Here is a 576,716-nt window from a genome sequence, read left to right as displayed (position 1 = left end):
TCAGTGATAATTTTCCTTCAGAGACTTAATTTACATTATGCTTTCAATAGAAAATAGCAAACCAACTTTCTTGTGAATGAAGCTTTCTTGGAATTTAACCCTCCTAAAAATGCCCTTTTCTCCAGTACCTCTGCTCTCACTCAGGCTTGCTCATGCTCAGGGCAGAGTCAGTTTTCATTGTAGAGTCAGCTCCAGTGCTACCACAAGTTATTTTGATATCCTCCTGGGATATCCCTAGTACGAACTGATACTCCTGCAGTATTCCCAAGGATGATCTGCAGATTTTCATAACACTTGTAAAGAATTTCAAAGGTAGCCTCAAATTCCTGTGTAAAGAAGTTAGAACACATTCTCACTAAAGAGGAAGTGAATAATCCCATCCATTTATTGCTGATTCTGAGTAACCCATCTAAGCTCTTCTCATTCAACTTTACCTAACCTCCACTGAAATCAGGAGAAAGGCTCTTACCCTGTTGAACAGACCCTGATCGTGTATGCTGCCTCTCCAGTTGAAGGAGAAAGTGATGGTAACTGTACAAATATCTCCCATAAAATATCTCACTGCTTGATACTGCAGTGGTTTCCCATTCATGTTTACTTTATTCTTTAATTCCCATTACAAACCACTTCCCCAAATCTTAGTTTCAAATCTATCCAAAACACTCTTTAGAAGGTGGAATCTTTGGGATTTCTTCTTTCAGAAAAATTCCTCTTACAAGCTTTACAACTAATAAATTAAATTTCAGTATATTTGGCTCAATTCTTCCTTTGACCATACTGATGTAAATTTATTGAAAAATTTATGGTTTACATCAGTATAACCAAAGGGAAAACCAAACTCTTAAGGGTTCCTCTGAAATTCAGGTTACAGGAGCAGGGTGGAGAATAGACTGATTGGGAGCTTGTGTTGAAATTTTGATGTGGAGGAGGGTAAAAATCTGGAAAAAAAAAATCTTAAAACAATTTCCTAAATTTATTTTTAATTTCAGTTATACCAAATCATTTTAAAGTGATTAAAATTTTATTTGGAGTATTATGTTGATAAATTTTAGTCTTTCACTGTTTATGAATTATGGAATATTGTACATACCAATGCATTATTCAAAACAATATTTTAATATAAATGAATTGGAATAAATAAAAACAAAAGATTTTTACTTTCTTGCTAAAGGAATATTTTGACACTGCCAAAGAAAATCAAGAAATATTCCTGCTTGAAAACCTTAAAATCTCTCCCTTGCAACTGCTGCTAAACTGTATATTTCAACCCATATGTAATTCTTCAAAAAGCTGTAGACCAATTGTAATTTTAATGTTTCCTATTCAGAGTTAAAATATACTTCAAGTGCCACTCAGATTAGATAAATATACTATTGTTTACAGTTATGATAACCTTAAGATCCTGAAAATGCCTTTAAAAAGGCTAATTACATGCTTTTATTTGCTGTTAGTAAAAACAGAAGAATAACAACCCAACTCATTTCATCCCTACTGTGATTTCCTCTGGGCTAATTAAAGTGTACTCGACTGATATCTTAACTGTGAAGCTATAGGCAATCAAAATATTTAAAGGGACAAGCATCATGTTTGCTCTGTACTATCTTTAATGAGCTGTGCTGCTGAACAGGACTGAAGATGCATTAATGGGCACTAAAATCTGTGTCCCAAGGAGCCTGTGCTGGTCTATTGGGGCTGGAGTTAGATGATCCTTAAGGTCCCTTTCAACCTGAGCCATTCTATGACAGTTTTGCCCGTACTTATGTCAAAGGCTCAGGTACCAAATGCTGGTTAGGGGTAATACCTAAGGTGGTCCTGCACCATGTACCTCCATTTCTCCTCCCACACCCTGTTCCTCCAGCCCTGGTACTCCTTGGGTATCTCTTGAAACCTCAAAACTCTCCTTGAAGCCATTTTACAGGTGTGTTAATGGGGTCAGTCAGCATCTGTGCTGTTTTTCTGCACCAAGCCAGGGCAGAATCTTCTTTTGGGTAGTTGTGGAAGCAGTAAGAGAAGTAGAAGCTAAAGCCAGAGCTACTGGCATTGCCCAAGGGTGTTACTGCTGTGCAGGGACAAGCCAGGTGCTTGCAACCCCAGTCTACCTCTGTCTACTGGAAATAGTGCTTGCTGCTAAACTTCCAACAAGAGGTCTTGTTCTGTGTACAGCTATTAATATTTCTGCAGCTTAGGAAAAGGAACCTTCAAAACACTTCTATTCAAAGATCAAAATAGGTTTTACACACAAATCTATAGTACTAGCATATGTAAGTGCTTTGACGGAAATGGACGTGTCACTGAGGTCAGAAAAGGGTGATTAAACAAAAAAAAATCACCTTCTTATTGAACAATTCCTGCTTTATGCCTCAATGGCAAATGGACAGATTTTCATAAGTAATAGCTAGATTAATGCTTTTAAATGTCTGGCTAATGCATTGTGGAGCTGATGAAAGAATGAGCTCTTAAGAAAAGCTGATTCTTTACAAGCAACTGCCATTGACTTTTTTGACATTGACATTTACATTTATAAGTGGCATGAATGGACTATTCTTCACCTATAAGTGCATATATTTGTCTTTCCTTTTTCTAGATGCCACTGCTTGCTGATGAGTCTTCTATGCCAAGATACAGTGTATTAATTTTTACAACTGTTGAGGAAAAGAAATGCTAGAATGGAAATACAAAGTCCTCAGCCCTTCTCTCTTATATTATCATGCTGTAAGGCAATAAATAACAGTGATTCATTCAGACTATGTAAATCTCTCCATTAAAGTACTCAGTAGGCTAAGGACACCATCAGTGGTCTCCTGTGGTTTTTGTTTTCTTTAAATGTTAATATTTAGCTCATCTTATTTTCTATCTACCCTAAACAGTAGTGTTCTTTCTTGCTACTCCTGAGGTAGAAATGGGCATAAGTCTTAATTTTTTGGGCATCCAGCCCACAGGGGATGCCTGAAGCCATGAGCAAAAACTGTTTTTGTTTGCTTTCAAGATATGAATACTAATTATGTCCTAGCTTCAGTTGCAGCTTTTCTTATTCTTGAGAAATTAATCTCTCCTTCATCATGGACTTAGTCTACTGTGATTTTTCTCTTGATTTGTTCCTCCCAAATAATATTTTAATAGAAAAGCATAATAATTTCCAGGATAAAACTTCTTTCTTGCAATGGGTTTTCTTTCCTTATTTCTATTTTTTAAATACACTGTATTGTTCCTGTTAGGGTGAACAGGAATAGACATGAACAATATTTTTTTACATATTATGGCCTGAGATTACTGGGGTGAAAATACCAAGTCAAACTTTGCTATACTAGTGAGATTTAAGTAGTGTCTATAAGATGTGATCCAACACTTAAGTGTTTAACCTGAAAAAAATCAATTCCATCCATCATCCAAAGCATGCTTGATACTTTTATTCAAGCATTAAGTGAAAATAATTCTGCCTGCCTTTACCAGAAACCCCAGTCAGTGCCCCATCCGTCAGTCAAGGTCTTGTAACATTATCACTAAACAAAATGAAGAGCACCAGGGCTTCGCAGCAAAGTGAAATCTGAAGGGCCCTTTTCTGTTTAAAGTTCTAATTACAGAGGATTATGGTTATTTCTTACACTGAATATATTCTTAGACTATAAGAATTCATATCTAGTGAAGTTGACAAATGATAGGGCTTTATTAAACATCAGTTGAAGAATTGGAGTTGGCCTCAAAGAGATGATCCATTTTGTCTCTTGCTTTTTACCAGTATGTACTTTGAATGACTCACAGAGAATTTCTGCAGTCATTTGCCTTGTCCTTGAACTTTCCATGTTTCATGTGCAGGAAGAGAGACATTACTAATAGGAAAAATTATCAGGTCAATCTTTTTAGTTTTTGTTTTGTGTTGATAGGAAGAGTACTAAGTGTCCAAGGTAACTTGCCACTTCTCAAGGTAATGCATCAATTGTTTAACAATGAAAAGTACCATGAGATATATAGCAAAAGATGACTGGGAAAGCAAATCTGTCCTTGGCATGTATGTGCTCTCTTGCATGCTTTCCATCTTCTTTAAACAAATGCTGGGAGCACAGAAAGACTGTTGAATTGGAGCTATACATTTTCAAGGATGAGTACAATATTATTAGAATAACAGACATGTGACTGACCCAGAAAATAAACAGGGGATTTAAAATACTAGAATGTAGAATTTGCCAGAAGACTCACCAAAATAAGGGAAGTGGTAACACTGATAAGGGATTATGCAGGATCTGTGAGGAGAAAAGATTGAATTTTGGTGGAGAGAGCAAAGTAATTTTGATAGAATGTCAAGGCAACCAAGTTCAACTAGTTTTTCTGTTTTTTCCCTTTGATTTAAATTGTCCCTTGTGAATATGCTTTACAGCATATTAGATTAGAATCAATGAAAGAAGTGTCAGGTTTTCCCCTAAACGGCACAAAGTTACTTCAGTTGTAGTCTACAGTTAATCCTGGATCCATGCATTTGCAGTAAGATTTATGTGGTCTTGGGGCTATTCAAAATGATACCTTAAAACTCACAGCCCAAAATTTCACTGTAGCCTAATTCTTCCTACCATTGATATCTCCTCCAGATAAAAAGGGAGCTTCTAGGAAGCAATTAAAACAATTTTATAGTAGGGAATTAATAATAATTAGGTAGGTGATTAGGCAATATCACCTACCCTTCTGTATGGCAGGCCTGCAGGTATTTATATGCCAGATACAATAATTACTTACTTGCAAATCTCATGGTTTATTCTGTTTGTTGCTTTAACCAATTAACCAACTGCTGTTGTTACTTCACCTGCATGGTGAGTCACAGAGTTTGACAATCCTGCGAAACCAGGAAATGTTACAACCACTGAAATATTAATTGGAAGAGGACTTGCTTCTTGAGAGTCTAGATAGTGTACAGGCAATCCAGCCTTGTAAATAAGGAAAAGGAAGACATTCAAAACCAAACTCTGGTTTGGCATATGTGCACAGATCTTGTAACATGAAAACCACCAGTATTTAAGTTTATATAAGTGTCAGCAAATAATCTATCCTGTTCAAGAAAATATCTGAAACAACTTGGAACATTTTTAAAAGTATGCATACTATATTAAGGGTTGTAACAAGGAAAAAATTAATACAACTCTGCAACTTGCTTAAAGGTTTGATAATGATATAAAAATGTTGTCAAAAATGTGTAAATGGTCATTAAATGTCAAAAAAAAAATTTCTCATTAGACTAATGTTTGATTCTTCAGTTTTAAATAATATTTTATACACCTAACTGTCATTTTAATTCAATGGAAAATTTTTAGTTTAAAGGGAATCCTTTTATTTTGATGGTCCATCAGTTTTAAGAGCCAAACAAGTCTTTTTCACTACAGATCCAGAACCATAAAATAGTTTCTTTCATATACTTTTACAGACATCAGATGAAATGTTGACCCTTTAAAATGAAAGGCTCTCATTGGCTTCAACATGTCCAGAACACAGTAACACTAAACTAACGAATTATTTAAATTTTCATGGAGTAATGTACATGACTAAAGTAGGGAAAAAAATGCACCTCACCACTGCTTCAGATTGTGCTTGCATAATCTATAATCCCTGTGCTAAAGAGGAGAATGAATAGATTGCTGGTAGTGCTACTGCAGATAAAGTAGTACTTTATTTTTACTAAAGATATAATCTGTTATTCTAATAATATTGTACTCATCCTTGAAAATGTCTAATAAATGTCATAATGTCATAAATGCAGGTCTACATGCAGATCTGCATGAATTCAAAATAACTGGAAACTGAGAATCCACTTTTTGTCAATAGAGTGAATTCCTATGCTTTTTACAACATTCATTGAAGCTATTATTCATCTTTACCAACAGTAGAGAGAGAGAGGAGTAAATGGTTAATGAAGTCCTCGTACAGATCTATTGCAATTTGAATTTCATCATTTCGTTGGAAAGATTAATATATATTTACTGAAATCATTTAAAAATCTGATGAAGAAAAGTCTATTCACTGCTTCCTCACTTTTTTAGTCTAATCTATCAGCTATTCAAAGTGATTTTATATCAAGTTTAATTAAAAGGCTTCACTTTCATTTGGAAAAGATTGGGTTGGTTTAATCAAAATAAATGGCTGGAGGATGACCACTCCTTTGGAAAGGCAGATTATTATTATACACTTGAAAGAAAAGATTTTTGAATACTTTTTCTGCAAGGTGATATTGAATTGTCTCCTTTTGAGTCAAAATAAACTGATTTCCAATTCATCCTTTCCAGCTGGATAGAACTGGGAAATATTGGTTCTTAGATATTTTTTTTCCAAATAAAACTGTTGAAAATCATGTTTCTACACAATCCTTAGTTTTCATGAAGCAGTAGGGTTGGATGAAAGAATTTAATCCAAAATTCTAAAAAAAAAAAAAAAAAAAATTAATAATGAATATATGTTTAAATGTGAAACATAAGTCTAACATACCATTGAGACATACAAGGTGAAATTCATATCCTTACTCCATGGCAAAAATTCATTGGTGCAAAAAAGAGAAAAGCTTTATTATTGATGCTTTGAATCCAAGTTGAAGGTGTGTTCAGGCATATTTATGAACAATTTATCTGTCCATTAAAAAAAATACATGGATACAACACTCAATTTTCATGGTAAGAGCTTAATTGGCTTTGAAAATAAAGTCTGTTGAGGTTTTCCAAGCTAAGTAAACTCAGTTTAAAAGAAGAGTTAAAAATATTCTCATAGGGTAATATTCAGCCGACTTGTTAAGAAAATCTTAGCTATAAACAAATCACAACAAAAAATCTCTGAAGAACAGTTGTAGGCTTTGTTTTCACTATCAGAATTTGGAAACTTATCTGCTGTGAATGCTGGAAGTTTCCATGTTCGGCTGGGTGTGAACTGAGGTTCTTGTGGAAGGCAAATGTCAATCTGCCAGACCAACTGCATAAACTTCTGTGAACTAATGCAGCTCCACCGTTTTTTACTGGGCTGAGAAGTGTGCAAATCACAGCACGATTACTGATTTTTTTTATTTTTTTATTTTTTTGCATTATGGAGCCTTGCAGGAATCATCTCAGCACCTCCTATAAACGCAAATGTGTGAGCACAGACTTATACAGTTTGGCTAGTGACTCTTTCTAGTCATTCTGATAAAATGCTGATAAGAAAGAAAAGCAAATCTGAGCCAAATTATTACAGCCAAAGCCAGAGCAGTTGTTTCATAAGAGGTTTCCAACATTGTTCATGTTGGGGCACTGATAAGCCACTCCAGCTAGCAGAAAGCTCCCTACAGGCTAGGGAGCAGCCAAGGAAAGCTTATGATGTGCAGGGGCTTCACATGCTAAAAATTAAGATACAAATTAATCCTTGCAAATTATCTCAAAACATGCTCTGAAGAATCAAAGTTCTGTAAAATACTCAGAGGACACTCTTCCCTTGTACTATGGCAACTGCTGCAGCGGAGTTGGTTCTGTCCTAACCCACATCCCCCTCTGGGAGGTTAAAAACAGGTTAATTAATGCAAGCATCATCAAAACTGCCCTCCTGAGCTGACTTGCCTGATATTGGGCAAAAAGTGTTCCACCAGCATGGGCAGAGCTGAGCATTGAGGAACCAGCATCATGCAACAAGATGCTCTTGGAGGTGAGGCTTGCAGGAGTTCTTTTTCCTGTGAAATGAAATGGTTTATGCTTCCCTTCTGTTTACAGGAGTAGTTGATTTTAAACAGAACCCCCCTTTCTCAAAGAATCTGCTAAATTAAGCCACTCTTCTCAGGTGATTGAAGATATCAGGAATTATGACTTTATTGAAACTAACTATGTGTTATTTTTCCCTGCTGATTTCAAGATACAAGCTGCTATAGCATTTCTAGGTGTTTATAATTATAATTTCCATTCCATATGGAACTTAATTGTAAATCTGCCAATGAATTTACTTTAGTGTTGAACTTGCCTGCCTGGATGAGTTTGAAATTTATTATTTCAATTTTATTCCCTATACTTGTTGTGGGAAATATTTTGTATCCTTTAGTGAAAGAACTCATATGGAATTTACAGCCCGTTCTTCATCAATAAATTCAGAAAAATCAAATTATTGTTAGGTGTAAAACTCCAAATACTATATTACTAAAGCACATCTTGAGACAAGGCATCATCTTATTTTATGAGATATAGTTCAATGCTAGAATGGTGTTAGAGCCCTGGATGCATGTCATTCGGAATGACTTTTTGATTGAAGGATTGGTGTGGAAAATAAGTCATTACTAGTGAATATTTTTACTAATATTAATTTGTTTCTGTTTGTTATTTTCGGTACTTTCATTTTTGTTCTTTGCACTGGCTATTTTAATTTAGGATCCATATTTGAACATATTACTCATACTGATGAGTAGTAGCTGCCTTGTGCAGCCTTGCTGTTTTCAGGAAGCTATTTTTGCAAATGAGCACTGACTCGTGCTGTTACAGGAATTACGCTTCTTGGCAAGCAGGGGGAGGTGGATAGTGTGTGCAGTCTGCAGGCTCCCATTATACAAAGTATACATAAGCAACTGTGGGCTAGTCAGGTTTCTCATTAGGAAAATGGACAGGGTGAGAAATCATACTGTATTTACAACTGCCATATTCCTCCATCACTTACCATCAACCACAATCACTCTGACTTAAGAGCCTTCCCTGGAAACAAGAACAGAGCAGGGCTAAATATTGTTCTGAAGCCATTTGGAAATAAATTACCAGAATCAAGGCATTTTACATAAAATATTGTAAGGACTATCTGATAAAATTAATAGCAGGATGGAAATTCAGGGTAGGCTAAACAAAATCAAAGCAATGGGTGATTTATAACTTGTGGCCTGTCATATCCATACTGTATCTCACTAGCATAAACCTGTAGCTTAAAATGCTACAGGAATTCTAGCATGGGCTAAAAGTTACTGAAATAAAAATGTTCCCCAGTGGGTGTTGAGAAGGTCTAAAACTATTTAATTTAGCTGTAAATTAATGAAAAGAAAAGAACCATCATGCTGGAGTATCCATTTCCTAAGGGAACCCAAAAAGAGTACAGTAGCCCTAATAGACTTAACGGTCAATATTCAAGGCCAAAAGCAAATCTTTCTAAACTTGAGGATACAGAGTTGTACCCCTTCCCTCCCCCACCCACAAGAAAAAAGCTATCTTGTTGGGGCCAGAAATTGATGATTTATTAATTTGAGTTTCTGAAGTTTCCCAACATGAGGAGAGTGCTATATCTATTCATGAAACTCTGCAAAAGACTTGAGTCCAATATCAATCCTAAGGAGATTAAATACTTAAGCATTATACTGTCCTCTAAATTAAGGAAGTTGTATAAGCTTAATTTCCAGAGGATTCTAAATGTGATTAAACTGGATATGCCATGATTAAATATCTGCTGCTATCCATTTCTGGGTGGATTAACTCTGTTAAAATGAACTCCTCTGTAATATTTATTTCAGATAACTCCCTGGGAAATTTCTTATTCTGTGTTTCAGAATCTAGCACTTATTTTGGCAGTTTTGCACAGAAAATAAAAAGTCTGACTGAAAGCATAGATAGTACAAAAATCTACTGAAAGTCCATGGGTACTCTTCAGATTTGTTAGTATCAACACTCTGGCAGCTGCATTAAATTAAAGGAATCTGGTTTAGTGCTTTTGCACTTTCTGGAACTGAGGCTTCTCATTGGAGGCTGCTGATCCTGGATTCTTCCCTGTCTCCATACCTCACCCTATACTTGTTCAAAACCAGCTTATGGTACCTGTTTATGGAAACTCCTACTCCGCACTGTCACACTGAACTTCACTTCATGCTGACCTATGCGTTAAATTTAATGTGTGAGAAATCATAGAATGGTTTGGGTTGGAAGAAACCGCAAAGCACACCCAGTCCCAACCCGCTGCCATGGGCAAGGACACCTCCCACCAGAACAGGTGGCTCCAAGCCTCATCCAGCCTGGCCTTGGCCACTACCAAGGATGGGGCATCCACAGCTTCTTGTTCTAGTGCCTCACTACCCTTATAATAAGAACTTCTTCCTAATATCTAACCTAAATCTACCCTAGAAATATATATTTTCAATTGCATGTTCCACTGGCAGACCATGCTTCTTACTCTTATGTTAGATACAGGATTTGTTGGTTGTGGGCTGAGGTGAAAGCCCTGCTGCTGGCAGCAATTACAAGAAGTGTGTACAGGCAAATAGAAAAGACTCAGAATAAGCTGTACTCAAACTTATTAAAATATGCTTAAAACTACATCAAGCTGAAGTAGCATCCATACACAGAATTTCAGAGGATCTGGATCTAACAAACATTTACGAAGTAAAATTACCTACCACAAAAATACTCCTGTACTTCCACACAGATCAATAAGGGTATAGCATATGCTTTCTTGTCCCACTATTTCTCAGTACAGAGACATCTAGGAACCATTTACATTTTAAAAAAATACTTTAAAAGATATTAATGTATGCAATTTCTTATATACTCATTATCCATTTATTACGAGGTGAACCACTCTGAGTTCATTAGTATAAGCTGGCTAAACTATTGCTGAGGTTACTGTTGATGCTTTAAAGGTTTTTGTTGAGTTCATCCATTATTCTTATACTTTAGTACTTTATAAATGTAAGTTGTTCCCTCTGTAATAGTTACCTCACATTTCTTCTTTCTTTGACCTTATGTCTCTATGTATATATGCATGTATTTGGCTGGCTTGCTATCTCTGCTTTCAGCTAGCCTAATGGATAAATCACATACAGAGGAAAGGTTTTTAAGCCACTAGTTTTGTTCTTCCACTTAAAGCCAGTTCAATTCGAATAAGCATCAAATCTACGTGACTGCATCTGCTTGTCAGGTAGGTGAATGTCTAAAATTTGTAACACGTGTATGAGCACTTGAGACTGCAAAATCAGTAGTTTGGTCAACACCCCTTAAAAAACTTTCCCTGATATCGAGACTGTTCAGCAAAATTCTGGAAAATATAAAGAAAAAAATCCAAGACTGAAATGTTATTGCACTACATAATATCCTTCATTCTTCTGAATCCTGTCTTGCTGGGAGAAGATAGCTCAGAGAAATGCTATCTCAGTGGAGTGAAAGTAAATAACGCTCCCTTCTCCAAGTTTCTTACTCCAAATGCCAATGATCAGGTCAGCATAAGAAAACTGCCCCAAGCACCTGCTCGTAGTGAATGAAAGGTCTGTCAACAACAAAGTTAGCACTATTCATGATCTCATTTTGGATGAAACACTAGACCTAGCCTGAAGCACAAGGACCTAGTTTAATGTCACCACTTCAGCTCAGTCCAGTATTACAAGTTTCTCAGTACAGTACAAAACAAGCCCTAAAGAAAAGAAGCGGCAGCAGCAATCTGTCAGATATTTACTGAGCGTTTCCTTAACTCACTCTCGCATTGCTATCCCCAGCACATGTCTGTAGGGATGTGGGCTTGGGCTCTGTCACACACTGGTAGAGAGGGCAGCCCTCATGGGCTTCTCTACATATCTGTCCTACAGAAGCAATTTCCTCTGGCTCACTGACATCCTTTGCATACTGACCACCCACTGATCTCTAAAAGAAATAGTGATATCAGGCTGGAAAAATTAAACTTTGTTCATTCTTGTCTCTCTGTAGAAAAAGCCATTTTTCTTATGTGACATTGTAAACTCATATGTGCAAGATAATGAGCCAACCTGAGTACCTTATCATTCACATCTATTGCCAAAGGTTCAGCAAGCACACATACAAATATGTGTATTTCATGGTAATTCAATTGAAGTTAGAAGCTGAAAATGTTTGGTTTTTTTTTTTCTTTTTTTTTTCATGGAATATGTAGAGTCCTAAATAACCAAAAGAGAGATCAGGTTGATATGAGTAAACATGATTTTTCAGCCCTTTTGTAAGACAGCTGTCAAATGGCAAAAGGATCTATTGGCAATATGGCCACTGTTGAGGTAGCTACAATATTCCCCTCTCCCTATAATTTTCCTTTTCACCTGCCAAACCTATCCATTTATATGCTTATATCCTGTTATTATATAAAATCAGGATGACAAATTGTATGTCTGCAGCCCTCTTTGTTCCCATTCTACAGCCCAGTGAACGTTCCTGGTGTACATCAGTTTTATGTGAATGTAGGATGTTTGGGGTTTGTGAAAAATGTTGCTCTGCATGATTCATTTTACTGCAGCTAATGCCAGGAAAAAAAAAAAAAACAAAAAAAAAACAACAAAAACTCCATTGAAAATAATAGCCTGCTTCTTGGACTTTGCACATATATTTCTTTTGTCTGGTTGTTCTTTTGTTTAAGCCACTATCCAGGTGGAATAATCAGGTCTCTACAAGCAGAAACCCATCAGCTATGGCATTATATATTATGGTTTCTAAGCATCACTCACACATGTCAGTGCGAGAGGTTCCTGCTTTGTTTGTTTCCAGGTTTCTGAAGCTGCACCCATCAGCCAGCACAGCCCTGGCACCGAGTGGTGCCTCAGGGCTCCGTCTCGGGGATGTGCATGGCCCCTTTGATTCATCCTCACTCGGTGCCGAGGCAGATGCTGACACTATCAGCATGTACTTACATACAGGAATAACTGTAAAAAAAGTGGAGATGAAATCTTGGTTCCACTCGCATCAGGCATAAAACTCTCATTGACTCCGCTGGGGCCAGGTTTTTATTCCTGATATGAATTTTCTCTGTCAGACAATTTAAAGATGCTTTTATGAGGAAAGGAATCTCACCATCTAAAATACCATGTTTGCAATTCTGGAAATCTCTGACATATGTTTTAAGAGTGTGTCATATTTCCTACTGGGAAACTTTATGATGCCAGTAGCATTATGGGAAGATAGCTTCGCAAAGGCTGTGATAAAGAAGCGGAGATATTCAGTGATGGTGCTGGAGGTCATTTTAAAGTTACAACTTTTTCTTCTCTTTTTTTTTTTTTAATCAACTTCCTAACTTTCATGGTGTTGTTTAAAAAAAAAAAAAAAAAAAAAAAAAAAACACCTTGACAGTATTTTGCTGTGTATCTCTTTCATTCAGGTCCATTACTATTTCACATACTACTGAAAGAAACCATGTTTGCCTCTCTCATTTTTGTGAATTTCTTATTTATTCTATTTTATTTTTTCAGTAACACACTAAGGGCTTGATACAAAAGCCTTTTAAATCAATAGGTGGATTTCCCTCAGGTTTCAGTGAAGCCTGAATCATTAATAGGACGAATATTTACTTTTTTTTTTTGGCAGCAAGTACGACAAATGTTCATGAGTTCTCAAAGATTTAAGTCTCTAACTGAAAATAGCCCACTTCATGTTGCCTTTGTTTCTTCTGTGAAGCTACCTTGTCATGTACCAAGTGTGCAGTTATCAGCAAAATACCATGCATTATTTTGTGGTAACACAGCATATATCTTGTGTCACTGCTCTATGTGAGTTTAGCACAAAATATAACCCTATTAAAATTACAATGCATTTTTCACCTAGCTCAGTTCAAAGCACTCACAAGCTGCAAAGAATTTAATTAAAACACAATGATTTAATAGGCAGGTTCCATCTATTGTTTACTCAGGAGGTTGAGATTCTGTTTAAAATTAGGTCCCAAATTTAATTTAGGCTTCCACCAAACTTGCCATGGAAATGAGACTCTTTAGAAAGAAGCGAGGCACAGATGGTGGCAGTGAGTCGTTGCCTTTTGATAGCCATGGGGTACTTTGGGAAGTTGAAGAAGTAGTTGGCATTTTTCTTGCTAAAAAGGTGCGTGATAATCATGAGGAAAAGCGTGGTCTCACCTCCAGGAGGACTCTGTGGTGCTGAAGGTGGGAAGGCTGCACAGCCTGAGGAGAGCAGGCACTGTCTGAAGGGTGGTGGGGATGGTTCATGCCGACACCTCCAACACCTGACGGAGGCCCCAGGGACCACAGACAGAACGTTTCAGCTTGAGTTGCTTTGTCTGGGGCTAATCATCTTATTTTCAAATAATGAGTTGTTCCCTGGGGCAAAGGTCTTTTCAGGCCTAAAGCCTGATTTTAATTTCTTTGCCTTGCTTATTCAGTTTACAAAAGGTTCTTAAAATGCATTTTATAGGAGCAGCTTCTCATAACAATACAACTAGTAAAGAAAAAGTGCTGCAGCAGAGCAAGTCCTGAGGGAAGGGGAGAAGGAGCACAGTGGAGCAGCCCTTTTAGGTGGCAGCCCCAGGGAGTCCAGGAGCACATGCAATGAAGGATTCTGGGGGCAGTACATTTTTAAAACTCTCTTCTTTACAAGGCAAATATATCTCCCTTTATACAGATGGATCTTGGTCTGACTCAAAGAAGATATTGTACATGACTTCTATAAACAGAAAAAAATGTAAAAAGCTTGCCGTGAAATGCATGATTTAATGTACATATAAAAAAAGGCACTATGCCAGTTTCTCAGTTTCAGTCACAGTTTTAATGAAAAGTGATTCTAACATTTGAAACATCTTAAAAGCTGTCCCAGCCAAATGCCACATTTCTATATATTATTTGAGCTATAATTCTGAGTTTTAGTAGGATGTTACTTTTATCTCTTGATAAAAGACAGTATTTAATAATTTCTTATTATGGAATTAAGATTTATTTATTATAAGTATGTAACAAAACATTTCAGAGAAATTTTTTCTACTTTGCAAAATGATCTGTGGGAAAGATATGTTAATTTAGTTTAGCTGCACAGGCCTATTATGTGTTCACTGGTAATGTACTGCAGTCCTAATTCACTGGATCCAGCAATCTGCTTGGATAGTCAGTACATGTGTTTTTCTCATCAGAGAGCCCAGATTTAACATCCATACCTTGACTTTTAGCAGAAAATTGAAGCTGAAATGCCTGCTGTGTTTTGCATATCATAACCCAGATTATTCAAATTCACAGCTTTAAAACCACTTGTGTCCATCTGGCTTTAGAAAATTGAGAATTCTGCCCTTGCCTGCAGTTCCAGGAAGGGTTACGGTCCAGCACACATGGGCTGTGTCAACACCACACGTGCTTATGGAAGTTGATCAAATGCATTATAAATCCATGGTTTCACAAATAAACCACTTATGCAGTTAAGGGGATCGCATGATGCAAGGAAGGTGGTGTCAGAGATTACCTGTAGTGCTCAGGCTACGTCCCGATGTGCTGTGGAGACCTGCTGGTTAATGCTATGGAGGAGGCTCAGCAATGCACCAGAAGGCACCTGTTCCTCTGTCCTTTTGTACTTAGGCTTTCTTCTACATTCAAGAAGCGCTTGACCCATTTTTTTGTGTTACCCCCAGCTAACTAGCAGACGGGGCATAGCGTGGTATAAGCTACACCTACTAAGAGGCTGGTCCCGGTCATTGACAGAGCAAGACAGGTTGGTTCATTCCCTGCTTTCAAGCTGGGGTCACTGAGTTTGATGTTGCAAACAGGTTCTACTGCTGTCTATAGGGTTTAATTGCAATTTTCGTATAACTTGGCCAGATGCCTGTTCCCTTGCATTGGTGGGACCCTGCTCTGCTGAGAACTGCAGACTCTTGCTGTTGAATAGAGACATAAATTATTTACATTACCTTCATATAGCAACTTATTGACTACAGCATTGTAAAGTACCCTATTAATGTTTTAAGCATTTCACTTTATTTTAATACAAGTAAATTATTTAGGAAATGTTAAAATGCTTTATGCTTTGACTAATGAGAAAGAAAAGTGTACGCTGCATCCTATTTTAATTGGATGTTTACTCTATCCTGTAGAAATCAGGCATTTATTATTTCAAACTTAATTAACTATGCATACAATTCCTGATGGATATGCATTCAGTTTTTCCACTTGATCTAGTCATTAAGAGCCATAAATGTGCAGATTATTTTTACTTGGAAATATGAAATAAGTTTGGTTTTCAGGTAACTCAGTTACTATATGAAGTGAGTTACTATACCGCTCATTATTCTGATGCATTCAATTTTCTAAATTAATGCATATACAGTACATTAAATTTGGGATAATGTAAATTGATTCAAGTGGTGCAAAACTCAGTCAACCTGGAGTGATGCCTTCAAATTTTTCTTCCATCTTCGTTAGCAAAGAAATATTAATATTTTTATTATGTTGTAGTATATTATAGGTATTTTTAGGACATACTGCAATGTTGAATGTGGTCTTATGGAATGTTTGATGTTATTTCAATATTATCCTGTGTTCTGGATAAAAATGTAGAGTATCCACTTTCCTCTTAAACTGTTTATTTACCTCATAAATGATCTTCAGATCCTACAGAGATAGGATAAAGAGCCCAGCAGTAAGCAAAATTTTGCTTCATCCTCCACACCCCACACAAGAGTGTGTTTTCTTAGGAGAAATCATCAGAATTGAATTTGTGAAAAACAGCAGGGCAGAGTCTCTAAAAATGCAGCCCCTGCATCAAGACAGGACAGCTGAGTGTTGCTCTTTGGCTTGTGGCAAAACTTGGTTTTAGCTCAATCTCGTTATTATTTCTCCAGATACTGTTTGTATTTTGTGTCATAGATCTGAAACCTATTGATTAACAAACATCTTGCTCAATGCTCCATGCTGAACAACGGCAATCTGGAAGTCAGGAGCAGTTCAATGCCGAGAGCGTGTTTCAGGCAAGGCCGCTGACAGACAAGTCATGTAATATGCTATAATGTTGTACCAGGGAAAAAGAGACTTGGATGATGACTACAGGAAAAAGAGCTATAAAAGAGCAGGCAGCAGATTCTTCCTTATGTATATTTGATCAGCCAGCTGTTGTCGCTCAGTTTCCTTACAGTGGTCAAATTTCCTTCTAAAATAAAGAACTTGAGGCTTCAATTTGAGAAGAAACAGATTAGTAAGAGCAAGCTTCTAGCGAAGGGAGAAGTTTGAGGAAGAAATCAAAGCAATGACTCCTGCAGGAGGCATGGGAAGGTACCGGTGGTGGAGAACTGCTGAAGAAACTGCATGGGATCATGAGAATGAGGATAGCAGAAGAATCCCTGGGGAAGCGAGGAACAGCCCACACACAGGAGCACCTGAATCCAGGCCACAGTGAGGATGCAGCATTAATAAGGCAAAATCGGGTCCAGGCTGATTTACCAGCCATTAACATCATTAACATACACACCAGCACATCAGACTGCTTTTCACCAGATCCTGATTAGATGAAGCAGAGGTCAATGAAGAAATGGAGCCCTTGCCCCTTGGAGAAGTTTGACAATGTTGCGTTACAGTAGTTGAAGCAAATTAGTCTTTTCCAGACAGTAATGTCTTTGCAATTTTCTTAAAACCATTCATTTAAAAAATGCTTTTCAAATTACCATCCAGGCTTCATAGAACAATTATAAGTGCACAAACAAACCCCGTTGCACTGCTGTGCTAATTACCCTCCATGCTCCTGATCTTTCAGGTTGCTGCCGTGTTGCAATGGAGACTTAGAAGTGAGTTCCTGCTCCATGTGCTGTAGGAAACAGTAGGTTGCAGATATACAGAAGTAATTTCCTTGTCCGTAGCCAATTCTGTCCTCATGGCAGCAGGGTTTTAGAAGTTTCCCAGACAACAACAACAACAAAGATCTACTTTTTTTCTGTGGAAAATACATTTATTTTTATAAGCAATTATGAAATTTACTATTAGCCTATATAGCATTGATGACAATAAGGACTCCCACTGAAACTTCAGTGTGAATTTGATGGGAAAAATGCATCCTTTTCATAAAGATTAAAGTAAAAATCTGCATGGAGTATTTAGCTTGGAAAGGATGAATGGATATTTCAGTGCTAGTGATCTGTTTAGTCCAGAGGTGAAGCTGAAACTAATCCTGCACTAAACACTGATGCTATGGGATAAACCTGACTGCTTCTTTCTTTTCAATCAGGAAAAGGAAAAAAAAAAAAAAAAAAAAAGTAGTGACTTCTTGGTGTATGCCTTGACATATATTGATATAGAAATATTTTAAGTTAATATTCTTGATTATTTTGTTCACACCACATTTCAACACTTTTGATTCCTATTATGTTGCTGGACTAATCGCTTTCCTGTGTCTGTGCATTCCACGGGCAAATTAGGCTGTAAATACATTAACGGTGCATGCAGCCCTGTCTGTGCTCATGGATTTCTCCTCCATTTTCACATTGCATGAAAAGCAGAAACACATCTACTTTTCAGTATCCTTCATAAATCGTTTTTACTTACTTGTAAACCTGCTGCAGAATAAAGGATAACAACTCTATTACACTGTATTAGTCCATTGCCGGAGTTCCTTGAAACGGGTTTACATGCTATAGATATCAGGGAAAATGTGCCAAGAGGAAAACTTAGCTCTCTACAGTTGGGGGGAAGGAAGAAGGAGAAAAAAAAAAAAAAAAAAAAAAAAAGCTGTGCTGAACTTCAATGAGCTTTTGTTTTGTTTTTCAAAAAATGTGTCTACTGTTTGAATTCAGTACAAAACTCAAGCTTCTTCTCTCCTAATTAGCAAAGTAACATTCATGGGTACAGTGGGAGCTGTGTGGCCAGAATTTTTTCCTGATCTGACCCCAACAATTGTTCTGTTTTTTTTTTTTTTTTTTTTTTTATAATATAATAACATATATTATATTAATTTGCTGACATATAGGTTAAAGTGAGTGTAAGTGAGAATCAGTGCCATCTCCTGTACCTATATGTCAGCAAATTAATTATTATTATAATAACATATAATTTATAATATAATAACATAAAGATAAGAACATATTATCTATTTTTATCACTTAAGCCATTTTGGTCAAAACGGACTTTTTAGAGATGAAAACCCAGCAATCTAGATACAGATGGATAAGAAAAAGGCTATTTCCTATCCCACAGCAATTCTTTATGTCTTGAGATGTCAGCAACCTTATCGTTCCTATTGGGGATGAAATGGTGCTCTGAAATATGAGGGGAAAAGAGTTCCTCTGAAGAGCCATAGCCTTCTGGTTGAGATATAAAATTGAGATCACCAGAACCATAGAAAATGCAGGCAGCAGGGCCTCAAGAAGCCATCTATTTTATTCCACTCAGAGATAGGATTAACCACATCACAACTGTCCTTTGAAATTTCCAATGACATAGATGCCACAGATTTAAAATGGAAATTGTACTGCTTAATGGGCTTTCCTGATAAAATGTGTTGCTTTTTTTTTTTTTTCCTGGTGTTTATCCTACATCGTCCTTTCAGTTATAGCTACCCACAGTGAAGAAAAAAATGTTCCCATCAAGATAAAACAGAGATTTGTGACTGAGTAACTTTTTATCTATGGGTAGTCCATCAGTATCATTAACTTAAATATGTTTGCAGAGCTTGACCAAGTTTCACCAAAAATGATGTCCCAAAACAATGTCTAGATCGACACATAACCATTTCTATTAGCTTTTGCCAGTAAAACTTGGGACTATAAACATCTATACATTTAAAATAAATAAATGCCATTTTCATTTTCTAGAAGAAGAAGAGAGTTCATAGCACTCATGCATGGGTCATAGCCCCATGTTGGCACTTTGAATCTGACATGGGGCTTAGGGGCAGAGCGGGGAGTTGGTTGCCTTCAGAGAAGTATTGGCTTGTGCCTTAACAAGTCTGTTCTTCCCTATTTACAGCACAGCCATATCAGGTTTATAGTTAGAAATGTCACTCAGGATTGACAAAATTGGTAAATTCTCTGCTGGGGACTTGATTTCTTTGCTGTTTAGCATTTGATGAAAATATGCCAGGAAAGTGCTCATGGTGTTGCAGAAACAAAGTGGAGTAGATCTGGACACCATTTGGGAAGAAGACAGAGCAGGATAAGTGGGATTCATCAACAGCACTATTATAGACCAACTCCTGAATTCTTAAGAAAGCAGTAGTTAGAAGCAAACAATTCAGATGACTGCAAGGAGCCTGCCTAGGGAGAAACAAGCTGGCAGTGCTTCATTAGAGCCCATTTTGGGAGGATTTTCTGAGCTACAATAGCTAAAGAAAGCAGAGGGTTTGTCCACCAGCACAGGGTGTGGGGAATGGATTTGCAGCCTTTTTTGTGCTTTCTAGGAAAAATCTTTTTTTCCCAGATGTTTTCAGGCAGATGATAATATTTGTGATGAGTTGTTTTTTGTTTTTGTTTTTGTTTTTTTTGTGTGTGTGTGTGTGTTTTTTTTCTTCTTTTTCTTTTTTAAATATGGATTCACTTAGGCTAATTTTTTTTTTTTTTTCAGATAGATTTGTGACTGCGTGAAGAATATTCCTGTGGGTACTCTGTATTTTTTGTAAACATAGATTAAATCACTTACTTGATTTAGGTTTGAATTTGTATACGTGTATACATCCAAAAAAAGAAAAAAAAAAAAAAGAAGGGGTGGACATATGCATATATATAGCTATGCATATATAAAGTTTTAATTATTTATAATAGTTAAGCCTCTCATTTCAGTTCATTATAATATAATCTTTAGGACCTATTTTTTACATCCGGCCATATGGTGCTGTGACGGATGAGTGAGCTGTTTGCGTTGTTCACAGTTTACCATATATGTGCTGCAGATTTTGTGTTTTGCAGAAAAGCCACTTCTGGGAGGGGACAAGGGGAGCTCTTGCCAGTGCCCCGTGGCTGCGGCACTGTGGGCAGCTTGCAGGGCTTGCAGGACATCGCTTGGCAGCACTGGGCTGGGTTGGCCATGTCCCACCCAGCCACCTGCACTTTCTCCAGTTAAAAAAAGTCCATCTTGCCCTGTGGGCAGGGAACATTTCTCTGTGCCTGGTCCCTCCCGGGGATTTATCCAACTCTCACCAGAGCTATGTCCCATCTCAGATATCTGATAAATGCCATTGCTCCTGCTGCCCTGATTTCCCTGAGGGAACATAAAAGGGACGATCTTTCAGCTCTGAAAAACGGACCAGCAAGAGATGTTCTCAGGCTCTGGCTGGAGTGCAGGACTGCAGAGCATCTTCTCTCCCTTCTGCTCCTCATCCTGACCATAGCACAGCCTGTGGCTGAGCTGAGCTGCTGGTACAGAAAGGGCTCCTGTGCTGAAGCATATCAATGCCTCTGATAATCTGGTGTAATGAAGAGGGTTTTGTCTCTCTCTCTTGTAACATAACTGCTAGTCTTCACATAAAGACTCTGTAATCATATCATAGCATAAGATTTTGGTCTCCAGTGATAACTAAATACTGCACATTTCTGTACTTCCCAGACAGAAAAGATAAGTAGACTGCTTATCTCACCTAACACTACATTTTCTAATGTGAAAAAGATGCCGCCAGTTTTAAAACCATTCAAATCACTTCATCCTACCTGATGGTGATGCCTGGACCCTGCACCCTTGATTCCTGGGCCTCAAAGTCTCCACTGACCCCATGGAGTGCTTCATGGGATAAACTGTCTGCAGTCCCTTATGCAGTTATCCAGAGAAGCAGAAAGTAGTAGTATAAAATTTTGCAGGCAAAAATTATTTTAGATACTGAGCACTTTTACTGCAGATCATGTCAGAGCCCATTGCCACAGGTTAAAGTTTAGGAAATAAATTGTAAACAGTATTAATTTTTAAAAGTTGCGGTGTGGTTAGGTATATATTATGTAGACTTTTTGCCTGTATATTTTATCATGCTTGGCCAAGTGTGTTTATTTTCTGCCTTCTTCAAAGGCAAAGCATTCTTCCTGGACCCTCCTGCACAGCAATGATGCCACCTCACTGCAATCTTTTGTTTGGGCAGGAACAGAGGTGACCAGGGGAAGCTTTTTGGGACAGGGATGATCCTCTCCTTGCCAAAAGGACTGCACTGCACACCTGTGGTTTGACTCCAATTGGAGGAGCTTTAGAATTTAAAGTCCATTTATTTCCATAAAGAGAGGATATACACTGGAACATCATAATGCATATTCTAAATAATAATAATTTAATAATATGATATTTCTATATAAAAATAACATTTATAAAATTTAATATAATTTTTCTGATAATGTTCTAGCATATACACATGTGGATTCCCATTCCTTCATCTCTTCATGTGTGAGGAGGGACCACAGTGATGCACTCTATGTGTATGAATGCAATGCAAGGCAGCATTGGATATCAGAAAGTGGTCAAAACTAAAATGCTCCAAAAAAATGTCCAAACAGTAATATTAACTGTTGCTTTGGGAAAAGCTGTGTGGGCTCTTCCCTTCTTTAGGTGCTGCAAAGACTGCAACTGTTGCAGGACAAGTATAGTGGAAAACATCCCTGATCAATAAAGTGAGATGAGACAAAATCACTGCAAGACTCACATAAATTGTGGCTCTCGATTTCACGGCAAAGTTCCCTCCCTCCCGTTTTCTTTCCCCTTGCCTCTTGCAGGCTGTCACAAGGGACATGTTGCGGACACCACCTCAGCGCTGCTGCAATGCCCACACTGTGCTACACCTGCTGGGCTCTGACCTGCGAGCAGCTCCCAGAGCCACACATGGCTCATAGCCTGCTTTCAGCTGAGAGCAGGCACTGGCAACTTTACACTTATTAAAATAGCAATTGTGCATCCTTTTTGAAAAAGAAAATGCCTTACAGCATGTTTTACACAGGGTGCAGAGCAGATCTGCTCTGTGAGCGCAGGCAGAGCTCCAAACAGAGGAAATGAATGCTTTGTTGATGACAGATCTCTGTTTTTATTCCCAAGGTTCAGAAGTAAATTACCACAAAAATGCAGACAGAACCTGTAATATTTGCCTCCGCATTATTCATCCAGCAGTTCAGGAGCCGCAGATCAGCATGTGAAAGACAGCAGTTAAAATACAGGGCCCATTCCATCTCTTCTGCACTGGTGTAAATCAAGACTAACATTCAGTGAAGCCAATGGAGTGTAAAATTGGTGTAAGTGAGAATCAGTGCCATCTCCTGTACCTATATGTCAGCAAAACTATTTGTTTAAAGTGCTTATAGACACTGCTATCATAAATAGCTTATTTTCCTACACATTAAATAGATCAAAGTATCCAGAGTAATTTTCTAACATGACTAAAATAAACATGTATATTTATTGCCACATCACTTGCAGGAGTCACACTCTCGTTGAATCTGAATCCAAAAATAGTGATTGATTTTTTTTCTTGGTTTAATAAAAGGAATCACAGTGCTCTATGAAAACATGCATTCATTTTATTTGATTGACATCTTCAATTTTGGATATATATTCTAACTAATGGAATGAATATTGCAATACATGAATCAATTATATCTGTTCAGTTGTCAGGTTTGTAAAGTGAGAACAGTTTAAATTATATATGATCCAGCTGTCTATATATTACAGTGTCTTAATAAACAATACTACCATCAATACATTTGTTTTAATGAGGAGCTCATCAGCATGTGTAGCTCATATCTGATCCACTGTTATTTATAGATGCAATAGGTCTTTATCTACATACTTCAAAATATAATCTTCCCCACATCAAGACCAGGAAGGGAACATGGCTGACACGAGGACAGATTTGGTAGTGTAATTAGCATCACCATTAACATTACTGAAATCACTAGTGTAGAGTCATTACTATTTATGCTATTGTAACTGAGTATTTTGCCTTAGAGTTTAGGCAGCATGCTCACAATGTTCCAACCTTAATGATGGGCTAATGCCTAAAATTATTTCATGTATGGACTTGCCTTAAAGCACACAAACAACCATTTTGAGAGTATAATTCAGCAAAGGAATAGGTCTTGGAGTAATCAGGGCTATGGAAAATATTGTAAACTTCCATTTTCCCTATAATTTTACCATTTCTTGACCTTTTCTATAGTTTAGCAATTTGATAATCATTATGTTTTAGAGAACATAACCTACTGAAACAAGAAGTGGCTGCAAAACTCATTAGAAAAAAAAATACACAAAGAATTCATGTTTTCTTTTCAAAAGTGAAAGGTAAACCAAATGGGATTTTGTAGGAAAAGTACCCAATATTTTATTTATTTACCTAGATGACCAAATAAAAAATCTTCTTGTTAAATTTGTGAATTCAGTAGAGTTGACAGTACTTTTGAGGATAAAACTTGAGTTTCAGATGACCTTGATGAAATATACTTAAAATAATCAGATTGAAAGAAAATAAGGATGATGGTAACACAGAAAACAGCACAGTAGGATGTACAGGCAAGAAATCACAGACATGAAGTAATTTTCCTTCCTCACTGAGCATTGGTTTAGTCCCAACAAGGCTTGAAGGTGTAGTTTGAGAGACCCATGTAAAGAAGAAACAAGAAACCATGTTGCATCCTGAAATTCAGGTTAAATACCAAGAAAAAGTTTATTTAAAGAAATGAGCAGTAGAGCAATGGAATCAATGGTCTATGAAGGTTTTGGTCTCTCCCTCCTGGGAGAGATACACCTCTTGGTAATGGCTTTCATACAGCTAACCTTACAGCTGTAGTACAGCCTTCCTTTTCTATAACTGTATTATGCCTTATATGTACTTAATATATTTCCATAATATCTTTTGCAGCTTATATTAATCATTCTTAGTACGTAAACAGTGTAATTTATTAAAACATTACAAATCAAAGAAACATTTTCAAGCAGCTGGAAAAGTTCTTATTTTTGGTTATTTTAGCTACTTCAGATTTGCAGAGGATTTACTGAACTGAATTTGATGGAAATAGGATGAATGCTTGTTTGTCTGAAAAGCAAGTTTAGAAACAGCATGAGAAATCTCGAATAGGAAAACTAACATTGCTAAGATTGTTTCTTTCAGTATTTCAAAAATACACTGCAGAGAAATTCTGATGAGCCCGCTTGCAGACTGATCTGGCACCTGAGCTTTTACAGAGGTAAAAAGCTCAGCATAAGATGCGAGTGGTGCTGTCAGTTGGCTTATCTGGAAGAATTTGACCTTTGTCCTTTCAGAGTGGGAAGTCTGGCTCTGCTTACCAGACCCTGTGCCGGTCCAGGTGGCCGTGTGTCTCCGCTGAGAGGTTCCTTGAGGAACATGGAGCACTGGAGCAGAGCTGCTCTGCCCACCTGGGAGCTACAGGCAGGAATGCAAAAGGAGCAGTAAGTGATCTAATACTATAAAAGTAAATGATTTTCTGCTAGTATACTTAGTTCGTACACATTTCAGCTGAACCAGAAAGAGATGTTTTTCAGTAAAACACCACAGTGTGCTGTATAACAAGATTTGACAGAAATGTTTTCTTTTCTGCTCTGTTGTGAGGAATCAGGGCATGCAGGCAGGGGCACTTACCTTGTCCTGGGAATGCAGCCTGCAGCGTCCTGCATAGCTGGAAATGAACTGCAGAAGCACACATGCATTGCTGGAAAAAATGCAAGGGCATACATGGTGGATTATTTATTGTGATCTACTGGGCAAATAACACCATTTCAGAAAATTAACAGGCAAACCAGACTAGATGTTTGCCTGATGAACTAAAAGAGAATCAAGGTATCAATCATATAGCACTTATTGCTCCTAACAAAATCAGCAACCAGAAAATGAAACGAGTATTTTCTTCATCGTAGGGTAGAACTACATGTCAGCTTGCACTGGCCTCCATGTTGCAATCCCTCTGCACCTACACTAATGTCACTAAATCAATCAAACATTAAGTCAAGATTGTAACAGCATGCTCATTGGGTCTGGTAACAACTAAAACAAACAGGATTGTTTCAACAATATCATGCCTCAGGGTACTAAACGACCTCTAATTAACCACAGTAAGGACGGATTTTTCGATGTGAGCACATTATCTTGTAACTGTGCTGGAGGATTTGGTAGCACATTTTTGCAGAGCTTGCTCTGGCCTCCTCCACAGAGGCCAGGACATGGGAGGACATCGGCTGCTTTCTTGTTCCTGTGCTCTGAACCAAAATCTGACTGAGGGGAAAGAGCTGCTTTGCAAGCTGAGTTACCACAGGGAAAAGTTCAGAATTGCCCAAAATGATTCCCCCTACAAGCAATGCTGTAGGGTGGCCTGGAAGCATGGCTCTGCCTCCACAACACTGGCTGGAATAGCAATATGTGAAACAACCCCACAGCATGGAAATGAGGCCTCTTCCCCAAGCTTTCTTAAATTCCCCTGTTGCACAAAACACAATGGATCAAAATCCATCCCAAACAATCACAACAATTTCACTGGCCATCACCCACTGCAATCACATTGCAAAAGTCCCCAAAAACACACCTTTGAAGTATAAACCTCACTCCATGACATTAGGTAAAGGATCAGACTTTTACATTTACAAGTGTAATAACAAAACCAGAACAAATTTAAATTTGATGTACAATACATGATGTACATTTTCTGTGCCCTCTTTCCACCTGTGAGTTGGTAAGGGCACAGAGCAGGCCGGGCCATGGCACTGCACCGTGCTCAGCTCTCTCCAGTTCTGCTGGAAGTGTAAAAAATGTGATTTTCCCAGGCACTGTCTGGCACCTCAGCCATGTCCATGGCCATAGTATGCACATGTGGAGGCATTATGGCACCGATTTCAAAACTATTTCTAGTCCTTGCGGTACCTGAGAGAACTAAGTGTTAGCGGAAGGGAAAACATGCAGGAATTTTACAGGAAATTTCTTTTTCGTAACATTGACATTTTTTCACATAGGTTTCAGATGCTCACAGACAGAAGGGGAACATGCATCTGTCTTCAGACTGAGTTGTTTTTTGTCAGTGAGATGTTCTTGACATTATTCTCAGGATACTAATTTGTTGCTTGGAATGGTAATTCTTTGTCCACGTGAGAACAGCCATACATCTCACACACACACACATGCACACTGTGCTCCTTTCATACAATATTTATGAATCATTATCGGCATTAGGGATATCTGAAGCCAAAATTCGTAGGAGGCAATTTTGAAGCAAATGAAATTAAGGACTATTTATCCAACCAGGAAGCTGCCCTGTGTATGTGTCTCTAGCAGAATTAGGGAGTTATTTATTTATGAGCTGGTCTCTTTTTCTCTTCCTTAAAGAGAAATAGAGAAATCACGGAACAGGTTGAACAGGATGTTTGTTTACAAATTGGCCAGAGAGCATTGTTCTCAGTTTGATTTGCAATGACTAATGAGCAACATAATTTTTAATCATAGGTTTTCAAGCCTGACACACTGACAAGCACATCCTGCATGTGTTACGTTCTGCATGGCATAATGCAGGCAGCTGTGTATGCTAACGAGGGAACAAAAGCAGTGTGAAAAAAGATCAGCGTGTCAGGAGAGAATAAGACTTTTCTAGCAAGCAAGTTGTGATGTAAACATTTATCATTTAGGACTTCCTAGGACAGCTTTTTTTGCGTGCACCCAAAGGCAGAATCGTGAGCACAGGATGCGGAGGGGAGGGGCGGACAGAAATCATCTGTCTGCGCTGATGAATCAAAGGCCAGTGAGCACCAGGGACAAGTAGAGCATGAGATTTCAGGACCGGGGGTTCTTGAGTATGGCTTCTAAGACACCCTGGACTGTGCAGCTGAGAAGGCAGAAATCAAATTGATGTTGACAAAGCTTTTAAAATTTACCTACCTACTCACTGGGTAGTCAGACAGGCCAGATGTCACTATTTCTACCACTTTCTGCAAAAAAGGCCACATTCGTCATCCACCTTTCTCCTCTTCCTCCAGTCCACTGGTGCCAACCTGCCCTGGGGGCTACCCTGGGACCCCCACCTCCAGCTGTACTGACTGAGCATATGAGAACATTCTGCAGCATCCCTAAAAGCAGTGACCTCCATTGCAACCTGTTGTTTTCACCCCTGAATTTGGAAAGAGCAAAAATAACTTTCATAATCTCCCAAGCTCAAAGAAGTACTTTCAAAGGTGAAATGTGGGAGAGGACAGGGTCAGATAAGGATTATCATGGGTACATTTGGTTTTAAAAAGAGGCTATATTCAAAGTAATAAGTAAGCATCTATGTGCCTATATATAAGTATATTATTATTCCCTTATTAACTATATACATATTGATAAACTCAAGTGATTACAAAGGTGGATTTTTTAAAACTATGTTGCTATCACAACCCCTCCAAACAAGCTATCTTGGCTTGAAAATGTTTTTCATTCACTTTTTCCCAGCGACAAAGAGCCTCTTAAGTGGAGATGACTCTGATAGCACTGGCAATATTAACACATGCTGTTGATACAGCCCCTTTAACACTTCTAGGAATTAATTATTTACTTTTTATTGAGAACGGAGAAGGAGGAATGGATCACCTGCTTTTATGGGGAAGAAGAGCAAAGTTCAAGATTTCTTGAAAGATGGAGAGGGAAAACAGGTCTGGTGTATTTTCTGCTTCTGTTTGAGGTCTGAAAGATATTTTGCATTATATTATCAATTCGTTTTGCATTTTAATCTACAGAACTGCCATCAGCACATGCCAAGTGCTACCCGAAAGCAGCTTCTGTGCTGTCACATTTCTGGCCATATATTACAGGAAAGACTGGATGGAATGTGGGCAAACAAAGAGTACAGAATAATGACATAGAATGTAGCCCAGAGCCTTTATAAGACAAAATAAAAGGTGTACCAGCTAAACTAAGTGTTTATAAAGAGACCAGGCTTCCTCGTTTTATAAGTGCTTGGGTGGCTTTAATGGAGAAGGAGTCTAATGATTTTTGACACGTGTTAATGGTGTGTGTCACGTTCTTCATATTTTCATAATGACAACTCTAATTTCTGATGGCATGTGTCACATTGCATATATTTGTTAAATATAGGTCATGAGCTAAAAATAGGTACAATATTAGCAAAATATGTATGGTAACAATTGCATATATCTTCCTCACTGCAGCAAGCTCAATTCATCATAAAGCTGACTCTGGTGGGTATGCTAAAATTCATTGGGAATATGTTTTTTGAAGTCTTTTCTTAAAAGACAGTGGCAAAAAAATAGGCTTTGGTGGTGTTGATACTGATGAGAAAAAGGAGTCCTTTCTAACAGGAGGTTATTCTTAGAGATGGCACCTCTTGCTAGTGTAAGAACGCTGAATAATGCTGATGTAGTAATGTAGTAGTCGTTGATTTATATGGTTTGGCAAAAACTAGAAACAACACCTCTGGGGAGAAAGGGTAACAGGAGAGACACATTTCAGCTATTGTTGAAACACGGCTGCTCAGCGTTACAGCTGTGACCTTCTGCCGCTCAGCGCGTATGGTTGATATTATTCTTCTTCAGGGAGGAGCACAGGTGATAAGTAACCATCTTTTAGGTCCCACAATTCACATAAAAGCTTGTGATATGAAAGCCAGAACCACTGGAGAGGCAGCAGGTGAGCATCCCTGTGGATCAGAAGGGCTGACGGGCTCCAGTTGTTCTGTTAACAAGTTCCTCTCGGTGCAATTTCCTTGTGTATTTCCTGTGATGAGTACGTGCATGTGATTACAGGAAGATACTGTCCCAGAAAGGCTTTTTTTTACTCTCCTGATCACCCTCTGGCTACTTTTTGGCCAAAAGTCGTGCAGCTAGAAGCGAGCCTGACCCACTGCATCTAGTGCAGACATTTCCAACATTCAGATTTCACACCTTAGCTCAATAGTCCAATCTCACAAGACTCTTTCTTGATGTTGATGAGATTTTTTACTTTGGGAAAAACAAATAGATAAATAAAAATAGGGAGTACAGGGATCTTAGATAGTTGCCAGCCAGGCGTAAATTACATTATGGGGAGGATGGTGACCACATATTTTTTAATAAGATTATATTAAAGAAAGGTTGTAGTGACTCTTCTTTGCTGGTTGAAAACAAAGTTGTGATTCTTTTCCTGTTTGAATTAGGCTTGTTTTTCATAACTGCTTTTATTACAGTTAAATAGTCAAAACTGTAAGGACTACTGTAATATCACCCTTCTGCTACAGCGCTTTCTTGGGCAGACAGTAGAACTGATGTAAGCTGAATGATGCTCTTACAGTGCGTGATGTAAGTGGGAGTAAGGCGTGCTTTAGGGAAGCTAGGTCAACAGTTTGAAATGAAGCAGGGGAATTGCCTGTGTTATATATATCTGAGCTTTCAAAGCCACACCTCAACGGAGGGTTTCTGCGCTTCCAGTTTGATCCCACTAGAAATAATACACCAGGAAAAAGAAAGGAACATCATCTTAGTCAAGAAATTTCTCGATTTAGTAACTTTACTTCTTCAACAGCTGCATAAATGCTTGAAATCAAAACCCCCTTCATATCTGACCTACTTCTGCCTGTGGATGCAGCAGTTCCTCAGGCCTGGCAGACATCTCCTGTTTTTATATATATATATATTTTTTTTTCCTTCTGATAACTGTTTATGTGTAGAGCAGGGATTAACTGTGGTCTCCCATCCACCAGCTCCACCAGAGATGTCCCAGCTTTCTCCCCCTCCTCCCACACCCTCTGGCAGCTCCTCATGCCTGCTCCATTTGTGAACCTACCGTGGAAAAAGCATTTTTCCAGGAGTGTGTGCCAGCCTTTGAGAGAGAAATTTGATGACCGAGGATTGCAGCAACAAAGGCAATTAGAAGTCTGCTGCATATGCATTAAATAGACTATATAATCCTAAAATGAAGATGTTACTATGAACAGCCCATGAGGATGCTGAGCTAGAGGAAGCATGACAATAGATAATTTCAAATCCAACCAAGCTTGAAAGAGGTGTGTTTTCCTCCTTCCATGAAGCTGAGAAAGAAAGAACTATAAAATCCCCTGGCTTGAACAAGCAACACTCACTTTCTCTGTGTCCTCAGTTTTACACCACTCATTATAGATAATTTTGTTCATGTTTTGAAAACAACAATTCTTAACCAACTTAAAAAAAAAAAAAAGAGAGAGAGAGAGAGAAAGGGAAAAAAAAAAAGCAATAAAATAGTATCATAAAATCAATTAGGTTGGAAAAGACTTCCAAGATCAAGTCCAACTGTTAGAATAAATGGCTAAAATGAGAAAAAAAAAAAAAAAAAAAAAAAAAAAAAAAGCTAATATTGAGGAACCAGTAACTGTCCAGTTCTGTCTCTGTGGCAGATATGATCACAGTGTTGCCACAATGAGAAAAGCAATAAGTCACTGCCAAGAAATCAGTCACATCTTCTAAATTATTTTACTGATACCATGAAATTCTATTTTTATTGAAGCTATCAACAGCTTTTCCTGTTAAAGGCCAGATGTTTTAAAAAGCAAAATACTGAAGACACTATTTTTAAATATTTTCTTAGCTTTCGTAGGTCTCAGATGACTCACATTTCACATCTCTAACATAATAAGACTATCCACAATACCAAAGACCACAGTACCAGTCTTTAAATGACACCATGTTTCATTGTGATATTTACATCATGACGTGCTGAATCACAACTTATTTCTAATTTCTGAGATCCACTCTGGAAAGAGAATGGTTTTGAAATCTCTCAACAAAAATATTGAAAAGATAATGACTGAAATAAAGGTAGGTTTTATTTTTTCACATATCATGCTCTCTATAAAAAAACACTGTTATTATTAGTAGTTGACCAATATAGTGGTGTCCTCCCTGAGCTGACAATGGCATTTGAGACCCCTGCCTGTCACTCTGTACATGAGAAAGCAAATTTTCCTTTGGTTGAAGGACCCTACCCTGTCCCAGCCACGTCTGGTTGTGAGACTGAAGGGAAATTAAATGTTCACTGCTATAGTTTCACATAGCTGTGATTACCTGTTGGTTTCTAAAGAATGATTTTTAAAACCTGAGCAGGTGAGAGCTGGGGAACAACAAACAAAGCTATGTCATTTCTACATGTTCTTTCCTCTCCATCTTTTCCTGTTCTTATTTCACCAAAATACTGCATGTGTAGGACTTATAGAATCAGGATGGTTATTTATTGACACCTATGTATGGAATAAGTACAGCCTAACTTCTGAAGGGCATTTTCAGAACAGCTACATCAAAACCCCAGGAAGCTGTAGTAATTCACCAAGTCGTGAGATATGCAGTGTTCTTCACTTACTGTTCCGTCAAAAAGAGCCATTTACTTATCTTTCACTGAAAATGAGATGTGCAGTGTTCAGCAGAGTGAGCACTGAAAACCTGATGCAGTTTGTGAGCAAATGAGGTTTCAATGCCTCTTTTAAATACCTCAGGATTCCTACTAATATCCCGATGTGATGAACACAAAGAAGACAGATAGGTTAACTCCCACGCCGTGTATTCTGAGCACCTTGCAATGCCTAAAATTCTCCTTGTGGAGTGAAACAAAGTGGCTGCACAGGTAAAGAAAGCAGTTAGAGGAGTGAAGATAGGTGGGAAAAGAAATCGTTGTGAATTAATTTTATGAATGAAAGAAATAATGCAATGACTGGGAATGCAAGTACCTGGTCTTTTGGAAAGCAGCAAGAAATTGTGAATTTTCTTCAAATTTCTCCACAGTGTTTTGGTTGTTCTTGATATATATGTACTGTGGCTTGCTAGAGTTGTACAGACCGTGGCACAGTAGTGTTACACCCACATGGGCAGAGTCTCAGTTTATCCCCATGTCGGGGTCCCTGCACGGAGCTCCTGGGTACTGTCCCCAGCCTGCTGCTGCTGCCCTGCTGGGCACACAGTGACACACACCTCCATTTCTACTCTGTCATCTCTACATGCATATACCAAGAGAATAGGTTCCTGTACACCACAGGGACAGCTCAGCTACTTGCTGAATAATTTGGTGCAGCATATTCTGTGCAATCTGAAATTAAAACTCACTACGGGGTTAAGTAACGGGGGGTGCAGGGTTTGGCTCAGCTCCCCAGCAGCACGTACCGAGGAATGTCAGATATTCTTTGGGTTATGTCACTAACTTAGAAACGAAGAGCATCGATTAGGAAAAAATAAATAAATACAATAGAACAATGCAGGCTATACAAATCCTGGAAAACCTGAGTTTTTATTCTACAATAAAGCTATCAACACAAACAAAAAAATAAATTATTTTTAACGTTCATATATTGAACTCTGGAGGAAAATCAAAAGTGCTTTGCCTGCTGTTCTTTTCAATATTCGCTTCATGTTTTATTTGGAAGTTAGATTCATCGCTACTCTAAAATGTACTCCACTTTTATCTTAGGTATTGCTATTTCCAAAGGAACAAAGAATATTTCTTATCAGCGTCTTCCGGCTGGACTTCCTAATGCATTTGATTTCCAGCTATTAACCCAGGAGCCTAATATTCACAACCACTTTGTGGTTTTCAAGGCCCTACAGGTTTACAAGTGTATGGACATTCTTATGAAGATTATTACTTTATTTCGTACTTAACAATGTTTGCCAATATCCTCTTGGCTCGTGGCTAACTGATGGCTGGAAGATCAGCAAGTCAGACCTCTGCACAGCAACGTTTTCCTCTTGCACTGCTATTTGTCCTCAATAAACCCTTCAAAACATGAAGCTTCAAAAGCAGTTTGCACTATTTTAAGGGAAAATTATCACACTGGCATCCTCATCAGAAACTGCTGCATGGAGTTATTAAAGCATTCTCGTGAAAATGATTGCAAAAATCATCACAAACCTCTCTGAAAACTGATTTAGAAGTAAAGCCCCTTCTTGCAAGTTCTCCTAAATTAGTTGGTCAGCTTCTATTGTCACATCTGAAAACTGCTGAAATGAGCAGTCCTGTTGTGGGATGCGGGATGAGACTGAACTGAACGCCTTCGGGGGAGGAATTACTGGGCTCTAACAGGAGCTCGGTTTGGAGATGTCAGCACAGAGCCCAGCTCCCCGCGATGTTGCTGCCAGCTTTAGTCAGGACTAGAGGATTTCAAGTAAAAGTCACTAAAGACCGTTGTTCTATCGCAGGTTAATTTACATTTTGTTTTAAATTATTTGCAAAGTTTATAATGAACTTTCAAATCACATTGCAATGTTTCCCTTCAGCTGGTAAAACAGTTTAGTAGAATGACATCCTTTTGATTTTTTTTTAATGAAAATTAGGACCAAATATGCAGGAATTCAATTACAATCAGAAATCAGGATTGGCTCAGAGTTTTCATTGAAAACTTTGCTTTATTCTTGCAACACATATTTATAAGACTGTTGTGGATAATCCATTTAACATGGATGGGGAATGTACATTAAAATAGACTTAAAATGCCAACATAAAATTTGATTGTCTGGTTCAAGTTATATGTAACATTAAACACCTTCCCAAGCTCATGTCCCCTTCTCAGCAAAGCATTACACATATACTTAGCTTTAATCGCACTTCTAAAGCTCTCTGATTTCAATAGGATTTAAGTGTGTGCTTGAAGGTAAGCCTGTGACTAAATGGTTTCTGGTACCAAGCTACTAACCCACGTGCACAAGCAAGGATATCTCAAAAGAATAAGATATTTTTCCTCGATCAAAATAAAATAGAAAAAAAAAAATCTTCAGGAAACAGTAATAAAATACCCACAGTAAAGCACTGAACAGTATCAGGCTTATAAATTGTGAATATTCTTGTCCTGAGCAGACTGAAATTATATCAGAAAATAACTTTCTTTGGTAGTGGTTCACCTCTTGCAGCTGCCAAAATGCAGCTATCTGGTCTGAAAAGTATTTCCCAGCCATGATCTTACAGGCTGAATTCAGCCATTGGCTCATTGCTGGTGTTATTCTCTTAAAATGCCTTCTCCCAAAGCAAGATGCTCTGGCATTATGATTTATTGCTCATATTTCTGGAAATCAGAAAAGGACAAAATACCATCCCATTAATTGCTTTCTTCTAATCCTAAAGTCAAATATCCATAGACTGTGATAACTTTGTGTAAGAGAAGAAGGTTATTTATATATTAACACAAGTGCACATATGTACTAAATGCATGTATTTGGGCCCTAAGAGAGTCCCCATGTCTCTTATTTGAAAATTGGTTTTGGATTAAATTTTTGGATTATTTCCCAACAAATATCTTAATAATTACTTAGTAAATTTTAAATTCAAGGCCAATCTTAAAATTGGACATCAAGTGCCCTCAGGCTTAATTTAGAGTGCACATATCGAAACTGGCACAATTCCTATTAGCTTATTATTTTTTATAGATTATAATTCTCTTGGCAAAATATCAGAAATAACAAAGTTTCAAACCCAGTAACAATCCTGGCTAGATAAAGTCAATCAAATCATCATTTGCATTTAAAACTGGTATAAAATTCTACATTCTCTTGTTCCAAATCCCCACCCCTGTGCATCCGTGTCTTTTATACTTACCTTGCAGGAACTCCCTGTGCACAATCATGTGAAGATTAAGTTTAAATCAATGACAGAAAATATGTGAAACATCTGGAAGCATTCATGTTTTCACAAAAATACTTTATCTGCATAGCCCATTATGTTGAAACCACAGGAAAAGTAATTTACCTCTACAGCTATAAAGGCTGTATGGTTATAAAACCTTATCATATAAAAGTGCATTGTCTTGTCTACGGAAATTCTGTAAGCAGTCCATAATTATTTGCGATAATTTACTGTTATTGCCATTTCCAATACAAAAATAAAGAACATTCTGGGTTAATTACATTATATCTGATTTACCATTGCTAAATATAGACTGGCCTACAGCAAATGCTGAATTGTAGGAAACCGGGATGCAGAAGGGGGGATTATTTCAGCACACCTGGTTTCTGCTGTTCTCAGCAGCGTATTTAACCACCATACTTGGGGAGCCTTGGGTGACTGCACACACCTCGTCCTCACATTCCTAATCAGGAGGTGCATTGGTTTTGCTGACAAAACTCCCTTCTGCCCATTCCCCCAAAACCTGCATTTCTCTTTCTGTGCTACAGGATTTGCCCCCCTGGGGTTTCAAAGCTCTGTTGAGGATTCCTGAGCCCCTGTAGACAGCTGTATCCCTCTCTGCATGTGCTGGTGAGCCAAGATTTTGAACTTTTGCTCTCAATTTCTGTGTGCTGCTGATGTTTCAAAAGTACTGACCATCTTTCTAGACATAGTTCAGGAATATCTCAAAAGTCCCTTGCCAAAACCCAAAAGATGGAGGCTTCTCCCCTTCTCCTGCACCCCCAAGGATCAGCAAGTTCAATGGCAAAGCCATTGCTTTTGCTGCACTGTTGGTCCTCAGTCCTCTCCCATGGCCCTTTGGCTCCATACTCCAACTTTGTATTGCAGGGCTATTAGCAGATGAAGGGCTAGCAAAGCCAGCAGCCCTGCATGCCCAAAACAGCTACAGGAAACTGTATCTTTTACCTAAAAAGTTTATGTCTAGACACAAGTGCCTAAGACCATAGATAGATAAGGACTGGGAGTAAAGGACAGTGTAGAGGTGAATTGATCGGCAGCACAGCACACTGTGTGCCTCATCAGGAATCTGCTTCTCCGTGTTTTACTTCAGTGCATCCTACAAAACAGGCAGTATATCCTCAGCAGCACTAAATGACACTCCATAGCACTCGACACAACTCTCATTTCAGCCTGCCTTCCCCAGGTTTTTCTGAGAAAACATTTTCTCCTTCTCTGGTGACTTCTCTTACAGGTTTATTCTATATGCAGAGGGTTTGGTGGTTTTTTGTTGTTGTTGTTGTGTTCTTTTTTTATTTTTATTTTTCCCAATGCATGGGTTTTCTCACAGATATCAAGGATGTAGTAATGTGATTCACACACAAAATCCCTTCCTTAACAGGATAAGAGTATTAGCAGCAAGAGCAAGCTGGAAACTCAAGTTTGTGTTTATGCTTAATTCCTAATAGGATCCACATTCAAAGTGAGACAAAAATTTGTTCCCCAAAATTTTCAGGTGAAAATAAATCTGCTTTCACCTGTGCATTCAGAAAAATCCTCCCAAATCCAGGGGGCTTGTTCTTCTGTATGGGCTGTGCCTGGTTATGGATGGCTTCCCCTCTGCCAGCTTCGCTGCTGAAATATTCTGTCTGCTGCCATAAGATTAGTGGACACCTTACCCAGTCTGTGAACTCCAGATAAATCCCAGAACAGCAGCAGGAAGAAAGCAACATAAGCTCAAGCAGAAGGTCTCCGTTTATTGGAAATCCACATACTGTATGCTTGAACAGCTCCAGGGTAACAAACTGCTATACCTGCCTCTGCATATATGCAAGATCAAGAAAGCAGATGCTGCCCTGACCTCTATCCACTGCATTTGTGTTGCTCTACTGATCTGTAGTTATTTGTGTCCCAATTATATGGCTACATTTATTATTGCTTTTTAATTCAGTTCCTCGAGTGTGGTTTCTAGATGTATTTTATGTCTGAAAACAAGCTAGATACAGAGATTACATACTTTGTCATTTTTTTTCAAGGTTTTCAGTTCATATATTCCCATGATAGAAGGCTGAAAGTTCTGCTTTTAGGCACTATACAGACCTAAATCTGCTTGGCCACATCACCTGGCTCCTGGTGAATTCAGTGTCTGTGGCCAGCCAAAAAGCAGACCAGGGTGAGGCCCAGATCTTCCTAACAGCCCTACAGGTTTAACACCCCCTAGGCATGTTGCAGAAGCTCTACGCTGAGAACAAAATTGTTGATTTTTTATTTTATTGTGTGAAACCTTTACCAGAAATCCAGCCTGGCATGAATGAGAGTGTTTTGCTGTCCAGGTTTCTAAGGGTAATGAATGCTCTGGGAATAGATAACAACAGATATGTATCCTGAGTAGGCAAAAGAAAAATCATCAGATTTACAACATTTGATGAAGTGCATGCTGAAAATGAGAAGATGAATGAAAATGAGAAGAAAAATGAAAATAAGGAAGACCTCTTCTTTCAGCCTGCCAGCCAAGACTTTCTGTGTGCTTCCCAGACACATCTGCATGGCAGCATGTCATGGCTAAAATCAAAACTTGGAACTTCTCCTGACCCTTTAATTAGGCAAACCCTTGCTGTTAGTGCTGATCAGGGGGTGATCTTTCTACTGTGGAGAGACTACAATTTACTTTACCTACTGGGGACACACAGTTCCCACAGCGTTACCACTTTCTCAGCCATCCTGCATGGATGTACACAAGCAGTCTGTAAAAATGGTGAACATCACCGAGCACAAAATCAGATCTAGTTGAATTCCACTTTTTCCCTCCCTTTTCATTTTTCTGAAGCTTAATACAAGTCCTATGTTTTCCTCACTCTCCCATGAGCTCATTCCTGCAGATTCCTCTCTTTTTCATATTATTTAGGGCACACATAAGAAGTGCATAAACCACAGATGGAACGTTGGTTTCTGAAGTAGCCTCAGATCCAAATACCAGTCTAATGAGGCACCGATTAGACAGACACTTGTTAAAATCAAGCCTGCTACTCCACTACCCCTTCTTGTTTCTCCTACCAATTGGTTAGGATGATTAAAACCTGATCTCTCTCTATTAATGGAGATAGAGTGTTCCTAAGAAAATGTGTCAGGGAAAATCTTCTCCCTGAAACATGCTTTCAGCTCTCTTAACTGCTGACTTAAGCAAGAGCCAGAGGAATCCTTAATGGTTAAAAACACGACCAATGTCACCGTTATTAATCCTAATAACAACGATATGGAAAACATATCAGATATGTTCTTGATCTCCTTTCAGAGATCCCCAAGAGATTCACACAACCTTTGAAAAGGTACCAAGTTCAAAACCACACTCATATAAAGTAATGATTCCATTCGGATGGACTAGATTGTATTTTTTCATCCAACAACTGTGGAGAATTTTTTTATACCATTCATCCCTGACTAGTGCCAGAGACAAGTAAATGCGCATAAGCCCCTGTGCCAGCCATCTGTTGAGTAAAGCCTGGTGCCAGCTGCTTATCGTGGGCTGCAGGTAAGAAGAGGGCTGCGGGAAAGTCAGAGGGAAGTTTATGCCCATTTATAGAGCTTCAGTGAGGATTCATAAAGAAAACCATATTCCAAACACAGTAACGTGGTTTGGGGCATGGCATTTATTGAAGTACTGAGACTTTTTTATAGCTGTGTTTAGTCTGCCAGGCAAACTGCATTGCGTATCTTCATTTGGATATTTTTGTAATATAGATGACTCAAACCTTGCTCTCTTCATATCTTTGAACACAAGACTTTTACAAGACATTAAAGTCTGTTCACTGAGACTTTCTCTTCATGGGATCTCATTCATTACCCATGTAAGTCAGGTGGATCTCCTTCCATTTACTTACCTGTTGAATCAGATCTTCAGTCAGTCTTTCATAACCCTGGGTGGCACTCAGCCCTTGGCAGCTCATCTCCCAGATAACCCTGCAGCGTTCAATTAGCAGTAGCTCAATCAGCTTTGATTTATCCTACACTACTTCTCTAGACAATTCATTTTTTTTATTATTTTTTTTATTATTTTTAATCCAGGGAAGAAGCTAATGGAAGAACAATGGAGCCTTGCTCGTAGATTCAGTGGGCTGTCAGTTTGGGATAGGCCTGTATTTTTATTTTTATTTTTTTTCATAAAGCTAGAAATCTGTGTTCCTTCATCCACAACCTGGTCTAATTTCCTTGGAGATATTTCTGTACTATGGCTATGAGAAGTGCTCCTGATACAGCATTCAGCAGTATTTCCAAGGAGCCTGGGCTGCAGAGGAATGCATAATCCATGCTTTGTCATTTTCTTCTGATCTTGAAATGGCTATATTTTTTTCTATAAATGATATAACTATTGATTGAGAGACCTGTGTACATTTGAAAACTAAACGCTATAAATTTGAAGTAATCAAAATAACTCATCAAATACATTCAGACGATAATTAGTAGATCTTGCTTGATATTTTCAACCTTAAATTTTGATAGCATAAAGATGGTAAAGGGAAGAGAAGAAAAATATATAATATAAAACCAGAAATGTAGAGTCTAGGTGATTTGATTTTTTTCAACGTTTAAAAATTTTAAGAATGGCCCATGTGTTACAAACTTAGAATAAAGTTTGTCTCAGTTTAAGGGAACAAGTTCAGAGCAGTCAAAAACTCTCTCCTTATTCTTGTAATTTGTTAGCCTTTGCAAAAGACACACATTAATGTAGGTCTGCTTTGTTCTTACTTGCTATCTCTTTTTTTCCCCTCCCCCCCTTTGGGTTATCAGCTTTTATAGGGTTGTTTTAGATATCTGATTTTACAGGACAACTGATGTAAAAGATGTATATCTTCTGTGTTTTTATCTAACATATAATTAGGCCAGCAAGTGCCTAGGTCTTACAATAAAGCCTTAAAAAATGATAACTCAGTTCCCAGTATGTGACTGAGTGGTTTAAATCTCTCAAGGGAGAGTGGAAACTACCAGGCCAGATATTTGAAGATGAACAGCATGAAAATACACCAAATAGCAGATACTTCACTCAGGTTAGGTACAAGAATTGTGCTGTTATTAATTTGAAAACCTGCAAGGAGACTCCTATAAAGATAAATTCAGGACAAAAAAGGTCAGCTATCTAACTTTTACAGGTCAGGAAAGCTCTCTTTGTGAGGCAATGGGAGGATTGTAGATGTACCTGAATAAAATAAAATAAAATAAAATAAAATAAAATAAAATAAAATAAAATAAAATAAAATAAAATAAAATAAAATAAAATAAAATAAAATAAAGAGCTGAAGACTCAGAAAGTTTGGAAGCATCTTTTTTTCTTTCTTTCTTTCCTTTTATTTTCCTTTTTTTTTTCTTTTAATTTTGCTCTTGCCATTATTTTTTCCCTGTTGCTTTTCCCTATTAATTTTTAATTGGTAAGCCCTTATTCCTCTGCAAAAGAATCTGGTTTTCTGCCCAGTTCTTCTAAAACTTTCCTGCCCATCCGAATCAGGCTATTTTGGGTCTTTATCTGGAGTCTTCCTACCCATAAAGGAGACCAGGCAAGGCTTGAGCAGAGTGGAGACTAAAGTGAGATCAGTCTTCAATTTTGTGTTTCCAATATCTGCTCATGTGACAGCATTGTCACTGAGAAGTTATTTGTGCCAGAAAAATTATAATAATAATAATAATAATAATAATAATAATAATAATAATAATAATAATAATAATAATAATAATAATAATAATAATAATAATAATAAAGGTATATGCAGCATGTTTGTGAGGAAAGCAGGAATCAAACTTGGCAATCAGGGTCCTGCCCTGTGCTGGGGTAACACAATGGGCTCTTGCCCCAGTAGTATGTAAGATTACAAATTCCACTCAGGCTAAGCCAAAAAGCTGCAATAACTTCAAAACACATCAATAAATATCCCCTGCTGTTATCCCAGAAGTCAGGGAATTTTCTGAGTTCAGTCTATTACCCATAATGCTTCAGCAAAATTCTCTAACAATGTATATTCTGCTATTGAAATAGGTCACTCCATAGGAACTATAAGTTCAGTCATTTTCAAAGTAGTATTTGATATAGTTGGCTATTAGGTGCTATTGCATGAGCTTGACAGGTTTTGTTCCCCAATTAGAAAGTAGAACCAGCTTCATCCACATTGCAAGGATAGCCTCAAAGTATAAAAGCTGACCATTAGCTGTCTAGGCAAAGCATGATTAAAAAATCATGTTAAGAATCTTGGACTTTCCACTGCTTTTTTGTAGACACAGAAGATTTATGAATTGTGTGTCATGCCATGCTTTTCGTCGTGCCATGTCACAATGGTGACAACTTTTTTTTTTTTTAACATGATTCATTGTGCTTGTCCCAATCTAATTTCAAGTAGCAAATATTTTGTTCAGTCCCAAGTTTTGCCACACACATTAGATGTGTTTCAGAAGGAATTCAGTTTATGAAAGTAAAGTAAATGGTTTTGTAATGGCACATCACAAGTTAATGTGGCTAAATATAAACACTCCTACTGAAACATTTGCAATCTAATTGCCATTTCAAAAATAGTTCAGTGAACAAAACTATTAAAATATGTAACTTTTTAAGACAGTTTATTTATAGGTTAATTGATTAGAGAAACATTGCAGTACCTAACAGGAGTAAAAGCACTAAGACCACCAAGGTTTGTGGTTTTCAAGATACTTGTCCTCTACTGTTTCCCATCTACCATATCGTACAAAATTTCCATTTTAACTGAAGTTAATCCACACCTTATATATGTACAATCACTAGGCTTTAGCAAAGCTTTTATAGTTGAGAAAAATACAACCAATTACTTTCAATCTGATACTATTTATCATAGCACAAAGGATATTCTCCTCCCCTCATCTTTATATTTAATAATTCACTAGACAAAGAACAGCAACAATGCCTCTGTAAATCTACTTGATCTATATATTTCATATATTTTTATATTTAAAAAAATCAACTTTTCTAATTATCTTTTTAGTTTGAACAATTTTTGAAAACCTGAGCTTGAGGCTCAGCTTTTATCCATTCTTCGGTGATCTCTGGCTTGACTCTTGAACTCCTGTTCAGTTCTATTCAGGCAAGGACCAATGTTTCCACTGACTGTCATGGGAATAGGATTGGGCCATTAATGTGCATTTGACATAGAAAAGCAGACTAATTGAAGTCAAAATGGTTTTAGAGGTCTAGATAGGTTGATTTTAATGAGGATTTTTAAGCTGTCTTACTTCTCATGTGTGTTTTTTTTTTTTTTCTATGAGAATTTTTTTCCCTAACAGCTATGTGAGTTATAAAATGTTCAACTAGTCTTTTGTGTTTTCTCAATACCATAGAATCTGTGCACCTCACAAATTCTAAAAATAAATAGAAATGAAAGCCAAACTCTTTCTCTTTCCTTTCTTTAATCACACCTCTCCATGAGTAGGGAGTGCACTTTGCCCAATTGAATTTTCTTTCATTTGAAACTTCATGAAAAGCAAACATTAATGGAGATGCAATCTCCATTGCAGAGTGAACTTACTTTGAAATTCGAGTAACTATACATAGAATCTTTTTCAGATCTATTTTGCACTAGCAATACAGCTTTTGAATGGCATCAATGGCAACTATTCAATAACTGAAATTACAACAGCCAAATTATATGCTGATATTTGGAAAATTAACTTGTGTCGCTGTGTTTCAAGAGGGTGTTTGCCCCTGGGAAGAGAGCTGAGCCAGGTATGGGCATCATAGACCACCTTTCATTTAGCAGTATATATTAGTTTGATTAAAGTTAATAAAGCAAGAACAGATTTAGCAAATGGAACTAATGTTCAGAGATAATTTCAGTTGGAACGAATGAATAAGAGATGTGGAGAAGTAATTACAGGAATTTGCTAAAGACCTCTAGGGTGAAATGCACATGACCACAGCACACTGTGTGAAGAAACAGAACGAGAAACAAAACGCAGTTAGTAATAGGATACTTCAATTATCCAGAAGTAAATTGGGAACAGCCTGTAGTAATGCTGCCAGTATGTTTATAGCAATGCAGAGCTAATGTAGCGCTGTCGGAGAACCACTTGGTAAGCTGGCTGCAAAGGCTGGGAGCTAAGTATCATTAGGGCATCTGCTGGTCATGTTGCTTAGTGCCTGTTGCCTGGAGGAGCTCCTTGTCACCCAGGTGTCACCCAGGTGTCACCCAGAACCAGTGCTCAACCCAGGTGAGCATGGACTGAAGAAACCTTGCAGCACCTCAGACGTTTTACTTAACTTTGTTCTGTATAGTTCTAGGGCAATTTTAGACAACAAGAAAATAATAATCAGAGCAGTTTTAAACTATAAAGCAATGCAGTTGGTATCATTCACTCCTCTTTGGCTGACCTGGATTACTGCAGCACGGTGTCACTTGTTTACTCTGATGAACTCTGACTTTTAAAGACTCTGACAGGACTTAGCTGTACTCTTTTAATCTAAGAGTATAAGCTGTAATCAATAAGAAAGGCTTTTAAAATCATCAATAATTTATTCAAAATTATTCAGTTTTTCAGCCTTCCAGGAACACTGTTTGTGATTCAATGTAATTTCAGCATAAATAACATGTTAATTTTATCTTTCTCTGACTATAATGTTGTTGCTGCAATGTGAATTAATACTGAAAAGCTACAAGTCATTCTGTTGTATAAAATATTAAAATACTGGTAGGAACTATATGGTTGTCATCATGCTTACACCAGTTTGAAGCTAAGCAATTTCAGTGGTAGCTAGCTGGCATTAAGCAGGTCCCCACACACCAGAGCAGATAGCCTGCAGCTAGGGTCTCAGTGCCTATTTTGCAGATCCTGTGCTATGGAAAATGCTGCTCTCATCTGGAAAGTGATTGCATGAAAGTGTGGTGGCAGAGTTTTATGTGTGCTGACTCTCAGTGATTCCCGTACAGATGTGTTCAATTTATAATACCGGCTTGCTTCTTCAAGAGCCAGACTCAGCAAATTCATCCTAAGATCTGAAGCTCAAGCTGGGTTCAAACGCTCATTCATTCATTTTTTCTTTCCTTCCTTCTTCCCTTCCATCCTTTATTTCTTCCTCCCCTTCTGCCTCCCATTCTGACGTCAATCTTTAATTCCACTATTTGATCCAGGCTAACAAAGATACAGATGTGGATTGGCTTTGTTTTTGTTTTGTTTAGTTTTGTTTTATCTTAGAAAACCTTTATGCGTCTACTTACAGAGATTAAGTCTCTAGAATTGATGTGCTTTATGAATCAGACTGCACCCATTCTCCGCAGCATACATGTATCCTCTCTGAAAAACAACATAGCAAGGAAGGACTGCACATTTCTTATGGGTAAGAAATTTCTTTAGATATAGCCTTATTTTAGGTGGATTAATTTGGCTGGCTGATATTTCAGAATAGATGTATAAGCAGATATCAAGGGACTACTTTTGTAAGAAGCATAAAAAATCACATTTTACTCTTAGTATCTCCTCAATAAAAAAGTACAAATGAATAATATTATTAGCTAATTGGAAGACTGCTGTACTAACCTACACATGGAAGGTGACATTCTCAGTAGATGTAGCAAGGCTGACTTTAAAAGCACACAAAGCTGACTTTAAAAGCACAGTTTCTTGTTTGCATGGATGTTGTGGTGGTAAGAGGGCTGTACTGAACAAAAAGCACGGGGGCTTTTATCTGCTTTATTTTCCAGCTCTATCATTGGCTTCACTTGATGTCATTTTACCTTCAGATTGGAATTTCACTCTATCCCCCAGAGAACGGACATTTCTCTGCCCACCCCACTGGACATTTCAGGGAATGACATTTGCTTTTATTTCTTCTGCTTTGCTGTTAATGATATTTTACGTGTTTATCACGTGTACCTAACCTCTCATGCTACTTGTTAGCTTTGAGCTCAATAAACACACACAAAACTCCTTACACAATCACACTAGTTTTACACTAAAGATGGAGAAGCATTACACTAAAGATGGAGCAGCATTATTTTATATGTAGGGCAGGAACCTTTAAGGTTCATTACATAAAATAATAAACAAAAATGGGCAAGGAAAATAATACCTGTATATTTTTATTTTTTAGTGGTGATAATGAGAGCACTGTTACATGTAAAAGGCATTTTTTTGTTGTTGTTTTTTAACTTGCTATTGTCTTCTTGTTTTGCTTTAGCTTACAAAACTTCTCATCGGGCTCTCTATTTTTTCTCCTGTGTGGATCATGCAATTAAGTGATAAAGCCATGTTTTTGACATCTGTCTGATTTCCATGACAACAGATTATGAAACCAGGTGTAGTGAGCATGTGAGATGAAAACGAAGAAAAAACATGAAGCTAAATGAAGATTTAATCAATATGAAGAACAGCAACAAAGGGTGGGACGGGAGCACAGAACAAACAGAGGTCCTGTATAGGAGGAATGCATTGTTCTATTTGCTATGCTGTCCAAACATGTACTCATTAGGGAAAGACAACAGTAGGAGCTTTTAAAAGGAAAATAGCCTTGGTGTAACACACGGCCCTTGCTACAGAAGCGGTGGGTCCTTCCCTGCATGAAGGGGGGAGGCAGTGAAAGTTTGCCCATTTGCCCACCATTTTCTGAGTCAAGCAATGCCCAAACAGCATGACCAGTGCACCTGAGTGGCAACCACCACATAGTATTCCTTCTTTCTTCTCTTCCTATGAAAAACATGACCTATGGGGAAAAATAGGAAGATTGGGTGTTTTTCTGCCAGTATAGCTCAGCCTGAAAGCACTTACAAGTTTCAAATACCCAAAAGATCTCTTCAACAAAGAGATTAGGCTGTTTTCCATGCCTGCTATGAGAATTAATTAATTTAAATTTCAGAAAGTGATACTTAAAACTTAAAGATATTTATTTTTTATTCTTAGTAATGATTTGGAAAGGTGATCACTGGGAAAAAAAAATAAATGCTAAGGAAAAGTGTGGACTCTCCATCATGGGAGCCATGAACGGATCAGAGAAACATCTGTCAAGGCTGATTCAGGGAGAGCTTGTCCTGTCTGAGAGCACAGAATGATTGCATGGTCTCTGAATCTCTCTGAGCCAAATTTTCTACTGTTGTCAGGCCAGAAACATTGAAAACTCCTTAATTCTTTAGCCTAAGTGATTTCAGCTTCAGTAGTTTGCTTCTACCACTTGCTTAAGTTCATAAACTATGTCAGAAGAGGCTAAGCTGGACATCTTGAAGTATCGCCAAAAAAATGCAAGCAAAGAAAATAAACTGTAATCCATGGTATTTTGAAAAGAAGAGGCATAAATAAGTTTTAAAGCCATGAGTACATAGAGAAAGAAATCATCGGAAGAGACCTGACTGGAAGAGCAAAGAACTAGTATTTAGACTCCATGTTAGTATTTCCAAAGGCAGGCAGAGAATAATAACGGCAAGGCTGACATTGTCCGATTTTCAAGAGATATTTTATACCCATTTTAGTGAAGTAATTCCAAGTATACCTAATTTTCCATCAGGAATTTTCTTTCAGCAGGTGAGGAGATCACTTAGCAGGACTGGAAAGCAGCTCTGGCACTTTTAATGCATTGACTTGACTTGCAGTGAGAACAGCTCTGAGCTCGTGGCTGGAAGAATGGTCAGGAAGAAATACATGGGAATTTCTGGAACATTTGTCAATAGTGTTAGAAGTTTGGTTTGGCACAGGAAGTGGTGTAATAATGCTGGAGTTACTTTTAGGTCTTTGTGCATTGTAGTATAAATCTTCCAATAGCTCAATTTGTGTTCATTTTGTGTGTGAAACATTAATAGATTTTTAATATACTGGTGCTAGATAAAATGAGCTTCAGCGACATCAAAAAGAAAAATTGGTATTTTGCAGTACACAAGGAAATATACTTATGACATTTTACACTGCACTTGATATGTTGTGTGATAGGTCAGTATAGGTGAAACACAGGTTACACAGCCTTGAAGAATTGTTAGCTGTAGTAAATAATTGTCACTGGACTAGCCAGCTAAAAGTGCAAAATCTTTAAGAATACGTGCAGCTTGCTCCAACTGAAACACTAAAGAACTTCCAAAACACGCAAAAATCAGGCTACACTGACTAGGTTAATTTTACATCTTGCTATGTTATTTTAATAACCGACAGCGCAGATAAAACAGGCCAGCTGAGTCCACTCTTCTTTGTTTATTTGAATGGCCTTAAATTAAAGGCAGTATTGGAAACAGTGAATGATCTACCAGGAACCCATTGTAAACCTTGCCCATACGTATTCTTCAGGAAAATGAAAGATGTGCGGTTTTTTTTCTCTATAAGGAGGGGCTTGATCATGTAATATCAAAATCTGTAGCATGTGCTGAACCAAATTAGAGTAGGTAAAAACCTGAATAATGAAGTACTGGACTTAAGTAGTTTCCATTAACTCTGCAGGAAACACAAGGCAGATAAAATGCAATTAGTTAGCCATGTTATAGATACAGTCTTTTACTAGATAAATATAAAAGGCTTTCTCAATGCTGTTTCTTCTGCCATTGCCACCAGTGTACACATAAATATTTTACATCCTTGACTGCAAGCTCTACTTTCCTGTTTTATATGTTTGCCCAATAGCTAGTGCAATCAACTCTTTATCTTGAGGATTAACACTGAAATACCAAAATACTCAGATTCTCTTCTCTGACTGCTGTCGATGAGCTGCTCCTGTGAGCACTGGAGGAGGAACCAGTCTTCCACAGGAGCAAACCTATTCAACAGGGTTAATGGTAAGCTTCAACATTATTCTGGGTAGCTGGTGTTTTTCATGCAAACTGCATCACAAATGTTATATGGAGTTATAAAGTTAATATAAAAAGCAGATGGAGAGAAATTAAAAGAGATAGTCAAGGGAGAAGAGATGAGATATAAAAATAGATGGAACTGGTGAAGCATGGAAGTTGCAGAAAAGCTGTTCCAGATGCCAGGAGCTACTCCAGAGAGGAGTCTCAACCCAGCACCAGTGAGTGGCATGAAAGTACAGTGAGCAGTTTTAGGGACAAAGGCAAGAATATGCAAAAATCCTTTAATATTTGCCTCCAAAAAGGTAAGCAACTACTATTTAAATTCTGTGATTCTGTGATTCCTTAGTTCTTATGAATGAGTTTAAAAGAAGTAAACATACTTATCCCCAGTATCATCAGTTACACAAAATTTCACACCTTATTTATTAATAACCTATCTAGAAAATATAGAAGGATAATTATAATTTTAGACAAAGTGAGTGAGAACAAAAGGAAGCGTGTGTACATGTGTTGTAGTGTACATATTTTCCACCCACAGAAACTCTTTAAGTACTGTTTGCTTAATATATTGAAGGTTTAGCACATACACAAATTTCTCTCATAATCCGTTTATTATTGGCCAACTCTGGGATTCAAATAGCATGGATGCTGTAACTGTCTGCTTTACACCATGTTGGCTTAGCAGCTCCTCCCATACAAAATGTTCTCAATGCAGTACTTCTGAATGAAAAATATTACTCTGTGCTTTCACAGAAATATTAATTACCCTGTATGTTTTTCTCTTTGATACAAGGTCCCCTAAACCTTAGCTACCTCCAGAAGGAAACCCCTATACACACAAAGAAAAAAAAAAATAGAAATAATATATAATCATATATGCATACATTTTCAATCCTCTTTTCTAGTATAAGTTGATAATGACAGTAGAGTAGGAAACATGTAATTTTCTTACAACCTTGTTGACCACACTGATGAATATAACTTTATTAGAAGGAGCAGATGTTGTCTTAAACCCTCGAGGTATCTCTGATAAGGAGGATTGCCTTTCTGAATTTGCTGGCAAATATTATCTAATATTTCAATCTCACTATTACTTACAACTCTACAAAACAATTTCTCTCTTTTGTGCAATGTGTCATTAGTCTCCGTAATATAGCTTGTTCTCCTAGGACTGCCTTTGTCACAACATAAAATGAGTTAATCTTATATGGTTTAGAAGTATTTTAACATAAACTATCTGTTTTGACTTTCATTCAAGTATTTGCAGACTTGGATGCAGGCTGTGGTAATCACAGGCACAGACACCCTGACTTGAATAGTTAATTTCTAGACTGAATTGTGTTTCTTTCTGTGGGAGCCAAATTGTTTCCTAGAAGACTTTTTAGACTGGAGAAGCTCTCTGTGTCAGTCTCTCCATCAATACAAAGCTTAGACAAAGCAAGAATATAGCAATTAGATGACATTTGTGGCCATTACCATCAAAGAACAGTATATTAATGATGTTATACAGAACTATTTCCCAGTATTTCCTTAGAAACTCTTGTTGGGCCTACCCATAAATGTCTCATAAAAGCTATAAATATTCAAGAAAGGAAGTCAGTTACATATAAAGACCTCTAATAGGCACTATGAATGAATTCTGAACCGTATAATAGCCAGGCACCTGTGAAAAATGGCAAGAGGATGTGATCTATACATTATATATGAGGCACTTTGCTACAGCTGCAAATTCTAGTTATTCAGCAAAGCTAGAAAATTAAAACAGGAGTTTATAACAAAAACGTAGTTTGAATTAAGTCTTGTACAGTGCTGATTCTTACTCAATGATCATTATAATAATTAGTTTTGCATGAAATAGATTTATAAAAGCTCGTAAATTCAAGTAATATGCAAATCCAAATTTCTTGTATTTATTTAACTCTCTACAAATTACTTTAAATGTTTTTGTGATCAAAATAAATGAATAATTCCAGGAAAATGTAACAAGCAGAGGCAAATTTGACATAGATGTCACTGAGATATATTTCAATTATTTTGTATTTATTCTCAGTATACATCTAATAAAATCACCGCAAGATTAGTACTAAAAAACTTTACTGAACTCTGAGGTTTTCTGTCTCCTTCCTCCCTTCATTCTTTTTCTTTTAATCAGTAGCAGAAACAGAACTTGCTTCAGGTCCTTGGCTCACATTGACATCAATAAAAATTTGTCACAGGCATTGAGGAAAGCAATTCATAGCTGCAAATCGCACTGGGAAGGGTCCATCGCTTCAGGTGGAGCTTTCTGACACAGTCTTCAGATTTACAGGACACTCACTGGGAGGGCCTGGACACACATAGTTGTTTTGGGGCCAAAAGACCAACAGTAAATTACGCCAAGTGAAAATCTAGCATCTTCCCTCGTGGCTGTCCTCAGCATAAGATTTGCAAGTGATGGACCGCCTGGCGCAGACCCTTTTCCCAGACACTGTAACTCATTACTGAGGGGCTCTGTGCTTCGGGAATGCTGTTAAACAAACAGAGATGATTTCTCCCATCAGGCTGACACCTTTATGGCATGTGGCCTTTCTGACATGCACGGGAGCAGGCATCCTACCTACCCAGCACAGGTGAGTGAGGGCATCCAAGTCATCCTGCACACGAAGCCCACTGCTGCACTGCTGGCTGGGTACTGAGGTGCTCTGCAAAATACACCAAAAAGGAAAAAATGAAGAATGCATTTTCCTTTTCTTAGCTAAACAAGTTTCTATCCTTTCACAGTTCTGCCTTAGATAGGTTGAGAAAATTACTGATGACTGGAAAAAGCATCTATGAGGAAGTTTTTTCTCAAGTCCCCAACGGGATTCCGCTACTGAGAATAAAATTTCAAAATAAAGTCAGAGAAACACCAGATGATTTCTTGTTTCCCTGATCATTTCTTTTAAAGGCTGAGATGGCATCTCCTTAATATACTTTAGTCACAGCTGTTACATGGCAGACTTGAGAAAACTGAGATTTCTTTGTGTTTGTACCAGTAGCCAGACATATATATATTAAAAAAAAAAAAAAAAAAAAAAAAAAAAAGGTTCCTGCACCACGCAGGAGTTTTATAGCTGGGTGATACACAATTCCTTTTTCCCCCTCTGTGACAGATGCCCGTCTTTTTGGAAACACCGTTCCTGTGATCTCTGTTGAAGATTTTTTTTTTTCAATTCCAACTATACCTGAGCATTGACTGAATGGGAACAAAGCTATTTCTGCACCTGAGCATCCTAGGAGCATCCCTAACATTCACTTTAGTTTCAACAAGCTGGAATCCAGGACCTCCTACAGAACCTTCCACTTTCTGAAGATCGTTGGAAGGGTCTTATTGCGCTGTGTCTTCAGCCCTTCTCACCAGGTAGTTCATAATTTTTGGAGAAGTGAAAATGTAACTGGCTACAAGCTTCAAGAGAATTTCAAGAGAATACTGTACCAGTACCTGGAAACATGCACATCTAGAGGTCACAAACAAGCTTATGTTTGAGTACTATGTAATGAATGACTGTTCTTGCAAAATAAAAAATTAATGAAGGCATTTGCTGATGACAAATGCTGTTATCATCTTTAGGCCCTGTGGTTGAAGAAACTACATAACAGGATATGAACATAACATTATTAAAAAGTGTTATTTAAAATATTTGTATTGTGAGAAGTAATAGCTACATATAAACAGCCCTTGATATTTCAGTCATTAAAATATTCCCCAAATACCAAGTAATTTTTTACCTTTTGGGAATTAATACTTTCTCTAATGCACCCACCTGTGGTCTTACATAGTAATAAGGTACCCACACAAACTAGGCCAAGGCACGAAAAAAGTTCTCACTATGAAGGACTTTCAACACACCTGAATTATTTTCACATTTTGTATTTTCTGTCTGTGTCAGCCACTGGGAGGGGACCCTTAGCTATTCTTTTCTTTTTCTTTATTAACAGACTATTCATCCACCTTCCTCCAAATCCAAGCAGAAAGACCTACTGCAATAAAACCTGTTGCCACCAGATTCTTATTTAACCACAGAAGCACAGCATGCCCATAGGGACGATCCCTCCAGGGAAAGGAAAAAATAAAATGAATATTTATCCCTACAGGTCTGCCAAATTTCCATCTCTTTTTCTATGACTGTAGCTGCAGCAAAGAGGGGCAAAAAAAAATCACTTCTTGCACTAGTGGAAAGAAAATATGAACAGTATAGTACTAGCAGAAGTCCCATGTCTCATGAATTCATCTCAAGGTGAATCACTGTACACTAGCAGTGCTAGGAAAACCTGCTATATGTTCCGTAGGGGGACACCTGGGATTTGCTGCTCCTGTAAGGAGCCATCAGCAGTCCTAAGAGCAAGGTAAAAAACTTAGTGTAAATCAACCTAAAGACATTGACTTAGATTGACTGCTTTGATTCATTGCAGCTAAGAATCTGGCTCTCTCTATTAAACACTGGCCATGGGAAGGTCTGCCAAGGCTGTAGAGATACACTCCCTGTGATTTGAATCTGCACAATAATAAGCACTTAAGGAGGAATATAAAGGGAACTGAGTTCTGTTCAAAATTTATGGGGGGTGCTTTTTCATTCAAACTCTGGTGGAAATGATTGCCTTGAAGATTATAATTCTCATACAGAATCCAGCCTTGTTAAAGACATGAACTGCTTTTTAATCTTTCTCAAAACTGATTTAAAAATACAATTTTTTGTACATTAAAAACAAAGAGCTTCACAGCAAGTTCATTCTCAGAATTTTTGGCTTTGATATAAGGAAACCACTTTATGTAAAGAAAACTCCACAGCACCAGGTTTTGGCATCGATCTTTAAGGTAGGTATTATCCCATATACATGGTTGTACATCACCATGGAAAGAAAGTCCAAGGCTATAATTAGGTATCCCTCAATGTTGTCATGTTATGTATCTTTAGATAATTGTTGCCACCCACATGGGTATCCATATGTTTTACTGTGAATTATGATTAATTCTCCACTTCTTCAATACAATAAGTGTTTTATGTAGTGAATACATCTTTATGAACACAGAAATTCCTGAGTAACAGGAAAATAAAGCTCATAATCCTGCCATTCTTCTTCTGGGTGCAAATCAGCCCAGTAAATGACATCAAGGTCTTAGTTTCCATGGGTTGTTTATAGCGACAGGACAGCCCCCAGATAAGGCAGACTGCTCAAAATCTACCATCTGTCCAGAAAATATTGCCCAGTGCATTTTAAACTTTTAAACAGGCATTGTTTTATTTTTACGCCTGTTTTTGCCACTTATTAATGCTGTTTCAAAGGGGGAGAACATCCCTTTATCACTATGTGCCCTACGTAGGGATTGCATTCACACAACAAGCACAGCTCTTCTGAAAGTGCCTGAGAAGTATGAATTGTGGAAGTGGTGAATATACTACTAACTTTCTTTAAGTAGCTGAACGCTAGAGTAATTTGAAACATATTTTATTAAGCTGCAGAAAGCTGTATTTGTTCTTCAGCACCTGCTTGCATCCTCGGCCTCCACTTTGTGCATTGCCAACTGGGTGGCAATTCTGCGTGCTCTGCCCCTACCTCGTACAAGGCCTACAATCAGGGAAAGCAGCTAAACATTGTGGTTATTAGTCACTATTCTCCTCTTCTTGTGAGTCATTAACATCAATTACTAACCACTGCATTGTCAATTAGGACTATCACTTGCTGCTGTTCACTGCTAATGTGCTAATTGTCATCAATTTACTGCTTCAATTATGTGGTCATATACTTGCCTCGAGGTACGCTGATTTGATATAAGGATCTTGAGGAGAAACATGCTTTCTCAATAGTTCTAATGCACAAAAAGAAAATGGGTGTGAGTCTGAATACGTTGTACATACTTGCAGTATGGTCGTGGTGAAAAATCTTTCTAATAGCCAAATGATGGCAAGGAAAAAAAAGGTATGTTTAAACTAGATATTTTATAGGGTTCCAGTTCTTTCTTGACCCTCATACGGGTCTTATTTGATGTTTCGCCTACAAAAGATTTGTAGATCTTGTTCACTCTGTATTTGTGCATATATTTTACCTAACTATGTGTGATTGCTTACTGCATGTTGTACATTTTAATCCATGTTGAATTATTAATCTGCTGCCTACTCCATCCCAGCATACAAAAGGGAAGATGTCTGGTGTCATTGAAGCAGAAGCAAACTTTAGGATTCAGCAGTGTGTCAAATTCTTACTACAAACGTAGCCAAGTTACCTTTGACAGATTTTAAATAATTTGTTTTTGATGTGTTTTATCTGACACTAAGCTGCCCAGAAAACAGTAAACCAAGTCCACTAGCAGGAATCAAATCAGACAACATTCTAAAAAAGCTCAATGTCTATCCCAAAATGTATCTTTCACTCCTTAGGCAAATAACCTTGTAGGGTGCATGAAACAGTTTAAATTCTTTTTATATATTACTCAGCAATACATGGAAACAAAGAGAAATGGGCTCATCTATAGCAAGGGTCTACTGAAAAAGATGTCTCTTTTTCCTATCAAAGGCATATTGATTTTTTTTTTTTCAGCCAGGTGTAATAATATTTTGACAGACACCTGATTTCCATGGATAATACTTATTCATGGCTGGGCAGGGGGAGGAAATCATCATCTATGTCATTTCAGCAATCAGGTGATTCTCATAAACCTATTTTGCAGGCAGAAATTGGCCTGTGAGCATCTCCCAGACATGATTTCCCCTTGCTGCTGGGCACAGAGGAAATCCATCAGGTAGCCAGGTAGGCTTCAGAAGGGCAGGTGCCAGGGTGGGCTGGGAGGGAGGGGTGGACACCAAATTCAGGTCTGATGAGACATCTAGCTGAAATACTTAATTAAAAATATAATAATAATTGCCCTGGAGACAAGCATCTTCTAAGCAGTTGTGTTACTGAGGTTAGTGCTTCTCTTGATTTTTTTCTACTGGGTGGGTTTTGGAGAGATATATGACAATATTTTGTTAAATAAAAGTGATTATTAGTTGTGAAAAACCTGTTGTCTTATATCTTTGGCATTACTAGTAAGTGTTTTGGTGCAATGTGCTCTTGCAGTATGTATTTTTTTCTGTGTGCACAGAAAGTTTTGGTACATCTGTTTGTAAGGTGCTAGCTTTTGTCTACTTGAGCAATTTGCTGCTTGTGTTTCCAACCTTTGTGCAACCTGGTATTTTTATATAAGAAGGTGCTAGGATTTGGAGATATATATATAAAATGGCTCCTGGTGTCTCATGCCTTTACCAATAATTTCTATTTAATTTTAACATTCAAAACAAAACCTATAAACAAGACAATTGCTTCCAAAACCCTCTTCCTACAGTGGCCCTGTGAGCCCTTTGACAGTGAATACCAGCTCACTGCCTACTCTTTCACATAGCAATTTAGAGCTACTAAAAACATCTACGTAAACTGGGAACCTATTGGCTTCCCAAAGCTTTCTTAGATCATGGTGGCGTGTATACCAATGGGAACTTCTGCAAACATACTATAAAAATAATCTAATAGCCTTCAGGAAGACTGGGAGATAAGCATAAAGTTTATGAAGACTTGAGAAGTCCTTTCAGTTAATTGTTTGTGGTGAAGAAAGTGAAACTATGGCAACTAAGGGGATGTTTCTTCAGTTTCTTGATGGTGAATGTTTGGTATTTGGGCTCAGTACCATTGTGTCTGTTAATCACATATAAAATATCTATTAACAATAGACAAATATGACTGGGATTAGTGCTCACTGTGCCGCAGGATGAGGCCATGATGCAACGTCCCTGAAAACTGAGAGCACCTTGTGGGGCGTTGGTGCATGTATGCATGGGAATTGGAGCTGGGCAAGGCAGAGGGGCGTATTTTAATGTGACAGGTCTAAAGAATAATGGTCTTCCCCTGACCTCATTCTCCCAGCTGTAAACTCCTACTTCAGATGTAAAAGGCTAGAGTTAAAATTAAAGATCTTTTCCTCTCTGTTCCGTTCGTTGTAGGTACCCACCTGAATCTCAATTAACATGTTGATTTATTTTTACTGTAACTATAAAAGTAGCAATCCTCTTTTATTAATGATAGGGAAGGGGAGAAATAAACAGCCCATAAATTACGTTAGCATCAGATCCTCAGCTGAAACTGGGCAACAAAGACAAAAGAAAGGAAAAGTCTGGTAAAAGGGTTAAGATGTACCTTGAAATTATAGTCATTTTTGAGATGTGCTAGTGCTGGCTTTGCTAGGGTGCAAAAGTAAAGGGTGGGACAGAGGGACTTGCACTGCCATCTTCCATCTCCTCAACCCATTGACAGATAGAACAACAGACTTATGCAAGCATCTATATGGGGCTGGTCAAGGTGAAAAATAATCTGGGATTTCTGATTAAAACCCAATGTTTTTGAATTCCATGACAAACAGTCTGCCAGGTTTGATTCAAGCACAAATATTATTCTCTTTAAAAAGACATTAAAATAAAGAAGAATTTGTACAAGTATGAGGACTTCCTGAGTAAAAACTTTTGTGTTTTCCTCATAATTTGCTCTATTCCTAGAAATGATCTGAATCACTTTTTTATTTTTTTCTTTGAAAACTTCTATCTAGTTTTATTATTTAGGTATGTAATACCACAAATACAGATGGCATTTACCCTTGCCTGGTTTCCTCCCAATCTGTTCTCTTTTCTGGGTTAATACCTTCTCCCACTCTGTTGTTCTATTTCAATATAAAGTGTTTAAAAATAAAAAAGGCAGATTTCTTTGCTCTTCCTCTATATTTCTTCACATCTTTATTTTGACTTTTTTACCTTTGGCTCACCTCATCTGCCTACATATAAAGCTTTTTATGTCTGTTTGTCAAATTTTCTGTAGTACTTTCCCTCAAACTTTTCATGCCTTCCAACCCAATTTGTTTTAGGTTATAAAATGGTAAAGAACAAACTTGTCAACAGTAAGTTAGAGGGAAGATGGGTAAGAAGTTAAGGAGAAATAAAAACAGGAGAGGGATAGAATAAAGTAAAGGGAAGTATAGATTTTAGTTTTGGTTTCTGCCCATAATCTTGATGTGGCATCCATTTTCTCTCTTACAATTAAAGGTATTGGATTTGGAGACTTCTGCGTGATCTGAAAATTGGCAGGAAAACGTCAGCTTGGTGAAACCCAAATCCAGTTGCAATGTGATACTCTGTCCCAGTAACACACAGACACACATTCATGTCAGACCATGCTGTCATTTATAAAGTTTTTGTCACAGCAGGGATCAATATTTGCTACAGTGACGATGTGGCAGTTCCATATGCTGCCTCCTTTATTAGTGCCTTGCACAGAGGCTATAGCAAAAATAACACCACAGTGCTACCAGAGGGAGGTTAGTGCTGTGCGGCTCTGAAAACAGATTTGGTCTCCTCTTACGGTGTGTACGTTTGCCCTTCTGCTCTGGTAGAAGAGAAAAAGAAACCAGCAGTTATACTGCCGATGATTTAGGGGTATGACAACTTGCTTTTTTTTTTTTTTTTTGTGGGAGTTGAATGGGTGTTTGGGTGTTTAACACTACTCCAACATTTTTGCAGACTGATTAATCCACAAAAAGCTTGTAATTATCTGAGTGTTTCCCTCTGGACTTCTTAGCATGTGTTGGTGTCTGGCTCTCTCTCTGTAGCATATGCTATCCATTTCCCAAATCTATTACAAACCAATAAAAGATAACTTATGCAGAGTCAGACTGCATGACTATTCTCTTTCATGTGCAGTGTGGTCTTTGTTTATCATGTCATTTGTTAAGTTGCATGGATAAAAATACCATGGCAACATGATGCTATGCTTACAGATAATGAAATGATGTACTGATTATTGAAGAACATACACTAATTAAAGACACACTTTAGCTCAACAACTTTATCTCTTGCCGCATTATGAAAAGAAAGGAAAAAGCAGTTGCAATAGTGCAATGATGATACAAGTTTGTTATCTGAGGAAATGTGTGCAAGAAAGCATGTTATGTGCTGTGTGATTGCTCCTGGTGTTAGGCAAGTTGATTCAGAAATGGTTCTTTCTGAGAACCCAAAATGAATCACAAATGTTTCCCTTGACCTAATTTTTCATACCTTCATATTTATAATAAAGGTACCTGTGTGACCAATAAAGAATTTATATTTACCCAGCAGTTGACACAATGCATTTTCTGAAGATGAGATTTGGTGGTTATGGGCAATGGTTTGACTGATATCCATTCGCTTAAATTAATGTTGAATCTACAACTGCAGCTACTTTCTTGTATTAAATCCATTTTGGAATTCAAGATGTTTATGTTCTGGTAGAAGTGTTTGTGTTGTGTGTGTGTGTTTTTTTTGTTTGTTTGTTTTTGATAACAAATGAAGTTTACTCAGTCTTTTCATCACTATAAAAAGATTCTTCTGTCCCTTGGACAACATCCATGACCTCATGCTGTTTACATTCAGAATTAGTCCAGTAAGCATATATCTATAGAATGCTTTCTTTCTCCACATGCCTTGTGCTTCTCAGCAATACAGTTTGGACGGACTTGGCTTCCCAGGCAGCAGCAGAGGCAATTGGACACCTCCAGCTGTGATGAGCTCCTGGGGAGGGCTTTCCTCTTCTGCCTTCTCATCATATTCTGCTTTTTCTCATGCTCCAGGATGGCTGCAGGATTTTCCCATGAGCTGAGGACATCATTTGAATAGGAGCTTTTGTGTAAATGAGCTAAAACTACTGTTTGATGTGGTTCTGAACGCAGCCCATCACTCTGTTGCAGCAACAGCACACTGTGATACCTGTCACTCGCATCTTTTTTTTCCATTTTCTTAAAATAAGATATCTGATATGCACAAATAGTCAAAGCTAAAAGTTGGCTACTTTATCTCAAAACGCTTTGAAGTGATTTCTCTTGGGAGCCATTCTCCTGAGGAATGAGGTTCAGCTCTTCCTAGGCAGAGGAATGAAGTGATCATGGTGCTCTCAAACTAGAAGACAGGATCTCACTAAATTAGCTGTTTCCCCTATGTTTTTTTTCTTAAATCTTTTCACAAGTAAACCATTTTGTAACTTTATATTGTATAGTAACCCAATTTTTCCATGGTTTTCACAATTACCTACCTGCTAGATAACTAACTGTTTACCACAAAGCAGTCTGACAGTGGTCTTGGGCAATGGACCCTCTGGTCTCTCGGCATCCCTTCAAGAGAAATTATTCTGCAAATAATGCACAGAGCAAAGACTGTTTGCTGTGTATACAAACAGGAAAGTGCATTTCCCCTGATGTATTAAAATGATTTGACATCATTTAAGTAACTGGATATGCAGATATGGAAGAATACATGCAGATAGAAAATTAAATCGTATAGATCATGAGCATCTCAGGGTTGATTAAATGGAATGAGAGTGCATTTCCTTTTTCATATGGAAAGAGGCTTAACATTAAAAAAAAAAAAAAACTAATCTTTTCTAAGATAAAGTTCATTAACACAATGATTATTCATTTGGCTTTTATAATGATATTGCTGCTTAATCACCAGAACATTGCTTCCTGTGCTCTAGGAGAACCAGCAGGAAACATTTGAAGAGACAGAGCTGGTGCTAATGCTGCAGCAGACAGAATGGAAATCTCAGTGCTTTTCATTTTCGAAGTGGCATCTTATTCCTGCTCAGGTTTCTAAAAACCTACCCGTCAAACAGCATGAGCTTTAAACCCAACATTAAATTTACACAGCAATGAAGCCTCAGGTTTGCTGTTTCTACACAGTTAACATCTAAGTTTCCTCCTGGGTCCATTTCCATTATTTATTATTTTATTTGCCTAGAGTAGCACCCTAGAGGAGCATTGTAATCAGGAACTGAGGTTGTGCTGGGAGAAATACAGTATAGTTGCTCTGGAGTTGGCATGGCCTCTTGAGTTTATAATCCTAATAAACAAGGCAAACAGTAATAGAGGTAGATAAACAAATGCTGGAGGTAGTTGTCTGGTTAGTGACTTCCTTATACTGCAGTTTTGATTTTCCCAGTTCATTCTCCTGCACTGTTTAAACCACATCTCTACAGCTAGCTGTGTGGGTCAATTTGAATCACCAATGTCAATCCCACTTTACTCTCCTTCTATACTAAACATATTTATTTGATCTTTCATTTTAATTTTACCTTCACTTATTTTTTGCATGCTTTGTTATCTTCCTTATCTTCCCCTCCTTCAGACATCCAGAAAGGGGGGGAAGGGGGGGTAATTGGGAGCTATCTCCAAAGAAAAGAGAAAAGTTCAGAAAGCAAGTGCTAAGAGTACTAAAAGAGTTTTTAGTACTTGATTGTTGTGAACATAAGGTAGAACTGGATTTGTTTACAGAGAGCCATGCCACAGTCCATTCTTCATGTGAGTGAATGCACCAGAAGTTATTAAAGGCTTCTATTCACCAGCTGAAGCACCCATTGAAATATTGGTTTCTTCTGCTGTTCAAAACACTTTATTTCATTGTTTTACTTCTGCAAGAAAGAAGTCTTATGAAGAGCATGATTATTGCTCACAAAAATGTCCATTGGGATACAGAAAATTGGAAAAATCTGAATAACTGTATTTGCATGCATATTTAAAAGACTGAAATCAAAGGGTCACAGTCCAGCCCACATAGGTTGAGCAAAAGTGTGTGCTAACTCTATTGAACAGTCTCACTGGAGCCCTGCTACTATCTAAACAGGAAGATAGGTTGCCTTCTGCTTGTCCTGCTGTAAAAGTTTCCTTTTTTTTTTTTTCTGGCAAGCAACTTCTCATGCCACTGGCTTATTCCCCTGATTAGTACAAATAGTTTATATTGGATTGCTCATTATCTGCACTGTGCTAACAGAGGAAGTAAGAGACAAAATTGCGGCGTATTAAGCTTGTTTCCTTCTCCTTTCTTCAAGAATCTATCAGACATAATACGCACAGGGGGTGGGGGGGATTAGGAAGTGGTTTGTTTTGCCTAAAAATTTCTAAAGGAATTCACGTTCTGTTTGTGCTATCCTCTCTTAATTACAGGCTTTGTCCCTCCATCTTCTTGCTTCCTGGGGATAATTTTATGGCTGTACTCAGTAGGGGCAGTAAGTGCCTTTGTTTCTTGTACCTGCTTATTGCAGCAGTGAGAATGCTGGTTGAAAACAATTAAGGAAAATGTAACAGCACTCTTCTACTCTAATTGGAGCTGTCATAATCCAAATTAGTTCATAAAAATATCCTTGGAAGTGATCTGGTATTAAAGTCCAACAAAAAAAAAATGGTTAATTCTAAAAGCAGAACTCCTGATTACAAGTATGTTCTGTCACAACTGAATCTGGATATCTGGGAAGATGGGGTTTCACACCTGGATTTGGGAGACATAAGAGAGTACTAGATCTGCTGCCAACCCTCTCCATAAGGTGGGCCAAATCTTCTGAAGGATTAGTGGCAGTTTTCAATGCCTTGTAGAACTGTGCAGTCCTTCCTCATCCTGTTGCTGTTCTGGGAGTTATGGTGTGGGGTCTGGGACTGTTAATCAGACTGGGCTCTGAAGACAGACTTTGAGTTGGACATTGCCTTCCAGAGGTCAATTTTGACTCAGTTTCTCAGCAATGAATGCATACAGCTCTACTCACAGCAAGCAGATTACCTGTGGCTGTAATAAGCAGCTGAAAACTGTAGCATGTACTCCTCTTGAATAGTGATCAGGCTCTGGACAGCAGGGTCGTGAAGTCTTTTTAGATTTCCTTACCAATAGGAACCTGACACTGAAGCATTCCTGATGTCAAAAACAAGCATTTCCTAGGGCTACTAAGGCTCTCTGAGTTTGTTGTCAGCTCCAGGATAAGCAGCAGTTGAGTGAGAGTTTGAGGATTGCTATTTTGGATTCTAGATGTATCAACCTTCTAGAACAGCAAAAGGAACGTTAAGGTATTTTTTATATTAAGATAGAACAGCTACTTGTGTTTTTTTTCTCTCTACAATCGCACATAAGAAAATTAAAAAGATTTGCTACAGGTCATTATTTCTGCATTTTGTTATGTATTTGTTTGAGTTTATAGAAGTGAGAATCACCTGTCATATGCTCTGGGCACTCCTAGCTATTAATTGAAAATGCAGTGTGCCATATAATTAATACAAACAAAACAAGACTTGAAAAGCTTCACGGTGAATAAGAAAACCATGCACCTGTACCACACAATACTTGAAAAAAGTCACTGAAACCATGCGAAAAAGCTTGCTATGAAAAAGGTTGACTTACATATCGGTAAGTGAGATCAGCAGCAAGGTCAGGCTGGAGGCATGCACTCTGCTCTGAAGACTTGTTTTGGGACAGGATCACCCGTTGCTGCCTGGTACACCCCACTGGAAGAAGAGAGTGAGGAAGAACTGCTGTAAGAGATCAAAATACAAATGTTCTTTAAGTCTAGACAATCCACCATCGGCTTCAATGAGAATCTTGCTCACAGGCAACTTTCTTTCCCCAGACATCTCTTACATAGTTCTTGCAGCATAAATAGCCCCTTATTCTTCAGTTTTAAAGAAAATAAATGATGCTTTCAGCCCAGCCCTTTCTATTCCCTGTGACTGATATCAGAAAAGCAATGGTGCTGGTTATGTCTATGTAGATACAGTCTTGCAGTGCAGATACATTATTTAAATTACAATGCTGGGAATACATTTGTGTCAGTAGCTTTCCATCTCCTCTACCACATATTAAAGTTATGATCAGAAGAAAGTACTCTTTCATGAGTACCGCTGTATTTTCTTCTTTTCACAAGTCAGTTTGTTACATCTGAAGAGCTTACTCATGCATTCCCATCCAGTTCATTTTTATTACAGCTATGTGTTTGTAATAGATAAGCACCAAGGATGCAGCTGAAAACTGGGCTCCTTCCAGGTTCCATGTATTTTCCCAGGTTTTAATCATCATGTAATGTGTGCTATTACACAAGCTCCCTCTTTCTGAAATAAAATTGCCAAAGTGGGTTTATCAGATTCTTCAAGGGTACAAAGTTCAGATAAGAAAAGATGAGATGATCAAAAATGTCAGAACCATTTAAGTTTCTCAAAGTATAAAAGGTCTGGATTTTTTTCTTAAATTTTCTTTCCTTTTCCTTTTTTTCTTGTTTGCTGGTTTCCCAAGTTCTTAATATTTGGGGAATGTTTCTTTCATAGGCTGTTTTTTCATCACTTTTAACAAGGAAAAACTGCTGGTTGTATCACAGTGACTCTGTAGACGATAACCAACGGTCACTCTTCAGTCATTGGAAGTGGGCACCTGTACTTGAAGGCAGCTGCTAACTGTAATACTTTAAAAGAGTGACAATCTGATACAAGCCTTATACAATTATTGTGGAATGCAAGCCCTTTTGGGCCAAGAAGCTGCTATCTAATGAGTGACTTTAGAGAAGGCAGGGTCAGATTTCTTTCCTTAGAGGCATACCACCAAAGGAAGTGAAGGGGAGAGGACAAAAGTTGCAGCAAGGGAGATTCTCATTAAATATTGATTAAATATTGGGGGCTAGGGGTGTCAATGATAATCAGCCAACGAAACCGGTTGTCCAGAGAGGCTATGAAAACTGTGACTGAAAATAACCAAAATTCATACCACTTTACTCATGGCCAAAATGATTCCAATTCCAAGGGGTTTGGCCCTTCTCTGAGTACCAGAGTTGGAGAAAATGGCCTCCAGATGTCCCTTTATGTCCCTTTCAACCTAAATTTTTCTGCAGTTGAAACATCTTTTTGATTTCTTGCCACAATGTTTAGCATACAGAGAAAACAATATCAGCAATTTAAAACTTTTTTCTTCCCTGTATTTTTTTGGTCATTGTATAGTCATTATTAGAGATTCATCGTGTCTTGTTGCCATGGGATACAGTTATTGTAATAATTTTCAGAAAATCTGCACAATTCTGGATGCTTAGTACTCCACCCAGGAGAAAAAAAATAAAATAAATCTATTCTTGTGTCCTAGGTATTTCACTACTAATCTTGCCAAATTGCACATAGGTGAAATTAAGCACTCAAACACTAAAATTTACTATCCTTTATTGTAAATAATTTAATAAAATTGAGGTGTTACAATATGTCAAGGATAGTATGAGGAATTATAGCATTTTAAAAATAGGTTACAGGTAGTAACTCAAAGGACAGTTCAATATTTTCTTCATGATAATTAACCTGTATTATGCCTTATATTGTTTTATGGGATGGTATGTCTGATACATCAGAGCAATGAAAGAAATGCTCAAATGCTAGGAAATGTTTTTTTTTTTTTTTAAAAAAAAAAAAAAAAAAAAAGAAAAGAAAAAAGTTTGTGGTGATGTTCTCTAAGGCTAGGACCAATTCCTAGTGCTTAGTGTTACAGGCAAATATCTCACGTACTAACATCTGACAATCCAGAAAGAACATATCCTGTGTTTTGGAGATCAGCATTTCTCTAGATATGGCTCTTGCAAATTCTGCAGTATTAGAGGATTAGATGCATTGATTGCATTTATTTGACTCATAGGGGCCAAAAGGGTAACAAGAAATAGAAATTATCCTGATCATGTCTGCAGTGTTTGCGCTTAACAAAGATATGACTTCCTATCCCCTTCAGTAAGTTGTTAAAATTTAAATGCTGTCATTCTTTATATAACTTTCTTTTTTAATATCCTAAATAGCAAAGGAGTGGTTGTTCTCATTACTCATATAAATGCCTGATCTTTACAGGAATCCTACTGCCTCCTTGCACAGAACTCATTATCTGAAAAGGATAGATGTAACATGTTTGACATTTTCAAACAAAAAAAATAAGACTTTTAATCCAGATGATGTGGACAATGTTGCTGTTGCTGCCATTTATAGATTCAGAGATGAGCAGTGCATCCAGCAGTGATGAGTGATGGCTAAAATGGCAGATCGTGTGACAGACCAAAGCAGAGAGGAATTCTCTGAATGTGATACCCTTGATAATTTAACACTTACAAGTCTGACTTTTATAAGTGTAATATGACTGAGTGGAAGGCCAAGAAATGTATATGCATTGATACTTTTGTTGTGCTCATTTTATCTAGGACAGCACTAAAATTTGGCTCTCTTCCCAACTCCTGATATATTCTTATTCCTCATCCTCTTCTTAGAATCAGAATTACTAAGGTTGGAAAAGACCTTCAAGATCATCTGGTCCAACCATCCCTCTGCCACCAATTCTTCATTGTCTTTCTTCAGTCTAAGAAGAGGAGAAAAAGGCAGGTAGATGGCAGGGAAAGAAAAATTCTCCTGGAATATCTATGATTTTATTGGAGCAGCAGAGATGCAAGGTATCTATATTTCAGACTTTAACGATGTCATAAGAATGATGAAATCAATAACAGCTGATGCGGTATGAAATGCTGCATATTTTACATTTGAGGTGTTGTGTCATGGTGTTTTTTCTATGACTTCTCTTTGTATCAGTTATCAAAGGTTTAGTTACAGAGCTAGAAGAGAGGTAACTGGTCTTTCTCCATCAAACCTGCACAGTACTCATGTGGCAGTTCCTATCAGCATTGCTATGCTCTGAGCTTTCCTCCACAGCTAGGTGTCAGGCATGATGACTGCAAAGAGTATCTGAGATTACTCCTTGCTCTTCATGAATTATTCAGTAGTAAATTGGCTGAAAAAATAGGTAAAACTAATTTGATAATTATAAGTTAATAAAACCTTGAAGCTGCTTACCCAGAAGTCAGTAACAATAGATATACACCATTTAAGTGGTTTAAATACATAGCACTGTTAATTAATAATGTAAATTCATAAAGAAGAAAAAGATGGTGCAGTTATGCAGGGAGAACATTTTTTTTTTTCCCGCAGATAATAGATTTCTGGAAATAAAATATACAAAAAAGATATTCGGTTTTGTAAAGTTATTATAGGGACTTCTGTATATAGAGATGAGAGCAGAGTTTTGGATTAGCGAGGAAGACTAATTGAAGCTCCTCCAGAGTAGTGCTGGCACAGTATCTTAGCCAGGCTACAGGCTCTTGAAATGATGTACCAACAGAAGTCCTGACCTCCACAAACCTTCAAGGGGCCAATCTGGGGAAGGGAGAGTGTGAAATGAAGAGTAGTAATAGTTTTTATTATACTGCTTCTTCAGGTGTCCTTGTGGCTCAGATACAGTTGCCTGGATTCACAAGATGGTGGTTAAGGATCTGAGGCAAGCACTAGCTCTGTCATAAAATGTGGAACTGATGTCTCTGCAGATATGACTGCAAATTCATGTAACTCTTAAATTCTCACCTAAGCTTTCTATGAGATTTCAGATAGGACCAGGGTGATACTACAAATCTAGCTGCTGGCTTTCTGCACTTGAATGCACTGAGCTTTTCCTCAGCAGAAATTAAAACGTCAGGAGAGAACAGTAGAAATAAAGTGAACTTCAAGGCACGAATACTAGATAATCTAATATTCATGATAATGCAGTAATTATCTGATTGTATCTATTAATTCTGGCATGTTAGATTGCTTCAATCTTTAAATTCTACATAAATTTTTATACGGATTAATTAAAATAAAAGCAGCTGTGCTTTATATGCCTTCTTTATTCTTAATCCTTTTTCCCCTTACCTGAGTGTTTCTCTTTCAAGCAAAGGGCTATCATTTATAGTGAATCAGACACCTCCCAAATGGGATGATCTCTTGAGAAATGAGACTTTGCAACAACAAAAAAAAGAAAATGTTTCATGTCTCACTTTCATCTTCGGAATGGTGACCTTAATAAGTGAGCTCCTGAAAAGAAGAAACACCTGCATCCTGTAATTAAGCATTCAAGACATTGCTGTAATTATCCAGCTCACCTACAGTAGAAAGCATAAAGGAAAAAGCGTCCTGTAAATAATATTTGTTACTATTGCTTTAGGGCCATTGGGTTGAGGGTTGGATTTCTCTAGTCCATGTGCAGTATTATTCAAATAATGGATTCATTTTATACAACCTTGTCTTTGGACTATATGAATGCAAATAAAAATCCATATTCCAGATATAATTTCATAGGGAAGCCACTGCAAAATAGAATGTGTATTATGCAAGAACAATACCAAACATTTTAATGAAAATCTTATGTATATTTCAGTACCTAATGATTCATTCAGGCTGATTAGTTCATACACAACCTTTCAGAAAAAAAATGTAAGTCAGCCAAAGTAAAATACTCATTTTCCTATGTTAAACCTCAACTAAAAAAAAAAAAAATCAAATCCATCAAGGCACGTATACTGCAGTATACATGTAATTGCAACAATTGTTTATAATGCATTTGTTTATGTCACAGCCTGCTAGGTAATTATATACTTTTATTTTCCATCATCATTGGCACAAATATTTAATAGAATTGCACAGATAAGAGATTATTCTTGTTCTTGGCAACTTAACATTTTTGAAAAGGTACTTATACATTTTATTTTTGTTTTTATTACCACATAAAACTTTTAGTACTAGCAAAGTGAAATATCTCCAAAATAGATGAGTAATCTGTGTTCTAATATTTATATGAAATTGAGTAAACTACTTTCCCTTTCATAAGTATAATAGGTATCTTTCTGAATACAAGTGAAATGATACCTGATTAATTTTTATAACCCTGCAGTTGTACAAGTTTTGTGAGCATTAAGAAAAATACATTGCGTTACTATCGTTACATATAGCTCCTGGGAAGTAATTGATTGGTCTCTTTCAGTATTTTGATGATGTCTACTTCTAATCTACTGTTTTTTGTTTGTTTGTTTTGTTTTTGTTTTTACGTTAAGACATGATAGAAATGTTGCTGTTTAAAATAGTATTTAGAGCTTATATTGAATAAATAACAGTGCCTCTGTTTGCTAGCTGATGGAAAGCAACGTAAGGAAATGCTGTATCTGTACCTCTTTTTTCCATTTGGAGCATACTTGCTCTGTAGTCATTCAAATGGAAAACCATGAAATGGTCATTTTATGTGAGCTGTTTTGAGTTACATGTCAAAGAGGCAAGGGTCCATGTGGATTTTTAACACACATTCCCTTGCACCTTAATACAGTAGAAGTTGTATTTGTCATGTTTCAATGCTTGTAGATAAGTAAGGAGAAACCTCATGTAAGCATCATCAATTCTCATTGCAGTTACACTATTCACCAATATTGGAATTTTCCCCATTTATATTACAATTTAGAGATTAAGCATGACAACACCCAAATATATACAATTGAGTAGATGAAGATAAAGATAATAGGATAACATCCAGCAGGAAAGGAGCACGCTGTTGTGATGGGAGCGTCAGGTAGCTTATTTCTTCTTTGTTTGCACATGTCAATACATTCCCTTTCTAACAGCACAACAAAGGAAAGTAGCAGTAACCTTAAATTACTTTTGCGGTCTTTACAGAACATCTTTCTAAAAGCAAAATAAATGGAATCCGCTGAGCAGCCAAAAGGAAAAGACCATCTCAACATATTTTGTTCTGCTCAAGACAAAACACGCTAATCCAAACTCAGCCTTCTCTATCATTACTTCTTTGTCTGGCAGAAACCTTAGAGCAGCACTAAGGGAGGATGGCTGGGCAGCTGCTGGTGAGATGAGAGCAGATTGGGTATCTGGGAAGAAATTGGTTGTGTAGTCGGTGGAAAATGGGAATCTGTTCTTAGCTGCAGGAGATCCTCATTCCAATGTAGCTCAAAACTTTGAAGTCAATGGACTTGCTCTGAACTTCTGCTGGGTAATCATGGTCAAAACTATTTGACCTAAATGCTAAGGAATAAGAGTTGGCTGAGGTGTAGCTTCTTTATAGCAACACAACATTACAGCAGCAGTGGAGGCTGGCAAGCCTGCTCTTTTTCATTCCAATTAAGAATGACACTATCAGCTTGTTTTGTCGGCTCTGTTGTTTACAGCATTGCAGTAATAGTCAGACTTGTATGAATGGTGCCATGTGTGAAATTGTAGAAAACAGATTGTTTCTGAATGGATGGACCGGTTTGCCATTCGTTTTCACAGGTCTGTTATCTGTATGACTCACTGGCTTTAACTGAAGGAGTTTTGATTCAACCAATACTCTGCAATGTTCATGAGCCCCTATCTTCTTTCAAATGCTATCATGAAGTCACATTTTTCATCCAGATATGAGATGTTAGATTACTTTGAGGGGAAAAAAAGTTATTCTGTACATTTAAAAACATTCACTGGTAACATCTGTCTAAACGTGTAGTTCTGCAGAAAGGCTACTTTTTCTCCATTTCCACTTTCCTATTGCTTTTGAGGCACATAAATTTGTTCTTCGTTAGTGCATGCTGGCTTGTCTTTCCATAGATTTTTCAGGGAAACTACGTTGGTGATCAAATAGCCAAGCCCTTGACCAAGAAGCTTACCCTAGTTTCAACATAGATGCTTAAGTTTTGCCATTGTTGTCTGGTTTATAAAGTCATTGTTGCACCAAAATCAGTGTTTTCAATTTTTTAATATTTGTAGACCACCAGGAATTTTCCAAATATAAGACAGTTTCATAAGAATTCAGCCTACTGGAACAACGTTCACATTTTTTTAGTTGTTTCTTGCATGAACCATGGCCAAAAAAACATCACATGGACTCCTCAGTTGGTCATTTCAGGCAAGCGCTCTGGTAGTTGGAGAGCATAAGGCATATTTGTTTTGTAAAAGATTTTTCAAATTCTACTGTTTCATGCTTATATATGACCAGCTGAGAAGCAATGTAGCAAAACATACCCTGATTTATATAACTGCATGAAGTGCAAGCAGCAAGATTCAGTAAAGGCAAATGTGCTGTTGAGCTGCTCAAGCTTACAAGAGCAAATAATTGATTAATAGTAATTAGGAAAAAGATGCCTAGAGCCTCCATGTCCTTTCATTTCTCCTACCTCTAGGTCCATCTGCACATGTATACATTCTATTTCTCATTGCACTGAAGAAAGCAACTCGCAATGTTAACTCCATTAACATTATGACATTTTAATGGTTTAGTTTCCTACTATCCATGCTGAAGCTGTGGATCACAGAGGTGGCAGTGCTTTGTGACTGCTGTGTTCACAGGAACATGCACCTATAAAGTGAATTTGTTTACAAACTGAGGGGATAAGTCTACATAGACACAGCAATGTGAATATGGCCATATGTGTTTCATTACCAGCCCAGTGCCAGGATGAAGACCATCCATTAACTTTTTTTTTCTCCTTTAGGAAGTGGTGAATCTGAGTAACGGTAGAAATTGCCTTGTTTGGAGCAAATTTGTTGGCGTCACCTGGGAAGAACTGAATATCTTCCTGTCTGCGCATGCAGCTCAACTCAGGCTTACCTAAGCAGGGTAGTGGTGGTGGTAATAACTAATATTTTTTGGTTATTTTCTTCAAGTGCTATAAAGGCTAGACTGTAGCAGCTCTAGACTTCAAGTATGGCAACCATAGTGAGCAATCCAAATAATCACTAATAAAATACCCAAAGAGTGAAAACTGCAATGACCACCTTTGCTGTGACCTCACGTGCTGACAAAAATTCATTTGAGAAACAATGACAAAGATTATAGCTTAAAATCAAAAGGCAAGAAGGCTTCTCATGGCTTCCAATCCTTTACCTAGGGGTGAAATTATCACTAAATAGTGTTTACTGGTGTGGATGAAAGCTCATGACAGTCCGCTGACAAATGAGGAAAAAAATAATAATTTACCAAGTCTAAGTTTTCTTGAGAACAAATGTACAGTGGCAAGGATTATACCTAAAAGCAGTGCAGTGAAGTTGTCCAGAGTGCAATAAAATAAAGATGAGATGAGCTGCAGCTGCTTATTTTTGGTAGAGGCTTGTGGGCTTCAGAAGTAGGATCTCAGTCAGCAATCAACATTCTTCTGTATAAAAATCAGATTAAATTTATTCAATTAGCAGAGTTTGGTTTCTTTGTGGTGGTTTTGTTTGTTTTGCCAAACAGCAGGTAGAGTTTTTATTTGAAGACCCCAAGCTATCTTTTAACCCTGTACAAATAGAGAAACTAACTAGATATGGGCTTATTTTAATTGTTAACCGACGCTTCTAAAAGTGCAAAAAAAGATTGCATGAGAGGTATTTCATCTCTTCCAAAAGAAGCATATGCTTTCTTATCCTAAGGCTCAATGTACTTCTACTGGTCAGTTTTGAGAGCAGCCAGGGAAGAAGGTTGCATAGTTACAATAATTGCTTTTCACTGCAATCAGTAACTGAAGCCAGTAGCTGAATATCTTTAACTTTTCATTTTAAGTGCAGATGAAACTATTCCTGCAACCACAGGCACACCTCATATTCTTTCTGTAATCTGAACAATACATTTCAGCACTGTCTCCCGCTTTTACAACTGTTTCTTTGAACTCCATTATGAGCAGGACAGAGAGCGCTGTCTGTGAAGGCATAATGGCTTCTTGGGCTGGAGAAACTTGCACACTGCATGCTGCCAAGCCATTGCCAGCAGGGATGAGGAACATGTTTGATTTCTTCTCTCTCATCCTTTACATGTGGGATGCCCCACAATAACCTTGCTGATTCCTTTCCACAGCCTCATTCCTCTGTGACTCCCTAACTGGTGGCGTTCTCCAGCCCACCTCAAGGGAAGGCCATCCCCATGGCCTTCCTGCTCTCCTCCCAAGCTCATGTCTACCATCTATGGAGCCTCAACAAGGCGAGGGTGTGGTATCCACATAGAAAGGTTTGCGCAGTTGGGGTCTGTACTCTCAGCTGAGCTGCCAGAGTTGCAAAGCTAGAATTGAAATGGTTGGTGGAGCTCAGATGTGAAATTGGAACATTTGCTCTGGATGTGTTCCTGCAGCCTGTCTCGTGCACTGTGTGATACACAGACAATGTTGGGACTCAGGTGTTAAATCTGAATGTGATAAGATCATAATGTGATCGCTTCCCAGTACGGTTGTGACTGTCATTTCTATCTTGCAAAACTGAAGTATTTATTTATTTTGTTCTTAACAAGATTCTTTTCCTAAATTTAATCCATTCTTGGTCTTGCTGTATACTTCTTCAGCATAATTCTGGCACAACATTTCATCAAAACACCACAAAGATTCAGAACGGAAAAAAAATCGGTAACATTTCAATGTGCTTTTACTCCAAAGGTATGTGAAGCTTCTTATTTCCCTTTGATTGGATAATTTTGATTGGATACAAGATGGATTTGACCCTCTCTGTGAGGATTATTTAAAAAGCTCTTTCATAAGGGTCTTTTGGTTTTGGAAGGTATCATGGGTGGATGCTTTCAATTCAGTTGCCCTGAATTTTTCATCTCCTTGCATTGCTTCAGGTGTATGCATGGAAGTCACTTTTCCCACTAGAGTTTTGGTGTCAATGTAATAAGAATTGTGGACTGATCATATATACTTTCTTCATCATTTATTTATAACCAGTTAATTAAGTTATTATGAAGTCTCCTTTTTTTTTTCTTATTGGCAGTGAGGATGCAATTAATTTTCTTATCCTTTCCTCCATAACCTAGATCTCTGACATACTGTTTCTCTGCTAAAACTATTCTTTTTCTAAAAACATTAGGTTAACAGCAAGATATTCTGTGATGACCAGTTCAAAACTTACCCTAGGAAAAGCTGCACTGATAACAAAGCTTCCTTTTTTTTTTATTTAAATTCAATTCCTCTGGCAATGTACCCACTGTTGTATTTCTTTGCAACTTCTCTGTTATGTGTTGCAAGGCCAAAAAAAAAAAAAAAAAAAAAAAAAGAGCTTAATTTTTCTCATGTCTCTCTTACCTGTTCTAAATTTCCTTTCAAGACTTTTTCTCCCAAGACCTTTTTCTTCAGTTATTGCCACTTATTGCTCTAGTAGTCAAAAAACAGTCTTAGGCAGAAGGCTGGCATGTCCACCAACAAAAAGCTGTCTTGGGAATGACAGTCACTACATACAGGCTGTACACAACAGGGTAAGGTTTCCTTTTCTGGACTTGCTCACCCCCAAAGCAAAGCATTATCCAGTTGCAGAGATGACCAGAAACTCAAAAGAAATTTCTGAATTTTTGAAAAGAGCAAAGTAGTAGAGTTGACAAGGCACAAAATGTTTACTCATTTGGTGCAGCACTTCTCCAATGTTGTCAAGGTAGACTTCTAGGATTTAAGGCTAATATTCAAAGCCCTAGGAGTTTGCTCCTATCCATTGTACAGTATTTATCCAAAAAGTAGATTTCTCTCTGGATTTTCTAGATCTCCTCTACTTATATACTTCGTTACAGCTTTCTTTTCCAAATAAATGTGACTTCTATTTTAATAGCTAGGGTCAGATTAAGTCATTTATCATCTTACATACTTCTTGGGAAAACCACCATGCTTCTTAAAATATTTGTTTAATACTACAATGACAGAAGGTTCATAATCCTCAGACCTCGTCTGTGAAATATTAATAATAGAAATCACTTTCAGAGGTGAAAGCTTTAATGCAACAGTCTCACAAGAACATCAGAAATCAGAGATTTGGACTCTCCAAAAGTGACACAAATCATCAGCTGCCAGACCACCTGCCTTGCAGAGGAGTCAGTATTTATATTTATATGCCTAGATGAAAAAAAAAAAAATAAAAAAAATTGCAAATAGTGTTTAAAAATTTAATCTATATGGGACAAAGCTGTTTTCTATTTCCTCTTTTGGAAATTCTATCTTGGTTGAAAAGCTGCAGTAAAACATGCCAGGCTAACAATCAAACTACCACACACACATTATTTCATGTAATGCCAATCTGAATATGAGCCGGCAGTGTGCCCTGGCAGCCAGGAGGGCCAACCGTGTCCTGGGGTGCATCAAGCACGGCATCGCTAGTAGGTCAAGGGAGGTGATTGTCCCGCTCTACTCTGCGCTGGTGCGGCCTCACCTCGAGTACTGTGTGCAGTTCTGGGCACCACAGTATAAAAAGGACATGAAACTGTTGGAGAGTGTCCAGAGGAGGGCTACGAAGATGGTGAAAGGCCTGGAGGGGAAGACGTACGAGGAACGGCTGAGGGCACTGGGCCTGTTCAGCCTGGAGAAGAGGAGGCTGAGGGGAGACCTCATCGCAGTCTACAACTTCCTCGTAAGGGGGTGTCGAGAGGCAGGAGACCTTTTCTCCATTAACACCAGCGACAGGACCCGCGGGAATGGAGTTAAGCTGAGGCAGGGGAAGTTTAGGCTGGACATCAGGAAGGGGTTCTTCACAGAGAGAGTGGTTGCACACTGGAACAGGCTCCCCAGGGAAGTGGTCACTGCACCGAGCCTGACTGAATTTAAGAAGAGATTGGACTGTGCACTTAGTCACATGGTCTGAACTTGGGTAGACCTGTGCGGTGTCAAGAGTTGGACTTGATGATCCTTAAGGGTCCCTTCCAACTCAGGATATTCTATGATTCTATGATTCTATGTGTACATGGTTTATTTTTTTCCACAATCTCTTTTTTCCCCCTTCTCAATTCTGAGTTAGAAAGGTATAAACAGGCTTTTGCCTCTGCGTATCTAATGGACATTAAATCCCTGAAGCTGATGGAATCATTGCTTAATGCTTGACTTTTAAAGTATGATTGTGCTTAATGCTCACCTTGATAAACCACTGTTATCATTGGAAAGGTAGATATTTAATAAAAATGCACTTAATACAAATATCTAACGCTAAAACACAGGAAATCATGTGGTTGATTAGACCGCAAAAAAACAAAACTTTTTTTGAGTACAAATGTGTTCACAATAGACTTTTACTAAATAAATTTTCTGGTAAAATATATTTCTGGACAGTTTTTATAGTTTGCAATTAAACATTTTAGAATACGAATTTTGATTCCTATTTCATTGGGTTATTTCTCTGTGCTCAGACAAGTTACTTCACGGTCTCGTCCTGTATATTTGGCACTTACCCAAGTATTGCATCACCTCTGGTGTACAGTACCATTGACTCCAAAACCACCAGCATGATCCTGCAGCAGCTCGAAGCTGACTGATGTGTAGCCCATACCTGCTGAAAGTTCTCCATGGGTCTTCACTGCAAGTCTCTTACACTGGGGGTCAAAATTTAACCCTCCACTTACTCAGCCTGGGCTCCAACAGCACAAGGCAGATGTGCCATCCAAGAAACCTCTCCTGCTGACAGCTGCCCAGCAGCTGACACCATCTTTCTGGTTCATATCTCATCATTGGTAGAGATATAACCAAAAAGGTGCGTATGTTTTCAGTGGAGAGGAAAGAAATTGAAAGGTTGCCCTGCAATTCACTTTGTGGTTTGCAGACTGATTGCCTTAATGGCATTCTCATTAAAAGTTCTTGCTGTGAAACACTGTTTTATTTCTCTTTCGGAATTCTCTGCATTAATAATTAGTAGCTTCTTTTTGGAAGTTATTTATAGAAAGTATTGCTCTTGTGTCACTTCGTGCTAGACAAGACAGAAGGAAACCACCACCATAGAAATGTATGCACTGAGCAGCTCACTTTAACATTCTGCTAGGAACTACAAGGAACCACCATATAAAATGGAAAAGGAAAAATAAAATGGAAAAAAAAAAAAAAAAAAAAAAAAACTCCCCACACTCCCAAGCTATTCTGGCAGCAGAGTGTATGACACTGGCTGTACCTAAGTGCAGCAAGGCAAATCTCCTTCCCAGGGCCTTCAGTGATGTGCGGGAAAAGCTCTCTGTCCTCCCTCTATCCCGTAAACCTGTAGAAGGCTTCATTTTCCAGTGTCAGTCTGTCCTCTTTCTTAGGTGTGTATATGGATGTCCAAATTAAAAGCCATTCTTTTCCTTCATTAGAGCTGTGCCTGAGGAATAATGCAGCACACCCGAGTTAAACCCCTGGGAAGCAAGGGGACAGTGGCAGTGTGTGTGGTGCTGGCAGCAGCATGGGGAACTTTAATTTTAGTTATTGGTAGCAAAACACTGGATCACCTGGGGAAATAGGGACTGCAGAAGAAATAAAGCCTGCAGCCACAGCTGCAGTAAGCAGGCCTACCAGTGGGACGAGGACAGGCCCATGTGTGTCATTGCCAAGCAATCTGAAAAGGATTCTAGCATTAGCAGAATGGGACTTTTTTTTTTCCCCCCCTTTCTATACTGTATGAGAAGGACAGCTGCAATGCAGTCTGCTGTTTGTGTGGGGAAGGTGGTGGTGGTGAGCAGCTCTGGGCCTATTGCTCGTGAGGCAGCGATCCTGTACAGGCCATATGGGGAGGATGTGCCAGGGTAGGGGCACCAATTCCGCACCCAACCAGCATCTTAACGGCATCCTCCTAGCGGGACCAGGGTGAAAACGGGCTGCTTAATAGCCTTTCAAAAGGCCATCACTTGTCCCTTGGAAAATAAAGCATTAATCCTACTGCCTGTCTTCCAGACGGAGCATGATATATGAACCACATTGGATCAGGCTTGTAAAGACAAATATAACAAAAAGCCCCAGTGAATCTGATACACTGTATGGTTTTGCTGCTTCTCCCGTCCATCTGCAAGCTTGTCCTGGTTGTTATTTTTTCCCAGGAAACAAATGCTTTTAATTCAGCTCTATAGGAGACAAAGATGCTTCCAGGGCAGCAACCTCTGTGCCTACCCATAGATACTGTCACACAAAACAAAGAGAAGAAAGAGTTTGATAATAATAATAAGTAATTATAATTATAATTAACACATATTTAGTGCTTTACATTTTCAAAGCACTGTATAAATAGTGGCTAATGAATATTTGGTAAGCAAACAGATCTCTAGCTTATAGAAGGATTATTATAAACTGTGAGGAAAATATTTTAAAATATTTAGCTGACCTTTTCCTCAGTCCTTAATTTACAACGTCTTTAAGCTTTGCTACACCTGTAAAAGAAGTAAGCCAGTTTCACTCAGATCTGACTGGTTTGCCTGAAACTGACCAAAAAAAAAAAAAGGAAAACCTACAATCTGTTCCATTTGCATAGATTCCCACTGGACAAAGATGCTGAGGAGACATTCTGGACAAGAGGTTCTGTTACGGGGACCATCTGCTGGTCACGATATTTGCAGTTATTTTTCCATAAGTTAGGTAATGCATTAATTATCAATTCTAGGTAATAGAAACCCAGATAGTAGTATCACCACGGACACCAGCTAGTGGTAAACATTGAGCTGAGCCTGCAGAGGTGGTGAAAGTGCTGGTGTGAGCTGCTGTCTCCTCTACAGCATCACTGTTTTCAGGAATCCTACCAGCTAACGTAGAGCAGGAGAACACACGTGTCCTTCTCAGCCATCTCTGTGATCCATCAGATATTGGGTCAGATGTTTCTCTTATCACAGATGGAATTGTTTGTGCTTTGCAGTATTGATAATGAGAGGAAAGGCAGCTGCATGGCATGGTGACTGTACTTGAATCTTGTGGAAGATCTAATGACTCTGACATTCAGCCAGCCAAGTGCTCACCAAGCCAAAACCCTCAGATTTAAAAATTCTGATATATACAGTCAAGCTCTCCTAATGAGCATTTTTTGATGGCTCTAATTGATCACTTCTCTTCTTGTTTTTCTCCTTGACTTTGAAGTTTTGATTCGTTACCTCGTGCAAATTCTCCTCCATGTTATGACAAACAATTTCATACCAGCGATTCCTCTGTTTCATTTGTATCCAAGCTGTCTTCTTTAAGCTAGCACACTCTTATCTCTTCATAATCAATTTTCTACTTTCTAAACATCTACAGTTTTGGCACCCGTATACTAAGCTTTCTTCACATGAAGTGATTAAAGTATTCAGCTTGCTCTCTTTTTTCCTTCACCTTGTCTGCTTCAGTTTGTGCTTTGAGCAGTAGCTGGGCAGTGTGTATTTCTTGCTTCTTAAATTCTCCAGATTATGTGTGATTTCTATATTAGTTTCTCTCTTTCAATTGCTTCTGCTTCACTATCCTTGCACAATATGCACTCAGCATCTGCTCCTGCCATTGCCTCTGAAAGCAGAAGTGATTTCTCCTGCCAATTTTCCACTTTCCAAAAAGAAACTGTTCTTTCAAGGCTTGATCTTGTTTTGTGCTTTAAGTCAGCAATAATATAGCATGCGTGACATGTTACCAAACTGGGGATAAAACAAGAAACACAGATAGAGCAGCCAAAATAGTTAATACCAAACTCTAATGTGTACTCTGCTTTGTAGGCCAAGAGATATACGAAACTACTTGAAATGTCACCAAGCCTCCCTCTAAGAGATAATCCAGACCCCAGACACTCAGGTGAGACAAAAGGGTCTTGGATGTGGGGCCAAGAACAGAGACAGGTCTGATTACCTGATTTCTTTTTTTTTTTTTTGGTAGTAATTTCTGGTTGACCAGAAACAAAAAGTTTAGTTATTTCCAACTATCAGGGCACATGAAATTAATTTTTCCACATATTTTCAATGGGAAGCCTGTCTTATGTTGTAGGGTTGTTTTGTTGGAAACTGATTTTAACTGATTTTTTCTCTGGCTGGGCTATACATGTAAGGTTTTCCTAATAGGAATGTAAGTGTATTCAGTGTGTGCCATGATGTATCACCAGCTTGTTATTAAGTCTTTAGGCTCTGCATTCATAGAAATAATCTGTAATATATAGCTGTTGCACTTAGTTTTCTTTTAGGATAAAGGTAATCTATTTCTAGTTTAAAAAACAAACAAACAACAAAAAGCTAAATGGTGATGTGTGTATGTGTGTGTGTTTTGCTTTTTGTTTGTTTTACGATACCAACTCATAATTTCTGTCTGCTTTTTCTCCTGTCTTGTTCTGTAATGCAAAACCGTAATAAAAATTAAGGTAGGTGTCATCCTAACAGTATTTCCAATTAATCAGAAGTATAAAGCACTGTAAGTGCTTAATCAAAAGAGGCTCTTTTGACTTAGTTTTGGAGGTCCATGTAGTCTAGATGGGCTTTGTAAGTCCCAGCTCCTAAGAATGTAAGGTCTCTGTCTTTGGTACCCCTGGCACAGCTGGCAACATATGGTGACAGCTCACTGCATTGTTCCTCAGACAAGCAACAAAAGAATATGTGCTGTAAAGTTTAAGAGTGAAAACACAGGAAGAGAGTCATACCTGAGAAAACAGATTTCATTCCTTCTGTGAAGAGCCAGGCTCAGGTTCAAACTCTAGCCTTTAAAAATCTAACAAAAAGGCAAACCAGATTCTTATACCTGCTGAAAAGGTACTAAACTGTTTGGATGGTGGGTATCATCAGGCTGCTGCTCAGCAGGGAGCTCTAATTCATCAGCATCAGGGTTTCCCCAAAGCTTTCTGCCTACATCTTCTGCTTAGCTTGGCAGGGACATTGTCAGAGAATAAAAGACTTCTTCCTCATGTCAAAGGGCTGGCATTCATCAAAATGATAATACTTTTTACCTAGAGCACCTTTTAGATGAGGTTCATGAAGCCTGTAAAGAGGAAGATGATAAAGAGAAAAATGTTGCAGGATTTTTTATTATATTTTTGGCACTAAAATTGATACTACATGAAATGGAAGATTTTTCTTTTCTAAGTTTCCTTTGGCTTTTACTTTATAAATATTCCTTGGTTAAGTCAGTGAACTGTTTTTCACACAAAGCACAATACAAAGCCTGTTAAGGTCAACAGAAAGCTTCTTATTAATTTCAATGGGCTGTGGATTGAGCTCCAAGTGCAAAACTGCTCCCTGAATTAAAAAGAAAAAAAAATAATAATGCTAAAGTCAGATAGGCACACCTTGCAGGACCAAGCCCTTCTCTACAATAAGAACCATCTAACTCTAATCCATTAAATCTTCTGTGAATCTTTTCAGTGATTTTTATGGGCTTTGATTCAAGTATGTAGTATCTATTACAGCACGTAGTATCCAAAGGAATGATAAATGGAAATGGAAACCCTCGGATGTCCTAAAAAGGCAGCTTTCTAATCTTCCAGACTAGATTGATGTACTCTAGAAAGATTGGGAAACTAAATAAATAAAAGGGTTTGCAAGACTGTAAGTGATCAGTAAGTCCATTGTTTCATTTCAATAAATGTTTATTTTCATTTTTTAAACTGACTTTATACCAAAAAAAAATATTCTGCACTACATAATATTTTTGTGTTTCTATTTCCACCAGAAACCTTTTGTTTGGAGAAGGGTTGTAATGAATAGTACAAAGCAATATGAAAGCATACTCATGCTCTCCAATGACAGCACTGTTTTTAAGGTTTTTATTTTTTATTATTATTATTGCTATTTCTCTTTTTAGTTGTTTTTGCATTAGTGCTACCCAGAAGGTAAATAATTTTCACAACACACATCTAGCCATTTGTAGAATGGGGGTGCATGTGATTTGTCACCATTGACCATTTCAAATAAATTGGATAGATCAATATATTTATGCATAATTCTGTTAGACTTAGGGGCTAAATTTCAGCAGAGATCTAACATACTTGTTAAAAGCTTAGCCTATGCTGTGACTGGAATGAATGATTGCTTTCCTTCTTCCATGATTTTCCAGAAGGTCTTTAAATCCAAACCATGTTGCGGGACATATTAGTATTCATTACTGGTCCACCAATATCTGTCAGAACTTCATTCTAACTACATTCTATCATAGGAACAGAATTGACACCAATTAAATACACTTTTAATCATTATCAAAGTTATCTAGTACCTAGAAAGAGGTAAAAACAAGCCCACCATTAGCTTCGCATCGTAGAGCTCAGTTTTAAACTGACAATTACTCTGAAAACTCCTTCTCAACACCTTTCTTTACTGAAAAAAAAAAATTATCCTTTCAATCATCCAAGTGAAAAATAACAATTTAGTGTTTGAGCTATAGAGCAACAATATTTTTGTGACAATTAAGTCCAAAACACAATCTTTGAGCAAAGAGTGTTTCAGTGTGTATCTGTCCAAAATGCTTATAATTAACAGGGTTATAAAATAAAAAAGGCACGGTAAACAAAGTCTTAACAAACTTGTGCAGATCAAATGAGAAAACCTCACTTATTTTCAGCACTCCTTTTAATATTCTTTTATCTCCTATTTATTTGCTTTTATTTAAAATAACAACAATGACAAAACTCATCCAACTGCAAATTGTAATGCAACCTGCCTCACTTGAATATTTAGTTATCTTATGAAAACAAAGTGTTAATGGTCTCTCACTTTCTTTAGAAACACTGAAAATTTGTCTCATGCATCTCATGATTCATTGCAGATATTTGGGCATGGTTATTCCTGATCACAAAGTCTATATCAAGTGAAATAAGGGTCAGGATGCCTTGAGTAATGAAGACCATCACAGTCATATAGCGATAGCAACCCACCCTTCAGAGTTCTGAGCATCACTCAAAGTCAGTATGTCATCAAAACTAGTATCTGGAATGCAAATGAACTCTTTTCTCTCTCTCTGAGACTGCATCTCTGCCTATTTTCTGAGTGCATGTTATGCAAACTATTAACTGTATGTAACTGAGATGTAACTAAAGAAGAAAATTAAATATAGCCTAGATGAGGAAATTATTGAGGAATTATTTGCCTTCAGTTTCTTCTCCCATGGGAGATGCAAGGTTACTGCAGGTTTGCTCAGGAGATTGCACATTGCCAAGGCCAGCGTGTGTAGAGTTGGAGGTGTCTGTAGCTGCACTGGAGCACACAGATGTGTCTGAGAACATGCTGGCAGATACAAAATTTTCATATACAGTCTGATCGGTTGTATTTTGGGCTAATTTAAGGAAAAGAACTGCAGACCTGCTTGTTGGGCTCAATCATCAATGCTTTTTAGTGTCAAATCTATTTTCTAAGAAATCAGAGATTTTTAGGAAGACTTTGAGAAAACCAGGGAAAAAATGACTTACAGAAGAGCTGGAAAGTTTTCCACTATCCTTTGTCTGAAAAGGTGCTCATCTATCAGTATCAGATGAGAGAAAGCTGGTAGAAAATTTCTGCCACTTGGTTAGAACCAAACTGGATAGGGTATGGGGGGCTGGGTTTAGCCTTCTCAGTTTGCTGAGAACAGCAACTGAGAGAGTTATTAGGTGCTTTCAGTGATTTATCACCCACTGGCATCCCCAGATAAGCTAACCTGTTTGCAGTCCAGTGGAGTTCAGTGCTTTGTCTCAAGTTGCTTCTCCTTGCATGGGCAAGATAAGGAGATCTTGGGCCTTCTAAACAAGCTGAGATTCCAAGAAAGTTTAGAGGGCAGCAAAATGTTTTCATGGGCAAATGTCTAATTTACATTTCAAACCTCACCTCTTAGCCTTGGGCTATCTGCTCTCTACTGGTTTAAGTCACAAAGAAAACAGGAGGTCATTGAATGCCAAAAAGTCCAAAATGGTCTATTATCCAACCTTGACTCACTTCTGTTATCTGTACAAGTGCTTGAGTCATACTTCCCTGGACTTAGGTATAATGCTGGTAGTTATGGGTTTTAGCACCATCTCTACTTTAAGTCAGGTTTCAATGTTTGCCCTCTCTGTTCTAAATGACACAACCTTCAAGTGACAATATTATGAAAACTGATTTAAGTGCCTATTAAATTAAACATCCTTAAATATAGGGCTGTTTACTTTTAATTAGCTATCTCTGTATGCTTACCCATATTTGCAAAGGCACAGAGTACAGTGTCTCTTAAGGTTTTGAAAAACTGCATAAAAACAAAAGGATAAAAGACACAATAGCCTGTACTAAAGATGAACCTCTACTCCAGATGTCTCTCATAGGACAGCCCCAGCTCCTGTGCAGGAGCTCCACATGCTCACCCAAGCCCTCCACCTGCCCTCCCCAATTTTGGGGTGGGCTCTGCTCCCATGGCCATGATTTCCTCCTCAGCAGGCAGGAGCTCGAGGTCAGCAGGCTTCCTCAGCATTCAGCTTTCCTGGGAATATGTGCATGTTAGCAGAAGTATTAAGTTCTAAACTTTGTCTTCATCCTTCTCAGAGATAGAAGAATAGCTTCAAAAGGGATGATGGGGAATAATGAAAATAATGAAGAACACTACAGGAACCAGAATATTGATTGTGCAGCACTGCAGCACTGCTGTTTGGGGAAGCAATTGGAGATCATAAGGGTTGGGGAGCACAAAAGGTAGAAAAGCTATCTTACCCTTTAAAAAAAAAAAAAAAAGAGAGACTTTTATACTGTTATCTAGATATTATCTAGCTGTTCTTAATATTCCTTGGCTTCCCACAGTGAAAAATGATAAAGCCTTGAAAACCTTGACTAAGATTTCTAAGAAATCAGCAGTAAGGTAGGACTGAGCTTCTAGATGAGGTAGGTACATGCATCTCCCACATTTATAAATAACTTAGGCAAAACTAATTGACTGCACCCTCATGTATAGCATCTCCAAAGTCTCCACAGGGGACTATTCAGATAGACTGCACACAAAGATAATTTACAAGCTATTTTTTTCCAAGTATTTTTATTTAATAAAACTTAGAACACAAAATATTTACTAGGTAACTCACTTCCTTTGGTCAAAGAAGCTTCTCCTGCAGTTATGTTCTTCTGACATTCCTGCTTCTCTTCCTAAACCAGCCTGCCACTGGGCAGCAACTGGAAACAGCAAAGTAAAGTGGAATGCAGTTCTGCCATTCAGGGAAGCAAGCATAAAAGCATTACAGAAACTGCAGACATATAGACTCTGCCCCTGTGGATGAACGCTGGCTTTTGGCACTTTGTAACAGGTTAGGAACCTCAAAATTTATTGTAAACTTAATGCAGCTTTACAGCCTATCTTCAAAACATTTACACAGACACTAAAAGATGATGGATATTTTCAGAGTGTTTCTCTTCCCCAGCAGTTTCCCTCCCGTTAACACTGCACAAGCAGCGGTGATTTGAAATGTATTATTGATGTATCTTTGAAGATCTATTATACGATACCTCATGTTTATTGCTATTATGCAACTGGCTTCTAAGTGTCCTCTTCTATACGGAGCAGAGCTGAGAAGATACGATCAGTATTATTATTATTTGTATTGCAGTGAGAGAGGCACTAACCCAGCAGGACACTGTTGATTTAGATACTGTACAAAGACCCAGGATGACAAAGTAACTGCTCTTTATGTTTTACATTTTAAATAAACCAGGAAAACAAGAGCAGAAAAAAAAAAAAAAAAAAAAAAAAAGAAAAAAAAAGAGATACAGTACGTGAACAGCTGACAGAGAATGAAGTGCACAAGAGATGGATGTATGCCTGCATCTGTAAAGTTAATGAGATCCATACTTTGCCTTTAAAGGGAGTCTCTCAATTGACTCCACCATGACAGAAAGTTGGAGAGGTGAATGAAGAGCTAGATAATTAGGTGCCAATGCAGAAATCCTGATTGGGAAGGTGGGCAGAGTAATGGGGAGGGCAACATTTTTATTATTATTGGATCTTGAATGTTTTGTTATACCATGGTTTTAATCTCTTCTCATGCACAATGTTTTATAGATTATGTGGCTCAGACATCATTTTCTTTGTCCATGTGCTCTGGTCTGATTTATTCTCACTAATGCTGCTAACATCGCTAATGCTAAGAACCGGACCAAGCTTACAGTGCAAAGCGCAATAGATTTTCTGTTAGCGTTGATTTAAGCAGAGGTCCAGGATGTTTCTATAGCCAAGATGAGCTGTGAGCACAACATTACCTTGGCAGGGAATGTCCCGTTGGACAACGTTTGCTAGTAAAAGATAACGACAGAGTGTAAACGTAACAGTATCTCCTAATCAGAAAATGAGTTGGCAAGAGCAGCAAGCAGGAGAATGACCTGAAACGTTTAAAGAGAGCAGCCAGAGCAGAGGCCATTGCCTTTGGATCAGATAGATGCTAAATTTTTCTTTAGCCAGAAAGCATAGCAACAAGGAAACTCCAGGAGAGAATACCAGTGGTTTTGTGCAGCCGGCAGATGTCTTATATGAACTGTCCTGATTTTCTCATTCAGTAGAATTCTGCATGTCCCCAGATCCTAAATATGTTTTTCAGCTCTCGAACATTTGTTCAGTAGTTCTTGGTTCAGGTTATTTTCAATGCTTATCGCAGGTTCCATATAGCCTTCAGCCCCATGAAGTGTTAAGGAAAGAAATGTTCACATAGCAATTCAGCAGTAATCCGACCTATAGGAAGCTGAGTACTCTAAATTAGACCAATTCATAAAATAGTAAAAACAGTTCATGTGTTGCCTATACCTGCAGTGTTGCAAATATGTATTTAACATGGGGAGCTACATACTGCATGGAAATAGATGTATTACTATATTGTATTGGGAATATATGGTAAGTTTGTGTAGAAATAAAATTTCTAGTTTTCCAATATTTTGCGTAGTGATCTACATTAAGAATTTCAGGAGCTCTTTCTCAGGCTTTCCACAAAATACATCCATTCTACTTGGTTTATTTGTCATTTTTTTAATAACCATAGCATTTCCAAGCATGGCCTTTAAAGTCACAGAAATCCTGAAATGCAGCTGCAGCTATTGGATTCCCAGGCACAGATTAATCACACCTATATATAATCTGGATGTGAAGCAGGAAAGTACAGACCTTAAGACGCTTTGTGTTACGACTAAAAAAGCCTTCATTTTGTGGTTCTTTCATTACATTCTGTATGTTTCCTTATGTTTCAGAGCTATTATATCAGATGTCTGCAATTTCTGATTATTTTTATTCTACTTCAAATTCATGACATTAAAATTTTCTTTTAAGTGTGGCCAATTCTTAATTCTGTGGTAGCTGCACATCTGCACAATATTTTGATGGTGTGACAGTAGCTGTTGATAATAATGCATTTGTGTAGCAGTTTTGGCTAACAGCTGTCGGAATGCTGGTAAATTTCTAGTTATTAGAGAAAATTAGTTTTCAGGCAGAGCAATCATGTCTCAGAGCTTTGGGGTACAAGTAGTCACTTGGAATCTAACTCGGGAAGAGCCTTAGCCATGTGCCTAATAAATATATGCATGCTAGAGATTATGACTGTGAGGTGATACACTGTAATTGTCACTATCCAAGAAGTTAAAATCCAATATGGTTATATGCATTTTCAGGGAGGAATCTATACGCTTACAAGTGGTTGTGTGCATATATTTTTGTGAGTGTGTGATTCTTTCCTGGATCACATCTATTTTCAGCATCTCTTTCCTATTTGTTCATGTGAGTTTTGTAACATTCTGGATGTTATGGCAATAAGAATCCATTTCAAGTATGATATTAAAAATGAAACAATTCCTTAGCCACCATCTAAGTTCTTTTTTTTTTTTTTTTTTCTAATTGCTGAGAATTTTATAAAAATAATTAATGTTCACTGGTAGAACAGATGGAGCAGTGAGCTGTGAACACTTTTCTACATGATAATGTACTCTGGTTCTGGCTGATGGTGTTGCTTTGTTTCTTCATTTTCTCACTAACAACACTTAGACTGGAAAAACAAGAACTTTGGTCTTTTTCAAGAAGTTCAAACTCAGAGGCAGGGTAAATGGTATTCAAGGACGAAGAGATACTGAATTTTCATATGCCAAACTATTTCAATGACTGTTTTTAGCTGCTCAGTATTCAGCAAAATCAAGCTTTGAATTAGTTTGAAAGTACTCACAATGTTTATCCCTCTAACCATGCAGAAACACTGAGGTCCAGGACCCCAGCTGAAGAGATGTCCCATCTCCTTTCTCATTAGTGAGAACTATCTGTGCACTCTTGTTCAAACTTTCACACCTGCACATATTTATGTAAATTTTCATGTTCGTGGATGAGAGATTACAACATAGGGAGACTCACCTAACGAATGTTGCTGGCTGCCACTCAAAACGTACACTAATCAATATAGAAATACTGGGATTTCTATTGCAACTGGCTGGTCATACTGCAAAAGGGAACTGTGATAGAAAATTAGGTAACATCTGTTGCATTTTCATTAAATAAATTTTAATGTGATAAAAATAAGGAAACAGCAGGATCCCATTTCAATTAATGGAAAAGTACAGTAGAATGAAGAAATAGGGTGAGTTTGTTCACTGGTTGTGTCCAGGAGAGAAAATTCCTCTTCAGGATTCATTAACTGTCACTTGTTGACAGTTCTGTGAAGCTTCCAAATTGCATTTTAGTGCAATTTATTGCAGTGTTATATTTTAAGGAATAACAATTTACACAAAAAAAATAGTTATGAAATTTAGATTTGCCTAATAAATAAATTTTCCATTTGGTGCCATTTTTTCTTCTCTTGTTCATGTTCAAGCATACAGAAAACTTGGTTAAAAATTTCAGGATTAAAATAAAATTAACAAAGAAAAATTAATGAGACTCACCTAACTTGTTTTTTATTTTATATGACAAGTCCATCACAGAAGTCTGTGGTTACCATAATGTGGTAACTTAGCCAATTTTTAGACTAAGATTTTAGACTTTTTAGACTCTTATGCAATTTTGATAACACCTACCATGTATCTACAGGGACTCTAATTGAATGAATGCAATTCAAATGAAAAATATTTATAGAATGTCAGAAAATATGCTAGAATACTGCTTCTTACAAGTCACTGCTCTATGTCAGAGTGCTGTGTGCATATACAAAGTATCTGAATAGATGCATTTTCCTTCCACCTCTTTCTCCTAAAACCTTGTGTAAAGACGTGAGACAGGTATGACTGAATATAGCTCTACATCCAGCAATGAATTGAGTTTCTTCAGCCGATTATATGGATTTCAGAAACTAAAACCACATTTTTAAAGACAACAGTGTGAGGCTTAGTTCTAGAGATAAAAGCATTGATTATCTACCAGATGGGTTCTGTTTTATTTTTGTATTGGGAGGAAAACCTGTAGGTAAATTTGTTTTTGTTTCTCCCAGTAGAAATTTTTTGACTATTTAATTAAAGGCCTCATTGCCCCATCATTAAATTCAAAGAAGCATATCTAATGTAAGCACTTAAATGTAATATCACTTATTAGTCTTTAATGAAGAGAAACTTATTCTTCCTCTAAAGAACAGCTGTAAAAATAGTGCCCATGTCACCCACAAAATTATATACTATGAAGTGTATTAATCTGTATTTAATGACTGTAAAAGTATTCCTTTATAAAGGAGAGCGTTCTTTCTTGTTTGGCTTCACTCGTAAAAGAGGTTAATTAAAGACAGAGCATCACAAATTCTGTAACGCTGCAGGTCGTTCATCTGTACCAAACTGTAACACAATTCCACAAAATCTCATTGGCAGTGATCATAGAAATCCAACTGCTCAGTGGAGATCGCTGCTCTCTCTTGTAACATAGCTCCAGCTTTCCTGATCCAACAGCCATGAAATCTGTCATTAAACATAAGAATGATTTGATCCTTTCCATACTGCTTTATAAATATATACATAGAAAATATTGATATTTGTGAAGAAAAAAAATAAAATGAACAGTTCTGTAAGTCCAGCTAAAAACAAATTTTGGAGATTTTTCCATGCAAAGGCCACAAAGCATTGATTAACTGTTTTATGCTGTCATGAGGTGAAAAAGCCAAAGTTCACAGTGCTACTGATCTACATTTGTACTTCAGGGTCATGTATTCGGTGTTTTTGTAGTTCAGTACCATTTTTTTTTTTTCCTTAAGCAATTCAAAGCAATTTAATATTCACCATGCCTTGTGAAAAGTTTTGAGATTTATGAATGGGAAGTATTAAATAAAACTGATAAATCTGAGTACAGAGATATACTTAGACAACATGGAAATGAGGTGGGAGAGTAGGAAATGTGACAGCAGAATAGATAAACATGGACTTGTTTTCATTTACAAAGACCTTCAGTATGTATACGGTGATTATTTACTGCATTGTAAGATTCTGAATTCCAAAGAGAGATTTCACCAGTGTGATGTATTAAAGAAGTGTCTATTGATAGCCCACTTCTCAGTGCACTGTCTCAAATATTTTTAAGGATGGCAACGCATCCCACAGCCATCTGTTTTACTTGAGATGTCAGATTGCATCAGTCAGGTTATTCCTATTAAGTACTGGGTGCGAGCACACTCACTAGCACACCTGATTTGACAAGTCATATTTTTTTATTACAGGGAAGCAAATCTGTTTCCTTTCCCAATATCACTAGTAAAAAAACAGGACTTGAAACAATTGTTAGTTACCACCATAAAAGCTTATCTGAAGTAGACCTGCAGACAACCAGTAAAGTCTGACATATTTACTAAACCTGCTGTACCCTACTCAAGAAGTACATCAAGGTTTCTACAGCTTTTTATATTTCATTCTTATTTGCTTCTCTTTTACCGTGCAGATTTTCTTAAATCCATCACTGATGGGCAAGAAAGACCCCAAGGCAACAGCTTTTGGGACAGATTAGAGCAGAGGTGTGCATGATTTCCTCCTGTTCCCCTGGATCACCTGTGATCCTCCTCTCCTCATCCTCACCCTGCTAAGGCACATCCTGCCTACTCAGAAGTATGGCATGCAGAACACTTAGAGGCTGTGTTTATGCTTTACAGGAAAGGAAAATCTTCCCTTACAGATGCAGCCATTCATCAATGGAAGGCCCTCCTTGCCCTTTGTCCCCTATGCTGGCAGTCTTTGCTCTGCTCCAATGGCAGTGCATTGCCCCACTGCACCTCAGCTTCTTGAGCTCTTCAGGAAACACAGCAGCTCTTCTGTGTGAAGGGACCAGCAGAGAAAATAGAAGAAACATTCTGTCACTTGAAGAATAGCTATGACACTAATATCTCTGGCTGCCCATGTATGCAAAGAGTGACCAAATCTAGCAAGAGCTGTGGTGAGGGCAGCTGCACCCTTGCAGCAGGAAGCTCCTGCTCTCTATCGGGCAGGCAAGGGCTCTGGAAGTGTCTTTCTGCTCAAGAGAGGGGAGTAAGAAAGAGCAAACCATGAGTAATAATCTGTGTACAGCTGTTTTGTTTTTTTTAAGTCAGTTTTGCTCTATGGGGGGCAGCTGTTCCTAATACACCCACCATTCCCATCCCTGCCACCATTCCCTAACTTTTCCTCATCTCTGTTATTTAAATTCAGTTCAAACTCATGTTTAGCTCCCACTCCTCAGTAATCTCTACACTTGCCTGACAAGAAATACCCACACGGTATAACTGATAACTATTAATCCAACTGCTCACAACTAGCTTGACTGCTGTTCCAAAGCACCTAGTGTGGGATTGGTGCATCTAAGGAGCTGCTTGGATGCTGCTGGACATCAGCACCAGCAAGCAGCTGTGCTGCCAGCCCAGACCCCAAGGGCAGTGTGCCCTGGGAAGATCCCGACCCCCTGAGATAACTCCAGTGATCAGCTCTGTCATTTCATGGGTTTCTAGTTCTGTGAAGTTATAAGGAGCTTTTCAAGATCTGCACATAAAAAGCTCACTGGGTCTGTCTTCTTGAAGCTGTGTGAATGGGGCTTATTTCTTCTATTCTGTTACCTTTCTCTCACTCAAAATACTTTTTTTTCCAGTGCTTCATATCTATAGATACTCATCTTTAAAAGTCATTGCGTATAAATCTTTTCTGCACGTCCTTTCTCAGGCATATTTTTTGGCTTGATCCCTCAATAAGTGTTCAGATTATGAGAGTTTACATTGTCTTTCTATTGGCTTTTTAATTGTGGATTCAGGAAGAATAATAAATCAGTGATGCCTCAGCTACCCATTGGTTAGCTCATAACCGTGGCTGCTTTATTGATGTCCTGGAGGATATTTGCATTTGGCATTCTCAACACTGTAAAATGTAAACCTGGATAATAGGGAAATTGTCTTTCATTGTAGAGATGCTAATAGAAGTGGCATCGCTTGCCATGAGATATTATAATTTATGTTTATCTTTAAAGCGCATACTTGCCAATTAGTGTCTTTATTAGAATACTTACTTTTAGCATTTGAAAATATGGCTCTTAATTGGGACTAGCTTTGCCTAAGGGAGAAATATTTGTTAATAAATAAATGAAAAAAATGAAACCTCTCCATCAGTACCCATAGAAGGAAGCAGCCTGCATCACATAGGCACCTTTATAGATTGTATCACTTATCATTCTGAAACTCACTCAATTATTGAGAAAGACAATTTCATCTAACATTATATTGTCTTGCTGGGAAAAATATAGACAGGATATTGGAATTTGCTTGTTTGCTAAAGCAATTAGGTATTATTTAGATAGAAGAAACAGGAGTATTAAATTTTCATACCACACCAACGGCTCTAGAAAAGGGAAAAGCACCATAGTTGCTCTATTAGTACATTGATCGGGTAAAGGTAATTAAGGTGCCAATTTTATGAGAATCTGAAGATGAGATGAGTTGGGCTTAATGCTTTTCAGCTTTAGAATCTGGTAAATAACTCAGAGTCTACAAGTTCTCCCTCATGGAGCCAAGAAGGTGCAATCACTGAGGGTTCCTTTAGGGTGATCTAGGGTGATGGTTAGCACTCGCAGTGCTGCCAGCTGCCTTGCTTGGGGCTGTATGTGTGGTTTTACCCTCTTAGTCCAGAGGGCGTCTCTGCAGCTTGGCATGGCCCTGCCAGATACTGTGGGCAGCAGAGATGCACGCGAAGCATGCTTTGACTGCAGGACAGGTGCACAAGGAAACCTGCCCGGCCTTCCAGATGTTCTGCCACTGAAAAAAAAAAAAAAAAAAAAAAAAAAGTAGTAAGTTATTTAACATAAATCCATCTTTACATATGTATATTTAGGTGTATGTTTAACAGATACTTGTAAAGCTGCACACACAAACCTACTTCTGCCCTGGCCCGGTCTCCCTCTGACACATCCCACAAGGAGGGCAAGCAGTGTCTCTCCCATGCTCTGCCATCCAGTCTAATAGCTTGCTGTGCACAAATGACACTTAGTAAATTGTTGCAGGGAGCAGAGAGGAATTTAAGTTTGCTTTTGGCTTCTGTGTGCAACCGTGAGGTCTGGTCCTTTGAAAAATAGGTAAGTTGGCAGGAAGCTATGCTCCCCAGCATAGTATCTGTGTGATCTCCCTTCTGTATTTAATCACAAATAAGCACTTCCCTGACACACAAAGTATATCTATTTTAAAATAAATAAATAAAAGTGGACAAATTAGGTTACGAGTCGAGTCATCAAATCAGAGATGCTATATTCAGAGAACATAGCATTGTGCCTCACAAATTATCTCCCAATCCCACCTGCTCTCAGATCTTTATAGCCTGGCTATCTGCTTTGCTATGATTGCTCAACAGAAAATAAACAGATGGGGCTGAGAAAAAATCCAAAAGAATAAATGGGGTAGAAACTGCCTCAAGCCTTTTGAACAGCATCAGGGAAGCTTTTCTCTTTTCAAGGATTTTTCTTCCCCCATTTGAAAAATAAACCTGCTGGAACACGAGATGTGATTTGGTTTAATTTTCAGCTACATGAAAACACACACACACGCACAAATGTGTTTCAGATGCTTTTGGGCAGACAGAGATGCTGCTTGTTTTCACGGGCTTTGTTGCTGTTTTTAATCTGGTAATTGCCTGATCAATATTGCTATTAGAAACTTATATGAAAATGTGTGAAACTTTCTAATGGCAGAGCATATATAGATTCCTTCGGTGTGTAGCAGGACCTCAGCAGCAGTAATTTCGGTAATTAGGCTGCTTTTCAAATAAAGGCCATTTCCATTGATACATGACTAAGATAAATTATGCCCTGAACAGGCTTATATTTTCCTGCATGTGCTTGCCCTTTCTGTGTTCACTTCCATGTAAGGGAAGCCTAAGCAAACATCTTTTCTTTCCTCCCTGCACCCCGTGACACATCTGAGCTCAGTCTTAGAGGAGTGCTCTTTCCCTTGTCCTCAGCACTGGATATCCTACATCAAAGGTGACCTTACATTTGTCCTTTAGAAATTGTTCTTTTCTTGTAGATTATTTTACTGAATTAAATAAGCAAAGAGAAGAGGAAAAATAATGTTTTTACAGTTAATGAAATTCACATCTTAGACCAAAAGGCAGGATGTGAAAAATGCAAGCAAGATCACAAAAGTAATGTTCTGGATTTTTTTTAGCATTTCCAGTAATTTTAGATGATCTTATTTAAAGCTTATTCTAATAACTTCTTGCCAATGGCAAGAAAAGAATACAGAAAAATGAAGCAATTATTTATGATATCATTACGTGGATCTATCTCCAAACAGCACCATCTTAGACAAAGATCTGCAGCACACCTGCAGGAGTTTAAGCCGAGAGGTTTAATATTCTCTTTTTTGCAGACTCAGGTGGCAGCAGAGCACAAACTATTGAATTTAAGCTTACTAATGCTGTGCCTGAGCTTGGAGATGCCATGGCCCCCATCACACTAAGCACGGACGTTGCCCCAGGTTCAGTTCTCCTCACCACGAGAGCAAGGATGGGAGGAACAAACTGTGGTTTTACCCACTGGAAGGTTCATGGGTCAGCAGCCATAACACCAAGAAAATCACAGAGATCTTCATGGTTGTGGGGGATGTCAGAGCGAAAGCCATTGTGCGGGTATGGATGGCTCTGGGTCAACTCTGGGTATGATCGTGGAGCAGTTTGTTTGGGAACCTGAATGTACCCAGAAGAAAGTCCACTTTAATATTGAGTACATTCCTCCTTCCTCACCTGGAGCTATACTGGAACATTCAGTGGCAATCAGAGTGGGTGACAAAATTCAGATCCAAATCTGCCTGGAGAGGTACAGCACAGGTGGATGCAGCACAGACTGATCAGACATCATTCCCAAAGCCCTGTTGGCTTCAAAGTATGCCAAATATGTAATGTTATTTGATTATTATTTTTTTCTCTTTCTTTCTTTCTTAACACTAGGACTTTATGGAATGAGTTTGTTCAAAGCAGACCCCAAGAAAATGAGTAAAAGCTTAAAGTGACAAATTATGATGATCCCTTTCAACTTTAAAGTGTTTGAATTAGAAGCTGTCATACAGTTCTCTTCAAGGTCCATATGATTTTTTTCATAGGAAACGTGTTTTGATTCAGGAATTATTTCTAGGGTTCATTAACATGTAAATTGCTCCATGAGGAAATCTAAAGGAGAATGAGTCCAAAGGCATGCAAATACTCCAATGCAGTTGGGGTTCAAGCCCCACATCTCTGTTTCTGCCTGAGCAGTTCCAATAGGCAGATGGGAAGGTGCCTTATCCATCCTTCTCCCTGAAATCCAGCGTGTTTTCACGCCCTGTGATTTGCCTCCAAAAGCAGTCCTGAGGCATGAAGTTCAATAAATAATTACAATGAGCAGGGCTGGAGGAGTCAAAGAGAGGAAAGTGCAGACACTCGAAGCTGGTGCTCAGGCAAGTGCAGTGCTGGCACCTTCCCCATGCCTCAGGCAGCTCCTCGTGCCCCAGCTGCGCATACGGCTGTACTTTTGCAGTTTTCTTGCCTTTTTTTTTTTTTTTTTAATTCGGCTGCAAATCCATTCGCTGGTGCAAGTAGAAAATACTGTCTTCTTAGCAAATGTTCCATCTCCTATTACTTCTGATAGATCTCCCGTGGAATTCTTTTACAGTTAAATATAAATTGCATATGGAAGAGTGAAGCCTGTTCCTGTAAACACAGCATGCACATGAGGAGTAAATCCCGCAGCTGCAAACTCTGCTGTTGTCGTAGCGTGTCTCCGACACGGAGTAGAGTGATGCTCATTTTCTTCCCACCCACCCAGGCCCACAGAGCTGCTGGGGGGTGAGCTCCCCCTTTCCATCACTGCTCATGAAGCCCCTGGAGCTGGGGGGACCTCACACATCAGAACGAGCAGAGAGGGGGCTCCGGGACCCAGGCATCCAGCCTTGCCTCCCTCCCTGCCAGTGTACAGCCTTACAGCCTTTATTTCTTCTCAATTTCTGTTCAGCCAGCTACTGGGGATGCAAAGCAAGGTGGGGGCTGCCAGGCAGGGGTCTGAAGGGATTTGCCTCCCAGCACGGGCTGGCGGCCACCCGGCACGCACAGCTCCTGCTTCACTGAAATCTGCTCCAGATTGCCGCTGCAAAGTGATGCATCCTTTGTTTAGCTGCTTCCAAATTGTTTTCAGCTATTTCCAGTATTTGTGTTTCCCTCGTTTGCCGTCATTAACAGTGTTGTAAGGCTGAACCCATACAAATCAAATATTAGATGCTTTGTGCAGCATGGGGCTGGTTTCAGTGCTGTCGCTTTTATAGTATGAAAAGTGTTTCAGTAATTATAAAACATACATTAGTCTAATGACAGTTCCTGCTTATAGGCGGGATATTTTTGAGGAGCAGACTTTCAGTAATCACTTCTCTTTTTCTCCAGTGCTTTACCCTGAAATATTCTATTGGTCTCATTAGAGCAGGTAGTGAAAAGATCACCTTCAGTTCACTTCAGAAATATGAAAGATCAATAGAGGAGATGGTCGTTTGAACTCCCCCATCACCTGAGCTTTCCAAATGAACACAACCCTCCTGAAAAGTGCAGGTATGGCCAAATCAGCACTCCAGTAGGAGGAGGAGGGAAAGCAGGGTCCGGTGTGTGCACTGCTGTGCTGGGGGGAGAATGCTTTGCCCTCTAGAGGCGTACATCTAGCGATAAAATGGAACAGTATAATAACAGTGTAATGCTGCCTTCACTGCCTCAAGAGAGGGAGAATACGGTGAAATGGTGACCAGTGGGAGCCAGTTCTGGTGAAACTCTTTCAGAGTGCCCATCCACAGGGTGCTACAAGCCTGCCCGTTCAGCCAAGGTGATGCAGACCTTTGCTTATTTGCTGAGTCAGTGCTGGCCGAGCAAATTAAGGGAGTCTGAAGCAGCTCTACCAGATGCACCCCATTTATCTTAGAGTTCTGTGCTTTCCCTTCCCGAGTTTTGCAATTCTGGTCACACATGCAAGCAGGACAGACTCCCACCCAGGCAGGTGCAGAGGAGCTTAGGGCTGCTCAGGGGATTGTAGGGGCTCTGGGCAACGGACCTGGGGAGCTGGAGAGCTCAGCAGCACCAGAATGCTTGTGGGTGGCCAGGCTGTGGCCACTTTCTCCAAAAGCCCCAGAGGGAAGCCTTTTGTACCTATGTACATGTATGCTGTACATATGACACCAAGCAGTGCTTTAAACCCTGAGGATTACATGAGGTGAACATCCAAATTAGAAAAGGTTAATGAAGTCTGAAATAGTAAAAGTTATTTTTAATGGCAGCTAATTTAGTGGCATTGTTTGGACTGTAGTCTCAGGCTGTAACTCTACCGACTTCAGCAGAACAACGCCAGTTGTGTCAGCCCTCAGGAGCTGCATAGTGCCATTATTTTATTAATCACCACCAATAAACCATGCTGATGTAGAATTTAATTACTGGAACCATTTGTTTTCTTTGCTTGTGTTTTGGGGGCAAGGCTTTTTAGCATGATGAGAATTATGTTACGGCGTATTTTTTCTATTGAAATCTGAATCGGGATAAATTTCATTAAAGTATTATTGCAACATTATAGGCAATGACGTTTCAACTGAATCAAATCACCGCTTTGTGGGTCTCCTGGTTTTATAAAGAAACCGAGTAAAAATCACTAATTTGCTGAAATTTCTTCATGAGACTATGTGGACAAGAGCAAAAAAATTTCAGTGCAAATTGTGAGGGAGAGAAAATCAAACCAGCAGCTTAATATCACGTCTGTGATATGTGGACAGTTCCCATGGCTCAAGGTAACCTTTCTCTGTAACACACCGGGGTTTCCCTTTATTACCATCCTTTGTAACAGAAGACCAATATTATGCATCAAGTACATTTTTCTGGTGAGTAAAAACGCAGAGAGCATGAAGCCCTTGCCGAGCCAAGAGACGTGTGGTAATAACCCAAATCCTGTCTGAGGTGAAGACCCAGGAGCACAGCGAAGGTGCCAAAGCCCAGCTGGGGCAGCTCCCATGCCAGCTCAGTTTTCCTGCAGTGTTTTGTGTTTTAATTCTCAGTAAGAGCAAAACAAGAAGTATGATTTTACTTTTTGGGGTGTTTTCCTCAATAGACCCACTAGCTTAATTTATATTCAAATATTCAAAGTCTTGTTCCAGTTTTCTCTCTCCACATACTTAGACATTGTTGCCAGAAAGAAGGCACTGCACCAAATGAATTAAAAAATGTTACAGCATATTAAGAGGGAAAAAAAAAAAAAGAGAGAGAGAGAAAAAATCTTTCAGCAAATAAAAATCTCTGCTTTTCAAACGTGCTACATTTGAAATGAGGCATTCATTCCAGTTAAACTAAAACTCATTTCTCCATGATTCACCCAATTAAGCAGATGAAGGTAGGGTCAGATCAGTTAGGAAGCTGAAATAGTAATAACTACAAGAAAAATCCTTCCACGCCAGTATACAGTGTAGGTGCTAGTCAGACAGAGTGCAGTAATTGACAGCCGTGTCAACAGGTAACGTGAAAAGGTTTCCAAATCAGCATCTGCATTTCCTTTTCTGTGTTGCTCATAAAAAGGACCTTAAAACAGTGAAACCCCTTGACAGAAGTCTAAAACCATTTGGGAATAATACGGCTAAAATGGACAGTTTTAAAAGAAGAACCAATTGCTACCAAGCTGCAAGATTATTTTAACGTTTTTAAATTCAGAGGTTAGTATGAGATCCTTAGCTGAGTGTGATCAATTTTTATACTTAGATAACAATATTTTTAAGTGAACTGTGTTTAGTTAAATGTCATATTTTCCATAATGCTTTGTGGAAAAGGAAAAAAGATAAAATTGTGGAGCCTCTTTCAGCAGCTAATCTTAAGCTAGTACAAATTTGGTATAACATATTACACATCTCTGGAAAGGACTTCATTTTATCCCCATCAAATTCTGAGGAATGTACCAAACTGAGATATAGCATCAGAAACAATTATGCTATCATATGCTTGCTGAAGTGTTGCATGTCTGGTTCTGGAAGAAATACAAGCGCTGCCTCAGCACTTAGTACAAACATAGTTATTCAGTAAGGGTTTCCAAGGCAGGTGATGGATAGGAAGAGATCTGTTGACTGCTGTTTCCAAGCTGTTGAATTATCTGGTCATGTAAACGATTACTATGGAGATACTTACCCTGCTGTTTTGCTGCTTTAGTCTCTTTATTTCCACAACCTGACCTTAGAAATGATTCAATATTTTTTTGCTCCAAAATTTACCTATTATTGCTTTCTTGACACACCAAGTGAGTAAGTTGGAAGGCCTGCAGGATTTAATGTTATGATCAGCCATTTCACAAAGTAAATAACAAACAGTACCTCTGAGGCAAGGGTCACAGACTGGCACCTGACAAGGAGCTATGCCATAAGTCTTCTGTTGACCATGTGTTAGTGTGATTTATTTACTTGCATTCTAGACTTCTTGCACTGCACAGGGTGCTTATGATTGTTCTGATTTTTAGCAGTTTTATTTGTACAGCCAAAATCTTTCACTTTTTTTTTTTTTTTTTTTTTTTTTTAGATATACTTTTAAGCTAGGTTGGAGAACTTGGAGAACTTGTAAATGTTGTAAGTGTAATAAACTGTTCTCAACCCAGACAGGTAGCCTTGACATATTTGATTTTTGACAGACATGTTGGTGTCTGATTTTAGTAGGCAGGGGAAAATTTGCTCCAGTGCAGATTTTGGAAACAGAAGCATCTGCAGCTGAATGGCAGAATCAGTCTCGTTTCTCCTACCCAGCCTCTGTGAGGCTCAGAGGCACACACGTGGCTGCAGACTGGTGGAGAGGTCAGACTGGGAAGCTGTGCTCACTTATCTTTGAGTTTTGTCTTTGTGGTGTCTATAGGTTGTTAGGGGTTTTTATTTGTTTGATTGATTGTTTGTTTCTTTGTTTTTAATGAAGTCAAAACAACTGATAGATGTCAACTACCAAAACAGCAGCAGCTGAAAGGGAAAAAATCCTCTCCTGAGTATTGAGCTATGAGTTTTTTACAGCAGAAATCTATATGGCAATGCCAAACAAGGAAAACTGTATTTTAGAAGTGTTGTTTTTAGTGCATCTTAGTGTACTGGCACACTGCATCACAGATACAAATAGTCCAAAACTAAATAGTTTCACTTGCAGTAATGGGAAAATTTGCTTTGTTCACTGACCCTCAGAATTTCTCATTTCTTGCCGATGGTGTGACAGTGGAGAGAGGGTTCAATGAGCTGAAGTAGAGAAGTCGGAATGACATTAGCTCAGGACACTGAAAGGTGTCTTAGGAAACATAAAATAAACAGAAAAATAAATTCCCAGAGGAATACAGCCACCCTGTTTACCGTATATGTTTTTTTCCTTACTCCTGCATGCTCTATTAAAAACATAAAGCAGAGCAAACATATGTTGAGAGATGCTGCCTATTTATAAAGTAAATAATTACAACAAGCAGAAAACAAAAGAGAAATTAAGAACCTGTTTTGCACACTAATTGAATTGCTTTGACTCAGGAAGTAGTGAAAATAAGATGGTGCTGGTTTTTAAGAGTATAAGTGAGGCTTCAATTTTTCCACACATTTACAGTATCTTTGCATGACCATTGCTGCTGTAGTCACAGCTTTTAATGTTGGCTTCTAATTGCAGAATGAAACTTACACCTCCAACAGAGGAGGCATTAAGATAGGTTTCCAGAAAGTCTAGTTTAAACTTGAAATAAGTTTTCAATTAACAAAATGAAGCCACAGACATTCATGGACAATAATGATAATACTATAAGATAGCCTGAAGATTCAGACAAGGTTGGGCAAAACACTTACTTATGAATGTCATCCTGGGCTCAGCTGATGTGTCATGAAGGTTAGAGAGGGAAGTTTTGTTCATCCATTTCCTTCAATTACAAATATCAGCAATATTGGAAATCACTGTTGTCTGCATGTGACTTTGCTCTCCACTACCTAGCCAGTATATCATGAAGGTTCATATGCAGTGTGTGTCATCAAAAATGAACCCTCCTGAAATGCAGAAATGGCTAAGGTGCTTATTTCAGCGAGATACCTTTCCTCACATATAGTTCTCAATAAAAATATTACAGATAGCAGTTTAAATTCCACTGCTATTCCAAGTGCGTGCTGGGCAAAATGACAGAAAAGATCTGAGCTGCTATTATCTGATTGTGAATATCAAACTGTAAAAGTCAGGAGATATGAGAGAGTGACATAGTTTTCTTATTTTATTTTCCTTCAGCTGTGATGGCTTTACTCTTGCCGGAGATACTGTCGAGGCAAAACTGTAGAACTGGGTGAAACAATACTATTCAGAGGGTTTCTCTTTCTTACGCATTCCTAGGGAGTACACGTGGGAAGTTATGAGTGGAGGTAACCAAGAGTAGCTCTGCTGACTTCCCTCTCCTAGCAGACAGACAGCGAGCACTTGGCACACACACTGTGCAGACGCAAGGACACAACAGGTAGAGCACAGCCTCGCTGCCACCAGCCTTGATGGATGCTGATGGGGGGACACTATCCTCTGTCCTCATGGCCCCTCCTTTCTGAGAAGAAAAAAAAACAAACAGAATTTATGCTTCAACTAATGCTAAGGAAAACAAACCAAACCAAAGTATGAAATATTTCTCTGCCAGGAGCCAGCTTGGAGACATGCCACTGTATCAGCTTCACACCCTAAAGCTCAAAGTAGGGCAAAAATAGTGCACGGACCTTCATTGGCTTTCTGGCTGGTAATAAATTACTTCCATAGAATGCAATACATGTTTTCTACTCATTATTTGTGTCACTCTCCATATGAAACAGCCTCTGTTATGTGCTTACAGCAAAGGCACATTATCAAAGTGCCTGTGTAAGTGGTAGATGGGAATGAGTGTAAACAGGTTTTGACACAGATTTCAAATGGTATAATATCCAGGAATAAAAAGGAAGGGGAAAAAGGAAGGAAGAAAAGTCAGGCTGATACAATAGCCCAAACTGAGCCATAATTGCCTGTAAAATCAAGTGGGAGTTGACATTAAATAAGAATGTCATGAATATTGCCAAAGCATTAAACAAATATCCAGCTACCTGCCTGGTCTGCAGCTGCCATGAGTGCTGTGTGGATTCATGGCAGGTGAATGTGGGATGAGGTAGGTCTTCTGAGGCTCTGCAAAAGCTGAAGAGGATGGGATTGCGCAACAAAACAAAAATTTATCTCAGTCTCAAACAACACTGACTTAACATTCTGGTGTCATTTTTACCTCTACTTGATTCTTTTACTTGATAGTAGAAAACTCATTATTACTGACTTTATCCACAGTAATACTGCTGGGTAGCAAATGACAATGTTTAAAGAGAACAATTATTGCAGTTGTGGGCTATATAGGCAGCACAGCCTGCGTAATGCAAAACTGAATGTTCAGATTACCCAAAACGAAGCAGGAGGCTGGGAATGGCAAACAGGTCAGGAATCAGCTCCTAGCCTCACGCTGCTGAGCGCATGGCACAAGGCAAGCCGAGCGTGCAGCAGCTACAGCTAGGCTTACCGCAGGAAAGAAAGAACCTGCAACGTCTGGTGAAGAACAAACACAGTGAGAAGGCAGCTAATTGCTGAACATTTTTCAGATCTAAAAATAGCCCACAAACAAAGACAGCAGTGAGACAAACCACATACAGTTAATCTGAGCACACAACAAAGTAACTTGCAGCGAGCATCAAACGTTTCTACACGGTTAAATCAGCTGGATCACTCCATAGCACAGAAAAGACTATGATCTTTTGTTCTTACGATCTTCTTTTGCTCTTTCTTTTTATTTATCATCAGTAATTTAAAATAAAGATAGGGAACAGGTACCCAACAGTAGTAAAGGACACACATTCTTCACCCTTATTGCCTTTGGGACATTACACAGGGATCAATTTTAACTGTGATATTGAGTCAGATGTCAAGGTGTGCGTGTTTGAGAAGGGGAAGGCTCCTTTCTGATGAAGGCAGCTCAGATCTGCTCTTTTATGCCATCTTTTTCTTCTCCTGCAGAGGTTATGCTGAAAGTGGGGAAAGCAGATATTACTGTCCCACTTTGCTCACACAGGCTCTAGCGGATGTAAAATCTTGCAAGGGACCTTCCTGGTGGGACTGTGCAAACTCTGAGTCCCCCAGGCACCAAGGCTGAATCAGAAAGCTTACAACCTGTACCCTGATAAAATCCTTTTTCCTTGATGGGCTGGGCAGAGCGGCCCTGGAGGGTGCAGCCCAAGCCCTGGCACATCCCCAGCAGCTCCAGCCCTGGTGGGAAACGCTTCGCAGAAGTCTCCTGACATCCTGAGCTGGGTGTCCCCTGTGCACTGCTCAAACGAGCAGCTGAGCAGGCATGTAAGCATTTTGAGGACGGTTTTGGCAGATAATGACTTTGATGGAAATGCTGTAGGGTTAGCACTCAGGGAGGCTGACTCCTTGTGGAAGAAGAAGTGTTCACAGGGGACAGACAGGCGAATCAACACCAGTCCCTATTTCACAATTAAACAGCCAGCCTTGGATGAGAGGTTTCCCTGGAGATCACTTTGCTGGCTCACTGCATCTTGCATCAGCTCCATACCCTCTCCAGCACGGCTCTCGGGGGGCAGCAGCCCCTACCTCCGGGAAATGTACCGCTCACACCAGCCCCTCTGGCACACAGTGTGGGCTCCTGGCTTGCCGCAGGCCTCCCTTCTCCACATGGAGACAAAGATCCCTTATCAGCTTCTGGGGTGGCTGGGAAGAATGGGTGATGCCAGCTTCTGGTAGGCAGAGAAGGGGCAAGAAGAGAGAGGTATTTCCTTGAATACCTCAATACGGTTTCTTGATGATCTTAAGCTCCTCTCTCTTTGCTTGGGTCCACACTGGCCTTAACCTCCACTGGTCATCGGATATAGGCCTCTTCTCATACCTCAGCAGGAATTCATGCGTAGGGATGACTGGTTTACTGGTTACTTCAAAATGACTTGAGCTGCATACAACAATCTCCAACCAAACCATTCCCAATTCAAGTTTCCCCATACCACCACCCATGTTAGCAGCTCCCTGTCAAATCTAGCAGAATAGTGCCATTCCCTGCTATAATTTCTCACATGCATAATATGGCCTCTTCCCATCCTGGCACATCTGATGGAAGCCTAACCTTACTTGCCAAGAGCATTCTTAAAGGGGAAAAAAATGTTGTAAAAGGGTACAGTGCAGGTATTTAAAGAGGCAGTTTCCAACTACGGCTGCTTCCTCCTCCTGACACGAAGATGAACCTCCTCTGGTAGCTGACTCACCGCCCTGGGCTATCACTCTAATTTCTTTGACTTCTGATGAGCAGATGCTCTAAATCTGTCAATACGAAGCACAAAAGGATCTTATTAATGGTCCAACTACTATGTTTTTCATGGGTAGTGCTATCAGTCTTATGTTATACTTGTGCATTATTGCTAGCATTTGTTTACATATTCTGCAGCTCCCGCTCAGTGCTTTATACCACCTCACTTCATACAGCTGTCTCATACGCAGTGGTCTTTAGGCTACATATATCACGTTTATATAGTTTGAGTGAGCTTAAGGCTCACTTTCTTTGTATGGTACCAGGCTGCAAGGTACTTTTCTGTTTTCCGTAGTATATTGGTGTGCCTTGAATTATTCACTCAATTTCTGAGAAGCAGCATTAAGAATGTAATCTTCTGTTCATAAATCCATTGGAAGACTCTTAATAATGTAAGCCTTAGTGGAACATCTCAGCACTGCAAAGGAAGGAGTAAGCATTTCCTTAGGGTTTCAAATGGTTCACTCGCCTTTCCTTTGCGGAGCTAAATCCATTCTTTAAGGAAAAAAAAAAAGGGGGGGGGTGGGGGGGGGAAGAAACAACAACACTTAGCTTTTGAAAAATTTCAGCCATCGTTTTCTTCTGCTTCCTTTTATTTAATGACCAGCAGCTCTGCTGCTACAAGAAGGTTCATAAAGCTTGCAGAATACACACACACAAAAACAAAACTAAATAAAAATAAATAAAAATAAAAATTTGGAAGCATTTATGTTCATTATTTAGCTCTAATTTACCACTTGCTTCTATGCACTTGTTTCTCCTCAAGACAGAGGCATCCTGAAAGCCTTCACCTTATAAATACTCAGCTCAGGTGAAACCAACCACACCAGAAACTTGCATTCATCTGCAGAGATCAGTATGCTCATACAGCCCACAACAGACATGGTGACTCTGGCACCTTTGTGCTGAAGCCCCCATAACCCTCAGGGGTGTGATGGGCTGGAGCCCCTGGGGTGTGAGCGAGGCTATGGACAGTTTTGGTGATCTCTCTGCAAAGGTTTGCTTTTCAAAATGGAGATCTAATCCAGCCATTGAAAATATATGGATTATTCTTTGTCACTACCAGAGAAGAGCAGGAATAAGTGGGCTTAGTGTCTGTTAGGGCAGAAACAGCACCTCTGAGTGTGGGGATCTGGAGCAGCAGGCAAGTTCAGTTGCAGAGGAGACCATGAGAGGTGGTGGTTGCACCCATGGCTTCCAACATGGCCTAGTTCCTGAGATGTCGAGGTAGAAAGAAGAAGATTCAGCTTCTGGTTGTTTCTTTCAACAGGACAAATAATTTTGTGTCCTTGGACCTCTGTTTTCTTGCACCAGCTTTAATGTGTTACTTCTAGTTATACAGCAAACTTCTTGTGGTGCAGCAGGGGAGGTAATTCCAGTGAGGACTGTGATTACAGCAATACTTGCTTTTGCAACTGCTCATGAAATAAACTCAAACATTTCAGCCAGTTTGTATGCACCATCAGGCAACTGCAGCACAAGATGTAAATGCTGTGTTCTGATCGGGTTTATACAGCAGCTCCCCAACTGCTCCCTTTAATACAGTCCCCAAAATGAAGATAGTTTCTCACAGGTAAAGTAAAAGCAGTGGTACCTGCAAGTTTGGGAGATACAGATTCGTGGGTACCTGCTGGATGTATCACAGTGTTGGTGGTGCAGCATTCTGAATGCTCTACAACATGCTTACGCAAATTTGACTTTTTTCTTGCTTCATCATATATGTAAAATCACTCCTATACTTAAATATCATAAATACATTTGGGCCAAAGTGGTTTGGTTCTGTTTTCTCCCATAAGATGTAGCCAGTCCGGGATATTATCTTCAGGTGGTGACTTAAATGGGAATATGCATATTCCCGTACTGCCCACATGACTTTCACAATAATACAATCCCTGTTAGGAAAGTATGTCTGCAGAATCAGCATGTCGGTAACTGCTGTACAGTGCTAAAATTCAAAAATGGCAGTTAATAACTTATCTGTCGAATGTCCTGGGCAAAATAATTGTTTCAATTAAAAACAAAAAACAAAAAACAAAAAAAGAAACTCAGCTTTGTTTTTATTCTTCCAAAGGCTATAAAAGTATTTATCTTTATTATTGGCAGGCTACTACTCTTCAAATAAATCCTTGCCCTATCATTACTGGAATGAAGTTTATCTGTTATTCATAAGCTGCAGAGAGATGTTTTCCTATGCTCTTTTTTTTTTTTTTTTTTTCCTCTCTGCTGTTTCTAATGGCCTCTATAGAAATCTTTCATATAAAAATTTTTATTACTTTCTTTTTTCTTGGCACAAATATATTTTTTCCCTGTATTTCTGTGCTGAAATTAATCCAGTTCTATTTTTGTCCTTCCTTATCTGTACATTAACAATAGACTATGTCTTGCTCGAAATTGTCTCCGTGGCTCCCATTCTAGGGAAAGCCTTAACGGCCTTCCAGTTCTCATTACTGAGAAGAGTGTTTCGTATTTTGAAGGGGTTTTAGTTAGCCACCTACAACTTCAACCCTGTAACTCTAAATCAGTGAAAGCTCGATGGGTGGCTTGTGTGAGGGCCTTGTTGAGGTCCTGAGGCAGCTCTGAAGTTGGAGGCTCTGCTGGTGGAAGGAGACAGGTCTGCATGTGTTTGTAGGAGATGTACACATCAACAGCTACCGTGTCAGAGTGAAAGTATTCAAGCCTGCATTCGGCAGTACACATACAGGATGTTCAGCTGCTCCGTGTCCTAGAGGAAGGAGACATTTCTTGCTCCTCTCTCTGGAATATCTCATGGCAGCCATGATTTGAGGCAAGATGCTGGATAAGATGGACCATGTGTTTAACCTCATAACTCTTGTTCTGGGACATGAACTCCTAAGTGCTTTGAGCTGGCTTTTCTCTGGATGTGTGGAATTTTATCTGGCTTGGAGAGCTTGACTCCAGAGGCAGGCTTCTCTGTGGGAAGAAAAGCTGTCAGTTCTCCCCAGCTCATACAGTCGGATTCATGGAGAATGATGCAGGGATACGTTGGAATCAGTGGGGCTTCACCTGGCTGGAGTGCTCATTTGTGAAGCTTCAAGTGCAGATTCATTCCCTGAAGGCCAAAAAGCAAAGTTTTCAACAGAATATTTACAACAGAAAATGTACCAGAGCACTGTAGGCTAACTTTGGAAGAAGAACCCCAGCATGGTGGTTGATGAGGCTATTGGTTGATGCTTTCTTGCACCCACTCTTTAATTTTGACCCACATTGGTAACCACCCAAACCAAAGTTTTTGAGTAATCAGCGCCCACAGCCATCGCTGTTAGGACTTTGAAAGGGAACGGGGAGGGCATTATGCCGTATGTTTATCAGGTGACGGATGATTAATAGGTCTTAGCATACAATGAATGTGTATCTCTTCTTCACATGCTAATCACATGGCATTTATAAATGTCAGCACCTTATCGTGGCAACACACTCTGAATTTTGTCTTTTTAAAGGTACTTATTTTTAACATTTTTAACATACATATTATATTACTAAGGTTGCATCATTTGAAACTTCCCCTTTGTGATGATATAGAAATATGGTGAGCTTTTTTTTTTTTAATTTCTGAAGTAATTAGATTATTGCATTTCAAATCTAATCTAAAAGAAAAAAAAAAAAAAAACACTGCAGATAATGAAGTTTATATTAATGTGTTTCTCTAACTACTAAAATGTAGCAGTGGGTGTCACATTGGAATCTTAATCATGACAAAAATAATTTATAACTATTAGACTGAGAAGCTTCAGGCTCTTCCTCTTCTGCTTTTTTTTTAACGTTAAAATTCTTTGCTTTGTAACCTAAGGCCTTAATTTAGAGTTATAAATTATAGTTTTACCATTTGAGGATTGCATCATTTTCATTCAAAAATCCTGAATTTCATTGTTTGGTAACTTGGTCATAAAAATGTGCTTTATTATCAAATGTGACTAGGAAATGTAAGCCCTAAGGGGTTTTTATAAAGGTTCAGGGAGAGTTTGGTACAGAAGTCCAATGAACAACACACAAAGAATCTGGACTCAGCTGCTACTTGAAACGAGCTTTTTAGACTGCAAAAGAGTTTCTTTTCCAGCAATTACTGAATTATTTTTAGGTCCATTCTGGTGCTCCTTGAGGCAGGCAGAAGTGCCATTGCCATCCAGAGACTTTATGGGCCTAACAAATTTAGAATTAAATGAAGAAAATTAAAACTCTATCAAAAAATCTTCATATTGAAAAGCCTAGTGTTGTACTTTATCCTTGGATAGTAAAGTTGTAGAAGGTACTATCTGAAGATTATTTGATGCCACTAACTTCATAGGCTTGGATGTTTGGTTCTCAACCACCTTATTAGGAATAAATATCCACCTTCTTCAAAATACTTCACTGAAACTGCTACTCGCTGGCATCTTTAGCAGGAACCTCAGCAGAGTGTCCAAAGATTGAATCAGTTCAGAGGAATCTTTACCTTGTGGCTCCATGCAATGGTTTCTGAAACACACATTGGGTTGTGCTGGTAAAACACAGATTTTGCTTCAGTTTCTTCCTCACATGGAGACAGGACATCAGCCTCTGAGGCCATCCATCTACCACCTTTCCACAGCACTAATATCACTTCAACTTTGTCTAAAAGATTTATTCTCCCACATCTCACCATCTGTGCTGTCACTTATCTGTGGATGTGGGCATATTTACAGATCACATTGCAAATAACTCGCGGCCAGTTGTTGATTATTCTTTTCTTGCTTTTTCGCCTTTGAAATGATGAATTTATTGCATTACCTTGAAATGAAACTCATGACATGAGGCTAATAGTGGTTAAAAAGGCAAATTTCTACAAAACTTGTATGCTGTATCGCTGTCTGTGTCACTGAGGTATAAGCAACCCTAGACTAAAACAGCCCCTCGAAGAACTTTCCAAATCGCCATCACCTTGTAAAGATGCTCTTGGTATTTTAATTAAAGGTCAGACAAAACTACAGTGTAAACATTAGAGATGCTTTGTATCAGACATTTAAAGAGGAGCTGCTTAACAAAGTCCTATCGTATTAGGAAAACAATGCCCAAACCCTTTCCAACATTTACACAAACTGGAGCCTAAACTAAGGAGCCTCTGCCAAGTTCGAGCTGCGAGATTAGCATCCATAAATCACAGCCTGGCCCCGTGTCTGTTTCATCCCTGTAAATTGGTGTGGAAGCGCTGCAGGGCCATGCACCTCCATAGGCATTGGGAGCACGTGGATGCACCGCAGGACAGTGATGGCCGGGCAGGGCAACACAAATGCTTCAGGGATGGTGCTGGTGTGGCCTTCTGCCTGGCTGCGCTTGCACACCTGTGCGACAACCTTCATGGCAATTAAAAGTAGTTTGTTTTCAGATAATTAATATTACCATGCTAAATAACGTTGCAGTGCTCTGGCACGAATATCCCAATTGCCAAGCCTGCATGCAGTCGCACAGCAGCGTGCGATGAAGGTCGCGCTGTAAGGCTTTATTCAACGTATCAGCTATATTATTTTGAGTGATCTTAAAACCCTGCAAGGCAGTTTTTCTTGCTGGATTTATGAAGTATTTTAGACTATTTGCTAAAAAGAATTTGTCTGAATTTTAGAATGGAGTCTTTCATTTCCTATTCCTCCACCTCTGGCCTTGTCTGTGGACTCATTTAGAACCAAAGCAGGTGACCTCGACTGCTCATCACTTCAGCGGTGAGTTACACTGTATGCAGAGATGGTGGCATGACCAAAAGGCTTTCCAGGGGAGCCATCTGTCTGCACACCCCCATTGCATGGTTTTACCTTTCAGATCTCATTTGTTTTTGGTTGCCACCCAGTTGAGAGTGGATGATGTTTTTCTCTGGCGCTTGTACGGCTGTTGCATGCTCAGATGGGTTGTGATGATGTATTCTACGCATGTTCCTTTTGAAAAATTCGGCAGCATTTTCAGCGTTGATTTCCCTCAAGAGTTATTACACCCCACACAGATTGGCAGCGCCGTGCCACAGTGCCAGGATTTATGAGGTGACCTTGGAGACACAGGCACTCCCAGATTGAAAACACTCAGAGCTAAACTTGAAATATATTTATTTTGGATTACTGAGCAGTCTCCACCATTGTATAAATCAGAATGAGATTACACAAATAACACATAACATTTATATAACGTTTCATAACATGTGGGATTCCTTCGTACGCTGCTCAAGTACAACACTCCTGGCTTCTCCAGAATCCGCTTTTGCTGTTGCATCCAACACTAGAGCATAACCAGAATGAGGAAAGGCAGCACCTTTCCTGACCTCTCTGCACACACCAGTCTGTCCTTGGGGCCATCCTCCATCATATGTGAGCCTGGTGTCCTGAAGGCAGTGGGGGCAGTGGTACTGGGTGGCTGTTTGGGACTGGGCTGGTGCAAGACACACCCTTAGGAGCCCTGCTGCTGCCCAAGCCCCGCGGGCCAGCACGAGGGTCTGATCCCAGGGTCCCTGTGTGCCCCCAAGTTGCTGGGGGTGTTTTCCAGCCGCCTTTTGGAGCTGGGAGCTGTGCTAATGAAGAGGTGCTGCTAGGCAGCAATGAAACCTCCGAGCGGAGGCACGTTGAGTGCAAACCTGTGAGCAGCAATAAACGCGAATCCAACCTGCACTAATGTTAATTGTCATTCAGTTTATATCGATGTGCAGTTTATTAAACCATAAAGCAAGGCAGCAAGCACAGAGAGCAACTCTAGAGATAATTAAACATAATAAGGGTTTCACTTAATCCCTCAAAACCCAGGGGAGGCACAGTTAAGGCTGAGTACCCTGTTTGCACCGAAAGGCACTTTTTGCACAGTCATTTAAGAGCACTTCCCCGTACGATATTCCAGGACAGTGGGAAAGGTAGGTCCCACCTTCAGTTCTGCATCCAATTTTTGCTTTTCTTTCTGCCTTTAAATCACTCTGCTCATTAAGCTCGAACCCTGACTTTCAAAGCAGCTCGTGCCTCATTATTTGCGTTGCAGTGACAAGTGGAGACCCCCATCAGCGACCCTGGGGAAGGTCCCAGCGCAGGACGGCTGCTGGTGGAGCAGCGGTGAGTGGGCTGCGAGGGGCACGGGTGGGAGCTTGCGGGCTCAGCTCTCTGCCCAAAACGCTCTCTTTTCTTGGACGAGGAGGGTCAGCGAGGGGATGAGAGGAGAGGGCGGACTGGGCAGATGGAGGGAGGCAGCTTGGGAAGAGTGAGCACAATTACGGCAAAGCTGGCAGCGCTACCGGAGGCAGCCTCGGAGAAGCGGTGAGGTGTCCAGCACCGCACCGGGGGGACTCTCGGCTCCCCGGCTGCTGGCACCGGGACTGTACCGGGCAGCGCTCGGCCGGGGGGAGCCGCCCGGTGCCCGGCCGAGCCCCGGCGGCGGTGCTGCGGGGAGCGGGGTGGGAGAAGGGTTAAGGGCGGCCGCGCACCCGCCGCTCCTCCGCCCGCCCCCCGTGCACGGCGCAGGTTTGGGAGGTGGGGTTTGCGCCGAGCTGCCCGGCTCCCGGCCGCTGCCGCTCAATGCTGCGGCCGCGGGGCTGCTGCGGGAGCCGCGCACCTCGGGGCTCCGCGCACGGCGGGCAGGCGGCGACCACCGAGCCCGGCACAGCCCAGCACAGCCTAGCACAGCCCAGCATGCCCCCTGCCCCGGCCAGGTAAGCGCAGCTCAGCGCCGGGAGGAGGGAAGCAGGTTGGGGAGGTGGAAATGAAATCAGGGATGAAGGAGAGAACCGGCGGCGTGGTGCGGAGCGCGGGGTGCGCAGCGGTCCCCGCGATGCCGAGCGGCTCGGGGAGCGCCGCCGCCGGGGATGCTCCGTGGGGATGCGGGAGGAGAGCTGGGGTCGGGCAGAGCCGGCCCTGGGGGGGCTTGGGGGCGGCGGTGGGGAGCGTGGGGCTGGGGCCGGGGGGGTGTGCGAGGCTCTGCCGCCGGAGGGATGCTCCCTGTGCTCCCTGGCAGGCTGGCAGAAATGCATGCATAACTTTTTGCTTGATGCAGCCAGCGTTCTCCTGCTCGAGTTTTGGCTTCTTTGGCTTTCTCCTGGCTGATGTTGCTTCCGTGTCGTGAGCAACATAATGCAGCATGTTGTTTTATTTATCCCAGACAGGAGTGACTTGCTCTCTAAACTACAAATTAAACGATGCAGCTTGCATAACAAGTGGAAATAGTTTGTATCTTACATACTAATTATCCATCACCTTTTAGACTAAGCAGGGGCTGGTTTCTGAGAGGAGGGTTTAATAAAGCAGCCTGATGTCTTGCAGCAGTGCATTCATTTCCTCTCTCTGGATTAATGTGGGCAAAGGATTAAGAGCCAGCATGTTGATTAGGCGCGACGAGGTGCGGGGAACACGGGGAACATTTGGCTGCGGAGAGGAGCCGGGTTTTGTCTTTGCTCTTGCGCATCCCCCTGTTTACGTGGCACGGCTCGGGACCCTCGCCCTAGGATGTCGATCGCTCCGCGAGGGCAGGGACCTCCGTGAGCCCCCGGCCGCCTGGTGCCGGAGCATCCCCGAGCACCCCGGTGGCCCCGAGCATCCCCGGCCGCCCCCCGCCGCGCTCCGGCCCCGCTCCGCCCGCAGCTGCGCCCCACGCGGCCGTGGGAAGCGGGGCCCCGCTGCTGCGCTCGGGGCCAGCCCGCTCCAGCCTCTCCTCCTGGAGACCCTGCTGCTGCCTTCCCGGCCAGGACACTCATTTGGCTTCTCTGCTGGACCCAGAGAGCTCTCGTTTTTTTACCCTGCGTTTGTAAGTCCCTGCAAACTGCTTAAATGGCTCTTGAATAATCCTTCAAAGTCACCTCCCCCCTTTTAATCTAATACCAAAAGGACTTACTTTACATGGCTAATCCCTCTTTTACTCGCTGTACAGCCTCATTTAGGGGTGTGCACACTGCTAATTTTCCCAGAGCAGCCTGCTTTAGACAATGGCTTCTGCTGGGTGCAGCAACCTCTTCCTCGCCACGCTCAACTCTGAGCTGAGCTAAATACCTCTGCCGGGTTTTGCCTGATTTCGGGAGGTTTTTCATCAGCTCCCACCAAGTGAACGCACCCCTTGCAGGAAGCTACACCAAAAACTTTGTGTGTCATTGTTAATGACACCCATCCCGGGGCTCCTGGGTGGCTCCTGCCCCGAGTGTTAGCCAGCCTGGAGGCGTACAGCGCAGTGTGCCTGCTGAGAGCTGGAGTTGAATTAGCCTGGCAAAACTCGGGTGACTTGGGAATTTCCCCGTGCGTACCTGCTGCAGTGGAGCTGAGCTTTCTTCTAGTCCATCCACTGTCCCCAGAATTTTAAGCTTGTTCTGTTCTACCTGAGGATGAGCTGTATGCACTGGATGCGAAGGACGGCAGAAGAGAAGCTTACCTTGCTTTACCTCACTTCTCCCTTAGCATCCAAACACTAAACAGGATGAAACAATATTTCTTTCTAGCCTGAACTGTACATGACTGGTGCCCTAGTGCATTATCAGTGATGTCTGGATCCCCACAGCCCATTGCCCGAGGTCCCCATGGGTTGAGACAAGGAGCAGTGTGCCTTCAGTGTGCCCTGGGTGGTGGGAGGTGGTGGGTGCTGGCATGTCCCCATGCTGGACCACAGAGACCCCTTTGGCAGTGGTGTGGCATAAGCCCTCTTGGATGGTCTGTGGGACATTTCCTGTGGTGGCTGTAGGTGCATTTTGAGTGTTAATCCCTCCGCTGGGTATTTCCCTAAGTACCAATTTCCAGCACCAGCTGTGGAGCATTTGTTCCAGAGGCAAAGGCAGTGGCACTGCAAGACAGCAAGAGGCTGGTGAGAGAACCCCCCTTGGCTCCCAAATCGCACCTCCTGCTGTACAGAGAAGTATTTCTCCTTGATATCCACATCTGATCCTCAGCCTTTACAGTTTGTGGGATTAACATTGCCTTGATTTAAAATACGTGTCTGTGTTAACTTGTCGGGGGCACCTATGAAACCACGTGTAGTTGTTAAGCTCCTGTAGAATTTTGCCAAATTTGCAAAACTTTAGGATATATTTTTTTATATATTCTGGCACCAAGTAATTTATTTCCCTTGAATCAGGGAGTTGGCTTTGTCTGACAGTTCTGCTTAGTTGGCTTGATTTAAAAACAAACAAACAAAACCCACACCGGGAGTAAAGATGAGGCAGAGCCGGAGGCATGCCAGCCCCAGGATACCCAAAGCATGGCTTTTTCATTTTTTCTTGTGGTCTCTGAAAGTGGAGCCTTCTGGAAGCGATGCTGCCCCCAGAGGGCTCCGCACAAGTGGGGTCAGGGCAGCCCCCCTGAAACCCCCCAAATCCCCCCCCCCCTTGACCGCAGCCCCCAGCCCGGGCACCACAGCAGAGGCTGCTCCTGCTTGCGGGTCCTCTGCTGCGTTTGAAAGTTCATAAATCATCACAGCTCTATTTTTAGCCAGGCTAGATTAGAACAAGTCTGGGTTTTCTTCCCACACCTCTGTCCATGGCCTAGAGTGACCCGGTAATGTCCCTGTAAAAGCTGTTTTCGCATTGCCTTTGATTTTGCTTGTGACCCTTTGCTCAGCCCTGTTCTTACACAGAGGACGGGCTTATTTCAAGCAGTGCTTGGTGCAACAGTTGGGAGTTTTCCTTCAAATGCAGAAATTGTGAGTCTGCTGCTTGCTGCATGAGTGATGCGCAGCCCCTGACAGGAAGGTAATCACAAACCCAGGGAAGTAACATGAATCACATGAAATCCACAAATGTCAACTCCGGAGCTCTAATCCAGGCGTGCTGCCAAGATTTAAACTTGCACACATCTTTACTGTTATCTGCTACAGTGGTTAATCAAATATAAATATGAATATCATGACAGTAGTGATTCATTCTTTTTATTATTAGCAAAGCAAATATATAATGATGCCATCCACCCAATTTAATGTTTCATGAGAATACACTATTCCCTGTCCCCTACAATCATCCACCCAAAATGCTGATATTAAAATAAAAACTCTCATGTCAAATCTGCTTACAGTCTTAGCATAAACAAGGTTCGTGTTTCATTATGAGCTAAGACAACAATATTTTCTGCACCAAACAGTGTTTCCAGTACTGTATGTGTTGTACTTGGGAAATAACTTCATTCTTTGCTTTTCCCTAGATACAAGCAGTCACTTTTTATCTTAATCTGTAGGATAAAAATCTGTTTCAGCATGACAGCAAGAAAAAGAAAGAGTTTTCTTTCTTTGAATTGCTGAGTTAAATCACTGAAAGTCAGACCTTCAGGACCAAGAGGGTCAAAGCAGTTTAAAAACAATTAATCTGGTGTTGTAATCCATATTCATGATTCATATTTAGGAAGTTAAAGCATAAGGAGCAAGTTTGGACTCTGCAATGTAATTTTTTTCCCTGTGATATCTAATCACAGCATAGCTGTATCAGCATGTGGACTTCAGTAAGGTAAGTGACACGCTTACCACTTAAAAAAAAAAAAGTGATGTGGACTCAAGGAAATAATCTACAACTATTATATTTTTTAAATTGACTTTACAAGGGTTTATTTAAAACTGTGTTAAACAACTATCAGTTTCAAAAATGTGCTTCTACAACACTTATTTCTTCTGTTTATCCTTCCATAAGCTCCCAGTTGATCAGCGTCTGATGCTCTGTTACTTGAAAGTTGGCTGGAGATGTCTCAGATATGGCCAAACATCTTTATTAATGAATAAATGTTTTGATATTTCCAGTACCAAGCTCTCATAAAATGCATTATGGGACTTTTAAAAGTCATTCCTGAGGAATGAGTTCATAGTTACTTGGGGAGAAAAAGTGAGTTGAGCAAAATCAGATCTCCATCAGGGCTCCTTGACTGGTACGGCAAGGGCATCGACGTGCAGACAGAACACAAATAAATTTTACCATGATGGTACTTTACCATCTTTTCTCCTTGTTTTTCCAGAGGCCTTGAGACAGACTTCAATGGGACTCATTGGACATATTTGTTATTAGCCATCTCATTCGGGCTTTTCCCACTCTTCTTTGCAGAGTAGGCTGAAAGACCAACTGTTAGGCTTTAAGTCAAGAAGCCAACATGCTGTGATGTTCCTTCTCCCTTCACAAACCTTGTTCATCAGTAGCATGGTCCAAATTTGTGCCCTTCACACCTCCGCCAGTGTCCCTGACCAACGTGCTGGGGGTGGCAGGGGGCTTCACCCAGCAAAGGGACACTGCCGAGTTGCTGGGACTTGTTGCCTTACAACAGGGTCACGTACAGGACCAGTGAGGTCTTGGACAAAAGATGTGATTCCAGTGGGCATTTGTAACTGGTCAGGAGGCAAGTGAGTCCTGAGATGACCTGATTAAACTCCAGATTGGTTTTCTCTTCTCTAAACCCTATCTGTGTAAGAACTTTGTAGGCCTCACACAAAATCTGTGTTTACAATTTATTTACATAAATGTTTAGCCAATGAAGTGATGCAGTATTTAAAGCCAATCTACATAAGGTTCAGCAGGTCATCTTAGTCAATTAGACTAAGAAAGGGAATAAATACCATACTTTGTGTTTGTAATAGAAAAACCTGTATTATGAATGGTAATTTAATTTTCGAGTACTGAATAGCAATAACCTATCAGTATTTTTTAACAGAACAGTAAGTGCATGGTTTATTAAACTGGTATGCAGATAAGAGGGTATTATTTGGGAAGACTCACAAACAATATCATACTCAAACAATTAAACACATTTCCATCTCTATGCTTCCAATAATAGGAATGTGAAAACCCAACTAGCCATCTGTGAAAGTCAACAGGGTATTTAGTGACTGCTGCTTTCCCTGCTCATGGCTGTATGTTAATGGTTCTGATCTTCCATTTGCACTTATTTTTGGTGATAGCTGTAAAACCCTGAGCAGAGATCTTTTCCCAGTTTGATTCATAACCATGCTTTGGGCCATTTCCCCCTTTCTGGGCTTTGCTAATTAGCAGTCAATAGAAAAACTGGGTTCTGCTCTGAACCCTGAGCCAGGTTCTGTTACCTCAGCTGTTCTAGGTTTGTACCAGATTTGTGTCAATAATCGTTTACAGTCCAGTTTCATACATTAGTGAAGGACATGTACTGGTGGGTCAATGGCAAAATAACCATCCCCTATGGTTTACTGCTGAAGTGCTGAGCTGCTGTTGGGCAGGCTTTACACTGCCTGTTGACATCTGGGTTTCTGACACCATCAAGAGTGTGAATTACTTGCTGAAGTGCTGCATCTTCCACTCCTGGATCTTGGGTGGGACTACCATATTTTATACAGCACGTATGTGAGGAACCTGTTGGTGGTGGGCTACAGACAATGCATAAGTTTATTTCATGTGGTTCCTTCTCCATATTATTATCTGAATAACTGTACTTTGTATTACTGGTGTGACCCACGAGATGTGTTTGAGAAGCATGTTCAGTGCTAAGCAGATGAGGGTGCTTCACCTCCTGTACAGAGTAGCAAATAGCTTTCATCAAATAATATTTTTTTTATCACTACTACCCTGCTCTTGTGAAATGGAGGCAAAAGCTCTGTATCCTGTCATGAATGAATGAATGAATCTTCTTGGTCTTTGTCTCCCAGTCTTTTGAAAAAAGCTTCTGAACAGCACTCAACTCCAAGCTCTAAAAAGAGTTACTTAGCATAAGAGCAGAACATTTGCCTAAGAGGGTTTTAGTCCAAGAATGACTTTTCATATTTAATTGATCTGTATTGTTCAATTAGGGAGATGTATAATGCCCTCTGTTGTGCATGTATAGCTTGAAGGAGAAATGAATGAAGTATGAAGTACAGCAGAAGAGTAATTTCAGACAGAATCAGCTCTTAGCAATGTACAGCACTGGATTTCAGTTCAGGCCTTGATATGCACGAGTAAATATGAATTGTGTAAATACATCAGATCAGTGATTTCTCCATGCAATTTATTTGGGGTTAGATTTGTTCTTATTCTAGCCACATTTCAGTAACTTTTTTTTTTTTCCCCACATCTTAAATGTTTTCTGCTCAGAATAAACGGCCTATTGAATTTCATTGTGTTTCGTTTCTAAAACAGCTTGCTGGGGCTCTTCTCCCCCCGGTCCCTTGCAGGACTGTGCCATTGAGAACGGCAGTGCCCACCCTGGGCTGAGCCTGATCCCGCAGGGGCAGCACTCAGCTACCAGCCCCGTCTTGTCACTGTTGCGCTCTCACAGGTTTGGGGGGAGGATCTGGGGGGATTTAGGGAGGCTGCTGCCCTTTCCAGCTGCCTATGACCCCCAGCACAAAATTCCCCCCGTGTAATTTGCTCAGGATTTGTAATTCTGCAGAACACATACACAAGCGCACTGTTTTTTTCCTTGACATGTTTCCTCCATCGGTTCTGTGATTCTTTCCTAACCCACAGAGCCATTCTGCTCCACAGTTTACCCCAGCTTTGCCCAGCATTTTGTGCTTGCTGCTGTCTTCACTCACACAGCCCAATGCAGCAGGTCCTCTCACCCGGCACTGCCCGCCCTGCTCCTTCCCAGCTCTTTTGATTTCCACACAAGATGATTGAGACCTCACGAGGCTTCCTCTGCTGGAGCCAGTGCAGTCAGACGTGCTGTTAGAAAGTGCTGATGATTCACGAGGGATGATTTTAAACCTGGCAGAAATCAGTGACCATGGGCACTGAGCGCCCAGCCGGTACGAAGCAGCTGTCCTGGGAGGTGCATGGCATCAGGGAGCCTCGTCGGTGTGCAGCTCTTCCCTGATGATTTGTAAGAAGGCTTTCTGGGGATGTGCTCGTGTCTTAAGGATGCGCAGTGTTAGTCTGGGCTTCCAGAAATCCACATAGAAATCCACGCTGCTTTGCCAGCTCTGCTTTCTGTGGGCATCTGTCGGTGGCAGGGTAAGGTTTGCAGACAGGAGGGACAGGCACTGAGCATCCTTCCTTCTGACCTCTGCCTCCACAGCTCCCACAGGTGCTTCCCACTTATCCCTCCGATATACATCTTGTCATGCTCTTTTCATATACAAAGTGACTTTCTGCTCCCAGCTCCTTCACTTGGGAGAGGTGGAAGATGCTTTAGGAAGATACCCCTCTCACCATGGGGTGATCTGCAGTGCTGAACTAAAGCACTGCTGTCCCCCCTCTTGCAGGCACGGAGCTGTGTGAGCAGAGCCGTGGTCATTCACACTGTTCTATGTTTCTGCTTCAATTGCTGCCTGGTTTTCATGTTGTTTGCCAGCACTTCCCACGATAAATATTAAAGGAACGTATCACACATTTTCTCCATTTTAACAGGGAGGCAGAGATGGAACAAGCAAATACAGTGCAATGCTGAGCACAAGGTTGGGTCCCTCCTGCAGAGCTGCAGTAACATGCTGGTTGGAGTGCAAGAATTGCTCAGGTGAATTCAGTGTTTGATGGGCCTCTTGTAATTGCAGATGGAGGGAAAAACAGTAGTCAGATACATCTGAGAATGACGAGTGCAGAACAGGGACTGACTCGATATTTTCTCAAGTCAAGTGGAAAAAAAGGAAGCCCAGTATGAGAAAGCTGAAAAGGTCAAACTAATTTGTACTTGGGTGATAATGGCTAATGCCATGATTGTTTATGAAGCTTGCAAAATCTTCCCAGTGTTAACCACGGTGATATATCTGTTGGAGATTTTGAGAAATTAAAAATGAAGCATCACTTGTTCCACCCTCTGTATGCCTTAATCTGTTTTGGTTTAGGATTCCTTTGAAAAGTTATATGTTCTTTACCGATTAGTTAAGATTAAATTTATTTAGTTCTCTTGACTTTGGTGTGCTGTGGCTGAAGGGAGATCTTTTTTAAACAAGGAAGATTAATAGTTAGCTTGATGAGAATACGGCTAAAAACCTGCCCATGTCTTGCTGCTTAGGCATTCTGGCTGGGTTCTGTTTGTTTATTTTGCTGCAGTCTTCTCTGTTTATTTACTAGGGAAAGTGGAAATTTTATATGCATATGCAGCTCCTGCTATTAAAATAGGAATAAGTGGTGAGCTCCTAATTCCCCACACTGCCTTCTGCTGCCTCAGTTATTTATGCAGATTTGCAGCTTCTTTGAGTGGCTACTGGAAATGATGTGAATTTTCCTGGGATTCTGCTTTCTTTCCTGGGAGCAGCAGTGCTACCAAGCCGCATAATTTTCTAGGAGACAACATGGGACTGTACCGGGAGTCTCTCCTGCCTCGTGTACAGCACAAAGTGTCGGCTCCAGAGGAATTCATTTGCCAGGCTTATCACCGAGACATTTAATATCTGGAATGATTTAGTATATCAAATCCTGGAGTTTGGGGCTGAGTGTAGCTGCATTCGTCATTGTTGCAGAACCTTGACAGTGAACAAAAGGTGCTGCAGGGAACCATAACTCATGCAGCAAATTAATGGGTTCCTGGCTTTGCTTGCTCAGCTGAATGGAAGCTGGAAATGGTGTGGTCTCACCAGCAAAAGGTTTCCTGCAACAAGTGTGTGCGTTAGGAGTTTGTGTGTCCTTTATCCCTGGGAGAGATACTGGGAGTGTTGCCCTCCTGCCAACTGGCTGGGACTGGCACTTCTTGGGTTTGAAGTACTTCTCTAGGAAGGATTTTAAAGGAAAACAAACAAACAAACAAACTTGTAAGCTGTTCTGGGAGCATGATGCATTTGTTTTAACAGAAATGTTTTTTTCAGTGTCATCCACAGGCAAAAGAGAACTTGAAGCCACAAGACCTGCATGCCAGTAATACTTAAAATATTATTACATAACATCACTGAGCGTTTTGCCACTGGGAAGGGGTGTGCAGTGCGAGGAGATATTTGATCACCTTCAGATGAAGGGTTCCCCGAGTCTGGGCTACTGCAAGTGAGGTTTGTCCATGTCTGGATTTATGCAGGCTGTTTTAAAGTGTAAATCTTTTTCCTGACCACCTGCAGCCATCACACTTTAGAGTATTGGAACTTACCTGCCCATAGGGGTCTGCAGCTCCACGTCTTCCTGGCCCTGATTTTTGAGCTTATCTCATTTTTCTAACTCTGACACCTTTAAGAGGAGATGAACCCAATTCCAGTAAAGGTGTTTTTGTTGTTGTTGTTGTTTTGTTTTGTTTTGTTTTGTTTCATTTTGTTTTGTTTCGGGAGGAGGTGTTGGTTTCAATCCTGTTTCTTTCCTTTGAAGAACAGGTTTCAGGGTCATCAGTATTTTTCAAGAGTGTAAGTATAAAGTCCAACCATACCACATGACTGCAGTGTCTCTTCTGCTTTTCTACTTCAGCCTCCTGGACCACTGAAGTTAGAACCTGTATAGGCAAAGCCCGTCTCTAATAGCTCAGGAATACCCTGTCTCAGTTTGTTCAGTCCTGTGTAATTGAGAGCTGGCAGCCTTTGGCCAATCTCGGGGTGTATGAACAGAGTCCTTACAGTAGATTAAGTGATACATCACAGCTCCTGGGCAAACATTACACGAAGGAACCCAATCTGCAGCAGCCAGCATAAATGGAGAGCAGGGCAATCTTTGTATTGCTGTTTATTTAATTACTTCAGATTTGTTTCTCTGTAAACACTTGCCTGACCAGCCGTGCCTCTGAGTTTCCTTCTGAGCAGCCTGTGCTCAGAAGGAGATCAGAAGGTACTTAGAGAAACCAGACATCTGCAGGCTCTGTTGCCTCTTTGCTTTGGGAGAGGAAAACTATGGGAATTAGAGAGAAAGTGGAAAAAGGGGCGAAGCATAGAGCATAGCAGGAAAACTTCACAAGGCGAGGAAAAAAAATCTTCATTTTGATTTTTCTTCTATCCTTTACTTTAGTTCTTGTGTCACATACTGCTGTAGTGGCTCCATGCACATAGTGTCTCATGCCATGTCACTCATGCAGTTAGTGGTAGCTAACATCCCTTAGAAGACTCAGTTATGGTGCTCCTCTGTCAGCAGAAGTCAGGGAAGACTCCTTGCTTCAGAAGAGGAGGGACTGACAGCAGTTAGCTGGACCAGCCCACTCAGATCTTCTGCCATCCTCTGGGAACTTCCTCCTTGCTGCCAAAGGGACGAGGTTGCCCCTTCTGCCTGAAGAAGGCAGTGAGCACACGTTTCCACACGGTGCCTCAGTTCCTTACATGTCAACATATGAACAGTCTTGGAGAGGACATGCAGTTCACAGGGTCAGGGACAGCAAGCCCCTTGCCTATCCCTTCAGGGACACTGAGCACCAAACCTCAGCGCTTCCCATCTGGACCTTCCACCAGTCAGCCTGTGCCCAACGCGATGTGTTGAAACATTTTCACTGAAATATTTTTTTGCAACATGAAAAAACTCCAAGAGGAAAATCCTTCAAATCACATTTTAAAAGCATTTAATGTGGCACTGGAGCATTCTGCAAATTAAAGCCAGCCCTGGGACCAAACCCTCAGCTATTAGGCTGCTGTCTTTTTCCTTTGCTTTCTGATGTCAGGAAGTTCTGAGATTTGTGGTGGAAGTGCACAGCTTTGTGAGCCAGCTAATGTTTGCAGTCATTTTTGGCATATTCAGAGACAGCAAGGCTACCTCCGATAGCCTGCTTGCTATCAGCACCCACTGTATCTCAGAACCATTTTATTATTATGATTATTATTGTATTTTAGAACCATTACCTAAAATATGGAATCACTGCCCCTAGAAAAGTGGATTATCCTTTCCTGGGTAGCTAATTTTATTTCACTCAAGAAAATTTGATTCATATTTCTGAAACATTGCCACTAAACAGCTTTCTAAGCAGAGTTGCAGTGCAAGACCAAATTAGATTCGTGTAGGGAGAAGGGAAATATTGTTGTTGCAAGTGTCCAAAGGGGTTGAAATGAAAATAATCTTATAGATCAAACTTAAATTGAGTTCAGATATTACAGAGATAACACAGTTCTGTACCTAGAAAATCCATCTGTCAAAAATAAACTTCAGGGTCACATTTTAAAATGGCACTTCTGGTTCTGGATCCTTTAGCTTCTCTCTCAGGCAGACCCGAGATGGCAGCCCCATACATTGCAGAGGCACAGAGCTTGCAAAGCAGTTAAAATTGCAGGAGTCTGTTAAAAAAATAATAATAAAGAAAGAAAGAAGCAAGTATAAAGTTAGTTTTTTTTTTTTTACCATGAGTACAGTCAAAGAATGGGACAGGCTTCCTAGCAATGTGGTTGATGCCTCATGCCTGTGTCAGTGTTCAAGAGACATTTGGATAATGCCCTTAATAAAATGCTTTAATTTTTGTTTCTCCTTGAAGTGGACAGGCAGTTGGACTTGATCTTTGCAGATCCCTTCCAACTGAACTATGCTGTGATCCTGTGAAAACACCCTGTGAAGTCCTGAAGGGTGAAGTTGGAGTAGTTTGTATCGAACTGAGGAACTTACTTGACCCTTATTACCAGACTCTGAATAGGCCTAAAATTTCTGGTCTTTAATTATCCATGTGGCAGTCTCATGGGCTGTCAGCATGCTGGTTTATTAGAGGTGAAGAACAGAGGCACACATACGGAGACAGTCAGAGACACAGAGATATTTAGGCAGTGCAGTTTTTGAAAAGGTCTATCCAAACTCTTTGAATTTTGGGCTACAGGGCTATTCAAAACAATACATTTATGGCAGAGGAGAATTTTTCACACTGTGTTCTTATCCCCCACAGGATGCATCATAACTCGGTCTCATGATTAAAACAGACTTGGGGGTTTTTTGCACCTGTATTTTTGCTTTGGGTCAGTCCTTCCCTAGCCTTGCTGATTTCTGGACATTGAAATAGTCAGGTAAAAGGTCTCTCTGAATACTTGCTTTAAAACAAAAAAATACCTAGAATTGATAATGTGTTTTTGAAAATACATGTATAACCAAGTATGATTTAACTAGCTAAAACATTTTGAGTAGGCATAAGCATTCATATAGGAGAACCTGATAATACCTATACTAATGTAAAGCTGTCCATTACCATTGTATAAAATGTAAAATATTGTATAATATTTGAATCCAACCGCAGAGAATCCTTTATAACTATACCGACAATATCTAATTTTAGTAGCTAGTTAAGTTCTGTAGAACAGATGAATGCCTTTCTCCTTTGCGATTCACTTCTAAGACGGTATGTATCATCCGCATTTCTATTTTTATATATGTATTATGTTTTTATAAGTATTATAACTCCTTTTCCTGAACTCGTAGACCAGTATTCTGCATCCCTGCTGAAAAGGCCTGGGGGCTACCTGTGGCTCTGTGCCGGTGCCATGGCTCAGCCACCCTGGGGTGCAGCCCATGGGCACCCTTCCCCAGGCACTCGTTAGCCCACCTCCACAGCCCGAGTCTGGCTCTGGTCCCCATGGTCACCAGTGGACGTGGCTGAGCTCGGGGGCACCGCCAGGGTGGCTGGAACCATGCCCCGAGCAGCCCGGTGTGAATTCAGCCTCACTGACTCCCACCACCCTTCCCACATGGCCAGGACGCCTGTGTGCTTTTGGACAAAACCACCGATTTGTGCATCTTCTTTTCCAGACACTTCACAGGCTGAGCCTCTGGCTGGAAGGCTCTGGCTTTGAGACTGCAGTGAAATTAAGCGTGTACCTAAGCCCTGACAGGATCAGGGCCAAACACTTTAAATAATTGATGGACTGCTTCATTTCTTTAGCCTTTCTAAAGTAAACTGAGTTTCAGATGAACATGAGCTGACTTAGATGTTTGGTTGGGAAGAAAAAAAAGCCCCCTGAATTGCACTGATTTCCCACAGGATTGACTTGGGAGCAGGAAAAATAACTTCTTCAGCTTCATCCTTCTTCTTCTTTCCCTTTTGCTAACCTGTGCTAACCAAGCATCTTTTTTTTCTTTTTTTTTTTTTTTCCTAGAGTTCTTTTCTAGGGGAAGAAAAAAAAAAAAAAAAAAAAAAAAAAAACAACCTTTAAATTAAATATTAAATCTGAAAACAGGAGGGAGAAAGTTGGGATCAGTATTTATGAACCCAGTTGGCCATCTATCCCAAGGATATTGTGGTTTTGCAAAGTATATTCCTGTATAATTTTTGTAAATGTTTATAAATTAATAACACAAGTAGAATAGATGTATTTCCCATCACACCTGACAGTGTGTGAGAGAGATTGCAAAAGTAAAAGAACTCAAAGTTACTGACCCAAATACTGTGTAGGCTGAAAAGAAAAGGAGAATGGAGGCCAATAAACGTAGATAGCAGAAAGAGAAGCAGATAATGACCATCTATGTTTTGACTGCTAAATGCTGCTGCGGTCTTGTAGGCTAGTTTGTAGGAAGGATGTCATTTGTACAGGCAGGATGTGGAAGAAAGTGGAATTAGTTTGTTGAAAAACAAACAGGAAATGTGTGTCCATTTTGGATGGCTCCTCATATTCCACTCTCTGCAAATGGCTAAATATATTAGCTGAAAATAGAAGCATGGCAGAAAGAGCAGTTACGCTGGGCTTCGGGGAGAGGAAGTTGCACTAAGAAAAAGATGTGTGTACTAGTCTATAGAAGTGTTACTTCTTGGAAACTCCCCTCTGAGCAATTTCTTTCTCCAGTGGAAAATATCAGCGAAGTAGGACACCTCTGAGAATTAATTTATAACACCATTTATATTTGCTAATGATAAAACGTACCAAATTGTTAAAAATTCTAAAAACTGCATGGATGGAGTGTCTCATAGCAGAACATACGCTTTGATCCAAAATGTGTTCTTTTTCCCTCTCTTCTTTTAATCCTTTTACTCTTTGAGTCATATTATGTGTTGAAACACTTTTTTTGTCCTTTTCTGAATGTGAACATGTTTAGAACTCATAAAATTGCCTTTGAGGTGACCTTCACAGCTTTAGGAAGTGAATAAAGTGGCAGAGTGTTGGTAATATGAGCGGGCTGGGCTCCTGGTCTGGGAGAGCATTTCAGATGTGATAACACCTTGACTCAGACACCCGTTATCATTGGTCACAGTTAAGTTTCATGAAGTCTGAAATACCTTCCTTGTGTCAGCGACACTCCTGGCAAATATAAAAGCACTGCAAAGGTTTTTTTAAAGACCAATATTTACTGCTGAAAGGGCATCCTGCCGCCACCAACCCGTTCATTATCCTCTTCACGAAGGAAAAGGCAACTCAGCCTTCTGCTGCCAAGGTTCCTCCATCCCTTCATCCCTCTGCCTCTGTCACTCGTTCCCTTTGCTTCTGAACCTTAGCATTTGGTATTCCAGATGTTGGGTTTGATCCATCCATCACCTGTCAGTAGCTTGTCAGAGCCCCTGGACATGTTCAGATGTATTTTGTGTACAGCTCCTGCCAGAGCAGAGGCATGTTGTGCAGGGAGGTTGGGCACACAATGAAGTTGATCCATTTTGGCTTTATTTCAGCTCATCTTCAGGTTATCCCTTTTCAATACTTTCCCCTGAAACAGAATCTGAGGTCTTGTAATGGGCAATTCCTGATTTGTGAGGGGTTGGAGGATTTACTTGTATGGAAAACAAGGCATGGTTTATTACAAACACACCTATTTCAATTCTGTCCTCTGCTACAAAGCTAAAAAGGAGGGTAAAACTTTGCCTATTGTGTTTCTTCAGCTGAACTTGATACTAGTGCTGAGAGAAAGGTTTCCATGGTGAAAGTAGAAAAAATCAAATTTGAAAACTGCTTTCTTTTGTGTATTTGCTGCTATTGTTTTTAATGGTCACTGTTCTGCATGTTTAACAGTCATTATCCACACCTTCTAGCTTGTGAATACATTTACATATTTTAAATCAACATTAGCAGAGAAAAAATCTGTGATTTGCCCAAGGCTGCTTATGATTTTTTTATTTTTTAATGCTGAAATGCTCAGAATATCCTCCAGTGGGATCTGTCAGAAGGGTCTCTTTTGGCACACAGCTTTGCTTACTTGGTAACTTTGTGCATTGATTCCTTATATCACCTGCTTTTTTGCTTAGGTTATATTTCATTTCTGTTCCTTCTTCTATCACAAAAGTACAAAACAAAAACCTAGTTGCAGTTACTTGCTTTATTCTTTTTTTTTTTTTTCCAAGTTGGTGCCTCATGTGGTGTATTCCTTGCCTGTTTACCAAGCACTTTTTGGCAATTTATTTTCTTGAACAGAAAGAGTCCAGCTTGGAAGCAGCAAACTTTCAATGCATTATTCTGAGCCCCACCTGTAGCCTTGTCATGTCCCCGGGGTGCCGATTTCCAGCACCCCCTTCTCCATCTCTCTTTGGGTGCTGCTGCTCCAGCTGCAGCCAGCGCTGCACATATCCCTGGGGTGTGACATGGGCACACTTGTGCACGGCTGCAGCTGGGGAGCCCTCAGCTCTGCTAGCACAGCCCCGATCCTGGCAGCAATTGTGCCAGCTTCTCGTGTTTTGCCTTGTTCCATTTTAGTCAGATGCTGAAATCATGTTTTTGTTCCATCTCAAATCATTAATTAGTCCAGTTTCCATTTTAAATTTATCTCGAGCTTGCTCAAAATTTGCTAGCCCTGCCAAAGTGTTGACATGTGTTTTACCAGATATTGGTTACAGAAATCTTTCAAAATAATTCTCAAGGAAAAAAAAATAAAAAAATCTAAGTACAGTGAACAAAACGCTGAAAGTAGTCTTTTGTGGCCCTGAATATCTGGTTGTGTTGATGAATAATGGAGAAGGTGTTCAGGTTTATAAAAGAGGATTGAAGATTATTACTCATTTTGCATAGCTCCTTTGCCAGGCTCTTACTACAGATACTCAACAACCCACAGAACAGTGAAATCTGTAGGTAAGAGATGTTTCGTAACATGAATGAATACCTGAACTTCTGGCTGACCCCAGGCTTTGATGAGCAATATATTTATTGCTCTTTTTGGTGGGCTCAAGTCACTGAAGAGAAATTTGCAGATTTTATCCAGTACACACAGCAACTTTCTTTGCTTGCATCTTTATTATTTGTATATTATTATTTGTTTTAATTTATGAAAATTAAGAAAGTAAATTCTATCAGTTACAGCCTGTAAGTGCAATCACACGGCAGTGCCATCATCTGAGCCTGTTTGGCTGCTTGCTTGAGCAGCTCTGGATCCAGCACAATGCAGGGGTCGCGGACGCCCTCATTTGGAGCTGTCCCTGGAAATTACTGTAGCTGGTGTCTGAGAGATCCTAAAGCATTACCTGATGAAATATTGCCTTTTAATATACATTTCCATGCAATTTAACAAATAGATTTCTTCAGCTTAATGCAGAAAAGAAGCTAAATGAGTCAGTAAATGCTAATGTGTCCACGTTCTTCCCAGATAACTAGTTGCCTTTGGGACAGTATCAATAAGTGGCATTTATGTGATATTATGAATGTGTTAATTATGTGTAGACAAAATAATGAGTAAGCAAAGGTCAAGGATAAATCCAATTTTCCCAGAAATACACATCAAACAGCTTCTAATATTTAGGTCATTAGCATTATTGAATATTCAGTGTCATTTAAATTATGTGCATTTTTTCGATTGCTTATATTTTTAGTCCAGGAGATACTGGGCAACTTAAAGGGCTGTGCAAATGTTTTGTAGCAAAATTCAGCACAACTTCAGCAGTAACTGGACTCTATTTTCTGCATACATTGGTTAACTGCCAGGTTGAATTTGGGATTGATTTCTTGTTTGAGATGTAACCTTGAGATATTTTTTTTTTCTAAATTCGAAATGAAGGAAATGAAACTGTGGCCATGCTGGCTATTAAACTGCTGAACCTTGAAACTCAATGTAAATCAAAACAAAACAAAAAGCTCTTGAGACCTTAAATGCCCAGCTCTGCCCTAGTTCATTGGGATGTTCATTATCAGTGCACTTTTTAAAAGCAATGCTGTTAGCATGCTGGAGATTTCAGGCTTTGCTTTTTACTAGCAAGCCATAAGTATAAATACCTATTTGGCAGGGACCTTTCTGAAATCCAGTGTTTTCTGAGGCAGGAGGAAATCCTGGCTGATCAATATAGCCATTAATTAGAAGGAAAGGTCCAGTCATGATTTTTACTTCTAAACTTTTACATATTGACAGTTGGCAAAGCAGTTAAGAAGTCAATAAGGATCTGAAAGTTACTGTACTGTTGGGTTGCTCACTGAAAAATAGCAATTAGGCTTCTTCTGTCTCCCAGGACCTCCTCTCGCTGGTGTCTGGAAGCATCCCGCAGCTGAACAAGATGCTGTTCATATATGAAATATTCATGTTCTGACATCAAAACATGTTGCAAATTATTTCAGTATGGTAGACTGAAATTAGATTCACATTTTATTTTTCTTATAAATGCCTGTCAGTGTTGCTAAATCAGTTTGTCTTTGCAGTCTTGAAATTGTGTCAGTCTGAATTTCCTTCATGTGCATACTGTTTTGGGCAAAGACACATGACTTCTGTGCTCAAGATGGAGCATCTTTAAATAAATGTGAAAACCTCCTGGGAATTAAGTATATTTAAAAATAAAAAACTTTGAGGGGGCAACTTTCAGAGTGACAGATAAACACCTAAATGCTGATGGATTGGGATCTTTACTCCCCACACTGTGCAAATACCATGCATATGTTGCATTACCCAGTATTTGGTGGTTGTTGGGTATATAACAAGGCACTCTGGTATCTAGCACTGGTGAAAGTAGAGATGAGCATTGAATTCCCAATCCTATGGGTTCTTTAATGCTGTTAAGGAAGGATCAGGTGATTCTAGCAGCCCTGCAAGTGGCAGTGGAGGTTGCAGGTGCTTGGTCCATGGATTTATGGGCATCCTTTAGATCCTTTGGATGTCTCTGGATGCACGAAAAAATGATGGCAGAGATTTGTCAGCCCCTGCCTGCGAGCTGTCTGCATGGCCAGAAACCCTAGGGAGCCGTGGAGCTGGTCTGCTGAGGACCACTCAGACATGTGAAAGCATCTGACAAGGCTGTGACCTGGTCCTTTAAGTCAGTAGGCAGGGGAATTAATTCAGTGTTAACTTCCATGGCACTGTAGTGCTGCGTTCATGCATAAATAATCTCAGTTTTGCAGTTGCTAAAAAAGCAGTTTTAGTCTTCAGTCTACGACACATTTGCTTGAGAAATACCCCATCAGGGAAGTTATGCATGCTTGAATACCTCTCTTATTTTCTTCCCTGCCACCTGTCTCTGTGTTACCTGTGCCTGTGCTGGCACCCCACTAGAATTTTGCCTGTGCCCGGTGGCCTGGCAGAGCTGCTGGCTGTGTGGTTCAAGAAGACAAAGCTCTCCTCAGAAGCCACTTTTTTTTTTTTTTTTTTTTCCAGTTAAACCCAGCTTTTTCCAAACATTTACAAGGTTTTTAGGTTTTTTTTTGGTCCTGCCACAGATGCAGTGCCTGGTTCCCAACACTGACTTTTAGTATTGCCTCCTAATAATTGTCAGCTCCCGTGAGAGATATCCCTGCCCGACTTTGCTTTTGCAGCTGGCTCTGTGGCAGACTAACTCTGAAAAAAGAGTTAACCTTCCTCCTTTTCTACTCCACCCTTAGTGCACTGCTGAAGTTTTTAACAGAAAAGTGCCACTATTTTATGAATTTCCCTGGATTTCCCTTGGTCCTTTAACATAACCCCTTTCGACTACTACCAGTAGATGTAACCCAGTTGAGTGTAGCAAGTGCGTAATAAATCCTTCGGACTACTCTCAGCAATGCCACATGGCCTGGGGAGAGAAGCAGAGGCTGAGGGCTGGCCAGAGGCAGCACAGCCCTGCGCGGTGTTTGCTCTGCTGCAGGGTTTGTTAGGCACTGCACCGAGTCCTGCACCCCGCACGCCTAACTGCTTTCACAATTTATCTCCCGCTGTACACCGTGATACCTTTTCAAGCTCCCTAAAGTGTGCGTGTGCCTCCTTGGCGTGCTCCTAGTTGTTTTCAAGGACCTGCTTTTAAGATAAAATCACACCTGCAAAGCTCTAACCTCGACAAAAACTCCATATTGCTCTTTTCGAAAAGCGAGGCTCTCGTGATGAGCTGCTGCATTTTCCATTACGAAAGACTTTCCAAAAGATTTTTTTGAATGATTTCTTGATAGCTGGCAATCTCCTGAATCATTTCTTATACAGAAATTGTTCTTAAAGGTGTTTTGTTCTGGTCACAACTGCCACCAAGCTTGGCTTGTCACAATTACCAGCCTATACCTTGGAGAGCAGCAGAGTCTGTAGGACTGGCCCGAGGGGCTGGTGTTGTATTTCTTCCTCCGAAATGGTGGGCAGGTCGCCTCCTTTTTCTGTGCCTCTCTATTTTCCTTCCTGCCTTTGTGTCTTTTGTCTGTTCCTTTGGGGTCTGGTAGTCTTTGAGCTCGAACAATGCATCTGATCGACAGTGGGTCCTGTTTTAATCCAATGATAAATAGTTAATTTTGGAGGTTTAGGTTGACAGCAAGCCACCTTGGAGTGTCACACGGCAAGACTTTGGTTTCCTTCTATAATCAGATAAGGAACAGATATTTCCTGTAAATCCTTCTCTAGTGTTCAAGTCATACCATTAGAGCATTAAGTCAGATACATGACACCCAATTTCAGAGTAATTCCTGAGGAAAAAGCACATTATATTTTTTTAATGGGCTTCCCAGGACTTATTTTGTTTCTTCCTGATGAATATGAATTCCAGCAAGTTCATCTGAATTCTGACCTTCAAGTACACAAATGCTTTTTTAGATCAAGAGTGTTGTCTTTAAAATTATTTAGTCTGTGTGAATGTTTTCCTCTCTTCCCTAAAAATCCCGTTAGAGTACAAGAATAGAACTGTTGTGTGTGTTCCTAAAATTCATCTGTGTTCTTACACTGAAATACCTGCGTCTTGTAGAAATACTGTTCTTGTCAGCCTGGCTGCTACTGACCTTTTCTTTCCAAATGGCTTTATTTGGATCGTATGCTGCATACAATATAGTCACTTCTCCTCATTTTCTTTTCTTCTGATTGCCAAGTAACGCCAAGCAGCTCAGAGAAACTCCTTGTAATGTACTATGTGGTTTGCTATAACAGTCTTTCACAAGCACCTTGGTTGAATAAATATCCATTGAATAACTGGAGAAGATATTTGTATTCTTTTTATTTTGATTTATGTTCTGTCCTCCTATCTCTGCATCTTCAAGAGTAATTGCCAGTTTTCACCTCCTACAGAGAAAATATAATAGAGCCGAAGAATAAGTAAAATGTGCTCTGTTTCATTCTATTCTGTTTGCAAGGGAGCCTTTATATGCATACACTAATAATTTGCAAACTGAAAATCATAACCTCATTCTCAGCTGGACTTGCAGTAAAAAGCTACTCACATGCTTCCTGGGTTTCATTTCCTTGTGAAGCTTGCCAACTGGAGACCTGTACATATGGCCCATTCCCCTTTATGATATCAGTCAGTCCGACTCCGGTGTAGTAAAGGTATCCCAAATGAATATGAAGGTTGGAGCCAGTATGTTCCCTATTATAGACATCATATTCCCATGCACCGCTGATCTGATAGCAGCCAGAGTGTATGTCATGCATTTTAATGATGCTGCCAGTACGGTGTCTCTCGGAGGATTACCACGCGGTCTCCCTGTGATGGGTGGCGAGTCCTTTCTGTCGTCTGATACAGGATGCTGTTAGGGGTGACTGCAGCGTGAAATATCTCTGCGTGCTGGCAAAATGCTGCATTATATTCGAAAACACTTTTGAAGCTGCGGCTGTCACTGCTCTGCGGGGACCTTTTCTTAATCTGAACAATAATAAGGTCAGTTCGGTGCAGCACGATTTTTCCATCAATTAGTTCAGTCATACCTCTAACAAGCCATATATAATCACGCATGTTTAACCCGCAGGTTACGTGGCCTTGCTCGTTCTGTGACCTACAGATCACAGAGCTGCTAATCTATTATTTTGTAAGCGAAAAATGTAATAGAGATTTTGAGTGGAATTCTCCTGTCACATGTTCAGGCCCCTACTTTAGATACTAACCAAACCACAGAAAATGAACTTTTCATCTACCTGGGCCACCATGCCTTGGTCTTCTCCTGTCCCTCTCTTGTGACCTGACCCCTTGGGGAAATGAAACCAGAAGTACACTTTGCTTGTGAGTGCTCTTGGGCCTTGCCTTTCCATATCAGCACAAACCAAGCTCCAGGTGGCCTAGTGCTCTGCTCACAACAGGTTTGTTCTCACCTTTCACCTTTTCTGCAGTCATGAGCACCAGGAGATCTCACTGCATCTCACTTGCTATGGCCATCTGCAGAGAACAAGTCAGGCAAGCTCCCCTCTCCTTGCCTCCCCTGTCAGTGAGAAGACCTGGACTTCGGGGTTTGAGGTGGACAAATTCCAACTCACCTGCTGGTGTACTGCTTATTCCCTTCAGTATTCAGATGGATGGTAAAAGGTGTCACTCAAGTTGCTTCTTCGGAAGAAGCTTCCTTAAGAAGACCCTTTCCAGAAATTGAAGCTTTTTTGTATATTTGTATACTTATGTCTTATGTAGTAGGAGCTCCGGAAAGGGACACCTTTCAATAAAAAATATTTTTTTCAAAATTTAAGTGACAGAAATTCTACTTCCCTGGATAACACAAAGTTTTGAGCCATTTATTTTGAATGCAAACTAAGCAATCTGTAGGGGCAAAAAAATGATCCAGAAGCAGATTAATCCAAAAGTGCCTAATTTGATAACCCCAGTGTAGATTGCACGAATGCTTCACTTTCTGCTAAGCATTACAGGGCAAATACTAATGTAACTATTACACTGTTACCCTAGTAAGGTAGATGAACCTGCATAGTTAGATCAGTAACTGTACTGCAGTGGGATGAGAATCTGCAGTGCAACTTCTGCAGGTTCTGCATTTGAGCTTAGTCCAGTTATCCATAGCACCACGATACACCAGGTTTTGGCTTGCAAGGATGAGATGTAAGAGATGCAATGTGGGGGAAAAAGTTCACATCCTAGGAAGTATTTCAAAGTTATTGGGGCATTTGGTTTGGATTTATACATTATTTTAGGGGAAAAAAAAAAAAAAGTGTTATGCAATTATAACCTGAAAATAACAAGTTTTCTCATAACAAAAATCTAATTTAGAGAGAACTGAGACAAAAGCTTCAAGTAATTTTTTCTGGCACCATTTTTATCTTTATTGAGAAAATAATAAAAATTCAGCGATTTGGACTACCAAATTGTCTTTTTTTTTTTTTTTTTTTTTGCCATTTGGGCTACTTTTTTTTTTTTTTCCTAATGTACAAATGTGCAGTTGTAGTTTTAATCAGTGCATGCCTTAACTATCCTAGGAGGAACTCATTATTTCTGTTGGCACAGCACGGTGAACTTTCTTTCCCCTCCCACTTGAAATAAGTTTCTTGCTATTTGCAGAATGAAGTTTGAAAGACTTTAATTATACAATGAAACAGAAAGTGCCATAAGCCAGAAGGCAAAAAATCTCAACTCTCACAAATTGATGTTGAAAGTTACTTTGAGTGGTTGAGGTTGGTCATGATGTTGTGAGTGCTTGCACTGAGGCCAGGTTACTGTCACGTCACAGCCTGATTTGACACTGATGAAGTGTTAAATTATCTGTCTGAGTTGTAACTTTCAGATCAGGAACATTTAAGCAAAACTGTCCCACCAACTCAGCTGCATCTCAAAATCCCTTCAGTCACTATAGCAGGGCTAAAACTGAGACTTAATTCAAGGCTGCTGGGCGCACGCAGGCAGGTACACCGAACCTACTTGATGCTTCACGTAACCCCAAATCTGCAAAACACAGATCCAGAATTAGTAATAAAACCTATGCTCAACACAGGCACTAATACAAGAAGAAATAAACATCATTACAAGGTCAATGTAGCCAAATTGGTATCCTCACTGTATTATAAGAAAGTAATGAGAACCACCTTCAGTTTCAAACAGAATTCAATAGAAAATCAACAAACGGCTACTGCAGACATCTTTTTTTCTAGCAGGAACCAGGGACAGCATGCAGATGCTCTAGGATAACACAAGTACAAACACAGAGGCATGTACAATCTTTAAGGAAAGGACAAACAAATTCCAGTAAGCAGCAAAAACACCCACTGCTGTTATTTTATGAATAGATGGTAAATCTGCCTTCTGCATGTTGGTGAAATAATGAAAAAATCCCAGGATTTTGAAGGCGTAAAATTGCAGACAATTTGTGTTTATAGCTGTAGATGGCCACACAAGTGAAACTAAATTGAGTGCCGGATGGAGCTAAGGGAGAGGGAATCAGAAATGCAAGAGAAAGATAAGGTTGTAGAAATTTCTCTCTCCAAAGCTAATCAGAACTAAGTATCCTATTGCCAGCAGCATGGTGAACGTTTCAGATAACAGATAATGATGGAAATTATGTAGGATAATTATGTTGCAAAGAACAGCAAAGGTTGTACGTGCTGACTTACAGAATTGTCACCTACGTCCTCCCTTTGTCACCCCAAAGTGGGGTACCCGCTGCCCCATGTTGTGCACAAAGTTACCCTATTGGGAAAAAAATGGTTCGGTGATTAACTGCATGTAATACCTAGCATCTAACATAGTATTCAAAATGTAATCGTTCTAATTTGCAATTGTAAATCTCCTGTTATCAATTAATTTACATTGTACAAGTAACCATCTGATTATCTTTGTGCGTTGCTGTATTTACACTGCAATTTAATTGTAAGTAATTAGCATGTAATTGCATATAGTTATTTATACCTTGTAAAGAAAGTGATGTATTTGTATGTAGTAAAAATAATTGCAATTAGGGACATTTTTTGCAAATCTTTTGGCTTTTCTTCATTTTCAATGTGTGTAACAGTTTCTATGGCCAAAATTCCATTTGTCTGGACAAAGTTGGGTGGGTTAGGTTAGCTATCTTCAAGCTGAAGCCTCCAGAATTGCACTTGGCTTTTGGCCTATTTTCCATTTCAAAATATTTTCCCTATCTCCCTATACTAGCCTGCTCCTTGTCCTTAAAAAGGGAATTTGTAATAGGAGAGAACATCGGGTCTGTCGAACAGAAATCCCATGAGGAAGCAGCGAGACAGTGACCTCCGTTCCTGGCATGGATGAATGCTTTCCGTGGAGCAGCTATAACAAAAAATATTACCCTATTACAGTAATACCTACTAAAGGTATACTTTATGAATGGCATGAAGGGCAATGGTGGCTTTCACATCCAGTACTTGTGATGGTAATTTTTTTTCCCCTTGCTGCTTTCCTCACTCCTCCATCACCCCACTGACGGTCACTCTGATGTCAGACTTCAAGGCCACGGCCCGTTCCTGCTGTCACATCCTCCAGCCTACAGTACTCGTCCTTTGAAAGAAATATACTATTTCCTAAGAATTACTATAACAGAGGATCTCTGTTACAGGGGCCTTTGTCCGCCTGGCATGTTATGGAAGGGAAACTTTGGGTCTAACAGCTCTGGGACAAGTTTGTACCTCATTATGCATCCTGCAAGGTGCCTTGGGGGACAAAGGAGAGCCCCGACGCTGCTGGGGCAGCTCCATGCTGCTGCTCACTCCATGCCTGCTCATCAGCATTCATGTTTCTCTAATCGGAAGATGTGTGAGATATTTGGGATTCACAAAGCAGCTTTGAGTGGCATGAAGGACAGTGTTATCTTGTGGGATAGTCTGTGTCTGCTCTTGGGCAGGAGCTGCTGGGTGCCTTGGTAATGACGGGTTTTCTCTGCTCAGCGGGTCAGACCCCTGACTTTCATGAAGGATCTTAGGTATGCTCAAGGGACAGTATCTTTTCACTACTCAGTGCTGCTTCTGCATTTAACAAAATAGCTCCCAGCCGTGTCGCTGTCAGATTTACACGTCTGGCAACATTATGCGATAGCAATCATCTCACTGCTGGGGCTGGCAGAGGAGATGCGAGAGGTGCCTCTCCTGCGCTGCTGAAGCAAATGGTAGATGGCATCAAAGCCACATTTAAACTCCAGTTTTCTCCCTCATCAACATTCTCCCCACCCCAGCACTTCCCCACAGGCCCGATGGCAGGACTAAAACCTGTTAATGACAACAGGCTGTGTACCCACTGCTCCTTTTGCCCGGGTGTTGGCCTTGCTGCACCCAGCTGGGTGCCACTGGGGGATGAGGGCACACCTGAAGGGTAAGGGAGGAGTCAGAGATCCTCGGGAGCTTATTAAAGAAGGTAGCATGCAAAGGGTGGCTGGCTCTGTGTAGGTCAGGGTGGGCTGCTGGTGCCACACTGAAGAGCAAAGCAGGCAGGGGTTCTCCAGGCCACATCCCCGGTGAGTTGGCCTTTGGGGTGGGGTGATGCTGTGAGTCTAGCCACCATGCCAGGGGGAGGCACCAGCTGGCAAAACCTTGCGGGAGCTGCTGAGCGTGGTGGAATAAGGCTTTTGTTTGGGGGTAGTGTCAGCCTTTCTAAAGGTTATGTATGGGATTGGATACATGGCTTTGCTCAAAAGCTGGGTTTGGCCTATAGTCGTTTATGCCACTGTTAACTCTTCTTCTCAGAGCTTTCTTGTATTTATTTTCTTTACCCCCAATATGTCTTATGCAACTCCCCTAGTAAAACTAATGCTATTATGTAGATAATGTTTTTGCTTCAAGAAGATGTGAGCACATGCTTGGAGTTAATTACTGACTTGCTGCTTAGTGTCCTGCAAATATGCTTCCTTCATTCTTACATAGCAAGTGTAAGCCCTAATAGGTGTGCTGTAGGGCTGATGTAAAGACAACTGTTAACAAACATCAGGTGCTGAGAGGTCTCCAGGTGTGCTGGCAGTAGTAGTTACCATTATGTCAGCTGGAGAAGCCTTGTAGCTAATGAGACTTCTATGAAATGTCTTGTGTGCTATTGACCTCTGGAAGGTGTTCTGCAATACCTACTGTTTTTCTCATGGATCTAAATAAGGATTAATAGAATTAATTTATATTTGGAAATATCTAGGAGCTGGACTTGCGCTGACTCATTTGGTTTTGCTTTAACAGCGTACTGGATACTTATTTGCATGATCACATCACAAGCCATACACAAAGTATAGTGGTCAATTAAGGTCTAAAGCTGCTCAAAACCTCAGAGAACCATTCAGTAATTCCTGCTCAGACTATGTAAAAGTACTGTGAGATGACTGCTTTCTGTACTTGAGCTGTAGTAGATAGTTACTCTGTGCAGCATAGTTTTGTGTTCTTCATCAGATCTCTTTCACTGGAGATTTCTCCATTGTTCCTATATCTTCCCTTCTGCTTGTTCACCCCTCCAATTATATTCTTATACCTATATATTTTTAAAGACTTTAACTGTCTGAAAGGAATACTGAAAAAGAATAGGAATAGCTTATCTCATAAATCTGCTAGATATGCAGAAAAATAAAATTAATTGAAAACGTAGCTATCTTGAAGTAGAAGCATCCTTAAGGTAATTAGCTAATTCCTTTGTGACTTGATCAGTGGCTTGGAGCTATGGGGATGAATGACCAAGAGTTGTTGCCAAAAAGCAGAAAAAAAGCTGTGCTCATAGCTCCTACTTGAGAGCCCAATGCTACTAATCATAAGCTGCTTAGCCTTTGAAGATTATGTAATATTTGTAATGCTGTACAGATGGTCTAAAGTTCATGTTTTCAGCGTTAATATATAAACAAGTAAATAACTCTAGTTATGGCTTCTGTAGGGGTGAGAATTGGTTTTGGTCATCAAAATTTGCATAAAATAACTAAGAAAGTTGGGTGATCCTCAGGCAGCTGTGGTATATAATTGCCATATACGTGGCTTAGTCCCCCAGCAGCTTTACCCCTTTGGAAATGCTACTTAAGGCATAGGATTTGGTGTATTAGTAAGTTTATGACCTGTAAAAAAATGTCAAGTCAAACAGCTGCCTACTAAATTATTCAGCTTATTGATAGAATAATGACTTTGAAGATGGAGATGTTGGGCTTAACTCTTTCAAGAGGAGCAAGGAGGGGGAGCTGAATCACTGCACTTGGTTCCAGCTAGATCACAGCAAGATCTCTAGTGCTACATGCCACCTTTGAGCCGCAGATTCAAGTAGAACTAAGAGTTAGAGATGGTTTTTTTTGAAACCGATGTGAAATTTAAATTAGACACATTTTTGGTAGAACTGGCTAGATAGAAAAACAAATCCATATTTATAAGAAAGAAAATATATTTATGTATTAAAATTATATTAAATATAAAATTAATATTTATAAAAGAAAAGTGTAACCCTATTTTTACACCCCCCCTCCAAAAAAAAAAAAGAAAAGCTAGAACTTCTGTTAAAAATCCAGTACTCCTTAAAATGGTGGTAGAAAAATGTAAAGTAACCTTAGTTTAACTTCTCCCAAATGTTTGCTAGCCTACATCATTGCAGAGGAAAGGCTAGAGTCTGATTCAAGTAGATGCAACAATAGTGTTACTTGTTTACCTCAGAGCTGTGCTTAACCCAAGGCTTTAGATAAGTATGTTGTTTAGAAGATAACTGTAATGCATACACAAAGGAATAAAATATCAGTTTTGTTAAATCTTTCATTTCTGAAAGTTTCAAGCATGCAAGAACTTGTCTTGACAGGACTACATTTCTTAGAATATTTAATGTGGGATGCAAAAATTTATCCAAAACATTTATACAATTTTACAAGATATACAAAATAGATTTATACCATCCTATGGAGTCTGAACTTTTATGAATAATAGTACTTATTTTCAAGATTCTATAACATACATGCATATGTAGATTACTTGTACATTATGTATACACCTTGAATGTCAACATATTTGATTTTATCTACTATGGATATCTCTGCTTATTTTCAGGTTTTTCTATGTTATGGGAAAGCTGATGCTCTCTTTTTTCTCTTCAGAACATATTTTTGCATCGGTTGTGGCACAGCAGCCACAACAAATCTGTTTTACTAATAATACGTGTTTGGTGAAACAATGTAATGAGCCAACTCTCTGTTCTGCTGGTGAAGGCTGCAGTTGGGGAAGTGGAGCTGCTGGGAGAAGCCCAAATCCTGCTCCAGATGGTCCTGGTTTCCCCCAGAGCAGGAGTTGTTCTGCCCGTGGCTCCTCAGCGTCCCTCTCAGGGTTGCTGGGGCCTTGCAGCTCCCTCAGCTGCCTTGAGAGGAGGCCTTCATGTTACCAAAAAAAAAAAAAGCCCTGCCTGCCTCTGCTGCAGCACGCGTCTGTCCCAGAGCCGATTGCCTCAACGAGAATGTTTCAAGCTCTGTACTGATGAAATGGAGAACAATTGTACGAGTTTCAAAAACAGCAAAGCTTTTTTGTTGTTTCTCCTCAGCTCATCCATCTTGGTGCAGTGGCACTTCTGTTAACGTGAGCCCCGCTGGGGTGATGTTCCCATCTATGGCAGGCAGTGGCTTCATTCTGCTTCATAGTGAGAAGTTGAAAGCTTCTACTTCTTCCCTTAAAACATTGTCATTTTAAAAGTTTGGTTGTTTCAAATTAGATCCAAACTTCCTTTTTTAATTTACTTTTTGAGGTCCTGGATGCTGTGCCCTTACCAGTAGTGCTGTGCTGTAATTCTTCTATGGCCAACAGAACATGAGATCAGCGGGATCAAAGTCAGATCCAGCGCTGCTTTACTCTGCTCAGGGTCAGCCTCGCTCTTCTAGGTGTTCTGCCTACACGGTTGAAATTCTGAGTGTTAGGCTGAGTCTTTTATCCTGGTTCACACATTTACTGTTGCCACATTTCAGTTGTGACCTTCACGAACAGGATTTTGTCTTCTTCGGTGGGGTTACTCGTGATCCTTGAGCAGGTCTGGCTGTGGCTTCCAGCTGCACCTCTTTGATCTCCCTCCTCTACCCTGTGGGCTGCAACAGCTTAAGAGACTGTCACCCCATCAAAACCAGCTGCTGGGAGCATTAGCCTTTGAAAAGCATGTCACTGTTAATGTGCTCTTCTTACTGAAGTACGGCCTTAGCTCTCGCCTGAGTTTTAGTGTCAGGTGCCAAAGGATCAAGGCAGAAGTACCTGTTACTAAGAACAGAAGAGAACTGCACAGCAATGAAAAATGCTGTGCTTTATATTCACTGCCATTTAAAATGATGTTGTTACCAAAATGACTGAGGGACTTTTCAGCTTTTTTTCCAGTTGTGTCAGTTTTGGTGCCCGTGGAAGGAGGCAATTGCTTGGCTTACATGAGGTGGACCATTGAGTCCATAAGCAAAGGACTTCTTGTTCAAAAACACTAAAAAATAATAATAAAAAAGTATGTACAAACAGTGTGAAGGTATGGCTGCACTCCACTTGGTCACCAAGGACACAATCTTCTCCTCACGTGCTAGTTTTTATAGCTAAGTTCATTAATACTCGTAGATTACCCAGTGCGTAGGTACGTGCTATTTTCCTGTGTCTTGTACATCTATTAATGTAGTCAAGTTAATTGTCTGATTAAGCTTGAACAGGGCTCAGTAACAGAGATGTCGTTATGGCAAAATAGGTGAATCAGAATTAGGAGGAAATAGGTGAACTGGTAAGTTTACAGCAGCAGAATACAATGCATGGAAGGAGAGCAATTTATAGATATATTAAAATAAAAAAGGAAGGGATCTTGGGCAAATCCTAAGCTTATTATATTTCATTTTTTCTAATTTCCCCTGAAAATAATACCGTTTATTCATGATACTGCTGCAATAATTGAACCAGTGGAATGAGAGGAATAAAGCTACCCATATAAATTACTACTTGAGACCTGGTCTGTTTTGACAGATGTCAAGGCTGGGTAGCTTAGCTTGTTCTACTGTTTGTATGAGAAGGGCTTGGTATCACTAGGATGCAGACTAATAGCTTTCTGTGCTTCTGAATGTAGATAGATTACGTTGCAACAGATTTTTTTTTCCCCCTAGTCATAACCTAGTGACTCTGAGAGAATTAATTGATAAAATATTCCCTAGTTCTTTTGCATGGTGTTGCTGCAGGAGTGGCAATTTAAAAGGGAAGAGGCAGCCTGCCTGCTGGAGGGAAAAATTGTCATGGTCCCTTATGGTTTCTGTTTAGATTTGAGAAATCAAGTTATAAAATTAAAGGATGTGATTTACTGCTGTATGTTATACTTTTCTCTGATTTTTACAATTAGTATTTGGTGTACTTGTTGCAAATAATACATCTATGAGGCTTTCATTTATATCTCTTGCTCCAAAGTATTTCAGTTTTGCCAATTTTTTGGGACTTGCTTATTTGTATACCTTCCCCCTACACTCCCCCCGCACCAAAACCAAAGTGCAAGCTGTGCATTTAATGTAGATTTTCTCCACCTCTGCACTTTTGACTCTGTGTATGGCTTTCAGTTGTCACAGGTGGGGGATAGTCTGATCTCTGCCCTGTGTTTGGCATGTACTCATTGAGCTCATTTCAGACCTGGAAGTTTTTGTTACTTTCACCAGCTGTGCTTTTTCCTGCTGTTAGATTTTTAGTTTGTACTTGACTTTATTTGCTGTCTTCTGACAGTGAATAGCTGTTGCTCTATTATAAGAGAATGGAAGCTGAGCACCAGGAGGTGTGTATTTTATGTGGTTTGTGTGGATATGTTTAACTGCAAAGTCCTGTGCAGGCTCCATGTATCTGTGCACTGTGACCTCATTATGTAACTTGGCAATTTGTATAAGAAAGCAACTTAGAAAGCAAAAGACCTTGTTTTGGAGAACATGGTGTTGACGGAGTATGTAGGCGATCTGAAATGTCTTCTGGTTTGCAAGGATGAGGAACAAATTAAAAAAGGAAAACAAACAATTTAATAGTGATGGAGCTGTAGCTCCAGCAAGGAAAGACTGTGGGCGTGCATCCATTTTATCTTGTTGCAGAAGATTATTCCTCAACACACAAGGTCATAAAATCTCACACTGCTGAATATTGGAAGATAATCTTGCTAAAAGTTTAAAATGTTTTACTAGCAGTAAATATTTAAGGCCTTCATTTACAGCAATCAGGGGACTATGTGAATACATACCTTAGCTTGCAAATAAACACTAAATTGTCACCTCAAATAAAAACAAAATGGTAAAACACGCAAAGCAGGAATCAACAATCAAGGCTGCTAATTATTACAGGCTTTATAGATATTAATTACTCAGTGCATGATGCTTTTTCATCACTGACCTTTCTTGTTTGGTATTTTGTAATTGGTTAAAGTGATTAGAGATTTTTCCTGATCAGACTGATGATCTTGGCTTCTGGCATTTCAATCCCAGTAAGAGAAGATTTAATATAACAGAGTGATAGGAGCAAGAAATGAAGGGGAACTAATGGTCCACTCCCTTCTCTGGTAGGAATAGCCTGTTAACTTCAGCTTGCTCTTTCACGCAAGGAATCGCTCAGATATGACATTGAACAACGTCCTTTCTGCCTTGTCCTTCAGCTGTGTGGGTGTTTGCCCAGGTACAGCTGCACAAGTCACCAAGTGGAAATTAGGAAAGCACAGAAATGCAAAAGCATCAGAAGCTCCCATCTGTGTTTGCAAAGCTGTGGTGGACTGGCTTTGGTGTTTCAGAAACTGTTAATGTAAGTCTAGGGCAGAGCTGATCTTTGAAGTGTCCAGGGAGTGGCATGGCTCATGGCTGCTGGTGATGTGGAGATTTTGGCCTGCTTCCATTCCCTGGGGAGAAACATCAGGGTGAAGGCTTAAACTTAGACCTTGTACAGCATTAGAGCTACTGCATGGGCTCTTAACATCTCATTAACAATTAGGACTATAAACCTGCAGTTTACAGTGATGGTGAATAAAACATGGTTGTCAGCAAGGAGTTGGTACAACCCATCCCCTTCTGGTGCTTGGAAAACAAGCTGTAGAGGACTGCAGAGGCAAAGCTACACCTCTTGGTAATGAGGAACCACATGCAAAAGAACCAGCTATTCACAGCGAATTTTCCCTTTGTCATCAAAGCCTGACATGTTCTGTTAGTAACCTTCAGTAAGTGACTCGGTTGATGCACTGTATGCAAATGAGCAAAGGATCTCTTAATCAGCAGTTCAGGCAATGCAAAACAACCCCGTGTGTTTCACTACTTTGCATTTAAAGTAGAAAGTTGATGAACACATTCTCTCTAAATGCAGTCTCCTGTAGTTATCCAGGGCTTTTTACTGATATATGGACTACTCACTTGCATCTTTACGTGGCTTTGAAAGAGTATTTTTACATACATGGGCCTCTTCCCTGTGTGGGGTCAGTAAGTTGTGTGTTTTGAGCCCATTGAATGAAGCAGGGAAGCCAGTTTTAAGTAACAGGCAATCCTAAGGGTTATGCAGCTTATGAGCTCAATTTATGAACCAGCTGGTGAATCATTTTGAGATTTCTTTGACAATCTCTGAAGAATTCTGCTGTCTAAAGATTATTTTATTATCAATATGCAGTCATGCAGGTCATGTTCTTTTCATTTGTGAAGCAAATGGCATCAAACAAATTGCCTTATAAAGCCTAGAAATCCAATATAAATGTGTAATGCTCTTCTCCACTTGATGAGACAAGGTATTTTGCTACCTAAAAATAACACTTTGAAATATTTAATTTTCCCTTTTTTCATACAATAAACTACATGAGATCTCTGTTTTGATGGCATTTTACTTTGAAGCTAAACCTATCAAATCCTGGGAGAGCTATGATGGTGATTAGGCTTTTTGAGTTTTTCTGCATGAGATAGATTACACTTGAAAAATGCTTTTGGCTGACTCGCTAAACAATGTTTAAATGCACGGGAAATGTTTCTGCGACAAATGAATACTGGATTTATATTTCAACTTCAGAAAACTCTCCTGTTTAGCTCCTGTCATCAATCTATTGTGTTAATAACAATGCTTGAATTTGGGAACAGGAGGCAAGCCAAGGATTCAGACCTTACTGAGGAAGGGCTGTCCCTTGCAGCAGCTGCAGCTGGTGGAGGAGGCTGAATCAAGTGGGGTTTCCTGGTGTGCAAGATGTGCTTCAGCAAGGAAATGATGTGGCTGATGCTTGATAGCAAGTGGTCCCACAAAGAGGTTTTTTGCCCAGTGATACAGCTAGCGAAATGGTGGCACTTCAGAGTTAATGCCCTCTTTGGTTTTGAGAGGGCAGCTGAGCCAGGATTAGGGCAAAGAAGGGTGGTATGGGGTTTGCTCTGAGTATCTTCCAGGAGCAGGAATAGGGAAAGCAATACGAAAAATTGCAGTGAACACTTTTTTTATGAAGGTAGCACCACTGAAAATGAGAGAGCAGGTTCAAAAGTACTTGGTTATTTAATAACCTGTATTAATAAGCCTGTGGGCTAGCAGGCTTGTGGTTCTCACATTTTTTAGTTTGTTGTGGTGTGAAGAATATTGTCTTTATAGAAAGAATGAAAGCTTTGAAGGATGTCAAATTCATATTATAAAACAGAAGCAGCAAAAGCTCTTAAACAGTACCTAGAGGATTTGGGGTAAAGGCAGATCTGCAGTCAGAGTTTCTGGAGTGCTTAATTTGAGACTGGAAGGAAGCAGAGACAGATGCAAAATCTTATAGTATCCCAATTTAAGCTTTCCTTAAAAATAGTAAATTTGGAAGATGGGAAAACAGGACAAGACTAGTCTGTTGGTTTGGCAGGCGAAGCAAAATTGTGCGAGAGTAGGCTAGCTGAATCAACCCAGAATAGAACTGAGGACAAAAAAAAAAAAAGATGGAAAAAAAGATAGGTTGTGTTTGAAGTGACCAAAGGAAAACTTTGGGGGTTCAGGGCCTGATGCATCAGCAATGTTCTTGCCATTGATTAGGGCTGACTGTCTCCCACAGAAATATTACCCTTACTGTCTTGTACTTGCACAAGACTCTGGGGACAGGTGCATTAGGAACATCAGTATTTGTGTATTAAGATGATAAACCTCCAGGTGTGAAAGGCACCGCAGCTTTCTTTGGGAGAGCTTCTTTCAGCTCAGTCTTGTTAGTGTGTCAGTGTAAGCATGGAGTGCTGTGTGAGGCTGTCTGCAAGCAGCAGATGAGATCAGCTCTTCAGGCTCTCATCAGTTCTCTGTTGCCAGCTCCCAGAGAGCTGTCTTTACCTGAAAAAGTAAATTTTTGGTGCAATTATGCAGTATTTCTGTGAAACGAAGTGGTGCCTCTATTCTATTCTTAAGTGATTTTTTCCCTTGAAGTATGTGCTGCTCTTTTACAGAAAATGAGGGTAGTGTAAAGCTGAATTTCTTTTTAGGCTTTTTGGAAGTTGCAGCTTTGAGAACAACTGGAGCGGCGGCTGGGGAGCCACATTAAAAGAGGGTTGTTGCTTTTTTCCTTTGGAGACAACTTCATATCTGCATTCCGATTTTTTTCAAATCCTTCTGTTGACAAGAGATGCAGAAAATACTGAAGCTGCTAAATCCAGTTTTTAGCATGCTGCCTTCCACAGTGTCACCTAGGGGAGACCACTGCTTGTACCTTGTACCCTGGTACCTGTTTCAGTCTGTTCTTCACCTGAATTGGAAGTGTGCATTTGAATTGACTGGAAGCTATGGCCAATCCTCCCCCAAGCTGTGGGAGGCTTTTTATTCAGCAAAATTGCCTGGGCACTGCTGAATGGTTGCTGGTAATGTAGTTTAAATGCTTTAGCTTTTCAAGCCTGGAAATCCAGGTTCAGTGCTGCTTGTGAGGATAAAGTACAATTACTTTAATCAGTCTCAAATGCGTGACTACAAAGAGCCATGTTCAGCTTTGTGCAATTACTGCGGGATGAAATACTGTACCGAAAGTAAAACATCCTGAATTTGCTTATTCCCTGTTTTACAAGTCTACACCTCTGTGCCAACACAAAACATTGTAAGAAATTGTCCATGGAAGTGTTTCTGTTGTCAGAAGCTGCAAGGTCTGAAGGCTTTAAACATGTTCACATACATTGCTGGCTTGATCAGAGAATTAGAAGCCATAATGAAGATTTTAACTAGTGTCACCTGTCTGTGCTACCCGAGATTTTTTGGTGTCTAGTGCGCTCAGCAGGTGTATAGGAGGTCCTGTGTCCTGCCTGAGTAACATTGCATGTGAGCGGCTCCGACCGAAGCAAGCAGCAGGAGGCTTGGTGCTCAGTGCACAGGGATTGTGGGGGGAGAGAAATGATTTGATCCAGCCAGAGTCTCCCACATGAACACCAAAAAAAAAAAAAAAACGAGCTCAATTATGCATGCAAGCATGACAGGGATTTTAAAAAACACAAATGCAGTTCTGAAGGTCGTGTGGCAGGTGTTTTGAAAGAAACCTCTTCTCTGCTTTGGCTCAGTGCCTTATGCTCAAACAAGCTGAGGGATACGCTGGAGATGGATAAGCAAGTATAGAGTGTCAGATTTTTTTGAAGTAAAAACTGGATTTTTTTTCTGGCTTTTAGCAGCAAGGGATGGATTCTTAGGTATCTAAAAATACATAGCAATGTAGGTGTCAGAGCATTTCTCATACAAGTTCTAAACTTTGCAACTGTAGTGATGAGTTGAACACTCACAGTAAATAGAGTAATATTTTGATAGGTATGAAACCCTTCACTCTTCCTGATGTCAAATGTTTACATGCTCCACCCGGTGTTGTGCCCACTTCAGTGGGGCTCCATCTGGTGCTGCCTGCCTTGGAGCCTGTTCCCCACGAATGCGCTTCCCCGCTCCTGGTGCTGGATCCCAGGTGCTGCTCGGCAGGCCTCTGCTCTTCCCTCCAGCAAATCCCAGAGGCAGCGAGTACTGTGCAGCTCCTTTTGCTTTGTGAGCACAACTCTGAAGTGTGGGCTGGAAAATGGCACATGGAGTCCTTACTGAAACCTCCCAGCCACCTGTGAGCGGTCCCTATTTGTTAAATGGGACCATAATGTGCATGTAGACTACCAGTGGTGTAATTCTTTAGCACAATCTCCAACTGCAAAACTGGTAAGGGCATGTGGCATGGAAGCCTTTTGTATTAGAGACTTAGACAGCAAAGGCAGGAGGGGTCCTCTGCTGGCTGTGAACCCTTCAGGTGAAGTTCTTGTACAGCCTACAACCACTGAGTTGGAAAATGGGTGTCCAAACACTTGTCTTTAGGCAAAATGTCAGACTTTTGTGCCTATTCTGAGTTGTGCTAATAGCGTGAAAAATCTTGTATTACTATTCTTGCTCTATTATGATGCTCACACAATTGTGGTTTCATAAACATCTGATTCTGCTGCATGTGTTTTGTCTCATAGCCAGCTACCAAATGTGATATATCTATGATAGAAATATGTATCAAAAATTCCCACTGTTTTTCTATTTTCAGAATGCCATTCGTCATTTGGATTATCTAATGGTTTCACTGGGACTTTGTGGGAAACAGCTGTGCTTCAGCCCTTTCTCTGGGATTCATGCTGGGTTGTCACCTTTCGACATTGCTCCTCAGCAGAAATGGGAGAATACCTGGGGGTTTCTGCCTCCTGTGAGACCAAAAGCATTGTGTGGTTGGGGAAGATGGGGATTCACTGAGAAGCTTTAGCAGGTTGAATGTGTTCTGGCTGTAGCGGTCAGAGCTGGGTAGGAAGGTTCAGACAGCCCCAGGTGGAGCTGCTGACCCTTGGTGTCCTGCAGGGTGCTTGGCAAGCTGCGAAGCAGGAGTGGGAACTTCCTATAGAGTACCCAACCATGTCACTGCTCTGTCCTGTGGTACCTTGAAAATAGCAAACTTAAACATCAAAGGTGGATTCTTTCTTTGCAAAAATAGTTAATGTGGATAAGAAAAAACATAATGACTTAAAGTATCTTTATAAGTGACTTTCCATATCAATTACTTCTTTCAGGTATTGGAAACTTGACTGAAGACTACGTATCATGCACTGGAGAAGGTAACAGTCCTTTAATACTAATTTTGATTTACTGATGCTATTTTTTATGGTCTTAAAGCAATTGCATTAAATGTCTGGATCTTCTTTGTATTGTTTGTGTCTGAGACTACAGAATCTGTCCCTGAGTTTCTCAGTACCTTGAGAGTGGATTTAGTTTAATTCTTGAATGACTGGTGGAAATCTTTGTTTAAATTCCTCAGGGTGCATATTGCATTTAGGCAATTTTATATTTCAAGATTTGTACAAAACATAGTGTGGCTTGCCTTCAGAAAACTTTCTGTAAACATACCATTGTTTAAAGCAAGGTATCTAATTTGAATGAACAGTTTACAAAAGGAGATTAGTATCTCAGAGCACTTTCAGGTTTGTCTCTTCTTTTTTTTAATTGATTTTTTTCAAATTTGGTGTTTAGTTGATCGTTAAATGACTCTACAGTTAAATCATCAAAAGACTGTCAGATTTTAATTATCAAAACTGTCACTTTTGAAACTCAAATATCTTAATGGTATCTGTTTGAAAGTACAAAGGAATCAATACTGTTATTTGAGGTAGGCTTTGCCCTATATATCCTGAATGTTCTTGTTTTGTTTTGTTTTTCTGGAATAATATGAGTATTAAACACAAATTTAAGTGTGATAGTTTGTGCTTCAAAGCCTAGCCCTGATCCAGGCATGAGTACAAGGCTGGGCTTCGTTTTGCATCCCTGCTACGTCGCCTTTGCCTCTCAAATCTTGGCTTCATGTGGCTGATCTCCACAGATAAAATTGTTGCCAAAGAACAGCATATGTTTGAGAATGAATTGTATTGTTATCACCAAAGAACAAAACCTTTCCAGAGTTTATAATGAAATATTTAAACATGGTTTCCTTTGTAGTTTTTGATGTTATTGGTCTATCTGTTTGGAGAGGTTACAGATGCTTTATCAAAATAGTATCTTGATTCTTTTTCTTTGAGTAATTCAGATGTATCTCAGTGCTGGGTGTTTACAATGCAAACTGAACTACTGTTTTAGATGAAGTAAGCTATTATTCAGCATGGGGCTTACACTTGCAAAGCTCCCTGTGTGAGGTGTTCAAAGACTATGATAAATTTTGATATTGCTTTCTAGTGGTCTGAAAGGAAAAGCTTATTTATATAAAAGATAACTGAATAATGCACTTCTCATACCTTTGGACAGTCCTCCTAAATTAGTCTCAAAGCCCTTTTTTGGGTCAAATCTTCCATATGGTTCTCCCATAGCAAACAGGAGGTACTGATACCCATTGCATTTGGAAGGTTTTATCAAAATCTGCAGATGAAAAGTACCTCTGAAGACTTAGGCAACACTGATTAATTGAACCTGAATAAGAAGTGCAGGATCAGATCTAAGGATATTATTTTTAGGCTGCAGGCTTGTGCTCTGCATTCCAAATCCTTAAATGCAAGTTTGACAGTAAGAGTGAAGGACTGGAGCAGACAGCTATATGCATAGTAGTGATGGCTTGTGAATAATGTCACCACTACAGACAGGAGAATGGAAATTGCTTTCTGTTTACAAACTCTATCTTGTAAACACTTCTCATTAGCAAAATGTAATCAAAATGTGTTAAATACCTCAATTCTGTGGTGTAACCTGTGTGGGGTTTGTAGTAAAGTGGTATTAAAAATGCTAAGAGGATAAGCAGGGCTTTTGTCTACCAGTATACCTTGAGAACAGGCATGTTGCCTTCAACAAGCTGAGCAAAGCATATTTTTTTTTTTTTAGGGAGTTGGGGGGGAGTTACATGTTAATGCTGTTGTACTTTTATGAGGATTGTAAATTCAAATTTTATATACCCCTTTCCCTTCTAGGGTAGGGGAGGGCTTTCTAATCCATGTTCTTAACTGTGTGGTCATTGCAAAGCCATAAGCAAGGCAAGGAGGAAGCCAAGGCTTTTTCTAGTCTGTTTGGGAATTCAGAACTGGATGTTTACCAAAGTGACTCAGTAAGTACAGATTTGAAAGGAAACATTTGTGCATTTTAATAGTGTAATTATCAAATACTACTTTATTACCTGTCAAGGTAATTAAAACAGCTACAGGCAAATGGTCATCTTAAAAAACTTGCAGCATCTGTGTGTTATTCGCCAACCAGGCTTAGTGTATTTTAATTAGACATATTACCAGCAGACATAGTCTACAGTTGTGCTGCAGAAATGTCCTTTTCTGCATAGGAATACTGAATGTGCTGGATGGGCAATAGCTCTAGGAAATAAAATTATAATAGATATAATTTCTGCCTTATAGTCTACGTAGCAGTTAATTAAGAATGGTTTAAAACTATGGTTTTTCTTCCAGTGGCATTCGGCAACAAAGTGATAGTTTCCTTTTTGCCTTATGTGAATGTTTGTCTTGTAGCTGTTGGCTATATGAATCTGAAGAACTGTCACTGTTCCAGTTGGAAACTTGTTCAACTGGAGGAACTATGGGTTTGTTTGTAAGTGAATTACTCAAATAAGTTACTCAAGTAAGTCACTCAAATATAGGCTTGCTGTATCTATTTTTTAGATTGCTCCTTCAAAGACTGGAGTTGTCTGCTTTCCAGGCATCACTTTGCTCGTCAAGATCCAAGGTGAATAATTCTCCTTCCTTGGGCTCCTTACTGCCAGGATGCTACTTTAAAAATGTTCATTACTTTAATAAAAGGTCTCTAAACTGAACAGGAAGCTTTAAGCCATTGCTAACGTAGGTCAAGATGCATCAGCCTTGATTCTGACATGCTGATACTTCCACAGTGCCAGGACTTGCCTCTTCCAGAGCAGGTAGTCATTTTTGCCTATTTTGTCTTTTTTTGGCCTATTAACTGAACTTTCTGCACCCTTTATCTGAACTCTTTAGATAGGTTAGGAACAAAAATAGCCACTTGGCAGTTTTGTAGGAGTACCTTGTAAATTGAAGAATAAATCTATTTTCCAGATATTGTGAACAACATTTCAAAGATGGTTTATATTTGTAGGCTTGTGTCACTGCTGCTTATCCTCTGGGTTTTAGCTTTCCTTCTGTCTCTTTTTAAACTTCTGCAATATTGTAGTCAGGTCAGCTTATGTATAGAGGAACACCGTGCTGTGAGGACAGTACCTGAACTGCTAAAAGACTGAGCCTTCAAATGGATGCAAGAATGGTTGAGTCTGAGAACAAAAGTATGTCTGAGATAAACTACTTCCCTTTAGTAAAAACGGGAAAGTGCCTTAAACAACAAAGATATAGGTAGCTGCTGTCAAAGCGCTGCTTAAAAGGAATGAGAAACTGTCTTAAGGAGGGATTACTGTATTGAAAAATAAACTGCTGAATCACTGGAAGCAAGTAAGCAATGCAGAATCTTAGAGGCTCTGCAAAAAAATAAAATGGCTGCTGCAATTCAATTAAGATCACAGTAGGATTTGTTGTTTGGAATGGTACATCTGTCATCCTGTATCTCCTGATGGTTGATGCCCCAGGGGATACTTAAGTGAGTGTAGTGCTCTGGCAAAAATGCTGGAGTGACAGTTCTGCAGAACACGATCCTCTGTTTACGCGGACATGTGCATTTTCCCAACACACCTATTGAGTCTGGACTTCTGCTTGCTCTTTATGCATTTTGCATTTGTAGTAGATTGCTATTCTGAATCAAGTGTTACATTATCCTGCAAAAAAGGAAAAGGGTTAAAAGTTTCTTGTGGAAAAATAATTGTTAACGAGATAATGTCCAAGATACCTAGTTCAATGGCATTTATTGTATTTATCTTACAGGTACTGTGAATGTAGGCTGGGCTTTTAAAATCAAAAACAACTTCTTACTCCCTCAAAAATGTAGGAAGCATTTTAAGCTAGAAAAGGCCCACTTTGTTAGAATGAATGGGTTTAAAAGACAGACTAGCTCCTTGTAGGACCTGTGCCAGTCTCAGTTATTTGAAGATCATATTTACCTCCTTGGGATTGAGGAACTCCAAATTCATCCACTATTCTTATTCTGATGAGTAAATTTCAGACCCTCTGTGTCTCTATACTCAATGTTTTATAGTTAACGAGGGCAAAAAGCATTAGTAAGCTACAAAGCCCTTTTGAGAGAATTTCTTCAGCTCAAGCAGTTTGATCAGCATCCAGCATCAAAATGAACATGAAAGAGCTTCCTCAGGTGTTGGAGGTCTGAACATATAACCATGCAGAAGCCCTGTGGTGCAACAAAGTTGAAAGCAGAATCTGTCATTTAGTTGAAGCAGTGGCTGTTGCAATTATAAATATGGAAAGTCATTCTCTCAGACTTTTAATGCAAGGGAGAGAGCATTTGGAGGCAGCCTACTGGAAGGTGTGCGGCACACAGGAATGAAAGGCTGAGAAGGTAAAGCCACAGCTTTAGCAAGACAGCTGTAGTGATCCTTCCTCAACAGCAATGCAATGACAACCCATGTGCAGGAAGCATTAAACAGATTTGTGGAAAGGAGACTTGATCTCTTCCTTTTCAACCTGGCTTTCCATACATTTTGAGGTTGGACTGGAAAGAAGGCCTTGGGATAAATGGGGAGGCAGGGGAGGCATGGTGTGTGCTCTGCCGTACGGATGTGTCTGAGCACAGCATCTTTGTCCTGTGGAGTTTGTAATACAGAATAGCTGTGCTTTTCCATGCGCTAAGGTAATGCCTAGAATGAGTAAGCAAGGCACATCACTCGTTTTTGAAATGCTGTTCTTTCTCCTTGATTTCCTCTGATTTCTATAACTGGCTGGTGATCTGACTGGAGAGACCATCCATGCAGATGTTAACAAGAAACAACTATCAACCAATTTCCTTTAAAACCTTTTCTACCTCCTGTTAGCTTGTTGTAGGATTTTGGCAATGGTTGTCTTCCAGGGTCCTGTTGTACTGAAGGGAACACAGCAGGATTTCTGGATGCTTGGCATGATTGTGTCCAGGAGCCTGAGGCCCACAGCACAGGTTGTGGGATTATCTCAAGCTGCTTTCTGCTGCACGGCCTGCAGGTTTGGGAGATGCAAAGTGTAGGCTTCATTTTAGTTTTGTTTAATTATTTCAAGATGTGGTTGTAGTGTTTGAGGGGCTGAGTGATGTGTCAGCTGGAATACCCTCAACTCCTTTCAACAGTGAGATCCATGGCAGAAATTAAAAATGCTCTAAAACACCCCTAAAAGGAGTCCTGTCCTCCAGTGACAAGAAATCAGATTTGAGATGAGTATTGCTTTTAGTCATGTTTAGTTGCACAGTTTACTGTACTTGTTCAATAAGTAAAAGGTTCTTGCTACAGGTGATACAACAGGTATGACAGTAGCTTGGGCCATTACTGAAATAATTTATTTGCTATCAAATCTTTTGTTAATTGTTTGAAATGCCTTGAATATGCCCTTAGCAACTTTCAATAGCATCAATTAACATTTAGGAAGTTCATTTCAGACTAGTAGAGTGTTAAACATTTACTTACAGAAATGCAAATGAAGTACACCAATTTTGCATCTAGTGTGCCCCTTAAGCAAAATATTTATAAGGCAAAAAATACTTGAGTCAGCAAATATTCAGATGAGTTTTGACGCTGAAACTGAAAAACAAGAAATGATTGCTTCCAGTTTTGATACTGCTCCAGTTTATGCAAGGTCTCTGCTCAGTTTCCTGGTGCTGGGCCACTATGGGGAAAAAATATCTGGCTAAAAATTAGAAAGTCAAAACCAAACCAATGTTTGGATGAAATAGCAGAGGCTCCTTATAGCACATCACTGTGTTTTGTCATCTTTTAAAAGATTTGATTCCCAAGGGGAGGGGGGAGACACAGAAATTAAGGTGCTTCTGGAAGACCATAATCTGCAAAACAAAAAATGATTTTTAAATTATTCAGTGTAGTTTACCAGAACTTAACTGTGACTTTGTACAAAATATAAATGTTTTGCAGAAAGATGTTACAGAGTGACTTACTCTACTACTGAAATCTTTTTGTCTTGGTCTTAGGTGCATTTTTGCATCCATACCCCAACAAAGTTATTTGGTGAATTGATGTGTTGTTTCAAATAATCAGTCTGCCAACAGAAAGAATGAGAAATATTCCTTAGGGCAAGATTGGAAGTCTATTTTGAATTTTGATTCTTTTACTCGAGCACAGTTGAAGTTAACATCTTTACTGAAAAAGAAAATAAGGCCTGTTTCCTTAATTCATTGAACCTGATCATTGTATATAATAAATATCATCTTACGAAGAACATCTTTGTATTCTTTCTTTGAGATGCATTTTGTTTTAATTTCTCATAATTGCTTTTTTAAATGGTAGAATTTATAGAGTGATCTGTAAAGATGTAGTTCAACTGCCCTGCTCCAAGGTTTTTTGTAAGATGCTATTTCAGTAGTTATTGAGGACAGATGCCGCTCATATACCATGCAGCATAAAGAAGGAATCATTTCTTCTTCTGCCCCTAGTGTGTAATCCCTTCTGGTCTTTGTTTCTATCACTTCTCATCATCAGCTCCCTTGCCACTTCTTAAAAAAAAAAAAATCTTTCAGGAGTTATTACTTCTCTCACAACCACTATTTTCATTCCTCTTCACATGAAACAATTTTTTTTTTTTTCCCTGCAGCACTCTTACTAACAGGTCTCTTTTCCTTTGTGCTTGTGACTTACTACCAGCTCTGAGTATACAGTGGTATATGCTATTGTAACTTACTATAATGTACTTACTCCAATAGTTTGACTAACCAATATTTCCAGAGGATAGAGTCATGCAACCAGTAAACAGTATTTCATCCAGTAGTGAAGTTCATGGGAATTGGATCAGCTTTGTGGGGCCCCCACTTCAAAGCAGTTTAACGATGCCTTATTTTCACATTTTCCTCTCAATCTTTGTTCCTGCCATTCCTCAGGAATTACCACAATTCTACTGCATCACCTGCTTTGATACACATGTTATCTTCAGCACACCCCTTGAAGTCTTGTTTTCTTCCACAGGAAGCAGATGGGGGGAGAAACATTTTCATGCTGAACAGATGTGTCCTGATGGGTTTTTGTTTAGATTTTGCCAGTCTGTTCTAAAATCAAAACACCTCGTCAGAGGATGATTAGAGCCATCTCTTCCCTCCCTCTGTAAAATATCACTAGTTATCTCTCACTTTTTTTTCTACATGACTTTTTACAAAATGCATACGCTACTATGGATGCAGTAGGGTGTGCATTATGACACTTCAACATGAACTCTGGCCTTCACCAATGATAATCTAATTTTTACAAAAAGAAATACTGAAGAATGTGCTGCTCATTTCTTTCTATACATCCTGATCTTATGCTCTCTGATCATTAGCATCCAAGCATCCTAAGCTATTTGCATCCTGTTTGGGCCAACTCACATTTGGTCTGACTCAGCCCAACCTTGTTCTTAAAGCCACCAGTGTGCTCCAGGTTCCCACACCACATATGAAAGTTGCCTGTCTTTAGGTCTCTATGCCTTATCATTGCCTTTGGTTGTACTTCATAGCACTTTACAGCTGGCTACGTTCTTCCTTATCAGTTTGTACTGGGAGTACGTTGATCAGCCTGACTAGGTTTCCCTTTCAACTAGGATGATGAAAGGGGATGTCTACATGCCCCACCAAGGCTGCTAAGAAGCTGAAGATCTACCAGCACTTGGTGGTATTTTTTCATTGTCATGTTTGAGACTCGCATGTTGTGCGCTAATTACCATTGTCACTTAATTAAGCTACACAAGTTGGGGATGGATGTGGTTGTATGCAGTCCCTGAAGTCTCAGTAGTTCCTGCGGAGTCAGGATCCCAGGTAATGTGTGACTTTCTGTACCAGGCCAAAAGGGCTTGTGGCTGTGGCATGTGTTGAAGGGATAGATGCTACCTTACTAAAATTTATCTGTTGGTTGTTACTATATACACAATGAATTAGTGTGAACTTTGTTTCAAACCAGGTATAAGTGTTTCTTATGGAAAGTCCTCTGGCCACATTTTTCTCCTCTCAGGAATGCAGACCTCTGCTTGTTCTTACAGCTGCTTGCAGTCACTGTGCCACAATGCAAATAACTTCAGACAGATGTGCTACTATGCTCTTCAGTGGAGTGTTGCTCAGATCTGGAAGTTGCTTCAGTTTTCAGATAGAACTGCAGATCTGGAGTAAGTCTGGGCATCCCAGTGTTACTGTCTTGTCAGAATTCATCACGTACATCTGCCTGATGGTAAATGCGGCATGCATGTTAAGGAACTCTGGTTTTGCACAGTGAGTCTCCCAAGGAGATGCTGTCAACTCTGCTGGATTTTCATTTGATCGTCTTTAGTGTTTTCTGCAACTTGCTGTAAACCACACAAACCACTCATTATGCAAGCCTGTCTCTGGTTAGTGACATGCAACTTTTGTAGGCTTTTGGATTTTTTGTCTTTTAAGATTGTCCCCTTCTCCCATGTGTTTACTATCTGCATTTTATAGATAAGTATATTTCAAATATGTTTATAACCCCTTGTATTATATATTTATTTCAGTTAATTGTAGCAAGTTTGCTTTCTATAGTTATACACAAAGTGGCTGCAGTCATTTTGTTCCTATGCTGCAACCCATAGCAAAAAATCACCACTTTCCAGACAACTTTCATTTTCTTTCTTAAGCCATTTTTGCATAATTCTGCATTCCAGCGCTATCTCTGTACTAAAGCTCTTTATGCTGTGGTGTATTTTTAACTAATGATGTGTCACCGTACCAGCTTGGATTTTCTTGTATCTATTCTGTAAACAACCAAAGTTCTTTTTAAGGGGGAGGAGAAGGAATGGTGCCAAAGAGTTGCAAGCTGTGTTTGTCTTCATGCAAGCAGAAGAGATCAGACTGGCCTCGGACCAAATTAATTAAATGTTCCATTTAGCGAAAGATGTCAGTTAGGAATAGATAATACTTTCCATCTGAAGTGCTTCACTGGTGGAGAATAACGACTCTGTGTGAGCAAGCGGCTTCTGAATGTTACACAAATGTCAAAGCAGTAGGAAAAGTTTTAGGGCTGAGGCTTTGCTGGTGAATGTTATCTCTTGGCAGGTTTTTCAGCTCCAACTTTTCCATTAAGAGGGGCAGCATCAGCAGAGTGCTTTGGGATTATAGGAGCCAAAAGGACCAGAGCATCATGGAATCAAAGGGAGACTCAAAGTAGTTATTCTTGTTAGTGGAGTGCCAGGTCCATGAGGAGCAGGGGAATGTGCAGTTTTAAAGAATAATAGTGGACAGTGTTCATCTTGCATCTATATTTAATGAACTGGTAGTTGTGATGTACAATGAGGAAAGATGAGGAAACCTTCTGGGAGTAAGTTTGAGAAAGGAGTTAGGAGATAGACTTAGTCAAAGTCTTGTTGTCAATTTATTCCTTTACTGTTCTATAGCAAAGGAGGGGAGAAGGGGGAGAAGACCAGAAGTCTATTCTATGTCATATCCTGCAGTAACCTGAATATAGTTGCAGTTTCCAAAGCTTTATGTATATATCTGAGGTCACTTAACTGGAACACGTACCCTTGTGTTGCAGAAATGTAATTTCATGTACTGTAGATTAGGTAACTTTAATAACCATTTACTGATGTAATACTGCCCTCTGCTTAAGAAATGCCAAACTTCATAGTATAGTTGTATGTTTAAAACAAAATGTACATGAGCAAAAGGTAACGCTTTTGTTCAGGGCTTTGGATCATACACAGGTCTGGGAGACTGATCTCTGGTATTTGTGAAATGGAAAATGCAAGCTCTGCCTGGATCAGCCTCATCTCAGGTATATCCTGTTGCCATTCCAGTGTTGTGGGATTTTCCTTGTGGGTATGAAAATGTAAAGCTTTTTTGAAAGTGTAAAACTGTTTTAAAATGTTTATGTAATTATTTTAGTTTATTATAAGAGCATTGACTGGGAGGTCACTAGGCAGAAGAAGAATGAGGGTAATTTACGCATCAATATCAAAATATTTCATCTTGATTAATCTGCTTGAAATAAATACCAGAAAGACAAATATTGTGCTTGTCATCTGAAGTGACTTAGTGTACTTCTTGATTCTGCTACTGTACATCAGATGTGTTACTTTTACTCCTAGCAACTGTAAGCATATTTCATGTGGGATGGCAATATCTTGCATTATCACTTTCAGAAAGGATGTAGAGAAAGTCATCCACTCACTCGTTTTTTTCTGGGACCAGCTTGTGGACACCTCATAGACAAAGTATTTGATCTTTTAGGCTATCTACACAGCATTGGGTTTTATCTCATAAATGCTTATTAACTATATAAAAATGTTATTAACTATACAAACCAGAGTTCACTCATGCTCCAGCCTGTGTTTTGGCCAGTGGGATGTGATACCTTCTGCACTCTGTGATGTCATTTGCACAGGGGGAATTCTTCTTCCACAAGGGCGAAAACTCCATTCAAATCTTACTACATTTGGTTGTTAAATTCTTAAGACCTTTTTAGAAGCATCACCTGTAACAACAAAGGTATAACCCTTTAAGCTTCTGTGGGGCCAAAAGGGCTTTAGTCACAAAACATACTTGCTCAGTTCCAGGAAAAAAAAAAAAAAAAAAAAGGTTGATCTTTGCTCCTTTATTTTTGGGTCATCAGGAGATTTCCCTTCACTGGAAAGCCTTCAAAGACTCCTCAAACAGAGGAAACCAGCCAGGACTTAGTCACCACTCACAGTGGTGACCTGCAGAGAAATGTTCTTTCTGGGATTGCAGCACTTAACCTACTAGCAGGAGGTTTAGCATAAATGGAAGCAGGCTGCTGATGGTCCTTTGGCAAATGGATTTATGTAAAGTCCAACCAGAGCAGGTCGCTGTAGCCTAAACTTGAAGTGACAAAATATGGGAGATAGCCAAAGCAGGTTGCAGATATAGATGTGTTGATGCATAATCACAACATGTGGACATCTACCAAGATTTCTGGTTGCTGACTTAATTGAGTAATATTAGAAGCACAAACGCGATCACTTTTTCCTTCCCAGTTTACCATGTCACCTCACTTATCTTAATAGAGCCTCAGCTTGCAAGCATTCAGGCTTGTCTCAGCTTTAACCATGTAAGTAAGCCATCTGGGATGGAAGGGATTAAATATTCACAGCATTGTCAACAACATCCCTAGCAGCTGTCTGCTGCTTGCTAAGGTGTAGCCCCATGCGCCAAGAGGTGAGCAGGGCTGCTATGAGCAGGAGGAGAGCAAACTTTCAGAGCCCTCCCTGCAAGTTTCTGGCTGCTTCTGTCTGTGAGGCTTGTAGGACCTCCCCGAGAGCATCTGGACGTGCTGTGCATTCAGCTGATGTAAATCCATGCCACTTGATTAGCTGCACTGGAGTGATGTTGATCTGTCCAAACTGATTATCTGTCTCATGCTCTGCCAGTAGTGCCTCATGGAGAAATAGCCAATTTCAGAATCCCCTTCTCAGTCTGGGGTTAGTAATGTGAAGTGACAAAGTTAAAGCTCTGCATATTATATAAATATTAGAAATGATATGTTCTGCTTTATTAAGAAAATCTGTTTGACATTCTGTTACAGAAGAACTAATTGGGTCCATAGTGAGTGCATAAATTAGGGTTGCCTTATGCAGTACCACTAATTTATGTATATTGAGGTTTGAAAATGTTCTAGGCTTCTTTACAAGATGAGCAGTTTGGGTAGGTTAATGGAAAATGGCAAACTGGCTGAAGGGTTACGTGAACACGAAGCTTCTTTCCAAAGCATGTGTAATAGGAGGAGTACCAAGCAGTGTCAGGTATGTAGGCTGAAAAGTGTTTAAAGTTCCCTGCTGATTTCCATTTATCAGACCTGACCAGATAATTTGCAATTTGTAATTATTGGGCTAATTTACCATGATTTCATTATAACAATGTGTGATAATTAATCTCTTATTTTGAAAATGAATCAGTGAACATCTGTCTCTGTAGTGATATGGAGAAAAGCAGTGAGATACGAAAAGGCATGGACAAGTATGATGTCAATCTTTTTTATGCTGCTAATTAGTGATATAATCCCTGAATTATGCAGCGGGGTTTCATCCTCATAGAAAATTGTTGTGTCCATTGCTCCTAGGAGCATGGAACATGAGAAGAGCTGGAAGGTTAATGGCTCACTTCTGTGACAAGATACAATAGGAAACACCAATCCTTACTTTCATGAGTCGGTAGTAGCGTGTAGTAGTGGGAAAGCAAATAACTTCCTTAGAAAAAGGACAGGAATGTGACACAGGGAGAAATGTACTCTGCATCCTGCACTGTGAGTGTGGGAGCAAGTGCCTAGCAGCTCCCTGGTTACTGGTGCTGAAATGCCCCAAGAATGCATCATATCCATGGTGAATATCAAAAGTTGACCTCAATACTACAATTTCAATACATATTTCAATGAAACAGACAGTGATTGGCATGTCCAGCAGATAAAGTTGGTGTTGTCTAGATGTATGAATCATTAGGGAATACAGAAAGTCTTGGAGTTCAGTTTGTGCCGGCAAATGTATGCAAGACAGGCCTTTAATTACACAATTCATATTAGTTATTGGGGGGAGGGGGTAAACTAGTGAGTAGAATAGTGTTAGCATTGAGTTTTGAACATGGTCCATCTCTGGATGGAGCGTGGGGTGGACTGCCCCTGTCAGGAATGCTTTTGGCACAGGCAGCTGAAGACTTGGGCCCCCTTAAGGTCCTGCCTTCTTAAGGCCAATATCTGATGGGGGCCAGACACAATCTAAAGAAAAGGGGCCCATGGCAGCAGGTTTTATAGATAAACAAGCCAAGAAGGGCTTACCTAGTGAGGATGTATCAAGCTCTAGTCCAGTCTCTAGTACTGCAACTGCCTTTGGAGCAGAAGGGCTGATTGGTGGTCCTTGAGCTTGCCCAGTCAGTGAATTACATCTCAACTTGCTTTGCCTTTCTATGAAGGCTCAGCTAGTGAGGTTCTCATGTCCGTGTTTTTGAAGGGAGACAATAGCACCCGTTGTCCCCTGTAGGCATAGCTTATTGGGTAGAAATCTTCTGCAAACAGGGAGCCCAGTCCAAGCAGGATGTGAAGAACGCTGCCAAGCTTGCAGTCTCAGTGGGATTTACATATGGATGTGCCAGCTCTTCAGCATAGTAATGCAAGGAGCACTTTTCCTGCCCAGAAGCAACATTGTGGATGTATTTAGAGCATCAATATTAAGTTTTGGTATTTACCTCCAAGGCTAACTTTTCGCTGGACTGAAGTTTTAAGGATCTAAACTTGGGAGTGTAGTGCTTCAGTCATGTATGGAGTGCATTCATTTCAAAAAGGAGATGCCTCACCTTTACAAAGGTGTTTTCAATGTATAATAGTCATAGTGTGTCTAGAATATATACCGTTTAATTAAAACAAGGGAGCTTGAGAGAAATGAAATAAATACACCTATAAAATGAGTAAGCGCTCAGAAGGTTTTCATTTAATCAATAGTCGTGTCGGCAGTGATTGCAAAAAACTTCAGTACACCATTTTAATCAGAGATGTTTTTTCCTGTCACGGGGGTGGAAAATATACTGATTAATTAATTTCTATTCCTGGAATGAGACAGCCTCCCAGCAGAGCAAATCTGAACAGCTTGGTGACATGGCAATATGCAGTACAAATGTAAGTGGTCCCTCAGTTCATGTAGTCAGACCCAAGGCAAAACCAAGAGCCAGTGCTGGAGCTGATTAGCGAGCGGGGCTTGTCCAAAAGAACAAGTGGCAGAACTTCATGGCTGAGGAACCCAGTGGTGCTTTTGATGCATTGGGTTTATTGAACACTTTTCCTGGCTGGGAGCTATTTTATTACTTTTAATAACTCTTTATTCCCTTTTGATTTGTATGTCAGGCTGCCTCCTGTACTGTCCTTGCTCAGCAATCAGTACACTGGCTTGTGCCTGTGGGGATGCAGATGATCCCAGATGGGACACGAAAGGTAACTGGCTTCATTCTAGGAGGTATTGATGTATTAGTTGCACATAATATCCTTGTTAACATTCCTAATTATTATGCTAATTATTATGCCTAATTATGGAAAAATAAAAATGTCATGCTTACTTCCTCCTAGACAAAATTTACCAGCTTCCCAGAGACCCAAATACATTATTTAATCTACTGTGCTTGTTTAAATATAATTATGTAGTAGGAATATTTTCTGTTTTAGGGAGAAAAAGGGAAGAATATACAAGTAAAAGTAATTGAATATGCAAGCAAGTAAAATTAATTGCAATGACATTCTGTGTGGCTGGTTTATAAGCTGAGAATTTTAGGTGGCCGAGTATGAATGTAGGCAGCAATGGTTTTAGAAATACTTTTATTGGACAGTTGCAATTTGTTCTTAGTTCATTTAAAATCAGTAGACAGATGTTACGAATCATTGAGATGTGATCTGTAAGAACTTTTAGTATGGGATTCAGTTACTACAGACTGTAACTCAACTTTTCTTGCTGCTCTGTATATGGCAGAGTTCACATCTTTACCATTGTGTGAACTAAGTTGGATTTTAATAGGACAAGAACTCCTTAAGTTCTTTTTCTGGGCTTTTTTGCATGAGAGGGTGAGAATTCAGGCCCAGCTGCTGTTCAGCAAGTTGCAATAGTTGGATCATTCACTTGATGGAAACTTTGAACTGTGACATTTAAGTATGAACAATTTGAACTTTGAGAGGTAATGCTAAACATCTAAGCAGTCTACTTTAGAAAGAACTTCACCCATTTGCACCCCTTTCAGTCCTGTCAAAATGGCTTGTTTCTAAGAAATCAGAGCTGTATATTATGGAGCATTACAGAGAAATCATACAGTCAAGAATATCTTGTGCACCAACCATCACAGAAGTTGAGCACTCCAATCAGTTGACTCAAATATTCATTATGAAAGCAAACCCCTGCTGATTGTAATGAGAATTTTGTCTGCATAAAGCTTTTGTGACTGGGTCTCGAGTGGTACTTCAGAGTTGTTAAGTGTTTCAGCATCTCTGCTCTAAGATAATCTTTCCTAAAAATAATGCAAATTGCACTTACCACCATGTTTGAACGAGGCTGTATTTTTCCACTGGATCCAATGGACTTTGAATGAAGACATTAAACTTTTTCTGTTTTTTTTTGTTTTTTTTTTTTTTAAGCATGGGCTGTACTCTGTTATCAGATATACAAAATCTTTGAATTGTGCAGGGTTAGTTGGGGTAGTCACACCCCTGCTCAGGTGTTTTGGGAAACGTGCTCATACAGGGCAAAAAAGGAGCTCTGCTTCTGAAAGTTTTTTATAAAGCCATAGGAAACATAGGTATTTTTTGCTCTTCAGAAAGCACGTAGAAACTGGGCTTGTATTAAACATGCAGCTGATAATCTTTCCCTGTGCCCTAAAAAGGGACTAAGCCATGTTATGAGTTAATAATGTGACAACTCTCCTGTGCTCTTCAAAGCCGTCCCAAAGAAGTGTGGTTTGCAGAGTGATGAAGTTGCTCCTTATTCAGTTTGCAGGCTGCAGCTAAAATGTTTCACTGAGAAAGGGAGGCTGTAATGAACGTTTATTTGACTGTTTTTTGAATGACTGTCACTTAAAAGGGCAGTAACTGCTGAGAAAAGTTTGTGGAATCTCGGGCTTTTTTTGGTATCAAAAGGTTTTGAATAAATTGTAACTTTTCTTGACAGATCTGTGAATTTTCTGGGCACTCTTCTGGAGTGAATCTACCCATCTTTACTGTCTTCAAGTCATCACTAAAATGTTGTATTCCTCAAGAGAAGGGTGAATATTGGCATCTTTACTCGTGGTAAAGATGCCAAATGCTATTGATACAAATTATATTTAAAGCTAATGAGAACACTTTCTCAGTCATACACAGGCTGCTCTGTATGGCTTTATTGTAACTAGCTATTGCTCTAAAGCTCCGAGCTTGCTGCACACTGTGCACATACCACCTGTGTGATGCTGTGCAACATCCTTATACCTGAGCAAACATCTGTAATGCGTCATTTTTGCTGTCTAAATCAGTTATTTTAAGAAATTTAATGTCATGAACCCTTTGTATCTGGTTGAGTAAGAGGCAGAAAGCTCTGATTAGAGATTGGGAGTGGAGATAGGGAAAAACAATGAAAGTGGAAAGTTGTTTTTCACAGCTCACAACCCCTGCAAAGTTTCAGGGCTGAAGCAACCCCTGGGGTTGTCAGCTGTGGTGCAGAGGTGTGGGTGTTACTGAGAGCAGAAGTGCTATGCCTCACCGGGTGAGGATGGAGCTATGTTCTGCCTGGCTCCTGCCCCTTCTGCCCTTTTAGCTAGCCTTGGGTTTGGGTTTTTGCTTTTTCCATACGTTTTTAGATGAAGCGAAATAGTGTCATGTTTTTCATAGCAAGTTCTTTATTATTAAAGAGGAAGGGAACTCAAATCTTAAGTATTCAGTTCTAATTGTGAAGGAGTCTGTGACCCATCACACTGCATTTGAAATGTCAGTTCTAATACCAAGTTGTTCCCAAATGTGGCTCTTGCAGCTTTGTCTGATGTCATGGCTTGTTGTTTTGGGAGGCTGCTCCCATACAGGCAAGGCAGGCTGCCCAGATGCGTATGGCAACCTTGTGGTCTTGCATCACCTCTGGCATCTTTTCTCTCTCATAAAGTACCAGAAGGGTAATCTCGGAACAAAAGGGGAGAGGGATGCTTGAATAATAAAAGGATCCTCAGATAATAGCAGGTCTGATGCAGCATATGGAAGGCTCAGTGCTCAGCAATGACTGGTGCTTAGGGCAGGGTGGGTGCTGGCTGGGGACCCAAATTAAAACCTGCTGTCTAGGGACACCTATACTAGGCAAGCAAAACAAACTTTCATCCTTGATAGCTGGGTAGCTTGATAGCTTAATTCTACAAAAAAAAAATCTGCTATTTGACAGGAGGAGTGGTAGTGATGATGGTTGTTGTCCATAACTGCTGTCTGCCTTATCTTGGGAAGGGAAACCTTGACACTGAGATGTACAGGATCTTGAAGGTTTTTAAGTGAAGTGGTACTTTTTATGGTCCTGTACGTGTTTATGCAATAATAAAACAAAATAGATTCTACAAAACATGTTTACTGTCAACTATGGGGGGAGAAATAGCTCCTTATCATGGAGCTGCATGATTATAAGACTGTATGTAGTGGAAAATCATGAAGTACCTATTCTTAACCTGATGAAACTCAGTAAGACAGAAATCCTCTGATTTGTAAGCTGCCAGAAATCGCTTATTGCAAGGCATGGGTCATTCTGGAAGACTGGGACTTGCTGGACTGGAAGGTGGTAGGATTTTAATAGGCTCTGCATTTATCGTACCTGTTTTGTGAATTGGTGGCAGACCTTAACAAGCTTGACACAAATTCATTAAAGAACTGTGCCACGCTATGAAAGATCAGTGAATGCAAACCTGAGCTATTCAGCTCAATAACATAGGATGCTGCTAATAAATAGCTGTTAATAACTTTTCTCCAAAGGAATGATTACTGAAGTTGAGTACGAGCACTTGTTTTGGCAGATTATTGGCTAAACATGAAGAAAAACACACAATAAAGCTGATGGTAGAATATACAGAACACTGACATTTCATTGTTTACTGACTCTGCGAGGATTTAGAAGCATTCAGAGCATGATTGACTTGATTGCAAAGACTTAAAGACTTGATTGCAAAAATCCAGGTTTGAGTAGCTGGTATCTTTTTTTGTCTTTTCCCAGTAAAACATTTGTGCCATTTGGTTAAATCTTCATTCAATAATGATGCATTCGTTAAAATTGCTTAGAATTGCTGAAAACAAGTCACCTTGGGATCATTCCAAACCCCAGTGAAGTCGATGAAAAGGCATTGTTATTTGTACCATATGCCTTTGTTTAGGTACTTAATAGGATGACAAATTAAGAAGTGTTGTTTATAATGCAATAACAGGAAAGGTGTAAATTATAGCAGACAAGTATATTTTTGCATATTTTTACAATTAGGGGTATAAAACAATTGTAAGTCTTCTGTTTTCAAAATTCTTGATGTTTTTCACTTCTAGCCTTTACAAGTTCATCAACTTTACAAGTATTCAAAATACACATAAACCCTTTGTTTTATAAGAAGCCGAAGTCTAACACTTCAATATTTAAACCTAGAGAATTATAATTATGAATCAAGAAAACGTAATTACATGTTGACTGAATACTAAATCCTCCAGAAAAAAATAGCCAGAATTTCATAAATATTGTAAGACTCTTACTCCAACTTTTTGCATTGTTTAAATTTGTATATGAGGTGTTTTTTCTATTAGGAAATGGTGCTGGGCTCCACAGAATTGTGAACATTTCCCTTGGCTGATAATTTTGGACTGTGTTAATGGACTAAATTTTCTGTAACAAGAAAATTTTCTAACAGGCCTCATGTTACTGTTCGATTTGGTTTTAATGTTAAAATTGGTCTTTTGGCCTTTTTGAGTTTTACTTTGGCCTTGGAGAGCTCAGTGTCTGCTGCAAGTTGTGGCATTAAGGAGCCGAAATGTTCCTTTGCTAATGTCTTTTAACACTGATGCCTGGAAATGTCTGTGTAATTCACTGATAGGTTTCAAGGGAAATGCAAAGCATTTAAAAACCAGCACTGCTCTTTACTTCTGTTTCTATAATACAGAAGTGTTCATTTAAAAAATGGCAGCTTCTGGAACAAGAACTATATTTCCAAGAATTTTATAATTTACTGTATTTGGGAGGGCTCAGGAAGCATTTGTGATAAAGAGATGACCTGTATGTAAAAGCTTTCTGGGAAGCTCACTGCTTCTGCGCTGCATGAAATACCTCTTAGGATGAGTGCCTTCAGAATGCTTCAGTGCTTAAAAGGCTCGGCAGAGCACCCATAAGTTAGCAATGTGTTTATTTAGCAGTGCTATTTGTATATATGCATCCTTGGTCTCTGTTCTTTTCCTGAAAGTACATCTCTGTGTACATAAATCAATTCTACGATTTTGCACTAACCAGCAAGAAACTTCATGCAATGCTTCATAAGTTACAAAATGATCTTTTTAGCCAATTATCTTAGCAATTACTTTATTTTTTTGTTTTTATTAGTTACAGCAATGCATTTTAGATGGGTTTTAAAATAAAATATTAATATTTCTTTTAAATCCGTAGTCCTTTAGTCTGGTGCATCCAAATGTTCATTAAAAATAATTTGGATATAAATGGTATTGTACCAGAACTCAGCTCAGAGCACTAATTACATATAAAAGCTTTGGTTACGCTAAATGTTCAAGTACTTGTTAAAAACAGACCATTCCCAATCATCATCATTAGCACGGATATTAAAGAATATTAATGCTTATTTGAAGGAAGTTCTGACTCTGGGTAAGACAGATACCTGAAAACAGAAATGGGAAGGCTGAACAATTATGCTGGATGAGGAAGAAGAAGAAAATCTGCCCTGGTTCTGGCAGAACTTCTGGGGAGGGCTGGTCTTAGGTGTGATGGCTCTGGCCATGAGGATCCTGTGGCCAAGCAGGGCAGAGGTGGCTATGGGACTGCCCAACGTGCCTGCTGCTGTGAGCACAACTGCCTAACTAACAGCTTGCAAGGAGGTTCACAGAGCTGGAAAATAGGCAGATACAGGCAGAATGCTCTTTGGGGGATGAGTACAGTGCATGTGGACTTAGGGTATTTGCTCTACATACTTAGAATGCATAGTCTTCTGGTGGATTTTTCCTTAGTAATCTAGTATGTTTGTTTTCATTTCCATTTAAGATCATACACACAAAAATATGCATTTCTGTACATACGTACACAGGCTGAACTACCCAAAGCTGATTGAGCTTGACAGAGCTATAACAAGCTAGTAAGTAGTTTTTGTGCCTCTCACTCAAGAAACCCTGTTTGCTGACAACAGTTTACAGTAACGTGTATGCAAAGATTGCTTTCCTTCCTGTCAATAGTGCCAGTTTTGTTCCAACAGCTTTAAAGTGTGTTTTTTTTTCCTAAGAGTGTGTTTCTTAAGTTCAGAAGGAAAGCCCTATCCCCCCGTAAGCAGCCATTTACTGCCACTGCAAGCCTTCGTGCCATGTTCAGTATTCTGCCAGAGTCTTCCAGAGAAGCCAGCACCATTAAAAGGGAGAAGGTTCAAAAAATATTTGTATGTTCTTGTGTTAGGTGGTGACCCTTATTTTTTGAAAAACCAAATCACATAGTTTAGTCAGCCCTAAAATCTAGATCCATCGTCATGTCTCTGACTTAATTTTATTAACATCATCTGCAAATGGGACAGGGTCATTGCTCCTCTGTTTTAACTGTCAGAGGGCCCCTTTATTTTATGTTGACTAGAAAGGTTGTATTTCAGAAATGATCAGCTACAAAGCATATTTTGTTGAGCTTTTAGTCTTTTTTTTCTAAGTGAATAAAAGTTCAGAGTTAAAAGTAAGGAAGACCCTGTGAAGCTGAATTTGACCTCTGAGAGCGGAGGAAGACAGCAGATGATTTTTATAGGGCTATAAAAATAAAAACTTTGTAAATAAACACTAATTACCTTCCTGACAAGGAACAAAACCAAAATCTGTATCAATTTGGGATATTAGGCTTTCTGTAAGCTGGCTTTGTGAATAATCCAGTTTATGCATTTATTAACCTATAAATACATTTTTATAAATCTAGATGACATTTAGGTATTTTATTAACCACAATAAATGCCAGAGAAAATTGAATTAAGAAAGCTTGTAATGTGCTTTACTACCAGTTTTAAAATTTTGCTGAGCTGTAAATGGTCCTGCTTTATATCAAGAATAAATCTGTTTGAAGACTACAGGAGTAATTTTTTTCTTTCCTTGCCAGAGGCCCTGACCTTTTTGTTGATGGCTGTTTTTAACAGCTTCACCTATGTTTTATTCTTTTTGATTCCATAGAAATTTGATTATCTGCCTTGAGAAGGCAAGCCATTTAGAGGATCGTACAAAAATACCTTCCCGTGCTGCAAGATGGAGAGCTTGGAGAACACTGGACTAAGTTGTAATCGTCCTGGTTCCACAAAACTTGTAAATGCAGGAGCTCTCCTAAACATATGCTAACTTTTCCTTCTATTCTTCCATCTATTGCAATACCAACCGCATTAAATACATTAAATACAAACTTTCAAAAAAGTGTGAAAAATCTGATTCCAGAAGTTGAGTTTCTTAAAGAGCACCTACCTGTAACAGTAAAATAAAGTACATATGTCAGACAATTTGCAGTGGATGCACCAAAACACTTTCCTAGGTTAAATTTTTCTTGTTCAGTCTTTGGTTTCAGAAGATGCTTTTATTAAAGTTTATCCTCTCCTATTAATAATCCTCCTTCCCTTCTCTATGCCTCCTGTGCCACGCTGAGCTTATAATGTTTCTTTATATGTCCTGCAGGCTTTTGGCTGCTGCTGATAACATTCACTGTCTTATTTGAGTGTATCTTTCAATGTGAGTATGAGAAAGGAAGAGATGAATTTAACAAAACACTGTTTTTCTTGTGAACCCAATTATTTTTTCTTAGTTAATGAAGTACAATGACCTCATTAACTTCAGACAAACACTTCCTGACTTTATGGTACCTAATCTGGAGCCAGTGTTGAAGTTAAAATTGGTGCAACATCGTTCTGGACGGAGATGCATTGATTTAACCATTTCTGGGACTATTTCTTAGTCCCACGTCCCACTAGCCTTGTGGGTAAAACACCTTCTGTGAGTCTGAAGGCTGAGGATCTCTGTGTAGCTGAGAGCAGCAGCTTGGCTGTGTTATAAATGTGCTCTCTGATGGCAGCAAGTCAGATTTAGGTGGTGAATCCTCCTCTTGCTCGTTATGAATGAAAGCTACAAGCAGCATCAGGCTCAATGTTGAAGCATCAGATTAACTTCCAACATCTCAAAAGACATAGGGTTGAAACTGGGTGAAGTGAATGCTTGGTGTGGGGCCAAAACATGTTGAGTGGGAACACAAAGGGATTGTTAGCATAAAATCTGTTACTAGTGGTGTGCTGCAGAAATGAACCAGACCCCAAGGCAGAGCAGTTACCTTTACAGGGAGCTGGGCAGTACAAGGAGCAGCAAGCTCCGTTGACTTCCACATGTTTGTGAAAGTATGAACTGTGGTGAGGGCAATGGAGCAGGCAGAAGGATGTGAGAGGCAGGTCTTGAACAAAAATACCCCCATCTTCCTTTTTTGCCACTTGTCTGTGGAGTTGGATTGCATGTAATCAAGAAATGGCAACATTGATCTGTTAGCTTGGAGTAGTCCTTTGAGAATATTGAGCTGCTCAGGTCCAGACAAATGCCTCCTTGTCTGCTATGTGTGTACCCACGGGTCAGAAATAAGACACCGAAGGGCAATGCTGGTGGCTATGCATCTTCCATCTTCCTTCTCGACGAGGAAGATGTCTGAGGATCCACCCTGATATTTTGTTGTTACTTGGGACTATTGCATATAGTCTATTATATGAAATAGTTTCATAACTATCTAGTGTTTAATTGATGTGGAAGACGGGACAAGGGGTGCAAATCACTTCTTATTGCTTCAGATTACAGCATAATTTATATTTTGCATGGGTGACCATAGCAGTTAGGAAAGTAATGAGCTGGTGTAACCAGGCATGTTGTGTGGGCTGACCTATAAAATGTCTCACCGTGTCTTGGTGCTCGCTAGCAGAGCACTGCTCAGGAGGGTTTGGGTATAGTTCAACTTTGAATAAAGTCTGCACTCTGAAACATTGAGAGACATCCTTCTTAGCCCAAAATGTGTTTTATCCTAGTGTCTTTTATGCTACTTTTTGGAGTAGTTGTACTGTCATGAGCATATGTTTTTAAGCTCTTATGCTTCTCAGTAGACTAGTTCAGCAAAGAAATACCCTTTGTTTCTGACATAATGTAAAATGTCCATCATTCAATATTGCTGTGAGTAATGTCCTCTTTGGTTTAAAAACCTTTTGTGTGGACATTTATCTCAGAGAAAGAGTGCACATTGATTGCCTGCTTACTGCTTTGCCCACAAAACCAAACACCAACTGAATTTTCTTGTCATACTCTTACTTTTCTTTTATTTTTCAGAGTAATGACTGGCAAGACTTACCTAACATTTTCCATTCCTTCTGTTTTTCTGCTGATACTGGTATTAATGTTTATTGGTTCACCTGTCTCAGGAACGATGGTGTATCTTCAGTGTGTTTACCTATTCCAGTACTTACTCAAAGAGAAAACGAAGAAGAGCCTGTGCAAATGAAGTTTGCTTTATTTCTATGCATATGGCAGTCTTTAAATAAGATTGCTCTAGAGATTTTAAAAAAGTTTTCCTGACTCTGAACCAAATACCCATGTCTAATTCCAGCATGGTAAGCTGTGAGAAGTGACTGATTTGTTTTTCGGGGGGGTTGTGAAGGCTTGCTTTGGTTTTGGTTGATACAAGTTCTGTGAAACTACTGCTGGACTGTGGTGTTAGAGGAGGTTCATTTGTCAAGCCACGGCTATTTCCCAAACTTTGTGGTAGTAGAAGTCCTACCACCCAGCTTGCATCAGAACCATACAGAAGTGAAGTTCTGTAAGTGTTATTCCAGCTGTTTGTTAGCACGGGACAGGCTGGTTCATCTTCCAGCCATTTGTTAGCAAAAAGCATCAGGAAGAGATGACTAGGACAGATTCCAGTATTTATTTAATGAGGTTTTCAGCTTATACTGTAGTCAATTAATTGTTTCTATGTGAATGCTTTACAACTGACTTCACTTGATGTAATGTACCTCCTCTTTGTAAATCATTTTGGTTATGGATAAATGAGAAATAAGGTGTTATCAGGCTGAGCTCGTGATGCCCATAAAGACTTTGTGTAACAGTTACTGTCTTCCAAAGGACTTCAGAACACCATCAAAACAAATGTAGCTGCTGAATTGTCTTCCTGCCCTTGGGGTTATAGGACCATGACAGGGTAGGCATCTTCTGACAGTGGGGTTTGCACTTAAAGAGTGCAGAGGCCAAAATAAGAATGAAAGCAGTGACACGGCAAGAATTCAAAGCAGAAAATACTTCCAAGTGTCAAAACAAGAAGCTTCCATTAAAACAACATTAAACCCTGACTGGAACTGATGAAAGCGAGGAGTTTCTAGCTTTCATGCTGTCCTCAGCGTACTGTGTTGTAACTCAAAGGACGTAGCTATAGAGGGTTGTGTTAATAATGAATTGTCTGTTTTGATTTGAAATACCCTTGCTCTTGTCATCTAAAATCAGTTGCTTAATATTTTTTTCAGTGTTGAGTTTGTACTGACTAGCTTGCCGTATTAATGTATAATTCAAGTATTTCAACATTCTACTAGTTGCTGTGCATTTTTAATGTTAGTTAACCTTTTCATGCTGTTTTGTTTAATGACCTGGCCAATTATCTCTTATTTACAATGGAAAAAACTCATTAGTTAGAAATAATTTGCAAAATCCTGGCAAGACAGAGGACCTTGAGAATTAGTTGCTGGATGAATGTTTACATTTCAATTTGAAATTCAGATCCTCTGGCACGTGTATGGAACTTATGGAGAAATACAGGGGGAGGGGAACATTTGCTCTGCAGACGATCTATGCACACTACTGTCATAGAGGTGGGGAAAGAACCTTGCACATCCTTTCTTTATCAAGGCCAAAGAAAAAGACTTCAGCAACATGAAGCCATGCTTCAGCTGGAACTTTTCTTGATAGGTGTAGCGTAGTAGCATGCTTGTATTGGAACTAGTCATAGACTGTGGTTAGCAAGTGCCTCATTTCTGTTCAGGCACCTAACATACATTTAAATTAAGAATATAGTTGTATTACAACAACTGCCTTTCTGTGCATAAAGATTTACAGAAGCTGACCTGTGTTTTGCCTTTCTGTAGGGATGTTAGTTGCTGGCTTGTGTGGCTGGCATTTGGGTGGTTTCACTCCTGCCTGCAGTCAATAAAAATCAGCGAAGTGACACCCAGGGGATTTGGACTGTTTCCCCTAGGGACTAGTTGACTCTGGTGCTTTGTTGTTTTTTTTTTTTTTTTTTTTAATAATCTTTGAAACCTGTAAGTTTAAAAGACTGTACTTGAGCTCAGTTTGAAGTTTTACACTGCAGATGGTTTGTTACAATACCCTGTTCTTCCTCCTTGTTGAGACTGGGATGCCAGGCTTGTCTGCCAGCTCTGGCCAGGTAGATGAGGCCGTGTGTGGTAGCTGGGTTCTTACCCCTCGGGAGAATTAAAGCTTCCCCTTGCCCACCTTTGTCAGAGCTCCCAAAAGACCAATATTTTTTGTATTGCTTGTTTTTTAAGTAAGTGCATTCCTGTGAGTGCAATTTCCTCAGCAGTTATGCGTAGCCTAGAAAAAGGTCATTGCAAGTTTTATCCCACTTACTAAATGGAGCTATGAGCCTCTTAATGAAATCTTCGTTATAACACAGGGCAGCGCCCTGGTTTGGGGCATCATCTGCTATTACTATATTGCAATATTGTAAGGTGTCTTCCACCTTTTCATGTCTTGTGTATCCAGTCCAGCTAACCACACATTGCACAGCCTCTGGAGCTGCAGTGGCCCCTTCTGCTGAGCCCGTAACGCTCTGAGGAGACAGCAGGAGTTTAAAATGCTTGAGATACCAATTTATCCACTTATGAATGCAGAGCAAGATAAATAACGCGTGTATGCCTGTGTCACTGGCACTTAAGGATGTGCATGTCAGCGTTGATAAAGTAGTGAACTTCCAGTGTTTGGACTAGATTAGCGCTCATCTCTTCAGTGGAGCAGTGGGACTTCATTTAGCACAACATCATCAATTTCTGTTAGGACCAGATATTTTTGCCTACTTGAAACAGGACAGATCTGAGAAATCATCTAAATAAAAGCACGCATGGCCAAAAAAATAAATAAAATAACTCAGTACATGCATTTCTTGCGGCACTTCTACTCAACAGCCTCTTCAGATGAGCAGACCGGAGGTTACATGAGCTGCAGCGATGTTTTATGTCTACGGAGGGGGGTGAAGGAAGACTTCCTTTCTTTTTTCCGAGAGTACTGTAATGAAATGGACTCTTGTTGCATTTGATCACAAAAGCGCTTCTTAACGTGATGTTCAGGAACATCATTTTCTTCTCGTGGGCAGCCACAGTTCGCAGTTGCTTTGGCAGCTACATTCCATTTAATCTGTCAATTTTTCTCACATGGTGTAGCTGCTGTGAAAGAAATTGGAGCTGTTATACTGCGTGCTTTGATGCAGTTTGTAAAATGCAAGGTGGGAGACAGTAAACCAAACACAGCATGCCAGTGATTTCTTTAAAATTGCCGATGTTCCAGCGCTGCGATTCTCTGTCCTAGTGAGCTGTCATCACGCCTCATCGAAAAGGATCGCATTGTTTAAATGCTTCATTTTCATTTGTTTTGACATTTTGGTGCTGCCTATTAAATACACTCCACAGTGCTTGGAAGCTTTCACCCAGTTTCTTGTTTCTAATGACTTTCTGCTCTATGTGGTCTGATTTGTCTCTGGTAGTTCAAGTCCAAGACATCCATGTGGATGTCAAATGCATAGCTTCTATGATAACTGCACTAATTGATCTCTGAAATATTTTTCACGTTGAGATCTATCCCTTACAATATTTATGAGCAACAGCAAACATTTCACAGCAAGAAGCTGCCTTGCTCCATGCTCCAGAAGGGATTTCACAACACAGGCTGCTGCTGTTCTGAATGACGGTGGGAACATCACTGGCCAAGCAGCAGTGGGCAGAGGCTGTCACCCTTCATGGAGGTAAACCTGTGGGGTTACCTGTGAGGATATAACAAAACTAAGCTATTTAAAATAATTTTAAAAAATAAAAACCCAACCCTCCATCATTAGGATCTGGAATTTGTGGTATCAGTCTCTGTAGTCATTACATGTAATGAACAATTGGATGCCATTGCCTCTTCGCATTTCCTTCTCAAAAATGCAGAAAAGAAGTTCTCAGAGTTCAGCAAGGTGGTATTTCACAATGGTATGGAAGGCTCTGTGCCAGGGAATTCCCAAGTGCAAACTTGGCTAGCTAGAAAATGACACAAGTTTCTTAGAAATCGTTCCCCGAATGGAACTGGCGTATTGTGGTTGATATTATAGCTATGATTTTGGAACAAAATGTTTCTTATTTACCTGATTGATAGTGTAGGATTTCTTATAATCTAGCCAGTTGCAATGTCCTGCAGCTCGGCTTTCCACACCTGACACTCAGTGCTATTTAGCAGAATGCATGCTTAAATTGTCCCACATAATGATGCAGTTTATTTAGCTGTCTGCTGTTTTTTTCACTTGCTTCTGAAACGTTTTGGAAGAACGGGGTGAAAATTTCATGTATTTGTCACTACACTTTATGAGGAAATTTTATTCTGGGAATTGCTGGAATAGTTTCTTATTATAAAAGCTACCATTAGAAATAAGAAATGGTGAAATTAAACTCAAAGTCTATACTTTTATACATAAAGCTATAATTTTATACATAGTTATACTGTCCCTTTTCTGAAGAAGGATAGTTTGAAACTAAATCCACACGTTTTATAATGCCTTCCTACTTTCTCGGTTATTTTTGTATTTTGCACAATCAAAGGGGAAATTGACATTGTAACTGCTCAGCAGTGGTAGCTTGTGACCCAGGAATGATCTGGCAAGGAGATCCGGCAGGAAGACCTGATGCAGGAAGGCTTCTGTGAGCTGAGAACAAACAATCTTGTGCAGGGAAAGAAGCTTTGCTTGTGTGGATGGGCTATGGGGGTTAGAAATAAATATGTGCTTTTCAAAGGGTATTTCAATACACTTGCATATTATTTTTTCAAGTGCAGCAATGGAAAAACAGGAATAACTATATAATGATTTAGAATGATGTGGTTGCATTTTAGGTTAATGAATAAATATGCTTTATCTTAAATCGGTATTATCAATTTCTAATGCTCCCAGATCCAAATAGCAGTGACTTCTGTGACAGCTCGGCTAGATCAAAGCAGTTTGCCCCAGCTCGCAGGAGTTAGCAACTTCTGTGTTTATTCTGTGTGTATTCCGCAGAGCTGGGGCCAAATGCAGGGACTTTGGTGGACCCTGATGTGATTTCCCTGACGTTAATGACATTACCCCAGGGCTGAGCTGGACTTCTGGTCACTCTCAGTAACCTCTTGTTTGTCTTTGCTCTGGAACTTTCATACTGCAGTTTTCAGGTGATTCTTCATGTGCCAGTCAATTGGTGTGGGGCTCTAGTTCTTGCTACTGACCTTCAGTGTACTTCTATCAATATTAAGTTTAATGGTACATTAATTTTATGCAAATTCTATTTTTAATTTACTGTTATCTGCTAGTATACCATACTCCTTCTGTAGCACCTACTGACATAAATTACACTGAAGCAATTATCAGTATGAATTCAGCTCTGTGCATACCACTGTTTTCAAATTATTAATGCTGCTGCTCAGAAAAAAAATGCACAAATCTGCAGTTAATTGGTCCTTTCTGTAGGATGTTCTGAGCATGTTTTTTTGAAAAAAAGACACTAAACATTCCTACTGAATAGATAAGAACATTATCTACCTACTTGTTCTGCATAAATTAAGAGTTTTTTTCCTCCTGTTAAGGTATTATACGTACACAAAGAAATGTCAAAATAACTTTCAAGGATTTGCAAAGCCCCCAAAAAGTTAGAAGTTTTGCCTATATGGCTTCGTTTCAGTTGCAGTGTATTTGTGCAAAATGGTATCTTTAATTCTATACTTTCAACAGACCTCTCACTTCAGACACTTCTGTCCTGGCTGTGACTTCTGCAGGTTCCTGCAGTGGTGACCAGTGAGCCCTGCTCTCCCAGCTGCCTGTTAAGCCCCTCAACTCTTGCATTTCTTCATTCCGATGCTGTCACGCTTCTACATGTTTTATTTGCACGTGTTTTTGAAGAGTGTAGAAGGAAAAAAATGTCCTAAAAGATCCCAGGAGCAGTGGGGCTGAAGGCTGTGCAGCATGTCGGGTTGCTGAAGGTTGCTGTGGGTCAGGAGCTGGGGCTTGAGGAACGGAGACTCCTGGTCAGGGCAGCCCTCATGAGAGCCTCAAGTGCTCGTCAGAAGGAGCAGGCAAGCACCAGGGAGCCTGTCTTTCCATTTGGATTTCATCAGCACTCACTGAATTTTGATTGCACCTCTTTAGGACCTGGTTTTGAAAAAGCCTGCTGTGAAGCTAAACCCAAAAGCTCCAGTTTGGCCCCAAAGCCAGGGAAGAAAAAAGAAACAAGCACAGAAGCAAATTGTCTGCATTGGGCTGCTTGTGATGCCTGATTACACTAGCAAATTTTCTCAGCATAACAAAGGGCAGCTTCTCTCCAGCATTCACTCCAAGCCTTCCACCAGCCCACCTGAAGGATTTCTTCCCTCCCTGCATGGCTGTGGGAGGCTGGGGCGCAGCCGGCTCCAGGAATCACTGTGCTCCTACAATTTGGTCCCTTTGGTCCCTTTCGCAGTCCTGGCAGGACATGCTATATACTCCTTCTCTCATGTGTACCAAATTGTTGTCATGTGCTGGTTCATCCCAGCTGCTGTGTGTTTGCCTTAATAAGAATTCAATGTAAATGCTAAGCTTCTCGCAGCAGTTTGTGCTGTTTACACGATAGTGTCTCTGGTTTCTTATGCACTCCTGCACAGGGTGCTGCTCACCATGTCCTTGGATCAAAGGAGCTTTTCATGCCTTGTAATTTCTAACACAGTATTGCTTTCTTGATGAAGTATTTAATAGCCACTGGGCTTTCCCTCTGCTTCAATAAGAAATAGTGAAGATAAGCCCGTGGGAGAAGTCCCTTCTGGCACTTCCACTAAGACTTTCAGCCAAATTCTGAGTAGCTGAGAGTGCCTGGTTAGATGTAAGTCACTGATTTTGGACTCGGGTAGAAAGTTTTTTATTATTTTTGTTAAGTCTGGTCTAGTTAGATTTAAGCTGCTTCAGATAAAGAAATCTTCTCAATGTATTTTCTGTGGGAGAAAATCCAGATGCAGGTGGTGCCAAGAGCCCTATTTATGGCTCCACTGATTTCTACAAAAGCCTTTTTGAAGTTGGTGTTGCTCTATCTTGCCATTGTCTGGGGATAATGTTCACTGCTTAATCTTGTACTAATGCTTGGAATCTTTCAGAGATAAGTTGTGGCTTATCAGTTACGAGAATTTTAGATTAATATGGTTTGCAAATAACTTTCATTTCTAGATCATAAGCTGAATCTGTTTAAGTGGAAAAGTAATTAACTTCAATAATTTTTGTATATTCCTTTTTGTAAAAACAAATCTGTTGCTACAGTCTGTCGTACCACTTTCAGAGAAGTGGTTTTGGTAACTCTAAAACTTACAGTGGTGGTCTCTGGGAATCTGCTCCAAGAAAACTGTGCACTTAATTTTGCCTTAGAGTCACTCGTGATTTTGAAGGTATCTGTATAAAGAATCATATGAAAGGAAATTATTTGTTTTTTTTTTTTTTGTTGTTGTTTTTTGTTTGTTTTTTTTTCAAAAATTAAAAACATTGGCCATCTCTCTCAAGCTAAATGATTCTCTGAGCCTCACTTGAGCCTTTCAATATGGCATGAGGTCTGTTGGTTGATCGAGAAGCCTGTTCGGACAAACTGAGTGCTGCTAGTACTTTAGGAGCTGTCCAGCACATTTGGGGAGTGGAGCCTATACAAGGTCACTGTCTTCTAGTATCTATTCGTGTTTCTTTTGTTAGTGGCTCTAACTGTCCTTGGAGGTTTTCTACTGGTATGAGAAAATTGAAAGAAAACCACATTGTGGCTGTGAACCATTAACCTCCAGTTAGAGCCACTAACAAAAGTTCAGGTGTTTATACCCTAACAATGGCTCTAAGAGGCAGGTTGTTTGCTGCTGTACTCTTGGGGCTGGAGAGTAGGCACTTCGGTGTTGAAGGCTATATTTCTGAATATGAGTTTTCTGCAAGCCTCCATGATGACAGGAACAAGCAGCACTCTTTGAGGATTTCTAGACTGTTTGGATACATGCAGGAATTCTGCTGGTCTCTTTAACTGGGTCTTGAGCAAAAAAAAATAGCATGAGATGGCATTTTTTTAGCTTTATTTCAAAGCTAAAATATTTCTATTTTATATTCCTATTCAAATATTTCTATCCAAATACGGAACTTCTCATTGGTACTGGACTTCATTTGGTATGATAGCTGTCCATTCCTACTGGGCCATTTACTTTGACTGGGAAACAAACCCATGCTATGTATTATCTAATTCTTCTCTCCCCTTTATGAAGTGAAGAATGGCACAGAGCTGCAGGAGGGAAGAAACTGGTACTGATGAAATAAGTTTCTATTCATAGTTCCTTGATAAAGCCCCTAATCTTGTGAAGAATACAGAATACTTCTGATATGATTTTTTTAAAGCATTTCTTATATATGGAGTTGTGGAAAAGTTTACTGCATCAAGGAGATCCTGGCAATGTTTCTCGTGGAAACCATGTTGCTTTCTTGATTCATCTAAGACACTAAATAGTATTTGCAAATGCAGCTATGGACTTTTGTGCTCACATAAATCAGGTGCTGTGATTATGATGTTTGTATTCTTGTTGCAGAGAACTCATTTGATGTCTGTGCAGACAGCCCTGTTAAAATGCTACAAATCCCAAGATGTACTAAAAAGAAAAAAATCAAAAATTTCATCCAAAATTAATATATTAGTGGAAATTAATTCAGCACAGAAGGAGTTGTTACACATCTTGGGGCCTGCTCACTCTTTTACAGCTGTGACATGGCTTCCCAGATGGCACAATTATCTTTCTAAAATATTGTGGAAAACTTTAATTTGTCATTTGGATTAGTGTGGTGAGCTTTCTATAAACAAAGGCAGAGTTCTGCCTATCTGTGTGCTTCATGGCAGCAATTAGCAGTAATTCACTTGGAATCAGGAAAATGTTTTACAGGAACAGGGAACAAGCCAACTTCTTCGGCTCCACTTTTGAAATTGCTGCTCTGCGTGGGTGTATCTCAGGTCTTTGAAATACAACCAGAGTTCTGTATCATGCACTTTTCCTAAAGAATACTTTGTGTTCTAATTGAACTGCAAAGATTCTCGCATTGTGGCAAAGTACAGCGTGCACGTTTTCAATGAGAACTAGACTAAAATTTACGGAAACATTGAATGTAGCATGTTGGATGGCAGAAGAATTGTGCTGCTGATTGATTCCTCCGTCGATCAGGAATAAAGCTACAGCAGACAACATACATTCTTCAGTACAGCCAGCATCAAACCTATCTTGTATACTGCATATGAGATGTTTCTGGCTAATCTTAAGTATAAATGATGTCCCAGTTCTAAAACATAAATGCTGTTTACATTTAAAAATATATATATAAATAGTGCTGGAGGAAAAGCTCTAGGATTAGGAAAATATTGCTCTTAGATTATGAGAAAAAAAAATCAAAGGTTTATTAGACTTGTTTTCCAAATCTTTGTGTTTGTGGACTAAATCTGTGGTAGTGTACGTGGGAGTAAGAGAAGTAATCCGTAATGGAGAACCGAATGGTCTCATTCAGAATGGAAATCTGGCTGGTGTTCCTTGAGAGCAGTTTGAGCTTGCCAGTTGTGGGAAAAATCAAGTGAGCTATTTGTAACGTGATAGGGTGGGTGGATACCTGCGGAATTATGTTCCCACTTTACAGTATCTTCGTATCGTGTGCAGTGACACCTTAATCAGCAGTGGTGTGACACAGGTGTGGGAAAAATCAGATGCAGCATGACAGGTTTTTCTTAGAGGCATTCTGCACTACTGGCGAACAAAACCCCATTTGTTTTTCTTTTCCATGTTTTCAGAGAAAAGCTGTTTCCCTGGAGCTGCAGAGGGGATGTCCTTTTGGTTGATGGGATAACTATCAGGAACAAATACAAATAAAATCAAGCACTTATAACTAAAAATAATACCACTTTAATCATACCAATTCAGTAGACTGGAGCTCCAGGAAGGGAATAACACCCTTAAGGAGAAAAGGAGAGGGCATTTCTCAGCAGGTACCTTCACGCCTTTGGTGCACACAGAGGTATGAGTCCAAGTGCTCTCAAGTGCTTACAGGAGAAAATTATGATGCAAAAGCCTCTTGTCCAGATAGATACACTTGACATTTTGCTGAGTGAAATAGGTTTGGTAGAACAAAATGGAACTGACTGTGTGGAAGTTATCCAGTACTTAAACTTGATTTGATTCTGGCAAGAAACTGGAGGCAGTGAATTAAGCCATCTTTCTATTACTGCCCGTAGGTGAGCCTGATAACAGGGAGGGAAAGCCTAATCCTGACCGAATGCTTCCCACTATGCTTAAATGCCTGTGCTGGGGATTCTTTGGCAATGTTTTTTGTTTAAAATGAGAAATTAGTCAAAACCCAAACAGTTTCCCATGTGAACATTCTTGCTTTGTTTTTCATTAGGAATAATCTTTACATCCCCCCACCAGGCATTTACACATGATGCCCCTGAGCCTCCCCATCCCAGCCCTGGTTCTCCCAGCCCCTCCTTCTATGAGAGGCTTCAACCCCCTCCCCAAGACCATCGTAATGTCCCCTCGCTGGTCTTGTTCCCATATGTTCCTGTCTCCAGTACTGGGAAATATTCTCTATACCATTTTTTTTGGCAAATCATCATTAGTGTAGCTTAAAGTATCTGATGGAGTGGCTATTCTGGAACAGATGACCTTCATTCACTCGCGGTAAATTTCCTGGAGGAGGGAGGTTGTCCCCAAACAGACTGGCTTTATTTATGGAGCTTGGGAGTGTGTTGGCAGGAGCTGGGTTTCCTTTCAGAACTGAGGTTGTGTTGGCAAGAGAGGAAAACCACTCCACGTACAGTCTTATCTATGTCCTTATTACAAGAGCGTTGAGAGATTCCATTCTTCTTCCAAAGGCCTCTGGGGGCAAATACAGCCACAATATTTGTGAGAACTTTTTTGCCTTATTCACAAGACTGTCCTTAATATCTTTTGTCTGGATTTTTTTTGGTGGGCACATGCAATTTCCTATTCTCTGGAATCAGTTGCACCTCAGTCGAGGAAGCTGATGGGAAGGGTGTGAAATGATGTGCCAGCTCCTTGTGGGCATCCCAGGTGGTTTTAGCTTAGGGGTAACCAAGGGGCCAGCCTGGCACCTAGCTGGTCGCCTCGAGCCAGTGCCACGAAATGAACCTCTCAGCTGCCAGCTCCATCCTCAGAAACAATAAATTCATGTTTTCATCCCAGTAATGAGTTTTCTACAGCCGTGTCAAAACTCCAGGGTTTCTTGTTATCAGAAGATAATCATATTCAGGCAGCGGTACTTACTGTGCCCAGTAAATGTCCCAAGGATGTGATTATCTCTGGATATCTCTCTCGCCTGTTAAGCTTTGTTTACTTACAGTGGAGGAAACATTTGTAGTCTCTGGGGTTGATTTTATTCATTGTGGTAATGATAGGAATAAAGTGACCATTTGCTTGCTGGTATCAGGCAGCCAGATTAAAGCCCAAAACGTATTAAATAAGTTATTGAAGAAAAGAGAATGTATTTAAATGACATCTCCTTCCTCTTGTATTTCAATAGCTTTTACTGTGCAGCTGATCTTAAGGCAAAGTTAACAGGATTTCTGGAAACAAACACTTTCATATCCAGATAACCTTTCTTTCCTGTACAAAATTTAGGGTGTTTCTTTTAACACCTATGTAATGCCACTGAACCTTCTGAAGCTGCCTGAAGCTGGAGGTAACAAGACGCTGTTTTAGTAACATTAAAGGTGCCCAAGCTAGGACATCACACCAGGCAGGGCTTCATAGAACCCGCAGAGGAAAATGATTTGTGTTCAGATTTCACAAAATGTAATGTAGAAAGATCTTGAATGTAAATGCGTTATCCTACTGTTACAATGCAATATTTGTCATTATTGACAAATTGCTGGCACTGCTGAGGATCTGGTAAATACCTCTACCCGAGTAACAAACTGCACTTCCAAGTATCTTGTATAGGAAAATTTCTCATCCTTAAGGAGGTTATGACTGGTGACAGCTTCTTAATTATTGTATGATGAACAAGATCTATAAAATAATTTGGTTGATTAATGAGTTAAGAGTGACTGTTGCTGCTTATATAGCTTTAAAAGAACCTTTCAAGCAGACTTGTAATTTGTTCAGAAGTACTTTTATAGGCACTGTATTTGCTGGCACATTGTTAAATACTTGGTCAAATTCTGCTTTTGTATGAAATTCTCGTTCCCTGCAAATTCAGTTAACTCATCTCCTATCCTTGGATTTTAATTGTATGTTTTGTTACCCTATTGCTTAATTTTTCTTCTGTGAACCTGAATTGGGTTAAATATTTCATGTCTCACCTAACACGGGGGGAGACCTTGGCTGAAGCCAGGAAGAGCTGATACCCTCAGAAGCAGAGAGAAAATAGGCTAATTACTGTCTATTGGCAAGGTACAGTAGGAGCTGCAGCCTTGGATGTTTTAGAGAGCAAATTAGACACGCATTTCAGAAGAAAGACTGCACACAATAAGTAACGGTAATGTGTGCCTGTTGGGGTGATTGAGGCCTTTTGAACTTAAATTAATTGACAATGAAAAAACCTACCTGAGCACACGAATTGAGGGAAGTCTTTCCCTTTATTTCTGTCAGACCAGTCCTTAGGTAGGAAATGTGCAACACCATGCTGATAGCAGCCTGTCTGCTGCCTGCGCTGTGCTCGCTGCTCAGAGCCCAGTGGAAGCTTTATCTGACAAACACTAGGAAGATTGAGTATGAAATATTGTTTCAAATAACGTCTAAGCAAAATTGTGATATATGTATTCATGGAGGCTTCATAGATTTATTTCTTTGGAACAACTTTGGGTTCAAATCATAACATCTACTGGCAGTGATTAAATTTTCTATTAATATTTCAGATATGAAGGATGTTGTAAGTAGTGCTGCACAAGCAGATACTGAAAATACACGCAAGAGATGAATGTGCAACATAAGAATGCACTGGTTAGCAGTGTGAAAGCTGAGTGAGATTTTGAAGGTATGGAGGAAGGCCCAAACTACTTTGGGAAAGTAAAAAAGGAAAAAGTCCTGACATTTCTACAATAATTAGAAGCTTCCTACTTAAGTTTCAATGCATATACGATTATATGCATTATATATTAATGAGTAATTTTTGATGCATCAAGTTATGAATGCTTTTGAATAATGATAAATATGCCAGCGCTGCAGAATGACGCATGAAAAACTGACATCCTTGCTTGTATTTAGGAGTTACCTGTTAGTGATTTTGCTCAGATATATATAAAACATGCAAAGTACTAGTAGATCATGGAGAAGGAAGTAAGCTGTGTTAAAATATAAGCTGCACCCCCACTATGAGGTTAGTAGAAAGTTTAGATATGAGACATTCCTATACATACATATCTGTTCTGTGCACTGTGCACCTATATATAGCATATGGAGGCAACGCAGAAAGTTTAACCCACAGTGAATGTGTTTGAACAACACAATTCTGAAATGAAATATCAGTCAGAGGGCGTATCGCTTAGAGAACTCCTTTTGATGGAGAAAAGTGCAGCAGTAATTTAGTTTTACTCACTGCTCTAAAAATAATTTTCATATTCATCCCATAAGTATTCTGCACATGATTTCAAAAATTTCCCTCAAGTATTATTTTTTTTTAATGTTTTAATGGGAAGTTTGACTCTTGATGTAAAGGTAGCCACCTCTACTGCTGATTATCCAGTGAACAGAAGTTCTCTTCTCCACAATATGTTTTGGTTCGACAGACCTTTTTGTTAATATAGCACGTTACCTGACGAACCGCAGCTCTGTGATACACACTGCTCCTGGAGTCTTAGCTGAAGGTTAGCTCACAGTAGAAAATGTTGTATGTGTGTTGTCCCCCATTATCAGGTAGTGAAATGTCAGCTGCTTCCCTGGGGTCCATCCCGTGGAGGTTTAGGGGAGCCCCAGCATCCCAGATAACATCTCAGCCCTCTCTGCACCTATAGCAGAGAGCAGCAGCTGGAGAATGGGCTGAACTCTCTTCCCATCAAGGAAAGATGTCCTTTCTTTGGCACAATAGTTCTTGTTACCAAAGGTGTGATGGATCAGAAGTTCTCTGGTGCAGGCAGGGCAGATGACACGGGACTGTCAGATGAGGCCTTGTCCTTTTAAGTTTCAATTCTGTTATTGATTACAGCATCACTGTAATACATCAGGTACTAGCTTGCATTTAATTTTCAAAGGCTTCAAGTTCCTTTTGTACTATACCTCATGAGTGGCATAAATCTTTTAATGAATTTTAAAAAGATATTTTCTCACATAGTAAGCAGTCATTCATAATTGTCCAAGGAATTCACTTGTCTTTAAAATGTATCATGTGTTGGATGAATGGGAATTTCTCAGTTGTCAACATGTTGTGATTTTTTTCCCAGTTCCTTTTTGTCTTTTCTTGAGTTGTAGAAAAAACAATTCAAACTTTTATTAAGTACTTATTTGTCATAATGGATACCTTATCCTTGTATTGTTTTATAGACTGCAGTGATTTACAGAACAGTCAGCCTGGATTTCCAGGCTGTCTATCAAGAAGAGTTATCTGCTCACGATTGATAGAGAGAGAGAGACTGTTTTTTCCTACCCCAATACACACTTTGACTACCTGTGCGTTTTGATTGACCCTGTGTTAATAACACAGACTTTATCCTTACAGATACCAAGTGATCAAAAGCAATGCTCCCCGCTGTAATTTTCCCTGTGGCTGCATAAAAATCTAGGGGGAAATGAGAAGTTATTTCACAGTGAATTCTCCTGGAATATGCTCATATCCCAGAGATCCCAGGTAACAGGCTTGCCTAGTATTTCAATCCAGAATATTTTGTTGCAGTGCATGGAGGCACCAGAGAATTTCCAGAGGTGGAAAACATAACCACAGCTGCCTGGGTTGTGTGGGATGCTGTGCCTGGGAGCTCCCAGGCACTACAGCTGTGTGATGTGACGGGCACTGGAGCTTTGTGCACCAGGTGCCGTCTTCTCTGTGTTTTAGCTGGCTGGGATGCAATGTGCATTAACATCCCGAGGGAGCTGTAATTACGCTTCTGGTTATTACTTACCCTGACTTGTTATCTTTTACAACTGCATAAAATCCATTTTAAGTTTTCATTATTACTTTTCTTCACCGTGTTTCTACTCTCTCTGCTTTTCCAGTGGATATCGTTAGGTTCTTCAGAAGCAGCTCATGACATAAACTGTGGAGCTGGAGCGTTACATTCCTATTTATTGTGCAGCTGTCTAGTTCAGGCGAAGCCAAATGTCCATCCTATTTAATTAAATGCTGCCTTTGCCCCTGCAGTGAGTGCTTCAATTGGATTTTGTTTGTCACTAAAAAAGCATCATATTAAAAAAAAGTCTGATGTGATAGCGGAGCCTTTTATAATGAATCCCACTTAACAGGGTGAATCAGTTTGGGCTAGGCATGATTAAGTTTTTGATCAAGAGCTTGACTAAGAATTTTATACTTGAAGTTGATGAAGAATATTGGAGGATAATTAATGCATAACTCCTGTCTTTTACGTGTCTGGAGAATCAAAATTACTGAGAGTAGTTGTAGAAAACAGTGGGATTGCCAGCTTATTTGGAGCATTTAGCTGAAGCAGTTATTTCCAATTCATAGGTAGCTTGTGGACAACAGGGAGAAAGGTGTCTTCTACTGGAACTCCGTCTCTGTTAATTATCACAGGGATCAGAAATCCCATGAGGTTGAAGCTCAAATGTGTTTCGGATTCAATTTTTCTTGAACAAATAATATAACACTTCAAAGTCTGCATATTTCCTGAATTTCTGGGACTGAAGGAGCAGAAGTTTGGAATCACAATGGAGCTCTTGTCGTTTCCAGTTTGTGGACATAGCTGATGTGTAATTAAACCATAGTCGGCTCAGATTCTTCAGTTCATTTCAAAGAGGACCTTGCTCAGCATCCATGTACGTAGGTGAAAATAGCTCTTTGACTTCAGAGCGTTTGGATAAGGTTTCTTTTGTCACTTCTTTTTGTCTATTCTTTGAGAAACATTATCTCACTGCTATTAACGTAAGGTATTTTTACTGCAGAAGTCAGAGGATAACAAGATGAAACCTGCAGAACAAACAGACTTCAGGTTACTATTTGCCCTAAAAAAAATAAATTGTTATCTGAAAAATCAGACTTCTATTTTTCTGCTAAATGAAACCAAACCTGAAATTACTCTTAACAAAGGTTCTCAAAGCTATTGTAGAGCCTTTTTATTTTTTTGTTTTGTTTAGATAATAGAGCTTTATTTTAAATTGTACTAAAGAGGAATCAAAACTATATCTTATGCAAATGGAGTTGGCACAATTGAAACAAAACTAAAAATATGAATTTTACTCAATTTTAATTTCATAGAAATCACACTTCTAAAATTTGCACTTGGAAAAAATGGAAACCTTCTCGATCAAAATAAAAACAGTTTTTCACCCCACTCATTAACTTGGTTTGGCTCCAACACAAGGGTCCATATCTGATTTTTAAAAATGTTTTTTTCTCTATTCAGAACCTGTAGAGAGCTGGTGGGTTTTAAGGAGAAGGATATCAGTCTGCAGAGATCTTTTAAAGCATCCTACAAATGTGGGAGAAGTGGTTTCTCTTGCCTTCATTTGAGGCTAAATAAATCTGCAGTTTGCCAAACAATTTGGATGAAATGATACAAAACTTCATTAAAAAATAATACAGAAATAGTGTAATAGGATCATGTGTCCCCCACATGTAGACTGTTGTCCAAGAGGGTGTGCTACGTGAGGATGGGGACAAGCTGCCAGGGCAGAGCTCTCTATTGGTGTGATTATGTCACTGTGAGACCTTCAATATTGCAAATGAAATCTGTTTTGTATTTTAAATCCTTGTTTCAAGTTTCATATTTTTCTCTTTATAGATAGAGACTGTATAAACTGCAATATTGAAAACATAAAGGGTGAGAATGGTATCACTACATCAAAAGGCAGTATTGAAGGTGATGGGACTTAAGATCCTTGCCCTTAATTTGCAAAGGCTTTTAAAAAAGATAAGGACTGGAAAAAAAAATAAAAGGGCAATTTGATCAGGTGTAAATTCAAATCTTTGGAGAGTTCTATATATTCATGAGTACTTGGAAACATGAAATCATGTTGGAAGTGTAAGAACTTGAGCTTTATATAGACTAATCAACAGATGTGTATTCCCCCTCCCCTTATTTTCCTTTCTCCCTTTAGGCTTATGAATTAGTTTTCCCCTTCAGCAGATTTGTTTTTTCTTTATTTCTCCTACTTAGATACTGTAAAAAGTAATTAAGATAATCTTATCAAAGGAACATGAAACAAATTTAACTGATTAAATTTCAGACCAATTAGTCATACAGAAGCCTTTGTGTAGACCTTCTGTGGATTCTGCACTGCTTGTACTTTCCATTCCCCATTTTATAACTGCATGAAGTTAGGAAATTGCATTCCATGGAGATGGTAATTAACTTTGGTAATTAAAATACCACCTTCGTAGCAGATAACCAGTCAGCTTCAGGTCAATGACAATTCTTGATGCGATGCATCTAATCTTAGAGAGGATTGAAATGTAAGAAATTACGTGCATTTTTTTTTGGGGGGGGGGGGGGGAGGGGAGGGGGAAGGTCTGAATCTCTTTGTGGTGAAATGCAGTAAAGCTCAGAGGGGGAGGAGGATGTGAAACTGAATTTCTGTGTTAGGACTTAATGTAAAATAGATATAGAGTAGTGCATCTTAGTTTATCAAATTGTCTTGCTCTGCATATGGATTAGATGGTTTTCTTACTGCTTTATTTCACACCTTTGCTTCTAAAAATTCATTTTGGGGGTGGGAAATGGCCTTCAGACAGTATGTACACTGTGTGCTTGTCAGGCACTGTAACTATAAGTCTCTTGAAATCTATTTCTTTGGAGTTAGAATAATTAAATTCTGTATAACCTACACATGGTTTTATGATGTAATTAGTGCACATAGTCTACAGATTATTTTTCCACATGAAAAAGAGAGCCAATGTAGTTGTTATCCCTATGTTTCACCGAGTAGACCTAGATATTTTGAGATATTAAAGAGGATAGGAGGAAAAAGCAGCAACTAAATGTCAATTCTACCTCTAAAGACTTTGACTAGATTGAAAACCAGGATAAGAAAAACATTTCCATTGTCAGAAGGGATGCCTTTTGGCCATAAATTGACAATTTGCCTTGTGGAAGCTGAATGTTTTTAAGGCAAATAAATAAAAAGGCCAGAAAATTAACTGCATTACACTTTCTGACATCTGATTTGGACAGGGACTTGAGGAAAGTTGTTTCAGTGATGAAATGACCAATGCTGTCTTCCATGTGTAGATTAACCCAAAACCTGAACCAAAGTTCTGTTCCAATACCACGAGTTCTGCAGCCTGAGAAGTGGTTGTTGACCTGGAAGGAACAGTCCATGGGAATGCAGTAGAAACAAAATACAAGTGAAATCTGTGGGAGAAAAAGTCAGGATCTTTCAGCACTATGATATAAAAGCATTTTTGGTCTGCAAGCAGAGAGAAATGAGAAGAGGGGAAGATGAGTGAAATGAGGGGTCTGCTAAACACTAGCATCAGGATAAAACTATAGTTATTTGGAAGTCATCTTTTTTATACTAAAAAAGCAATTAAATATTTTTCACAGATGCCATTATTTTCCACAGATGTCATTGTTCACTCTCTAACTTTAGAGTCTCCTTTGAAATACAGGGAAGATTAGTAATGAGATGAAAGTTGACTTTAACTAAAAAGAAATTAGACCTTAAAAGGAGATCAGTAATTACAGCTATCTTCAAATAAAATGGAAACAAGCCTTGAGGAAGTAGAAGATTATCAGTGTTTGTAATAACTGAGCCCAAGGTATGTGTACAATTTATTAAAAACCCTGAAAGCCAGGGATCAGAAGAGCAGGTGGTAGGATGCAGCTACTGAATAATCCTCTTAACCTCATCAATGCTCAACCAGGGCAAAATAGGAGGCTGGCTGGGGGAGCTGCATTGCTGATGGCAGTGAAACAAAGGGAGATCAAAGCCAGTGGAGTGGCGCTGCTGAAAGCTAACTGTGCCCTCTGCTAACAACTTTGTTACAGAGATTTCCTGTGTGGTTCTCTGAAATCTCTTGATCAGTACAGAATAATGAATTAGTGGATTATTAAATATTTTAAGGACAAAATATTTAGAATGTTTTTCAGAGAATTTTTATCAGTATGAAATCACTGCAGACTTGGTGGCATTCAGAGTGTGCTGTGCTATCTAAAAAGCAGCTCAACTTAATTCTATTGCTGCTCCACACCCTTGATAGACACACAGAAGTAAAGATGACTTGGGAAGAAACAGGTTTTAGTCTGTTGTGCAGCATCCTTGCCCCTAAGGTCAGTCGGGAAGAGCAGCCCGGCGGTGCACAGCATCCCCGTAGTCTTTGCTCTCATCCTGCTGCAGCTCACGCCAGCCGCCCTGCTGCCCTGCTCTGAAGGCAGGAGTTCCTGTGGCTGCTTCTGTGTTGTTCACAGGGGGTTCAGGACAGCCACATAAATAAGTATTTTAAAACAGCTTTAGCAAATGTAGGAAACTGCTGGGATGTGCCAGTTTCTTTCCTTCAAGCCCAAATTTTTTTCCTAATCTTAAGCAGCAAAACTCTTCAGCTCACAAAAATCTTTTTCACACTTCAAGGAGGCATCTCAATGATACGTATTCACATCTGCTTTTTACCTCCCTTCAAAAGCAAGTGTCCCGCTTAAATGGGATATTTAATCCAGGAAGCTCTTTTCTGGCTCTTTTCTTTACCCTGGGCTTGTTCAGTGAGGATCCCCCAGGGGCTGGGGGTATCTGCACCACATTGCGGGGAGAGAAACTGCTGTGGGCAGCACTGCCTGGGCTGGCAAAGGGGCCCTGCATCAAGGGCAGCTCTTCGATTTATGGTCAGGGCTGTTTTCCTCTCTGTCACTGATTTCCAGAGGAATAAGTGGAGTGGGTGCAATCCCAGACTGGTGGGAAAGGCTGGACCAGCCAGCCTCTCATTCATTTTTTCTACTGTTGAAGGTTTTTGGTGTTTTTGTTTTTTTTTTTTGGTGTTTTGTTTTTTTGTTTGTTTGTTTTGAGGGGTGAAAGAAAGGCATGGCCTTATATGTGAAAAGTTCCCAAAAAGTACTTTCATTCCACTTCTCTCCTGTCCCAGGTTTCTGCTCTACTCAGAAGTTCTGCTATAAATAATAGAAAAAGAATCGCAATTAGTGAAATAATGAATAAGGGACTTGACTAGTGCTTATTGCCCAGACAAGGCTCAGGGTAAATGATGTAGCCCAAGACAAGTAGAAATGTTAGCCTGAATACAATTCATTATGACAAAATCAAGAGGTTTTAGAAAATTATTAAACCTTTCTGAAAGTAGATGTTCAGGACTGTCAGTGTGAATATTAATGTCTCCCATGAAAGAGGCTTTTGTTCGTGAAGTCCAAGATCATACAATCAGCAGAAATTCAAAATTAATCTTTACTGTATGATAAAGGACCAAGACAGGATAAAAGGAAAGATGTACCTGAAGGAAAAAGTCAACCAGGGAGATGTTAGCATCATATAAAAAACCTCAAGCATCTGTAGTTCCCTCTGAAATTGGCTGTCCTTTTTTAGTACCACAGTGATGAAAGAATGTTGGGTAGGCGGGGAAAAAACAAAAACATTAAAAACATTTTTATAAAGCAATTAGAGCATTCTAATACACCAGTCAAAGCCCAGGGAAGCAAATGGGAGTTTTCCTATTAATTTCAGGGGGCTTGATTCATATGCTCTAATTTATTTTCAGAAACAAGGCAATAAGTTAGTGAGCCACTGCATAAACACTTATTACTACTGTATTAAAGCAGGTTTTTTCATTTCTGCGTTCTAGATGCTCCCCCTATGTGGAACAAGGCATGACTTAAATGTTTTTTTTCTTTTTTTTTTTTTTGCTTGATAAATGGGAATGCTAGGGGACCCTTTACAGTATGAAGTATGAGATGGTTTTCCTCTTTGTCCTTGTATGTGGCTGTAACCCATATGTAGGGACACAATGAAACTGAAAAGCTGTGCAGTGTAGTTTGGGGCTATCACATAATCAAATGTTATTAAATAGCAAAGGCATTCTAGGGCCTAGAGCCCTAATAAAGTACTGAGTAAGGTAAAGAAACCTCAGGAAAAGAAACCTTCGTGTTCTCTCCAAGCCATGTCAGCTGGTTGCCCTTGCAACCACAGAGGGTCTTTTTCCAGCCATTCTGGCTGTAGGAAAAGAGCTCGCTGCTCACCTTCCTGCCTCCATGACTAGGGCTCGTCCTGCCTGGCCTGCCAGTCCCTCTCCTGGTTTGTAACTTCATCTGTCCTAGATGAGCTGCTGTGCTGATGACCTCATTGCTTTCTTCTTTGGAGCTGTTTGAGCTCCTCTGAGGAGGACGATCACAATTAGCCACAGTAAGTGACAGCAGCCCAGCACTGTTTTCAGGGCAGCCCTGGCGCCTTGTGTGCCAGGCTGAGGTAACTGTTAACAGTGAGAAGATCCAGGAGGTCCTCATCTTCTGGAAGCAGCAAAAACATTTGCACTTAGTTGTGAGTTGTCAAGCTCAGTAACACCAGGGCCTATTTTTTGCAGCACTGCATGATCCATCCATTGCAGCCTGTCCTGACAAGCAGGAGCGAGGTTGAGCAGCAGCGCAGAGTCGGATGCTGCACACAGAAGCAATCTGTTCTGTGCCATTTAATTTGGTAATAACCAGTAATTTACAGTGATGCTCTGTTGTCTTAATAGGAATACTAATGGAATCCAGTCCCTTCTGTCTGAATTTCGGAAGGTCACTGTTAATACTTTTACTGTTTCTACTGTAGAGTCAAGTGTCTGTGATGTATTGGTGGTGGGGATAAGAGGATGCTAATAAACCTAGTGTGGACTTTTTATTAGTCTAGTCTGAAGCTAAAAGGAATGTGGGTTTCATATTTCATATATTGTTTGTTAAGCTCTTTAGGAAGCACGTGGACAAAACTACTAAATAGATGTGAAATGTTTTGAATAAACTTATCACATAAGTGGCTTGTGGAAGTCTTAGCTGTGGACTTGGTAGTCTTGGATCTGGCCTTGTCTTTTGGTTGCCTTTCCTCTGCTTGCTTGCACCAGCTGAAAATCTAGCCTGAATTTGGGTGCAACTGAAACAGAACTTAGTAATCAGCCTTTCAGACCATAATGCTTTTGCATTTGAACTTCAGTGACAGATGGTCTGTGTTTGGCAACCTGATCATTTTGCAAGTCTAGCAGTGTTTTACGTCTCTAACTATTTGAACTCAGGGCTCTTCCAAAAGCAATGGGGCATTTTTGAGGTCTTTGAGAGAAGTAGAGAGGCATAAGTAGCCTGAGAAATACCAACTTAAGCCATCACCTGTACAGATGAAAACATTTCCTGGAACTCTAAAAGTAGGGTCTTTTTCTTGTATTCATGGCTTATAGAAATGTTCTAGTGGGTGTAGTATAGAAAATAAGACACAACTCTAATTCCATAGTGATGTAGTCATGTTTCTCAAGCGAAAACAGCTGTGATGTCGCAAATAACTTGGAGCATTTTGCCCTCCCACATCTTCATCTAAAACACATGCAAGGATTTGAGTAGTACCAAGCCACTCAACAGTGCTCTGTCTGTGCTTTAAGGAAACCGCGTGAAAGTGCTTGCAAGGCTGGGACTATGGGAGGCAAAGGGGATGTGAATGAACTGAATAGCTTCCAGTCTTCATTCAGCAGCAGGTCCCTGCAGTTGCAGGGCTCCAGGAGAGCCTGGCTGGAGAAAAACTGCAGTGTAATTCTTGCTGACAATGGTAGGGTAGAGTTTGAGAAGCTGATAACTGGAGCATCCTCTGGGCCAGTGATTTGACACCACAGTGCAGAGCAGAGCAAAGGGCACTCTTTATTCTCCTCGTACGGTTCTATCTGGGAATTTTTTATGTGAGTAATAGGTGAGGGAATTATTACTGGAGCAATAATAATCCAGCCGGATGTGTGGTTAATGAAGTACATCGCTCCATGCTGCTTACGTAGCTGATGGCTTGTGGATTCATCTCATGTTACAAAGCCTGTGTGTGTTATTTGAGTAACACAGCCCTTTGAGAGACAGTGCTCAGCGAGCCTTTACTTGCTATTTGGGAAAGTCTCTTGAGCAAACAAATAATTGAGATATACGCATCTCCAACGTGTGGGACAAAGCAGATACACAGAGCATTGTTTTGTGTAAGTTGCCAAGACTTTCTTAGTACAATTCTGGTTCCCAGTAAAAGAAATTCATAGCTGCTGTAGCCAAGTTTCTGTGGAGTAGATATCATCTCCACCCCTCTATCTGGAACCAAGCCCAATGGGGAATCTGTATGGCATGCCTTCTTTGTAATTTTGTTCAGAGCTCTTAAATATAATGTCAGAGAATTAAACTGTTGTTGTTGTTAAAGGTTTTCTACTTAATGAGCATTGTGCTTTGTAATAGGTTTGTCACGTAAGCCTGCCTGGCCTATGTTTCATGAGGTTGTATGAATACAGGCAAAATACGTCTTTGGCCCAAAAGCATTTTCATCAGGAGGAGACCCCTTGTGTGTTACTCAGGAGGTGAAGTCTCATAGTTTGGCACAGATATATTTAGCAGTTAGTAACTTAATGAAAACTCACTCAGTTCTAGGTTGGGGATGGCAGGTGCAAAGGCAGAAGTATTAAATTAATTTTGCTAAGAGGTGAGACAAAACCTTAAGCTAGAGATCTCAACCCAGATTCTGTACCCTGTGCTGGGATGGTCTTGCAGGTATTTTCAGTATTGTACCAGGTGCTGAAAGGATGCATTTCACCTTAAGTCTGATGTGGATGACCAGTTCACCTGGGAAATTTAACTCTCATTGCTTGCTTTTTTGGTAATATGGAGCAGAGGAGGATGTCTTTAAAATAAACCCTAAGTTTTCCCATGTACTGCTCTCTTGCTGGCGGGTTTGTGCAGGGTTTCAGTGTTTGCCTGAGCTGAATGTAGGTTTTGATAGCAAACTGCTGTCAGAGCACCACGAGGCTGTAGATCACTAGTCCTTGCTGAAATAATTCCTACGTGAAAACAAGCATCAAGGAGAGTCAATGTAAGAACGAGCACGTGGATTTCCCTTCATTTTCTAAAATCTCTGGGATCACATATTCTAGAATCTCAGTCAAATTTCCTGAAGCTCAGAGCACTGAGGGGGTTGACTAAAGAAGTCAGGGTGAGGTTCAGTGACCTTTCAGTGGAAATGTTGGGCTCCTAGCCCGCAAAGTGTGAGCTGAAGTGCCCACAGTGTGGCAGGTACAGGTATGTCACGCCATGGGGGTAGGCCACAATGACGTGGACATTCTGGATGATTTAGGATCCAGGGAGTCCAGAATAGGTCTTGTGCAACTGTCCATAAGAGCAGTAGTACAGCACTTTTCCTTGAGGTTTTGCGCAGGTTTCAGCCCATAGACTTGTTTAAAAGCCTTGCAGAAAGCAACACTTTGGTAACAGTGTGTTACGAGTACTTCTTAATTGTTTGTTAATATGGGAAAATGTACAGTAGCATTAATAATAGCATAGGTCTTACCTTTCTGTTAGCTTCAGTGAGAAGTTAAAAAAGTTGTGTGGGAAAAGGCTCCTTTTTTATTTAGTGCAGGGCAGACCTTAGAAGTTGCTGAGTATTTTCATCACTGTAAGGCTGATGGGAGCTGAGGGCTGTCATCACCTCACAGGACTGTCTTGCATATCTGCGCATGGAGCATGTGGCTGCTCTTTTATATCATCTTGGTGAAATCCTCTTATAGACGGAAATATCACAGGTCAGGAGCACCACAGATGCAGTGATCTTAAGGCAATTTTCAATATAGTCAGTTTTAATGACATTTGAAAGAGCTAACTGGTCTGAGGATAAGTATGATGGGGTGACATATGGCAAAGCAGATAGGGGTTTACCTCCTCCTGCTGGTCTGCACGTTTAACCTGAGAGGAGTAGAAGGGAACCCCCCGCTGAGATTGACTCTGCCTTTTGCATGTTTATTTCATCTGGGGACAGCATTCTCTTATTGGGTGCTTCTGCCGGCTGAAAATTAGTATTTCTAATGTCATTGAGAAGCAAGAGTCTGGGGAAATAACTCAATGTAAGAATGACCGTGTGCGTGCAGTGTCTCTGCACCTGTCCTTACCCAGAGGCTTGAAACTGGGCTGATGCTGGAAAGGGGCCGCAGTTCACAGCTGCTGTTCAGGGGCTGTGAGTGCAGGGCATCATCCTCCCAGGAGGAGAGGTGCTGTCAGGTGAATGGGGCTTCTCGTTGCACCTACAGCTTATTTTCTTTCCTACTGCAGAGGCTTAGAAGTAAAATTTAGGAAGAGTGGTTTTCCTTGATGCTTTTTGTCCGAGTATTTTCTTGGTTGAGGAACGGAAATCCTGGTGGGGTCAGGGGAAGCCTGGAGGTTTTCAGTTCTTTGCTGAACCTGTGAACATCTATGAAAAGAGTATGTAGGTATGCCTTCTGTACCAACCTGATGGCAAAGCTAGGTGACAGAAGGGAACCAATTCTCTATTGCTTTACATAGCAGTAACGCCCAAATGCAGAAGGAGCTGTGTAAACACCTAGGAAACCACAATCTCTGCCTTGAAAAGCTTACGAGTGAAAGAAGATTTTCAAAGACATAAAAGGCAGATTGGTGTCTTGCTCTTGCTGAAAATCACTGAGCACCTAAATCCTCTGAGCATTGTTGAAAATCCCACCCAAAGCCCCTCTCTGTTAGCATGAAACAATACGAATAAGCAGGAAAAGATTCAACAGTGCCTTTCTACCGACCATTTCCTTTGTGAGCCACTAATCTTTCTTCTTTAAGATTATATGTGATACTGAAAATATATTAGTAGGTGGGTCACAGACCAGAGGACTCGTAAAAAAGGGAAAAAGGCTGCAGATGGCTGGTTTCCATCTCCTCCCCGGCTGAATTAAGAAAGATGTTTTTCTCCCCACTACTCTATCTCCCTCCTTTCCATTTTCTGCATTATGTTTCCTCCTCCAGACTGTGGTGGTGGAGCTGAATGCTGATGAGACCATCAGCAGTCTGTCCCCAGACAGAACTTTTTAAGGTCATTTCTTCTGGTTCTCGATTGCTTGACCTGCTCACTTCTCTTCACCAGCTTTGGTAGGCTACCCAATTAGACACTGTTATTTTTATGATACTAGCTTGTCCTTCCCAGCCTTAATCTTCCTTTATTGCCAGGAACATTCACAGTCTCTGTAGTCTAGTTAGAGCTAAAGTTCATAAGTGAAATGTTTTAAATTGACAGTTTCAAGCAAACAACCAGCGCACACTGTGATGAGGGAGAGCAGGCTGTCGGTGGACACACAGGTAAGAGCTGTAACGGTGGATGCAGCGATGCTCTCGCTGTTGGTGAGCTGTGCTGGCACGGGTGAATGCTTAGGATACAAATTACCTTTGAAGGGAAGATGGTACACACCTACACAGAGCAGGCAGGCTGGGCAGGGTTGTCTTGGTTTTATAACAGTGTGCAGAAGCACTGGATCCAAGGATTTGACCCTCATTTTCCTAGAACTTGGTGTATATACACCCATCTTTTTCATTTCAGACAAAGTCTTTTTTTTTAAATTATATTTGTTGTTAGGCCAAATTCTACACCTATACATACCTGCTTGCTAAGAAATCTGTTAGTTGTTCTGCTGGTCTCAAGTTTTGTGCAGTGGTCACTCAGAAGAAGAGATGGAAGGAGATGACATGGCTGAGCATCAAGACATGAATTCTCTTACCCTCTGACGTGAGGCCCACATCCTGTGAAACAGCCTCGTAAACCAGTGAAATAAATTCCCTGATGACAAACATTCTAGCAGACATAAGCTCAGCATCAATAAAAGCAAACTGCTCTTTTGAGACAGAATCTGCAGGTTCCATGTGTGGATGTGCGGGGCCGTCCCTGTGGGATTGTTCCCTGGTCAGCACCCAAATGAGAGATAATCTGGGCAGAATACAGAAATCTGAGTGGGAAGAGACACACCATAGTTGGTATGCTCATGGTAAGCACTAGAAATCTTCTGAAGAGCATTCATGGTCTGAGGCAAATGGGCATGAAGTGTTGTGCAGTCAGATGGGACCAAACCCATTCACAGGCCCGATTGTCCAAATCGCAGGAACTAGCTTAGGCTCCATGGTTTAAAGCTCTCAGTTTTGTCTGAGCAAACAGGAATGTGAATGAATCATACCGTTAAGTATTTACATTTCTCAAATGCCTGAGAAGCTTTTTAAAGGTCAATCTAATTAAGATAAAGTTTGTTTGTACCGATATAAAATAGTTACTATTATTGGAAATTCATTCCAATGCGATATATGGCATTTTACTTAGTTTAAAATTTAGTTTTGTATGCTTATTTTGGAAAGAGCAGAAATGATCTTTTGGTTCTGTAATGTCTTACTTAAAATGACATTTTAATCAATAATGAAAATTTTTGCTACAATTAAAACAAGATTCATTCTTCCTGATGCAAAATAATTAATCAAAGTTTTTTGCAGAAGGAATCTTTTATGTTGGAAATAAAATTTCCTGATTGCCATCTTATGGGAACAAAAGCCTTTTTTCTCTAATTTCTAGATGCATTTAAATTCACTTTGAAAAGAGTAAATTTCATGATGCATTGCCTTAAAGGCTATAACATTAAAATCCATTTATGCATATCCATAAGAATATTAGTCATAAGTTTTTCTTAGTTTCTTTCTGCCTCTAAAATCATAAAGTGAGATGGCCCACTGCAAAGTAGAAGAAAAATCTTTCCTGACCCTGGGTTTCTTGAAAATATTCGGTACATTGGGTTTGCTCCAGATGTTCATCTGGCTGGTAGCTGTGCATGACCTGGGTGCAGTTTGTCCTTTGTAGTCAGATTTTCTCATGCAGGTTGTTACCAGTCTTCTCTGCTGGCCTGTTTGGGGGTCACACAGCATCAATCCCCAAACATTTAGCCAACTTGCAGCAATAAGCTTGTGTGTCTTTTAGAGAACATCTCTAAATGTAATGAGAATATGACCTACAGTAAGAATGGTACTGAAGAAGCACCCACGTCAGTAGCAGAGATGAAAACAAATGATGCATATCAAGGAAAAGATACTCTTGAATTTTGGAATAAAGCAGAAACTTCTACCTACTTCTTTCTACCTACATCTTCTTTCACAGTCCCCCCACCTGTCAGCACGGCTGTATCCCTTCCTCTGTGCCTTGTTGGCATCTGACCAAAAGATTTGAAAGATTCAGGACTGCTTTGGAAGCTGGTTGAGTCAGACCAGGGTAGAGATGTTTTTCTAGGAGTGTGTACTTCTGTCAATCACAAGAAAGTGAAGATGTTCTTATGCACGGTAAAATGTGGCGTTTTAGCAGCATCGGAAAAAATAATTACTGTATCAGTCAGGTGTAATTATCACAGGTGTGAGCAGAAATAGATATAGCACCATGTCTCTGTAAATACTGAAAATACTTAGTGTTGATGGAAAAAACAACCCTTGAGCCTTTTCCTTGGTGCAGCGAGGCTGTGCTGGTCTAGGCATTGCTGCCTTTCACGGGGGAAGGCATTGGGGCAGACATCACTGCTGCTGTCCTACACGGCTGCTGAGTCGCAGCCTTTCCCTCTGCCCGCCTTCTGCGCCCCACCGGGGCATTGCCGTGTCCTGAAATAGAAAAAGGGCTGCCGGAAGGCTTGAATTCCAGACACTCTATCCAGCAGTGTGACATGAAGCAGATAAAGATTTCGCCCTGATAGCTCTGCCATCTGATAGGCACCAAATGGATGGGGCACCTCGCTATCTGAACATCAGGGACATAAATACCCGCTTGTGCCTTAATGCAGATGACTTCAGTAGGATGCTCAGCAGTGCCTGTTCATCCTGGCTGTGCTCTGTCTCAGTTTAGCCTGTGTTGCATGTCAGGGTGGCCCATCTGATGACTTTAGCTGCACAGTTTTGGCCTCAGCTGGGTGGCGTGTCCAGGGGGAGGTCAGACAGGCATCCTTGCTGCTCATGTAGGTGCCTCATCCAACTGCTTTTAAGAGAAAGCAGCATTAAAGTTCTGCTTAGAGTGCACATAAATTGCACCAAAAACATATATATATATATTTTTTTTTTTTGTGGAGGAATATAGTATTTTTGTGGGGGGAGAGATAGTCTTATGAGTAAATAGCGTATCAGCAGCAGTTCACAAGACCTCTTCTTTAACACGTCCTCATTTTGTTAGTGTGGGAACCTCGAGGAGACTCGCTCACAGCTGGACTCCCTCCTTTCTGTTCTGAGCTCTCAGTCACGGAGCACTCTCTGTGGTTCCTGCAGTGCCAGGGCCAGGCAATCCCCAGGCATGGGGAGGTTTTGGTGCCACCCACAGCACAGAGTTCAGCCCCAAAAGCCAGCTGCCTGTGCAGCTCAAACAGATGACAGTGAAAAGCACGTGAAAATCAGGACTTATACTGCAAGAGTAAAACAGGTATTTAAAAGCTTTGTAGCTGCTGAACTGTTTGGTGGTTTGTTTCTGTTCTAGACACCTGGTGAAAGCACATACAAAGAAACCACCAGGTGCTGGTGGCACCTCAGCAAGGTGCGAGTGCAAATCGCACGGATGTTTATGTTTGCATCCACAGCACTTTTTTTTTTTTTTCCAAGGGATGCTAAAAAAGGATTATCCCATTTCAGACAGATTCCTGCTGTGCCACGTCCCTCAAAACCTGTGCCAGAGGCACCAGTTCCCCTCTCCCTTGCAGGGAAGGGAAGATCTGGTGCACAGGGCAGGGTGTGACATTGTGGTGAGCAAAGGAAAAGGAGGCCGGCTTAATAGGTCCAGACAAATTCTTCACATACAAAGAATATACAAAAGATGGTAATTACCAAAATAAATTTCACAAGAACATGGGTTGAAATCCTTTACTCCTGGAAAGAAGAGTCCAGAAATGCATAATAAATTTTGTCAGTATTTCAGTTTTCTAATCAAAAGATGTGCAGTAAGCAAGGAATTGCTTTCTTGTAGCAGGGGTCCTGGCTTCCAAAACCCTGCAGTGGAGAAGATGAGAGGAATTGCTTTTGAGTCGTTCTGGTCATAATGACTGGAGATTAGATTATAATAAGGTCAGTCTCTGAAACATTTCACTTAAAAATCCACTTTTCTATTTGGACATACATTTTAGCTCTGTGGCATGGCATTTATGTGGAAAATGATACAAGGTAAGAGGTGGAGTGCTGTTTAGAGGAAACGTTGTAGATTATAAATAGATTAGATTCATCCAAGGGAGGAAACTTTCAGTCCCTGCTTCGAGCCAGACGTGGCTCTTTGCCAGGGCCCGGCAGTCGGACAGCGCTGCCCACGCTGCGAGTCCTGGAGGCAGTACCGAGGTCTCGTTTTCAGGCTTTTATCAAAGGAAAGGTTGAATGGAAGTTAGCAGCAGTTCTAAAAAAAAAAAAAAAAAAAAAAGGTTTCCCATTTAAAAATAAAAGTTAGATGTAGCTCTGAGCCACCACGTTAGCAGGTGTGCCCCTCACACGTCCTTAGTCAAGGAATAGGTACATTTCTTTTAAGCTTGAGATTTTCATCCTTTATTTGACTCTCAAATTGAACTTGAATGTTGGTGGAAAGTTATGAATGAATGCTCATGTGCTTCAAGCATCCATTGGTACTTCCAACAAATGAATGCATTTAACTAATTTAAAACGTATTTACAGGACAACACGCTCACTTTCCTGTGGCTCTGTGCATGCTCCCATGTCCTGGATGGATGTGGTCCTTCGGCTTTCACAGCAAATGATTTTCCTGGTGGTAGGAGTACAGAATTGGGACCTCACCTGCAGCTTACAGGTGGAGCTGTACCTGCTGCGATGCTGGTATTTGTGAGGCTACCAGAGAGGGAAGTCATTTATTCCTGCTGGGCATTGCATGAGTTTGAGCGGTGTGTGGAGCTTTATGAGCTGTGCAGGTTTCCTTCTGTGTTCTCCAACGTGCTCTGCACGATGATGGTCACAGAGCTGGAAAGCTACAGCAGTGGTTAAGATGGAGGAGAGACAAAACCAGCTTTAATTGGGTTTGAGAATGCTAGCTGTGTTTTAAAATGTAAATCTGCAATTATCTTCTGTTCTCCACTTCGACTTTACTTCACTTTCTAACTGAAAATTTATATCTTTGCTTTTGTTTACTGCACTGATTGATTTAGCTAATAGAGAAGAAAATTCTGTTAGTGTAGGATTTTTGTTAATGTAAGGAAGCTTAAATAATTCTTATTATAATACAAAGAAATGTCATAACATTTTCAAAAATGACCAAGGTCTAGCTGCAGAAGTGCCTACCAGCACCTCCTGCTCCCTTGTAACAGTGGTGTGACTGATGGTGGTAACTTCAAGCCAACTAGCTTGTTCAGGTGATGAGCTTACATACATGGTAGATGTATATTTAGGATCTCAGCATGAAGAACATCCTAACGCATTTCTACTGCTGACTTTAGGATTTAGGAGTAAATTTAAGTAGATAAGAGTGGAGCTGCTGCTGCAGGAGGTAGGGTGCTCTCACCAGGTCCTGCTGGGCTGCTCCAGTGATTTCTGGAGCTCACCAGGGTCCCAAATGGCTTCGGCAAATGTGTCCTCAGTTATTGAAATGTTTATGGTGTACGATCTCGTGTTTGGGTTAGAAATGTCAGGCTTTAGAAGTCTAACTGCTGGGAGAGTGCGCTTTTATGTGACTAGTGGGTTAAGAAATTTTGCACAGTATGAGTTGCTGGCTGTTTGTGCAGGCTGATCAAATTGAATGCTTATCAGAACTTAAAGCAAACATCTGCATCTTTCATCAGCCTAAGTGGAGCTAAGTACAGTTGCAAAGCTTCTAATTACTGGTGTGTGTGAAGTGAGGAGCTACACTGCCCTCTGTACAAGCTAGATATGGCTTGTGTGGAGGAAGGAATGCTGTTAAATCTCTAGGAAAAAAAAAAAAAAAAAAAAAAACAAGGCATAAACAAACTTGTTAGTGAAAAAGCCTTTGATAAACTTACACATCTAAATTCACCTTGAATTAGATGCTTTGAGGATAAGGTCACTGTTTTTCATAAGAGGTTTTCTGTAACATTTCTGCTTTACAAAAGGATGCAATTCTTCTCCTGAAGTATCTCCTGCCATTTTCTCTATTAGTCACAATGGCTCAACAATTACATTGCACTTTGAGCCTTTCCAGAAGATGAACGCAAGGTTTCAGATTCCTCAGGAACTGATGGAGACGGAACTGGTTTTTAAACCAAATTGCGGTCAGTTCCCACTACCTCCCCGTGGTCACTCTCCAGCACAATCAGACCAGCCAGGTCCGTGCCAGCTGTGGGGCCAGGATTAAATATCAAAGCTTGGTTCAAGTTTGGGGAAGTGCCCCCGGGATGCTGAGTATTTCCATGACCTGAATGTTGACTTCTGTTATATTTCCAATGGAAGTTGTTGACATTCTTTTAGTCCAGTAGAAGATAGTTCTTATTAACAAATCAAGTTATTCTAGGTCAAAACAATAGATTTAACAGACAACTCAACTTCTTTGAATGAACTGCTCAGCAATGAATGTCTGTTTTCTTTAAATGTGGAAGTGTGCCTGTGTGCAGCCACTTCTGATCATTCCTGGTTGCAGTCTCTGATGCTGTGGGAGCTTTTGTGTCTGTTTTGCTGTTAACATCAGTAATAAAGGTTGGAAGGAATCTGGAGATCACCTACACCAGCCTCCTCTTCCAAGGTGGTCCAGGTTCTCAGGGGCTTTTTGATCTAGGTTTTGAGCATCTCCAAGGATTCTATATCCTGTCTGAGCGTGTAGCATTTTCACAATCCGTGATGGGGAAAAAATAAATAAAATTTTGAGGACAAATGAAAAATATTAAAGGGTCTAGGAGTAGGTTTTAAATTTACTGGGCCTTTATGTGATATGTAAAATGTCGATTGTAGAGGTGTGAGGTATGCAACCCAGGCATGGTATAAACAGAGGAGGGGGTCACTTGAAGAGGCACTGCTCTGGTCAGCCTCAGAAAGGACACAACCACTCATGATAAAGTTCTCATGCTCTCATCTTTAGAGTAAAATCAGGTAAATTACTGTTAATATTATAGTTAATATCTAGCAATTGCCTCTTTAAGGTACCGGTGTATATCTGTTTTCCAAAAGGCTTGTGAAAGATTTGTCTTGAATAATTTGTTGCAATATCTTCTAGTTTTTGGTTTGTTTTTTTTTTTTTTTGCTTTAAAATATACTTGTGGATGTAAATATGTAGGTACAACAAAGATAAACACAGGGATTCCAAAATTCTATATTTTCTGCTTAAATAACTTCGTATAATTAGATATAGAATCACAAAGATCTAAATAGATAGTGGGTAATGTAAAATTGTTAGATTGTGTATGATACAGAATTAAGTTTTCAAAGTAACTTAGGAAACTAAACTCAATTTGAGACCTAATTATTTTAACAGCTATGAAAATTTTACCCTTATGCAGTTTCCCCAAAACCAAAGAGAGAAGTTCCTTTCTTCTTGGCACCGATTTAATTTTATTTTCTTCTTAAACACATGAAACAGTCTAGCGGCATTAATTAGGTTTTCTGAGATTTGTATTTGCGATATGCAAAACGAAGGCTGAGTGAATAGCCAGGGAATCGGCAGCCTGTATGAGTACAAACAATGAGACATCTTTTAGACACGAGATGATTTCCCACAGCACTGCCAAATTCTGCACTTCAAATGCATCTCGTATAAAAGATGGCTTCCTAGGAAGCACAGTTTCCATTGAAAATCTGATTGTTCAAGCAGATTTTGTAGCATTAAAATGTGCTGATCAAAAAGTTAAATGGCTGTTTCCTGGCTTTAACTATGTATTAAAAATGGGTGCTTCTTGTTGGCTTTCAGTTGCCCAACCCCAGCTGAGAAGGCAGACTTAGCTCTGCAGGAGTCCCGTGTCAGCTGGTGTACCCTAACAGCAGCGGGTGCTGTGGCATGTGTCTGCATCTGCTGGAGTAATAGCAAATAGCCAGCTCTGGCTCACTGTGCCACGAAGGATAAAACAGTGAGACAGAGGGGTATCGGCATTCGGGACAGTGTTTTTAACAGATGTGGGTGTTCCAGAGTTTGCAGTACCTGCTTATGGGTGGTATTCTCTGAAACCATAAAATGACAATACTTCATCTTTTAAATATTACTAATAAACCATATTACTAATAAGCTATACTTAAAAATAGCTGTGAAAAAGTTCAGATTTCCCAGTTTTGCAACGTACAGGTACCGATTGCAACAAGACCACCATAAACGTTCAAAGCTGCTTGTGGTGCTTTAAACCCAAGCCTGGTGCACTAAAAATGTTCCATCACCTCCCGAGTTCCAGGATTTCATTTTCTCAGTGCCAGGGTCTCAGGCTGAAATGTTGGGAAAAGGGCAGTAAAAAAATCACACTGGACTAAGAAATTCCGAAAGCCCCAGTACATGCCTGAATCTTTAGGTGACTTTTTTTAGCATCAAAATCTGCGCCCGTAGCCTTTAGAAGATAGGATTTAGGAACTTCTGAAAATGTCAGCTAAAATGCACTTGGTACATTGACAGAGCTCATTTTATGAATCATCTCTTTTTCTGGAAGAAATAAAATAAATTACCGATCCTTGTCTTTAGGGGGAATCTTGTTCTATACATGGATCAATAAAAATGCATCTTTAACAAGGAGAGGGTAGATACAATGGGCAGAAAAAATAGTCAGTTCATCAAGGACGACTTGAAAGGAGGAGGATTGTGAAGGTGTTCCAAATATCAACATGTTGTGCCACACTTCCATGATACTAAAAGACCCTTTAGTGATAAATATTTCCAAGTTTCTACAATTTCAGTTCTGCGAAAGTTATTTTTATGTAATGAAATTAACCGATGTTCAGAATTTCTGTACATGTGCTCGTCTCAAAAGAAGTTTTGTTACATCCTGCTCCATCCATCCTTTGTGAGCATGGAACAGTGATTTAATTTCAGACCTGAAGTGTTAAGTTTTAATTTTTTTTTCCTTTGCTCAGTCTCCTGTCTAGTCATACATAAATCAGAGGAATATGAAAGAACTAGTAAAAATGTCTGTATCCTTCTAGAGTTGTAATTTGGCTCCATGAATTATTAATTATTGGACCAGTATAGCAACAGCTTTTTCAGAAGTCAGTATAAATGTAAGAGGCTCACCTTATCAGCCAGGATCTAAGCCGTGGCAGTAATGTAATTCTTACCATTTAGCACTTTGTGGTATGTTGAAAAGGAATAGGATATTAGACCATTTAAACTTTCTGAAATGTAACACAAAGTAAGGAAGTGCTTTTTTTTTTTTTTTTCTCTTCTGAAATAATTTCAAAGAAATGAATACCCATGGATTTCTCAGGGGCTTGGACTTGGGGAAATGCTGAAGCTGCTCCATTTGCAAAGCGTCACTGTGAGGGAGACCAGCCGATCCGGGCGCACTTGGAAAGTAAAGGTTTTAGCTGCTGGGGCTTAGGAGAAGAGAAGTCTGTGGAGGTTTCAAATTAAGCTAAAATGAATGAAAGGTAGCATTTACCAAATACAAAAAAGTCCGGAACTGTAAGTAAATTTTTCTTTTCTAACTAACATAGTGCTCTATTTTAATACTGTGCCATGCAAGTCTGGTGTTAATTTCGTAGAAGGTGTGCCAGTAGCGGGTCTGGGGGATGCTCAGTGAGTGTATTGTGCTCTGTAGGGGGCTGGCAAGGAGAAATAATAATTAAAAGGGGGAAAAAATTATGTTGTTTGAATGAATTCTGTGTTTGAAAAAAATCTTTAGGACTATACCAAAACTCTGTCCTTCCCAGCTATAGTCTGCCTTTGGCTGTTTCAGAGTTGGGTGAAGCAGTGATTTATTGAATCACATCTTGCAAAATTTAAGTGGATGTAATGGAAAATTGAAATACTTCAGCACTTTTCCAATTTGGAAATCTAATTTTAACATTTTTAGTATTTTTGCAATGCAGTTTTCCATATCAAAAATTATTTTAATAAGGAGTCTCTCCTGCAATATATCATAATCTATTTTTTTAAATACATTTTAATTTATAAACAAATTGGGCGAGGGTAATAAGAAACTGATTAGGTCCCTTTTTGCACTGAGTTTTTAATAAGCATTATATTACAGAATTTATGTAAAGCAATATTTCAGGGAGAAACAGTAATGAAATTCTAATGTGGATTTTACCTGAGATGGTTCCGCGGGACTGAAACAATCTCGCTGCTGCCACTTGCCTCTGATTTACAGCAGCAGTTCTGCTGCTGTCAGGTGCTGTGGGCAGTGTTAGCACCGAGCAGCGGGCAGCTCTGATGAGCCAGGCTGCACAATTCCAGGGAGGGTGCGAGCTCCTACCCCCATTCTTGCTTTCATGGTTATGTATGACAGGAGAACTTGGTAGATGATGCTGTGAATTAAAGTTTCTTTAATTTTCTTGCTCTTTTCCTGATTTTTAGGGACTATATCTTTGCAAAATGTTCTTTTCCTATGGGGAATTAATAACCGTCACTTACACGATTCTGTTAAGTTGAGCACCTCCTGTACCAACAGAGTTAACTTCTTGGTCTGGGGGCACGCTCCGCTTCTGCCTGGCAGTCACTGCAAGCAGTTTGGCGTCCTTCACCCTTCCTGGCTGTGTTTCGGAGGCCAGCTTTGTGCTGGGCTGATCACCATCCGCTGGTGGTGGAGCACGAGGAGACCCGTGAGGACAGGGCATCGGGGGAGCTCATCTTCAGCGTTCTGGGAAATTGGCAATGATGGAATTGGGCAAGTAGTGCCGAGGATATTCCCTCCCCATGGAGGCTCTGGTGCATGCAGAAGGGTCGCAGCAGAACTGACCAGAACGGTGCTGAGAGGTCATGAAGGCAATTTAAAGCTGCTCCGAGGGAGCACACCAAGGTACGTGCTGGTGAGCCTTCTGCAAAGCATCAGCTTGCAGCAGACCGATCTGCCTATAAATAACACTAAAGTTTACAGGCTTTTAAATAGATGAAATCAAATTGGGATGTCTTTTTCTCATCAGTGTTTTTAGGGGGGTGATTTTTATTTTTCTCCTGGGAAGAGCCGTGACCCACCCCTGGCTGCATCAGCAGGGCTGTGCCATGCATGGCATTGAAGGGCCAAGGCTGGGTGGGGGGCAGCCATCTCCCACCTCGGTTGTGTACTACACCCAAAATGAATCCCCTTGAGAGCTGCAAGAGCAGTGGTAATGGCTAGCCTGATATCCAGCCTGCCACACGCGTGCTGCTGGTCCGGCACTGGGGCTGTGTCTGCGCCAGCAGAGCTGCCTTGGTGGCTTTCAAAGCAAAGTCCCCACAGTGCCTCCATCATGGGCTGGGAGCTGTCAGCCTGCTGCTGGTACCCAGCCTCGCTGGGCTGGGGCTGCAGTGCTGGTAATGATGCCTTCGGATATGCCCTAAGAGTTTTTTTGGGGGTTCCTGGAAATTCACCTTTGTTGCCGCCTTCAAATTGCTGGCCACAGCTTGCTGGAAAAAGTGCTGTGAGCAGCAGACTTGGTGTATGGCCCTGAGCACAGGCGCAGAGAAGCTGTTTGAGTGCAACGTGGGGCAGAACTAACAGCACCAAATGCTTTAACTGGGTGTGCTGCGGTCGAGTACAGGCTGGGGACATTGCTCCCCCGAAGGAGGTTCTCAGGCTTGGCTGCAGAAGGCGACACACACAAAGGTCAGTCTCAGGAGGGGTTTTAAAATGGCCAAAGGAAGGGATGGAAACATGGCTTTTTGTAGGAGCTCCCAGTGGCATTGCTGGAAGACCCTGATCTGTGCTGGGAGCCCAGCGCTGCTGCTCCTGCTGCTGCCACACACAGCTCCGTGGGGTGACCGCCCGCCTGTCTGTCCATCTGTCTGTCCATCTATGGCTCACCCTGGCCAGGGCCCACATCCCATTTTTGCAGCTGCATTTGGGGAGGAGAAATCCATCTAGACTGCACGCAAGGACCTGTAAGTTTGGAGGGCTGAAATAGAGTTAGTTTGTGCAAGGGAACTTATCACACAGTGAAATTATCACGCACTGAAATTATCGTGTGTTGAACTGCATCTCCAAATGAAGACGTGACAAATAATCATGCTTTGATGGCTTTTGAATCTCACAAATTAAACCTATTAGGAATGCCTTACTTGGGTTTCTGCAGTGCAGTTTGGCACAAAGAACCAGTTGTATTCGGAGAGGCAGTAACAAGTATATACTTAGGTGACAGAAAACATGACAAAATGCTTATTGCTGGAGTGGAAGTACATGAGAAAATATATGGCTATTATCCAGCTGCAAGTTTCTCAATTTAAATGCAAACAAAACAGGAAAATGAAATGCAATTTTTAGTTTAATCAACTTTCATGAGTCTTCTGGGAAGCCCAGAAGTATCTGAAAGGAGCCTCTGGGACCTGTTGGGTTTAAATATGAATTTTGAAGTCTGCTCGGTAATAAATGGTATGCTGTGTTTGGTTTAAAAATTAAGCCTTGCAAGTGACATCTGTGTTTAACTGGAAGCTGGCTGGCAGGGGGATAGGCTGGTTGAATTAGCAGCTCATTTCAGAGGTGGATTAACCCTTTCTTTTGCTAAAACTGTGTTTCAAATTATTTGCCCCGTGTTCTACAAACAGCAAGTTAAAATCACAAACGCATCTATTTTAATAATTAAAATGGAGACCAAATGTGGATAGGAGACTTAGTAAACTGCACAACAGGCTGCACCAAGCAGCATAGTGGAGAGAACCACAGAAACTACAGCAGAACTTGAAAAAAGTCAAAATAATTAAAAATAGCAGGTAGCTTCTCCGCCCATAAAATCATTCATTGGGATGAATTTAAGAATGATTTTGCATATCACAGCATTGAATACCTGCTCTGTGGAGACATTACAGGTATAAGAAAGTATTAAAAGTTTGTTTTAGATATATAGGATACATCCCATATATAGGGTGCTGTAAGAACTGCAGAGTGCAAAAGGTGTAGCAAAATCCTTTCTTGTTTCCCCCAGTCTCTGACCCTGGGAGGGGCCGGGACGTTTCTGCATTGATGTCCTTACTGTTACGCTTCTCCTGAGACCAATTACAAAGGTTCACAAGGTTGTTTTTATTTTCCTTGCTCTTGATGCCTTTTTAATGAGGCCTCCTAGTAAACAGCAAGCATTATGCTTTCCTGTTGTATTCCTGTCTGCCGCCTTTAAACATTTATTACTAATACATGTGGGAAATGATTTATAAATTAAATATTAGGAAAATGTACTTTTAAAAAACAGGAGTAGTTAGGGGGGTATATTTTATAATTGTCATTGGGGGAGTGGGAGAGGAAGTCGGGCCAATATTTTGCTAATGGAAGCACAGTGAAAGGGACTGGTAAAGCATCAATGTGGTTTCATGTAATAAATAGAGATAATAGATGCAGGGAGTTTTCAGTGCACATATCTGGGTCTGTGGCTTGGAGTAATAAAATCTGAATGCAAAAAAAATAAAAAAGGTAGCCGTGCAGAGCCATGCCGCTTGTCCCCATCCTTGCTCTGGCACGTTCCCTCCTCTGCTTTCTTTGCTGCTTTGCTCTCTGGGTCTCCAGGTTCAAGTGGTCCTTGCGAAATATTCTCTAATCACCAGCACCAGCTAATCAAGCCTAATAATGCAGTTGTTTTGGAATTGAAACATGAGTGATAGAGCCCTGTATGGTGTCACTCCATCACGCTTGTGTTGGGATGCTGCCTGCTGCAACGTTGCTCTTGCTACATTAGAGATTCCCAAGTCAAGTACAAATTCCATAATGATTTAAAGATGTTGCATTTTGTTACTGAATTTTATTCATTTACTTGCTGCTTAGTTAATACATAAGCAAATGTTCTTTCTGTTTAAATTATGAATTAACCTGCTGTTGGACAAGGCAGTTTTCACCTGGATCTGGAGTACACGTTTTGCTCTTTAATGCTTTGGTGCCAGACTTGCAGTAAGGCTAACGGCGAGCAAATGCACACCTGGTTTTTAACAAAAGTCTTTGCATTTGACTGCCCTGCAGCAGGCTGTTGTCTCTTTTCTTTGAGAGGCTGCCATGACCCCATGGTTGCTTCTCAGAAGATGTCTGTGCTGGTTCTGCTGGCAGGCTTTGACAGCATGTCCCATTTCACATCTGTAGTAGTTCGGGGTGGGTGGATGAATAGATGAATACATCGATAAAGTTCATCTATACTCATCTATATGTGTGTGCGCGTATATATACATGTATGCAGTTGTTCTAGGAAATGGTACACTTGTGGCAGGCTTGGAGCTTGGGGAGGTCTTTTTTCTAGCACAGTGAGTTTGTTGTGTGCCCCTGGAAGGCTTGGGGGGATCCTGGCAGTGCTGGCAGCGCTGCTCACCCCTCGCTGGTGGGGGGCCGCAGTGGCTCCTTTTTCTAAAAAGCATTCCAAGAGCATGAAACGTTACTTTGATCATTTTCATCTTTTATCTTTAAGTAGCTGATTTCACTCTCTTCTGCAAGCAGTCATCTCAGATAGCTAATCAAGCTGCATAATAATGAAAAGGTCAAAACAAAGTAGGGAGCTACCACTATTCACGGCAAAGGCTGGGCTCGGCTTTCAGGGGGGTGCCGACCATTGTCAGAACAGACATTTATCTTTATTTTTCAAAAAGAAATGAGGTTGCCATTTTTCCTGGCCTTTTTGCTATAAAGTCGTGTTGTCACCCATGGATGTTGTGGTGAGAAAAATAAGAAGAGTGAGGAGCTGACATCTCTTGCAAGGAAAAATTACCCCAGGAACGCAGAGGTCCCTAATTAAATTGAAGTAATGGCAGACTTTGGGCAGCAAGGGGAGCATGCCCAGCAGTTGCTATCCATTCTCCAGACGATGGTAACAGCTGCACCAGGATGCAAACCAGGTTTCTCTTCAAATTGCCTTGCATGAGTAGAGAGCATGATACTGAATTCATTCAACCTCAACACATCAGTGAAAATAGGAAATGATAGGAAATTAATCCTTTCCTGATGGTTTTAAGATGATAATTCTCCATAGTTATCCTCTCAAACCAAATTTGGAAGATCTTTCATCCATCTCTTTCCCTAAAGGCTTGCACAGGGGATGGCAGGACCGGTGCTTGGTGGAGGCTGAAGCCAGGATGGGGCCGCTGGAGCAGATGCTGCTCTAAAAAGTTCTTAAACTTCATTTTTTTTTTAAATAAAAACTGACTTGGGCAATGGGGAGTTTTCCACATTCTTTCCACAAGCTTGTGGGAGTTTAGCAGTTGGTGGGATTGGCTTGTTCTCCATGCTGATGGTGGCATTTATTTTAGAAGGCCAATCATTTATTTCTCGGTTCTGTTGCGTGGGATTTATTTTTAGTGTAACTAATCAAATGAGTATAGAACTAGAATAGCATGGGTGAATCAAATGAACCTTTACAGGAGTGGAAGTTTGATTTATTAAGTGGAATTGTAATTCAACCTGAAGAGTTTGATTGCCCTCATACCCACTAATCCTTTTTTTTAGACATCCCCAAAGGGGACATAGGGTTGTTGTTTTTTCTTTTTGGCTGTCGTTTTCCTCAAGACCTTGAAATGGTATAAAAGATGAGCTCCAGCTGTTTCTCACTGTGTGGTGTTTTCGGATGCTCAAATTGCTGGATTTTAGCCTTCTCAGTTTGTTCCAGAGTAAGTATTACTCAGTAGTTATTGCTACAAGAACATTGATTTTAATTTTACCAAAATAAGTACATTGAAATGTTTGCATGTTATTTATTACCAACTGTTGTGTTAGCTTTGGAGATGGTGATTTTATTTATTTCTGAGTATGACATAATTAATTTTGTGTGCTTATCTGAGACTTTCTTGCCAGTTATTCATAGCCTGACTTTGTCTGCAATCTTCAGACCATTTACTGTGTCTTGTGAAATATTTGTGTGTTCTTGCATTAAGATTTAGAATTCCGAGACTGACTTCTGGTATTTATAGTGGCTGGCTGCAGCAGGAGGCAGCTCACCTCTTGTCCCCTGCAGCAGCAGAGGCATGGGGAGGCTCGGCTTTATCCACGCTGGGGAGCCGGGTCTCGCTCAGATCCGGGCTGGCTCGGATCATCTTTGTGCATATAAAAAGCACAGTATTGATCAGCTGAGCAGTGCCTCAGCTGCCCAACCAATTGCTTCGTGACTCTGTGGGTCTAGGATATGAAAAAATGTTTTTCTGCATGTGTGGCAAGATGCGTAATTATTTTACGTAGACGCCCGCTGAGAAATGTGTGGGGAGGTTGAGGAGTTGTGTGAAGTTTTCATACTTTCCTGGAAGGTTCCCCACTGAGGCATGGTAGCAATAAATTTCAGATGAACCAGGATGAAATGGTGTCAGATTTATCTGGCGTAGCTCTGGCACCTAGCCCTTGCAGCCCTGTCCTCCTGCCTGGCCTCCTGTGCTTGAACCCATCCACTTCTGCTCTCAGCATGCATTTTTCAGGTTTGTCAATTGGCTTAATGACAAGAACATGGTGGCTTTTATGATAGTATTAAGAAGTTTCCAAACATAGTCTGAATTAGGAATAATCAGTTTATACAGGTGGGTATTTTGAGCAACTGCTTACATCTATTTAAATGAGAGAAAAATTGCAGTGTATTGGTGCTTTGAGGTTTGTTTATAATGGCCCCTTGATAAATATTCTGCTGAAAATGAAATACAGATCGTGGGGAGACAGTAAAAGACTTTGTGCCTCTTGGCCGTAACGACTGATTACAGTTTAGATTGAGTTTTACAGTAGCTTGCAATAATTGTTGTTTACTCGGTTTCTGCAGAGATACCAACCACTTTAAATATTTCTGAGTTTCTCAAAAACATTGAATAGCCATCTCCAAGGATTTTCAAAGGAGCAAAAACTCTAGCTCACAGTTAAGTATTTGTCTTCTTTTTTGGCCCGTATTTGTCATATTCAGAAAATGCAGAAATAAAATGCAAAACAATGAAATTGATTTTTATTTATTTTTCTCTTTAAAAGCCTGAGACTGAACATAATGCTACTCAGCCTCTGTCCCTGGCAGACCTTGTCGTCTCCTTCCCAATGAGGTTCATCTTGGTGGGAGAGTGCCTGAGCACACTGCTTGGAAGGACAGACAGACAGACAATTGTCTGTCTTGCTGCCCAGGGCTGCCAAAACTCGACAAAATGGTGAAATTTCCAAGAAGTCCAATTTCACAAGATTCAAGCCCGGAAGGGTTTGGCTAACTTTGGCTCCAGCTGAGCCCCCAGGGGGTGTCCATCACAAACGATTACTGTCTTCAGTTGCTGATCGATGTAATGAGACAGGATACAGGAAAGGGTGTCCCACGGCTGGGCACAGCTAAGGGAGAAGGCAAATTTGTGCAGATAAGTGCCTCAAAAGAGATTTTGTGACTAAAATGGACAAATAAACCTCAGAAGAACTGAAAACAGCAAATAAACCCTTTTCCATTTTAGTGCTTTCCCTGCAGAGACGGGGAGAGCTGTGCTTTGGAGCTTCATGCTACTGTTTTCAATAATATGCCTGGGGCAAAAAAAGACTGTTAAATTACTTTTTTTTTTTTTCCCTTCTGCTTCAGGATTTCTCCACAAATCCAAAACATTGGTTGTTTTCTGCATGCCTGTTTGGTTTTCTGCAATTAGAAACTGTAGCTAGATTTCATGGCAGTTGGAGTTGGTTGATCATGTAGGAGTAGCGAGAAGAGATTTGTTGGTATGTGTTTTCCCTTGCTTTCATTCATTCTGTTTTCCTGAAATGAAACTTGATGAGATATTTGGAGCTGATATTCTAGTTTTTCTAGGCTGTGCCTGTTGCCAACTGCTAGGATTTTTCTACCTGGCTTTTCGCTATGCTTTGGATATCAGAAACAAGAAAAATGATACCCAACAGGGGACACCCAGGAATTGTTTTTAAATTGTTTTACCTCCTGCCCCAAGGTTGTTGGCTGGGGGAGATCTTGAAGCAGCTGGCACAGGAGTGTGCAGGGGTTTCCTGAATGATGCTCTCCCACCCAAGCAATGCTTGCATCTTCATATATTTAAAATAACTGGTATTAAACGACAGTGTGTGTGCTAAGCAATAGTTTCAGATCACATAAATATTACCACTTAGAAGGATTTTCCTTCTGACATTTCTTTATAAATGCATTTCAAAGCCTTCTTACTGAGGAGGTTATCCTGATGATTTTTTTTTTTCTGTAAATAAACTATTTTTGAAAAACAGATCCCTCCTAAGGGCAGTCAAGTGTCAAACACAAGTTATGGATGGTGTCAGCTGCATGTGGGAGCACACGCTCCATTTATTCATTACAGCTGTGAAAGCTTAGCTGTGCAAATGTCGAGTGCTGGTTGTGTACCTGTCACTTTGGAGCTTTTAATGAACGCTGATCACGTTCATCCAGATGTTTATTTGAATAAAGTGAATGCAAAGTAATTTTTTGAAAACAGTGTCAAGTTTTGTTGTTTTTTTTTTTTTTTGCAGTATTAGGATGAACCTGAAGAGACTTATCCTTTCCAGTGAGCAGTATGTATAGCTTCCAATAATTCCCACCTCTGAAGAATTATTGCTCAATGGAAAAAGGATTTGCATATTTGCTTTGGTCAACTCGCAAAGATCAATTTAAACTTTTTTTTATCAGCATACTATAACTTCTTAAAATCATGTAAGAAATTTAGTTCCAGGGACCTTATTCTCAATAATCTATCTTTTTCTTTAAGCGATCCCTTTTACCTTGGGGAAAACAAACATCTCTTCAGCTCTTGCAGAACTTTGCAGTGTAATTGGGGAAATAATGCTTATCTCTGATTCTTTGAGTGAATGCTTTGGCCATCCAGATTTATTTTGCTGCTTAAAACTGTTCTAAATGGTAGAAAATGCAGAGCATAGAAATGTTGCATAGCCAGATTCAAGTCAAGACTGCTGGATCAGCAGAGCCCGTGCCCTGGAACGCCATGAGCAGGCTGGTGGGCATTCAGCAAGAAAGCCCAGCAACTGCATTCTCCTTTAAAAGCTCTTCCCTCCCATTTATGGCAGGGTTTGCACATGTTCTGTAAGGCATACATCAGAAACCGTGGCATGGTGATGGAGACAACATGAGGTCTTTGGGGAAACCCATAATCAACAAATAATTTTCAGGGATTCCATAGGAAAGTGTCTATTATGGGGTCTAAAACTGCCATGCTCCTTTCCCTAAACCTGCTTCATTATCCATTGCTGCTTGGGCTGTTTCAGAGAAAATACTTAAAATAGATGTAGATATGGCAGAATATATTGCGGAAGCTTGCATTCTTTATTGTAATGCAGTCACAGAAAAGAAAAGCCCGTAAATAAATCTTTTTAAATGAATTTATTGCAAGTTGTGTAACTGAAAGAAACTGCATGTCTGCAGAAGTGGGAAAAATGTTTTATAGGTTGATCTTAATAAAAACTTTCCAATGTTTGTTTTAAGCCAAGGGCTCAAGTGAAGTCTGTAGCCAAATAAATTGATCTGCAGGCTCTGCATTTGTGATGGCCATATTAAAAAGAAATCCATAGGTCATTACAGCAAGAATAAAGCTAATACTATTAGCTTAGGAGTCACTCTTAAATGTTATTTACATAATGATCTTATAAGGTGCTGAGCTTTCATAACTGACTTGTGTTTGAGGGTAGAAAACTTATATGTGGTTTCCTTTATTCAGGGCTTAAGAGTTGAATACAATGTTTTAAGCTTTTTTCGTACTTTTTTTTCCCAAATAATTTTAACAATAACCTCTTGAATTGAGCTGGCTTGGAGTTTGCAGAAAATGGAATATCTAATGGCAATCGGATGATAATCCTAATTATCTAACTTCATACTGGCAGTACCTAGTGCATTTATACTCTGATAGGTTCAGAGCTATGACCAGAATTTTGTTACTTTCCCTTGAATGAATAGTTTTTTAGGCTTTTTTTTTTTTTGTGAGCTAACTTGCTCTCCAGGGAGCAAACCAGCAAATAATTTATTCAGTGAAAATTCCTTACAATTTTCTAGTGAAAATAAATATTTCTATGATCCTTGTGGTTTATAAAACTTGAAATCTACCCACAGATATTCTCTTCAGAATGCTGCAGTGTGGTGTAAGGTTGAAAGCTGATAGCCAGCAAGTTTTTTTGTTTGTTTTTTTTTTCCTTAAAAGCTCTTCAAAAAGGTTCTTCAAAAATTAATTTCAGCTTTTCTGTAGTTTTGAATTATTTTACAGTGCATTGTATTTAGGTTAAAGGACAGGAAGAATGAAGAATTGCCGTTTTTTTTTTTTTTGAGGTGGTTTTGGCTTTTTATTTAACAAAAAATCCAAAGGAGTACTCCTTCTGTAGTCTTTGCTGTTTATACTTTACACAAAAGACAACTTAAAAGAAGTAAATGTGTTCTAATATTTTACTTAAAATTTTACCCAAATTTTTTTTTGGTTTGAGACCAAAATGTTTTCACTGAAGCCTGGGAGCAGAGTCCCCTTCACAGGGCAGGACTCTGCTGCCCTGGGGTCTGAATGTATGCTAGCTCCAGCACAAGTCTTGGTCAAACAGCACCTTCTGTTTTGGCCCTTCGGTTAAAATACCAGTGAAATAAAGCAGCAAGGAGGAAGAGGACTGCACTTGCTCAGGGAGGTGGAATTTCTTGCTGCTGTTTCCTTATTTTCATAAATTCTTCGTTCTTTTGTATTCCTCTCCCACTGCTCGATGGTGTTTAACCTCCTGATGTATTCCACACCTTCCGAAGCAAGGCAGCCCCGGGTGAAGCTGTGCACACAGCCTCTCCACGCTCTCATCTGTGTGCTGCTTTACAAGGGATAACTCCTTTAGCGGTCACTTCGTGGTCTCTCATTGCAGGATTTAAAAATTAAAGTGATATTTGCAAACTAAAGAGATCTTTTAGAAGCATTATTTAACAGAAAATTTCCAAGGCACTGGTTCAAGGAAAACCTCACTAGCTGGACAGCTGGGGAAGATAGATGGGTTTTGTCTCCTGCATTAGTGGAGTTGATTAGCGATTTTGTCACCACAGAAGCCCCCCGGGCCAAGGCTGCTGGTGGCTGGGTACTTTTGTATTCTGCTCCTCTGCAAGCCCAGGTCCCTCCAGTGCTTATATTGAGAGGCAGAGAGGAATATTAAATGTCTATAAGTGAGTCAAGTCACATATGAAGTGTTCAACACACGGCAGTCTCTTTTACAGTAAGCCTTGTTATTATATAAAATAAAAGTATGTATTCTGTCCAGCTTTCCCCATAAGGTTGGGGGGCAGACAAAGATCAATCATTGATAAAGATAGCCCATGGCAGCGGGTAGATGAGACTGTCAAGTCAAGTGAGAAGGCAATAAAGCACACAAATATTAAAATATTTTGATTCTTAGAGGCTTCTACTTATAATCTTCAATTTCTGCAGCCGGAGGCTCCTGGTTCATCTGCAGCCCAGAGACAGCTCAGACCTTACACGCACTCCTTAATGCTGTGTGTTCATTTGCGGAAAACAGCTGTATAGGAACAAGCCTGTGGAGGAGGCTAACCTCTTCCTCTGCGTGCTAAGTGAGAGGGAAGAGCCTCCGGCAGCAAGTAAATGAAATTATCAATTATGAATACAATAATACTAACTCAAATACTAAATAATATTTGATTCTTGAGGGTTTTATTAATGTTTAGTTTCTAAAAAATGTTGGTCAGGTCTTGTAATTTGGGATTTGTAGCATGCAGAACCTGCTGACCGACTGTTGAACAGCATTTACAGCAAGGGCTTTACAGAAGAGAAGTTCCAGTGTCGTCGTTCTGTGTGAGAATTTCAGGAGTCTCGGGGAGAGCTGAGGAGCAAATTACCAAAAGATGTGTGGTGTATGTGTAATACATTACATGTTCCATTTCTTATCTGACTAATAGAGGGCTGAGAGAGAGGCCTGAAATGCAAATAGCCCCGCTGATGTGGCAGACGAAGCGTAGCATGTCTTCCCAGAAACATGAGTTTTACAGAGCGAGTCACACCGAGCATTTCTCTCACACACTGCCAGCGCCTAACCTGGATCTCGGGCCATGCTGGCAGCTCGTGGCAGAACTGGGGCACCAGGAGCGACGTGGGGAAGTTCTTGTGGTGGAAGATGTTGGACTTTCCTGCAGGAGTGCTCAGAGCCTTCACGGGTTGGTCCTTGGCCTGCGGGAGTGGCTCTGGTCTCCTGCAAACCACCCTGGGTTCTGAGCCCTGCCTTGAGAGCAGGGCTGGGCTCAGCTCATGTAGGACTGTTGGTGGGGCAAGGAGGATGATTGCTCAGAAATAAACCTTGCTCTGTTTTTATTCTCTGGGGAATAATATAACTGTTCCCCAGTTTAGAGCTCAAGTACAGAAGCTTGCATCTTGAAACAGATGAAGGTATTTTTCCCTCTTTTTTCAAAGAGCTTTACATTTGGTAAAGGGAAAATAGCCTATATCTGGAGTGCTCAAAATGTCTTTTGTACATTTCTATCTATTTCAAATAGGAAATATTACAGGGAGCCTGTCAGATATAAAGTTGGAAACTTATCTAATAAAAATAAATTGCCAGGTCACAGTTAGGTCCTCAGCGTGTTAGCTTTAGTGCCCACATGGGGACCATGGGGTTGGTGGTGGCTCCAAGGTGTGGTTCGTCGAGGAGTTACAGTGCAGCTTTAGATCTTTCAATCACTCGCCTTTAACAGCTCATTTAGAGGTAATTCAAAATTTTCTTTTCAGGTGAAATTATGCTAATTTTATTCTGTTATGAATAGCACTGAAGACAAGTTTGAGGTAATCTCCTGATCTCTGATTTGGTTTTATACTTCAGCTACAAATGAACAGGGAATCCCTCGACACTTCAGCACTGTCGTGTGGCTCAAGGCAGGGTTTGTTGGGCTGCTGGAGAGAGGAGGGAGATGGATGCTGTGCTGCCTGCTCCCAGTCAGCCACAGCGAGGCTCTGTGGTGCCACGGGCTGTGGTGGCAGTGCCATGGGCTGTGCTTCCATCCTGCCCTGCCATAAGGTCCTTCCTGTCCCCTCAGGGATGACCCCTGACAGCTGCTGTGGCTTCCAGCAAGACCCAATGTTGACCATGGGTTTATTTGTGTCTGTTTCCCTCCCAGGTCTTTGCCAGCTGGGGTTCAATGCTGGTCATTTTTGTATTGTAAATTCATGTCATAATAGCAAAAAATATAGGGTTGAACATGAGTCAATAATGAAAATTGGTTTGAAATAGCTGGAAGCAGTTTGAGGACATTCTGGATCAAAGGCATTACCTGGTGTGACTAAGGCACTCATCCATCATTACCCTGAAATTTGCTAATTTACTAAAGACCAGTAATAATGTGTGTGCCTGAAAATACCTGCTGCTTCCAGCCAGTCCCTTTGCTAAGTTGAGAGAGTCACAGGAGCCCACAGCAGCATAGTTGAACACACACAGACACATTTTGGAGGCCCCCTCAGGTACCCAGGTGCTTATGTCTGCATCTCTGAAGTTCACAATGCAACCGCGTAGGATTTATTTTGTTGCCTTTTTTTTTAGAATCCCAAAGTGGGATTCAAAACCAAGCTCCAGTGAGGCTGAAAGGAGACTGAGAAGTGCAGCACCGCGGGAAGTATGGGTTTTAGTTAAATGCTTTCTTCCAAAAAGTTACTGAAGCAATTTATTCGCCTAAGTCATAACATAGCTTGAAGTAGGAACATAAATAACGAGTGGCCAATCCCTGCTGGTGCAATGCAAAGGAAATGTTATTTGGGGACCACTCCATTCACTGCAGTTGATTTATAGGCTCTTTTCTAGCTACCAGCAGCCCATCCCGAAGGCAGGATGAGATGGTGCAAGGCAGGGAATAACAACCACCAGCTGCAGGGTTCCTCTGCTCCCAGTGCCCACCATGTCCCCCGTGCCGCTGAGGTCTGCAAGGATGAAGGATGAAGAATTAAGGGAGGGACTAATAAAAGGTGAATGAAAAGCTCCCTGTGTAATGAAGACTGCTGCAGTGGGGTTTGTGCTTAAAACACAATAGTGCATCACAGAGATTGCTTCATGTGAAACTTCTAAAAGTAATTGTTTATCTTAAATGTTTATGGATTTGTGCTTGTGGTACATTTCGTGTAAAACACAGGACAATTAGGCAAGTAAGAATTCACTATGGATGCACTCTAAGCCGTGTCTGCTGATTCAGTATTTCTTACATTGTCACTTCTGGGCCATGCTTGTAGGAACATCATGATGTTGCCAGTGTGGGTGGGACCTGCTCGTCCCCTGCATTGCCCCACACACACCAGGGCCAGCCATAAACGAGGTGTTAGAAACCAAAATTAAGTTTTCTCACGTTCACCAGCCAAAACATTTTGGGCCAAAAGAACAATTCTAAAGTTTTCTAAATATAATTTTCATAACATCTCTTCTAAGAGTCGAAGCTTAGAAAACATACTTTGTCACTGATAGCAGGAAAAAAATTGCCTCCCTAATACACCCTGTGGTGAAACGATTGCTTAAAGGAAATAACACTGGCAGAATTTTTCTCTTCAAGTGGGAAAGGTCTTTGGGCTGCATTCATTAAAAATAAAAAGCTGTTGTGCAGTTAACTAATTTATTTAAGCTAGAGAGAAAGGCAAAGCAGAGAATGCCTTTTCCCTGGTGAGCTGATATTTCTGGTTGGGCACGAGCTTCTGCTGTGTCACTTCTGAAAAAGTAAACAAGAAGAATATATGCAAGGCATAGATCATTTGGATGTGTAAACTGAATTTTATCCAAAGCTTAGAAATAGTTATAAACCAATGTAGAAAGTGACACGTTTGCTGGAAGTGAATGAAGTATTCCAGAAAGAAGCATGCTGTCCTTCAGCTCTGTCTTCCCCTTGCTCTTTGCTCCTTCCCTGGAGTATTTACCCTCAGGACTGCAGCTGCACAAGGCGAGGTTCCTAGTGAATAAATGTGAGGGAGTTTTTTTAATTTCCCTTGGTGCCAGCCAAGATTAGAATTGGAAGTAAGCGAGCGATATGAGAAAAACTTTCTCAGTATTTATCCCAGGTAAAAGCCATTGTTCTCTCTCCTTTCTTTCAGCAGGACTCAATGAATAGCTGTTATCCCCATCGCCCCCTTGCTCATCCCCACTACCACTACAGACAGCCCCTGGCATTGAGCCTGTGCCCCGGTATGCCAACTGCTTAAAAGGTTGAAGGCAAGAGTTACGTAGAAGGCAAGAAAATAAACAATTGAGAAAAACAATTAGATTGATTCCTGTCTTAGTACGATGTATTAAGAGAGCATTCAGGGTAACAAATGTACACAAATTTGAAGTCTTGATTAAATAATAATATTTATAGCAACACTAAAGAAAATGATGGGAGTAAGGGAATTAAGTGACCTTGAATCTAGGTACATTATTACTGTATAGATACTGTTTGACTTTAATTTTTATTAATGTAGATAATGGCTTACATGGGCCTTATGGCTGCATTACTAGTGCCCTAAAATTTAATTAGATTTTTAGAGCAGCCATTAATGTCTTCTCTAGGATTATATAATTCAGTGGCAACGTCAGCGAGCTTCATCCATTTCATTTCAGTAGGCTCTGAAAACAAACTGAAATGAGGTGTTGTCTACAATGCTATCTCAAACTCATGAGCTGTTCTCACAAGATAAATGCCATCGCAGCTGCCCGTTGTCATGCAGTTTCTATATCACGTGCTAAATCACAGGGAGAAAGAATATTTTCTTTAAAATATTTTAAAACAGCTTTTTAGGATTAGGATGTTTGTTTCTCCATTTGTTAGACAAGATTTGTACCAAGCACTCGGAGTCAGTTATGATGAAAGAAGCACTCTTTCAGGTCAATCCAGCAGCCTCTGTCCCACCTCCACTCACCAGCTCACGGTCACCTGCTGCACACCTGGTACATCTGTGTGCCACTGCAGGAAAACGGGTTGTACTGTTTTGTTGCCATTGTAAAAAGAAGTAGTGTTTTTTTTATTGTCCTGTCTGTCAAAAATATAAGCAGAAATTCACTGGGAGCAGTGTTTTTGTCATTCTCTTCAACAGAACTTTCTGAAGAACCAGCTGTGGTAGGGCTGGAATAAAGGCATTGGAGTTCATCCAGTATCAGGCATTGAAACAAATCTCAGCTGAGAAGTGTATAGATAATATCCCAGACTAATTTAATTCAGACTAAGAAGGGTCAAACAATAGAGATGTAACGCCTGTGCCAGGGATGTCTCTCTTCTATCTGGCGTGTACAAGAGGCTATCCAGAATAAGCCACTGACAGAAATTTGGCACATTGGTGACACGTTTCCAAGATATCCTTGCAAAATACACTTTTTTTTTAATTAGGAGTTATGGGCTGACATCTGTAGTTTGCATTGTGTGTAGGACAAATGAAGAGCTGCACACTTTGGCATTGCTCAGGCTGCAATTGGTTTATGTACTAGGATACGTTCACCAAAAGTGTGTGCAAATCTCCATTCGTGTGACCACCTTACCTTCTCTCTATGAGATAACATTATGATAATTTTATGCATGGAAAAGCTATAGGAAATAATTTTAAGTGTCTGATGTATTTCTGTCTACATCTGGTCTTCATTGAGGTGTGTACAACTTCTAATGTCTTCAGTACTTTGACAGAAATTCTTGTATTTTCTGTCATGTGCAGCAGGTAAACCTCCCTGACTTGTTAATTCAATTATTTTTTAATTACGCATGAATGAGCTTCATAAGTCTCCCCTAAATAAATACAGAATAGGTCTCAGCCTGTAAATTAGCCTTGATTGTTAAGAACCTAGCTATGGGTGGTTTCTTTGCACTGGATGTGTGGATCCAGCCAGGGCTGTCTTTTAAGGTGAGGTGTCTTTGACTAGAGGAGTGCGGTTTTCAAACCATTTTTCTGCTACTGGGACATGACTCAGAGGTGAAGGGTACGGAGCAAGGAAAGATGTAGAGAAATTTGAAAGCAGATTGAGGGGAGGAGTGGAAATGATCAGAAACCTGATGATGAGCTGATGGGTAGGAAGAGAGGTACCAGCCAGGGGGAGCTGCAGTCACAGGGTAAAACCCATATTTTCTTGGGGTTAGATTTGGAAAGGTTTGTTCTCATGTGCCTGCTCATAAGGAGGGCAAAGTGCATTTTGCTGGCTTGGTAAACCCTGAGCTTACTTCTTTGCTGTGTCATGGTGATGACTGAGAGCGTGTATTGATGTGGCAGAGCAGCAATGTTAACGGATCAAAGGATAAGATGTGTTAAAGAAATTATAATGATAAATGACAGTGACCTAATTTATGAAACAATTTTCTAGTACAGAATAATTCACTAATTTGTAATTATATGATTAACTCACCGAGAATCAGTTGTGTCAGAATCATCAAACAATATAAAAAATTGCTGCAAGTTTTGCAATAGCATCTGGAGTGCTGTGAAAATACTCTCATTGCCTCCATCAAACTCTACACAGGAATTCAGTGCTGAAAATTGAGATGAAAATTCAGAGGGCAACAGCCTAATTATTTAATGTCAGTGCTAACTGGAGAATGGGCAAGGAAAGTGTCAGATGGGTAAGAAGTTATTTCTAAGCTTTGAAGGAGAAGGATGAAGGGCGCGTTGGCTGAAAGGTTTCCATATGGTGAGGGGTGGGTGGAGTGGGGCCAACACTCAGGAGGAATCGGGTGGCTGAGAACACTCAGGGTAGCTGACGCCATGGTGTGCCGTTACTCGGCCTGCCTTTCTGTGTCATAGGCAGGAAGAAACCAAAATAATGGAGAGATGAGGCATTTAACCACCAGGAACTTCCTTCTTATAGAAATACTACCTTTAAATAACCAACAAAACTAGTACTTTGGTCAAAATTTGGTATTGCTGTAATTCTGTAAACCTTTTAGAAATGGAAAGATGGATAGTTTTCAGTGCATTTTGCCATAAATATCTAAGAGTGTCTGCACTGCTAAATATTACCTGCCTTGCATCTGCTGGCAGTTGCAGAAGCAGAAGCCAACCTCATTGATAGATGGCATGGAAGCGAGAGGCTGTGGCATGATGGAGGACCCAAAGCAGGCTGTTCAGCTGGAGGAACAACTCTTCTTTCATCATGCTGGAGCTGCTCTGGTGGCTCAGGGAATGACAGGAGAAGTATTTATTAGCCAGGAAAAGTCAGCATCCAGTGACAAGCACTATTCCTTCAATGCTATTGATTTCACTGAAGGCCTTGGCTACGTGTTTCGTGAGTAGTTTTGGCACAATTCCATGTGAACCTTTGCCAAGGAATCTGTTACTTGGGGAAAAAAATAAATAAATAAAAAACCACAATGCATCTGCTGGTGGAAATACCCACAGCAGTATGGGAGATGTGAAACAAGTCCCGCATGTATTTTGAGTTGAATGCAGCAATACCTGAGCTTCCACTCTTCATTTATGGATCTGCAGATTCAATAAAAGTCTTATTCATAATAGTTCTTCAACGCTTGTGAGATTGTGAGTCTGTCTGCCCATGTCCTCAAGTACTCCTAAACTTTGTTTTCTATGTGCGTTTGCCATTCATAATCTGAAGAGGTTGAGTGTGGCGGGATTAAGGTCGTTATCTGTGTAGCTTCAGAGTAAGCCCCAGCCCCAGCAGGGATCTGCCACTTCTGGAAAGCTTCGCTCACCCTAGAGGGACTCCTCTGTGCTTCAAGTCTAAATAAAAATCATTTTTAAATCAAAGAAATCTACTCTGTAGTTAGTAGAATTTCTAAAAACATGGTTAATCCTAAAAAGCTTTTCTATTTGATATTTAATAGAGCTGAGTTAATAATTCATAATTTAATGTATCTGATTAATTTTGCCTCTTTTTCTCAGAAAGTCTTTAAAGCACATAATTATCTCAAATGTACTTATTCAAAATGACTCGGTGACCTCTCTATATCACTTATTCTTGATTCAATTTTTCATACAATTGCACGGTTCCTATTGGTTATCATTCCTGATTTCTTTGCTAATTGAGTAATCACAAATCCAGATTAAAAACACACGCGCAAAACCTTTGGCAGGAATGCATGCTGAAAATGCATTGAAAATTCCTTTCTGCAAAGTATAATTTCAAAATGCATTTTCAGTGCCTATTTATGTTAATAGACATAAATTGCACACGATGCTAGAAAACAATGTCAGGGAAGATCTTGAAGAGAATTGATCTTAACACTATAACCAATATTCACAGCAAACTTTAAATATCACTTTCTTCAAAGTGTAAATAACTGAATCAATACCGGAGGTATTGTTTATGCCTATCCTAGAGATTTGACTAGGATAAAATGAAGAGCATTGATGTTCTGAATGTGAATCTGCATTTATTCAGGAACCTGGGCCCAGTGCAAGGACCACTCAAACAATAAGATCTCTTGCTCTGTCTTCTGCCAGCTCTGTAACTGGCCTGGGAAACTACAGGGAATGGGGAATGCAGGAATTGCAAACTTCCTGGACAGGGCTCCTGAGCACCTTCCTTTACCACCGTGGTACCTCCAGCCGAGGAGGACCCAGGGTTCTTTTAAGACAAACAAATGATGGAGATGCTGTCCTGGGGATTGGTACTGCTTGTATATCCGTGGTGATCTAACTGTACAAATCATAGATAATTAACCTGCACAAGCTGATGCACTGAAATGTGCAATGCCTTTTTAATATCAAGAATTTGATTAACATAATATATTGCTAACTTGTATATGTTTATTAAAATAAAGTGCAGGAGGACGGTGGAGTTACACCCAACCTGAGCTGTCCAGCAGTCTAGTGATGCACACTTTTCATCATAGGGATATCTTTCCTTTAAGTCTAGTATGCTATTTATTTTATAATTAAAATAATTTTTAAAACTTAATAGTCAAACATGGCCTTAATGTGCTAGTTTCATTAAAACCATCTTATTTGGCTTCCTAGCAGTCTGCGGTGGCCATGCTAGCAAACCAATGAAGTTTGTTAATGAATTTTCCACACATTTTTTTCCCCACTAAAACAGCATCAATAAGTACTAGTGATTATCTTATGAGGATTAGGACTAAAAGAAAGCATAACTTCTTTGACTTTATTTTGTGGAATTCAAAGTACTTCTTTTTTAGCCTTTTTCATTAGAGGCTCTACTAACTGATTGCAAATAAACTCATGGGGACGAGCACAAATTGCTAAATCCAGCTAATAATGCCTTGGTTTAGGCTATTGTGTTTCTAGAAGTCACCAAATTTTATTGCATTAGATCTACTGATAGCTTTAGGTGGCTTTTTTTTCTGGTTATTCCTAGTCACATTTAAATAACCTTTCTGGGAAATAACACTTTTTCCAGCTGAAACAACTAAAAGGTATCAGCATCAAATCTGATAAATGGATACCCCATGGTTAAGAAAATTACATAGGCTTAGTACCTGAGGCAAGTGAGTTGCAATCTCAGCAAAAGAGTCTAAAAGGAGCAGGATTATCGTTCAAGGAAAAAGCCACATTAATGCTCTCCTTTCACCTGCAGTGGGAGGGAGTTGTCTTCAATGTCTCCATGTATTTACAGAGGTTTGAAAACCCACACTAAGGAACTTCTGGTGTAGCTTTTAGGAATGTGCTTGTTTAAATACATTAATATAGGGCAAACTGTGCTATTCCATGCAGTTTTAACAAAATTTGTACAGTGGAAGTACTCATGTTTACATCAGTCTGGATATTAATTTCAATAATTGTGATCTCCATTCGAATAAAATTCATTCTCCAAGGCACCCTATTACTATATTTGCCACATCATCAAGGCTATGTCATTTCAAGTGAAAAATAAGAAAGTTTGACACTTTCACTGCTGCGCTCGTGCAACCTTCCAAACCTGACTGTATGCGCCCTGGTGAGAGCCCTGTGTTGGCTCCGTGCAGTTGGTAGGGGTGGGAAATATTTGGAAGAGTGGCCTATGTTGGTACTTGGCTATTTTGTTGTTTTTTCAAGAGTTCTTCAGCTGCGCAGAACACAAACGTGGGGTGCATCAAGTTCCTGGCTCACTGCCGTGGGCTTTTAAGGTTTCAGCTGTTAACAAGAGTGCTCATGTGCTGTGGTTTTTAAGAAAGTGAACCTTGAATAAAGGCTGTGCTGCATGCTGCAGACCAAAATCATTGCAGCAGCCAGTGTAATTCCCTGTGAAGGCTTTGGAGGCTGTGTTGTGCTGTGCCTTTGGTGAAAGGCACAATACAAAAGTCATTTTTAAAACGGGTTCAAACATAAAAGAATTTGTTGCTTTAATGTTAAGCATTGGTACCTGCTAGAGAAACCAAACAGGGAAGGGGTGAAAATATAGTTTTTGTTGGTTTTTTTTTGTTTGTTTTTTTTAATGTAGGTGAAACAAGAAAAACTGCAAAAGACTCTGATCACAAAACATGGAAAGCATCAGGGTGGTGCTCAGTGATGGCACCTCTTTTCTTGGGTACTTGTTTGTACAGCGATTTCACAGGCTACAAATGGGATGCCCACTGGGTTTTGATGGGCAGGTGTGAGGATCCAGCAATGACTCTAGTAAATAAATTTAGGGTAGCCCAGCCAAAACTGGCAGTACAGTGGGCTTGCTAGGGACACATCACCCACAGGGGCAGCTTGTCTGGGTCTGAGAGCAGTGGTGCAGACTCCCCCAAGGGTGTGGGGCCCCTGCAAGGGAAAGCAAAGTTGGACATTTGTTTTTGGGGACCTTGGGCGGTCGAGTAGGATAGTCAGGGCCACTGCTCGCCACGGGCAGCACTGCTGAGGTTCTGCTGCTGCTTCTTTTCCTAAAAATAAATGTAAGAGCAAATAAGTGCAGAATTTAGAAGACTAACCTTCAAATCAATACCTGCACATAGGTAAATATGCCACCTCCTCTCACTGTGTGATTTTAAGGAATGTAAGACACCCAGTAAGGTATCACAAACCTGCTTTTGCATAAAGCCCTACCGTAGCAATCACACAGTCTGACTGCATACCTGGGTTGTCCATTGAAGGACTTGTTTTTTTATTTGTACTTTTATTTATTTTTATTACTTATTTTTATGTTAGTCAGTCATCTTTAGGAAATATTGTTCTCGAAAGGCACAATAGCTAAGGCACAATAATAATAAGCAGAAAATAAATTTTCCTGTTTAACCTTGAGGGATCTTAGAAGTCACAAATTATAAAGGCAATAATAACTCCCATTTAGAAGACATTTGACAGGAGGAAAATGAAAAATGAGGAGGGAAGGGAATGTTTCTGAATAAATGTATTGCAATTCATTTTCCTACACATGGCCAGAACAGAAGTTGTATGCAGGTATGGCAGTCAAACACGCCAACTTGGATAAAACAAAAATAGTGTTTTCTTTGAGTACTGTCTGAAAGCCTGGCTTTCACTACTCAGTCTTAAAGCTAATGAAGGCTTTCTGAAGACAATATGCTGAAAGAAATGTTAGCGACCCACATAGCTCCCATCTGCTTCTAAAAAGAAGCGCAGTCTGCATCAGACGGTAATAACCAGCAGAAATGTGTGACTGTGGGTAAAGTGAGTCTATTTTGGTCTAGTTTGTGCTGAAGCCATAGGTATAATTTGGCACTGAGTATGAACATAGCTATTTGGAAATGCTAACATTTTGGCTCCAAAGAAGTAAATTTCACTCTGCAGGGTTTTTTTGCATTTGAAGAAATTATTTGATACCTTCCCATTCTTAATTTCTAGTACAGTGAGGGTAAATGGGATAGAAGGATTTAAATTAAAGAGTATAGGTTTAAGGGATTAATTAAAATAATCTAGTGTAAATTTCCTAATGCTCCTTACCATATTAATGTTTGCATGCTCTTACGAGGGCTGAGCGTTGGGCGGCTTGTTGAAAAATTTCATCACTTGGAAGCGACTCGGTGCATCAGTTCAGGCATTCTTGTGGGCAAGGTCAAAAACATCGAGTGTGCAGGTAGCTTGTAATTGGCTGTCTGCGGAAAACACCAGGGAATTCACTCTATTACATGCACTTTGGTGCACTAAACTGATGCTTCGTGAAGCCATCAGAGCATAGAAAAGGCTCACTAATATCGTCCTGGTAATTATTGCAGGTGTGCCATGCTCCTATCAAATGGGCATTAGTCACTTGATGAACTTAAATGTTTTCAGTGATTGTTTTTCGATTAATAAGGTACATATTGCCATTCAGGGACTTTGTGACATTAGGGAAAGTACATTAAAGTAAAATCTCAAAATAAGTTGTGTTTTTAGGTTGTGGATTGTTTAGGGTTTAGGTGGTTGGTTTGCTTGCCCCAGAAGTTTTTTTCTAGATGTATTTTTCTGCTTTCCTTTTGCTCTGCTTTACCTTCTTTCCCATCTTTCTGCTACCAGTGATAGGCGCTCTCTGCCAAACCTATTTTTTCCACTCACTGACTGACTGTTTTTATTCTTATTCAGCACAGTATGAAGAATAGATCTCTTAATCATTTCTTTACCTAAAAGCAGATTAAATACATTAATTTCAAGTGTCACATAGGTCATGGTATTTATGTTAACTTCAGTGCTAATTACATTGCATTTGGCCTACCCAAACAGTAGTACTCAGCTTCTACATTATTTCCTTCATAGTGGATTAATGCAACTAATTTCATGTTGCTTCTCTGGTTCTATATTGTGTGTTTGCTTTTCTGTTGTATTTTTTAATTCCTCTCATCAGCCCAGCTTTATTAATTGAAGAAAGAAAAAAAAAAAAAAAAAAAAGGTTTGTGGTCCTGTATTCAACTTCAGGCTTGAAAAAAAACAGCACTGAAGACGCACACAGGTTGGATGACCTTCTGGAATAGACCAGTACTACTAGTAGTGATGGTAGATGTAGAGTTACTGTCAGGATACTGTCACAGAGTCCTGTTCACCAGCTCTGCCCAAATGTAGCATCAGTTGTGCCCATTTTTATAACAAAACACTGTTTTAACAGACATAGTGCTTGTAGGAACTGTGGCTAGGTAAGTGGCAGTGAATAGAAAACAACCTAGAGGAGCAAGGTTTTAGGAGGCTTTTAGTCTCAGTAAGGGGTTAATTCTCATTCTTTTGCATAACCATAGACCATTGCTAATCCTTAGCTACCCACTAACATTTATATTAAAACTCTGCAAAGACTGTTTTCTCCAAGTTTCTGAGCAGTCACTTGACAACCTGCAAAGTGGAAGATGAGCTCTGCTGAGGTTGGGAAGTAGGTGGTGTCTAAGGGTAAGTGTATTTGGAAAAAAGCTGTGAAAATTCACAGTGAAAGCTGCTTGGAGATACCTGAAATATGCTACGTTTAAGCTTTCAACTTGTACAGGCAAGCTGCTGATCCTGGGGTGGCAAAGGGTTTTCAAAATTCAGAGTCAAGAGGCTGAGGTCTGGGTCTGAGAACTGAGCAATTCAGATACAAGTGGGTTAAGGTTGACCCAAGTCTACAGCGTTGACCGTACCTTCTTTTCATCTCCAAATAATGTTTCTAACAACTGTATGTAGCCTGTCTTTCTGCCATCAGGCTTGAAGCACCAGTGCTTCCATAGGAAATCTGCTTTAAGATGAAGAGAATTTTAGCTTTGCCACAGACTGTTGCAGGCAAAGTGAACAAGGCTCAGAGTCTTTTATGTATCATCGGCTGTAAACAAAATGTCCAAGCCAGGACAATTGAAAAATAGCTATATTGTATTTTATATCAAAATGTGCTTCTAAGGATTGTCTGTAAGTGGTACAGTGTGTGATTTCATGCTTTATTGTTCCTCAATCTGTTCAGTTTACAAGGAAAAGGTATTTTTCATTCTCCTAGCTGTTAGCTTTGCCAACACTACGTGAGCTCTGAAGCTCAAGCTGTGATCTTTCTGGCTTGTACATTTCCATCAGTAATAAAGAATCCACAGGATGAATTCTTCTTAGTTACACCTGCGAAACCCCATGATCTTCCAGGATTTCACAGGCAAAACTAAGCAGGGAATAGCAGCCCCTCTGAGAATCAAAAGGACAAGAACCATCAGAGAAAAGCTGCTAGATGGAAAAACAGCCATTTAGACTCATACAAAGAGGAGCATAACTGAGCGAGAGGTGAAAACGTAATTAAGAAAACATGACAATGGATAAAGTTTTCTGAGGAGGATTTGCAGAACTGAAGGATGTTATCTTGAGGGGGTGGTGACAGGTCTGTTGCTTGGATATTTTCAGTGAAAGGGTGGCAAGAAGACATAATTCATCATAGCTGGAGATAATTCAGGCATTTGGGAAACAGTGATTCTAAAAAGTCATATGTTTACTGTACTTTAAAGTCTCCTAGGATTTTTTGAAGTAGGACAATTCTTTGTTCCCCTTTCTTTGATGTTTTCTTCCCAGAACACAATATTCCAAAATTCCTTGACTTATCAGACAAGCAATATGATAAGAAATGCTAAAGGAAAGGACGTTCCAGCAGGCATGTCTGGGAGGAACCACAGCCATGACTCAAGCCTGTAATTCTTAGGAACCCTTCCTACCAGATTAAATGAGAGAGCTCACCAGAAGAAGGTTAGGCAATACAAGTGGCAATGTCTCAGCAGGAATGCATGTCTGCAGAGCATATATGTGGCTGAAAAGAAAATATGAGGCAGCTTTTGGCAGATGAACAGAGGAATTCCTCACAAGTGAAGACTAACTGTACAGGTTAGATCTTCCTGTTTAAAATAACGTTGTCCTTTTATTCTACTTTCTTCCCTAAACAGTGAGTCCAAAACACAGAAGGTCAGCTCATGGCATTCAGTTTCGGACACCACCTTGGCTCAGCCGACCCCTTCAGTTTCATCTGGTCTCTCATCATCCATGTACTTTGACAATTAAAAGACCCAAAGCAATTAAACTGTCTATAATTATCCATGATATCACATTGGCTTTCTGGGCATTAGCCAAACAGCACATTTAACAATCACTTATACTTCAAATACCGTAATCAGCAATTATCTAAAATGCATGGTCTTAACAATTAGCAATTCAAGGTCTTGTTTGCTTGAGAAAGTGAGCAAGAGTAATTCCATAGCATAGTGACATTCCTTTCATACCCAATTACAGAGTATGTGGGAGGCAGCATAAAACCTACCTTTGATATGAGCTCATTAACTTCAGCTTCAGCAGAAGTGGCTTTTAGGAGTGATGGAAACAACTCACTGTCACAATATTGTTTAAACTGAGTGTGGGCACCATCTCTGTTAATAGTTTGGAATTTGTAGATAAAAAAGACACAATAAATACAAAAGGGGCAAGCCATTAATCTTAGCGTTGACGTCCTGAGGCTTGCTGACTTACACTTAGCTTTTGTTTGGCATTCAGCTTTATTTTGGTTTACAGAATATTTTCCAGTTAACGAATGGAACATTTGCAGATTGAAAATATACGCTTTTGTCTTGGTGGGATGATGAACAGATTATCCTAACTGTTCAATATTTACTGATAATCTTAGAAATGTTGTTTGTTCAAGTATTAATGCAAGAAAAATATGGATAGCATTAAAAGAATGAGTGTTGCCAAGCATCACTATTCTCTTTGATGACTTTGATCCATTTGGTAAGTCATCAAAGATGGAAGAGAAAATAAATCTACCCTTTCGTGACCGTCATCTTTATAGAGTCTGAAATAACACATAGGGTAATTTTCCTTCTTATTCTAAACCTAAGTGCTTTTCTGGGAATCTTGCAGTATGATTTTTTTTAATCATACAGCTTATACTTTCAGTTGATAGCTCTCATCTTTTATGGGAGAACTTGCTGAAGTTGAGTAATTAAAGTTATTCTTTACTTCTCTTGTTTACTGGGGATGACTTAGCTAAACCGTAAAAACAATAAGGATTGTACTTTGAATGTTTTTCTGCATATGGTGCTCCTAACAAGTAATTCCTTAATGGCATATACAACAAAAAAACATTCTAGAAGGGAATCTGACACTGGAGTTGTTCCTTTTTCCGTGTCCTCAGTTTTACCACACTGAAGTGATACATGGTAGATTCTTCTCTGATATATATTTCAGAAGGTGCTTGTATATCATAGCATTGCAAAAAGACTTTGTCTCCTTTTGCTTTTAAAATCTGATTTTAAACCCACTATTGCCATAAAAAGTGCTCAATCTTCTGCAATCATCTTAGCCTCCTGTTTGCATGTTCTATGTTTTTACCTTCTTGTCTTATACAGGATGGAACCATGATGCAATGAGCCATCACCTCATATAGACAGTACAGTAATTCTCTGGGGTGGGCTGTGATAAGAAAATGGGTGAATAAATAAATTCATAAATAAATTTTAAAAATAAATATTTAAGGATAGTGACCTTTTCTGTAAAGCAGCTTTCTGAAAGCCCAGATTTATACCTATGATATTCTCATCCCAGCACTCAAGATAGACCACATGAAGGCTCTCTGTTTACTAGTCCTTGAAGACTAACAGCAAGATTTTGCTGTTCGTATCCTATATTGCCCAATCTGATAGTGCTCTGTTGCCCAGGATCTATCTGCTACTATTATGTTGGTCTTTCTGTATGCGTGGAATGATTTAATAATGAATACGTGCTTTCTTTTCGGTAATTGTGTTTACTTTATTGCAATGCATTCCACTTTGAACAAATCATTCAGACATCATACAATGTAAAGTTACCAGCCTTCCTTTCTCTGATGGCCTGTCTCCAGGGGAATAAACCCCATCAGGGATAAGCAGAACTAGAGGGAATTATTTGCTAATTGCCACCAGCATTTAGAAACAAACACAAGTCACAGGGCACTAGAGTGAATCCAACCCAAAGAACAATTAAAAAAAAAGTCTATATGATTGCTAAGGAGACAAAGACTGAATGGAACTTAAAGGCAATTAAAGACTTTACTTTCATTTTAATAATAAATAAATATTTAGAATATTTTTGTTTGCTTCCCCTTTTGTTTGCTCATGGGCTCTGTTTGTTAATAGGGTTGGGATATAAAAGCTCCTTAACCTGTTTTTGTGTGCGTCTCAGTTTCTGTGAAATATGTATACTGACGGCTGTGTAACAATAGGGGAAGTAGAAATGACAGATCTGTAAGCACTGGTCAATTAAAAAAGTTCAAGAAATGTAGTTTTAGAATTATTGGACTAGGCTTCTCCGTAAATTGGAATTCAGTTCAGTTAATTGAATTCAATGGATCTATGGCAATTTACATAAAGTTATAATAAAAGCATGGTTATCTCCTCAAGAGGTGCAGTTTCAGAGCATTTTTTTTAAATGGAATAATATAATTTTTACTTTATAATAAGTAAATGCAGAACTATATAATTGACATGCAAACAAAATTGAAACATGTATTCTAGTCTCCATTACAAAGAGTTTGGTCTGCAATAAATCCCAGGCAACACAATGGCTATGCATATTGTATGGAAGCTAGATGGTGGTCCATTGCTCATCACTTTTGGCAGTCTTAGTCCCAATCTTTTCCTGTATCTCAAGGCTTTGGTTTGCTGCAGTAAATATTGCATTAAGGAAATATAGCTTTTGCTCAAGCCCTGGAGTTGTTTCCATAAACCCGGATGGCCCTGCTTCCACCAGCCACCTGGCAAGGGTTGGATGGAGCTTGGGATCTGCATCCTTGGGCATCCACAGGCTTCGGGGACAAACGCTGAAGGTGTCCTTCAGGTGTTGCCCGGCAGCAAAGCTACTTTTTACTCTTCTGTAAATATTTCTCAGCATCCATTTGTTGTATGTGTTTGTGCAGTTATTACACTTCTAATACAGCGTTTTGTGCCCTGGATTGTGTTTAGAAGGTTCAATTGCAGTCTTTACTGATTCATAAGTGGCCATGGGGAAGGAATCTGTTTACTTAATAATAAATGTGGCAATTACATGCTTGTTACATTGACCTTATGAGCTACTGGATTTGGTGCTTAAATAAAACATGTATAAAGCAATAAACCTGCAGTGGATACAGGAGAAAGATGCAACTACATAGCTGCATGTAGTGAAATTAAAAAAGAAAAAAAAGAAAAAAAAAAAAAAAAAGAGGGAGAAATGAATGATTGTAATGATACATGATGGTATTTTCTCTTAGCCCCTTTGAGGGGGAGACTTCAGGAAGGCTGCTCCTCAGAAATTAACACAGTGGAGAAGGGAAGGAGCCAGGCAGAGGGCAGCAGGGTGATGAGCCAGTGGGTGCAGCCTGGGCATGGCGAATGGGTGGCGGAGCCGTGGCTTGGGCTTGCTAGCCTGCATCTCAGTCAATTTTAGGCATTTCTATAATCTCCTCATGGTCACAGCAGGTTATAGCCCTCACTGCAGCCTGTGAGCAAGTACATGTGTTGTGCGTGGTTGTTTGTTTGTTTGTTTGTTTTTCCCCCTCTGAATTTTAGAAGGCAGAGAGCAGCAGACGGGGCTGGCTCGTGGGGTGCAGCCGGCACCATGAGCTGCTCCTTGGGATCCCCAGGGGGAGAGCCACGAGGCTGTGTCCCCGCTGGTGCTGCGGAGCCTGGTCCTGCTGTGCTGCAGCAGGAGCAGGAGGCACAGCAGTGTGCTGCGTGGTCCTGCCGGCGTGGATGTGGCTCTGCCGGCTGCCTCCAGCATCTGCTCTGCTGCTCGCTGCCGGATCAAACTGGTGAGATGGAGTAGTGCTCAGAGCTTGCTCTTTCCTTTGCCTTTTTTTTTTTTTCCAGGTATATAATTGATTAATTTAAGCACAGTATCTGTTCTTTAGACAGAATGCTTTCTGTAAAAGTTAAAGATCTTGTTGCATAGGGTAGCGCTGCATGGCCTCAGAGCCAAGCATCAATAAAACTCTTTAAGAGCAAGCCTGAGCCATTCAGCCAGGTGTATCAGGGAGAAAAGTAAGACAAAAATTATTTAGTATAAGCAGAATTTTTGTCTGTTGCATGCTGTGCTAGGATGTAGAAATTACTTGTTGACATAGCAGCTGTTTGCTGCAGCCATCAGCTGTGTGATCTGCACAGAGCTGGGATGGAGGGGGTGGGAAAGTGAAGCATCTGGTACCTTGCACTGGGCTTAAAACTTTTTGGTTTGTTTGTGGCACATTGACGGAATGTCAGCAGCATTGATTTGTTTCATTTAAATGTTTAGAAGTGAGTTAAGAGAAACGTATGCTTTGCTCAGGGAGACCTCACTGTGTTTTCTAGGAGGAATACAAAGACTGACATTAGAGTTACATGAAAAATTAGCTATTTGTTTTTGGTCTTACAAATACTTCTTGAAAATACTTACTATCACTGTAAACTCAGAGCAACTTAAAATCCTTATAAAGATGTGTTAAGCTAATGCTATGCAGAAGGCGTTGGCACTGCACTTCTGCAGTGCCCAGCAGTGGCTGAGGGCTGGGCTGTTCTCAACAAATTCTCAGATTACTTCATATTTGCACTGATCCTCTCTTCATTTTCCTGAAGTATGTTTGGCCAAAAGCAGGAGTCAATAATACCTCACATTTGGGTACCTCTGTGATTTTTGCAAGGCCAAGCGATTTCTGAGTTGTAGTAGCATTTAGATTGATAACAGCCTGTATCCAGGTGTATGGATCTGGGGGCATTGCAGCATGTTAGGAAATGCCGCTCTAGTTTCATATGCTTTTGTAGCACACTGGTTTAAATGTGCTGTCTTTGGGTTTTGTTTTTTCTCGGGTTAGAGCTCAAAGCCCAGGAGTAATCTGAAGTCGCAAAGAACTGCTCTTAGTTGAGGGCCAGAGCAGATGCAGGGGTCGCATGTTCTGTGGTGTGGGTGGTACATACAAAAAGACAAGTACCTTTCTTTTCCTGAATAAGCAATAAGTCCCAAAGCAGAGAAAACCACGGGCTGTGAAGTATGGAAGTGTCTCACCAGCGAGGAAGGATATCCTCATTAGGTTTGTCTGAGGAGAACAACACAGGAAAAAAGCAGCAATAGTGGGTTACCCATGTACTCAGGGTATTCCTGCAGCCAAGGACTACAAAGGAGAAGAATAATACAGGTGTAGCACACAGCAAGAAGAGATGATGAAATATCAGTGCATATTAGGTCCATACCCCAAGGAATTAGCATCTTACCCTTCAAAGGTACGCTGGGGTTTCATTATGAATCTTCCTGCTTTCATGGGAAAATGTAAGCCCAAATTAAGCATGTGCAATAAGTATGTTTAGGTTTCTTGTTTTCAGCATTTTTTCTTAATTGAAAGAACTTGCCCTCATTTCAGAATAAAAGGCATCCCCGATGAGTGCCAGTTGTGAAAGGGCTGATGTGAACATTATGATGATAATGTATTTCCTTAGGAATGTTGTAATTTCAGCATTTCTCTAACGATTATAAGCAGATGCAGGGGAAAGAAAAAAAAAAAAGTGGTACTGCTTCAACATGCATCACATTAGCAAAAGAAACAGCATACTTAGTAATGTATCAGGCTTTGGAAAATATGTACATTTCCCTTTAATAGCACAAAAGTAAACCCATGCGGAAGTCTTGCTTCTACATTATAAGTTTCTCAACTTAGTAGTGAAACAACCCCATTGCCAAATTTACCTAGCAGAATTACTTTTGTATTATTTTGCCACTATAAATAGTATGAATTCTCCAAATACTCTTTTTCTATCCATCAATTTATCTTGCTTTACTTTCAACAGAGAATCCAAGTTGGTTTTGATGTTATGAGCTACGGGGTAATATCTCCTCCCTCCCTGGTTAGCTAAAGAACAAAAATAGTGAATTCTGGTATCCTCGTGCTGTTGTGTGTGGAGGAAAAAGTTGAAAGATGATTGAAAACCTTGGTGTAAAACAGTTGCAACCCCCCATAAAATAGTCTGGCTTTATTGAAAACACCAGTTGAATCCCTCAACGGTGCTCCATGTGCTGGGCACGTGGTAGCTAACGAAGCTCCTAGCAAACCCAGCACGTACAAGCACATTTGAAAGCCAGTTTGAATTGGATCTGAAATTGCATAAACGTGTGTGAGGGACGATGAGGAATTGGAAGGGAAACCTGGTGACAGCAGTGCTGTTAGCAACAAGACCACAACTGCTCTTGCTTGTAGCATGGCAAGATCCAGCAAAGGAGTGACTTGTCCGCTCTTACATAGAGCAAGACATCAAATTAGGCAGAATATGGAAATGTGAGTGTGATGTAGGCGCATGGCTCCTTTTTCCTGAAAGAAAAAGCTTTTACAGGCCTGGAGTTCAGTGAATGCTTCAGTATTCATTGTGTAAAGCTCTGTTGTCTCCTGTGAGCATCACATATCTCCAGGATGCCTGGTGTGGGGTTCATCATGCTGGTGCTCTTCTTCTACAAGTGTAGAAATTGAAAAGGGGACAGAGTTGGGTGGGAGCACCCAGCAAGTGGAATAAAGTGTGAAAAGATCAGCTTTGTACTCAAAAGTAAACTGAAAATGATTTAACGAGAGGTTTCTTTAAAGAATGCAGGGAGTAATCACTGGTACTCTTGAGCTACTGAGGAATGTAACAGGAAAGCAGTGTTTTCTGTATGCTTTAAAGGCTTTCTTGCACATCATTTGAATCTTTCACTGCTGAGCGACAGGTATCGTTTCAAGTTTTCTCTGCTTTAGTTTACTTTTAATAATGTCATTTCTGATTAAGCTGACATGGTATAACATTGAACCATGAAATAGTTAAGTTTCTGTGAGCTGAATGAAAGTCCTATTGCTTTTGGGTTTCAAAGTATCCATAAATGAGCTGAAGGAGTCAGCGAAGAGAAAGCACTGATGCAAGATCTGCCCTATTTTACTGCAGCCTTTTTCCCTAAGAAATGTATATCTGTGTTAAAGCAAAGCGTACCTTCAGCTACCCGGGCTCTGCTGTGCGGAGTGTGGAGGTGACAGGGGTCTTTGATTTCTGTAAGCTGTTAATTCCTTAGCTGCAATTTTATGTATTGACTTCGACATCATACATTTGGCTTTGAACCAATGAATCAGAGGATTTTTGAATGTTCAGCTCAATGCTGCTTAGTTAATAGTTCTGATGGCGCACCAGACAGCTTTATTGTATGGTAGGAGGCAAGCTGTAAATCACAGGTAAGCCCTGCCTGTATTTATTGCACAGAAAGCCTTTGTTAGAGCTCTGTTTCTGTACAATTAAAAGATACGTATTCTCAAGGAACCTATGAAGTAGTTTTGCTTATAAAGCCACAGGCTGCACCAGTATCAGCCTGGTTTTGGGTAGGGAAAACCAGTGATTTAATGTTGAGAGGGAAGTGTCAGAAGGATACCAAAGAAATAAAGTATGTCTTATGGCAAGGTATAAAATGCAGTGTTGTGGACTTTAAAGGACGTGGCAGTATTTACAGAAGCTGACTATCCCAGGCAGTTGGCAAACGGACTAAAGAAGACAAATTTAAGGCTTGCCAGAAGGAAACCCTATATCAGGGGAATGAAATTCAAGTGTTCTGCAAAAAAAAATGTAAATAAGGCAGTAGATGTCTAAGAGGACTATGGTCAAATGAAACAGAGAAACAGCTTCATGCTGAGGAAGGAAGATGTGCTGGACGTGGGAAAATATCAAGTGTAAGACCACAGGGAGGAATTTGGGAACAGCTGTCACATGCACTGGTAAGTTACTGTACGAATGATTATGGAACTTGAGTAGTTCATAGCATGATGAGAGATTTAAAAGGTGCATTTAGCTACTGCTGATGCCTAAACATGTTAATAACATCTCAACATAAGGCAAAAAAAAAAATAAGTGTTTTGTAGTAAGTAGCAATGCTCACCCTAGAAGGGTACTAGGATGTGACTGATCTTTGCTTTTTTTCTGTAGAGTTATTTGCTTGCTAGTTTTCAGTAAATGGCATGAAATTACATACACAAAGTAGGTTTGGCATGGCAACTTACCCTTATGGCTGTAAGGGAAAAGTGGGGTCCTAACAGACATTTCTGTGCACAAAAAATGACTGCTTGGACACGGGTAGATGTGTTGAGCAGAGAGACCTTTCTTTGCACCACACCTTGGGCTTCAAGCTCCCAGCTGAGGAATCAGAGCCCAAGCAGTGTCTCAGTGTTGCAGGTAGTTAACAAAATGTCTCTGGTTGCTGCATGCAAGGTTAATACTAATCAAGGCTCCTAGTTAGTTGTAGTGGTGATAAGGCTATTCCCTTTCAGATCTTCTGGACTATGAGATACTGGTCAATAACCAAATTTGAGGGGATGTGTCAGGTGTTGCATTTGTGATAGCAGGTGTTATAAAACTTGGTTTTCTGCAGTTTTCATCTTTATGAGTTATAGTGTGAAATATGGGATGAAGGTAATACACAAACTTAGATTTCCATCAGGAACATTGACTTGAGACTATCTGACGTGTAGTCACCTGCAAGTTGTTTGTGGGACAGAACTGGTCTAATGTGTGAAAGACCAGATAAAGCCTACAAAGAGTTTTCTGAATTCTTTGTTCAAGTAAAATGGAGCAACTGCAGTTGCAGTTAATGCCAAGTCCCACAAACTGTCTGGGAGCGTTTAGAAATGACATTGGAGGGAAGGCGACAGGAGAGCTGCTGAGCTGTGCAGAATCAGCAACGTGCCTTGCACTGGAGCTAGGAATATTGCAGGGCTTTCTCTTTCATGCAAGATGTTGTCTTTAGAGCGTAGCACAAAGTCAAACCTACAGCATTCTGTATTCAGCTGCAATAATATTTCCTTGTATGTTGAAAAATATTATTATGTCATTTTCAACTCAATTCATGAACTGTGGAGTTCAGGCAGTATTGCTTTTAAAAACTCTGCAAGAGTTTTTAAAATGTCTATGCAGTGCATATATTTAAACATGCAAAGTTTCATCTTCTTATCCTGACCAATGCAGTTTCTGCTTTACACGCAAAGCTTCTATTCTTAGTTAAAAGGACAGGAGACCTGGCTTCACCAATGAATACCTTCATCATTATGAGTTTGTTGTAGGCCTTAAATTATGAAGTTCAGCATTTGGTTCCGTCATCCTCAAAACAAAGGATTTGTTTCTAAAACATATGAGATTTTTTTCAATACTGAATTTAGAAAAAAAAGCTAATAAACTCAGGTTTGTGTTACAGAGTGAGTAAAAGGTTCCACACCCTGTTTGCTCTTCCACAGAAAGACATTCAGGCACAGCTCTGAGATTCCCAAGCACCCCAAAGCCCATCTGATTGTTTCAGACACAATTCCCTTTATAAGGCAGGTGCCTGGTTCACCTCTCACTGATTTTATAAACAGTTCCCGAAGTATCTCTATCTCTTGCAAGCGGGGCATGAGAACCTAATCAGGTTAGATGGCTGGTGATTTTCCCTGTGTATAAATTATGGATTTGAGGAGATTTGATGAAGCTGTGTATCTTCAGCTGTCTCCGTGTGTGCGGACTCACTATCTGCCCTCAAGAGAGGGATGATAGAGGGTCATTAAACCATAATGGTATTTACTGGAGTGGAAGCATCAGAGACAGCCGGGTGACCACATCCCAGACTGAAGAAGCAGGAAATAATTTAAACCCTCTTCAAGAGGCTTGGAAGTGTAAACACCACATGAAGCAGCAGAGGAAGTAGGGTGTGCTGCAGATCTCAAACACAGCCAGGGAGGGAAAATAGCAAATACATAGGGACCCTACAAGAAAACTGGGGAGGCACAATAATGTCATTCCTGCTCTGCATACTTCCAGCCCCCTCTGGATCAGCGAGAGCCACAGGTAGGCTGCTGTTCCCCCAAGGAGACATCAAAGGTACCAGGGGCAAACACATGGCAAGAGTGACTGAGGGAGCAGCTGAGGGCAGTGAGCATCCTCACTGCCCCCAGCTCATCACAGGGAAGAGGATGGGTGGAATAAGAGAGGGCAGAAGGAATGAAACCAAACCATCTGCCCCTTTTTGTGCTGATAGCCACTAAGACCACGTCAACTGTCCCTTCCCTTGTGGCTTTACTTTCCTTGAGCTACAGTATTTTCTCCTTTATGGTACAGCCATGTCAGGGTTAACCTTTCCAGGCAAAGCTGAGCTCTTGTGGTCTAAATGAAGAATCAAGACAAAACGTAATGAAATAGAGAAAATTATTCCCGTTTTTCCCAAAACAATTGTATTCCCTATAGAGTTAGGTTCTCTGCCAGTGTTAACGTATTCCACTGAAAATAACAGAAGTTGGTTAGTTTATGTGTGTTGGGTTCCAGCCCATGCTATTCGAGATGAAAATATATCATATGGCTGTTTCTTAGTAGCCTAAAAGACTGCTGATAATACTAAACGTCTTCTCCTAGTATCAAATTGAGGTAACATTTTCAAGTTAAAGATCCATACAAGAGGGTTAACAAGGTTTTTGCATTATCCAGACACACTAACAGCAATGCAGCCTTAAATATCAATTGATTTAGAATATCTTTTAACCTTACATCAATATTAGGGTTTAGTGTAATGCTCCCACAAGAAATCTACAGACTGATCTCTGTACTTGATATTAGGCACCGCTTAACTGCTGTTTACTTCAATGTGTTCCCTAGATATTACATGTGTTAAGCTATATATAAGCATAATGACGTGTTCTTGTCACAGAATGACACATAACATTTAAGCCAAGTTCTCAAAATCGCTATGAATTAATTTTGGCCCTGTCTAATTACTGCTTTTAATTGGCTCTGACCGTTCTTGATGCACAGAGAATCCATCTTGCCTGGGGATGGGTGAAAACATTACTCTGGATCCTTGGGAGTGCCCAGAGGACAGGCAGGGGTGAGCAAGCACTGAGAGAAGCCAGGAAAGAAAAAGCAACTTGAGCAGCCCTTTGGTTTTGAAAAGAGGAGGTAGACTGCAGTGAAAAATACTGAAAAAAGTAAATACTACAAATGGTGTACAGCTAAGAGCTGTGTGAGAGAGAGGTGCTGCAGAGCTGTAGAAGTCTCCTGATAAATTGTCTTCGGCATGCAAGTTTGACCATTTCACCTGCACTCTGTTCACTAATCCATCACACGCTGCCTCCCCTGTTCCAAGTCCGTGGACAGCTGGAAACATTTTTTATAGTACTAGAAATAAAAAAAAAAAAAATCCTTTTCCTGCACATATGCATATGATATTTCTTAGGAATGAATCAACAGGATGACAAGTAAATAAATTGTCTTAGTTGGAGACAGAAAAAAATATTTGGTCTTAAAATCTCAAGGTTGAGGTATATTTTCTTACATTCCATCTTAGCTAAAGATATAATTTTTGTGAATTAAGTTTTTCATCAATTTGCTGAGTTATGCACACCTGAGTATAGATTTTCATTTTCCCAGGATGTCAAATTTAATGTGCTCTGTGTATTACAGCAGTTCAGTATCATGTAAGCAACATATATTAGTTATTTCCTTTCTCCAAAGTTTTGTACAGTTAAGTTTAACAAGTTGTTGGAGGCTGAGGTTGAGAGAGGCAATAAGGAGATTTCCCATTTGTATTTAATCTGTTCAGCTAAAATTTTGGTTGTGAGGAATTTTATGTGTTGCTGTTCAGGGGCAGAGCACAGCCTGCACGTCCTGCCCTTGCTGTGTGTTCAGCCCCATGCCCTCTGTTCCATTTTCCAGCCCTGGGGGCAGCAGGAAAAATGTCTTTCAATGAGAAGTAAAGCAAATATGGCTGAAAAGCCCGATAACCACTGGCTTCAAGTTCCAAATGTTGATGTGTTTAGAAGCCATCTAGTCTATTATCACTCTGTCCTCAGGCTGCAGTACACCCTTAGACTTACTGGAGGGGTTACAAAAAAAACTACACCCTGCTTCATGGTGAAAACACAAAATTTTAGTGTTCAAGTTGCTGCCACACAGACGTTCTGTCTGGAACAGAACCTATATTCTCCTTGGCACCGTGTTTTTTGGGAGCTGACTGGGTGCTGCTAGGAGGATATCCCCCAAGTAAAGGCTTATTTTTCTTTCGCAGCCTTGCACATTTTTTTGGTGCAAGTGACGGCTGTGGGAAAGACACCTGTTTTTCCCCACTATGCCTGTATGATGCCAGTGCCTATCAGATGGGGAAAATCAAGTGGTTTTTGAGTTCAGTTATATTGTACATAGCGAATGTTCTTTACATCCCACAAAATATTTAGCCATTCTGAATTCTCCCTGCTTGTGCACATCCTGTTCCCAGGCTGCTTAGAGATTCCTCTCTAATAAAATTTGTCCCTAACAAATGCACTCGTGGTTCAGAAAATGAAATCAGCGGAATTGACTTTTTGTCTATGAGATTTGAGGGCACGTTTCACACAGGAAATGGGTCAATACTCAAAATATTGCAGTAAAATAATCTGAGGTTGGGATTTTCTTTCTTGGTTCAGAAGAAAGTTGTTTTTGCCACTCTGTTAGCTCTGTCCTGCCTTGCTGTTCTGCACCTGCAAGGTGACAACTTTTATTCTTTAAAGCCTGCCAATTTTGTGAATATTTTCTGTTATATGTGGCAAAGCTAATCAATATGATAATTTGAATTCCCAGCCAAGGGTGAAATTCTTATCATTTATCATATTTAAATTCATTCCACAGAAATGTAGGCCAAAGGAAGACACTAGAGGGAGAAGTGTCGCAATAACTTGCATGGCTCATGCAGGCCTGTCCCAGCTGTGACGTGATTCCTTCCTGCAAGGATGGAGTACTCTGTCAGGGAATTTAGCTTGCTAGAGTTGTTAATGAGCACACATTAATGCTGTTTAATGATGTGAGCTTAGGAGACAGACCTGGCTCTTCTATTATATAAGAGCATGCCAGCTGCTGGTTTTGTTGTTGTTTGAGTATATTTAAATACTTCTGCACTGATTGGAAGGTCAGCATTTTAGGTTAGCCACTTCTCCCCTGTGCAAGTATACATAAATATTTAACGCCACCATGAATTCAGTTCCTTTCCCTATCTGGTACATGCACTCTGTAGCAGTGAGTGCTGGTGGCGAGCGGCACTGCGGGCAGCGTCACACTTCGGTCCCCACTTGGAGCCAGCGCACTCCTTGTCACAGTGCAAAACATCAGTGCCGTTTCCATGTGGGAGAAAAATTTCCTGGTCGTAGTCTTTGTGACAAATTTAAACTGTAGGTCAGGAGTTGCGTGAATTCTTAAATATCCTCATTGAAATTATCCTCTATGTGGATTTTTTTAATCGTTTTTTTCTGAACTTCTTAGCTGAATGTTTCTGTGAATGAAGACATGGAAACAACCCACAGTCAAGTTCATCATCATAAACAGCAGTAATTTCCCATTTGAGCTTACAAGCAGGCAGAGCTCAGTAATATTAATTGCTCTTTGTACGGAGTTTAATATTCTTACAAGCTTTAAAAGTCTGAGGAGTGCTTGGCTTGAGAAGTTCTGCAGAAGTGAGCAGACAGAAGGCACAGACAGATAAACCGAGGGACATTTAAAAATAGTAACTTTATAGGCTGAAATTAAATATTTTTATATCTCCAAACTCAAAGCAATTCAGTCTTGTGATTAGCACTCAATAGCAGTGCCTGCTGTGCCTTTACTCTGATTTTTCTCATGCATAGTGATTAAAAAAAAGAAATCGGATTTTTCCTGCTGTGTTTGTAACTAGCAGCTCTGGTACTTTGCCTTCTGTCTCATATTTTCGGGGAAACTACAGCTTTCTTGCACTCATCCTTCCACTGTGGAGGCTAAAATCAGCATATGTGCATTGCTTATAACATCTCCGTGAGCCTGAGCCATATCTTGGCTTATCTCCTGCCGCCCGGTGTCTGGCTCACGTCGTGCCATTGAGCGAGTTCTCTTACAAGTGTTGCTTTGATTGAAATATTTATCTTTCTCCTGTTTTATCTGCAACTTCTAGCTCACTTTGGGTATTTTGTAGAGTTTCCCTTGGCAATATGGTTGTTGTAAAATACGGGGAAATGTAATGGTTGTGCCTTTAGCTGCTGCTTTAATTAAAGAAAAATGATTAAGGGCTCCTTGTTAAATTTTGGTGAAGGTTTATAACGTAGTTTCTCACAAGTTATCCTATACATAGAACTGATGTAACTGGCAAGGTCTGTGATGCAGGTATTTATCACATTGCAGTATTTCTTGTCCAGCACCATTTTTATTTCCACTGTGGTTTTATCCAAAGCCCGTTGGAGCTAATAGGCTCCTATTACAGCAACGATCTGTAAGTCGGGCCATAAAATGGGCTATTTCTGCTCTCTGGTTATAGCCACTTGTCATTGTTTTAACTGTCTTAACAGGAGATAAATTAACATACTACTGTTGTAACTGAAATTGTACAGTTTAAGTTTTATCGTGCGCACTAAATTCTTATCTCGCTATTCCAAAGATCACTTTAATTGTATGGCAGAGGAGAGCCCTAATGAAATCTGGGTCTGTCCTCCTTGTTCAAACTGCCTCTCTGTGCTGGCTCTGGTTGCTTTCGATGTCTCCCACCAGCAGTAGGGGTGGTTTCGCCTCTGGTGCTGTGGCTCTTCTGTTCATCTTGCACATTGACATCCCCAGGTCAGCGAGGGCCTGCTCGCCTTGCTGAGGCTTGCTAAGGGGCTATGACACAGTGCCAGATGTCATTCTCCAGAAGGACTCCTTGAAGGACAGAACTGAAGCCATGCATTAGGAGTCCTGGTTGAAGGCTGGAAAACCAAAAGAACATCCCTGAGCTGTTACCCTTGTTTTTTATCCTGCTTATGGTCCTGGCATTATGGTAATACTCCGAAAAGGTTAAATAGGAAAAGCCTTAAACAGTAGGCTGAGCGTTGAGGGATCTGTCTCTCCCTTCAGAAGTGATTCAGGGAAATGATTAAGATGACAATTTCAGCAAGATGGATTCCTAACTCCCAGTCTATGAAGCTAAAGTAGATGATATTTTTCCTCAGACATGTTTTTCATGTCTTTCTCAGTCTTAGTTTTCTAATTTCATACTCCTCCTTGTTGTTTTTTTTTGAACTATTTATTTTCAATTCAAGATGTGTTAAGAGAAGTTGTCCCAGAAACCCCTAAGAAGTTATGTCAAATATTGAGTGTATTAAATCTGTGTTGACAGATCCATCTATGCAAAACAAGAAGCGGAAGATATTGACTGCGGCTGGAAAAGAGTTGGCACGTAAAGATAAGGCATAGATGAAGGTTGAAACGTTGACAATTAGTGCTTGAGGAGATATTAAAAGAGGGTTTAATAGGCAGTAAAAAGGAGTGTTGTGACTGCAGTACTAGGATATACGGCTTATATTTAAATCAATAGATAGTTGGGACTATCTGCAAGCTGGCAAGAGATGAACTCTTGCCACCTCTTCAGAGAATAGGCTCAATTTGGTGTGAATTCATCCTGCTTTTCGTACTGACTCCATCTGTGCAAGGTGGAAGAATCTGCTGCTCAGGGAATGGCTTAAAGAGAAAAGCTTGAAAATCTCTACACTGGAGATGTCTTTAGCATCAAGGACTGTTGTGGGTGCATTGAGACCTGGCCTCAACACCCCCCAGCCCCTTGCTTTTCTCACGGGTCCTCCCCTTGGTGCTGTGTTCTGTCCCTGGGTGAGGAGCACAGCTGCGGTCAGCTCCTCCAAGGCTGTTTGGTGACTGGGGAAAGGGAAAGCAGCTCAGGAGAGGAGCTGGGAGCCAGCCCTGCTGCCGGCAGGCACAATCCCCAGGTCTTCTGCTGCAGAGTGAAAGCTGCACAGAGCCCTAAGCTGAGGATGACAGGAACACGCATTTCTGTCCATGTGTTTTGAAGCCGTTATACATAAATCAATGCTCCAGTCAAGTTTGCAAACCTTATTTCCTTTCATCTGTTTCTTATGACAAGAAAACCAAGGGATTAATGTGATATCTCAATAAATCCTCATGCTACCATCCCGCCATTCCTGAAATGCCACGCAGCTCAGATCATTTGACATACTTATCCGCTGCGGAGATGGTTCTTGTTTTGTCTGGCCGTGGGGTTGCTTCCTCAGTAATTGATATTCCAGATTGAGAACAAAACCATGTGCAATGCCCCCTTCCTCTGTGTACCTCCGCCAGCTGCTCGCCGCTTCCCAGCTTGATAGCCTGTGGCTACGAGGGAGCATGCAGCCAGTCTTTTTTTTTTTTTCCTAGCAGCAGCCAATACTTAGTGCAAGGATGTCTTTAAGCAAATATACTGCTTCTATGAAAAATAGCAGAGGCAGAAAAAGGCAGTAATATCACATAATCTGCATAGTCAATATAGGCAAATGCAAGCGTGTTTTCAGCCCTCTAATAGGGTATCATAAACATGCAGGGTTTTATGGCATTCAGCTGAAGAATAGCTCCCATAAATTACATGCAGTGCAATTTTGTTGTTTTCATTCTGAAGTTTATTTCCTTTTATGTTTAGTAATTAAATCAGAGCAAAAGGATTGTGTTGTGGAGTGTACCAATGAAAAGTGGCGATTACACGGAGGTGTTGTCGGAGTCGCCTCGTGTTGCTTGGCTGGGCTGGGGCTGCCAGTGCCTGGGCCAGCTCTGGGAAGGGTCAGTTTGCCCAGTGGCCAAGCTCTGCTGCCCTCCCTTTACCTGATGGCAAGTCGTCCAGGGCTCAGTCATGGTTCTTGAATCTCTGCTTCTTGAGCTGCTCCCAGCTAGTGGTGCCACTGTGGCGGATGGCTCCTTCCAGCCTTCAGTTGTCTTCTCTTGGATGTTTCATTGGTTGGTTTGTGGGATTCGCTGTTATTTTATTTTCAAACAAACATATTTAGGTGTAAAAGCAGACTATTTGATAGCACAATATCACAGACAATGTTTTGACTCAGAAGCCTCTTCAGATTTCCAAAGGAAATGGTGACACCACCATTTATTTCTGCAGTAAGAAAAGCCCTACAGGGCATGCAACAGGGATGCTGTGCCTTTCCTGGACATCCTGCATGTGGTCCTGGCCTCACTGCTGGGGTACTGCACTGGTACCAGCTGGTTGGAACTCTACCCATATTTTGCTCTATTACCTCCTTGCATGAGTTCCTTAATTTCATAGAAACAGCCAAGCATTTGGCTTTGCACCATGAACTGCGCCTTCTTATGCAACCATGGTGAGAAATTGAGCACTGAAAATAGGCTGCAGCCACGTGCTGATGGGAACTGCTGAGAGTAGCCCAAACACACAGGGCAGGGGCACCAGCGCTGCGTTTGGAAACACGGAAATAAAATCACTGGGATTTGATATTGTAAAAAGCACCCCAGGCAATCAGGTGGGCAGCACGCCAGGCAAAACACGCCTCGTCGCGTTTGTGTCCAGTGCACTTGATTCCCCTCATGGAAGTCCTACAGACATAGGGTTTTTTAGTTTTTAAAATCAAATAGATTATTCTACAAGCTCCAGAAGTCAAAAATAAGATGTCATCGAGATGCTGATTTTAGAAACGTTGTAGAAAGATCTTTAATATTTTTACATTGTTTTTTATGTTCTACACCAGATTATGCTCTCTTATAAAGTCTATTTTGAAGTGGACTCATTCAAAAGTGAATGATGTGCTTGGATTTAACTTTGAATGTTACTTGTCTGTCTTTGTTCAGAGAGTGAACTGCCTTGATTCATTACCGTGGCGCAGTCACCTAGGGATAAAAAGCTTTTCATTGTCAGGCGGAGTCCCCTGAGCCCTGTTTCTTCGGGGCAATGTTCTGTCTAGCTGAGGTAGTAATAAATTAACCCTTGTTCTCTTGGGAAATTTATGATAAAAAGTTAGATGGAGGTGAACACCTCACTTGGCCTAGCAGTGTATCTTTGTGATGCTACATCCCAGAGCTGGGCAGTGCGTCCCTGTTCTCTGCTGGAAGCTGCAGAAGGACCAGGTGGGGGCTTTGGAGAGGGCTGTGTGGGGCTCAGGTCTCTCACCCGCAGTCTTCTGCTATCAGCAACAAAAGCTGAATGTGTCATGGGATTTGTACCACTTCTACTGATGTGGTCAGGAGAGATGGGCTGGACTTGCTGAATACAAAGCCAAATTTCTTCTGCTCTTTGAGGTATAAAACCAAAGCGTTTCCATCCATAAAGCTGGCATCCTATGCAGAGCTGATTATTTATTCCTTGGGTGCAGAAGGTAGCTGTTCCTTTTGGACTTCCCAAATCCTGCATTGAAAATCTCACCGTGCATGAGGTCAGGAGTGGTTTTTGGGTCAGTGAGCTGTAAGTTCACCATGTGAGGCACTGTCCAGGAACAGTACTGCTTGTTCACTCACCTGGTGGGTGGTTTTGGTATATCCCTTCCATAGAAAAGGCAGAACAATGCAAAGTGACCTCTAATTAACACTGATAGCTTTAATTTAGGCTTGCCTTTAGTCACCCAGATCTCCTTAGCTTGAAGTGATTTGTGCTTACAAATGATTCAGGTTTTACAGGGCAATGTGTGGGAGCAAGGGACAAATAGCGAGGGCTCTAAGAGCATCATGTGTGGTAGTTAGTAGGTAGTAATTAAAAGGCTTTAATTACTGTCATTTTTTCTTCAGCGGTGATTTGCACTCTGGTTGGCTGGAGCAGCAGGGGACAGAGGTGCTGTGCAGCTGGGAACATCAGCGTTGGGCATGGATCATTGCGTCTGTAACATTGCTGGTGCTAGGGGTGTACAGGAACGCTGCAACACAGTAAAATGTTGAGAGTGTCTGAATTTTTGTCTATTTTAGTATAATCCCGAGTTCCTAAATAATATACAAGCTGTGTATGCACCTCTACATAAGGATGGAAGGAGGCATATAGCTTCTAAGAGTTTGTAAGGTAGCTGGTGGGAAAGGGGTGGTGGCAGTGATGGGTGTCTCTCTGCACCTTCTGCTGTGTGAGCGGGGAGGGCTTCCCCCTGCCTCACGCCTGGCAGCTCCGTGAGGATACAGCATCAGCAGGAGCTGAGGAGTACTGATGCCCTGACAAGGCAGCAGAAGCTGTATTTAAATGCTAGAGGTCACGCTTTGCTTCAGTGGCCGATTACTGAGTTATTTCTTCAGCGATCTTTGCTAACATGGTTAGCACTACGTTTACTGTCCAAGTCCGGTTGATGTAATCCGATTGCCGTGTACGAGCAGCTATGAGTGGCCTGGCTAGGTCTGGCAGGTGTTTGTGTAACTGTACCGCTTCCCTGCGTCTTGTCACCCTCCCCAGGTGACAGCTGAGCTTTGGCAGGCGCCTACCTGGGAGCTGAAGGCTCAGGCACAGTGTGCCCCGACGAGCCTGACAGATACAAACGACAGGAGTGAGTTGGGAACTTGCATCTGGTGAGGTGCTGTAGCTTCCGTGATAGAGTGAAATGAAATCTCTATCGCGTGAGTGGGAATGAATGCCCAAAGGAAGAAACAAAATGTAACAAGTGACATTGCTCTTCTCATTCTTTTTTTTTTTAGATAATTAATTTTTTGAAGCGTTGCATTCCCATTCATCATAAGAACGTCTCAGAAACATGGTGTGTGTGTCATTTGTTTTACCAGGCACAATGCGCCTATATATATTTCATAATATATGAATTGTGTATAAGCACAACTCCAGAAGGGATAATTTCAGCAAAGAAGCTTGAGATGGATCAGGATCTGACAGACGTGCTGTGACTCGAGGAGAGCTCGCTGTGAGATGCCACTGGCACGCTCCTGCTACCCTTCATCTCCCCCAGACGTCCTTTTGAATTCCCTTTTCTTTTGTAGATGCAAAAGGGCCGCTTTTGGAAGGCCAACATTAATCTCAGGACTCATAACAACAGCTCCCACAGCAGAAAAGGACGGTGTCCTGAGTGCTGAAAAAAATCAGGGATGTGTGCATGAAGAAAAAAAAAAAAGTCTTACACAGTCTTACTGTGAAGATTTGGGCTTTTGCAGACACATCTTTAAGGCGCCTTCTATTTTGGGACACTCAATTTTGTAGGTCACTGGCTGCATCTGTTAAAGCGAGCCTGTGCCGTCTCCCAACAGTGACTTGGAGCACTCAGAGGCTCGGGGCCCCTCTGCTGCCGATTGCTGTTGGTTGTGGAGCTCACTCACCGTGCAGCCGGCAGCACGGGGACAGGAATTCTCCCCCTTCCCCTTCCAGATACTGGTGTCCCTGAAGGCAAAATATGTACTCTGTCTGTCCTCAAGATCTGCATTGTTCATAAATTTATCTTACAAATTGTTAAGGAACATCCGCAATGGACATTCTGCACCCTACTCAGCCCATTGCTGTGCTTGAGCTGGCCTTAACATTACCAGAATTCTTAAAATCTAAACCTTAATCCCGTGTGCATATTGATTATTTTTGCATCCACCTTGCACAAGAGCAAATTATTTTATTCTATTTCCAGCAGTCTTCTACAGATTTTAGTACCATTGGCATTTTTCTCTTCAATATGTTTCATGCTAAGCAGCCCCATTTGCTTCCTATTTGCAGGATGTGTTTTGCAGACCTTCATGCCTCTGTGGCATTCTCCTTTGGATGCTTCTGCTTGGGGCAAACTTTCCTTGCCAGGCAGCACCAAACCCGGGGGCAGTTCTGCCTCTGAGACCTGCCAGTGCTGGAGGTTTCCTACCTCGCAGGGAGCTGTACATGAGGAAGACCTGCACACCTGGTTTGTGCATCCCAGGCAGGGTTTCTGCTGCTTTCACAGCCACGTGGCATCGTTCAGAGGTATTCAGCCATGGATGGGTCTGTGCAGAGCCATCACCTTGCTGCTTACCCCCCGGCATGTTTGTGCTATTTGACGCAGCATCCTGCTCACCGCAGTACACAGCACTTGTCTCTTACCCGACTTCATCCTTCTGTCTCAGTCTACAATTTGTCCAATTTGTCAAGATGATCCTGAATTGCACTCACATCCTCACAGGTATCTGCTTCATCTTCGTGGCACCAGCAGGCCGAATAAGCACACATTTTCCATCCTTGCTATTAGCAAAAATGCTGGAAAACATGAAACCAAGGACAGACACACTGTGAAAATGAACTTCCAGTAATTACCCTCCAGCTATGACTTCTCAGTTATACGTGCCCTTCAGTAACTCCAGTGAACTCTAAACTCAAAATTTCTGGTGATTAAATAGATGAAACACCTGTGCTGAAAATAGGACTGTGAGGATGAGCTCAAAGCACACGTGGACTTGCATGCTGGGGGTCCGTGTACGTGTCTGCTTTTAAAAATAAGCAGATAATTCTGTCTGCTTAAATGAAGAATTGTCAAAAAAAAGCCGTATTCTCCTGCACTGCTGGGTCTGTGAAGTCAATAAACTTTTGGAAAGTGGGTTTGGAGAGAAAGAAATGGAAAAGAGCATTTTGGTGTAGGTTCACACATCAATTTTAGATCTGTTCATATGCCATGGAAAGCACCAAACACACACATCTTTAGCAGACAGAGGTATTGTATGTTTTTATTAGAAGAAGGCACTTTTATCTTAGTGGGAAGGGTTGGTTGGTGAGGTTTTTATTTATTTCAATCTCAGCTTTCTAGGACTTATTTTCTACTTTGTTTTTTTGTTTGTTTGCTTGCTTGCTTTTTTGGTGTAGACAAGATAAATTTGATTTTATGTTCAGCCTTTGTACTTGGGTCTTGCTGAGACTAGTCCCTCTAGACTTGACCAGCAATATGCATTCAGTGTGGGTACTCTTGCACACATCTGACGTGTGCCCATCTGCTTGGGCACTCCAACACTTGGTGCTGCCGGGAAGCTACATGGCCCCAGGCTGTGTCTGTCACCACAGCCGTCAGGGCAACCCATAGCTCTGCTCTCTCTTTTGCACCCAAGTCTCAAGGTTATTTTTACAATGCTATGCTTCAGTTAAAAAATAAAAATAAAAAGTAATCCTTTGGAAGTTTCTGCACTCTGACTCATGGGGCAGGCACTGCTGTACCTCCTTGACAGCTCCTGCACTCGTGCTCAGAGTGGTTTGTGCTTACCTCTAGCTCTTCTTTGTTTAGGTGATTAAAAGATGCCTGTTGCTGTCTGTATGTGCAGCATGCTTCATTAACAGTGATTTATTTTGGAGTTTAGCAGGATTGGCACTGTGTAGCACACCGGTGTGCAGAAGGAAAACGTGAGATGATTGCTAAGACTTGCTGCTGCTGCAATGCTTAGGGGACTGAGATGTTTTGAAAATTTTCCTTCGGATCATTCTGGGAGTTCGTTTGGTCCAAACTGGACTCTTATGCTCCTACTAAAGGCTACAAAAGATTGAGAAAAGGGAGTTCCAGCCAAAAGGGCATTTTTCACATGTTGAATGCATCAGTATACCTTAGCCATTTTTTTCCTATTTTATTTTTTTCAAAAGTGCTAATCATTAAGAATCCAAATCCACTCAGAGAAGTTAACAACAAATATTCCCACTGTGCACATCTGTTTTTCCTCTCCCAGTTACACTCAGAGCCCTTAGAGTCAACTTTCTTTGTCAAAAACCAATTACAAACAAAGATGCCTTTCAAAAGAACTTGCAGTGGATGCATTGTCAAAAGTAAAGTTAAAAAAACGTCTGCATGTGTGCATTGGCGTTACATTTTCTAATGGGATGCACTTCCAAACTGCAGCACTGCTATCTCATTTTCATCTTTTTAAAAAATAACTTGAATGGGGCTGAAACTATGCACACTCTCTTCTGGAAATGAAATATTAAACTTTGCTAGTTTTCAGACCCATTCCAGGCACTTTAGAAGCAGAGCAAAGCCCCCTGAGATTTTATAGTCAGAAAACATTTAGAAATGGGAAGGATCTGTTCAATTATATATCTTTTGCTCATGCACAAATGTTGCCTTTCCTGAAGTCGTTGCCATAAAAAAAAAATAAAATCAACGTGTTTCAACAATTTTTACACAGCTCTGAACAATGGACCTACTGATATGAATAGCAGCTATGTTTACAGGAAAACATTTTTGAGATTGGAGTCATTCACATGTGAAATAAGGAACTATCATGGGAGACGAAAATGCAACAGCATCTTGAATACCACCATGTTTTAACCCTAGGAAAATATTTGTAATGGTAATCATCTAATTTCCTTTTCACTATTTTTTATGATAAGACAGGCATCGTTTCTCTTCAGGAAACTTTCCATGGCGTGCTACGTGTGTGTGTTATAAGAAGTATCGGTAAAAGCCAGGGCTCTTGCTGGGGGATGCTGGGCAGAAGCAGGGCTCCGTGCTGGTTTCCAGTGCTGCTCTTGGCAGGCTGCTCCTAGCTCTGGGGAACTGGTGCTCCTGCAGCCTCAGTAATCCAGTAGTAGCAGTCCTGGGAATGACCACAGGATGTGGTATTATTCCATATATTTAGAAAATTAAATATGCTAGAGTCTCTTCTAGGAATGTATTCTAATTGTTACGGGCTATATAATTTGGAAACTCCACGCACTTACAGCCATTAACGCTGATGGAGATGCCAATGGCTGCTGTGGACAGGCAATTTGTTACTATCAGAGGCATTTGTTTCCCTTCAGATATCTGATTTTTTTTTTTGCTTCAAAGGGCATCCATGACCCTCTGATACTTGCTGGTTCTGTGGAGTATGTATTGAATAACTGAGTGATAAGGAAGACTTACAGGTTTTTCATTGGACTTGTTTATTAACTCTTCTGAGTACTAAAAATGTGTATTTTTAGCAAAACTTTTATTTTTGGCTGAAAGGATGGCCCAATGACTGTGTGAAATCATCATGGGAGGAAAGAAAGAGCCTGCTGGTTTTAATGCCCTTATAAGCTAACAACTAATTTACATTAATAAATTTGAAATGTCTTGTATTAGTTTTTAAAATGCTTAGAGAAGCATGATTTCCTGAGTAGAAGAAGAAGAAAAAATGAAAAAGCTGTAAGTAGAAAAATTGTAAGCAGAATATCCCTGCCTTCTCCCGAAGGGCTGGTGGGTCACGGCAAGCTATGGTAAAAGAAGTTGCAGTAGGGGAGAGAAATGAGTTGGAGACTGAGAATTTTATTGCATCTGTGGAAAAATAGTTGGCTTGTGTATTTTATTCCCTATCCCACTGAGAAAGGAGTGTTAGGAAACTGCAAAAAGGACTGCCATCTCTGCAGGCCTCCCTGAAGAGTGGTTCCTCATCTCCATCCTCACAGCCCATGGAATAAACAGGGGCACTTTGCTTGACTTTGGGTGGATCCAGGGCTTTGTATTGCAAGTATTTTAACCAACAGGCAGATATAATGCCTTTTTTTTTTTTTCCCCCACTGGCAGTGTTTGCAGGCGGGAAGCTTGGTGCTGCTGCTATTAACCCCCAGGGCGGAGGGGGTGCTGCAGCCCTCCTGCAGGCCAGCAGCTCGCGGGTACGTCTGTGGCCACTTGCTCTGGGTTCCTGGCAGTAGGTTAAGTTGATAAGTGCCATACCTCTTGTGTTTTTAATTAGGTATCAGTGGCTGTAAATGATTGTTCTGTTTCAGTCCCACGTAGCTTATTGCAGTGAGGAGAGAAACCGTAAAGCATTGCACAGCAGTGTAATGAAGAGGGGCCTTATAAGTGACACGATGGGCTTATTGATGGCACTAATACGTGGGGAAACAAGAGCATGAAAGAATTTCAGCAGCTGTTGGTGAATATAGGATTTATCTCCCGCCTCACTTAAACCAGTGTAAAAGTGAGAGCTCCTTGTCTTTGGCAGAAATCTCTGAGTACGATTATATCCGACGGAATTTGGTGTGGAGAGGAAAGCCAGTGCTTGTCCGCGTGTGCAGGCTCCGCAGTGCAAACAAATACGTTTCTCGAGATCACTACAAACACAGAGTAACTGTTTAACTTTGTAAATCAATATAAAGGTCTATGATGACATTTTCCTACAAAAATTAATAATTAATGCTCTAATCACTCACTTAAGGTGTTATTAGTTTCCATTGATTAGGCCTTCCTGCTAACCCCAGCTAGCCTAATCAGTCTGCATGAGAACAGATAAATATATTCAATTAATCTCTACCCCCTTCAAAATTGCGTCTTCAGATCAGAAGATAGATTCTTAGTCTTCTCAGTGCATCGAACCTGACTTTATTAGAAGAATCCTATCAATTTTACCTCACAAAAGCAAGCGGAGACCTCTAATGATGGCCCTTCACATGCTATTAGTCATGCAGTTTGTCTTATAAGCATGAAGGCCTCTTAACTTCCAGCCCTCAGTGATATGAATAAATTATAACAATGTGTGTCTGACTTGATATATTTATTTTTTAATATTTAAATTCCTATGCTGGAAAAGTTTTTTTCCATGACAGGGCATTTTTTTAACCTGGGATTTCACTGGCGGTGAGGGGGAGGTACTGCCGTGATACGCAGAGTGTCTTCAGATTGCCCGCTCCGAAATTTTAACTATGTACAAATTGTAATAGAGAGTGCAGGCAAAAGATTTTTTTTTTCACATGGAGATGTTTGGAAGGTTGTTTTATTTATTTATTTTTTTCTTAATTAAGATTTTCAGGTCAATGAGAACGGGAGGGAGAAGGGAAACACATCCCCCTCTCCTGAACAGGGTGAGAACTCTTCCTAGCGAGCACTGCCTTGCAGAGGTGATCTTTCACCCACAGAGGGCTTTTGTTGAGAGAAGCAAGAGTAATTTTCATGGCTTTTTTCTTAACTGTAGTTTACAGAGTTAATGAATTACATGTAAGATTACCCTGGAGAGGCACTGAGCAAGTCTGCAGTTGAGAAAATGGAGAAACTGCAGAAATTTCACCACAGCCTGGTGGAAGATGCAGATCTGGGGCTACATCATCATCCTGAGCTGGTGCCCAGTGTACCTAGAGCCTTGCTTTTGCAGATTTTTTTTTCGTCTGTAAGTTCTGTGCATCTCTCCTGACAATCATCTCCTCTTCTTGAGATCAGTGTAGTCTCTAGTCTTACTACTTCTCAGAATTATTTAAATTTAATGTTTTAAAAACTTTCTTTTGGTCTTAAGATGAGATTTCTCTGGAGGAAAAAAAAAAAATAGGCAAGCCTTCAACAAATGGAAGGAGCAGCGATCCTAAATCTCCTTGTAATCTCTTTTTTCTCTTTTACAGAATAAAGGTTGCCTAAAATTTCTGAGGCCCCATTCTCTCCTGCAGTTCCTGAATTCGTCTCCTCTGACCTGGGAAGCTAAAGATGAGGTTGCTATGGGAGCTGCTCGTGCTGCAATCGTTCATGGTGTGCCTTGCAGGTAAAGTGTCATTTTAAAACTTCTTCAAGAATGCTGCTGTATTTGCCATCGAGGCAAAAGCGCACTGCATTTTATAAGCTACTGATAAAACAGCAAAATAAGCCCTTGCTCCATGTTTGGTATTACCAACGGTTGCTGCACAGATCACACTGATGCTCTTAGCAAGCTCTTTCTCCTGCTGATTGGTATTGGCACAGCAAAAGCTCCGTGTTTCAGAGCTCTGTTCTGCCCATCTTCTGTTCTGAGTTGCTGTTGACAAACGTTGTTTTCCCATGCTCAGTGCTAAGTGTTTCAATGCTCAATTAAACCTACGTGGAATATAGCTTTAAATCCCATTAAAACGGTGTTATGAGGAGTGTTATAGCTAAGACCCTGCTCCATTTAACAAATAATTAGAATAACATATTTCAGTAATAAAACCATCTTCTGTAACTGTCCTTATTTAACTTTTTTTTTTTTCCATGAGAGTTGCACTGTTTTGAGCCAAATGAAATTTCTGAGTATACCATTTTCGTGGAGCCAAAACAGTTCTTGAAGACCCTTCAGATTTACGAAGGGCCAGAAAAGCTTGCACCAAGCAGGTGCCTCTGCTCCTGCAAACTGTGCAGTCAGCATGGTTCACTAACATGTGTTTTGTTCTGGGTGGGGGCTGTTAGATTTTAATTGCTGTTTGTCACCTTGGTGTTCTTGATTGCTCTAATTTATCTGTTGCTTGGTGCTCAATTTTGTTTAGTAACTTGTGCTTTCTTCTATTTTATGTGTGTACGTTGTCAGGGTACTTTTAAAGCATTAGGTAATAACAGACTGCTTAAATAGTGTTTACTTTCTTCTGCTTAGCTCTACTGAACACTAAGCCACTTTTATTCCGGTACTTATTGGTCCCTATTTTTGAAATTTGGTTCCAAGTCTTCCTAAATGTGCTATGACAGTTTCTGAGCTGGCAGAAAATTGGATGCAAAGAGATTCTGCAGTGCAGTGCCATCCCTGTGTCGGGAACTGTAACCCTCTAGAAGTTATGCTGCAGGAGTAAAGAAAATAGACTCCTTTATTATAAGCAAATACACAAAATTTTGGAAAAACAAAAGCATGCAGAATAGTTTTGTACTGTGACTTCCATATTTAAGGCATCCATCACATAAAGTCTAAGGTCAGCAAAATGAAAGTTTCAGCAGAATGTGTTCAGGGGTTTGTCTTCATCTTTTACATCTGTTTTTGTTTTTTGCTTTTTTTTTTTCTTACAAAGCTTCCGATTTGCCCACAGACCTTGTTGTGATGTTCCAGAGTAGGTGAATGTTGTTTCAGGATGGTCTTTTCATGCCTTGTGCTGTCCAAACTCCCCATGGATGTAAGGGACATCGGGGACTGCTGCAAGGCTCCAGCAGCCACTTGGGCTTTCTGCGTGTTTCCAAAATTAACATCTGTTCCCTGGAAATGGCATGAGAACTTCCAACCCCTTCTCTTCTACGTCATTAAACAGCTGTCAGATCTGTGGCACAGAGTATCTAAACGTGCTGTGGAGCTACCAGCTACTAGCTGCTGGAGCTCCTGCACTCTGAGGGATGCTACTATTGATTTTACATGCTGGGGGTTCAGATGTTAGTTATTCAATGCAGGATAACGTGCTAAGATAAGAAAGCTAGATCAATCCCAGGACATAGCTTAAACCAGCTGCGGAGAAGTGCAAATCTCATAATTTTGGGAGCTATCTGGCACTTGGAGAGGCGGCAGCATTGCTAAAGGTCTTTCTGACCTTAATGCCCCCTTCCATCCACCACCCAACTGGGGATTGTGTCCTTCTGGGTAATTTTCTAGATTGTTTGGAGGTGTATTGATAAAAACTAACACGCTTGCTTTGACTTGATAGCTGATGTATAAACCAGGGTTCCTGGTTTTCTTTCCAGGTTTCTTTTCCTCAGGTGTCAGCTTTGGAAAGCAGCAACTGCAAATTATTCCTTTGGTCCCAGACAACACAGATTTGTTAGGGCTGTCAAACTCCTTAAGTATCAGGTGTGATGGTGATAGTTTTGAAGTTCAGAGGGTGGGCCGAGAGGCAGGACAGGACGTGAGGAGCAGCATGGTGGTGCCCACGGCCTGTAGTGGGGTGGCTGGGATAAGCCGCGCAGGCCCAAATGGAGCCTTCCAGTGTTTGCGTGACTTTTACGCAATTCTTTGCCTCATTACCTTCCTGTGGCAATGAGTTTCACTGTTGAAGTCTTATTTGCATGTTAATGAGCTGCAGTCCTAGTCACATTACCCGTGCGAGTGTGCATATGCATATTTTATAATGTCATTTAACCTCTGAAGATCCATACAGGCTTTGGCAGAGGATGGAGGAGGAGCCTGGCAGCCCTTCAGCAGTGCTTTTGCTTTGCTGTTCTGGCTTCTGTCCTGCCCCCAGCCTCACAGGCTCTGGTTTCTGCCCTTGTGTTTGTTCTTGCCCTTTAAACACAAAGATCTCTGCTCAGCACAAGCAAGGCTGGCCCTCCTTTCTCCTTAGCAAGCACCATATAAAAACAATAGCTTCAACAAACAAATTCACCCTGCAGCTCTGTAATGGTGCTTCTGTTTCCACAAGTTTGTTTTGTCAAAGGGAAAGTGCTGCGGCAGCTCTGTCTGCTCCGATCAGGCCCATGGAAGTGGCTTCAGAAAGCCAAAATACAGGATGGAGTGTTTGTTTTATTTATTTGAATGCATAAGAAAACAGTGTACTTGCTAGCATGGCTTCATGCTGTGGAAGCCTTGGTTTTGCTGTGTGGGTAGGGCTGGCAGCTCGATGGGAAATGGATGCTGATTCTGAACATGGACAAATTTCTGCATCGTCCCCAGGGCAGTTTATGGGTCACTCTGAAATTTCTGTGCTACGCTCTGTTACGTGAAAAGCTGGAGTTTCACCACTGTCCGGGTATCCAGAATTAGATATAACAGCGTTTGCTATGGGCTCCTGGCTGGCTCTCAGACATTGTTGGGATGGCCCAGCAACACCCAGCTTCATTCTACAGATCCAGGCACAGTGTAATGTTTTTCAATATCAAATTCTATCATATTTTTCACTGGAGCAAAACAAAAGCATTGTTTCACCTATTATTAACTGGAAAATACCATTTTCTAATCTAGAAATATGCACAAGAGAGCAAAAGTTGGGAAGACAAAAACATTTCTGCAGAGCTTAATTTCAATGTGCTTTTTCAGAGCTGTATTTTAATAGGAAAATATTCTCATAAATGCCTGTCCTGTCATTCCTTCTTCTGTCAGATTCTGGTACAGCATAGCCAAATAGCTCAGCAGTGGTCCAGGACAGAATATTTAGAGCATGGTTATGTAATTCCTTGGGAAAAAATTATATATATATATTAAAGTGTGTTCCACTGTTACACAAAAATGACGGTAATTTACATCAATGCAGCTTGTGAAAAGAACTGGATTTAATGAGCAAATGTGTGTATAAGAAAACTTACTGTATATTGCATATTCACATGGTGTCTTACTGACAAAGTACTGTATTTTTAGACTGAAATTTCAGAATAACACAAGGCCTTAGTTAGTTTAAACACTGAACATTTGCTACATGAATAGGAAGCATAAAATAACGTAATCAGTAATGGCAGTCTACATCAAACGAAGGGTGATTTTTCAAGAAATGTGGACATTTCTTTCCCATCTCCCATTGAATTCCAATGAGATCTGGGCATCCAGCTCTGTTACAAATTCGAAATTCATACAAAGATGAATATTCACAGGCCAATTTAAATGCAAGCTTCTATCCAAACAGATGTAGGTTATGTACAAAAGAAATTCTACTAATTTCGTGTCTGAATATAAATAATTAAACCAAGAAGAGTAGTACATGTTAAATGACGGTCTTCTGTAAATGATGCAGCAATTCAATTTGTTCAGCTTTTTTTTTTTTTTCTGGTGCTCTGTAGTTCCCATGACTAGTGCTTTGATGTTAGTGGGTAGCTAGAAAGTGATTAATCTGTTGCAGTTCTATAATTAATTAATTTATATTTTGGTCAGTTCTGCAACACTTTGCGTTTCTGTACCCGGCTGCCTAATTACTGTTTGCACAGCACTTGGAATAGATAAAGCACTGAATGGCTCCTATTAATATCATCGCTTCTCCACTGTGACATAGCCCTTGGCTTCATGGCTCTCAGTAAGATGTCACTGAAGTTCATGGGAAAAGGTTTATACAGATGAGATCTGATACGTATACTTAATACTTCAATGTATTTTTTTTCGGAATTATTTGAGGTTTGTTGCTCACTTAAAGCTCCTGTACTTTCAAACGGTTTAGAACGAAGGCACGCAGAGCCTTGCGTGCTAGCTGTGAGCATGGGTTTTCTACTGAAGGTTAAATACTTACTGGCATTTATCGTATATTCTTTCCACCCGAGCAAATGTATTACTGGAGATTAGTGCTGTGAGTGCACTGGTCTTCACAAAACTCTGGGCACCCACCACCACAGCAGAAGCTGTGATTGCTGCAGTGCACCGGGGCCATGAGCCCAGCAAGACTGATTGTGTTTTTCAGTACGTCAATATGATGAACAACAGTTTCATGAGTGGCTTTTGGGAATTCCTTTGACTGAATTATATTTTTAATAAAATTGAGTGTAATTTACTCCTGCCAGTAGCCATCACGTGACCTGGATCCAGCAAGGTGATGTGGCTGTCGAAAAGGAAACAGGGTCCTAGCATACTTCAGGGAAGGATGTCCAGCAGAAATGGGGAAAAGCTCACACCTTGATGCTGTCTTGGATGGGGTACTGTGTGCAGTCCTGGCTGTGGTAGGGAGGTGTTCAAGCCATGACAAGGAACTGCTACATCAATCTGGAGAGCTGGAGATGAAAAAAGGTTCATTTAAACTAGGAAAATAGAGGAGAGAGTGGAAGAGCTAAGAGGGCATTGGGATAAGAACAATTAAATCTGAAGTGAGCAACAATTAATTTAAATTGAAACCAGAACTCTTTTAGACACCAAATGGGATTCTACAATATCACTCAGCTGTGCGTTGCTGTAGAGGGAAGGTTAGAAAATGTATGTGATTATGTGTAATATATTCTTGTTTAGGGATTATATGACAAGTTTTTCTGTGATTGCAGAAGATTGGTCTCAACCTCACAAGGGGTCTGTACCCATTTTGTGCTCCTGATCTGTCAGCAGCGAAGCCCTCGCTAGATGTGACCTGACTCTGATCTAGGCCATAATTTCACAAATTATAAAGTTAGGGACAATATCAATGCAATTCTCTCTTTTTTTTTTTTTTTTTTTTTTTTTTTTTACATGGAGATCATTAGGTACGTTATATTTTTTTCTCTGTTTAACTCTCAAGTCCATCTGGGCAAGTTTAATTACATCCTTCTCAAAGAAAAATTACTGAGGTAACATGATGCACTTTGAATAAAACAGAGAATACACAGACATTTTTATAAGCAGATGTTCTGACTATCTGTCTGTGTATTGATCCCCTGTGCATTTTATATGATGCCTCTTTTCAATTTAGCTTTTTTGCATTTAAATTAGTAGGTACGTATTGAAATTAAATCTCACTTAGGGAGTTACAAAAATACCTACTTTTCCAAACATCTATCAAATTAGGAAGAATATGGACCCCAAATGCTTCTTTATTGCCAATAAGAATGAAGTTTTATGGAAAAAATTGAGGTGCTTAGTCTATTGCTTTATAGGTACAATCTCTTATCTGTTTCTTAGCAAATCTAAATATTATTGGAAAGGGACGAATTTTGCAATTCATCTGTGGTCATTGAGAAGAACGAGAAGGTAAGAGAAGGAAGAAGAGAAGGAAGGCTGCCAGGTCGGGCACTAGGGTTTGCTGCTGACTCCATCCCATGGCTGTCAGCTGGCTCCATCTCTGAGCTTTGATTTAGATGACACAATTGCACAGCCTGAGAGCTGCAATCCCGGGCTACAGTGCATAGCTAGAAATGATATCTGTATTCATTGCATGTAAAACAGTTCACACACTTTCTGAGGTCTTGGGTTGGAGCTCATATTTACTGCTACGTTTGTCTTGAGTTGCTGGGGAAAGGCTGGCATAAGCAGGCAGAAACCTGCATCCGTGTGGACACTGTTAGCTTGTCACCCCCTGACACTGCCTCGCATAGACACAAAAAAATCCCTTTTCTCCACAGTTCTGTGGGTATTTTCTTCCTTTAGAATAGCAGCAGGAGTTGCTGGAGGAACGATTAGTTTCCAGTTGTGACTGGTGGGGTTAAATCTCTTGCTTTTGCCTCCTGCCCTGATCTCATGCAGCTGAGCATTAGCTGATGGAAAATGATGTTGATGGTGATCGTTATTATTTGGATAAAGGTCTTTCAGCTAAGCAGCAATCAAGGGTGATCATCCAAACGGAATAAAAGGGGAGAGGGTCAATTAAACTTTGATAATTATAGTACTGTAAATGTGGGGAATAACAGAATTACCCTTTAGTGACAGCAAAGTGTGTAAACAGGCTGGCAGAGCGTTGCTGGGTGATGCTATCCCTAGCAGCAAGTAAGACTCTTTCTGTCTGCATGCTTTGGTAGGGTCTAACAGAAATGCATGTTGTTTTCTGCCACCTAGGCACAGGTTGTTGCAAGGGCTCCAGGTCATGCAGCACTGGGGCCATGAAACATTTCGGGTGCTTGGGTGCAGGGGAGTTTGTGGCCAGTAGGCAGGCTGCTCCCAGTAAGTGCTGCTTTGAACAGAAGGTTGCAGTGCAGCTCGCTCATCTGCACGTTATTTAATGCTGGTTTATTGGAGTGTTTGTAAAATGCCATGACGGTCTGCACTCTGAAATTAAGGTTGTTCTCGTGACAGGCTGCGCAGACTTCTTGCTGCAAGTTCTAGAGAAGTTCTCCCAAGTATTATGCTGAAAAATCGAAATTTGAACATTATCACCACAGTGCTTCATTTTTCCTGATGTATTTGAATGTTTATTTAGCAATAAAATTTACGTATTTAGCTTCATAATCAAACCAAGACACAATTGTTAAATAGTCTATATCCTATTAATTAGGCTGTGAAACAAAGCAAGCATTACAACCATTTATAATCGAGTACTGCTGAAGTTGATAATCAATGAGACAGGCAACTAATTAACCATCCAGCACCCGACATCTTCAGCTGAATTTGGTGACTTTACACTTAATTAAGCTTTCCAGGTGCCAGTAAAAATATGAAAAATATATCTATCTTAATGTACCTTATTTCCACTTTTGTGAGTTGAAACCGATAAAGAGTGCATGACTTTGAAGAGAAATTGTCATTTATAAAACATCCCTTATCCATATTGCATAGCTAAAAAGTCCTGTATTAGAAGGCTTTGTTTGAACACATGAGGGACAGCATGTTTCAGATTGCTTCCTCTTTATTGTGGCTGATATTTCTGCCACATCATTATTTGATTCACACCATCTAAGTATTTCATTGATGCAAAAGAGATCCCTGACAAAGTTCAAAATGCTATTGTTGTTTTTACTTGTGAAAAGCAAATAATATAATGGGAGTTCTGTGGGACTTGGAAAAATAAATTATTTCTGCTCCTGCAAGCCTGCTGTCTGTAAACAGACAAGATGAAACACTCGCTGAGAGCCGGATCAAGCTTTATTCCTGTAGCACTCACTCTCCTTCCATTTTTAGGATGCTCCATGTGAAATGGCACTTTCTCTAGGTTCACACTGTGTGGCTTTACTAGCAAACATTTGAAGAGGGACTTGAAAGAAGGCAGGTTGATGGTTGGGCTTTCTGAGATGTGAAGCCAGGGAGTGATGCAGGAGACAGCAAGATAAAAAGGGGCTGGAGGCGGTTGGCTGCACGGGTGGAATGAAGATGAGAAGCACACTTCTCAGCTACGGAAAAATTGCTGCAAAATTCTTGGTGTCAAATCATCCTCTTCAGATATATATTTTTTTTCTTTTATAATGTCCCTTGCAAGGGGAATTATGTCTAGAACAAATAACGGCATTGTCATGTTTCTGAGCTCGACTGCTGAAGTCCCGGTTGTGATTTGGCAATAACTTCAGGCACTGCGATCCTTCTCCTCGCACATTTGTCATGAGTTTGTGATCCCCCAAACGCGTACCACAGGTCTGATGCTTGTAGCACGCCAGCAAAAAGGTCTCTAACCTCCTCTGTGATTGATGCACAGGTATCCTGGTGGCCGTACCCAGAGAAAGTAAATATAGGGAAGTGTTGCTAAGAGGGGTGACACTGCCAGTTAACGTCAAAGTAAGACAAACAGCTTAAGGAGCAAGCAGCTTTGTTCTTGTTGTTTTTCTCCTGAGTGAGGGAAGAAGACTTTGAAAGAGTTAGAGGTGTGAGACCAGACCACAGGCTGAGTGGCACAGCACGGAAATGATGGCTACTGTGGTACTGCTGAAACAACAGTTGAAGAAGACGCCAAAAAAGCTCTTATGTGCACCAAAGCTCAAAGTCTGGGGGTTTCCTGAAGGGGCTGTGGGGTGCAGCTGTAGCCAAGGCACCTGGCAAGAGTGGGATGGAAGCTGCTTTTTCAGTCGTGCATGTTAGTTTCTGTTGGATCCCTTCAGTCCCTGCAGGTTAGAAACACTGAAGTATTCAAGGAGAGGAAGCAAATCTAAAAGGCAGCACAGCACATTTTCTGCAAACGAAAGATGATCCTCAACTGTGGCCAAGAACAATTAGTGGTAAAGGCTACTTCTCTCTTGTGCTACCCATTGGCAAAACTCCCTTCCAGGTGTTCATTCCTCTGTGCACACTAATGTCAGTTCCTCATTTCAAAATATTTCTTCTTGAACTTGCATGTTTTGTTTTATCTCTATTTTTTGGTACGTTCCCATACTTAGTAGAGAATATGGAATTTATTCCCGAATGAAAGGCAAAGCAGTGACAAGTCATCAGTTAGCAGGAAGGGAGAGAACCTAGCACTTTCCCGTGTAAATTATGTGAATCCTGGATGTAAGCCAGGCATTCATTTGGTTAAAATGGGGTTTGATAATTGAAACTAATTTAACATCGACCCTATTAAGTTGCATTTTATTGCTCATTTAATACGCCTGTCTCCCAAGCTCTCCAAAACTAGGAAGTGCCTTTGTAATATGAATTTATAATTTGTCAGAGCTCCAGCCAGGTAGGTAGACGCCAAGTTTGCTCCATGGCATCAGCACCAATGCGTGGAACAAATATTTGGTCACTGTGATGCCTTCAGGCAGAGCCCTGGGTCGGTACCTGTGGTTATGCTGAGCAGCACAGAGCCCTGCCAGTGCTGCTGCATCCTCTGTGCTGCCCCAAAAAGCAAGGATTTGTCCCTCCTGACAAATAGCAGGGGTCTTCCGATAGCCTGAGTCCTTAGGCTGACATCTGTCAAAGAATGCCGGTTTAAATCATCCCAGGAGCCATCTCGTTTTCTTTTAATGACCCAGGGTTTTCATGTTGTGCCATCCTGTTCCTTGTTCCCTCTGCCTTGCTGATCTTTTGTATGATTTCTGCATTTCACCACTAGCTAAATCTTTTCTACGGAGCATGAATCACCATGCAATTCTGTCATTAGTCAGCACCCCTCTCGGTGCCAGTGGCAGCGCAGCGCTAGGTGTTGGTTACTCAGCCACAGTCATATTTATCAAAAGAACAATGAGCAGAAAAGGTGAAAGGGCAGGAAAATACAGGCGTGCACAAGCCCCCGTGATGGACGTTTGTTTACAAACATGTCTTTTTCTGCAGCTCTGGCTGCAGGAGCGGTGTGTGAATGATAAATTACAGCTCTCCCCCCGGGGAGCTGCAACAGGAGTGCGCCGGGCTTGCATTGGGGACCCTGGGGACGGGGAGCACAAGGCACTGAGTGGGTGTCAGCGCTGATGCAGCATGCAAAGACAAGCTCTGCAAACGCAACCAAAACCACTTATAGTGGAATTAAAAGGTACAGTTAGTGCTACCACATGTGAAGTGTGACCTGGGTAAGAAAGCGTTAGAACCATTTGATATTACACCCATGCCCCAAAAGCACTAACCAGAGGCATTCAGTGCCTGGTTTTAGCTGCAACTTCATAATCCAGAGCACGTTTAATGCACGTGGCTAATGCCTTTTTTTTTTTTTCTTTTTTTTTTTTAATATAAAAGCATGCAAGCAGATACTAAGGACAGCAAATCCTTGTGTGAGGCAAAGCATAGGGTTGTCTCCATCATCATGAAAGAACAACGTTTGACAGGCATTAGTCATGTTAATTAAACCCCTGCAGGGTGCAAGAAAGGGGGCATTTGGATGTTGTGTCAATGTAGGATTTAGAGCTCATTCATACAACCAAAGGGTTTTGTTGGCAGGAGATGGCACAGGGAATTGTCCCTATTGGTAGCTGGGTGCTGAATTGCTGGACCGAGCTACTCTGTGCTTTCTCATCCAAAAATAGTGAATTTGATTTTGGAGCAGAAATGACACTGAAAATCAGTGAGATGCTGTTTTAAAAACAAGCAAAAGACACTTTCTCCCTCTGAGTGATCTCACAAATGAGATCAAACCTAGAGCAAGAGGAAGGCAGAGGACTTTGTCATCAGGTTACTGTTGCATTTAGAGTTTAGACCATTCCCAGCAGGTCCAGAACTTGGCACATCCAGGTAAGGATGTTCCAGTGGCATCACTGCAGTCAGCAATAGCTCAATTAATATGTTTCTCCTTTTTTTTTTTTTTTTTTTTTTGAGTGTAGTCAAACCAAACTTTTACTTGAAGTCGCCATTTCAGTTCATTTCGGCAGCTGTCAGGCTCGGAGTTTCCGTTCAGTTGTGGCTGTGCTGTTTCTTTCTGAAACATGCTTGCTGTGTATAAAATGTGCTTATAGTGTTGGTTTTTCGTCGTGATACAAACTAAATGTGCCTGTCAGTGTTTTGCAAGATTGATTTGTGAAAGGCTGTTAGCCTGTGAGGTCTTACACGTTGGAGTCAGCAGCACAGTTCACAGCTCCTGCAAGGTGTTGTGTTTAAAATTATGTTGGAGGCTTTTAATGATTCCTCTCTAATTTAACTTTCCTTATTGTCACATCCATTACTGGTAAAACTTAACCACCTCATCTGATTTTTAAGTGTAGATATTCTCTGGTGTTTTACTGCTTCTAGAAGTATTTAGGAGAGGACGCATGAAAATACAGCAGTGCAGCACGGCAGTTAGCAGGGATTTTATGTAATTTGGTGGAGATCATAACAGAGCTTTAAAAAAAAATAAGAAGAGTGCATTTTTAACGTGCATTGGCTGGTAAGATGTGCCAATCCGAACCAGTGGAATTGCTCACAAGAGGGTAGATCTTCCTGTGCTTAATAGTTTCCAGGATGGGGATTCGGACACGGGTTCCTGCAGGAAGGCAGGTCCCATGGGCTGCACCCAGCAGCCAGCCTGCAGGCATGGGGCCTCTGGTACCCACTGCCTGCTCTGCACTGGCTAAGAGGTGAAATGGGAGAAAATACAAAGCGTTTGTGGCTTCTTTGCTTAGCCATACGTGGGACATGGAGGAAGCCACGTGTTGTGCAGGAGTTGGGCTTTCTCTTCAGATCGTTGCAGCTGGTGAACAGGAGAGTTCAAAAACTATTTACGTTGTTTCTGAGGACTTCAGATGATCTCATGAAAATTCATCAGTTACTCTGCAGCTACCCACATAGCATTTAAAGTAATAAAAAGATGTATTGGTTTCACTATACAAATGTATTAGCACCTAGTCTGTACTTACCTGAAAAGTGTAGTAGCTAAGCCATGGGAACGTATTACCAGGGTGTCTGTACTGTATAAGGCTTGACTTCAGCTGTCCTTCCTTGTTAATACAATCTAAAACAAACAGTAAATGCTGCAAATAAACCCCACATAGAAAGGATGCATGAAAATACAGCAGTTAGCAGCACAGCAGCAAGCAGGGGGATGTCAGCAAGCCGTTGTTGTTTGTGTTGTGTTGGAGAATAAGCAGAATGCACGTGAGGCTGAGCAGAGCTGCAGCCTGCTTGGTAATGTCGTTCAGAACGAAGTGTTCGTGGTTCAGCACATACATCCAGAGCAGGAGTGTCGGGGTGTGTGCGTGCGGGCCGGTTAATTAGAAAGCCTTCTGATTTCCCTAAAGAAGCTATGATATAGTGATAAAAACGTAATCCTCTGCGGTGGGCATCCTTCATGGGAGGATCAGATGTATTAAAGACCAAATTAGTTTTCACCCAAAGCAAGGCTGCAGCGTGTGTGTGCAACAATTCTTAAACCACGAGCCCTGACACACTGCCTCTGTAATGTGCCTTTAATGTGTGCAGATACAGCTGCTGCTTCCAAAACCCACAGGTGCCAGCCCACACTAACTGCCTTCCCCACTGGTAGCCGGGTGTGGGCAACCTTGTCTGACTTAAACTGGACACGGCGAAACTGCAATGCTCAGGAAGCTGGAAGATGCTGTGCTGCAGAGCAACCTGGAAGCTCACAGGGGCTTGTGACTTGGCCCCTTGCCCGTGCTCATTTCCAAGTTGTTTGTTTTTTTTTTTTTCTCCTGAAGAGTCATGCACTCTTAGCCATTTGTGGCCTTAAGTTATTTTTTTTTAATGTTTGTAAATATTGTGTAGTATAAATCCAGTTCTGAGTACCGATTTCCTGTGGGTTGTATTTAGTTTTCTGTAATAACACCGTGCTTTTGAGAAGGTGATTTTGATAGCTGCTAAATGTTCCAACAAAATCACCATATAATTCTTTTCCTTTGGAGCATATTTTTAATACTGCTTGTTCCAGGTGGTTTCAGAAACTCAATTTGTGAATCAGAGCCAGAGCTCTATGAAAAAAAATAAGTGTACAGTCAATGAAAGCAGGTGATTGGGATCCTTTGTCAGAGATGCCACAGTGGGCACTAATTACGGTGTCAGCTATTCTGTATCTTAATCAATTTCAGTGATCTCATTTATAATTTTTGCTCTTACCCACGAGTAGTTATTCAAAGAAGTAAATTGACTATCTGTGTAATTTGGTTCTTGGACACAAAAGGTTCAAAATTAACTTTTTTTTTTTTCCCCTGGAGAAATCTTTCCTCCCTGCAGTTTGATGTTCTGCTAATCGTGCCTTTGTCCCCTTTTGTTTCCTAAAGGTGACAGCGACACCTGAATGGGCTCGGTATGCACCATGCAGCCCCCGGCTGCTCTTGCTCTGCGCCACCCAGTGCACCCCATTATTGCCACTGGTTTTCTGTGTTCCAGCACAAATAAAACTGCAGCAGCACAGGGAAGCCAGGGCTTGTGATCAGGTCCCTAAAATCAGCCTGGTTTGTTTGCATCTGTCCCTTGCTGGAGAGAAATGAAGTCTGGTTTAGTGCGTTTGGGAACTAATGAAGCAATATCGTAAATCAGAGGAGTAAGCAGGGTGCCCGTCAGCGTGGGGCTTGTGACAGTCTTTGGATCTCGTCTCGCTGCTGCTGACAATGAGCACCTTCAGGATGCCGTCTTTCTGCTTGGCGCTGCTACAGGTGGTTACTTAAAACAATCAATTTACAAAGAACATTTTTTTACTTTTCATGCTGTTAAAGCAAATTGGTATGTAATTAGATTTATATACTGAATAATCTCATTTGCATATCCAATTAATTCTTCCTGTTTTCATTTGTTAGGGTTGGATTCACATTAGTAGTAAAAATAACACTTAAATTAGCAAGGATTCAAATTTTCCTTTACTATAATTTGCGCAAGATGTTGCATTAAAGCTTGGTCCTCAGTCTTTTCTTCCTTTTAGAGGCGATTAAATAACACAGAAAAAAGCAATGAAAAGAAAACTAACCTCTGGTGCAGAAGCAATAAGGGTCTGTTTGAGCTGACCAAAGCGAATGTGTCAGGAATTAAGGCTCTTTAAGTGCTACAACCCCTAAGCAAGTGTCTTTGGAACTTTCATCAGGGCTGAGAAGTCAGCAAGCGATGTATTTATATAGACGTGCAGAAGGCAGCATGTTCCCAGTGCGTGTGAGGCGTGCAGATCCTAGTCCTGTTTCCCACTTGTCCTTATGGCTTATTTTGTCCAAATTTGGGAAAAGAGATCTGTTAGGCGTAGAGGAAAAAAGAAAGGGGTAGACGAGTCTATCTAAAAAGATAAGTGCCACAGTGCTGGCGTTAAATGTCCCGAAACATCCACTGCACAAGCTCGAGTGGGCTGGTGCTATGAGCGACCTGTCTTCACCTTTTCCTGACGATGACCTTGCTGCTCAGCTCTGGGCACCCTTTGCCCTTGTCACAACGAGATCAGTGGCAGAGGGATCTGCATCTCCCCTAATAGTTAAGGGTCTTGATTTCAGTTTAATTCCCAAGCACTTGATTGCACGTTTGCCTAGAAGTAGCGCTCTGCTTTTATTTGATTCTAACATTTTGAACAGCTTGTTCTGCAAAATGTTAACTGTCTGCAGGAAATCACTGCAACTGAATATACAAAATGCTACCCAAAAAACACTGTTTTATTAATTTGGTGTAAAAAGCAGGGCTTGGAGTTACGGTCTTTTATTATTATTGGATGGCTAATGAAAGGATTTAATTACAAAGGGAAAGATTCATGGCAAAGGGTTGATGCACAAAGCCTGGAAAACTGTCTGGGGGCTTCCTTCACTCAGTGTTTGACTTCAGGTGGCTTTAGCAGGAGTTGTGTCCTGCTAAATCCCTGAGAAGGGGATTAGCAAGGAGTCGGTGTATGTATATCCACGGCGAGGCTGCAAAATGAGCACGGGGTGTTGCAGAGTGAGGGCTTGAGATCTGAAAGTGAAAACAATGTATTTAAGTGATTTAATAAATGAGGGAAATACTGTTAAATTGTGTTGCACTCATTTAAGTTATGTCCTAAACTAAATTGCATTGGGTCCCAAGTAGCAGCCATCGGTTATTAGCTAAACCCAGTGCCGAGAAGTAAAAAATAAATAGGTAGAAGTACTTAGCTATTGCCTACTTCTCCAAACAGTGCATTTGCAGCGCTGTTTCTACCTAAGCATTCCTACCTAAAAGGTGAAGCCACTCCTGCAGAAGCTGCAGCGGGCAGCCAGCAGGTCACAGGAACCACCTCCGTTGTGCTGCAGCTTCAAAATACAAAGGAGGAGACAATTGGTGGCAAAACAATTCCTGCGCACTGGTTTTCTCATGAGGAGCAACTACACCTCTGTGCTCCGTAATAAAAATAAATGCCGGCACAGAGCCCGCGCCCTGCCAGCCTTGGCTGTTGCTGCACGATATGAATAGATGTGCAGATAATATATTCCCTCTCTTGTTCTCTCTAATCTGTCTGCCTACTTTGTAAACTGCACTCGAGCAAGCTACAAACAGCTTTTAGTTTCTGAGGGCAGGAAAAGACAGTACACATCCCTGCGTGGCAGGAAACTAAGTGAGAATGACCTCTAGCTCTAAGGCACTTATTGAAAACCTATTTTAAATTGAATACACAAGCCAAGATAATACAGGCTGTTTGATAAGAAACATTAGAGAAATCCATAACATCAGGCTTTTTATTATAGGTTTATTACATCAATCTCTCCAGTGGGTAATGGAACTTGTAAATATACTCTTATGTAGGAGTCTCCTTGCGGGCTTTTTATTCATGCTGAAGTAAGCACAGCAAACTTATTTGCTGTCAGGGTACATTGAATTTAAGATTAGTATTTATTTTGGTTCTAAAGAGGTTTTGCTTTTGTGAATTGGAGCTGGAGCAGCTGTGGGAGGGGCAGCAGGGGAGGGCAGGGGCACAACAACCTCCCCAGGGCTCTGGCTGGCACCAGCCATGGTGGGACAAGGGACAGGTGTGGGGACCAGTCCAGCAGGTGGAAAAATAACCTGTGTGTAAGGGAAAGGAGTCAGCACCTCTCTGTGCCAGTCTCAGCAGGGGTTTACTATAGGTTCATTTGTTCCTTCATGGACCTGTAATTCTTGCCTGGAGGTAAGCAGAGTCGTGCCACCACGGCAATCAGGCAGCACGCTTTTGCTTACATGGGAGAGGCTGCGGGTAAATTCCTGCTGGATGAAAAGTTAAGAAAAAGTTTACGCAGAAGTTCAAAGGACAAAGAAAGTTGTAGCAGTGTTAACAAAAAAAAAAAAAAAAAAAAAAAAAAAAAAATCTTACCAACTTACAAGTCTGTTCGTTGGAGGATATAGTAATTAATTGGTAGCTAATTTAATATAGGGACACATCTGCTTAATTAGAAGATGTTAATTGCAAGGACCAGAAACCTGCTAAAGTGCCAGCAAAGTCAGCATTTAACACATGACTCTAACAGCTTGACTGTTGTGCAGTTAATTCCTGTTCTAATTATAGGGCTGTATTTTCATTCATACTGTACCATGCGATCGCTGTTGTAACCGGGCTGCAAGTGGCTGTATTTCGATATCAGATATATTCTTTTTATTTTACATTGCACAGTTCGGGTGCATTCTTGGAATTGCAAAACCCCATTGGAGTCGCACACCCTTCGCTCCACAAGTTGGTTACAACTGGGGTCCGTGCTGGCCTTCTGATGGGTGACAGAGATACAAGTCCCACAGCTGGAGACCCTGAGCCCAGTTTCTGGTCCTGGGGTCCCCCATGGTGGGTGCCCTGGCAGGAGGCAGGCTCCAAAACCCCCCTGCAGCACAGGGTGTGGGTATGCTGCTGCCTGTGGGGTTGGGGTCGGTTCCTGGGATGCTGCAGAATAAGCAGGGCCGGGTGTGAGTGATGTTTTGTTTTTGCAGCGTTTGTAAAGATCTTTTACTGCCTAAGACGGATGATGACTGAAGAATGAAGGATGTGTATGTTTAAGGTCTGAGGGTGTAACAAATGTGCTTGTACCGAGAAACTGCTGCTGTATCAAACCCAGGTGACAGAAACCATCCTGTTCACACACCTGGCTGCATGCTTGCCTTTTCCTCCACCCCCTGTTATTAGGCAGTAGCGCTGCCACTAACGTGCATCAGCAAACAGGACAGCACTATTCTGGTTCCGTGTTCTCCCATGGATTAATTATGCATTATCATTTCCATATCTTCCATATTTAAAAGATAGCAATTTTTTTAAGAAAAGGCGTTCGCTATCATGTCTTTGAACTATTTTTGGCCGCCTCCTAGGTGCTCCTTCCAAGCCCTGCAGGCAGAAGCTTCAAGCACTTTGCATTTGAAGCACTCTCAGCACAGCAGGTTGAGGCGAACAGGTCAAGAGAAACTTCCTTCACTGCTTTGATTTTTTGCAGCTCACAGAAACAGAGACAGCAGAGTGCTACCAAAGCATCCCAGAAAGTTACTCGCAGTTTAATTACTTTGTCTGCATCTTCTTCATTATGCTGTGTGGTGGCATATTTCTTGAAGTGAAAAGCCAAGCTCTTATTTCCAGACTAAAGACTGCTTGCAGGAGTCCTTATTTGTCTGCGAGGCAGCTAACTAAACCAGTCAGTAGGCTCTTTGTAGTGCAGTTCTCAATCCAGTATAATCCTTAATTTTCAAAACCAAGAAACCCATTATTTTTTGTAATTGTAATGAAAAAATTGCTGAAGCAGCGCACATTATTTCGATTGCCCATTAAGCCCTCCCTCCACTAGAATGAAATTATATGGGGTTTGATGATTTTCATGCTTTTAACTTCTAACTTGTTTTGTTTTGGTTTTGGTAAATTACAAAAAATAATAATAATAGTTTAAAAATAAATTTCTCCTGGCATTGGTTGTCTTCCAGTTGCCAGAGGGCTGCAAATGGTCACAGCATCCAGACAAGTAATGTGCATCAACTCCTGGTGCCTTCCTGAGGTTTGGAGTTATTTATAGTAAAATACAGCAAGGCATAACATTTACTGATTTGCACTGAAGTTCCAACCTATGGCTTTTGTAAAAGCTTTAGCAACTTGCTTGTTCAACATAAGCAGACAAATAGTGGCTGATTTACTGCACTGGATAACATCAACACAGTAAAACGTATATTAATTTCTTATAGAACAATGAAATAAATATGTTTATAATTGTAAAGTGATAGCCCTCGATCAGATGATTTTCTCCTAAAGAAAAGCACTTCATCTCACTGCCATTCAGCTGTTGATATTTAGTGGTATTTATTTATTTTTTATCTCTGTTATCGTTTTATTGTAGTGCACTTCTCTGGAGCTTTTCCTAACGTCCTTTGTCTAGCATCAAAACAAGAGCCTCCTGGGGCAGGGGGGGCATCCAGCTCCATTTCATCTCCTGAGGCGTAATTACTCCGTGTTTATCCGCAATGCCCCAGGGTGACACGGTACAGAGGGAGGACTTCTCCCCTGCGAGCACCACGCAGGCTCACACAAACCTCCTGCAGCATCCAGATGTGTCTGTGCTGCCGCCTTCCCTGTGAGTCCTGGGATGGCACCGTGGTGGTGGAACAGCCTTGGGAGGTTTGGTAGTGTGACCCCTCACTCACACTGATGCTGGTTTGCAAACCATTTGGAGAAAATGTTATTTCCATCAGGTCAAGGTCTAGTTGTGTTTGGAGCATTGCTGTCCTCCTTGTGAGGATTCAGAAACCTCCTTATATTGCAATCCTTATGTTGCATTAAGAATTGTGTTTCAGGGAGCAGTTTTCTCCTGTTACCAAAAAAAAATAAAATAAAATAAAATAAAAAATAAATAAAACATTTTAAAAAGGAGCTTTTCTCCCAGAAGTGGCTCTGGATGGTGAGGCCAGAGCAATCTCACCACGCTGCTGCAGAGATGCGGGGAAAAGATGTTTGAAAGCTCAACCTGGTAGTGTTATACCAGACAGAGAAAAGATTTAGCTCACAAATGCCATCAATCAGAGCAGTTTCTAAGGGTACTAAATTGCAGTGTAAGAAGTCGTAAAAGTCAGGGGGGTTGACAGCTATTACTGATTTTTTTTTCCCTGCTGCATCACTTAAAGTTCATAACATCCTTTAAAAATTAAAAGGACATGTTCTATCCGTGGACAGATTGTACAAATTGTGCTCCCGGTTGCTCTTTTGATTTCTACTGATTAAACTCCAGGAACTTTATTTAAGCTCCTCTCAGTCTGGCATTTGGTGGCACTTAGGTTTTCCGTGGGACCCTGTGCTTGTGCACAGAGGGTCTGGTCCCTCTGCAGGGATGCCCCGTTGGGGTACCTGCTGACTTCCAGCCCTTGCAGAAGCATTGGGGCATCTCAGTGAGTGCTGCAGGTCGGGGCAGCAATGCCTATTGTAGCTGCTCTGCTGAGGGCTGCAGAAACACAGTTAAAAAATAATAGTAATTATTAAATATATATATATATTTTTTTTTTTTTTAAAAAAAAAAAAAAGGACAGCTCTTCAAATGTGCCCTGGGGCAGTGCAGTCCCACTGACTTCAGTGAAATGCTGGAGATTTACGCCAGCTGAGGTGCCCGGCTGGTGTCCCCACAGCACACTTCAGATGCCTTAAATCCGTTTATAGAACATAACCACCTGGGGATTATAACACCGGATCCTGTTTAGAGGATTAAACATGTTATTGCTTTGGCAGCAGTGGGAAAAGCTAGCGAGGTTTCCCCGTCCATGGCCAGGAACCTGCTCAGCACTGCGGAGCTGGCACCTCTCAGGGGGGCAGGCAGCGCTGTGAGGGCTGCAGGGAGGGCTTCCTTTAACCTCTTGGTGGAGCCCCATAAGAGAGATTATTCAGTCCTCCTAAATAAGGTGGTTCTTGTTAGACCCCAGGTACTCAGGATGCCCTCGGGCTTTGTATTCAAGGCAGCCAGAGGTGACTGCAAGCTGCTGCTGACAATTTTTGCACTGAAAATATCCATGTATAACATTGTAAACGTGAGGCTTCCCTCACTGACCGTTCTGTCTATTATGCTAAAATGTGTCGTATTGAAATAGTTTGGTTATTCTTAAGGGAATGGGCTGAACCTGCTAGAAATAGTAACACAACCTTAGCATGCAGTGTCTGTGGTGAAGGAGATGCTTTAAAGGTGCCTGTGCCACCAGGCCGGGATGGGTGAGCACGTCAGTGTCAGAGGGATGTTATCCTGGATGGGAGCATGTCTTGGGAGAAACTCCTCGCCCATGTGCTCTTGTCTTACCATTACTTACTCTTTCTTGTTACTGAAATTCAGGTAGAAAAACTGCAAATCACAAATCCCTTTTGCAGGAGTTTTAGAGGCTGGCTTCAAACAGGGGCTGCGTGCCTTGGCTGGGCCTGTTGGTACAGCGGCTCTCAGTGCTGCCTTTCCCGGTGCTGTGCAAATAAACGCAGAGCCAAAGTCATCCCCACCATGTTCCTGTGGGGACAGCACTGTGGTTTCTTGCCATAATTGCAGAGTGTGCACCCGTGACCCAGGACAAGCAGATTTACAGTGCCCCGCTGACAAGCTGAGCCGCTGCACCAGCATTTTCTGACCGGTGACACAGTGCAAATTAGGCTCCCAGTCGTTCACTCAGACCCTGCCACTCTGATTATCCATTGCTCACCGCTGCTCGCAGGATGCTGCAATTTGATCTGCTTATTGGTAAATATTGGAGAGTGGGATCCAGTGTCTAAACCTTGCTGTAAATAGCCAGGAAAAAGTTGGCAGGAATCAGCCTTACTTCTGACAGTGGCTAATGTACTTTAACCTGAAAACACAAAAACAGGCTTCACCTTGAAAAACGCATGGGAGACCATTCCTTTCACCTTGCAGGTTTCCGTGGAGTTGGGCTCCTCAATCAATGCAGAGCTGGCACAAGTTGCCAGAGTTGTCTTTGTTTTTCAAGCAATGGATGATGCAGAGATTATAGGTTATTGCTCCGGGGACTTCTCTTTTCCAAGACTCCAGTATTTTAAAAGAAAAAGGCTTTTTCAGTATATTTTGTACCAGTTTAGCATCTGCTGTTGGGGTGGGGAGGATAACATTTATTAGCCTGGCTTTTACGTACCGTCCTTATTACATGAAACATTAAAATCAATTGAAGTTCAGGGAGGTACAGTGGATAGGAAGTATGTGGCTTTTAATTTAAAATATGCACACAGACACACTACTTCAGCTTTTTTTTAATACCCACTTTATAGTACCTGTCATACTGGAGGCAACTGAAAATCTTATAATAACGATGCATGTTCTTCTTGGAAGACAGCAATTATATCAATACCTTAAATTTTACTAATAAATCAATAGCTAATTAGTACAGCCATTAGACCTTTGAAGTACCTTATCCACAAATAGCTCTGTATGAGAACACAGAGCATTGGAGGAAGCTGCACTTCCAGGGAGGAGGATGAAGAGCAGTTGGAGGCAGCTTTGTATTCACAATGACGTGCTGTGCTGTGGCCTGGCCAGACGTGAAAGTCATGTCAAACTGGCCAGAAGTAAATATGAAGGTTTTTAATAGTCTAGGATGCTGGCAACAGCTTTCTGAAAGAATTTCACAAATTCAGGTCTGTTGGAAACACTTCCTGAAGAATGAGACAAAAGCCACTTTCTGACGGAAACCAAAATCTTTTCCCATCTTCAGCCACTCCATCCAGAACTCGTGTTCAACACCGATAGCAAAAAATCAGCCTGGTATCGATGTGTGCCTGCTGGATAGCAGGTGCAGTCAGAATGCACAAACCCTGGGAACAGTTCCTGTGGTTTGGCTTTCCCTGTGCTTCCCAGGAGGCTGCAGACCTCTCTGGAAGGAAGCCACCATCGCCAACAGCATAGGGCCATGAGGACCCATGGCCATAGGTCACCAGGTGCAGGATGTGGCACTGCCCCTGTGGTGACAGGCCGCCTGCATGCTGGGAGATGGATGAGGGTAATGGATCGAGGCAAAGCTCAAAGCTGCCATGTCAGTGGGTAAGATTAGTGCCATTGATGGAGTAAACCCCGAGCCACAATTGTCTCCCTTAAGGACTAATTTCTCTGTCATTGATTGACCTCTTAAGTGTAATCTGTCATGTCCTGCATTGAATTAAAAGATGTCCTGCATTGAATTAAAAGCCATGAAATACATTTTGTGCCAGTGTTTCATTTAAAGTAGTACATAGTCCAGTCATCTGAGGTGCACAGAGTCAGTTCTTAGACATGCAGCATTTCAGAGCAGGGCAGCCAACAACCAGTGTCTGCATTTACAAGCAGGGGCTATGTTGAAGATGTCCAACTGCTGTCTGAAATTTGTGTAGCACGTCAAAGGTGGTTGAGCGCAGCCCTTATGGATGATGCCAAACACACACCTATCATTTCTTTTTCATTCGTACAGGAGTTTTAATTACCCCCAGTGTTTGGTTGCCACGATCATGCTCGTTGTGTCTATATACGGTGGTGAAACAAATGAGCATGAGCTAAAGTGAGGCAGTGATCCTTTTTTCTCTATAAACCACAGATCTGACCAGTTAAGTAATGACTTAGTGCCATGAGTTGCTGTAGTAATGGCCTTAGGGGAACAGAAAGAAAGAAAGTGTGGAAAATATTTCCAGCAGCTGAAGAACCATGTCCGGGGTTTTGTCTTGGGCTCGGTTGGCAGTGTGGTGGTGCCGTCCTGGTGGCTGTATCCCTGGTCACAGCTCAAGTCTGAGACAGTTGCACGTGAACAGCAAAGGTCATTTATTCTGTCAGGAACCCATAGGTAAGTCTATAGGAATGAGCTCTTTACAGTAGGCTTTTAGGTAACACCGGCTTAGTGTACTTACTCCTGGTGACAGAGTGTGCTTGGAAATATTCCCAACAGTTAAGTTATGGAGCAGCTTTTGAGAACCTGTGGAAGCTTTTATATTATTCATCTCCTAAAGCCATAATGTGTGTATTTGTTATTTGAAAAAGGAAAATGTGTATTTTTATGACTGCTCAATAGTTGCAGCATAATGTATTGTGTCAGCATTAACAGAAGTATTTTAATTTCCTATCATTTTTCTCCTGTGGTGGGTTACATCATGGTTTCACCAGGGCTAGAAGTTAACTTACAAGACATCAGAACAAGATTGATTATTATATATTTAAAATTATCTTGCAGAAATATCCCTTTGGTGATTTCTACTATTTCGGCAGTGCAACATGTGGCACATTCTGTGTTAACTTCTGTAACTGATCTTATGGCCGAGAAGCCCCAGTGTTGCCGTTCTTATAATCATTTGTTGCTCTATCCTGGGCTGATACCATCCTCAGCAGAGCAGTGAGAGTTTATCTGTTTATTTTCCTGATGTCAGCTGTGATGACTCAGGGAGCAGGAGGCTCAGTAAAGAAATTTGTGATTTTCTGCAGCATTGAAGAACTATGCTTTTATCATATACTGAAGGGAACATCTGTGATCATAATCATCCTGTTGACTTACGAAGATAACACCAATTACGTTCCATTAAATGAGGTTTTTGTCGTAGTACAAGTCGCTCATTACGCCGCACCAGGAATCGCCTCCTCCCGGTGTCTAGACCAGGCGCGAGGCAGACGCGCTTGCTTTGGCGTGCGTGGATCAGGTAACAGCATTTTATCTGAAAAGCGCTAACTTGACGGCGTTTTGGCATAATTACTCATCTAGCACTTCAGTAAGTGAAATTACAGCGCTCCCGTGGTGCATGCAGGCTGATGGAGAGGCTTTGGAGGTGAATTCCCGGAGCCGGGGCTGACCCCGGCTGTGCTCGGCCGCCGCAGGCTGCAGCACAGGCAGCGGCTGGGGCCGGCTCCTGACCTCCTGTAATTGACAGACTCTGAGCTCTCCTCGAAGGTCAGAGCACGCCCGCGTCAGGGTGGATGTGTTTAACCCTGCCTTTAATTCAGAGTGCTTCAGATATTCGGGTCACTCATAAATGGAGTCCTCAGGCCAGCGCTGTCTCCATTTCAAATGCCGGAGCTCTTCCACACCTGCATTTACGAGAGCGAAGATTTATTTCTTCCTGTCGTCTGAGCTTTAGGGATCCTCCGGATTTTTACAGTTTCGTTACTGTCTCTGAGGAACATCTGACACTGCTTTTGAACTCAGCCATCAGATTCATGCCTATTGCATGTCACCTGTCAAACACGGCTTTCCACTTTAACTGTATCAGTACAGCAGGGATCTGGGAAGCAGAGCTCTGTCAGGGAGGAGAGGCAGGGAAGAGGAGGGGGCATCCAGCTCGCAGCTTCTGCTGGGGACCCTCAGGGTGCTGGGGAACAAGCCCAGCCCGGCGACCTAACTGACGGCACCATGAGGGGTAGGAGAGGTGGGTGTCATTGTGCCCAGCCACTCTCAGCCTGCAGGTGATGTGTGTCTGTGGTTTTTGTGAGGATGCTGAGCCACTCTCACAGCCCAGGTACAACGGAGCATTACAGAGGAACTTCAAAAAGAGGGGTTTATGCACTGATAGGGTGGTACGGGTGAGAAGGAAGGAAAGAGCCTTGTAGCTTCTTTCAGCTTTGCTCCCTATGACGGTATCTGGTTTTGTTGTTGTTTTGTTTTCTTTCTGTATATTGACTCATCCCTAAACACGAGGTCCAACTGCGGTGCAGAGGCACGCAGGCACGGTGGCAGCCCCAGGACAGAGGCAGGCTGGTTCTGTCTCCAAACAGGCAGAGCCGAGACCCTTCCCTTAAAACAATGCTTTGTGCAGGACGTTTCAAATCTCCTGTTTGGAAACACATCTTTTGTTGCTTTTGCATGGGAAGAGCCTTGAGCAGGTCTTGTTTGTTAGGAAGCCTAAGAATAATTCTTAGCAGGAGTATCTGATATAAACATTTCTCTCTTATCATTTCAAAGCCGTTAGCACCACTTGCGTGTGTGGTTGATGTTAATAGAAGTGAAAGGCAAAAAATAAAGAGTGATCCAGCCAGTTTAGGCTTTTCCCACACAAGAGGCTGTAATGCAGCTGGCTAACCTTGCCGGTGCTGCGCTGCGTTAATCAGCGCTGCCCTTGAGCTCTCCTATCTAGTTCTCTTCCTGGTCTCCTGAAGAGTTTGCTCTTCCCAAGGTGCAGTTTTGTCTTGAAGAAATACCGACTTGTAGCTCTGTATGAAAACGCTCCGGCATACATAGCAGAACCCAATTCCCTCAGCAGCAAACAAGGGGAGGATTTTTATCATTTATCCTGGAAATACTCCAAGAATTCTCTCCTCGCTTTAGTTATTATCTTCCCCCACAGTGTGGAATATTCAATTAAACCTTCTCTCAAATTGGCCATAACTTCCAACGAAAATTAAAGCAGTCCTATTTAGCTAACAATATCCATCACCAGGCCTAATGTTCAGAGAGAATAAGAATGGTTTCACCTGTTCGTTTGAATTAACCTCAGCTGACATTCTTCATGTTTCAATTCCTCAGAAGTGCAGGAAGACAACAAGCATCGAGCATCACACTGAATGTGCTGGCTCTCAGGTCTGGGCTACTGGAGGGATACAGAAAATATCTGCTTCGTTTGGAGTATATTTAAATGAGTCTGGTGTTTTTCAATAGATTTTGTTATTCACTATAAATATATATATATATCAGCAGAAGCTAGGATAGCAGAATGTTCTGCTAAATTATCTATCACATTCTGTCCAACAGCATATGGGCTTACACTTCATACTGTGTTTAAAACTGATGCTTTTATCATGAAATCACTGAAATTTCCTATACCCTGCATTTTCCTGAAAGACACAGAGTTCTCTCGAAGGAGGCAAAACCAGAGTCGTAGCGCATTTGTTTCATCTGACAGGGGGAAAAAATGCTTTTTGGTAACCAATCTTGTTTGCAACTTGTCTTAAGCTCAGGGCAGCTCAGTGTTCATTCTGGGTTAGCTCATTTTGGGCTTGAGCAAAAGAAACGTAACTCAGAAAAATAAAATCTGTCACTAGGAGAGAGGCTCAGCAGTTAGCTTGTCCAGGAAGGTTCCTTACTGCATTTTCCCAGGACAGTGACAAACCTGTAAGGAGTCGCAGAGGTTATGCAATAGCTGCTGAAAACCATGAAGAGCAAAGTGAGCTATAATAACTGAGGGGAGCAAGAGCAGCTGTCATATTTGTACATACCTATATGTACTGCATCATCATGCTGGTCAATTAAATATCTCAAAGAGAGCCTAATGAACATGATTTGATTTTTTATAAAGGAGGGCAAATAGAAAGCCAGTTTAACTCAGAAAAGTGCCTTCATTTGGCATCGGTGGGCTTGTGTATCAAGCTCCTAGAGCTCATCAGTGATAAGCTGAAAATTGTTGTTTAATAGCTGCAAGTCCCTGAGCATCACTGCAATAGGAATGAAGTAACTACTTTTATAAAAATAAAATGTGAAATTCACATTTAGAAGTTATCTGGATAGTAAAACTTTTTTGCTACAAAACACTGCACTGTTTTTGTAATATAGTAATGCATTTGCCTGTGCTGGCAGTAAGCGTGCGAGATCCCTTTTTATCCAGCAGCATTATAAGTTAGTTAAAAATATTTATGGTACTGATACTTTTAGTTTTCTCTCTATAAGAATCTAGATGCAGTTTGTTCTATTTATTATTGAATGGTTAGTGTTCTTTGAACCAAATCTACACCTTCTAAGAGGCACCATGGCTCCACTGTTGCCGCACGCACCATAGCAGGGTCTGTGCTGCAGTGTTCTCTATCAGGCATTTGGCTGTAGCAAAAGGACTACAGACGAGATTAAATAATTTGGACTTTCTTATCTGGGTTATACACTGGCAGCAATAAGAGAAAGAAGAAAGAGTAGGCACTCGAAATAATTTTATCTGCACGGTGTTGTGAGGCTGTTTCCTCTCCTTGTGTTCTGATCCGCCAGCAGCTGCATTTAGAGCCCCTCTGCTGGCCCTGGCAGCAGCCCCATGGTTGTGCCCAGGCTCTATTCTTTCCAGGTGAAGGAAGGCGAGCAATTTTTATTATTTTTTTTTTCTGCGTAAAAGCTGGATGTTAAAAAGCAACAGCAGCAGATGATGTCATTTTTGGAGAGTGGCTTCGTTTGGTATCTTTAGTGAGTTTCTATTGTGTGAAAATGTAGCTTAGGCAAATTAAGTTCATTAGGCTTTTTGCCCATTTCTGAGCATTTCTAACTTTGTAGTTCTCTACCTTTGGTGTCTGTGACTTCTGAATCGTACACTAACGATGCAGACAGGTTGCAGTGTTGTGCAGAAGCATAACTCCTGGCCGGGCCCCCTTGGCACCGTGTCACTGTACCCTGCAGAGCAGTGTCACCCCCTGCCACGGCACCAGGACAGTCCAGGCCCTGCTCCTGCAGCCGAGCAATGTCCTGGGCATATGGGGACACATTTAGTGTTGGGTGGTTGGGCCCTTCCACTTGTCTGTGCATTTTCCAATGCCGTCTACTTTTTGACACAAGGTGTATTTTCCTGCGAGGGAACCTGACTGATTTCCTGACTGAGAATCTGACCTTTGGCATGATGTGACACAATATAGGTGGACACATGATAATTGAAATAACACTAAATGACAGTGTGGCGTGACTTGAGTCCTTTGGTTGGGGACACAGGTGACACAGCCCGAGCCAGCACGGTTCAGTAAGTGAATTCCCTGCTACGGTTTGGCTTCTGCCTGCCCCAGTATGTCGAAGCTCCTTGCTTATGGGAGTTAAAACGAGGACCCAAGCTGCAGGCCAGCTTCTGAATTTTACCATTAGAAAATTAAAATGTATTTTAATTCTTTTGTTTTCAAATCCATTAATATAGTACTCAGAGCTATAATCTTTATGGGCCAGATTGTAATATTCTTTCTCGCAGTAAATGAATCAGCGCAACTGGTTAAGGAGTCGAGCAGCCCTGGGTCTCAGAAACAAGTCAGGATTTAATCATCTAGCCCTCTATGCTTTACGGTTATTATTATCTTTTTCTGCCAGCAACAGTAAGTTGCACACAGGTATAATTTAAAGCTAGAGATTATGCGGAATGTGTTTTGAATAATAGATGAGTCTCAGTCAGATATCGTTAACATATAATTAAAAATAAAGATAAATACAACTGATATGACTATATTCTTCGTACAGTCTCTTTTGTGGCAGTACCTGAGGGAGGAGACATGGGAAAGGTTGCTCTATTATAATCTTCCTGGCAGAGTCTCTCTGAAATCATCCTGTGGAAAAGACAGAATTTTCTCCCCGGAGTGCAGAGCTGTTGTTCCATCTCCTGATACACCCGGCTGGCTCCCCAAGCATCGCGGGGCTGCAAGGGCTGTTCCCAGTCATCCTCACCCTCCTCCGGTCAGGAAGACGCATCTTCTTCTGTTCATTCACGTTTCTTTCTTACTTTTTGGTACATCCTATCATCTTTATATTTTATTTATTCTTTCTCCTCTGACCTCCTACACCAACAAATTCCCTGCATGTCCGTCCAGACGGACTTGCAGCCCCACAGCAGCCTGTAGTGCCGTGGGCTCACGTCCCTCCTGGCCACGTTAGGATGGGTCATGGCATGGGTGGGTGCTTTCCAGCTACCTTGCTCCATGGGTGGATTGATGTCAATCATCACTTGTACTTGTGGAGAATGCTGTTAGCCAGGCTTTCTGGTGGCCTTTGATGTGTACCCGGGAGAAACGAGCAGCATTTGGAGTGTGGCCCACTGGGCTTTATTCACCTCTGTCTAATGTAATTCCTAGGAAATGAGTTCAAATGCAGATATGCATTTCAGGTCCTTTATCAATACGCTTTTCGGTCAGAGAGAATTTTTGGCAGGAAAGTCTTACAAGAAGAGAGGTTTTGGTGAGGTTTTTGTATTTTCTGGTGTGATAGGAATCAGAAGTACCGACTACTGGGGCTTCTTCCCACAGGTTTGATTCTGCCACTTCTGTGCTAGTTTTGCTCTCAGAAGCAGGGATGCCAAATACAGCAGGAGATGAGAAATAAAGTATTTTGAAGCCTTTCTGTGCTTCCAGTTACTGTTTAGATTGCAGAAGCAGGAGCTGTGCCTACCTGGTGCTTGGCTGCTGCGCTGCAACACAGTGTGATTGCTGTTGCCAGGTACAAACCCTGCTGATGCTGATGCTTATCTTCTTGTTGCTTACGGTCACGATAATGCTGAAATGGGTGGCCGGAGGAATAAAATCAATAGCATTGTGTAACGTGGCAGCTGTGTGCTTGAGGTGGTGAAAGCCAGGATGCTAAGCGAGGCCACGTCCCCTCTGAGATGCTGCTGTGCAGCTACAGCCACCAACTGTGAAGAGTGCTGAGTCCTTGGATGGCAGATCCAGCCCTGCTGAGGGATTTTCTGGGGAATTGTACCTGCTGGTCAACATCCAGATAACGTGTTGTGTGGCTGTGTTTAATTGCGTTGTTGTTGTTTTAATTTACAAAGAAAATTTTCAGTTTTTAAAAGTGAAGCTTAAGCATTTCAGTTTTACTTGAGCTGTATTACAACCATAAGACTGTGCCTGTTCCCATTCCTTGAGCTTTGGGTAGAATTTCAATCTGTCCTCTAGTTAGCATGCAGATGATTTTATGAATGTTGAGTCCATGCAATGTCCAATGGCTTTTGAAAAAAAAAAAACATCTCGGTTCTCTAAAGTCAAGTGTAGTTACAGCTTCTTTTTAGGGTGAGTGGTAGCCAGTCTCTTTCTGCCAAGGTGCTATTTTAGCTTCTGATGCATGGAGATTCCTGCAAGTCTCTCTCACATTTTTCTTCTCGTTAATACAGACGACAACACACTGCATGGGCCAGTTTTCCTGCAGGAACCCAGCAGCATGATCTTCCCATTGGATTCAGAGGAAAAGAAAGTGAAGCTGAACTGTGAAGTCAAAGGAAATCCCAGACCAACTGTTGGGTTTGTTGAATGCTTAACTGCTCCTTAGCACCATCACTGCGCTATGGTCGTGTCATCCTGCAACCTTTCTCCTGCACATGTCACCCAGTCTAACTCAGCTGTGCCCCTGGGGTTCTTACAGTGCTGATACCAAAGAAAAAGGCACCAAACACGTGCTGCAACACAATTGCAAAATTTGGTTCAAAAAAGTTATGAAGGGACTATAAATCATGTTGGCTTCCTCATTTGTCCACGCACATAGACAAAGCTCTCAGTGGTTTTCAGCTTTATTAACTGCTTTGAGGTCCTCATGAAAAAAAGATGCTGCTGTTCTTGTTCTACATATCCACTTGGGCTGATGTAAATCATTTTGGTTGATCCCCCCTCTCCCACCCCACCTTTTTGCGCCTTTCTTATTGTTTTTAACCAAAGTAAAGGGCACTTTGAAACCTGTGGGAGCATTAAGACCTCAGCCCACCTGCTGCCTTCTGCCATGACTACTTGATGTAGCAGGCTGTTGTTTTGCTCATGCAAAAATATTCCATTTTTTTTCTGCATAGGTTCAGGTAGAGGGAGCTGCTCTGAGGCTGCGGCTCCCTCACATGCTCCACGGCGAGCAGTGGGGATGACAGTTGCTGTAATTGGGGCAATGTGGTGTTAGAAATTCTCAGTGCCCCAGTTAGTGAAAACATCTGCTGTGAGTGAATTTTCTTAAATTTAAAAACAAACAGCCAGCTTAAGTCAGGAGAGGGAAAGAAGCCTCTGTGGGCTTGAACAGTTTAAAGATTCTGTTTCTGGGACTTCCTCTTGCAAAATGATTAATTCCAAAGAGCAGCAGCACTTGCAACAACTACAGAAACATTAATCATATCAGGGACTGAAATATATGTCAAGGATATTGCTTTTTCAGTTACATACTAGAATATTTCAATACTGTGCAAGAAACTTAAATTTTTCATGCTTTTTTTTTTTCTTGAGTAGTCAAAGATGTTTTAAATCTTTATTTCCTACATGTGGTATTTTCAAATACACAAGAGTACCCATTAATATTAGCAGGATTTAACTTTGGCATTTTGTACTATAGGTGGAAATTAAATGGGACCAATATTGACATCGGTATGGATTACCGCTACAGTGCAGTGGAAGGCAACCTGTTGATCAATAATCCCAACAAAACCCAAGACAGTGGAACGTACCAGTGTGTAGCAACAAACCCGTTTGGGAGGATCGTTAGCAGAGAAGCAAAGCTGCAGTTTGCCTGTAAGTACCAACTGCACCGCAGCCTCGGTTCTTGCAGCTTCCTAGAAGTATGAGAGCAATGCCTGCCTTTCTGACCTGTTCTGATCTGTTCTGTGTTATGCTCTGAGCTGTTCATGGAACAGAAAACACCTGGATCAAGAGGGTAAATGTGTGTGAGGAATGAGTGTCTTGTTTTATGCTCGCTTAGCTGTAGTATGCGGGGTACAGTGTCTTTATTTCTTGAGAAAGGGACCACCTGGCAAAGTAGCTGGTAAATGGGGTTTCACCATTGATTTTTCACTCCATGGAGAATTAATGCTTCAAACGCTTTTAAAGGGGCATGCTCTCTGTAAAGAACAAATTCGCTGTGACATTTTTCATAACTCTTTAAGTTTCAGTAGTTAGGCACAAATACTTGGAGGTACAGCTGAAATTTGTACCCATGTACGTAAAAAGGAAATCAGAGGCTGCTTCATATTTATTTGGGGTTACATTCAGCGTTACAGCTTCTCATCAAAAGCCAATGATAACAGAAGACATACAGGTAATTCTTATTGTGAATCAGCATCATAAGAAATTAGGAAAACATGTTTTGGGGTACAGGATAGGGTCCATAAGAATGGGCAAATGATAGCAAAATGGGCAAATGAAAACCATCTGTTTTCTCACCTAGTCACGAAGGGAAAGGCAGACAACAGACACAAGGGCTTATTCATCTGTCATCTGAGTGATGCCTCTGTGCCATTGTCGTGGGAGGGGCGTACACAGCAGCTCAGTAGTTACAGCAGGACCTACTATGGAATATCCGTGCTCAGAGTTCAGGAGATCAAGGCACGCCCTCACAGGCATAAAGACATCAGTGGTGGGGAGCTGGGTGTTGAGTTTAATCCCAAAGATGCTTTTGATGAACTAGTAAGAGAAGCTTGTGTGTTCCATCTGAAAAAAAAAAAAAAAAAAAAAAAAGGCACCAAATCCAAATAAAAGGATAAAGAAGCCAATAAATGCCAGCTTCACACAATACAGAAAGGTGATTTGTAACAAGAAATATTACTGTGCATAAAGTCAAGTCCTCCATCTCCACGCGTAATTTACAATATATTGTCAGTTTGCTTTTGACCTGCTTGTGTTTGTCCATGACTGAAGATGCATTTTCACCATGGATGGATAATGAACAGCCTCCTCAATACCAGTCTGGTAACTCCAGATTTCAGTATGTCAAGGTGATTGCTTCATAAATACCACCTTGGTCTACGTCTCGAGAGACTACATTTTCTTGGAATGTCCCCTCTTACTCATTGTGGCCTTCTGCTGGCTATCAGGGCAAGCTTTTGAAGCATCATCATTTAGAACTAAGCACTTCAGCACCCCTTTGGCTGGGATCATACTCTTAGAAAAAAAAAAAAAAAAACACGTCAGTCATGTAAGGACAAGCCAGGTACCAAGTTCCAGCTCTGTAGACACTGGTCATTGGTTTCAAAGTCCAGGATGGGGGACCAGGAGAGAGGATCCTGATGTTGTATGACTCAGTGGCAATACATTAATTTCCTTGCATGTTTAAATGAACTAATTAACTAGGAGCTTGTAAACACAGAGGATCCTGGGGGGGGTGGAGAAAGAGGGGAAAAGAAAATCAACCTTCAACATTTTAACTTTGCTTCAGATACAGAACGTTTATTAAATTCTGATTAATTTATCTGTCTTGATGAATGGTACATCTGGCAATAATCTTGCAGGTTTTCTAGATGACCAAAAACAAATTGGGTTTGACTGATTCTTAATTAAGATTGAATTCAAAAACAAAGCTTATTCTTTTCTAGTTAAAATAATGATGGCAAACCTCAACAAATTTTCAATTCCTGAAATTTATTTTACATTACTAAAACTGTATAATCAGATTAGAAACATTTGGATTAAATTAAAAATAAAATAGCATTTATCAAACTAGGTTCTATGCTTTCACAAAATAGCTTAGACATTTTAAGGTGTGTAATCAAAGGGACTGCAGCCAGAATTAGCTGAATTATGAAATATGCAGAGCATATTCCAAAAGCTCTGCCTCTAAGAACCAATAAAATTAGGCATGTGTGTTAGTAATGCTTGTTTTTCAGCCTTGACATCCAAGACATCAGGATGCAGGAGTGCTGCTTGCCCCTGAGTGTTTTTATTGCAAATATTACTATTTTTGCATTGCCTTTTGTAGGTTCTGGGTGGAACAACCTAAAATAATGTGTGTGGGGAAGCCCCTTTCTAGTCACTGCACAGCTCTGCTAAGCCTGTTTGCCCTCTGGGAGCCCGTTTGCTCTCTCTGGATTTTTCCCCTTTAACAAGTTATTTTCTCTGAATTTGCCCCCTTGTGCATCACCTGGATCTGCTGAAAGCCTGTGGCAGCACATGCAGGCTCTGCCCCACCTTTAGCTCCAGGACTGCAGATGGGGTCTTGTAATCCTTGTTTTGTTGCATGTTATGGTTTAGCTGTGTAAAAACATTTCGTTAGAGACTCACGACTGTGTTTTACTAGTCCGTAGCTTCCCCATTCATCCGAGTGAGCTGTTATTTTCCAGCCTGACCCATGTGCTGTGTGATTTTTGTTTTCTCAGTTTTGTTCCTGAGGAAAGTTACTGCAGGTTCTTCTGAGACTGGTGTCTGGGGGTTTGAGCTTTGTCTTTTTTTTCTCTCAGGGGGTTAAATTCTCAGTCCTGGGGCATCATTAATATATGTTCGTTCGTTCTTCATGTGCTATATTATTCTTCTCTGGCGTCTTCGCTGAAGATTAAACTGTGATCCAGCTATTCAACCTCCTGTGCAGGTCAGAGAGGGTCACCAATTTAATCCCTGAAATATGTATTTAGGTTACAAACTCATTACGATAAAAGTGCTAATATTTTCCTCCAGTACTTGCTTTGTGATATATCATTTACATTTCAAATTTGTTCTTTTTTTTTTTTCCTCCTATGTTAGATGCATCTGAAATTCAACATATTTTCAGAAAGGGAGGAATCTGCTGTGCCACGGTAACAGAATATCGATTAATGATACCCTAAATGCTGTGCTTATACCAGCAGAGGTTATCACCAAATAAAAAAAAATAATAATAAAATAAATATTTTTTTAAAAAATAAAGGCTTTGTACTCTGAGTATGGATTCTAATAATGGCTTTTCCAAAATGATATATGAAAACACAGCTGAACTAGATTAAATTATGTGCTTTTTATTTTAGGGTATGGAACTTAGCTTGACAATTTTATTCACTGTACAGTGGTTTCTGTTTGGAAATAACACTGAAATCAATAGGAAGTTATGCCTGGGAAGAAGTGCAGCTCTCAGGCTGCATTTCAGAGACGTACCCACTTGTTCAGACACATGATTAAAGTTGTTTACTATGGCCCAGATCCTGCTTCCGTTTAAGTTGAAGATAAAACTCGTATTGATTTTTAGTGGCACCAGAGTTGGACCATACCTCTCAGAAAGTGATGAATGGGCAAGTTGTAGTTCCTTATTTGCTCTGGCACGGCTTGAAGGTGCTGAGCAGCTCTTAGCTGTGGGCAGGAGCCTGGTGCAGCCCCATGCAGAGCAGCATGTGGTGGGCAGGACGTGCTCCCAGTGAATGTCCCTGCCAAATTATTTCTCCTGACTCAGAAATAATTTACAAAATGGAACATTAGTGCACACAGGTGCTGAAAGTTGCATTTGTGCCCACATCTACGTAGAAACAAACTCACAAGTAGAGTACTGGGAAAGGCTGCAAGATTTGGCCATCCCGATGTGAGGCAGCATCAATGACTTCCCTGAGCTTGTTCTACACAGTGTTTGCAAACCAGACGTATGTATTTGGAAGACTGGGCAAAGGAATACTCAGTAAGATTTCATTCGTTCATTTAATTTATTTTGCTGCACTCCACCTTTGCCCATTTTACCTGCTGAGCAGCTACTACCGATTCTCTGGAGGACATGTGTGCTCCATGTGTTGTGCAGGTAGTGGCCTAAGGGCTTTCAAGTCCATTCCTCCCTGCTTCTGTTGGCCTCTGAATGTGAGAGCTGTCTGAAGGAGTGTGCTTTTGGGACACCAAGTCACAGTGTCTTCCCACCAGAAATTTCTTTGCAGAAGTCCCTGACCTACCACTGTGTGTCAACGACCATGGAAAACTGCCGGTTCCGTGTGGCTCGTGGCTTGCCTGGTATCCATCCCTGTTCTACTTAAGGAAGGAAAACAGGAACTGCTTCTCTGCTTAGCTGGAAATTTTGTTGAAACTTGTTTGATAGAACTTTGTATTTTAAATGTTAACCGAGCCTGAGGTTTTATTCCAAAGAAGTTACTGATTTGGAGTTTTCTTTAATCCTGCAACTTAACGGGTTCACCCTAATGTAGCAGCTATTTTCTGCAGCTGGTAAAATATTATTGCATGGGTGGGGGGGAGCAGAAATGAGACCCCAGGACTGGGCAGCAGCCAACTGAGTCCTGCCCTGGGGGTGCTGGCCTGGACCAGCAGCAGCACAGAGGTGCAGGGTTCTCCCTGGGCTGCAGAAAGAGGAGAGAGACAACATGGAAAGGGAGCAGCCATCTCCTCCGGGTCCAGCAAGAAGGCTGAGTTTGTGTGTGGAATTTAGTTCAAGCTGTTCCACTGCGTTTGAAGATTACCCTGTGCCTGGAGGGACGGGCTTGGAGGTGGCCATCCCCGAGTGCTGACGGGGCAGCAGCCCCAGCGCTGCCTTTTTATGCATTTTTCTCTTGAATTGTTCAAATCGTTTCTAAAAGCTTTAACTTTCTTTGTTGCCCTGAGTACATCTTTAACTGCAGGGAATCAAACTATTGTTTCTGAAAACTGTTTCTCCCCCCACTTTATTGAAGGGATTTGTTTTATAGAAGTGTTTCTGCGGAAATAATTGTTATGCATGAATTAGCAGATAGGACTCAGCACTGTGCAGTGCAAACGGTAGCAGAAAATACAATAATAATGCGGTTGTAATGAGAATACTTTGGGGCTTTGACCTACCATCCCAAAATAATTTCGTTATGACGGTAGAAAAAGAAAATTACTCCCAACATTACACTGAAAAGGATTTTTTTTTCCGTATTCCCATTGCTGGAATAATTCCTGTTATATCTTGCACCCAAGCAAATCCCATAATTTTTGCTATTAGTTGCTAAGAAACAAATTATAATTGCTGCTCAAATTCTTTACTGTTGTACCCTCTTATTGCCCTGAAGTGCATTCATTTTCTTTTTGAAGATTAAATGATCAATGAAGTAATTCTTTCAAGAACAATTAATAAGGAAAACATATTCAGAAAACCACCAAAGTATCTGCGTTTTCCTGGCTAAACAAACAAATGCAGCAACAATTGCATTGATTGATCAATGAATTGATGCACTTCTGCTCAGCTGAATGAGGCATTTGGCACCCAAATTAAATCATTTCCACAGTCGTTATTAATATCTGAGTGTTGAGAAAGCACGATGTGCTTTAAACCTCCTGGAAATGAAGAAGAATGGGGTGCGGGTTGTTTTCTCCAGTGTCAGACCACAGCTGGGGCAGTGAGCATGCACTCCTGGCACAGATACATCTGTGCGTGTTTGGAGCCTTGGCTTCAAGTCCGTGCCTCCTCCCACAGGTTGGATTTTTAGTCTGGGTGCTGCCTCCTATTCACTTTAAGTTCCTCCTGATACTTTTTTTAGTTCTGGGTCCAATAAATAAATCTGCTTTGGTACAGATTCTATGGTAAGAGAGTTTTCCTTTAGCTTCTCACCCTTCCAAAAGGAACGGTAGTTTTGTAGCTCCTGAAACTCCACCAGTAAAACATCGTTTCAAAGCTTGTGGGTTTACTTCTGTGCCAGAGACACCCATCTCCCCAGGCTGCCCCGGTCCCACCAGTGTGGCTGTGATGTGATGACCATCCCCACCTTCTAGCATGCACCCTTACCCAAATGAAGCTGTAAGGCTGCAGCTTCTAAGAGCACAGGTACAAGCTATTTCTGGTGTCCCCCTTTCTGCAAAGGTATAATGCAGCAAAAATATAATTACAAAGGTTAATGCAGCAAGAACATAATCCCTGCTTCTGCAAAGGCATAATGCAGGTATAATATAATTGTATAGACAATTAACATCTGGGAGCTAGGTATGAGAAATCTGGCTCAAGAGTGTCTCTTCTTGCATACAGGTAAATAATCCCTGGTTCCTCCTCTGTTTGTTGTTTGTTGGTTTTTTTTGTTTGTTTTTGTTTGTTTGGTTGGTTTGTTCATTTGTTTGTTTGCTTGTTTTCAAGGAAAAATAGCATTTGTATCAATAAAGGTCTTATCCAAACTTGTGCACCAGTAGTGCATGGGCTCCCAGGGCTGGGTTTGGTGTGACACACAGTGCTCTTTAACAAGGAAACAAGTAAATCGATTTGAGTTATTGTACGTGCACAAATGTTTCTTTGCTAAAACCCAAACTCAGCTGTGTGAAGTGCGGCCACTGCCATCAGAGAATCAGCTCACCACCTCCACACCTTTGCCACACAGTCTCCAATGGGACAGAAAACTAGGTTAAGCCACAGATAAGACTTTCTTTTTTGTGTTTTTTTTTCTTTCTTTCCTTTTTTTTTTTTTTTGATGATGAATAGGACCAACAGGGAGTACGTAAGTGAGGATAGAGATATAACCTACTTTACTTTAATCTGTGATGGAAGGGCCCTTGCCATAGAACATAGGATTCCTCTCAGCTATGTTTCTACCCGAGGGTTATAAATAAGATGAATACATGATTACTTAAAACAGCGGCAGGGCATTTGTAAATAATCAGCACACCTTCTCTCAAAGCTGGCTTTCTTGCCAGGCTTCACAGCTCTTCTGGGAGTGCGATCCTGGCTGCACCATGCATAGCGCTGCTGCAGGCAGTGGGGCACAGAGCAAGAGCCCTGTCCCATGGGGGCACCTCGCCCCCAGCACCTTCAGTCCCAGCTTGCTCACAGCCTGCGGTTTCCTCTGGTTTAGAAATTCAGGGCGCAAGGCACAGGCAATAGGTCTCTTCCATCCCTCTCAATGTTTATTAATTTTACCTTTAATATGTAAAATAAGCAATACCGTACATTCTAAGTCTATATTTATCCAGATACCTAGGGGCTGGATCTCTAAGGAACAAATGTAGACGTAGTCATTTGTTGAAACTGAATGTGGACCTGGCTTTGATCACAGTTTGGCATGGTCCGGTGATGTGAAGGTTACCCTGCAGAAAGATTTGCTGTTACCTGAACTCTCTAATCTTGAGAAGATTATCTTTGCTAAATCATGCTATGAAAAACTCAGGCTGGGCCTGGAAGGAAATAAGAGAGATTTCTCATTTTCTCTGAAGTTCTGAATAAAAGTGAGTATTCACGTTCTTAGCACAGAAATTTGGGACAATTTGACTTTTAAATCGAATAGATATTTCTGCATTTGAAGATCTGTTGACCTGGGGCTTAATCAGTCCCACTGACTTTTCACCTTTTAACTTAATACCACCATTCTCTTTATGGCCTTGATACGTAGGTCATAAAGACAAACGCAGAGCTCCTACAGAAAGCTTAAAGGGAGATCAGGACTTGGTCTTTCTTTTCCTTCTCTCCCCTCGGCTTTGTGCAGGACCTGATACTGCTCCATTTATCAGCAAAATCCCCTGGTCTCGCTCTCCCTCTTGAAGCCCTTACAAGTTACCTGTGTAACCAACAAAGTGGTCATGGACCCTTTGGTTCTTTACCATTGGATTCTTACAGAAACAGTGGAAGTCACCTGAAATCTGGCCTCTTTTTAAAAGGCTAAGAGCCACTACTATAGGAAGCTGTGAATATTAATGTATCCCTAGCAGTTGTATTAATCCTCTGAATGGGGCTATATTTACAGAATATTTTTCTATTTTTTTTTCCTTAAATCAAAGGGTAGGAACAGCTGAATAGTTATGTAGATATTAGTAGAGTTTCCTTTTGGCATAACTTCAGACTGTAGCCCAGCTCTCTTCACTGAGTACAGCCTTACCTCTGCAAATCATTGATATCCAGCTGGTTTGTTCTGATGGCAGCTAGAAGGATGCATAAATTACAGAGGAAAATAAATCATAAATTTAAATTACTATTTTGACAATAGATGAAATAGCTTCAAAATGCAAATGCCAATATAAAGCAGTATCCTTACGAGTGCATTAACCCTCAGGGATCTTGGTTATCTTGTGAGATTGAACCATACTTTCTTGAAAAGAGAAGATGGTATATAGCTAACTGAAACCTGTACATTTTAAAGTCTTCCACTCATGACTTGCAGATATTTATTAGAGTTGATCAGGATATTTCCTTCAAATGTTAATATCTTAAAATTTTCATTAAGAATCCCATAACGACCTTGCCTGTAATGTAGTCTTAAAAAGTCAGAGCAGAGCTGGACTCTCTGCCTGCGCTGATGCTCCTGATTTTGCATGTGCAGCCACAGGAGCCATTCTTCTATCACACAATGGTGAGATCTGGGCATAGTCTCCAAGAGGAGTAGTCACCACCTTCTCTCTCTCTCCATTGCAAACCTTAGAAGTATGTTGGGTCAGTGAACCTTTGTTTTCTGGGCAATATAATGAGGCATAAGCCAAGTAAGCAGCTGTATAAGTACATGCAAAGAAACTAAGAGGTCTTTGTAATATTCTTAATTATTAAAATGACTTCTTGTATTGTCTCCACTTTTGGATCTAAAACTCCTCATCTGTCAAATTAAATAATGTTTATTTAGTTAGTTACATATTTTGAAGAAATAATTATAAGCCTTAGTTAGATCTCTACTAATTCTGTATCGATGCAAAATAGCAGTTCCAGGATCCCTAGGCACAGCCTGTACCCAAAGGTGGACCCCATCACTGCAAGAAACCTTGTTTCTGCTGATGGGATGCAAGGCCAATGTCAAACAGTTTTAGCCTAGAGGCTGCTTTTCATTGTGTTTTTTTCTTTCCCATTTTCCTTGTGTAAAATAAAATCAGGGAGTCAGTGTTGGCATTCAAAGAACAGTGGAGCTTTAAATATGTTTGTCAAAAATTCTCCTGTTAGTTTTCCTGTCTGCAGCAAATGTGACTGCCATCTCATAATTCATTAGAAGTGAGAGATGAACAGAATGAAAAAATCTCTCTTCTCTAAGTGGTGCTGCCTGGCATAATAATGTATCTTCTCACAGGCAACCTGAGCAACCGTGTAACCTCTGAAGACCAGGATCTCTGCAGGGTAATTTTTTTGTTTGTGTTTCTATCAAGTAAAGGGAAGCTTCAAGATCAGCAAGCTTGTGTCATATTATTTTGCATTATTTAGGGGTCTGTATTTGCATTCATTTAGCTGCACAAAGTAAGAAGGTGCAGCACAGCATGGTCCAGTAGGGAGCACACAGGGTGTCTGCTGTGTTAGCGCTCAGTTACCAAGCTCGAGGGGGCTGTGCAGTATCTCCTGCCTGCCGCTGATGGCAGTTCTGATGGTATTGCAGAATCTGTGCTGGAAGAGCATGTGCAAATATTGCATTGTTTTGCTAAAAAAAAAAAAAAAAAAAAAAAAAAAATCTAGCAGTAAACTAATTCTGTTCAAGTTAACCCAAGGGAAAATATCTGCGCAGGTTTTCCAGATTAAAGTAATAAAATTTTCTAAGTCCTCAGCATTTTGACTCAAGCAGAAGGCTTTCTTCAAAATGAATGTTTGAAATACTTCCTGTAGAAGGATAGTAAACAGGCAGTTTTTATTAAAAGGAACGTAAAGTCAAGGAGGTGTTTTTTTATTATTATTTTTTTTTGGTAACATCATAGCAAAGAGTAATTTTATTTGAGAAGAGAACAGTGGACAGCTTGGACAGGTTGCAGATTTTTATAAGAGCCCCTGTTCAGTATGATGAGTGGCATAAAACAAGGTTAAAAAGCACTGGGGCTGTACTGTTGCCTATTCAGGGGAAAAGATGAAATCCCAGCAAGGTGCTGAGGCCGCAGCGTGCCACGAGGAGCCGTCCCAGGGAGGACAAGCAGCTCAGGCGTGATGTGATGGAGGAGGAAACGGTCCAAGCGCTGCGCGGGCATCCGTGACTTGTGCAGCTGTGTTTTGGCCAGCGGCACTTGTAAAGCTGCAGGAAGAGCTCTCGCAGTCGTTGAGATGCAAGGTAAAAGCCCGAGGAGAAATTGTAGCCATGCGGATAGACAAATCAGTCTGTGATAGATGGTGGTCAGAAAGACTTGGCAAGATTTAAACACAGTCTCAATATGAGAACCCAGATAGAGATGTCAAAGTCCAAGATGATGCATAGGTCAGAGATCTGAGTGACAGGCAGGGCGGGGAGGGCTGGGGAGGAAAACAAGCTGTTGGCTGGCACGTATTTCATTCTGTTTTTCTTGCTGGCTCTTCATATTTTACTTGTCTCCTGCAGACTTAAACAGACGTTTGGCTTCAGTGGGGCTGGTCCATGTTCTTAAATAAAAGTCTCTGCAGCATCTCTTTTCAGAGCACACGGGCAGGCTGCTGCAGGGCAGGGGCTGGGTGTCCTTGTTTTGTGCCCTCTCCTGCGGGCAGCCCCACTGCTGGCAGATCTCCCTTCCAGGAACGAGTGGGAGAAGCTCAAATCTGGTCTAGTGTGTAGCCCTGGGAGCTGTGGGAGAGGCTGATGAACACGTACATCCAAACACCAGATATTTCCGTCTGTAATCACCAGTGTGGCCATTCGCAGAGCCATTCTCCCTAGCAGGAGGCAGCGTGCCTCCTGTACAAACGTGTGGTTTCAGTTCAGGGATTGGGAGTCCTCCAAGTACACATCCCTACAGCAAAGGCTTATCTGAGAATTTTTGCATCTTGTGAAAATGCTACCCGTTTCTGTTCAGGAAAAACAGGGAATGTAAAGGTCTGGAAGTCCAAACGGGACCTGGTGGTTTGGTAAAACAGGCAGAGCAATGTTAATGCCTACAGTAATAAAGTCCAACCTGAATTATTTTCCAGAGGGGAGGCAGGCTGGGAGAATGACAAGATGTTTACATCTACAACTCTTTTTTTTTTCCAGTAAAGTAGAAATCCCAGTGAAAATTCTGTTCTAAAGGTCAGATTAGAAAGCTTTCATCCCCAGACTTGTAAACCATTTCTCAAATCAGTGACTCTAAAAATTATTCATTCAAACACCAGCTCTTAAACTAAAATTCTATTACGCTCTGTATCAAAGGGGTTTTTATTCCAAACTGCATAGCCAGCTGTGTAGTCCTGACACAACAGCAAGGACATGGGCAGAAGAACTTAATCTTTGTGTATTTGTGAAAGGGATGACATAAAACCCTGCTTTTAAAAAGTCAGGCACAGGTTTTATAGAGACAGTGTTTAGAGATATTAGAGCCATAAATATCAAGAGGCAAATCTTGTCAAGTGTTTCAAGAGCAAAAAGCTTTAATGCTTTTGTGGGTGCTAGTCATCAGTTAAAGTGCTTTCAGCCTGCCTTCATATAGACAGGCTATGATTTCTTCAAACCAATGTCCTCTAAAGTCTGTAATTGATTGAGATGCACTAGAATCTCATCTTCAAGACTGTATTATGGGCCAAATTAGCATAGTTTATAGCCTGCATCCAATGAAGTCATATTATTCCATGGACGGCAATGCAAATTACTTTTTTTTCCATCTGGTTGTGTATTTTATCCAGGATATTAAAGAGTGCTCTGTTGTATGTGTATTAGAGTTAGGCAAATTTGATGAAAACAATTTGGAAGAGGGCATACAGGCTTATGTTTTGGTAGAAGGGTCTATTCAGTCAGAACGAGGAAGATTTAGCCAATCCCACTGGTCACTCTTTTGTTGAACAAGGTGTTGTTGCCAGCCTGTTCAGAATCCCCTTGCCATCACATCATATGGCCCTTAATCAAAGAATTCCAATTGACTTTGATTCAAGGACTGAATATGACCTTAAACATCAATCTAATTTTTAGATTGCTGGGATCACATTAAAATTATATAAGGGGTATGAGAAGGAAAACCACGTTATGCTCTGTAAATCTCTTTAAGTCATGGTTGAAAATTGACTCCAGGTGTCTTGCCTGTATGTGTGTACATAAGTGGATTTTGAGTTTCTTTCATGTAAATTAAGTAACTACACCTTACCTATGTCATTACAGTATTTCCCATACATCCTGTTGTTTGGGGGCTCAGTGCATGGTTATTCAAAGTTTGTATGAAGTTTAATGTATATAGTGTTTTTGTGTGTGTGTGTGTGTTTTTTTCCACTAATGGAGACCCCAAATTGTCAGTGATCAAATTTTTTGTTTTGTTGTGTTTTAGTTTTCTAGTGTGCCAATTCTTAACTTATCAAATTCATTTTTAACTTTTCAAGTTTCTTGTATCCACATTACAACCAAACCTCAGGGGTGGAATATGAAACCACACACTCTGTGCAATTTATATGGGAAAAGATTCATGCGGTCTAGCTACTACTACTGCATCACTTGCTTTTTATTCACTGATCACTCTCTCTGTTATATCCAAGTTTTACTGTATACGTTTTATATAGGTTGGATTCTTGTTTTTTTATACTCAAACCCACTTTTGCTTAGTACCAAGGTTATATTCCATTAATGAAGGGTAGCTGTGGGTTTCTACAGATAGCTTCTAGACCGGTTTACATCCTGTGTCTGCATCATCAAAGCCTTTCAATTATCTTGTGTTTGTATTTTTGGGTTCCCATGTTACAATCCTTTGTTTTTCCTTCAATTGTATGCATGCTCTATTAAGGTTCACTGAATAGCTCACTCTATAAAAATAATAATCCGTTTGAAGATATAGATAAACACACAGATAAAGGTATTATGCTTGAGTAGCTGCTTGCTATTAACATCAGCTCACTACAGCAGTATCACTGATGTGTTACCAAATTTGCTTACAGAGATCTCTAGAGATAGACTTTAAGTCAAATACAGCACCACAGAAGCCACTTTTTCTTCCTTTTTTTTTCTCTAAGCCTGAATATTAGTCATGTTTTCCTTTGGAAATTAAAATTCAGTGATGTATAAAGAAGTGATTGATGTATGTATGTTTTGGCTAGAGTATAGTAAAAGGAGAAATAGTTTCATATCAGTTAAACAAGAATGAGAATAATAGATAAAAATAGCATTGACAGCACTTTTCTAATCATTAGGAAAAAATCTTAAATGTAATGACAAAGGGTTCACTAATGGTGTATGAGTTTTTGACAGTATGCCATTCAAGGAGATGTACAGCAGTGCTTCTTTCTACGTGATATAGTCACAGAAATTGGCTTTCTAAAAGACATGCAGACACCTGTCACAATCAATTTGAATCATTTTCTGTTCGTGTAATTTTCTATAATATTTTTGTTTTTGTTTAAGAGTTTGTTAGATCTAAAATAGCCTTCTTGCATCGAGTTCTCTCTTAATTTTGGAACTGGCATAATTATAAAAGTACTTTGGATTCTAAAAATATGCTATGCATTTAAGAAAAAAAAAAAAAAGCCTAAGAAGGAAAAACCATGGAAACACTCCTCTGGCAAACAAAGTAAGGCAAAACAGAGCTTAGCTTTCATAAAAAATAGGGATCTCTCTGTCAAATCACCAATGACCTGAGACTTGCAGCTCCTAAGGGAAGCCTCATTGTTTCACTCTTGTTTCCAGGGTGTGCTGAGTTCAGCAGCTGAATTATTTCCGTGTTGTAGCCAATAACGGGAACCAAATGGACCTTGTGTACACACGCTGTAAACACTCTGCTTGGGTAAATACCTTAAAATAGAACAATCAGTGAAGCTATAAATGAAAATGGATATAAATACTAAAAGCACAGGTCCAATATTGCACTACTCCCTGCTAACCTTGATATTGGGGAACTTAAGAGAACAAGGAGCTAATCTGCTCCTGCTAACTTGTTGGTGCTTTGATGTCATCTGCGAAATCTTTCTTTGAAAGAGCAAACTTTGATTTCTGAGACTTATCGAGTAATCGCTTAGAAAAAAGACTTACCAAATTTCATTTTATCTGAATTTCATAAATAAAGTACAAACACAAGTAAGTCCTAATACAAGATAAAAGGTTACAACTCTTGTTTTGCTTATAATTGAATCTTCCTTGCTCTAAAGACTGGCTTTTGTACTTGAAATTTGGGGAAATTTTTCATTACTCTAGACAAAGTTGGATAATTGTTACTCTGAAATCCATATGTTTTCGATTAAAATGTTCGTATGCCATTTTCTGAGACAAACTACAAAGTCTTAAGGGGCTTTGGATCATTTCAAATTGTTTAAGCTTTTTTTAAACCACATTTGAGGTTTTGGAAGGAGGTCATTCGGTTCAATACCCTGCACAAAATGAAAAGGTGATGGGATTAAGGTATGGGGACAGCTGCTGCTGGCATGTTCTTGGCTCTTGAATGATTTTGAGGAATAAGAATCTGAATTAGACTGACGTTAGTCACTGCTACCTGTTTACGCTGTGTTACTAGATGCTAAGGCAGACTTTTACTGGAGGTCCCAGAAAAATCTAGTACCTGAGGGAACGGCATGGAGCTGTGACAGGGGAAGGTCAGGCTGGGTGTTAGGGAAAGCTTCTTCCCCCGAAGGGTGGTCGGGCACTGGGACAGGTTCCCCAGGGCAGTGCTCACAGCACCGAGCCTGCTGGAGTTCAAGGAGCGTTTGCACGATGCTCTCAGACATGGGGTCTGATTTTTGGGTGGTCCTGTGTGGAGCCGGGAGTTGAATGATCCTGGTGGCTCCCTTCCAACTCAAGACATTCTGTGATTCTGTTCTATGATCTGGTAATGCAACCAAAACTATTCAAGTTCATATTAAAGGAAGGGTGTTAGCATGTACATGCTAATAGTGTATCACACTCATGTACTGTCTTTTTGTTACATGTCAAGTTTATGTACAAATGTCAGCTAATTAGGCATTTTTAAGACAAATACTCATCATTAGCAGAGTGCAAACTTTGACACTGAGAAGTTACGTGACTTTCCCAAGGTTGTGCAATTGCTAGTATAGAGTCAGCGGCACAAATCAATGTATTTTTCACAGATTAAATACATGTCCCTTTATACTCGTGTGTGTCCATGAAATCTGATTGAGAAGTGACATTGTGGAGATAAAGTTTAAATGGTATCCTCACTCACTCCTTGAATGAGGTCTGATTAAGTGTTAAGTACGCTAACCTGTGTGTGTTTCTGCTAGACTGCCCTCTGAATGGTCTCCTTTATGCACTGAAAACATTGCTAATCTCTTCCTCATATAGTACTGAAGTTACTGGAGCTTTTACAATATTTTCTATTTTCATTGAAGTCATTGTTTTAGTATTGTGCACTGCAAATAAGCTTTGGCAGTACATTGACCTCCAGAATGAGAAGTACTACTATTTCCTTCCTCAGTAATTTCTCTTGATCAATTTGGCAATCACCTAATAAATAGAGAGAATGCCCAAACTAAATAGGGAAAAAACAACATGCAAGGGAATTATTTTATGTATCTAATATCAGATCTATAAATACCTGATCTTAATTATTTTAAATCACACATCATAATAAAATTGGAGAATTTTTAATTGTTGTTTCTCTTTTTCAGTCCTAAATAATTACACATTAGGAAACAGCATTGTGCGTAGTTCTTGAACCTCAAAGGATACAGGAATTTATATGCAGACAAATTTATGTAGATTTTATGTACCTACTAGAGTCGTGTTTTTTCATTGTTTACATTTTAATGATTGTATCACGCTTTTGTTGTCTAAAGTAACTTTTAATTATTTTTTCCTTTCATTTAAAGATAACCACTTAGTAGAAATGTGCAGGCCTGCAGTTTTATTGTATCTGTATGAGTGTATGAAGAGAGAGGCATCATTGGCAATCAGTATTTTGCTGCCATTTGATGTGGTTTCAATGATGAGTTTATGAACAAAACACAGTGAATTGCACTTTTTGCTCACTCAAATGACCTAGGATTTTTCAGGCAGATGCCTGCTGCGTTGATTAGTCAGGGTAGGTTTACATCCTTATTGCATCTGCCATACTGTGCAATTTTCTTTTCCATTCTATGAATAGAAGGAGTATTTCTTAATGGTTGCATACTGCCTAGTGCCACAAATATGGATCACTGAATGAACACATTTTCACCAAAAGTGCATGCAGGGATCCTGGCTCCAACAATATATCTTTCTGCCCACGTGAGCAGTCCTTGATTCTGGTCATGTATTGTTTGTTTAATGTGTAAATATTTTTATTGAAATTAAGGCTCCTTTCTGTCTTGATCTAGGCAGTGAAAGATCACTGTAATTGAAGCAATTCCCACCCTAAAAAATTTAATTAAATTTCAAAGATGCCTGCGTGCTAAAACTTAATGAACTTATCTCTTCCAGGCATTGTTTTGCTTCATCTTGTTCTCTCCCTTCTGTTTACTGATGCTCAGTGCATTATATCTAACATTTAACTGTAAAGTCTGAAAATGAACATGTCTTTTATTTCTGTTATGAGGTATTTAGTACCCTGTGGGGAGCTTGAAATAATTAATCGTAGCGTGATTATTTTCAGATTTCTTGCGTACTGTTTTGCCAAGTCCCAGGAGCCCACCTCTGGGACTCCCAGGTCTGTCAGTGGGCATCAAGCCACCAGACCATCACCCTGGCTTCCAGACCTCCTCCTCCTCACCGGCGTTTCATGCACCAGACATCTAGAAGGATGTAGTGCCCTATAATATAGCTCCTATTTATCACTGCCATATTTCCACCAGTTTATCCCTAACTGAACCTGGCTGCGTAAGTGTGATAAAAGTTACTGTTTGTACATGCTCTAGAAAGGTGATCTTGATCTGCAGACCTCAAGGGTGCTGAACCCTCTGCTTTCTGTTGTAATTTATGCCAGCAGCTGATCATCATCACTCACAATAAGCCTTACAGAACTTCTGTTTCCATGACTTCAGCTTCCTAGCCATTAGTTTTTGTTACATCCTCCTCCACTAGCAAACACTTGAGGAGATAGCATTGTCTCTTCATGACAATACTTATGCAGGTAAACCAGAAATGTCTTGCTTCCTTTTGATAGAGTGACCTGTTCAAGGCTTTCACTGCCTCCCTCCCAAATCTGAAATTGTCTTTTTTCCTATCGTTGTCTATATGCTCAGCAGCTTTTCAAGATCTTGAATTGTTTTGTTTTCAAAATAGGGGGCAAAAATATTTGTATCAGGGGACAGTGACTGCATTGACAATGTACACAGGGGAAACAGATGAACAATAAGGTGTAGAAGACTGTAACACGGTGTAGGTAGCATGGGGAGCAGAATAAGGACAGGTATGGGCAGTGACCAGCCCTGCAGCAGCATGTGCTGAACAGCCCCATTGCCCCAGGGGTTCATTGGCCCCAGCGCAGTGGGCAGGTCCAGTGAAAGGGCACCTGCAAACCTCAGCCAGATTTCCCAAGTCTCCTCATTCTGCTCAGGTGTGCTTTTTGATATAAAGAGTGCTGGTATCGAGAGAAACATGGAAGTATTATAGTCCCACGTCAAGCATTCCTCCAAACTAGTAAGTGTGCCAAGAAGTCAGGCAGCCTGCTGGCTTGTAAGTCTTCTAGGTTTTTTGGTGTGTTTGTATGTTGTTGTTTTTTTAATGACATATAAGAACAAAAATCTTCACATGTAATCCTATCCCAAAGCCAGGATCTTTGGGTTTAGGGGCAAGGCGAACTAGAATGTGGTTGAGGCTCATCAGGGAGACACAAGCAACTAAAGCATTTACATTGTAGTTCAGAGTCATTCTCCAGCTGCAAGGGTTCTTTTTTTTTTTTTTTTCTGCTTTACTGTCCCATTGATTTTTAATGTCAGAAGTACACAGAATAATTTCTTGCTACTCTCCAGGCAGGGCAGTAGACAACTGTGTTTCCTTTGGAAGACGATAACAGAAATAGGAAAAAAAAGTGTTAGAGTGTTACTCCTGCAAGAAAGCTTCCTGTGGGGAGGTATCCAGCAAGTGTGTTTAACTTTTGTCTACCAACCAGTTTTACCTCCGTATATGGGGAATTCAACCGTGCAAAATTTCAGCGCAATATTTTGCACCCATTTGAGCAGAAGCTTGTATGAAATGTTTTTGTCCATTTTGCACAGCATGTGAAAGCAGAAGAACCTCTTGAATCAGCACATCACTGATCTGAACACTTTGCAACCATTCAACAATACTGATACAATTCCTAACTTCTCAGAAAAGATCGCATGACAAATTGATGTTTAAATGAAGTTTCTTACTAATAACATTTTTCAAATGTAATTATACTATTATTAATTCATGTTACTATTTAGGTATTGCACAAATAAATTTAAAGTGTGGATTTCAGAAGGCATCAGAATAATCAGTCCAATCAGTTTGATGAGACATTAGCCTTTCTTATAATTACCTTAATCTTGCTAGTTTATTCAGAGACAGATTTTTAGCACATGCATGAGGCTTTTTGGAATTGACAATTGACTTTAAAAACTCAATAGTTTGCACCAGGAATGATAATGATGAATGCTCTGCTTTGTTTGCTGCCTCTAATTGATTTTGACCATTCTTCCATCATTTCCTAGTTGTTCATCCACACAGAGACTTCTGTTCCTAGTAGCAGCTCTTTTCTTGTCATAAATATATGGCTGTTTTGTCAACAAATGGGTTATTTGTTCCTTGCAGAAAAAGTTTGAGGACTAGATTTGCATTTAGACTACTGAGTCATGCACTTTCTCTCCACGCTATTATAATTGGGAGTTGCTGGGTCACCAAGCAGGTGCTGTTTCTTATGATTGGTAATGAAAGACCTCTCCCACTCCCTCCCCCGTGATTAACTGAAGCGTTCCCTAGAGCACTGTACAAGTAGGCTTAACCATGCAGGCTGAGTGGATGCAGTTTTTTTTCCCTTCTTACCTTCCAAAGCAGACCTGCATATGGCTCTTTTAAAATTTGTGCATGGAAACTGAATCCAGTGCAGTCTCTAAAATGGTGTGTGTGTGCATATGTGTGTATATGCAGAGGGCATAATGGATTAGTTACTGCTACAAAGACAGAGGAAAACAGTTACAGCTAAATAGCGATATGAAGAATCTTCCATATTATATATTATTTAACTCTAATAAATTCTTCTGTGATTGTCTGTTTTATTCTCTCCCTTATCTATATGCTGTATCATAAATTGCTTTACATGACCTTGAATCTTCACGAGGATCTGCTGCTTATATATTGCTCTGCCTAGACAAGAGTCTGAGCAAACAGCTCACACTTGTGAACTTGCTGCTAAATTGATACCCAGATTACATTTGGACCAATTCTAAACTCATCTAGTTTTGAACCTTTTGTGTGAACCCATTTTGCCCAAGGAGTTTGATTATACAACAGAGCTGGCAGCTGATGCAGGCAGCACCATGACCTTGATTTGGTCAGCATTGCTTCTGTCCATGGATTGAAGCAGAATTTTGGACTGGTTCTGTTTTCATGAGTAGTTCTCTGCAGTGCAGCATCTTTTTAAAATCTCCCTCAAACCACAATATTTAGCCTCTGAAATGCAAATGAAAAAGCTGAAATTATAATGAGATCCCTGGAATGATGAAACGTAGAGCATGAGGGCATGACAGACCTGTGCTGGAAATCTCATGATGACTACTAGCACAAGAAAATTTCTACTTGTTGATTCCAGTGTAGCTCCCTTTTTGCCTGGATTTTGTCCTGAATTTGACTTCAGCAGGACATGTCCATGAACAAGGTTTCTAAGTACTAGCATTAGAATAATAGCTGATCTGCATGACAACCCAGCTCTTTCAGATTGGTTTGTATTTATGTACATGATTAATTTACCATGATGAGAGTGAAGGCAGCAAGCACTGCCTGCGCACATGCGGCATGCTCAGCTCCAACTCAGGCCACTCTGAGGTGGTGGCCTGCATACTAGTCAGTATGAAAAAAAATTTAAATTTTTTTAAGTATGCACACCAGTGCTTAAAAAGTAATAATTAAAAAAAAAAAATCAAGAGTGGATAAAAATCAAGGCTTAATTTTTCACACTTTTAAAATTATAATGATGTTCCTACTAATTCCTGCTGTTAAATATTTATCACCTATGTTTCCTCTTGTTCCCAACTGCACTAACAGGTTTGCAATCACCAAACTGTGGCTCTGCCACACGGAAAGCAGAAAAAAATGAAACCTGAAATGCAAGGGACTGTTAAAGATAAAAGGCTATGAAAGTGATTCAGTGTGTTACTGCTCCCACAGCAGCCAATGATGCTGATCAATAAGTGGTGCCGCTGCTCAGCTCACAGAGCATCACCTCATCATTTAATAGCAAGTTTCTTGAATTCAGCAAGCAAGGCAAGAGAGGGAGCTGCATTTTTGCAGTACATGGCCCCTGAAGGAGAGCAAAGGGAGAGAGGTGGAAGAAGGAATTGAATTTAATTAAAGCACTGCGTGGCTAACATAGTTATTAACAGGAGACTTCCTTATGGGAAAGGAAGGGTTTCTACACATGGGTTGCAAGGGCATCGGTAACAAGTCTCCTAAAGGGAAACAGAACTGGGTTATAATGTAATTGGGGGCTGTGATCGTTTAAGGCAATAGTTCTTAAATTTATAAGAAAAAACTCTAGCAGCATTACGGGTTGATGGAGTTTTCTCTGGATGTTTCTTCTGCCCTGGGTAAATCAAAAGCTTTTCCCCTTACCTTGAACAACACCTTGAAACTTGTGGAGATGTTTTCTGATCTTTTTGCTGCTTTTTTGTTGGTAACTGGCTGCCACAGCAGCCTTCTGCTGCACTGTAGTCCACCCAATTCCCATGAACTTCTCATCCAAGCTGATGATCACTTTGTTTCCCTGTCACACAGCAAAGTCCTAATGAACCTTCTGTCCTCATTAGGAAAAAAACAATTCCCTTTAAATGATTTCTTTCTCTCTTGGCAGATCTCGAAAACTTCAAGACCAGAACAAGAAGCACTGTATCCGTCCGCCAGGGCCAGGGCATGGTGCTGTTGTGTGGACCACCACCTCATTCAGGAGGTAAGGCTGTTTACTTCTTCTGCTTTGAGGATCCAGTGGCAATTTGCAATGTTTTCATTCTCAGGCTATGTTTTAGAAAGTTTAAAGAACAGCTCTGTGGTGGTGCCAGTCTGAATGGTTTGTTCTGAGTGGTCATGCTAAGCAAACACTGAGGGAGATCTCCCATTGGGTATGAGGGCAGAGAAAGCTTATGCAAAGTAGAGCAGTATGTTATAGGGAGAATGCATGGCCAAGATCTTGTGGAACATGGAACTTTCAGAAGCCTTTTTGTATTTGACCTCTGTGTGTGTGTATCTTCTGAAAAAAAGGTTGAAGGTTGTTGTTAGAGTTACTTTTGTACATAATCTTTTCATTATAATTTTAATTTTTCAGACACTTGTCACTGTTTTTGCCTTGTGGGTACTCAGCTTCTGTTAGTGATTGTCCAAGTCTAATACAGTGATTTATTTCTGGATGGCAGTACATATTTTTCCTACTGTTTTTATGAGAGGAAGAGGCAAGGCAGAGTGGTAAGGGAGAGGAGCAAATACCATGCTAATAAATTACATAGGGATCCTGCAGGCACTGCAGTATTCGCTGTTGATGCTCATGCCCCCACCTGTTTTTCTGGAAATCATAATCTGAAGCACCAGACAGAATGATGGGCAACCCCACTACCAAAAGTCTCTGAAGATATGCCACTCTGTGCACTATCATTTTTGTCTGACGACATATTTAAATCCATTGGAATTATAATAGATCGGTATTAACTGTAACTCAAGGCTCATTGAATGTCTGAAAATACAGACTCTGTGCAGAAAACTATTCAACCTGTCTTCTCTTGATAGTCGCTGGTATCTCTTAACACCAGGAAAAAAAAAAAAAAAAAAAAGGCAGATTTGTGACTTTATGGAGAAATTGAAAAGCTGTAGTAGCAGACAGGCAAAAAGAAATCTGCAATGTTAGAATGGTCTTACTGATGTGTCCTCTGTAGACCATACTGAAGTTGTGTTTAAAAAAAAAAAAAAAAAAGATTTATTTATTCCCTCTTAAAATCTTACTAAATTGTCTTTTTTGCACCTGTCACTTCTTATGCTCACTTTTTAGAACAGGGGAAATGGCATATATGTCTTAATGTATAATGGAGCAATTATTTCAGTGCAGTTTGATCTATACAGGTTTAAATACCGGTACCATATTTAACACAACAATTCTTTCAACTGAGCAAAAACTTGTTTTAAATGTGGCAGTCCTGTCTTGTGGCAAGTCCATGTCTTGCACTGTTATACCCAAAACAAAGCCTTAGAGAAGCAGTCAGCCCATTGTGTCTCCCTTCCTTGTGGCTGCCGTCAGGCCTGGGGGTGAGGCGTGTGAGGCGTGTGGAACCGTGCAGCCTGCAGCTCAACAACCAGCCCCAGCACCGAGCTGGTCTATCAGAAGGCATTTCAGTATATCATCAGCAAGTGGTAGTCTTCTGCAGCTCTGCGTCCCTTTTAAAGAAATTTGCAATCATGCTTTGAAATCTGTCTGTCCTCTTCCTTGCTTGTCAGCCGGACAAGAATTGCCTCACGAGCCGTTTGCCATTAGGCTGCTTTTTGTGCTCAAATGCAACAAGACAAGCGCTTACAGAGCTCCCCAGCCGCTCTGACCAGCTGGCAAAGGCCTTGTCAGGGCAGCCAGAGTGCCACCGGCACACAGCAGAATGAGGAAAGGGCCTAGGTCTGCAGGCGTCGTGACCCGTGAGGCCTGCTACCACTTACACATCAAGAGCTGGAATTGTAAACATTCTCAGGGGAACCTGACCCAAAAGCTCTTTGGAGTGAGGATAAAGCCCATTCAGCAGAGCAAACAAATGTTTTGCAGTACTAAATGTGTTGGCCTTTGAGTTGTGTGGTACTTTTTTATAAGGCATGTTTCAGGTGCCAGCCACTAGTCTTTGCAATGGGAAACCTCACTATTTCATACCGTGGGGAAGGAGCTGTATGGCAAACATACCTACCTACTTCATTTATTCAGCGAGGGCCTCCTTCACTTTTGGCTTCAGATGTTATTTCTCCTATTAGTTCAGGAGATTATCGTGAGAGCTTCAATATCTCACATTTCTGATATTCATTACTTGAAGGTGATTCTTACACCTGTAATGCCAAACCCACAAAATTACTCGTTATTGCATCACATAACTTTTATGAGAGTGGCTCCTGTATTTATTAGGTATACCCCAGAATTACGTGCCCTCTGGTCTGTGTGGATGGAGCTTGCCACCTCCCCCCCCCCTGAAATGGGTCTCACTGCAGCACCTCATTAGGAAGCTGCCAAAGCTAGATAAAAAACACCGAAGATGGGTTGTGGACCAGCCATAAACTCATCTGGAGTCTGTGATGCTATGGGAGATGTCATTCAGGAGGAAGAGTTGATCCAAGTGTATTCACTGATGATGCACCCTCTCCAGAAAGGCCCCAAAGTTATTTCAGATTTCTGCAGGAAGGAAAGAGCACCTTGCAGTGACAGAGAGGTGAGAGCATTTCTGGAGTCCAGACAGGCAGAAAATTGAAGGGTAATTATTTCCTGTTGTCATTTGGATGGGAGATGTCTTCCTACTTGGCCACATTGTAGTGCCTGCTTTAATTCCAGCTAGAAAATTATCTTGTTTGTATCAAGCCAGATCCACAATTAGTCTAAATTGATACTATTGCAATTTTGTACCCAAGCTGGGCTGGGTACTCCCGTGGTGGTTTACTGGTTTGCATAGAAAGTATTTCATGGAAAGTCAAAGTAGTTCCAGGTAATTGAGACTGAGACCTTTGTTCTGCAGGAATTAATCTTCTCTGTGAAAATAATTTCATTTTCTCTTCCTTCCTCCTACTCCTTCCTCCCAAGTTGAGAAATAAGGATGAGTTTTAAAAGTCACAACTGCAAAGTTAATGCTTTTCAATCATGTGCATCGCATTTCTGTCAGCCAACTGTATGTCTCCCAGTGTAATAGAAACTATTTGGTCTCTAGCAGTTATTGCACAATTACCACAGCTATCTCCTATTCCAGCTCTGGGCAGATGGAGCTTCATAAGAGAATATCAGATATCACTGGAAACTAACTGTATGTTGGAAAATGACGGTGTTTCATTGGCAGCTTCCATCCCAAGGGTCCAAGGCAGTGTTTGCAAAGCTGTAGAGATCAGTTCCTCCCCATGCCCTGCTATGCCACCTCTGGGATATAACGTTGCAACTGTTTAACATGGTAGTGCAACAGCAGAAAACAGTCAGGCTAGAAGTGAGAAATAATACATCTAGTTGAAAGTGTGAGTGGCATTAAGATGGAGGAAATGCAATTACTTATTTTGGAATTTGATTAGGACAGAAAAGCTGACTTATCATCCTTGCAAAAGTGCCTGGGGACATTAATGACCAACTCTGAAACAGAGGACTGCCTGGGGAAAAATTCTACATTATGGCTTTTTTTTTTTTTTTTTTTTTTTTTGACTTTGGTTTCTGTTCTGCATTGAAAATGACATTATATATATATATATATAACTGGAGAGTAGCTGTAGCTTTGATGATGAGGGTATTCACTAGAATGGGAGAAGCCTGGGGAAAAACAAACAACAAAACAATAAACTGGCTGATTCCTGAGTAGAGTTCAGGATATCCTTCAGGGTGCCAGAGGTGCAGTTCTTCCCTGATGGGAAAAATCTCCCGTGTCTGAGGGGGGGAATCAGTTCCAGCTTTTCCTCAGCTTTGAATTGACTCAAGTGGTAAGGCTTAGAGCCCCCATTATCTGCAGAAATTTGATAAAGGAAATTTACATATATTAGAAGAGAATCATTACCTGTCCACTGCTGTGTCATTGGTCATCTTGGTCTTTAAGATCCGGGATTGTACTAAAATTAAAAATGTCTGTCTGCATCCAGACCTTTATCCTTTCATCTGTAATTCACTCTGATACTTTGCTACTTGGAACTACCCATTTTTAAAGAGCTGGCAGTTAAAAGTGAAGTTATATTGGCCTACATACACTGGTGGTTGAGAGGTTTTTTCTTCTTAATGATGGTAAATAAAAAGCTTCCTATTACTCATATGTTACCAGGATTTTATCCTGAAAACAAGTCCAAATGATTAACAAGTATTTTCAGCATCATAAAGTGGACCACATACAGCTTGAACAGAACAATTTCGGTATCTCCATGCATGCCCTAATTTTTTATTTTACCATGAATTGGAGATTGACCATATGAATTCAGGCTTCTTCCTCGAAACAAAATGTGTTTCTTGTGGTACATTTTCAACAGGGAGTCACTATTTTCTCAGGTCAGTGCATCCTGGTGTTATATTTTGTTAAGAAGTATAATGATGTGATTGCATCCTATGATGAAGTGCTTGCTGAATGCTGGAAATCTGGAAAATAAATGCTCATCCGGAGCTCAGGAAGTCACTGGGCTGAAAACCAGAATAAATGCAAATCAAACATTTGCTTCTGTCATATTTTCTGCTCTCATAGCAGTCAGTGCCTGAGCTCTTGAAGCCTGTCCTGCTGTATTTATGCTGCCTTGCCTGCTAGAAATTTTAAATTATTTTTTTTTCTCCTTTCCTACTTTTTCACTTACTCTAAATCAGTGTAAGTAGTAGTGGAAAAAGCCTACCTGAGTTGTTAACATTTTTCTGAAATAATTATCCTGAGCATGTAAGGTTTTCCCTCATTATTTCCACTGCTTTTTAATTAAAAGCCTAATGATGTTCATGTGTCAACCAGTCTACCTATGAAGCTCTATGGAAAAAATAAAGTAAGAGTAAACACAGTTATGGGAACATGGCACAAGGTGCACATGTAACAGCTCGATGAGCAGTGGTAGAAAGTGGGCACATTGTAGACAAGAAGAGCCAGAAAAGTTGAAAGTCTCGACTAGACCACGTATACCTGGTCGTGTTTCTTACATACTTAAATCACACGGTAATAGTTTTGGAAACATGAAGAATCAAAAAGTTTTCATGACTGTTTTGATGAGGCTAGTTATGGTACCTCAGCATTTCTTAGGATGAGCCCTATAATTTGGGTACCGTAAAAACAACGCTATATTGCTTTACATTTTTGAAACACTCCTAGATCAATACCATCTGCTGTCTCTCCTCGGAAAAGCTGTATGAATAATTGATGTGGGGGCATTGCTAGCCAAAATGAAAACAAAAATACAAAAAATAACTTGGATTTGTCCGAAGTGTTTCATTCCATTTTGTATTTTTAAGCCTTTTTATTACATTTAGATATATTTAGAGACAATGAAGCATTTTGAAATGTAAAATAGTCTGTTTAATTTAAAGCTGTTGGTGAAAACATTCTTTTTTTTTTTTCAGTATTGTTAATAAAATTTGGCAAGATAAATTTAATTAGAAAAAAAAAGAACACCCTCTGATAAAAATGAAATAAAATAAAATGAAGCAAGCCCTCCCTTGTATATCTCAGGGCTCTAATCACAAGTGAATTCCATGCGGGATATGACCACAAAGGGCCTGGAGGTCTTTGCCCTTTTAACTTTATCTCCAAATTTTAAAAGATCAAACCATTTTTTATGCCAAATAGTTGTTTTTATTCAAGCTTGTGGGAACTGAGTTATTTAGCTGCCACTTTTATAAGATTTATTTGCTGTTCAGGGCCGGCTTAGTTAATATTTTAACAACTACAGTTTCCAGCTACCTTCTAACATCCCTGGTATTTCATTGCGAGTCTAGAGATTAGAAAAATACAGTCATAGAAAGGTGTGAAAGTTTCACTTGACAGTTGGTAGCACACCCATAAACAAGCAGAAAAACAAATCTGTAAATCCATCCCTAAAATCCTTCCCCTTCCTGTCTTTGGGAAGATAAATGAATTTGTCTTTTGGGTTTTTCTTCACTATTTTTTCCCTTCCCCAGATTTTCTCTTATTCATCTTTATGAAAGATCTATATACACAATGTTCTCGTGACATTTGCCTTCCTGCCCTTGTGGGCAAATCCTATAGAATAAAAGATTTCCAAGTGTTGTGAGAAGTGATGAGTGTATGTGGAGAACTGATAAAAATGATCTCTGAATTACTCAATTATTTAAATTGTGTTTCCTTTACATTCCCTAGAGGCTTGTCATGTTCTGAGGTCTGTCTTTCCACAGCCCGTAACACTGCTCTTCACATCTATAACACATTTATTCTCATTCTTCTTAATTTATCTCAGTAATCTGTGGAAAAAATAAATTATCTGATAATTTTTTAGATTGGGAAGTGCTTAAATATTCAAATGAAAACTTTCTGGCATTTCTGAAGGATGCACCTGCTCCAGCCCACATGCTTATGGACATTGAAGAAGTTCGTGGTGGTCCAGGACCTTGAACCTTCCCAACACCAGCTCTGGTCCTGACCCGCAGTTCCCTGACATGGAGGTGCTTCTGTTCTTAGCTGCAGCAATGGGTGACTTTCCTGAGCATTAGGAAACAGCACCTCTGAGCAAACAGTGACCCAGTTCAGCAGTTTTTATATCATTTTGATCTACTAATGCATAAAACTGTCTATGTTTTACCAATTAAAAGTGTGCTAGCATTTGCACATCTGTATCTCATCATTTCTATGGAAAAGCCCTAGCCAGAATTGCCCAATTTTGGAGGTATTTGCATTGTTACTACACACACAAAACACTAAAGAAAAACAAGTTTTCTGCCCCTCTTTGCAGCACCCATGTCCTAGATACACTTGAAAAAGTCCATCTTCTCAAAGAGGAGGGAATTTATTAAAGTTTGTTTCAAATCTCTCTTTCCCAACTCATGCTATTATTGCTGTTGGAAATACACCCATGTAGTCTGTGTCTGTGAGCTGAAATGTTGACAGAGAATTATTTTCACATCTTTTCACATAATGGATATGTTCAGGTTTTTCCCATTCTCTCCTGCCTTTTTTTCCCCCAATATCTGAGAGAACTTTTAGTCCTGTTGCACAGCTTAATCAAGTAGAACTAACTAAATTTTAGCATTTGACAGAAGAGATGGCAATTCTGATTTCATCTCAATCTCAGCCTTTCATGCTGCATGGTAGGTAGTGAAGTGTAGACACCAGACATGTTTTTCAGAAAGCACTTTACTGATTACAGCGGTGCTATGACCACTTCTGTGCTCTGCAGAAAAATGATTAATGCCTGGTTTCTCATCTGGTCAGTTTTTCTCTCCTTTTATTTATATATATTTTAAAAGTGATGATGGGCACTTCATGGGCTGGAAACACTGAAAATGTTTTGGCTGTGAGGATGGCTGATAGCCTGTGTTGTGCTACATGATGAATGGTTTGAGGAATTTGTCTCGTAAATAATCTATTGCACAAATCAGATCTGGGCTTCTCACTTGTACAGCCCCAGTTGCAGAGTGCAAGAGGAACAAAAAAAACCAAAACTTTGAAAAACTGCTCAGAGCAGTGCAGGTGGCAAAAGGCAATTGTCAGCCATTTTTATAGCATATCAGGAGCAACATATGGGGGCTTTCACCCTCAAGCAGGTTAGAAATGTTGTTATAAAATGGGAAGAAGAATTTGTAATATTCTCTGTTGCTGCCCTTAGAGTCAACATTAAGGAAACGTTATGTTAAAACTTTGGAAAGCAGGAAAGCATTTATACAGTCAGCCTTGGAAAAGGAAATGGAAATGAAATAAATAAATAAAAAGAACATACAGCTAAAGAGGCCAAGGACATTTCCATCTAATGCCTATCTAAAACCAATGGATTATTTCATTCTATCCAAGCAGCATTATCCTGCTCTGCCTACTGTGCAACATCTATGCCAATGCATAAATGCAAGTTGCTCTTATGCTGTGTGACCGATTCAGCGTGATTTGGGACAAGGCCCTTTAAGCACATGTTCCCATAAGTATTAAATCAGCTTCTCAGTGCCGGATCTTTCTCTTATGGCCCATTCCCATTAATGTGAATTCTTTAGAGGGATGGAAAGTTGAATCAGACAAGTGCCATTACTTTTCTGTTTTTGTTAGGATGACAATTCCTATCCTGCCGTATTCTTACGTGGCATGTGACCTGGGGTGTTTTACATCCCCACCCTGCTTTACCACAGTAACCTAAATATTCAGCCTTTATTTTCCTGCAGTTTCGTCCACTGCAGCATGCCCAGAGCTTTCTCAAAATGTGCTTCTTGCACAACCCATATACCCAGGACTGTCCAGTTGCCTCTTGCCAAGCAGGCTGTTTAAGTGCTGAACTACCCCACCTTTCCCTTACTGAGTCGTTAAGAGTTTCTCCTCTTTCATTCCTATCTTAATGGCTTCTTAAGCCTTTTCTGCTCAGTCAAATTTGGTTCCAATTAGTGAGAAGTTAATTTAGAGAGGAGTATCTCACAGACGGATAGGCAACATGGTTGTAAAAGTTCCATTTCTCTAGGAAACGAAGCAAAAAATCTGCTAAGCTGTTAGCAAGTGTTGATTCATTGGTTGAACTATTTGTCAAAATGCTGCAAGGTCATCGAGTAGCCTTCATGGGTTGCTGCAAAGATTGGAGCCAAAATACAAGCAGGTAAGCCACTCCCTTGTGGCTGGGGAAGGAAAGAAAAAAAAAAAAAAAAAAGAAAAAAAGTGTTTTGGATTAGCACTGACCAAGGGATGCTTTCAATGTGTTTGAAATCAATGTGTTTGAAAGTATCAACATGTACAAGTGATTTCCAGTGAATATGTTGTTGTGCTCTAAAATCTCCAAGTGAGTTATCTCAGGCCAAGAATGAGAAAATAACATCCCCAAAGCTGCCAATTTCTAGCACCTTGCAGTGTGCACCTCTTAGGTGAGATCCTCGGCTCACACAAAGAGGAGAAGCTCTCCGGAAAGCTGTGGCTGGCTCCCAACAGCCTGCCAGAACAACATTAACTGGGAGCATCTTTTTCTGCAGCAGCATTATGGCAAGCCAGTGAGCAGGAGCTGCAGGAAAGCAGCATGCTTTTGTGCCTGGCTCTGCGTGTTGAAGATTATAACAGTTCAGCAAGAAGAGGTTTCATTAAACTTAGAACCAGGCATATGAAATTCTCATTTAAATAAAAAGTGATTGAGAGTTGTAGCTTCCATTTAGAGTGCATCTCCCGTCATTTATTTTTTATATTATGCCACAGTCGGTGTTTAAATTATTAAAAGCAAGAAGTAAAAAGCTTCTCAGGAGATAGAAATGGATTAGATTAAAATTAATCTGACATAATCCTTTCTCTAAAACTGCTGATTCAGTGTGTGTACCAGGTTTATCAACATATTTAGTGATAAGGGAGAGAGATAAATTATTTCCTAATTTGTGAGAGGGAAATGTGCTTTTGTAACTCACTTACCACTTTTCTTTTCTGCCTGTATAACAGATTGATATTTCTGACAACACAGAGAATATACAGTGCTGTTTTAATTGAAGAATTTGTGAAATTGCAAATATTTCCAATAACATAAATGCCAAGCTCATTTTAGATTTATGCTACTGTAGGGACCCAACTTTGTGCCTCTTGCTTGTGCCTGTCTCTGCCTCATTTCAGCAGGGAAAGGTTTTGTGAACAGGAGTTGCAAAATAAGTTCACAGTCGAGGAAAGAATTTGGCACAAGCATTCAGACCCAAATTTTCATCTGGCATACATCGTTTATTCACCCTTGGTGCCAGCAGAGCTGCTCTGGCCCTATGCATTTGTGATGCAATTTTAAATGAGACGGTAAATGTCCTTAGAGTCTTCCCTCGTATTGTGTGGTGTCTGTTCACAGACGTTTGTGTCCCCGTTGGGCTGTCGCAGGGTAGGCAGCAAGGTGGGATATTTGGTTCTTCTACCTCATGCTGCCTTCCCACAGAACCAGAAGAGAGCAGGCTCATGTCTCCAGTACAGACCTTGGAAATATTGAAATAATAAGGAACATGACACTAATGGATTTTTTATTTATCAGTGACAGCCCATGACATCTTTAAAAAGAAATAATCTGCAAGCTAGTCATGTGGTTTATTCCCCTGTTAAACTGCGGCTGCCGCTAAATGAAGATTGAAGCGGTATTGAAAGGGGTGCGGGAGGCAGGGGCTGCCTGAAGATGAGTGAAATCTGTCGTCTGACAGGATTCAGTCAATAGGCATTTATTGAAAGTCCTGACATCTTGTGATCTCTATATAAAATAAATCAGGGATCTGAGGCTAGCTCCCAGGCTCTTCTGACCACATTGCCACCATCCTTACCCTCCACACCCCGCTTCACCTGGCTGCTTCAGACGGAGCTCTCAGAAGTGGCTGGGCAGCCTTCTGCTTTCAGCTGAGATGGCCAGAAAGGAAAGCAGGCTGTTGACACAAACACAGTGCTGATGATTACCTAATTCTGCAATCAAAGTTGGGTTTCTGTATCTCTGAATGCACCTACTGCTCCAGGTAAGCCAACAGTCCTGCACTCCTCCCTGTTAAGGTGTTATTTTGTTTTTGAAAAATAAACAAGGGATTTTCTCTTACCTGAAACGTATGTCTAAGTGTGCAGCCATGATGTGGCTTTAAGCTGGTATATATCAAAACTCTTTCTATCAAATACATGAACGTTGTTTTTGTTTTTTTTCCCTATGTCTTACGGGTGAGTGGCACAGTGTTATGGCTGGTGTATGCAGAGATGTCCCCTAAAGGACGTACTGCCCACCCTCGCTGCTTGGCCAGGTATTTCAGCCCTGGAGTTGATCGTAATATTAATTCACTGCAACAGGAAAAATCTCCACAACCAACTTTTTTTTTGGAAAGGTTTGATCTAATCTCTTACAGCTACAGTAAGAGGCTGATCAAAAGGTAGTGAAAGCTGGTATTAAAGGATTAGCTAGGTCACATTGAAATATGTTTTAAAACAAGCCCAGGGACCTTTTGCTTTACTGAAGCAAGCACACAAAAAAAAAAAAAAAAAAAAAAAAAAAAAAAAAAAAAAAAAAAAAAAAAAAAAAATGGTTTTAGGCTGACTCTCTTTGACTCTAAACAGAAAACAAACTGATGGATTAAAACTGTGAGTCATTCCTTAAGGTGATATCTGTAGCACTTTATGTAGGATAAGCTTGGAAAATACAAATAATGATCGAATCCTGCAGAACAAAAATCTTATGCGGAATTAAAAATCAGTGTATCATTTATGCACATGTCCAGCTTCGTTCTCATTTGATGTTTGCCCATAAGTAATTAGCAGCTTCAGTCTGGCCCCTTTTATCTTTTGTTCTGGCCTCTCTCTCCTCTCTCTCCTTTCCATTTGCTGCTGACAGTGTCTACCACAGAGGTGCTTTATTGGTTCCTTTGTGTTGATACCACTCCGTGGAACATATCAAGCTATTATTCTTTCTTTACCTGAATAGCCTCATTGAAATCAGCTTAAAAACAGAGCAAGTATCATAAAGCTCTATGCATTGCACAGTGGGAGAAGCTGTGAAATCATCTGGAGTTAAACCAGTATTGCAGGAGACTTGCGTGTGGCTCCTGGCTTCCAGAAGTACGGCGTTGTGCGATTAGTAGAGGTAAAGGTTACAGCAAATATATAGCTATTTACCCTCTCATGAGAGCGTTCTGTGTTGTTGCTCTTTTTTAAGGTTGGCTTGCTGTAGTTACACGGCACACTACATTGCATGCTCAATAAGATTTCCTTTTAATCTTTATTTCACCATTACTCAGCTGCACTTTATGCTGGCGGAGGTGGTGTTCCTGCCAGGATCTGGTGATTTCCCACAAGGTTCCTTAGCAGACACAGGCTTCCACTTCATAATTCCCTTCCTCAGGGGCCAGCCTCTCCAAGGGCCCGGCATGGTGCTGCTATCCGCTGCAGCTGGAGGTTGCACCTCCCTTGGGCTAGGAAGGGCTCCTCCATCCCTCAGAGCCCTTGTCCAAGATCCTGGGTCACTGCTGGCCTGGACCTACCTGCCAAACACACATTTTAACCAGAGGTGCATGAAATTGAGTGGCATGAGACCTAATCCCAGGCAAAAGTTCTCCAGTCTCAATAAATACAGAACAAGGCTCCCCAAAGGTACCGTAAGCCCTTTTGACAAATACAGCCTGAGTTTGTTCATGGATTTTTTTTCAGGCAAGACCACGCTAAGCTGTAAATTTCTGTAAGACAATTTATGAAGTTTGTCAGACAGAAAAACATATAGTTGCTTCCAAACTCTGTCAGCCCACATGCTAGATTGCTGTGGGGTTGGGAGGGTGTCAGCTGCCCGTCAGAAGTTTTTGCAATAGGTTTGTGTGTTTAGCTGTAGTAAATACAGCTAAAGGACTCTCCACCTCGTAACGTTTTCTATTCGGTCATAGATAAAGGCTGCCGTTGATTTTGCTCCCTGAGGGAATTTCAAGTTAAAACTTTGTCAGAATCCCAAATGGCATGGTGCAGTAGTCATTAATGCTTACGGTGCCACAGCAGCCAGCACAGCCAGCCATCGACTAGGGCTGGAAGCTGTTAGAGAGAGATAAGCCAGGTCAATTATGTACAGCCATCAAATATTTAACTATTTTAGAGATACTGAAAAGTGGAGATGCAGCAGATACAGGTGATTATTGATTGGGCTTCAGGTAATGAAGACCTCTTACCTTTTTAATTGCCCACAGGTGAAGCTCTACATGCTGGGCGAGCATGGACTCAAGGGGTTGGGAAGCAACCACAGCCCTGAGCACATTGCAAAAGGCTGTCTGGATGTCTGACACAAAACTTGGCTGATCTGTACACTTTCCTCATCCTTCTGACTCATTAATGCACATGACATTGATCTGTGATTTTGAGTTGTTTGTGATTAAAAAGGTGACAAACTCCAGTAGGGAGCACTGGAAGTTGCATTCACTGAATGCATTTTTATGCATGAATGTGTATGTATATATCCTGCTTTTCTGTTCCCATACACCGGCACCAGTAAGCACATGGGCACAATTGTGTTTAATGAGTTTTTCCCCCAAAGTAGAGACCACTTCCAGTCATTGCTGGTGCCTGGTTAGGAGATGGCAGGAACACAGCCTGCAGCATCGCCCTGTTCTCTACCAGGGTGTTACGCCCTGCTAGACCACGTGGAGAAGTTGTGCAATTGGAAGGTTTTAAGAAAAACTTTGAAAAACCTCAGAGATGTCTCTGTGATTGATCATGCCTCAGGTCAGAGAGGTGAGCTATCAAAGTCTGTCCATTGCCTTCCCTAGTGTTGTGTCTTTATAACAATTCCCATCGTATTAACTCCTTTATTTTACTATTTTAAAACATCATGAATCTGGCCATTTCTGGATTTGCCTGACTGGTTGTATTGGCTTCAAAGAGTGTGTTGTGTGGCAGTGTTATTTCCTGTAACTGCTGAACTATACAGTATCAGGTAAAACTCCTAAATATTGTAGCATCTTCCTGCTTATCATACGAGTGCTTCCTAAGATCTCTCATACAAGCCTATCACTTGGATCTGCAAAGTTGCTGGGAATGAAGAGGGGTCTTGGAAGAGTTAGAGCTATTCCTTGAACAGCGTGGCTAAATACTCCTTTACAGAAGACGTGGTTTTTGCCAGTCGCTATATCACTGCTGGCACTAATGACCACTGGCCCTTTCATACTGTTGTAAGTTAAATTCACAAATTGACTTGCTACCATTAAGGCTTGTTTCCTGCCCCGGCTGCCAAGGATGGTACCTTCCTTTGTTTGCAAATGCTTGACTGCTGAGTAACTGCACTGTCAGTTTTAGCGCAGACGAGTGTTCAGCCAAAAATGTGTTATTAACTTTAGATTAATCTTGTTCATTATTCATTACTCTTTTCATTAAAAGTTGCAGTTGTGGCACAGAGGCTATGATGCTACCTGGCTGACCGGCCCTGCCTGATGGAGAGCATGGGGCCAAGGGGAGATTTATCAAGTCATGTTTGCATCCAGGTTGATTCCTTTAAATTATGCTGCAATTATTTAAGAAGAGAAGATAAAAAATTGATCCAAAGTGCTAGCAGGGCAATGAAATGGGCTATAGGCTCACAAAAGAAATGTGTACTATGCATAATTCATGCGGCTCTACTATTACAATAAAACTCTGAAGGAGAAAAACTACCAGAAAGTCCAGACATGGCACTACGTTTGCAGACAAGCTGGCATGGGTGGAAAGGAGCTTCAGGGGGTTGGGTAGGGCCAAGTACATGGTAGGTAATGCCAGGGATTCATCTCTCCCTGACAGTCCTTTGTTTTCTCTTTCCCACTGCACTGTCATGCAAAATGTTGTTGTGCATTAAGCCTTCTTTTCCATTCATGGTGTTATTCATAATAATGAATGTACTTCAAAATTCAAGGAAATTAAATGCTTGTGATCTGGGGGGTCCACGTGTGTATTTAACCTTTCCTATATGCATTTAAGGTGAATGTCACCACTCTAATGGGATTCGTAGGGATGCAGTGTGTTTGCACGAGGAGTGCTGGGTTCAGTGCTTCCCAGGGACAGCATCCGTGTGCTTTCATGGGTAGTGGTGGAAACGGGTAATTGAAAATAACGTCTTGGCCTGATTTCTATATGGTTTGGGGATTTTAATGGCTTTTATGAACTAGATGGGGAGGACGTGGGATATGATTAGCCTTCCATAATGCAAAAAATGGTTATGGTATCTGAATGCATGAAATACACGGGAAGTGTGAGCACCTGGCACTGCCTGACCTGGAGCACAGCAAGTGCTGGAAACAGGGTGAGAAGGGCTAGGGACAATTATGCAGGGAGGATTTTCTTAATTTCATATTTGTTTCTTGCAGTGTGTAATGAAGCATAATTTTTATTTATTCAGATTTACGGAAAATGCTGCAGAGCTTTTGTTTCACGTTAAATAACAGTTCCCACCTGTCCGACGTGCGAGTGACGTGGTTGGTGATAATATATAAATTGTGAGAATCCTTAATGATGGGATTAATCTCGGTAACTTTCAGTTAAGTCTATAAAAACTGAAAGTGTATTGTACCACACCGTTCTTATTAAAAGTGATAAATGATGCCCCTTTTTTTGCAAATATTAATTTCAAAATTTCATTCTTCCATTCAGCTTTATGGTAACCATAATCGTGATGTTTTAATAGATTTTCCCATAATAGCTACAGAGACCTTTTCAAGTGGCAGCCCTGCCTTTATCCTTTATGGTACAGACTTCCACAAAAGAAAAGAGAAAAAAAAAAAAAAAAAAAAAAAAAAGAGTTTCTTGTACTAAAAGGCAAAGATGCAAAGCATGCATGTGACAAAAAAAGAAGACCAGAGAACATAATTTTGGCAAACCACATTGCCTAATTACAATAATTACTCATATAAGAATTTCTGTGCAGTTTTCAGTAACATTTCTTAACTGCTTACAATCATTTAGAGAAAAAATAAAAATTTACAGCATCTTTCGTTTTGTTTCTTGTCTTGAGCCAGAAGTATTCTGTGGACAGTAAATGAGAGCTTGAGCACTTTAATAGAGTTTCTCACTGGCTACTTCAGAAAAATGACAGGACCTGGATGTGATCAGTAACTGCAGGCCCAGGAGGACAGTATTTTTTGGGGGGGGTATGGGAGTAAGAAGAAAAAAAAAAAGCAAAAATGATGTGGGAAGGCACAGTGATAGAACTATATCTCTGTTTCTCTCGTTTTCCCTTCATGGCTCTGCAGTGTGCAGGGTGAGCTCACTTAAATGTCCAAAATCCATAGTGGGCATTTCAAATGCCTTAAATAATTTATTATCTTTTTAATTGCTGAAGTTGACAGCCACTGTTGGTTGAAACACTTCTGTCTGCTGGTGTGTCGCAGACCTTCCTGCCACATGTATGATCTTGGTGTGATTCACAGCTCTGCGTGTTTCTGCCCATCTCTGCCATTGCCCAAAGTCCAACCAAACTTCTGCTCACACCCCATGTGCTCCCCCCTGCTACCACCACTGGTAAGAGTCATCAGAGGAGTGAAGATCTGCCAAAATCTTTATCTCCCCGCAGACTTCATCTCACTCTAATCTGTCATGGAAATCCAGACCACCAAGGCAGTGAGGAAGAGCGCAGAGTAAGTGGGGAGAGTGGCAGGGGTTCCACTGCTGCTGTGGCATTGCAGCTGGTGGGGATTCTGATTTTTCCAAAGCACAAATATGGGTCAGAAATCTTCAGATAAGCTTCTCTGTTCAAGAGATCAGCTTGGATGTGCTTTAAAAGAAAATAATAATAATAAAATATGGTAAACAAGGCAAAATTATATGTAAAGGTCCCCAAATTAAAAAGGAAAAGTTTGTAATAAATCCTAAAGGATATAAAGTTTAATGTGTAATTAGAGAAGTGTGAATTGCTAGTTACTGAACATCCTTTGTGCTGAAATCTGTGTGTCTGTAACTCCCGTAGATGTTTCCGTCACTCGCAGTCACCAGGAGCTATCTCAGGCTGTATTTTAAGTGTCTGTTTACACAGTTGTTACAAATTGCCTATGGGATGCGAACTGTCTATCACTTCCAGAGCAATTAGTATGTGAAACCTTATCAAAAGAAATCCGTCAAGTTTGAAAAGCCATAAATATTGCACTAGGATCTCTAAGGAAATCAAAGCGAGTTTGATACAGTATTTATTTACATGTTGCTGCAAAAGCAAATGCACTCACAGAGACTCCAGTCTGCTGTATTTCCTGTGTTTTTTATTCCATCGGTCCCACATTATTTTAGAGAGACAATTATCCAGTAGTTTTAGATATTTTAGAGCAATAATGGACTGCTCCTACTATCTAAGGCTGTGCGGTTCAGGCAGTTGCATGTTGGTGGACAATGATTTGTTTTAATGAAACTAAGGCAGAGTTGTCACATCAGATCTTTGTTATGTCCAGCACTTTGATTTGGGGTTCCTTATTTTTATGTAGCCAAACTGATTAAATCTGAAGATGTCTTGGAGAGATTTTTAGGGTGTGCTCTCAAGGAATAGATCCATTTTTCTGCCTCCGGTGTTGGAAGAATCCACGGTCTCTGCATTTGGGTGCTCTCTTTGGTCAGACCTTCTTACTCTTGCACAACTTCACATTTGCTTTCTGTTCTCCTGTGATTTTCTTATCCAGGATTTCCTACCTAGCACTCTGCTCAAATGGCACGTATCTTCAACACTTACAACTAAAGCAGAGCTTTAGCAGAGCTTTTTTTTTTTTTTTTTTTTTTTTTAAGGAAAATCTACTACAGTCATCATGAGGTTGGAATGACTGTCTTGGAAATGAAGGCAGAAGGACTTTTGATTGCTCTCACCAGTGAAGAGGCAAGACCCATTAAGCTAAAGGCATCATTAGCCCAGAAGCACATGGATATAGCCTAGTAATAAAAATATTTAACCCAGAAATTAGAGGGTTCTTAGCAGTTAAAAGCAAAACCAACTTTGAATAGGAAAGCAGGAACTGAAAACCTTGCTGCTTCTGGGATGTTTGTGAGTGGGACTAGGCAACCTCCTGGGGAAGGATAGGGGAGGTCAGGGGTTGTTGATCCCGAAAAACCCTCCTGGTCCTGTGTGTTTATGAAGAACATGTGGTTAATTCACCATTCCACAGGCAATGCAAAATGTTGTGCTGCGGAGTTTGGGGGGCTGTGGTGGAAGCCTGCTGTGTGAAGGTTTGCTCAGTTTTAAATGCCTCTGTGCATTCCAGGGCACTGATGTTTATTTGCCTATTGGAGAAGCTGGATGCTTCTGGAGGAACAAGATAATTGTTCACCAAGAGTAAATTTTAAAAAAATAAAAAAATTAAAAAATTAAACTACTTGCAGAAAATAATAAGCCAGCTGAGAAGTGCTACCTTGTTTGCTCTGAGTATCCTCTTGACATCAGCATGAGGTTACTTATAATTAGATGCACATGTGTAAATATGATGATTAGATATTCCCACATAAACATAATTATCATATCTTCCTAAAAGTCTAAGTAGGCATTTTATAATCCTGTTGTTAAGAAATAAATAAATAAAAGCCAACAATCTGCTTTCAACCTCTTGTATGTGTAAACAGTGGAACATGAGGACAGAATTTATTTTCCAAAGTACCTAATGGTAGTTGAGGTCAATTACAGTTATGACTCATTAGAGTATTAAACTAAGAATATGCTTTTTAGTATAATTACTGTTCCCTTAGAAAACTACAACAATCTTGTACTCACTTGAGTTCTTCAAGCATTTTAGCGGGCTCGGGCATTAGTCTTAGGCAAATATAATAGGGTTATATTGCATTAACCTTACTTATAAACTGCAGCCACTTGCAGCTTGTCTCTCTGTTATTTTTTGTTGCGCAAATAACTTCCAAAGATGCCTTACAAAACACAGAGTATTATCTAATTAGACACATAGAAGATTACAGCTGCTTAATTTGGTGTTTGGAATTTTTTGCTGATTCTGAAGTTCCAAAGGAATCAAACATACAGTGTATGGTAACATGGCTCAGCAGACCCTCCTCCAAACTTTTGAGGAAAAAATGAGCTAAGAAAAAGAAAAAAAGAGTCAGAAACACTGAAATGTTCATGACAGAAGAAGTGGGATCCTTATAAAATGCATTGTATTCTGTGTTGGAAGATCTTTAAGTAACATTTTAAGAGCATTAAGGTCTGTGTGCAGGCTCAGAGGAGTCACATTTGGAAATTTATATTTATAGCCTATAGCCATAAAGATGCAAGCTTGCAAAATGTGTGCTGTTTGGTCATTTCATGGGCTGTGATGGATCTGTTGTGCCTAACCAAAGCAGGCAGGGAGAAAATCATTTCCAGGGCTTTAGTTCAGACTTGGGACTGAGCCATGTGGAGGTTTACGGGCTGTCACTAACTCCGGTGGTGCCTTATGCTTCTAGAGCTCACCTATGCCTGGATCTTCAACGAGTACCCATCCTTCGTGCATCAGGACAACCGCCGCTTCGTTTCGCAGGAGACTGGCAATCTGTACATCGCGAAGGTGGAAGCTTCAGATGTGGGAAACTACACGTGCGTGGTGACAAACACAGTGACCAACAGCCGGGTCCTGGGCCCCCCAACACCACTCATCCTCAGGAACGATGGTAGGGCCTGTCTGGGTTTCTTTGACTGGCTGTTGCCAAAAAATAACAAATGGCTTAAAATATTACTGTGTAGAGTAAAGGGAGAGGTTTTCCTTTTGCAGAGGTTCAGAGAGGCTGAAAACTTCTGCTTTAGCTATGGTTCCACATCATAGTCACTGGTGGGTTTTATGGTGCTGTGGCCAAGGTTGCTATTTCCATCATTGGAAGAACTCTCGTTATAACAGAAAAACCTAGCGACACTCGACCAAAGACGGGAAATAAAATAGATTTCAGAATTTGGATATACTGTAGCTTTGCTCATTTTGTGCAGCCCAAAAGTGAACAAAAATACTTTGTTGTTTCGGTAACTGTTAGCTCAGGCTCTATTTCCCAGCAGAATTAATGCTATTTTTAGTAGTCTGTGGAATAGTACAAAAATAAGTGAAAAGAAACCAAAGGAGGATTTCTAAATTTATACAGACAATTGATTTGTATCATAGTCATTTTTGAGTAGATAAGAAAAATAAATTTGCATGTTAATTTGCAGTGTCTGTTTAAAGGATAACATTTAGGACATTTGTTCCAGAAATAGAAAGGCATTATTAGAAACTTCTTCTAGAAGATCCTTTGTTGCCTAGCAGTATTGTACAGAAATTCCTGCCGTGTAAGACGGGCTCAGTGCTGCCAGCCTGTAACTGTTCCCTTCGTGTTAACGTGTGTCCTATAGGTGGGGTTTTGGAAGGGCTGGGGCAATGAGCAAGTGCCCCCATTACACTGGGAGAGGTGAGGACAACTGCTTTTCCATGTGCCAGATCTGCTCTCCCTTGCACTGCTTCTCTACACACAGTGGCAGTGGTTTAAGTGACAGTAAATCTGGCCCTATGAGTCCAAAATAAGTCATCTAACATCTGAAAGACAAAGAGGAATATTTAAATTGATCTCATGTTAACATTTTCAGTACTGAACAAGAAATATTTGTAGGTATTAAATTATCAGGACTTTTATGCAAGCCTTACCTTACAGAAGGCGCTTCCATCTTTCAAAACTGAGCTCAATGGCTGCTTCTGTTTCTGAAACGTGGGTAATGCTATGATGATTGCTAATCACCCTGATTGTCAAGTGCATTGCCAAGGGCTCTACCCCAGTGCATCGCTCCTCTGCACACACTCAGCTTTATTTACAGAGACCAATTGCCTTCCCGAGGTAATTCTCGGGAATGTTCTCCGATTCCTTTGAAGTGCACTCTGCTGTTTATTATAGATATGAAACTTTAATTGAACCTCTGAGGAGCTCCGAAATACATTCCTGAGTTAAACAGGAAAGGTGCTGTAATATCTGTAGAGCAAAGATGGCTGTACTCAAATTTGAACATGTGCTGAGTGTGTTTTAAAATAGGAGGGCACTAGGATTACATGCAACCTGCATTTTAAAAAATCTGCAAGTCTCAGCTTTTCATTCCACATAGATAACCCCAAAAAGTGTGTAAAATCTGAATATTACACTCTATTGTGCTTGAAAAAAACGAAATTACATATGTTGCTCTGAAAGTGTGAAGAGAAATGAGCAAAAGGCAAGGCTCATTGTGCTGCAACTGGCAAATGTGTCAGGTTTATCTTTGGCATTCATATTTGCTATGTCCAATAATATATATGTTATTTTCTTTACAACACTATATCATTATATCAGTGGACTCAGAGGTTAGCTCACCAGCAATTAATGTTTCAGTTCCATTGAATTTCAATTACTGAGTTTAATGGGAAAATTCCTAAAGTACCTCTCCGTATTAATTTAAGTCACTGACCTGCTCTGGAGAGGGAGCCAGGGAGGGGCTACTGCAGCCCTGAGACCCCGCAGCCCGGGGTGCAGGGCTCCTGTCCTGGCCTCGATGCTCTGACCATCCCCAGTGAACCTGTTACAAATCGGTTTGTCACCAAAAATGGCTGGCTTCATGTTGAAATGCATTTTATGAATTTGGAAAAAGTCAAAGTACTTTACACAAATCTCTGTAATTTGTTTTTCTCAAAAATTGAAGTTGTTCTTAAACTGCAAAGCATTTTTACTCTCATGCATGATTAACTGTGGGTCCCTGTGTTTCACACATAGCCCCATTGTTTTGAAAGAAAGAAATGATGGGATAAGATGCTACACAAAAAGAACATTGGTCACTTATAACCAAGTATAGTGCCTCTATCTGGATTTGGAATTATTTCATAGAGATGAAGAGAGAAAAGGAGGAGACTCTTTCCATACGTGCATATGATAATCTCTCACTCAAAAACTTAAAAAATTCTCAATTCCAGAGTGTGGTGGTTTTACCATGCTAGGCAGCTAAACACCACAACCGCTCTCTCACTCCCCCTCCTTCGATGAGGAAGAAATTAGAGTTTGGACGTTCACAGCTCAGCCATCTCTACATTGCTCACTATTAAGAAATTCAGTTGCTATAGGGGATATTTATAAGACTTACATGGTGGGTGCATTCAGTGGCAGCGCTCCAAATCTCCGTCATTCCAGCAGTCCTTGTCCACCCAGAGCAGCTCGCTTCTGCAGAAGCTGGGCTGAAAACTCCCCTGCCACAACGCTGAGGTTTTTTTTTTTCCATATTTATTCTTCAACGTACAGCAGTAATTTTTCTAGACTCTATTGTGAATCATTTGGGTTTTGTATGCTGAATACCTGCCATCTTAGTCATGGGTATTTTGCCTGAATTTAATCACCCTGGAAAAACAGCTTTTCGGTGCATTTTTTTAAAGCACAGCTTGCTTTACAATAGCAGGCTTTTGAGCTGTAATCTGTACAGGGGAAAGATGCAGGTGTATGGGATGAAACCAGATCCTACAGGCAGATTGCATCCCCCACCTGTGCCTTTATGCTTCTCTTCTGCTTGTTTGCAGTTGCAGGGCTCTGCAGTTGCAGATCTCCTGATGTTGTTTGCAGTGCTTTTGTAAGAGGCACAGGAACCAGGTTCCTCTCCTGCTGCTGTGGGAACAGACATTGCCTCTTGCCCCATTAGTTATCCCCAGACAGCTTTTCCTCCTTGGGGATGTAAATATCATAGAGGAAGGGTAGTGGGAGCAAACCATGATGAGGCAGAGGTCTTGGTCACCGTTGGCCCAAGCTCTCTGTTCCTGGCACCAGAAGTTATTGGACAGTGATAAATATGGTGGAAAAAGGTCAGAGGTTGGGCTGCTCAGCAACGCAGAGCATCCCTGCAGCCTCCTGATGGTGTAGGTTAGGCTTGGGGCAGGAACCACTGAGGACTCCCCAATGTTTTATTGTTTTCTCGTGCCTGCACCCTCCTTTTGTGCTGCTGTCCCAAAGGAGCTGCTTTCTGTTCTCCCCCACTTTCACACCATGTAAAAGGCAGAAAGAGATGTTACAGTTGTCTAGGTTTCCCCGGGCTTTGAGGTCAGGTTTTGGCTTGAATCTCCACGAGTGCTCTGGCAGCAGTTTGTCCTTGTGGTACCAGCCGGTGCCTCCTGTTGCAGAGAAATGGCTCTCTGCACTATTTCTGTGCTGGGCAATGTAATGAGTAGCTAAATATATATGGCACCGAGGGCTGCAAATGGTCCTGATGCCTGAAGTAAGGCTAGGAGTGCCTCACCAGTGCAGCTCAGACAGAAAAAGGATTGAAATGTGAATGGCCAAACCAGTTGTCTGGCACCTCTCCGTGGCAGTCCCTGGCGCCACAGCAGCGCTTTTGCAGTGCTTTGCTTCTTCTCTTTAAAAATGCACTTTGGAGTTTTACATCAAAATTAAAACAGTAATAGTGAGAAAGTGCCACAATAGACCCGGAATGAAATTACCGTCGGCAGCAGCTGTATGGGCCAATTAAACTTTAACATTTCACAGGTGTTGTCAGGAAATGCGTATCATTTCCTCAGACAAATGAGCTTGCTTCTGAGTTCCTGGAACTCTCATCCAAAAGCACATTTTTAAGCCTTGAAATTGGGAGAAAAATATGAAATCCTCTGAACTGCAAACACGTACAACATCTGATGTGTCATGACACTGAAAACATTCTCCAAGCTACAAACCTGGGTCTATTTTAGTCTTTTATTTTCTCCCCTCTGCTTTCCACCTGCAATGCTAAGTCAGATGTTAACTCACCCAGGAACAGCAGGAAAAATAAGAGCTGTCCGTGTGAAAATAGGCTTGGATTCAGTATAGAGATATCTCCCGTGCCCTGATGTTTTTCCTTTAATGCAGAGAAGACAGGGCTTGCAGCACACCCGATAGCTACAGGTAGGTTAGAGCTGCAGTGGGAGCCTGGTGGTTTTTCCTGGTACAGGTCCTGGTTTTGAAGTGGGTGGTGTTGTAATGTTAGCAGTAATGCTGCTAAACTAGCTGGTTCCTTGCTGTAAGAGAAAGCAGCGGGGGCTGGCGCTGCGGGGAGCAGTGACCGTGGCCGGTGCCCTGCAGCCCCAGGCAGCTCTCCCACCTCTGCCCTGCGATTCTCCCCTCGGGGTCACAGCTTTCCAGCTCCAACCGCAGGCAAGGAAACAGGAACAAGGAAGAAAGAGAAGGGGAAAAAAAAAAAAAAAAAAGAAAGCCATTGTCTCTCCCTCCCATTCCTCATTCCCCCCTCCTGATCTGTCGGGTGAATAATGTATTAATAATACATTGTGCCTTAATTTCCTAAATAGCCCGTTAGTGTCAAGTGATATTTTACAGACTACTTTGCATAAGGGGGCCAAATTATCACTTTAGGAGTGAAGGGAGGGAAGAATAAAGAATTGCTCTTGTTGCTTTTGCTTTTTAAGGACTGGATTAAGTACGTGGCGTGTCTGGCCTTGGCTGCAGGCAGATTGCTCCTGTGGAGTATCAACCATGTTCCCTGCCCTGTGAGGTGTCTCCCACCTCTCAGCTCGCTGCTGGTGCAGCCCCTGGGGTGGTTTGGGGGGGGACGGGCTGTCGTGGGCACTGAGGAGCTCCTCTTGGGGAGGGTGATGGCGGGAGGTGCTCAGCTCTTCAAGGAAGTCCCCACTGAGCACTTGAAAGTCAGTGTCTGCCAAAGCGAGGAAAATGGCTGCACCTGGTCATGCTTCCCTCAAAAGCTCTTCCTCTGCCAGACCGTGGTCTTCACTGCACAACATGGAAGTGCTCTTCTGGGAAAAGATCTCAATAAATGTTAGTATCTGCCAGAAAGTTCTGTTCTGGCAAACATTCACACGCGCGGCCCTGCTCTTGGGAACAGCCAGGCAATAGCTGCTCCGTGTCCTGGCTGGAGCTCTCCCAGCAAATGTTTAGTGTGGAATGTGGAGAAAATTAGGCAAAATTTGGTAAATTCACAGTCGGGAGAACATAGAGGCTCTTCCTCAATAGCCCTGGATACTTCCAACCCTTCAGGGCTGCACTGTTAATGTGCCAAGGGCTAATGGGGATCGTGCTCCGTGATTCCTTTCTGTGTGATCTGTAAGCGCCAGAGTGCTAACACAGACTCACGGGCTTCCTGCTGTATGAGCTTGCCAGGGCGTGTGTACAGAGAGAGCATTCATATCTTTAACAAATGCATTTCATTTGGATGGCTGACTTTGTGCAGCAGCTGCTCTTTGTGCAACGTAGCAGTGAAAGAACGAGGTTGAAGAACGCTGATGTGACTTGTTAGTGCACCAAAGCAGGCGTTGCACAGGTCACCACGTAAAGAGAGATTGGATGTAAGCCTCAGAGTGAGCATTTTCAGCTTCAAGCCTCTCTAACTGTGAAAAAAAGTAAAGCCAAAAGGCTTCTCTCGCCACCTCCTTGCAACACAGGGAGACAGCGCTGCAGCCACAGCCACCGTACCCAACCCTGCTGCCCCTGGGTGCCCCAGCAGCGCCCCATGGTTGGGATTTAACCTGCAATCATCAATTAGCTGATAATCACTATTGGTGAAATTATATGTGCAGGTTTTAAGACCGTACAGTGACAAGAAGTGGAGTGATTTATCATGAGTGTAATGGCCCTTTTATGTGCACAATTTTTTTTAACACAATTTGGTGAAGAGGCTGCCACAATATGTGGTTTACTGGGGCAGTAAATATAAAGAAATTGCCCAAGGAGTGTATGGTCTCTGTGCCTCTAACTCCTTGAAGTTAATAGAAGCCTTGATTACCTCCAATACTTTTAAAACTTTTTCTAATGGCATTTGTTCCGCATTTCATTTTCTAGAAGGCGGTGAACCTCCCTTATTATTGCTTCCTTTTATTCCGCAAGTTACCTGCAAAATCCGTGAATATTCAAAAGTCAAAAGTAACACAGCCATGAAGAAATGTTAATCTTTGGCAGATGGTGTGGAGCGCTGGTTCTGATTTTCCTCTGGTAGTAAATGGGAAAAGAGCCCACACTGCACGGCTGTTAGCAACGGGCCATGTTTAAAATGAATGGATTAATTGGGCAAGTAATGATGTAGAGAAGAGCTCGGCACAGAAACGCGGATTTATTGCAAAACCTCAGCCCAGTCTTAGTGTCTCTTATGTTCGCAGGGGTGATGGGGGAGTATGAGCCGAAAATAGAAGTGCAGTTCCCAGAAACGGTTCCATCTGCAAAAGGAACAACGGTGAAACTGGAGTGCTTTGCCCTGGGAAAGTAAGTTGTTATCCACCGTTATTTCTTTATCTTCTGACTTTCATAGTGCTGTGCTGTGGAGTTTGCAAAGTTTGCTAATCCTTCACTTTCCACAGCAGGAGTTACTTATTTTCAGGATTCATTACAGACAGAGGACTTGGGGAGCAGAGACTTTACTCAACAAAAACATAAACTCTCAAGGAGGAGAGAAGATATAAGTTATTATGTAAAGATGTGGTTGTACATTTTACTTCTGAGGTCTCATGCGAGACCTAAAACATGTCCTGGTTCTTGAGTAAGCACTAGCAGCACTTCCAAAATGAAAACGTGGGATTGGTAAGAAAATTGATGTATTGTCACAGCAGAAACCCAAATTCAACTTTATCTAAACAGCACTTTTATAACATAGTCTCCTGCTTTTAAGACTATGTGAGCAATACACCATTGGTATGCATATACTTACATAAAGTATATATATGGCACCCGACTTAAAATTGCTCCAGATCCTTCACAGAGTCTTCAGACTAGCCATGTCTTCATCATCCTCAAACATGAAGCAGTTTCAAGTTGATGAGACAAGAGGCTATCAGGACAAGACCTGTAACTTTTATTATGTATCTTATTTTGCTTTGTTTTTCTCATTTAGCCCAGTTCCTACAATCAGCTGGAGGAGAGCAGATGGGAAACAGATACCCCGAAAAGCTAGGAGACACAGATCAAGTGGGCTTCTGGAAATCCCAAATTTTCAGCAAGAAGATGCTGGACTCTATGAGTGTGTAGCTGAAAATGTGAGAGGGAAAAATGTGGCACGAGGACAGCTGATATTTTATGGTAAGCAGATTGCCTGATTTTAGGTGGTTTTATTATATCAGATGCAATATGCAGTAAATATTTTGTGAGAATATCATTTTGGGGGATATTTTTAAAATGACTGTCCTTTACAAACAACACATCTCAAAAAGGGTGTAATTTGGAATAAAACCTGTCTGAAAAGCACATATTGATTGGGAATCAAAGTTGCTGGATAACAAAAACACATCGCTGGAAGGACATTGGCATGGTAACATGCAGAAAACACTTGCAAATGGTTCATTTGCCTTCTCATGGCCGCGAGTAAAGAGCAGGGATTTTGGTGGAGCATGGTGGTGGTTACAGCTTGTGATTTATTATGCATGTGTCGCGCCACACTATAGGTGTCGTTCCCAGCTTGTGTTAATAAATGTTAATTGTGTATAACCAATTAAAGACTGCTTGCAGAATGGGTTTCTGGTAGTGGTTGCACAGCCTGGAATTGAGGTATTAACCGTGTCAGAGCCTGCAGTCAGGTCCACCTAAAGGCTTTCTACACCTGCTCCTATGAGACGGATATTTTAGAACTGGAAATATTTCTAAAAGACATATTTAATTTTGAAATCCGATATATTTTTTTGAGCTTCCATTTCATTTCTTCATTTATAGTTGGCTAAAACAAAATGAGGCAATGTTACAGAAGGGTTAAATAGCAAGAACAAAGGGAAATCTTTCATGTTAAGGAAAGAATTTTGGGTTGATTCAAACTGTTTTTTCCTTTTTAATTAAAATGGTTTGAGAATTGCTGTTTCTGATAATAAAAAATTGCATGTTTCTCTTGATTTTTCCCATGTGGACAGTAAATGAAGTCTCATCAGTTGTACAGTTTTGCTCAGCCCAGAGCCAAGGCTGCAGTAAATCAAGCCTTTGGTGGACTCCTACTGAAGCAAACGTTAGATTACAATCTAATTAACCGAGTGAAATTTCCCAGTCCAGATCCCGTTTCTGGTGGACAGCAGATCATACACAAATGCTGCCACCATGGCTTGTGTCGATTTTCACAGTTTCAGCACAGAAGCTAAAGGCTTCATGGGCAGATCAGCATCCCCTCTCTGGTGGTCCTAATGCGGGGAACCATCTTTACATCCTCTTTTCTTCATGTAAGCAGAGGGTTCATACAGGGGAGTGTTAGCCTATGATCTCTGCTAATTACTGCTTTTAAAGATAATAGACTGAAATACCAGGCTCATCTTCAGAATGATGAGATGTTGGTCTGTAAATACCCAGTTTTCAAGGATAGCCTGTGTTTGGCAGCCATTTATTACTGAAAACAAATTGTTTTTTAACAAAACTCCCTTTCTGCAAGCTAGGCTCTTGAATTTCACATAGCAGTGATTTTTATTTTTTTTTAAGGAAAGCAACTTCCTGTAGACTTTTCATATAAATGGTTGAGGCTGAATGAAAGCTATTTTTCTTTTTAAAACTGAGAAGTATTATGTCATTACGGAAATATAACAGCAATGTTGGCAGAGCTACACCAGTTGCTTTTGGTGGGTTGGGGGCTGATGCTCGGAGCAGGAAATGCTCTGGAGTGTTTGATGTGGAACATCAGGCAGGGGCTTACGTGCAGTGCTGCACAGGGACACACTCTGTCACAGCGTCTGCCCCGGAGATTAAAATCTGGCTTTAACAGTGTTACTCTTTTCAACCTGGTTATCTGCCTCTGTGCCTAGTAAAGAAAAAAAAAATAAAAAGAAGAAGAAAAAGAAAATGAAATTCAAATTTGCCTGCTTGCTGCAGATAACCCAGCCCTGCCTGTGTTGTCAACTTCTTTCAGTGCTACTGGAAGTTGTCAGGAAAGGTTGACTTCTGTTGTATTTCATTCTTGTATCAATGTTTATTTTTTCCTCTGTTAGCATATCAGTGACATGAAAGTTGTTTGACATTCTTGTTGCAGCAGGAAAGGTTAATTAAATGTGCAAGATCTGTTCTTCCTCCATTTTCTCTGCTTTGAGCCCCTACAATAGGCTGTGCTTTATTGTTCTCCTACAACATTTGTTCTGAGTGCTACATGTCCTACTTGATAGATAGACCTATATGACAGAAAACATGTTAGTGTTAATGCAATTACAGTGACTTATACCTGTTTTCCTGACTATTATAACTCTGAATGACATATCACTTGGTTTCTTGCTTGCTGTAAGACTCTCTTGTTCTGTCTGCCTTCTTAACCTGATACCATGTACCTGAAATCAGCTTCTGAGCTCCAGCAAATTGAACTAGAAACCAACCCTTCCGTATTTCCACCCGTATTGTAGCTGCCATAAGGGCACGTTGTGCCGCGATGCTGACTGTGCAGCCCATGGCTCCTGCACGGTGCCTGCCGGCCAGGGCTCGCCACGCCACCAGCTCTGTTCTGATCCCAGCATTTCGGAAGTGCTCCCATTGACCTGATTCTATTTTTAATCCGGATGCTCATGAATTTTCAGTTCACGAATTTTCAATTCAGCCCTCCATGAGGCTCAGATTTATATCCTGAGCAGAAAGCAACGTCATGGTGATTTTTTTTCCAAATTTACCATAAACATTACCTTAGCTAGCTATGTTAAAAAGGAGTTTCCTTTTCTTTCATAAAACCAGTATTGAAAAGAAGCTTATTTGTTAGCATTGTGGATGTTGTTTCATTGATGTTAAGTCTCCCAGGTCCTATTTTATTCAGATCTTCCTTTGTCAGAGAGTTGCAAACCCAAGGGTTGTTTTGAGTGCAGAGCAGGAGGCAGTAGGCAAATGCGCAGCCCCAAGGAACCTGGAAAGTGTTGCTGGTGCCACTCATCGTGGTGCTTAAAGCCTTCCATGAGGGCTGGGAAACCATTTAATTGTCTGGGAAGAAACCATTTAATTGGCTGGGCCACTTTTCAGCTTAAATATTTCTGAAATCAAAGTCCCACCAGGAATTTATGTGGCTCCTTAATTTTACACTGAAAAGGGTCCCCCTTTCATGAGTGAGCCTGTGTTTTGTTTGTGCTGAAGCCACTTTATGCCACTCTGTAAAACAAGCTCAAATGTAAATCACATTATGTTCTTCGTTGTTGTTAGAGGTCTGAAAAGGAAAATTGCATAAGTGAAGATCAGGGAGTTGTATGCCCCTACTCCATTTAGGCCCCAAATAATTTGCTGGAAAAAATCAAAAACACTTGAAATAATATGAGTTACTGGACTGATAAAATACAAGAAAATTAACATAAATAGCACAAGTGCATGTTATTATTAGTTATAATTTATATGCCTCACTAGAAAACCTAGTTTGCTACCCGTTATGTAGATATATTAGAAATCAAGTTCTCACCTTCAAGCATCTCCATGTTCATTTTATTCAAAGTTCTCAAATCTCATGTTGTTTCTGAGTACTGTGCCAATTTAACTCTTGGTTAACCACCATTTAAAGACCGGACAGCAGCCAAATCCATCCTTTCTGCAAGCTGCAGCTGGCTGTGGGAGCAATCATTGCAGTGTCCATCTCCATTGGTTGCACTCTCCCAGGGGAAAAGCAGTGCTCTGGATGAGGATGGCTTCCCTCCTGCCAGCAGAATGTGTGTTTTCTCAGACTTTCATGCAGGATGAAATAACTCTGAGTTTTGAATAATGTGCTGCCTGAAGGAAGTAAGGGCTTTCTGCACAGACAGCAGGCATCTTTCTCCTCTACTTCCCCTTTTCCTAGGGATAGCTGGAAACCTGCTTAAAGATAAATCAATTTTTAAGAGATTCAGAAAAAGTGCTCAAATTACTGTCATTTTGCCTTCTAAATATAGCTCTTCATCGTGAGAAGCTAAAGCAGGTATAAGAAATGAAGTGAAGGCTACTCAGAGAATACCCGCATCTTCCTTATTCTCCTGGGTCACTACAGTCTAGAGCATCAGTGATTAAAAATAAATAAATCCCTGAGGTCTGGTCTGTATGAACGTGTCTGTAATACACACAGACTTTTGGTGCCTGACATAAATAGGGAAAAAGTCATGCAATGGTGCAGAATAGCTTATAGAACAGGAATTAAATACAGGTAAGGGACAATTTAAGTAGTTTTTATCAGCTAGATTAATTCCTTTGAATTCTTTCCTTTGTTTCTTTTCCTCTGATACTTAATATTTTAAGAACAAGCAGAGCTCTTCAGCTGGTGAATTATGGTCAGTCTTCTTGAAAGACGGAAAGGAGACAAACTGCCCAAGCAGTAGTATTGGCCAGAGGCAGATGAAGGGAGATGATTTTGATGTGACATTCAAGCAAATGACTTTGGGGGGGGGCAGTTTTGCACGTTTGAGACTTGTATGGATTTCAAATAGTCCTCAACTGGCAGCAGAGGTCAGGAGGAAGAGATTAAGAGGAGGAAAGGAAGAGAAGAGAAAAAGTGGTAACTTGAAGTCTGGTTTCACATTCCTGTGATCGTTGGGAATGACAACAAATTGGGGACATATGGGTGTTGTTTACAGAAGCTATATCCCCATTTGGACCACGATGACGCGTGCACTTGTCTGCACAAACTTTATACACTGGCTGTATCGTTTATTTTTAATTACTCATGTATTTCTCCCATCTGTTTTTCTTATTTCTTATGCTTGGCTTTCTGGTCTTTAGGCGTTTCTGATCCTGGGCTGAGTCTCAATCTCCTCAGAATAGATAGAGTAATGGACAGTCATTCAGCCCTTCATCTGCCACTAATGATGAATTACACAGCCTGCTCTAGGTCATCAGCTGCTATAAATTGGCTTAGGAACACTGAAATCAATATACACCGACCAAGAATTGGATTCTGTGTATGTATTAGTACCTCATTTGCTTTAGTCTTTTGGGCTGTTTTGAACTCACAGGAGCTTAACAAGTCCTACAGATTTATTTCTGTTTTACTTCTCATATCGCTCCCATAACTCCTTGGTTTTGTTTCTTATTTCTGATATGATGCATCATCATTGGCTGTGTCATTTCATTTTCAAACGTCTTTCAGGAAGTGATTTCTGATTCCCAGTGCCTACTTTTGCTTCTCAGTTTGCTATAGGGAACAGACTCGCTCTAGATTCTTTTTTCTTGAAGAAGCAAGAGTATACTTGGGCACAATTCCTGTAATCACCTGGTTTAAAATGCCCCACTTTATGTTTTCAAAGGCTAAGTGAAAAAGGTTGCTGGTTTTTGTGGTTTGGGTTTTTTAACCCATACTTATCATTATTCTTTTGTCCACCTCAGTACCCATTCCAGGCAGCTCTCATCACCTATGAGGGGAATATTTCTCCTATAAATTATCATTGTGCAAGTGTCATGTTTATATTTTAAGCTTTTTCTTCCAGTTTATAGATTGAGTATATGACTTTTCTTTGCAACTCAGATGAATTCTTATCAACTTCTATGTATTTTTTTTTCTTTTATATCAGACTTTTCCTCCAGGATCTTTCCAACCAAAACCTTTAACAAACTACCCCTAATACGGCCATATGTCTGGTCCCATCACACAGAAGAATTTCTCTTTGCTCAGCACCACAGAAATTAAATGAAAGACTTTTTCAAGAACACTGCTGTCAGTCATTACATTAAAAAAAAAAAAAAAAAATCTTGAACAATGCACCTATACCAGGAAATGTAGTATAGAGCTGATTCATACCCTTATTTGAATTATTTTAATTATCGTGCTTGAAATCTTGTGGCACATTACCGTGTCTTGGTATGATCCCCAATGGGAGGCTGTCAAATTTCATTATATTATGGCAACTCTCATTTGGTGGCTCAAACACGTTTGCTCCATGGACCAACCCTTGTGTATTACTCAAGATTAAGTCAAGAGCATGTCTGGTATTCTCTGAAATGAGCTGTTCAAAGGAGAGGTTGACCTAATTAGAAATGTCTCCCAAAGAGCAGCAGAGAACTAAGTTCCTGGGAAACAAAGGGCTCCTCCAGTTTTCTCTGAGCTTTTTTTTTTTTTTTTTTTTTTGACCTAATAGGCTTGTTCCGTACTCATCTGCAGCATAAATAGCTGTAGGATAGGAAGTTTAACCAGGTTAAATAACTGGAAAGGATGAACCGTAGTGCGAGCCCATGGCTCACAGGTGCCACACGTGCATTGTAGTGAACGGGTTGCCCACAGGCTCCCAGAATTTCCAACACCGCGGGTTTGAATCACCGCACAGTTCTGTAGGGTGGGATTTCACAGTTGTAACCTGCACTCTGTAAATGAAGGACTGGATGGGTATGAGTCTTTCACTGGGTTGAGTAAGAACTTGCCTTAGTTGGGGAGCCTGATTGCCTGCAATGAGGATAAGTATTGAATTGAAATAAGGATAAATATTGAGTCCTCTTTGCTCCTCACACGAGGGTTTTTCTGTTTTCTTTCTTTTTACATAGTTTACATTTATATGCTGTAGAGCCCACTGTGCCTTTTATGCGTTTTATAGCTTTGCAGGTTCCTTTCAGTTGTTTTGTCTGCTTTTTTGTTTTCTTGTGGGAAATCAGTAAAACAGTACTGCAGAAAGGCAAATGGGTCTGTGTGCTTTTGTAGAGCTCTTTTTACGATATCATAAGACTCTTTTCAAAATCATGAGTTAGATGCTATTAGAATAGTAAATATGGAGACTCATGAGTAATTTGCAAATGTCCTTGAGCCAGTGAACCTGCGGAGTTGCACAGGGTGTCTTGGCTCAATGGAATTGTTCAAGTTCTTACTCCAAAAGACAGAGCTGACTTTCATCTTCCTACATATAAAGGCTTTCCTTTTCATATGTCTTCAGATACGGTTAATAAACAAGCTTAACATACTACAGGGCAGAAGGGGCGGTCAGAGAAGCAAGCACCACTCACCTCTCCTTTTCAGCTCCTTCTCTTGCTCCGGCATTGTCATTATGTTCAGTTTGCCTTTCTGCTTTTCTTACAAGTCCCTTGGAATATTTCTTGTGGCGTATTTAAGATTCTGTGCAATGTTCTTCCTCTTTCTTCTGCGCTTTGTTGTTTATAGATACAGTGAGAAGGGAAGCATGCAATGAGGTGGATGTGGGATTAGGCACACATCTGTCGCAGTCTGAACAGTTTTAAAAGGCACTGAGCTCTCTGAGAGTGTGTATCCAGCATCTCGTAATGGTAGACATTCCAATAGTTTAGGTATAGTCATACCAACTAAGTTCAACTTAGCATTTTTGTATAACATTTTTTAATTTATCCTTTTGGATCTTTTTTTCTGGTCCCTGTTTCTGTCCAAAGGAAATATAATTTATTTTTTTTTTCTCTTGGAGAAATCTTAATTTTTTTATCTGATTACATGTGAAAGGGGATTAGCCAGGTTCTTGGAGACCTCTGCTGGTTATATCTTCCTACTAAGTCTCTCAGATTTTCTTACTTCAAAATAGGGTAAATGACCACTAAAAAAACTGAACTCACTATTTTTTTTGTTCCCCCCTTCTCTTTTTTTTTTTTTTATGGGATTTTCTGAAATGTATTGTAGATAAATCTAGCATGATGAGGTTTGTGAAGGTAACATAAGAAAGAGGTTCTGCGTGTTCTCCAAAAAGCGGCAATTTTGATCTGCATGTGGGGTCTGGCTAAATTTAAGCTATATGTTAAAACAAACAAACAACTACAAACTCCAATAATAATATGTAAAACATAACTAAAAATATAATTACATAAGTGTCTGAAAACTACCAGCACCATTTTTCACCAAATTCTAAAATTTATCTCTAATATCTGCTTGTGGGGTTAATACGTTTCTTCAATGTCATCGATATAATTATCAACTCCAAAAAATTTTTGGATCTCATCCACATCTAAAAAAAAAAAAAAGTCTGAGAATATATTATTTGTACCTGAATTTGTGCTGTAACCATGCAGGCCAAAGTTCCATGTATAATCTTAACTTCAGTGCGGAGATGGCTGTAAATTACTTTTTTTTTTTTTTAGTTGAATACTAAATGTCTCTTTTTGAAGGCTCAGTGGTCCAACAATCTATAGCCATCTATTCCACTGGGGCAGCATGTGAACCATTGCTTTGTTTTGATATAGTGGTGGTGATGGTGATGATGATCTGTGTTTCTGAAGCTGCTCCTTTTTCATTAAATGTTTTTATTTAAAAAGAAAGTTAGGAGAGCAGGTTCTGATCTTGCACGTGCTACCCTTCAGGAATTAGAACTGAACTCAGGAAAAAAAAATAAAAAGGATCCTCAGGGTTAGTAAGCATGTTTTTAAATCCAACCCTTTAAATGTGATGATAAAGGTGTATGGTTGTTCGCTTGCATTCTGAAGAGCATGCTGTTGTTTGCAGATGTGAGGCTTTATTCATTCCTTCTGCATTGCAGCTCAGCCCAACTGGATTCAGAAGATCAGCGATGCACACGCAGCCATCGAGGAAAGTGTTTTCTGGGAGTGCCGTGCGAGCGGGAGGCCAAAGCCCTCGTACCGCTGGCTGAAGGACGGGGAGCCACTGCTGCCCCAGGTAGGCACTGCTGGAGTGGCTCTCATTGTGCATATTTTATTACTTTTGGAGCAGAAATGGAAGTGATGGCAGTGTTCTAAAATCCCCATGCTCTGTAGGCAATTCCTTGCCATGCTTGGTGGATGCCTTTGTATCGAACTGAGGTCCTGGGCTGGAGGAGACGGAGATGCCCCATCCTTTCTCATGGGCAGATGTTGGCTTCAAGAAAGTTGTTGTTAATGACATCGCGTGTACGATAGCTGTGGGTTTAAAGTTCCTCCTTGAAATGAAGGATCCACAGTGCAAATTTAAGTGCAGAAATATGCATGTGAGAAAGCGGAAAAGGCTGAGTGGGACTGTGGGTGGACATGCATTCATTTTTTCAGTTTATGGTTTTCAGGTGAACTTCAGCTGCTACTGAAACCATTACTGCTGGTCTCTAGCAGCATTCCCGTTCCTCCTGCCCTCCTGCCAGGGACAGGAGGAGCTGCCTAGATGGGTGGTCCATAGGAGCAGAGCAAGAGTGTCCTCAAACCACCAAGGGGAATTGCTCAGTCCTGCGATTGCCTCAATTATAATGACAAACTAAACAAATTACTAAAGCACTGCTTTCACAGTAAACTGCATTTTTCCCCTTCACTTACTGTGAAAGAACATGGCTGCTCAGATTTGATCAAACCCTGACAAAGATTGCACAAACATTAAATTTCCACCCTACGGCCAAGTAGAAGGCCAATAGCTCTTTATATTACTATTTTTTTAATGGTGAAACTCTTGGGAAGGGAGGGAACACTTTGCTTTACTTATTAAAATTGATAACATGAGCTCCATATCCTTAGGCTGACAAATGATACCGTGGTCTTTTGTTCCACACACTAATTTTACTTGCTTCATGCTGGTCACTAGCAGATGGTCTTGTACTTAAATCACGTTAGTGGCTGATACAAAGAAAAGGATCATTAAATTATTAACAACTATACTCTTTTCAAGAAAATGCAGAGGATTAAAAATAGTTCCCATTGTACCAGCTAAGATGGCAACCAGTCTTCCAGACCTTCATTGCCCTATATACCTGTAATGCCATCGCTTTAAAGAATGAGGTTGTCTCTGATACGCCACCATGGAACAAAAGTGCAATTTTTTATTCAAGTTTACTTACTTGAAAGGGAGATTAATCTAAATGGTTTGGGTATTAAATCAATGAGAAGTCAAGGGAAAGTCCTCCAATTTAAATTGCATTTACCAACTACTGTATTGTTTTTTTTCCACTTAGTATGTAACCTGACAAGAATTTAGTTGGCAAATAGATTGGAGCATGCAATTTTTTCCCATTGCCCCTACCTTTTTTTGTCTACCTGGACATGCAGTATGGCACAACTGCTTCTGGGGATATATTCCAAGGAGGGATCTCCTTACTCACTTCTTTATTTGTTTCACTGTTTCCTACAGGGCAGAGTTCAGATAGAGCAGGGCTCACTGACGATAGCAAACGTCAGCCTGTCGGACGCCGGGATGTATCAGTGTGCAGCAGAAAACAGACATGGCATCATTTTTGCCAGTGCAGAACTCAGTGTCATAGGTAAGTTTACTTTCCTGAGTGCTACAACCCTACAAAATTGGCACAGCTTTAACCCAAACTGGTTCTGCCAAGTTTTGGTGTCTGAAGCAGAAGTGCTGCTGAGGATTTATGTCAAGTTGTTTTTAAATAGAGCATAAAATGAAAACTTGAGAAAGCAGATATATAGAGAACAGATTTCTTTACATGATCCCGTATTCTCATATTCATCCAGGTAACTGAGCACAGAGAGCTGGCAAGCTCACTCACCTCTTGCTGTTAGAAACATGTTGTGGAGACACCCACGTATTGCCCCAGTTCAAAGCACACTGGACAGTAGCTGCCTGCTCGTGGGCTGCAGAGACGGACTGTCCTGAGGAGATGTTGAAAACCCTTCTGTCCGAATAGACTTTTCACCATCCAAACGGCAATCACGATGCTTCAGTCCCAAACCCTCACCAAGAAAAACTGCTCCTGCCCTGCCTGTTTTGTGTACCCCTACTCTAGTTTTCCCCATTAGTATCAGGGGAAGCTCCTGTGAACTGAGAGTCCTCAGCTCCTCCAGCGGGTTAGAATCAGGCTTAAAGTGAAATCCAGCCGATGTGTCTCTGAGTGAGAACAGAATTCAAGTCTCCAGACTCACACTCTTTACTGAATTAACAAGCTGTTTTCCTCAACAAAACCTAATGGGAACTACTGGAGGCAGGTCTGGGGGTGTTACTGATGTGTAAGGAGGCAGTAGGATTACAGGAGGCAGTAGGATTACAGAAACAGGCTCAGCTCACTGATGTCCAGTGCCCAGATAAGAGCAACGGGCATCAACCAAAACACAGAAAATACCATTTAAACATAAAATCTGGATTTTACTGCTTCAAATGCTGGAACAGGTTGCCCAGAGAGGTTTTGTCATTTCCATCTTTGGAAATATTCAGCACCCAGCTGGACACAGCCGTGGGCAACCTGCTCAGGCTGGCTCTACTGGGAGGAGCTGGGGCTGGGCCACCTCCAAGGCCCCTGCTAACTTCAGCTGTCCTGTAGGTCTGCACCTTACCCCCAGATGATGCTCTTAAAGCTCGTGTGTGAGTGACAGGCCTAGGAACCAATAAGTCAAAATACGTATGTAGTTTTGAAGAGTCAAATAGAATTTGAAATTCAGAAAGAGTGCTTTAGTTGTTTTCAAAGTGTGCGTTCAATAGCATAATTCTCTGCTTTATCCTGAAGAACAAAGCACAAGGTCTTTTCTGATTATGGCATTTTCAATATCGGTCATTTTTATCAGCAGCGATACATGCCTGGATAGAAAAAAAAAAAAAAATCATTTGAAAGATTGTCATTGTTGCTGTTCAAGAAAAGTACAATAATGTTCAATAAATCAGACTTCACAGCACTAAGACATATTGGGCGTGTTACTGCGTGGAAGAAATTCAAATAAGCCCCCTGATGCTTTCCCTGTCTATTCAAAACCCCTGGAGACATGAGCCTTTGTCAGAAAGGCAGATCTCTGAAGGTGCGGGCTGTTAGTGGTGCCTCCAGCCCTCCAGGGGCCCAGCAGCCCTGAGTACCCAGTGGCCTCCCTGAACCAGCAATGGTGTTGATGGGGGTCCTGAGAACATGGTCACTGACATTTTTGGACTGCAGGTTGAAGACCACGCCTGCAATAACAAGACAGAGTCCTCTGCACACTTGATGCAGACTGAACCACCACAGAGAAAAATGTGACTGAAAATTGAGAATGCGGGGTATTTACAACGAATGTGATTTCTACCCTCACCAAGCTTTAGAGGTGAAAGGGACATCCCCATGTAGACACCATGTTGGCACCAAGAGCAATGACTTTGGAGAGCTCTTAAAAACCTGCTGGATAAATTGTACTTGGCCGACTTCTCATCTGGATTACACAGTCTTGCTTCTGTGTGTCACATGAGAAGTACAAGAATGGTGTGCTGCACATTAATTTCTATGGATCAGTGATTTAATTCGGCATATTTTTAAAGAAAAACAGTATGTTTTCCTTTTCACAAGGGTTTTCAAAGGAGGTCAATATTCTGAGCTCTCACTGAGAAATGTTAGCTTTTAAACAGATCTTTCTGAGTATAAAAATGGTTTTTTTAACAGGTCCTGAAGTTAAGCACTTGAAATGATTAAACACCACTAATAGCAAGTGAAGCTTATAGCAAAATTAAGTGAAAAAGAGAAATGGAAAATTACAGACAGAGCTTTTCTCAGAGTGATTCTTCTCTATTATTGTTGCCAATTATATTGCCTGGAGTCTTCAGCTAGAACCAGAATCCTGTTGTGCTGGGCATTGTAAAAGCATATAGTAAAATGCAGTCGCTGCCTGGAAGAGTTTTCAGGCTAAATGTTTGAAAAAAAATGGGGAAAGAGGCCTAGAGTGAGGAAAAAAAAAAAAAAAAATTTGAAATCCTCATTTTACAAACAAGGTGTGAGCCATTAAATGCATTACCCCTGGAGTGACACAGAGAGGCTACGGTAGTGCTGAGAAGAGAGCCCAGAGTTTCTAAATTTCAGATGCAACATCATACATCCCTGTCTCATCCATAAGCATGTGTACCTGTAGAACAGACCTTTGTTTTTTTTCTTGTCTTCATACCAGCAACTCTATTTTTAGCAAATTGACCTATTTCACAAAACCCATAGACCCAAGAAGCTGTTTCACAAGGCACCACCACCTGAACAAGTCTGTTGCAACTCCTGGTGATATGGTGTTTCATAGGGATGACTCAGTCTGTGGCTGAGTGCTGAATACATTGCATAAGAATCAGACTAGATTTTCCTCCTACCCCTAAATTTCAGTAGTTTTGATCCCTTGATATCTACTTTGTTTGTCAGCCATCATAGAATAAAACCCACATCGTGTAACTCCTCTGTCACAGGCAGGATCTCAGGTAAGTAGAAAGTTACTTGAAAAAAGTATATTAAAAAAAAAAAAAGTCTAAACTGATCCTTAGAGATAGAAATAACAAGATTATTCAAAAATCTACTTTGCCAATAAATTTTGGACAGTCATCTGAAAAAAAATTCCAAAAAGTAATAATGTATTAATTACGATAATATGTTATAGCTAAGCTTTATCTGGGTCTGAGTGCATTGGTATCTTCAGGATGCTGCCTTAATTTTGAAATGTTTTATATATATGGTGTTGTTTTTCAGGTGGCTCTTATAGTCTTTAATAACATATATACTTTCCCTTATGCTAAAATGAATCAGCCCTCTATGAATAGACATAGCAGGCAGGACAGCTCAGAGATTTGTGAACTCTGATGCATAAAAGTGGAAGTTAGAAGAGATCTGTTAGATATTAAAGTCCATCGTGTTATCAGTGTAGGATTATTTTTTATATTCAACTCTTTTGCAGCAGGAATGATAGTCAAAAGAATGGAGGCAGGCAAGATGCTGTAGGAAAAATGAATTTGCTTTCTGTATCACACTGCAGGTTTTTGTCTCCCAGCTGGTTCAGGTGAGCTTTAGATCATTTTCTGGAGCATCAAGCAGTCGCAATGCACAGTGATCTAAACTCTCACCTTGCAGGGTGCAGCAAGAAAGAAAGATGAGCAAACAGCTGCAAGCTTGGGGATATGAGGACATGGCAGAAGGCACAGGGATGGAGAGAATTTGTGGCGACCAGAAGGGACTGGGCAGAGTTCGCTGCCACCGGGCTGTCTGGGGGCAAACTCCTGTGAGCAAAGACGGAGTGAGCAGGTCAAGAGCTGTTCATAAAACCCTTAGGCTGCCTCACCTATTTGTTTTGAGCTTTCTCTACTGAAAAAAAAACAAAAAAAAAAAAAACAAAAAAAAAACAATTTTCCTATTTGATATAAATAAAACCTTCTGGTCTTCCTAGAGGCAGCTTCCTCCAAGCTCTGCCTGTCATTTGGTCTCATCAAATAAATCATTAAAAATCCTTTGAGGCAGGCATCAGAAGCCAAACAATCTCCTCCGTGCGGGGCCTGCCTTGCAGTCAGTTTGCAGACTGTCTGCAGGGCTTCGGTGTTTGCCTCGATGAACATTTGACTGTTTTTCACAAAACAGAAGTTTGTGCCCTGGAGAAACTAAGACAGATGATTGGAGACTACCCTGTGCCCTGATGACTACTGAAGTCTTGCCTTGTTTTGCTTGGTTCAAGACCTGGCTGTATCAAGGTCTCTGAGCTTTATAGCATCAAAATAAAAGACCCTCTTCAGGCAAAAATTGTGAATATAAAGTATTAAAAATAAAATTTTAATGCAGATCATTCATCAATTACTAGTTAGAAGAAACTCTTGGAATATTCTAACATGCCCAACTTCCTTTTCCAGAGGTAATTCTGATTGTGTTGTTTTGTTTTGTTTTGTTTTCTTTCAGCTGTCGGTCCAGACTTTTCCAAAACTCTCTTGAAAAAGTTAACTCTTGTGAAAGTGGGTGGTGAAGTAATCATTGAGTGTAAGCCGAAAGCTTCCCCCAGACCTACTTATTCTTGGAAGAAAGGAAAAGACATCCTAAGAGAAAATGAGAGGTAATGTTTTAAAGTAACCATTTATTTCATTAGCTTGCTCCAACCCAGGGGCTTTCAGCAATGAAAGCTAAATTTGTCATTAATAGCTTCCCAAAATTGACTTGCAAATAAATGTGAAAACAGCCAGCGTTCAACCTCAAGGAGCTCGGGCCAAGATTTCTATTCCCATTGTGTTCATCCCAGTCTCTGTGTATTATTAAAGCATCCCTGCCAAGAAGCTGATAAAGATACATTCTAAAAAACAAATATTTTGCCTCTGGATTGCTCTAAATAGCCATTGTTTTTAAAAAAAAAATCCCCAGGAGTATATCCCTGAAACTCTCCACTGCAAATTACACTCTCCTGGTAAATTACTCAATGTCCTGCAAACAGGAGTTATTCGGGGTCAGTAATTAATTTGGCAGTCATAATGCCTAACTTGGAGATGGCTTTTTCAGACTGGCTAAGTCATTTTTTTCTTTTTTTTTCTTTTTTTTTTTTTTTAATTTCAAAGGAAAGCATTATAAGGAATAAGAGCCTACTTTTTAAATCCACATGCATTGCTTCTGTGCTTGTAGCGGTTGTTGACTCTGGGTGTGTCACCTGTTCCACTCATGCAACATCTGAGAAAGGGACCTGTAGAGTTGTGTAGGACACCTTAAAGTGTGACATACCTCTTTTATTGCAATGGGTTTGTGGGGAAAATCATGCCCTGTGAGTACAGACAAGAAATTATAGGAAATTGTTCTTTTAAAAAATGTAAACCTGTTAGAGCTGTCGGTTTGTTTTGGTTGGTTGGTTTGTTTTGGTTGGTTGTGGGTTTTTGTCTCACAAAGTCTCGTCTTGCTCCAGCCAGCCTGCCTATAATGGACTTTAAAATATATACTGTGCTGATGTGTATGAGTATGTGAAAAGCTGTAGTTCATTTTCAGCCAGATAAGTAAAATAAGACACAACATATTTCTGACTTACTTGGCACCTGATATCTGGTATTTAGGACGCAATTGTCTATGAACCGCTTGACTTCATCTCTTGGGATAAAAGGAGTTGGGTGATGAGGTGTGCAGAGCTTCCTTTAGCAGCCAGGGCACAGAGCTGGCCAAGGCTGACGCTATAGTATATCAATGTATATTGGTTTTTAAAACTGAAGTACCTTGTTCTTCTAGTGAAGATTGTGGGAAGGGGGAAAGTACTAAATGCTGGAGGTTGCTGGCAAAGTTCACAGCTGACATTTGCTGTTTTCTCTGAAGCTGCTCTCCTAGGCATGCTGCGGTGTAATCTCCTCATTTAAATATAGTGAGTGGGAGAGGAAGCAGGGGTTTATGTGAGTCAGGGATTAGGAAAGGAAAGAAGTGAGAGCAACTGTGTTTCTTGCTTTGTCACCGCTATGTAATGCTGACAAGAAAGTGATTTTTTTTCCTAGTGCTACTCTTTCTTTTGCAAACTTTCCTAAAAGTCAGCTGCTGTAATACAGCAGAGGACGCTGGATCCCAGCTTTCCAAGGGAAGGGGCTCGTTCACTTGTACCTTATGGTGGTTCAGTTTGCCTGTGTCTGTCCTCACAAATAACAAATCTGAATTGGTTATTACGGTGCGCTACTGGTGTTTCAACCAATTTCCACCAAGTTTCAAAAAAAGAAAAAAGGTAGCTCAGAGCTGAGCTCAATGCAGACTGTAGAAATGCCACGCTCCTCGTCCCACGCCTGCCAGCGCACCTCTCCCAGCCGGGAGCCTCCCACTCGGGCACCGAGCCCTGGATGGGAAATCAGACGTGAAATGTGCCCAAGCAGGTGTGAAATTCTCTGCTACTTCAGCCCTGGGGTTTTTCTGCCAGCCAGAGCTTCCAGCAGGACCTATCTGGCAAAATGTCTTAATGAACACCGCTCCGTTGGCTTGGCACTTGGACCTATTTAGTTCTTATGCGCACTTGTTTGTGGCTCCCATGGGGACAAGGGTGTTGAATCCTCGTCATTGCCTCTATTAACCATGCCATCCCTACAATCTGTGACTGGAGACTGTGTGAAATGTGCAATTAAGGATTTATATTGTCTTCTGTGATCACGGCATTGTTCATCAGTGCTGTCTGACTTCACAAGGGTAAGAGAGGCCAAGTGGCTGGTCATCTGCTTAACCTTGCTGGTTAAATTTCTGGTTTCTTTTTTGCTGAAACATTATCTTCTCGCTGCCTCCCTGGTGGACAGCAGCATTGACTGAAGTCCAGTCCTAGTACGTCCCTACACCCACACGTATGTGTGGGCTTCAAACAAGAACTTTCCTGGCTGTTGAAAAAATCTGTTGAGATACAGTAAGAAAGATGCCAAGAAAATCTGTTGCTGAAATCTCTTCATCTAGGGAAGAAAAGAAAACTTTGAGACAGGCGTGGGAGAAACCACTTAAATGAAATCTCCAGCTTAACTGGCATCAGAGTCCTTTGAGTTTCAGAGAGGCACCTGAACATCTGGAGCCTTCTCCAAACTGAACTTGATTGTGTGAAGGTTAATCAACATAGATGGTCCTTGCAACTCCAGGTGGAGTTAAAAGTAACATTAATGCGCTTGTCCTTGCTTTGAATTCTGATGTACAGCCTGGCTTTGATGGTGACAATCATTCAGGCATTTGTCCTGGGGCTCTTGTGACTTTTCAGATAGTGTGTAATGTTAGGGGCAACTTGCTGGAGATGGAAATAGTGTGCATCAGATTGGGCTGCCAGGACTCCTGCTCTGGAGGCTACGGCTGTCCAGGAGGCAAAACTAAGTGTGTTGTTCAATGCTTGCCCAGAGGGCAGAGATTATCATGGAAAAAAAAAAAAAAAAAAAAAGAAAAAAAAAAAAAAAGAGCTTTATTGCTTTAGGTTTCATATTCTTCTCTAGAGGCTGAACTACTAGTGTGTACTGCACCCCTAATGAATAACCTGCCCTGAAGATATCTCTTACCAGTGTTTGAGAACTGTGCAATCGTGTTATTAGAAATTCTGCCCTGAGGTACAATTATATTATTGCAGTCATTAAAGGTAGTTCATCTCCATAATAATGGAAATCCTGCCTTGGAGGCCTGACTGAGTCAAAATAATGTTAGTAGCTTGACTCCAGAAGGTAAATTTTATATAGAATCTGCTATAGCACAGGTACAGATACATTGCAAATTCTGCTTCAGAAACAAGGACTATTTCTACATGGAAGAGTTCATTTTCTGTCCCTGGTGCTCCCTTACATTCCTTCACATTTCCAGGCAAAATAGCTGTAATGCTCTATGGGGAAGGTCTTCGGTCCTATTAATGCCACTCTGTACAAACCAACCTTGCAGGGCTGTTGTGGCTGTTGGTAGAGTAAAACAGGGGAGTCCAGTGCCTGCCAATGTAACTTCTACTTCCACACCATTGGGATAGCAGATGGGACTGAAAATCATCTCCCAAAAAGAATTGGGAGCTCAAGGTGGAATTAGTGTCCTTGGTTATTGCAAAACTGTTACATCTTTGGGGTTGCTTCAGACTGTTCCTTCAGACAGAAAGATTAGTGCTGAGGTTTCCGAATGTTTTTCACATGCCATTTGGTTCTCTTATATTTCCATATGAGTTTAACCTCCAATCCCCTTATTCTGTCTCAACAGTAGAAGAGATGTTCTGGAGAGCTGGATTCCTATTGTACAGGTTCAGTTTGACTCATGTGCCACCTACAGCAGAATGACTCTTAAAACTTAGACCTCTGAGATCGAGCTGAAGGGTACTACTGCCCAGCTGCCCAAAACCAGGGCATTCAAACCAGGCAAAAAACACGAGAGAAGAAGGAGGGCACAGACTACAGAAGCCAGAAAGTATGGTTTCTACTTAATTCTCACTGGCATTTTAATCTTATTATTATCTCATGTCCTTATCCCTCTGATTTTGTGAAATACAATAGTCAGTGTCAAGTGAGTTTTTGGATATAAAATACATAGTCATCTATGGCATTGTATACACATTGGATAGGGATCAGACAAACATTATACTCAGAGACATGGTCTTCTGCAGTTATTACACCATGTGAAAGACAAACCGAGTCCATGTTTCACACAGAAGCTGTCTCAGAAACCAAATGAATCATTCCTAGATGTCAGTGGGAGTTACAGAGGTAGAAGATAATTTCACCTGAGATTTACCAAGATAAAACAGATATCCACAGCTACCCACAAGTCTGGAAAATCTTCCATTAATTGATGACCCCTGCATAACACTGGTGTGAATGAAAGCAAGTCCTTAATGGGGAGTCTTTCCTTTAAACTCCTGAATGCCAGCTGCAGATCAAGCATCTTACAGAGCCCAGAATTTCCCATTTGTGACAATTATTTCCTAGCATGACACTGTATGTGCTGTTCATTGCCAGGAGTGGGAGGGGAAGTCACGGCACTCAGATTGTTCTTGCAGGATTTTCTTAATCCTCTCATAATAATTCAATTACACCTAATGCCACAACATTACATAAATTTATTACTAAGACTTGTGTTTTAAAACCTTTATTTTCAGGTGATCTTATCATAGAAAGCTTTCAATTTGTTCATAATTACAGCGTGGCTCCCACAGAGAACTGTGCTAGCTGTAAGCACAAGCAGTTCGTCCTCACTCTGGTGGAAATCACAAGTCACTGTCGTCCCTGACTCCTTCATTCAGATTTCCTGGGTACTAGAGGGAGAATCGAGCTGTGCATGATTAGAGGAAAATCCTAGAGCTGCGCAGAGCTCTGCCAGCTGAAATTAATATAAGACTCTGTCACAGCTGCTCCCACACTCCAAACTCCAAATGTTAGAGGAACATCCTGGAACAGAACTGAAATTTGCCTTGAAATATATATCAGGAAATGATAATTAAATAATAGAAAATGGTTAATTCAACCTTAATTTTGAAACAATTACATTTTCCTTAATTTTCATTTTGTTTTTCCATAGCTGCCAAAAAAAAGAGCATTGCTACCAGCAGACTTCCAGGTTCATCCACGTAGGCAAACACCATCCAAGGGCTGAGCCCAGTGGGGCTTAGCATTAAGGCTGATGCTGGCAAGGGGATCTGCAGTGACACCCCAGGGCTTTTACACACTCAACTGCATGGATTGAACTGTCTCTTAGTAACTTCCTAACAAAGGTCCTTTTGTTAGAGTACCTTAATAAAATTTCTAAGGGAATTGATCAAATTGATGTGTTTTGCTATTGGCATGGAATAATTTCCTTGGAGTAGAGTTGGAAGGGATTGTTAGACGCTGGTTTGTACTGCAGGGTTGGCATGACTTTCTTCATGAGTCTTCCCTGTTTCATCAGTTACTTGTTTTTGAGATTCAAGAAATTAATTTACATGCAGGTCTTTTGGTAAGATTTGCATTTATTTATTTTTCACAGAGGATGTCACTTCAGATTTCAGTCTGTCAGAGATGCACGTGTCATTTCCCAGAGCGTGAAGCCATAGTGGTGTGTGGGTCAAGAGGAGGTGAGGGAGACATCACGTTTCAGTCTCTCATTGCTTCCTGCTGCTCTCATTCTGTGTTGATTCCCAGCTCCAGGCAGTGTAGGCTGTGTGCAGGAAATCCAAGATATCTTTCATTTATCTGCTTTTCTGCCAGTCTTGGGATTTGCTAGCACTGCTGCCTGGCCATCCTGCCGCTGTGTTAGCCAGGCTGTGGTGCAGCAGTCAAGTGAAATCTGGTTTAGTGCGTGGTATCGGCACTAGGAGTGGTCCTGTGTTGGTGAAGCCTTGTTCTGTGATGGTTTTGGACATCACGGTAAGGAGGTGAGCAGGGCTGGCAGTGCTCTCCAGCTCCAGCTGTGCACTGAATGTGGTTGGTTTAGTGTCCTGAGACACCGACACCTGGCCTGCAGCAGGTTTGGCATGGACAGTCTGAGCACAAGGCATAACCTGCTTGAGAGTTGTGAAATTCAAGGAGAAATTCAGGTGAAAGAATTTCAAGGAGAAATTTATCAGTTTCCTGTTCAATCACACGGTTGCCAGTGCCTCCCTGTTCTGTTGTCAGCTATCTCATGCACTTGGTAAGAACTTGCACGTGTCAAAGTCTAATGTGTTTTCCCTTGAAATAATGAATGTTTAAAATATGTACGCAATGGTTTTCATTTGTAATGTTCTCCTAAAGCTATTGGAAGTCACATTTACTGTGGTACCAGACATATACCCAGTCCAGGACAGAAAAATAATTGTACTTTTAAGCCCCCAAACAAATTAGTCTTCTCCCATTCTTGTTCATGTAGAGCCCTTATATCATTAGAGCTGTTTCTTTTCTATGAATATACAGTGCATTGTTTGTACGGTTTAATTGTAAGGAAAGAAATTCATAAAAAACAAATGATGTTCTGTGCTGGTAGCAAAGAATATGAAAGTGTCCAATTAAACAGGCACTCACTAGGACTCATATAATAGCAACATCTGTTATCTTAATTAAACAAGTTTCTGTATAAAGGGACCCTCATAGTGCACTTTGTTAGAGAAGGATCTGACCTAGATACTCCAGGCACGCTCGCTGTCTTCATGGAAATTTTCCCAGTTGGTCCCATTATCTTGCAGTCTTGACAAGCTTTGTGATATATGAGCGCACTCTTGCACACACAAAGCCATAGTGCTTAAAGCAGGAAGATTTTTATATTTTTTTTTTTAGTTGAAAACCAATAAAAGCACAGACATGCAGCATATAATGGCATTTACTCATTGAATTCAGTTACAGCAGCATTAAGAACTGTAAAGCGTGCACAGCAAACTTGGACCTTGTCAGATAATGGTCAGGAGAGAGCCGCGCTTCCAGAAAGTGCTCAAGGTTCATTTGCAGAAGGGCTTATGTGCTTCACAATTTAAGCAATTTAGGCCCAGATTTTTCCAGATATTTCATAGCTGCTCTCCACCATATCATCTCCAGTCAGAGATGATCTAGAAGAGTAAGCTCACTTTTAAAAGTCTTGGTGCCCTCATGACTTCTGAAGGGAAGGTGAGGATTTGTGAGACTGGGACGGGGCAGTGGAAGGTGGAAAGGAGCAGACAGAAGACTACAGCTGAGGTGTTCGTTTTGTGTGACTAGATGGCTTTGTTGGCTTCTGTACTTTAAAACCGTTCAGAGGCTTTTCTCTTGTGAGAAGGAAAGACCTTAGCCATGGTTTTCTCCAGGGTTAACATCCTCAGCATGTCCTCACAAGGGCTGTTCCTTTACAGAGCCATCAGATTGGGTGTCATTTTAATAAAAAATTTTAACATGTTTATTTCGATGCTATGCCATTTTGAGAAGGAAAAGTTGTGAAATCAGACAAGAAAGGAGAGCCTTTTCTCTTACTCTGTCAGCGTGCCTGGAGTTTAAAAAGCTGTACGAATTCCCATTTTTTATTTGTTGCCTCAAACTTCCTAATTAGTTACTAATTGCTTTAAACAGCCAGAAACAAAATGGCAATAGGACAGGCAGCACATCTTTTCCAGTCTGGTGCCAGAGTACAAACCATGATAATATTTTTATACTGATTACTTGAGAGATGAATTGCTAGCAGTGGCTTTTGGACACGCAGTCTGGTGACACCTCAGCAGAAAATAAAACCTCAAAGGATGCTTCCTATCATTGTTTTGCATTAATTGTGTAGACTTTTTTCTTTCAAAATAAAGCACCTGTGCAATTTCTTTAAGGCAGACAGGTAACCAAACCATCAATAACATGTCGGTTTTTCATTACATCCTGCCTAGGCGATATGAAAAATGACACCCTACAAATAGCTTTTTGAAGTTTGAGCCGGCAATGCAGCATTCATCTTACTTTTCAAAGACAATGGCAGAGGATGGCTCTACTTCATGGGAATGTCTGAAATAACTGGCATGTACTTACTTTAACTATTTTTTTCTGCAAAAGAGAACTAAAATGAGCCAGGAAACCACTTGATTCACTGGTCAGAGCACCTAAGGAAGCGCTCTGAGTATTGATGGCCTCATGTTCACGGATCATTCCTATACCCACAGAAGCTGATGTTAGCTTTGTGTGGTATGTAGGATCCCAGTATGCTGAAACACAAGCACTGTGGCTTTATCAGCCTGAAACGACAGCTCTGGGACAAGCACCTTGAGAGTCTGCCCCTGCTCACTTGCTGCTCTCCTGGGCGCTCGCGGGCGCAGTGTCAGCAAGGGGAAGGAGCGGAGCCGGCTGGCAGCTCTGAGCTCATTGCCTCCTCTGAAGTCCGTCGGTGAAAACCATACAGCTTGGTCATAGTTTTCTGTAGGAGTAGGTCACTAACTGCTCTTGGCTTCATCAGAAGGAGAGTTACCAGGCTTTTTTTCCTTTCCTGCTCTATATTGGGCCATAATAACTCTCATCGCTTCTGTGGTTGGAGAAATCTGCTGTATGCTTGTATACGTAACCCTCTAAATGATACTTCCACAAAGGTTAGATGTTCAGCTGTTTCACTTTACCAGCCTCCTAATTGTCTAACTTGAGTGCTGATAGTAAGTTGGCAACTCCAGTGTTCCTTGCTGCATTGCCTTCTCCCTCTGTTCTTCAGCAAATGTTCCTAGCAAAATGTTATCAGAGCAGGGTTAGGGATTTATTTAGATCACAGATTTGCTGCCATTTTATGTTGTCTAAAGTAATTAGGCTGATCCCTAAAACGTGCACGCTCATTTATCTGCTCCGTGCTGTCAGCAAGCTGTTGCCATTCTCCCAGCAGACTCTTTTTGGTGTGGTGAGGGTGCAGCGTGGACACACGTACGGCTTGGCTGTCACCACATGGGGACCACAGCCTGGCTGTGGTACATCCAACCTCGCCGTGTTGGTGGGACCCAGAGTACCTAGAGAAGTCAGCAGGCTTTTACCATGGGTCATGACAATTTGTTTTAAAATAGAGCCTTGCTTGTAGGGGGTTGAAAGAGGGGAGAGCGAAGCACGCAGGCAGCCCCGTTCTCAGAGGCTTCAGAGCCCTGGGGCACGGTGAGACGTGTCCCGTGCTTACGCTGCCATTCGCCGAGTGCTGTTAAACAGCTGCTGCTTGTCCTGCTCGAGGTGTTTCATCTTTATGATTATTAAATTCATCTCCAGGTACCCTACATGCAGCTACAAATTATTTCTCCCTCTCGGTAAAAACACTCCAGGAAAGTCAGAGTTCTCCCCCGCGGAGCTGTTGTGTCGGGCGCAGGCAGGATCTGGCTCCCCGCGGCGAGGCGGATTTCTCTCTGTTGCGAGCACACGCCGCAGCCAGCCCCTTTCAACAATAAATGCCTGTAATTAGCCTCCTAAACACAGTTTGAAATTCATGTATGGTTCATACATGTCCTTTAATTTTAAAATGATAATAATAATAATGATTATAGCATCTTGAAAGGAAAAAAATATATCAAATGTTTCTTCTCTTGGATATTTTCGTAATTAGGAGCTAAAAGATAATGATTTTACAGATTTTGCGCTTTAAGAAATGCATGTTTAAAATCCAAGGAAATAATTATATGTCTACTGGGGAAAAAGAAAGGATTTCTAATGAACTTTTTAGACATTCTACCAGACTCGGTGATGTTTTTGATGATTATTTTAACGCCATTTTTAGGTGACGTAAATGTGTCTTTGGATCTTGCAAATCTATGTTAATGTCGATTACAAGTGGAGTGGGTAATTTATCTTTGTTCTGTGGGCATTTTTTGTTGAAACTAGAGGAAAAGATGTGTTATCTTTGAAAGACTATGCCTTTGGGCATGTATTCAGATGGTATCAGCTGGAGCGAATAAGCTGAGAATGCATTTACTGCTTCTGCTCTAATCTCACGAATGCTCCCAGAAACGGTTTGTGTCAGCAGATGATGCACAGAAAATCTCTTACGGATTTTTTTTTTCTCATAAGAGAATAATTTTTATGAGCTTCAGTGGAGTTTGTGTTAATGGTTATGTTTGTCAAGCCTCTGAAGCGTTTGCTGTAGGTAGAGGGTGCTGGCTTCTCCTTGATGGGGAAGGAGTTGTTAGCGAGGGTGGCTGGAGGCTGCGCTTCCAAATTTGATTCCTCAGATCGGCACCGTCCCTCTTTATCGTCTGGGAGAAGTCACTTAATCTCCATGCCTCTGGCTCTAATCACTGCTGTGGAAGAACGAGCATAGCAAATATTTCACCGAACATTAGGTAGAGCGAATGCAGGAGCGGCTTCAAAGCACCTGCTGCTTTTTTATGTGAGGTTCACCTCGCTTCTGAGTGCGAGAATACTTGGTGGGGAGCTACATGCCCATGGGTGGGCAGCTGTGCACACATGGATGCTTTAGCCTTCTGTGGGGTGGTCTGTGAGCGTGCCAGCCAGGAAGAGAAGATGTGGGGCTGCTGAAGCACCAGGGCCTGGGCTGTGCAAGGGGCGTGCTCAGGACCCTGAGCACCCCTTCCTTCCCAGTGCTGCTTTCGTGTTCTGTGACACACGGCCAACTCGATCTGTAAAAATAAACTGCAAGAGCTGTGCTAAAAGGGCAGTTTCCCATGGAGATTGGTCTTCGTTTCCCACCAAAATCAATGGAAAATTGGCTCTTTGCACCATTGGACCCTTCCAGACTCAGAAAATCTTCCCAGATAGCTCAAATTATTGCCTCATGTCTAAGGAATGAAAGCTGTAAAAACGAGCATCCTTTTGCTTTGCTCAGATCTGCTTCTTCAAATATTTATTTTCATGACAGGGTCTTTCTTACTGTATTTATTTTAATTCTGTGTGTAATGAAAAAACAGTGTAAAGGGAGAGAAGACTAAAGGTTTCTATTATTTGAAATTCACAACAGCTTCCTCTTTTCCTTCGGGGTCCCTGGCTGTGTTTGTGTTTGGTTTTCATTTGTTTCTTCCTGTTATCAGCATCCCTTAAGAAAGATATTTTGTAGAGAACTGTTCTTCTCAGATAACCCAGGGATACTTTTATATTTGAATTATGACCCTAGGCATCTCTGAACAATTTACATGAAGTCTCTAATAGCTGTAAATGCTCGCTTCTTTCCTGCCCACTCCTTCAGGACAGGGTTTCATCAGTTCCACACTTGCCTTTAAAATTTCTGGGCAAAAAGGGGGATGATGACAAAACACAGCTTTTGTGTTGATAGATATTAATATATGCTGGGTGCTATATTATTTATTTGGACTGCTCTGTCAGTGCAAGTAAACAGTTTGCTGAAAAATAAAATTGTGGGAAGAATTTAGGATGCCAGCTCCATCACTCGTTTATACTGATCCTGAGTTCAGTGGAGTTATGCTGTTGGATGTCAAGGAGGGCCCCATTTTTTTCTCAAAAACATTTATTCGAGCAAAATGTGTTCTATTTTTCTTTATCTCTGGAAAAATATTTACTGTTTTTTAGTGTTGGTTGTTTTTTTTACAATAATCAGAAAGAATTTTAGTTTGTACTCTCCTCACTTTTAATTCTTCATCCTTAGCAAGCCTGTAAATGAAAAGCATAAGATGAAAACAAGTTTACACACAATTTGCATCCCTCAAATAAGATCCACATCAATAAAAAATAATGTAATACTCTGTATTTGTGATGCAGCAAGGTAAGAGCAGCTGTTACCAAGAAAGGCTTTTGAAAAGGTCTGTTTTAAATCTTTGTGCATTCCTCGTAGTCCCAGAGCACAGCAAAGACCAAACAAACCCAAACTGTGTACATCACAGGCTTCTTGCTAATTCCCAGTTGCCCTGATTGTAGCAGGAAACCTTCTGGTGTCCTTCCTGACTCAGATGTACTGGTAAAAACAGAGCAAAGGTGGTTTTCCTGGCCTTTGCCATCAAGTGTTTGTTTGGAATATATATATATATATTTAAGAATCCTGCCTTAGAGGTCAAGAACACCCACAGGACAGAGGCCCTGGCTGTCCTGCTGCCCTGTGTCCACTTCATCCTCAGGCTCTGCAGTCCCATGTAAGACACAGCTCCAGCAAAGGTGGTGGAAACTTTCCTATTAAACTAAGTGGAGCAGGATTTTAGCTCAGTTTATTTTGAGCAAATATAGTTCTTACCTGGAAATTAATTATAGTGAGTTTGCTGTTAAGAGACCTGCCAGTTGTCATGGATAAGTAAGGCCTTATCTAATGCCTGCTTTCACCAAGAGAAAGACATGTACTAAATTAAATGGGCTTTGACTGAGGCTCTAAATTAGCTCAGACTTTTCCGTGAACCATGAAAAGACAAGTAGTTATAGACAAATAAGTACTGAAGCAGCTGTAGGTGGTTATCTAAATCAAAACTAACAGGTCCTGGACAAGAAGTTGTGTATCTGTAAAAGGCTGCCTGCGTCGTCTGGCTGTCAATACCAGTTATGGGTTTAGATGGATGATCAAATAAAAACCACTGTAATGCCATTCCAGCAGACAATATCTTCCTGCAGTTCACTCAGATGCAACCTAATGGCCAGATTAGACACGAATCCAACTTGTCCTTGCTCATGGTGCTTTGCTGGCCCTAGCCCTCAGGACATGGTGGCGTGGTGGCAGCAGGGACACCATCCGCTTCGCACCTTTCCCAGTTAGGCAGAAATGTTTGGGGCCAGAGCCACTATCGGGGGCACAGGTGGGTGAAGCCCAAGCCTGGAAAGTCCCATCCATGCACAGGGAGATAACGGTGTTTTCATCTGTGTTGATACAGGGTGGGAAATCTCAGGTGGCCCGAAGCTGGGGTGTCACAATCAGGGCTGTCCTCTTGTCCTTACCTCCCTGCACACTCTAGCAGCCATCCAGGGTGTTGAGTGGAGCCCTGCAAAGCCCACATTGACCTCAGCGCGTACTGTAATGGGGATTAATGCTATCAAGCAGACAGCTCTAACCTTACTGTTATTTATTTGTGCCACATAAAGGTTGTAGTCACACACAGCGGGAGCATCCCATGGCCACAGGAATTATTGGCTGTGGACCGTGCTCGGAAGCAGCCCATCCTTCACAGTGACGGGCAGGTACTGGTGAGCACTGTCCCTGGCTCAGGGAGGGCTGTGAGCAGTAAATCCTCCCTCGCAGCCAGGCTTCTGCATTCAGACCCGTGAGCATTTCTAAATCTCCGTGTTTTCCTGAAATAGCCTAATGGCCAATACCGCTTTTATGAGATCATTTTAATAATCCCAGTCGCTGCCTCATTGCATGGGAAGCATTATTAAAAAGGTAATAAACTGCTGCAAAGACATGTGATAGAAATAATTTGATAAATAATGCAATTGCCTGGAATCATTTACATTTGTAGTGGAGTTGTGGCACAAAGCAAAGTTGTTGTTAGGCTAAAAATTGCTCTCGCTACTCCTGCATATGAGCTGGGTAAGGGCTGAGCAGACACACTGCCGAGAATTCAGGCTGCTCTGCCTGGTGCCTTTCCTTTCCTGCTGCTTCCACCCCCCAGCCCAAGCGAGGCTCCGGAGGAAGGACAATAAGCCATTCATCATGTAGGCTGAAATACACTGTTTTTCACAGGTACATTTACCCTAAATCTTCTCTCAGAAGACGGATTATCTCTTAGAAGAACTCTGGCACCGCAGTCCCTTTTCAATAGCCATGTCAACCACTGCCACAAAGGCTGTACATGAAGGGATCAATGGTAGTTTTATCTCAAATTGCACTCAGTGTGTGTTTCTTCCAACTGACATTCATTTAAATGCTTGCTCTAAGACATCTTTTCTCCCTGTAATAGAAAAAGGATCGGACATCCTAAGCATTGTTTCCTGGGGGAAAAAAAATTAAAAATATTCACTTGGTGAAGCATGAAATATTTCAGATGTCTGTGTTTAATCAACAGTGAAAGCAAGTGTAGTTATGCTTGTATTTCCTAAATTAAAATGCTGAAATTATCAGATAAGAAGCAACATACCTTATTTCATTGCAGCAGAGCTAATAAAACCATGTGAGATTTGAAAAAAGGTCAGTATAATTATGAGTACTTTGCTCCAAAGAAAGACTCCAGCTGTAATCTGCAGTCAAGCAGTTCGGCTGCCTGCCTGCACCCTGTGTCCCTGGGGAAGAAAACCGCTGCTGTCACACGCAGCCTGCCATATGCACTGCCTCTGTCGCCCATTCTTATTCCACACGTTTCCATCTGCTGAACAGAAAAATAGAGGGCATGCTGACAAGAGTGTGTTGAGGGATACCTGCAGCATCATCTGTCTGGTGCAAATCTTGTATCGGTGATGCGGAGACGATGTGAGTGAGCAAGTAATTCCCTGTGAGAAGGTCAGCACATGAGCATGCCACTTACCCTGTAAAGGCTTTCACCTGGAGCCCGCGAGGTACAGATGAGATTTATCAATCCCTGGCTTTGCAGAGCTGGTATATTTGGTTCCTGGACTGAATTGTTTTAATTAAACAGTGGAGCAAGATGTTGCAGTAAATATTGTGAGTCTGCAATCTCTGGGCAAATACTGTATCACAGCATGGGGTCGACCCAAGCAGCAGACCGTAGGTATGCCTTGGTTAGATGCAAGTGCTGAAGTCAGACACCCAGAGGTCAGATTTCCTCTGGGCTGGGCTGGAGGTAATTACTGATAAACACTTTTATGATGGGCTCTGGGCGTTTTGCAGCTTTCACCCATCACTCATATTGCAAATAAGGGCTCAATCTTGTTTTCACTAAGTCAGTGATAAAGCTCTTACTGATCTCAACGGGATGTATTCTATCTCTAAATGCATGTGTTACTCGCTGAGAAATATTTATCTGCTCTTGGGAATTCCGCCCAGCAGTGAGAGATGCCAAGGTGAGCTCCATGAATCAGATCTGTTGTGCTCAGTTCGGGCTGGGGGCAGAGTAACCTGCTGACGGGTGACTTAACCGATACAGCAGAGGTATCATGATTTGAAAAACGAGGTAGTAGATCAAGTGATTGTGTGCTGGTATTTGTCCTAACACTGCTCTGGGTCTGCCTGGCCTCTTCCATCCATCGCTAGCAGCTGCTGAAGATCCTGGGCAAATTGGAGTTGCTGCCTTAATCAGAGAGGGCTGTGCAGATGTGGCCGTGATGCCAGAGCAGATCCTTTCTCACTGGCTTGGGTATCTGTGAATAGCACTGCTCTGTGCAAGTTAGAAGTGTCTCATCCAAAAGGACGCATCTTTCTCCTTCTTTCTCCTTTCACACCAACCAGCCAGACAAATGCCTTAAGGCACTTCCATTCCTGCAGAGCTGGCACAGGGCACGGGCAGTCACTGTGTGTACAGCATCAGCAAGAGGCTAGTGTGAAAGCTCGGTGCCTATCAATTTTGCAAAAGACTTCTTTAGGGTAATATAAAGTGTTCAGCTTGCAAGTTTTTATATTTGCTGCCGAAGTGGCAAAAATTGGGCAAGGAAGGCTAGGGAGAGATGTTTTCAGCATTTTTAAAGGTCCTTTGTCCCCAGAAGATTTCTAATCAAATATCTGACAAGGTCGGTTCCTCCTGGGGTAGAGCCCAAAGCTTCAGTTTAGGAAACAACCAGTCCTTTCATCTCCTAATTTCAGCTGAGTCTTTGCTCTCTGTGGATCTGAAATCTCCAGTTGACAACACAAGTCAACAGATTCTTTCCTACAAATGATATAATATGTTCAAAATAGATGACCTTTTGTTATGTAAGGATGCTAAAATATCCTATACCATCTTGATACTTCTAAGTGGATGTTTTTCTCTTTGTCTGTTCTGTGATACCAGCAGTGACTAACTGCCGGTTTATCAGTTGCTTTAACTGGTGCAAGAACAGATTTACATTTTTAGTTCCTCCTCCCAGTGCTGTGGTTAGCAGTGTCAGGGAACTCAATAGCAGGTCGATAGCTCAGTTTTTGGGTTTGAGGTGGTTTAAAGTGGTGTGTGCTCAGCAACCAGTGCTTTATTCTGAAGTAATCTGCCTTTATGGGAAATGTGCTTTATTTTTAAGTCTTCCTAACTTCTTACTAGAGAACATCTTGTAGGTATTTTTCAGAAGAGAAAGTGTAGGGAGCAGTACTTCATTTAATTTGAACTTTGGGTCTTGTAAGGACTTGTTCAAGCAAACTGCTGAAAGCGGCTGATCAGGGGATGTTTGCTTTCAAGCCAATTAGCAGTTTGAGAACCTTCAATGGCCTGCAATGAGCCTTTCCTCCCCCTTAATGCAAATACGTCTGCAAAGAGAATTTGTGAAGTAGCAAAATCAGTGAAAGTCATTCTTACTTTCTCAACTAACTGTAACAAATTTCAAAGTGTTAAAATAATTACTTGTTAACTTCTAGCACATTGGATTCAAATTAAGGCACAAAACACTCAGTGTAGAAAAGCACCTTCAGCAAAAAGAGCCACATAACCATAAGGCCTCCTAATCAATGACTCACACTAAGATTTTAGTAGTCTGATTTATTAAAGTAAAATAAACAGCTTGCACAATTATTTGTTATTTGTAATGCTGGTAATTTACAGGAGTGTACAGGGAATTGGTTACCACACCTGAATGAGGCGTGCATAGACACCCACTGGGGAGTGGGTGCGGAGAACTTGGTGCAAGTCCCACCCAAACATTTTGCAGTGTGTTACCAGAGTCAGAAGGTGCCTGTGAGCTCAAACTGAAACCAGCCAGCTGGGGCTTTCTGCTCAGAGATGGGAAGAAACAAAGACAGCAGTAACTGTGCCAGAGCCACTGGTGGATTTGCTGACCTCATCCAGAGGTTGTCCCTAGAGTTATCCAGTCCACGTTAACAGCAAACTAATTTTACATTGGGAGTAAAGATGACTTAATAGGAAACCAATGGCATGGGAAAGACACAGACAGAAAATACATTAAAATTTGAAATTGATGCTAGTTTTGTCCACAGATGCAATTGAAATGACCCATGGAAGAAATTGGCTTGTGGACAGTTTTGAACCACATGGATCAAAATAAATAAAAATAAAATCTCAACCCCATGGAAATACATTCTAAAATACGACTTTTTTTCAGATTTCTTGATGGCAGAAATGCTGAGGGAGTTAGTGCACACAGCCTGGCAGAGCAAGGCTGGTGTAGGGTGGTCCTTCTTGAGCTGGAGCATCTTGCTGAGCTTGTTTCTGTCCTCTATATTGATTTGAATTTTAATGCCTGCCAAGGGCACCTTCATCCTTCAGAAAGGCATTGTTGTTACCAAAGACCTGAAATTGATAACAGCAGTAAGTAATTCCTTGGGAGCTGCTGGTGGTGCTGCTGCCCAGGCTCATGCACTAGAGGCCAGTATGGCAAGTCCTGTGCTCCAGTGCACGTTTAATGTAATACATGCATTGATTTGTGCCAACACAGTGGTAAAGATAAGAGACAAGTAGCTATACACTACTCTCTTCCAATTATTGAACTGGAGCAACTGCTACCGAAGCAAATATATGTCACTGGACTCCTGCAAAAATAAATTACAATAGTGAATGCTACTGACTGCAACAATTTGGAGGCCTATAAGCCAGTTGAGAAACTTCTATTAATATCACTGTTATTGATGTGTGAAATATAACCTCTGCCCCTGGTTTCTGACAGATGGTCTACTTGTTGTGCTGCTGCAAGAGCAGGTCAGGGAGAGGCCAGGAGGGAGGTTTGGTGGCTGCTGTCGGAGCATCTTGCACCATCCTCCTCCTCTTCACACCATACCGACACTGTAAAGACACTCAGGCTGTCACATTTTTGTGTGGAGTGGGTGACCCATATGTGCCCACCAAGAGGGTATGGAGTGACAGAAGGAACCGGCACCAGCTCTCCTAGGGGAAGCGACGTCTCCTGAGTCCCTCTGGAGACCGTGCTTGTCCCAGTGGCTGCAGCGTGCAGAGCCTGGGGAGTCCCTTGGCTGGTGGGGACGGCTGTCCTTGGGCTTGTGTTTAACCCAGCTGTCCTGCTCCTGTCAGCCAGCTCTGTCCTCCCGCTCTGTCTGACACAAACCTGTCCCAATGTCACACCATGGCCACACAAAAAGGCTGGTGCCAAGTCACGCAGCCCGCTGCTGTTCCCTGCCCAGCAGTGCTCACCTGGCAGGGCCCCGAGCATTTCTGCGAGGAGTGCAGGCATTGTTTGCTACATTTCTTCCAGCCCAATTTCTCAATCCGGTTTTACAGAGCTTGATTGGCATTAAGGATGCAGGAAGGCTTCTTCATTTTCTTTCAAATTAGTTAAATTAGGAAATAATTGAGTAGGAGAAGGCAGGAATTAATACCAGATTTTCAATGCAGGTCTGAAAGTGGCTGAAGGGCAGAAAGCAGATTGTGGTAGGAGACATGGAACTGAGCAGACAACCAAGTGTTTTGCTAAAAGAGATGCTATTCGGCTGGAGGGAAGGTTTCCCTGGAGTTTCTACAGATTATTTTTGTGCGTCTTCAAATAATTGTATTTTCTGTGGTTGCTAGACGCTGAAGTAAGAATGTACTAATTAAAAAGAAAATGACAAAAATGTAATAGGGGATGCATTGAAGTACTTGGAGTAATAAAGAGAAGATGTCGGGGCAAAGTATTTAAAACCACAGTCTTTTAACACTGTGCTAACCAGTTGCAGTGATGATGTTGGTCAAAGATGCTTCTGATACTGGAATTTCCCCAGGAATATTTAAAGACACTGCAGTGAGCAATACCTGAATTTTCCACTGCCACTGAAGCTCCTTTGCTGTCCTGTGTGTCTCCTACAGCATCTCAGGCCTGTAGTACCCACCACAGACACTAGGTCTGTGAAAGGCTGCCTGAAAGTTAGCAGTGCCCACAGAAGCACTTCTAGGATGGGGAGGATCTGTGTGGGGAGGGAATGAGAATGAAACAATTTTTTTTTAACCTGCAAGTGCCACTGCAGCCGAGCACTGCAGGCAGAGGGGTGGGGAGCGGGAAGGAGAAACTTGGCAGCATGGGACCCTCGCTGCAAACCCCCTGGCCTTCCTGGAAGACAGTAGCAAGGAAACACCTGCAGCACTGCCCTGCTCGGCAGAGGCACCTGCATGGCTAAGCAGTGAGTGTCGAGCCCTTCGGATGTAGCCTGTGTAGCACGTGTTGCAGGGGTTGTCATGGTGAGCGCCCGATACCAAAGTACAGCCTCACATAAAACCTACACAAGCTGCCGGTGTGTAAATTAGAGTTGCCCTCAAGTAAAGACATGGAAAACTCATGTAAATGATGTATTCAGTATTTATGAATTGCGTCCTAAGAGATTTCCGTCAGCTAAACTCACTCGGTAATGGGCAGCGGACTGTCTGTTGTTCAAATTGTTAATAATTAATGCAGACTCAGAAGAATTTTATGTTAACATAAAAAATACATAACTTCTGCTCCTGATTGTCTCTCCAGAATCTCAGTTTTGGATGACGGAAGCCTCCGGATTGTCAACGTCACCAAAGCTGATGCGGGAAGCTACACCTGTGTGGCAACCAACCACTTTGGCACGGCGAGCAGCACGGGCAGTCTGGTTGTGAAAGGTAATGTGGCTCTTATTGTGGGTGAGCAGTACCCCACCGTGGCTTCTGCCAGCTCCCAGGGCAGTCACACGTGCGCTGCTCCTTCCCCTGCACTGCTGAGCCAAAACGGCCTCGTGGGAGTTGCAGGTTCTTCCACACTCTGGCTCTCCCAGCTGCAAAACAGCCTCATGTGTCAGGGACAGGAAATCCAGGTGTTTATTCATGAGCATTCTGAGTTTTTCCATTTTTTTTTTTTCAAAAGCAGAAGCTATAATGTTTGACAAAGATGTTTAAAGTAATAATTTGTGAAACAGAGCAACACTGAAACACTGACAAATGTCTTAAATTAATTTTTGCCTGCTTATAAGTAGTCCTATGTCTGAGGAATTGTTATAGGTAATGAGTATATAGATTATTACACTATAATAGGTCTCCTTCTCCTTCTTGTTTGAGGAAAAAACTATATTGGATAACAAATCAGGATGATTGATTACAAAGCAATAAATCAATCACGAAGCTCTAATGCTGTCAGTTTCAATTCTCCCATGTATTGGCACTGATGGATAGTATTTGGTTAGAGGGTCTTCTCATCAATTATTTGTGTGGTGTATAGGGAATACTTTAAAATGTTTCAATGCAAGTTTTAATCCCTGTTTTTTACAGTCAGAGCACATTTCAGCAAGTGATGTCAGGCAAGTGCTGATAAAGCTGGTGAGCCCCTGCTGTATTTATGGACTGCAGGTGACACTGGTACAGCAACAGCTTCCTTCTCAGGGCAAAATGTGTGCCTCTGATTTAGCTATGCTGTTAGGTATTATAGTTACAGGATTTTTGAGTAGCTTGTATGGCATTGCCCATGCCCACACCTGTCCCTGCAAACAAAAATAGAGATGAGTGAAGATCTTGATCTCCACACGAGCTGACTCTGCCTTTACTTTGTGTTGTCTTGAGGAGGAGCCTGCAGCAAATAGCTAAGAAAGAAATGCTCAGGGAAAGCAGGTGCAACAAAGCCCACGTCTGCTATTGCAAGGGTTGGTCAATGACTGTCTGCCCTGGAGTAAAGGGGCAGCACAAAAAAGGGGTGAACACAGCCTGGGCCTCTTACCTGGGTACCCCATGGAGGTGGAGCATCTTTGTGGCAGGAGGGTCCACGTTTCACCCACAGCTGATGCTGTCCCATATCTCAGTGCTGCAGGATGTCCACGCGCTTGGGTTTGGGTCTGCAGCACCTCTGCAATTCACTGGCTGCTTGTGGCACCCTAAAAAGCCAGTCATTAAAAACAGGACTGTGTTTCCCTGCTGCTAGCAGAGAGTCATGCTTCTGTAGTTCACGGCATGCCCTCCTTATTAGTAGCACCCAAGGAACAGGCAGTAACTCCGGGCACGAAGTTCGCAACTATTCTACCCGATCTTTGGGCTCACATGGTTTACAAATCACTTTGCTTTGCGGAGAGGTTATAAAGGATTAGCAAGTGCTTTTTTCTCCCTCAGTGCTCCGTTTTCACTCGGTTCCATTAGCATTAATGGGAGTGACACGTGTGCATGAAGCAGAGAATAAACTCTTAAGCCCGGGATGTGGATATTAACAGCAGGCTGAGAAATGCAATTTCAAAGTCTATCCCATAAAAAGTATAAAAGAGCAGAAACTATTCTGAACTCCAAATGAACTGTGTAAAATACTCTATTTTATACCGAAATGCTTGAGTTTCTCTGCCCTAAGTAAAACACGGGCAAGTTTTGACAGAAATATGACAGAATACCTTACTTTAACTCAGTTTTGTGGTGTAAAAAAGACTAATTTATCAGCTGATGAGTTTTTTGACCTTAAGATGTGCTTATATTCTCTCCTAACTCATCTTATGTCATTGAGGAAAAAACTGTGAAGGTCAAAAGACATTTTTTCTAACCTTCCTCTGTTCTTCCATTAACATTGCAGGTTCTGTCTCCCTCTCTCTCTTTTTTTTAATTTTCTTTCTCTCTCAGGGAGAGATGTCGACAGTGTCAAAGACAGTGTAGGCAAGGATGGAAGGAGGAGGAGAATATCTGCTACACCAGAACCAAGGAGCTTAAAATAAATCTCTGGCAAACAACCAGAGAGGGATGAATAAATATTCATATTATGCATGACTAGACAGCTTACAAAATATGAAATTCTGATGGGTGCCCATAGGGCTGTGTATTAACATGCTGTTGTCAGAGCTGTTGAGCCTCAGTGGCTTCCCGAACCAGTGAGGTTGTGTTTTGGGTTTCTTTTGTTGGTTTGTTCTCAGTGAGAACCATTCTGGCCTCTGAGACCTAAAATCTTGCAGACTTGCATGTATGGTTTGACCTTTAAATTAAAAAGCAGGATTGAATTTGTAAGGATGGAGGAGAATCCCACAGACTGTCTTCAGAGCTATGTAAAACATGGCATGTATTTACATGTAATACATAAATATTAATTTTCCATCTTTCTTTTTCCATTTTTACTGTACTCGAGGCTAAATGTTCAATTTTTCCTACACATAGCAGGGCTATAGACTTTCTCAGCACCAGGGGATTACATGACAAAGAGTATAAACAGGCGTATACTGCACAATACAAGTTTATTTGTATTTAATGCAGTTATATAAATTGGCTAATATAGCAGCGGCTCTGAAATAGGAATCTAATTTTAAGGTGCTGCAATAGAAGCTTGAATATGCTAAGTGCGAGGAGAAGCCGAGGGAAGGAGCTGCTCCTGGTTGGGATGTCCCAGCCACCACCTGATTTGTTCCCCAGGGACCTGCCAAGGAAGGCACCAGCTCCCTCCTCTTGAGCACGACTCCGTGTGGTGGTTAAGTGGTGTAGTTGGCGCCAAGTGGTGTACTTGGAGAACTGTTCTGTTGCAAAGACTTCAGTTTCCCTTCAGGAGCAATGACTGAGACCCAAACGGAGGTTCCTGGGAGCCAGCCACGAAGGGGCAGTGGCAGCAGTCACCATCCCTGCTGCAGGACAGCAGAGGTGCTCTATGGCTTCAAAGAGCTCCAGCCTGCCAGAAAGGGCTTCTCATACCATTCATTATCTGGTTGTGTTTGAGTGTAGAGCAGGAAGATCCCATCCTTTCCAGTCCCCTTATCAGTATCTTATAACAGAGGGAAGCAGTTTGCAAACGCTTGGTGGAGTCTGTAATTTCTGTTCTGGTAGTAAAGTGCAACAATGCTGGTAATACTGCTTGGTAATACCGTTAAATCTCTGACAAGGGCAAGTTCTGATGACATTATTTGCCTGTTTCATTATGAAGCACTTTTAACATTTTTCTACTGCCATTAGCTTGTCTCGTTTTGACTGTCATGGGAAGGCTCAAAGCAGTAAAAGCAAGAGAATTTTTGTTAGCCTGTATCTGTATCATTTTAGCAGAAAAATAATACAAAGTTAATGTCAGTAGGTTACTTTTTTCCTCATGCTTGAACAGACTGATTGTCTTGACTTTGTCCAGTACAGGGATCCAAATTATTTTCTATAAAATTGCATATTTTCCTTTCCAAGCCTATTCCTTTGTGTGAATATCAAATTGGTGTATTGCATTTAAAACTGAAGATTGATTAAGTACTGTAAATTCTGGTCCATTATCATTAAATCATAGAAAGGTTTGAGCCAGAAGGGACCTTAACGATCATCTAATTCCAACCCCCCTTCCATGAGCAGGGACACCCCAAAAGACCTGTCAGAGACTTCAGTGGTATTGTCTTTAAACCTGATATTTTTGCTGTGTTATTCTGGCACTTTAAAAATAGCTGAGCTCATAGTTCAGAGGCAGTACCGTGCTCATCAGTGTGGGTGCAGACCCATAAATTAATTCAATTGTTATGCTATTGGAGTCTAACAAATAAAACTCAGAAAATACAGAGATAAAACTCATATGGAAGATCATACTCTCAGTGATATCCCTCATGGGTCTTAAGAGAATTGTTTTATTCTTTTGGAAATGTTTACACATTATCACGCTTCACTTTTTTTTGTTGGATATTCATAGATAAAGTCAATCCAGGGTGAATATCCAGAGTATTATGAGTTTTAATGCTCTAGCAGAGTTGTGTGTTTCTAACAGGATCCGTTCCACCCTTAGGATGATGTACAGGTCTGTTCCTACCTTGTTTTATACTTAAAAATGATTTATTTCCCTCATCACAGACACAGCTTCCGTATAACAACCCTAAATCTCACTGTATGGCTATTTGGGCTACTGAGATCAGCAAATGCTGGACTTGCCTGCAACTGATCTAGTTCTCTGATAGTGCCACTACTGATTTCATTAGTCAAACATGCATGTAGCTTTTTTGAGATACATCTACCTACTGCTACAGAAGTGTTGGGTGCATTAATAAAGTGTCCGTCCATTTTAGGGTACACCCCTGAACTGGATGTACAGGAACCGTGCAATGGTTTTACTGTGCAGTAGCACAAAATGCTAATCTTTCATCACGAAGCTTCGCATGTGTATTTTCATGACTGTCCCTTTCATTTTTAATTAGTGAATAGAAATAACTTAGCACCATGAGTTTTACCAGCTTTGTTTTGAGCTATAACTTGACTACTGAGTAACTGGGATATCAAGTGCATGTGGGGGCGAAAGGTGTTATTTTTTTTCATAAGAGGGAGAATAAGCTTTCCATTAAGATGGGATTTATTTGTATGTTTGGCTGATTTTTCACATTAACTACAGGGAAAATGCAATAAATGATACTTAAATATGCTCACCCGTTTAAGCACAGTCCACATTACCAGAAATCCTCTGTACCTTCCTGATGTTCCCCTGGTCAGATAAATTGCTGCTACTTTGGTTATACAGAAAGTTGTCCCAGGAAGCTATTTGCAGGCATCTTCTGTACCATCTGTATGTCGTGGGTTTAGTGGTCAGTCATTTTGAAATATGAATAGCCTTTCTGTCACACTTCCTGAGGTCTGTCTTGACCCAGCTGTGTTTAAGGTCATGCAAGGTCTTCATTCCTCTTTCCTCACTGTTCAACTCAATCTAATTTAAATTCCCTTTGGTTATGCCTCAGTCTTTAGGAAAATAAATAAATAAATAAAATAGTTGCATGACACCTAGTGTTGAAAGCAAAAACATATAACTTAAAAAAAAGGAGTTGCAGAGTTTAAAGTAATCTCAGAGTAGCACTTTAGGGCTGTCCATATATTATGGGCTTTTTGCAATTATGCTTGGTAGCATACACCATGTGTATTTGACTGATATCAAAAGCAAGGGTTTCTACACAAAAAATTAGAACTCTGAAAAAGTCAAAAGTTTTAATATATATTTTTTGTTTTGTTTTTAGCAGTTACTGGACACTGTTTTTATATGTAGTCTAGATATGAATACTCAATTGCAAACCACAGTAAAGGTGACTATCCAAAATTTCCTTCTGCAGCTGTAAGGAGCTCATGTTGTTTGTGTTGAAAAGCTGGCAGGTGCATCTACTCTCTGTGGGTTATACCTGAACCTGATAAATAGGTAGTTTTTTTCCAAGCTCTGCTCACACGAGAAGCTGAGGTCCTCAGAAAAATCAGGTCAGCCCCAAAGCACCCCAGGGAAGATGAAGTAACTGTATATCATGTCAGCATTTCCATTTTTCTGACAGATAATTGAAGAAAAAGGTTGTAATTGTTGCAAGATTACAGAGGGGGCAAAATGAGAAGCAGGTTCCCATCTGCTGCCAAGCCCTCCCCAAAGCCAGTACCTACCAGGTACCAGCCTTGTGCTTTGGGTTTCCTCAATGTGAACTCGTCAGACACGACAGCCAGGAGCTATTAGCTGTGTTGTGCTGGGGAAGGCCTGTGGCCTTGCTTAATCGTTGATTAGGATCATAGTAAGCATCCAGGGGTGGGGCATGGGGTTATCAGAGGGGTAATTTCCATCGGCCTCTTTGGGGATGTGTCGTAGCACAGTGTTGTGGGCAGACCGTCATGTGAGGCTTAACTCACAGACACTCATGAATCAGCAGCACCACGAGGTCTGCTTCTTAGCTGGGGGAGAAAAAAATAGGTCAGCTCCTAAGGACAAAACCAGTTAAATGGCAAAGAAACATGTAAATGAACTAAACTGTAAAATGCCGATGGTTCGCTCTTAGGGCTAGCTGAATGAAGTTAGTTTTTTTTCTTGTAAACACTTACTGATCATAACAAATAAAACTTGTAAACACAATATAACTGTTAAGCTTCATTAAATTTGCAGCAGACAATTAATTTTTTTCAGGCAATTCAAATGGTCTTCTGTAGTACTGACTCAGTTTAATTGAACGTATTACCACAAGCAGACAATAAGAAATATATTGAAGATATCCATCTGGCTTGCATTGAAAACCTAGTGCGTTTCATTTTCTGTGGCTGTCACAAGCCTTACTAATTGCCTCATTTTGGCTGTTTTACAGTTAGTGTGATTTAGCCATTAATGTGATAAAAGTCATCTCGGTGAAGAGCTTGATATTAAAAAGCATAGATCTTCAGCCTATCTCTCCTGCCAATTTTGGACCTATCTATAGCATTATTAGAGTTATATTTTTAAAAGCAGAAATACAAATATATTGACTCTCATGGAGCAGCTTCTCCAGGATCTTTGCCTATCAAATTCTGCTGTACAGTGAGCCAGTCAGCATGAAATATTTGCTCTGGGTAAATGCAACAGATTCTTCTTCTGCTTCTCCCTGCTTTCTCCTTTCTGGTCTGTGTCCCTGCAACCTCCAGACAATCTTTAGTCACATTGGGGATCTTGAAAGTGGTAACTGCACAGACAAAAAAAAGGAAGTCAAAATGAGCAATTGGCTGATTCTTACAAATATTTCCAATTCATCACATAAACGTGGGAAAAATAATTTCTTTTGGAAAAGTTCAGACATTATATCTGTATAACCTGTAAGGTTAAAAAAATAAATCCCATTTTTATTGTCTATTTTTGTCTTAAGCCCCCCATGATATTGCAGGGTCAGCATCGTTACAACCTCTCCTGCATAAAATGACTTAGAATAATTCCTTACAAAGCTCAGCAGCTTCTTTTTAGATATTTTCTTGTCTTCTTCTCTCCCAAAAAAAAAGCAGGAAGTTCAGGAGTTGACTCAGTCATCAATAGGGGATTGGGTTGTTTAGCTCATCATTGAAGATCAAATCCATACATCTCTTGAAAAAGGAGATGACCTATAGGTTAAACACAGACTCTTAATGAGACGAAAGCAGGTTAATTAACACTTTTCATCAACTTGCTTCAATTTATTTTAACATGATCCATTTCAGAAAGGTTAAAATATTTTTCAGTTTTTGAATACAAATGAAAATCCAGCATAGTTAAAATGAAACCACAGATCAAGGACTTCTGATATATATATATATTAATCAAATAGACATAGTGTATTCACTTATGTGTGTGTCCTTAAGTATGTCATTGTATATAAAACATAAGTAATAAATACTTTGTTCATTTCATAGCTAAAGACTAGCCAGAGCTTGTTAACTGGAAATTATTATCTGACTGGGGACACTTACAAATTCATAAGAAAAGGAATACATTTAACTTAATGTTTTCCACCCATTTCCCTAGCTAGTAGCTGCAGAGAATTAATTTAGATTTCAAAGAGCTACTAGGAGAAGCAGGAAAAGCTGAGGTCTGTGGGACGAGCCAGAATCGTGCGGTCTGGTTAACGAGGCAGTGCCACCACGCTGAGCAGGCCAGAAGTGTGCTCAGTAGATTGAATCAGTTGGAGGTAGCTGAACTGATGGACCTCTCCCGTGTCGGTGGGCTCTGCTGGTTACAGTTCGGGCTGTTGGCTCTGCACACAAACTGGCTGCGGAGGAATAAAGGAGTCCAGCTGGGGTCGGACATAAGGGGCCATATTCTTACTTCCTGAGACTTTGCATTTCTTAATGGAGTCACTGGGAATTGCTGGCAGTAGAAGATCTGTCTCATGGAGCTCTTAGTTTCCTGCAACTGTTTTGGTCTCTAGAAAACTAAATGTGAAAATTCTACTGCCATGAGATATAAATCCCATAATCTCATGTATCTATCTTCTTTGTGCTCATTCAAGAAGACTGCATTGTAAGTCTACTAACAGTATGAGTTTGATCTTCATCCCAAAGGAGGACACAGTTTATCCTTTTCCAAGGCATACAGTGGAATGAACTTCCAAATGTGAGCTTCACAGGAATCCCACATATCTTGACTAACTCAGGGCCATGCTGTAAGAGAAAACAATACAACAGAGAAAAGTGAGATCATTGTAGCCTTGTGGAAGATGGGAGTAGGTGTCCCTACAGCTGCTTCTCTCCACACCTGAGTAATTCAGTCTAGCTGTGCAGTTAGGGATGGGGGAGCTAATGATGTAAATATTACATGCATTGAGCAAATTACTGCCAGTCTTCATTTCAGGTGAGAGATGAAGGAATCTCTGCAGGAGAATAAAGAGTGAAAGTGGCAATGACTCTGTTACTCCTAAGAACTTTATATCCTAGAAAATAGTGACTAAGAACAGACTGGCCTGAAGGCTATGGTTTTTACATCAAAGATACAGAGGAAGTGTTTAGAGAGCACATTTTGTGTAGTAGGAGGAAAATGTGTGAGCAGTGAAGAAAAGAATCTGGGACAGTACTTGGGGAAATATCAGTCCTTTTGTGCATTTTCTCAGAAGCATTTCTGGAAGCAGCTTAGCAGAACCAAACTTCTGAGGTTTTGAACAGTTTTGACTTTTTCTCTCTGGCCCTGGGTGGATCAGAAAGAAGAGTCTAGTGACAGTTTACTCAAAGTTGCTTATCAGATAATAATATCCAAGTGGCACGTGGATAAAGCCTGCGTGTGATGGTTCTTAACACGTCACAGAGTAACTAAAACACTGCCCAACAGTGATGAGGTGGTGTTTGCAATACTAGAGACTTCTGCAACCTGATTTTCACCTCTTCTAATGCAATTTAAGTAAGATTAAGAGCAATCCCATCAAAGTTAATATAAAGCCTAGAGTTCTTTGTCTTAATCCCAAAATCATGACAGCAGAGCGAATTTAATATCAGAGGCCACCAGAATAGGTTAAGTTCTGGGTGTGCTGTAGCACAGCGTTCAAAACAGTTATTTGGGAACATGACATAAATAGAAATCTTCATGACTCAATGGCAGGTTGATCCCAAAATACAAGGAAGTTCTGTCATGAACTTGGGTTGTTTCTCTCTCACACACACATGCACACTTGAAATATGAATTTTATTTTCATTATGTTTGAAGTTTTTAATTGTATCATGAAGAGCCAATGATCAAAGCTGTAGGTTTTAGTGCTGCTTTCTTCTAGCTTCATTGTGAATATATCTAAATATTAATCTTTATTTGAATTTATTTAGAAAGTCAGCAGTATTTCACCAGTGAAAAATTCAGTTCTTTTTATGTCTCAGTAGGAAGTCTCCGTAACAATTCAAGCCTGAATCCATTAGCCCTGATAACTAAACCATTTGCTGTAATTGAAGATGAATGACACTCCCTGCAGCAGAGAGCCACAAGTGGTAGTGTCAGGGAGAAATACTGTAGACCATGACTAAAGTCCTAGCAAAGTTGTGTGCTGAGAAGCGTGGGGCCAAACTCATCCATCACTGAAATCAGGCTGGAAGGAAGGATGGTAGGGCTGACGTGCTCTTTGTTCCTCCTCCTCCCTGTGTGATTCTTTACAAGTTAGATCTTGATTGTTGTTTTGAGATGATGTGCGTAAGAAAAATTTGACTAATTTGAAGTAAAATGCCACACAACAGGAAAAAATGTCAGGGACACTTTTTAATGATGCTCTGTGATGTATATTTATTCAGTAGTGTAGGAGCTGGGAATTTTGAGCAAGTTATAATGACAGAACAGTCTTGCAGGTTATTATTCTCATTCCACATTTGATCCTGCCTTGATCCTACCCCTTCCTGTAACATCAGTACTAGAGCTTCACCAACAAGAGAGCAAAACAGTGGCACGTCCCTCAGAAAGGCTTCTCTTCTCAGTTCATCACTAATTGGGACATGGAGACACAAGCCACTGCCTTGCAAAAGAGCAAAGCACATTGAGAGACAGTCTCACCTTCACCAGGAAACAAATTAGACCTCTGTGGCCCAGAAAATGTTTTTTAAAGATTCGTTTTGTTCTTACAGTAACTTGATTTTTTTGGAAGTAGGTGTCTGGGCTTCAGTCTCGCCTGTGGTAGCAGAGGTCTCAACAGGGTTTCAAGTAAAAGTTTGTCTTAAATAAAAATATCTACTGTGCACAGCGGTGTCAGAAGACAAAACACTTTATAATGAAGGTCTTATATCTATTTGATAGGCTGGGTAAATAAGGCAGCAGAGACTTTTAATGACTAGCTCAAGGTCAGACAAGGAAAGTAAGGAGGAGAGCTCCTTTTATTCCCTTTCGCTCCAAGATCTGTTATCTTGCTGGCCACAGAGCAGGCTTGCTCTTCGCTCTGTGCTTTTCCCCCTCTTGCTTATCTAATTCTCTATTCAGTGTAATTCTGTTAAGCTTAATTGTTCACATTTGGTTGTGATTCAAACTCTAAAAACTCAAACTAGTATTTAATAGGATGGTTCACATGCTGTGCTTGCCCCTAGCAGGAGCGATTTACAAGCCGGCAGTTTTGGATATGCTCCCTCTGCAAATAGCTACTAAATAGAGTTAAAATAGCTCTCTTTTTCCTGCTTTTCTTCTCCCTGTTGGCTGACTCAGTTCTTTGGATACTTGTAAATTCCAAAGGTTTGTAGATGAGTTTGGGTAACTGCTATTGTGCTTTCCTAATTAGTTCTAAACTTGCAAGTACTTTTTGACAATGTGTAATATCCACAAAGCCTGAATAGGCTTAAACTTTTCTGCTATTTATATGTAAAACCTGAATAAGAATTCAGTGTTATGAGTAACTAGAGACGGACATTTTCCATCTGAAAAAAATATTTTATTTAAACACATTTTTAAAATGTTTTAAAATAGAAAAAAAAATATGTTACTGGGACAGCAATATTTTTTCTAAGTGCTCAGTTTATTAATAAGTTTGACTTTTTCATTTGAGGTTTACCTTTAAGCTGACCTGAAAGGATATTTTTGAAATTGAAAGTAAGTAAAAAATAAAATAAAATTCAATAATTGATTGCCCTACCTGCCTGCAGATTAGGCTGTGTCTAGTCCTGCCCAGTGGACAAAAACTTCTTAATTATGTCTTGTTGTCAGGATGTCATTTCCTGAGGCGCTAGAGAAATGCCTAGATTTCTTTTTAGTGTAGATTGCATAAAGCTTGGGAATTACAGATTTTGCTTTAGTGTGGTAGAGGCATTTCTCTATGGGAGCTCCTTGCAAGAACTTCTACTAATTATATTCTAATTATAAAATAGTAGGAGCAGATGATGTTTTAGAGAAATACTTGGATTGAGAACATTCATGGGATTGATAACAACAACCCAACCAGCACCTAAGCCATTGAGATAACACCAGGAGACAGACACTCAGCAATGAAAACTGAGCTGGACGTCCTTCCTAATGACAGATAGCCAGGAGTTCAAGTGGGAAACTTTTTACATTGGTCCTGGGGTTTTTATGTTGAGTTTTGTGTCCCAGTGGAGATTCTAACCATTTAATGAAGTAATATATTTGGTGCTTACTAAAATTAGTGAATCGTAGCCTGTTTTCTGTCCAGGAATCCTCCCTGGTGCTTTTTTCACTTAAAAATGAGCATATATTCAGTAGGTCACAGTTCTCTGCCTCCATAATGAAGACAGACAGACACAGTCATTGGAAATCAGTAAAAATGATTTAGCAAGGACAAAACTGTCTTATTATTTTGTGGATGCAAGATTTTCCACATCCCTGCAGTGTTACCCCTCAGGAGACACTGACCATACTGAATTAGCAATGGAAATATTCAGTATCTTCTGCTGATGTGCAGCACAGTGCTCGTCGTTTCACACGTGACTTTTGGTGTTGATACCTAAGTTATGTCATCTTTCTGTTGGCTTTCATAAAGTTTCCCCAGCCACTTTCAGTACGACAGGTCCATCAGGGGGCAGGCAATGAAGCCTGCAAGGCATGCAAAAAATTGCTATGTTCTAATTTCTTTTTCATCCCAGCGAGAATCTTTAGCTTGTTACCACAATGAATCTTATATTCAGTGCTTTTGTAGTCTGCAGCATGTTGAGGTTCTCAGGGGAAAATCAAGGCCAAAAATCCCTAAACCAAATAGAAAACCAAATGAAATAAAAAGGAGGTGCTTCCCTTCAGCTGATTTTATGTTACAGCTTAAGGGGAGTTGGGGAGTTTTTTACTGCAGCATAGGATAGCCAAAATCCCAACACAAAGAATATAGTGCTGGACTTAACTTAGTGACATCCTTGAACATATACAGTTCCACATGCACACACACATAATAAAGAATCAAAATAGATTTACTTTAAGGTGTGTGTAGATATATGCTGGAATTGAGACTGTGACAGCCTCGGTGTGTGTGTGTATGGCTCTCTAGGATGTTCATTCTGATTATAACCGTAGGAGAGTATCACTGAGAACTAATTATATTATGTTTGAGAACTAAGAGGAGGTGACTTCCTACAAATTGCATTGCTGTGTGAAATGGTATTTGTATAGGTGCCTGTATTACAGCATGTATGGGAATTTTACTAACTCTGGGTAAATATATTGATGTAGCAGTTAGTGTAAATGTTTGTTTTAACAAAGTTATAATGCATGGGAAATAGATGAGAATACCCTAAAATTTTCCCAGGATCTTAATGTAACAGTAAATATTTTCCTGTTTTCAGAGATATCAGTAGGTGCTCCCGCCCAGCCCTCCTTACTGGTAGGACTGGGGACGTGCTGTGTTCACATCAGCTGCTTGAGAAGCTCAGTGTGTCTGGGACCACTTGATAAATCACCTGTACACCCAGACTTGCTTATTCCAAGACATTCATGACAAATGCAAGACTTGATCTGGGTGGCATTAAGGGTGGTTAAGCTGTGAATCATTCACTGGGAAGCTGGAAATTCCAGCTACTGATTTTCATGCCATTCTGTAGGTTTGACAGCTCAAGAGACATCAGCTCCTAATGACTCTTGACTTGGGATTTATTCTTGCATGTCAGCTTATTCCTAACATCTTGGTCCTGAGGAGGAGGGTGTAGATAACAGACATAGAACTCAGTTAGGAAAAATCTAAAACCATATTCTGCCATAAAAGTGCAAAGACCGTGCCAGTCACTTTATAATGTCTCAGTTTGAATGCCTGCCTATCATATTATTGCTGCTCCGTTTCTTTCTGAAATTTTCTATTTGTGGTCATTACCATTCAAAAGGTATTTAAAAGCCCCATAAATCAACAATCCCAGCAGGCTAAGCTGTTCAAATGGAGAAAAATCTTCTGGCCCCAGCCCACGTACATGGGCTGCACAACAGACTGCACAGTGCTGCATTTGCACAATTACCTGTGGCTTGTAGTACAAAGGGAATGGTGATTGATCCTTGAGTGACTTGCAATTTATCAAAGATTAGATATGATTTCTCCTGTATCTGATTAACCTTCTCTGTAAGATGGCCATCATTTTTGTAATGGCAGTAGATTATTCCATACTTGAAAAGATGGATATCAGCTAGTTTCAATCAATAGCCCACAAAAGGTGACACCTCGGATTCACTGGGTTATCTATAAAGTGTGTCACAAATGGTTCAATCGTTTGTCAAATATACCAATTTCATCTAAGGCACCTCTGAAGTGGAGTGGCTTTTATTTGAGTCTGAAATGCAAAGAGAGAGAAGGTATGTTTGGGTTTTGTAGCGTAATCAGGCACTGTTGCATGCTGCTATAAAGAACAAGTATGAATTTCTATGAGTGACAGATTTGACTGTCATTTGCAGACCCCATTACGTATGATTTTCTTTGTCACAATTGTATGGGGAGAGCTTGATTTTATAAGATTGCTTTGCACTGGGTAAAATGGAGGTTAAAATGAAGTATTGTGCCCTCCTGTTATTTAAGTAACACTCGTTGTACTCTCAGTGGAGTGGATATATTTTCATATATTTTGTCTGTGAATTTGTTATAACGGCACATCCCTCCCCAGTATCCTTTGATACAATTCCATTCTTAATGTGTTTTCAGATTTAAATTAACCTTCATTTATTATTCAGCCACACAAAGGATGTGTATTTGAGTATGCAGAAATGCAATCCGCTGATTGACTGCCGGGTCCCTGTCTGGGAGGTGGGAGGCATTAATTCCTGGGAGGGAGACTTAGACAGTTTTCAATCTGTGGGAAGCTATTTTTCAATGTCAGTTTAAGAAATATGTTAATAACTTGTACCGCAACTGCAGTTCAGCTCTGAATGAAGCCGAGAAGGAGGCGGCTGCCATTCTCACAGGTGAGGCTGAAGCAATTGGATGGGCAGGTTACTGAGGAGGGCAGTCACAAGGAGCAGAATATAAAATACTCACTTTAAAAAAAAAAAAAAAAAAAAAAAAAAACTGGCCCACTCCAAAACAAAGAGGCATTCCTTAGAGAAACGGGCTCAAGCAACATACTGAAGCACACATCTGAAAATAACTGCATGCCCCCCACCCTGCCGTAGTTCTGATATGGCAAGATTTAAGCCAAGTAAGTAGCAAGATAAGGATTCTCTTTCAGGAAAGCAATTTTAGCACGTCTTAAATGCCCAGCTAAACTGAGTGTATTGCTGAATAAGAGTCTCCACTCTTCCAGGAAAGGTCAAATGTTCCACCCCTTAATCCCTGTAAAATATGTGGCCACATGTCACTGCCAGCAGTGCCAAAGATCAGTGCTGCCTGATTACATGGAAAGATCTAGACCGCTAACCACAAATATTTCTAAAATCAAAAAATGACTTTAGTCCTAAGCCTAAAGTCCCTTTTCTAAGCTGATGGTGTCCCTTTCCTTTTTAATAAGATTACAGTTTATGAGGCTGAACTACCATACTACAAACACGAGGAAGGGCTGCAACAGTGCCCGTTAAGGCATGTGCCTTATAAACCAGTTATAAACCACTTGCAAATGTGTCCTGCAGGAGCACACGTGTAACAGCTGACAGCATGGAACTGAAGAGTTACGTTGGCATGAGGACGAGCTGAAAGCATGTATGTGGCCATCACAGCTCAAGTCTGCAATAGTGTAAAGCAGTCTGTGTTTTGCCATTTATCTTTGGCTTTCCCCATGTCTTTCTCAGATTAATTTTGGCCGTGCCCCATAGAGTGCTTAAACAATCTATGAAGATAGCTGTCGTTTGTTGTGCTAATTCATACTACGTGTTTAGTTATTCACCAGTTATAAATCTCTTTAGCTTAGGGTTATATTTTCCTGTTTTTAGTATTTTTCACGGTGTCTGATGGTGCCCAGAGCACTGAGAGCTCCTGAAGCTGAGTTAGACGTCAGATGCTTTGGGCTTCGTGGTCTTGGATAAATGTTTCAGTCACAAACGGGAGAGAAAGTAACATTGGAGCACATTTGAGCACTTATATATTGGCCTTTGATTCTTCAGTTGCTCATAGAAAACAGATGATTCTACCTCCAAGATTGATTTTTATTATCTCCAGACATGAGTTGCCTTGAAATCAATATAATAATGTAAAATGTCATTGCAAATAGAGGACATTGATCTGTAATGCATTTATTAACTCCCTCTTATAAAAACAACAACACAAAAAAGAAAACAGTAACTCCTCTGGTTTTCCATAAGGAGAAAAAAATAGCATTATAATTTATTTAAAAAAAAAAAAAAAAATTAATCTTGTAGGTAAAATTATGCAGATTAAGTACAAAATGGAGGTGAATCTTTAACACGCTAATTGCTGCCTCAGACAAGCAGGTAATTAGATGGTTAATCACACTTGCAAGTAGTGCTTATCTGCCTAGGTCTATGTAAAGAATATCAGCAATGTAGGTGGAAATTCAGCCCCAGGAAAGCAGCACTGTCCCTTTTCCTTAGCGTTGGATGCAGCCCCCTGTGCTTGGCATTGCCTCTCTTTGTCTTAGCTGCTTGTTTGAAGCATCTGGTAATTGCACATAAACTCTTGCACTTGAGCGTTCATGCCTGAACCTGAAATTACCTTGTCAGCCACACCGGCTTTCATTAAGCAGCTAACAGATGCCCTGGCATGCTGCTATCCCAGAGCATGATGCAGGGAGTCGGAGCCTCGTGTGCTGCAATGGCCATGCTGCATGTGGCAGCCTCGTGTCCCTCCTGCAACATCCGTGCCCTCTGAGCGCAGTACGTGGGACACCAGTATTTCTTATCTACCTGAAGGAAATGAACTTATTCCTTTGCAAAAGTGCACACTGCTTTTTTCTGTTTAAAGAGCCAGACTATGTTTCTTCTCTCCATAAGCCACTGCTGCAGTTTTTGCCTTTCTGACTTGTGTCCATTTCCACAGTTTTCCCTCCAAAGGCACAAATATTTGCTACACGCTTTGCCTCTATAGGCACTGCTAAGTCTGGGGATGAATTATGATTCCATTTTCTTTTACTATGAAAAAATATATCCAAAACCTGAGTGTTCCCTTCTCCTTCATCTCTTTTGACCTCCTCCTCTGTGCCAGGACAGATGTCTAAATAAGCATTTAGGCAGTAGGTACACAAGTTTCAGAAACCAGCATTGGAAATACTGTCATTATTTCTTCTTTGGATTAGTCTTGGAGATGCTCAAGTCCACTGACTTGAGGCCAACGACAGGAGCTGTGTCTCCTGTTCAATCTTTTGCTGTGGTAAAGCACTGTGTGCGCCTCCTCCACCCCGGGCTGGCAAAGCAGACCTCGTTGTTTGCTGAGCACTTTGATATCCACAAATGAAAGGCACTGCGCCTATTAATATCGCCGAATCCATTCCCTGCAGAGCTGAGCACACAGCCGCCACAGCTGAGCCAAATTTGAAATGAGCGTATTTGGAAGGGGGGTGCCAAGGAGCCGAGCAGTGCAAACAGAGCAGCCTTCCCGGAGGTGCAAACCCTTTGCTCGGCTGGATCCTTGCTGGCTGGCACCACGCACACGGTGCCGCTTCTCGCTGTGCCCTGGTCCTCTTGTATCACTCAAGGTACATTTGCATGCCCTGGACTGACTTTAAAAATAAAAACCAACAAGCATTATCCCCAAGTGTCGGCCTCTGCTTCGCTTTATGTCATCTGTGCCGTGCCTCTGTAGCTGGTGTCCCGCTGTGTCACGTCCTCCTGATCAATGCGACGCAGCACAGCCCTGCGTGAGCTACAGCAAGCGAGCGCAGCCCTGCAAAGCTGTTTATCCTAAACAAGTAATCCCCCCTAATGGACACCCAATCAATAGCAAGCCGGGGTGGGAAGGCTTCTCTTCAGCTCTGATAACTGCTGCCCTCAGCCCGTACTGCGATGCCAGCAGCCTGTGGCTCTGTGGCTGGGGAATGTGGCACGGCGTGCCCAGGTGGGACGCACAGCGCGGGCAGCTGAGCACGGCTGCCTTTAGCAGGGTGTGAGGGGCACAAGAGCAGCAGCTGAGGGTAGGAAATGCTGCTCGGGTCCGTTTCTTCTTCCAGACTGGAAGCTATTAGGAAAGCTTTGTGAAGATCTCTGCTCATATAAGCCAAATGCATTAAATCGGTCAGAAATATGGCAAATTCTCCAAGCGTGCATCGCAGCAGTAACACTAGGGGATGTCACTCAGACAACAGCAGGTAAGAAAAGCCAAGATGACTTCTCTGCCCCTGAAGAAGCCTGGGGGCCAGCCAAGCTGCCCTGGCATGGCTCTGCTCCACTGAGGGTTTGCCCCACCAGCTCACACAAGCGGCAGGCTGAGCCCCCAGCCTGCTCAGCATGCGAGGAAAACTATGTGTAAAACAAACACCACGTGTTTCCTTCACATGGCAAGCACAAAAACTGCAGTGGTAAAAATGCTGAAGTGAAAGGAAGGCGCAGAGGGAGCCTCGCTGCTTCCCGAGCCTTCAGTGACACCTACAGCCAGGCACACGGCAGGGGGGCACCGCAGCTGCACCCGGCCTCTGCTCAGCAACACCAAGAGAGACCAAACACCAGATTATTCTACCTCCTGACAATGAGGGCTTTCCATCCCCTCAGAGCACTCCCTTTAGCATTCAGCATTCCCTTGTCTCTCCTACAGAAACTCATCAGCAATGCCAGAGGTACCTTCACAGCACTGACCGGGAGCAGCCGTGCTCCCTGGGACATTTGCTGAGCAGTTCCCGGTGCCACCTCCCACTGCAGCACCCACAAACCTGCAGACAACAACTGCACAGGGTGACGTTCCTGATAGAAATTCTTACCCTTTATTTGTAACTGACTGTTTCAGACATTTTTTTAAAATATCTCAAAATGCACCAGAGTGCTCCAAAGGTGAGTATTACCAAAACCACAATTTTTCTTTAAATTAGCTGTCCTTGGTAACAGTGCCCATACTGAGTAAAGACATCTAAAGAAAATAGTCTGCACTTGGGTTAGTAACAGAGTGGTGAGCTCAGTTCACACATGGTATTTGTCTCTGTAGATTGCCTCTTGTGCCTGGCAGGTGGACAATAAATAAATGAGTAGTTAGTAGAAAAAAATATATTATAAAAATTTATTTATTTATTTATTTATTTATTTTTGACTTGGATGCTAACCAACACAATTTTGGTATCATTAAAGCACTCACCATAATTTAAAAGGTGCCTGATGTTACAGATTTTGAAAATGCAAATCTAATAATTTTGATTACCACTTGGCTGCATAGCACCAAGGTGTGCCTACACTTGGCTGCCCTCAATTGGCTTCTGAATAACATTTTCCATTAGCTGCTCTGCTCAGGTTATTCGGGGGGGAGGAGGAGGTGGTTTTGTTTTTCAGCTTTTCTAGTCCTTGAGAAGAGATTGGTAAGCATTCTCCTTGGGGTGATTTGTAAAGTGCATTACAGGGGGCTCCTGCTGATGCTGAGCGTGACTTGGGTCAGAGCCCTGCCTGCGTGTCGTTTGTCATCGTGCCGTATCGGCCGCTCCTATAACCCGGTATGTCCAGCTGTAAGATTGCAATGCTTCTTGACGTGATTGGATTGAAACCTGGGGGCCTGATTTTCAAAGGCACTGGGCACTTTGTAGCTCCTACAACTTCCAGAAGAGCTGTGCTAAGCTGCTTTATAAAATAGGTCTTTAGCAAACATACATGTTTCATTCTTTATATTTTTATAAACTCTGTGTATTTCATCACGAAGAATCAGGTTTATGGTCTGGACTTCTCGCCTCTTGTAGAAAGTGAATGGCAGGTGAGGGCAATTTGAAGAAAAACCTCACTGCTTATGCTTGTTGAGGACCACAGCACATACGGTGCGTTGTGGGACACACACATGAGCACTCAGAGCTTTGTAGGAGGCACTCATTGCATCTCAGAATCACGTCCTTCATAAACATTTCCTATGGACTTTGAGCAGGACAGAAACTAAATTCCAGAATCTGTAAGGAATTTTGTAAGTGAGCGATTCCATGCCACTGCACTTGGGGGAGTTTCTGCAGCACCCCAAGCTCTGGATGCTCCACGTACTCCCGCGTTTCAGCAGTAGCAATCCCAAACGACAGTAAAATCCTGACACATCAGTTAAATAAAAACAAAATAATAAATATTGTTTTAGCAAATTGCACTTGTACTGCTTTTCACCTGAGAATCTGCAATGCTTTACTTGTATTAATTACTGAAGCCTCATAACAGCTACTGTGATTATGATAAGAGTTACTTTGTTTTGTTAGAAAGTGAAACCAAAATAGACATTAATTAAATTTGCTCAAGGTAATACCACCACGTCCTTGAGGACTTGATCTGAAGCCTGTTCAAGCCAGTGATCAAACCTTTCTCACTGCCTCCTGGAGACTTTTGATGAGGTTTCTCGAAACCCAGTAATAGCTTCATGTCCCCTGAATTTCAGCAAACAGTTTTGCCCAGGACAATTATTTTTTGCAATATCCTTGCTATTTTAGCAGAGAGTTAAGCAGTTGGACAGTAGTCCCTGAATGAAGTAGTTAAGATTTTGGTTTCATATACTAGAGAATGAATAATGCCCGTAGTATTTTACCATGACAGCTGTGTGGAATAGACTTTTGGAATAAGTAAAAATATCTATCTGTATATGATTTTCAGACTTTTGGTCTCATTGTTAAGCAATATTTTTTCTCCTTTTCATTTCCTCTGTGGCCCCTGTGGAAAAAAAATATAGCATTTTTATCAACAGAAATGAAAGACAAATGTTAACTTTAGAGGCAGAGGGAATTCATAGGCACAGATGAGGAGCTGAAGTTGGCATAATGTGTCATGGCTCATCTTTCTATGCCACCATTTTGTTCGTACTGCATGACTGAAGTGAAAAATGGGCAATTAAACTAGTGGTGAAGGATCCACGTGAACTCCAGGTGTGAATGAGGAATCTGTTGCATTCTTTTCCATCTTTTTCTTTTCTCCTTGTTCATCTGGACTGCAGCTAGAAGAGGATTCTGGAAGACTTCTTGATAATGTTTCTATCCAACAAAAAGAGAAAGGTGTTGGGATAAAATCAAAGATGTGATAGTTCATTTTTTTGAAAAAGTTCAAGAGCTACTATTGTGATAGATCATGTAGGATCATTTTCAGCTCCACATGGGCCTCCCTTTCTCAGGAAGACAGGACTAATTTTTTTTTTTTCTCTATTGCCTTCATTTGTAGATCCAACACGGGTTATGGTGTCACCTTTCAGCATGGACGTCACCGTTGGAGAAAGTATTGTCCTGCCTTGTCAGGTATCTCACGATCACTCGCTAGATATCATGTTTACCTGGTCGTTCAATGGACACCTGATAGACTTTGAAAAAGATGGGGACCACTTTGAAAGAGTTGGAGGGGTAAGTATTAATACTAAAGCGATACCCCCAAAGTGTTCCTCTTCTCTATTGACAGTCATAGTTACAGCTGAACATAACATAGAATTAAGTTAACACTAGGAGACATCTTATAGCTCGTAGACTGAGAAAATAAATGTTGACAGTCCACTACTTTGTGATAGTTTATGTAGAATTGTTATAATTGCTTAATGACATGCCTTAAATATCTGCTGGCATGAATGATGTGTTACCATTGTGGTGAGCTGTATGTCAGAAGACCTGCAATGCATTTTCTCATTGCAAAAAACCTGAAAAAACTGCCTTCTCACTTCCCCACACGGAAGTCCATACTAGTTTCGCTGCATCTGTAAAAACAAACAAACAAACAAAAACACACTATAGAACTTTGTATTTATACAGAAATTGGGAAAAAATCACATTTATTTGGCATATTTATATGTCCGTGTCCTTCTCTTGTGACCACATGCTTGCAATAAGTATTTTTCCTCCACGCAAAATGATCTGCATAGAGTTAGAAATGCCTCTGACCTTTGGAAATGATCTTTCTCCTCAGCGTTATCTGCGCAAGTTTCCTGGTGATGTCATTTTGGTATCTTCAGGTTCCTTGTTTGTTTATAGGAAACCCAGTCTGCACCAACTGACAGTACAGACTTTTGCAATGTCCAATGAAATATTTGTTTAAAGGTTTTGAAGGTGATTTTAATGGAAATCTGATAGCTAGGAGAAGAGTCAGGTGTGAGGTGATCTTTAGACTCTCCATTAATTACAGCTGTAGCCATCCCCGGTCATTCAAGAACATGATCAAGTGGTAGGTATGGGGAAGCAGCTGTAGTGCAGGTAGGCATTGCTTTCCTTCTTTAGGAGAGGAGAAGGTTCACTTTTCCTGCTAGGTCTGCTATTTTCTGACTCTCCAGGAAGGTTTAGAAGCAGAAAGTCCTCATAGGGCAAGTGTGCTGCCCAGCCCCGATCCCCAGAGAGGAGTATGCCCCAGGTGACAATCTACAGCAGCGCTGACATGGCCCCTTGGCTAATGTGGGCAGTCTGAGGTTCCCTGAAATTGTTGCAGACTAAATTTGGGGAATTGGAAAGGCTCACTGCTATGCAAGATACCCGAGGAAGCCATCTCTTGGAAAGAGGTTTCACATAAGGATGAAGCACGTCTGTCAGACCTTCCAGCTTTTTATGCTATTCTTTTGAATAAAAATAATTTCCAAATAATTTTTGATAAAACAGGACCAGACGATTCACAGACTATATGTAGAAAATAAGTGAAAAGTTTACTTTTTTTGTAATTCTCATGTTTTCCTTCACAGCTCAGATTTCATCTGATTTACCCTGCTCAATGCTGTACTGGCCTTGTGGGAATTTAATTTCTAACTAAATTGCAATTAAAAATTGCTTTTCCCATCATCCTTACAGATGATTTTTTTCCACTTTTATTGAGTGAACATTGCAAGAAAAAGATGGAAAGAAGTATAATAATTTTTCAGCAGAAGTAGAGGACAGAAGGGATCTTTGCATGCTACTCTAAGGGAGGTTTGACAAAGTCACGTGCTGCACTGGGTTTCGGGCAGACAGGCAGTCTATGTTTACACTTGTCAAGAGTGAAATTTGATGCTAAAAGGAAAAGGAAATACAATTTACAAGCCTTGCTTTTATACCAAAAAAAAATCATTAAAAGATGCACTTAAAGATTTATGCCTAGGGTGCACATCAGCACTGACAGCTCTTCCCAGTGACTGAGCTGCAAAGCCAAAATTACAAACTTTATTAATATTCTTTAGTCAGAAAGCCACAATCACAAGGTTACCCTGAGACTTCTAATGTATTGAATGTTTTGCGTCTAGAGAAAAATTTAGAAAGAGTTTTGAGCCTCCTATACATACAGAAACGTAATTAGTTCTATTCAACAGTTAATCAGACATGCATTTGGTGTTCGGAAAACAAATTACTGCTGTTAGGTAATGTGAGATTTCCTTGGAGAGTGCTGTTCTCATGATCTTTAGTACAAAAACGCCAGGCAATCAAAATGCTGGCCGTAATACAAGGCCATGAAACTCTTGCAGATGCCTCATAATTTGGGCTGGTTTGCACTTGTGAAATGGATGTAGACCTGACTTAGACATGTGAACAGGGAAGAGGCTATAAATTGCTTATCCAGAGAGGTGAAGGAGGAATTGAGGCAAGCCTGCCCCACATAAGCTCTGTCACATTGTTTTAATGGGGAAACTGCTTAACAGACCCAAACCTGGCTCCCTTGCCCCTTGCAGAAGCCGTAACTTTAGAAACGCCCCCGCTCTGATCTTCAAGGCGAACTCGCATAATTTTAATAGTCCACGGCTTGCATTACGAATGTTTTCATCAGCCAGTATAAAATAAATCCATTAGTCACAGTGTCCTTCATGTGATAATGATGTTTAGCACTCATTAAAAAGTAATTGTAACCACTTTTCCCTACTTTATCAGCAGGATTCAGCTGGTGATTTGATGATCAGAAGCATCCAGCTGAAGCATGCTGGGAAGTACGTCTGCATGGTGCAAACAAGTGTGGACAAGCTATCGGCTGCTGCAGACCTGATTGTAAGAGGTATTTGAATTTTGTTACTGTTGTTGTTGTTGTTGGAAATTTTCTCTTTTTTTCCTATCTTCTGCTGCTAGTAAGACAATTTCTGCGCTCAGATACATTCATTAGGATCCCAGCATCTTGTAATTAATCTAAGAAATAAGCTCTAACTACAAGCTGTGGTTCACGGTACATTCTCAAGCAGCATATATAAAGCTGCTTTCATATATGCATCCTCGTACAGCAGACGCAGCAGATAAACACGAGTACACGTTCATGTCCAGAATGCAAAACTTGCACCAACTGAGCTCATTTATTTAGTGAATCGTGCAGCAGAAATAGGTAGGGAACACATGGTTGTTTTGCTTTGGTCTCTCTGAATGGTTCTTTTCATCTGCTAGCATCACGTTTATGGCTGCACTGCATAGCAGGGTCAGACCATGCGTGGTGGTGGTGGTGGGCAGCGGTGACTGATGGCCCCGTAAGAAGCACGAGCGTGCCCAGGCTCTCCATTATACCAGTTCTTGTATTTTTGCTGCAGCATTATTTCAGATCTGTCGGGGTTTTTGTTTTGTTTTGTTTTTCATACAAACATTTCAAAACAGCCTGCTGTGAGAACCTCAGTTAGGTAATTTCCTTAGCGTTGGCTCTGTAAACAAACAGGAGGAACATTAAATTCTCACAAGAAAGTGGCCACTGGTGACAGCACAAATACCGGTCCTGTCCCTCTCCCAAATTATCAGTAGGGATGGCTGCACCTGGAGTTGTGCTGCATCATGCCACCAACAGTGTGCAAACTGGGAGGTGTTGCTGGGCTGTGAGACTGGATGGGGGAGGCGAATAGCTGCTGCATAAATAGAGCATCCATAATAAATTTAAATTTTGTTAAAAATACAGTCACTGGAGTTATGTCAAGATAATGTTACGCAGCATTTCCCAGGGAAAGGCTGTTACCCCCTTGCATGTCTTTGGCAGTGCTGTATGTTTAGGGGATTTGTACCCTTGGTGACAGACCACCCCAGTCCCCAACCTGTTATCTCACCTTCTTGCGTCAGTGTTTAGCTACTGGTTCCCTCTTGTATGTTCTGATAATTACATGAGGATGCCAAAGATTCTTTTCCTTTTCTTGACTTTGGGATAGCATCTGTATGAATGTCTCTGAATTAATCTGACGGTATTTCCCTGCACCCTGTTAAGAAGCATATAAGGAAATGTTGGGAGTAACCATCACTGCTCCAAGACATGAAGTGAAAATGGGTCATGTCAGCATCTGCCAGGCAGGAGGAGTAATTTGTGAAGGATGCAATGAGGTTTCACTCCTCTTGTGGAACTTGGGGGGAAGGACTGAAGGAGCTAACAGCTGAGCGAGGCTGCCTTGCGTGATTGCACTCCCCACAGCCTAGCAATATGATTTAGAATTTTAATGTCTTAGAAATTAAATGTGGCTAGACCTGCTGAAACTTTAATTTTAAAGATGAGATAGTGGAAGGTTTCAGGGTATTTCAGATATTTAAATATGTCCAGGTCTTAGTATCATTTGAGAACAATTTTAGTCCAAGGATGGAGGAATGAACCGCAAGATGAAAGCTGGCTGTGAAGTGGTGCTCCTGGGGGGAGATGTCACCTCGGTACCACTGCCGATAGGAATGGCCGTGTGATGCAGGAGAGGTCGTACCGCTGGTGGAGGTGTCCTGCAGTGCTTTACCTGTTACCCAGCAGTGGAAAACACTGCCCATACTCAAGCACAATGCCCATTACAGGCAGGTTTTTTGTTGTTCACCAGCCTCCCAGCACAGCCAAGCTCCACACCGAGCCACCTCTCTCTGGGTCAGGAGGGAAGGCCTGGGTGCTGTTCCCCCAAACCACTGCCTGGCTTCAAGTGCTCTCCCCCTGTGACTTCTCTGTCAGGTCCCCCGGGCCCACCAGAAGCTGTGACCATCGACGAAATCACCGACACCACCGCTCAGCTGTCCTGGAGACCCGGAGCAGACAACCACAGCCCCATCACGATGTACGTGGTGCAGGCCAGGACCCCCTTCTCGGTGGGGTGGCAGGCGGTGAGCACAGGTAAGCGCCGAGCCCCGAGCACACCCCGGGGAGCAGCTCTGCTCAAAAGTCATTTCCCTGGCTGCAGAACAGCGCTCTTTTCAATGAGTTTCAAGTTAGGCAACCCAAAGATTTAGGGTCCAGTCAGTGCGATTACTCATCCATTTTTCTCATGAATGTTTAAGGGAAAACAGAATGAATTCCTATCTTTTGTTGCCGCGCTGGAGATATACAGCAGTAATTGTGGTCTATAAAGACATCCCTCGGGGACAGGCCATGTCATCTGGCCTATCTTTAAGTAGAATTATTTCCCTGATAGAGGGGAAAATTCCATGATGTAATTGCTCATTCCACCAGAGGTTAATTTCGTTCCAGTAACCGTTAAGCAGAGAGAACAATGTAGTTTAAAAAGAGAAAAATAAAAACCATGTAAACCTGTTGTCTTGACACCTTGTTTTCAAAAAGTGTCTATTTAGGAGAAACTTCTTAAGGAATTTCTGTGCTAAAAGCACAATGTTTTCATTGTCCCTTTCTTGCTTTAGCAGACTCGCTAGCTTTAGCAATTAACAAAATGTTAAAAAAAATATAAAGGGTTTGTCAATCTGTATTTGCTTTCTATTTATGTTAAACCCTCACTTCTAAGGGCATCTGCTAGGACGTTTTCTCAGCTGTTTTTAATACTTTAAGTGGGTTTTCACTGCACTCCTGACCCTTGGCTGTCTCCCAGTTCCAGAGGTCATCGATGGTAGGACATTCACAGCGACCGTGGTGGGTCTGAACCCTTGGGTTGAGTATGAATTTCGAGTAGTGGCTGCCAACCTAATTGGGATTGGAGAGCCAAGCAGACCTTCAGAGAAGAGAAGAACTGAAGAAGCTCGTAAGTAGTGTCGGGCAGCTGAGTTATATCTCATTGCATGAATGCCAATCATCATTTAAGGATGCCTGACAAGTCTTGAGAACTGTAATGCTCCTTGATGCTGTCCCTGTCTTTTGGTTTGGCAAAAAGGGGTCACAGCCAGAATTAGGCTCAGGGTGGTGGTTTGAGGGATCCGTGTCTCAGTCATGGTAGGTGCCTCCTCTGCTCCATTTTAGCTTGCAATGGAACAGAATGTGAAACATGACAATAAGTAAAAGCCTTTTTTTATGGAAGATAAATGTTTAAACTAAACAATTAGAGACTGAATACACAAGTTAATTGACATACTTTTCATATACTATTATTGACATAATTTTAATGTGCTGTTTGCCATGGCAAATTAGTCATTTGCTAATGTTTCTGATACCCAGCAGGGGAAGGCCAGCAGAGTCCTGTAGCTGTTTCATTTCAACACACTTCTCTGGTTTCAAAATCATCACGTGCATTTTCAGTGCTATCTACAATGCTGCATCTTTTTTTTTTTTTTTTTTTTTTTGCAGTTCCTGAGGTGACCCCAGCTAATGTCAGTGGAGGTGGTGGGAGCAAGTCTGAGCTAGTCATTACATGGGAGGTAAGTGGAGTCCAAACCAAGAGGAAAATTAATACAGTGGTGATCTAGAGGCACCCTTCCACCCCAGTGTCTTTCCACAGAGCCCAGTGAAGCTCCTATAAATAGTTTGAGGTAGAAAGTCGCAGCTGTGTGATGAAACAGTCCAGCTATTGCAATCGAGCTAAAGCTCATGCCCCCTCCCAGGCCATAGTGCAATGAAGCAGCAGAGAAGCACTGAGCAGGGGACTACAAGGTGCTCATTGCTGCTTCAGCACGGTGTGTATGGCAAAATCTGAACGGGCTGCCTACAGGCAGAAACCACCTAAGGGGTAAAACAGAGTCTCGAGAAATCAAGCATGGCGTGCCCTCGCTCAGCTGAGAACCACAGCTGGCTCTCAAGCTTCAGCCCGCATCCCTGTGCTGCATTACATGGCAGCAAACAGTTAAGAGTTAACACGACACATTGCATGCTGGCTCTCGTTGCTGCTAATGAAAGCCAGCAAGAGGAGATACAGAGATGAAAAATGTTTAACATTCCTTAAGGCAGCCAGGGCTAGAACTTTAGTCATTTGTCTGCTCATATTTTCATGTTATGATGCGGTGCAGCTGGCGTATTTTTCCTAATAATGAACTTCACTAGACATGCTAACACTTCCACTTAGCACTATTCCTGACCAGGCTGGCAGAATGAATCACCAGAGATATTTTTAAGGTTATTAAAAAACTATAAATGGGTTTTTCTCCTTACCACACAGCTCAATGTGCTAAATTTCCTCCTCCATTGGACTAATTAGTTTCGCTGTATCTCCTACAGATACTTCAATATGTCTCAAAAACACAAGAACATCAGCCGTGACTTTGACTCATAATTTGCACGAAATATAATTTGTATTCCAATAGAACAGTCAGTTTACTCTTGTAAATGTCCAGAGACCATTTTTCTAATAGTCTGATATTTTTTTGAGCCACAGACAACAGAGCTAGAAGCAGTCACCAAAAGTAACCCTGCAACGTGCTTAAGCACCATGGCCTCTGTGGGACAGTGGCCTGTAATTACAGATTATTTTCACCCATTGGAGCTTTGGGTTCAGATAGGCCTTTTGGGGCACTATGAGCCTGCGACCAGGCAGTGACAGTGTGTATATATGTGACCCAGAGGTGACAGGTTGTTTCTTACAGTTGTTCTCCTTCACGTTTGTGACAAGTCACTCTCTGTTGTGATTTCTAAGAGATCGTGACATTGGGATGTGACTTTTCGGCTGACCAGGCCTGGGTCTCTATAAAAGTGGGTGAGTGCGTCCACGTACTGTGGGTGCTGCGCGGGGCCACCTGCCCCAAGGGGTGGGGGGACCTCAGTCAGGACATGTTCTTCAGGACTTCACGTGTGACTCCAAATGTCAGAGCAGCTGCACGTGTCTTGGGAAAGCGGTTGTGTCCTGGGTTCACCCCACCAAACTTCAGACACAGTCACTGCAGGGCCTAAAATTACTCACTTTGTCACACCAGACTCCGTGTCTAGTCAGGGAAGGAAGGTAGGCAGCTGTGGAAATGGATTAAGTCCTAGACAAAGTGATTTCTGGAGATGTTTTCTGCTCTGACCACAGGGAGCACACAGAACAGCAAGGCCTCTAGCACAGACGTCACCAAAGCGCCTAAGATCAGGATGGGATAAATTCGGGTTAGATGCAAAGCAGAATTCCAGCTGCCTCCCATTCCAAATCCTTACTGAGGACGGTAATTTTAGAAGGAACAAGAAGCAGTAGGGGAATGGAAATAAATGCATGAATCGCTGAGTTCTCCCGCTGTTTGCCTGCCCCCAGACGGTGCCCGAGGAGCTGCAGAACGGAGGTGGCTTTGGCTACGTGGTGGCCTTCCGCCCCTTCGGCACTGTCAGCTGGATGCAGACTGTCGTGGCCTCCCCGGATGCCTCCAGATACGTCTTTCGCAACGAGACCCTGCCGCCCTTCTCCCCCTACGAAGTGAAAGTGGGGGTGTACAACAACAAGGGGGAAGGGTCCTTCAGCCCCGTGACGGTCGTGTACTCGGCGGAGGAAGGTAGGGCGAGGAGCCCACCCCACTGCCCCCCTATTTCCCCTGCCTCGTGTTGGCCGTGTGAGGTGCTGACCGGGCCTGAAAGGGTTTAGCATCCGCACCGACACATCCTTTGACTCCGATCCTTGCTCTGATTTATAATAAATGGCGCACCACGATTAATTCTTTTGATAGTCATTAAAATAACATTAATCGTAATGAAATCTTTTGATATTAATGGAAAAGTAATATGTAATCTGGAAAGAATTCAGCTGAGAATTAGTATGAATTAATGTCCACTGATTAGAAAATGTTCCCTCTTGTCCTAATTATGGTACATGGTATCCTGGGTTGAGTTTAGAAATGACATTTATTATTTCTTCTGCGGAGGGGAAGCGCCGTCTGGCACAGGCCTGACAGGACTTGGATTTGAAATGGGAAAGTTTGTTTTTGTAGCATGCCTCTTTTTGCACGCAGTGACGAAAATCCCTTGAATTTTGTGTCTAATTGAACATAAAATTGAAAACTGACTTTATTTTAACTCGTCTACCCAGAGCCAACCAGAGCTCCAACCACTGTTTTCGCCAGAAGTCTTTCTGCCTCAGATGTTGAAATTTCTTGGGCTCCCCCTCGAGAGAATCAGCATAAAGGAAGAATACAGGGGTATGAGGTATGGAAGCGAACCGTGGCATCGTTTCAGCACCAGGCGCTGAGCAGACACGGGGACGTGCCGCAGCAATGTGCCGTGGCGATGCAGGGCAGGCGGGTCCTGCTGCGTGCTGGCTTCCCGTTGTTTCCTCAGCACACAGAGACTTCTCTCCCAGGGTAAAAGGCTGTGCATCTATCTGTGTCTAATCTGGCTGAAAATGCAGATCAGAGCTTGCTGGGGGAAGCCTGTGTGCGCTGGTGGCAGGGAGAGGCTGCTCAGAAGTCAGCATGCTTCAGTGGGAAACTGAAGTGCAAAAATGGTGTCATTTTCTCCATCTCAGAGCAAAGCAATGGTCAGCAGTACCAGCCCTGGCTTTACGGACAGAAGCTAGCATGTCTAATCCCTGGGGTCTCCCCTGAGAGAGAAAAAACATCAAGAGTTACTGAGATGAGACAGAGCGTTGTCCTAATGGGGTTTCACTTCCAGGATGGTGTCTGCAGCCCTGCTCCATTCAGCAGTAATTAGGCTCGCGTTAACCGTTCAGATAAACTTCACACTAGGCACAGTATTTCATTTACTGCCAGTAATGGCTACAAAAAAACTATGGCCCTGAAAGGCTTAGTGATACCGGGGCAGGCAGGAAAATGTACTTCCATGGCCAGCCAGCAGCTGAGCCCCTGAGAAGAGAGCGATGCAGCCATGCGTGGCTGGGGGTTGAAGTACCTGCTCTGCTTTCCAGGTCAGATGTTGGAGACATGACGAAAAGGAAGAGAACGCGAAAAAGATCAGGACAGTTGGTAACCAAACATCCACAAAAGTCACCAACTTGCGAGGCAACGCGCTCTATCACTTGGCAGTCAAGGCCTACAACACTGCTGGCACCGGGCCCTCCAGCGCCACAGTCAACGTCACCACAAAGAAGCCACGTGAGTGCCCCTGACAACACCTGGTGCTCTTGCCTGGAAGGGTTTCTCCTTTGGTTTGCAGGTTTTCTTGAGTCTGAAGGAGCTGGGAGATGTTTCTTTGCTGCTGCTTTGAGCACAAGGCTTACCAGCCTTTTTTTTTCTTCTTTTTTTTTTTTTTTTTGTAAGGTTCTTCCCCATGTTAAGTAAGCAGAGCATGCAAAACTGAAATCATAGCTGTGCAGGAAAATTAAATATTTATCTCATCCTTCAAGAGAAATTTTATTCTGGTCTCAGGCATGTTGAGCAACTGAGTAAATCCTTTTTTTCATTTAAAGGAGTATGTTGTGTCACACCTTCTGTGACCTTGAGGACACAGTTCAGTGAAACAGCTCATTAACTTGCCAGAGGAGTAGGACTCTGCATGCTCAGCTGGCGTAGTTGGTACTGGGAGGGATTAAACTGGAAAGAGTGTCCCTTAGTAAAGTAATCCTTCCTATATTTTGCTGTAGCACCAAGTCAGCCCCCTGGGAACATCATATGGAATTCGTCAGACTCCAAGATCATCCTGAACTGGGACCAAGTAAAAGCACTGGATAACGAGTCAGAAGTGAGAGGCTACAAAGTGAGTATTGTGTCAGCATGACACCACTGCACGGCCTCCCCCCGGGACCTGCAATGAATCCTCATTAAGCTTTAGCTGCCTCCAAATTCTTGTACTGGGATGTAAAGGACATTTCCATGAATCCCATGTCAAGTTCAAGGTTTATAATAAAGCTAGATTAGGTGTTTTTTCGTGGTACTTGCCTGGTTTTATGTGTTGAAATGGGACCATTGCCCCAGAAACAGCGACCCTCTGGCTGTGCCCACGAAGGCATCAGCACATGGACCTGCGGTTCCCCCTCCCCAGCCCCTGCTTCCTCTGCAGCTCAGCCCATGAGGCTCGTAGCCCACCTGCAGGACTGCTCTCCTGCCTTGGGTGGAAACCTTCCAGAGGCTATAGTTGGCTCCTTAATTGCAGATAAATAAAATGCTTTTTTAATAGCTCCATTTTCTTCAGAGAGCAAAGCCAAAAGAAAGGAAAGAGAATCCTCATTAGTAGCAGTTTTAATAGGTTTTAATTTAGCCAGAGAGAAATCTTGGGAAGAATTCAGCTCTATCACCTTACACAAGGGTTTAATTTGGCCCAAAGAAGACATCAGTGAGCAATTGCCAGCCGTTGCCTTGAGGGTTGGACTGTGCAAACGTTTTCCACCAGAGCTGGAAACAACGAAGAACCTGGGCATGCTTTGTGTTTTGTTCACAATCTGAAATTCTGGCGGCATCAGCCTTGGGAGCCTGTGCCAGCTGTCATTTCTGCCCTCACTTTTAAGTATCTTTGGTGCACTCTATTGGATTATCAGAAATAAATAATTCCTCAGGGTTTTCAGTCAAAAACCTCAGATGAGTCTCAGTAGTTTGGACCATCTCTTCAGTAGGTATTTTAGGTTTGAAATGCAAATTAAGAAGTCACTTGAAACAGGTGAGAGAGATTCTTGTCAGCCTTGAAAAAGCAAAATCCTTCTAGCAGGTTTCTAAAAAACCTTTTAAACTTATTGTTAGAATAACACAGTCTTATTCCTTCCTGGCTCCCCGCAAAACATTGCTCATCTTTTTATTTTTTTTTCCTGGAAAACTTCGATATTGTGTCACAATTTACGATGTTAATTAATACCACTTCCAGAAGTGGTATTAGAAGGTGAATCAAAAAAGCAATTTATTCTGGGAAGCCAGGAGGGACCGTGGGGGTCAGAATGGCACCTCTGTGACCAGACTGTGTGTCTGGGCATTGATGGGTATGACCAGGGGCTCTCGAGACATGAGAAGAGCAGCAGTAAATTTGGATGCTCCTACAGCAATGAACCTTTCTGCTGTTTCTGCCTCCTTGTCTCTCTCCCACTCGTTGCAGGTTCTGTACAGGTGGAACAGGCAGAGCAGCGCCTCTGTGATCGAAACCAACAAGACCTCGGTGGAGCTCTCCCTGCCCTTTGACGAGGACTACATCATAGAGATAAAGCCCTTCAGCGACGGGGGCGACGGCAGCAGCAGCGAGCAAATCCGAATCCCAAAGATCTCAAGTAAGGCCGGGGAGCGGGGTACGTCAGCCAGAGCCCCAGCCCCTCTGCTCCGTGATGGGTCAGCTCTTCATTAGTAGCAGTTTTAATAGGTTTTAATTTAGCTTTGCATCACCCTAGGGAGCAGCTGCAACTGCCAGCAGGGCTGAGCGAGGGTAGGCATTGGCTTGAGCACTGGCCTCTTGGGGAGCTAAAATCAGCCGACATTCGAGCCCAAATTCCTGGTTTCATCCCGAGCAAAGATTAAGCCATGTGAAACGCCACCACAAGTGGTTATATTCGTATTTAAGATTTCTAGACACTTTCTGCTCTCCTACTTCCATGCTCGTATATACTGAATATATTGTTTCACTGCAATTCACTATAACAAAATATAAAATGCGGTGTTCAGAGGCTTTTAAATTTATAAGGCTACTGTATAGCAATATTCCATTGTGTGTTGGATGCATAAATATTTATTTAGGGAAATGAGGTTGTGTAGAAGAACAAACAGAAAAGAGAGTATTTTATTACTCAACATTGCTTTTGCAAAATCTCCGTGTCCCATCTTCCATTAATAACACCGCAGTTTATAAGCTGCATTAAATCAGAAGCCTCTGCAATGCAGGAATATGGCATTAAAATTACAGCAATGTAAAAAACTCTGGGCGAGATCAGAATTATCTCCACCAGGCTGTGTGCTGTAGCCATATAAACCATACAGAAGGATTTCATGGGCAGACACAGGAGAGCGAAGGAAGATGCCGGTTCCTATTTGGCTCCACACAGGAGTATCCATGTAGCTCCTTCAGGCCATGGATCGGGCCGGGCTGGTGCCATAAAGAACAGCTTGAATATAGTATAGCTGGAAAAATAAATATAAAGAAGAAATTAAAGAATAAGAGGCCATGAAGCAATATAATGTGAGTGTAGCCTCAGCGCCAGATTGGTGGGAATTGAATGAAAAGCAGGCGTTCAGCTGGAGAGGTGCAGGCCTCTGGGCAGGGGTCGGACCCTTTGCTGCCATCACCAGCGGAGGGCACAGAGCTACCTGTTGGGGAGAGGGTGGGTGTGTAAGGGCTGCTCTCGGCGCTGGTGGCTCATCTTCCCCCTCTCTCCTTTGCTCAGATGCGTATGCGAGAGGATCCGGTTCTTCAACGTCCAACGCTTGTACACTGTCAGCCATCAGCACGATAATGATCTCGCTCACAGCTCGATCCAGTTTATGACAAAAATTACATAAAGGACTTCTTGTTTATAATATAAGCAACATTTAGCTAGTTGTTTCGAAGACACCCAGTACTAAGTAATATTGTGGTTTGAGTACATCTTACTACTGGAAAAATGTTTATGCTTCTTTAGGAATGGCATTATACAGTACTTCCTCAAAGCAAATATAGCTTTGTCTGAAGTTTCCTTGGAAACTCTGCAATGCACTGAAAACATCTGTAATATGATGTTACCAAAGCAGTTTACATATGTCCTTATATGCATATTTTTTATTATATATTTAGTGTTTTATAGAATTTTTTAAAGTTAACATATGATGTAGATATTAATTTTTCCTCTGCTATAAAATGCTATGGACAACATTATCATGAAAATATTGTTTGAATTTTTTCCTTTATGACCGAGAGTTCAAAGTTGTTCTTAGTAAATTGGCTGCAACTTTCCTGTACAGTTTTACAAGGCTACGCAAGGCAGAACTGCTTCAGATCGGGTTCACAATGCAGCTGCATTTAAGGGCAGTTACGATGATTCTTGTGTTAAATCAAGTGCTTCTAACACACGCGATTTCACATTTTATTCGGAGGACTAAGCGAGACAAACTCCAAAGGCTCAGAAAGAACACTATAATCTTGAAAAACCACACAGCTTCTGGTTATTTGCGGACTACAGGACATGTAGCTGATATTCTGGCATCATGCAGTAAGGTTCCATTTTTACCATCTTGAAATAGCTTTGGCTTTATCATGATTAGCATTAAATTGGGTAGGGACTAAGGTAGTGCAGAGACATCACCTCTGCCTCTGCTGACACCGAGGGGCAGGCAGCAGCAGGAGCCAGGAACCGAGGGCCCCCGGCACGAGCCCTGCTCAGCCCACGTCGCTGCTCTGCCCGTTGCACCGAGGACGTCAGGGTACAGCGGCTCTGACACCAGGCTCGCCGGCGCTCACTCCCCACGTGTGCTTTCCCATAACTCATCATTCTTCCCAAGTCCACCACAGAAAACGTTCAGACCCTGGCCGGGACCTGGCCGCACGGGGCTCCCCCCGGCCTGCAGGGTGGCCGCGGTTCTGCAGGAGCTCTTCGGAGAGACCTGGAGGCATCACGGAGGCACGCCGGAAAAAGAGGATATCCACAGCAAAATCATTCTTCTTAAGAGAAGGACTGTTTGTTACTACGGGGTAATTTTGTAAGTTCACTCAGATGGGATAATGCTAGTACAAGGCAATGGAATTTTCTATAAAATTTTCAAGTTTAAATGCGCTGCAGTGGTTTATTATTATTTTTTCCTGATAGCTTGAATTTGCCTGTAACTTGTCTTTTTTGCTTACAAAATAATACAGTTAACTTTTAGACCTTCTAAATATATTTATTCAGTAACGCATAATCAGGATTCCACTTGTGTAAAAGTCAGGGGTGTTGACCAGAGAAATATTGTCAGTATTTCAAGCTGTGTTCCTTTCTTAGTTTGATATGGTTACTTCTATGTAAAAAAAAATAAAAACGACAAAAAAAAACACAAAACCAAAAAAAATGGAACAACAACAAAAAAAAAAGCTTCTGTAGTTTTCTCCCCGGTGTAAATGATATTTATCAGTGATCTAGCAGATGTAATCTTTTTTTAAAGGTATTGGTAATAAATATTCTGTCATTTGTAAAGATACCTGTCTGCAAGGAGCGTTTGTCCTCCATGCTTCGTTGCACCTGGTGATAAGTTTTTTAAGGGTGAGACATCAGGTAAGATATCACTTTTCCCATTGTCTTTGTGGATTTTTGCAACTTTTTGCAATTCTAGTTCTGATTTTTAGGTGTGGCAGCGCAGAGAAGCCCTGTGATCCGAGTCACTCTGCTGACTCTACCCAGGGGCTGTGCTGAGGGTGCCAGGCCACCTGGCACTCAACCTTGCTGCTTGGCCAAGTGTTTCACCAAGGCCAAGGGCTGCTGGCCAGCAGGACAGGCTGTCACGGCGAAAAGCCCCACTTCTGAGTGAGGGTGGAGGCACCAACTGAGCATTTACAGGCTCCCAGTGCTGCTTCATGGAAAAAATACAGAAAGCTGTGCACCAAAACCAACAGGCTGCTGGCCTCATCATCACCGACTCATTGCAATTGTTTGTGTGGCTTTCTTGCAATTTGCATCCTTACCAGTGACAAGGAAAATCAAAAGCTCATTTTTCACTTCCAGGGCTGTCAGCAGAAAGCCAGGTACCCGTCCAAGCCCCTGGTGCCTGGAGTGCCCAGGGCTGCAGAGCTTTCACTGGGAAGTGCCGAGCATTCACACACACACTTTTGAATTACCAAATGTACAGCTCAAGTGCAAAATGCACTTAAATGTATTGCATTAATCTCTGCAGAATCTTTCCCTTAATGGGAATGAAGTTATATTTAGAACTTTTATTTATTAGGGTACTTGAAGGCATGACATAAATGAAATACACTATAGTAAATGAATTCTCTTTCAACTCGTTTTTAGGATTTTACTAATGAAATTCTGATTTTCAGACTGTTAAAGTTGGGCACCTCAAATCCATTAAAATCACATGCAGCAGAGGCATTTGAGGCACAAACATTGTTATATTAATGAGCTACATTAATTTTGATGGAGCCATGCTATTTCACCCAGATGAGAACCGGCTCATTTATTATAATTATTTTTAGTTTGTTGCACCTGGGAACTCCATTATGTTTAGGCACTTTCCAAACAATTTACTTGCTAGGTCAAATTTCTTTCTTTCTTTTTTTTTTTTTCTTTTTATTCTTTGTTAATGTGCTTAACCCCACCTCTGGGCAGCTCAGTGGGTAGGAGGCTTCTTGGGCAGCCAAAGGGACTCTGCAAGAGGAGCAGAGCATCGTGGTCAGCAGCGGATGAGTTCAAAGCCTGAGCGGGGCAAGCAGTTTCAGGCAGGAGGTTTATTTGTTAACTTGCTTAGTGGATTACACAACAGAAGTACACAAAGCACAAACAGAAACCCACAATGATCCAGACTAGGTTCCTTTAAGATGGAACAACAGATAGGTAAGAAAAACAGGTTGCAATATTGAGCTTGGATTTTTAAAATTACAAAAAAAGGAGTCGTCCAGCTCCTGTCTCAGAAAGCCCTGTTAAAACCACCAAGAGTTCCATGGCAACTTTCTGTAATTATGTGTAATTGAGAACTCTGCATTCCCAGGCTGTGTTTTCTAGATGCAATTGAAGAAAGTTATCAGTATGTGCCCTTTTTTTTTCTCCTTTTTTTTTTTTTCTTTCTTTTTCAAGGAGCTGTCTGTCAGTTTTCTGCAGGGTTTCATGGCTATTTCCCAGAACAGTTGCCAGTTGCCAGGGGCCCCAGCCATGTACCTTACTGCCTGCACCAGTACCATGTACCTTACTGCTACACAAAAATCCCGATTTGCATTTTTACATCTTTAAGTTGTCAGAAGTATTTAAAACAAACAAAAAAAAAAATCCAAAAGACTAAGCTACCTACCAAAAAAAGCCACCAGCTCTTTTCCAGGATTTTTTTTTTTCATGCAAGAACCATGGCACTAGTTCCGTGCACTTACACCCTGCTTACACCATGACTTTCTGTGGGGCAGCTCATCCCCACGTGGGGTGCCCTGGGACTTGGCGTGGCCCTGCTGTGTGAGCCTGTGCTGCTTCAGAAGACAAAGTCATCCAGGGCACTGCAGGAGAGATCTTCGTCGAAGCTGACGAGCTCCGTCTCTGTCTCGCTGGTGCAGGTGCGTGCTCTCTGAAAAGCAAGCAGAGATTTAGGTGGCTAACTGCAGGTAAGCAGAGGTTATCAACTAACTCCATTAGCTAAGTGAGCTCACATTTTCTAGCTGCAGTGTTGATATTTGCTATTTTTCATGTTCTTATGTGTGATACCCTAAGTCATATTATTTTACAGCAACAACTTTAATTAAAAACAAACATTATACTATAATCTTTTAAGCCTGTTTCCTTGACCAGACCATGGAATAATAACCATGCCCAGAAAATCAAACCAGTATTCTGAGGGGACAAATTAAAATCAAGTTACTGAGCAGCACTTCCCTTGAGCAGACAATGAGGAGTTTTATCTTATCTGTAAGGCAAATGTATTTACCAGGAAGTGACAGCAAGCATAATAAGGCTTAAAACCAGCTTAGCAGTAGGACCCAAGCATTTCTCACTGTTAGGTTTCACAGAATAAATCAGCTCTCCAGGAGCCAAGCTGCAGTCCCTGCCAAGGCAGGGCTCTGCCTGGCCGGGCACCTGCAAGGAGCAGCTCCAGCGGCTTTCTGTGCAGAAGGCAGAGCCACAGGTACAGCACCCTGTGGCTGAAATGCCCTGCATGATAGAAACCAGACAGCAGCACTTAATCCTTCCCCTGGAAGGAATAAGTCTGGAATAGGCCTTTCCCCTTTGGGCTTATTTTCATTTGTTTTTTATCCTCCACAAACAAGGTCAAACCAAGGGCTACTGCAGGCTGGGATCTGTGGTGCTCTGGCCCCCTGGCAGAGGAGGTGGTCCCAAAGCCGGGTGGGCTCTGACCCTACACACACAGCTTCCCAAATGGCTAAATGTGAGGGCTGACTCCATGGGACACCATAGGTAAGGCAACGCATGGCGTTACACTATCTGCACCCACCTATTTCCCATTTGGCAGGTTTTGCACAACACATTTGGCAACTGAGCCCACATTCAATGCTGACATTAGAAATTCTAAGAGGTCAAAAGGCTGTAACTCAGCAGTAACAGACTGTGCTGATAGTCCTACAGGGAAAGAGCAGCACAAAAGCACAAATGTTCCTTCAATCATTAAAAAAAATAAATAAAAATGTTACTTTACCTCATACTCATTTGGAAAGGGATCTCTGAACTTGTTGCTGGGTGTTGGAATTGGTGGAAACAGTTTACGCCACACAAATTTCCTGTGAAAAACAGTGGCAGAGGGCTATGAAAGGACTGCTCTTTCTGATGGATGAAGCATCTGACAAGCAGCGCATTTCTCCCTGAGAAGCCAGGTCATACCCTGTGAGCCCTCCTGCTCCCCTCCTGCATCTGCAGCTGGAAGCAGCAGCACTGGATTCAAAGGGATCAGAGCAGAGAGTAATGGTCCACTGGACACTTCTGGACCCTGGGGATAAGTGGATGACAAAAAGGAGGGGCCCCAACAGCCTGTCCCCTGCAGCTGTAGTGGAGAACCGGGGCGCTGCCGCATCCAGCAAGGCAGTAAGAGCCCCATCTTGGAGAGAAACTAATTGCGCTCATCTCTGCTCACACACAGCTGCTTCCCAAGGGCTGCGCTGTCATGTGCCTTGTTTGGACATACAGGACAGGCTGCCTCTTGCTCAGATGATGGTTTCTGGACATAATCTGCCTCTGCGTTATGGTAGGAGAGCAAGTGCAAATAATTGTGCACTGAGGGAGCACGGAGGAGGCAAGGAGTGGGGCCAGAGAGGGCTGACAAGTAAACGGTTCCACTTAGCGGGATAATAACTCATCCTGCTAGAACCCTTTGAGACACTCCTGTCCTGCCCGACGCTCTTTAGCCTGGCTAAATGTACTAGGCATAGGTACTTTTGTGATAGCAAGTGCTGCCGAGCAAACGTTTTCTTGGCTTTGATACACCCCAGCGTACAGAGTTTGCATTTCAGTCACTAAAATGCCTTCACTGTCTCTACCTCTGCATAGCATGAGGTTTAAGTAGGGTCAGGTTTTAATGGGAACATGGCCTAACTGGAGATCAGAGGATTTCGCCCAGAATTAGTGTGCGGAGATGCTTTGATGTCCATGAAGCAGAGACGTGGCCCAGGTGTGGAGGCCTGGCAGCAGCCCTCCTGCCTCCTTGCTGCTGGGACCGAGGGCAGGGCTGCTCCTGCCCGGGTCACTTGGTGACAATTCTGCCTGGTGCCTGGTTAGCCGAGCGCTTATGTTATTATGACTATTCTTTTGAAAGCTTTCTGATTTCTGTCAAGTTCTCTTTTATCCTGTTATTCCTCCTCAGCAGGGAGTCTAAAATAAATTCCTGCTGCTCTCTTACTCTTTTCCATAGCTTTCATTCTGAGATAGAAAAAAAAAATCCTCATCTCTCTCCCTCTCTCCCACACCCTCCCCGTGCAAGAGTTTCTTCAAAGTATTTTCTGACTATCAGTTTAGAGCTAAAACTTCCTGGCTGAGCTGCTGCTGCCTCGAAGGAGACATTGCTGCATAACTAATTACTTGGTGAAGGGAAGGGACGTACGGCTGCTGGCACAACAGAAGACCTGACCAAGCAAACTATGGGACGTCTCCCCATTGCTGCACATGGACCGGGGTCTATGAAGGGGGTGTGAAGCCAGAACCTAGACTACGGGGAGGAAAAGCAGTGTGTAGGTACTCCATGGCTCCTCACTCCATCGCAATTCCCCAGCTTTCCAGGGGCCAGGCCCCAGAGGCCTTATGGTTTCACCTTTGTCCTGGTTACTAATTCCAGACAGACCCTGGATTCAGCTTCAAACTCCAACAAGAGCAGCTAATCCAGGGTCAAAATGAAGGCCTCTCTTCTTGACCATGAGAAGGTTTTGTGTGGAGAAAGCCAATAATCTACTTTGCTACTGCTGTGCAAGTTTAGTTGCCTTGTGACATGACAAAGGCTCATTTTGCTTTCTGAAACCAGGTTTACACCGGGACATGACATTAGATTAGATTAGGATATAGATTAGATAAGGACACATCTAATGTAATCTAAATAATTTATTATGCTCAACAGAAACAGGATCACTTCCTACAGGGTGGATCTGAAAGGGCCCTTGGTAGCGAGGTGTGCAGCAGGCCTGGCACTTCTGGGGGCAAAGCAAGGGCCTGGTCTGTCCTCTACCTCTTCCCCCCAGCTCCTAGCAGGGACACATTTCTAGTTGTGCTGTTTATCAATGAAAGATTTTGATGGAGCCGTACCAAAATTATTTATTGAGTCACCAAAAAGCGTAAGTTACATGTCACTTAAGGAGAGGTGCACAAACACTCAGCAGAAATGAGGCCGAAGCACACGGGTTCGTGGTGGTTGCATGCCCCTCAGGTGCAAGAGTCTGCAGTGAGGCGGTGGTGGGGTGCTTACAGTGATGCTCTCAGTATGGTCCTGGTCTTTTTTGGCAGGACACTGAAAAGTTGGAGTTAAGTGATTAAAATATTTTGTCCAAGAAAGTTTTCCCGACATCTGTGTTTGCCTCTATTCGGGTAAGATCATGGCCCTTTCCATCAGCATTTATTTGCACCTTCAGGCTTTAGAAACACTCTACAGGACCCTTCCTTGTGGCTTAACTCGGTGTTTCAGCTTTTTCACTCTAGCTATTGTGCTGTCTCTCTTGCTGAAATTTGCCACTTTCCCATGGGCTGTGGCATTAAAAGGCCTAAGATAAACAAAGAGAGATAAGTAAGAGAACATGCTCTTTTTTCCCTCTTCTAACCTCTACAATGAGGCTGATAAAACATTTTTCACAGTATGTTGGAGTGCCTTTTCTAGTGTCTTGCCTCCCCAGAGATTCCTTGTGACATTTTCCAAAGGACTTCCCTGTAGCGGGTGGCTGGTGACTGCTGGTCAGGGACTGGTGTGGCATGCAGAGGAGGGAGGGGAACCTGGTGGAGGGCCGGATGACTGCTCTGATTGCAGGGCACACAGGGCTGCTCACTGGCCTGATTTCAGTTAAGTGGAGAGCAGCTAGGGGCAAGTTGTTAACTACATCCTCCTGTGGGCTCACCTCCAGGAGAAAGTGGTATTCTGAGGCACAGCCTAAGGAGGTACAGAAGATGCTCATTCATGAAGACAGAGGGCAAACTAGGGAAGCATTCGATTGTACTTTTTATCAAGAAAATATTGCCATCAGCTACTGCAACTATCCAAACAGTCCCAGAGGGCTATCTTGCCTTGGGATATTTTTTTCCCAAGCAGTGGTCTTTATTTCCGATGATTGTAGTCACCAAGAATTATACAGAAAAATTTATAGAAGTCTTTGGTGTAATGAAATTCTTTATAATGCCTTCAAATTGTATGAAATTTGAAATGATTCTGTGGCTTGAATTGCATGGTACACTTCATGAATTTTCAACAGCAGTAAAAATGAAAGAGGGTAATAATGAAATTGTGATCTAGGGAACCTGTTCTACTTTTAATATCTGCACATTCAATAAACGTGCAGGCTAAGCACTACGCTTCATCTTTTCGCACTTCCTCCCAGGGTGGGCTGGAGGACTAGAGAAAGGGACAATGGAGTAGAGAAGTGACAAGGTACTGAGTAGGAAACTGCCAGGGATGGACAGAAGAAAGATAGCAAAACCATGAAACAGCAGGCAGATAAAACTTTAATCACTTTGGCAAAGATGGTATGTAATGAGCCTTTGGGTGCTAGAGAATTATACACCAGTCAGGCAGAGAGAAAATCCTAGAAGCTACCAGTGTCAAACATCTGATACTGGAAATGCTAGCTTAAATTTGCCCAGTGGATTAAAGTTCATAAAATGCATTAGTACAGCATCTTCAAGCCAGTCTTTGAGTAGAAATCTATACCAATTTCTTCCCCATCTCTTTTCAAGGGCATTTGCATAATATCCAAATAGTTGCTAAACTCCATGGGACAACAAGGAGCGTTATGAGTGCTACTAACTGTTTTTGGACAAAGATGTTCGTGGCTATCCCAAAGAGAGAGGAGAGAGTTGATCAAGTTGGTGACAGAGCAGTGGAGGACCTACAGCCATACAGAGAGGTCAGTCCATACAGGTATCTGTGATGTTTGCAAGGGGGGTTTGGAGATATCCAACATACTAAGGCTGCTTAAGAACATGTGTATATGAATGCAATATGAATATAAACTCTCTGTATAGTTAATCTTTCTTTTTCCAAAGACAATTATTTGTTGAGACCTGCTAGACTAACTAAATTAACTTAAGAACAGGTTATTATGGATATCAGATGCTTTGGGAGAGTTAATAACATTTATTTTAATATAACATTCCTGGAGAGACCCTTCTTTATTTGATAAAAAAGGAAAATAGTCATGGACCTATCAGGATGACCAATAATTTAAAAGGCACTAAAGAAATTAATTAAAATAAGTAGCAGAGTTGAGGACAGCGCCTAAGTTACTGGGAGCTGTGTTTATTGTGGACCTGATAATTGCTGCTTGCTCCATGTTTCAGGGAAGAAGCTTGTAATTACATTGATTCTTTAATTCATCACTTATGACCTGATCAGTCACTGCTACAGAAATCCAATGTAGCTGGTTTCTTTACAGCACATTTTGGGAAGCTGGGCTATAAAGCATCTGTTTTGGCATCTATAGCCTCTGTAGTATTTAAAAATAAGCTAAACAAATAGTTTAAAAAGCTCATAACAAGCAACAGTTCAATACACTTCCTCCTGATAAGGGGTAAGGAGGAGCAACAAGCTCAAAGGACCAGAATTTCTACATCTTCAGAGCATCTACCACACTACTTGATGTCACCTGTAATTCAGACCACATGCCTGGGGCCCAGTATTGAGTGTAGTTGTACAGGCTGATGTAGACATGACTGAGAAAATACTGGACTGTACATTTTAGCCATGAAAGACGCTCTTAGCAGTTTCACCAGGGTTAAAGACAGAATCCTCCTGTGGAAACTGTTGACCCAACAATACCCATTTAAGTGAGGAAATGAGATGTGGACAAACAGGTTTTTAAGAAATTCTCCTAACTCAGTATATATATACATATATTTTTTTTTTCTTAAAATTAAATTGAACAACCCTCTTACCTCTCCAATTTTGCTGAATGTTATTATAAATAATTAATGAGGATGTACTGTAATGTAGTGTAATGAGGATTCGGTACTTTTGCTTTGCATAATTATGCTTGAATACTGAACTTGGTGCCCCTCCTGAAAATTAAGCAAAGCTTTTAATGTCACCCCACACCTGTTCAACACCTACTACTTAGTTACACTGTAATTACAACGAAGTTATTGATACTTACATTTTGCATATTATACCAACAAGCACGATTGTAGCACACATGGACACACAGAGCACAGCCAGAATCCAGGCTATGAAATTCTCCTGTTTGTTTTCTCCTGAGTTTCAAGAAAAAAAAAAAATAATATATATAAAACATGCACTTTATCACAGGTTATTTTTAAGCACACTTTTACAAAAGGTTTCATCAGCTGTTTTATATTCAGATCACAGTTTAACACACAAACTATGAAGACCTGCTACCTCTGTTTAAAACTGAAGTGTAGAGCTTCAAGAATAGTTGCCATGAAGATGACTTTTTGATTTCATCAATACATTTCTTTCATTTTATTGCCACCAAGCCGAGAAGCATGAAGTGCCTGCTCTGCCAGTACCACCAGGATGCCAGGCTGCTTTACACCGCACCCCGGGATGCACCACGCCGTGCTGTATTCGCATGGCTGGTACCCAGCAGAGGCACTGCTTGCTTATAACCTCAGGCACAACCTGTTTGTTCTCCATTAAACCCTTCTTCATTTCTGTTAATTCTCTCTAGCCAACAACTACACTTCTCTGACTTTGTTAACTTCCCTGCAAAAAAAGATGTTGAAACACCCTATTTTTCTTGTGAGCTGTTGCTGCTACATTTCCTCAGGGAGAATTTCTCTACTGCCTCTGCCTGGGAGCAGACAGGTATTTCTATCAAGGTCAACGTTTCCATTTTAAAAAGGCATGCTTAGTGACCACGACCATTATTTTGTGCCATATTATGCCATATAACAAAAGCATTTACATTGAACTGCATTTTCAAAAGGTTGCTGAGTCCGTGTGTGCTTCCGATAACTACCTGTCCCATGCATCAGGATGTCAGCTCTGCCATTACCAGGTAATTGAGAGGACATGAATCGGCCAGCAGCAGGCCTGATGGGTTTATTGGTGCTGCAGACAAAACAATATTCAATTTTGGCCTGATTTCTTTCAGAGAAACAGGGAGCTGAGCCTGCCATCTCCACCAGAGGCTGCAGCGGCACAGCAGGCCCCACGACCAGGGCAATGTCACGAGCATGCCTGTGTGGATCCATCCTGAGCCTTTGTACCACTGTGGCAGTGGTACACAGCTTTTCAACAAGCATGATAGGATGGCTAATTTTCATTCAAGAAAGTAGGATTTGAGGTGTAACTGTCAACACAGCTGGGTTATTCCCAGCCAAGCCAGTATTAAGGCCCATCCTGGATATGTTTGAGGCTTTAGTAATTTTTATTGGAAGACTAACTTTCTTTTTATCTTTTTTTTTTTTTTTTTTTTTTAATCATCCCAGTGGATTTCCCATATTCAGTATTTGCTGAGCATTAGTGGAGGAGTCTGTAACGATGATGTTCCCAGGTTCCCCAGTTATCATCACTCTGCACAACAGAGATGGCTCCAAAAGCACTTGAGCTGCTGTAGAGGTGCCTTCAAATGCTTCAGCTTTGCTGGGAAAGCAGAATCAGGACAGCACAAATGTGCTGCGAGGTATTTCTCTGCCCCAAACTTGACCTATAGATTTTCTTTTAAACTGTGAGCCGTGGCAGTGGCTATTCACAGGTACCTACCATCTCACAGATTTGATGTCATGCATAGTTAATAAGGCCGGCCGGCCTACTCAGCTGCATTAATGATTTCTGTATCTAGCTTTGTCTGACTGTAGTGCTTCCAACCAACCTCTCAGAGACAGATGGCATCAAGATCCACTTTCACAATGCTCTTTTTGGCATCATATGGCTGCACTGAATCTGGTTTGATCACCACAGCTCAAGGAAAGGAAGCAGAATTATATTTCAATTTTTAGCAAAGTCAGAAGACTGCTGCTACAGGAAAAAGTATAGTAAACAGGAGAGAGTAAGGGACTACTTTCTTTTTTTTTTTTTTTTTCTTTTTGTGAAAACCAGGAAGTGAAGAAACTCAAAAGATAACAGCAAAGCAGGATGTCTATGAACAAACAGTCGATAACGTGCCATGATAAGAAAACTGCTATTTCCAGAAAAGAAAAAGAAAAAAAAAGCCATGTTCAGCAAGCAGAAAATACAGAACAAAGTGGGGCAAATTATTATGTTCCAAAGATGCTAAAATCATGCTGTTTTTGTTTTGGTTTTTGTTGTGGTTTTGGTTTTGTTTTCATTTTTCTATTTTATTTATTTTTTTATGATAGCTCTAATAAAGTAGTAATTGACATGACCACTCATATTAACTTCCAGCATGAGTATCATGGTGCATGCCAGGGAAATATATGTGAAAACTAAAGAAGTAATGTAATTAAAAGGCCTTAGCTAGAACTTGGGCCTTAAGCTAGTCTAAAGTAGATGTAGACTCTGAAAACATAAGCATATACAAACAACAAACTGCTTAAAAAAATAATAATAATCTACATGTTCAAAAGTTGGGGGGATATTTTTTATTTCTAATGTATTAATTACTACAATGTATTTTTTTTTTTTACAAGACAAGGGCATATCATTCTTACCAACATAAAGAATTTCACTCCAGTCACTCCAAAATCCTCTTCTACAACATATATGATGGTTAGCTCTTATTTGTATGGAATACTTGCAGGTAACGTCAATCCTTAATCTGAATTCATTTGAGTATATGTTCCATATCTGTTAGAAAAACAATATCATACTGTTGTAGATTACTTATGGCTAGGCAACTCAGGCAAAAAAAAAAAAATCTTTTTCATCTTTTTATTTTAAAAAAGATCTTTACTAAACTAAGAGTGAGCATCAGGCCTTGCTTTTGAAGAAATAACTCTATTTGTAAGTGTAATTTCTCTCCTAATACACCTATGTCTTAGGGCAAAGTTTTTGAAAGATGCTTCATTTTGGATTCTTCCTTAAGACGCTTCATGCTGGAGTTTCAGAATTTTCCACCTTCATCCTGTTAAAGCTAGATGCAATAAAACTTTCCTTTTTGTCCTTCAGTTTTCCAAGCTGTCTTGGAAATAGTTTGTTGTAGACATAAATGATATCCAAAAGAAGAATTAAAATGTGCAAACTGATGAGACTTTGGCTTTGTTGAACCAAAGTCACAAATGGGACACGAGTTTCACCAATAATCCATAGTTTCAAAAAATGCACTGATGCAGGTTTTATTTAAAATTATTTTAAATTTGTACCATATCCATGAATACGAGGCTTTTTTCCAAGGCTGCATAAAGGCAACTTCTAGCTATTGAGGACACTCAGCTCAGAGGAGGGATCATGACGTAATACTTGGGCACCAGAAAAGCAATTACCTGCTCGTTACCTGTCTTCAAGTTGATGAGGTAAAATTCATATTCAAAACACTCTTTAGAGAAAGGAGAAATTGGCTTCTCCCATGTGGCCAGGAGATCATTTTGCTCTAAGAATACAGAGACATTTCTGGGAACATTCACTTTTTCTACAAAAAGAAAATCATGCCAGTTATTTATAGAGCAAAGCTAAAATTCTAACAATTGGAGCAGTTTAGAACTTGATAGTGTTTCCAAGTAGGACCTATAATCCTTGAATTTATTTCACATTTTGGGGAAAAAAAAAAAAAAGAAAAAAAAAAGGATTTGGGAGGAATAACTATATTACAGAAAATAATTAAGGGAAAACAGTTTAAAAATCCAGTTAAAAGCTTTCAGAAAGTAGATTACTGGGGGGGAGGTATTTATTAAATTATTTTTCACAAATGCATGAAATTAATAATAGACTGTTTAGAAAAAAATCTTTTTATTAAAAATAAAAAGAAAATGCAGCAAGGGAAGTTGCTGAAAATGGGGGAAAAATCATAGAAATAGATCGGCAACTATTACGAGGCTGATTTCTAAAAAGAAACGATGTCAAACGTTTTATATGTTAATAAAGCTATGAGAAAGGGAAATGTTACATGTGTACAAAAAAAGTGAAAGGCATGGAACTAATGATGAAGGAAAATAAATTCCTTGGGTTGAAGAGACTGATGGCTAACGCCTTTTATTCTATAGTCTAATGCCTTCCTTTAAGACATGGTTATCCTGAACGTTGTGTTCCTTTTAAAGAACAGATGTAAAACAAAAGGTAGTAAAAACTACTTGAAGGTATATTAATTAACTCAATAGAAAATGTATATTTAAATAATCCTTAGGCTACAGAATATTAATTCTCTTTCTAGTTTTTCTTTCAATTTTTGTCATTCTATAACAAATTATTAAAATCTAAATTAGTTGAAGCCATCAGTTTCTGTCTCATCCTCCCTTCCAGTTTCATTGACATCCACGCAAAACCAGCACATGCTTTCACCTGCATCAAGGACAATTCAGTTCACTAATATTAATTTACAAATCTTTTGACAACCCTGCTAGACATTTACTTTTTTTTTTTTAATGCATTTCTACTCACCAATGGCATTTTGGTTAAATAATTGCTGAAAAGGTCTGATTGCAGCATACTTGCTAGACCCATTAATATGTATTACAATGAGTTTGTCGATCTCATCAGGAATAATATGAGTCACTGAAAATCTGCACTCTATATTCCTGTTCCACTTGTCTTTGATATAATCTTGACATTCTTCAGTGCAGGTCTCATACCTAAATTAAAACATTTGTGATAAATGATGTTCTTAAAGAAATTTGTTGCTGAGTAAATTGGGAGAAGACACCAACCTGTAAAATAGAAAGTACTTGGTATCTTCTGGGGCCCCTTTGCCAGGAAGCCAAGTGCAGTGGAGAGAAACGGTACTAAAAATGGTGAATTGAGTAGCACAGGACAAATTAGTGACAGCTGTATTTGCAGCACCTATAGAATCACAGAATTATAAAACAGAAAAACAAGAAAAATAACTAATTACAGAAGTTGTAAGAAAATTGTGTTTCTAAGACACTGGTTAAACTCTTTGGTATGTTTTATCTACGTTGTATATTTTCTTTGTGTTTTATATATCACACGATTCTATCAGCAATGGAAGGATGAATATTCCTAGCCACTGTAAGTAAAGCTATACCACACAGCATTACATATTTCACATACACCTTGTAATTCAAGGCAATATCATATTTCATTATCATAAAACGTATGAAAGTAGGTTATCTTTGCCTTAGCAAGGAATTTTTAGAAACTTTTTGTATGAGTTATCCATGTTGTGCCTCTCCAGATTATATTCCAGGCTTCACAGCTGTAGAGAAAGGCCTGGACTAAATAGTTTGGTAAAACCAACATAGCAGGTGTAGGGGAAACTGCCATTTAGTATTAAACCTGTCACCTTTTGATGTCTAGTCCACAGACGAGTACAGAACACAAACTTCAGACCTCCCTCACGTTTCTTCTTACCTGGTGGAGGCTGGAGTTCTGCTGTCACCCAGTCACTTGTCATCTGAAGGCCATTATGGAAAAGTAATGTCCGAATGTGTGCAGAGAAACCATTGTGAAGTACAGCTGTTTGGAAACTGTGAGTCTTCTTTGTATCATACTATAATAAAAATAATAAATAAATAATAATAATAATAATAATAATAATAATAATAATAATAATAATAATAATAATAATAATAATAATAATAATAATAAAGCAACACATGATGGAAGCTGAATTAAGGGACCTGCAGAGAGTGATCTTCTACAAAGGGTGGGCCTTTAGCAACTGCCTCACTATATGGTTACTTGAAACCTTGAAGGCAGTGTGTACCTGCTCATCGCTTAGCTTGGCCCTGGCCATCCTGTGCTTCCACAGCAGCAGTCCTGTAGATCGTGACTCACAGCAAAGCCTTAAATTAGTTGCTTTAAATAGCCCACAGGAGCAAACCAGCCATCTAGTGTCAGGAGCAGAGGCAAACCAGCTAGATAGCTGAGCTCGTTATATTAAATGTATAAAGCTAGACAGCACAAATAACCCACACAAGTGTTTAAAGTTTCTCAGTCAAGACAACAGGACCCTTATCTTACCTAAATTTGCCTATAATGCATAGCTGTGGCAAAACACAGTCTAACATTTTAACGCTAACCTAGCATTAATCTAACGATAACCTACCATTAAATAAACTGACTGGAATGGGGAGCAGTATCACGTAAACCCAGTCTACAGCTTTCCCTTCGAGATGAATGCTGCAGAAACTGCCAATTCCCTGGGCAATTCCTAACCCTTGTCCCAGCAGAACTGTACCCATAAGCACAGATGAAAGCACAGTGCTCAAAGTACTAGTTTATGGTGGAAGAGAGTAAGTGACTCAATATGTCAATCATTCAAGAGACATATCACACATACTGCACTCTGATTTGCTGCCATAACAGGAATTCAGACTTCTTAGGATACTGGACTTAATTTTACCTCTTCCGACACAGGAGCTAAGATTTTCACATCATATCTAATAGTGTAGTTTTTTTGTTCTTGATTGGGGTTTGGCTTCCAGCGCAGAAGTACTCGAGCTAATGCAGAGACCGTAAGGGTAAAGTTAACAGGTGGGAAAACCTGAACTGTAAGGAAGAAAACAAAAATATTCACAATGCAATAATGCAGTGCATTGTTTAGACCACTAGCTATTTATAAGTAAAGGGTAGTAGAAGAAAACCATAACAGATTTTATTTCAATATTGTATTCTCTCAACAGCTTCTAACAAAATGTTTCTAATATTTGAAAAGTATCTTTAAGTAACACCCAAAACTTCATCAAATAAGAGTCTACATAAAACTTAGCTTAAAAAATGACTTTTTACAACAGTTTCAACTTGTAAATCACAATGACATATTGCATTTCTCTTATTAATTAGTTTCAGGTTTTTCAACCTTGATCCTGACAGCTACATAGGCGCTGGGCATCCATACTGAATGGGGCCGATCAAGTGATCAGCCGTGTGATCAATTCTCACCCACACAGGCTGGCAGAACAGCATGACGTGGGGGCTTTCTAAGTGAAGGCTGACAGCCACAAGAAGTCATACACGAGAGAAACAAAAGTATGATGAACAGAGGAATTAAGCACAAATGGAAGAAAACATAGAAGGATGGGAATGATAATTTAAAATGACAGGGCAAGAGGGATTCCTGGAGCTCTTATGGAAATGAAGGTCTCATGCTGGGGGAAAATGTTAGCATATAAATAGCAACACAGTGAAATAATCAATCTACTCCCCTCCATTTCTAGAGTTCTTCAGAGCCCGTCCTCCCTTATTTGCCATCTCTCAGGCAGCTTTTAATGCCCATTTGTTCCATTTTCAAACAAGTGCCTCGCATTAGAAAAACTGCCTCATAAAGAGTCAGAAAACCCTGACACAAACTTCCTTGAACTGCTTTCTTTAAAATGTTCTTTGTTGAGATGTCCGCAAAAAAAGGTCAACATTAAGGTTCTTGGTATACCAGGACTGCTGCCAATGATGCTTTATGTCATCAAGTTTCTGCAGCTAAGTCTAGTTTTATTCCTGGAAGTAAAATTGCAGTCCTGAACAACGCTGTTGTTCTGCACAGATTTACATCATTAAATAAACCAGGCCAGGAGGCACTGTCACCCTGGAGGCCTGGTGGCACACAGCTTGCACCTACACACCCCGCACACCTCCCCTCACAGCAAAGGTGATCCAGACTGCCCTTGGGAGCAGTCCTGGGACACTGGCTGGGAGAAATCTCACAGAGATAGGGTAAAATGATCCCAGGAAGCATCTTAACACAGCATGGACATCTGTGGGCCTCTCGTCAGGGCATGCCATGGCCTGTCTCATTTACATGTAGAACAGCACATTTGACTAACACCTCGTGGGGCCTTGGTCACCCCAGTGCTGAAGCACCACGTTGGTAGGAAGGAACACACCTTACCTGCTTTACCTTGAGGTACATGTAGCTGAACCACGATCATTGTCCAAAGGAGGATCAGACAAACTCTCATCATGCTGGTCATAATGTTTAGACGGTCAAGGAGAATGACTGTATATCAGTGTACGTGGCTTGCCATCATTTTACATCAGATGCTGAGAGCTAAAAACAAACCCAAGCCCAAGCATTAAGCATACATGTACAAATCATGGAGCACAGTGCTGATATAGCCACATGATCAAAAGGATGAAACTGCATAGACTTTTCTCGTTCCCTTGCAGGAAAATGCATCTTGCTGCAGCCAAATCTAACTTAAGTACCAATCACCACATCTCATTTTGCTCCCTTTGCTTTTGTCAGCCCCCCCTTGAAAAAGCTACTGTTTTCAACACTGTCATGTGTGAATGTTCAGAGCAGCAGTCACGGAGCTACCACATCTCTTCACAGAGAGCAGGAAGTCAGGTACAGGTATATTGGCTTTCAGTGGAGTCCCCTTTACTCCAAGAACAGAAATATCTATATTTTTAGCTGCCACTAGATATAAAATGACTACTTACTCAAATGTACTTTCCAGTTTCTGTTTCAATAACGCTCACTAAAGAAGCTGTCTCAGTGCTCACCTCAAGGCTAATTCTCCAGTGTTAATTATGGGGTGTAAGAGAAACGATTTTGTTTGTTTCTAATTTAAATGACCGACTATTTTTAATGCTTAAAAACAGCATGTTCTTATGCTTCCTACAGATTGTTTCATGAAGTACTGGGGGGAAAAATCTGTGTCTTATCATTCATGTATAACCTAATATAAACAACATGGAAATACAGAACAGCAGCTTTCCAAAATGTTCTTACTGAAGAGAAATACGCCCTCCCAGCCCAATCATACTGCTTCCCTGGGGCATCTATAGCAATTTCTTGTGTGGAAAACATAATATTTTCAGATGGTAATGAGCAGAGAAAGCATCTTTAACCCATCAGTTCTCAGTGAACCTCCAATAAATAACCCAGAGACTGGAAGCAATCCAATTGATCACAGTTGGGGTACTTCTGCTATGCAGTAACTATTTTTAAAAATGGTGTATGAATGCTTAGTTCATTAAAATGATGCATAATCCACAATACAGTGTGTTTCTTAATGTCCAAGTCCACTCATTATCTATATTCGTATTCCGTATGTATCTAGTATTCTGCTAGCCAAAATGTGTACGAGGCTAATTGAACCTCTGGAGTTTTCTAACGCATTATTCCTGGAGAGTTAGGGCTTGCTTTTATGTAAGCTGGGTTATTGAAAGACATTTTGGTTATTCCAAAATGTATGTGAATCGCAACCAGGTAATTATTATAGACACCATACATTTATGCTTACACAATGCCACTAAGACTCGATCACACTACCATTCATAAAAAGTCTGTTCTTTTTGGATTGTAACTTTTGGATGTACTTTTTTTTTTTTTTTTTTTTTAAAGCAATCACTTCAGTACACTATTAAAAAAAAATCTTTAGAAAGCTTCATGTTTTACAACTGCTTAGGATTCACATCTACTAACTTGAGTAATCTCAGTACGTTGGTACGTTGGTTTCAGGATGGCTCTGACATTCAGCACAACTAAAAACCTGACACTCTCCTTCCTTTGCTTATATTGGCTTCAGTTGCCTAAACGTTTTCTACTTTGCCCTCAAAAAGTAAGTATTCTGATTCTTCTTAGGCACATTCTTTTCCTTGTACTTTTGAAAAGACCATAAAGATCAACTTTTGATTCAGAAGTACTTTAGCTGTCTAAAAGCATACGATTATTAGACAGAGATCTAACATTTCCTGGCAAACAGTTGCTAATTTGTAATTTGGTATAAAATATTACTATAATGTAGACTGGATTTTAATAATTATTCTTGTTTTTCTTGTCATTTTATTTTTCTCTACCTTATTTTCAAAAATGTTACTTTTCTTTTTCTTGCTATCAGCCTAACATTGAAATTTAACTTTTGGAAGAGGTATTTCCATAGCTGTGTGAGCTGAGTAAATGAACATCCCACAAAATGTGATAACCTGGGTGTTTCATGTGATAAATTACTGAAAATAAAATCAAAATAAGTAATTTAAGTAAAGAAGTTAACAAGAAATGTACAACAGGATTATGCTCCTCACACAAATTGATATAATAACTTCCCAGGATGAATAAAAGCCTTGATTATATTATGTTTTGGTTATATACAGTAAAAAGTCATAAGCAGAAGGTAAAAGATACGTTCCCTTCACGAAGGGGAATTTATTCCTTCTTAAAGTGCAGTATAAATCTAAACCATAGAAAATAGCCTCTAAAAGGTAATGATTTTCTTTTAGCTGACATATGTTCCACCATCTCAGAGGCAACTGGTCAGAAGCAGATTCCAGATGGATTTCCCAGTATAATGAAAAAATGGCTTTTCAAAGTGGGACCTTTTCAGTCTTCAAACAAAGCACAACAAGGCAAAAAAAAAACAACAATCTACAACACATATCCCAGAAGGTTACCTGTGGAGTCTCAAAAGTTCCGTGAAGAGCCTGCTCTGTTTGTTCAAACGTCCTCTGGGTCATCTCCCTGTGGGTTTCTTTTATAACTGCTGTCTTTTAAGTACAAATGTGATAGGTACTTCAGAAATGATAGCAGATGATAAGTTAGACAAGCATGCATTGAAAAAGGGAACTACAGATTTAACCACAGGGTGGAAGGCTCTATTCTAGCACACAGTCTTACTTTATTTATTGACGGTTATATACCATAGTCTGATAATTCTCCAATAACTTTGCAAGAGTTAAGCAATGTTTAAACACGGGACTGCAAAGAAATAACCTACAGACAGCTACCTACTGACCAGTGCCAATATTCCAAGTTGTTCTTCTCCCTAGAAAATCAAATCCTGATGTTGTCAGAAGACTGTGCATCTTGTTCAATGATCCTGCTATGTGGAAACCAGTGGTATTTTGAGAAGTTACCAATATCAGAGCAAGACCAGCTTTCTAAACACGTGCAGAGAGCTGTGATCCATGGGTTTGGATAACAGGCTCATAACCAGGACAAGCAGTGGAAACCATCCATGGGGCCTAGAGAAAACCCTACAGAAAGTGCAGCTATTCGTAACCAACTTATAGGAAAGGTGAGAAGGTTAATGACTTATTTTCATTAGGAACCTGGCCTGCAGATAAACTAAATGTGAAGGTGGCAAGCTGGGAGAGGAGAGCGCTTTGGCAGATAATATAAGAATTATTCAAGTTCTTGACAAGTCAGTGAAAATCAGGCACAATTCTGTATGGACAAGCTCTTAGCTACATTTAGGCACTACAAACTGCAAATCACAAGTTATTAATAGTCAATCACTAACTGGTTAGGTATGTGTTCTGCCAAAAAGGACCTGGGGTCCTGGTGGGCCATAAACTGCACAGGAGTAAACAATGTCATGCACTTGTGAGAAAGGTACCCCGGGGCAGCTGAAAGCTAGCATCCTCTGCAAGACACAAGGAAGTAATCTTTCCGCCCTGCACAGCGCTGATAAAGCCTCTGCTCACATGTGCTGTGTCCAGTTCACGTATTGCACTTCAGAAAAACATGGAGCAAACGATGACAGGTTAGCACACAGCGAAGGAAAAGCCAAAGAACTATCAGCATGGAAACTCCTCAAACCAAGAGAAGGGAAGGCATATGCGAAGTGCAATCTTAGAGCTCATATTAAGGCTTTCACACATTTTCTAAGTCCATTGGGCTGGAACTAGAAGCACAAGATGACAGGTAAAATTCAGGTTAGATATTAGAGAACGTTTTCATTGCTGAGGCGAGGGAGACAAAGGAATAGGAGAGAAACTGTATCACTGGACATCTTTAGACAAACATCAACTGGGAATGAAAGTCAGAATCCTACCATGAGGCACAGAGTTTAAGTTAGGCACTCTATTTTCTACATCTGTATCTCTCTGAGTAAACAGCTAATTTCTGTGTAGAGAGCTCTAACATCTACAGCACAATGTTTCAGCAGAAAGATCATTTCTAAAGGTGAGGCAGGATATTTAACAAAAGAAGTAGTCACAAAGAAAAGGTAAAAAAAGGTTATGTTTTTACCTTCTTACATGGGCCTATGTTATTGTAAACCTGAGATGTTTTTTGGAATAGGTCATTCCCCAAAAAAAACCTTTCATGCTCACAAGCATTCTGATTTCTACAGTGAGGTGCTGATCTGTTAGGTACTTGAAAGGCTGGACAGATCTGCGCAATGTCTCCTTTCAGGTACAATCCTGTAGCAATCTTTGCCTAGACAGAGATTTATTCAGGCTTGAAACTTCAAAGTGAACCAAGCTCCCAATTTAACTAGTATTTGGGGGAGCTCCTCCAGGCTCCACTCCCTCAAATCTCTCAGGCTCCGTGAGCTGCCTCTTGGCCATGAGTGGGGCCAAGAGGAGCGAGGAGAGCTGCTGCTCTGCCCTGCCCTGGGGAGGTGCACTCGGCCGAGCAGTGAAATGGCACTGGTGAAGAGGGAACGACAGATTGAAGAGGGAATGACAGATACCCAGAGCTGTGCCGAATCCCCAGGACTCTCATATTGTCCATACATTTCTACACATTAAAGATGGAAATCAATCCAGGAGTTGTTACTGGAGATAGTTCAGCAACCACCAAGCTTAACGCTGCTTTGGTGATTGCTGAAGTGATCTCACAAGTGGTGCATTGGCTATAAACCCTGTGTGAGCAATTAACCCATTTCTTTGGTTGTGGCTGCATTGTTATCAAAATAATGTTTATTTTTGTCCCATTTGTAACCCTTCTCTAAGCTGAAACGAAGCCACGGTAAATCTGTTTTGTAGTGTTTCTTTTGTAATTCCCTTTTTTTCATGCGTTATTTCTTGGCAGGACAAACATTCACCAGCATTCCCATACATTCAAGGGCTGTATGCAGCCGTAGCTATGAGGTCGGCATGACCAGCCCTGCTGTCCCCAGGAGAGCAGCAATCATCTGCCAGCGGCCTGAACATCGCTGCCCTGTTGCTCAGTGGAAGCACGTTCTTCTCTGAGCCCAAACATGGGATGAACGAGCACTGGTATCCCCTCCAGATGACCGCAGCTGATGGACGAGGTGTGTTGGTGGGCCTCTGAAGGCTTCACCACATTATGCCACGGGAGTAAAGCGTGCCAAGCCCTTCCCATCCTGCGACTCATGCAACCCGTGCTCCCCGTGCCAGCTCGGACCAGCTCTGTCCAAGAGACTTCACCAATGCTGTTATTTCAGAGGAAAGCAGGGAGCCACAAAGCACAGGCTCCATCTGCTCTGCCTGTAGGAGGCAGCCTGCCCTGCACGTCTCAAACGTAGCGTGGCTGTGCTTGTCTCAGAAGCTACTAATTATTTTATTACAGAACAAGCGAGGCAGCACCTTAGGAAGTGCTGCCTACACGGGGCCCGACCTAAGGCGTGAATTCAGTGCTTTGCAAGGACCGGTGTGAGCTTGTTTCCACCGCCACCATCCCGCACGGAGGAACCCCGGCAGCAGCAGCAGGCGGTAACGGGGCCTCGGCCACCGCGGTGGGGCCGGGCTTGGGGCCGCTCCCTGCCCTCGGTACCCGGCGGGGCCGGGCGGCGGCGCTGAGCTCCCGGCGGGGCCAGGCCGCTCGCAGCCGCCGGGCCTAGCGCCGCCGGGCCGGGGGGTGAGGGCCGCGGAGGCTGCGGGGGAGCGAGGGGAGGGCGGCCGTGGCCGATGTGGGCTGAGCGGCTCCTTCTGCCCTGCAGGGCCCGGCTGCGGCTGCTCCCGCCGCGGCGGTGGCGGCGGGGCGAGGCGGGCGCCATGAGGCTGCAGACGCCGCAGTTCCAAGCGCTCTTCACGCCGGGGCTCCGCAGTGTGGCAGGTGGGGGAGCGCCGCGGGGTCGGGCTGGGGGCTGCGGGCTGGGCTGGGCTGGGCTGGATGCGGCACGGAGCTGCTGAGGGCCCCGGTAGGAGCTGTGCGGGCCCGCGCGGCCCTGCCGAGAAGCACTGGGGGGGGGGCACGGGGTGCAGGTTTGGGGTGCGGGTACCACCGGGGTCCTTCCCCCTGGGGGTTGCTGAGCCCCCCAGCATCGTGCTGCAGCCCGCTGATGTGCAGCTTGGTGGAAATGCACCAGAAAGGTGTATCAGAAATGACCGGAAAAACACACGTGGGTGCTCAGCTGTGTACCTAATCTGTACATTTTGCAAAAAAAAAAAACGAAAAAAAACAGGTATGTACACACTTGGTAATGCATGTTCAGGTGTTTATCCCCACCTCTGTGAACTAAGTCTGTGGCAAGTTGGTTATGGCTGCCCATGTGCTGTGTTTTTTTTTATCTTGGATTGTGCCTTACGGCTTTCCTTTCCTTCCCAGAGCTGTTCGAGAAGAAGAACTATGAGCTGAGGATAGCAGGAGGTGCTGTGAGGGATTTGCTGAGCGGAATGACACCACAAGATGTAGATTTTGCCACTACAGCTACACCAGCAGAGATGAAGGAAATGTTCACGTCCGCCGGTGTTCGTCTGATCAATAACAAAGGAGAAAAACATGGAACCATTACTGCCAGGGTTGGTTTATGATTTGACTTGGATCTTCTCTAACTGCTTCATGTATCGGTTAATATGCAGAGCATCCAATAGTAAACTGGTAGCATGCTCATGCTGTGTCAAAGTGTCACACTAAGAGTTTAAGTGAGAGCCCACTTTGAAGTGTGTAGTGGTTTTTGATTACTTTCTCTTTGTACAGTTCAGTGAATTACAACATTTTAATGCATTTTACCTCTGCATAACCCATTGATGCTGCTGCATCAGTGCTAGAAAAGCTGCCCTGTTCATGCAGAGTAGGGAAGTTGATTGTAGGGTTTTCTGTTCCTGCTCCTGACCTCCCAAGTCTTGCTTTCTCTGCCCTGCTCATGCCTCTGCTTCTTATTCCATCTTCTTCAGACTGTCTAGATTTCTGCAGACTGTCTAGAAAATGAATAATGCAAGGATTATTTTCAAGTGTTCATATTTTTTGATTGTCTGCTCTGTGTGGAAACATGGTATGTGTTTGTGTACAGTTAGTATTCAAGCCAGACACGTGCAAACCAACATGGGGCTTAAAAATGTGTGTTTGTTACATTTATATTCATGATTGTGTTGAAATAACAGTATCTGTGGGATTTTCAGCTCCATGAACAGAATTTTGAAATTACTACTCTTAGAATAGATGTTGTCACCGATGGACGACACGCAGAGGTGGAATTCACCACCGACTGGGAAAAGGATGCTGAAAGGAGGGATCTGACTGTCAATTCCATGTTTTTAGGTAAAATTATTTCAAAGGCAAATATCTAGATACATCACTGCTTTTCAAATTAGGCTAGTAAATTCTCTCAGTCTGTTTCCATTTTGTTCAGTTATATTGCTGTCGGCCAAAAAGTCTGTACAAATATGAGAGATAACATGACAACCCACTCTAATCATACAACTTATCTTCTGCATTTTCAAATGAGAGTGTTTAATTATGGCAGCAATGTTTGTAAATTTCTACTCTTACTTTTTTTTCATCTTCTAGGTTTGGATGGGATGCTGTATGATTTTTTTAATGGATATGAAGACTTAAAAAACAAGAAAATTAGATTTGTAGGAAAGGCAAGTGCAAGAATACAAGAAGATTATCTACGAATCCTAAGATATTTCAGGTACTTGGGTTTGCCTTTTCTAGATAAGGAAGTGAACTAAAGTATTTCTGATGACTGGTTGTAGAAAAGTAGGTTCACAGAGAAAGTTCAGAATCAAAACTGAAACGATACTATTTTCCTTAAAAAATGATGAAAGAACCAATTACATATTTTGGCTTCTGTTTTCTCCATTCATGAGAAGCATACCCTTTGTTCGTCAAAATAAGGCTTTTCAACAATTCTGTTTGAAATATAATAAACGTAATTTAAAAGGAAACAATAAGCTTATTGATGGAATGCAGTTCAGTTTTCTACATGTAATCAACAGGACTAAAATTACTTGCCTTGAACCTTTCCGCAAGCAGAAGAAGGGGGAGGAGGGTTGGTCTGATCAGGACTGAGTTTATTTGCTTTGTACAATGCAAACTTATGTTGCACCTTTTTCTTTGACAGTGAACTTCTTCGAGTCATGTAGTCTCTCTTCAGTTTTCTGTTAGTACTGCTTGGTACAATGACATGCAGTGAAGAGCTTTAACACTTGTAGTAGAAAAATATTGTAAAAAGATAGAGAAGAAATGTTAAAAATAGTTGGTTGTCATATTTTTTTTAAAGTGTCCTCTAGTATATTAAAGTACAATACTTTACATTGTTGTGATATTAATTCTCCGAATAGCAGTAACAAGTAGAATATTTGTTCTCAGTCGTAACATAAAAAAAATTTATTTGGGCAGGTTTTATGGAAGAATAGCAGAAAAACCTGATGATCATGAACCTACTACACTGGAAGCAATTAAAGAAAATGCCAAAGGTTTGGCTGGAATATCAGGAGAAAGGATCTGGGTGGAACTGAAAAAAATTCTTCTTGGAAACCATGTAAACCATTTGGTTCGACTTCTGTATGAGCTGGATGTTGCCCAATATATAGGTAAAGTTGAACACAGGTTGTAAATGATAGAGGAGTAGGAAATCCAAAGGAACTGCAGAATAGCAAACAGATAGAACTTGTTTGCTTTTACCCAGAAATAAATTAGACTTTTTTTTGCTGCTTTTTCTCTTACGCTCTTTCTTGCACTTTCTTGTCTGTACCCCTTTAGGACTACCACTTAATGGAAGTTTAGAGGAACTTGACAGAGTCACTAAAAATGTTCAAAATTTGTGTCCAAAACCTATGACTGTTCTGACATCATTGTTCAAGGTGAAGGATGATGTCACAAACCTTGATTTGAGGCTGAAAATCTCAAAAGAAGAGAAGAACCTTGGCCTCTTTTTAGTGAAACACCGGCAGGAGTTAACCAAAGCAGTGGGTCCAGAACCTCTTAGACCGTATCAAGACTTCATCATGGATGTAAGTGTATTTCACATTGCTGTACTTCGTTCTTCACAGTAAATTTGAGTTGCCTGTTCTACAGAGCAGCAAAGATGGCAGTGCCTAGAGGAAGGAGAGGGCTGTGAAGGGTTCTTTTTTTTTTTCCCTTTCTCATCCAGAAGACTGAGATTCTGAATTCATTTTAAAGAAATTATTTTGAAAAAAAGCAATAGTTGAATTGCGCTTTGAGAGCTGGTGTAGTTCCTGGGACATTGGTATTTATTAAGTTAAGTTGTTAAGTAGGCAACTTGTGATATTATTCAGTAGAGAAGTGAAGTTCTGCACATCTGTTGCAGTACCTGAGGCCTAAGGTGAGAGATGTCAGTCTCCGCAGTGAGGCCTGCCTCCCACAGGAAAGGTAGTAATCCCTCTCCAGTTGTAGGTTGAAGATAATGGTTAAAGCTCTTACCTGGAATTCAGGAAGTCTCCAAGGATCTCCCAGAGCCTCCAAGCTCGGACTGAGTTTTAAAACTTGTGAGACAGAAGATCCTCACTTACATAGTTCCAACTTGTTGTGCCTCATAAGATGTCAGAGGAGTGATGTGTTGTAGAGCACAGTTTGAGCTGTTTGTAATGTTTCATACTGAATCCTCTTTTTTTCTTTCTTTAGTCTAGGGAAGCTAATACAAATTCCAAGATAATGGAGCTTCTGAAGTACCAAGGAGAAGAACATCTTTTAAAAGAATTGCAGGAATGGACTGTTCCTTCTTTTCCAGTTAGCGGCCACGATTTAAGAAAAATGGGTGTGTCTTCTGGGAAAGAAATCGGAACAGCATTACAGCAGTTACGGGAGGAGTGGAAGAAGAGTGGATACCACATGGATAAAGAAGAACTGTTAAGTTGCCTGAAGAAATAGCAAAATTGAATAATAATAGAGAACTGTTTGTGCCCTGTTCCAAGTAGAATTGAGATACCAGTAATTATTTTGTCAACATACTAGCAACCAATATGGTATTCTGTGTATTTAAGATCTTCACAGACAGCACTGTTCTCCCATTTATTAATAAGTATTTTCTGCAAACAGAGGTTTAATTTTGTAGTGATGTAAAATCTTATTTGGAAAAGTCCACAAACTACCTCTTTTTGTTGTATATTAATGATAAATATTTACTACTTTATCTTGATTTGGGGAATGTAGAGGTGACACGACTTTTCTCATTCTGACTTTGCTACATCTCAAAAAGAAGATACTTCTGTAGATAAAATCATCTTCTTCATGGCTTTTGGTACTTAGGAGAGGGACAAAGTGTGATATATAAGTGGGATTACGGTGGCGATGTTACTGTGCCTAAACAAAGTGAATCTTGCCTATGTCATGTATCTGTTGCCTTCAAACTACTGACACTCAATAAATTACTGGTTTGCATTCAGTAATTCTCCATACATCTTTTTCTGTAGCTCACAGCAGTTACACCCAGAGGCGTTCACCTCATCTCTCATTGCAGACATTCTGTTTAAATCAGTAGGATTATTTGGGGAAGAAATCTTTACCATCCCTGCTACTATCACAACAGGATCTTCCCAGGGTACGTGCAACAGCTGTGTTGCTTCTGTGTTAATTGTCCAAACGTATCTTCTGTCTGAGCAGATCCACATTAAAAATGCACTCTGAATTCAGTTCAAAAAGAAATTTAAATATTTTGTCCCCTCAACATTAATAAATACATCAATAGCATTTTGGAAAATATGAGAAATAAGGGGTTTTGACTCTAAGTTAAAGCTGATGGGATGTTAGGGGAGAAGGAAACCCAAAAGAGGAGAGAGTTGTGTTCATGTAGTACCTAATAACTCGTACTGGACTTGAGTAGTTCGTAGTCTGCTTGAACAGTAGCCATGAAATAATGCTGTGGAAGATAGACTTTTGAAACTGATTTGTTCATGGCTGGTCATAATGAACATGTAATAACATCCCCGGCTTTTTTTGGTGTACTTTAAAAAAATTAAAAATTGTTCTAAACGAAAGCATCTCTTGTGTATATAAATTTTACTAGTGCGTTTACATTTTCTTACAAAACCATGGTTACTATAATAACGGTTTCCTTTTCCTCGGATACCATTTTGTAACACTAGATGGCAGTAACATCAGAGCAGTGGCACGAATCCCAGCATCTTACGCTTTAATATAGACAAGTTACCAGCTGCTTTTTTTTTTCCCTAGGAAATCAGTTACTTTAAATTATTCTGAAGGTACTTAAGAACTTCAGGGAGACAGCAAGGGAGGGAAAAATGTGCTGTTTTTCTCTGTTAATAAGGCAAACCTGATAACACGATGGTGTTTGATTTAATTATGTAATTAAATTGAAGCGTGCTTGTGCAATTTATTGAACTACTAAAATCTTAGGAGGGAGACAAGTAATAAAATTTAGTGCTTTAGTAGTCTATTCTCTTTTAAAGAACACTTAACAAAACTACATCCTTTAAGGCAACTTCTGTGGAGATGCTAAAATGTTAGCGAGTACGCTTTATGTTACACACAATTCTTGTCCGGGTCAAACCCCACTTGGAGGTAGGATTTTTCTGATGTTTAAGGACAGCAACTTGAAAGCTTTATGATCTCTGGTGCCAGTTGAAAAAAGCACAGATTGTTCTGAAAGCATCATAATTAAATACTCCTGCTCTGAATTAAGTGTAGTTAGCACATGTGCTCAAATAGCTCGTTTAAAAGTCTTGTTATACTTCTTTCCATTTGGTCTTTCCAGCATCTCTGTTTTATTACATTTCAAAGAAATTAAATCCTAGTAAAAAGGAAACTGCATTCAATCAAAACAATGGCATATTTTAAACAAGCAGTAACAGGTTGAGTTCTGGAAAATGATCTGTTTGAATAAACATTTTTTATAGAGTACAAAATATTTAAATATCACATCGGTGATAAGAGATGAAGCATTTAAACATATATGGTCAAGTAAAATACCCTTCTCCAAAGGATTACCTGACTAGTTAGACAATGTGCACAATGTGTTTTAATTAAAAGTTAGGTATCAGAAACACCTGGGGACTTGCTGGTTGGTAGCTGTCCACTACTCCCCACTGTGATGTCCCTTTTAAAAATCTGCTGCCAGTATTGATGTAAATCAACCTATTTCAGTTTGGTTGGCTGGTGTTTTTTCTTTTTTTTTTTTTCTTGCAAAAAAAAATGCAAAAGATTAACATTTCCCATATGCCCTCTTGTCCTTGGGGGGACATGTCTTAACAGTTTGCAAAGAATAATGAAATAAACTCTCTTTTTCCTGTGTGTGAAGCTAATTTTCGTTCAAATTGGAGTCTGGAGCAGCAGGACAGGAGTGCACAGACCAAAAACATCCTTGCAGCCCAGAGCCTCTGTGTTTGAGGGAGCCACAGGTGCCTCCCCTGCCCAAGCTCATCACTGCCCTGGGGGGAAACCTTGTGTGAAGGGCAAAATGGTAAATAATCCAAACTGGCTTCCCTCACAGATGGTTTCTGAGGATTAATGAACGTTTTTACCATTCTCTCAAGATGTAATGATCTGTAAAAATGATTGAAAGGCCAGAGTGGCTTGAATGAATTTTTAGGGGAAAGGGCATGTCTGATTCTCCCTGCAGAGCCTATGAACCCAAGGCCTGAAGGAAAGATATGAAGAAAATAACCACAAATGCCCCACGACCACCTGGGGGGAGGCACGGCAGCTCAGTAAACCCTTGGGAGGACGTCAGCTGCGCCAGAGGGCAGCGTCTGGAGCAGCTCCCCCAGGCACTGCCACGCTGGCCTCCTCTGTGTGTATACATCTACATCTATGTGTATACATCTACATAGCTATATATATGTCTGATGTATACATAGATATGTGTATAGAGGCTGTGAGGAGGCCTCCTCCTGTGGAGGCCTGGCCTGTGCGGCACATGGTGGCTGCACTCTATGCAGTCCCTTCCCTCGGCCTGCCAGCAGTGCCGGGCCTGAGGCACCCCAGGGCACGGCCGGCCCTCCTGGCTGCCAGGGCACACTCCTGACCATCAACAGCACTTCCTAATTTCCTATCATCCACAAACTCTGTATGCTTTTGAGTCCTGCATGCAGATCATTTATAAAAACACTGAAGAGACATGGCCCCAAAATGGAGTCCTGAGGAACCCCGCTAGTGTCAGTTCACCAGCTTGAAGTAATCTGTTCCCTGTGCCCTTGCTTCAGATTCCCTGCACCTGTTGAAAGAACATTTTCTGCAGCTGTGTGCAGGGCCTGTAGCCCTGTCCCCACGCCCCCACAAACCAGGCACAGCCCCTGAAGTCACCCCAGTGGCGTGGCTGGAGTGGGCCAGGCGCTGCGCTGGGTTTCCAAACGCAGTCACACTGCAGTAGATTCACAAAGAAATCTCCAGCGCACATGCACTTCTGGGAGCTGTGCTTCCTAAACAGTTATGAACTGTGCCATGGTCTGTTAAGTTTACGCCTCAGCCCCCCCAGACCTTGTTTCTGTTCAGCTTGGGGAAAGAGCGACGCCTGTATCTACAGCTTGCACAATAAATAAGCGTTGTACATGGGAATTCATCTAGCTGAACATAAAAGCAGGATTATTATCCTTATTTTACTTCCCCATATGGTACAGACACAAATGGCTCATTAACTTAAATGGGAATCTCGAGGGATTAGGACTCAAATAGTTTTTTGATGGCAATACCAACCTATTTGTTCCCATGTACTAGAAGCAGAGGTACCAATGGGCAGGGAAAAATGTGTACAGCGAGGAAAACATAAACTGTCTGAATGCAAAGTGCCACAATACTTGGACACTGATGAATCTTTTCAATTTGTGTGGCCTCTCAGCACTCTAAAAGTCACATTTGCCTTCTCTAGAAGAGCACTCTAAGATTAAGGAAGCCATAGAACACACGCTCGTATCAAACCCGTTATAATTTCTCTATGGAGCCAGTAAAATCAGGGGTAACATCTTTAGGTATCCAGTCTTCTATAAAGGCTCTCGTTCAGGTGGGTGACCTTTCTTACAAGCCTCAATAAATTAACAAATCTAACAGAATATCGTGGAGCAGGATCGGCTGTAGTGTAATCATTCCTTTTCCTCCCTTAAAAAGCTTCTCCCAGCTCCGACGGGACAGTGCAGATTATGTTCCATTAGGAGAGCATTGTGCTAGCAAGACTAACAGCATCCTTCATTACCAGGCTGTGCAAGGGGACAAGGATTTAAAGCTTTGACATTTTAGGTAATTTCTTTATAACTTGGTAAGACAATAGCTCCCAAAGAGTCTGAAATTCAATTCAGCATGCTCCACTACCTGCATATAGCCTAAACTACAATCCTATAGCCTCATTTAGTCACTGTACCTTCAGATAAAACTGTACCAAAAGAAATATGAGGCCGGGAAGCATGCTCCGGGGCATGTGCAGGTGGTTTTGTTAAGAAACAGCATGGCAATCCCCATTGTAATCCTTGTGCTTTTGTCACACACTCCGTGTGATTCTAAATAACACTTAGAAAAATTGTGGGGCTTTTCCAGCAGTGTGGCACCCATCCTGAGTTCATACTACCTGCACATTTTGGGGGGAGGGATCATCATGCAGCCATGCAAAGCTCTCATAAGACACCAAGATTTGAAAATACAGGGGAAGGCAAGGTTCAGGGCATGCTGCAGAGCTTTAGTAAGAGCAGGACATTCTTGCAGTAGGAACAAGTCCTGCACTAGCAGTGTTATCTAGGAATTGCTCACACAGATTAAAATATATGTACAGATGAGACAGAAGAGTTTGAGATGAATGTCCTAATGGTTCATTTTAGTTATTAGTTGGAATGACAACCTATGCTTTGTCTTCAAGCTGTTCTGTGCCTTGTCCTTTGCCTGTTGAGGCTGGGCATTCTTTGAAGCAGAACCTCATTTACTGAACGCGTTATTTGCAAGGGTACGTAGAAGGAGAGCATCTGCTCCTTTAAGGCTCTGGGGTCAAGGGCCCTTTTCCAAAGCAACAAGGGGTAACACGAAAGGGGGAATATGAAAGATGGGAACTACATCTGGTTGGTCACACTAATTGAGAGCACGTAAGGATGAGGGCATGTTTACTGCAGCAGGGTTAGCTGACTGAAGCCTTCTAAGGCCTCCTGGTCACAACTCAGAGGTGGGCTAACAAGCTGCAGGTGCTGCTGGTCCCAGGATGAAGCTCACAGCTACAAGATGGGAACCAGCTGGCCCAGACTGGGTGGGTGCAGAAACTGCAGGGCTCTGCAAAGCCACAGGGGCGTGCAGGGTGAAGGGGGAGCAGGAGGAGCAAAGAAGGGGGATAGATAAAAAAGAGCCCCCAGCTCCCTGGGCACCCAGCTGGGCTCCAGTGGCCAGCCAGGAGTGATGCTGGGGTGGAACAAGTAGAGGAGGTGGCTGTGCCCATTGCTCTTCATCTCCCTTAGCATCATTTTCCGTAACCAATACAATTCAAAACACAGTGTAAACCCATTTTCTTTCTGTTCCAGTCAGCAAAAAATGTGTCCTCCAAGATCAGTTTTGAAACAGATTGAATTTTATTCTTTGCAAATGTTTGCAAGCAACAAGACTTCTCAGAAAAAGTTGTCCCAAAAGGCAGACAGAGGAAGAGTTAAAGCAAAGAATGTGCTACCCCTTCTGCAGCTTGTACAAAGCAATTAAAGGTGAAAAACAATGAGCAACAAAATTAATTGCAGCACATACAAAAATAGCATTATTATTTAAAAAAAAAAAAAAAAAGAACAGTTTGAACATTTCAGAACAGGTGTGCAAATGTCCTATTGTGATTCTACCTAATCATCTAAACTAAAATATATGAAAACTTGCAAAATTACAGGCCCCGATTGTATGACGTCTTTATTCTACGGCTGCGGCAATGATAGCTTGCAAACGAACAGTTCTACGCTGCTCGTACTCCAACCCAGCTGAGATCTTCTGCTCAACAGGGCAGTCCCCAGTCTATCCCTCCCAGATGCTTCTTCATCCTTCCTCTGTCAGACCTGGCACGATGTGGCTGTGCGATCAGTGCTCCGATCCTGTGACTCTGTAATTCCCAGGTCTCACGTACAGACACAAATTACAGTGGGAGAGAAGAGAGAAGCAGTCCCTTTTGGCAGCAGCCAGCATGTCAGTTGGATTAATTACAGCATGAAACTACAAGCCAACCAATGAACGTAGTAAATACAGCTATTATCATCAAATTTGCTGATTTCCTTTGTACTTAGCTCTCAAGAGCGTATGATGCCCATATTTGTCAGAAATAATTTTCCACAATCCCAACATTCTAGTAGTTTTCTCTCCAAAAAAGAGAAAAGAAGCATAGAAAATATTAACCAACGTACTGAACCATTCACAACTCTACATCCACGCTGAAAGTCACATGCGGTACATTTTGGGAATTCTTACACATGTACCAGTTCAATGGCCAGCTTCACCACAGCAGGATTCATCATTTCTGCAGCAAGGTGAATTATACTTGCTTTCAACCTGGAAATTGTCATGGACTTTGAAATGGCAAATTACACAGAAGGTTAGGCAGATGGAAAAGCATCATCAACAATAAAATTAAGTTAGAGCGAAATTTACTTCTGACTTATCTCGATTATATTAGTTTACATTTGACTATATATACACAATACCAAAAATATGCTTATTTTGTATTCAAACATTGCCACCGTAATGCCATTTTTCAGTTGAGGCAATCTGAAAGACTTGGCCAAAACCCAAAACACCTTATGAAGTTCAGTGAGAGCTGAGAAAACGATCATTTTAAAAGCTCCACTCACCAAACCCTCTGTGGATGCTTAAAGCAAATGGCAGCAGAAGGTACTTTAAAGCACCTTCAGCCTTCCCACTGCCCACAAGACCTACCGAGGGCGACAGGAACAACAGGTACTTGAGTATCTCAGAGGGAAAAAATAAACTAAGCCTACAGCTAAGCCACACGTGTCTGTGTGCACCCATTTGCGTGCTGCATGTATGTCTGTGCCTGTGCAGGGAGTGAGGGGGAAAGCAAAGTATGACTTCGGTGCTTGCTAAGTACAGAAGTTTCACAGTCTCTCGCTCACACTAGCGCTTCCCGTGTCAGTCTTTTGAAAGCTTATTACAGAAACATAATCAAAATACAGAATGTTTTCTTTAAGAAAATGAGCCATCGTTCACCCTCTATTTGTTCAGAATTATATTCAAAGAAGTATTGCTTTTCATGGTTCACTGGCAAGTCAGAGCACTGCACACACAATTAAATATGGTATTAAAGATGTCTACGGAGAGAACAAAAGTTATCACAGAAGCACAGAGGTAGAAGGCTTCAAAGAACTAAACCTGAGTTACACAATCATTAGTTTCTACATACCTAGCGTAATAAACTATCCTAACAGCCTTTCAGCTTCTAGCGTCTTTTCACATCTGGATTTTTTCTCAGCTGTGCTGTAACAAATACCACATTACCACTTAAATCAGCTACTTGTCTTGTAGAGGTCTGGCTTTAGCCTTTCACTGCAGTAATCTATCCATGCTACATGTTTGATGTAAGAGTGTGACTGAGAAGGAACAATTAGTGGCTTATGTCTTCAATCCTAAGCAGTTTTGTGTCATAGTATTTAATAATGCAAGTTCTTAAAGATTTACACAGAAGAAATAGAGTGAATGAAAAGGCTTCAAAAGAAAAAGAAAACATGTATGTACACACAAACTGAAGAAATCTTGCCATCTTCAGTTTCTGCCATCAAAGTGCATTCTGATGAAAAAATCAACCCAGCAGCAGCAAAAGCTGCCCCGTTTTGGCACCCATGTCTGTAGCACAGACAGCACTCCAGAAAACAAAAATAAACAAAAAGCACTGTCTTTTGTTTCTGTTTTATTCAGAAACGTTTGCCTTTTGTAGGGTAAGGTGCTAATGCAAAATTTTACCTTCTGATATGAAAGTCTACAAGAAAAAAAAAAAAGATATGTTGCCTCCCCCTTATCAAAAGGATAGAAAACCAGAGAACCTTATCTCTACAGTCACGTATTGTAGAGGATACTTCACAGAACCCTGGGCATGCATACCTGTAAACTAATCTTCACAGAAATAATTTTGGAAAGTAAATATAAGCACATTCAACAGTAAATGACAATGTATTTTATGTTCTGGGACTGATCTGTATGTTTTGTATAAATAATTTAAAATTTAAAAGACTTTTAAAGTCAAAAATGCTCAATATATCAGATAACTTATAAGGACCATATACATAATAATAGCTTTTTTTCAAAGGGCATTTGTAACATGCTTGTTCTAGCTGCAGGCAGCTCTTGCTTCAGCCAGTTACATACTGCCACTAACATTTCCAACACAGTATCAGTCAAAATACATGCTTCAGCCTTGTACTCTTTTTTATGGTTATTCAGTTAATAATTGAGAAACAGCACGAGCATAAAATTGGAAGTATTCCACATAGTTAGAAACAGGGATTCTCATCAAAAACACTGAAGTATATTACGGGAAATACTCCGCAGTAACTGGTATCTACCATCATATATTGCATAAATTATACTCTGTTTAATTGCAATCTTAGTTTTTGTCTCCTTCTTTCACTGTAGATTGATAGCAGTAAACATTTCTGAAATTATACACAGAAGTAGAAAGTTCAGTCAACTCTGTCCAGACGAATCAAAGTGATCTCTTGGTGTCTCATACCACCTTCTCTCCCCAGCTGTCATTTTAAAGATTCAACCTTCAGTTGTCAGGGTGGCTGAAGCAACAGTAATGTGGATGCACACCAAATCCAAACGTAGTGAGCCTGCTTGTTTGGTGTGTGCTTTTTTTTTTTTTTTTTGGGGGGGGGGGTCGTTTTTTATTCTGTTTTAAGGTTAAGTAAGCATCAGATGCAGAACTGAGCAGATGCATCTAAAAGACAGAGCACTGCCTGTTCACCTCCAAAAGCAGGTTACTAGATTACAGGCAGAGTAACGGTGATCTATCTTGGCCCGATTCATCATCTGTTTCTGGAATTCGAGGCAGGAGAGCAGACCGTGTCAATCCCCAGAATTTTTGAGGTGACATATCCTTTTTGGTAGCTGTGAACTTCCATCCCATGTGGTTCCCACAGATTCTGCACTGGGCTATAGTCCACGCATACCTATCAAAAACAAAAGAAAAGGTTGATGCTAACGTGTAAAGAAAAGATGCTTTCAAAACACTAGACCACAGTTCACTTACAGAAGTGAACAGAGAATAATAGTTTGAAGCTGGATTTTCAAAGAATCTTAGGGAATCAAGGTATCCAGCTCTCATCTAAAACCCTGCAAATCGTAAAAAATAAAAAATAAATCAGCCTTCAAGTATAGAAAGTAACTGAAGTATTTTAGTAGCACAGCATTTCAACAATATAATGAAATGCTGTGTGCCATAAAAAGAGAGTCAGAAAGTGGTTCTTGGAGAGTAATTCACTTAACTGAAATAAAAGTGATTTTTGCACAGAAGATAAATTAAAAGGGAACCACATTTTCCAGACAGATTTTTCTTTAACAGCTTCAAAAGTCAGAACGTGAATATTTCAAAACCAGAGAAGAAAAGAACCAAGAAAACAGGTAAGGATGAGAAAAATTAACTCCAGATACTATAAGCTAAAAGTTTTTCTCAGGGAATCTTGAAGCATGCAATTCTTATGACAGATATGCCACCTGCCCTCCAAGTCATTACTCAGTGTTATGTGACAGTCCAGAAAATAAACGAAATTAAAAAAAATGCAAGAGTTAATGAGTGCATGCATTAGTCAAGAACCTTGGACTGGCTAGAAATACAGCAATGTAATATTTTATGCTGCTTTAGACACACAATAGCCAAAGGGACAAAAGAACGATTTCTGACATTGCAGTACAGAAAGGGCCACACAGAAAAGTGATTTGGTGAAGCTGTAACAAGTATTTTTGTGGAACTATAAATAATGTTTTTGTGAAACTGTAACTCAAATATATTTTGACATTTCAGCTGCTGCTGAGAGGTTAAATATTCAAAGTTTTGAATGTGTGCCTGAAGCGTGCATATCTAGGCAAAATAATTCCTACCAGAGAGGTGTGACATAAATTTTCTTTTAATTGTATTACCCAGGAAACCAGCTGTGTTCTGTTGATGGTCGTCCACTGAGATTCAAGTTGCAGGCTTTATATACAGTAAGGGTTTCGTGGATGTATCCGTGAGGATTCACATATGCTGCCATGGGTCCACATAAGGACAAACTACAACAGACAATTAAGAATTTAGACGAAGTTCATGAAAGAAAAAAAAAAGCTCTCAGATGTAAACAGATGAAAAACAGCTAATGATGGTTAAAACTATTTTGCATAGCAAAAGAACAACATCAGTCTGTGGAAAAAAAATCTACCTTTAATTATGTTATTAAAATCTGAAAGCAAATAGTTATGTAAAATAGCAAGCAAACAAATATTGTGAGGTTACTTCAGGCTGGTGACCAGACACTAGTGGGGTTCCTCAGGGCTCCATTTTGGGGCCACTTCTTTTCAATGGTTTTGTAAATGATCTCATGTGGGACTCAAAAGCATACAGAGTTTGCAGACGATAGGAAATCATCTTTAGGAAGTGCTGTTGACAACAACTTGAATACAAGTCAGGAGTGTGCCCTAGCAGCCAGGAGCGCCGGCTGTGCCCTGGGGTACCTCAGACCCGGCACTGCTGGCAGGCCGAGGGAAGGGACTGCCTTAACGTACTCCTGTTATCCAGTTAAAAGTCTCTACTTTAGTAAAGGTAGTTAAAAAGATATTATCCCAAGTAGAGATTAAAATATTCAGCTGCATCTTGCCCAGCTGAGGAGGACAAGTTATTGCTAAGGAGGACAAGTTATTAGAGGATAGCTGACAGGATGTTGTTATGCAACTCCCCCACTTAAGGTTGTTATTAATGTTTCCCTCAAAAAAGTACAGCTCAGTAGTTGTAAAAAAAAATAAATAAATAAAAAGCACGACAGACTCATAGTTTATTTTACTTGCCTCTACTGAGTAACAGCTTCCAATAAAAACAAGTAGCATCTATATTGCTACTCTTAAATCGAACTTTAAAAGTCAGCAAAAATGTGCATTCATTACACTAACATCTCATCATTCTTCTGTCAAAGTACATCATGTCAACACAGCAGGAATTGTCACTTCTGGAATCCATCATTTAATTGGAAGATAAGAAATGGGTTTTAATTATCGCATCAGCTTCTTTTCACACTGACAAAGGAAAACTGTGGGGAGTCTTACGTTCTTACACCAAGGCATCTTTTAACCTTCATATTATCATAGGTGATGGACAGACATTAGTTATCCAAGATGAAAACAATGACAAGACTGCCAGAAGTACCAATCATTTGGAAAACGTACAGTCTTATCATTGTTTAACATGGAAGATATTGTATAGGTTGAATATACAGTGAGGGCCTAGTACAGTTATTAGGCTTAAACCCTATGTTCTTTAAATGAGGGAGGTATCACAATGCTTAACAACATACAGGGGTAATTTGCTTACACAACAACGTCCTGGGATCCTATCTGTACAACACAATTAGCACATTTTAGTCTGCTGCTCAAGTTTGTTGGCATACAGAAAGTCAAAATGAAGTGCCAGGAAAGTAGTTTTTGTCCTACTATTTCATGACGTCCCAAATTTTATACGTACAGTTTTGGAGTTCAAAACTCATCACTGAGTGCACGTGGCAAGATGCAGGACTAGGTGATATAAGAAGTTCCTGTGAAAGGCCTTGTGTTACAATATACATGGTGATGTTTGAATTTACTAACTTTTTATTAAAAAAGCTCAAATAACCTGGTTTGTTTTATAAAGAAAATTCCCTATAAATATTTACTTAAATTTTATTAGAGCTGTGGAAAACACATTAGTTTTAAGACATACCCCGGCAAAATGTGTTTTGCTGTGCCAATGTTTCTGATCAAGAACCTCACAAAGATTAAGAGCAATAAACTCACCTGAATATTTCATTCTTGGTTGTTATTTCTGTATCTTGGCATTGCTTACAACAAAGAGATGTACACTTGAAAAGAAAAACCAACATGGTAATTTCATTCATTTCCAGATACTTGTCATCACACTGGCAAATAATAAAATTTCTCTCCCCTTCCCCCATAATAGGCTTTGTACCGATTCCTTTGTTTATCCGGGCAGGAATCACTTACATTTTCTCTTTATACCAAAGGATAAAAATGTATAGGCATTTTCGATACTTATGGTAAATGTTAATTGTTATACAAAAGATAAAAAAAATCTTTATACACTTGCTTTTTAAAATAAAAAGAGGATCTGATTAATCTGACTTCACAATAAGCAAGTCAACTTGCTAAGGTCTTTAAAATCTAACTTAGAAACAAAGAAACTTTGCTCTTTTAATATATAACACAAAAGGAAGACAAACACAATCATCAAGATGAATGCAATCATTAAATTCTGCTAAAATTTGCGAATACTGTAGATCAATGATTTTGAATTTCTCAAGACAAATATGTAAGATGCATTGATCTTTTTCTTAAAGATTATGACAGAGCAATTTCTCTCCTATAATTTCTATAAAGCAGAACAAGCAATTAATTGCTGACATTACCAGGAAAATAGCCATTTAAAAATCAGCTTAGTAGAATACTTTACCATGAATTTTCAGGAGGTGCACTGTTATATGAATACTTTAATGAAACATTAATTTGTCTCTCCATTCAAAAAGTGGATAGTAAATGTTCCAACTACCACTACCAGACATAAGCAAGTTTACAGTTAAAACTTCTAATTGATGACTCTTTTACATTTTAACTGATGACTCTTTAAATGTTTTCTCTCTGGAAAGAGAATAGCAATCTGAACTGCTATTGCAAATGTTGCAAGATGTTTTTAGCAAACACTGCTCCTAAAACAGATGGATTTGACATGAGTTTGACTGACAAATACTTGCATTATAATATATAATTTATAGTATGTTATTATTACGCTATGTACTATGTAAAAATAAAACTACATCCTACATTTAGAGCATTACATGGCCATGGAATGGAAAGAAAATAAGAAAAGAGAAGTTTTAAAATAACTTTAAAAGGTGTTGCTTAACAAGTCAATACCTGTCTTTTGCCAAAATCCTTTTAGTCTAAGATTTATACTCAATAATTCAATACTACAAAGAAGTATTCAATACTTTATCTTTTGTTACAAAATCCTCAGGTCTTCATGGCACAATGCTACTTGATTGCAGGATGTTATACAGCAACATGGTGTTCTGATGTTCCGAAGATCGGTACCAACAACACTAGACTACTAGCACCACCTCTTGGTGAAGGAATTGCTGCGTGTTTTCAAATAATTTCTGACAAAAGCAAATGTGGCTCTTCCTGCCAAATAAAGTCTAGAATTAACAACATTTTCTTTCTTAAACCAACTTTTCAAGGTGAAGGTAAAATAAAAACTCGCAAACTCACTCTCTAGATGAATTACTTGTTATAGATTCTAACGGTCACTTTGTGTGTGTGTGTGTGTGCGTGTGTCAGAGAACAATTTAAAGTAAATAACAGGTAAAATAAATACTCACTCTGTTCATAATATCTAATTCACACCGGAGTCGCTGAACAGCACTACCTATTTTAAGCAACTGTATACGCAATGCATCATCAATTGGCAGGCAAGCAGCAACTCTGTAAGAAAAATCTAGAAATGAGAAAGTATCAGATCTGTTAGAACTTAAGGAAGAGTTAAAGTGTACTACTTCTTACAGATTGAGTGCTAAAACTTAAGTTTATAATGGACTTTCAGAGGTCATCTCAGCATATCCTCCTGCCCTAAAGCTGGATCACGTACACCTAAAATTACTTCTAACATATTAGTCTAATCCATAGTTAAAGATCACCAGTGATGGACCACTTGGACTTACATAATAATTTTTAAAATCTAGTATTCTTTTGGCTCATGCTTTCATAAGAAAGATTATCACATTCTTCCTGCCATGGAGAACCACAGAGTTCTATTTGTTTTACTGAACATCTTTCAAAACAGCTGGAGATGATCACACCTTTAAAAGTTCTATCGTCTTTTTGTCAAAATCAGCCATCAAAATTTGCTGGAAATTGGAAGTGAGGAATGGACTGTCAATTGAAAGTAATTATCTAACTCTTATTTTCTTAGGATTTTTTTTTTCCTTTTCAAATTTGAATTCATAAGCTGAAGAACATCATACCTATTGGATTTGTTGGAAGAGACTCATCTTTAAGATTTTCATCCCATTCATGTAGCTGCCTCTTGACTCTTTCCATCAAGGTTTCCTTTTTTTAGAAGAAAAGCCTAATTTAAATACATAGGTATTTCTGTTTTCTTTAAAAAAAAAAAAAAAGAAAAAAAAAAAAAAGGAAGCAAGATGTAGAGTAAGCTATTTTCCCTAGTGGACATTAGCTTTTAAGACTTACAATAATTATAAACACTTCATACCTCTGTATTTTTAACTTAAGTGTAAAAGGAGATTGGAAATGGGCAAAAATCAACCAATGGTAGGTATAAATCTCAAGTAGACAACTGTTCAAATTCTACAGATGCATAAAACAGATCAGGGCTAGGCAGAATTGGTCTCCTCCTTACCTGTCCCTCCCTTACAGTAATCACTTTATGTATTAATATACATATATACATAAGTAAATGAAGATTACATATATTATACCTATAAAATATATTTTTAAGTAAGCCAACACCTGTGACTGAAGTTGGTTAGGACACTCATCTGAGGCATGTGGGACAGAGGATCAAGATTTTTGTTCCACAACAAAAGAGCAAGAACCTGAACCTCTTCTATCCATCCCAGATGCATGCTCTAGCACCAGGGAACAACTATAAAGAGGCAAGTCCTTCCCGCTCTTACCAGTAAACTGAAAGCTGTACCCTTCTTTAAAACATAACTTACAAGCCAAAATTAAAACTTTTATATTATCCAATAATTAGATATTACTTGGTAATACTTACAGCGTCATACAAAGAGTAAAGCCAGGGGGGCCAAGATGTCAAACTTGCACAGTGAAACTTCCTCTAAAACCAAAATCACAAATATTTATTTTTTAAACACTGGCAGATCTTACCAACATTTCTTGTTCACACAAATAAAACAGAGGCATATTTTACTATCTACAAATTATCACCATCAAAACCAGTACTTCAAAATGAGGCTTCCAAAACACTTCTCAGATGCACTGAGGACTTTTGTATAAAGACTTTTATATAAAATAAACTATACATGGATTTTCTCAGAAAATCTGTCTCAGCATTAGAAGTATTTTTACTGCTTACTGATGAGAAATACGCATTTCAAAACAGCATCTATCTGAAATCTAGACAGTTAAAAAACTTAAGTACTATTAGATAGCACATCTGTTCCTTAGTCACCATAGGAGATTAATGGGCCACAGTAGGTATCTTAAGCTGATATCTATAAATTCAAAGAATATATGGTCATATTTTTAAAGTGGAAAAGTGATGTGTTAAAAACATAGCTAAAAATAACAACACACAAGTTAGGAGTTTCAGAGGATGCCTTCTCACAGCAGAACCATTTCTGACTAAGAAAACTGTTGGGCAGCCTTGATGCTTAATCACATATTGCTATCCATTCTTGTTCTTGTATCTATTTGTAATGGAAATAATATTTTCAGAAATGCTTACTGAACATCGATACTTATGACAGCCTACTGAAAATTTATTAAACAGCTTTATTATTGCTATCCAAAGACAAAATATTGCACAATATCCATCTAGCAGCCTCCTGTGAATAAAATTACATACCCAAATGGACTATGGAGTAAGAAACAAACGTGGAGGAAGAAAACAAGAACATCAGAAAAAAGTACTCCGAAGTCTCGTAATTATTTTTACTGACTTCTAGTCTTTTAAAATAAAATTTTACTAGCAGGAGTTAGCCATGCTAGCTGCATCGTACTTCACTCTGCACACGACTAATGCGTGCACTTGAACTGTGTACTAAAACATCTGCACACAAAAAAACAGCAGTCAAGGTGGAACAAAATAAAAAGAGCCACCTCACACCTCTGAATTATCTTCAGCATGTGTGCACCCTGCGCACATCCTGCAGACAAGAAGCTCTAGGTTTTACCTGCATTCATCTGACAAAATTGAATTTGTTAGCCACCAATTACCAGCAGTGTAAAGGTATTTGCTTAGTTAATTCTCTAATTAGTTGATGAATTCTCCACAGTGAGAGAAGTATCACCAAGCAAACAGTGGCGAATTGTTTAGAGTTTCACCACATCCCCTCTCCTGTCCTCAGTGCTAGCTCTTGTCCCATTAACCTCACTGTGCACACTTACTGACTGCTAATGACAGTTGGTCTTTGTGCCTGAGAAGGAGCCAGGTTTACACTTGAAAGGCTTTGGTGGTGCAGCTCTGCTAGTACAACATGCTAGCACGCTGCTTATTATAGGAATGTAATTTATTGCAGCAAAACCATCCTTTTGACAGCATGCTTTATTTCAGACTTCTAAAGGAAAATGCTGTATACTGGTAAAAGTGCACACACGTTCGCTTGAATAAATGCATATTTTAGCACCTTTTAAATAGCACAGATGTCTCTAGCACAAATCACACCTTATCATTCCCCTGAGCAATGCAGAAGTTTGTAGCTTAGGCTTGGCATCTGCCACTTAGGAGTCTTGAAAATTCTGCCCTATGATCTTAGTGCAAATTCCCTCCCAAGTATTGTCACAGCTGCAGTGCTGCAAAAATAGTGTAAACAAGCAATGCCAGAATTTGTACCAGTGAAGTAAAAGTAGACCCTAATTCCCTAATGGCAATACCAACATCTTGATAGTGATTATTTCTCTTCTACTGTTTTGGTTTTCTTTTTAATCAAAGAGTAAAGCAAATAAAGTTTTGAAAGCTCTAGGAAATAATATGGAACTGCTAGTTCACCCACATTGTTCACGTGTAAAAACACTTTCTTCTTCTATTAGCTAACACATTAACGTATGTAGATTGCATGAAACAATTAGAGATTTGTGACCTTTTTCTAATGTGTCACTTTCGGTAACATAACAAAATTTAAGAAAATTTCTGAATTAAATTTACAAAATTGATTCCATATTATCTATCCCAGGAAGTCTGTTAAACAAATACCAATAAATAATAATTAAAAAAAAATTAGAAATGCATGTGCAATTGGACTAAATAAATTTGTTGTATTGAAATATTGCTGCAAACTGAGAAAGAAAATTACTAAGCACAAAAATTAACAAAAACTTTAGATAGATAAATGTTTATAAGAAGGTGAAAGTGCACCATAAAGCATGCTCAGACCACCTCTGACCTTCAGCCTAGCTGTTAGCCAATGCCTGGGTGGGAATATTTGACTGAGTTAAACAACAGAGCCATCTTTCTACAGTGGATCCACAATTTCTGTAAATAAGGAACTGCAGGTACAGAAATCAATTCTCTACCTGAAGCAGGTTTTAAAACAAAATTAGCAAATGTAGTTAAGATTCCAAACAACCAAGTTCTTACGTTTTAGACATCAAAGGTCTTCCGTTTCACTGTTGGAATTTGAGAGTCACCTCTGCTCTTTAAGAACCTCTTCTACCTCTATCAACCAGCCACAGAGAAAGAGTTATAAAAGCATCCTCACTTTCAAAGCCAAACATTACTGTAAGTACAAAACAAGACCCACAGCACTGTCAACACTGACTGTCACTATTTTTATTGCCACAGCAATGACTGTTAACATCAAGATGTTTCTTTGACCTGCCTACGAATAAAAAAACATTAATTTGTTTTTGTTTTTTTCATGAACACTTCATCACCTATACGCTTTAGCAATCAGCATTCTCTTTGAGGTGCTTATATAAAAATTAGTAACAACTGTAATATTATTACATGAAATATTATGTTAATAGCATTAATCAAATACTACTATAATTAAAAACAAATAGAACGCATACAAAACATGTATTTCCCTGCTGCTAACATCTGATAAATAACCACACAGCCTGTGAAAAAGCAGGAGGTTGGCATCTAGTGTCCCAGTCGTGCATCCACTTCTGAAGACAGATGGAATTTCATACTCATTTTCAAAATACTGTCAAACATAGTAATTTAAAAAAAAATTAGCTTCTGACCTTTTGATATTTCTGCCACCACTGACGTAAAGCTCGGTCCTGCCACGCTGTAGGTTTTGAAGAAGGAAATATGTGGCATCGGCTGAGAGACTGCAGCTGTACTGCTGACATTGTTGAAGGCAGCACTCGCTCAGGAAGGATTTGTACTTTAGCCTGCTGGATTCTGATAAAAGGAAAAAAAGACATATATACACATACACTAGAGTTTCAAAAATTGATTTTACTGCTTATCACTACATGGTACTATAGAATTCAAGCAAGAATCCATTTCATCCAAGTTTTCTTTTTTCTTTTTTAAACTGTAGCAATGTAAATCAAATTACCATAGGGAACATACATTATATTTGTAGCAAACCAAACATATGTGTCTAAAATACAGACATCCTCTGCTAAATTATTAAAGCCACTGTGCTGACTGGACTTTAGTATGCCTAAACTGAAGACAGAAGCAATACACTGAAGATACTTCGATCTCTATTTTTCATTTGCCTTTAAAAATCAGAACTAGCTGCTTACCAAATATTTTTGCACTGGCATACAAAACCAGGAAATCACTGCTCTAACTTTTTCATCAAAAGGTACTTTGCTTTTTTCCTCTCACAGTTAACTTCCTTTTCCATAGGATACAATGGGAATGCCTATGTATCTTAAAGCACAGGGCATCTGCTGTATTTGAAAGTATTTGAAAGCAGAGTAACTGTATATAAGTTTAAGTGACTCCAACAAATCTAGAGCTTACCATGATGAGAAAATTCATCTTACTTCCTTTATTTCATACATTTAAAAATTCAGACTTATGAATGAAACTTGTGGCCATGCTGTATAAAAGTGTTTTTTCCTAGTCAGTAGATAAGAAACCATCAAAATAAAATGCTTTAACAGCTAATAAATGCTTTATCATAACTGCTTCTGGATACAGCATTCTGAACAATGCCATTGCTGCTGCAGTTATCCAAGTGCTGCCATCTTGTGTTCAACACTGAGTTTTTTAAATAGTAAAATTCAGAATTTGGTAACTGTAACCAAAAGGCTAGATAGTAAGAAATAGCTAGTTTAAAAGGTATTCTTTGTTTCTTCATCTGAGGGTCCTGATAGCCTAAGAATGGTATCTATGGTGCCAGGGCGGCTTATCTATGGCATCAGGGAGCCTTTCCACAAGATAACACAAGACACATACCTGATAATGGAGAATACCTTCTCATTTCACATTTGGTTTAAGCACAAATGTGAGAGATATTGAAAGTTTTACCACTTATAATGCAGACAAATCAACATCTTTTTCTGGCTTAATTTTCTGAAACAATGTCGGTCTGACAGATATTTTCATACACACACCACATCAAAATACACGCAAATATTCTTTAGAGAATTTTAGAGCAAAGCTCTAACACTAAAATACACAGTTGAAGAAATTACCAATTAAACATAAAAACACTAATCAGTCAGTTGTGTGACTGACAGGCTACAATATATGGTAAATGCCTTGGTGAAAGATTTGCATTATGTAAAATTAAACATATTATTTTCTTACCCATCTGACTGGGTTCGTATTTCGAGCACCTTGAACCTCTGTCTTCCTATTGCTTTCACCTTGACTGTTTCAATTCCATATTCCTGCTCTTCTCTGTAGGCATATATTTCTGCCGTTGTTCCAAAATGTGCTTCCCTTTCACGTACATTACTAAAAGCAACAGAATTTAAAAGGTTACCTACCCTCCAAATAGCACTGTTCATCCAGATTTCACAATCCACCTGTACTGACTGTACAGTCGTACCACTTACTGTTACCAAAAAGCTAAACTTGGTAAAATATTTTCAATTAAATACAGCCATTATTTTTCCATTTTAAAAGCAACTTCTAATGGTATTTTTTTTTAAACCATTTAATTTGGTTTTCTTAAGGGTGTAGAGGTAAGAATCTGGGAACATGGGGATCACCAAAGTATCTGTATTGGAAATGCCAACATTGAAAGCATCAAAATTCTTTAGACCAACTTGCCAAAAAACAACTGTTCCCACTTCCTACATAATTAAACCATAGCAAATGTGGGTGAAGAGGGAGGAATGCTCCCAGCTTCTTTTGGGATATATTAGCCTTTATCTTTTTGACTTCTCTAACATCTCATGTCTCTCTACTCTCCTGTCAAACCATTGTCTGTGCTTGTTTGTACACAAAGCAAGCAAATACACCTTTATGACAATGAAGTTGTCAAAACAAGAATCTCATTTTTGTATTTCAGATCAAGGATGCTTCTTTAAGCAAAATGGGGCAATGCATTCAAAGTTACCGAAATGAAGAGGATGCTCAAACAAGGAATGTTTGACACTTTCTGCTCCTCTTATACAACCGTGATACTGTCATGAAGCAACCCAGTAACACATGAACCCCTCTTCCTGATGTACTGGAAGACATCTTTCGCCTAACAATTTCAGGTCACAACTTAGTTATTCACCACAAAACTGATGCAATCATCTGCTTTTGATTAAGTATCCAAAGTAACTGTGCTACAAATACATGCTGCATACCATCAGTAAACCCACTCGTGTATTTTACCTGTATGCAAGAACAGCAAATGTTCTGTCTTTCTGAATTAAATTCCGCACCATGCTAACCTCTTGAGGGCGAAAAAGCTGAAGAGGTAACGTCTGTCCAGGAATCAACATCACCATCACGTGGGGCAACACTGGGATGACCTGACAGCTGTCGTCATCATGCACCGTTCTCCCATGGAACTCTTCCATATCAGAACCTAAATACTGAAAACAATAAGTAAGGAAATGACAGCAGTACACCAGGCTTTGTTGACTTACAAGGATAAAATAAAATTAGGCCTTTAACCTCTGTTTTACAACAGAGTTATGCAAAACCAGTCAAAACTTCTTCAAACTGCATTTAACAGAAGACACGTAGAGAAAGACATACCACATGTGACGTTGGCAAACTGGTGTCAAAATTAATGATGTTAGGCTTCTCGGCTTCTTTACCATCTTGATCTTCAACTTCCATTTCATTGTCATCCTCTTCCTCACTCTCTACTAATAAGCACAGACAGAACACCATGTACAAATCAATTAATGAAAATTAAGATATGGAGAAAAATCAAGAGAATTGTAGAAACACATTAAATATTCCTAGGCTAAAGTGAAGCAGCTTGCATATTTGTAAAAACTATGAAAAATTCTTGCTGTTACAGCAAAACCACTGTTCTATAGAAAGGGTCAAAAGCTGGTAATTTATTTTTGAAAGGCTAAGGAACAACCTTTTTTTGGGCAGCTAATATCATCCAAATTCTGTCAGTTCAGATTTTTTTTCACTAGTAGCTTTTAGTTACAGTTCCTAACATGTTCTGCCTATAACGCAGGGACACCAGCTAACTTAATTTCTTACACGCTGCTGAATACATCACTTACAGTGCTACAACACTCTACACTATAACTATTCATAAAGCAACTGACTTCCAAGTAATCCGAAGCTCCACATTCACGCAGCCTCTTGCTGATGTTTCTAGACACTTTCACTGCTGTCAGCCTCTGCTCACTGTGTACCACACACAGGAAGGCACATACAAGAAAGATAACTACAAAGGAAGGGAATGTTATGACTCTACAAATACATCTTAAGATACCAAACAGAATTTATAAATTACTACTTTCTTGTAATTTTTCAGTTCTAGGAATCAATCCTGAAATCACTTTTGGGCAAGAAGACAGTTAAATTATCATTATGTTTTATTACTTAAACACATAGCCAGTGCATCTGTATAAAATTCATACAAATATGTTAAATTAAAAAAAAAAAAATAACAAAAAACGTGTTTCTAAAATGCTGTTTCACTGACCATTCCATGTATTACCATATAATGTGTGCCTGTAAATACTCACCCAAAACAAATATAATGGGATTAACACACACTTGTAATTGTATTATTTGATCCTATTTCCTGACACTTGGAACATAAATAATATTTATATGCCAGGACACGTCTAAATTAGATTTGTTGTAAACTTTGCAAATCATATCTGCAGGATTGTTACGCCAGTAGCTGCTGAGTAAAAGACAATCCCAACGGTGCCAAAAAAACATCATTTAGATCTTGAAAACTAATACGTCAGCAGGAAAATGTCCTTACAGCAGGCTGTCTAGTTGCTTGTCTTTGCAATTAGTGTTGACAACTTAAAAGGTGGAGCGATTATCTCATCTGAAATGTACTGTAAGCAAACCATATGAAGGGGTAGGGTTTGTAAGGAAGGATCCTTCCTTCAGAAACACCAGCACCCTTGCTCACTTAGATCTTACTCCTGAGTGGGAGGACGAGAGAACAATGAAGAGATGAGCTGTCTCTGGAGAGCGTGTACTTCCCTTCTTTGGCCTTCAGGAACATTTGTTAAACCTACTCTTTACAAAAGGTTTAGTTGATGGTTATGTTTTGGTTTTATCTCACTTGGTTTTTTTTAGATCTTGCAGTTTACAGACCCTTCTCTGTAGGAGGAATAGCATGACACACGCATGCTACAGATCCAGCCAATACTGTATTTACATCAAACAGAAATATTACGTGGTTCTGGTGCAGCAGTGTGGGCTGCAGGGAGGGAAGCTATCTCCTCCGAAAATTATATTCTGCTTTACATGCACTCATTAAATTGCATGAATCATTAGCAGTTTTAATAGCCTTTTAGACAGAGGCTGTTTCATTTGCTCTTCTGAACACAAAGGGAATTAACAGTCATTGATCTGAGAGCAACCGCGTCCTGCAAACTTCTGCTCGTTCTCTCCCAAATCGCACACTGAGGGCTGCGTGGTGGCAGAGGGAAGCTGGAAGGCTGAGAGAAATGATGACTCATTTTACTGCAGCAGCACCACGTGAATGTCGAAAACACACCGCCGGCTTCACTCTCCTACTCAGTCACACTACAGGAACAGGAGAAGGAAGACAAAAGGAACTGTATATTTGTCACTTAACCGTATTTTTGTTGATTTTTTTCATGATTAATGAGACCTCGAGTACACTGGAACAAGAGAAAGGCAAGTGCCAAAGGCACAATTTTCATGCAATTTTCTTCCACAGCTACGTTGGTTACCAGCAGGACTTAGAGCTATGTGCATGCTTATTCTGAAATAATATTTTTTGTTGTTTAGGAGGAGTTGCTTCCAAAACCAAAACATGAGCTCACGTCAGTTTGGAGGCCCTATATGCTAAATCAGAAAAACGCAAGTTATTATGCACTGGGTACCTACACGAGGAATTATGACGGTGTGTGAGGACAGACAAACCAGGCTGCTCTGCAAATTCCAGCACGAATACTGCAGGAAGTCTGGACACGGGGTGGAATTCAACACTGCCCTCAAGTGCGGTACAGAGGACATCCTGCTTCCCTGATTACTAATGGCATTACAGAGCATTTAGACGGAGTGGAGGCTTTCTAAAACGACGGATGCTTTCCTCAAGTTTTGTTAGGTTTTCCAGCAGCCCAAATTTGCAGAGTCAAGTGTCTGCATTTGCCCACGTTGGTGGAAACTACGTCTTCTCAGCGTGCTTTCACCTGACCACCTGCCTAATGCCTGAAGGCCCAGTGTCTGAGCCTCTATTCTTCCACTATGGACTGGTGGACTTGCTCAATAAATAAAAACGACAGAAGATGCACAATAACAGGTGATTTTGCCCTTCTCTGAACCCTGCCTGGTGTGGCCAACCTCTGCACAACCTCCCACTGCTGCCTGGCCTCACATATATGTCAGGGAGAGCTACAGCAGCGTGCCCAGGAGCAGCTCCAGCACCCCACAGGCCCAGGGGCAGCAGGACAGGACAGGACAGGACATGACAGAACAGGACAGGGCAGGACGGGGTGGCTGGAGTCCTGCACACCCTCATCGCCGTCCCTGCTGTCGCCCCGCTGCCCCTGCCCCCGGTCCCGCCCCGGCCCTGCCTCACGCCCGGTCCCCGCCCGCTGCCCCCGGCCCCCCGCCGGCCCCGCCGCCTCCCCCTTTCCCCTCAGCGGCCATTACCGGGCGCCGGCTGCAGGTGGTTGCCCATGTTGTTGCGGGGCTCGCCGCCTCCCTCCTCGGCGGCCATCGCTGTTTACCCGGAGAGGAGCCTGGGAAGCCGCCGCCGCCGGAGGAGGAGGAGAAGGGCGAGGAGGAGGAGGAGGAGCCGGGGCCAGCACCGGAGCCCCCGGTGGTGGCGCAGCGGCCTCTGGCGGTGCCCGGTGCCCCTCGGGGAGCCCGGCCGGGCCCCGGCTCGTCCCTCGGAGCTGCACCGGGCCTCAGGCTCTGCCTGCCGCCCCCAGAGTGTCCCTGCCCCGCTGTGGGTGCCCGAGGTGGTGGCGTGGCCTCCTGGCGTCCTCAGTGCCTCAGCGCCGTGTGTGGTGCACACGGGTCCCTTCCCTCTGTCAGAACGTCGGTGAAAATTGGTTCTACACGCAGAAAATAAAAGATGAAAACTGTGTTTTGTAGCACGGCCGAAACTAAATGCTTCAGGCTTCCAGCTAAAAGTGCAAAATGTCCTGACACGAGGCTGGCATCATCCCCAGGAGCAGGTCGCAGCTGTCCTGCTGCTGGTGAGCACCAGCTGACACAGCGATGAAAAGGCTGAGTGGGTTTGCTGCCCAGTTCGGCCCAGTCCCACCAGTTACACATTGCCTTCCCCCTTTAAAAAAACAAAACCATCATACCAGGCCTCTGGGACTTCTCCCGTTCTGTTAAAATGTTTACTTTTTGCTGCTGTTGGCCTCTGCTGCAGTCTCACAAATCACTAAATCCCATGCGATGCTCCCAACCGCATGCTCCTACGTTTCTCAGAATTAAGGTGTTTCAGAGAAACGTATTTTAAAGATAAATACCACAGACACATACCAACCTAGGGGCTGGCCACTCATTTCCACCTAACTATTGAGCATTGTCATTCTGTGCTGATCAGCCTTGGCCTGGGAACACAGAATCACCTGGGTTGGAAGAGACCTACAAGATCACCAAGTCCAACCTCTGACCTAACACCAACCGGTCCCCCACTAAACCATATCACACCTCCACGGCCAGGCTGTCGTTCCCCAGTTTTCCAGTGGGATGCTGACCTCCTCAGCGCCATGGGTGGGAAATCTAAAAATACTCGTTGTCTGTACCGACCTGCGTATGAGCAAGATTCAGTAACACATCTGCTGAAAGAGGAATACCACAAACACTCCTATGATGATACACAAAGCATTTATAAGAATAAAACAAACACTCAATTTCTCAGTGATTCCATGGCTTTTTTCTGCACCGTCTGGGTATAATATACATAATTCCAGGATATTGTAGCTATGACATTAACCATAATAAAAAACATCTAATAGTTTTGTTGTCATTCTGTATGGCAGTCTAGCAAACTGAAATATTAAATAATTATGAGCCATTTCTTCTACAAACCCTAGGGTTTGATTAAAAACAGTCATGCTAAATATTTTTGGCTTCTTTTGATATGGTAATAAATTTTGATTTTTTTTTAATTGTTAAGGGTACATTTCAATCACTTTTTAAAGCTTGTTTCTGCAGTTAGGAGGGATAGAACTTATTTTTTAATGACTACTGAGATTCTCAAATAATTCACATGACTGAAGGAGCTTTTTTTTTTTTTTTTAAAAAAAATAACTAACTAACTAACTAAATAGATAACATAATAAAATTACGACTACTGGAAATTTTGAGACCAAAACCCCAAAATTCTTATTTTGGATGATACTGCATCTCTTTTTAACCTTAATACTGCTAAGAGCTATATTCATGTGCAGCATGTATAATTCTCGATAGCACCTCAAATCTAAGTCCAAAACCACAAACTGGCCATAAACTCTAATTTAGTCTCTGCCTGTAAATCACACCTATTAAAATCCACTAGCCTTTCCTACAAGGGCATAATGAAGACACAGTGAAGATTTTTCTTAAGGTCTGTGTTTCTGACAGATAACACGTTGTTATTAGGATGTTTATTTTATTAAGTATGCTGATATGTGCTTAATTTTTAATTTTTTAACCTAAACCTCTTAGAAAGTACATTTAATATATATATGCTTAAATTTATTATCACAAAAGCCAGCGTGTAGTTTGAAGAGTGTGAGGTTCACTAATCTCACACATCAATCCGTCCCAGTGCTGTGCTCCCCAGCTTGTACTGGGAGCACCAGGAGCTATTTGGTATCCTTCCTGCGGCATTATCCCAGGGTCTGGTTAAAGACAGAAAGCAGCAGGTTGTAGGCTGAAGAGCAACTGTGTAAATCCCAAGTTATTTTATTGAATTCGATCAGGGCAAGTGTATGTGTATGCCAAAGTATGTTAATCTGGTCAGTGCCAATCTGTCTGTGAGTAGCCCAAATTACTGTAATTTAGATGAAGTTGGAGCACTTCAGTATGATGAAGGGCTTTTTTTTTCTTTTTAGCAGCTGTTTATCAAAGATACACACAGCCAGCTGTGATGGATTTTCGTTTTTTTTTTATAGGAGTGCTGTTTATAAGAGTGTTAATTTAGAAACAAATGTAAATACCATGCTACCAGACCTTGTGGAGGTTACTGTTTCTTTTGTATCTTACGATTGATGGGTGGGACTAGAGGCTAATTGCAAGATTGCTGTTGGCAGTTTCAAGTCAGAGGACACTAATCACCTTTCTGGGAAAAAAAAAAAAAAAAAAAAGGACATTAAAATCTCGCAATAATGCAATAATTAGAATTTCACTGGGCATTGCTGAGGGCCATATGCAGCATATGGACTCCTGTGTCCTCTTCCCAACTATTGTCAGGAAGAAAAACTATGCGAGTGGTAAGAGGATAAAGAGGAGGAGCTACCAGCATCTGTAGTGGCAAAACCTCCAGCCATGTAAGATGCCAAAGCTCATTTGCATCCCTCCGCTCCCTCCTAACTTGGCACCAGCTGAGAGAAAATAAGTTGTCAGAATGTAGAAGCAGCCAATGCACTCCCTCCTCTCCACCTACATACCTGAATTAAGCAGAAAATTAAATTTGCTATATTGCAGGGATACGAGGCGCTAGATGGTGCTGTAACATACACTTTGGCAGATTTTGTTTCTTTGCGAGACTGTCAGCTATACTGCACTGTTGGCTTTGGGCTTTTTATTTTTAGGGGATTCACAACCAACAGTGGAAAAGGTTGATCTTTGACCCAATCCATTTAAATTAGGCTTTTGTGTATTATTACAACATGCTGTTTTGACTACTGTTTGAAAAGAAGTCTGTATAGGCTAATTAAAATAGGAAAAGTCCTACGTATGTACACCATTGATTTCTACTCTGCCAATAAATTGGCTTGTTATACACCGAGTCTGCTAATTCTAGGCAGAACAAAGTAGTATGTCTAACTATTTCAAAATAAAAAGTGACTCTCAATCTTTAGATAATTATTAAATGCTAAAAATAAGATAGCAGTTCCAGGACAATAAAATCTATAATTTACATGGGAGGAAAAAACAAACAAACAAACAAACAAACAACAAAAAAAAAACAGTTACAATGGATACGTGAAGCCATCTTATATCAACAGCCAGTCAGTCCCAGCACTAACAGCACTTGCCGTTTCCCAATGCCTAAGGAAATTCCTGGCTGTAGAAGTCACAGAAATCACAACTTTAGAAGTCAGTGAGCAGCTGAAGAGGTACCACGCTGGGAAGCTGGGCCAGGTCGGGCAGGTGCCTGGTGCCCGATCCATGGAGCACGGCAGCCAGGCGAGCACAGAGGGTCAGCACGGTGCTTCCAGCCTGCTACACTCACCGCCCACCAAGTGAGGCACATTCCCTGCCATTAATTGCAAACCCAGGGCAGGCTCTAGGCTGTAAGCTTCACAACTACTGGGGTGTCAACTTTGCCATCCCAAAGCTGCCACATCATCAGAGCTGTCCATTTCGATACATAAACGTACTCAACCAGAACACAGAGAATGGAGCAAGGCACTTCCAAAAGCTAAAAATCAGTGATGGGCAGGAAGACTACTCCAGAAATAAGTGTGGTTGAACAACGCTTGTGAAGTTAGGGTAGCAGGTGACCAGTTCATCATGAACAGCTAGTGCTTACTTCGGTTGGCATTCTAGAAAGAACAGGGCAAATTTATGACTTTTTTTTAATATTTGTTGCCTAGGTCAGGCTAGCGTGACAAATGAGCAGCTCTGAATATGCAAGAGGCTTTCAGACAAAGAGCCTATTAGCCAAACATGCCTATTACTATGCGTAGCAGCAAATTCTCTTGCCAGTGAACTCTCGCCAAGTAACAATCTAGTTGGCATGTGTGCAAAGCCCATATTCAACACAAGTGACAGACAGCATGGGATATAAAGAAAATGTGACTATAAACAGAAATTCGGTTCAATAAAGAGAATAGAAAGTGAGAAAAAAAAAAAAAAACATTTTAGGTAATGCTAGCTGGAAGGGTATACCAAGTCAAGAGGACCCCATGTCCTTTAGGACTCTTGGCTCTGCATAAATCTGGAGCTTCCAGACAGCTTAGAGATGCGTGTACCCGTCTGAGAAAAGGGGCCAAGACCTGTCCCTGTGTGACTGCTACTTTACAAATAGAGCTGTAAATCAGTGCAGCCGATGGGCAGCTTTTCCAGTTGCTGGTGTAAATTAGAGATGGGCCCTAAAGGCAGATCCTGAGCTGCTCCAGAGTCTCCTCCTGTGGCTGTGGGGAACTGCACTTTACAGAGACCTTCAGAACCGTCCATGGGAAGACGAGCAGAGAACAGCTCCAGTTCCTCCATGCTGATTCCTGAGCTTGAAAAAAATAAAATAAAATAAATTCTTGGGGCTTCTTTAACCTGCACTGTAGACCACTGTGGTTCTCACAGCTCCTGGCCCTCCCTGAAACATCCCTGTAGCTTCAGAGAGAGGTTACACAGACCTCATGTGTCCGCAGGTGGTGTAAGCTTCCAAAGCATTTATCAGAGCTCAGGATCTGATCTTCCCTTTCCTTTTTTTTTTTTTTTTTTCCCATTAAAATTGTTTGGGTTGCCTTTGCTTTAGCTAGTGTAGTTGAGGATAATTCAATTGAATCCTACATTTATTTTTCTTTCTCCATTGTTCTTATTGGATCTGGCTGCACCCATCTTAGCAAAAAGATGGCTGTAAATATAGTTCCAGACAGTACTGCTGAAGAAGATCTGTCTGAACTGAAGTTTCCATGGAGCTCACTTCAGCAATCCCCTGACAATGCAAGTGGTGACAGTTTTATACCTGTATATATTAACCAAGGGACACGATCAAATTGTTCCCATATATTATGTAAAACAACGTAAGTGGTTTATATACATTTAGATAGAGGCAACTAATTAATAAATTGACTTCAGTTTAAAATACAGAGTGCTAAGTATAAGCTAAAAGTGCCATCGCTCATGCACCATCTATTTGGAGCATGCTACTTCCATTATCAATGCAGAAAACTCACCCTGGGCTGAAGAAGATTCAGAGAAGTTAATATGGTGACATCACTTACGTTAATATTGTCCTTTATCTTGGGGAAAACAGCCTCAGTTCTGTTTGAGGTTTTGCTGGCTTCGCATGGCGGCAGTTTATCTCGAGGCGTGTAGCCTCAACAGAGTGTGGAGCTGGAAACGTACACCCAGGCCACAGCTAACACTGACAAGGGACTGAAAGAGACAGCACAGGCTTTGAAACCAAGCCTTTCCTGAGCTTTTTTCACGACAATATAGTGAATTCTAGCAAAGACTGAGTATCCTTTCTTTGCAGATTGCTTCCACAGGTTTTCTCCATCACTTGGGCAGAAAGCTAGATTGTTAGCTTAGCTCCCTGAATATTTTTTTTAGTACTGCTACTGAGTATTGCATCTCTCCGATCCAGGGGTAGTTGTACAGCAAAGACAGAAGAAAAGGTTTACACTTTGTAAGCTGCAGTGTAATAGACATAAAAGCCAAACTCTGCTGAATTTCTGCCTGAGGTGGCAGAGGAACGGGTACTCCAGAGACGCTCTCATGCTTTTGCAGCTCTCACAGTTCCATTGCCCTTGACCCTCAAATAGGTGAGGGCAGCCTGGATCCCCTGGGTAATGGCATGTTGGGCAATATAGCGAGACTAGCTGTACTTTCTACCTGCCTCGACGTGCTCTTTGCTATCTCCTGGTGCGATGCTTCAGAACAGTCACACTCTGAAAGAAATCTCAGGAAACCTTTAAACTGCTTTTCAGCCACTTTGAAGAACACGGGAGACATGAAAGAGCTGGAAATCACAGAGCCTGGCCTGACAACTCATTCTGGGCACCCCAGCTCCACTGAGCTCACAGAAGCCTACAGTCAATGCTACTTCATGTCAGACACCAGCTGCAGCTGTGTAGATTGAGGACAACCCCAGCCCTGCTCTCGCTGCTACCCAGCACGGGGACCCGTGGCTTGTCCTCCTGGAGCGCAGCCACAGCCTCAGAGAGGCGCTTTCATTCCCCTTCTGCCCCACGTTTAACATCCATCCTGCTGCCACTTTTGTCTCCGTTGGAAGGTTAAAAGAAAAAAGATCCAACTGCCAACCGTATGGATAAGGAAGCCTCTCTCATGTTCAAAACTACTTACAGAGCAGCACTTTGCTAGCATATCCGTCACATTGAGAGGGTTCTGCTCCCTGCGAGAGGCTCCGAGTGGAGCACGGAGCTACCAGCGGCGAAGGGCTTCAGAGAAAGTGCCAGTGAACGCCTCTGCCGGGAACGAGAGGACAATGTACCTGCTGGAAAATGGAAATTCTTACTCATCGCAAGATGCTGTAGGCATTTGATTACCACCGGTTTCAAAGGCCTGGCTGAACATTCAGCTGGCACCCAATTAGCTCTCAGCCGTAACCTCAGAAGGGTTTTAATGTATTTGTGCACTGAGTGCAGGCTGCGTGCGCCAGTGGAGGTTCAGAGGTCCGGATGAGTGGGTGGGTGGATATGCACTGCCCCAGGTAGGAAGCGGTTGTGGCAATGCTCGTTAAAAGGGTTTCTCCACTGAATAGATTTCACACGCAAAATAATAAACCAGTTCTTCAAAAAACATCGCTTGTATCGACCCTATGATTTGTTTAATGCCTAAAATATTAGATAAAGCAGGGAGATTATGGAAGGAGACATTCTAAAAATATACACACTGATACATAAAGTGCAGTAATCGTATTTTAAGCTGTTACCTAATTGCAGGGAATTACTGCATTACAGAAAAAAAAAAAAAAAAAAGGAAAAAAAAAAAAAAAAACAGCAATTCATTCCTCAGAGTTATCACACCAAATTTTCACCTTGTTTAAGGGCAGATGTACAGAGAATCCAAAAGGAAACAGATGTTTTCAAACCATCACAGCTCATTTATAGGGATAATTACCTGCAAACAGTAAGGTTATTAACATTATTAGTTGAATATCATGATTTATCAAGCATGAAAAATTCATCGAAGTAGAAGTTCTGCTACAGAAGTCCCACTTAGGATTAATTTCCTTCAATGGCTGAGTAGATTTTTCAGCAATGCATCATAGTTTGTTGGCCATTCACAAACTCTTCCACAACGAACTGACCTTTATTAGCGACCTGACATTAGCAGTGGCAAACAAGAATAGCAAGAACCAGTACTGATATACAGATATACTCCAGTCCAAATCTCCAGGTAAATACCTGTTTTTCCCATTGCATTTCATTCATTCTTTTTCATGTAAATTGAATATTGTAGGCTCTTACAGATCTGAAGTAGGCACTGTCTAAATAAGTATCATACAGCTGGGCATGCTTTTTTTACAAGATACCCAATGCTTTTTAAATAATATATTTTGTACATGTCATTTTTTACTAGCATAAAGATGAACAAAATAGAATGGAGGCCAATTCATTTTGTCTTTGCCTAAACTTCAGAAAATTCAGTCAGTCAATTAATTTTTACTACAAATGCAGACACATAAAGAACTTGCCATTGGTCTGAAAGATTGTGGTGGGCGAGAAAATTGTATTTATTCTCTCATTTAAAATTTCCTATATTTTTCTTAAAATCTTACCATCCATGCCATGTTATGGAAAGTAAATCTAAAAAAAAGCAATACTCCTAAAGCAGAACTGGATTCATTTTCCAAACTGGGACATATGTCATTCCTTTGTTCTTCTGAAAAGCATCCCTACAGCACCTGTAACGTAAGGAAGCGAGATGGGGAGCAGAGCATTAAGCTAAATGGCCTTTTGGAAACACGGAGGGAAAGCTGTACAAATGATGTATGGTGAAAGGTCAGCTAAACACAAAATTCCTCGTGTTTTCTTTATAATGTTTTGTTTTTTCTCCTGGATAAGTAGGGTCTGAAATAAAAAAGAGGCCTGACTATAAATGTTTTCACTGACTGGATCATTAGGGTCCGGTAATCAAATGGGAGAAGACTAGTCCTTTTGTAAAACACAAAATGGAATAATTCTCTTTTAATGTCCTATTTATTAGGAGTTGAAGGAGGCGCAGTTACAAACCAAGAAGCCCCATTTCCCCTGAGTGCAGGGATCACATCTAATTGCATTCAGCCCAGAGCAGCCACGACAGCGAGAGGAGCAAGAATCGATACCGCAGTGGAGATGCTTTCCCCATCACACTTCAGCGAGCTTTACCGTTCATCAGACAAAGGTACTTTCTGCATAATTAGTCTGCAGACACAACAGGGTTTTAACGCTGGCAGCCAAGAACACAGGTTCAGAAAGTTGATGATAATTCATAGGTTTCCGTGCAGGGAAGTCTCCAAGTGCTGCAGCCCAATTTACTTCATATCAAGCACTTCATGCTTCGTGCTACAACTGATGGATTTCTTGCTCTTTCAAACCACTTTATTTTGGGGGGTAGGTTTGCGACAGTTCCCAATATAATTCCTAAAATCAGTGGATTCAGGGATATTTTAAAGGAGCAGCTCCTTGCATGATGGTTATCAAGGAACCTTTTTCCAGCTGCCTTAGATCTTGCCAGAAAGGGACAAACTGGATGTTGTATGAACAGCATTGCTTACCTTGAGGCATCCGGGGGCTAATTTCCCAAGAGAAATCTCTCCTGGCGACTGCTGCAGGACTCTGGGTCCCCAAGTCCCTCAGAACATACAAAGGGGTTGGAAACAAGATGAAAATTGTAGCTCAATATTATTTGAATCTAGCCTAAATTGCAGTTCTGCATCCCACGATCAGTTAAATGTGTGCACTTGTCAGTCAGTGGCGCTCGCTTGGCAGCCGAGCAGTCCCTGCGTTCAGGTAACTCCTGCATCTCACTGAAAACAAGAGCTTGCAGAAGTCACGGTCAAACCAGAACACTGCTCCATGAAACAGACCTGCTGCTAGTTATCCCTGACACGTATTGTCTGTAACATTTAGAACAAACACTGCAGATCTCACAGCCACTCTTGACTAGATTAGATGGCAATGTTTATGATTTTGTTAATTACAAAAGAGCTAAGTGATGCCATTCAACAGAGACATTAATTTAAATTTTGACCGTGCTTTGATGCAGTCGTATTCTTCGGAGCTGCGAGGCCAGTCTTCCTTTGCAACTGCAGCTTTGTCCTGTGCACCAGCAATAACCTAGGGAAGGCATCCTTGTCAGGTCTGCAGATGGCACCGGGTTGGGAACAACCGGGGAAATGAGGAGCTCAAAGACAAGGTCCTGGGTGTGCGGCGATCAACACTGTGTATCCACAGGACTCTTACACAAATTCCTGCTTGAGAAATACAGAACAAAGCCAGCAGATGATTAGTGGGAAACAAAAGCAAGGACACTCAAGAACAGTGTGGTTGGGAAAGATCTGAAATGTTGTCGTATGACTGGCTGTATCCCTGAGTTACCTCAGTGAGGAAGACAGAGCCCAAAGACTGCACACAGGACGGCTGTCTCGTCTTTCTGAAACAGAACCAAAGGGAAGAATACATGTCACTGATAAAACAATTATTAAATAATTGCGTGCAAATAGGCTTAGGACTGAATTATATCAATTACATTTAATTATCATCTGTGTAATGCTTTCCAGGCATAAAATAGCATTTAACAATGAAGAATTCTTGGAATTAATCCTATTTAACATTTTCTTAAAACCATCTTTGCAGCATTAGCAAACTGCTAAACATGAATGCCTCCATAGCCAAATCAGGTAGTACTCCGAAGTTTTAGGGTGACTGGCAGTTCTTCTGTATGGAAGAGTAAAATTGTACCTGAAACCAAGTTCCTCTTGAAGCTGGCAGTAATAAATAAATCAATATTGATCACGTTTTAAAAATAACCACTTTCTTGGTATTGCTATTGATTCTAGCAGGGCTGACTAAAGAAAGGATATACAGGATATACATAAGTAGAGCAACAAAAGAAGAGTTGGATATTAATGTCATCTTTTATCTTCGCAGGCTCTAATATGGCTAGAAGGTATTGATTACCTTAAAAGCCCCTAATAACTAGAGAACTATTGACTTAATATTTTCTCTAATCCTCCATGAAATTTTACAGTAAGTCCTGATGTATTTGCTGTTAAGGGTTTTAGGGCTGAACTATATCATATACTTATTTGAAGTGTCAGCTGTAAGGCTTACACTGCAGTTGATGGGAACTATGTTAAAGGTGAGTAATAACTCCAGAGATTTAAGTATGGTTGTAAGGACTTTGGAAATAGATACATCTCCTAATGCATATTATTCTATAACTGTTTGCCTTTTAAGTAATCTGTATAATTAATGTAATATGAATTTATTTTCATTCAGTGGAAGTGTTGGTGCTGTTCATAATCACTTAACTATAGCTGTCCTGAAAATCGCCCCCACAGTGCCAGGCTCGCAGCCCCTCGTGCTTGCTGCAGCAGCACCAGGGGCAGCTTCGTCCTGGCTGGTGCAGCACCTCGACTGCCTTCACGCTGCTGCCGCAGTCCCAAAACCACCCAGGCCCTTCTGCCTCCATAAACCTCACCTGGGTCCAAATTGCTGATGCAGAGAGAAAAGCTTGGCAGTTCCCTTAAGCCCACTTCTGTACTTTCCAAGTGTATTTACGGAAATGCTTTCATGAGCCTGCTGCCCAACACCAGAACTGCAGAAACATCTCTTTGCTCTTTCAAAACAGATAAAAGATTGGTAGATTAAGAAAGCGCTAGTTGAAAAAACACTATAGAAAGAGAAGTGCAATTACAGAGCTCATTCAAACTCGCATCCTTTACAGCACTTGAACAACACAAAGGAGCCTCGGTAGGTTAACTCACATTTTCAAAGGACCTTTACGTTGTGAAGGTGATACACAGCAAGATCCAGCAAAGAAGAATAGATTTTTCCCCCCCTTTCTTCCAATAAAACTAAGGGCTTCTCTTGATCCCATGAGTTACATCTAATCCTTATTGATTGGTTTTGGCTCAATCCTCTAATCACTTATTTATGGAAATATCTTTATTATAAAAGCCGTCTCATTAAAACAAATGGGACGGCGGGGGCAGGTTGCTCATGTGCTTTTTGGCAGGAGCGGGGGCCCAGCTTCTCAGAGCCATTTAAGCATTAAACTCCGTCTTAAGTGCTGCATCCCTGTGGGTTTCATCAGTCCCCTGGGCTGGTTCAGCACCTCTGGGGCTTGCTCCTTGCTGCAGCAGCGGGGTCAGAGCAGGCAGAGGCCGGGAGCACAGCGCTGGGAGCACAGCACCGGGGGCAGCAGGGCCCGAGCCGTGCCCTTAGCCGAGCACTCAGAGCACAGCACCTAATTATTTTAATGACTGGAAATGAACTGTGAATTTCTTAAGAGCGAAACATTTTCAGTCAATCTACCCACATTAATAACAGACTGTTAGAGACTGCTTATATCTTTAATACCATGAAGTGCAGCTGCTACGTTTCCCTGCTTAATATTAGGCCAAGTGTTAAAGTATCAAGCTTTATATGCTTCTGACGAAATAAATGAAAAGGACAAAAAGGAAAACTCCCACAGCACCCTGCACCTGAGCCGTGTTGGCTGCACTGCCAGCTCTCATCTGTGCATCCCAGGGGTGAGGTGGCCGGGAAGGAGCCAGGACCAGCCCCGGGAGCCCCAGCACTGCAGGATGCACCGCTGCAAAGGGGCCAGCTGGGGGTCTGGCCCAATTATTGCACTGCAGTTCTTCCTGCTTTAATTGTGCTGCTCGCTGCTGATTTGCTTTTTCTTTCTATATCCAAGAAAATGCATGGGATGTAATCAGGAGCATGAGACACTACAGCCAGCATTTGCCAGTTTAGAGAGTGTGAGTAGCTCCATCAGAGGCAGAAGTTGAAGCAGCTTTAACAGACAATTTTCAGACAGTTCCGAGCATTCATGCAGAAAGAAATCACCTAAAATCATGATTCATTTTTTAAAATGCTGCCCGAGCTTGAGTCCCTTCAAAATGAAAATGTCATTACTAATTCAGGTAAGTTTTCATGCAGTCACAAATGCTGGCACACGAGTTCAGCACACACAAGCAGGTGACAGCAGCTCACCCTGTGCCTGGGCTGCTCCCCAGAGCCCCTCCCCATGCAGCCCAGGGGGGAGACCCTGCTCAGCCTCCCCACGATGCCGGGAAAGCCACCCATAAACCAAACCCATGAGCTGTGTCTTCCTCTTGTGGGAGCATCAAAAGCGTATCAGATTGCAAATGGAGCAGAGATTAAACATAGCTTTTAATGGATCTGCAAACACTTGCATTTGAGAAAAACAACAGAGCATAAATTCATTTACCACTAAATAAACTCCCTGCTTTTTCCTACACCGCCTGCTTGCGTTCAGCTGCAGCACTCACTGCCTCTGTAAACGTCTTCCCCCGGTTCAGGCAGTACCGAGTTGCTTATTTTGTGACCACACACACCTTTTTGCTCTCGGGCATAGAACGGACCACAAGGTGTTTCAGAGAGTGTTCAGACTAAGTCTCCTGAACGTGGGCAGTGATACCCAGGGCAGTCCTGCACCTCCAAACCCGGGGCCGCACAGCACGCATTGGACAGCATCAGCAATTCACAAAGAACTAATGGGATCGAGTTTTTTCTTTTCTGTTACACCAACAAAGTTATGCACTCACTTCTCTCATTTTTTTTCAATACTGAATAATGCAGCATCTCAGCTATGCTACTGAAATACAATCACTGCTTACATCACTGCAGTATCTGTTATTACTTCTGCTTAGCTTGGATGACTTTGCAGGCACCCAGTTGGCTCCAGAGCAACTTGAGTCCCCCAGTCTACCTCTGCCTTCTGCTTCAGCTGCACAGATCCATTAACCTGGCTCTTGGGTAGAAATAACCACAGCTCACCACCCCTGCTACCCTCCCCACACCCTCAGGGCTGCCAGGCATTGACCTGCCCCCTGTGGGGTCCTCACTTGGACAGCCAAAAACCCAGAATGTTGCCTGAGCAGGGCACTGCCTCTGGCCCTGCCCAGCACCCTCACAGCACAGCTTCTCTGGAGCCCATAAACCACAGAACCAGGATGAATTTCCCTCCAGCAATTTTCCTTTTGCCCATTACCACATGTACAAATGTAACATAACTGCGCATTTCTTTGCGGCTCCGAAAGAAAGAATTGTGTAGATGTTTATTAAACAACAGAGTTGGATGGAATTAGCCACATTATGTTGTCTGGAATATGAAAGTTAATTGGAAGACACGATGATTTACTAAAGTTTGAAATACCGAATGGCTTTTTGAGTAAGTTAACGACAACCAGAATCAGAATATAACCGCGGAAAATGGAAATTTTATTTTAATTCCTACCACAATACTTTTGTAAACGAGCCTGCTCTCGCCTCATTGTGTGAGGTTTATCACAGCTCAGTTTCCTGTACGTACTTAAATGTTATCCGAGGGTATGTTAAATACGGCGACCAGCTCACATCCATCACAGGACACTGGAAGAGAGATTTCATTTTCCTAACTAAAGCGCCAGAGGCGAGAGGGCCTGGCAGCTGTGGGGAGCTCCTGGGCAGAGCACAATGAAGAGCAGCAGCCAGACAGTAGGGAGGAGGAGGAGGAGGAGGAGGAGCGAAGGCTGGTGGGGAAGGCACGTGCCTCATTTTCAGTACCCAAGGAGTGCTTCCAACAGTGGAGTGTAATGAAAAAATACAACAAAATAAAAAAGGAAAGAAGATAACTGAGCAGTGTGCCTGTGCACTAACTGCCCTGTCCCTGCTCACAGTGCGTTACTGCTGGGCTGGATTCAAGGCGGAGGTGCTACACTGACCATGCCATGCCCTGAAGGACTTTCAAACACCTCACGAATTCTGTCCCAGCTCCTTTCTAGGGCACAGAACTAAATTCTCTTGATTTTTTTTTCAACCAGAATTTTGGCCAAGACGTTTTTCGTATTGGGAGATGATCAAACTCCCCCACCACACCATGCCAGGAAACATAATCCTGTTTCCTCAGCAGCTTTCCATTCTCCTCCTCTCCCATGAAGGATCTGCCTCCTCATCCTCTTCTTCCTCCTCCTCATTCTCCTCCTCCATGACAGTGGCCAGAGGCCCTGAGAGAAGAGTGCCCATCTCCTTCAGGCCTCCTCCCCACCTTAGCGTTCACACCTCGCTCGGTGTGACTGGAGATCTCCACCACAGGCCCGAAGGAGCCCTCGCTGGCAGCCAGGGCCTCCCCCTAAGAGCAGGTGGGCACTGACATGAGGGACACGAATCCCATTTGCACGCGTTGGGGACCAGATCCTCTCAGCATTTTGTTAGAATCCTTTCTTCCTCCTTCATTCCTCTTTACGCCTCTCTCCCACTGGTCTCTTAATCCTTGTGCTCAGCGGGCTGTTTATTGTTGATGTAAACATCCCCCACTGCTGCCTCTTGTTCCCTTCCAGCCCTCCTGAAACATTTGGCTTCTCCTGCCCTTCCCAGCATAACACAGCCCAGCCCAGCCCAGCCCTGCAGGCCTTTTGGTTTAACACTCCTTATTCTTCTTCAGTTGCTCTTCCAAAACCAAAAAGTGCTGCGTTTCAACACCAGCGACTAAGACAAACCAGCCTCACAGCTTCAGTGTTTGGCTCCTCCAGCACACATGGAGCTCCCACAGAGCTCTGCCAAGGGACATCTGAGTTTACTACAGATTTAAAGATCACGCCTTTCCAGAAGCATCAGCTCCTACACAACAGGAAATTAAAACTATTAACATCTTTAGGATTATTTTTTCTTCGGCCAAAACCAAACCTCTGTTCCAAGGGAATTATTTTTCTGTACAAATTCCTGAGATGTTGCTATCTGCATGTTCTTCTGTAAGGACAGAGGAAAAAAAATAAATTATGCAATGCTATAGGCTTAAAATAAGTGGAAAAGAGAAAAAAATGCTATATCTGAAAGAAACATTTGCAAGTGAAAACATATCACTCAACGTAAATTCTTCCAGAACTGACAACAGAGAAAAGTTGTCAAGCGTTGGTCCAAATTTTTCCTTACATTTGGTACTTTTCACAGCCACCTCCGTGCCTCCCCCAAATTCCACGGGCCCGTGGCAGGGAGAGGTGAGGTGGGGGGACTGCTGCAGGCTGCTTGGGGCCTCCCAGTGAAGGGACAATTGCTCTTGGATCGAAGCATGTCACATTCCCACTGGTCACAAAGAAAATCTGTAATTTAAAGAAGAGTGATCTGGGGTAATAAGGTTTTGCAGGGAAGATAATCCGGGTAGAGATGCCTGAGAAACTGAAGAGGGCCTTCAAGCAGCCGGGGAAGACCTCCAAGCAAAGCGTGGTTGTTGGCACAGAGTCCTGGGGCTCCTGGGAGGATTTAGGTTCCCACAGCTCCTGGCAGGGCAGAGATGCTGCTCAGGTACCAGCTGTGGAAGGGGATTTGTGACTGGCACGATGTGAACTTGCTGTGTGTGGGTTGACTAGCTTCCCGCATGAATGTATTGACCTAGTTTTCTGGCAAATCCTGGAGTTATACCCATGAAAAAATATTGTACTAACTTTTCAGAACACATACCGGAGAAAGGAAATGGTGTTACATATATCAAATAGGTCCTTTTTCACTTACAACTATTTCATTCGGTTTAGCAGTACATAGGAAATGAAATGCAATAAGGCTGCTACAGGCTCATCCATACACTCCTTATTAATTCCCCAGTGCCTCCCCTCAGCGCATCACTTAAGGTAAGAATACATCTCCCTGTGCCTCCTAACCCATGGCTATTTTAAGAAATACTGAGCGAGGCACTAGGGTTCAGCAGGACACTTTGTCAGCAAATTGATTGGGATTTGCATGGAAGGGCAGTTTGCACACACCCTGTCCCTCAGAGCATGCACAAGTGTTAACCACGAAGTGAATTCCCTTGCAATTTATAGCCCTGCTTTTTCCAATTTGCTCCGCTAACTCATTCAGCTCCTGGCAGGTCTCAATTCCAGCCACGGGATTGTTCAGCACAAAACAAAATGACATTGTCGCCCTAATCGATTCGAACTCGTGCTAACCTGCGAGTTACGTGCACGTCTCCTGGATGGTTTTTGTGCTGTGAGTGCTCCCTGGGTGCTGCTCAGCGCCAGCCCGGAGGCGGCAGCAGCAGCACGAGCTGTCCCCACCATTGCTCTGTGGCACAAACACAATCCGGGACGTGATTGTCCCTCCTCTTACACAGCTCCATGGCACGACAGGTAAGGTGAGGTTGGCCAGGACATCACATTCCTCTGACCAGCCATTCTGCTTCCTAGCATTTAAACCCATACTGCCATCTATTTTGGGTGAAGAATTTACAGAAACTGAAAAAATCTATAACAAGAATAAGTTAAAATAAATTGCTCACAGACTTGGAAACAGAACTATGATGCCTGGCAGCTGTGCTGGAGCAAAGGGCTTCCTCCTCCCATGGTCCTGGGTCCATGGCTGGCATGGGGAAAGACACTGGAAAAGGAGGAAGGGGAGCTGCAGAGCAGCTCAGGGGCTGTTTGTGTCTGTGCACCACCACCACAAGGGAAATACAGACAATATCTGGGCTTCTGTTAAAAAGCACTGATTTCTCACCAATGTGGGTAAAGGAAAAGACAGGTTCATGTGCAGTGCTGCCCATCAGTACTGTGATATGGGCCCAAGAAGATGAGAAAGAAATGCCTGTAACATTTTCTCCCAGTGTCTTACACCTTGCTGCACACCTTGGTGGAAGTGATGCCATCTCCTGTGAAAACACATAGGAAGCTGCTTCCTACTTCTACAAAGTAACAAAAAAAAAAAAAGGAAAAAGAAAAAAAAAAAAAGGAAAAAGAAAAAAAAAAACATCTTAGAGATTATTCAGTTCAGAGAGACTGTTCCAGCCAGAAAGTAATCCTTAATGTCACGTTCCACCATGGGCAGAGTAAGGGTTATGCCTTGGCCACTACACAGCAAACATCAAAAGGATGAAACCACGAGACAAGACTAACCAATATAGGTTAGTGATGCGCTGCCCTCCTCTGAAGCCCCTTGTCATCTCTGAGGAAATCCTGGCACACTTTTACCTAAAGTTTCCACTGATTAGGTTAACCAGCATCTCAGAAATAACACTTAGATGTTTTATGTCCTTAAACAGTCATACACTGATTAAAAAACAGTACCTCCATGATGGGAGCAGGCATTTTAGTTACATTTTTAGAGTCAACACATCTAAATATTTGAAGATCACTGCCAATCTTTACCTTTAAGCAGCATAGCACCGCACAGGGAGGGTCAGACTCCTTCTTTAAATATTTACAAGAAATCCACTGTGTTCTTGCTTGGAGACTGCAAGGCAATCTAAAAGCTCAGAGAAATACCACAGCCCTCCGCCTGCCTTTCCTGACTGCAGGATCCAAATGGGTTTTCTCTACATTCAACTTTGATCAGCTTTCCTCTGCCTCTTCTGTGCTGCATCGGAATATTTGGGATTTCTGTCATTAATATAGGGCCAGGACAGAGCTGATAACAGGGGCTGGGTTTCCCAGTCCCCAGATTTTGGCCCTTCTGAGTGTGGATGAGCACCAGGAGATGCTCAGCCAGCCTTTTTAATTTTTAATTATTAATATTTTTTAATTTGAGATAAGAAAATGCAAAGAGATTAAGAGCAGGCAGCAGCACGTGACAACACAGAAAAATGGCTGTCTTGGTACAATTAGCACCTAAAATGCAGGTGCATTTTGGCTGCACAACCCAGGAGCATCGCCCCCGTGCTGGTTAGGTGCAGGGCTGTAAATCCCTGTCCTGCCTAACAGCTGCGGCCCGAGCTGCGATGGGCAGCCCAGCTCTGTCAATTAGGGGCATGGAAATTCATCCTCCTCACTAGCTTCATTAGGAAAACAGGTTATTACATGTAGGATCAACTCACGTGAGCATAAACAAAAATCTCTTTCTTAAGCCTCGTTTGGACAGATGGTTTTTCCACGTTTGTGGAAAAAGGGTTCATTTTTCAGCACGAGGAGGTGGGCTAATCGCCTCCTAATTAACACCAGCTCTCAGCATGGGGCTGGCTGCAGAGCACAGTCTTTGAGGGGAAGGTATTGGATGTATCCAACATTCTTACACAAATTCCAGACATAAAAAAGAAATCGCAAAACTACTATTGTTTTGGCTAACCTCAGGAACATTTATATTCAAGAAAATCCTACAGCTGGGGTCTTGATTCTTCCCCATTTTAAACCATCTCCCAAGAAAAACCCGAATAAAGGCTACGCAGGAGCTCAGAGTCTATTTTCTTACGAGGTGAACCACATATACCCGAAGAATAAAGTGACAATTTCTTCATGTTTCTGAGTTATGGATTGGAAAAATAGTCTCAGCAACATTGATCAATGGGAACTTCAAAGAGGAATGTGGACCATCTATTACATTTTCTCCCAATTACTGTCCTGCTGAGAATTGCATTTTATGTGCCTTCCAGGCTTCAAAAAAGGGAGAGGGATAAAAAAAAAAAAAAAAAGCTCATGAGAGAGTTTTACCTTTTTATTGAACCTAGACACTAGAGAGCTAGTTAGGTAAATTCTGAGTTGCTGTTGCAGATGTGACCAGCCTGATGGTGTCTACGGAAGCGTGAGATTTTGTATTATTTTTTTTTTTCAATTTGTAGCCAAAGCATGTAAAGGAGAAAGGCAAAAGGCATTAAAATATATTTTAGAGTTGATCCAGCCCCAAAACAGTGTTTTAGTGGCTAAATATTTGAAAAACTTATTTCAAGGTGACTTTGTAGCTTTTTTTCCAATCCATGTAGGTTTTACAGTCCTTTAAAGTCTATGAGTGCATTTTTAGGTAGCTATAAAATAAAAACACTGTTTTGAAAACAAAAGTCAGAAACATCCCTTGAAGTTGTCATTTTTTGTGATCACTTTCTTTTCTTTTTGTTTATAACTTTGACAAATCGTGCCTAAATTCACTAATCATTTCCACTAAGCCGAAAATGATTTATCTTATTTTGTTATTAGGTGAATTTTAGCTCTTTATTTTGTTATTTCAGTTCTTGGGACCTGGTTTTGGAGGGGAAAGGAGAACTGATTGCTTTCCTCTTCTTTTCTACAGGAAACTACAGATAATGTGATGCCATCACCGCTTGCTGCCTCAGGTGAATTGCCTCTCCCTCCACAGGCTAAACCAAAGGTTTTGTTAAAGTGGAGAAGCCAGGAAACCACGGGAAAGCACAAGAAATAGCAGCAATGCCTCCTGAGTAGATGGTGCTTTTCCACGGTGTTTTTCAGGGGTGGTTGTTTGTGTGTGTGGTTATCCCTGACCAAGTGCAATAAATGTACAGGTCTCGTCACCTCCGTCTGGCTCACCCACCCACTGAACCAGGTAGAAACTTATGGGACTTCTTTCAGAGCGGCTGTCGGGAAGGGGTGATGAGATTTGTGGGAAGGTGAGCGCTGCTTTCCAGGCAATGACATTATCTGTGGCCTTAAAGTAAAGCAAGCACTCGGCTGGATCGGGGCCAGAGTGCTCAGCCTTGTGCAGGTACCGATAAGAACAACATAAATTGTCATTCAGGAATAAAAACAGGCAGGTGCTTACTTTTTCATAGCGCATCCAGGCGATTGGGCTCTCTCTGGAAGAGATGTAATTCTCCGTGAATGCACCACCTTACACATAATGCGCCATTTCTCAGCCTCTTGTGTTCTGCTAAGCACAAACCTTCGAGCAAAGCTGGATGTGCCATGGAAGTCTGATCATGCATCTTCGTAGAGAAGGAAAGAGCCAATTCCTCCTGGCAGCAACAGAAAGGAGAGACAAATGACAGAAAGTTCAGATCAGTCGTTGGAAATGACTTCTCTGTGCTGAAATAAATGCTTCCAGAGCAGAGGCAGCAACACCTTAAGTATTTGTAGGAGTGAAACTATAACTTCAACTCTAGCTGGTCAATGGTTTTGATTCAAAATCATTTAATTTAAAGGAGGGCTGTTTTGTTCTGGTGGAAGGCTGTGGCTGATGAGCTCTGCCAGTATTAATGCAGCATCCTTTCCTTGCAGTGACATATTCCCACAGAAAAAGTCAAAGCAGTGAGTATGCACACCTCATATAATAGAATGAATATTAGCATTATTAATTTTTAAAATAAATATTTAATTTAACAGATCAAGTTAGATGCAAAAATACAGCTGCTTCGTTAACATCTAGATTTTAATTTAATGAAAATAATGGCATAGGTTTACATTAAGTTTTGCACACACAGCAGCTGACAGGGTACAGCATGCCTGCTTGGACCAAACATATTCGGAATACAGATTTAATGCTTTGGGCCATTTAAGTGAAGGCAGTCATGTTAACACAGCTATAGAAAGCTGTGATTTATACTCACTGTGACATTAATGACAATTTCACTCAACAATTGCATCTGGTTTGGATGGCCGCCAACGTGGAGAGCAGCTTTGTATCCGGAGGTTAACAGGTTGACTTGTGGAAATCACAAAAAAATAGAGGTTCCTATTTCATTCTGTAGCAGGGAGGTTACTTGGGGGGGGTTGACGTGACAGATTCCTGAGTGCTACCAGCTGGGGCTGCTGTGTCAGCGCTTCCAAGAGGCGATGCTGGATGCTGGATGAGGCCCTGCCAGCCCCCGAGACAGCAGCCTGCCAGGAGAGCTTCCCAGAGCTGCTTTCACCCACTCAGCCATTCCTCAGCCCTGAGGAAAGGGGCGTTATTCTCCAAAAGGCCATTATTTGGGCAAATCAGGAGTGGCAACGCAGGGAGCCTCGCGGTGCCACAGCAGAACCAGAGGGCCAGGCCGCTGAGCAAGCGGTCGCTGCGAAGGCAGGGGACCAAGGCGGTCAAAAGACAAAGTGCTCAGCTGCAGCTGTGCTGTGGATCTGCCCCAGGCAGGGAAAGCTGACTTGGCCACTTGCTTATTTACACTCTAGCCTTCCTAGCCCTCTTTGATATTTAAATCGCACAAAGCATTTTTCCGCTCTAAAACGCTCTTCATACCAAAAACGCTGATGAGGCAGCCCGGAGGTAATTGCACTCCAGCAGGTCTGGAGCAGCCTCTGCTCACAGCCGGTCCCGAGCCGCTGCCAGCAGAAGGGGGGCACAGCCTGCTGGACCCGGCCCCACTGCTTCTGCAGGAGCTCTGAGGGTGGCTCTGATGTCCATGCTGTCTGTGCTGGCAGCCCCTGAAGCTTGGTGTTTGGTGTCCCTTCAGCACACCAGGCCCGACTGCAACTCTAGCCCTAAGAACAGAAACCCGAAGCAACCCCTCGGTGGTGTTTGGGATCCAGCAGGATCCTTGCCGACCCCGTGCCGAGGCTGAGTGCTCCTGGCAGTACTGTGGGGGTCCCTGCCTGCCTCACAGTGCCCCTCCGAAGCGGGATGCTCCTCACCAGAGTCCTCCCACGGTGGGCTCCTGGCCGTGCTCTTCACATGCAATCAGCTTCCTAAAGAGCTTTAGCTTTCTGACACCTCTCCTCAGCTTGACAGCTGAAACTGCATCAAACGGGGTTAAGTGGTTGTTTGGGGGGCGATCAGTCTGCAAGAATCATTGCCCGGAGAGCTCTTACCAAGAAAACCAAACACTCCTGATACTTTAATCTTGGCGCTGCTAGCACTCTGGCTACGACAAAGGGCTGAAAGGAACCTGGCTTCCTCGGCACCGTGGGCATCCCCCGTGGCTGCCTCCACCTAATGAGGCTGCCGGGGCTTTGTGATGCACGGCAGCTTCTCCTTCCTTGGGTATGCAACCCAGACAGCACGAGTTTACAGAAGCTGCATTTTTACCTGTCAATTGCCGTAATAGGTCCCAAGTCTGGGCACTTTTACTAGACTGTCAGGGAAATAAATGCTTATGTGGCACGCTGGATTTATCCCTGGAGCAAATCGGGTATTTGGGAAAAAATAGTAACGGAAGGGATCTACAGCCATAGTGATTTAACAGATCCCCCTACCACAGCACGTGGGAAAGCCCATCTTGTGGGTGGTCTCTCGGGCTCCACTTGCCCAAGAAATAACACACTGAGGAGCGCAGCTGGAGGAGCAGACAAGGTGGAGAGCCCGGCTCATTGCACTGCTCTGGGCATGGAGGAGAAGAGGCTCGAGGAGAGCTGCCCTCCCACCTAGATACTAATCGCAGCTTTCAAGGTCAAACTGGGCAACTGCTGAGAGAGGAATTTCGAAGTTCGTGATGCAGATGATCAGCAGGATTGAGTTTTTGGTAACCTTAAGCTGCCCCTTATTAAGGAGACACAGTTGCAGAGCAAAGAGTACAGATTTCCCAGATCCCAGGCTAATGCCTTGCAGTCATCTCATTGGCTTTGGTCTTTAATCATTCCAGAGGCGCAACTCCCACCCATGTCAGCGCAGGTTTTGCGTTCTTGCAAAATCATCATCTTTTCACAGCAAAATCCCACACTCAGCTTCAGTGGGAACTGGGTGGCCAAACGGCAGCAAAAAATCCCAGGCGAGTCTCCTTTCTGAACCAACTTAAAATTAAAAATGCAATAAATAGCTTGCAGCAGAGATCTAAGAAAACGCTGTATGACTGCATGGCAGCAAATGTGCTTGCTTTTGAGACGTTTATGTCTTTGTGCAAGTACATACTTACATTGAATAGACCTTAAAAAATGCAAGATTCACGTATGGACTGAGCACAAAGACTTCCCACGTGCCCATGATACGATCCTACAATCATACACACAGCTCTTGAATTGAGGTGACAAACACCGAGGAGGAAATGCTCACGTTCATGTGTCTTTCGTGGAGCTTACTTTAAAACATCTGTTCAAGTGCACCAGTGTGGGAGGCCTGGCTTTGCACAAGCAGAAGCCGCAGAGCATAGCGCCAGCCGTGCCGGGGTCTCTGCGGGACCTGCCCGTGTGCTCCTGCACAAGATGGGGTTATCCGAGGTACTGCTGCTCCACTGCCTTTGGCCAGCTCCAAGGAAAGAAACTGAGAATCTCTTTAATTAAGGAATTAAGTTACCTTGCATGGGCTGGTTTTCGCCGCAGATAAGAAGCGGCTCTCACAGGTCAGTTGATTTATGGGATCCTCAGGGCAACGTGCTCGTGTGTCCATAGCCCAAATCTCCTTTTTATGTAATACCCAAAGTCTGACCTGCAATGACTTCAGGGTTTTCCTGCCAGTGCTTTCCAGGATGCAAGGAGGTCCCATCAGAGCTGGGAGGCTCCTCAGGTGCTTTTGGCCCCCTGGAAGCTGTGAAGGCACGGCTGCTCTCCCAGCCCCCTTCGAGGCCACCCCAGGGCAGGTTTGGTGCCGTGGGACGCAGCAGGATCGGGGCAACACATGGGCAAGCCCACAAAACTGGCAGCTCCCCAGGAAAGCAGAGAAGTTTTTCACATCTACATTTTCCTCCTTGCTAAGATATAACATTATTTCTTGGAAAACATCTTTTAGTCCATGAATCATTCCTGTGGGTAGAAAAAAAATATATTTTTTTTCAAAAACAAATCAGAAAGCCTCCCAAAAATGCATGAGGTTATCAAATTTCTGAGGGAGTGAAGAACTCTAAAATTTAATTTAAGATTCAGTTTTCCTTCTGTGTTTTCTCAGCTCTGCTAGGAGCTGTAGGTATTTGAGTTTGCAACACAGATATTTTTAAATTTATTGTCAGTATGACAATGATTATGTAGCCCATTGAGATCGAGTGGGGTGATTTAGTGTTTTGGAGGCATTTGTCATGTTTGATGAATGCATCTGGTGATTCAGGGCAATGAAAATGTGAGATTTCCAGCCGGCGAGAGATAAAGGATGACGATTGATACATAGGGCTATGACAGCGGCTGTATAAGGTTACAAAAATTTTATTTGTTTCTCATTTGGATTTTCAGAGGAAGATGGGAAGGAAGATATGCCTTAGCTGGCTCTTTGAGGTGGAGCTGGATGGGCTGCGCAGACATTCCTAACGCTTTGACCACACTTAGTTGGGTACGATGCAATATTTACCCGTCTGGGTCCTGGTCTCTTGTCTGTCATCACTTACCTGATATTAGATTGTGAGCTTTTGGGGAGAAATTCATTTTGCAGCCTGCTTGAGCAACAGGCACCAAGCGCAGCATAGTCCTGAGCCATGAGGGCTGCCTGTGGGACATGCAGAAATACAAACACAAAGGTACAAAGCAAAAAAAAACATCAGTGAAAACCACCAGTGCTGCAATAAGCATCGGGAAGGACCAGAAAGAAAGATGTCTTTCCTTATGGGTTTCTATCAGGCATTCGTTCTGCACTAACTTACAGTGAATCGGAAGGAAATACCCTGGGTGAATGGCAACCTGCATGGATTTGAAAATTACTTTTCAAAAAATCTACTTCATGGATTTGAAAATGACCTTTATATCCACTTTGCGGATCTGTGGGCAGGCAGAGGAGGCTGCAGTGGGAAGCAGAGGATAAGGAGGGTGAGGAAGGCAGGCTGCAGCCCAGCAGAACCAGCGCCCACAGAGACCCCACGTTCCTGCAGCCAGCAGCATTTCCTAATGAAGCTGTGCTCCGTGGCAGTGGTACAAATGAGGATAAAGGCAATAACCTTTTCTAGTATTAGAAACAGACAAGTTACTCACTTCTTATACATCTTTTTTGGGGTGAAAAGAGATTTTTTCCTGCTGTCTTACAGCCCTTGGATCTGACAGCTGCCTAAAGCTAGAGGATCGGCTTTCAGAAGAAACCCACACCTGAAATGTTGAATACACGAGAGATGCCATGTTGTATTTTTCAGAAATTGAATTGTAGAAACTCCCACACTCTTACCACATGTCAGCTTAGATCACTGCACTGCACCTGCCCAAATTCCCCCTCAGAGCTTCCATAGCGTGTTATTATTCATCGCTGCCTGCTCTAAACTGGTGCCTCACAGAGCTCCGTGCTTTTCGCACGAGGAAGCTGACTTCAGTGGTGAATGGATGAGATTTCAGTTTGACAAATTTGTAAATCCTTTAGGGATCCCATCAAACGCAAAGTGCTGTGTGAATACCGGCTGTCAGCCCATTCAGTCTGACGAGCCACGGTGCTGCTCGTTGGGTAAAGCTGGTGGCTGAACACCAGGCTTTTAACGTGGCCATCAGCACCGTGGGCTCCAGCATCTTCCTCGCCCGGACTGCAGCCTGGTGGCACGTTCCCATTCAGAGGTCGCTGAACTTTCTATTACAATGGGATGTATTTGCCGTGCCAAAATAGGAGATTTATATGCAGCCATGCATTTTATTGAAAGCTTGTCTGGTATTATATGTCCAAGCAAGTCCATTTGTTTTCCAGCTGATGCACTTACGGTGAGATTTGATGTCCATGTATAAGCTCCACTGAGAAATAATGCCCACTGAAACCTGTCCCTATTGCATAACCCCTTCTGATTTAAGATCCTCATGACATCGATCACTGATGCTGTCTTTAAAACCTAATAAAGCCGACTCATCAAAATGAGTTCTTGAAAAGCAATCCTAAAAACTTTGGGTTTTCTCCTTCACTGTTATTATTTCCTGTGACTGCTGGGTTATTAAATAATACGCATACATTGATTCATAAACTATTGAGTCTTAAATTATTGACTAACTTAATGTCAGTCTCCAAGTCTACCCCATTTAAAATTCCTCTTCATTTCAGTATCTTGTCCTGAAAAGCACTGAGGGCTCTTCTTACCTCGCAGAGCTGTGGCTCCCAGGGGATGCCACAGAAACCCACCTACCTCTCCCTCGGTAAAAGAGCCAGATGGGGAAGCTGAGTCCTGGCCAGCCAGGATCTGCTTTGCAGAGCTTTATTTCTTCCAGGAGCTGTGGAGGTCCGTGGGACAAATGCCTTGCTGGAAGTAAAGGTGTCAGAATCTGGCCTGTAAGAAACAGCAGGTTATTTGTGTTGCACATATCAGCCAATTTGTCAGCGTACATTTTAGAATGTGAACATTTTGCTGTCGCCACACACCTCACTGAATTGGCACCCCTCTAAGACCAAAGTGTGTCTTCTGCTCCAGAATCCCAGTGGACAGGCTCCTCGCGAGCACTTTCCAAGCAGCTGCCTGGCTACCTATTTCGTTTACGTACGAGCTGCAAGAGCCTTGAACTGAGGGTTTCCATAGCTGAAGGAGAAATATTTACTGCAGTTAAATAAGGAGTGAAAGCACAATGCAAATAAATGTCAGGTTAGATGCTGCTTAAGGCGAAAAGGAAGGAAATTGAGGATCCTATTGCTTCAAACCAGATAAAAAGTAATGCTAATGTCATTAATGATATTCCTGGGTAAACTCAGGTTTGCCAAAGCTAGTCCATCATTGTGAAATATTTTGTCTCTACTTTCAGACAGAAGTACTCTATGTTAACTAATGCCTCCTTAATGCCTCCTTTAGCTTATGTTATTTAGGGTTTCCAAAGAAAATAATTTCCATTCATATTCCATAAAAGCAAACTCATGTTCTGCTGCTATTAGCTGAGCTTTAACTTTATCCAAAGCTCAGGTCTCACTTAAGAAAACCAGTTTTAGATGTACTAGAGCATCAATCCATATCAATCTATATTGTAGTACTTATGATGAATAAATTGATTTTCTCATTGCTCTATGCTGCCTAAAATTATTCGATTATGTATTTAGCTGCTAATGGAAACTCATTAGTAGATTTTCATTTCATGCTTGCTTGCACCTGCAATCCATTTCTTCTTGTCCAAAGGACCATTTCATTTAGGTTGCATGCAATAAATTGTCTTGCATATAAACTGATAAGCATCAGCCAAAATTCAGTATACGTGGTCTGAAATAGCTCAGGGCCATCATTTTTACAACAGCATCATTAAAGCAACAGATCTCCAGTGATTCATTGCCATTTTTTACTGTGCATATTGATGGTATAACTTACCTCTTAGTTCACTGTTTGATTTTGTTATCTTTGCAGTGACAGTCCCTTAACATCTTCCCCCTCACTCTTCCCTGGAGTCCTCCCAGAGCCCCACAAGGCTCCTGTCCATCTTTTTTAACCTGAAGATGGGACACGCAGGGAAGTACCCACCTGACCTAACCTTGGGCACTGAGTTTGGATGCAGGAATTTGAATTTTTGCTATCCCCATTAAAACGTCAGTAGTTCTGAGCTTAGCCTAGCGATGGCAGAGCAGTAGGGCTGGGCGAGATATTTAAGCCACAGACACATTTTCCTGCAAGAGAAGGAAAACATCACCAGTCCCACAGGGGCTCAGATTCAAAGAAAAAGGACACCAGAATTGTCATTGTAATGTCATCATAATCATCATCACAGTAAAGGTCTCTGTCGTTCAATAAAACCAATAAAACATACGCTCAATAGGCACTTGTCTTATTTGGAGGAATACAGCGTCATTTGTTTCTGAACACCATCCTGCCCTAACCAAGCTGAATCCAGCTACTGTGCTGTCTGGTCAATTTTTTATTTTTATTTTTATTTTATTTTTGGTTTTGTTTCTTTGTTTTAACAATACAAGTCAACTAGACTTTTGACTGCAGAGATCAAAGGAGTATGTTTTTGGCCATAAAGATTTATGGCCTCCCAGCTTCTCCTGTGGGCAATGCTTGGACGCATGCAAAAAGCTCTTTGGTGGGTACAAATGGATGAGAGGCTTTTTTAGGGGATGTCTTCAAAGCAGTTGCAACTAGTGACAATGTTAAAAACTGAGGCACAAATCTCAGCTAGCCCCCACACAAGTGAAACAGCAGAGCAGATGTCCCAACGTACCCGTTCAGATATCACTTCATCATCTGAAGGTTCTGGGCTTATGTTGGGGTTTTGAATTAAAAACAAACAAAAACCAGCAATTAAAAAGCAACCAACAAACGAAACCCAAAGAACAACATCCTGGTTAATGAAGCAGAAGCTGATCATAAGAACTGTCACATTTTATTTTATATATAAATAAAATATAAAATATTTTTTATTTTATATATTTTATATATATATTATTTTATTTATTATATAAAATATAAGAGCTGATTCTGTTAGTATTGTGTGCTAATATAGCCCCTGCACAGAACAAAAATACAATTGCTGCAAAAATATCTATCTTATTAATGCACTTAACTCGCTGAGGGTCAGACTGCATTCCCCCAAAAATAACTGAGATCAGGCATAGATTTTGACTGTATTTGTTAAGTGTCCGTGATCAATAAAAATCTATTTTTCAGTTGAACAGAAGATGGTGTTTGTATGTGTGTTGCCTCCAGGCCAAAATAGTTTTGAGTGAAACTGGATTCCGGAATATAAAGTTGTGTTGTTTTTGCTCTGGCTCTTAAATGAGCCTTACCAGCATGCAACTGCAATCCTTGTGAACTCTGCAGATTAAATTTCCTTGCTGTAATGACCACTAGGAATTAGTGAAATGTTAATCTTCCCACCTGCTGCGTATGATTATACATGAGTCTAATCAACCTGATTACGAAAGAAAGCAATTTCTGCTTTTATGGGTATTTTTTGTTGTCTGCTTTTTGTTGTTGTTCGTGAGGAACTGTAAAATTCTTACCCATATTTTAAAGGGAAAATAATAATTAAATTAATATATCTAAAAGGGAGCAATGGAGGCTGCCCATAATTGCTTTACAACAGATACAGTAACTGATGCTCTGAGGATTTATTTCAAAGCACAGAAGTCGAATTAGAAACCTAGCTTTATCTGGATTTGCGTTGCTTTGATGAAGTCACTGTGTCTCTGTGTCTTGATTCTTAGCTAAACAGCTTTTAATGAGAATGCTAATAATTATAAAAACTAAATTGTTTTAGGAATCCAAGAGTACAGAACACAAATTTTGCTTTTCCCTTAAAGATACAACCTCAGCTGTGGCACCTTTCTGCTGTGAGCCCTGAAACATGCTGCATGGGGCAGGAGGGACAGAGTTATCCACGACAGTTATTTGATGCATTGAAGGCAGATTAGAAAGACAATCTAAAAAGCTTACTTGTACATCTTGTGCAAAATACTTGCTTGAACTCACATGTATTGACCTAAAAAAAAACACCACCAAAAACAATAAAGTAAAAAAATATCACAGTAGCCTTCTGAACAGGTATTGCACTGCAGTTACTATTTATTTTTTTTCCTGAAATCTGAAATCCAGGAAAATCCAAGTTAGAGTACAGAAAGATGAGAACACAAGGAATGTAGAGAAAGCCCCAGCAGGCTGTTGTAGTGCTCTAGCCATCCCCCAAATCGCTGCTATCTTCTCAGCAGCGCCAAGACTCCGAGCCTCAGCTTCACCCCTAGCACCACCACGGTCATCCCTGTGCTTGCACACGGCATGGACACATCAAATAATCCCTGGATTGGAAACCAGAATGCCAAATCATCTGATCCCATATATTATAGCTAGTTATCTGAAATCATTCAGAACCTGATGAGCCTCATTCCACAGGCAAGCTTAATATACCCGGAGAAATATGATGCCAATTATGAAACCAGTGTTTCTCAGCACTTTGCATGCAAAGAGCAGGAGATAATCGGGGGTCTCCATGGTGACAGCGTTAAGGTAGCTGGGTTACCTGAATGATAATTTCCATCCCTTCGTCTGATCTTCACGGGTTTTTCACTTTTCATCTTTGACTCTGAATTTGTTAGGTTTCTAATGGGAAGGAATTGACAAATATCCTCGTATACCTTAGAGGAAAAGCAAATGTTCTGTCATAGATAATCCTCCAAGTTAATTCACCTTAACAATTTTTGCAGGGCAAGCTGCTCATCGTAGTGGGGAATTTGCCTTCTACACACATCCAGCCAGCTCTAAATTAGACCAGGGACAGGGTAGACAGCACCTTGCTAAAGCAGATCTTCAAAAACTCATAAAGGAAAGCTCCTTCCCCCAAACCAGGGCTTGGGGTGGTCCAGCCCCACTCCTCCAAGCACAGAGGTCCACCGGAGAGCCCCTGGATAACCTCTCGTCCTCTTTATCTCTGCCTAGTGCTCCCACAGCAGCATGAAAAGCACGCCAGGAAATTAACGTACGCTCGGGCCAGGGCTATCATAATTTGTAATGCCCTTACCCGATTCACATCGCATTTTGGAGAACAATTCCACTGAGATCTCCAAGTAATCCCTCACCCCGAGGCAGCGCTGCCTCCCCCTGATTTCATCGAGCAGTGCCCCTCAGGGCGACAATGCCGGTCGGTGGCTCCTGGGCTGGAGGTGGCCGCTGCCTCTCTCCTCGTGCTCCTCAGCCTTCTTATTAGGAAAGCTGAGCATTTTGCACTTGGGCTCATTAAAATCTTCAATACCTTAAATAATGCTGCTCCCTGCCCAAGGGTTTAACAGGACGGGGCCTCCTTATGACGTTATTTTCCATCCCTGTGCTGGATGCTCTGGTGAGAAACGCGCTGCCCGGCCACGTGCTGCTGCTCGCGGGGAGCAGAGAACAAAAGCGAATGCCAATTGCTGTGCAATCACCCAATTAACTTCTGTATTTTTGGTTTTAATCTAGTTCTGCTCCTTGCAGAAATAAATACAATAGATCATTAACGCTGATGTTCCTAATGCTGCGCAGTCACCTTCCCCGCCTCTCCTTGAAGTGCTGTGTTATTTAACACCTGGTAGGAGATTTAAAAGCATCTTCATCTGACTTCCAAAATTAGGGCTAAGTTTAGCTTCTGTAGGTAACAATTTCTGCTTAAACTTTAATAAAGAAGTATGTTTAGAATCTCAGGGGCACACTCTCTGCTCATTTGAAACAAATGAGGATTATATAAGGAGGAACACGAGCTACAAATAGGTTTCATAAAATTAATTGGCTCTAAGCTGCCGCTGAGCAGAGCTGAGCCAGCCCAAGCGACAAGTGGCCTCAGGGTCCCCGCTCCTCCTGGGCAGCTCCGAGGGGCTGCTCCGAGGGCAGGGAGGTCCAACCTCGATGCTGAGGCACTCCTGTGGGCTCTGGCTCTCAGGGCTCCGAATCCCTGCACACCCTGCAGGGCCTGGGGACCTGTATGGCTTCATACCTGCACTGCATGTTCTTGGAGTATTTCCATCTATAGGCTCCAACATTTTAAAACTCTGCCTCACCAGAATACCATGGGTGCTGCAAAGCCAGGAGCAGCACGCAGAGGTCTTGCATCCTGCAGAGTCCTTCCATACCACTTCTACTGAATACAGAAATTGCAGCATGCACTTAAACATGCAGTTAAATGTTTAATCCCACCTGCTTCTCCACCCCAAAATACTCTAACCCTGACGTGGGGACGGGAGCAGAGGCTCTGCAGCCTCTCTTCGTGGGGCAAACTGCAGCTCTGTGCTGGGAGGATCGGTTACGTCTGCCATGCTCTGAGGAGTTAACATAAAACTCAATCTAATGGCATTTAAAAAACATATATATATAAATCTCTCTATATATAATATATAAATATTTATATAGTTTATATATATGTAATCTCTCACTCATATATATATATATATATAAAATCTAAAATAGCTTGCACATGTTTTTCCCTTGCAGAGCTCTTTATTTACAATCGCTGAGATAAGCATGCTAATTTCTGCCAAGACGTGCATCCCACTGACTCCCATCTTCTCTTGGCGCAGGTATCACAAAGCCCAGCTTGGGCTAGGCTCCCAGTAGCTTTTCACCAGCAAAAGAAGAGCAGAGGCTGAGCGTTGGGCCAGCACCCCACACAGCGAGGTGAAAGCAGGGAATAGGCAGAGGCCCCAAGCAGACGGGGCGCTGCCCTGGGCTCTGAGCAGCAGGACCACCACCGGCCGTGCTGCCCTGCCTCCAAACCCCAGTGCTGGAAGTACAATGACTGAAAAAGACAAAACCTTTTGATTTTTCCTTTATCTGAAAACTCTGTCAACGAAGGGAGTCTGTAGTTCATTAATAGCTCCTGAAATTATCCCTAATTTCCCAGCTGTTTTACGCACTATCATTGACATTTTACTCAACGGCATAATCACCCAGGACAAAATAGGATTTGTGACAATGTCCTTGCGTAATGAACGTACCAAAATGGCTACTAATGAAATCGGGAAGAAGAAGCATGACCATTTTCCCGCATTCCCCCCACCTCGTACATGAAGAATTTCTGTCGCCCTTTCCAGGCCACCAGGGCAGGCTGACACTCCTCCTCGTCGAGTTAAAGCAGCCAGCATCCACAGCAAGCAACAAACCCCAAACCCCCATGTAACAAACCCTCATTTCTCAAGACGTAGACATTTGAGAAATGACATTTCTTAAGATGCTTCTCAATGACCAAGTTTAATACGTGTAGTATTTCTTTCCAGATAACCCCCCCTACTTGGACGTCCCCATGACCGAGGACCAACAGGAGCAGCGTGTGCTCTGAAGGGCTTCTGGGCAAAACAGAAGGGATGGGGTCTGCCCGGCAAGAAAGAGAGGCTATAGGGACTGACACGGCAAAAGCTGGTGCCAGGTGGTGTCACCGGGCACTGACAGGGCCCAGCTGAGTCACGGCACTGAATTATTGCTCATCTCTTAACCCGCATTAATTCAGTAACAGCAACAAACAGCTACTGAATAAGTACTGCCTGGGACAAGTCCTCCATCAACCCGAACTCCTCCCATATTTTCTTAGAGGCTGCCCCCAATTCCTGCACACTCTGCGTGCTTTACACTGCCTGGAAGAGTCATTAGAGGACCACCCAGTCCTCTTGGGCCCCCTATGTGTCTGGGTTCATGCCCACACACAGCAGCAGTCCTCAGCCTGTCAATACCCAAAGAAACAAGACGCACATGTGTTTTCTCAGTAATCCCACAGAAAGAAGGTTTAAATTCCCCTTTAGATTTCACAGTGTCTGGGAGGCTCGCAACTATTCCGACATAGTTTCTATTTAAAGAGAGCGAAACCTTCCCCTGTTGAAGATGTACTATTATCAGGTATCATCTGCTCCTCCGTGCCACCCCCACACACACTGAAGTAATTGAGAAAGTACTTGTTGACAGATGACTGTGTACAGAGGATAACAGGCACCAGCGTCACTCCTGGAAAGGGAAGCTGGAGCTGTGACAAACCAGCACGGCACCGACTCCCGCTGCTGGGAAGCACGCTGTCACTCCTGCTTTGTGCAACTTAGTTCATAGCTGTCAGGCCAAGCGTTCACTCACGTACCTGCTATAATAAAATTAGTCAAAATTGTATCTTCCCCCGTAGCATTGCAAATATTTTCATAGCTAAATGTTTCAGTCTTAGTGCAAACACATTACTCTGGCAGATGTTACAAAAGACAAATGGAATAATGTCATGCTGCTTTATATAATGCCATATCTGGAAAAAAACGCTGCCTGTATGTGTGTGTCAGTGTAAATACACACCATTTAACACTCAAGTAATAAAAATCCAAACATTTTCAAATCTTGCAAAACATCTAACCTTTTCCTTGAAGCGTCAAAACTTCATCGCACAGCTCATAACCAGTAGCCATCACACAAAGTATAACACTGCTTCCCGAGCCTGGGACTTAAAGGAATATTTAAAACAAAACAGAACAAAAACACTTTGAGAGAAAACACTTGTAGAGTCTTCAAGATGCCGTTGGAATATGCCCATCCTCAAGGGATGCTAAACAGAAATCATGGTCCAGTTTCTCGGCTGGAGTTAGATGGGGAATTCACCACCCCCTGACAACTTTTCGGATGGCCTATAGACAGAGAGGGAAGAAAAGGGATGTTATACCTGCACGGTAGAAAGACAAGGAAATATTTCCTTAAAGCAACTCACAGCAGGAAATGCCCATGGCTGCCTCTGCCCCCACTGCTCCACGGGGACCTGGGGGGGTCGTGCAGCCGAGTCACCTGGGCACCCCAATGTCACCCCTATATGATCTGCCAGCCAGGGCCATGGAGGAGCCAGCACCCCATGCGCCAGCAGGTGGTAACCTCACCTGGCATCATCCTGGCCCTGAAACCACGGCCAAAGTGCTGGAAACCAGTGCACAGCGCATTGAAACGCAGGGAGCGCATCCTGCACGCTTCCTCGCACAAAGTAGGTGACCCATTTTCCGCACGTATTTTTGGAGCAGTTGATTTTCTAACCTTTCCTCTCGTGTGACGCAGGGGACAGCCCTGCTGGTGTTTTCCTCCAGTAATGGGCTCATTCTGCAGCAACGTGCCACAAAGCCACATGAATTCTCAGTCCTGCTCCCGCTAAAGCTAATGGCAAAACCCCTGACGGTTTTGAGGAGGCCAGGACCTGGGTTCAGCCACCTTCTGCTCCAAAGCAAAGAAAGCACACGCTTTTCATTGAGCCTCTTCAGACACAGAATGCTATTCAAACACATTTACCTTTTCTGAACGGATGTCTTCGGCTGGAACCTCACAGACAAGCGCAGAGGGTTTATCTAGTGGTAACAAAAGCCTCGTGGCATTTCTTAGATGGAAAGAAACCCGTGTTTAGCAATTATTCATAGCCTTACACACATTCCTGCAGACAGTCAAGCTGACTTGACAGACTGAAGCTAATTGGGTTTACAGGAGAATGAAGCTTTGATTGAAGTGCTTCGCTTAAAAAATTACATACGCACCCCCACACCCCTGATAACGTTACTCTCGAGCATGTAAAACAACCACCCCACATATTAGCGGAGAAGAAACGCTGACTTTTTTTATTACTTTACCAACCAAAGACCCACAAGTGAATAATTCTGAAATGTTTGATCTGCTGTATTCTGCTGCATAATTTAGCGGCTGCAGAAGGGCTGCGTGCGGCTGGCATTTCGGGCTGCTTTTGAAGTTCACAACAGCCCCGCAGTCACCGGGGGGTGGGACCCTGCTCGGGGTGGGCACCAAACAAAAGGTGGGTGGGAAACAGCTCCAGAGCTAATGCACAGAAAGCGGTTATGAGAAATTGGCTAAGGGAAATTAATGTAGCCTCAAGTTTACCGAGTAAATAATTCAGATTCTACCACGGTGATTTATGAAAATAAAAAGCCTTAACGAGCTCAGCAGGCAGCAGGTGCTTCCATTTTTACATGCTAAGAGCAAAAATAAAAGGGCAGGAGCTTTTGCTTCATTGGGCTTTTTTCCTATTTCATGGTTATAGTTTAAAGTAAAAGAGCTCCAACGTGCCTCAGGGACATGATATGCTCAGCGATTTTGCTAGTCAGGGAAGGGTCACACCAGTGTTGCCTTCTCTGTTTGTGCTGCGGCTTTCGATTCTGGTGCAGCCACATGGAGAAAGCTTCCAGGTGTTGCTAGGAATTACTGCTTTGAGGGGAGTTTTACAGAAATAACAACCGACATGTTTCAGAGGAGAAAAAATATTTCCAATAGCCCTGTGCTGGACAGCACTCAAACCTGCTCGTGAACATGTGCTCTTCAATCCTTTTCCCAAATCAACACGTGCAGAATTACACGCAGGAATTCAGATCATGGACCACATCACACCACCAAGTCTCTGTCTCCGTTGGGAAAAGTCCCAAATAGTCACAGACTATCTATGTTCTTGAAAAAAACGGAAGCACAATGGAGACATGCAAAGATGACATGAAATAGAAGATGGCAACTGCATAGGAAGCACAAGAAAAAGGAGATGGGGGAAATGGAAAAACAAGCAAATGGAAGTGGAGAGAGACCTTTTACATGGTAAGATGGTGATAAAACAAGGGGGAACAGTTTAAAATTAAAAGAGGGGAGATTAAGATTAGGTGTTAGGAGGAAATTCTTCCCTCAGAGGGCAGTGAGGCCCTGACCCAGGCTGCCCAGAGGAGCTGTGGCTGCCCCATCCCTGGCAGTGCCCAAGGTCAGGCTGGTCGGGGCTGGGGGCAGCCTGGGCTGGTGGGAGGAGATCCTGCCCATGGCAGGGGTTGGGCTGGATGGGCTTTGAGGTCCTTTCCACCCCCAAACCATTCTGTGGGTCTATGAAATGGAAAATGGTGAGCTGAGATGCTTGCAGGAGGCCCACTGACCTGAACATTTGCTGATGATGCAGGGAAGCAGCCAGGCTGCATTGCCATCTAGTTCTGCCCACCTTATTTATTTAGTTCCAGAGGAAACCTCACAGTCTTCAAAGCCGATGATCTCCCCATCTGCCAGCTTTATCAATCAGCATCCATGCCGCACATCAACACCTTTTGCATTGACTTCCATATGGTTCATTGCATGAAAATGCCTAATTAAGAGGAGAAGATGAGATTTTAGCAAGTAAACCTCATGACTAGCTGTGGAAGAAATGCGAGCTGCAGTGCTAAATCACAAGAGGTGGCAAGCACAGCCAGGGAGGCGACTTTGAAGGCAAACTGCTGCCTCAGAGTATCTCGAGCTCGGAGAGGTTCAGACTTCAAAATTACCACTTCACGTGCCCTGCGTCTGCAGCCTGTCAGCAGGATTTCCCCCGAGAGGCTGAGGCAGGATCCTGGCAGTGCTCGCACAAAGCTTTGTCAGATCAAAAAATCTACCAGACAGTGATTGCAGATCAGAGCAGCTTACGGCTATTAAACCCAACAATTTGCCACTCTCCAGACGTACACCAGGACAGTTCACCGCGCTCGCACCAATACATGGCACTGCTTCCTGAACGCAGCCCCACATGTGATGGGCTGCTGGACTGGAAATTCAGATTTGTTTTCTGACAATATGTAAAACAGAAAATATGCGCCCCCAAACCCCAACCAGCAGCACATAAAGATGCAGCAGCACCAAGCAGACGGGCAGCAATGCACCCCCGGGGCGGCCTCTGCCTCCCGGCGAGCTCTCACCCTGCTGCAGATCACAGCTTTGAGCGAGGCCGAGGGCAGGAAAAGTGTCTGCTTGTGGCTGTAATCATTTGCTGTAGCTCCTGCAGCCCATAAAGGGCCTGCCCTGGCACATCCCCAGCAGCACGGGCTTTTATTGCCTAGCTGGTGCAACGTGGAGTGAACTTGTAGCCTTGGGAAGAAAGTGAAATTGTCTCGTGAGGTTGAAGGGACACGAGGTGTGAATAGACATGACCTCCCTTGGATCAGAAGGGCAGGGAGAGCCTTCCTGCAGGTATTTTTGTGAGCTGGCCACTGTAAATCCTACAAAATGCCTTCAAACCCCTGCAGCAGGTCCTTAAGCCAAGTTTCCACCAGCTGTAAAGCACCACTCCCCCACATCAGGTTCAGGCAGCACAGAACACAGCCCTGCAGTCCTTTCAAGAGCAGCTTTTATCACCCCATTTAGCAATTCAGCAATTCAATCAAATGGCTTGTGTGTCTTGGGCGATGGCTGAGCAGAGGGCTGGCTTGGGGTGATGTCCCCAGAGGGGCAGAGGTGTGTGTGGCCATGTGGGGACACCGCAGGATGGCTCCGTGACGGGGTCTCGTCGTGGTGCCTGGCTGCGCAGTCACCAACAGACATTGCCGTGGCTGTTGGAGGTCATTTGGCCAGCCTTAAAACCAAAGAAATAAACTCATTTTTATGGCACAATACATAAACTGTCTGGCTTCTGCTGGGAGCCTAAATTTGGGCCGTTGGGTTGATTTGGTTGGATGCTAGGAGTGAGGGCATCGTTCGGAGCCACGAGGCGTTTTTCTCCTTGGAAGGGTGGATAACTGAGTCTATTAATCTGACAATACATTTAAACTGAGTTATTGTGACAAGGGACTTCCATTATCCATTTCATCTAGTTGCAAACTGTCAGAATAAATCTCAGGGGGTTAGGGAAAAAAGCTGCCTTCCTTTGTTTGCTGCTTTATATGCCACAACAGTTTAGATTTGGTTCACTCTAACTCATGATACTGTGTAACTGTACAGGGGGGAAGCTCACTGGAAACCTAGCATAGCAAATGTTAACTTTATGCTCATCAATGGTTTTTTTATTATTACTTCTAATTTTATTATTATTATTTTTAATTAAGGAGTAAGGACAGCAAAATTTGACCCCCTAGCAGAATCATGGCATTGCCTTCAGTGGCCTTTCTCCTTTTACATAGATTTTTTAATGATAACTTTTCCTCCCTCTTTAATCGATATCTTCAGAACTGATAAAGTAGTTTCCTAATGCTCTGCTTTTCTCTCCCTTGTAAAGCATTTTGAGTTAAATAGCTAAACCTCTCATAACCAGAGATTAATCAAAATAAGTTGTAGCTGAGTAAGAAATGGTATCGTGCTTAAGACATTAAACCGGCATTCAGAAGACCGAGACTCAATATTTTGATCCTACTGCTGGCTTCTTACGTGTTGGGTGACACTTGGCTATCAGATGAAACATCTTCCCCATTATTTGCTTATTTTTGTAACTGAGCCTGTTTTAGTAAAAGAACAATATTTTACAGTCTTCAGCTCCTTGGCCAAATCCAAGCTGGCAGCAGGCCAAGCAGTCGAATGGCCAAAGAGGTTGGTGCTACGGCCCCTTGATGGCTGAAGATCTGCTTGGGCATGGTGGAGGAGGAGCTGCTTGGTTTGGAAAAGCCAACGCCACTCTTGGGCTGCCATGCCAACATGCAAAACTCGCCATAACTTCAATCATGCACGTGCTTATGTGTGTATAGGTGGCTGGAAGCTGCACAGCGGCGTTTCACAGGAAGAGGGGCTGTGATATTTACAAGCTTTTGTTGAAGCAAATAGTCCAGCCACTCCTATTACATCAAATATATCAAATATTGGAGCTGGAGGCAGTGACAAAAAAATAATAATAAAGAAAAAATCTGTCCATCTTGAAATCTTTTATACGTTAGGTTAATTTGTTAAAAAGCCTCCACGAAGAAATAAACATTGCTACTTCAACTGATTTTAATTCTATCCTCTCAGCACTGTTCCTGTGAAACAATGAGAACTCTAATTCATGATCTTCCCCAAAGTCATCGTTTGGTCTCAGGAGGTGGTCGGAAGCTCAGTACAAAATGTCAGTGTCACAACTTCACAGCTCTGCGCTTGGTTTTGATCAGATCTGGGAAGTGAGAAGGGATGCAATATTCTCATTCCTTTACTGTCACTGCAGAGTATTCATTAGTTTTAATTATTTTTTAGGTTCTAGGGGGAACCATTAAAAAATTAATCACAAATGGAAAGAACAGAAGCCGTATGTGGCCATAAAAAGACAATAAAGCATTTTAAGATACACACTTGTTATGATTTATACTCAAAACAGGACCAGAGGTAGCATATGGTGGATGCCATAAAATAACATTTATTATAAAAGCATGGAGATTTATCTCCAAGCTTGGTTGTATGTAAGAAGTTGCATTTAGTTTAACTTATATTCAGATTCCTGCTGTAATATCTTTTTTTTTTTTTTTTTAACTGAGCCAGCTTGCTACAATCCTCATACTGTTGTACCTATAAACATTTCCTTTCTGCAGGCATTCTCTTCATTGACTTCAGATGCATAGGTTTGAATTTAGACACAAATCAGCTCCTGTTCAGGGGCAGAAGCTGTTCACCAACTGTGTGCTCACCTTCTGCCAACAGCCCAGACATCTCCATTGACTTCAGCCAAGGACTCCATGTGCCCATAAGGACCCTCTGATTGATTCAAGGTTTGCTTTAGCTTCAACATCTCAAACCCAGTAAACTGATAAGGGAACAATTAACCGGGTATTCTTATTTACTGTAAATAAGAAAAAATGGAATGTAAAATTATCACATTAGCTGCGTCTTGCTGGCCAAATCCTAATGGCAAGGAGGAACACCATAAAAGAACAGAAACCCACATGAGAGAAATGTCTCCAAGAAGGTGGCACTAAGGGCACGGAGCTAACAACATGCCCTGTACGGATTTCCACCTCCCTGCATCCCCAGACAGCAAAAGCCAAAGGCGGGACCACCCCAGTCCTGGTGCAACACCCAGCTCCTGCTGGATTTAAATGTTCACAGGCACCAGCCAAGAACAGTTCCAAGTGCACAACCAAGTTCTGCTTTCACAGACTGTGAAAGGACACAGAGCTTTTAATTCAGCAGTACCAGACTAAAGAGGAACTGCCTCGAGAAGTGACCCATAGAAATAAATGAATGCTGGGCGGCCAAGATATCGAAATGTCGCAAGACTCTCCTCATTTATTTAGCATCCAACTCAATACTTTTAATTCCCCCAAGCCAGTCCACAGCAACCTCCACTGATATCCTTAAATGTCAGAGCAGAAACAAGCCAGGCTGGCACAGGACTCGCCTGCCGCTGGGGAGCGAGGCTGGCTTTAGAAATGCAAAACCCAGAGCTGCTCGCAGCGGTGGCACAGGTGCCTCTCCCCCTTCCCCTGCAAGTCGCACAAGCAGAAAGGTCACTGGGTGCCCGGGCAGAAATGCACAGCCTCTCCTCTGCTTCATGTGTAATAGTGTCTGGGCAATAAACCCAGCCTGCCGGCATCGTTCCTGCCTGCTGAGTGCGGGTAAAATTCAGCTCGAGAGCTGCTCATGGAGTTTGAGCCTTGGCTGTGAGAGGTGCTGGCTTCTGGCACCACGAGAGGAATCACAGCAAGGCAGAACTGTGATCCTACACAGCTCGTGTGGCAAAGCGGCACGGAGCCTTCCCCAGCAGACAAGGATTCCTTCCCAAAGGGATCTTCCTTCCACAGCAAAGACTTCAAGCCATCCTATCTACCTAGTCTAAAAAATATAAAAATAAAGAAAAGCAACGCCCAGCGCTATGGGTATCATCTGCCGCTTGCTGTTCCTGGCCTCATAGTCTACCCTTTTTTCCTCTCCAGTCTAGCTGTGTGTGACGTCTGGAAGACAAAAAGGTCAAAGCTGTACAACAACTGCTGTCTCCTCTCCTTCCCGACAGCCCAACAAAAACACAAGAAGTGGATTTTCCAGTTAAAAAAGGAAAGGGAACTGTTCCACCTCATCTGAAGGCTTCTTAGAAGCTTTCATAAACCCAGTCCTTGCACCATGCACAAAGACATTATTTTTTATTTACTCCTGTTTCTGTAGAGGTTAGAAACATCTGAGCATTTCCTCAGGGAGCTTTCTCCTCAGCTGGCACTGAACTTCTTCATATTCCCGGCTGCTGGCTAAAGACCACGGAGTGCTCACGAAGCAGAGCTGGATCACCCTCCCAGCCAAGAAATGCCCACACAGCCAAATACCAACCAAGACATCCCTTCCCAGAAACAGGCTTTCATTTCTCCTCACTGTGGCATGCTAAGATGAATTTAATGAAACCAGAGTGATTACCAGCACTTATTCCAGACTATTCCACACAGCTCCTGCAACGTGCTGCGAAACTCGTGGTAGGTGCCAGCACAGATGTAGCATTTAAACACAGACCAGACCCAGGCGTGAAGGGCAGAGGCAGACGTATTTATGGAATGCACGCCCAAATGAATCACGTCTGATATCATTTTTCTTCCTCTGGCGTAATTACAACCAGCTTTAAAATAACGTGAGGTTTCTTTGAATGGGGGTATTTATTTCAGTTAACTAATATAAAGCATCAGATCTAAAAAGTGCTGGAGGCAAGGGATTGGGTTATTTAGAATTATTCTGCACTAGAATTACACTGGCTCCATAGTCCTATATTGTACTCAGACATTATATGAAATTAAGCACAACAGGGAGAAAGAATCAATCAGTCCTGGCTAAGGAATTGAGATAATAATGACTCATTTGACGGGATTGCTCTGGAAAATTAATAATGACGGTGGTAATTACTAACCTGGGATAGCTGCAGTGCTCATTATTCTCCTTTTACTCCACTGAATGTTAAGTATTATGAAGACGTCTGTTAGAAACACCGCCTTGTCCGCGGGCTTTCAATCACAGACAAGGGCTCTCCGAGAGGGCTGAAATCTGTCCTCCTTTTACACTCACCGGGAAACAAGCCCCAAGCAACTGCAGTATTTGATATATGGCATAGAAGGCCACGAATACAATATTATTTGTAAGAGTTGAGCTCCTGCAAGCCTGATCCCTGACAGCTCTGCTGCCTTTGCTTCCCCTTGACCAAGGACCTGGCCCAGCACCTCCGCTGGGCAGGGAAGAGCTGATGTATCTCTGCAGACCCCATTTCATTAACTGCTTTATCACCTGTGCCAGCGACCGGTCTTCCTGCTGCCCACCAGCCCAGCTCCTCGAGTGAGCCAAAGCCAGGAAAGGGACCAGGCTCCCTCCTGGTCCAGGGCAGCAGCTGAAGAGGAGCTTCTGGGGCTGGAAGACGTGCTGTAATATAACCGGGGAGAGATATTAGCCTCTAAAAAGCTGAGAGTGACTAAAAATAAGAGCGTCTCGCAGCTGTGCTTTCAAACATCTGTTCCACACCCCACGGAGTGCATGCAGCACTTATTTATATTTTAAGTGGATCAGCATAGTGTTTACCTTATGTTGAAGAGCAAGCGATGAAAGCGAATGCCCTGTAATATGCAGGAAGATGATAAAAAATAAAAAATAAATTAAAAAAAAAAAAAGTAGTTCTACAGCAATGTTAAAAAAAAAAACAGTTCTTTCTTGATGTTGAAGGAACACAAATTTCTGGTTGTCTGAGCAAGGCAGAGCTTCCTTCCAGCAGCAGCTTCCCTTCTTGAGCAAGGAATTTTGGACTCCTTGTCACCTTTGCCAATTGCTCCCTTTTTCCTGCCAAGTACTTCTTTTCCCAGCTGATTTAGCCCAAAATTGCTTTCAGCCCTATGAAATGGGCTCTTTTAAGGACCCTATCTGCATGTCCCTGGTGTGTTACTTTAATCACTCCACACACACCATAACTCTGTCACTGATCCCATCTTTTGCTGTCAAGATGGTCAAACACGCAATTTTTCCAGAGGGATTCAGAGATTTAAATGTCAAGAAAAGGGGCCGTGAGCTCTGCTGGGGTAAAGGGAGACGCTGATGATTTCTATCTGCAGTCTCTGCCTTCAGGTTTCTTGTTCAGCTCCTTGACAAACCCACTGTCACCCAGGCTTGTCGCAGCACCCTGCATACATCCAATTATCCGGGCACAGCACGGCTTGACAAAAACAATCCATCCATACAAGCCAAAAAAAAATCCTTTAGATTAAAAATCCACATTTCTGTTAAAACTCTCTTTCCCTGTGGCCAGGCCTGATGCTGGCTCCTTAGTGATATGGGACTGCATCCTCCAAGGAAGTGGGATTGGGGCTGGGGCTCTCCAGGGCTGGTGCTGCATGCATTGAGTGGTTTGGTTGGATAATTTGAGCAGGACTGAGGAAATACCCAAACAGGCTATATTTGCAAAGTTCCCCTGCTGTGTTAGCCCTGCCCACTGCCAAGTATTGAAGAAATAATCATTGTTAAAGCTCACTTTGTGCATTAGGAGGTGTCACAGTATTTAAGAGAGGAGGTTGGTGAAATTAAACGAGATGCACACAGTCATCAGTAACCCAAGAATTACAAAGACCTTGCAGCCATCAAGACAACGTGACCAGAGACCTGTCCATGAATCCTAAGACTCAGCAAGTCTCTGTCAAACTGACTTTGTGCTCTGCATCTGGTCCTCGGAGGAAATGTTTAACTGCAGTCACTCCTGGACGTCAGCAGCCTTCCATAAACCATTTACAGAAATCTCTCTGGCAGCATTTCCATTTCCTGAAGGGTTCAAGAGCAAATGGAGTTAGCCCAAGAAACTTGGGGGACACAGACACACGGGACATGGAGCCTTTTTCAGTCTCCCTGTAAGCAGTTGTACAGAACTGCCTCTAGCAAAACACTTCTCATTATCAGCTTTCCCAACAGAAAAGGACATACTTGGGAATCTGACTTTGACTATGAGTACTAAACATTGAAGATAACTGGCCTGAATGCCTGAGAAATCCGTCAGTTTGGAGGCAGGGATCCTGAAGCAGGGATGAGCAGAACAGCTCTGCAGAACAAACGCCTTTTGCTTCTTATTTGAACTACAGGAACATGTTAAAACACAGGTTCTGCTCACAGCTGCGCTTAGCAAAGACTGAAATAGTCATCTTTACAGTCACTTCCACCTGGGAGGATGTCACCTGCAAGCACATTTCAAGAGGAAGCCCAATTTTAGCAAATTTATGATCGTGAGTGACTGCAGCGCTTGACATGATCCATGTCTGCTTTGTGCATTTCCTGCTTCAGCAGAAACAAAGGTACCGAATTTCTGCTCAGAAGTGCGTGCAAGCTCAGAGAGTTAATTATTGTAATTATCAATTCAACAGACTCAGAATGCTAATCTATTATAAAGTGGTCTGTTAATTGGTGTTAAACTGTCATTAGGCTGCCATTTCCCATGTTATCAAGCTGACCCGAAGCACAGCAGAGCTGAAAAACCAATCCATTCCTCATTTCTGACAAAGGCTGATTACTGATTTGGAGAAGAAGAAAAAAAAAAATCTACATACCTGGAACTGAAGTCGTTCTACCAACAAAGGAAAACATCGTTGGTGCTGCTTTAAATTCGGTATTTAAATTCCTTCGGTACCTGCAGGGCGGCAGAATTAAAGACTGGGGTGAACATCAAGAAAAGCCATGCTCAGCACCTTACCTGCCCCGGGAATCACTCAGGTGTCACCCAGAGCAGTCCCTGGGGAGGTTCAGGAATGAGGGGCAGGTGCCAGCCGGGTCTCCTCCACCTGGCTGCCTTCTGCCAGCCCAGGCTGCCAGCCTGGCTTCAGTTTCCAGCAGAAGTGCAGGCAAAATTTTGGCTCCCTCACCTCTGAGAGTTCAGTGATAAAACCCAGGTGCCCGGGAGGGCAATGAACTTCGATTTAAGTATGTTGCAGTAAGGAGAGACTGCATTTAATTTCAAGCCATTACCGGGCAAAGCAGCACTGCTGGCTGCTCTCCCCAGAAGCCGCCGTGGCACGACCTGCCGGAGCGCTCCTCAGGTACCTCCCGTGACTGGCATTTCTCTCTGCTAACATTTCTTTCTTTTTATTTTGTTTTATTAAGCAGCCAACTTCAAAAGTTCAGGGGAACTCACAATGACCTTTCGAAAGTCCAGAAATGATTCATTGCCTGAAACGGTTTCGGTCTGGAGCAGTCTCTGCAATACTTATTCACCTGAATATTCCCTGGCTCTCCCTGAGACAACCCACGGTGCCCATCTGGGCATCCCTTACAGCAGGATGCAGGGCAGAATTTTCTGACTTGACAGATGGGTAAGAGTTTGAGCAGGGAGCAGTGAATTTTCTATATGCTACTCAGAACCTCTTGCTGCTCAGGTACCCTTAAAATCTGGTCTAGGACACTATATAGAAGAGAAGACTGAGAAAGCCCATGGAAATGGTGACCTGCCTTTACCTGATTCCCTTTCCTCCATGTTTTAGAAATTGCTAGGATAACAAACTTTGTCATTTAGGATTATTTCCAGTTCTTTTTGCTTGTCTTTGTACTCCTTGCCAGTGCACAGCTGTTGTTCCAGCCCATTTCTGTTGCTTTTCACTTTCCTTCCAGCATCCCTCCATCACCTGCCTTTGCACATTGAAATACCAACCAGAGCGCTGGAGAAGAAAAAAAGGAAAGAGGTAAAACTTTCAGTGCCATCAATAATAACCCTAGGATCTTGATGGTCTTTCCTAGAAGTGGGAATCCATCTAATTCAGATGGCTTTGCCTACTGATGGTTATTATTCCTCCATCCAGGCTTTTCTGAGACCCCTGACTATTTGTCACTTTCTCTCCTTCCATTGGCAGAATACCTGAGTGTACCTGCCTGAGCCTCATTTCTCCTTCACCTCAAAAATTGTGTGAACCTTTAACTGGTTGATACCCTTTACTGCCACACAGATGCTCATCCACAGGAAATTCCCATTTATTTCAATCTGCAAGACCCAGTTACACTGATAAACCGACCCAGGTGGCAACAAGCCACCCCGTCCCTGTTCCTTGGTAACAGATAAGCAAGAGGCCAACATCACTTCTGTGCAGAAAGCCTAGCCCACAAATTGCCCACCTAGCAATATGACTTCTTTGTCAGCATCCTCCAGCTGAACTGGAAGTCAAATTAATTCTCGGAGCAGACAGATACATCTTCAAAGAGCTCGAGCGCCGATCATCAGCGCTGTCTGTCAGCTTCCCTCTCTCTGAATAATTTCCTTGGCAGCAGCTGCTGCACAGAACCGTACGAACCCATGCAACTTTCACACGTCGTACTGAGCATTATGCAGTGGTGCCGCTGACCGCGGGGTTTTGGCAGGAGATTGGAAAACCAGCAGTCCTCAGCTTTTCCCCAGCCGTCCCTATCACAAGCGGAATTTATTGTTGCTGGGAAACTGTTGCTGGGACATTCACTGGGCATTTAGTTTTGCTTATCTCTTACTCCTCAAAGTGCTACGTGTTCCCTGGCTTTTATTGAATTCTCTCATTACTATTCCATCCATTGCTTACACCTTTGCAGTTCCTCCAGTTGCCTTCATGTGATCTTGCTGCTTTATTTTGTGCTACTGACTTCAAATCCTGCTAGGCTGAGTGTTCTTTTAACTGCAGTGAAGGGAAAATAAACCTGTGCAGATGGAAACCTGCCTCTTCTGCTGTTCACCAAAGTGGGCTCTGCAAGATTGCTACTAGAGGAATCACCTGGTTAGGCTTGGAGATGGCTGGGCATGACGGCAAGGACAGCTGTCAAACAGAGAAATGCCCACTAGAGCCTCCTCTGGGCTTCAGTCAGTCACGTTTGGTTTTACTTCACTTTGTTGATATGCACTGATGTGGTCCAAAATGGATACAGAGACAAAGACCAAAGGCAAGTTTTTGCTATTTCAGGAGATAAAGATCTTGCTCAGCATACTCAGAGGGAGCGACTCCCGCGAGTACTGTTCTCTGAGAGAATGAATAAATGAGAAAAATGTCATTGCACTGAGCTGAAATTTGTTCTTAATTACTTTACCATTGAAACCTAAACAAAAAGCCATCCATAATACCATTAAGAAACTGTTTTCATACAGGTAAAATAATTAAAGCCTATCCTTGATATGCTGGTTTGCAATGGACTCAATGCCAGTGACTGTGCACAAGTGCTAACTGCTACTTACTGGAAAAATGGCAACGGGAGAATGCCACAAGGCACAGCATATGAGCATTATTTCTATTTTCTAAATCTATCAGCCAGAGATAGACAGCCTTACTTTAACATAAGGCATGCTAAGAGCACAGGGATCTCTCATTTCTTGGATGGCTGGTCAAGACTTACACTTCAGCAGATGCGCATAATAAGTGAGTTCCTTCTGCACTGAATAAATGTCCTGCCTCACAGGCATTTGCTTTTGATACTTCACTGGATTGGCTTGTTGGGAGATCAGAGATAGAGAAACTCATAGGACTGGCTCACTTCTGTTTCCTTTGGCAAGAAGTTGGGTGCTAATTTAAAAAAAAAAAAAATGTTGGCTTTTTTATGGGGTGTGTGGGCTGTCAGCCTTATGCTTGCAAAGGCATGCAAGGCTACAGGCAGTGTTTTTATTTTTAAAAGTAAACCCAAAAGGTCCATTCTCTGTTCTCATCAACATAAGTGCTGTAGAGTAGTTCCCAATTAATGACTGTGTCCCAGCTCCTGTTAAAGGTGACAACAGTTCCTCCAGCCCTATTATTTTATAATTTCAAGTACCCAACGAGTCTTTTTTCACATCAGGATACCAGATGCAGTAGCATCATCTATTGCACTGAAGACGCTTGTAAGGAAGCTACTGGAGCAGCCCAGTCAGACAACCTCACGCTCCCCGTGTAGTTAATTATTGCTGACTGCTCCATCTGCTTTGTCATTCCTGCAGCAGTGCCATGCCTTTTCTCTCAGATATATTGATTGAAATGACATATTTTGTACATGTTGTAAGAACCCATAAAAGTCACTGAATTTTAAACTCTTCCTCTCCAACTTGGCTGTTCCAGTTGCGATGCTGCGTTTGACCCTGCAGACCAACACCGGACTATTTAATTTAGTTTCTTTGTGCCTAGGACTAGCTCATTTGTAGCTTTATCAAGATTTATCCATCTGGACAAGGAGCAAAGTAAGGCATGAATTTATAGAGTGCTACTTCTCAGCAGTAATTCTCTTCGTGGGTGCTCCCAGTGTGCCTCACTGAATGCGAGCTTGTTCACCTCCAAGAGGAGTGAATGCCCTGCACGTACCGAACGCATACAAAAACTGCAATCCCTGCATCCTCTGCAGAGACAACAGCAAAAAGGCAATTTGGAGCTGGGGGGAGTCACCTCCTAAGTGATGTCCTTCCCCATTTGCTCCTTTTGCTCCATTTGCTCTCCATTTGCTGTCCGTGAGCACTAACCCCTTAATTAAAGCATTGAGTTAGCACCGAGCCCAGCTTACCTCTGCAGCACGGCAGCAGGAGCTCCTGCTCCACCCTGCCAACGTTCACTGGGATCTGTGCCCAGGGATGGAGAGAGCAGGGTGGCCACCAGTCACCCCGGAGGTCTGGCAGACTGGTGGTGACTGGGAGGGCCCTGGCCATCACCAGCTCCACTAATTGTCTGAATTCACTCATTTCCTTACGGCGCAGGTAGGCGAGGAGCCCAAGTAAATGGCTGGGGCAGAGCACGCACAGCCCGTTAACGCAGGCAGGTTGTAAAATTACAGGCTAGCTTTTAAGAACCGCCTGGCCTCTCCAATTAGATTATTTCAAATAGTAATTTCCTAATTAACAATTTTTGCCCTTTGAAGTCTTGCACTGGCAAATTATTATTTTTTCTTTTCTTTTCTGATGACAGGGAGATTATTTATCCCATTTCTTCCCCTTAAAGATCCATTTTATGTTCCAGTGAACAATGGTAAGAGCAGAACAATAGAAGCAAAACCACAAAGTTACCCCCTACCCAGATCAGAGAGAAATATGTCTTTGACACCTGCTGGCAATTAATCCTCGGCATGCATGAATTTACAATTAGTAGCGCTCTGGTAATGGGATTGAGGTGTGATTCCAGCTGTCATTAACGCTGCCCTGGCCGCCCCGGGCCACTGGAAGTGCCCAAATCCTGCTCAGCACCGGGACAGTAAGACAGTGAAGGAAGGAAAACTTTTTTTTTCTCCTATCTTCCTATTTCTTTTACAGCATCCAAGGAGGAACTTCTCTCCCCAGTAACCTTTCAGGGTCCCCTTTTGGCATGCGCCAGGTCTGGACCCCTTATCTAAGTTCCCCCACCTTCACTGCCAACTTTCCTGCTCAACAGACAAAAGCAGCTTTGAGTCCAGCATTTTGCTGGAACGTAACAATAACTTGATTTTGCCCATCTGAGAATGTTTCCGTGCTATATGAAATGAGTCAGCTGTAGAAAACTGAAAAGAAATATTGTATAGAAATGTTGTAAGGAATGCTGCTCTTTGAAGCACTCGATGACATTTGAAAGCCATCTAGTGCTTTAGAGGACAGTACTTTGTGAAGTATTTCATGCAGTAATAGCTCTAAAGTTCCTTTGAAATATTTCTTGTTTGCCATTAAATCCTGGAATTTTGGAAATTAATAGTTAGAGGAGCTTTGATGCAAAAATCTCTGAATAAAACAAATTCTGAAGGCTATTTTCACACTAAGTTACATTAAAACTTCCCTTCAACTCCCTTGTTACTCTGAGATGTGCATTAAATTATCCTAAATGCTAAGAATAATATTGTATTAAATAATTGGCAAAAATGACTCCTTGATTTTTCTCCCACTAACACACATCTCTCGGTGCTTCCTAGCGATCTTTAACTGAGCGATGTTGGGTTACTAATTAGCGTGACAAACAATAGATTCGCATTTCACGGGCAGTTTCACGGCCAGGCAGCCCACCTGGGACAGGAGGAGGTTCTGCTGTTCTCAGCAGGTATCCGAGCATCTCTGTGAAACGCATCTCCTTCAAGCCCCATCTCCAGGACACTGTCAGTGCATGTTTTGACTAATTGGTGGCAGCCAACAGGCCTAAATCTTCCAGTTACATGTGTAAGGGCTTAAAGGGGAGGTCTCACACAGGAGGGGATGGGAAGGACGTGCAATATCAGCAGCGATGAAGGGACGTTTGGCATGCAGAGGGTAACGATGTGCACTGCACCACCATCTCCAGGAATTCCTTATCTTTCTTTTCTCAGGGCAAGTTTCTCTTGTCTCTCCTCAATTACGCTTCATTTGTTTTTATCGCAAAATTTAATTCGAGGCAGTTGCTTGGCAGATGGGTTAAAGCATTTTTGTTGTGTTTCAAGCAAGGGAAGACAAAATGATTACTGGTGTGGTGTGCGAAACGAACAGCCAGCTTGGTGCAGGAGGGGAGCTGATCGCGGTGGCAAGCTGCAGGCTGCGTTTTGGGGTGCACAGCTCCCAGCCCCTGCTCCTGCCCCCAGAAATTATAGGCAGCATCCACGACACCAGGTGGGGAGGGAAACATCTTCCACAGGGCCTTGGCACTGCCATCAAAATGGTTAAAATAAATAAAAAATTATACAAAGTGCTCCAGGCAGGTGCTGAGCAAGGAAGGGCTCTCCTCCCTGCAGGTCACCGAGGGGGCTGGCAGGGGAACGTGTGGCTGGCACAGGACCAGGCTGAGCATCTCCAAAAAAGATGCCACAATATCAGAGAGCTAAAAATAAAGATACACCAAACCACACAACACTTTAAAGGAATTCAAAGAGAACCACATGGGTGGCCACAGGACCCTGAGCCCCCTTGGGGGCTCACCCATCTCTGGCTTGGCCACACCATTGCCACAGAAACCCCTTACTGCACAGCTCTCTGGCCCCAAACCTGCTGCAAAACCTCTGCTGATGCTACCAAAGCTGATCTGTGCACATGGGGCCCTGGGAACACCTCCCCACCCCACTGCAGCCCAGAAAATCGGGGCATGGGGAGCTGCAGGCTGCTGTGCTAACACAGCCAAATTTCCTAAATAAGGCTTGTGTTACTTCCACCACGTGCACTCCAGGCAATCTTTCATTTTATATCCCCGTACCTGTATATGAAAATAACATTATTGGCATCATTTTCTGGGAGCATGCCTATCCTCAGCGCGCTAGATAAAGCGAATCTTGTATTGATGGAAAAGAAATAAGAACATATTACGGGAAAATCTATAAATGCTTTAAAGTTTCATCTTTCAGCCTTCTGCAGCTCTGTTCAGGCAGGCAGGCACGGTCCCACGAGCCCTGACAGGAGGCACGCTGCGGAGCAGGAACTGCACAGCCTCACACCATGGGCAGGAGGAGCCCAGCTTCCCGTGGGGATGCCAGCACCTTGCTGGGGCCTGGCACCAAGAACCAAAGGGAGACGCTGAGGTTTTGTATAAGCCAGGCCCATCATAATTAAAAGTTAAAAGTTTTCTAGTTATTCAAATAAACAAACCTGGGCTTGCCTCACCTTTCCAGCTGGAGGTGCTCAGCATCATCCCCATGTTGCAGACGAGGAGGCTGCTTTTCTTTTCCCGTGTTTGCCATAACATCCTGGAGGTGCAGTGGTGGATGCGAGGAGATCAGTGCCGATCCCAAACGCTTTCCTTCTTCTGCCTTGTGAAAAACAGAGCCGGTCCTGGCCGCAGCACATCACTCTGAGGGTACAGCACTGGTACAGCCCCGGCACAGTGAGGTTTCCACCTGCAATGAGCAGTGAGATCTGGGGGAGCTGCCCCGGTGCGGGGGCACACGTGTGCCACACTCACCCCAAGTCCAGGAGATGTGCTGACGGCAAAGGTTTTCATGTAGGCCAGGTCTCTGTCAAAAATGGGTCCGGAATTAGGTTAGTGAGGCGATGTTTACACACAGAACGATGTGGCCTGGTTTGCTGAAGCGCTGAACATCCATCCCAGGAGCTCCCTGGTGGGGAAGGAAACTTTATTTTCGGCACCTTGTTTTGTAGGACTGCCTGCACCAGCCAGCTGGGGCTGCCACGCAGCTAACAACCTTATAAAAGCCTCTCATGAATACACATTATTCCCCATGAATACACGTTATTCTCCATACATGAAAGGTGCAGCTCCAGGTTTCAGCACGGAGTTGCTATTTAGCCAGGTAGGCCTCAGAAATTATCAATTAATGCTCCTTGACATTTTGTAAGTAGGTTCATTTCCATTAAGCCTGCCGCAGGTAACTGCGTAAGATAACTCGGAGCCTCAGCCATAAACCAAAGAGACGCATGCGGTTCAGGGGTATTATGGCTGCTTCTTATCATCTTTTTGACATAATGCACATTGTGTATGCAGCACGGTGAAGATAAACACATGTATAAAGCAGGCAATTACCTCAGCTCACACAGACTATCATATTTATGACCATTTGCAGAGCCTTAATATAATTCACTTACTTAGGTGCTCGAGCAAATACATCATTATAACCCCCCAGCCAGACAGCGAGGCAGGTATCAGGATTTGCTGCTATCCATCTAAATTCCTCCAAAATCACCACTCCTCACGGGGTGGTCAGTGGTGGTGGGGACACAGCTGGGTGCAGAGATACTCACTGCCAAGCCCTGGTGGGGAACATGGCCAGGACGCAGTGAGGAGGGGCTTGTATTTGGCTTTAGAGGCCAAAACCCCACACGGGTCCCACCAGCCCGCCCCATAGCTGCAGGACCCCACCACCACCACCATCCCTGCCAGCCCCTTTGGGTAACAACGGGGAAGTGTGTCCCCAGACACATCGCCCCTTGAAATTACCACTGATATGGGCACGCTGCGTATGACTAATCAGGGGCAATTAAGGGCTAATTACTCGCTCTGTGTTGTGCTTGCTGCCAGCACTCACACCGGTGCGAATGAGCGGTGGGAGGGCAGGTGAGCCTACTGGTTTGATTTCCTATCGTTTCACACCCGATTTCATCTGATGCAAAACAGGGAAGGCAGTACAGAATCACATCAGAAAACCCATTGAAACTCGAGGATTAGGAGAGTGCATCACTCCGAACGCAGCAGCTCCCAGCCCCTCAGTTAGACGGGGATCCGCCTGCCTGCCTCGAATCCCAAGCACACGAAGGCTGCACACGCACACGCACACATCTGTGACTTGACAGCACGCTGAGCTTTAGAGGAATGGTTTGCAAATGCAGTTTTTGACAGATATTTCCTGGAATCTGAAACATTCTTGCATCTTTAAAAATCATTATCCGTGCTATTCCGTAACAAATGAGCAACTACTTTAGGGAATAAAACATGGTTTTCCTTTCTTTCTTCCCACCCCCCCCAAAAAATAAAAAATAATAAAAAGAAAACCCTAGGAAGTGGTAACAAATGAATTACACAAACCCAAAGAGAAAACCAAAAAGAGAAGGGCTGTGCTACAAGAAGCGCAGGTGATACCCTGCAGTTATACCACTGCAGGAAAGGAAAAAGGGGGGATAAATTAAGCACTTCATTCTGTAAGTAAATTTTAAAGTAATCTGATTACAACAGCTCCCACTAGCACCATTCCACAGCAGCAAGGAATAAAATCAATAACAAACATCAACATTTCCATTTTGTTTAGTGATTTTGTAACTCAGCCACAAGAATCGGCGTTTCGCTTAGGGCTTCACCAAGAGGGGGCCACGACTAACCTGGCTGGAGCGTCCTGAACTGATGTATTGGAGAATCACTCATTGAATTATGAACAGAGAACAACATGGCTTTAAAAGTGGCACCACGGTGTCATTATTTTGGAGAACACATAAAGCTTTTAGGACTTAGAGTTTGATTTGATTTGACTAAATCTGCTGGAGGACTTGATAGAATTTAGCATGTAATGATCATCTAACATCAAGGTGTTATTGTCTTAAGCTATCCTTGAATATTAAAAACACAGATGTGTTTTAATGTTTGATCAGATAAACAGATGGAATAGAGAGGAAGCGGAATTCAAGCAGCCCCTGCAGCAAATTTCCAGCCTCGAATTTCCATCGGTTCCCGTGTCTGCCCAGCTTCACATCAGGCCGAGTTTCTGTGTTCAGCCCTCAGCCGGTGGGGCTGGCAGGAGAGGACTGCTGCAGCTCACCATAAAATGCAGTTTTCGTATTTCTAGATATTCCACTCCTATAGGACAGAAATCATACCAGGAAAAGCTAACTAGAATCGGAAAATTGCCCGTGCCGAGGCAGAGCAGTTCTGGACGTGTTTCTCTGTGAAAGCAGGGAGGCTGCCAGTGCTACAAAACGATTCTGCAGGAAAACGGTGAGCTGCAAGTGCTCCAGAAAGGAAAGGTAAAAATATGCCAAGCATACTGTACAGCACCAGCTTTGGTAATATTCCTGTTCAAAGCCTAATAAGTATTTTCTTTCAGAAAAAAAAGTAGGACAAAATAATATAATGTTGCTGTGCTGCAGTTTTTGAAACAAATAAATGTGGGTCAGTGGAAAATTTATGTACTTTTCCAAAAGTTTGTTGAAGTTTCTGCTAAACACTTGCTCAGACAGTCAGTTTTGCAATCTGCCAGAGCTTGCTCAGCATCCCAGGGGACCACCCGAAAAGGCAGGCTGCAGTTGGTGGCTGACAGCAGCCCCCACGTAAAGCTCACCTGCTTGAGGCTGGGATGTTGGTGCCAAGGCAGAGTGGGATGGTGGTGCTGCAAGCAAGAGCAACAAAAACAAAAAAAAAAAGCTGAATATTTTTCTTACGATAGTTGCTGATTTTCATAATCCCACGTCCTCTGGACCACCTTGAAGATGCTCTGAGCCTCTGTCGAGCAGGGGCGGACGCAGGCACATTTCATCACAAGGAGCCCGAGCTGCCTCGCACAGTGGGAGCAGGCAGACCTTTCTGAACCACTAATGAGCAAATAATTCACTTTCAACTACAAATAGACAGTCTTGTGTAAACTCACAGAATAACCCGACGTTGTACACGAGCCAAAAGTAATAAATGCTCTGTACCATGTCTTGACAATAAAGCTAATGGGCATGGCTTTCTTCGCTGGAGAACACTGACTCCTGGTAGCTCAAGCATCCTTCAGCAGAATTTTGAAAGAGTTGAACTACACTCCATAAAAACTCTGGCACTGCTTCTGTTAAATGACACGGCAGCTTTTATACTGACTGAGACCATGGAGTAATTTCCTCCTTTGCAAGGCCACGCTGTATAACAAAATGCAGCCAGCGAAACCAATATTAGCTGTGCTCCGCATGAGCCTGAACGCTATTTTTTGGTAGCTCTGGCAGCAGTGGCCTGACCCCCTCCAAGCCATGCAGAATGTATTTCAGACCTGACACACTGCTTGCCTGGCAAAGCCAGCAATTTGCAACTAGAAAACCTCGAGCCAGTTCGTGCTAGCCCACTGAACTGCTCAAGTGAGGGGTAACAAACAGAATGCCACCGTCAGGGCCCTGCATCTCCACCAGTGGTATTGCATGCAGTACTTGTGACTGCTTCCCTTAGCCAGTGGGGGTTCAAACCTGGACCATTTTGAAGTTTGGAAATGCAAGCTTCAAAAAAACCCTGTAGGCTCGCCATCTCACCCTGCCCCGTGCTCCTCATCCCCTCCTGGCTGGGAGGAGAGGCGACCAGCGGCTCACAGCAGTGAGAGGGAGACTGAAAATGAACGGTTTGTATTCCACTGATTTTGATGTGGTCATATTGTCTGTAAGTTATGTACCCAGCTAGTTTTCCAGTTAGACATCATTCTGTCAGGCAATCTGCTGCCAGTTCCAGCCCTCCTACCCATATGCATGGCCGTAAAGCTTGAAAGCAGCTGTCTCCAGAGCGAGGCAGTCCAGGAAGAACAGGGAAACAAATTGTATAAAGCTGATTAACTTCTCCTTAACTTCCTTCAAAATATTTCTTCCCCATCAGCCTCTGTAATCCCATTTTCTAAGGGAATTTGTTCTCTTTATTGGTCATACTTCTCAGAGCAAGTTGAATTTAAAGCTTTATACTTCATGTTTCTGCCCCTGGACCTGCTGCAATCACAACCCTCGGTCCTTCAGACGGTGGAAGCGGCTCTTGGAGCAATTCTCAGCCCGTCGCACTGATACTTGCACGGAGACAAATGCAGGCAGCACAAACATGGCACATTTGGTTAAGCAGCTCCTGGGTGGGCAGTGGCAATATTCTGACAGTCCTGGCCTTTTTGCTGTTTTCTCTTTAACCTCGGTCTGCTCGGATGCACAGCCCGTGTCCCAGCTCACAGGTGGGTGAGCGAGGTGCCGAGCCAGCAGCACCTGCGGCCACAGGCTGGGTGTGAGCAGGACTGGCAGCTCTCAGGGCAAGATACAACTTAAGGGTGTTTCTAACACATGTGGTATTTCACTAAGTTCTGACAAGTGTTGTAATTTGTTCTTATGGAAGCCAACTGTTTAAAAGAGACTCCTAAAATAATGCCAGCTTGATAAAAGGCTTCTGTGTGCACGCTGGTCTTCATTACCCAGCTTAAATACAATAAGCCTAAATGTAATCTACCTTCCCACATCCTCTCCCTGCTGCTCTAAAGACTTTATCTTTTTCTCTGGAAGGCTGGAAATGGGGAGGTGCAGGTGCCGAAGTGAGACGGAGGCGTCCCTGCGAGGCAGGTGCTGCACAGCACCAGCATCAGGGTGCCACATGGGGCCAGGGCTCCCAGCACCCATGGGGGAAAGGTCATGGCTTGGGCAGCCCAGGGCTGCACAAAAGACCCCAATGTCTTGAACCAGGTGATAAAAGCTTTGTTTAAAGGATGTCTAACTTCAGTCTTTCTTACTGTGAAGGCGAAGGTCGGGTGATGAGGCTGGACCAGCCCTGGTGTGGGACTGCAGGATGGGGAAGAACACAAAGTCCTACCCTGAATTCAGGTGCTGCATGGGGATGTGAGAGTCTGGGGGACATCAACAGCAAGAGCACAATTGGAGGGTGAGGAAAATTAGTGAAGGTGATGGAAAATTGGTGGAGGCGACTGTTGGAGCCGTGATTCAGGAGCCCCAAGGAAGGAGCCGGGCGTCCACCCCGCTGCCACCGGGCTCAGCCACTCCAGGAAAAATGCCTGCAACGTGGGAGGAGAGGCACGGTCCCTTCGGGGGGTGCAAGAGATCAGAGAATTAAGAACTGAATGAGCTGCCTGTGCCCTCTGCAATTAAAGGGAACTTGAAAGAGTTTTCAGTTTGGTGATATCATTAATTTTCCCCTCTTCCTCCTCCCTCCTGCTGCAGTTCAGAAGAGCCCTTTTCAACTGTTTATTGACTGTGTGATGAAAGACTGAGCTGAAGAGACCCTAAGAAAAGGAAAGTTTGAAAAGTTTTCAGCTCTTTCATCAGTTCTTTAAACAATGTTCAGAAAAACATGAGAGAAAGACTGTTTGAGAGAAATATTGTAATTAAAGCTGCGTGCCGTTGGCTTTGCTGTCCGAATGTGACTCGAATATTTGCAGCCCTGATGTAGTGTGAAGATTCAGTTCACAATTTTGTCACAAACAAGGCTGTTTAGAAACACATTTTTACTTACACAGTTATTTCTGGTATTCGCTAGGGAACAGACTTGCTTTGGTACGCTGTCAGGGTAGGAAAGGCAGCATGTTATAGCGCAAAAATAAATGTGCACACAGACTGAGCGTACAACACACACCAAGATTTCAGGGAGCATGGCATCATACAGTGAGCCAAGCACCCCCAAAATAAAACCTGAGCAGAGGGCACCCACACCTGCATGGGCACACCTGGCAGGCTCCCATCTCATCCAGGCAGTCTGTGCCTGTCAAGGAACCCACAGCAGTATTTTTTTAAACACTGCCAAAATTTTCATCTTTCTTAAAACTACACCTGAAAATTTCATGCCTGTGGTTCTCCTCCCGCGATTCCTACCACAATCTCATCCTGTAGCTGGAGGACAACTGAGCCTGGTAACGCATGGCACGGCCCCACAGATGACGAGAGGGACAGAGGGATGGGTACACCGGCCTACCGACTGGTGGAGAATGGCCTGGTCTGGGTTTACTCAGATAGCACAAACGGGGAGAGCTGCTCAATCTTGCCTTTCATGACTCTTAAAATGGAAGAAATCTCATCAATATCCTGAGCCTGTCAAGTTTCCTGGGCACAGTCTACCCAAAGAAAGGATCAAAGACTTCAAACAAGTCCATCTCATTGGCACAGATGGATCAAAGGCGCTTTCAAAGTCCAGCCAGAGACAAGGAAGTGACAAGGACCAGGCCTTGATCAAAAGCATCTGGGCACATATACTCAGTTTGCGGGAAGCCTCTTATCGGAGCTTCATCTTGTGACAGCCTTACTGTCAGGGCAAGAGATGAAAACCCGGTGCTCCTTCAGGACGCGGCCCTGAGGAGAAGACCGTCCCAACGGCGCTCCACGGCCCAGCCACGCACTCCATGGCCAGTGCTCCCTAACTGGGGTCAGCACTTGCAAATAGCTCCCAGCTTCTGGGAATTAAAATCAAGAAGAACTACAGACTGCACTACCCCACCGGTGTGAAGAAACCAAGCGAGAGGCGAAGAAACCAAGCGAGAGGCCCTGGGGCGAGGCCTGGGCCGGCCGTGAGCTGGCAGCCCCCGCTGGCACAGGCCATCTGGCCTGCCTTGGGGCGTGCTGGCTCCTGCAACTATTAATTTTTGTTGAGTAAAGCTTTTCTAACATACCGTTTACATCTGCTGGTCTATTTATACAGCACGGTGCTAACGGCACCTGATGTTTGGCTGCCCTTCGAAAATGTGCATTAGTCACAGGAAGGGAGCACGAAGGGAGAAGGCGAAGTAGGAAAAGGCAAAAGGGTGACGGGGAGCTGGGGAGCTGTGGGGCAGGACTGGGATGGGGACACGAGGAGGGAAGCGTCTGAGAGGGGATATTGGCAAAGATGAACTGTTGCTGGAAACCCAAAACTAGGGATAAGGCGCAGAAAAAGTTATTGTGGTTATCAAATTAGAAAACAGTCCTGATTATTTTAGCAATCAAAAGCAGTGACTCATCTCATCAGGCAGCCAACTAATACCATCACGGACATTTTCCTGATTTTCTTGTCTTAGACAAGAAGGAGAACATGGGGGATCCCATTCCTGGCCATCTGGCATTAGTGTGAAAAATACAATAAGAGATATTACACAGTTGTCTCAGCAACTCCCTTCTGGATGATAAATTCACACAATTCTCATTACCTAGATTTCTTTTTTTTTTTTTTTCTAGGCTGTACTCAGCCATGACTACAACCCTAGGAGATTTGTCCATTTATAATCCCAAACACAATCAGATTACTTCAGGTGCCTTATTAAATCTGTGGTTCCCAGAAAACAATTTTCGATCAGAAGTGAGAATTTTATAACCTGGAGTCACGTGTGGTGCCTGGCTGCCGGTCACACCTCCTCCTGAAGGCTGCTTTGAGCATCTGCCTCTGGTGTGACTCAAAGCACTGATGGCTCACAGCATAAATTCCCCACAGAGCTCCTGGACCATCCTGCAGGGACGAGCCAGAGTTGACCTTCAGGGTTGGTAATACTGTGTTTTTGCACTACTGGCTTCCTTAGCACTACAAATGTAACCCACATCTGGTAAATACATAATCACACCATGGTCGTACTAAGGCACTAGTTACTGCATCTGACTGTCATTACTTGCACCACTCATGTTGTTTGTGGGCAGAAGGACAAAACCCAATGAAGGCCAAGCCTTGGCTGCACAGAATCGACCCGTCAGCATTTTCTGAACCAGCAGGCAGAGCTTGTAACCACTCAGTGCCTTGCTTCAAAGGACCACAACATGTCTGATTACTACGAGGAGCATAAAGTTGGATTTAGTGTATCATAAATACAGTCTCAGATGCCTGAAGTTAATGTGACTGAGTACTTGCTTACATAAAACGTGCACCAGTCTCATGACTTCAGAGCAAACCGATGCACTGGCAGTCTTACCTCCCTTGATGTTAGACCCAATACCTGCAAATAACTCTCAGCATTAGGAATAAAATCCAAGGTTTGCCCCCAGTATCCTCCTTTTTTTGATAGGTGCTGGTTTTATTGCTTTAACAGCAGCAAAGCCGTGTGCAAAGCACCCTCCTCCTCCGAATCCCAGGCCTGAAACAGCTCTTTGCAGGGAGCAACCCCTGGCTGTCCTGACACTTGGGTAACGTGCCAAGATCCGCCCCAGATCCCTGCTGTTTCAGGCGTGCTGCTCTCCTTGACACCAGCAGTTGTCTCCTTGTCTCCAATACACTCTTGCATTCATCTCAGGAAGCCTGAGAAATGACAGTAAGCTCCCATCCAAGTTTGTTTCTCCTTCTCTTGTACAAAGCTGCTCTGTAAATTGCCCTCAACACTGCTGTACAAATGAGGCAGCTGTTGAGAGCCTCGAGAGCACCGCGCTCATGGGAAGCAGTCTCCTAGCAATAAGGAAGATGTAAAAGCCCTCAAAATAGCTCCTCCTCCCATTTCGTCCCAGTGACTCACACTGTACAATATGGTTTTGGGGTGTTGTTTTTCTTTAAAAAAAAAAAAGAAAAACCACTTTCTTACAGCAAAACAACCACCCAGCCACTGGCTCACACTGCCTGTCAGGTGAAATGAGGCACGGAGCAGGGTGCATGCAACGGCTTCATTAGAGAACAACACACATCCCAGGTGTCCCACACAAGCTGAACGCATTTCAAATTTTCTTGCTGACACAAGAGAACGAGCTGTAAGTGTTGCAATGATTTGCAGTCACAGAGCAGTTTGCACAGCTTGGTAGGCTCACAATTTACTTCACCTGCTAAGCAGTACCAGCATTTAGTGGGGAAGTTGCAAAACAGAAGGTAAATAGTTCCTAATGTTCCTCATGTTTGGAAGCCAGGAACAACTGTACTCAAGGCAGTGGAGTTGTACAGCTATGAAACCGGTGTCAGGTGATGATTACACTTTTTGAGCTGGCAGCGGATTTAGCAGCAGCGTTAAGTAAAAAAGGAGCAGGATTCCCATACCACTACTGGATTTACACCATCTCACACCCGAACTGCAGGAAAGGACCGTACAAGACCGAAGTGGTTATTTAAGAAACGCTGGCAACTGAATGACCAAGCTTGCCTTCAGACCCAGAAGTACCTAAATATTTTTCTGAAAATTGCCATTTTTTTTCCTGAGTAATCTTCACCCTCTAATTCTGATTGAAAAAAAAAAAAATCTAAAAATAGTTCCAGAGAATTCTAATGAATTATGCAATGGACATATGCTCTCGAATCAAATCTTGGTGTTTACTTTATCTGATGTCATGCAGAAGATTGAAGCTTGGGACTGTGCTGGGAATCATCCCAACGACACAGCAGGATTCTAGGTCACATCTCTTCATTTCTGATCCGGCATGGGAGCACCTGGAAGAGCAGATGGCTAGACAATGTAGCTATCACTGGTGGTTTTAATTTTCCTGGATTAAGAAGCGAGTACTACACAAGGAGTTTGATTTGCTAAGGATATAGCAGCAGCCCTGGCACAGGCAGTCCTCCCCGAGCACTCACGACTAACCATTTTCTCACACAGTCACTGGTAGGAGCACAAATCTACAGGCAACCCATTCACCAGCCCCTTTCCAGTTATTTCCATTTTATCACATATGTCTCTTTACAGGAAACATCCTGCCAAAACAAACAAAACAGAACAACAATTTAAGACGTGGCTTCTAATGAAACAAAGCATGGTGCTTTTTCACCCAAGGTGACTCTGAGCAAGGGGAGAACAAAAATGTTTAATTTGTTTTGTAATTCTTTGTGACTGCAGCTACTTGCCACCGCGAATCCACAGCCTTGAGCCCTGCTTGCTGTATCTGTAAGTTCTTTGCAGAGCAGCCTTGCCCAGCATCACCTCAGCCAGAGAGCACACTGCATGCTGCCAACCCAAGCAGAAGCCTGATTTCCTGATCCTCACCCAGGTGAGCTGGCTTTAAGATGCCAAATTCGCTGCTATCTCCTATGCTCTTGTCAGAAACGCAGCTGGCACGAGTTGGGACAATTCATGAAGGTAACAGCTGGCAGCATCAAGTGCTAAGAAATGCTCAACTTAACCGCCATCTCTCACCAGGAGCTTTTGGGGTGAAACCTGGGGGATCTCGTCCCAAACAGTAAATAGAGAAAGAATTACTGTCCTGGAAAAAGAACTGCTAATGCTAACACACTGCGATTTAGGGCTGTAAGTAAGTAATTAGCCAGTAGTGCGAAAGAGCACTATTTCAGAAATAGGTGGTAAAATTATTCCTAGTGTAACTCTGTTGCCCTCAAAGGAAACGCATTAGGAGTGGATTTAGTCCAGTATGGGTATACAAGATAGCAGAACAATTTCCTCCTTAGAACAGACAGACAGATGTGAAGATTACCGCTACAGTTGCTAGATTTACAATTCATAAATGAATTTTCTGTTTCTCTATAAAAAGGACATAGCAGGATTATGTAGAGAAAATTACACACCCTTATACTCAATTTTAGTTGGGAGCAGCTTCAAGATAAAATTAACCAGTGGTGGTGAACGTATTATAATTAGACAACACAGACACTAAAAAAAAAGGGCATTACTCTCATACTACTTAAGTTTTCACACCTATCAAATTTAGAGGAAGAAAAAACCTCCAGCACCACAGTGCGTATTATCAGGACAGTCAATGAGACATGAAACAAGGACGAACTCCATTTGCCTGGGCAAAAAGCCCAGTTTGGAAGTAATTGCTGTAGCGGTGTAGCAGCTGCAGATATAGCCAGATCAAATCCAAAGATCAAATGCTTATTTCATTTTGATAAAAGTCATTAAACCACAAATCAACTTACTTTGGACTACAGTCAGGAAATAACTCTGTCTATACCATCTGCACATAACTGTCCCCATATAAATTAAAGCAGAGACAGCAGCTTTCTTATGTGAAATCCCCAAACTTACATTTCATTAAAATATCAACATTCATCATTTAGATTTTATTTAGCAGATAAACCACCACGCTCTGCTCAAAGTCAGACCCGAGGATTTCGCAGCCAAAGGGCTGTGCTCAGACAGTCTGCCCAGCTTCACGGTTTGGGACCAAGACATTCAAACGTTTGTGAGCCACCCCATTCCCTTTCAACCCCCGTGATGACAGACACAGAGGAAGAAGCGGCATTGAGGGCTTACAGCTAAAATTCGGGGAGCACCAAGGAAGTTCTGGAAGTGTGGCTTTTTGTTCAGTGATAGTCACAATTTCTGCAAGAACGCGAGGAAAAAAATAATCTTGTAAGGCACCAACTGCATTGGACAGATTTATTAACTGAAGTGCATTTACTTCAATGCAGCACCTTGGCAATTCAAGCGGGCTTTGGAGAGCTTTTGGCCATGCATTACACGGGGCTGCTTCAGCAGGCACCAGGTCTCCGTGGCCTATGTGCATCACAGCTTCTCACGTACATGATGCAGTAGCATCATCTTCCCCACTAGCCCGTGCAGAGTTCACAGCCTTCCTACACTTCTTCAGCCTTGCCTTTCTGGATAGTGTTTTATTCTCCTGAATTTCAATCAGAATTTAAGAGTACAATTTCTGTGCTAACACGCATCCCTGCATTGACACCAGCGCTTTGAGTTCTCTGTATCTACAAAACAAATCTTCTCTTTCATGCTATGTTTACAGCAATCAATCTCAAACTCTCAGTGCCTGTTAACTTAATAGATTGCTCTGGACGTCTGCACCTGCAACACTGCTAACACCACTAATGCTCGTCAAAACTTCAAGAGATCAAAGATCAAAACTTCACCTTAAGAAATTAATTGATTCTTTAGACAAGGAATCAATTTGTTGATTTACTCCTAACACACTGCCCGCAAGAGGCAATCCAACATCACCTGCTTCCTTCGGAAAATCTCTGCTACTGATTGATGAATTTGTAGCTTAAAAAATCATTATTAAGATCACTAATAACAAGAAATTATCAAGACTAGCCAATGTAATGGACAGATAATGCCTTTTTTATTTTTATTTTTATTTTTTTATGGTAGGTCTTTTTAATATTTAACTGCTAAGGACAAACGGAGTTGCTTATGAGTCCTGCACCAAGCTCCCACCATCCCTGGCATGATGACCTGACCCTGTAGAGAGCCCACAGAAGCTTGGGTTGAAGAAAAGAGTAATTTTTGCAAAAATTTTTCAGTCTACTGCCATCCTGGCAACACTCTTCTAGTGAGTCTCCTTTCCACATACATTAATGATTTGATTGGAAATTTTAGCCATGTAAGTGGGAATTACTTTTAATCCTCAAGCTATTAGAAGTCTCACCATCCTGGAGTGACTTTTTGAAGATAAAAAGAAAAGTTTAAAATGAGTTTTGAAATATTCTTCTGAAAACTAATATAATAGCATAACTGTTGGATTTTTTTAATAAGACCCATCAATTTAAATTAATATATTTATATTAATGGATTCTCTGTCTATGCTAAGCCTCGAGATGTTCTTACTTCAAGCCAAACTTTTCAAATATTAACCAGGAAGGAAGGGAGTTATTCTACAATGCAGAGTTAACAGGAGACCAAAGCAAAGTTAGTCTACCAAAGGTGATGATATTAATAATGACATTTATGCTGCAGGAATTTAATTAGACTGAAAAAGAATTTGTAGTAAAAATGTCGCAATAACTCAAGACAAAATGAAAATCAGTCCAAAGGCATTCAGCCCTTAATTAGTTTGGGAGTAGTAGATTAAAGATAAACTTAGAGAAATTGGTGGAGTGACTGGCTATTAGGGGCCACTAAAATGTATAATGTCAGGTTAGATTTTTCACTTTTTGATTCCTTGAGATAAGACCAAGTGCAAAGTATTTTAAAAAAAATAGAGGAGCTGACTTCTTTTTTTTTTCTTTCTTCAAAAGATCAAACATTTGTGCTTTTAATAAAACCAGTGACAGTCAAGCTTTGGTTGTTGACAGTGATGCTTTTTTCTAAACATTATGAAATAATGAGCTGCACAACACCTCGGTTATATATGGAAAACGGCAGCTCCATGTACAGACAACATCCAATTTATATGTACTGCTTTTTGAAAACCAGAAAGCAAGAAAATAAATAAATAAATAAGGTGTTTCCAATCATCCTCAAAAATGTCTTTCTTGGTGTTGACTTGTTCTGCCCAGAACAGATGAAAAGAATAATGAAACATAATGTTCATAAAAGAGCACTTCAAGCTCCACTGATTGATCTGCACGTGTTCACATGCAGGTAAGAAGAAAGGGAGAGCTATGCAAAACGCCTTGCAGTCACCAGGAAACACATGGAGAAGCTGTGGGGCTCCGGTAGAGATTTTCTGGCCAAGCCCTTGGGGTGCACATCCTGGCCCCAGGGTGCACATCCCTGTATCCTCGGGGTGCTGGCTGCTCCCCACCGCACGGAAATCAACAGCAAATGCTCACTGAACTTCAGCTGTAGGCTCACGACATGGTATATTGACCAAATAACATAAAAAAAAAAAAAAGCCATATATATAGGTCATTCAAAAGGCCTTATTAAAGGAGGAAAGCCTGAGGGATAAAATCAGTTCACCCCAACCAGAAACCTGGGAATCGCCTCTGGGGCCCTCTGCCATGAACTGTCTCCCTGACTCCCAGCAGAGGCTATATTGAGAATCTTATTCAACTATATTACCACTTAACCATTTTCTTTGCATCAAACTCTATGTAAAACAGGAACACAGCAAAGCAACACAAAAGCTCTCCTTGATTTGCATTCAGAATGGTTAATTTGCTGGATTGACATTGACTAACGGATTGGTTTTTATTGTAAACCTTGTGCAACCGTATTGATACTCGTTTCCCATCTAGAGAAATACCCAACAGCCGTGCTAGATTCCTGCCTGCACAGAGAAAGCTGCAGCCCTGTGAAGAAATGCAGTGCCTGATTAGCACCAAGACACTATTTTAAATGAAAGCAAAGCGGCACTTGCCTGACATTAGAAGTATGGTCTTGGTCTATCCATCTTTGACCTTACTCAAGGACACAGACATTTCCCCATCTTTAGGAGAGCTGAAAATGCCATTCTCAGCGTTTCGGTGCTCCGTGCATATGGTGCTCCCCATGCCATTTCCCACTGCAATCTTTCTGCCACTTTCCTCGCTGGCCTCGGGCTCTCTGTACAGGTGCTGCAGCAGACTGCTTCTTTACTGCTGATTTGTGCTGTCGTTATTCACTCGCTCAACTCCTCTCCTTGGCTCTAGTCATGCTGTTTGCTTCTATGCTGGATTGCTAAAGCAAAGCCTCAACAGCAGCCTTTGGAAAAAATATGCAGCGTTGAATCAGTTCAGTTTTGCTTTTGACTTTCCAAAGGGTCAAAATAGGTTGAAGGTTTTTTCACCAATATCTAGATATATTTCATTATGGGAAAGGAGTACATCACCTTACTTCAGCAATTTGGAAGAGTTCACTGCTGTTAATTTTGGATGAGGGGGACTTTGTCTCACCAGTGGACAGTGGTGGACACCAGATCTTCAAATCTCACTTTTTCTCACTATTTTCTCAGAGATCTCCGAGCGAGGAGCCAAACTGAAGCACCAGTGGGTGATGTGCAGCTTGGGGAGAGGTCAGCGTGTTTCTCAGTTTCTCCTTTGGGTCACATCTTCTCAGCAGCCTTGTGACGCTGGTCCTGTGCAGGCAGCAGTTGCACAACAGGGATCAGTGCTCCAGGAAACGTAGCAGGATGGAGAAAAAAGACAACTCTTCTTTCATGGGCATGAAGCAAAGAGGGCAGCTGTCCCAGGCAGCAGGCACCGTGGTACTTCTAAGATCAAGAATCAGGCTAGAGCACACTGTTCAGTTTGCTGCCTTCTGACATCTTCTGTAGAATTAATTACTGGTCATTTGTTGAAATAAATTGACCTTATTATAAGGTTTCTAAAAATGCAGTAACTCTTTAAAATCATTTTCTGTACACAGCATCGTGTTCTCTCCTGCCTCGCACCTCCCCTAATGCTGCACTCAGCAGAGTCCAAGGCAGGGCAGAATTTAACCTCTAATATATAAGTGGCGTGTACTTATTCCCCTAGGGTGCTGACCTGATCTAGAGCATCGGCTATTTATAACACATTCAAAAATAAATTGCTCGGCAAGAGAGTAGAGAGGCTGTTAATAAAAGCTATATTAGTTGACAAAACTAGCAAAAAGTAATAGAGCTGTGGATGCCCATACAAAGCTATCTCTGCAGTACGCTGTAAATTTTTATTACTAAAATGTGCCTTGGTCACAACTAAAGTCACATTTTTTTCCCTCTGGTGACCAACCAGCTCAAGGCCCCAGGGCCCTGCTTTCATAAAAAATAGGTAACTAGAGCCAAGGAAACAAATCACGATTCAGCGATGCATGGCCGTGCTCGAAATTGCTTCCCTCAGAGGCAACCTGCCGAGGAGGTGTCTGCGATGCCAGAGGTGCTGCCTTTTTTTGCCTTGAAATTCTTCAGCGTTTAAAGTTGAATGCCCATGGTAACGTCAGTAACCACCACCCTCTTCTAACAGATGGCAGAAGAGGGGTGCTCTTGCTCATACTTTATTTCTGAGCACGACCCCCATCCATGAGGGGACCTGGGCGTTGCTCAGGACTAGCTCCTTGACTGCCACGGCCTGGTTTGTGCCACTCACCAGCTGGACCCACAGGGGAATCCTAAAGCCGAACGGTGACATTAGTCCAAGATAGCTGAGATAATACCGGAGACGTTTCACAGCTCATTAGAGCCGCGAAGCAGCGTGATGATGAGATGGCATCTGCGGCAGCAGGCCCCGGAGAGCTGCCTCGTGGAGGGAAGAAGCTGGCTGCCTCCAGCACAGACAGCCAGGCAGCGAGCAACCCGAGCGGAGTGAAGCTGTTTGGCAACACGGATGGGCCCTGAGTCATTTCTTGGAGCTGGTCTCCAAATACAGTGCGACAGCCAGAGCCACCGCCAGGTTTTGGGAGAGCTTGGCGAGGAGCAGGCAGCGGATAACCGAGCCAAGCCCCCTGCCCTTGTAAGCGCCCCGTTTTCCTGGGGCTGGGCCTGGCACTGCTGCAGCAGGTCCTAATCCCCAGCACCACTTACCCGTGCACCTCCTTTCCACGCTGCCCCATCCAAAGCGGGGATCCCAGGGGGTGTTTGCGGGCAGGATTTGCCCGCTGCAGTGGGGAGCCGCAGGGATCGGGGGACACAGGCTTGGGGCTCGCTTTGAGGAGGAGGGAATCCTGCAGGCAGAAGGGAAGAGAATTCGTAGCAAACAGGACCAAAGGTCTTTCGTTCTCTCCTTGTGTTTCTGCGCAGCTATAAGCATCATACCCTTTTCATTCTCCTATCTAACTTTTATCAGCAGAGAAAACCATCGAAGAATGACATGAGATAGCTCACCTGCTCCAGCAAAGCCAGACTCAAAGCAAGGCTCTGCAACGACTTTTTGTGATGAAATATTGATAGAAAATTCTGCAACACAAGAAGAAGTTCAGAATTCACGCAGTCCTTTATATACAAATCTTTTTTTGTTCAACAGTAGCCTAGCAGTATCAGAACATTTTTCTAGCTTACATACAAAAAAAAAACAAAACAGTACTTTTCCAAAAAGGAATGTACCTCTTGTGAGAAACTTCAAAATAAATTATTTTTGTTCAGTTTGCAATTTTTTTTTTGGTATTTTTTCTCTGTCATTTTCAACAGTATATTGTGAAATAAAGGGTATGAGAAAATGGTTTATTATGCTGAAGACGCCGTAACTTTTCAATGTTCTGTTCTTTTTCCTGTGGCAAAAAGGAAAAGGAAATAAAATAAATTGGACGAGGGAGAATTTTTTTTCACCAGAAATACCCAAAACCATGATCAATGTTTTTCTGCAGGAAAACCTAAAGAAATCAAAACACTTTCATGAAACATTCATTGACACGGTATGCTGACAAAATGCTTTTTCGGTCAGAACTTTTCACTAGGTCTACCTAACCACTTACAGCTGTATGCATACCTTCACAGGTATGTTTCTAGCATACCAGAAGGCCAGAGGGTTTTGTCTCACTTAGCCTTTTTTTTTTTTTTTTTTCCTCCAGAATAAGCTCTACGTATCCCTTGAGGTCTGTCTTTGCAGCTGCCTCCTTGGGCTACACAAGCTGTCTGCTCTCGGCTGGTTAGGGTTAGGGTTACCCCGACTGCCAGGTCACGGTGGAGCCTTGGTGGCATCCTGCAGAGCTGCCTCCAGCCCTGCTGCAGGTCAGCACACACCCCCACACCACTGCACCTCCTTGTTCCCCCCCCAGCTGACCAGAAATCCCTTCAGGACCAAAAACCCCATTTGTACCCAGCGAATGCACCCAGCCAAGGCTCCCGTAGGGTACACCGCTGCTGCAGGAGACTGGGACTTCCAAATGTTTTACTCCACCACTCAACATCTACTGGTTTGATGGATTTTAATTTTAATAATTAGTAAAACCTATTATAACCATATAATGGTCATGGTGAAGGAAATCAAGCTGCATTCCAGCAGCCAAATTGATTATTTGGTATCTAATTAACAGCAATTTATTTGTTGATGTCCTGGTCGAACTCTGCAGAGTCCTAATTACCTGACACAGAGCTGACACTACCAAAGGCGTGCTGAAGCTTTCTGTAGTCAACCATGACACCGAAGTGCTACCCAAACCGTCTCTGGCACGTCGTGCAGCGTTTGGCAACGCAGATCAAGAGGAACCTGATCACAAAAAGCTGCTGAGATGAACTTGGCAAAATTATGTGAGTAAAATACCATGGCTCGAAGCCATGCCACCTTGCTGGGATGACATCCAAGCTCTCATGTCAAGCTCCATAAACCGGGGTAATGAGTGAGGAGCACCTCGATGGCCCAGGGAGGGGCACTCATCAGTCACACGTAGCGCGCTGTCAGCTCGGTCCGAGGCACGCTGACTGCCAGCCAGGAAGGGACACTTGCCTTCACACCATTGCCTTTTGGATGAGTGGCAAAACACAAAGGGCAGCTAAAATAATTCCTGATCCTGTTGTGGAGGTTTCTCACACGTTCGTTTTCGTGGTGTGAATACAGCTCAGAGACTCTACAGCCCTTTGGGGCTCCTCATGAACAAAAGAAACTTTACGCCATCCTCTAAGCTGTTTCAAGAGAATGTAACTGAAGCTGTGTGTGCCAAGCAACCTTACCGTGCAGTCTGCGATGGGGAGGAGGGAAAGGGGGACCACAGCAGAAGACTCCTTTCCATACAGAATCCACTCGTTTCTTTCCTCGAGCTCCCCCTTTCTCAATTGCAACTTCCACTGACAGACGCAAAGCCGGACTAACAAGCTGTAGAGAACCCTGGCACGAAGGATTATCAGACAAAGCATTTGTATTCTCTGGGCATTGATTTGCACATCACAACTACAGTCCAAATGGAAATAGTAGTTTAGATAGATGAACTTGAATGCTAAACATTCATCCTGTTTGCTCCTAATAAACAGGTCATTCTGCTTATTCCTAATAACTGGTCTGCATGCTCTTACAGATGCATTTACTTGTAGCTAGATACAGATTTTCTAGATAATTAAGGGTATTTGGAGTAAAACAGAGTTGCTGTTTTAGAAAGACATGAATATTGACAAGACATCACACTGAATAGATTTAATTAGAATTACTGATTCAGAGAGAGAGGGAGAGAGAGATGTCCAGGCATCGAGGGAATTAAGTACAAATGGGGCAAAAAGGAGCATGTCCTGGAACGCTTTCAGCAGCCTGCTGGCCTGAGAAAGAGAGTGAGCTTAAACTGAACGGGTTTTACCATTTTACTGCAGGCACGACACAATCTGAGCTGCCTCCCACCAGCATCACCCAAAAACTGCCCGCTGAGCCTGCCCAGAGCCCGTGAGGCTGCTGCTGAGCATCTGCCAGGAAACGAACCCCAGTCCTAAGAGCCAGGCAGACGAGGCGTGTGAGTTTTAATTCTCGTCTTCTGCGGCATTCGGCTGACATTTAGTTTGATGGCAACTGCTGTGCTAGGGACTGCCTCAGCCCAGGTGGAATTAGGAAAACAGTGGTGAAATTTGTTCTCTTACGCCCCTAACCCAGAGGGAAATTTCAGCCTAAAACACGGTGACCTAATTTTTCTGGCTACCAATGGCAAATGGGTAGCCAGCACCCATTTTTAGCTTTAAAAGCTTCCTCAGGATCACCTGGCGAGCGATCAATCATCTCTTACAAAGAGCTGCCATTGGTCCCTCCACCTTCATAACGAGTCCTCAGATTGCTTTCAGGAAACAACACGAAGGGCACACGCACCAGGAAAAGTAATCAGGCTACCACAGGGCCAAAGCAGTCCTCAACATTTCCATGGGAAGGCCGTTCCACTTGCAGTTTCAGTCTGGAAAACAGTCAAATAAACCTGCGTTTTAATGATTTTTTGAGGAAAAAGGTGGGGATTTTTTCCCCCTTCAGCGCAAGCCACAACAAGAAGGCACTTCCCCTTCCCCTACCTTAGGCTCTGTTAAACATAAGACTCGAAAACCATCTCCAACACTCCAGGGAATAAATTATTTTCTGAAAGCCTATTCATTGCCATCCCTATTACCGGTCTAAAGCTATAAGTTTTTTTGCTCCTCCCTGCCTTTCCCCCCCCCTTTTTTTTCAATGCTAGAAATAGATTAAACTGGCACTTCAGGATGCTGAACTGCACTTTCAGCCGAGCTCTGTGGTTCACAGAGATTTATCAAAAATGACAAGATTCAACATCTAGGAGATGTCTTGTAGTGCCTAGGAGCTCAAGGAAGATGCAGCGGTTACAACAGCAACCGGAGAAATAAGAAGTGGTAAAAAAAGCACAGTGCAGCCCTTCAAAATAAAAGGTCTGAAGTGAATGGAGAGATGCTGTGCTGATCAGCGCTGTCCATCAGCGGGCAAGAAAAGTGTCACTGCCTGCCTGCTCAGAGCACAAAGGCAGGGAAGGCTGCCCTTCGCTTCAGCTCCAAGGGCTGCTGAAATGTTGTCGCCGTGACCTGCCCGAGCCGTGGAGATGCACAGGGGCTCTCCCATCCCATTTGCAAACAGCGTGCTCTGAGCTGCAGAGTGATGAGTGTTTATGTGGGCTGTCCTCTTCTGAGTTCAGCTATCACTACAAAGAGTAAAATGTAATATTCTCTAAGTGCTCTCTCTTTTTCACATACACGCATGTAAAGAAAGTTATGATGTATTCGAAGCATTCAAAGGAAAGAATAAGAAATGGAGTATGTCTGGGCGGTAAGTACTTCTGAACCACAACATCTTCTCCTCTCCTTAATCACCCTTCACGTGGATAACCCACCCTGCCTGAGCTAATAGCCATGATCAAGAGCCTCCTTGCACCCAGGCTGCATAATTTCTACCCAAATTAGTACATTAGCTTGCAGCACATCAGGGGTCCTCACGTGCTTGCCAGCTCTCAGGGAACGTTGCTCTTTGTTACGCTGCTTGCATCTATCATTTGTTCAGGTGTATTTTACAAAGGGCTTATTCCAAGGCTGTACATGGTAACAGAGAAAAAAAAAACTCAGCATCATAGCACAGAAATGAACCATGGCAAGGCTACCCCGGTATTTCATTAGCTGTGTCACAGGCAAAAACTGACATGAAGTGGCCAGAGCTGCAGAGCAGGGCATAACAAGATACTGAAGCACACAGGTTGCTCTCACTAAATAACTATTTTAATGAACCACTGTGAGAGACACCCATACAAAGCAGCAAGCTTGCACCGTAAAATGCAACCTGAAACAAGAACCCCACAGTCCGAGAAGCCCCGCGTTCAGGAAGGACTTTGCAGGCCCCCCAACTCCTTCACAGAAGCCCAGGGCAAATTCCTCCAGGAAGAAACAAAGCAGCGCCCATCTCCTGTCCCTCCTGTGCACCAAAACCTTCTTTACAGATGTCAATACAGTCTGAAGGAGTTAGGCTAACCTAGAGGAAAGTGATATGGAAATAACTCCCATGAGACCTTCTACAAAGCTTAATCCAATCTTCCCTTGTGAACTAGAAGATATTCCCCTTTTACTTGCCTTCAGTGGTGATAAACTGCAGACAAAAGAGATAAGGGACTCGCACACCTCGTATTTAACCACTCATAGTAAACACACCTCCCTCTTCTCTTATCTTGCAGCCTGCTATGGATTTCCTTTTAGTAACCTTCTGAATTACAATCAAATTATACTTCGAGGGCCATTGAACTGCATGGCTTGCAATACCTTAATGGGTTCTGCTCTCCCTCCTCGGGAAGGCCTGGTAATCCCCATCTTCTCCTATATTTCAGTGAGACCTGAGGATCTGCTCCACTGCTATGCAGAGCAGCAGCCACCCTGAATTTACCAGAGTGAGTTCTGTGCAAACAGTGCATGGGCGAGTGAACAGCCTCCTGTGAGAACAAAATTTAATAGCACACGTTTCTTCTTTTGCCTTACTGTGACAGTACAGTTTGAATGATACAATAACTCAAAAAAAAATCTTTCAGACTCATTTGTTCAATTTGATTTAATGGTGCAGCGTGTATATACCAGGTGGCGGCTGCTCTGCAAACTATTTGAAAATAAATGAAAGTATTAATGCTCAGAAATGCTGCTGTGTGCCACGCTCCTCCTGATGCCACTGGCAGCATATTTCTTAGATATGCTTTCATCCTGTAATAAAGAAATTGATGCTTTGTTAGTTATGGGCCACACAGCAAAGAAAATAGAGTTCCTGCTCTACAGTTTTCTTTGCTGCAGTGAAATACATTTTTTTAATTACAATTGTTTAGGTAATTGAAATAAAAGAGGGGGAGGATAAACACAGTCTCTAAGTCCTGAAGAAACCTCTTTTTGGGACTGATTGCTTTCCCCTGCAATTTTGAAGGTCAGGACAAAGTCTGAGGTAAACGTGCTGACTCTTCAGAACTCCCTCCAGTTTAGGATTCACAGCTGTTCTCCTCCCTGCTCCCCCGTATGGATCCAGCACGAAAAGCAGAAAGCACTCACGTTCATATTGCTCATCCAGGACTAAGGTACGAGCCACAGGACTGTGCAGCTCCTCTCCCCTGCTGCTGATGCAGTAAGAAGTACGTTCCCTAGGGCTTGCTTCCAGCCGGAATATCCTGCCACCTAGCAGGGATGCTTTGGCTGAGAGTTTCAAGTGTCTGTGTGGATGGCTACTGCTTAACTGGATGGACTCTGGTGATTTAGGAAGCTAAGCCTTTTAGGGTGTCTTATTTCTTGCAATAAACCTGGCTAGTAGCTTTTCCCTCCCCTAATATATAAGTACTATCCTGCAATTAGGCTGAGTAATAAAATCACCGATAATAATTTTTTTTTCCAACACGTTATTTCCCAGTGCAATTCAATGAATACACGAACAAGCAAATATGACACTCAATAGAGGGATTATTGACATAACTGAGTAAGAAATAAAACAAGGTATTGAGATTTCGAGCTTATCCTTTGAATCACTCAATGAATTATCTGCTTCTGAAAAGAGGTTATTTTTGGAGGATGTATATGACATCTCCAGGGAAAAATAAAGGTGGGTATCTATAAATATTCCCTCCATTGATAGCAAATCAGTGCTATATAAATAATTAGTATTGAAATTTTACTAAAAATATCTCCTCCACCACACCACTGGAGGGCCCACACCACAGTGCTGAGGTGGCAGCGGCACCTTCGTTTAATCACCAGGTGCTCTAAGAAAAATCTCCCACTGCACAGCTAATCAGAGCAGGAACTTCCTCCGCTTCCAACTGCTAAGTGGGAGATGGGCATCCCTCTTCATGCTTTTTCTAAAAGCGTTCATGCGTTTTTTCTGGTTGGATTCTAAGAAAGCCGTCAGGTAAGAAATAGTGTTTGCCATTCGGGTAAAGAAGTAATCTTTGCTGGCCACATCATTTATCAAGATAGGGAAAAAATGTTCAAATAACGTGTAGGAGGAAATTTCCCCATAAGACAATTTGAAGAGCTCTCGACAGGCAGCAGATGAATGGAGAGAGGTGCTGAACGCCACGTGCCGAGCAAAGAGAGCAGGGAACGGCTTTCACAAGCACTTGCTTCAAATTGAGAATTAATTTCTTTCTGGCTCTGCTGCACCCAAAGCACTTCCACCCTTGTCTTCCTTCAGCCATGGCACGATGTGAGTCCCCGGAGCACCGGGGGGGATGAGCAGCGAGGCAGCAGAGGGGAGTGGGCACTTCAGAGCATCCCCTGCAGCACAGCCCCACTCACTGCCCCCAAAGCAGGGCACATGTCCTACCCCAAGATTTTCTACCCAGGCAGCAGAAAGACCAGCTCCGTGATTTATGGGATTGTTTAAGGCCTCGGTCATGCAGTAGGATTCCTGCCGGCCAAATCCCGCACCATTATTTTTTTCTGAAATTAACATTTCTGGTAACAAAATAAACTGCCACAGCTGTATTCGACCTTAAAACAGAACTGCCGCATTCACATGAGTAGAAAATGGGCGAATATTAAAATATGCATCATGAATATTCAAACGCATTTGCAAAAGAGACTTCAACTGCGTCCTTGTCATTTGTGTGTTTTCCACAAATACTGTAAAAGAGAACTTTCCTGGCAGAAACATTCATCAGAACGGAAAGTTTTTACCAAGTAACTCACTCAGGTTACAGCAAATATTCATGAAGCAGGTACTTTAAATTGGCGTGCATTCGCAGGGGGAAGTTGGTTCTGGGAACCTCCAATTATGCAGCAGAAACTTCTTGTACGGCCTGCTCAAAAAAAGCCAAAGAAAAAGGCTTATTTTGATAAATTATTCAGCAAAGATTTTTGAAATGGCAAATATAAATGTGAGAAAAAGACAAACTTCATCTGTAAATTATTCACTCAGCATTGCGAGGGAAGAAACACCCCGGCAAGCTAAGCCTGAAGCTGCAGCTCCGCCTAAGTACACAGCTGTGTGCAGGCAGCAAACAACTGACTCGCTCATACCAACCTCCCTGCAAACTCCAGATCCTGGACCCAGCCCAAGAACTGTACTAATTGGAGTCATTGCTAATAGCCCAATCTTGCATTTGGCAGGTTTTTATGCAAAAAACCCCAGAGCCACCAAGTGCAGCAGCCTCTGGCCCCATCTTTAACCAACACGGGGACATTCCCGAACCTAAAAACAGGACTCAGCCCTTCTCCGTTCATACCCACTTGTGTTGTGACTGCTTTGAGGACGTGTTTCTGTGTCAGTCTAGGGTCTACAGTGAGACATCTCCAAACGCAAACAGAACCTAAAGCACTAGCAGCAACAAATACACGGCCTTTCAGTTTAAACCATGAAAATAAACAGGCATGAAAACATATCCATATAGTTCTGTCTGGAGGATTTCTTCTAAACGCGAGATGCACAGCTCTCCAGCTTTGTTAGATTTCCTCAAGTAGATACCTACCAACCTTCAAACCCACCAGATTCATAATAAATTTCATAAAAATCAGATGCCTTCATTTTTCCTTCAGAGGGCATATGGCATGAAGGGTCTATGGAGAGTGCACATCATGGGAACAGGCTGGGTTTGTTGGTTTGAAAGAGGAGCCTCCAATATCCTGGCCTGCCTCTGATTTTTATTTAACTTATAGGTTTTTTTTGTGTGTTTTACAAAATGTCCTGACAAGGATAATTAAAATAGAAACAAGCACAATTATTCTAAACCCTCTCTGTCATGCATATAGGCTAACACCTTTTTTTTTTTTTTTTAATTCTGTTTGTCAAGGGAGATACAATTGTATTCGAAGCAGTATGTAGGTGGTTCATTTTTCCCTCCTCACATTTCCCTTGACAGTAGTTTGAAATAACATTCATCAAACAGTATAAAGAAGTTGAAAGAAATTAATTAAGCAACCTTAAAGGAAAAATAAGATGTCTTTTCAACAGTGCTCGGATTCTTCAGTCCTATATTGCTGCACATCATAGCTTTTGGAGCAGAAAAGGCAGAATAATGCTGCATGTCTGCATAACCACAAAACATTACATTTTGAACATTAGTGTTGGTCCTACAGTTCCCAGACGTGACTGAAAATGTCCTCTCAAATCCGTGCTCTGAATTCAAAGCAATATTACAGTTCAGACACCATTCCTGGACTCAGCCCTTCCAGCAGGACCCCAACACAGCTCAGCCCAGCCAACATCTGCTGAAAGTCCTTTGTTGCAGCAGCTCCCCTCCAGGAGGCTTCTCAGGTCCTGCATTGAACACAATCCTCGGGTAATTCTTCATTTCATGTTCACATTATCCGTTCCTCAAGGTAATAACAAAGGGGAGATGCAGATATAATGCCACCAGGTATTCTCACACCATTCCATTACTCGCTAATAATCTGCTCGGTACTAAGAAGCCATGATGAAGGGATTAAATGTGACATATGCAAGCAGCTTGCCAAATACATAGCTAATCTTTCTCATTTGATGCTGCTTTTACACGAACAGCGACTTGAATATCTATCTGTCTTTCCATCTATCTGGCTTAAGGGCTTTTAACCCTTCCCAGCAGAATTCAAGAACAGAAGAGGGATTGCCAGCAGCAGCACTCAAACTGGTTTGCTCTTGGGATAGGACTGAACGCAGGGAATCTGGATTCTCCTCTTCTGCCCCTGCTGCTCTGTTACCATGGGCAAGTCTGCTGGGGCTGGATTACCGAGGAGCATCCTCCCCTCTTCCCCTCCTCTGGTACCAGAGCTCAGCCGGTGGCAGACCAGCATCGCACCGAGCTGCTCCACTCCTCTGTGAACCAGGGGCAGGAAACGCTCTGCTTCCAACAGGTTCTCGAAGATTTGGGCTGTAATTGCTTGTAAACCACTTACGTGGTAAGTGGCACCGAAATCCAAAGTGATAATTGTAATAGAGGCTTCAGCTGAATCTATTTTTGGCATGTTAGACATACTCATGGACTTGATTCAAGGCAGCTACTGAAAACTGTAAAGTGTCCAAAAACTGATAGAAAAAAAATACTTTGATTAAAACTATTCCAGAGGCAAATAAAATCTTCAAAACACTCTCTGAAAGCTATTGTCATGGCTTCGAGATGAAGCTCTTGAATATTTTTTTGTCACAACAGGAGGCAGAGGCCTGGGAAGAGACACGAGAAGTTTAATGTTGAACAAAAGGTGCTCCAGTAAGCGCCCCCAGTAAGTGCTAGGAGGATGCCGTTCCTCTGGTGCGTGTCCCCAAAGCAAACCGTGTCAGTAATGTCAGCGTGCCGGACAGGGGAAGAAGGCAGTGGCAGTGCCCAGGGGAACACGGCCTGCAGCATTAAGCTTTTAATCATCCAGCCCTCGGATCAGTGAACAGGCACCGGGTTGCGTTTTGCTCTCCGGTACGGCTGCACACCTGCCCTGCAGCGAGCAGAATTAAAGAGGAGACATTAATTAGTGACCACGGCATGGAAACCACGGGCACATTGCTGTTCTTGGCGTTATTCTCCACACGACACAGCACAACTTTCGGTGCACTAACACACTCTGTGATGAGCAAGGGGCCACACACTCTAGGCTTATCTCCCTACCTCCTGGGGACACGCAGCAGCAGGTTCCTATGAAACACTAAAATCATCCTTTTTTTCCCCAGAAAGATGCAGCTTTTCCAGACTTTCCACTAACTTCCACTTTATGTAGCCTCAAGGTCAAGATTACCTGTTATTAAAAAAATAAAAAAAATCCAATCATTTCCTTCCCATTTACTTTAGGTTAGTGGGTGCTGTGTCAATAAGGATAAACAAAATTTGCAGACCAATGTAAGCTCTCACTGTGTATGAGTGACACAGTTTTATACAGGCTTTATATGAAATAAAAAGTGACTGAAGCAACAGTATGTTTTAATTATTTCCTTCATAAACTATCAAATTAAATTTTAAGAAGCCGGAGACGCTATCTCTTATTAAATTGCGACTGAACTCAGCGATGTAACTTGTAATGAAACTTTCCACACCAGAAAGCTTTTTTGTAATTTTAATCATTTTCAGCAGCCTGCCACGCACGGTATCTTCCCAAAGCTTCTTATTTCCGCTTTAGGGCGATGAACCGACCCATCTGAACCAGGCAGAAGCTCCCCTGGGCTGCCAGCCCCTTGCCCCGCCGCTGGTGGGTACGGCCGGTGCCCGGTGGCCGTGCGTGGCCGCGCTCCGATGTCCCATCCACACATGGTTTGGAAGCAAGCTGGGTATTGATAAGAGGGGTCTGCCAGTCCCCCCAGCTGGTTGGATATGGCCTGCCTTGCCTACCCTTATTCCTTACTTACCCTTACACTCGCTGCTTTGCCCTTTCTCTGAATACGGCACCAAACGGAGCACCCGGTGTCACGGAGCAGAAAGGCAGCAGGTCCCAAAGCACACCTCCAGAAAAGTCACTACTTTGAAACACTCAGCCTGCAGAAACGTCAACCTGCTTCTCCTTCCCTTCATTGCCAAGATCATTTTTTAAACATCATTATTCCTTTAATTATTTTTTTTTTGTTTTTGTTTTTAAATGCCACAATACTTGTTTTCAGTGGAAAAAAAATAATCCATAGCGTATTTGAAAAACACACACATTAATCAACACTTCACATTTGAGTAAAAATTATCCTCCCTGATTTAAGCAGTGATACAGTCTCAAGTTAGCAAAGAAGCAGCAGATAAAAGCTGTGCTGGTCTGCAAGTATTTGACTTGTAGAACATAATGACAGAAAAATGGCACATTTTGGGCCCAACCAGACAACTACAAAATCCACAGGAGTCGCTGGCTCTTATTTTTGGATCATGCCTTAAGGGAAGAAGAGGAGAAACAGAGATGAAAATACAGCAGCTGCTAAGAACATGAAAACCCACAAAGAGGAATAAGATAGAGAAGTGGAGAGAAGTGGAAATGTGAAAGTTGCCAGGAGCAAAAAAGAAAGGAATAAAGAAATGGAGAAAGGAGTCGGAACTGTCTCAAACTGTCAAAGTTTTCACAATTTAATATAATGTATTAATGTAGCAGAGAGAAAGGAAAAATAATCTATAACTGGTTTCTGCTTTAGACAAGAGAGCAGTGCTCAGGTTATTTATTTTCTTATTTCAAGCTCTGGCAGTCAGCGTGGTTCACCATGGCTGGTCCCTGACCTCCCTCCCGCGTGCCCTTGTGCAACTCATTACAGCTGAGCCGGTGACCAAGATTTTTTTGGCCACACGGTGACAGTCCCAGGGGCTCAATTTCCCATGTCCTCCTTTTGGCTGATAACACCTCAAGCAGATCTCTAACAAACCACCGCTCACCGAGTCACGGTCATAAACGCTGATTTTTCAAATTGCAATTTCGTTGTTTTAGGTGCAAAATACTGGTGTGCCTTATTTATTTATTTTTTTTTCTTTTAAGTTTTATTCATGAGCTAAAGTGACTTTGGGCAGTCACAAACCAATTTTTCACTGCGCTCTGAACAGATGGTTGTTCCAAGAATACCAGCAGCCTGGCAGTGTCAAACAGACCTGACCTTCCCAAGCAGCACTGCAGACATTTTATTAAAAGCAAAGAAATAAAAACCCACTTACACATCTCCATATTTTTCAGCGTTATTAAGACACAGCCCGTGGCAGTGGGCAGTGCAGGCACACACTGCCCTCCAGGGAAACCTGAATTTGGCCTCAGGGAGGGGAAAACCAGCTGCTGGAGTTGCTGTGCTGGTGGTGCACACCCAAGCCCAACACCACATCAGTCCCACTTTGGAGGAGCAGAAGGAAGGAGGGACATGGCGTGACCCCACCAGCCCCACTTTCCAGCTCGTTCTTCTCTAAGTAGAGCTGCTGCGATGGGCTTTGCTCACCCCAAAGAAAAACCTTCTGCCAGCCCACAGGTGGGATAAGTCAATGTTAACGTGGAAGACACCATCACACCGTGCAGGACCAGCAGCGCTCCTCTGTCAGGGCAGAGGTGCAACCAGGTGCTAAAAATGCATCAAGCAAGTTTATCAGCACAGCCAAAATGTTCCAGCCCTAAAGTTCAGGGTCATTATCCCATCCTTCCATATGTGAGGGTGGGAACAGCACCTTTTACAATTTCTCAATTATAAATACTTGAACTTAACTGCAAGTCTTCAGCAATTTGTTGACTGGCGCAGCTTTATGAGTCTATGCTGACAAGATCTTCAGGGGAAGACAGTTCAAATTGTTCCTTTTTTTTTTTTTAATAGAAATAACCCATTTTTAAAGATCATTTACACATCATCTGTGCTTACTTTTCCAGAAACCACATGGGGAAAAAAAAAGTTCATTTTACTGCACTTTCTTTTTTTTTTTTTAATCTCGATGTCCTTAATGTCAAGGAAAATATAATTTTCTCCATCATATTCATGGAGACAATTTTGATTTTCTAGCATATGTGAAATGTATTTTTTACCTGTCTGTGGTCTATAAAGAAACAAAAGTTTTGGGGGACAGCACCCAGGCACAACTCTTGCCACTAGGTTAATGATATTGAATCATATCTTAAACATAAAAGTTAAGCCTTCCTTAATTACCCGTTCATGAAGAGTGGCATCAATATGCGCACTGTCTTTTGGGGGATTTTGTGCAAATTACTCACTTGACCTCATTCTTAGAGGAAATGAAAAGATGTCACCCTTCTAGCAAGCACTGTCTTTTGCCTGTAAGATATAAAATACTGCAGAGGGATTTTGAAACAAGTCCAGTGTTAGTCAGAGGAAGTGAACACAATCTCAGCTGGTGTCCTCTCAGATGATAAGACAAGAATTGCAAGTCGGATGGAGTCAAATAGCTCAAACTCTATTGCACTTTCAAGACAACCATGTGTGAAAAGTGGTTGGACTAAAACAGTCGAACTGCTGAAGCACTGCTTTAATGCAGGAGGCAATTACAGACTTATGAGGTGTGAGCACTTCTGAGCGAAACACATTCCATTTTGAAGACAACAGCGTGTGAAGTGATAGACCATCTCGGAAAAGGCAAATCCAATTCTTTAGTGTAAAGCATATTGCTTCATGCAAGTGGCCCTGGGTACTCTCTGGCTTTTAATGCTATTGAGAACCACTCATTATGCCTCTGACTCAGAGCTTTAACTCATTCAGAGCACAGCTTTGGAGCTGGGGAAGCCGTAGTGGGAGAAGAAAGCTCTGCTCAGGTCTGAAACACGCCTCCAGTGTAACGTGTTCACCATGGGCAGAGGAATCACTTACCTCACGTTTTGCTAAGGTACAGAGAGAATTATAAAAAAAAATAAATGGCAATTCTGCTGAGGGACCATGAGGAGAAAATAGTAATTTCAGTTCAGAAATGTTTAGTAGACCAAACTGTTGAAGTCTCTCATTCTAAATCCAGGAGGCATACGGGCAAGGGGACAAGTTTGCTGCTAATCACATAGCCAAATATATGATGTTCTGGGTCATGCTTCTGACACACAGAAGAACTTAGCCAGGAGAGATGTAGCCCAACAAATGTAGCATCAACGGGCCACACTATGCCAACCAAGGTGATTTTTCCTTTGCAGGTTTCCCCAGTTTACCGTCATCTAACTTTCAATGTTGTTTTCTTCTCAGATATTTAATTATTGGAAGAAAAGCAAAGAAACACCTCTCATCCCAGGGCATGGGATAATGCAAACCACCTAAGCAATGTTCCAAACTCAAGTAAGTGGAAATTTGGCCCTGGAAGTATTCATCACATTTTTTCTAACTTCACAATTTTACTTCAGCTGTCAGAACAGCAATATGAAATAACATTGTATATTCATGCTGCCATCTGCATTAAAGTACAAAATCTCCTAGCAATCAATACAAGTGTCCAAAGAACACATCCCGTTTGTCACAATAACCTTCAAAACTTGACAGAAAATCATGCAAATTATGTGGTTTGGAGCTCTGTCTATCTCACGGTTGTTTATACTCTGCCAATATCATTCTAAACATTTTAGTTTGGGCTTCCCATATTTCTCAAAAGAAAGGTTGAATCAATAGATTAAAATCTACCATAGGTTTGTTTTGCTATTTGTGCTCCTGGTTAGTATTTCTGGATTTTTAGAAACGCTTGTATGACTGCACTTGGAGAATTACCCAAAAAATCAGTGTGAAATTGGCTTTAAACTGACAAGTCTCAGAATATCATTAATCAACATGCTTTTCTCAATTCCACTTCTTTTAAGAAAAAAAATAATATAATTTTAGTGGGAACCATTACGCTAAGAAAGTACAGTATTTTTCTGAATCACCAAGCGTGATAACACCACAAATCTCAGTTTTAACCTTATTAAAAAAAAATAATAGTAGTTTAAGGGAAAACAAACACACCGCCAAAGCTCTGGGTGCTCTGAGCAAGGTGCCCTGCACAGAGAGGGGTTTTTTACTGGCAAGGAGCTGGCTGGTGGGGCTCACCTGTGTGTGTTTTGCACCTTGTGTGTGGTGAGCCCTCTCCTCCCTCTGAACATCTGGCCAGCCACAACGCAGCCGTGCACCAGGGTCCTACCTGCGTGCTGGAGCCCCGCAGGGCTCAGGCATCTGCTGCTTGTGCCCCTTGCCAGTTCCTCTAGTTAGGATGTATCGGGGTTAGGAAGCACTTTAGGGAGACATTCATTCACACGTGTCACAGCCTCACTGCCAGCTCCACCAGCTCCAGGCAGGACCCCAGGAAGAGCCCGGTTTGCGGAGAGCACCTCGCGTGGCTTTGCGGGGTGTGAGAGCGCAGATCTTGGCGCTGCAGAAACAAAGGCAATCTGCTGTCAGCACAGAGCATTTGCTGAATGCATTCAGTATCGGGAAATGCAGATTACATTGCAAGTCTATAAAAAGCTCAAGTTTAAATAACATCCGTACAGCCTCACCGTAGACAGCCTTCCAGGACAATGGGCAGACTGCTGGGATGCACTCGGAAAGGTCGTGCTGTAACCAGCTGTCTGCACAAATCTTATGACTGGAAGCTAATAAACAAAAAAAGTGAAGGAAGTAGTCAATACCCATTACAAGCTAGAAAAACAGACCACATGCACCGTAAAAAGAATTTAAAAAATCGTTATTGGGTAGATGTGCTTAGAAACCCATCGGAGAATTCACCAAACTTTGAAACTGAATCCAGCCACTGCTGCTTTAAGCCTGAATTCTGCATTTGCATTAAAAATTCATCATGATATTTATAGATGAGTTTAAAAAAAAAAAAAAAAGAAAGAAAGAAAGAAAAAAAAAGTGTTAACAGCCTGTTGCAAATGACTACATCGGGCAACACCTCTTCTGAGAGCTGTACCAGGTGGTACGACTGCTCTGCCCTGCACACCACTGGGGTGCACAGGGGGACTTCTTGGGTCCGTTCCTGCCACTCAGAAACCAGGGTGGGCTTCACCTTCACATCCATCAGGGTAATGCAACATCAATCACATGGAAAGTACAGAGCTAAGATTTGGGGGGGTTGCTCGTTGTGTGGCTAAAAAACGCAGTGAGACTTCTCACCGTGTGAGGTTCGTGGTGTCCCAGCCAGCCAGCCTGTGCGGACGGCCTTTGACTGCAGGAATTGAGTTTGGAGAGGAAAAGATAACTGGGGGAGAGGGGCTAAGGTGATTTTAGCTATATCTATTTAATATCTAATCTATTAATTTCTAATCTAATCTATTTAATAAGAGAAATAGAAATAAGTTAGAGACTAAGAGTGGTCAGTGAAATGAGCCGAGTAAGACCTCCCAAATTTCCAGGTGTTCTGCTGAGTTCTGGTTGACTTCTGACAGAGCAACCTTTAACGTTAATTAGTTTTGTTCATTTACTTGTTAGTGTAAATGAATGCTATCGACAATAATTGCTAGGAAGAGGACACAGCACACCCAGATACTGCAATAATTTGTCTTTTCAGCCCTGCCCATTGCATTCTAGTATTTGACACTTAAGCTTCTCTGGAGCAGAGGTGATGCCAGTCACCCAAAAACTGTTCCAGACAGACGTACCCACACATCTTCGGTCCCTAACTAGACCCACACTAACAGAAACGCAGCCTTGCAGCTGAATTATCAGCAGTTTTAACACAGCGAGATACACAGTTTTTTAATTGAATACGCTAAGATACAACCAATCAAAAGATTAAAGAGTACACTTAGAATGAAAAGGTGCCTCTGCATAAAATACATTCTCATTAGGAGGAACCATGACTGCTTCAAAAAATCCCTGAGGTCCTTTCGGGACTGGCAATTTTTAATCTAAGACAGTTCTACGCAAATTAGGGAAAACAAATCCTTAAAGAATAACATCTGGCTTAACAGTCCTGCCTTTTTTTACTCCAGAGGTACCACTGATGTTATGTTATAATTGGTGCTGCGTGCTGTCCTTTAAAGCTCGATGCAAATGTTTTCCAATGCTAGATCTTTAAAATAAATAAAAAAGGAACCAGTAATGGAAACTTTAGCTCTTGAGACATTTTGCAGCAAGTCACTCCAAGTTGTATAGACATATATTTAGCGAGTGAGTAATGTGCCACACTCTGCTACAAGTGTGGGCTCCCGTCTACTCTGCTGCATAAACTTTCGGGAAGCTGTTGGCCGTGACAATCTGCTTCCAGCAGGCAGCCTGAGCTGCCGACTTCTGGAAGCGACGGCAGCTCCTGGGAAAGGTCCCTGACACTGGTCCCTCAGCATTAACTCACAACTCCCATAGCTCAATAATTGCTTCCATGGGCGTGTTGGGATGTTATTCCAACTTTCTGCAGGCTTGCATGCGAATGCATCACTTCAATAAGCGAGTGGGTGCTCAGCACCTGCCTCCCAAAAGGGGCAGCAGCCCCCAGCCCACGCAGCGGTGATGCTCACATCTGTAACCAACTGCCCATTTGTCCTCAGGCTGACACGAAGCCCTAATGCAGTCCATAACCGCCTGGAAATGAGCTGTGTGCCCCTGTGCTATACGTCTCAAATTAGAGCACTTGTCTCAGGCACTGTGTGTTCTCAGCGCAGGAGGATTAATCTTTATTACACAGCTTGCCAGCCTCATCTCAATTACTTCAGCCATTTACCACTGTATATGGGACCTTTGGGGAATGATGGGAATATTTTTGGTGGTTTTGTTTGTCTGTTATTAAATTCACCTTCAGCTTTTAGGAAGCAGAATTCTTGATTTTCCTCCCTGAGGGGGAATTCACCATTTTAGGAAAAATCTTCCTGTTTAATCTGATGACCCACAGCCCTTCCCTGGCATCCTAATTTGCAAGTTCCAGGGGCTGATCAGAGCATCGAAGTGGGTGACAAAAATTTAACCAAGACAGCAATAAAGGCACGGGGTGTGCGATGGGGAGGCCCTGCTGGGATGCACCGGCCCCGTTCCAGAAATCCCACACCAGCTCCGGCTGCCAGGGGACCGAAACGTCCTTGGCAGGAACCTGGAACCATGACTGCAATGACAAAGCACAGCACAGTCCAAGTCCAGAATTCGATGGACAAAGGACTACCTGCCAAAATGCATTTTCCCCCTGTTTTGAGCAGTGTCTGTCAGGCTCTGAATGACACGGGAACGAACAGCGGGGACTCCGTGAGACACAAAGCCAGCAGCCACCCTGCCACCAGGTGGGAGCTGGAACACTTCACTGCAGCACCACACAGCTCCCTTATAAATAAATAAAATAAAACTGCCCCAACAGATGTAATTTTAAGGACAGAATGACCAAAAGCTGGGTATTTCAGAGCACTTAGGTAGCAGAAAAGAGGAACCCAGTGCCTGGCGTGAAAATCCAGAGCCACTGAAGCCAGAGCACCTTGTCCTGGAGCCCAGCAGCACACCGAGTCATCTCCTGCACGCCCTGAAAACCCTTCTAAGTGATGCTCAGATGGGCCTGGGGCTTCAGGTGGCATGGGGACACATCCTCCAGTGTCCTGTACACAAACACGTGCAGAAACCAACCTTCACATAGCTGAATAAATAGACAGTATGTAAACAGAGCTCCATTTGAATAAATCCGCAGCTATTCTTTCGGTCCAGATTTCTCTACTTCTACTCATCATGTATTTCCCTGTAAATTTAAATGTTTTGCAGCTATGCCTAAGATTGAGATGTTTTGGGGAGCAGTGGGTGTACAAACTACTCAATGCAAAATTAATTTTAATAATTAATAATGGGGGAGGATTTCAGAAGGAGGGTTTTTTTCCTGTACTAAATTGAGTTTTGCTGATGAATGTTGTTACCTGGGAGGAGATGCCAAGCTTTATTGTTTTTTTCTATTCAGAATCTTACAAATTGGTGACATCTTATCTATTAAATAGCAATCATCTTCTTCATTTTTGGCACAGATGGCTGCATGTTGACATTTTTTATCAGAACAATGCAAACTGAAAAAATATTGAAAACACATTCAGTAGCACACTTGAGAAAACTCTCAATGCACGTTGGGTACAGGGACAGCGAATCTAAATACCTGGCTGGGATTTGTCCTCCAATTTACTGTAAAGCTTATTTTAAAGTTAGCAGTCTATTTTGAGTTATGATTAATGGTTTTGAAAAGGCTTTCTTCAGCTGCACATACCAACAAAGGATTTAGAATTAATTCACATCTTCTAACTTCTTCCTTAATGGATTTTTAAGGTCCGCTGCAAAGAATCAATCAATACCAGGCTGAAAGCTCTGGCATGTAATGCATCCTGGAGCATCAGGAAGGGCTCTGCACGAAGCGAGGTGAATTATGATAGCCTGAATTAATTGGAATTATTTGCAGCTATTAAGAAAAGCTAAATAATCATTTGCATTAATTTAATTTTAGGATACAAAGACAGCAACTCAGTCTGATGTCAAAAAATATACCAAAGTTTGTTGTTGTTGTTGTTGTTTTGGGGGGGGGGAGTAAAATATATACACAGTTTTTGGTTTTAGTTTTGTTTTGCTTTAGTAAATCCTAGCACAACTTTAAAAGACGCTCAGCAGTGGCGTGCACAAAGAAGCTGCCATTAACTCAGCTAGAGCAGAGTCAGGACAGCAGCACAAGCTTTTCCACAAGTAGAAGGAGAATGAGGAATGCACCAACAGAAGGGAGTTGGGCAAGTTACAAGTGCCCCTGTGTGATGCTATTCCCTTGGAAAATGGAACTTTTTTTTTTTCCCCATTACCAACAGAAACAATCAGAAATAATCACGTCAGTGGCATCCATTTAAACGAGAAGATTGCTGACAAGAATAAAGATAGCAAGTTCTGTCTGTAAAATTCAGAAAAATAACTGGGTTCTGAAAACAACAGAGATTTATCCAAAGCAGTGCCAAGATCTCCTAAACCATTCAGTGCCAAAATCTTTTATGAGCGTGGGACTAAATCCACAGACTGGCAAGCAAGCCATCAAGCCCCACTGATTATGCCATGGATGTTATTTATTCTCATGTTATCTCCGTTCTTTGCATTTATTACAATTTCCATACTTTATTACTTTGTTGGATGAGATACAACCAAGAGTCTCCATGGGAAAAGATCGGTGTAGATGTTCGGAAGTTAATTAATCTCAGAAAAATAGCTGTGCCCTGGGAGATACCTCAGTTACTGATCTTAGAGGTCCTAGAGAGTGCAAAGAACAACTGTGCCATGTCCAAAGCATTAAAAAAAGTATATTTCATGTAGGCGGCATTCCAAAAATTGATCTCTCGCAGTAACAATAAAGTAGGTTGAAATGTGGACAGGATCAAACTAAAGGTCTTATCGGACAAATACAAACCTTTAGAGGAAAGTAGTAAAAAAAAAAAAGTGAAATGGTTGCAAAAAATAGTTTCTTCCTGAAACATAGTTAGTACACCCAGGTATGATTTTGTTTTAACATCTTCAAGTTTGTTTCTGTTATTGCTCAAGGACGTTGAGGCGAAATGCGTTCAATATAGGAGGCAAACATCCTCTCCCTGCCTCCTTGGGAGCCCAGAAGTCTTGCTCTGAGCCCTGAAAACCACATTCATTTTCTTTCTGGCTCACGCAACAGCTTGAGGGATAAGATTTTCAGGTTGAACTTGCCAACCTCTGCAGAACAGTAAATAAAGGGAATATTCAGCTCTGTAACTAGAATGGGCCCTACTTTGTAGCCTCTTTTCATACATATTTATTTTAAAATGTACTATATTTTAAAAATAAATAATTGACACCAATTTTAATAGGACCACCTTTTGCTTTACGTACTCACGAGAAGATAGACAACTTTAACCTCCCTTAGCTGCCAGGACTAGCCTCAGACCACGCATAGTGCCAGGCACAAGGAAGGCAGAAGGACGACGTGCCCGACACGCTGCGTGTTCCCTGGGTCCCCCGCTCAGCTCATCCCCCCATGTCCCCACGCCTCTCACTGATCCCAGTGTATTTACAGTGCCTAAATGTTTTCTGATTTGTTCCTTTTCCATTCCGACCTGCCTTCTCATCCACTGGCTGAAATTCCCTACCTACCTGTGGCACACCGTCAGCCCTTCTGAGTAGCCTGGACCAAAAAGGGTCGGCCCCGTGTTACCTGCACGTGCCCTCTGTCCTCATTAAGGCTGCGCTTTCCTTAGTTTCATCTGTAACAGGGAGCTCCGTGTAGGTCGTAGGGCTGCTATCAGAGCATAGATAGGCAATGCATCAACAATAAACTGCTAAAAACAAAAGATGCTTATCAAGCAGGACTCATCTCAACACTTACACAAGTTCAATTTGTCTCCATCACCCCATAATTTATACTGCAGCATTAGTATAAAAGGTTTTCTTTTTTTTTTTTTTTTGTTTTTAAATCCTAACACTATTTCACGTAGGGAAGATGGGACAAGCCAGACTGCAATAAGAATTCATCACATTTTGCTACCTTAGCTGTTTCTATCACTCTGACATTACTTTCACCCCAATGCCTCAGCAAATAAAAATCCATGCATCAGTCTGAGCTGAAGGGATCATACAGCATAAAATTACACTTAAGATAAAAGTAATAAATTGTCTGTTTTCCTGCTGTTTATATTCATCTATGGAAGTGATTATCATTAAAAGGCACTATGATACAAACACCCCCCGGTCATTTTGGAGCGTGTTTCGGAAGGAGCCTGTGCGTTTTAGACGCTGCTCTAGTTACTTTACAGAAGATTAATTGTCGATCATGTTTATGTAAATAGGAAAGCTGAGATTCCTGTGCATCCTTATTCATAAATTAAAAACAAAGCTTTCCTACAGTTGCCGCTATAAAGGGGAAATAGACCTTGACTAGACGTAATGAGGCATTTGTGTTCACCATAACTATAATTTACTATTACTGCTCGAAGAGCCATCAGTTCTTGTTTAGTCTGTTAAGTGACAATAAGTGAGGCTAAAATAAATTCAAATGAACACTCTTGGGTCACCTTACTGAATTTATGGGCCGTAATAGCACATTATTTGAAACAACTGTACTTTTTGGTGCCGCGTGCGATAGTTTGAGACACTGCTGAGATTTTTTCAGGCCACGTACACAGGTACCTGCTGACTCCTGAAGCGCCTGACTTTTGAAGGATGACCTCTGGTTTAGCTCTGGCTCCCTGGAAAGCAGCACACAAGGTTATTCGAGGGCTCACAAAGGCAGGTGAGTGCACGGCGAAGCAGCTGTTGTGTCTCACCCCGAGAAGTCCTTGCAGCACTACCAGAGACACCCAGGCACCGTGCGGGCAGAGCGGGGTGATGGAGGAACCCAGCCCTGCACCAGCACCTCCCGCAGCCCCCTGGCATGCACCTGCTCTTTTTGTGAGACAAATTCAGAAGTCATCTTCGAGCAGAAGAATAGAGCTGGCCAGGAGAAGAATGGCCTGCATAACCAAGGGTGTGGGGTGCCAGCAAACACTGCTGATACCCAACCACGGCCACAGCTACAGAAGAGATCCTGAGAACTTCCCTGTCCTCCTCGTTCAGCCTCAGCTCAGCTCTCCTTGGAAACAAGATTCGCTAAGGAAAAATATTTCTTCTAAATTTCAAGTTATCATTTGAGAATTTTTTTTTGCCTGTTTTACAGTAAATGGAATAAAAGGGAGAAAAGAAAACAGAAAAAAATATATATATTTTTCAGAAAACTTCAAGCAGAGAAGCAGTGTTTCTTGATAGTTGCCATGGGAAAATTATTCCAGTGATTAAAAAAAAAAAAAAAATCAAAGCTCCTTCTCACACGTTGCCTTATTTGCATACACAGTGGATCTTCTCATAATATATTTCACTGAACAAAATAATTGCATGCGTGTGCTACATGAAGTGCTCCACGGTTTGTTGCCAGAAAAAACGCTAAGCCCACAAGAGAGATTTTTCTAATGAATGAGACCAGGCTGCGATTTCTTCTGTGTTTTGGGCAAGGAGAGCTTCTCCTGCTCCAACAGCAGCCGCCAGGGATGCTGGCCCTGTGTGAAAGCCCCAGCGGGGCTCCCTGTGCCTGGGTGGCTTCAGGAAAGGAGCTGGTCTTAAAAACTTCTTGAACTCTGATTCCAGCACGGGACCTCTCTGTGCTGCAAGAGGTGGGACACCATCACGTTGGGGAGCACTGGGTGGGAGGCGCTTTGCTCCAGCACGGGTGCTGCTGCGACCAACTTGCAAAGAGGAGGACAAAAAGAGGAGTAGGAGGGAATGGTCGTGCCTAGGCCAGGGCTGATGGAGCCCATTTAGCACCAGCAAAATGGCTTTGTGGCAGGTCTCCAGCTCAAATCGAGCTCTCCAAAGACCCAGCTATCCGCAACTTCCAAAGTGTGCTGAGCAGAAGGCAGCAAGAGCATCTCCCGACCATCTTCCGAGCCAAAGATGGCCAATGAAGAAACAGCAGCCCTCACGTAGAGCCACAGCTGAAAACTGAGGAGCTAAATCCAAAGCCTAATTTAAGTAAGTGAAAGCCTCCTATTGACTTCAGTGAGGCAAGATGGGCTATATATGGAGACGGTGGCAAGCCCTCACTTTTTGTATTCCGTTACAGTCCGTGACACAATCTGTTCCCAAGAAATGTAAGGACATTTTGCTTTTCAATTAAAATAATGTACTTACATAACGCTCCTGCTTCTCACTCTATTGTGCCTGGGCTTCTCGTCAGGAGCTTATCACTGCAATCCAGATTTCTTTATCCACCTTTGTGTCTTATTCCCAGGGAGTTTCACAGCATTTCAATACAGCAGCAGAGCCGTTCTTTGGAAACGCTTTTCCAGCTCCATTATGTGGCTGAGGCGAGGGTACGTGATGGAGATTATTGTCATGTTGCCCTTCTTGAAGTATGGAATATAGAAATGCTTGAATACAATTTTTAAGCTATTTGGAGGGAAATAAAAGCCTGAGCTATCTACAGTGCCCTAAGATTAATCTCGAAATCAGGAGAGAGGCTGTTAATTCTTCTGTTGTTGCGGGGTGTGTAACACACAGCGTAATGCTCTTCATCATACCAGCTTTCATTATGGATCAGGCTCTCATATTTATTAAAAATATTAACACTTCCTATTTATTTAACCCTTCTCCTCTTCAAAGTACGTTTTAGACATTAGCTAGTGGTTTTAATGACTTGGGATACTTCACATCTCTCTGCTAGGTGAAGCTGAGGAGTGGGCTTCACTCAGCGCAGCCAAGAGGATTTACAAAAGGCTTTGGCACCTGGTGAGGCTGCCTCAGCCCCAGCCCCAGCAGGGCTTTCCGGCCCCCCTCTCTAAAGCTGTGCCCACAGCACAGGGACGGCACAGGTACCCACGGCACAGGGATGTGCTGGGGACTGCACCCAGATTTCAGCAAATGAGCACAGTTTGGGGTGAGGAAAGCAGTACCAACACGACCACGGGGCAGCTCGCTCTGTGCCATGTGCTCGCTCATGTGCATGGGGATGCTCCCCGAGCACCAGGAACCTGCCAGAGAGGTTTTCTTTTAGGTCTAATTTAGACATGGATGGCATAAAAGCATTTAAGAGCTGTAAAAAAAAAAAAAAAAAAAAAGGTCACCTGCATGACATCACCAGCATAAAGTGACCCGGTTATATTACACCAGGTTTATGGGCCTGATCCATTGGAAAATTGCACAATTTGGCCTGGTGGATAACAAGGAAAAGGCTTTTTCAAGCTTGCTGAGATGTTAGAAGATGTGAGAGCTTGCCTCAAACTATGGCCCTCACAATAGAACGTGTGTGTGTGTTTTAGGGACCAGACTCGAACATGCAGTTTGATGCAATACAAAGCTTTCTTCCAGGCAAGCCTTTCAAATAGAAAAAAGGACTATCATGAAGTTGAAATCTAATTACTTGTGTTCTCGGATGCTCTCAAGCTACAGACCCCGTCGCACACTCACTGCGGTGCAGGTGATGCCCCCTGGTGCAGGGACCGAGCTCCCTGGTGTTGGACATTGGTGTCACCAGGAATCAGGTCAGGACTGTGCCTGTAGCTGAGCCCTTCATCAGCTCCCCCAGCCCAGGCTGTCTTTACAGGATGGGCTTTAAGCAGGTGGCACCTTTGGCACCTTCCATTTGTGTTGACCTAGCACAGCTCCACCAGAGCTCCCGGGCATTTCTCCCCGTCTCAGTCTGCGTCTGACTGCAGATCAGCTTCAAACAGAATAATTTTCAGGTTTCTTTCACATAAATGATCTGCTGAGAGAGCGTTTTAGCAATTCAACTGAAATTTCAGTGTGCTAATTTCTCCCCGCTGCAGAAGCGTCAGTGTTATCAGCACAGGACATCAGGGAGCCTCCTGCTTGTTTACCTTCCTCCAAGACAAACACACCAAAAGGTTTCAGCTGGCTTCTGTCAAGGAGAATTTGAGTCCCAAACAGTTTTACTCCCCTGCAAATAGCTTTTCTGAATGGAAAATAAAATAAAATCAGGCACTTCTAACACACAATCGTTTAAGACCATCCACTTTCCTCATTGTTCCCAGCACTGAAGGCACTGGCAGCAGCGAGCCAAGGGAAAACCCTGTGCAACTGCATCCCCGAACTGCCCAGGGCATGCTCTTTCCCGGCTTCTCTGAAAGCAGGTGTGGAAAACAAAAAGGTATTTCTCTACCAAATATTTCTACATAGCCTCCATTCTCTGGGCTTTTAAAGAGGAACATTTATATTTCTTCCAGATGTCTTCCTATTCCAATGTAATCAGGTAACTTAAAAAAAATAAAATCAACTGTTTTCTTTTTTTTTTTTTCCTATCCCTGCAAAGACAGAAGGAAGTGAAATATCTAGAAGAAAAAAATGCTTTTGGATGGGGCAAAAGCATTTTGGAAAGAAAACTTCTTCGAAGCCATTATTTTAAGTATGACAACCAACAAAAACCAGCGACAAAGCCTGTACGAGCAGCCACAAGCCCAGCTGGTACCAGCAGGTTGCCTCGGAGGTCCAAGAAGCTCAGGGGATGAAACGTCCGTGGGGTTGCAGCACAGATGCAGCAGCTCTTCGGCTTTTCCTCCCAACACCCACTGAGAACTTCTTGCAGTCAGTTCAGACAAAAGCCCTGGTTCGTTTCCCTTATCCCTCACCCCATTGATCTTCCCAAGGGCAGCGTTTGTGCCGTTAGCAGAACTCCCCGGCAATCATTTTACAGCTCCCAGCGGCTGCAGGTTTGCGCCTTCTCAAGGTCTCCGACTTGCTGCCTCGCTTACCTCGCCCTTCCCTCACCGAGCAGCAGGAACAAACGAGCAGCCCTTCGTGTTCAGTGCTCAAACCCTGCTTTTACAATCAAAGAACCCCAAAAACTCCTTGCTCATCTGAAGTAGTCACCAGTGAGGTTTCGCATCAGTGCTTGCACCAAGGGATTCGGGCACGCAGAAAATCATCACTGTTTTGACAGCTCCCAAACCCTACATTTCCTTTATTTTTGTAATTGTTGGTTTGCCAAAGACTTTAGAAGACCTCATTCAGTCTATAACACCTGCCTGGGAATTACCTTGAAGCCGTTACAGACCAGGCATGCAAATATAAGCAGTCTGGTGTGGACCGATCCTACAACTCGGAATAGAATTGTCCAATATCTGTATCTTTTTCATACAAAATACTCGTACAGATTGAAACCCATATGTTAATATTTACTCAAGCTATTCTCTTTTCTATCACGTCCTTTACGGACGAGGTCCTCACACGATCGCTTCCACCAGCCACCTGCAGGCCGCTTGCCACACCGACTGCCAGCTGAGCTTGAAGCTTCCCCGAGGTGCTGCCCGGGGCCTCAGGGCAGCTGAAGGTCCCTTCCCTGCTGGCTCCACCTCTGACTTCAGCGATTTCAGAGCCAGCCTCAGCCTCCTGAGCATGCATCACCAGGCTTTACTCTGACCTTCACACCAGGCTGAGCGCCCCACCGGGCTGAGGTTTCTTTCTGCCTGTAAAGCAGCTCTGCAACCACCAGGAACCCTCAGCACTTCCACCAATTTCCCCTGGTACAGTTTTTTCCCACTGCAGCTCTTTACGTACCTGAAGCCTGCTATAACCAGCAGGAAAACGTGCGCTAATGAACTGAGGACTTCGACCAACGCATCATTCCTTCATCCTCTCTGCATGGCGATATTCACATTAAAAAAAAACACAGCAAGAATAAGCTGCCTTCAAAAACATTTACAAAAAATCGACACCTGCAGCTGTATAAGTAATAACAACAATTTAATACGGCACTGCCACTTTGCAAGGTGCACCCACAGACCGCTTTGTTCCAACACAGCTTTGCCATCGCCGCCCCTGCCCACAGAAGGCAGCGGTGCTGAAGCTCGAGCAGTGCTGGGCGCTGCCCTCCTGCCCCAGCATCCACGGTAATGGCTCCAAACAAGAGAAAATTGAAAAACACTTTGCCAGATTCTCAGCTTTCATCTTTTCTGAGCTTTTCATAAAATTGGTAAAATACTTTCTTTCAATTATTCAATATAACTCAAGGCCAGGCTTTCCCTAATGAGAGCGACCGTTTAAAGAATACTTTTGCACAGCCGTTTGCTGCACACACCAGGGGTTTTTCTGGGCATCCAGGCTGCAGGGACCATCCCAAAACCTGTCTTGGAGCCTCAGAATGAAAATCATCAGTTATGACCTTCAGCAGCAGCAGCCCTCTGATTATCCCTAGATCACAGTATCTTGGATACTCATGGATACTCATGGTACCCGTTTGCTTTTCATTCTGCTTATTTTAATTCTTCCAATCAGGCTTGTCTGTAGGATATTGGAAGATTCACAAAATAGTGACAAAATTAACAGTGCATGATCAAAAGCCTAAAATGCAAGCCATATCCTTGAGCTATGGTGGAAGGCAGCTCCAAAAGGGAACAGACATTTAACTGTCCTGCAATTAATTCACCTCCTCAGACCTGTCGGTAACCAGGAGGAAGTTCCTGCTGAACACGAAAGATCATTTTGGATGAGATGAGGCTGCTGTGCCACCTCAGCCCAGGCTGGTACTGAAGATGCAGGCTGCAGAGCAGACCAGGAGGTTCATTTGAAGCCTGCTTATGGGCAGCTGGGATGCGGAGCCGTTTCCTTCCACCCTTTGGGGTCTGTTCCTGGGTGGTGGTCCTTCTTTTCCACCACAAAGCTGCGATCAGAATAAGACCAACTTTTTTTTTTTAAAGCTTTATCAACACTTTTTTGCTTCATAATTTTACCAAGGTATTCCTGAACTGTGATTACATTTCTGGCACCAATACAATACCACTAACACAGATATAATCATATTTAGGCCTCTGTAAACTGCCATAATGAACTACTACTGCTATGAAATGAAAAACATCAGACTCGTAAAAAGCCATTCTATTCATCATAGATGCTTTAGTATCTATTGCTACCATCTCCCACTAAAATTAACCAAAGCCAGAGCTCAGCAATATAGGACAAACACCAACCATGTGAGAAATTAGATCATGAAGTAAAATTTTGCTTCAATGAGCCATGAGTAAATAATGAGATTCGGTGTCTTCAGATCAGACCACTGCTGGCAGAGCTACAGAGAGATCTTCAGCTGGAAAACCTCTCCCTGTTTCACGTTTTGATGAGGTTTTATTCTGCTCATGCACATGGCTCCTTGGTATAGTCTCAGTAAGAAACATATGGGAAAATACTCCCAAACTCCTCCCATACTGACAAAAAGTATCTCCAGAAGCAACCACGAGCCAAGAAGTAGCTCCTGGACATCCTCTCCCTTCCCACAGGACAGAAACCTCCCCAGAAATAAAGATTGGGATGGAAAGGGCATCTGGCTAAAGAGCTGGGGCTGCTCCTGGGGGTGGCTTTCGTTCAGAGCAAGGTGCAGGCTGGAAGGGGGGGGCTTGGGGATGAGGAACAGTCACGCTCCCAGCCCAGGTTTCCCTCCAGGTGTTTGGTGCAGACGCAGGGCCACCAGCTCTGGCTGTTTGGGGAGGATGAGCCAGCACTTTGCTCTGCTCCACCACAGAACATGGAACATGGGCCAGAGCTCCCTCACCAGCACGGACACCGGCCTGAAAATGTGCCCGCTGAGAAACAACAGAACGATGCTCCTCCCCTGCTTGGTGTTTGCATCCGCAGGCCTTCGGAGACAAAAATTAAATATACGTATTAGCATATCTACATTATTTTAATGAAAGTGAAGATTCTCGTATGAAGATATGAGCCCAGCTGCCAAAATAAGCCTAACTACCAACATTACCAGGAAACAAAACCCAGCAACTCTTCAAGGCTTCCTGGGCTTCAGTTAGCAAACACGTTTTGCAGTTGATCATTCACCACAAAAAGCCACTTACAGTTCCTGTAAGGAACGCTGCAGCACTCTAACAAGCACGCTGAACGACCTCGGGGCTCTAATTTCTCCATTAGTTATACAAGCGGAGACCTCAGAATGAATGAAAGGACCCCAGATTTTGAAGCGAGATTATTTTGACTTGATTGTGACCTGCTTTGAAATCCTGCAGCTGCATTATCTTTTCTGAGCTTTTCAAGCAAGTTCTAAATGTCAGAAACCTTGGATATGGATGTTAAAAAGCTAAGACAGAAAGTGAAAGGAGTTTACCAATTTAACTCTCCTGTGAAAATCCTCCCTTTCAGCGAACAAAAGGGGCATCACTGGGATCTTTTCTTCCATTTGTGAGCCTGTAAATGTTTTTCTCTTTTTTTAATTTAAAAAATGAACACCAAGATAGTTAGAACTACGTTTAAACTATGATTTATTGCTCTTTCTTCTCTGCAGGGTCGCTATATGCTACAGAATTGTATTTATTGCTGGGTGAGAAGCACTGTGGGATTTCCCTTCCATTTTTTGAGAAACCCCTGGGGTCACACTGCCTTTGTTTGCCATCCATGCAATAGCAGAGAGACCTCTAGAAACCGCTGTCGTGGCGAGCAGCTACTGCTCTGAGCAAGTGCCTGTCCATTGAGCTCTGCCATGGATTCTTCTTCCCAGTGTACCTTGGTTTAACATCAGGTGATGAAGCATAAAACACTATTTAAATAATATAATTTCAAGAGCAAGCAAAGAACATTGCATTTATCTTCACTAACCTTGAATACGCCTGTCCCATCTAATGAAAAAAGTGATTGAGGGGACTTATTTTAGCTTGCTGTCCCAAGGCCCCCATAAAAACTGAATGGTAATTTAATTAGTTTCCTTTCTGGTGATTAACTAGGAATTTCTAATCATTTAATTCAAGTGCATCTTGATTCATTAAGTATCTGTTTCCATTTTTTTTTATGAGGTTATTAAATAATCCTGCCCAGGTAACCACGGCCATTGGTATGCAGACCTGACGAGCGTTTCGCATGAATCAAATAGGAAATATGCATGATGTGACCTGGCTTTTACAAACCTATTTGGGATCACCTGACTAGATGACAAATTAGCAGCTAATTTATTCTGACAGAACTCGCAAACCATGAGTCAGATCCTGAGATGAGGAAAATCAGCCCTTGGATGGCAATTTTCACCCCGCGCAAACCTGGGCCCTGCTTGCTGCCCAACCAGCAGCCAGGAACGATGCCACAAAACAGAAGGGTTTGGGTTGGAAGAGGCCTTAAGGACCGTCTAATACCAAACGACTGCCTAAAGCTGGTTTTTCCTTCCAAGCACAGCACAGGCTGGAGCCCAATGGAGGCGACTGGGGACAAGGCAGCGGGGGTGGGAGCTCGTGTCCGAGGGACACTGCTCCTGACCAAAGCAAATAACTCAGTTTTTGATATATCCTTCCCCCCCACCCCGGTAGAAAGGAGGCAGTAACTGCTAGCCGAGCTCATAAAAGATGATTAAATAAATCTATTAAAGTGCTATGAAGACTTAGAGTGCTATATACTTAACTTTTTATTTATATTTCAAGCATATTATAAAGACTGTGCATGCTCTCCAGGCACCCATACAAAAAGGAAACTTACAATCCGTTAAAATGTTGCTTAGCAGCATAATGTAATAAGAAAAGTTAAATTATCAGCCAGCGAACACTGCAGCAAAATATATTTCAAAGGCTCCACCCAAAACTTTCCCCTTGCAGCTCTAGCAAGTAACACGAATGAACGGCATGTTGGAGGCAGGCATGAAGGTCATCTTTTCCTTTATCATGTAATTGAAAACAGACAGAAGATGCCAGTATCCCTCGCAGACAAAAGATACCAAAGCAGATTTTTGAGCAAGCTTCAGCAGCACAAACACTGCGATGTATTTATAGCCGCTCTGCCAGAGCAGTAGGGTTGGGTTTGGTTCCTTGTGCGAGAAGGAGAAAAGAAACAACATCCAGCAGCTGAACAGTGCCTCTGTTCTGTTCCATTTATTTAGATAAGATGGATATAAGAACCCCTGATCATCCCAAAGGGACTCCAGGGACAGAGTCTGAATACAGCAGGACTCCCCCCAGCACGTTGTGCCCCGCACCCCAAAACCAGGGGCTGCTGCTGGTTGGGAGAGCCACTTATAGGGCAGGGGCTTGGCAGCGGACTGACAAAATCTTTCCACTGTGACAAGGTTAGAACAGCGATGGGTTTGGGTCCCTGCTGACTTCACACCTTGCCAGCACAGCCCCACACCCTGCAGAGGCAGTGCAGGACCGCACAGGCTGAATTTGTCACCCTTACAACAATTAATCAAGTCCTCTGCCTGAAATTACATCAAAAGCAGTGGAGCAACTCAAGGAGAAAGGTGACAGTCTTCCACCAATAGATCATAAAGTGTTTTCATTTTATTGAAACACGGTTTCCTAAATCAAGGTTTCCTTCCCCAGCGCTGGAAACCCAAGACAAATCTGCACGAGGCATGAAAAGCAAGCTGACAACAAACAAGAAATGCATCCTCCTGCTACAGCCTGATGTAGAGCCCGAACTGCCAGCATGATTTGCCTTAAAAAACTCCTTCTGTAATTTTATTACTTGCCACGGCGAGGAACGAGGATTCTATTATTTCTAAAGAAATCTTTTTAATTATATTGAATGCTCTTCAGAGGATAAAGTAAAGGTGTTAGAATTCTAATTGTGCGTCAAGGAAGAAATGTCACGATAGTGAAGATGTATCAGGAGATACTCGGTAGAACAATGCGACGGTGGGAACGTGAAAAGCCTGCAATTATTCAATGTAAGCTGGGACAGTTCATCATCCTGCTGGACGGCAGAAAGATTGCTGCTTTGAATTTTCAAGTAAGACACCGTCTATCCTTTCTGCAGCGTGTCATTTTGTAGGAAGGGAGCCACAAGTTATTATCATTGGCTCTGCAAATGAAGTTAAAAACGAGCACAAATCCAACCCAATTCCCAGAGCTCGCACGCTATCAGCCAGATCTTCACGGAGCGGCCGTGAGGGCTGGCACAGCGCACAAGTAGCAGCCACCGCTCACAGCTCACACCCTGCAGAGTGATGAGTAAGCAAGGAAGTAATAGCTGCAGGTTTACGAAAATCATCTTACCCATTGAATTAAGTGCCGAGCCAGCTGTTCTCACTGCCTGGCTCAAAATACAACAAACAATAAGACCCCCTGAGGGGCAGCCTCCAGGCAGGCAGGGTACCGTGGCAGTCTTTGGAGCACAAGACAGGAGCACAAGAAACCAGAAGCTGTATGGTATGAGACACGCAGGCTTTGGTCCCAGAGATGCCTTCTGGCACCAACAGGACACACGCTGAGCTTAATGGCCAAGCACATTTGCTGTGTGCACACCTGAATGTTGGTGGCTTAGGACTGATGGCTATAGGAGGAAGGGATCACGGAGGTACGGTTATTACTGCTGGGAAAGAAAAACCTGAGCCCTGGGACTGCCGTATGACTGCAAGGAGGTGAGCAGGCTGTCCTCAGGCTAGAGGAATGCTCTCTGCTCCGTGGACACTGCAAGAGAAGCTCAAAGTCAATTCAGGCGTTCCCCCAAGGGGGATCAATCCCTACCTGCAGAGACTTTTCCTCAGCTGCTGTACTACAGCTGCACGAGTGCTTAGCATAAAGCAACCGAATTGTGGAAACTACTTAAAGTGTGGGTGGAAAAGAACATTATATAGGTCCTGCTGTGCTGAGGCACCATTTCCTCTGCTTTTCTTTCCACACCCAGCAAACAGCTTTGCGCATAGCATGCCCACAAGCTGCACGCGGAGATGCAAGGAGCAGGATTTCCGCGTGCATCTCACAGCAGCGTCTCCTGTGCAGCTCCTGCTGAAGCACACGGCTGGGCTCAGGCCAGGGGAACGAGCCTCTAGGAAACAGCACTGCCATAAACGGTGTTTGGGAAAACCACAGAATTAAGTTAGATGAGAATACAGCGGCAGGAGATGAAGATGAGAACGAAATTACAGTAGAGGCGCATTGTGCCAAAGCCCATAAATCCCTTTTGGGTCATAGTCCACTTGCTGTTACCATATGCACATTACTAGAATACGCATGAGAAAACGCAACAAAAAGATTAAAATGTTCAATCATTTGCAAATGCTCCCCAGATAAATATGAGTATGTGTTGGAAGAGCAGCTCTAATACAAAACACTTCGCCACGGTCTAATCTTCCAGGGAGCACAGAATGAATTATGTGGATGAATGCAGGCTGGGGTTTATCTGCCTACAAGTGCATCCCCATCAGCAGCCCTGCAGAATCCTGTCCCAGCCCGTGCCACATGGGAGCTGAGTCCACACAGGGTGAGTGATTCGCTCAAGGAGGCTTGGAGGCACAGCCCACCCCAAAAACCACAGCCAACACCGACCTTTAAGGTGTGCCTCAGGCTCTCCTCAACCACCCAGTCACACTATGGGACATGCAGGTCTCTGCACAGCCCCAGGACGGCAGTGAGATGCCACGTCACTGCAGGCAGGCTGAGCAAAAAATTAAGCCTGCCAGCAGCAGTTCATTCGGTTTTTCATCGAAGCTGGGCTGCGGGATTTTTTGGACAACACTGTGCCTCCGCTCAGCCGCACCACAGCGTTACAGACAGCAATCTGAACTGATATAAAAAGTGTTGGATAGCACTCCGTGAAATTCCCCATTAGCTGTCTAATGGAAAAATGTGGGTGCAGTTAAACGCCAGCGTTACCAAAAGCTAATTTAATATGAAGAGAAAAAAAAAAGCATCAGTGCTAGCTGAAAAGTTTCTTCAGAAAATTCTGCAGCGAAAGCCGCCTGCAGTGCCACGAGTGAAAAATTTCCAACTCTATTAGCTCATTTCATGTCCATTGATTTTTGTTTTACCAGTTGGACAATAACCATCCTGCGCCTCTGCTTACCACCTCTCAAATCACCTCGGCTTGCTGGACATACCCCAGGAAAGGAATTTGCTTTGTTTGTACTTCTGTGAGCCGCTGCTAGTTTTTCCTGAAATTTTATTGCTCTGTAAATGAGGATCCCATGCCGAAAGCTTGGCTTTATTTTTACGATGACAGAACTGAATGGCAGTGGCAATAAAGCTAACAGCAAGGCACTCACTCTCTCATTTTCTATACAGAAACACTTAATTTCTCTTTAAAAGCTTTTCTTACTGAAAACTTCACTGATCAGACAATTGTATTTACTAATTTCCTGAGAAATGGAACTTGTTTATTTGAGACTGATTTCCTGAACAACCAGAAGCTGCTCTCGCACATCTCTTCAACGTGTATTTTCTGCATTTTTGTTAACAATGCAGAAAAGCTCAGCCCTGGGGGGGGGCAGCCAGACCCAGCAGGGACAGAGAACACGCAGAGGGTGCTCCCAAAAATGACAGAAAGCCACAAGCTGCCACCGATGCCCCACACTGCAGCCAGTGGCACTGCCCCTTTGACAGAGCACTCCAGTTCCAGACATGATAAACTGGTGGAAAACCAATAGAGGAAGCTTTTGCAGGAGGCTGGTTTTGGCAGCTCCCCCATAACCTCACACCATCACCACCGAGCATCTCTCAGCATCCCCATTAGTGCTTAAACCAGGTGGCCCTGACAAATGGCTGCGTTATTGCAGGGAAAAGAATAAACACGTAGGAATGAGCACTTGTAGCGTGACATTACACATGTATTCACGTAGCTCTCAGCCGTTACAACACAGACAAGTTTTCCTGCAGTCCCACACAGAATCACACAGAATCACACAGAATTTTCTAGGTTGGAAGAGACCTCAAGATCATCGAGTCCAACCTCTGACCTAAAACTAACAGTCCCCACTAAACCATATCCCTAAGCTCTACATCTAAACGTCTTTTGAAGACTTCCAGGGATGGTGACTCCACCACCTCCCTGGGCAGCCCGTTCCAATGCCTCACAACCCTTTCAGTAAAGAAATTCTTCCTAACATCTAACCTAAAACTCCCCTGGCGTAACTTTAGCCCGTTCCCCCTCGTCCTGTCACCAGGCACATGGGAGAACAGGCCAACCCCCACCTCGCTACAGCCTCCTTTAATGTACTTATACAGAGCAATAAGGTCACCCCTGAGCCTCCTCTTCTCTAGGCTGAACAAGCCCAGCTCCTTCAGCCGCTCCTCGTAGGACTTGCTCTCCAGGCCCCTCACCAGCTTTGTCGCCCTTCTTTGGACCCGCTCAAGCACCTCGATGTCCTTCTTGTAGCGAGGGGCCCAAAACTGAACACAGTACTCGAGGTGCGGCCTCACCAGAGCCGAGTACAGGGGGACGATCACCTCCCTAGCCCTGCTGGTCACAGTGTTTCTGATACAAGCCAGGATGCCGTTGGCCTTCTTGGCCACCAGAAGGTCCCAAGGACCAGAAGCCAAACATCTGTGTGCCATCAGCATCTCCCAGCCCACGGGCACGTGGAGTGGCAGATCAGGGTATGGCAGCCCCGGGACAACAGGATTTTGGCCACTTGGTTTTCCCCTTTACATTAACATAACACTACGGCACCTACTTATTAAGAAAGATACATAAAAACTTTCAACTAAAATCCATCACACCGAAAGCTCACTGCCCTCCACTTGTTTTTCTCCCGCCCCCCACAGAGGAATGGGAGTGGCAAGGCAACGAACGAAATTAAAAACTCTTAAAATTTACATCAGCATAACCTCTTAATGGTGACTGCCAGCACACAAAAATAATTGCTTTCCAGACAAACCCTCAAAGGGACCCTTAGGAGGAGCAGCCAGCAGTGTGCCTGCTACAACACCACAAAGTCACCTTAAAGCATCTTTCACCCTGGCTTGAGGAAAGCCTGTGATGAAATCTGGAAGCATCATCTCTATGTTAAGGGAGGCAGTGAACTTCAATTATTTAGTCCACAGCTGTTTAATCATAGATGCCTTTTTTTCAGGCAGGTGGGGATCTTTTAGGACATTTGACAGGTCTGTGGCTGCCCCCTGACAGCCAGGGGGACGCACAGGACCTGAGGAGCCCCAGCACCATGCAGCTGGACCCTCACCCAGACTGCGGGGCACAAGGTTTGGGGCAGCCCGACTCACCTGCACTCCAGGGAAATGAATGGAAACAACAACATGCAATGTAATGGATTTAAAAGCTGATGGCTTTTATTTGTCCCTGAACATCCACTCTCTGCCCTGCTGAATTTGGTGGTATATTCTGCGCAAAATTATTGCTTGAAAACCTCTTTTCAGCCACAGGCAAGGTTTTCACAGCCCCTTACTGGATATCACTTGTGTGTCATACAAGGCAGTAAAATAAATCTTCACTCTACAGCATCAGCAGTTACTTCATTCTTCATTTTTTTCCCCTAAAATGTCTTAGTGGCACTTTCCCAAAATCTTTTTCTATCTACTAAAATCACAAATCTGCTTTCTAGGGAAATGTGAAGCCGAACTATACCTTACTGGGAACCAGCTGAGACTCTTCTTCCATCAGCCTTTTTTTTTTTTTCCCCTTCTGTTTCAGCATCTATTCCAGCATCCAGAGGCCCCCCTTGTTTCTCACACCCCGCAACCTCGGCTATGGGCACAGCAGGAGCAGGAACAAGGGGGGGAATCCTCCCTGCTGTGGGGCAAATGCAGTCAGCTTCCAGTAGCCACATCCAGCGAGTGTTTGCTGTATCCATACTCCAACCTGCACCAATTAGCTGTCCTAATCAAACCTGAGGTCAGGCACCGAAACCCAGAAACATCCTGGAATGGAACAAAATTCAATTATCTACCATGCAAGGAAAAAAAATAAAAAAGGCTGGAGGATGAGCGTGTTTCCCAGCAGATCATGCAGGTGACAAGGGGAGGACGGGGCTGGGCGGGGGCTGGCTGCAGGTCCCAGCACTGTGCCCACACAACGCCAGGAGCCGTCGCTTCCACTTGGTGGGTTGGGATTTGGGGCCACTGGAGCTTTTCTCCTCGGCGTTTCTCCCTCACAGTAACCCTCTCGGAGGTATAGTTATGCTGCCGAAATGTCACTTTGAACAAGCTGGTACTATACCAGAATCCTAAACGACCTTGGCCAGCTTAAACGCTCCTCTGGCGTGATTTGCAGGTTATTCGTCTTTTGTCCAGGTGCATGCAAGTATCACTGAGTCATGTACCCTGAGCAGATGGAAAGTATCTCATATTTATGACCTGCCATCTTCCTTTTTTTTTTTCCCCCCAGAATTCATTTTTCATTAAATCACTTCGAAAAAAAATCTTTGAATTAACTGAACTTCATTCAAGGAGGAAAGATAACCTATAATGGACAGTTTGTAAGAAAACTCTGACAGGGCTGACTGTCTGTGTTCAGCCAATTAGCAAGCTGACACTCCTGCTAATAAACAATACATGACAGCCAAAGAGTGAAAAAAAACACCCAGGGCAGATGTCTCATTACCACTTTTGTCAAATTAGCTTCCCTTATCCCTGCTTCCTCGTATGGGGCAGCATCTCCTCGCTGTCTCATTTTGTGTGCAGAACTGCTACGCACTGTTTATAGCCAAAAGTATTAAGTGGGAAAAAAAAAAAAAAAAAAAAAAAATCAAACAGAAAGGCCACAGAGAAGGTACATCAGCAAAAAGGGAAATACAGCAGGGACTGCAGCCCCCCTGGGGCACACGGCCAAGGGTTTGCTTATTGCTTCCCCAGCCCTGAGAAAGGAAGCTCTGCTCACAGCTGCAGGGGCTGGGTAAACTCCTGACCCCACTGCCACCAGGACAAGGTTTTTCTCCAGCCATGACCAACCGAGACACACCAGGGCTTGAGCCCCAGCGGACAGGACGGGAGGTGCTAGGAAGGCACCATCATCAGCTCTGCTGCCCCAGACCACTGGGAATTCAGTGCTCCTCTCTTTCTGGGGAAATTTCCCAGAATTAGACAAGGTCACTTGTGCAGTTTCTTACCTATTGCACATCTTTCCCTCAGAGTAAAGCATTTGGTGAAACCCTAGGAAATGATATTGCAAGGGTTTCTGTACAACCCAAACTCCGTGGTTGTTCACCAAACATTTTTTAAGGCTTAGTCCTGAAAGACCCCAAAGTCCTCCCAAGCTGAAAACTGTACCAACACACCGTTACACAGCACACTGAGATAAAAACACAGCAAAGTCTTTGTAAGGTGACACGCTGGGCGCTGTAAGACTCCATTTCCACGTTCATTTCTGTAATGAAAGGAGCGGCCAACTTGAACGATGCCTCTCCTCACGCTGGTACGAAGCACAAGTGAGACTCTGCAAATTACAAATGAAAATATAATACTTGAGAGCAGAAAAAAATCAAATTGTGGTGGGTACTTTGTCAAAAGATTTATAGGTTTGGAGTGTTTCAGATGTTTAAGTGCATGCAAAGTGCACTTGATGTGAACTTCAATTGACTCCAAATAGCTGTAAGCACAGCACAAACCCCGATTGTTCTCAGACTGCTGGGGAAAGCCCAACTGCACAAGAACGTATATTTATATTAAAAAAATAAAACACCAACTGGGAACCACCAACAGAAATCTATATTCCTGAAACCACGAGAAATCAGTTCAGAGGAGACTGGTTTTGCTGAGTCCAACAGAGAGCTTATGGGAGCACTGGGCAGTGCAGCAGATACACTTCAGTCCTGGCTACTGCATACACTAAATTATACTTTTCCCTCTGAAAAATAAAAATAAAATTAAAGAAAATCAAGCCTTTATGGAGAAAAGTCACCAACACTGACAAAAAAAACACAAAACATATTGCTAAAATAACATTGCCTATACAAAGTCAGGGAAACTCATGAGGTAATACCAGAAATAAAATCACTTCAGTCTCAAAGGTGTTTTAATTGCATGACCACATATGACTTTTTCTTCATTATTTCCCACTCAGTGAATAAGATGAAAGGGTAAAATTGAGGCTATTCAGGCAACCTGAATTCTGACATTTAGAGAGATGTTGAACCCCTTGAATCAGGAAACAATACATAACATGTGGATAATACATGCACAAATTACACACGAGGATAGGAAGAGAGATATTGACAGTGCTTCTTGCTATACTGTATACACAGAAAGGCCAAATTTGGCCTTTGACAGCACAGATCAGGTCTTTAACCTAACTGACATTGGCAGAAAGGGGCCAGAGGAATGAATTTAGTCCTAAATATTTTCCCTGATGGCTTCACACACCCGCTGAAGCCCTGCTATTTATATGCATGAATGATTTATTTCTCTATTACCAGTTACCTCCTTTGATTAAATATATTAGTGCCTTTTAAGTTATTTCAAAGCTACAATCATTTGAAAATTAAATGATCCTTTGAGTACCCTTCGGGAACTGTACACTAAACTGACATTTCCATAATGCAAAAAAATTGCAGTTGTGCTCATTTTATTTAATTAAACTGTATTCTTTATCAACTAAACTAAATGGGAGAATATTAACCTTATTTTTTATATTTCTGGAAAAATAAAATACAATACCGGAGGCTCTGCATTGTCATGGTTAAACTCCAACAGCTGACACCTTAAAGCATCACATTATGCCCATTGTAATTTTATTCAGTTTCAGCAAAGATCCTAAAATAAAAGAACACTTCCATCTCATACCCTGTTAATGATCGATCAAGTCCAAGTAGGAAACATTTTAAGCTTTACCAATTTTTCTCCCTTTAAGCTTTGCTAAAGGCCTGAATTCCAATGGCACATTTCATGTGCTAAGTTTTCTGCCTCTGTGGAGCCCAAGCAACAATGCCAGCGCCGCTTTTGAAGAGCACACAAAAATACTTCTGGCCTGAAAGAAAGGAATGAAGTTACAAAAAAGGGAAAGATAAAAGAAATCTCAAGTCCCAAATCTGCAGAATCCCCTCTATCCTGGCCTATTCTTTCAGACTAAACCTCATTTTGCAAATCAAAGGACCAGCTGCTAAACTTTCCTTTAAAAAAAGGAGGTAGGTGGTGAATGCGAGGCTAGGGAAGTCCCAGGGACACTGGCCCTGCCATCAATCAGTCGCTGCAGAAGGACAAGTGCCTCCCCTCCTGCGGATGGACGCGGAGCTCCCCGGGCGCTGATGCTGTGTGCTTGGCTCCTGGTTTTGGTCCTGGCAAAGCAGCCCTGAGCTCAGCTCCCCAGCCTGGCACCATAGCTGTGCCCACGGGGCTGCTTCCAGCTGCACACACAGCATCGCTGGTGTCCGGCTCAGCGGCAGAGCCTGAACCTTGTCAGGAGGCATCTCTGCAACCAGACCTTCAGCTCTTCCAGGAGACCTTGGCCCGGCCTCACCAGTTCACAGCACCACAGAATTACCACGTGCTCGTTACTTGTGTCCACCACAGAGCAAAACAACCACCTGCAGTCACTGGCACATAAACGAGCGGCCCTGAATGCTGGTGATACACTCAGAAGTAAATGCATAAAAAAAACACACACCCAAGCCTGCGTACGAGCACATATAGGACAGAGAAATCTGCACATCTGGTCGCAACAGAGAAAGCAGGGCACACCCCTTCACACGGAGCTGGGGGTTAATGGAAAAGGGCACATCAGAAAAAAAATAAAAAATACAAAATATTTAGATCAGATTTCACATGAAAGCCTGAGGAGTAGATTAAAAATAATCCCTGAAACACGTTTGGCTTACAGTAGTGCCCACCAGCATGCTCTCCCACGTGAAAAGAAATTCAGATTTTATTTGTAATTATATCTCCATGTTTCATTTATTTGTCATCTAAGTAACTGCTGCTTTGTAAAATTTACTCTGGGCAATTATCTGAAGCGGAGAATCACACTATTTATTTCCCCGAAAGAGTTTTTGGCTGTGAGCACCTCCGAGCCGCGTGGCACCGGCAAGGCTCAGCCCTGTGCAGCTCCCACCAGCGCTGCCCGAGGCCGTCACAACTTCCCAGCAGGAGTGCTTTAGGTAAAGCGAACATGTCACTTTTCCTATCAAATCACCACATGCATTACACCTGATAAAAACCTCTGCTTTCCATCTCAAAATAACAGGTGTTGCCGTGATAAAAGTCAAGACAGGAGTGCTAAAGCCTTTCACATGCTTTCCTCCAATTTGCACAGCAGCAGAGCTCTGACAGAGGGCTTCTGACTGCTCAATTTGATGGCCAGGCAAACTTATAAAAGCTGAAGCGCCGAGTTTCCCAGGGGAAGACATAATGAAATAAATGCACTCATGAATATGTATGGCAGGAGGCGGCCATCTGTTCTCCACCAGCATCTTTTCTTAAAACAAGCTTCAAATATTTCTGCAGAGAAGTCGTATCTTTATTTCCATATACAAAATTAGACCTTGAGTTTTCACCACCTCTGGTCATTACATGCTATTGTTATGGAAATGTGCTTCCCCGCCCCAGGATAACGGAGCGGTAAGGTAGTCCTGCAGGGTTCAGGTGGAGATCTCAGCGTGTCTGCACAGCTTTACAGCGTTGTCAGCCAGAGCATGAGTCACACAGCGTAAATAAACCCGCTGGGTCCTCCTGAGGAGGAGCAGGAGCACACTTCATGCTGCCCTCACTCGTGTCCTACAGACACCACAGGGCCGTGCTGGGAGGGAACACCCCGGCCTTCCAGGCCTCACTGAGGAGGAGGAGGAGGAGGATGAAGAGTTGCCCCCATGGCTGGGGCCTTGCAGGCCTCTGTGTGGGGTGAGGAGGCCCTGGCCCAGCACAGGCCCAGCACAGGGCCGGGTTTTGCCACTTAAAATGTCCTCTGCTGAACTCCACAGGAGCCCTGACCCGACGCTGTGGGCCTGTTTGAGCCTTGCAGCCTGTAACCTGAAGTATCCCCCTTCCACTTCGGTGTGCTGAACGTGCGTGTGTATGTGACAAGCATCCATTAAAAAGTTATTTCAAAACAGACAAATGAAAAGATGTGGTGATAAAAGCATTAAACCCAAATATTACCTAAACGGTTAGATTTTTCCTGAACAAACCTCAGAGAGGAGAAAACCAACCAAACAAGAAAACACTTGGCTAAATCTCTTAATTCCACTGAAGTGAATTAAGAGCTTCTGGTCAAATAAATAAAGGCCAGAACAGGACTTCCTGACCAGCCCTTTTCAGGGAATGGCACGAGAGCAGCTTTGGCACACGAGCACACACGCGGCTGTTTCAGGCACAGCCGAACCCTCCCCTTGTAGCCCCCACACCGCTCTCCCTGTGGGGACACCTGAGCCACCACCAGGGCCACGTCCCAGGGCTGGTCGCTGACCCGGGACAAGCCTCCAGAATCACCACGAGCTCTGTCAGCCCCTCAGCTGAAGCCCTAATTAGCCAAGCCGCCAGGTTTGGTCTATTTATTGCCCTGTCCGTGCTGGAGCTCTGCGGCACAGCCTGCAGCAGCACAGCCAGTTAGAGGCACCGTCTCCCTAATTACACACAACATTAGCCCCCACGCTTTTGGTGCTGGGCGGCCGCATTCCCCCTGATAGCAGCGTTTGCTCACTCGCAGCTCGAAGCAGGGAAGAGCCAACTGGACACAGCCATGCTGAGCAGCCGGTGTCTGAGTCCTGTGCACCACAACCTGCATCATGCTACAAGCAGCCTGCACGAGGGAAACCAGTATTGCCATGGGCAGCTTGCAGTACGCACACTATTCCATGTCCCCATCAGCTCCCTGCACTGGGAAACCACACAGGATGGTTTGCTAGAGCGGCTCCGCAAGGCTTTCCATCCCACATGCATTTGTGATTGGAGGTAGAAGAAAAGGTCAGGGTGGTTTCTGGGTTTGATTTCCTAGATAAATTTCTGCAGCTGATCCTAAACGTGGCGCCCTGGCCAAGTTACGTATCACAGCTTTTCCCCTTGCAACCAGAATCGGGGCATTCTGCTCAACCTGCTCATCCACTGCCATTCAAAGGTGCAGATCACCGAATTTGCATAATAACTATCTACAACTAATTATCCACATTTGTTCATGGAAACAGCCACTTTCTGCAGGGCCTAAAATTAACATAAACTGTGCATAAGAATCAAGAAAACACCAATTTATCTTATTAATGGTGGCAAGGAGTTTACGCAGTAATTAGCGGTATATTACTTTGAAAATGCCATTAAAGTGCTCCGAGGACCGGTTCACTTGGAGACCTTGAAGCATTTTTCAGGACGCTGCAGACCAGCACCGACGCAGAAGAAAATCAGGAGCTGCCAGAGCAAACGGTGCCGAGCAGGCGGCGCAGGGAGCAGCGGTCCTGGCCACGTGGGCTCGGCACAGCAGCCACACGCTGTGCAGACACTGCAAAGCCATGGGAACAACGCCGGTGCAGAAGTTGTTTAAAAGGGACAGTTTGAGATAAGTGAGATAAAATAACTGCTTTACAAAAACAAAAAGCCACACACCATAATTTAAGTGTGTGCAAGAGAGCTTGGCAGGTATCCTGTTCGTAGAAAATTGGCAATATGATTCGTTTTCTGCCGTTTTTATGTATTTCTGGGCATATTTCTATCAAGGTGTACAATGGAGGTCCTGCCTGCCAATGATCTTAAAAGCCTTGACGTTAATCACAGCACTGTGATTTTACTACCAGCTGCTTAGCAAGCATCTGCTTGCAAGCCTTCCCCTACTAGACACTGTTGTGGAGCACTTCCCATAATATCCATTGATGCTTAATTTCTTCCAGCAGCAGGTGGTACAATTTCTGTATCTGCAAACTATCAGCACATTCAAACTGAGACTTCTCTGGCTATTATACAACTGCAAAGTGTTATCATTCCTAGACATATTTTTTAATGCCGTCACTAAAACCTGAAGTAGGAACTAGTTTTTAAGAAAAAGATGTTCCCCTGAACATTTAAATGCCATTTTCACTCTGGAAAGAGATTACAATAAAACATACCTGGCCCCTAAAATAGAACCATTTGCTCTAGTTTTCCCTATACTCCAGAGACACCTTCCTTCATTTTCCTTAATGTCATTGACAAAGGCACCCAGGCTATGCGGGTGCTCAGCTCTTAGAGGACAAACTCCTTGCGCAGCTTTGAAACTTCCAGCCTACGTGTAAGAATTCCAGTGAAACATCATTGTCCTCCTGCTCCTGGTGTACCAGGGTTTGAACACCAGATTTCTGACACCAGAGCGAGTTCTGGGATGCACAGGGGGTTGGTTTTACTCAAGTGGGGTGCAGCTTTGCCTTATAAATAGCAGAGCAGGGCTCCATTGCTCCACACCAGCGGACAGAAGTCAGAGATGTAAACGTGGGGAGCAAACAGCTCTGTTGCGAGCTCATTTGGTCTCTGTGCCACGTCCTCACACCCCAAGCCTGTCCTGCTTCAAGAACAACTGCAAGAATACAAAGACCAAATGATGAGCAGATTGCATTAAACAGGGCCTTTTCATCTAAAAGACCCCAAGCAGTTCCTTCGTACTTGTACAGAGAACAGACACAACCAAAGAACCCTAACCCACAATTACTCATTTGCTGGTTTGCCATGTAAGTAGACAGTACTGTTTAATTGCAATAGTCCATTTTCAAACAACCACTCAAGTCCTGCAACTCATTTTCACAGGAAATAGGCCCACGGCTCGTCCCCTTCTCGTATTTTGAACACGATCATTTCTCTAGTAAAGACATTAGAGCATGGGATCTGGTTCACATAAACTGTTTGACTATAAATCTTTATTTCGTGGCAGTGTGATGAATTTAACAATTCCTCTTTGTCAACCATTTCATTAATTTCTTTGTAAAGAAATTTCTGTTTTTCAGGCATGCTTTGAGGAACTGATTTTGCCTTAGTAATCCTGAAAAAAGAGAGGTGTAGTTTAATGGTCAGGTGGTAAATCTAGGTGCTGTGCATGTTTTTGTGCTCCATTCTCCCAGGATCAATTTGAACCTTACAGAAAGATGAGGGGAGGGAGTAATAATAATAAGCACATAATAAATACACCTTCTACAGCACATCAGGTGAGGTTCTCAGCACACACACACCCCACACAGCTACCAATTACATTGCAAAACCTGTATCATCTGCTCTCCATCACACGTTTCCACGTCAATAAAGGAGCGGGTCATAAATAAGTAATAGTGCACGATGGCCAGAAGCGTCCCTGCTTTTCTGATCCGCTAGAATTATTGTCCCGACCACGTGAGGCCATAACATGCCAGCTTCGCTCTTGCCTACATACCCGCTACCTTCCTTCCCCTCCCGAGCACGGTGACCCCTAGCAGCACCCCCGCAGCACCCCTGCCCTGGCACACACAAGGAGCACAATTCAGAGCCACGCTCCTGCCGGGTGCTCCCGCAACACACACAGGTCATACCCACACCCCACAGCATCGCCCTCCTTCGTGCTGCACCCGCATCCGCACTGCTGACCTGCCCGAACGAGGCAAACAGAGCAACAGCTACCGGGTTTTAATGAAAAAAAATGAGAAAAATAGCTTTTTAAAATGCAAACCAGGCATCTCTCCCATTCTTCCTGGGCAGTGTTTTAATAGGGAAGGGTGGTCACGCAGAAAGCCTGGTTCGGGGCTGGCTGAACACTGCAGATTAGAGAAACGCAACCATTTTTCACAGATGGCCAAATGCTTCTTGCAAATAATGTTTTTTAGCCACAAGGTTGATTTTGATCTTGAAGACTGAAGAAACATCAAAGGGAAGTACTTGTGGGTATACGCTAGTGCTCTTCGAACAAGCACGGGCTCATGAATACCAGTTTATAAATATTCTACTTAAATATTGTAACATCTCAGCACAGCCATGCTTTCACATTACCTCTGCTCTCATCACCTCGCCATGCAGCGCTGCAGACACTCACCACCCCAATGGGTGCACCCAACAAAAAGCCATCAGTGGTCTCCATCAGGAAGGCTGGAGGACAGCCTCAGCCCAAGCCCCTGCTTCAGGGCTGGATGGGTATCACTGGGAGGTTGATTGGTTGGTTGGTGCCTTTTACATCCATCAGCTGGTACCCAACCCTTCATCACACACCTGACCTCTTCCCACTTCATTTTCAGCCCCCAGAAGGGTGAGGTCTTGTTGCCAGCTGCCCCAAAGAGGAGACTCAGGACCTTCTGCCAAATACCTGCCCAACGCCGCTGATGCTGCAGGGTCACAAATGCTGAGGACCTGGGAAGCTGATGGGTGGCAAACACTCCTTGGGCTCCACCACCCCCAGGTCAAAGCTGCAGTTTATTGAAGTGCTTCAGGTTGTTTCTCACCTGGAAGTCAGAGCCTTGTTTCCCAGTCCCCCTGCAGTTTTGCTGCTGAGTTAAGGCTGGGCTGCGCAATCCCATTTATAGGCTGGCTGTGATTGTGTGATGGTGAAGGGCTTTTAAAGGCAGCTCTGTCTGTGAGGAACAACAAAACACTTCCAGCTGAAATTATCAGTAGCCCAGGATGAAACCCAAAGGCGGTTACTGGAAATAGCTATTATCACTTAAAGTCATTTCACAGCAAAATGTGCAGCAAAAAAGAGAACCTGAAAGAGTGCTTCCTGAATGCAGAAGCTTTACATAAGCTTCCCATTAAGAATTTCCCATGGTGTGCAAAATTAATTTTGATTTATCTTCTCCATAGCTGTTTTAAGAACCAACTGAAGAGCGGAGGGGGGTGCTTAATTTCATTTAAAAAGCCAACTGTTTTGGGACAGCTCTCACTAGCTTTGAAAAGCTGTTTATGTTCGTGTTCCCCGAATTTTCCTTTAAAGACCTGCGTTACTTCTAATCTCACCCTCCCCAAATGTCTGCAAATCTGCTACATCACTCCAACCTGAATTTGCAGTCCTCTCACTAGCAGCCTGCAGAATTGCCATATCAAATACTTGCTCTGCCCCTACTAGATTTTAAAAGCAAGTTTGTAAAAATGAGGGTCCGTAAAAAATCTAGTAAGTCTCTAAGAAAACGTGTCTGTTTTCCACACCGTGCTGGAAAAAACTTGGAACCTTTAAACAAGCAGGGGTCCGGTGCCAGCAGAAATCAGTCTCGGTTAAACAAAAAGGAAAATATTAGTTAAAAAACCTGTATCTGTGCATACATAATATAGTTTTTGCAGTCAGGAGCTTTAAAGAGCTGCAGAAGCCTGACTCATGGTTGTAATTAAATTGTTCTGTAACGGTGGTAATTACCACATCAGGTGAAGCACAATGGATTGCAGCGCAAACCTACCTTATAATTGTTATTTTAAAATTTTCATTTCACTTTTTGGAGGTTTTGCAGATTTTAAGCAACTTCTTAGTGCCTGCGGAGCCCGAGCTGTGAGAGCAGCCCTGCTCCTCGGAGCTCAGTGACCGTCTCTCCCTGCAGATACCAGCTCTGCTTGAAACTTCTGGAAAGCAACCCAGCACATCCCAGCCGCTACTGCAGGGACAAAGCCCTTTCCAGACGGGTTTGAAGCACCTGAGCTGAGATGTGCTCGTTTTTTATATTTTTTGTGGGTGGGGAGGTGCAAGGAGCTGCAGCAAGCCGAGTACCACAACGCAGCGGGTGCTTCCTGCAGCTCCAAGGTCTCCATTTCGGCGATGCTGCAGAGCCTCCTGCCCGTGCTGCCTCCTGCCCCTGCCTGCTTCCAGCACGAGAGGCTGATAAAAGCTTTCCAGCGAGCAGGGCACTCATCCACAACTCATGGCTGCAACCAGCATCGTTTCACTGCCCTTCTTAGCAGTCTGGGAACACGAATTATCCCTCATCTCTTGCATCAAAACCTAATGGCACGTCTGGAAAACGCCTAACCCACGCCAGTTCCCTCCATCTTCCCCGCTTTCAGGCAGTGCTTTGCAAACAAAATTCGCCCTTTCGCTTTGGAATGGGACGATAAAGATGATGGATGCTTTCTGGAGTTTATTTTAGATGTGTCCATAAACATTCCCCTAATAGCTTATCACAGCTGATGAGAAGTTTTGAAAAGCCAACTGCTGTTGACTGAAAATATCTGACAATTTTTGTTTCAAATGTGCCGTGCAGAAGGAATTATTTATATTTGAATAGCGCTTTCCTGTGATCATGAAATATACATATTTGTCATAGTTAGCGCTGGGACCAGCGAGGCGGGCACCGTTAATGAGCTTTTATTCAGCAGTCCTCTTTTAGGCTCTCTCAATTCCAATCCCTTCCTCCCGGGAGGCAGCGTGCAGCTCGAGATGTTTATCTGGCATGGTTTATTTTCCCCTGCGTGCTGAGGTAGTTAAATCACTCTGCCAAACTCAAGGCAAGAGCCGAGGTGACACCCGTTTGCTTTTCCTAGCCCGAGGGGCATGCTGTGAGTGGGATGGTTCCAGGGGGAGCTCAGCCCTGCAGTCCTCTCCACACTCACCTGAAAGCCACCTCGGGATGTTTGGGGCATTTGTATGGCTGCATTTCCAAAATGCTCATTTGTATCCATCTCTGGAGAAAGCAGTCCTAGAGATAAAATGGAAACGCCCAGGGTTTGGTGTGGCTGAAGCCCTGCAGAAGCAGAAGCGGATGCACCTGTTAGGAGCACCGTTTCTCACCATGATTCCTGGCTTTCCAGGGGGGAAGCGAAAGTGAAAAAACATCAGCAGGATGTTGAAAAAGGGGTTTGAGCAACTTCTCCCTCAGTCTGCTTGTTGGCAGAAGGAAAAGAAAAGCTCAGGGGTGGCTGAAGGCAGGACCTGGCGGAGGGGATGGGCTCAGCCCCCGTGTGCCCCCAGTGCCCCCAGCAGCCGCTGGACAGCAGGGACAGGCTGGGAGCTCCTTTGGCTGAAATGCCCATCGCTTTTCCCCAGGGGACAATATTGCATCTAGCACCCAGCTCTCTGAATTGTGCGATGCCCTTAACTCTTCGTTCCCTTGATTGCAATGGTTGGGCTTAGCAAGTGCTGCAAAAGGCAAGTTGCTGCTGTCACTTAGCAACCTAAAATGTTTTTGGGAACCAAGATCTTTATTTCTGGCATCGTTTAGCAGCAGTAGCTGACGAGGACGGAGGAGTGCAGGGGCGGTGCGAGCCCGAGCCCCTCTTGCTGCTGTCCCCCGTGCCCACACCGAGCTGCCCCGTGCCCTGCAGCTCCCTGCCCTCCTGCCAAGCTCCTGAGCTTTGTGGCACAGGGCAGGAAGGACAGAGAGCAAATTTAGCAGAAAGACAGCCAGCTGGTGTTCTCGTGTGGCTGTGTTTTAGCTAATTTCCTCTTCTCCCGTTAAGGCAAGGACAGTGGCAGAAGCAGGAAGGGTTGGCTTTGTCCCTACACACAAGCCATCCAGTCAGCCCTTTCACGGAGCACCCTCGAATCTCACCAGACCCTACACTTGTGCTGATGATAGAGCAGAAAATTCGGGAGCCCGTGCACATGGACTGAGCTGTGGGTGGTTCTGTGGGGAGCTCAGCACCTCGGGCTTCCCCGGCCCCGCTGCAGCCAGGTGGGCGAGCCCAGAGCCGCTGCTGACTGCACTGGCTCTTCCTCTAGCCTGAACTAGGACACATTTAATTACTGCCAGCTTTAATTACTGTCCCAGCCTCCCAAAGGGCCATCAGCCTATCTCACTTCTCACGTCTCAGCCCTGTGAGCTCCTCGCTTCTCTGGTTCGCACGGTGGCAGCTGCGGGAGCTGCCCGGCGCTCCCAGCCCAGCGCAGGATGAGCAGAGGATCCCCATAAAGTGACCAAAGTTGAGCCTCGTAAAACTGGGAATTTGTGTGCCCTGTCTGCACACCGCTGTGGATGAATGCTGCTTTAATGGGCAATACAAAAACAAGCATCCATCATGAATTTGATGTTGGTCACTTGCTAGAAACAAACGCTGCCCGCTACTTGCCTTTTTCTGCTCGTATCCCCTGTCACCATATACACCAGGTCAACTCATCGAACTATGACAAATCAGGATACCTTGGTGAAAAAATAGCATGGGCAACAAAGTATGAAATACAAAGTGAAAAATGAAAAGGGGAACCAAGGAATCCACAGCGTTCATAATAGCTGAGAAGTGACATTTACCTTCTCCTGAATTCTCCTCCTCCAGGAAAGATTCAGGATGACTTCTACCTCTTAAGTCCCATTAACCAAACTGAGATGTTTGAAGAAAAATAGGAGAAGATAAAATAAATCCCATAACGTGCTAGAGTAAAACATGTGAATCCTAACTCAGAACACTGCCTCTCATCAAAGCCTGTTATTATTCCAGCCAGGAACTCTGTTGTTACTACAGCCAAGTTCATCGTACTGCTTTGGAAAAACATTTTTTTGCTTCTGCATCTTTAAAAAATTCTGTTAAGGACAATTGAAGAGATATTCCATAATAAAATATATTATGGAGCACATTTTATAATGAACCAGTGTCAGGTATAACCAAAACACCGAGGGCCCTGCCACAAAGGAACACTGAACATGACAATGAAACCAAACCGTGTTCCGTAAAGCACACCTGGAGTGCAATGCCAGTGAGCAAAGGTTATTGTCAGAAACCTGACCGTGTCCTTTCCCAAATGCCGTTTTATTTTTGTAGCCATATCTCTTTATTAAAGTGTTTTTTACACATTGGTTAACTCCTGTGATTGCCAAACCATTTTGTGCCCCTTTGGAAGGAAGAACCTACCCAAATACCCTGACACATGCAGGCGAGGACTGCATTCCTAGGTATCAGCACTCCTCACAAAAGTGACCTACTTTAAAATGCACAGCAGAAAGCAGTTTCCCTTACAACAACAACCGTCTGGCCATGTGCAAGTTGTCTTTAGTGAAGTTTTCATTAAATAAGATTCCAGCCCCACTGAAATCAATAGGAGTCTTTCTATTGACTTTGGTGGGCGTGGGGTAAGGCTCGTGCAGCTGCTGCTGCTCTGAAACAGAGAGCGTCGTTTCATCGCAGCAATTTATATTGTTTAAGTTAATTTGCCCCACTATAACTATGCAGATCCGCAGAGAACTGCGCTCCTTTCTGTCCCCTTTAAATCCTGCACACATTTTCCTTGGTTAAAATGTGCAAACGAGTGTCGTTTCTCAGGCTCAGCCAAATCCCAGGCTGGTCCACCCCACAGGTTTCCCCGATGTCTCGTGATGCCACTGCTCGAAAACTCCCTAAACATAATGTCTGAAAGAAATCACAGGTCAAAAATTAGACAGCTTACAATTTATTCTTACCTCCTATTCACTTGTGCCCTTCAAAAGAACTCACCCCTGGGGAGCTGACAAATAAAGATAAATTACCCTTCTGCAGCGTTCTTTCTAACTAAGCCATTGTAGTGATTAAATGAACCTTAGAAGCCAAATTCAGCTTTGTTAGCAAAAATTGGGCGGAATTTTTTTTGCCTTTTTACAAATACAAAGCTCATAACTTCCTGGCATGAAGACATGATCTCAAGAAATTTTCCAGTTTTAGCATTTTCGGGGGGGCTGGCTACATGTTCATTTCTCCAGGCTCAGTCACATAGAGTGGATACCGAGACAATTTAGGCACGCATCTCTAAATATAATCATGCCTATATGCAGCTGTGGGCCCAAGGGGCATTTTCTGTGGCTTTTCCTTTTCCTCCATCATGTAAGAGATTCAAATCTTTCCGGTGTTTCTGGGGTCCTCAGAAAGGTGCCAAGAGGTGTAAGGTATCTTTGTAACTCCCTACGTGGCACTAAGGACACCAGTGCTACTACAGTGACCACATTGTTGTAAAAACCACATGGAAGGCCAGCTGAAGATACCAAAGAATGATTCGAGGCCTGCCAGGGAGAAACTGGGAAAAGCTCAAACTGGGTTAATCAAAAACAAGACTGAGAGATGACTTGATTACACTACATTACCCAGACTACTTTCAGGGAAAAAACAGCACTGGAGGGTTCTTCACTCCGGTACTGAGAGGCACAGGAGGGATAAAGGACAGGATGCTGGAAGCACACAAACTCAGCAGAGAACACCCTACGAAGTCAATCAGCACGGCCAGCTAAAAGCTGGGAAGCGGCAAGTTCTCCATTGCCACATTTCTGAATCAGGACTGGGGTCCTTCAGGAAGAAATGCACTTGGCCAAACACAACGTCTTTGCCTACAGGGACGGGTGGGTGAGCAGGAAAGCAGCTGCGTTTCTTGCATCCACATGCAAGAGCCCGACAAAGCCGAGCGGAGCCTCCCAGCGCCTGTTCTGCACCAGGAGGTGCTCCCTGGGGAGAGCTCAGGCAGCTCAGCCCTAGGTAAAATTGGTAGTAAAAAGAGTGAAAATTCCTCAGCCTGAACACTGATTGACCACCCCCAGCCGCCTCAGCACAGCCTCTTGCCTTACTCTCGTGTTGGAGAGGCAGTTTGTAACCACAGCAGTGCTGGATGCTTGCAGATGTGGTGTTCAAACAGCGAGCACCCAGAGCTGCTGCACAAAGCCCCCGGGAAGCCATTCACACTTACCTCAGCACCAGTTTTTGTTCGTCCTGGTGCATGGGCTGCAGCAATAAAGACGATGTGTCTAATATTGCAGGCCATAGCCCTGACAGAATACTTCTCATATTGCAGAAGGGCAGGGTTTGTTTCATCCAGAGAAAACGAGATGCTGTGCTTGCACTTTGAGGCTGGATAAAAGACAAGATTAATTATTCTCCTTTTTAGCCTGAATTTTGTTGCACTCAAGAGAGGATATATAGAGAAAAATATATAAAGAAGAGGATATTAACCCCCACACCTTTGCCTATTCTAATAATTCTTATAACTCATTAGGTAAGCTGCACCGCTCTGTTGCTGGTAATTAGGTTCAGAGTTTGTGTCACTATTGTAATGGGCTATTGATCACTTCTCAAAGAACTTCATAGTTCCTGCAGTTTGAAAAAAAAAATTCCTCGTAATGAATGCTAGTCTTGATAAGTTGG

At 41.6% G+C, this 576,716-nt stretch overlaps 5 protein-coding genes and 4 long non-coding RNA genes across 21 annotated transcripts in view; 3 read left to right on the top strand and 6 right to left on the bottom strand.

Annotated features, from left to right (window-relative positions):
• LOC137862680 (uncharacterized) overlaps positions 1–18,283 on the top strand; it is a 22,260-nt gene extending 3,977 nt beyond the window's left edge. The window contains exons 2-3 of the long non-coding RNA XR_011100472.1: positions 15,295–15,374; positions 16,268–18,283. This is a non-coding gene — a long non-coding RNA (uncharacterized lncRNA). The remainder of the gene's footprint in view (positions 1–15,294; positions 15,375–16,267) is intronic.
• Positions 18,284–110,116: 91,833 nt separating this feature from the next.
• On the top strand, positions 110,117–405,501 carry LOC137862358 (contactin-4). 6 transcript variants are annotated; one of them, XM_068694350.1, is made up of 25 exons: positions 135,921–135,994; positions 147,234–147,341; positions 147,443–147,487; positions 258,142–258,278; positions 287,719–287,845; positions 288,909–289,084; positions 309,941–310,036; positions 328,770–328,973; positions 335,417–335,519; positions 336,145–336,329; positions 344,609–344,745; positions 346,174–346,303; positions 350,642–350,792; positions 369,943–370,070; positions 390,688–390,863; positions 393,330–393,450; positions 395,335–395,493; positions 396,200–396,349; positions 396,889–396,959; positions 398,759–398,993; positions 399,524–399,639; positions 400,358–400,544; positions 401,033–401,145; positions 402,469–402,637; positions 403,742–405,501. In XM_068694350.1, exons 4-25 carry the CDS (start codon positions 258,224–258,226, stop codon positions 403,840–403,842), a joined length of 3,090 nt encoding a protein of 1,029 aa, XP_068550451.1. In that variant the 5' UTR covers positions 135,921–135,994; positions 147,234–147,341; positions 147,443–147,487; positions 258,142–258,223; the 3' UTR covers positions 403,843–405,501. The 6 variants fall into 6 exon arrangements, with proteins under 6 accessions (XP_068550454.1, XP_068550449.1, XP_068550450.1 ...); XM_068694353.1 differs by lacking the exons at positions 135,921–135,994; positions 147,234–147,341 and adding an exon at positions 110,117–110,525 and having other exon boundaries at positions 393,333–393,450; XM_068694348.1 differs by lacking the exons at positions 135,921–135,994; positions 147,234–147,341 and adding an exon at positions 110,119–110,525.
• LOC137862360 (uncharacterized) lies at positions 363,085–365,339 on the bottom strand. The gene is made up of 2 exons (XR_011100206.1): positions 364,545–365,339; positions 363,085–364,398 (listed from the first exon to the last, which is right to left on the bottom strand). It is a non-coding gene; the product is annotated as an uncharacterized lncRNA (long non-coding RNA).
• A 1,229-nt stretch (positions 405,502–406,730) lies between the features above and the next one.
• On the bottom strand, positions 406,731–424,187 carry IL5RA (interleukin 5 receptor subunit alpha). Of its 3 annotated transcripts, XM_068694354.1 has the most exons (11): positions 424,059–424,187; positions 421,552–421,710; positions 420,073–420,218; positions 419,079–419,217; positions 418,415–418,547; positions 418,149–418,339; positions 417,038–417,183; positions 416,267–416,402; positions 413,788–413,884; positions 408,654–408,735; positions 406,731–407,570 (listed from the first exon to the last, which is right to left on the bottom strand). In XM_068694354.1, exons 2-11 carry the CDS (start codon positions 421,631–421,633, stop codon positions 407,478–407,480), a joined length of 1,245 nt encoding a protein of 414 aa, XP_068550455.1. In that variant the 5' UTR covers positions 421,634–421,710; positions 424,059–424,187; the 3' UTR covers positions 406,731–407,477. The 3 variants fall into 3 exon arrangements, with proteins under 3 accessions (XP_068550455.1, XP_068550457.1, XP_068550456.1); XM_068694356.1 differs by lacking the exons at positions 406,731–407,570; positions 408,654–408,735 and adding an exon at positions 410,701–410,942; XM_068694355.1 differs by lacking the exons at positions 406,731–407,570; positions 408,654–408,735 and adding an exon at positions 410,949–411,192.
• A 2,551-nt stretch (positions 424,188–426,738) lies between these two features.
• Positions 426,739–432,518, top strand: TRNT1 (tRNA nucleotidyl transferase 1). The gene is made up of 7 exons (XM_068694386.1): positions 426,739–427,410; positions 427,903–428,096; positions 428,697–428,835; positions 429,085–429,211; positions 429,922–430,115; positions 430,285–430,535; positions 431,167–432,518. The coding sequence occupies exons 1-7, from the start codon at positions 427,263–427,265 to the stop codon at positions 431,410–431,412; spliced, it is 1,299 nt and encodes a 432-aa protein (XP_068550487.1). The 5' UTR covers positions 426,739–427,262; the 3' UTR covers positions 431,413–432,518.
• A 4,492-nt stretch (positions 432,519–437,010) lies between these two features.
• CRBN (cereblon) lies at positions 437,011–455,791 on the bottom strand. Of its 3 annotated transcripts, none has more exons than XM_068694275.1 (11): positions 455,633–455,791; positions 452,552–452,664; positions 452,183–452,385; positions 451,160–451,309; positions 449,629–449,791; positions 446,474–446,536; positions 445,701–445,785; positions 445,059–445,174; positions 443,461–443,525; positions 441,583–441,714; positions 437,011–440,615 (listed from the first exon to the last, which is right to left on the bottom strand). In XM_068694275.1, exons 1-11 carry the CDS (start codon positions 455,697–455,699, stop codon positions 440,432–440,434), a joined length of 1,341 nt encoding a protein of 446 aa, XP_068550376.1. In that variant the 5' UTR covers positions 455,700–455,791; the 3' UTR covers positions 437,011–440,431. The 3 variants fall into 3 exon arrangements, with proteins under 3 accessions (XP_068550376.1, XP_068550377.1, XP_068550378.1); XM_068694276.1 differs by having other exon boundaries at positions 452,552–452,661; positions 455,633–455,787; XM_068694277.1 differs by lacking the exon at positions 455,633–455,791 and having other exon boundaries at positions 452,183–452,378.
• Positions 455,792–464,010: 8,219 nt separating this feature from the next.
• On the bottom strand, positions 464,011–500,346 carry LOC137862389 (uncharacterized). Of its 2 annotated transcripts, XM_068694388.1 has the most exons (15): positions 500,092–500,346; positions 497,433–499,722; positions 495,238–495,389; positions 486,873–491,990; positions 485,430–485,544; positions 484,850–484,895; positions 481,864–482,017; positions 481,631–481,771; positions 479,936–480,033; positions 478,918–479,363; positions 475,642–475,714; positions 475,522–475,555; positions 466,523–466,660; positions 465,418–465,468; positions 464,011–465,290 (listed from the first exon to the last, which is right to left on the bottom strand). In XM_068694388.1, the coding sequence occupies exons 9-15, from the start codon at positions 480,009–480,011 to the stop codon at positions 465,254–465,256; spliced, it is 855 nt and encodes a 284-aa protein (XP_068550489.1). In that variant the 5' UTR covers positions 480,012–480,033; positions 481,631–481,771; positions 481,864–482,017; positions 484,850–484,895; positions 485,430–485,544; positions 486,873–491,990; positions 495,238–495,389; positions 497,433–499,722; positions 500,092–500,346; the 3' UTR covers positions 464,011–465,253. The 2 variants fall into 2 exon arrangements, with proteins under 2 accessions (XP_068550489.1, XP_068550488.1); XM_068694387.1 differs by lacking the exons at positions 484,850–484,895; positions 485,430–485,544; positions 486,873–491,990; ... (1 more) ...; positions 497,433–499,722; positions 500,092–500,346 and adding an exon at positions 482,939–483,743 and having other exon boundaries at positions 479,936–481,771.
• A 3,547-nt stretch (positions 500,347–503,893) lies between these two features.
• Positions 503,894–508,258, bottom strand: LOC137862390 (uncharacterized). Its single transcript, XR_011100227.1, has 3 exons — positions 507,957–508,258; positions 507,018–507,469; positions 503,894–506,904 (listed from the first exon to the last, which is right to left on the bottom strand). It is a non-coding gene; the product is annotated as an uncharacterized lncRNA (long non-coding RNA).
• Positions 508,259–531,301: 23,043 nt separating this feature from the next.
• Positions 531,302–570,247, bottom strand: LOC137862623 (uncharacterized). 3 transcript variants are annotated; one of them, XR_011100435.1, is made up of 4 exons: positions 539,229–539,326; positions 538,874–539,101; positions 533,954–534,080; positions 531,302–533,783 (listed from the first exon to the last, which is right to left on the bottom strand). It is a non-coding gene; the product is annotated as an uncharacterized lncRNA (long non-coding RNA). The 3 variants fall into 3 exon arrangements; XR_011100433.1 differs by lacking the exons at positions 538,874–539,101; positions 539,229–539,326 and adding an exon at positions 569,703–570,247; XR_011100434.1 differs by lacking the exons at positions 538,874–539,101; positions 539,229–539,326 and adding an exon at positions 569,703–570,247 and having other exon boundaries at positions 531,302–532,691.
• Between the last annotated feature and the right edge of the window lie 6,469 nt (positions 570,248–576,716).

Source organism: Anas acuta, chromosome 11 (assembly GCF_963932015.1).
Source record: "Anas acuta chromosome 11, bAnaAcu1.1, whole genome shotgun sequence".
Classification (NCBI taxonomy): domain Eukaryota; kingdom Metazoa; phylum Chordata; class Aves; order Anseriformes; family Anatidae; genus Anas; species Anas acuta.
The sequence above is the reverse complement of the archived record's forward strand: the minus strand, read 5'-3'. Positions and strand labels throughout refer to the sequence as shown.

Coding starts and splice junctions, on each gene's coding strand:
- LOC137862389 (XM_068694387.1), bottom strand. CDS start 480,230: ATGCAGGTTGCCATTCACCCAGGGTATTTCCTTCCGATTCACTGTAAG. Junction 475,556..475,641: donor ACATCCAGCTTTGCTCGAAG/GTTTGTGCTTAG, acceptor CATCTCTTCCAG/AGAGAGCCCAATCGCCTGGA. Junction 465,469..466,522: donor CATCAGCAATTTGGACCCAG/GTGAGGTTTATG, acceptor TGTTTCAGAAAG/ACGAGACAGCCGTCCTGTGT.
- CRBN (XM_068694275.1), bottom strand. CDS start 455,699: ATGGCCGCCGAGGAGGGAGGCGGCGAGCCCCGCAACAACATGGGCAAC. Junction 452,386..452,551: donor GTTTGCCAACGTCACATGTG/GTATGTCTTTCT, acceptor TATTGTTTTCAG/TATTTAGGTTCTGATATGGA. Junction 445,786..446,473: donor TTTACTCTTTGTATGACGCT/GTAAGTATTACC, acceptor TTCTAAAAAAAG/GAAACCTTGATGGAAAGAGT.
- TRNT1 (XM_068694386.1), top strand. CDS start 427,263: ATGTGGGCTGAGCGGCTCCTTCTGCCCTGCAGGGCCCGGCTGCGGCTG. Junction 428,836..429,084: donor TGTCAATTCCATGTTTTTAG/GTAAAATTATTT, acceptor TTCATCTTCTAG/GTTTGGATGGGATGCTGTAT. Junction 430,116..430,284: donor GGATGTTGCCCAATATATAG/GTAAAGTTGAAC, acceptor GTACCCCTTTAG/GACTACCACTTAATGGAAGT.
- LOC137862358 (XM_068694348.1), top strand. CDS start 258,224: ATGAGGTTGCTATGGGAGCTGCTCGTGCTGCAATCGTTCATGGTGTGC. Junction 396,350..396,888: donor GAGAAGAACTGAAGAAGCTC/GTAAGTAGTGTC, acceptor TTTTTTTTGCAG/TTCCTGAGGTGACCCCAGCT. Junction 400,545..401,032: donor CGTCACCACAAAGAAGCCAC/GTGAGTGCCCCT, acceptor ATTTTGCTGTAG/CACCAAGTCAGCCCCCTGGG.
- IL5RA (XM_068694354.1), bottom strand. CDS start 421,633: ATGACCAGCATGATGAGAGTTTGTCTGATCCTCCTTTGGACAATGATC. Junction 420,219..421,551: donor TGTACCTCAAGGTAAAGCAG/GTAAGGTGTGTT, acceptor TCTTCCTTACAG/TTCAGGTTTTCCCACCTGTT. Junction 416,403..417,037: donor TGAAGACAGGTAACGAGCAG/GTAATTGCTTTT, acceptor TTTTTCTAACAG/ATATGGAACATATACTCAAA.